Below are 472,527 nucleotides of genomic sequence, written 5' to 3'. Positions count from 1 at the left end.
TAAAAACCCCTCTGTTTTCCTGTCTATTTCCAGAGGCTGGTTTTCCTTGGGAAAGTAAACTGACCTTGCTGTTTAGAACTAGCCCCATCCCAATGTTCTGTCTGCCTGTCAAGGTTCAGAACAAAGTATTCAGCTTAAAGAATACTCCAACAATCATGATGAACATTGTTTCTAGATGATTAAATTAGTGTAAAACTAAAACTAAGTTTGGATTTTCTGCAGTCACCTTCTGAGATTAATGCTTACAGTTTTTCCCAATTGTTAACACACTAAATTGGAACTTGAAGCGCAATCACCGAAACCTGAAACTCATGTACCAAATCCCTAAACCAAATCTGCAAAATTGCAAGCACAATTCCTGCTTTACACTCAGTTCTCAATTTTCAATTGAGCTGACAAGGTAAAAATCTGTTGTTCTTCCCCTGAACAAGGCAGTCAACCCACTGTTTCCCGGTAGGCGGTCATTGTAAATAAGAATTTGTTCTTAACTGACTTGCCTAGTTAAATAAATTCTCTACATTAGGCACAAATTTAAAATCTATTTAATACCTTCGGAAAGCAACGCCAATCACAATGCTAAACTCTGTGTACCAATTGGCAACACCCACTCCTCACAGGTGTAAACACTAGTTGCTGAATTGTTCACTTAGAAATCAGAGCTTTAGCACTATAAAAGGTCACAGATGAGCTCCTCTGTTTTGGAGGAAATGGAAGTCAATGATGAAGCAAGAGCTAGAGGTGAAGAAGTGAGAGGACGAGGACGAGGAAGAGGAAGGACAGACAGACAGACAGACAGACAGACAGACAGACAGACAGACAGACAGACAGACAGACAGACAGACAGACAGACAGACAGACAGACAGACAGACAGACAGACAGACAGACAGACAGACAGACAGACAGACAGACAGACAGACAGACAGACAGACAGACAGACAGACAGACAGACAGACAGACAGACAGACAGACAGACAGACAGTCAGTCGTCTCAGATGAGATCAGGGCCACATTGGTTGACCATGTGCTCAACCATGGATTGAGTATGAGGGAGGCTGGGCGGAGTTCAGCCCAACCTGAGCCGCTACACGGTTGCATCTCTCATCCGTACATTCAGAAATGACAACTGGTAAGTTACCTTCCATCTACACTATGCTCTTTATGTATGTATACTGTAGTATACTGCAGTGTGACATACCAGTAGGCCTATGTTACTCAGTGATTGTTGGCCAATATTACAGTAATGTCATTTCATATTGAAAGAAAATAGATTATTTTAGCTTACTGCATCCGAATCATATCATATTTGTGGATGTTCTGCAGAACTGAGAGACGGCCAGGCCGTGGTGGAAGACCCCGGCTGTTCACACCAGAACAGGAGACCAGTATTGTGAACATGGTGGTGGCAAACAATACCATTAGACTTCGAGAAATCCAGAACCACATAATTGCAGACACCACAATATTCAATAACATTCACCAGGTGGGCTTGTCTACATTAGACTGTATTACAGAGCAACCGAATCTGGAGGGAACAAGTCTACAGGGTGCCATTTGAGAGAAACTCAGTGTTAAAGAACAGCGCTATGAATATTTGTAAGTACTATACTGTGAATTTACTATCATATCAGCACTGCATAGACACATTACAGTAATGTAATCCAGTGTATTGTGCCTCACCATATTGACTGCTCTAGGTATGTCACATATTGTCTTGTTGTCTGTTTCAGCGTCTTGGAGCTGGATGCCGTTGCAATTCAGCACGTTTATATTTACATTGATGCTGGCTTCAACCTAGTCAAAAGAAGTGGACGGAACATTATTGGCCATTGTGAATGTTCCTGGACAGTGTTGAGGGGATATCACCATGTGCGCAGCTGTTAGCCAGCAAGGCGTACTCCATCACCATGCCAACCTTGGTCCCTACAACACCCCCTTCTCATCACATTCCTGGACACACTACATGGCATCCTCATTCCAGCTGAGCAGAGGGGTGGACCAGAGCAGCTCAGGTATGTTGTCATCTGGGACAACGTGAGTTTCCACCAGGCTGCTCTGGTCCGCAACTGGTTCATTGACCACCCACAATTTATTGTTCTATACCTCCCACCATATTCCTCATTCCTAAACCCAATTGAAGTTTTTTTTGGCATGGCAACGGAAGGTGCATGACCACCATCCCCTCGCACGCATGCCTCTTCTCCAGGCAATGGAGGAGGCATGTGGTGAAGTTGATGTGGGGGCTTTCGGCGGCTGGATCCGTCACTCCAGAAGATTCTTTCCCTGCTGTTTATCCAGGGAGAACATGGCTTGTGATGTAGATGAGGTGCTGTGGCCAGACCAAAATAGGAGGCTGGATGCAGCCTAATGTCTTTTGTTCTTACATTTTGCATGTGTTTTTGTCTTTTTGTGTTTAGAGTTTTGAAAGAATGAGCCACTTTTTTTGTACAGAAAACCCTTTATCTTACTGAATGTTTTTCCTGGATTTCTGCTGTTGAGTATGGAAAGTGTTACATACAAAACAAGTATTCAAAAATACTGCATTTTAATGACGATGTTTTTGTTACTGTATTGCATTTATGTATATTTTAGTAGGTATACATTACTGTAACAATCTTTTACAAACCGGCTCCAGTGTAACACTGAAAAGGCAAAAACCTACTGATGGGATATTCACAGTAGTGTTTTGTGTTGCACACATAAGTGTGTTGTTGGTTGGTAGACAGATCTATTCATATGATGCATGTGTGTCATTTTGATGCAAAAAAAAAACCATTTTGGAAAGAGAACGGTTTTGAATGAAGTGTTTTCTTTTGTTAGAGTTTTGTGACACTGGGCCAAAGATTCAGCAAACGTGTAAACAATTGTGGAAAACTGTAATACTCCTTAGATTAGCTTCTTAGCAACTATGACTAAACAGCTATCTGACTGACCTGCAGCACACCTTGCACCGGATATGACCTAAGACTCCTTGTAGGTCAACAGACACCTCCACTCTCTCCATGGGTCAGACTCCACTCTATCCAGCCCATCTGATCCAGTCTCTGACAGAAGACTTCATTGATTATATCAGAGTGAATCAGCAACTAAGTTACTTGAGTGGTTTAGTGACACTTTTTTTTGCCGCTGGTTAGTGGTTAACCTGTTTGGAGAAGTCTAATTGTCTCTGGTAGGGTGTGATAAGGCTCTATTCCAATATTTACACTACTAGCATACCACTTAGTTAGGATGGAGCAATGCATTGGTATGCTAGTGCATTGGAATGTAGACTTTGATTGCGAAGTACAACAACTCTCTCGCCTTCCTTATTATTTCTCTCAGGAAAGTTGTGTAACAGTCTGACCATGAAGGCTTGGGTCCACTGAAGTGTCTGGGGACAATCCTTCATCTGGACCTTACTATGCTGTTAATACAAAGAGGCCTGAGTTCCTCTGACTGTGACAAAGTCATGTTCATGTTATTGTCGCTGTACATTCCCCAAGGTGATGGAGTGGAGTTGGTCAAAGCCTCTCGGGCTACTTCAGTCTGCGATTTGGGAAGATTTAATAAATTATTTCTTAGCACGTTACTTATGGTCATCTGTGGCATACCATTCTCACACTTGGCAATAAAATAATCAAGTCCTGTATGCAATGAAGTAACTGTCCTACTGTGGGATAAATAATGGTTTTCCATTACACAATCAACTGTTTACTGTGAGATGTTTAGTTTACACTAATATTTTCACAGTTATCTTGTATCTCTCGAAGAATTGGGGAATCCCCCCCCGCCCCCGCCCCCGCCTGTGTTCTGCATCAACTCACACTGTGATGGGAAACATGTGGAGGGTCTCTGATGAGATAAGGGCTACAATTATTGACCATGTTGTAAACCATGGTCTCTCTGAGAGATGTCGGTTTAAGGGTACAACCAAATCTGCAGCGTTCAACAGTTGCATCAATTGTACGAATTTTCAGGCAAAACAACAGGTGAGATGTGCATCCTTCAATTATAATTGAACTACATATTACAGTACAATACAGTATGTTTACATTTTTACATGTACTGACATTTTGAAATATATTGACTGTTTTGTGTTTTTCAGTAGGATCCAAAGGTTGCCTCCCACAGGAGGGAGAGGCAGAATATTATCAGATATGCAGGAAATTGGCATTGTTGACATGGTAATTGGCATCAATGCAATAAAACTGCGAGAAATTCGGGACAGAGTGCTGGCAGACAATATCCCCATGTTGGGAGTGTGAATACAGTTAGCACAACGACAATTGCCAGAGTCCTAGAGAAACATAATAAGGATGAAGAAGTTGTACACTGTACCCTTTGAGAGAAACTGTGAACATGTGAAAGAACTCCGATATCAATATGTCCAGGTAAGATGCCTGTTCAATAACCAAACAGGGCACATATACAGCTATGCATAATGTAAAGTACTGTAAAACTGTGGATTTACTGTATTTTAGAGAGTAATGGAGATGGAAGCCAGGCAAACTGCACATACATTCGTGGCCAAAAGTTTGAGAATGAGACAAATATTCATTTTCACAAAGTCTGCTGCCTCAGATTGTATGATGGCAATTTGCATATACTCCAGAATGTTATGAAGAGTGATCAGATGAATTGCAATTAATTGCAAAGTCCCTATTTGCCATGCAAATGAACTGAATCCCCCCAAAAACATTTCCACTGCATTTCAGCCCTGCCACAAAAGGACCAGCTGACATCATGTCAGTGATTCTCTCGTTAACACAGGTGTGAGTGTTGACGAGGACAAGGCTGGAGATCACTCTGTCATGCTGATTGAGTTCAAATAACAGACTGTAAGCTTCAAAAGGAGGGTGGTGCTTGGAATCATTGTTCTTCCTCTGTCAACCATGGTTACCTGCAAGGAAACACGTGCCGTCATCATTGCTTTGCACAAAAAGGGCTTCATAGGCAAGGATATTGCTACCAGTAAGATTGCACCTAAATCAACCATTTATCAGATCATCAAGAACTTCAAGGAAAGCAGTTCAATTGTTGTGAAGAAGGCTTCAGGGCACCCAAGAAAGTCCAGCAAGCGCCAGGACCGTCTCCTAAAGTTGATTCAGCTGCGAGATCGGGGCACCACCAGTGCAGAGCTTGCTCAGGAATGGCAGCAGGCAGGTGTGAGTGCATCTGCACGCACAGTGAGGTGAAGCCTTTTGGAGGATGACCTGGTGTCAAGAATGGCAGCAAAGAAGCCACTTCTCTCCAGGAAAAACATCAGGGACAGACTGATATTCTTCAAAGGTACAGGGATTGGACTGCTGAGGACTGGGGTAAAGTCATTTTCTCTGATGAATCCCCTTTCCGATTGTTTGGGTCATCCGGAAAAAAGCTTGTCCGGAGAAGACAAGGTGAGCGCTACCATCAGTCCTGTGTCATGCCAACAGTAAAGCATCCTGAGACCATTCATGTGTGGGGTTGCTTCTCAGCCAAGGGAGTGGGCTCACTCCCAATTTTGCCTAAGAACACAGCCATGAATAAAGAATGGTACCAACACATCCTCCGAGATCAACTTCTCCCAACCATCCAGGAACAGTTTGGTGACAAACAATGCCTTTTCCAGCATGATGGAGCACCTTGCTATAAGGCAAAGGTGATAACTAAGTGGCTCGGGGAACAAAACATCGATATTTTGGGTCCATGGCCAGGAAACTCCCCAGACCTTAATCCCATTGAGAACTTGTGGTCAATCCTCAAGAGGCGGGTGGACAAACAAAACCCCACAAATTCTGACAAACTCTAAGCATTGATTATGCAAGAATGGGCTGCCATCAGTCAGGATGTGGCCCAGAAGTTAACTGACAGCATGCCAGGGCGGATTGCAGAGGTCTTGAAAAGAAGGGGCAACACTGGAAATATTGACTCTTTGCATCAACTTCATGTAATTGTCAATAAAAGCCTTTGGACACTTATGAAATGCTTGTAATTATACTTCAGTATTCCATAGTAACATCTGACAAAAATATCTAAAGACAATGAAGCAGCAAACTTTGTGGAAATTCATATTTGTGTCATTCTCAAAACTTTTGGCCACGACTGTACATTCATCTTTGTGGATGAAGCTGGATTCAACTTGGCAAAAACACGCTGCAGGGGAAGAAATGTGATTGGACAGAGAGCAACCGTGGATGTCCCAGGCCAGAGAGGAGTGAACATCACAAAGTGTGCAGCACTGTCCAATAATGGTTTGCTGTTACACAAACCACTCATTGGCCCCTGCAACACAGAGAGGCTCATTTATTTTCTGGATAACCTGCATAATCAACTTGTGCCAGCAGAGGAGAGAGGGGCAAGAAACTCCCCTACCTTCGTTGTTGTGTGGGATAATGTGGCATTCCACCACTCTGCTGCAGTCGGACTGGTTTGCTGCACATCCCAGGATGTCAGTACTATTCCTGCCTCCATACTCCCCCTTCCTAAACCCCATAGAGGAGTTTCTCTGTGTGGAGGTGGAAGGTTTATGACCACCATCCACATGACCAGATGTCCTCACTGGATGCCATGAATGCGGCGTGTGGAGACACTTCTCCTGAAGACTGCCAGGGTTGGATTAGACATTCCAGAAGATACTTTCCAAGATGCATCGCCAGAGAAGACATAAGACATGATATTGATGAGAACTTGCGGCCAAATGCAGGAGAGAGGGAGAACTAGAACCCTCACAGTACTGTACAGTATGAGTGATTATACTATACATGTTGATGAGAACTAGAACCCTCACAGTACTGTACAGTATGAGTGATTATACTATACATGTTGATGAGAACTAGAACCCTCACAGTACTGTACAGTATGAGTGATTATACTACACATGTTGATGAGAACTAGAACCCTCACAGTACTGTACAGTATGAGTGATTATACTAGACATGTTGATGAGAACTAGAACCCTCACAGTACTGTACAGTATGAGTGATTATACTATACATGTTGATGAGAACTAGAACCCCTCACAGTACTGTACAGTATGAGTGATTATACTACACATGTTGATGAGAACTAGAACCCTCACAGTACTGTACAGTATGAGTGATTATACTACACATGTTGATGAGAACTAGAACCCTCACAGTACTGTACAGTATGAGTGATTATACTACACATGTTGATGAGAACTAGAACCCTCACAGTACTGTACAGTATGAGTGATTATACTATACATGTTGATGAGAACTAGAACCCTCACAGTACTGTACAGTATGAGTGATTATACTATACATGTTGATGAGAACTAGAACCCTCACAGTACTGTACAGTATGAGTGATTATACTATACATGTTGATGAGAACTAGAACCCTCACAGTACTGTACAGTATGAGTGATTATACTATACATGTTGATGAGAACTAGAACCCTCACAGTACTGTACAGTATGAGTGATTATACTATACATGTTGATGAGAACTAGAACCCTCACAGTACTGTACAGTATGAGTGATTATACTACACATGTTGATGATGTTTTTTGTAATTATTATTGCAGCCCTGGAATTTCAGGAATTTGGTTTTGGTTTCAACTTTTTATTTTTCACAAGTAAATTACTATATGCAAAGATATATAATAAAGGCTATTGAAGCAAATTGCTGCATTTTTATTAATTCTTGTTACATATACTTTAGTACAGTCAATGAAGTGAAAAGGTGTTATTCTTATTCTATACTGATTTTTGTGAAAAATCTATCGAACTTTAAAGAGAAGTTCATCATTTATGTAATGCTTCCTGTTGTTAGTGTTTTTTAGGTCAGTGTGTTATGAGTGACTGTATGCTTTCTGAGTGAGAATTGTTGCCAGTGTTATGGTCGAACAAGCTTATTTTGAAGCATGCATCAAGTGTTTTGGTGGTTTGAGTGAGTTTTGGAGGTGAGATTAACTGTTTGGCCAAGATGCATGTTGGTAATGCAGACTGTGTGAAGAGTTTTGAAAAAATGGCTTCAGTATTGACCGATGCTTGTTAGCAATTGAAAAAAAACTGTAATAGCTTCCTGTGTGGAGAGGAATTCACAGAAACACTGAACCATCTCTGTCAAACTCATTCTATAACACACTGGGCACAGATGTCAATTCAACATCTATCCCATGTTAGTTCAACGTAATTTAATTTCAACGTCATTCCAAAACACTGATTCAACCAGTGTGTGCCCAGTGGGAACATATTGTCTGTAGCTGTTTTTAATAAAGCAGGGAAGCCAGTGGAAGCCAATTCTTGACAAAGAATCAAGCTAGACCGGATTGCGTCTGCTGTTTATCAACCTCTATCTAATGACATGACATTGAATGAAACGGTATCAGAACATAACTGTGAACTTTGACACACCTATTCACCACCTGGAATCTGGTTCACAGTGTCAAGTAACTCATACAGATGGCTTGTAATTGGGTTAGGTGGGATCTGCCTTCCAGTTTAACGATTCCCAAATCAGACATTTTCATGGTAACAGCCACGAACTGCCGGGAAAGGTTCATAGGAGGCAGTTACAAAGACAACACGTAAGAAAGACGTGTTTCTTTATGGAAGAGACTGGATAATCACATTTTGACATAAAGCAGCACCAGAGTCCAGAGAGCTGCACATCCACCATGTGTTATCTGTTCATGTCTTTCCTGTCTAGACAGGCACATTAAATATGATGCTATTGAATCCAGCCGGCTGTCTGTGTGTGTGTGCTTGTGTGTCTGTGCGTGCATGTGTATGTTAGGGAGGTGTCTTTGTATCCTGTGATTGAGTTAACAGAGCTCTGTCCCTGTCTGGCTTTGGTCCCCTCTCTTTCCCGGAGATCACATGACATTATTCAGCCAGTGCCAGAGCCAGTGAATGAGGTGGAAAGGCCAGTTCAACCAATCCTACATTACTGCTGAAATTACAGTACTGGACATGCTACTGTCTGTCTACACTGCCTGGCTGCATCAGTAAACTCTCCTCTCATGATAGACAAAGTCAGACAGTCACAAATATTGCTATGTAGAATTTAGTTTGAGAGAGAAGCAATGTGTTCAGGAAAGCATTACTACATTGTACAATTTCACAATTTACAGTATAAAATATTGAAATATTAAAACTGTACAAACTCCTCAAAACACAAATAATACTGCACCTGTACTTTGATGTTACAAGTAAATGGTCAGAGCATCCATCACTGTCATCTATTAGATTATGCTGAGCTGGGCTTGGCTGTATGGGGGACTCATCAGGGGCCCTCTGAAGACAGAGGGAAATGTTATTGCCGTGTGGGGACAATTGAGTAGGAGTGTGTGTGTGTGTGTGTGTGTGTGTGTGTGTGTGTGTGTGTGTGTGTGTGTGTGTGTGTGTGTGTGTGTGTGTGTGTGTGTGTGTGTGTGTGTGTGTGTGTGTGTGTGTGTGTGTGTGTGTAATTAGTGGGAGTGTTGGAGTGTGTGGGTGTGTGCGTGCATGCATGCGTGTGGAATTAGTGGGAGTGTGTGTGGGTGGGAGGGGAAGCATGACTCAGTGAGAAGACACAGAACCAGACACCCTGGGTTCAAACAACAAACTCTCTGTCTCTCGCTCTCTTAACTCACTCATACTTCACTCATTAGGGAAACATTAGGATTTTCAATGTGATGAAACTGTCCCCAATATGCTTTGATCGTTGATAATTTATTATGTAATGTTATGTATTCAGTTCCCATATGCAAGTGTGTGTGTGTGTGTGTTTTTTTAATGTGTATGTTTGTGTTTTAGTGTGTGTGTGTGTGTGTGTGTGGGTCTTTTAGCGTGCATGTTGTGCTTGCATGTGTGTGTTATATATCACATCATATTCTGTCCTCTCCACTGTAGATGCAGCTGGACTTCAAAACAGCACCCTATGTTTGGGTCACGTTGCTCAGAAAACCACTAGCTGATCCAAAACTAACCTCAGCTCATTCCTGCTAAGGGAGGAGGCAGGATACTGACAATGATAACACAGAGCCCAGGGCTTAATTATGGCATCGGACCAGGGCTGCGTTCCCTACCTTTTGTTCTGTTCTTGCTCACTACCCTCTACAGATGTCAGACACTTGGACAGCTGTAAGTGATATAAATAATGCTGCCACATATCCAGCGTGCTTAGCTCCCTGGCATACTTTAGTTGGCTAGGGATGATTCTAGGAGAGAACTTTCCTGGATTAAGATGCAACCCAGTTCTAAACAAGTTTATATAACAGGCACAGGATGACCAGCCAGACTACCAGGAATGGGCAGTACTGGGAAAACATCCAAATTGGCAAATTAAGTGAGGAACATTACTTATTATTTGTTGGAACCCTGACTGTAGCCCCCCATGTCAATTACACTGTAGCCCCCCATGTCCGTTCACCAACCAAGGTGAGAGTCTGTTACTATAATTGAAATGAAGTTAGAACAGCTTAATCATTTACATCTTGAATTAAGTATATTTCGGCTTTTGTGCCAAAAGTTCAGCGGTGCAAAGTTCATCCTGTAGGCGACACCTCCACAACCACCAGCTGAAACAACCACAGCCTGAACCTCAACCCCAAAACCGCACTGATCTAATCTAAATGCCTACTCACACACAGAGCCAGTGCTACAGCCCATGGGACTGTATGAGAAAGGACAGTAGCCTGTCACATCAAATCATCACAATCTAATTTTATTTGTCACATGCACCGAATACAACAGGTGTAGACCTTACAGTGAAATGCTTACTTACAAGCCCTTAACTAACAGTGCTATAAGAATTTAAGAAAAAAAAAACTTAGGGCTAGGCGTCCCGCTAGCGGGACAACTTCCGGTGAAACTGGAGAGGACGCAATTCAAATAAATAATCCTAAAAATTATGGATATTAAAAATGTAGGTACATTATATCGGATGAAAGCTTAAATTCTTGTTAATATAACTGCACTGTCCGATTTACAGTAGCCATTACAGCGTAAGCATGCCATGCCATTTTTTGAGGACGGTGCCCCACATCAAAATATTTTTCAACAGGCATTCATAAATTCACAAATAGCGATTAAATATTCACTTACTTTTTGAAAATCTTCCTCTGATTTGTCATTCAAAGGGTCCCAGCTAAAACATGTAGTGTCGTTTTGTTAGACAAAATCCTTCTTTATATCCCAAAAAGTCAGTTTAGTTGGCGCCATCGATTTGAGTAATCCCCTCGTTCAACGTGCTGAGAAAGGTTCCCGAAAATCTACCGCTAAACTTTGTTAAAACAAGTCAAAATATGTTTCCATTGACTCCTCAGATCCCCAAAAATGTAATCAAACTATAATATTTCTTACGGAAAGAAGTATGTTCAATAGGAAACCGATATTAGCAGGTGTGTCTTGTCTTCATCATGCGCCTCTAACACGAATTTCCAAGATTGTGTCCTTTGTGGCGGATGAATCAGAATTAGTTGGGTAATATAGATAATTAAGATGTTTTAGAATGAAACATTGTCTTCATATGTGAATGTGTCTTTACCTATTCTTAAAACATGTGAAGGGATGGCTTTATTAATGGGGAACCAATTATTTGTCTCCACAATATAGGTGCGCAAGTCACTCCCCTCAGTGAGCTTGTCCAGGAGTGGGGTCAAGAGGGGGTTTACTTGAGATGGGAGTATCTAGAGTTGACAATTGATATATGCCATTGGATGAAATTGTGTTTTTGTTCTATGAAGTACCAGGGACGAGATTAGAACCTCGTCATTAGGCACCAAACTGAACGATAATTTATAGCGAATGCTATCTGGCTGTGGATACTCCTTTCTAAAGTATAAGGTCCCTTTGTGAACTGTTCCTAAGATCTGTGGTTCGTCATGTACGTTGAAGGGGTGGTTCTTGGGTATAAAATATCTCAGTAGCCATTGTGTTGGCACCCTTTTTCAATGGTTCATTAAAGATAGTGCATTATTGAAGGTCAAAGTGCTTTTGCAAAAGTATCTTAAGTATTAAAGATGTAGTTTAACTCAGACTGGTGTGTTTGTAACTCTTCTCATTTGGTAATGCAGAAATTAGCCACCACACCTTCTACTAAAACTCTTATTTCTTATTTGTTTTGGAAGTTACAAGCCTGAAACCTTAAACATAGACTGCTGACACCCTGTGGAAGCCATAGGAATTGCATCCTGGGAGCTAGAATTCATAATGCCCCTATTCTTTCCATTATAAGAGCATGGGCTCTCAAAAAAAAAATCTGGTTGGTTTTCTTTGGATTTTCTCCTACCATATCTATTGTGTTATAGTCTCCTACATTATTTTAACATTTCCAAGTGTTTTCTTTCTTCCACCTCACAGAACTGGAGAACCGAACAATATTTATGTTCTGGAGAATGTATAAAAGATCGGTGAAGTAACGAGCTACGAACTGGTCCGTTTGGTACAATTTTGTGAAACTCATGAGAGACAATACAGCCACATTACCATAACCCTGTTTACACAAGAGTCTCAGTTATGAGGCTTACATCTAATTGTTGTATAAAATGAATGAGTAAAGATGAAACTATTTGTGAAATTATGCAATGTGATTTTAGACTGTTTAATGAAGGAAACTCCAATTCCCTTTGGAGTTTCACTAAATCAGAGGCCCGCCCATGAGCACAGACATTGAGCTGGCGTCATGGGACCGGCCCTTTCTGCTCCTCCGAATAAAACCCCCACCATGGGAATTTATCTTCAGACCAGCTTACCTTGATAACCACGAGAGGGCTAAGGTTTGAGGAGAGACCAGCTTACTTCGATAACCATGAGAGGGCTAAGGTTGCAGACTATGCATTTCTCTTGCTGAACTTTTAATCATACCACGTGGTTAAACTCTTAGACTATCGATACCAACAGAATAAGAACAAATCTTTGATACTAATTACTAGTCTGCAGCTAGGAATTCGGTATCATTAAACGCGAAGACTGACAACCGCCGAAACATCTATTCTATAATGACATTGCTGAATGTCACTCTGAACTAACCATTCTAACCATGGCAGACAGAGAGGGCGGACAAACTCTCAAACAGAAATGACCTTCCCAACAGAGATCTCGACGACACACTGAGTGTAAATATATTGATTGCAACTATTCCCAAATGAGTGAGCATTCATGTGCAAAGGATTAGCCTTTCAAATGTTATAATTATCAACTTTGTGGTGTCTTATCTCAGTCGACCCCCACTTCCCTTTTGTCCACCAAGCCGCGATGCCGGTTTAGCCCACTAGGGCACATTCCCCTATAATTTCCTTGTAACGATATCTACTGTTTGTTTATGCATTTCTGTGATTTATTTAGTTAGTAAATAAATGATTTAAGACAATTGATGTATTGATGACTCATAGTGAAGACTCGGTTCATGGAGATAACCAACAATTTACGACGTTTGGAATGAGACAACGTGATGTAAAGAATAATTCATTAATTCGAAGACTAATTGATCAGATATTAAAATATCTGAAAGTTATATTAGGAAAATTATAACTTTGTAATCTGAATATTTTCCTTGGTGCCCCGACTTCCTAGTTAATTACAGTTACATGATTAATTAGTTTAATCGCGTAATAATAATTACAGAGTTATTTGATAAAAATGTCTTCAGTTTTAATGATGCCAAAGACACGACAGGTAATAAGCTACTAGTGTTAACGTGCTGTCGTGTCTTTGGCATCATTAAAACGGAAGACATGTTTATCAATTAACTCTCTGTAATTATTATTACGCAATTAAACTGATTAATCGTGTAACTGTAATTAACTAGGAGGTCGGGGCACCAAGGAAAATATTCAGATTACAAAGTTATAATTTTCCTAATATAACTTTAAGATATTAATCACGGAGGAGCTAACCTCACGACGGAAGTACTCTAAGTATTGGACCAGTCGTACGTGGTGTGATCATGGTTCATGATTTCTAATAATTTTCCTCCTGAATGGAGGGTCCTATTTATTAGTGATGTGTGTTAACCATTGGAAGAGTGCACTGGAGATTCCCCTCCACGTGTTGCACTCTGAGTGACTCCTATGTCGCTGTTGTCAAGGGTAATTTGATTGGTTAGGTCTCTAACCTTCTTACTGATTGTAGCTGGACTGACTGTTGCTGGTATTGGTACTGGTACTCAAGGGGACCAGTTATCCTACCGATTTATTCTGAAATATTATCTACCGGAACACATGATTGGAGCATTTTACTAGTTCTATTGTAGTTGAACCTACACATGGCAAGGAATGATTATTGTTGCCATTTGTTTTGGAGGTGGACAAGTCCACTGGACTTCCTTTACGACCAGTGTGGTACACCTCCAAATGTGTTCTAAGATAAGCCCTGTCTAGGGGCCTGTCTGCTCCTCACTGTTCTCATAGGAGAGTTTACAACTAGATTTGATTTATGCTCTGGCGGCCTTGTACAGTGTTGTCCGTAGTGTCGACCCCCCCACCGGCCTCGATGAGGCTCATCATGGGTCTGGGCCACTATTCCCCCCCTTTGTGTCTCGGGACCCCCCCACCAGCGGGTGGTGTTGGTGTCGAAAAAGGTCGAACCCTATGTACGAGTTGTCAGCGGCCGCGTTGTTATGAGAATGGCTGTAACCTTTCAACCAAATCTCCTGGTGTTTGTGCTTCAAAATGCTCAGTGGCTGTCGAGGGATGTCAGTCACCACCGCGTCCGCGTGTGGCAACCTCCTCAGTACCTGCGAACTGAGACGAGGATATCGGTCTGTGATATCACAAAGTGTTTCACCAGTGGGAGTCATTGGGTCAGTTGCTGGACTGACGCCATTAGTGAAATTGTAAGGGGTGACAGTCCCCAACAAAGCGGAAGGTGTATCATCGGAAGCAGAGTATACTCTGCGCATCGATGTTTTTCTTGCTGAGACGGCCGCAGTGGTTGAGGAAGTGTCCGAAGGGCAAGAGAACTTCATCTCAACTATCGTATTGAACGACTGCAAGGAGGAGGGAAGTTGCTTATTCACAGAGACAGCTGGCTCGAAATCATTACATTTACATTTACGTCATTTAGGAGACGTTCTTATCCAGAGCGACTTACCAATTGGTGCATCCACCTTTTGATATCCAGTCGAACAACAACTTTACAATAGTACATCTATATTTTTTAGGGGGGGGGGGGGTTAGAAGGATTATTTTATCCTATCCCAGGTATTCCTTAAAGAGGTGGGGTTTCAGGTGTCTCCGGAAGGTGGTGATTGACTCTGCTGTCCTGGCGTCGTGAGGGAGCTTGTTCCACCATTGGGGTGCCAGAGCAGCGAACAGTTTTGACTGGGCTGAGCGGGAACTGTGCTTCCGCAGAGGTAGGGGGGCCAGCATGCCAGAGGTGGATGAACGCAGTGCCCTTGTTTGGGTGTAGGGCCTGATCAGAGCCTGAAGGTACGGAGGTGCCGTTCCCCTCACAGCTCCGTAGGCAAGCACCATGGTCCTGTAGCAGATGCGAGCTTCAACTGGAAGCCAGTGGAGTGTGCGGAGGAGCGGGGTGACGTGAGAGAACTTGGGAGGTTGAACACCAGACGGGCTGCGGCGTTCTGGATGAGTTGTAGGGGTTTAATAGCACAGGAAGGGAGCCCAGCCAACAGCGAGTTGCAGTAATCCAGACAGGAGATGACAAGTGCCTGGATTAGGACCTGCGCCGCTTCCTGTGTAAGGCTCTGTGAATGTTGTAGAGCATGAACCTACAGGATCGGGTCACCGCCTTGATGTTAGCGGAGAACAACAGGGTGTTGTCCAGGGTCACGCCAAGGCTCTTAGCACTCTGGGAGGAGGACACAATGGAGTTGTCAACCGTGATGGCGAGAGATCATGGAATGGGCAGTCCTTCCCCGGGAGGAAGAGCATCTCCGTCTTGCCGAGGTTCAGCTTGAGGTGGTGATCCATCATCCATACTGATATGTCTGCCAGACATGCAGAGATGCGATTCGCCACCTGGTTATCAGAAGGGGGAAAGGAGAAGATGAATTGTGTGTCATCTGCGTAGCAATGATTGGAGAGACCATGTGAGGATATGACAGAGATTAATTGTGTGTCGTCTGCGTAGCAATGATAGGAGAGACCATGTGAGGATATGATAGAGCCAAGTGACTTGGTGTATAGCGAGAATAGGAGAGGGCCTAGAACTGAGCCCTGGGGGACACCAGTGGTGAGAGCACGTGGTGCGGAGACAGATTCTCGCCATGCCACCTGGTAGGAGCGACCTGTCAGGTAGGACGCAATCCAAGAGTGAGCCGCGCCGGAGATGCCCAACTCGGAGAGGGTGGAGAGGAGGATCTGATGGTTCACAGTATCAAAGGCAGCAGATAGGTCTAGAAGGATGAGAGCAGAGGAGAGAGAGTTAGCTTTAGCAGTGCGGAGAGCCTCCGTGACACAGAGAAGAGCAGTCTCAGTTGAATGACCAGTCTTGAAACCTGACTGATTTGGATCAAGAAGGTCATTCTGAGAGAGATAGCAAGAGAGCTGGCCAAGGACGGCACGCTCAAGAGTTTTGGAGAAAAAAGAAAGAAGGGATACTGGTCTTTAGTTGTTGACATCAGAGGGATCGAGTGTAGGTTTTTTGAGAAGGGATGCAACTCTCGCTCTCTTGAAGACGGAAGGGACATAGCCAGCGGTCAAGGATGAGTTGATGAGCGAGGTGAGGTAAGGGAGAAGGTCTCCGGAAATGGTCTGGAGAAGAGAGGAGGGGATAGGGTCAAGCGGGCAGGTTGTTGGGCGGCTGGCCGTCACAAGTCACAAGATTTCATCTGGAGAGAGAGGGGAGAAAGAGGTCAAACATAGGGTAGGGCAATGTGAGCAGGACCAGCGGTGTCGTTTGACTTAACAAACGAGGATCGGATGTCGTCAACCTTCTTTTGAAAATGGTTGACGAAGTCATCCGCAGAGAGGGAGGAGGAGGATTCAGGAGGGAGGAGAAGGTGGCAAAGAGCTTCCTAGGGTTAGAGGCAGATACTTGGAATTTAGAGTGGTAGAAAGTGGCTTTAGCAGCAGAAACAGAGGAAGAAAATGTAGAGAGGAGGGAGTGAAAAGATGCCAGGTCCGCAGGGAGGCTAGTTTTCCTCCATTTCCGCTTGGCTGCCCGGAGCCCTGTTCTGTGAGCTCGCAATGAATCGTCAAGCCACGGAGCAGGAGGGGAGGACCGAGCCGGCCGGGAGGATAGGGGTAATAGAGAGTCAAAGGATGCAGAAAGGAAGGAGAGGAGGGTTGAGGAGGCAGAATCAGGAGATTGGTTGGAGAAGGATTGAGCAGAGGGAAGAGATGATAGGATGGAAGAGGAGAGAGTAGCGGGAGAGAGAGAGCGAAGGTTGCGACGGCGCAATACCATCTGAGTAGGGGCAGAGTGAGTAGTGTTGGAGGAGAGCGAGAGGGAAAAGGATACAAGGTAGTGGTCGGAGACTTGGAGGGGAGTTGCAGTGAGATTAGTAGAAGAACAGCATCTAGTAAAGATGAGGTCAAGCGTAGTGCCTACCTTGTGCGTAGGGGGGGATGGTGAGTGGGTGAAAGAGGAGAGGAGTGGAAAGATGGCGGCAGAGAGAAATTAGTCAAAGGTAGACTGTAGGGAGGTTAAAGTCACCCAGAACTATAAGGCGTGAGCCATCCTCAGGAAAGGAATTTATCAAGGCGTCAAGCTCATTGATGAACTCTCCAAGGGAACCTGGAGGGCGATAAATGATAAGGATGTTAAGCGTGAATGGGCTAGTGACTGTGACAGCATGGAATTCAAAGGAGGAGATAGATGTGTCAGGGGAGAAAGAGAGATGGGTCAGGGGAGAAAGAGAGAATGTCCACTTGGGAGAGATGAGGATTCCAGTGCCACCACCCCGCTGACCAGATGCTCTCGGGGTATGCGAGAACACGTGGTCAGACGAGGAGAGAGCAGTAGGAGTAGCAGTGTTTTCTGTGGTAATCCATGTTTCCGTCAGCGCCAAGAAGTCGAGGGACTGGAGGGTAGCATAGGCTGAGATAAACTCTGGTTTTGACATTTTGATCTTGTGTGACAGTGGACAATGCTAATGAATTCAGAGATGCTACTGTACTAGGTTGCCTTATAAGGTAACCTCAGCTTATTGATACACACATACATTGACGCAGGTGATCATACCACAAAATCAGCTGCGCCCTTAGGTGGTGTGCAGAACTTACTCTGAAACATACATGTTTCCATTGTCAACTTCTGTCTGCAATTGCATTAATAAAGGTTTAATTGATTTACTTAAAGAAGATATTGTCTGATTGCTGATTTCACCAATAAGCCAATGATTGACAAGGAACAAGGAACCTACCCCGACACAGGCCAGGGCAGACGAGGAACAGATCGCCAGGTGGAATCCAAGCAGCAGTGCAGCAGGCAACAGGAGTAGGTGTCACACCTACTTGTAGAAATTGCCAGTGGATGGTCTTTGAACAGCAGGAGGGTGCTTCAAAGGCCTTTGGATTTAGGTGTGGAAGGCTGTGAGAGTCTCCTACCGTTTGTTGGGCTCAAAGGCTTTGACACACCTCACTTCACACCTCAGTGCTAATTGTAGTTGTATCTGGTCTGTCTCAGTTCCAGGTTGGATGGTGTTCTCAGGTCTCTGCTGTTTGTTAGCTTGGAAAAATGAATCATTGGTAGTAGTAATCCTTCCAGGTAATTTTGTCCCAAAATTAGGTTATAGGTTTGTAGTTTTGAATCTGGAGTGAAATGGAGGGTAGCATCCTGTATATGTTCCTGACGAAAAATCCAAGTTAATCAAACTCCAAATCTATCTTTTTGTAAAAAACATATTGAAAAATGTGAGAGCTCACATGCAGCTGTGTCTCTCTCTCTCTCTCTCTCTGAGGTGCCAAATCTCAATGTCTGTAAACATGTGAGAACCATACGTCCCTACTCAGAAATGCACAAACAACATCCCACATGATACACAAAATGAATCAGACTCATTAATAAAATACTTGTTTGGGGTCCAGTGTACCATTCTCCAGAGCATGGGAAAGTACAGGTTATACTTGGACTTATGTTTACATTACATCCTATTAACAGTCCTAAATCTGCAGTCCTACATTAAAAACAGACATCCGTAGATCGGGAGAGGATAGATAGTATCAACTTTATTTTCCCTAGAGGAACATTGTCTTGGACACTTTTTTATGTGCCACTGTATAGACAAACATATGTGACATGCTACTGTCCTTTCTCATACAGTCCCATGGGCTGTAGCACTGTCTCTGTGTGTGAGTAGGCGTTTAGATTAGATCAGTGCAGTTTTGGGGTTGAGGTTCAGGCTGTGGTTGTTTCCGCTGGTGGTTGTGGGGGTGTAGCCTACAGGATGAACTTTGCACCGCTGACCTTTTGGCACAAAAGCTAAATATACTTAATTCAAGATGAAAATGATTAAGCTGTTCTAACTTCATTTCAATTATAGTAACAGATTCTCACCTTGGTTGGTGAACGGACTGATTCCCTCAAACTGTTGTTGTTATGCAATGCTTGTACATTTTGATACAGCTGTTTATACTTATGTGTTGTAAAAGACTGTTATTTTCATGACAGTAGCTTCATGCCCATAGGGGCACAAAGGCACCTGCCCCCTCAGATTGTCCTGTTGTAAAAATGTCAATGTTAAATTAATTATTAAACCTATGTTTTTTGCCCACGTTTATCATAATTATTTATAAAAAACATATCTGTCAGCGGTAGTTTACAGATGGGGCACACTGACTGGACATGGCAAAGAAATAGAAAAGACATACTAGAGTCTGTGTAAAAGAGGAAGTAACTGCACCGCATTGTCATCCTCAGACTGTTTGTGTTCGCCGCTCAGTGCGTGTACCCTCAGAGCGTATGGTCTAACAGTGTACCTAATCTCTGGATGAGTCACCAGTAATGGTGTTAGCGACCACATGACATCACAGACGCGACTCGCTGCTCCTCTATGGACGGACGGCGTGTGTCAAGTCGCTCTGGTTGGGTGGCTCTCTGTGAGGGTTCTCTGGTTTATTTATTTGGATCTCCGTTAGCAGATCAAAACACAAAACATGACAATTAACAAAACACTGATACACTGATAGACAAGGACAGTCACACAAATTTAACATACAATGATATACAAACAATACAACTAACAAATAATACAAACAATACAACAAAAAATGATGTGTGTGTTGGAGTGTGTGTGTGTGTCCCCTCACAGCCCCGCCATTCCATGAAATCTATTTTAAATCAGTTTTCTTAAGGTCATTTTACTGTTTGCTTGAGTAATTTGTGATCATGGCTCTATATAATACTGTGTGTTGCCGTGAATTAGTTCTGGACATAGTAACTGTGAAGAGAAACCTGATTGCATGTCTTGTGTGTCTGAGCTGAGTGTTATTTGATTATGCAGAGAATCTAGAATGTTCATTACAGTAATACTTCTCAAAAAAAGAGAAGCAGTTCATCTCTCGTTAACCCTCAACCAGGAAAGACTGGCATGCATGTTATTGATTGTAGTACTCTATTTGCAGTTAAAGGTGGTACACCTATAATTTCTCCACATTTCTTCTCCTTCTCCCCTAACTTTGTGAATAGGACTTGACCATGATTATTGACCATCCAATGTTATACTTAGGAGATCCTCAACTAGCTTCCTCAACTTGCTCAATGGTCACACCCTTTATACACAACTCCAGTTGAGGTTTAGGTCTTAGAGAATGTTTTGAACCAAATACAATGTTTTTAGTGAGAGGGGTCCACATAGATGTTAAGATGAGACTCATCTCTCTGTTGTGTCCCAGCATCACGTGCGTCAGAGACACAGGAAGAACAAGATAGGCCACAGGGTCACACCTGGTAGCTGCTGGGGCCTGATGGGAACTCACAGTGAGATGATAAAAATACTGAAGACAAAAATAAATACAATGTTTTAGATAGAATTGATAAAACAAATGGGAGTTGAGGTTATCAGTTTTGTTTGGACATGAGGGGGAAGCTTGGGGGTAAAAAACGTCTTACATGCCATAGTTGTTGTTCTTTTGGACATGTAGCATTTATTATTTACCAGTAAATGAGGGACACAGCAGGCATAGTGTGTCTTTTTGAGCAGATGTTGTTTGTTTTCAGACATAAAGATGTACAGTGGGGGAAAAAAGTATTTGATCCCCTGCTGATTTTGTATGTTTGCCCACTAACAAAGAAATGATCAGTCTATAATTTTAATGGTAGGTTTATTTGAACAGTGAGAGACAGAATAACAACAAAAAAATCCAGAAAAACGCATGTAAGTGGGGAGATTTCTTGTAAACCTGTGTTTGAGCTACAGGAAAGATGATGTGACTAGTGTTTTTATTAGAGAGTGCATCTGCACCATCACCCACTCACACAATACATAGACGGAAAGACAGCGTTTTTATTTAGAAATACGATTAATCTGTTGAACAGCTGACTCATTATAGACTTTTATTTGTGTGATTGGTAAAAACAGAATTATTTGTGCCAGTTCCCTCAGAAGATACAGTACCAGTCAAAAGTTTGGACACACCGACTCATTCAAGGGGATTTCTTTATTTTTACTAATGTGCTAATTTTGACGGCAGCCATTATTTTAAGAACCAGGAAGATAAGGCTGTCAAGGTCACACTCCCACACGTGATATCATTGAAAAGCCCATACTGTCCTCTCAAAGGTACAACAGGACTTAATACAGTGTCTTGTATGGCCTCAGAGATAAAGACCCAGAACTGTTATCCACTAGAGAGGACAAAAATGAATTTCTGAGTCTCAGGAGGACTGATGATTCCGTGATAGGAAGTTTACTAGAGTTGTACCCTCTATTTGACTAAATAACCCAAGTGACTTGATCAGTAAACCAATACAGTAGTTCTCTTAACCCATAAAAAAAAAAAATCTGATCTCTATTCAAAAAGAGTGGGGGTTCAATTCAGTGCCATAGTCCTCGTCCTTTAGCAGCTGTAAAATAAAACTTATCTGAGAGGTTGATGGAACTCCAGGCATAGCAATATCTACAGTAATCGCACAGTATTCAGACCCCTTCACTTTTCCCACATTTTGTTACATTACAGCCTTATTCTAAAATGGATAAAAAAGATTTACACACAATACCTTTTACATAAGTATTCAGACCCTTTACTCAGTACTTTGTTGAAGCACATTTGGCAGATACTGTGATAATGTGGTTGTCCCACCTAGCTACAGTATCTAAGATGAATGCACTAACTGTAAGTCACTCTGTATAAGACAGCTAAATTACTCAAATGTAAACACACATTTTGAGAAAGTAGTTATTCAGCAGCACAAAATTATGCTGGCAACACCAACTTGAAAACATTCCTTCAAAATAAGAGTACCAATAGAAAAGCTTTAATAATGTATCTCTTTGAAGCGTTCTACTGCAACAAATGTGTGTTAGAGATGCAATGTCTTCAAAATACAATGGCTCTTTTGTTTTGAAGGTTTAAACCGGAAGTGTGTTTTCTATTACTGCCTATTGCTCTGCCTTCCTCTCTGGTTTAACTCACTGAGAAAAACTTGACGGAACAAGAACAGACAGACTTTTTGACAGAGATGTGACCTCGCTGGACGTCTATAGAGATCTGCCTATATTGTTAATAGCTAGAGTTTATTATTTCATAGGACTGTTCAGATAAACTGTGGCAATGGGGAAACTGGTGTTTTTTTTACTTGTTTCATCTCTTTTGCTGGATGTGACCTTTCAATCCAAAGGTAAAGACAACTCCTTATTATTGATGACTGTTTATCAATAAGTAATAATTATTGAAATACTTCTAAACTGAAATGATTAAAAATGACCATTTAGTGATGGTTTCTAATAATATTTTATTTTGCCAACTGTGAGATTTATCCAGTTTGATCTATTGCAAGCTTTTTTGGGGGACTATAATAACATTTAACACAAAAAAATATATATTAAAATGTCAATATGTTTTTTGCAATAACTTACCTATATTTATACAGTAGATATGTGAATCACTGAACCAAAGCCTTATGTATGATTTGACTAATCGACAGGGCACAGATTGACCGCTCTCTCTTCTGATTCAGTCACTCGTCCTATGTTCCAGCATGTTACAGTGAAAGCCACGTGTTTGACTAACACCTGAGTCCTTTCCTTGTCAGCAGCTCTACTCATTACCATAGATAGGAAACTAAGTCATGCCATGTCAAATGACCTTACTTTACTTAATGTACTGTATGCTTTATTTTATTGGAAAACCAAATGCATATTGTCATTTTTACTTTCACTTCTTAATTGTCACTGCGCATGTCATACAGTGAGCTCTAAAAGTATTGGGATATTTTCAGTTGTTTTGGTTCAGTTCTCCATTATTTTGTGGCCAACAAAAATGAATGGTAAATAATATATTGTGTCATTTTGGAGTCACTTTATTGTAAATTAGAATAGAATATGTTTCGAAACATTCATGTGGATGCTACCATGACTACAGATAGTCCTGAATGAACCGTGAATAATGATGAGTGAGAAAGTTACAGATGCACAAATATCATTCCCCCATGAAAATGCTAACCTCCCCTGTTATTGTAATGGTGAGAGGTTAGCAGATCTTGGAGGTATGATATAAAATGCTAACCTCCCCTGTTATTGTAATGGTGAGAGGTTAGCAGATATTGGAGGTATGATATTTGTACATCTGTAACTGTGTCTCACTCATCATTATTCACAATTCATGAATCATGGTAGCATACAGAAACATATTCTATCTTATTTAGAATAAAAGTGTCTCCAAAATTACACTATACATTATTTACCATTAATTTCTACTGGGCAAAAAATTATCAAAACAAACAGAAAATGCATCCAACAAGTTTATAGAGTCACAAGATTGATGTAATCACTGCGTGCTAGGAATATGGGACCAAACACAAAAATGTTGACTACTTTAATAAACATAGGTATTTCTACCAGCACGTCGCATGTGCAACCAGAGGGAAAAAAAACTTTACTCTACACAAAGAGACACATACAAACCTTTCCCTCGCCATCCATTTGGCAGATCTGACCATCATTCTATTCTCCTGATTCCTGCTTACAAGCAAAAACTAAAGCAGGAAGTACCAGTGACTCGCTCTATATGGAACTGGTCAGATGATGCGGATGCTACGCTACAGGACTGTTTTGCTAGCACAGACTGGAATATGTTCCGGGATTCATCCAATGGCATTGAGAAGTATACCACCTCAATCACAGGCTTCATCAATAAATGCATCGATGACGTCATCCCCACTGTGACAGTATGTACATATCCCAACCAGAAGCCATGAATTACAAGCAACAACCGCACCGGCTGAGGCTAGAAGCTGCCGCTTTCAAGGAGCGGGACACTAATCCGGATGCTTATAACCTGTTAGGGCTAGGGGGCAGTATTGACACGGCTGGATAAAAAACGTACCCGATTTAATCTGGTTACTACTCCTGCCCAGTAACTAGAATATGCATATAATTATTGGCTTTGGATAGAAAACACTCCAAAGTTTCTAAAACTGTTTGAATGGTGTCTGTGAGTATAACAGAACTCAAATGGCAGGTCAAAACCTGAGAAGATTCTGTACAGGAAGTACCCTGTCTGACCATTTCTTGGCCTTCTTTGCCATCTCTATCCATTACAAAGGATCTCTGCTGTTACGTGACACTTCCTACGGCTGCCATGGGCTCTCAGAAGGCGGCAAAAAGCTGAATCGTGGCTTTGCAGGCTCTGGCTGAAAAAAGTAGCGCGTTTGGGTAGTGGCTGGTTACAGTACTGTGAGACTCAGGCTCGTGCCCGCGTCGACCGAAAGCTTTGTTTTCTTTCCTCTGTTTACCTAAACGGAGATTCCCGGTCGGAATATTATCGCTTTTTTATGAGAAAAATGGCATAAAAATGGATTTTAAACAGCGGTTGACATGCTTCGAAGTACGGTAATGGAATATTTAGAATTTTTTTGTCACGAATTGCGCCATGCTCGTAACCCTGATTTACCATTTTGGATAGTGTCTGGAACGCACGAACAAAACGCCACTATTTGGATATAACGATGGATTATTTTGGACCAAACCAACATTTGTTATTGAAGTAGCAGTCCTGGGAGTGCATTCTGACGAAGACAACAAAGGTAATCAAACTTTTGTAATAGTAAATCTGACTTTGGTCAGGGCTAAACTTGGTCGGTGTCTAAATGGCTAGCCGTGATGGCTGGGCTATCTACTGAGAATATTGCAAAATGTGCTTTCACCGAAAAGCTATTTTAAAATCGGACACCTCGATTGCACAAAGGAGTTCTGTATCTATAATTCTTAAAATAATTGTTATGTTTTTTGTGAACGTTTATCGTAAGTAATTTAGTAAATTGTTAGTAAATTCCCCGGAAGTTTGCGGGGGGTATGCTAGTTCTGAACGTCACATGCTAATGTAAAAAGCTGGTTTTTGATATAAATATGAACTTGATTGAACAAAACATGCATGTATTGTATAACATAATGTCCTAGGATTGTCATCTGATGAAGATCATCAAAGGTTAGTGCTGCATTTAGCTGTCTTCTGGGTTTATGTGACATTATATGCTAGCTTGAAAAATGGGTGTCTGATTATTTCTGGCTGGGTACTCTGCTGACATAATCTAATGTTTTGCTTTCGTTGTAAAGCCTTTTTGAAATCGGACAGTGTGGTTGGATTAACGAGAGTCTTGTCTTTAAAATGCTGTAAAATAGTCATATGTTTGAGAAATTGAAGTAATAGCATTTCTAAGGTATTTGAAAATCGCGCCACGGGATTCAACTGGCTGTTGCGTAGGTGGGACGAATTCGTCCCGCCTAGCCCAGAGAGGATAAGAAATCCCGCTATGCCCTCAGACAAACTATCAAACAGGCAAAGCATCAATACAGGACTAAGATTGAATCCTACTACAACAACTCTGATGCTCGTCGGATGTGGCAGGGCTTGCAAACTAGTACGCACTACAAAGGGAAACCCAGCCGCGAGCTGCCAAGTGACGCAAGCTTAACAGATGGGCTAAAATACTTTTATGCTCGCTTCGAGGCAAGCAACATTGAAGCATGCATGAGATCACCAGCTGTTCTGGATGACTGTGTGATCATGCTCTCTGTAGCCAATATGAGCAAGACCTTTAAACAGGTCAACATTCACAAGAAGATTACCAGGACGCGTACTCAGAGCATGCGCAGACCAACTGGCAAGTGTCTTCACTGACATTTTCAACCTCTCCCTGACTGAGTCTGTAATACCTACATGTTTCAAGCAGACCACCATAGTCCCTGTGCCCAAGAACGCTAAGCTAACCTGCCTAAATGACTACCGCACCATAGCACTCACGTCAGTAGCAATGAAGTGCTTTGAAAGGCTGGACATGGCTCACAACCCCATCATCCCGGTAACCCTAGACCCACTCCAATTCGCATACCGCCCCAACAGATCCACAGATGACCCAATCTCAATCTCACTCCACATTGCCCTTTCCCACCTGGACAAAAGGAGCACATATGTGAGAATGCTGTTCATTGACTACAGTTTAGCATTCAATACCATAGTGCCCTCAAAGCTCATCACTAAGCTAAGGACCCTGGGACTAAACACCTTCCTCTGCAACTAGATCCCAGACTTCCTGACGGGCCGCTCCCAGGTGGTAAGGGTAGGCAACAACACATCTGCCAAGCTGATCCTCAACAGGGGGCCCCCTCAGGGGTGCATGCTTAGACCCCTCCTGTACTCCCTGTTCACCCACGGCTGCACGGCCAAGAACGACAAAGACACAACAGTGGTAGTAATCACCAACAATGATGAGACAGCCTATAGGGAGGAGGTCAGAGATGTGATGCCAGGACAACAACCTCTCCCTCAACGTGAGCAAGACAATGGAGCTGATCGTGGACTACAGGAAAAGGAGGGCCGAACACTGCCCCATTCACATCGACGGTGTCACGGCTGTCTAGGACCAGTGGAGATGTGGAATCAGGAGCAGGAGACAGAGGGCCGGAGCAACTGTGTTTTAATAATAATAGCAAACGCAATAGCCGTAGGGCACAGGGCGCGTGGCGAAGTCCGCCAGGGGAAAACACATTCCCAAAATTAGCGCACTGAAAAAAAAGCGCACGGGGCGCAGCCCGGCAATATGATGGACAATAACAGCTTACACTCGCAACTGTCCTGAGTGGACAATAAACAATCCCGCACGAGAACCCCAACTGAAAATACACAGTAAATAACCCCCCACTAATGACAAACACAAAACAGGTGCGGGATAAACAGACAAAACCAAAAGACACAGAAACAACGATTGGTGGCAGCTAATAGGCCGGCGATGACGACCGCCGAGCGCCGCCCGACCGAGGAGGGGCGCCACCTTCGTTAGATACTGTGACAGACGGGGCTGTAGTGGAGCAGGTTGAGAGCTTCAAGTTCCTTGGTGTCCACATCACCAACAAACTATCAGGGTCCAAACGCACCAAGAAAGTTGTGAAGAGGGCACGACAATGCCTTTACCCCCTCAGTAGACTGAAAAGATTTGGCATGGGTCCCAATATCCTCAAAAAGTTCCACAGCTGCACCATCAAGAGCATCCTGACAGATTGCATCACCGCCTGTTATGGCAACTGCTCGGCGTCCGACCATAAGGCGCTAAAGAAGGTAGTGTGTGCAGCCCAGTACATCACTGGGGCCAAGCTTCCTGCCATCTAGGACCTATATACTAGGCGGTGTCCGACGAAGGCCCCAAAAATGGTCAAAGACTCCAGTCACCCAAGTCATAGTCGGTTCTCTCTGCTACGTCACGGCAAGCGGTACCGGAGTGGCAAGTCTAGGTCCAAAAGGCTCCTTAACAGATTCTTCCCCCAAGCCATAAGACTGCTGAACAATTAATCAAATGGCCACTTGGACTATTTACATTGACCCCCCCCTCCCCCTTTTGTTTTTACGCTGCTGCTACTCACTCTTTCTTATCTATTCATAGTCACTTTATCCCTACCTACAAATTACCTCTACTAACCTGTACCCCCACACATTGTCGGTACCAGTACCCCCTGTATATAGCCTCGTTATTGTTCTTTTATTGTGTTACTTTTTTTATTAAATGTTTTACTATAGTTTATTTTGTAAATATTTTCTCAACTCTATTTCTTGAACTGCATTGTTGGTTAAGGGCTTGCAAGTAAGCATTTCACAGTAAAGTCTACACCTGTTGTATTCGGCGCATGTGACAAATAATAATTTATTTGATTTGATAAGTGAATTTGTCCAAATACTTTTGGTCCCCTAAAATGGGGGAACTATGTACAAAAAGTGCTGTCATTTCTAAACGGTTCACCTGATATGGATGAAAATACCCTCAAATTAAAGCTGACAGTCTGCACTATCATTTGAAATCTAAAGTGCTAGAGCACAGAGCTAAAACAACAACACATCTCACTGTCCCAATTCTTTTGGAGCTCACTGTATATTCCTATGTAAATAAAAATTGCTAACCAAATGAATGATGAATACACACATGAAAAACAAAAACAAAAGCTGTTTTGAATAGCCTTCAGTGTACTTTCAGTGTGAGTTATAGTGCCAAAACCTAATGTCTCCCTCCCTTCATGTCCTCTTCCAGGAAAAAAAGCCAGGAAATCCAAGAGGAACATCACTGAAGTGGTAAATCCCAGAACATTTAGAGGAGAAATCATCCAGTCAAAGTCTGTCTCTCTCCCTAATGCCACCCAACAGACACAGACACAACAAGCACCCCATTCTACTCCCCTCCTCAGCCCCTCTGCCCTTACCCCTCGGGCGCTGCGGTTGCGAAGCAATGACACAGCGGCGTATCTTGCCGGCCCGCTGAGCACACGGGTCATACCCTGTGTTTATGTACTGGCCGTTGTCGTGGGAATCCCGGCCAACGTTGCCATCTTGTCTGCCGTGGCCACTAAAGTCAGGACAGTGTCGTCAACCATCCTCTACTGCAGCCTGGCCGTCTCCGACCTCTTCCTCCTCCTCTCCCTCGTCTTCAAGGCCCACTACCATCTCCACGGCAACCACTGGATGTTCGGCGAGGCTGCTTGCCGCGTTGTCACGGCCTGTTTCTACGGCAACCTCTACTGCTCGGCCCACACGCTAGCCTGCCTTAGCATCAAGCGCTACCTGGCTGTGGTGCACCCCTTCCTCTACAAGAGCCTTCCCAAGAGGGCGTGCACCGTTTGGGCCAGTCTGGCTGTGTGGGGGGTGTTTGGGGCTGCCGTTGTACCTATACTCCTGGTCCGTCAGAGCTACCACCTACCCCAGCTCGGCCTCACCACCTGCCATGATGTACTCCCCCGGGACTACAGCTCCCATGCTCCTCTGCTCTACTACAATCTGGGCCTGACAATCCTGGGTCTATTAGTCCCCCTGGTGGTCACGGCTGTGTGTTACACATGGATCATCCGAGAACTCAACCGCTCGCACCACGACTGGACACTGTATGTCAAGGCCAGCTCACTGGTGTTTGTGATCTTTGTGGCATGTTTCGGCCCCGCCGCGACACTCCACTTCCTGCATTACGTACACCTGTTGGAGGGCGGAGAGGAGAGCTTCTATGGCTACTTCAAAGTAGCGGTGTGTCTGTGCTGCCTGCATGCCTGCCTGGACCCGTTCCTCTTCCTCCTCATGTCAAAATCAGCCGGATCCAAACTCTACTTCATGACCCTCAAGGGGAAGACACTGAACATCTCCACCTGAATCTTAATCTGGATCAGAATCTGGATTAAAAGTGTCCCCAGATGATCAGAATAATCAGAAAAAGTCCCTGAGCATCCCCAACTGAATTTTACATAATCTGGATTAGAACCTGGATCACAGGCCTAAATTTGTGTCAGAGATCTCAATCTGTAGCTAAACTGTGAATGTACATGTATGTGACTGACTATCAGAGCATCCTCTCTATGACTGAGTATTCTATCCACTTATTCTGAATGAAGATTTGGATCTTAAACAGGCCACAAACAGGATCAGGGTTGGGACAGTTATGGATCTCAGTGTAAATGGGACAACATCTGGTTTAGGATCTAGTTCCATATGTGATATCTTTTTGGATTTGTATGTGACTCTGCTGTTTTTTTTAATGTTTGAGCTGGAAACCAAACGGCAGAAACAGGACCTTTCTGGCAACAAACAGATAGTAATGTCAACTACTGTATCAATAATTGTACACTGTATTCCGAGTAGACTGGACTGGAATTATATTGTGTGTGTGTGTGTGCGTGGATGGGCTTGTAAAGGTGTATTATTATTTTCATACAAAACAAGCTTTGTTGATCAATGCTTGGCTCTTTCAGTACATGTTATTAAAGAGAATGTTTTAAATGTACCATGTAGTTACACTAAGTGTACAAGAACGTTAGGAACACCTGCTCTTTCCACAACAGACTGACCAGATGAATCCAGGTGAATGTCACGTCCTGACCAGCAGAGGGCGTAATTGTGTTAGTCTTGGTCAGGATGTGGCAGGTGGTTTGTGTTTGTTAAATGTTTGTGTTGTTGATTGGGACTTCCAATTGAAGGCAGGTGTGTTGATTTGCCTTTGATTGGAAGTCCTATATAGGTGTGTGTGTTTTTCTTTGGGGTTGTGGGTGGTTGTTTTTGCACTGCGTTTCTAGCCTGCAGAACTGTAGCTGTTGTCACCTTTATTGTTTTGTTAAGTGGATGCTTTACTCCTTATTTGTAATTAAATATGAGTATTCACATACCTGCTGCGCCTTGGTCCATTTATGAAGACAGCCGTTACAGAACCACCCACCAAACCAGGACCAAGCAGCAGAAGAGGAGGAAGCCACAGGAGAAGAAAATGGAGGAATGGACCTGGCAGGACGAAAGACAATTCTGGGAGGACAAGTTAAGGGAGCTAAGGAAACCCGAGAGGCACCCCCAATAATTTTTTTGGGGGGGGCACACGGGCAGCTTGGCCAGGCCAGGGAAGAGCCGTAAGCCAGCTACCCGTGACTACAGGGAGGTGCGTATGAGGTGGAGGGCGCCATGTTACGCTGAGGTACGCACCATCTCGCCTATACGGACGCACAGCCCAGTTCGCCCAGTACCAGCGCCCCGCAGGTGCCAGGGCAAGGTGAGCATCGAGCCGGAAGGGGTGATGCCAACCCTGCAATCAAGACCGCCAGCGCGCCCTTTCGGTCCGGTGTTTCCCGCTAGACGCACTAGCATGGAGGTGCGTGTCTCCAGGCTGGCACGTCCAATACCAGCCCCACGCATCAGGAGTCTAGTGTGTCAGCCTAGCCTCGCCAGTCAACAGTCACCAGAGCCGCCCGCCAGTCAACGGTCACCAGAGCCGCCCGCCAGTCGTAAGTCGCCAGAGCCGCCCGCCAGTCGTAAGTCGCCAGAGCCGCCCGCCAGTCGTAAGTCGCCAGAGCCGCCCGCCAGTCGTAAGTCGCCAGAGCCGCCCGCCAGTCGTAAGTCGCCAGAGCCGCCCGCCAGTCGTAAGTCGCCAGAGCCGCCCGCCAGTCGTAAGTCGCCAGAGCCGCCCGCCAGTCAGGAGCCGCCAGAGCCGCCCGCCAGTCAGGAGCCGCCAGAGCCGCCCGCTAGTCAGGAGCCGCCAGAGTGGCCAGACTGCCCGGAACCGCCAGAGTGGCCAGACTGCCCGGAACCGCCAGAGTGGCCAGACTGCCCGGAACTGCCAGAGTGGCCAGACTGCCCGGAACTGCCAGAGTGGCCAGACTGCCCGGAACTGCCAGAGTGGCCAGACTGCCCGGAACTGCCAGAGTGGCCAGACTGCCCGGAACTGCCAGAGTGGCCAGACTGCCCGGTTCTGCCAGAGGTGCCCGCCTGCCCGGATCTGCCAGGGTGCCCTGCCTGCCCTCCGGCCCAGCCCGAGTGGCCCGCATGCCTTCCGACCCAGCCCGAGTGGTCCGTCTGCCAAGGTCAGCCCGAGTGGCCCGTCTTCCCGGCGCAGCTATCGGCGCCACCAAAGTGGGCGACGCTGAAGGTGAAGCGAGGTCCACGTCCTGCACCTGAGCCACCTCCAGAATAGGTGGGTTGGGGAGGGAGGGTGTAGCACAGTGCCGTCGGTGACGGCAGCCACCCTCCCTTCCCTCCCTTATTGTTTAGGGGTTATTGTTTGTTGGTTTTGTTGGGGTATTGGGGATTTTCTCGTGTTTTCTTTTTTTAGGTGCATCCCGGGGTCTGCACCTTGAGGGGAGGGGGTACTGTCACGTCCTGACCAGCAGAGGGCGTAATTGTGTTAGTCTTGGTCAGGATGTGGCAGGTGGTTTGTGTTTGTTAAATGTTTGTGTTGTTGATTGGGACTTCCAATTGAAGGCAGGTGTGTTGCGTTGCCTTTGATTGGAAGTCCTATATAGGTGTGTGTGTTTTTCTTTGGGGTTGTGGGTGGTTGTTTTTGCACTGCGTGTCTAGCCTGCAGAACTGTAGCCGTTGTCACCTTTATTGTATTGTTAAGTGGATGCTTTACTCCTTATTTGTAATTAAATATGAGTATTCACATACCTGCTGCGCCTTGGTCCATTTATGAAGACAGCCGTTACAGTGAAAGCTATTATCCCTTATTGATGTCACTTGTTAAATCCACTTCAGTCAGTGTAGATAAAGGGGAGAAGACAGGTTAAAGAAGGATTTTTAAGCCTTGAGACATGGATTGTGTACAGTTGAAGTCGGAAGTTTAAATACACCTTAGCCAAATACATTTAAACTCAGTTTTTCACAATTTCGGACATTTAATCCTAGTAAAAATTCCCTGTTTTAGGTCAGTTAGGATCACCACTTTATTTTAAGAATGTGAAATGTCAGAATAATAGTAGAGAGTGAATTATTTCAGCTTTTATTTCTTTCATCACATTCCCAGTGGGTCAGAAGTTTACATACACTCAATTAGTATTTGGTAGCATTGCCTTTAAATTGTTTAACTTGGGTCAAACGTTTCAGCAAGCCTTCCACAAGCTTCCTACTATAAATTGGGTGAATTTTGGCCCATTCCTCCTGACAGAGCTGGTATAACTGAGTCAGGTTTGTAGGCCTCCTTGCTCGCATATGCTTTTTCAGTTCTGCCCACAAATTTTCTATAGGATTGAAGTCTGGGCTTTGTGATGGCCACTCCAATACCTTGACTTTGTTGTCCTTAAGCCATTTTGCCACAACTTTGGAAGTATGCTTGGGGTCATTATCCATTTGGAAGACCAATTTGCGACCAAGCTTTAACCTGTTGGGTCTAGGGGGCAGCATTTGCACGTCTGGATAAAAAAAATGTACCCGATTTAATCTGGTTACTAATCCTACCCAGTAACTAGAATATGCATATACTTATTATATATGGATAGAAAACACTCTAAAGTTTCCAAAACTGTTTGAATGGTGTCTGTGAGTATAACAGAACTCATTTGGCAGGCAAAACCCTGAGACATTTTCTGACAGGAAGTGGATACCTGATGTGTTGTATTGACTTTAAACCTATCCCATTGAAAAACACAGGGGTTTAGGAATATTTTGGCACTTCCTATTGCTTCCACTAGATGTCACCAGCCTTTACAAAGTGTTTTGAGTCTTCTGGAGGGAGATCTGACCGAACAAGAGCCATGGAACGATGATGTCCCATTAGACACCTGGCGCGCGAGTTCATGTTGGGTACCCTCGTTCCAATACGTTATAAAAGAGTATGCATTCGTCCACCTTGAATATTATTCATGTTCTGGTTAAAAAAGGCCCTAATGATTTATGCTATACAACGTTTGACATGTTTGAACGAACGGAAATATATTTTTTCCCCTCGTTCATGACGAGAAGTCCGGCTGGCTTACATCATGTGCTAACGAGACGGAGATTTTTGGACATAAATGATGAGCTTTTTTGAACAAAACTACATTCGTTATGGACCTGTGATACCTGGAAGTGACATCTGATGAAGAGAATCAAAGGTAATGGATTATTTACATAGTATTTTCGATTTTAGATCTCCCCAACATGACGTCTAGTCTGTATCGCAACGCGTATTTTTCTGGGCGCAGTGCTCAGATTATTGCAAAGTGTGATTTCCCAGTAAGGTTATTTTTAAATCTGGCAAGTTGATTGCGTTCAAGAGATGTAAATCTATAATTCTTTAAATGACAATATAATATTTTACCAATGTTTTCTAATTTTAATTATTTAATTTGTTACGCTGACTTGACTGCCGGTTATTGGAGGGAAACAATTTCCTCAACATCAATGCCATAGTAAAACGCTGTTTTTGGATATAAATATGAACTTGATAGAACTAAAAATGCATGCATTGTCTAACATAATGTCCTAGGAGTGTCATCTGATGGAGATTGTAAAAGGTTAGTGCATCATTTTAGCTGGTTTTATGGTTTTGGTGACCCTGTCTTTGACTTGACAAAACATTACACACAACTCTTGTAAATGTACTGTCCTAACATACTCTAAATTTATGCTTTCGCCGTAAAACCTTTTTGAAATCGTAAAACGTGGTTAGATTAAGGAGATGTTTATCTTTCAAATGGTGTAAAGTAGTTGTATTTTTGAAAAATTTGAATTTTGACATTTATTTGGATTCAAATTTGCCGCTCTTGAAATGCACCTGCTGTTGATGGAGTGCACCACGGGTGGCACGCTAGCGTCCCACCTAGCCCCAAGAGGTTTTAACTTCCTGACTGATGTCTTGAGATGTTGCTTCAATGTATCCACATAATTTTCCTCCTCGTGATGCCATCTATTTTGTGAAGTGCACCAGTCCCTCCTGCAGCAAAGAACCCCCACAACATGATGCTGCCACCCCCGTGCTTCACGGTTGGGATGGTGTTCTTCGGCTTGCAAGCCTCCCCCTTTTTTCTCCAAACATAACGATGGTGATTATGGCCAAACAGTTCTATTTTTGTTTCATCAGACCAGAGGACATTTCATCAAAAAGAAAGATCTTTCTCCCCATGTGCAGTTGCAAACCGTAGTCTGGCTTTTTTATGGCGGTTTTGGAGCAGTGGCTTCTTCCTTGCTGAGCAGCCTTTCGGGTTATGTCGATATAGGTACTTTTGTATCTGTTTCCTCCAGCATCTTCACAAGGTCCTTTGCTGTTGTTCTGGGATTGATTTGCACTTTTCTCACCAAAGTACGTTCATCTCTTGGAGACACAACGCATCTCCTTCATGAGTGGTATGATGGCTGCGTGGTCCCATGGTGTTTATACTTGCTTACTATTGTTTGTACAGATGAACGTGGTACCTTCAGGCATTTGGAAATTGCTCCCAAGGATGAACCAGACTTGTGGAGGTCTACAATTTTTTTTCTTAGGTCTTGGCTGATTTCTTTCGATTTTCCCATGATGTCATGCAAAAAGGCACTGAGTTTGAAGGTAGACCTTGAAATACATCCACATGTACACCTCCAATTGACTCAAATTATGTAAATGAACCTATCAGAAGATTCTAAAGCCCTTTCTAGCTTAATGTAACATCTTTGTCATGTTTCACACATACTCTCATCTCAGTACCATAATGATAAAAAGATGTACATAAAATGCCAGCAGCCAGGGACAACGTTAACCTCAAAATACACTGCTCAAAAAAATAAAGGGAACACTTAAACAACACAATGTAACTCCAAATCATTCACACTTCTGTGAAATCAAACTGTCCACTTAGGAAGCAACACTGATTGACAATAAATTTCACATGCTGTTGTGCAAATGGAATAGACAACAGGTGGAAATTATAGGCAATTAGCAAGACACCCCCAATAAAGGAGTGGTTCTGCAGGTGGTAACCACAGACCACTTCTCAGTTCCTATGCTTCCTGGCTGATGTTTTGGTCACTTTTGAATGCTGCCGGTGCTTTCACTCTAGTGGTAGCATGAGACGGAGTCTACAACCCACACAAGTGGCTCAGGTAGTGCAGCTCATCCAGGATGGGACATCAATGCAAGCTGTTGCAAGAAGGTTTGCTGTGTCTGTCAGCGTAGTGTCCAGAGCATGGAGGCGCTACCAGGAGACAGGCCAGTACATCAAGAGACGTGGAGGAGGCCGTAGAAGGGCAACAACCCAGCAGCAGGACCGCTACCTCCGCCTTTGTGCAAGGAGGAGCAGGAGAAGCACTGCCAGAGCCCTGCAAAATGACCTCCAGCAGGCCACAAATGTGCATGTGTCTGCTCAAACGGTCAGAAACAGACTCCATGAGGGTGGTATGAGGGCCCGACGTTGTGCTTACAGCCCAACACCGTGCAGGACGTTTGGCATTTGCCAGAGAACACCAAGATTGGCAAATTCGCCACTGGCGCCCTGTGCTCTTCACAGATGAAAGCAGGTTCACACTGAGCACGTGACAGACGTGACAGAGTCTGGAGACGCCGTGGAGAACGTTCTGCTGCCTGCAACATCCTCCAGCATGACCGGTTTGGCGGTGGGTCAGTCATGGTGTGGGGTGGCATTTCTTTGGGGGGCAGCACAGCCCTCCATGTGCTCGCCAGAGGTAGCCTGACTGCCATTAGGTACCGAGATGAGATCCTCAGACCCCTTGTGAGACCATATGCTGGTGCGGTTGGCCCTGGGTTCCTCCTAATGCAAGACAATGCTAGACCTCATGTGGCTGGAGTGTGTCAGCAGTTCCTGCAAGAGGAAGGCATTGATGCTATGGACTGGCCCGTTCCCCAGACCTGAATCCAATTGAGCACATCTGGGACATCATGTCTCGCTACATCCACCAACGCCACGTTGCACCACAGACTGTCCAGGAGTTGGCGGATGCTTTAGTCCAGGTCTGGGAGGAGATCCCTCAGGAGACCATCCGTCACCTCATCAGGAGCATGCCCAGGCATTGTAGGGAGGTCATACAGGCACGTGGAGGCCACACACACTACTGAGCCTCATTTTGACTTGTTTGAAGGACATTACATCAAAGTTGGATCAGCCTGTAGTGTGGTTTTTGACTTTAATTTTGAGTGTGACTCCAAATCCAGACCTTCATGGGTTGATAAATTGGATTTCCATTGATTATTTTTGTGTGAATTTGTTGTCAGCACATTCAACTATGTAAAGAAAAAAGTATTTAATAAAATTATTTCTTTCATTCAGATCTAGGATGTGTTGTTTAAGTGTTCCCTTTATTTTTTTTAGCAGTATATATAACAATTACACAATCCCAGGCAGACATTTATCTGATAGAAATGATAAAAATAGGATAGCAGGAAGTGAATACTACTATGGGAATTGAAAGGAGGATGTTTGAAGGGACTGTGGAGCAGTAGAGCTGTTTCTCACACTCACAAACTCAGCTACAACTCCTCATCTTCAAATCACATTTCATCCAATAAAACAGGTTTCCATCCAAATGTTTTATGCTAGTAAAGTACGCTGGATAAAAAAATGCCACAACAAGCCTGTTTGGTTGATAAACTTTCCAAATGTCGACAAAACAAAAAACACTAGACAAGGCACACGTCTTTTTTTCTGTAAATTTAATTATGCGAGAAATTGCAGTATGCACAAATATGAATATAATAACCATCATATTGAAGTAAACTTGGAGTCACGCGATGTTAGTGTTCTGTGGTCCTGCCACTACGACTCATCATAGCATTCAGTTTTTTAGGCTACAAATTGAATCAATTATGATGAACTTCACAGGGTGAGGAAAGTGCACAGCGATGAGTTTGATGCTCCTTTCTAATAAATATTGAGGGTCTTATTCTGGCGACATGATCATTTTGTGTCTGCCATTTGACAAATAAAAACTAATCTTACTATTTTCTCCATAATAATCTCATATAGGCTATACTCATACTGTATCTGCAAGCTGTTGGCTAGAGCTATCATGCCACAAGGCGAGACCCAGATGCAGATGGTTGGAGTCTTGCAATGTTTATTAATCCAAAGGGGTAGGCAAGAGAATGGTCGTGGACAGACAAAAGGTCAAAACCAGATCAGAGTCCAGGAGGTACAGAGTGGCAGACAGGCTCGTGGTCAAGGCAGGCAGGTACAAGATCCAGAAACAGGCAAGGGTCAAAACCGGGAAGACAAGAAAAAGGAGAATACCAACAAACAAAAAAACAGGAGAACGGGAAAACCACTGGTTGACTTGGAAACATACAAGACGAACTGGCACAGAGAGACAGGAAACACAGGGATAAATACACTGGGGAAAACAAGCGACACCTGGAGGAGGTGGGGACAATAACGAGGACAGGTGAAACAGATCAGGGTGTGACAAGAGCACACATGCCAATACCAGAGTGGTCACATTTGCTATATGACGCAACATTTTTTGTGACAAACAATCAGTACAGTTCAAAATAAGATGGAAACCCATTTAACTTCAATTTTTTATTCAGTACATGGGAATTTAACCACAAAATAAATGTTTATGTGCTCCACATCATCGTGCACATCCTTTTATTTGCAACAAGTAAATTTCATAGCAACATCTCTGGTGCAGATTTTGGAATATTCAGATAAAAATCTGTCGCCAATTGGGTGGAAACTGTGAGAGCAAAATTGCAAGATTATGTTATAATACTGTATTTGCATCAAATGGTTATTTTATGCAACAGAATAGAGGGTTGTTATAACTATATTGTGTCTGTGTGAACTGAAGGTGGGCCTCTGGGAGATTTAACACTTACGATGTCATTGGGTGATAAGCCTAACAAGACCGCATTCCATAGCATGAGTTAATGTTTCTGTACTGGGGTACCAGGGGGAGGCCAAACCCTGGTCTCTACACAACGAGAACAGTCTTCACAGAAGATACTGTCTGCTGTAAATTATTAGTATCTTTCATACAAATCTTAACCTTGTGACCCATTCCATATATCTCTTGTTTGTTACGAACATCCAGGAGGATGGACTTTGCTATAAAATGCTGTGCCTCAAATCTGCTCGTTGGGCTCTCAACGAATAACCTACAGGAGAGTCGTTGACAAGCTCCATTACTGCAGTAATTAAATAATAAAGTTTGATTGTTTTGAAGAAATGTTAAAGTCTCTCCTTTTGATTACACGACAAAACCTAGCTAGTGACACATTTTCTGAGAAATATGACTACAAACTAATTTCACTTTATATAATTGTTTTAGTATTGTTGTCAAAGATATGTGTAAGAAAACTGAATTATGATTTCTAGCATGGTGACTTACAATGAACTCTGGACAAAAAAAACATTTATATTTAGGGGGACCAAGACTCTTTTCAATATTAGGAGAAAGACCAAAGTCTTGAATTGAAATGGGGATCTTTTTTATCCTCATATATTATTCCAACATGGAATTATAAGCCATCAAACACACTCTGTCCACTTGTGACAACTAGTCCCATCACAGGGTTTGTTGTCTCACAGTATGGGGTTGGTTGTCACAATGTGTCACGTCCTGACCATAGAAAGCTTTTTTTTTCTATGGTAGAGTAGGTCAGGGCGTGACAGGGGGTTTTGTCTAGTTTAAATTTTCTATGTTGGGTGGTTCTAGTTTCTGTATTTCTATGTTTTTTTGGGGGGGATGATCTCCAATTAGAGGCCTCTAATTAGGGATCATATTTAAGTTGTTGTTTTTCCCACTAGGTTTTGTGGGAGATTATTTTTGAGTTAGTGTATGTTGCACCTCTTCGTCACGGTTTGTTGTTTTGTATGTCTTGCATAGTTTCACAGTTATAATAAAATGTGGAACGATACACACGCTGCGCTTTGGTCTCCTTCATACAACAATCGTGACACAATGTTTGCTAGTAGCTTCTTCCTTTTGTAACTGGAAATGAAGCAATCAGCAAAATGCTGATTTATTTTTATTTTGTTCAAAGAAAAGCTATTTCTAAGACTATGTATACTATATACATAGTCTTAGAAAGCTATTACTTTGAACAAAATAAAAAAAATCTGCATTTTTTTGCCTTGATGATAGTAATATATGACATTTTGAGTAAATGTGTGTGTGTTTGCATGTTTTCCTATGCGTGTGTGGGTGTGACAGAAAAAATACAGTGCCTTAAAAAAGTATTCATACCCCTTTGATTTCTTCACATTTTATTGTGTTACAAAGTGGGATTACAATGGATTTTTAATTTTTTGACAACAATCTACACGAAATGATCTATATGGCCTCCCGAGTGGTGCAGTGCTCTAAGGCACTGCATTTGCAATGTTGCGGTATCACTACAGCCTGGGGTTCGATCCCAAGCTGTGTCATTACTGGCTGTGACCGGGAGTCCCATTGGGCGGCGCACAATTGGCCCAGCGTTGTCTGGGTTAGGGGAGGCTTTGGCCGGGGGGCTTTACTTGGCTCGTCGCGCTCTATTGACTCCTTGTGGCGGGCCGGGCACCTGTAGGCTGACAACGGTCATCAGTTGAACAGTGTTTCCTCCAACACATTGGTGCAGCTGGCTTCCGGGTTAAGCAAGCGGGTGTTAAGTTTGGCGAGCCATGTTTCGGAGGACGCATGACTCGACTTCGCCTCTCCCGAGCACGTTGGGGAGTTGCAGCGATGAGACAAGATCGTAATCTCGAAATTGGGGAGAAAAAGTGGGTAAAAAAGAAAAGATGAGGAAGAGTTGCATAAATATTCAGCTCCATGAGTGTTATGTGTTAGAAACACCTTTAGCAGCGATTACAGCTGTGAGTCTTCTTGGGTAAGTCTAAGAGCCTTACACACCTGGAATGTGCAATATTAGCTCTTAATTTGTTTCATAATTTTTCAAGCTCTGTCAAGATGTCGGGGATCATGGCCGGACAGCAATTTTCAAGTCTTGCCAATGATTTTCAAACAGTTTTAAGTCAAAACTGTAACTTGGCCACGCAGGAACATTCACTGTCTTCTTGGTAAGCAGCTCCAGTGTAGATTTGGGCTTTTATCCACTTTGACAATACAGAGTACATTGAGTAGATCGTTGCCAAAAAAGGACAATTAAATACATTTTAATCCCACTTTGTAACACAATAATATGTGAAGAAATCCAAAGGGTCTGAATACTTTTGCAAGGCACTGTAAAGTATGTGTGTGAGAGGGAGGCAACGAAGGGAGCTCTTTATAGTAACAGCACAAAAGAGCTTGGGATTTATTGTATATTGGTAGTGACAATGTCCCCGAACAATATGGTTACAATGGGTTGGATTATGGCAAGGGCATTTTCACGTAAAAGGCCCCATAGGAGCATAGGAGCACATCACATTTGGTGTAAAATGAAAGCTAAGAGTCTAGGTTATATATATATTTTTAATTAAGTCATATAAACATTTTTCAAACATTTTCCATCCTTAAAATTAGGAATAAGCCAAGACTTTGATTTCTGGTCAAACAGATGGAAAAAGAGTCTTAGAAAACAGTAGATTATAGTTAGGTACAGTAGACTACAGTTCAGTAGAGCTCAGTACAGTACAGTATAGCACACTAGAGTGGAGTATAATTTACAGTACTGTACTGAACTCTACTCTACTGTGCTGTGTTGTACTCTGATGTCCAAATCTGTGAAACCTAGACGTCTATAATTGGTAAAGATTTGGTCCGGTCGGGACCATCCAAATTTGGTCCTGTTTGTGGGTGGAGCTCATTCGAATAATCACCAGTTTGTAGAATAATACCCAAATATGCAAAGGATTCTACATTTTTCTATATAGTGTACCTATTCAGGATACATCACTATCACGAGAATGACATTCAAATCCATAATCATGCATTTCTGTGTAGTACAGATCAGGGACCCATGATGTCATTCTGTTACCATAATTTTGTTACCATGGAATTTTCCAACTCCATTCAGCAATAAAAAACACTTATTCCCCTCACTTCAATGTTTTGTCATGCTGACAGTAATTAATCAGATTGATGAGTTCTTTCAAAGAATTCACTCATTTTAACCTTAAAAAAAGTATTACACAGCGATTGGGAGTAATAAGCACTCTGACAACCAACCCCTGAGACAACCAACCCCTGAGACAACCAACCCCTGAGACAACGAGACAACCAACCCCTGAGACAACCAACCCCTGAGACAACCAACCCCTGAGACAACCAACCCCTGAGACAACCAACCCCCAAGACAACCAACCAACCCCTGAGACAACCAACCCCTGAGACAACCAACCCCTGAGACAACGAGACAACCAACCCCTGAGACAACCAACCCCTGAGACAACGAGACAACCAACCCCTGAGACAACGAGACAACCAACCCCTGAGACAACCAACCCCTGAGACAACCAACCCCTGAGACAACCAACCCCCAAGACAACCAACCAACCCCTGAGACAACCAACCCCTGAGACAACCAACACCGGTCTCCCGTACATCATTCCACCCTATACTTGTCAGATACTTTCTTTTTCTCAAGCACACAGATTCAGTCTGTGTTTTTAAATAGGAGTGTTGTGTCTAGTTTGGAAAGTGAAATATACTGAGATCTCCTCTTACCTTTACTGATCTTCACGACAGTAAAAGTAGTTGAAAAAAGTAGTTGATTGAAATCCATAACAATGTCCCACTGTGTGTGAAAAACAACTGTACACAAGTACATACAGAAATAGCCGCGGGAAGATGTTTTGGGGGAGGGGTTAGAATTAGTTTTTACAGAGGGCTATATCGGTCCTGTAATAATACCGGACTGGTAAAGGCCCAGTGCACTCCTTTTGAGGATAATTTTTTTCTCCAAATTAGTTTTTACAAAAACAGTGAGTGCTGCAGCACCCTCAGCACCCCTACTTCCCGCGGCTGTGCATACAGACATATCTATTTCATCTTTACTCAGGTGCTTCTCACTCTGTAAGTCAAGTAGAGAAATGCACAAGCGTCACATGAAAGGTGTCATTAGAAATCCTTTACTTATGATATCATCATATGATCCCAGCAAGATTCAGTACAGTTTATTGCCATCAAATTGGTTATTTTTAATGTTTAGGACAGAAAGAGCAATGTTGATCCTCAATTGAGTTAGTGCTCTTGTTATTGCCACTGATCTTTGAAACTAGAATGCTGCAGTGGTAATTACTCAAATGAAATGTAATATGTATGGTAGTGACTGTAGTAGTAACAGGGTTCTGTGTTCCTACCAGGGCTCTGATAAAGGATCCAGGTGTTTTTGACATACAGTACCAGTCAAAAGTTTGGACACACCTACTAATTCGAGGCTTTTTCTTTATTTGTACTATTTTCTACATTGTAGAATAATAGTGAAGATATCAAAACTATGAAATAACACATTTGGAATCATGTAGATTCTTCAAAGTAGCCACCCTTTGCCTTGATGACAGCTTTGCACGCCGGCTATCACCTGGTACTCAACCCTGCACCTATGTACAGTGTCGTGTCTTTGGCATCAATAAAGGTGAAGAGTGTTATTTTACCAAATCAATTCTCTGTAATTATTATTACGTGATTAAACTAATCATGTAAATTTAATTAACTAGGAAGTCGGGGCACCAAGAAAAATCTTCAGATTACAAAGTTATAATTTTCCGAATGTAACTCTTCAGATATTTTAATATCTGATCAACTAGTCTTCTAATTAATTAATTATTATTTACCTCACGTTAGTCTCATTCCAAACATCGTAAATTGTTGGTTATCTGCACGAACCCAGCATTTACTATGAATCATCCATACACCAATTGTCTTAATCATTTATTTACTAACTCACTAAATAATCACATAAATGCATAAAACACAGTAGATATGGTTACTAACACATGATTGGGAAGATTCCCTAGTGGGCTAAACCGATATGACAGCTTGGTGGAAAAAGGGAAGCGAGTGTGGACTGAGAAAGAAGCGGGAAAGACAAAAGGGATCACTACACAGTTGATAATTATATTAATTGAAATGCTAACCCTTTGCACATGAACGCTCACTCTTTCGGGAATAATTGGAATCAATATATATTACGCTGTAGGTTTGCTCAATCTTGGTAATCAAACCTGTGCCACTTCAGCTTACACCGAGGTATGCGTGGTCTAAACTATTCTCAATCACAGCTCACGCTGTGGGTTTGCTTAGTCTGAAGAGGATTTTCCTAGGAGAGGCTTTTATTCATAACAATAGGATAGGGCAGTTCCATGACGCCAGATCATGTCTGAGCTCACGGGGGCGGGCCAATGACTTAGTTAAACTTTAAAGGGAATACAATTCTCTCACATTAAACGTTTAACATCACATTACATCATTTCACAAATAGTTTCATCTTTACTCATTCATTGTATACAACAATTTGATCCAAACCTCATAACGGAGGCACCTGTAAAAACAGAGTTAGGGTAATGTGGCTGTATTGTCTTTCAGGACTGGGTCGTAGCTGGCTTCTCCACCCACCGTTTACACATTCTCCAAAATATGGATATTGTTCAGTTCTCAAATTCTCTGATGTAGTAGAAGTTCCTTTGTTCTACTGTGAAACTCTCTCCATACTGCATGGCCAGGGAGTCTCTTTACGGAATTTATGACGTGGGGGTTAAGTTGTAAAACTGCCCCCCCTCCCAACAGGAGAAGGGGTTGTTCACATCTCTGCTAGCCGATTCACAGAAAGTGCTAACATCATGACAACAGTATATAGTCATTGAACACGGATCACTTTATTAATGTTTACATACTGTTTTACCCACTTCATACTGTATGTATATACTGTATTCTAGTCAAGGCTTTTTATTCAGATAATGTCCATAATGTCTAGACACACACCATCATATACCTACATATTTATATTCCAGACTCTGACATAACTCGTTATAATATTTCTATATTTCCTTTCTTACATTTTTTGGGGGATCTGTGTGTATTGTTTTGTATTGTTCGGTATTACTGCAATGTTGGAGCTAGGAACATAAGCACTTCACAACACCTGCAGTAACATCTGCTAAATACATGTACATGAGCAATACAATTTTAATTTGATTTATGATCCTATTAAAGCTCAGTAGAGTTATAGTCATTAGATTGTGAGCGAGGGGGTTCGAAGCAGGGCCTCCTGCGCAACAGAAGAGCGCATTAGCCCACTTAGCCAAAGCAACTCCTCAGGTCTCATGCAAGGTTGCTCATCACCTGAACACGCTCGCTGCATGCACGCCCACACACTGAATGAACAGTTCCCTCTTCTGGCCATCTTGACAAATGACACAAATTGTAAAGTCTGTAATCAAAGTACCATGGTTGTTAGAGAATGTAACTCTTTATTGAATACAGTACGTGTAGATCCCAGTGGAACCTACCTCTATATACTTTACATTGCACCTGGTAACCTTCCCTAGTCAAAGTAAATCAGATCAAGGACAGGTATTTGACAAATGGTTTAACACACCTCCATGTATTGTCTATATCAGGGCTATTCAAACCTGGGCCTCAAGATCTACTAACTACAGAACTGCTGGTTTTCATCCTTCCCCTCTAATCAGGGACTGATTCAGACCTGGTCAGTGGATTATCTGGCCAATTAATAACATGCTTGTTATTTCTGTGTCTAGATCAGGTTATGGTTAAGCACTTTGTGACAAATGTTTTTGTAAAAAGCACTATACTTTGATATATTGATCAGTGAGAAGAGGGACAGAAGGGGAAAAGAGGAATCCAGCAGTACTGTGGAGGGACCTGGAGGGGCTGGAGTTGAATAGTCCTGGTCTATAGCATGTCTGTAGCTCCGTACAGTACAGTCATTTCACCACTGCATGCCCCGTCAAAATTACCCAGAAGAACGGACGGACACCTGCCCACAGAACAAGGAACTCACCAGAATGATACAGTCATCTTTGACCAAGATGAACATGGCTGCTCGTCCACAGAACAGCAGCAGGGATGTAGTGGAGTGGAAACACACCTAAACACAGACTACACCACTGGTTTATTTTGTGAATAGTGTTGATAACACACCTGGCTGTTACCCCAAATTAGCATTGTTACCTGTAGTGTTTATGTTACTCTCTCTGTTATCTCAACCAGCTACAGTGTTTAGCCACCTTCATGTTTTTCTACAACTACATCCCTGTAGCAGAGACACAAAAACAGAACACACAACAGAAAGACTTTAGTAACACACATGCAAAGTTTCCTATTTTAACAGAAGTGTAGTTAAGAGTTTGTTTCATACAGAGAGTGACGTGATGAGGGATGGATGGCTGAAAGTGATGCAGTTGGACAAGCTGAAAGACAAACTCATTAACACACCATTAACTCTTCTTGAGCTGCACTGTTGGTTAAGGGCTTGTAAGTAAGCATTTCACGGTAAGGTCTACACCTGTTGTATTCGCCGCATGTGACAAATAAAGTTTGATTTGATTTGAAACCAGTCAGACACTTCAGTGAGTCAAGTCAACTCATTAACATCGCCCCCAACCCATGGTTGGGAAATGAACAACGTTTGAATATATACAATATATTACACACACACACACACACACACACACACACACACACACACACACACACACACACACACACACACACACACACACACACACACACACACACACACACACACACACACACACACACACACACACACAGTACATTTACACAAATGATCCATACCTGGTCAAATGCAAAAGCACGTACTGCAATGATGCCATTATGATATGAATATGTTAAAGGCATAGTTCACCCCAAACTATACATTTAGCTTTCAGTGAAATAGGTTAAATATCCCTTAACATGCCAACAGAGTTGTGTGCTCAGCCTGAAACCTAAATCGAGGCTTCTCTAGTTAGGAGTCTGCCCTTAGAGTATGGTTATGTTGTAACATATAGTAACTATGGTACCCAGGCTGACTAAAGAACGTATCTTATCACCTAACTTGTATTCATGTCAGACCCGTAGCACTCGAGGACAGCAGCAATAGGTACCTTTGATTAAACTTAGGCTAGGTTTAGAATGGCTTTTTCATATCTCATCAAGTTAAAACCCTCCTGCTTTCTGCTTAAACAGAGCTGAATTTTGATCAACTCCCCAAACGAAACGCCTGGATATTCAACAACAAATAACCTAAAACAAACAGCTGTTTGGGAATATCAAGGTTGAAAAATAGGTTAGGCAAGATAGTCCGGTCTTGGGGCAGAAACAGCAATAATCTCTCTACCTGGGCAGAGCCCTCCAGAAGGTGAATAAAATCATCTCTCTACCTGGGCAGAGCCCTCCAGAAGGTGAATAAAATAATCTCTCTACCTGGGCAGAGCCCTCCAGAAGGTGAATAAAATCATCTCTCTACCTGGGCAGAGCCCTCCAGAAGGTGAATAAAATCATCTCTCTACCTGGGCAGAGCCCTCCAGAAGGTGAATAAAAACTCTTCCCACGCACTCCACCCCGAATTCCAGCTCCACCTCTCTGGTCGCAGCTACAGAGTACCTAAGGTTAAAAGAAATATGGCCAAGGGCTCTTTTATTCCGAATGCAACTTAACAAAATGTTGGACTAATTGCACTTTAGCACTTGCACTTCATCATGTAGCCCTTTACTTGAACACGCTATCATAAGGCCTACATACCACTATCTTAAAACAATGTTACATATGTAGTCCTTATGACAGTGTTCAACTAAAGCCTAATGGGTACATGAGTGAAGACTGCTGGGTAGTGGAGTTCTACATCAAGACGTTGCCGCGAGTGTCAGGCAGTCGTAGTCCCACCAGGCCTCCTCCCACCAGTACAGCCGACGCCAGCAGGATGGGGATGGTCTTTGTGATGCCAACCAGAGAGCCGAAGATCAGGTTCCCCAACACCGCTGCCAGCTTACACATGGCATTACAGAACCCAAAACCTGTACCCCTGGAGAAGAAAAGGAGGGCAGAGGAGAGAGTCAAGGATGGAGGGTGTGTGTTTGTGTGTGTCGTGCCTGCATGCGTGTTGTACCCACCTCCTGTCAGTCGGGTAGAACTCAGCAGTAACAACGTCCAGGGAGTTCCAGGCTGATATACTGAGGCCGTTATAGAGACACAGCATGAAGATCATCATAGACTCACTTGTCCCAAACCACAGGAAGAAACAACTGATGCCTGACAGCACCATGGAGCCCCCTGGAGGAGAAAACATGCTATTACACATCAGATCACAACACAAGACATGATAACAGATTACAAATACATTCTCTTTTTGGTGATACATTTTTTATTTCATTTCATAGGTAGCAATACGTAAAAGCCCAGGGGGACAGTCACACAATTGAACATTTGTCTGAATATGAAATACATACTCTGTATGAAGTATAATGTCAAAAACTTACCCCAGCATGCTCAGGCGCCCTATCTTGTCCATGAGAAGGGCGGAGACTATGTTGCCGGGCAACACGGCGAGCGTCCCCAGGAAGTTGACAAAGTAGACCCAGTAGGCGCTGTAGTCATCATCAAAGGTCATCTGACAGCCGGTCTTGTTGTGGTGGAACGAACTGTTGATCACCCTCGACCCCACAAGCTTAGAATCGTCAATATCTGGAGAGAAAGACAAAGGGAGAAATAGAGAATCAGACAAGTGTACTATTTTGACTCCTTTATGTTCTGTTTGTCTGGCAGGTGAACTTTCTGAATGGACACTGTGCTGGGTTTATACTTATTATCGAATGCTGCTTCCACGGGCCTTTAACTCTCTTTATTAACTCATGTTTGTCCCCTATCGTTCAGACATGGTCTCAGCCTGCCTCTTGTGATTGTCTCTTCTCTTGATGAAGGGAAGGTAGAACAGGGCCGGGGGGTCAGAAATATGGTCCGTCTGCAGTTTTTCAAACCATTGTCTATTGAATTTGTAGTCTTTACGGGGTCATGTTGCACTTCCTAAGGCTTCCACTAGATGTCAACAGTCTTTAGAACCTTGTTTGAGGATTCTATTGTGAATTTGAAGGGAATAACAGCCCAAGGAAGAAGGTGTCCCATTATAAGGCGTGGGCTCAGTCACGCGCAAGGACTTGGGAGCGAGCTGAGTTCATATTCACTCCTAAAGAGAACGGATAGGTTCCGGGCTGAATTGTATTGAAGATATATGTTAAAAACAACCTAAAGATTGATTCTATACATCGTTTGACATGTTTCTACAAACTGTAGTATAACTTTTTTGACTTTTCATCTGGACTAAGTAAGCACGCGTGTTATGGATTTGGATAGTGAACCTAACGCGCTAACAAAATTGATGTATTTGGACAACATTTATTGTGGAGTTGGGGTTCCTGGGAGTGCCTTCTGATGAAGATAATCAAAGGTAAGTGAATATTTATAATGTAATTTCTTAGTTTTATTGACTCCAAGATGGCGGGGTTTTGTTTGCTAGTTGTTGGTGTCTTCTGGGCTGTACTCAGATTATAGCAAATTGTGCTTTCACAGGGTGAACCATTTTTTGAAATCTGACAAAGCGGTAGCATTTAGGAGAAGTCTATCTATAATTCTGTGCATAACACTTGTATATTGATCAAAGTTTATGATGAGTATTTCTGTAATATGTGTGCTCATTGCTCATTCACCAGAGGGTTTGGAGGGAAAACATTTCAGAACATTACGCGCCAATGTAAAATGGGGTTTTTGGATATAAATATGAACTTTATCGAGCAAAACATACATGTATTGTGTAACATGAAGTCCTATGAGTGCCATCTGATGAAGATCATCAAAGGTTAGTGAATATTTTAGCTGTACTTTTGGTTTTTGTGGTGCATCTAGTTGCTTAGAAAATGGCTGTGTGGTTTTTCTTGTGGAGTTTATGTCCTAACATAATCTAATTTTATGCTTTCTCCATAAAGCCTTTTTGAAATCAGACAATCTGGTTGGATTAACGAGAGTCTTATCTTTAAAATGGTGTAAAATAGTTAATTGTTTGAGAAAATGGAATTCTGAGATTTTAGCTGTTTTGAATTTGGCGCTCTGATTTTCCACTGGCTGTTGTCAAAATCAATCCCGTTAACGGGATCCTATCTCGAAGGGGTCCTCAACAGGTTAAAATAACTGTCCACATTTACTTTTCCTCGGCCAACAAGACGAGTAAGGAACAGCAAAATCACTAGCCTATGTCAATCCACTATATTAGAAAAGTTTAGGCTACCTAGTCTATTGGTCAGCTCTTTGAGAAAGACATGTCATATTCCAAACAGACAGTTGTGGGACAATAGATCCCAAATTCAAACAAGCAGTAGGCCTAGGATACATAAAAAAATATGTTAAAAAGCAACAGATCAGAAGCTTTAGTTTAAAATATGATTTATTCACATTAGAAGCGCAACAATGCGAACAAGGCAGTAGACTACACGTAAATGTTCTTTCCATAATCCAATTATCGAGAAAATACAGTCAAAAGCAGATGAGAGTGGTTTGATGTGAAAGAGATGAAAATATCTGTTTAGAAAGAGAGGAGATCTAATAGGCTAGTGAAACAAGTTAAGACATGCCTCATAATATCTATTAAAACGTTCAGGTTTAAAAAAATGAAGTATATGTTTTCAAAATGCATACTGCCGAAGTGGTGTGATGCGCTGATGAAGCCTGCCTCTCGTTGCTGTTTGATGCCAAGTTCAACACAACTGGGAACTCGGAAATCTCAGACTTCTGACAGTGGGTTCAAGACAACTGGAAAAAAAAAAATTCTAACTCAGGAACTTGGGCCTCTTCCTAAAGCTCTGACTTTCCAACCTGAAGATCACTGACGTCATGATTTCACATCATATTTTTCAGAGTTCCCAGATGTCTTGAAAGCACCACAAGATGCTGTAGCAGCAGCTCTAGTGGAGTCTGACAGATTTTCCACTTAAAGGCTCTGTATCTGTATGCTGTACGAGTGTGATAAAAAAGATACATAACAAATATACTGTACACGCGCCAATTTAATTCCACTAAATTATGCAAATTAACCAATAGACCGATAAGCATGACCAGTCAAATGTATTTCTATCGACTGGTATTTCCATCAAAGAACAGGCTAAAAATTATTATTTCACAATGGGATTTTTTCTTCTTCTCCCAGACAATTGGCCGGCTTCAATTTTATCAGCTATGACAAAAGCCATTACTGGCTAATGGAAACCCTGGAGCATACATGCATGTGTGTGTGAGTGTGTGTGGACTCACCTGTGTTATAAAAGAAGGCTTCTATGAAGGTGCAGTTCTTGAATAATGAGCCCACTGTTGACACGTCGTCAAAGTAACAGTTCTGAAACGTAGAGTCTATAAAGGTGACGGACTTCAACTTCATACTGATGAACCTAGAGAGGAGAGGAGAGGAGAGGAGAGGAGAGGAGAGGAGAGGAGAGGAGAGGAGAGGAGAGGAGAGGAGAGGAGAATAAGAATAAAGAAGATGAATACAGTAAAGAAAAATCAATTGTACCATCAACACTTATTTTTGGTCTACCCAAAGCAGAGGAGTTGAGGTAGTGATCGAGCAAATAAAAGGTTGATGATATCCCCTCCAGTACCCAGCGGTGTGAGACCACTAGCTGGGAGAACAGCCTAGCCTGTACACTGACTCAGCCCTTTCTATCCAATAGAGATAAGGATACATGTTATACTGTACTGGACTTGACTGATTAAACACTTCACAAAACAAAGACGAAACGCAAGTCCACAGGCCAGTATTGTTGTATACAAACACACACACATTTAACCAGGGGTTTCTAGTGGAAGGGGTGGAGTACGTCAACATGTTCCTGTGATATTGTGTGTCTGATATGTCCCAGTTTGTTTCTCTTATCCACCCCTACAGCTCCTGTATTAGCTCCTGCCTCTGATCTAATCTAATATACCTGGATGTACAGTTGAAGTCGGAAGTTTACATACACTTAGGTTGGAGTCATTAAAACTCGTTTTTCAACCACTCCACAAATTTCTTGTTAACAAACTATAGTTTTGATGAGTGTGTTTACACTCATCAGTTTCTGAAACACATTGAGACATTATTTTACTCTAAGAGAGGATACCCTTTTTTGTTTCAACTCCTCAAATTGAGCCAAGACAGACCCTGCTAAAACGTGAGTATCAATGAACATTGATTCTGGAAAATGAATGTTTCGTTTCTGTACTGCTAGCCACACTGTTAAACTAGCTGTCTAGTCTGTGTTGAATAAATGTGCAATGAGCATAAAAAACTATTATATAAGGAATTTGCAACTTGTGTTTTTTTGAGTAATAAGGTAGGCTACTTGATTTCAACATGTGAACAAAGTGGACAGGCTAGCATGCTATTCAAATAGTTGGAGACGGACAGAAGGTTGTGCTCATAACAATTCAACTTTTCTACCTTATTAGCTAGCAAATACATCCAAGTTGGATAAACTAAATATAAAGATTAGCTGGCAACTCACTAGCAGGTGGCCTTGTGCTTGAGAGATTGTTTATGAGACCTGTGTTAATGTTCTATAATGCCTGCTACCAGAAGTTAGTCATTATTAGTGGATGTGCATTGAGCATGGTTCTGGTTACATTTGTAAACAAATGGGCATTTTCATAGACAGACTTGAAAGCCAGATCAGTGATTATTGCAAAAAAAAGCAGGTTAAACTATTTAGATAAAATCATTACATTATTAGTGGGTCTTATGGTTGTGGAAGACTTATATTCAGCCTAGGTTTAATTACACAAGCCCTGAATTCATTAGATTATTGCTGACTGTTTGAAATGCTGTGCTTTTGACCTTTAATTGTAAAGAAAAGCTTATTTAGAGAGAACATTTAAAAACTTGAGATATATATTGTGAATCGGCAATTAAGTTTGAAAAAATCCAGATATGATTTTTATGCCATATCGCCTGGACCTAGTGTCTATAGGTGCGTGTGTGTTTATGAATGTGTATATGTATGTATGAGTGTTTGTGTGGTGTCATTATGCATGTGTGTGTGTTATGTGTCTGTGTAAGTACAGTACGTAGTGTATAATAATGTGAGTGGGTTTTGTGTGAGTGTGTCAGTGTGTCAGTGTAGTGTGTGTGAGTGACTGTGTACATAGTGTGTATATATAGTCCTCTGTCTGTGTGTGTGTGTGTGTGTGTGTGTGTGTGTGGTGTGTGTGTGTGTGTGTGGTTGTGTGTGTGTGTGTGTGTGTGTGTGTGTGTGTGTGTGTGTGTGTGTGTGTGTGTGTGTGTGTGTGTGTGTGTGTGTGTGTGTGTGTGTGTGATATAGATTCCGTGCAAGATAGGGTCAATGCAGATAGTCCAGGTAACCATTAGTTAACTATTTAGCAGTCTTATGGCTATGTCACATGTGCAGCCAGAGGAAAAAACTCTAGACCACCTTTACTCCACACATAGCGATGCATACAAAGCTCTCCCTCGCCCTTCATTTGACAAATCTGACCATAATTATATCCTCCTGATTCCTGCTTACAAGCAAAAACTAAAGCAGGAAGTACCAGTGACTCGCTTAATACGGAAGTGGTCAGATGACGCAAATGCTACGCTACAGGACTGTTTTGCTAGCACAGACTGGAATATGTTCTGGGATTCATCCAATGGCATTGAGGAGTATACCACCTCAGTCATCGGCTTCATAAATAAGTGCATCGACAACATCATCATCCCCAAAGTGACAGTATGTACATATCCCAACCAGAAGCCATGGATTACAGGCAAAATCGTCATCGAGCTAAAGGCTAGAGCTGCCGCTTTCAAGGAGCGGGACACTAATCCGGACACTTGTAAGAAATCCCGCTATGCCCTCAGACGAACCATCAAACAAGCAAAGCGTCAATACAAGATTAAGATTGAATCCTACACCAGGCTCTGACGCTCGTCGGATGTGGCAGGACTTGAAAACCATTACGGACTACAAAGGGAAACCCAGACGCGAGCTGCCCAGTGACACGAGCCTACCAGACGTGCTAAATGCCTTTTATGCTCGCTTCGCGGTGTTGGATTCAACGTTTTGAACTTTGAGATATTAAATAAATGATAGGAAAGAAGCGTAGAATCAAAGGAGAAAAAGACTGGGCCTCTGTAGAAAGACAGATAGCTGTGGAATGTGTTGGGGGACGGGAGCAGAGCACCGTGTTGATACAGGAAAGACAGATGGACATCTGTGGATAAGATAAAGAAGGGGTTGAGGTCAGGAGGTGAAGACAGGTCACCTGAAGGGAGTAATAAGGGTTTGGTATCTTGTTACTCTTTTCCTGTTAAAGGCAATGGTATTGCTGTTGTGATTAGTTGTGTAGTTTTGGGTACCGGTAGTTAGGAGTACGGCAAACACCTTATTTCTTTGGTTCCTCAATATACATTTACCATATTACAATGTAGGCTATGTGTTACAGCACTATTTTTGGTGTCCCCATCAGGAACTGCTCTTGAGAAAATGTAATGTAATTGTCCCCTCCAAAGTTGATATCAGATTTTCGCCCCTGGATGAGACCCACGAGACGCTCTCGGGATTTATAAGGCATAAACATAATTGTGTTGTGTTTTTTAACTCATTATCTTTCAGTCAAAAAGTTTTTTTATTTGAAAGGGATGTGCTCATTCGTTAATTGACCGACTACATTTTTGTAGAATCGTTAGTCTAATCAGCATAGCTATAAGTTTACTGAATAAATAAAATTTAGCATCCCATGTAGCCCAGAGTAATCTACATGAGTACAGCTAAATATCTAATTAATTCATACGCGGTGCTGTGATCTCAGCGGGATGAAACGTGTTGATCAGGTGTCCCACTCCAACAGCGACAGCAGTTACATCGAGGCCACAGCATGCGCAAATACCTACAACGTTTGAAGTTCAGAAACGTGACACCTTTTAAGTTCCCTCAAATATACAAACGTGAAGCCTGTTTATTAATGATGTCGTATTATATTCATGTCGTAGCATACATAGCAAATATTTATAGTTATTGGTGAGCTAATCTAATGTGAGTACGGTTCGATACACATTTCAAATCTACATGTATCCTACTGTAAACCGAGCAAAGATCACGGGGATAGCCCACTCACAATACACTGGGTTTGCGTCAAAGAGATTAAGTCAAAATAAAGTATAAAGACGGGGGAAAAAATACTCACCGACTACAGAAAATGGGCAGTTCATTACAGCATCGCAGGGAGCCAGCTGTGTGCTATTTCCAGTCGATATTCCCAAGTTTCCCTCGCGACACAGGAATGTAGGTAGTTAGGGTTCTTTCTCTTTTCTCCCGCTCTCCTCTCCTCCACGATGCAACCGTGCCTCTGCAGTACTCAAAGAAAGAGGAGAGGACCCTGAGAGAGAAAGAGCGAGGGAGAAAGAGAGAGGGGATGGGGGGTGTGCTGTATATGAGGGACTAGGAAGAATGAAATCAATAATCGTATACCAGTGAAGTGGGTAATCCCGTGTAATGGAACAATCTGTATGGCATCTGATGCTGGGGAGAGTTGGGTGTTGGAGGGAACACTGTCGGTTACGTTGCGAGTATATTAAAAAATAAAGAAATAAAATGAGGCCGATAAGAGGATAGGCTGCAACATCGAACAGCTGGCCTTGAGGTCAAAAGATAACAACTACATAAATTATCAGACTGGTTGTGCATTCTTTTTACAATTTGTTTAAGTAGACCTATTCAAATTGTCTGAAACTCAATCTGAATCATACAATTTGCGAATGAGTCTTATTTAAAGTGTATTCGTCATACACCGTGATGATGTATAACAATGATGTATACAAATATATTTTGAGAGAAGTCACTCCAGCAGGCTGGCCACTACTATGCTGATGGAGTCTCCATGCTGCCTACATAATATAGTAAGTAAGCTTCAGAATGACAGTAGGAGAGTATCCCTGCAGCTCAGTTCTAGGAGTGAGTCGGTTAGACCGTGTGTAGGAGCTATCCATGGGGCTGAAACGCCCTTCAGAAGGCTATGCTGTTCAGTCAACAACACATCTATTACACTGACAAAAATATAAATGCAAGGGGGGGGTGCGTGTGCGTGTTTCTTTTTTCTTTCTTTTTTAGGGCCCCAGAAGAGGTCCCCAGAGACTTGTGGGTAAAAAATCCCATCATCCCCAAAAAGCACCATACTATTGTGTGCTTGGCTGAACAACAGCCATTATCAACTCTGCTGAATGGATCCCCTTCTCCTCTTTTATCATATTTTTTTCACTGTTTTTCTCCTCTCAGAAATAACCATTGGAGAGAGAAATCTCAAGTAGAGGAAGGAAGCCCGGAAGGTCCTCCCTTTTTTTCAAACTCAAATGAAAATGCTAATACATTTGCATTTATATTCACCAGCTGCTGTTTCATCCACGGTTTGAAGTTAACCCACACACTATCCACAGATGCGCACACACACACACCATGTGTACACACACAAACTCTCTCACACACACACACCATGCACAAACACACATACAGACACACACTCATGTCTCTCCTGCCACTAATTGCTCCAGCATCATTAAAATAATATGAGCTGTGTAACGTGTCCATGTTAGAAGTCAGGCTCTGGGCAGCTGGTGTGTTTCACAGCGTCTTTATTAGACATCCTGCTCCTTTTGATTTGATCAACCCACCCACTGTCCTACCTCATCCACCACCACCCCCTTTCCTATGGCACATGGCCATAAACACGTACAATACATGCCACGCAGCAATATTGCCAGCTATAGCCCATAAATCTAGATTATACAGAGATACAGATAAAGAGAGTTGTAGTCCATAGAGATACAAATAGAGATTGAAAGAGAGAAAGACAGAGAGAAAGACACAGAGAGAGAAAGACACAGAGAGAGAAAGACACAGAGAGAAAGACAGAGAGAGAGAAAGACAGAGAGAGAGAAAGACAGAGAGAGAGAGAGAGAGAGGCATTTCTTGTGCGTCCAGAATGACATGGGGCCTGAGACCATCAAGTTCAGCTCCTCTATTACCGTCTGAATAGTCTCTCTCTCTCTCTCTCTCTCTCTCTCTCTCAGCCGTTCCTGACACGCAGAGGTATGACTGCTGCACTATCCCCAAACACACACACACAAACAGCCACGCCCACACACAGCAACGCCCACAGACAAACTACTTTCACACTTCATTCATATCCCTAATAAATGTTTATAGCACTTTCTAATGAAGTCGATGATATTAACAAAAACATTTTCTTTCCAACAACTCACTTTTATTTTCCAGTAGTTCAAATTCCATTACTTCAATAGAACATTGACATTTCCAAAATGGTTCCTGGAGGCCCTGAGGCCAGCATGTGTAGGTGATAGTCTTAAAGCTGCTTCATCACTGCTATGGAATTTAATTGATGACTAATTACATGGTTTAGTGGGCAAATCATTCCATTCAGATAAGTCTGAAAACAAAAGGTTGTTTAACAAGGTCAGCTTTAGCATGCATCTCTTTATTCTTCACTATAATTACACACTCCAATCATCTCGCTTCTCCCCTCCCGATAAGGCCGTGTGTGTGTGTGTGTGTGTGTGTGTGTGTGTGTGTGTGTGTGTGTGTGTGTGTGTGTGTGTGTGTGTGTGTGTGTGTGTGTGTGTGTGTGTGTGTGGAGAGAGAGAGAGTAGGCTTGAAATGCTGCATAGGAGGCCATTTTTTAAAAGGGATGCTGACACACACACACACACACACACACAACACAACACAACACCTGTGGGTGTAAAGAGAGTGGGCAATAATTACACATTGTTGGTCCTCGTTTGCCAAAAACTCTTCATGTCTCTCTTTACTTCCAACCCACCACACTCACATAGTCACTGTACATAATGAACAAATAACAATGGAAAACTTACACAACTCTCAATCCATCAAACTAAAGAGTTCCAGGTCATCACTACCATTAGCTTCATCATAACTGCAGCCTTCAGAAATCCTATATCCTTTATGAAAACCAGTTCATGTATATAAAGCTCTCCATTCTTTAATACGTCCATATATCACCTCTCCATATGTTGATATTGCCAGTGTGTTTGATCTCTGTTCATCTGTGAATGGGGTTTTCCTTCCACTTGATGTGAAGAGGAAGCTTCCAGCAGGTCACCTCTGACTCTGTGATACTGTAATGTGTGCACTAAACTGACAGACACAGGCCTCTTGGGATGAGACAACCATCTGATGTTGCAAGAGCGTTCCGAACACATTTTGTCTGTTATTTAACGTTGAGGGAACGTTAGGAGAAGATTCCTGTAATGTTTTCTCTCAGAACCATTTCTGTTGCTCCCACATTTTGTTGCGCCAGTATGTTCTAAAAACATTCCTGGGACATTGTGTTATAACATTAATTGGAAACCTAGGGAAATGTTCTACGGTGGTTGTTACAGATGTTTTAGTGAATGTTAGAACATTCTAAGGATATTTCATTTAAATCATAAACAAAACATTGTTTGAATGATCCATCATTCCCTATCCTCCTTCAACAGTTCCCAGAACAGGGCCTAAAAAAAAGAGCCTCTGAAGGTTGAGTTATGCATACGCCACATTAAGTAGCATGTATTTGATGTATTTGATACTGTCACGAACCGGTCATCACAATGCCATTCCACTAACTACACTCCATTCATTACCACAAGCCCGTTCTCCCCAATTAAGGTGTCACCAACCTCCTATGTTGAGGACATGCTATGAATGAAGACACAGAGAACTTACACGGACTTACAGACACAGAGAAACATTACAATGCTTCAAATACACAGTCTCCCCGCATATATTTGTCATTGAACGCCTGTGAGGCTGGATACAATTTTTATTTGAATGTGCATCTTGAAGAAAAACGCTTATTCAAGCTCCTTCAGGAAAGTTCCATGACAACAAATGATTCACTCCGATTCATATCCAACCCTGTGATCTTTAGCATCACCGCATTTTCTAAACGTGGACGAGAGAGGATACTTTTGCCCAAGAGCCTCCTGGCTCTTCAAATGCCAAAATGTCACGCCGCTCCCAGTTGTCCTCCAGACAGAGAGAGATTGACGTCAGCAGCTACTAGTCCAGAAATAAAAACAAATATACTTTAACAGATGCAAGGATAAACCTGCCTAATTGTATGTGTTGCTTAGATTAATTGGCTAATCTTATGGCCACTATACTGTACGTAAACATCAGTGGAGGCTGGGGACTTGAAAAATTGAGGAGGATGGGAGACCCACGGTATCGGCGCAGAATGCACAGAGACATCAAAGTGTGGTTCAAAATTCGTCAAAGAGCAATTATTTTAACCTAAAGCATTTAATAAAGTTATTTACAGTACAATATTATGAGGAATGGGAATGAGAGGGCTACTTACACCGTTTTGGGAAGGGATCACAGCAGTGATTGAATGAGGGTATGAGGCATGAGCTGAGGTGTTCGGAGGCTTGACTGAACACCTCAAAAGAGGCTTAACTCTGAACACCTCAAACCTGTCAAACTGCAGCATCCTTATATGTGTTTATATCAATTATATTTAGACTATATTAGGAGGGGGATTTCCTCTACCCAAACACATAGACAACAACTGATAGACAATAGAACTCACAGGGCTGAGCTTGCTTTATTCATGTTTGCATCATGCAGACCTATGCAACTGTAGGACGTATACAATATTTATTCACATCTGTCATCACTATTATGTTGATTGATTAATTCCAGTTAATCATTTTGGATTGAAAACATATAGGCAGCCTAGCCAGCCAATTTTGAAAATAAAACAAATTTGATCACATTCACAAATGTACTGCGTCAACCTCTCTCTTTAATATTTTAATGGATGATGCGATGGAAGCTATCAAATCATTCTGAATTGATTTCGACATCCCAGAAAAGACAGTAGAAAGTTCCATATGTTCAGCAAGTAAAGCATTGTAACGTGCAATTACCGCTGCAAGCTCCTTGTAGTTGCCCTTGTTAGAGGAACTTTCCCTCTCGTCGTGTCCTCTAAAAAAACGCAGTGGTGTTGATAAGCAGCTTGAGAACATCCCTGTTTCTTCTTACTTCCTTTGTCATGATCAATGCATCTTTTTCTCAGAAACTTGAATCTAATCAAAACGGAACGATTTGATTAGTGTAATGTTAGCTAGCTACATAGTTGTCTTTGTATCATAGTTGTCTTTGTCTTTGTATCAAAGATAGAGGTGTAGTACAGAGAAACTATCGAGGTTAGCTAGCCAGCTACATTTTCAAACAAAGTCATGAACGCAGCCACTGCTAGCTGGCCAACTTTACCAGCTAGCAGTACTGTATCATTTTAGTCAATAAGATTTTTGCAACGTAAGCTTAACTTTCTGAACATTCGAGATGTGTAGTCCACTTGTGTAGCTAGCAGGACTGACTTTGTGTTAGCTAGCCAACGTTTAATTACTTCTGCGTTATGAAAGGAACTAGACACGGACACGTATGATCCATTGGTAGTTTGTTGTAACCAAGTATTGGTGCTAACCGTGTGTTATTGGATGCTAGCATGCTAGTTAGCTACGGCGTCATAGGATACGGTGCACTGGGTGGGTTTCGCGGAAGAATACTGTACCAAGTTATCTAGCTGAATAAACTAAGTTTGAGCCTATTCCTGAAACATTGAACCACTGTAGTTTACATCAATTATAATTTCTAAAGTGGAAGTGGGAAGAGTTATATCTGAGTGTTTCAGTGAAAGGTTAGTGAGGGAGGCCCTGCTCCCTCGCTTCCCCAGTTGTTTAGTTAATTTTCATTCCAATCTCCTTTGCATTAGCGTAGCCTCTTCTGTAGCCTGTCAACGATCAGTCTGTCTATCCCTGTTCTCTCCTCTCTGCACAGGCCATACAAATGCTTCACACCGCGTGGCTGCTGCCACTCTAACCTGGTGGTCCCAGCGCGCACGACCCACGTGGAGTTCCAGGTCTCCGGCAGCCTCTGGAACTGCCGGTCTGCGGCCAACAAGGCAGAGTTCATCTCAGCCTATGCTACCCTCCAGTCCCTCGACTTCTTGGCGCTGACGGAAACATTACCACAGAAAACACTGCTACTCCTACTGCTCTCTCCTCGTCTGACCACGTGTTCTCGCACACCCCGAGAGCATCTGGTCAGCGGGGTGGTGGCACTGGAATCCTCATCTCTCCCAAGTGGACATTCTCTCTTTCTCCCCTGACCCATCTGTCTATCTCCTCCTTTGAATTCCATGCTGTCACAGTCACTAGCCCATTCACGCTTAACATCCTTATCATTTATCGCTCTCCAGGTTCCCTTGGAGAGTATTCATCAATGAGCTTGACGCCTTGATAAGTTCCTTTCCTGAGGATGGCTCACCCCTCACAGTTCTGGGTGACTTTAACCTCCCTATGTCTACCTTTGACTCATTTCTCTCTGCCTCCTTCTTTCCACTCCTCTCCTCTTTTGACCTCACCCTCTCACTGTCCCCCCCTACTCACAAGGCAGGCAATACGCTTGACCTCATCTTTACTAGATGCTGTTCTTCTACTAATTTCACTGCAACTCCCCTCCAAGTCTCCGACCACTACCTTGTATCCTTTTCCCTCTCGCTCTCCTCCAACACTACTCACTCTGCCCCTACTTGGATGGTATTGCGCCGTCGCAACCTTCGCTCTCTCTCTCCCACTACTCTCTCCTCTTCCATCCTATCATCTCTTCCCTCTGCTCAATCCTTCTCCAACCAATCTCCTGATTCTGCCTCTTCAACCCTCCTCTCCTTCCTTTCTGCATCCTTTGACTCTCTATGTCCCCTATCCTCCCGGCCGGCTCGGTCCTCCCCTCCTGCTCCGTGGCTTGACGACTCATTGCGAGCTCACAGAACAGGGCGCCGGGCAGCCGAGCGGAAATGGAGGAAAACTAGCCTCCCTGCGGACCTGGCATCTTTTCACTCCCTCCTCTCTACATTTTCTTCCTCGGTTTCTGCTGCTAAAGCCACTTTCTACCACTCTAAATTCCAAGCATCTGCCTCTAACCCTAGGAAGCTCTTTGCCACCTTCTCCTCCCTCCTGAATCCTCCTCCCTCTCTGCGGATGACTTCGTCAACCATTTTGAAAAGAAGGTTGACGACATCCGATCCTCGTTTGTTAAGTCAAACGACACCACTGGTCCTGCTCACATTGCCCTACCCTATGCTTTGACCTCTTTCTCCCCTCTCTCTCCAGATGAAATCTTGCGACTTGTGACGGCTGGCCGCCCAACAACCTGCCCGCTTGACCCAGTGAACAGTCAAAACTGTTCGCTGCTCTGGCACCCCAATGGTGGAACAAGCTTCCTCACGACGCCAGGACAGTGGAGTCAATCACCACCTTCCGGAGACACCTGAAACCCCACCTCTTTAAGGAATACCTGGGATAGGATAAAGTAATCCTTCTAACTGAACATGTCAGTTCATACTGAAAAGCTTTGATTCTTTGGAGGTCGTCCTCTGGAAGTGATCATAATTACCATGTAGGTCTATGGAAGGGGGTGAAGCCTACGAGCCTCCTAGGTTTTGTATTGAAGTAAATGTACCCAGAGGAGGACAGAAGCTAGCTGTCCTCTGGCTAGACCATGGTGCTACCCCAGAGAGTGCTGAAGTTACTATAGATCTTCTTTGCGAAACAGTGTGATTTAATCAATTATTTGGTGACATATGAATATATCTAGTATAGTTTTATCTGAAAAGGATAACTTAGTGTTTCACAATTTTTATTTTTATGAAATTTCACTGAGTACTATGGTCCTCCCCTTCCTCCTCTGAGGAGCCTCTACTGGTAGATATACTGTATGTCTGGTTTATAGCTGGATTTTTGATACAAAGCCTATTACAAGTATTTTTATCCATAGAGTGAAACATAACAACTTGTAGAAAATAAATGGCTATGGTGAGTCATGTTTTCTGATTGTCTCTGTCTCTCTGTCCCTCGCCCTATTCCCCTCACCCTCCCTCTCTCTCCCCCTCCCATCTCTCTCAGAATGGTTGTCATCTTGTGCTCTGTCTCTTTAATGAATTATTCACAAGATTTGTAACCATGATCTCACTCTGTGTCTGAGCTCTGAGTAACAGTGTGTGTGTGTGTGTGTATATATATATATATATATATTTATTTATATATATGTGTGCGTGTGTGAGCTGCAGTAAGTTAAGGTCAAGGTGGCAGGTTCGTTGTCTTCGTTTATTTTACTCACCAAAGAGAGAACTGAACATCTTCCTCTATTAATTGTCCATCATTGCCTAAAATAGCAGGATATACACAAAAACATCACACCCAAAAGTGTGTTGGTCGATAACCATACTCTGTTAAACACATTTACATACAGATGTCAGATCTTAAAATTACCCATTTCATTGCAGGAGGAAAATAGCAGGGCCAGGGCCGCAGGGCCAGACGGATTACCAGGACGTGTACTCAGAGCATGCCCAGACCAACTGGCAAGTGTCTTCACTGACATTTTCAACCTCTCCCTGTAATACCTACATGTTTCACGCAGACCACCATAGTCCCTGTGCCCAAGAAAGCGAAGGTAACCTGCCTAAATGACTACCGCCCCATAACACTCACGTCGGTAGCAATGAAGTGCTTTGAAAGGCTGATCATGGCTCACATCTACAACATCATCCTGAAAACCCTAGACCCACTCCAACTCGCATACCACACCAACAGATCCACAGATGAGACAATCTCAATCGCACTCCACACTGCCCTTTCCCACCTGGACAAAAGGAACACCTTTTTTATTTATTTAATTTTTTATTTCACCTTTATTTAACCAGGTAGGCTAGTTGAGAAGAAGTTCTCATTTGCAACTGCGACCTGGCCAAGATAAAGCAAAGCAGTTTGACACATACAACAACACAGAGTTACACATGGAATAAACAAACATACAGTCAATAATACAGTAGAAAAAGTCTATATACAGCATGTGCAAATGAGGTAGGATAAGGGAAGTAAGGCAATAAATAGGCCATGGTGGCGAAGTAATTACAATATAGTAATTAAACACTGGAATGGTAGATGTGCAGAAGATGAATGTGCAAGTAGAGATACTGGGGTGCAAAGGAGCAAGATAAATAAATAAATACAGTATGGGGATGAGGTAGTTGGATGGGCTATTTACAGATGGGCTATGTACAGGTGCAGTGATCTGTGAGCTGCTCTGACAGCTGGTGCTTAAAGCTAGTGAGGGAGATATGAGTCTCCAGCTTCAGTGATTTTTGCAGTTCGTTCCAGTCATTGGCAGCAGAGAACTGGAAGGAAAGGCGGCCAAAGGAAGAATTGGCTTTGGGGGTGACCAGTGAGATATACCTGCTGGAGCGCGTGCTACGGGTTGGTGCTGCTATGGTGACCAGTGAGCTGAGATAAGGTGGGGCTTTAACTAGCAAAGACTTGTAGATGACCTGGAGCCAGTGGGTTTGGAGATGAGTATGAAGCGAGGGCCAACCAACGAGAGCATACAGGTCGCAGTCGTGGGTAGTATATGGGCTTTAGTGACAAAACGGATGGCACTGTGATAGACTGCATCCAATTTGTTGAGTAGAGTGTTGGAGGCTATTTTGTAAATGACATCGTCGAAGTCGAGGATCGGTAGGATGGTCAGTTTTATGAGGGTATGTTTGGCAGCATGAGTGAAGGATGCTTTGTTTCCAAATAAGAAGCCGATTCTAGATTTAATTTTGGATTGGAGATGCTTAATGTGAGTCTGGAAGGAGAGTTCACAGTCTAGCCAGACACCTAGGTATTTGTAGTTGTCCACATATTCTAAGTCAGAACCGTCCAGAGTAGTGATGCTGGACGGGCAGGCAGGTGCGGACAGCGATTGGTTGAAGAGCATGCATTTAGTTTTACTTGCATTAAGAGCAGTTGGAGGCCACGGAAGGAGAGTTGTATGGCATTGAAGCTCATCTGGAGGTTAGTTAACACAGTGTCCAAAGAACCTACAATACAGTACCTACAGTACAAGTCAAAAGTTTGGACACACCTACTCATTTAAGGGTTTTCCTTTATTTTTACTATGTTCTACATTGTACAATAATAGTGAAGACATCAACATGATGAAGTACCACATGTAGTAACTAACAAAGTGTTAAACAAATCAAAATATATTTTAGATTCTTCAAAGTAGCCACCCTTTGCCTTGATGACAAAAGTATGTGGACACCTGCTCGTCAAACATCTCATTCCAAAATCTACTGCCAATGTTTATCTATTTACCTGTTACCTGTCAGCAACAGGTGTGGCTGAAATAGCCGAATCCACTCATTTGAAGGGGTGTCCACATACTTTTGTTTATATAAATAAAAGTATATATATATAGTGTATTTCTATAGTCATAGCCTACATATGATATAACTACTACTATCTACATTACAGCAGTAAGTTAAGAACATGTTGAGTGCTGGCTTGTCATTCTTGTTTTATAGCTACAGTATGATGTATCTCAACTAATGTTGCCTATAATGTGCTTGTCCTTCCTAATGCGATCCCAATGGAAGACTATTAGGGATTGTACTGTGATCTGTGAAAGGACCATCTCTCACTGTGACACAAACCTGATGATGCGAAAACATCTCCCCGGGGGATAACATCTCTCTCTCTCCCTCTTGTCTCCCCTCTCCTCTCTTTTCTTGCTCTATTCCACATCATCCCATCACCCTCTCTTCTTCTCTCATCCCCTATTTCACTGTCCTCCCCTCTCATCCTTTCTCTTCTTCCCTTCCCCCTCTTCCGCTTGCTTCCTTTCTCCATCTTTTCACCAGTGAGAGGAGGTTGGAGGAGAGGGTATAAAAAGAGAGGAGGCGAGATGAGAGGAAAGGAGTAGAGGCAACATGGAGAGAGAGGGGGGATGGAGGGGCGGGGGGGTGAAGGAGGGATGGAAAAGAGGATGGAAGAGGAAAGAAGAAGAGGAATCTACCTCAGGCTGTCCAGTCTGCCTTTACAAACTCCAAGAACCACGGGAAGCACTTATCTTAATGTATGACCTACAGGTAGAAAACTACTGCTGCAGTGTATGTGTGTGCACATGTATATGCTTTTGTTTGTGTGTGTGTGTGTGTGTGTGTGTGTGTGTGTGTGTGTGTGTGTGTGTGTGTGTGTGTGTGTGTGTATACACGTGTGTGTGCCCATCCATGCCAGTACGTGTGTGTGATTCCCCCAGGGTTTCCCAGTCAGCACCACAATATAATCTGTGTGGGTGTAGAATAGTTAGTGTTGTCATGTGAAATGTAATACACTGAGGCAGGAGTGGGCGGGACACATCAGTCATCACATTAGATCTCTTCACTTGACCTTAAGGTGTGATGCTTCCTGTGTCAGGGAGCTAGACAGAAAGGGGGGAGACCATGGTTGCATCCCATATGGCACCCTACTATCTATGTAGTGCACTACTTTTGGTCAAAAGTAATGCACTACATAGGGAATAGGGTGCTATTTGGGACAGTCAATGGGAGGACTGTAGAGTCACTAAAACACATACAATTCCTACACAATTCCTAATGTAGATTCTGGTCATGATTTGTGCAACTAACAAAAGGTGGTGGTTGATGTGACAGTTTTACTTGTTTCTAAAAGCACACCAAACATGCTTCCAAGAGTGTCTACTTGACTTATGACAACACAACTATGATGTGGTTAGATCCTGTCACTCAACCTTACACTGAAGCCAGCATAATCACATGCACGTATGCTCCTCCAACTGTGTGTTTTGACATTTGTCCATGTCAATTCCACCTCAAAAGATGACTTGTACAACCCAAAGATGAGTTGACATGTACTGTTCATGCTATGTCATGTGGCCAACCTATCACTCACACAGACGTAGTGTTTTGAATCACTATTCCCTCGGTCACTCTAGTCCTCTTTAGTTTATTTTGAAGTAGTTTTGGAGCACATGGCCAAGGCTTCAGGTTTACTGCATGTAACATCTATTGGCTGGATCAAACATGCAGAACTCCACAGTCCACACCCAGGGAAATGTCTTCAGAAGTACTGCTGAGTAGCTACAGTTTAAGTCGGAAGTTTACATTCACCTTAGCCAAATAAATGTAAAAACCTCTTAGTGCGGAGATCCCGCTAGCGGGATCAAATTCGACAACATCCTGTGAAATCGGAGCGCGCCAAATTCAAAATACAAAATCGTAATATTAAACATTCATGAAAATACAAGTGTCATACATGATTCTTTAGCTTAGAATCTTGGTAATCGAATTGCGTTGTCAGATTTCAAAAAGGCTTTACGGCGAAACCAGCACAGGCGTCACAAAATAACAAATAGCGATAAAATAAATCACTTATTTTTGAAGATCTTCCTCTGTTTGCAATCCCAAGAGTCCCAGCTACACAATGAATGGTCGTTTTGTTCGATAAAGTCCTTCTTTATATCCCAAAAATGCTGTTTAGTTGGCGCCATTGAATTCAATAATCCAGTCCTTCAACAAGGATTCCAAAAAGTTACCAGCAAAGTTCGTCCAAACGAGTCAAACAATGTTTTTAATTAATCCTCAGGTTGTCTAATATCTAAATAAACTGTAATATTTCAGACGGAGATTACTATGTTCAATAGCAAAGGAAAAGAACAAAGAGCGCACCTACGTTCACACGTGCAAAAAGACTACTTTTGCCCTGGCGCTCAACTTGGAAAGACTACAAATACTTCTTCATTTTTCTCCTGACAGAGCTGGTGTAACTGAGTCAGGTTCGTAGGCCTTCTTGCTCGCATGTGCTTTTTCAGTTCTGCCCACAAATTTTCAATGGGATTGAGGTCAGGGCTTTGTGATAGCCACTCCAATACCTTGACTTTGTTGTCCTTAAGCCATTTTTCCACAACTTTGTAAGTATGCCATTTGGAAGACCCATTTGCGACCAAGCTTTTAACTTCCTGACTGATGTCTGGAGATGTTGCTTCAATACATCCACATAATTTTCCCTCGTGATGATGCCATCTATTTTGTGAAATGCACCAGTCCCTCCTGCAGCAAAGCACCACCACAACATGATGCTGCCACCCCCATGCTTCACGGTTGGGATGGTGTTCTTCGGCTTGCAAGCATCCCCCTTTTTCCTCCAAACATAATGATGGTCATTATGGCCAAACAGTTCTATTTTTGTTTCATCAGACCAGAGGACATTTCTCCAAAAACTACGATCTTTGTCCCCATGTGCAGTTGCAAACTCTGTATAACAATAGCATTGGCTGTTCCATTGTGGTTCCAAAACTACTGTATATTAGGGAAGTCTATTGTTTCAACTCCTACAGTACTCCTTTGTAATTGTGTATTTTCAGTGTCTTAGTTGTTGTTATCCAGAAGGAGACACAGGTCACCTTGGTGGAGGGCTGTGGTGTCCCTTGCACTCCGTAATTTGTCATCTTCCATTATGGTGTTGGGTAATAGATGGATAGTGACTGATGATAATTGCCTTTTCTGTGAGCCCAAGGTGGGAGAGAAAGAGAGATAGAGAGTGTGGAGAGAGGGGGGTGAGAAAACAATGAGAGAAGAATGAGAGAGATAAAGAGAGAGAGAGAGAGAATAAGAGAGGGAGAGAATGAGAGAGAGAATAAGAGGGGCTAGATAACAGAAGCCAGTGTTCTCTCTCTGTGCAGCTGGAGAGTGAAACACTTTACAGATCCCAAATCTGCTTCTCTCCTGTCTCATCTTTCCTTCTCATCCCTCTCGATATGAGCCTCTTCAGTCTATCAGTTGCTTGTCACCCTCTTTCTCTTTCTGTCACTTTTCTAAGTTATGTTCTTTCCCTTTCCACCTCCCTTTACCCTCTTCCTCTCCCTCTGTGTGTCCATGTGTAACCAGTTGAATCATGTAATATGTGTTCCTGCATCTCTCTAATCAAATTTTTCTTATTAAAGGGATACTTCGGGATTTTCCCCAGAGTCAGATGATCAAGTATGAAGGGAAGAGGTAGTTTCGCGAGCCAATGGCAACTAGCGTTTGCGCAATGACTCAAAGTCCATAGACTTCCACTCATTATGCTAACTTGAGTTAGCAACTTCCTTCAAACTGCACGCAGAGACATAATAATGGTATCCACGAGTTCATCTGACTCTGGAGAAGTAGATAAAATCCTGAAGTATCCCTTTAAGTCTGTGAATGGCTGTATGCGTGTGTGTGAGTGCTCATGCACGTTAGGCACAGATCTAAAATCAGTTACATTACGTGTAGCCGCTGTCTGGATGTCGGGTTGCTATGCCAATGGTATGAGTCTCCATCGTTGTCTTGGGAGAGAGTTTAGCGTGGTTGGCTGTAGAAGGTGAGGTACAGCAGTGGTGGCTTCAGAGCACCTCCCCTCTCTGTCTGGGGCCTGTTGAGAAATATAATGAGGCCTGTTATTGGGTATGTCGGCTCTAAACAGCACCCAACATGACACTGCACCCGTTTGAGCCGAAATGGACCCAGACACGGTCACATGGATTTCTCAGTTGCTTCCCTATTCCTTACAGTTCTAAGGGCTGTCAATGTAACTGCTTGGCAACATGACAGAGCACAGGGAATCTCCCCACTGTTGTCATTTACAGGACATGGCTCCAAATCCAATGGTGCACTACAGCCTTTTTGAGCCATAATGGACCAAGTGGTGGCTGTGCCCATCTTTCAGTGGCTCTGCCTGCCTTTCTGACTGAGCTGTGGGTGATGAAACCAGACAGCCATGGGGAGACTGGAGTGAATTGGGAATTATCAGATACAGGATGTATGACAGAAACAGACCATTAATCAAAGGCTTTTTTCCTTTAAGATCCAATGCAAATGTTCTCAATATCAAAACATTTCTGGGTAACAATGAAGTACCTTACTGCAGTGTCTCCCAACCCTGATCCTCCAGTACCCTCAACAGTACACATTTTTATAGTAACGTGGAAAAAAACACCTGATTCAACTTGTTAACTAATCATCCAACCCTCAATGAGTTGAATGAGGTGTGTTTGTCCAGGACTACAAAGCAAATGTGTACTGTTGGGGGCACACAAGGACCAGGGTTGGGAAACACTGCCTTACTGTGATTGTTTTAAATTAAAATGGTCAAAAATACACAAAAATAACTTCTTAGCAAAGAGCAATTTCTCAAGTAAGAATTTTGCTAGGACTGTCTGGGAGGCTGGCCAAAACTCCACCTGAAATTTCAGGTGCTATTTTCAAACAACTCTTACTCGAAAAACGCATAATCATAATTTTCACAGTATTATTCCAAACATGACCAAAAATATGTGGATACCTGCTCGTCGAAAATCTCATTCCAAAATCATGGGCATTAATATGGAGTTGGTCCCCTCTTTGCTGCTATAACAGCCTCCACTCTTCTAGGAAGGTTATCCACTAGATGTTGGAACATTGCTTCAGGGACTTCCATTCAGCCACAAGAGCGTCACTGATGTTGGGCGATTAGGCCTGGCTCGCAGTCAGCGTTCCAATTCATCCAAAGGTGTTCGATGGGGTTGAGGTCAGGGCTCTGTACAGGCCAGTCGAGTTCTTCCACACCGATCTCGACAAACCATTTCTGTATGGACCACGCTTTATGCATGGGGGCATTGTAATGCTGAAACAGGAAAGGGCCTTCCCCAAACTATTGCCACAAAGTTGGAAGCACAGAATCGTCTAGAATGTCATTGTACGCTGTGGCATTAAGATTAGCTGGAACCATAAAAAACAGCCCGAGACCATTATTTATCCTTCACCAAACTTTACAGTTGGCACTATGCATTGGGGCAGTTAGCGTTCTCCGGGCATCCACCAAACCCAGATTAGTCCTTTGGACTGCCAGATGGTGAAGCGTGATTCATCTCTCCAGAGAACACGTTTCCACTGCTCCAGAGTCCATGGCGGCGAGTTTTACACCACTCCAGCCGACGCTTGGCATTGCGCATGGTGACCTTAGGCTTGTGTGCGGCGGTTCGGCCATGGTAACCCATTTCATGAAGCTCCCGGTGAGAAGTTATTGTGCTGACGTTGCTTCCAGAGGCAGTTTGAAACTCGGTAGTGAATGCGTTTCAATTGAGGACAGACCATTTTTACATGCTATGTGCTTCAGCACTCTGCTGTCCCGTTCTGTGTGCTTTTGTGGCCTACCACTTCACAGTTGAGCCGTTGTTGCTCTTAGTAGTTTCCCCTTCACAATAAAAGCACTTACAGTTGACTGGGGCAGCTCTAGCTGGGCAGAAATTTGACAAACTGACTTGATGTCACTGAGCTCTTCAGTAAGGCCATTCTGCTGCCAATGTTTGTCTATGGAGATTGCATCGATGTGTGCTCAATTTTACACACCTGTCAGCAACGGGTGTGGCTGAAATAGCCGAATCCAGTAGCACACACACACACCCACTTTATATGTGTATATATATATATATATATATATATATATATATATATATATATATATATATATATACGTTTAGGAGCTCCACTTGTTGATAGTGGTGTGTAAATTCTCGATCCATAGAATATTACATTTTAGGGTAGTAAACTTGAAAACAGCATCCTCACATCAAATAGGCCCAGGAACAACACAATATGATTTACTGAGGCTGTAATTTCCAACATTTTGTATACAGACAGCAACACATTAGCTGGGTGTTAGGTCTATTTAGAGAACATGCAGTAGTACATTGCCAAAAAGAGGCAGAGAGAGAGAGATTAAGAACACTGGAAGCCCAGGGTTGATACTGTATATGGCTAGCAGCAGGATGTCAGCAGCTGTATGAGGTATTGACCACTCCTCAGTCCTCACTGAGACTCACACCTGATTTCCACACTGAGACAGATGGGTGGCGGTGGAGGGGGGAGACATGGTGGGGGAGGAGCGTGGTGGTGGTGGGGGGACTGAGGAGAAGGTGGATGAGGAGACAGAGCAGCTGCAGGGGTGATGATAGATAGGGTGTAAACAGTGCCGTAGTGATGTACAATATTAATCTTCAGAGAGAAATGAAGGCGAGAGAGAGAGGGTGAAAGAAGGAGAGGGAAGAGGAGAGAGCTGTTGTCATCAATTAGCTCCATTTCCTGCTCAGGAAGTGAGTCAGAGTGTGTGTATCTTATCAGATTGAAGAGCAGAGAGCAGTCAGTGTGTGTTCGTGTGAGCATACATGCATGGGTGTGCAACCTGTAGAGAGCTCTCTGGAAAGGTGCAGTCATCCTGACGTGACTAATCTGATTACGTTGCTAATCCAGCTCTTCTAACACAGCGCACACGCACGCACGCACACAGCCCACACGCACGCACACAGCCCACACGCACGCACACAGCCCACACGCACGCACACAGCCCACACGCACGAACGCACACACACACGCACGCACACACAGCCCACACGCACGCACGCACACACGCACACACGCACGCACACACGCACACACGCACGCACGCACACACAGCCCACACGCACGCACGCACGCACACACACGCACGCACACACGCACACACGCACGCACGCACACACAGCCCACACGCACGCACGCACGCACACACGCACGCACGCACGCACACACAGCCCACACGCACGCACGCACACACGCACGCACGCACGCACACACACACGCACGCGGCACACACAGCCCACACGCACGCACGCACGCACACACGCACGCACACACGCACGCACACACGCACGCGGCACACACACACACACACGCGTGCACACACACACACACACCATGCCACTCCCGCTCTTTATAACAGCCTCCTTGACCTGACATTGTCAAATTGTCATAAGGCAGACAGACAGAAAGAAAAGGTATGAGACAAACAGACAGACAGAGAGGAGAGAGATAGGAAAAAGAGTCTACTGTCATATTTAGCTCCTGGCATTGATCAATCGCTACCGACGAGTGTCGAGGTGACTTTAACCTCAATGTTGTCATGGCGACTGTGTGTGTGTGCATGTGTGCTTCCGTGTGTCTTTGGTTGAGTCATCTCCCAAGGTGCTCTAATAAGAATAATGGCGGTCGTTATGATCATCAACATCTTCATCATCTTCTTCGTCATAGTCAGTGAAATAATGCCTTGTAAAGAGCATTAGGGACAGATGTCATGTCAGATAAATGTTATATGTGAGGATGGGAGGTGAGCCTTCAGGTCAGAGCAGGTGAACTAGAGGAGATCAGAAGAGGAAGCCACATTAAAATAGTGAGATTTTCCAATGGAATTCCCTCTGTAGGGTCAAGTTGTGTGTCTATCTCCTGTGGTGAGACGTGACCCAACATGGTCCCTGTGCGTCGTGAGTGGAGTGGGTGGGAGGATCCACCCTGCAGGAATCACAAGATGGAAATTGCAGAGCGTGTTTAATTTTCCGCCGTGTGTGCCATTATGCGTCACGCCTCCACTCCCTCTCATTTCCTCTCTTCACCCTTTCTCCGTATTGCTCGGAGGAAAAATCCTCAGTGATATGCAAATCAGCTCTGATCACCGCGTCGCTGTGTAATAACGGCCCAGAGGGAGTCCCCTCTCACAGAGAATTTCCCTCTCCCTATTTCCCTCTCTCTCCTGCTCTGACATCCTTTCACAGAGAATCCTCTCTAACACCTTATCAAACTCATTCTCTTTCCACAGGGAAATGGACTGTCCATTATCACAGTGCATTGAAAGAATATCCCTCTTTCTGTCAATTCCCTATCCCCTATCCCCCGCTCTCCTTCTCCGAGATCCTATTCATCTTTCTCACTGTGCTATTCATAAATCATTAGGATTTCCCGCATTTATCTACTACCATGTGTGATTGAATTATGAATACTCTGTATCCCAGTGTAACCGATGTGAAATGGCTAGTAGTTAGCGGTGGTGCGCGCTAATAGAGTTTCAATCAGTGACGTCACTCTCTCTGAGACCTGAAGTGGTTGTTCCCCTTGCGTTGCAAGGGCCGCGGCTTTTGTGGCGCGATGGGTAACAATGCTTTGTGGGTGTCAGTTGTTGATGTGTGCAAGGGTCCCTTGTTCGAGCCCAGGTTGGGGCGAAGAGAGGGACGGAACCTACACTGTTACACCAGTCTATACTACTGAAAGAATGAAAGACATTCATAGTATAACAGGTTCTAACTACTACTGCGTATAAGTAAAGCTTTCTAAACAGTCACCTCTTACAGCAGGTCTGGTTTCAAGGCCTCCCTAATCTAGTTTCAAGGCCTCCTTATAGCCTGCCACAGTCACCACTGGTCCATCATTGTCACACACAATTACTGCACATCAAGACAGGAAAACACACACTGTCAGACACTGCTGTCAGGAACAATAGGAGACGCAGAAAAACACTCAGAAAAAGTGTCAGACCAACTTGTTTGGCTGCTCAAATTGGACGTTAAGCACTTTGTTGAAGTGATGTGAGCTTGAATGAAAGTGTGCAATTGAAGATAATTAAAGGCACCCAAATTACAAAATGACACATTGGTTTTCTTACCCTGTAAGCAGTCTATGGACAAGATATAACAACAATCCATGCTATGGTTTAGTTTTTCTGGCACTGTTTCCACATGCGAAAGGTTTGCATTTTTCGCACAAATCCCATTCAAGTCATGGGACCGATATTAGAACTTTTTGTGCATCATGTCCTTCCTTGTCCATAGACTGCTTACATGGTAAGGTAACCAATATGTCAGTTCATAATTTGGGTGAACTATCGCTTTAAGGAGAAAAACAAAACATCTAAAGTAGTTACATCGGTCAGGATGTCAGCTAAGGATGAGTGAGGGAAAGAAAGCGATTGTATTGTGCGTGCGTCTGTGCACACTGTGTCACGTCCTGACCCTAGTAAGATGTCATTTTCTATAGTAGAGTAGGTCAGGGCGTGACAGGTGGTGTTTTGGGTTGTTCTATGTTTTCTATTTCTATGTTTAAGATGTAGTTTTTCTATTTCTATGTTGGGGTTGTTTGGGTTGATCTCTAATTGGAGGCAGCTGATCCTTGTTGCCTCTGATTGGAGATCATATTTAAGTAGGGGTTTTTCTTCCTGGGTTTTGTGGGTAGTTGTTTTCTGTTTAGTGTATGTCACCTGACGGAACTGTTGTCGGTCGTTTTGTTGTTCTGTTAGAAAGTATATTCATTAAAAGTAAATATGAGCACTCTACACACTGCACCTTGGTCTCCTTTAGACGACCCACGTTACAGAACTACCCACCACAACTGGAACAAGCAACATGCTCGGGAGGAAATGGATACCTGGTCTCTGAAGGAGAGGCTAGAGAGGGTAAACTGGACTTGGGGCCAAGTAATAGACAGATATAGAAGCCTGCCAGGGAGGCACGAGATGCTACAGAAACCCAAAGAACATTTTTTGGGGGGGGGCACATGGAGCAGTCGGCGGAGCCGAGGAGTAAACCAGAGCCAATCAGGGAGAAGAGAGAACATTTGGAGAAATGGGAGAGTTATTAAGTTGGTGGAGGACGCACGTGTTTTCCCCAAAAGAACGTGTCATCAGTTTGGTGCCACCTGAGTCAGCTCCCCGTACTCATCCTGAGAAGTGTGTGGAAGTTCCGGAACAAGTATTACCGGCGATACACACCAGGTCTCCAGTAAGTCTCAACAGCCCAGTATGTACTGTGCCTGCTCCTTGCACTCTCCCTCCAGTGCATTTCCACAGCCCAGTACGTCCTGTGCCTCCTCCCCGCACTCGACCTGAGGTGCGTGTCATCAGCCCGGTGCCACCTGTACCGGTCCCACGCATCAGACCTCCGGTGCGCCTCCACAGCCCAGTACGTCCTGTGCCTGCTCCTCGCACTCTCCCTCCAGTGCGCTTCCACAGCCCAGTACGTCCTGTGCCTGCTCCTCGCACTCTCCCTCCAGTGCGCTTCCACAGCCCAGTACGTCCTGTGCCTCCTCCCCGCACTCGACCTGAGGTGCGTGTTACCAGTCTGGCGCCACCTATGCCAGTCCCACACATCAGACCTCCAGTGCGCATCCCCAGTCCGGAGCCTCCGGCGACGCTCCCCAGTCCGGAGTCTTCAACGGCGGTCCGCAGCCCGGAGTCTTCAACGGCGGCCAGCAGCCCGGAGTCTTCAACGGCAGCCAGCAGCCCGGAGTCTTCAACGGCGGCCAGCAGCCCGGAGTCTTCAACGGCAGCCAGCAGCCCGGAGTCTTCAACGGCGGCCAGCAGCCCGGAGTCTTCAACGGCGGCCAGCAGCCCAGAACCTCCATTAATGATCTACAGTCTGGTTCCTTCGACGACAATCCATGGTCAGGTGGTAATAAAGCAGAAGGATCAGCGGGTAGAGTGGGGAGTACGCCCAGAACCGGAGCCGCCTCCTATGCTGGAGGTTAAGGTTATGTGGACTGCATTTGAGCCGCCATAGTCAAGTATCACCCTCCCTACCCTCCCTTTTGTTTTGTGGTTTCTTTTGTTTTTGTTGCATTCGGGGTCTGCACCTTTTGGGGGGGGGGGGGGGGGGGGGGGTACTGTCACGTCCTGACCCTAGTAAGATGTCATTTTCTATAGTAGAGTAGGTCAGGGCGTGACAGGGGGTGTTTTGGGCTGTTCTATGTTTTCGATTTGTATGTTGGGGTTGTTTGGGTTGATCTCTAATTGGAGGCAGCTGATCCTCGTTGCCTCTGATTGGAGATCATATTTAAGTAGGTGTTTTTCTTCCTGGGTTTTGTGGGTAGTTGTTTTCTGTTTAGTGTATGTCACCTGACGGAACTGTTGTTGGTTGTTTTGTTAGAAAATATATTCATTAAAAGTAAATATGAGCACTCTACACGCTGCGCCTTGGTCTCCTTTAGACGACCCACGTTACACACTGTGTGTGTGTGTATATATATATATATTGTGTGTCATACTGTGTGTATCAGGGCCTCTCTCTTCTCTCTGTCTGAGACACTGTTAGTTAACCAGTTATTTTAGTAATCCAACCACTATACATCCATGTTAGTCTAAGTCAGAAAGCAGGTAGGGGGGAGTGGGGTAAGTTCAAGCAAAAGGTTAGTTGAGCCACCCCTTGCTTCTAGGAAACCATACATAAAATGAATCATGTGACTAAATATTTAGGAAGAGGTCATTTCATGGAGTCTGAAGGAAGAAATCACATGGAAAAAGTGGTAAGCAAAAAACAGATTTTCACCAAGTAAAATTAAAAACACCAGGAACACACAATCCCTCCATCAGTGCTCAGACTGTCCTCAATAGGCTAAGAGAGGCTGGACTGAGGCCTTGTAGGTCTATTGTAAGGCAGGTCCTCACCAGACAGCACCGGCAACAACGTCGCCTATGGGCACAAACCCACCGTCGCTGGACCAGACAGGACTGGCAAAAAGTGCTCTTCACTGACGAGTCACGGTTTTGTCTCACCAGGGATGATGGTCGGATTCGCACTTATTGTCAAAGGAATGAGCGTTACACCGAGGCCTGTACTCTGAAGCAGGATCAGTTTGGAGGCGGAGGGTCCGTCATGGTCTGGGGCGGTGTGTCACAGCATCAACAGACTGCCTGCAAAGACAACAAACTCAATCTCAATGCTGTGCATTACAGGGAAGACATCCTCCTCCCTCATGTGGTACCCTTCTTGCAGGCTCATCCTGACATTACCCTCCAGCGTGACAATGCCACAACCCATACTGCTCGTTCTGTGCATGATTTCCCGCAAGACAGGAATGTCAGTGTTCTGCCATGGCCAGCGAAGAGCCTGGATCTCACTCCCATTGAGCACACCTAGGACCTGTTGGATCGGAGGGTGAGGGCTAGGGCAATTGTCCCCCCATAAATGTCCGGGAACTTGCAGGTGCCTTGGTGGAAGAGTGGGGTAACACCTCACAGCAAGAACTGGCAAATCTGGTGCAGTCCATGAGGAGGAGATGCATTTAATGCAGCTGGTGGCCACACCAGATACTGGCTGTTACTTTTGATTTTGACCCCCCCTTTGTTCAGGGACACATTATTCCATTTCTGTTAGTCACATGTCTGTGGAACTTGTTCAGTTTATGCCTCAGTTGTTGAGTCTTGTTATGTTCATACAAATATTTACACATGTTAAGTTTTCTGAAAATAAATGCAGTCGACAGTGAGAGGAAGTTTTTTTGTTGTTGCTGAGTGTAGGTCCTGGATGGCAGGAAGCTTGACCCCAGTGATGTATTGGGTCATATGCACTACCCTCTGTAGCTCCTTACGGTTGGATGGGAAGCAGTTGCCATACCAGGCGGTGATGCAACCGGTCAGGATGCTCTCGATGGTGCAGCTGTAAAACTTTTTGAGGATCTGGGGACCCATGCCAAATCTTTCAGTCTCCTGAGGGAGTTAAGATGTTGTCATGCCCTCTTCACGACTGTCTTGGTGTGTTTGGACCATGGTAGTTTGTTGGTGATGTGGACACCAAGGAACTTGAAACTCTCGACCCGCTCCACTACAGCCCCATCAATGTTAATGGGGGCCTGTTCAGCCCTCCTTTTCCTGTAGTCCACGATCATCTCCTTTGTCTTGCTCACATTGAGGGAGAGGTTGTTGTCCTGGCACCACACTGCCAGGTCTCTGACCTCCTCCCTATAGGTTGACTCATCGTTGTCGGTGATCAAGCCTACCACTGTTGTGTCATCACCAAACTTAATGGTGTTGGAGTCGTGCCTGGCCACGCAGTCGTGGGTGAACAGGGAGTACAGGAGGGAACTTAGCATGAACCCCTGAGGGGCCATGGTGTTAAGGATCAGCATGGCAGATGTGTTGTTGCCTACACTTACTACCTAAGGGGGGCAGCTCGTCAGGAAGTCCAGGATGCAGTTGCAGAGGGAGAGGTTTACTCCCAGGGTCCTTAGCTTAGTGATGAACTTTGTGGGCACTATGGTGTTGAACGCTGAGCTGTAATCAATGAACAGCATTCACACATAGGTGTTCCTTTTGTCTAGGGTTTCCGGGATGATGGTGTTGATGTGACCAATGACCAGCCTTTCAAAGCACTTCATGGCTACTGACGTTAGTGCTACGGGGCGCTAATCATTTAGGCAGGTTACCTTCACTTTTTTGGGCACTATTGTGGTCTGCTTGAAACATGGGTGAAAATGTCCTCGAAGACACTTGCCAGTTGGTCCGGGCGTGCTCGGATTACATTTTTTATTTTTTATTTTTATGGGTGGATCAGCTTAATATTGCGGAAAGAATATTGCTTCCATCAATGTAATTGTCTGCATCATTTCCAATCCCCCATTTATTTTTTGGGTAAATATATATATCCATACACGCATGCATACATATACACATATATACATACACATACCTATATAGACATACATACTTTTTTAAAGAATATACCTTTATTATTATTCCCCGCAAACCCTACCACCGATCGCCCAATTGGAGTAAACTAATAAGCACTTCGGCTTTTACCGTCAATTTATTCATCTTATACACATTTTACAGACACAGTCTATTTTACAATAGTTATTTTTTGTTTGTTTTTAGTCCTTCCTCTATTTCTGATGTCCATCCAGTTTGATTACTATTTGTAACTGTGCTATATCACAAAAGTTCTGAACCTATATACATTTTACAGACCCCATATGTTTTACATTGTTTATATTGTTATTAGCCCCACCCTTCAGCTCCATTCAACCCTTCCCATCTATCCATCAACATCATCCATTACGGATTTCTATTTGCCATATATTTTTCAACTGTGCTGTGATGCTTCACAAAACAATTGAACCTTTCTATTCTCATAGCTTCTACAGATTGTAAATTAAAAATAAACATTTTTGCTAAAATAATTATTATTTTCACGTCCGACCAGTAAAGGGGTTATTAGTTATTATAGTTTGGTCAGGACATGGCAGGGGGTATTTGTTTTATATGGTTTTGAGTGTGTGTTTATGTAGAGGGGTGTATGATATATGTATTCCGGAGTTTTGGTCATTGTTCTATGTTTGTATATTTCTATGTCTATTCTAGGGTGTTTAGATCTTTGTTTAGGTATTGGGATTGGGGCCTTCAATTGGAGGCAGCTGTTTATCGTTGCCTCTGTTTGAAGGTCCTATAATTAGGAGTATGTTTGTTTTGGGAATTGTGGGAGGTTGTTCTTTGCACTGCTGTATTTAGCCTGCAAGACTGTTAGTTAGTTCATTTCTTGTTTTGTTATTTAAGTGTTCACAAATAAAGTTAAGATGAGCACTCGACCCGCTGCGCCCTGGTCCATTCACTACGATGACCGTGACAGAACCTCCCACCTCCAACGGACCAAGCAGCGGAGAAAGGAGCAGCAGGTGGACTATCGGGAGTTTTGGAATTGGGAGGAGATATTAGCCGGAGTGGGACCATGGAGAAAGGCTGAAGAGGACCGGGAACGCTACAGGGGAACACGGCTGGCAAGGAAGCCGGAGAGGCAGCCCCCCCCCAAAAAAATTGCACACGGGTAGTTTGGCAAGGGCAGGCAGTAGACCTGAGCCAACTATCCGTGATTATTATGGGGAACAGAGGATCAGAGGAGCACCGTACTATGCGGAAGTGCGCACGATCTCGCCTATGTGCACGAACAGTCCGGTGAAAACGATTCCAGCCCCTCGCAAGTGCCATGCTCGAGTGAGCACTCAGGCCATAGGGGTTGTATGCTCCAGACCGCCAGTAATGCTTCACGGCTAGTGTATCCTGTTCCCGCTCCTCGCACTCGCCCTGAGTTGCGTGTCTCCAATCTGATACCTCCAGTACCAGCACCACGCACTAGGCTTCCAGTGCGTCAGCCCAGTCCAGTACATCCTGTTCCCGCTCCTCGCACTAGCCTTGGGGTGCGTGTCTCCAGTCTGATACCTCCAGTACCAGCCCCACGCATCAGGCTTCCAGTGCGTCAGCCCAGTCCAACTCGTCCTGTTCCTGCTCCTCGCACTAGCCTTGAGGTGCGTGTCGCCAGTCTGATACCTCCACTACCAGCCCCACGCATCAGGCTTCCAGTGCGTCAGCCCAGTCCCGAGCTTCCGACGACAGTACCTCGTCCAGAGTGTCCGGCAACAGTGCCTCGTCCAGAACTTCCGGCAACAGTGCCTTGTCCAGAACTTCCGGCAACAGTGCCTCGTCCAGAGCTTCCGGCAACAGTGCCCCGTAGAGAGACGGTCCACTGTCCGGAACCAAGAGAGACAGCCCACTGTCCGGAACCAAGAGAGATGGCCCACTGTCTGGAACCAAGAGAGACGGCCCACTGTCTGGAACCAAGAGAGACGGCCCACAGTCCGGAACCGAGTGAGTCAGCCTACAGTCCGGCGCTCCCAGAGTCGGCCTACAGTCCGGCGCTCCCAGAGTACAGTCCAGGGTCTACAGAAACATGCTTCAGGCCGAGGTATTCAGTAGGGGTGGACTGGTCAGGTGGGGGACTAAGGCCTGAGCCTGAGCCACCTCCACTGTAGGAGGTTTGGGGAGGGGGGGTGTAGCACGGGAGCCGTCAGTGACGGCAGCCACCTTCCCTCCCTTTAGTTTAGGGGTTTAATTTTGTAGATATTTTTTGTTGTTAGGTGCATCCGGGGTCTGCACCTTTGGGGGGGGTACTGTCACGTCCCGACCAGTAAAGGGGTTATTAGTTATTATAGTTTGGTCAGGACATGGCAGGGGGTATTTGTTTTATATGGTTTTGAGTGTGTGTTTATGTAGAGGGGTGTTTGATTTATGTATTCCGGAGTTTTGGTCATTGTTCTATGTTTGTATATTTCTATGTTTATTCTAGGGTGTTTAGATCTTTGTTTAGGTATTGGGATTGGGGCCTTCAATTGGAGGCAGCTGTTTATCGTTGCCTCTGATTGAAGGTCCTATAATTAGGAGTATGTTTGTTTTGGGAATTGTGGGAGGTTGTTCTTTGCACTGCTGTATTTAGCCTGCAAGACTGTTAGTTAGTTCGTTTCTTGTTTGTTATTTAAGTGTTCACAAATAAAGTTAAGATGAGCACTCGACCCGCTGCGCCTTGGTCCATTCACTACGACGACCGTGACAATTATATTATTGATTGATTGACTATGGCTTTCAAATCACCCAGTATTGCTATCTGCAGCGTTAGTTCTAGGCAAATGTTGCAATTCTTCAGCCATTCCTGGACCTGTGACCAAAAATGAGCTACATATGGACAGTACCAAAATAAATGATCTAATGACTCTGCCCCCTCACAGCAGAATCTGGAGAGCTGTGAAGATTGTATCCCCCATATATATATAGCATTCTATTAGTTGCAAGAATTTTTTGTAGTAATTTAAATTGTAAAATTCTAAATTTTGAATCCGGCGTTGTTTTGCGTATCAATTCATAAACCATATGCCATGGAATGGGCACATCGAAAATCTCTTCCCAACTATTTTGCAATTTATATGGCACAGCTATCTGTTTTTTGGTCCTTAAATGAAATTGGTATGTGTTTTTATTTATCACACTTTTCTTTAAGCATTTATGTTCTTTAATACATGGCCGACATACAAGTTCCTTACTTTTTCCCCTTCTACTTGCCTCTTCCATTTTTGTGGTAATGCTGCAATTTATTGGTTGTAATTTTGGGTAGAGCAGACATTTCCATATGTCTGTGTTAGCTGCATATGTGACATCACTCCACCAGTCCTATTTATAAAATAATTCTCAAAAATTATACCTTTTTTAAGCATTTCTTCGAAAAATACAGTTTTTTTATCAATTACTATATTTGAATTTAACCACAATATTTGTTGTATTATTTGTTCTGTCTTTTCAGGTGGATTAAACTGAAATTGCAACCAACTTTCTAAGGCTTGTTTAATTAAAAAATAAAGATATTTTGGAGATTATTTCCTTTTCAAACAACCGAAAGTGGGCAGGTGTAATCTGAATAAAGGGAAAAAGGCCCTTCTTGAACATAGGATGAGACATTTGTACAAATTGACTAGAAAACCAGTTTGGATTTAAATATAATTTTGGTATGACTGATGCCTTATCCTGTTGGGGCTAGGGGGCAGTATTTTCACGGCCGGATAAAAAACGTACCCGATTTAAACTGGTTACTACTCTTGCCCAGAAACGAGAATATGCATATAATTAGTAGATTTGGATAGAAAACACCCTAAAGTTTCTAAAACTGTTTGAATGGTGTCTGTGAGTATAACAGAACTCATATGGCAGGCCAAAACCTGAGAAGATTCCATACAGGAAGTGCCCTGTCTGACAATTTGTTGTCCTTCTGTTGCATCTCTATAAAAAATACAGCATCTGTGCTGTAACGTGACACTTTCTAAGGCTTCCATTGGCTCTCTAAAGCCGCCAGAAAGTGGAATGGGGTGTCTGCTGTCTCTGGGCAAAGTACAGCAGCAGAGTTTGTGAGTGGTCAGCCTGGGGACAGTGAGACTGAGATGCGTGTTCACGAGACTTCTCCATTTCTTTTCTTTCAGCCTTTGAATGAATACAACGTTGCCCGGTTGGAATATTATCGCTATTTTACGAGAAAAATAGCATAAAAATTTATTTTAAACAGCGTTTGACATGCTTCTAAGTACGGTAATGGAATATTTTTACATTTTTTGTCACAAAATGCGCTCGCACGTTACCCTTCGGATAGTGACTTGAACGCACGAACAAAACGGAGCTATTTGGATATAACTATGGATTATTTGGAACCAAAACAACATTTGTTGTTGAAGTAGATGTCACGTCCTGGCCAGTATAAGGGTTAATTGTTATTGTAGTTTGGTCAGGACGTGGCAGAGGGTATTTGGTTTATGTGGTTCGGGGTGGTGGTTTTTCTAAAAGGGTATTTGATTTATGTATTCCGGGGTTTTTGGGCACTGTTCCTTGTTTACGTATTTCTATGTTGATCTAGTTGGTTGTATGTCTATGTTTGGTTAATTGGGGTGGACTTCCAATTGAAGGCAGCTGTGTGGTGTTGCCTTTGATTGGAAGTCCTATATTAGTTGGGTGTGTTTGTCTGTGTAATTGTGGGAGATTGTTTCGTGTTTAGCGTGTGTGAGCATAACAGGACTGTCAGTATATCGTGAGTTCGTTTTGTTATTTTTGTATGTTCATCTTTGAGTTTATTAAACGTTCAAAATGAACTATCTCAACTCTGCTGCATATTGGTCCTCATTTTCCGACGGTGGTTTCGCCATATCGTCTGACGACGAAGAAATCCCTGACAGTAGAAGTCCTGGGAGTGCATTCTGATGAAGAACAGCAAAGGTAATCCAATTTTTCTTATAGTAAATCTGAGTTTGGTGAGGGCCAAACTTGGTGGGTGTCAAATTAACTAGTCGTGATGGCCGGGCTATGTACTCAGAATATTGCAAAATGTGCTTTTGCCGAAAAGCTATTTTAAAATCTGACACCGCGATTGCATAAAGGAGTCTGTATCTATAATTCTTAAAATAATTGTTATGTTTTTTGTGAACGTTAATCATGAGTAATTAAGTAAATTCACCGGAAGTTTGCGGTGGGTATGCTAGTTCTGAACATCACATGCTAATGTAAAAAGCAGTTTTTTGATATAAATATGAACTTGATTGAACAAAACATGCATGTATTGTATAACATAATGTCCTAGGAGTGTCATCTGATGAAGATCATCAAAGGTTAGTGCTGCATTTAGCTGTGGTTTTGTTTTTTGTGACATATATGCTTGCTTTGAAAATGGCTGTGTGATTATTTTTGGCAGGGTACTCTCCTGACATAATCTAATGTTTTGCTTTCGCTGTAAAGCCTTTTTGAAATCGGACAATGTGGTTAGATTAACGAGAGTCTTGTCTTTAAAATGGTGTAAAATAGTCATATGTTTGAGAAATTGAAGTTATAGCATTTGAGGTATTTGTATTTCGCGCCACGCAATTCCACTGGCTGTTGACTAGGGTGGGACGCAAACGTCCCACCTAGCCCATAGAAGTTAAAGGTAAAATAGGTAAACTGTGATATGATTAAAGAGTTAATCAGGGTGATTTTTCCACAAATAGACAGGTATTTTCCTTTCCATGGTAGCAAGATCTTATCTATTTTTGCTAACGTTCTATAAGAATTTATTGGAGGGGCCTTGTGAATGTTGACCTGTTTAAAGGTCTTGCTCACATCGGCTACGGAGATCATGATTACACAGTCATCCGGAACAGCTGGTGCTCTCATGCATGCTTCAGTGTTGCTTGCCTCGAAGCGATCATAAAAAGGCATTTAGCTCATCTGGTAGGCTCGCGTCACTGGGCAACTCACGGCTGGGTTTCCCTTTGTAGTCCGTAATCGTTTGCAAGCCCTGCCACATCCGACGAGTGTCACAGCCGGTGTAGTAGGATTCAACCAGTAGGATTCAAACAACCAAGAGATAAAAAAATTTGAGTGAATGACACAGGTCTTATCTGATGACAAGGAGTCTGAGCTTGCTAAACATATGAATCTCGCGGACCAGTTTTATTGGATCAGTGGCCTCAAATGCAGAGAACTTGCATATGAATTGGCATATCCAACAACATCCCTGTCCCAGATTGGTAAAGAAATGCAAGGGTAAGTGATATTGAACAGAGAGATCTATATCTGAATGTAGACATTCATTTAAGATAAAGCAATAAGCAGTAATGCCTGAGAACCGGGGAATTATTGTCAGACAACTCCCGACAAGGGTTGTTCTGAGGCCCGAGGCGAAGCCAAGGGCCCTATGCTCAACTTACCCCATACCAGGGACAAGCTGTTTTCAAAACTAAGAGTAGGAAAGGATAAAACAGCATCTGTGCCACCAATACGTACAGATAGTTGTATAAATCCCCTCACACAGTCCCCGCAGCCGGACAATTTTCACATGGCTTCTGGAAGGAAATGCTGTAGGAATGCTCAACCGGTGTCGCTCATTCAGCCAAACTTTCAACCAGTTCTCCCCATTAAGCAGCGGGTCGGAGTCAGAGGCCGAGCATTCTCTGGTCTCTCCTCCTCCCATTACGGGGTCTGAGACGCCGAAACCTCCCACCATTAACTCTGACAAATTGAAAACCCTAGTCATTGGCGACTCCATTACCCGCAGAATTAGACTTAAAACTAATCATCCAGTGATCATACACTGTTTACCAGGGGGCAGGGCTACCGAAGTTAAGGCTAATCTGAAGATGGTGCTAGCTAAAGCTAAAACTGGCGAGTGTAGAGAGTATAGGGACATTGTTATCCACATCAGCACCAACAATGTTAGGATCAAACAGTCAGAGGTCACCAAACGCAACATAGCTTCAGCATGTAAATCAGCGAGAAAGATGTGTTGGCATCGAGTAATTGTCTCTGGCAGCAGAGTCTCACAACTCAATCGCTGATTGAAAACTGTTTTCTGCCCCTCCCAAAAGATAGAATTTGTAGATAATTGGCCCTCTTTCTGGGACTCAACCACAAACAGGACCGAGCCTGGCCTGCTGAGGAGTGACGGACTCCATCCTAGCTGGAGGGGTGCTCTCATCTTATCTACGAACATAGACAGGGCTCTAACTCCCCTAGCTTCACAATGAGATAGGGTGCAGGCCAGGCAGTAAGCTGTTGTTAGCCAGCCTGCCAGCTTAGTGGAGTCTGCCAGTATAGTCAGCTCAGCTATCCCCATTGAGACCGTGTCTGTGCCTCGATCTAGGTTGGGCAAAACTAAACGTGGTGGTGTTCGCCTTAGCAATCTCACTGGATTAAAGACCTCCTCCATTCCTGCCATTATTGAAAGAGATTGTGATATCTCACATCTCAAAATAGGGCTACTTAATGTTAGATCCCTCACTTCCAAGGCAGTTATAGTCAATGAACTAATCACTGATCATAATCTTGATGTGATTGGCCTGACTGAAATGTGGCTTAAGCCTGATGAATTTACTGTGTTAAATTAGACCTCACCTCCTGGTTACACTAGTGACCATATCCCCCGCGCATCCCGTAAAGGTGGAGGTGTTGCTAACATTTACGATAGCAAATTTCAATTTACAAAAAAAAAAAAAAAAACGTTTTCATCTTTTGAGCTTCTAGTCAGGAAATCTACGCAGCCTATGTCGTGGAAATATTTGGTCAATCATATTTCAAAAATACCGGAGCATGGGAGTTCAAATAGACTTTTACTACGACATAATAAAAGTCGAGCTGGATCATGAATACAACTGCCTTCCAGTCTTGGCACCCACGTTTTATACATTTGTCCTCCTTACTTCATACTCATAGTTACTCCTCTTAATGGCTCATCACCTCTGGCATTTAGCCAACGTTATCATATTAGGACATGGAACCTGTAGAGTCACAGAAATAGTTTCATGCATGTAGGACCATAGCAACAGACCTTGGCACTCTACAGGAATAACCATTACATGTCATCCTGCTAAATCTTCTGAGAGGGACACCCCTGTTCTGGAAAAGATCCAAGAGGTGTAACCATAGTTGGCCATAACAGTTACAAGAACAACCGACAGGTGCATATCTAAAGGGTATTTAGTCTTCCCTGTGGCTCAGTTGGTAGAGCATGGTGTGTGCAACGCCAGGGTTGTGGGTTCAATTCCCACGGGGGGCCAGCACAAAAAATAAATAAATGAAATGTATGCATTCACTACTGTAAGTCGCTCTGGATAAGAGTGTCTGCTAAATGACTAAAATGTAAAGGTGTCCAATGACCTAGAGCACATATAGAGTACTAGTTTTGCTGACTCCTTCTGAAATAAATAATTGCCACATACGTACTGGAAAATTCACAATACCTACTGAATCACTTTTTATAGCTACTGTTTACAGGCCTCCTGGGCCATATACAGCGTTCCTCAATGAGTTCCCTGAATTCCTATCGACCTTGTAGTCATGGCAGAAAGTATTCACATTTTTGGTGACTTTAACATTCACATGGAAAAGTCCACAGACCCACTCTAAAAGGCTTTCGGAGCCATCATCGACTCAGTGGGTTTTGTCCAACATGGCTCTGGACCTACTCACTGCCACAGTGATACTCTGGACCTAGTTTTGTCCCGTGGAATAAATGTTGTGGATCTTAATATTTTACCTCATAATCCTGGACTATTGGACCACCATTTTATTACGCTTGCAATCACAACAAATAACCGGCTAAGACCCCAACCAAGGATCATCAAAGCCGTACTATACATTTTTCGGACAACCCAAAGATTCCTAGATGCCCTTCCAGACTCCCTCCACCTACCCAAGGATGTCAGAGTACAAAATCAGTTAACACCTAACTAAGGAACTCAATTTAACCTTGTGTAATGCCCTAGATGTAGACGCACCCCTAAAAACAAAAAACATTTGTCATAAGAAACTAGCTCCCTGGTATACAGAAAATACCCGAGCTCTGAAGCAAGCTTCCAGAAAATTGGAACGGAAATGGCACTACACCAAACTGGAAGTCTTCCGACTAGCTTGGAAGACAGTACTGTGCAGTATCGAAGAGTCCTCACTGCTGCTCGATCATCCTATTTTTCCAACTTAATTGAGGAAAATAAGAACAATCCAAAATGTATATTTGATACTGTCGCAAAGCTAACTAAAAAGCAGCATCCCCCAAGAGAGGATAGCTTTCACTTCAGCAGTGATAAATTCATGAACTTCTTTGACGAAAAGATCATGATCATTAGAAAGCAAATTACAGACTCCTATTTAAATCTGCGTATTCCTCCAAAGCTCGGTTGTCCTGAGTCTGCACAACTCTGCCAGGACCTAGGATCAAGGGAGACACTGAAGTTTTTTAATACTATATCTCTTGACACATTGATGAAAATAATCATGGCCTCTAAACCTTCAAGCTGCATACTGGACCCTATTCCAACTAATCTACTGAAAGAGCTTCTTCCTGTGCTTGGCCCTCCCATGTTGAACATAATAAACGGCTCTCTATCCACCGGATGTGTACCAAACTCACTAAAAGTGGCAGTAATAAGGCATCTCTTGAAAAAGCCAAACCTTGACCCAAAAATATAAAAAACTAAATCGGCCTATATCAAATCTCCCATTGCTATCAACATTTTTTGAAATAGCTGGTGCGCAGCAACTCACTGCCTTCCTGAAGACAATGTAATCGAAATGCTTCAGTTTGGTTTTAGACCCCATCATAGCACTGATAGCGCTCGTCTCAAATAAAACTGAAGGACCTTGGCGTTACTCTGGACCCTGATCTCTCTTTTGACGAACATATCAAGACTGTTTCAAGGACAGCTTTTGACCATCTACGTAACATTGCAAAAATTAGAAACTTTCTGTCCAAAAATTATGCAGAAACATTCATCCATGCTTTTGTCACTTCTAGGTTCATCCAATGCTCTACTTTCCGACTACCCAGATAAAGCACTAAATACACTTCAGTTAGTGCGAAACACAGCTGCTAGAATCTTTACTAGAACCCAAAAATGTGATTTTATATTACTCCAGTGCTAGCCTCTTTACACTGGCTTCCTGTTATGGCAAGGGCTGATTTCAAGTTTTACTGCTAACCTACAAAGCATTACATGGGCTTGCTCCTACCTATCTTTCCGATTTGGTCCTGCCGTACATACCTACACGTACGCTATGGTCACAAGACGCAGGCCTCCTTACTGTCCCTAGAATTTCTAAGCAAACAGATGGAGGCAGGGCATTCTCCTATAAAGCTAAATTTTTATAGAATGGTCTGCCTATCCATGTGAAAGACGCAGACTCGGTCTCGACCTTTAAGTCTTTATTGAAGACTCATGTCTTCAGTAGGTCCTATGATTGAGTGTAGTCTGGCCCAGGAGTGTGAAGGTGAACGGAAAGGCACAACGAACCGCCCTTGCTGTCTCTGCCTGGCCGATTCCCCTCTCTCCACTGGGATTCTCTGCCACAAACCCTATAACAGGGCTGAGTAACTGGCTTACTGGTGAACTTCCATGCCGTCCCTAGGAGGGGTGCGTCACTTGAGTGGGTTGAGTCACTGACGTGATCTTTCTGACCGGGTCTGCGCTCCCCCTTGTGTTTGTGCCATGGGGGAGATCTTTGTGGGCTATACTCGGCCTTGTCTCAGGATGGTAAGTTGGTGGTTGAAGTTATCCCTCTAGTGGTATGGGGGCTATGCTTTGGCAAAGTGGGTGGGGTTATATCCTGCCAGTTTGGCCCTGTCCGGGGGTATCGTTGGACAGGGCCACAGTGTCTCCCGACCCCTCCTGTCTCAGCCTCCAGTATTTATGCTGCAATAGTTTGTGTCGGGGGCTAGGGTCAGTCTGTTATATCTGGAGTATTTCTCCTGTCTTATCTGGTGTCCTGTGTGAATTTAAGTATGCTCTCTCTAATTCTCTCTCTTTCTTTCTCTCTTTTGGAGGACCTGAACCCTAGGACCATGCCTCAGGACTACCTGGCCTGATGACTCCTTGCTGTCCCCAGTCCACCTGGTCGTGCTGCTGCTCCAGTTTCAACTGTTCTGCCTGTGGCTATGGAGCCTTGACCTGTTCACCGGACGTGCTACCTGTCCCAGACCTGCTGTTTTCATCTCTCTAGAGACAGCAGGAGCGGTAGAGGTACTCTGAATGATCGGCTATGAAAATCCAACTAACATTTACTCCTGATGTGCTGACCTGTTGCACCCTCTACAACCACTGTGATTATTATTATTTATCTATGATCATTTGAACATCTTGGCCATGTTCTGTTATAATCTCCACCCGGCACAGCCAGAATAGGACTGGCCACCCCTCAGAGTCTGGTTCCTCTCTATGTTTCTTCATAGGTTCTGGCATTTCTAGGGGGGTTTTCCTAGCCACCGTGCTTCTACAACTGCATTGCTTGCTGTTTGGGGTTTTAGGCTGGGTTTCTGTACAGCACTTTGTGACATCAGCTGATGTAAGAAGGGCTTTATAAATACATTTGATTGAGGTAACTGCAGCAGCAGAAGACAAGGCCTGGATCTAGTAGTTGTAGTATGGCTAGGCCTCCTTATAGATTTTTCCGGTGGTATCCCTGCCTCAGAGAGATGAGTTCAGACAAGCAGCTGTGTGGGAGTATTTATGATGCCATAGTGAGGTTGATTCAGCCTCCATATAGACCTATAGTCACTTCTCCCACAAGAAGCCAGATGGGGGGCTTGATCATTATAAAGACTTGAGTTACCACTAACAAAGTAGGCCTAAACTAAAGTGCTTTGATCATCTGAGGGGAAAGCCCCATGATAAATCCAACACAGTGGCAGTTGCATTCAGAGTGATTTAGCTACATTACTGCAAAAAAATCCACACTCATTATAATCCAAACCAATTTGTTGGTTCACTGGTTAATGAATGCAAATGTTTTTGATAGGACAGCACGTGATCATCTGTAATCATCTGTTATATTGCCATGGATCTAGATTTTTTTTGGTAAACAGCATTGCCAACAACATTTTACCTAGGCCTGCTAAGCCACAGATAGAACAATGGGTTAGTAAAAATCTTTGACTAGGCTTTGTGTCGCATCTTCGACAGTAATTTATGTTTTGACAGAATGAGTGCGAGGAGGAGAGGCAACAATGCTTGACTGTGACAATCAAGCCCCAACCGTCTATTGCTGCTGACAACACTGGGCAGATTCTCCGCGGCAAAAGACAACATTGGCCCACAACACTCAGCTGGTAACCGTCAATTTCACCGAACAGGCCAGGGACAAGTGCTGTTCACCATTTGAATGAAAATAGCCTTTTAAACGCTTGAAACAGCTAGCTAGTTGCATTCAATTGGACTTGGATGCCACGCTATTCAATTCAAGTTCAAATTAATTTGTGTAGCCCTATTCCCATTGCCTGCCTAGTCTAATTGACAGTAAGTAGCCTAAAGCTCAAGATAATACCTGAGAGCTTACAGTGCCTTGCAAAAGTATTCACCCGCCTTGCCATTTTTCCTATTTTGTTGCATTACAACCTGTAATTTAAATTGATTTTTATTTGGATTTCATGTAATGGACATACACAAAATAGTCCAAATTGGTGAAGTGAAAAACATTTCTGAAAATTCCATAAAATGTATATGGAGAAGTGGTGCGTGCATATGTATTCACCCCCTTTGCTAAAAAGCCCCCAAATAAGATCTGGTGCAACCAATTACCTTCAGAAGTCACATAATGAATTAAATAAAGTCCTCCTGTGTGCAATCTAAGTGTCACATGATCTCAGTTCTGAAAGGCCCCAGAGTCTGCAACACCACTAAGCAAGGGGCACCATGAAGACCAAGGAGCTCTCCAAACAGGTCAGGGACAACGTTGTGGTGAAGTACAGATCAGGGTTGGGTTATAAAAAAATATCCGAAACTTTGAACATCCCACAGAGCACCATTAAATGCATTATTAAAAAATAGAAAGAATATGGCACCACAACAAACCTGCTAAGAGAGGGCCGCCCACCAAAACTCACAGACAAGGCAAGGAGGGCATTAATCAGAGAGGCAACAAAGAGACCAAAGATAACCCTGAAGGAGATGCAAAGCTCCACAGCGGAGATTGGAGTATCAGTCCATAGGACCACTTTAAGCCGTACACTCCACAGAGCTGGGCTTTAGGGAAGCATCCAGAAAAAAGCAATTTCTTAAAGAAAAAAATAAGCAAACATGTTTGGTGTTCACCAAAAGGCATGTGGGAGACTCCCCAAACATATGGAAGAAGGTACTCTGGTCAGATGAGACTAAAATTGAGCTTTTTGGCCATCAAGGATAACGCTATGTCTGGCACAAACCAAACACCTCCCATCACCCCAAGAACACCATCCCCACACCATCATGCTGTGGGGATGTTTTCCATCGGCAGGGACTGGGAAACTGGTCAGAATTGAAGGAATGATGGATGGCGCTAATGTAACCGTGTAGGTTCCGTCCCTCTCTTCGCCCCAACCTGGGCTCGAACCAGGGACCCTTGCACACATCAACAACTGACACCCCACGAAGCATCGTTACCCATCGCGCCACAAAAGCCATCCCCTTGCAACGCAAGGGGAAACCCTACTTCAAGTCTCAGAGCGAGTGACGTCACTGATTGAAACGCTATTAGCACGCACCACCGCTAACTAACTAGCCATTTCACATCGGTTACACTAAATACAGGGAAATTCTTGAGGGAAACCTGTTTTAGTCTTCCAGAGATTTGAGACTGGGACGGAGGTATACCTTCCAGCAGGACAATGACCCGAAGCATACTGCTAAAGCAACATTCGAGTGGTTTAAGGGGAAACCTTTAAATGTCTTGGAATGGCCTAGTCAAAGCCCAGACCTCAATCCAATTGAGAATCTGTGGTATGACTTAGATTGCTGTACATCAGCAGGAATCCATCCAACTTGAAGGAGCAGTTTTGCTTGAAGAATTGGCAGAAATCCCAGTGGCTAGATGTGTCAAGCTTATAGAGACATATCCCAAGAGACTTGCAGCTGTAATTGCTGCAAAAGGTGGCTCTACAAAGTATTGACTTTGGGGGGGTGAATAGTTATGCACGCTCAAGTTTTCCGTTTTTTTGTCTTATTTCTTGTTTGTTTCACAATAAAAAAATATTTTGCATCTTCAAAGTGGTAGGCATGTTGTGTAAATCAAATGATACAACCCCCCCCAAAAAAATACATTTTAATTCCAGGTTGTAAGGCAACAAAATAGGAAAAATGCCAAGGGGGTGAATACTTTCGCAAGGCACTGTAAGTATTAGGCCTACTATGGATCAACCGACCCGATTGATCTGAGCAAATGGGTTAAATCAGAGAGGAAGAGATAATCTTTGGTTAAATAGCCTGAAACAGGAAATGGTCCCATAGGACACATAGGCCTACCAACAACCGATGGATCCAACCACACATGAAGCAAAAATACACCTCAAAAGGGAATGCAATTAACATTTGTTTTACGTCAACAAATAGCCTAAAATAGTAATTGGAAATAGTATCATGAGTTTAATTAGCACAAAATGTATGCAAAAGCAACTCATTGGATTGCACAACACTTCCGATAGCTACTCACCCCAACACTTCAGATTTTCATGGAATCCAATGGGCTGCTTTAGCCTAGCTAGCATAGCATGAGGACGAAAAAGGCAGTTTAATTAAAAACTAGCAGTATTTCAATCTTCTCGATTTGTTAGTTCGGATAATGGGATAATTAGGAGTACAGCAACATATTCCATTCCTGGACTTGTCACGTATACTCCCTCTCCGGCCTCTAGGTCATCAGGCTGCTGATTATCCCGCACACCTGTCATCATAGTCTCGCGCACCTGCGCCTCATGACAGTCACCTGGACTCCATCACCTCGATTATCTTCTCTATATCTGTCATTCCCCTTGGTTCTTTCCTCAGGTGTTATTGACTCTGTGTTCATGTCGGTGAGTTGTTTGTGGTTCGTGGTTTATTATTTTTATTAAAAACACTCACTCCCTGAACTTACTTCCCGACTCTCAGCACACTTGTTACAGGATTAGGAATGGTATACAGTAGTTCTTTCCCCAGACCAGGTCACCACAGACAGTTAACCTCTGAGCCTGTCCTGCTCCTATACAGTGTCTGGATTTACTGCCTCATCTAACGGTCTGGTGGGACATCATCAAGCTGTCTTCTCCTGGCTTTTTGGTCGTCAGTCTTGTGTCCTCTGCTAGGTCATTTAATTAAGATTGGGTCAGAAACAGAGGAGCTCAGGCCACACCGCACAACAGACAGTTAAAAAGCACACACAAACCGCTGTGTATCCTCCCTGGCTTGGGGGTCAGCAGCATACAAACGGACAGGCATACACAAGCAGGCACACTCATATGCGCACAGCTGGACTGCAACTGTATCTTTGACATTGCGTAGCGATGCCTGGTGAGTTGGTGGTTGACCCAGAGAGCTATCCAGTTCCACCTCTGAGCTCCTCCTCCCCCACAACAGCCCAAAACCACCTGTCACCATGGAAACACATGTTTATCACTGAAGACAACATGGACCTGATGGAGATCAACATCCTAGACCACTGGAGCCTGAAGATGGGCAGCCAGTAATAGGTGCCAGTCTGAAGGTGATCCACCAATCACAGGCCTTTGTCTGGATGCAATCCACCAATCATTATCTCTAACCTAACACAATGATATTTAACAGAAGACAGCATTTCAACCTCTCCTATAGGCCAATGTATGGTCTGAGCTGAGGAAGTGGAAGGTGGGGGCTGTGGAGCTGCATGGCCTGGAGCTGAGGAGAGAGAGGAACACACACATTACACACACAGCCTCAAACAGCTGAAACACACAGAGGTGTGAGGGCCAGAAGAGGAGCCAGGTACTCTTGCATGCATGCACTCACTCACTCGCTTTACACACACATGTACATGCACATCTAACACATATATACATACACATTAGCAATAGTTTGACAGGCAGTGTGTGTGTTGTCAGGTGATCAAGGAGCTGATGTGTGCGATATAGATACAGTGGGCAGACAAGCAGTTGACCAGACCCTTAACACACTGGAGAACCTGCTTCTTTCAGGCCTGGGAAGAGGTCAGAACACACACACCGCCTCTCTCAGGCCAGAGTCGGCTCAATCCACCTCGCCTCTCTGACAGTCCATCACTACATCCTCAACGTTCTAGTACAGTACACTGTCTCTCTGTCTTAACATTCCTTGGGAAGATCTTAGAGGTTATCATATCATCAGACAGTCTGTCACGTTAAGACACCCCTTCAAATTAGAGGATTAGACTATTTCAGACATACCTGTTGCTGACAGGTGTATAAAATCGAGCACACAGCTATGTAATCTCCATAGACAAACATCGGCAGTAGAATGGCCTTACTGAGCAACAGCAACTTTCAACGCGGCACCGTCATAGGATGCCACCTTTCCAACAAGTCAGCATGACAATGCTTCTGTGCACAAAGCGAGTCCCATACAGAAATAGTTTGTTTCGAGATCGGTGTGGAAGAACTTGACTAGCCTGCAGAGAACCCGGACCTCAATCCTATCAAACACCTTTGGGATGAATTGGAACCCTGACTGCGAGCCAGGCCTAATCGCCCAACATCTGTGTCCGACCTCACTAATGCTCTTGTGGCTGAATGGAAGCAAGTCCCCGCAGCAATCTAGTGGAAAGCCTTCCCAGAAGAGATCAGGCCGATATAGCAGCAAAGGGGGACCCACTTCATATTAATGGCGATGATTTTGGAATGAGATGTTTGACAAGCAGGTGTCCGCATTCTTTTGGTATTGTAGTGTATCTCTTCCCCTGTATGTGTTGCCATATTATATCATCAACCACTGCAGTCTCTCTTACATCTACTCTGTAGTCACATCATACACACAGGTATCGCTTCCCTTACCGCAGGTCACATGTTCCCATCAGTGTTACATCAGACACCACAGTCTCTCCCTTACGTTAACGCAGTACCACCTAAAGCATTACTACAGCAGCTCTCTCTCTGCCTGTCAGCTCCTCCATTAAGCCTAATAGTCATCTACTGGGTTATGGTTTATGCTAGTCATACAACTCTGCAGATAGCTCTGAATATGGATAAGTATAGCTACTAGAGGAGGAATGGCCACGCTTCATGTACAAGCCATTTTACAGGCTAGAGATGTGATATCTGTGATCAGTTACCCGGCCCAGTATTTGTTGTTTCCATGAATTCATCAGAATAATACCATTTCTTCTTTCCCCCTGTAAAGTCAACTGACTTTCTTCTTTAAGTAGACAATTAAATATGTTATCTTATAAAATATATATTTTTAAACAATAAGGCCAGAAGGGGTGTAGTATATGGCCAATATATCATGGTTAAGGGCTGTTTCTTAGACATGACTCAACGCAGAGAGCCCGAATACAGCCCTTAGACGTGGTATATTGACAATATACAACAAACCCAGAGGTGCCTTATTGCTATTATAAACTGGTTACCAACGTAATTAGAGCAGTAAAAATGAATGTTTAGTCATAACCGTGGCATACGGTCTGATATACCAGGGCTGTCAGCCAATCAGCATTCAGGGCCCAAACTACCCAGTTTATAATGTAGAATAATTGACTATTCAACTTTGACTATACAACTGTTTTGGTCCTGAATCTTGGCTGTGTCTCTGTGTCCTGGTCTGTGTGTGTCCTCCTGCCCCAGGCCCAGGGTGGCAGGCTGGCTGAGCACCACTACAGGCTAGAGAGGAGTGTGTGGGCCGGATGGCAGGGCACGGTGGAGTCAGAGGGTGGAAAGGGAGAACCATAACAAGGCAGAACAGATATGTCTACAGCTGGCTGAGGTTTTTACATCATGTGTGTACAGTAAGTGTTTCTGCCTTGAGGTGTGTGTGTGTGTGTGTGTGTGTGTGTGTGTGTGTGTGTGTGTGTGTGTGTGTGTGTGTGTGTGTGTGTGTGTGTGTGTGTGTGTGTGTGTGTGTGTGTGTGTGTTAGACACGAACGCGTTAACCGTGTGAGTGAATCCCCAGAACATGGCAATCATCTGTGTGAGTCATCTTTGCTGGATAGCTTAAAGGTCCAGAGAAAAGAGACAAATAAGGATGCGTTGTAGACAGGTGCATCAGCAAGCCTCGTAAATATAAAACACATTTTTTTATTTTGTCAATTAGTGGTTCAAAACCAAGAGGGGAACGTACAAGTGCCTGCAGTGCTTTTGCAAAGAGAGAGGGAGAGATAAATAAAGTGAGAAAGTGATTGGGGGGATGGGGCAGAGAGAGGACAGCGCAGCAGTGTAGCCTAGTGGTTGTTCATTAATGTACACCACTACTGTTACTAGGAAAACCTGTCACTCTACAACAGCCTTACTCAATATATGTACCGCGGGCCGGATCCAGAACGGGCTCAATACGGGCCGCGGGTCCCGACTAAATTCGTCCGAGATTTGATTACTGGTATCATATGAACACACATAAGCAGGGACGGACTGGGACAAGAAATCCGACCTGGCATTTCTAACACACTGGCCCATTTCTTCCCTTGAGGACCCTATTATTGGCTAGATCATCATTACACCAAAACCCCAAGCTAGACAGACCCACTAGGCTAAAAATGGACTAACCCATCTAACATTTCCCAAAATTCCAGATGACAAGTCCGCCCCTGCAAATAGAAAATGTGTAGAATTCGAAGAAATTTGCTTTAAAATTTGCTAAAATGTTCCCTTCACACCAGGGCATACTGTGTAGAACTGCAGGAAATTGCAAATTTTTCTCTCTGCCAACAAGAGGGGTGTGAACAGTTTGGGGTCGCATGGTGGGGGTTTGTTACTACGCCGATAAATGACAACATCCATCTGGACCTTTGTCACTTAGGAAATGTGTGTGACCGGACCTTCTCAAATAGTGTTTGAGTACCGCTGCTCTATATGATACAAAAGAAGAAACGAGAACAGTCCCTGCAACCACTCTGTCCCTGTTCTCATGGTGTAATATTTTTTCTAGGCTCATATACTGACCTCTGTATTGTGTACATATACTAGTCTTATTGTGATGCTGTCACTAATAGACATATTCAGTGGAAGACTATTGGCTTTAATATCCACCATTCACAATGGACGTATGCTGCATGAGCGTAATATACACACTTCAGTCAGCACAGACATTAGATTATAACTAACACATAACATTTGCACAACAAATTCAAACACATACATTCTGAACAGCAGGTCACAGTACACACAGCCTAGCCCTAGACACTTGCAGTATATATGTACATGTAAGAATACACATGTTATACAAAATATCTATGTACTGACATTTTTTATACAGTATGGTTTCTGCAAATGTAACTGCCACTGAGTTATTTGAATTCTGTGATAACAGCATCCAAATCCAAACGTTTACAAACACAAATGTTTATAGCTCACTCAGAAGTGAGGCTTTAAAAATCAGAGCCTGACAATAGAAAACTTAGAGACTGACAAGCGAGATGATCAGAGGGGCAGAGTTTTTACCATCATTATTTTTGAAAGGGCGGAAGTATGGATAGAGTTTCTCAGTGAAGGTGCAACCAGTGAAAGAGTAGATACGAGACCTGGCCTCTACATCATAAAAGGAGACTTGACTCTCCTCATAATCCACAAATACCCCCACCTTCTGAGGCTTCTCTCTCAGGGAGAGGCAGACAGGAGAAGAGGTATTGGCCTGGTACTGATACCTATTCCTCAGCCACACACGCCAATATCCATTCTGAGGGCTCAGTGTAATGTAACCCTTCCTGTTGCTGGACTCTCTGGTCACTCCTAAATTCCAATCAGTCTTCCCCTTGACCTGCACCTCATAGTAGAATTTCCCTGAGGAGAAGCCCTTCTTTCCAAGGATACCGGTACATAAGGAAAATCTATTTGGGTTGTCAGGGAGATTCTGTCTTCTGTCTACATGTCTCACTTGTTTCCTATCCTCAGACAGGCTGAGACCGGGATGTGCTGTATCAGGGTCCAGAGTCACATCCACTGCATACTGCTGAATTCTCTTCATTGCAGTATCATACATCAACTTCTTCACTTCTGTCGTGTCTTTGGGCACCATTAACTGAAGACATGTTTATCAAAATAACTCCCTGTAATTATTATTACGCGATTAAACTGATTAATCATTTAACTGTAATTAACTAGGAGATCGGGGCACCAAGGAAAATATTCAGATTACAAAGGTATAATTTTCCTAATATAACTTTCCTATATTATAACATTATATATTATATTATATTATAGTATAGGCCGATTATCTTCTGGTTTAAATGGTGTATTTTACCTCGCGTCAGTCTCATTCCAAACGTCGTAAATTGTTGTATCTGCACGAACCCAGTCTTTACTCAAAGTCATCCATACATCAATTGTCTTAAAATAATTGATTTGCTAAACTAAGTAATTCACAGAAAGCATACAAACAGTAGTTATCGTTACAAAGAAATGGTAGAGGAATGTTCCCTAGTGGGGCTAAACCGGCATGGCGGCTTGTTAAACAAAGGGTGGTGGGGGTCAGCTGAGAAGACACTACAGAGTTGATAAATATTAACAGTTGATATGCTAATCCTTTGCACATGAACGCTCACTCATTCGGAAACAATTGCAATCAATCAATATATTTATGCTCAGTGTTTCGTAGTGATCTTCGTTGGAAAGGTCGTTCTGTTGGAGAGTTCCCTCTCTCTCTCTCTTGGTTAGAATGGATCTTTCAAAGCGACATCAGCGAAGTGGATGTTTCGTTGGTCTTCGCGTTCAATGATAGAATTTCTAGCTGCAGACTATTAACCTGTTATGGCTAGGGGGCAGTATTTTCACGGCCGGATAAAAAACGTACCGGATTTAATTTGATTATTACTCCTGCCCAGAAACTAGAATATGCATATAATTATTAGCTTTGGATAGAAAACACTCCAAAGTTTCTAAAACTGTTTGAATGGTGTCTGTGAGTATAACAGAACTCATTTGGCAGGCCAAAACCTGAGAAGATTCCTTACAGGAAGTGCCCTGTCTGACAATTTCTTGCCCTTCTTGATTATCTCTATCCAATACAGGGGATCTCTGCTGTTACGTGACACTTCCTACGGCTCCCATGGGCTCTCAGAAGGCGGCAAAAAGCTGAATCGTGGCTTTGCAGGCTCTGGCTGAAAAACATTAGCGCGTTTGGATAGTGGCTGGTCACAGTACTGTGAGACTCAGGCTCGTGCACGAGGGGATCCCATGCTTTTATTTTCTCTCTCTTTGTACGTATACACGCTTTCCCGGTCGGAATATTATCGCTTTTTTACGAGAAAAATGGCATAAAAATTGATTTTAAACAGCGGTTGACATGCTTCGAAGTACGGTAATGGAATATTTAGAATTTTTTTGTCACGAAATGCGTCGTGCTCGTGACCCTTATTTACACTTCGGATAGTGTCTTGAACGCACGAACAAAATGCCGCTATTTGGATATAACAATGGATTATTTTGAACCAAACCAACATTTGTTATTGAAGTAGCAGTCCTGGGAGTGCATTCTGACGATGAACACCAAAGGTAATCAAACTTTTCTAATAGTAAATCGGAGTTTGGTCAGGGCTAAACTTGGTGTGTGTCTAAATAGCTAGCCGTGATGGCTGGGCTATCTACTCAGAATATTGCAAAATGTGCTTTCACCGAAAAGCTATTTTAAAATCGGACACCTCGATTGCACAAAGGAGTTCTGTATCTATAATTCTTAAAATAATTGTTATGTTTTTTGTGAACGTTTATCGTGAGTAATTTAGTAAATTCACCGGAGGTTTGCGGGGGGGGGGGGTATGCTAGTTCTGAACGTCACATGCTAATGTAAAAAGCTGGTTTTTGATATGAATATGAACTTGATTGAACAAAACATGCATGTATCGTATAACATAATGTCCTAGGTGTGTCATCTGATGAAGATCATCAAAGGTTAGTGCTGCATTTAGCTGTGGTTTTGTTTTTTGTGACATTATATGCTAGCTTGAAAAATGGGTGTCTGATTATTTCTGGCTGGGTAATGTCGTGGACGAATCAGAATTAGTTGGGTAACATAGATAATTAAGATGTTTTATTAGTATAATATGCTTATTTGAGGTACTTGTCATTAGAAAGTGTCCTTTGGACTCTGGTGTCTTTTCAGTTGCACGTCTACCTTAGCTGGGGCTCAGACACTTGGGGCCCAGAGAGGGGAGAGGTCAGACTTGTCGTCATGAGAATGTATCTTTACCTATTTCTTAAACCATGTGAAGGGATGGCGTGATTAACCTCTATGGGCTAGGTGGGACGCAGGCGTCCCCCCCGTGGTGCACTCCATCAACAGCAGGTGCATTTCAAGAGCGGCAAATTTGAATCCAAATAAATGTCAAAATTCAAATTTTTCAAACATACAACTATTTTACACCCTTTCAAAGATAAACATCTCCTTAATCTAACCACGTTTTACGATTTCAAAAAGGTTTTACGGCGAAAGCATAAATTTAGAGTATGTTAGGACAGTACATTTACAAGAGTTGTGTGTAATGTTTTGTCAATTCAAAGACAGGGTCACCAAAACCATAAAACCAGCTAAAATGATGCACTAACCTTTTACAATCTCCATCAGATGACACTCCTAGGACATTATGTTAGACAATGCATGCATTTTTAGTTCTATCAAGTTCATATTTATATCCAAAAACAGCGTTTTACTATGGCATTGATGTTGAGGAAATCGTTTCCCTCCAATAACCGGCAGTCAAGTCAGCATCACAAATTAAATAATTAAAATTAGAAAACATTGGTAAAATATTATAATGTCATTTAAAGAATTATAGATTTACATCTCTTGAACGCAATCAACTTGCCAGATTTAAAAATAACCTTACTGGGAAATCACACTTTGCAATAATCTGAGCACTGCGCCCAGAAAAATACGCGTTGCGATACAGACTAGTCGTCATGTTGGGGAGATCTAAAATCGAAAATACTATGTAAATAATCCATTACCTTTGATTCTCTTCATCAGATGTCACTTCCAGGTATCACAGGTCCATAACGAATGTAGTTTTGTTCAAAAAAGCTCATCATTTATGTCCAAAAATCTCCGTCTTGTTAGCACATGATCTAAGCCCGCCGGACTTCACTTCATGAACGAGGGGAAAAAATATATTTACGTTCGTTCAAACATGTCAAATGTTGTATAGCATAAATCATTAGGGCCTTTTTTAACCAGAACATGAATAATATTCAAGGTGGACGAATGCATACTCTTTTATAACGTATTGGAACGAGGGTACCCAACATGAACTCGCGCGCCAGGTGTCTAATGGGCCATCATCGTTCCATGGCTCTTGTTCGGTCAGATCTCCCTCCAGAAGACTCAAAACACTTTGTAAAGGCTGGTGACATCTAGTGGAAGCAATAGGAAGTGCCAAAATATTCCTCAGCCCCTGTGTTTTTCAATGGCATAGGTTTAAAGGTAATACAACACATCAGGTATCCACTTCCTGTCAGAAAATGTCTCAGGGTTTTGCCTGCCAAATGAGTTCTGTTATACTCACAGACACCATTCAAACAGTTTTAGAAACTTTAGAGTGTTTTCTATCCATATATAATAAGTATATGCATATTCTAGTTACTGGGTAGGATTAGTAACCAGAATAAATCGGGTACATTTTTTTTATCCAGCCGTGCAAATACTGCCCCCTAGCCCTAACAGGTTAATGGGGAACCAATGACTTGTCTCCACAATGTCTGTGAGCAAGTCACTCCCTCCTTTTCTTTATTGTGGGGAGGATTATGGCAGTAAATGGACCCTTGTATGTCCTCTCTTAGATCTCACACTTATCCTGTGATAATATATGGCCTAGAGGCTCACTCCCCCCAGTGAGCCTGTCCAGGAGTGGGGTCAAGAGGGGGTTTGCTTGAGATGGGAGTATCTAGAGTTGACAATTGATATATGCCATTGGATGAAATAGTTCTGTTCAATACCGTACCAGGGAGGGACGGTTCTAAGGAGACCAGATACTGGGCTATACCATTAATCCTGTTGACATAGCAGTTACTGTCTGATGTGTTTTATGGATATCTTGTCATACAAAACGTAACCTTTGTGAACTGTTACTAAGTATCTGTGGTTTGTCAATGTACGTTGAAGGGGCTGTATCGTTGCTATAAAAGATCCCTGTAGCCATTCTGTAATCACCTCATTAAATGATTCATTCGAGAGAGTGCATTATTGGGGGTCAAGAACTTTTGCAAAAGTATCTTAAGTATTAAAGATGTAGTTTAACTCGGACTGGTGTGTTTGTAACTCCTCATTTGGTAATGCGGAAATTAGCCACCACATTTGGCGACGAGGATGGGATGTGAATCTTCACTTGGTGATCGCTCCTGACGACCTAGGTAAATCGTGCACGAGGGATCCCTCAAACTTGGGATCTCAGGGAAACCACACTTCGGGAACGAAGCAGATGGACCCACCTTTGATCTGAGAGGCAGCGAGCCGAGTGGATACCACATTTCAAACATAGTTTTTTTTAAAGAAAGAGGTGAGCAAAACACACTTGAAGTCAAGTTTTTAGAAATTAGCCTCTGTTACGTAAGCTCTGAGTGTGTATTCCTTTGTGAGGGGGGCACCTTGGAGGCGTAAACAGGGCCGAGTCAGAGGAGAGCAATCTGAGAGTTTGCGGACTCAATGATACTCTGCCACTGGTCGGTTGCGGGCGACCTAGAGCCGTCCTGACACTGAATTGATCACAGTGGGGATTGGTGCGGTTTGTGGGGGTGAGGGGCCAGGGTGACTGTGTGTGTTCTGTGTGAAACATGGTACTTGGTGAAGCCCTATTGGAATAAGGACCTAGTTCTGAGAATGTCTGTGTGACTGTCTAAGTGACCCTCAGAGGTGGTGAATTCTAATTATTTAAAATGTGCTAGCCAGGTATGCCCTGGGTTACTCTGTGTGAGTATTTTGTTAAAGTTACCACTAGGTAATCTTTGTAGGAGCGTTCTGTGTGAGCGTGAGTAGGTTTACTCTGTGTGAGTAACCTTTCAATTATGTTTTGCTGTTCTGTGTGAACATCGGACCAGTTCTGTGTGAGTATCGGGCCAATCCTGTGTGGGTGATCCTTAAAGTTCTGTGTGAGTACCTAAAAGTTTCTAACGTTTTATATGGATTTTGTGAAAATATGATAAATTGTATGTGTGTGTATAATCGATTACTAGAGATTTGATAAAGTAATGCTGAGAATATAATTAGATACAATTTAAACCATCCATTCGTAGACGTACGTAGGTTGGAGTTGGTATCTTTAATGGATAATTTAATAAAGATGAGGTTTTAAGCGTTATTAAACTGTCTACAATGTTTGGGAAATTGTGCTCTAGAAACTGATTGGAGTGTGTCCACTTTTGGTTATCTTACCCTAACGATGTAACTATAAATGCTTATTGTATTATCCCCGTCTGGGTACAACAGTTGAAACTGTTTTAAGGTCTGAAACTGTTTTATTTTTCCTCCCAGTATGAGAGGAGTTGTTGGATTTATTGAATAAACCGTTTTCCATAAAGTTAGAGCGAACTAAGATGGAATCTCGACGTAGTTTATAAAGTCGGACAAAGCCTAGGGTTACCATCAAACTAATTATCATTGGCTGATTTTAATATGATGAAGTAAAGTAATTGAAATACGTTGAGAAAACATAATCTACTTTTATTAAAAGGCGCAAGATCTGTTTCCTAGTCTATGAATGTTGATTTGACTCTTTGACTGCTAATCTATTCATTTGGCATGTGAGAATCATGGCCGGAGTAACGCTTGGACTTTGAAATTAGGGCTATTTTCTGGGAATTGTCTCGGTAATATGTGCCTAATTTTACGACGACAGACAATTGTGAATGGGTTTATTTGCTGGAAGTCTTGTTTAATTAAATAGCATTGGTGGTACAGAGGTAGAATTCTCGCCTGCCACGTAGGAGGCCAGGGTTGGTATCCTAGCCCATGCACCAGGGGACTAAATGTTAATTTAACTATTGAAATGTTTTGCCTGGAGAGATACGGTTGCTAGCGTTTGTTTAAGATATAAATGTAACGTTTTGATAGCTTGATTAGTTTAAATTGAAAGGCTATTTCATTAGAAAATAATAGCGAGGGAATTTTGATATAATACGTTGTCTGTTGCTGGAACTGACGTACAGAGAAAGAGTGGAATGAAGTATGTTATAAGTATGGCGATTTACATGTTACTTTTAAAGTCTTGGATATTTCATAAGTGTGAAGCTGAAAGAGAAGAGGAAGTTGTAAAGTTTGGTTTTAATCTTACTATAGAGGTAAGGCAGAACGTTAGTTGAGTAGTGGGTTATATTTTTGCTTACGGGTAAAACAAAAGATGAGAAGAGAATTGGTTATGTGCGCTGGGCTATGCTTGGGCTATGTTTGGCTGGAAGGAAGGATTTTGTGATGTGAAACCTGGTTATTGATTCTTGGTTTGAATGTTTGGGTAACACCAGTGAATTAGAGAAGGAAGTTTATGTATTTAAACATTATACTCTGTTTCCATTACGTGGAACAATGTCAGGACAGTACAGTGAATTGCAGGTTGAGTTAATTTTATTTTACAGGGACAGTGCAAATTCATCACAGTTGTGCGTGTGCTTGGCCGGCGTGCGGGTTCCTGTAAGACGTAGAGTCGCAAGATAGCGCGAGGACGCGCTCTTTGTGAGGGGGGTGAGTGTAAAGGAGGTGGTGCGCGCTAAAAGCGTTTCAATCGGTGACGTCACTCGCTCTGAGACCTTGAAGCATAGTTTTGTTACTTCTGTAGTAAAACAATTTCATATGTTTTGGAAATTAGCTAGGTTGCATTTGGTTATTTGAATTACCTTTTTCATTTGCTTTTAAAAGAGAGGTTGGAATCAAGTATGATGCAGTGGAACTTTTTCCCTGATACATAGACATCTGTCTCAAGGGCATCAGTTGTTTTCTTTGTGAGGAACATGCAGACTGTGTTTTGTGTTTTATTTTTTATTTTATTGAGATGCAAACATGAGTCTCTTAGCAACTTTGTCATCTCAACCATTACAGAAGTGAGTTCTTGTGTAGGTTGTTTGTTAATTGCATGCATTTATCACTGTATCATCTGCATACATTGGAACTTCAGACTCTGTACAGACAGAAGGAAGATCATTCATGTATGAGCTGAACATTATTGACCTTTGGGGAATGAAAACATTGTGTATTATGAGTGGAAAAAAGTTAGTTTTGATTCTTATGCTGATAAGACGGCACACTTTTTTAAGGTTTTAGATTTGTTAAACAACAAGGTTTGTTTTTACTAAATTTATGCAACAGGTTGAAATGATTTGATTGCTGGAAAGAGGTTATGGGTTTGTTTATTGTTTACTGTTTATTTTTGGTGTTGTTTTCACTTAATTAAACATTGTATTATCTGATGTGTTTGAGTAGGATTCTTTCCTCCAGGACGGATGAAAGTCAACTGAAGTATGTATGTTAAAGGCGACATGAGAGAACACGTCTCAAACTACATTTTATTAAATGCCTGGGATTAAATATTGCAGGAACAATCCAAAGGTGAAAAAAGCTATCACATATTTGTTGGACATTGGTCTAGTAATGATACCAGGATAATTGTATCTAAGGGTCAATTAAGCATGCATATACATTGATGCAGATTAAAACTAATGATTAATGATTTGAGGGAGCACAGTGGAATTATCATTAGGTTTTGTTTGTAGTTAACTTTTGGGTTTCTGAATCAGTTGTATAATGAATGCTAACGAAGTGTTTTGTGTTTGTCTTTGGGAAAATGGGGATTTCATTGTCTCTCTTTGGAATGTTTCCTGGGGCTATAATCTTGGGTGAGTGAGATTGAGGCTGTAAACTACCTAAATGGAAAAGGCCTGGACATGTTTTGTTTGTTTTTACTTTAGGGTTTGATAATACCCACACACAACACATTTGTTATTACTATTTGTTGGTGTTCTTAAAATAGTATGTTTGATTTGTTTTTCTCTTTCCTGTGGGATTGGTGAGTTTTCCATATGACTTAGTGCTAAAATATCTTAAAGGGGTATACACATGGAATTTTTTGATTTTTTTTTTCTCCCTGACTTTTAATTAAAGATGTGGATTCTTTTGATGATGAAATGTTCTGGATACCAGTTATACAAGAGGCTGAAAATGTTTGAGTTTTTACATTTAATTTGCCTAAAATAGTAATGAAACATTTCTGTGAAGGGGTGGTTTGTCTTATGACCTTTGTCTGGGCTTTCCTGTGTGGTCTGATCAGCCTCATGGGAAAGCCATTTGGATAATACATTTTAGGTCATTTGTTATACTGATTTCAAGGTAATTCGTGGAATGTGCAATTATGATGGAATTTAAAGTTCTTAGACTTTGGACCTATGTGATATAGGGCATTGCCTTTCACTAAGGGTAGGCTGCTTGAAGTCTGTTTTCCTATGACCATATAGGTAAATTATTTTTTCTTTGTGGAGGTTTTCAGAGTTGTGATTTTCATTTGATTATGTTATTTGACATTTTGTTTTATCTTTTGATTTGTAGTAGTGTTTTTTTAATACATGACTCTCATGGAGAGTCATGTGTTAAAAAAATGAGGGAGGATACAGTCCTTTGAGGTTTTGGATTCAGTTCTTTGAAATTTGGATTAAAGTTTACACACCTTGAGTGATATGTGAAGGAGTGTATTGTTGTGTTGTTTGTTCTGTTCTATTCCTGATGGGTTATAGGTCTAACTTCCTGATTCTGTGACTCTGCGATGTAGTTGAAATTGTGATGGGAAGTATTAACCAATGTGAAAGAATAATTTCAATAGAATGTGTTGTTATTCTCTTTGAATAATGTTTAGACATTTGTATTAAGAATAATTGGTAAAAGTAATCATTTATCATGTAGTTAATGAACTGAACTAAACTGTTGTTCTGATCTGTTCTTTCGAGGTTATCATGAAAAGTGACATCAGACGGTATCTTAATGCATGGAAGAGATAATTGGACCGAAAAGTGTGTGTACCTCAAACCCCCTCTAATTGGCTGAAGAAGGAGTGACGAAGGCGTTGAATATGGCCCTGTCCGAACCATTTCTACTGAGAGGAATGGCCGAGCCAGCAACCGGTGTACAGTATCCGATCTAAGCTATCAACTGCTTTTCTCTCATGTTTCTCTCAGGAGTGTGAGAGGAGTCCACGTGGAGTGAGCATGGGGAAAGGTGCTGTTCTAAACTTTTCTTATGTTGCTGGTATATCGGTTGACGAATGGACAAGACATAATGGGCATCTAAGGTGAAACATTGACATTGGGACATTATAATGGGTCATTCACTTTGAACTTTAAAGCTATCTGAAGAAGAACGAAGAGGACGCCAGAAGAATCAGTGCCTGGAGAGAGGGGTTTGGTCAACTGTGCCCAAAACTGTTTAGACTTTTGGGGTATCAGGTTGATTGTAGAGGTCTACACCACATATAATTATAGTAATTTAGATTAAGAATGCATTGAGATAGTGATCTGTAGAATAATCGTGATAAAATTGTTAATAGTAGAAATTATGGGATAATTATACTGGATGTTAAAATGAATGTACATTCTGCTAATATTGATGTTTGTTTAAATTGAGTTGTTACTTTGAGTGATAAGACCAATTTGAATCACTGAGCAATGTCATTTTGAAATTTTGGTTGGATAATTAACTGAGTTCTAATTATGATTTTAGTTGGAAATTGAATGATTCTTAAAACTGAAGGATTGATTTGAGTTGAGTATGTTAAAATCTATATGAGTGAAGCAATTAATGTGATAGGGATGATTGTTTTGATTGTTGTTAAGAACTAAAGATGTTGAGGTTATTATAAGCATGCCATGGTGAATGCCATGGGTGAACTCTGATCTGGAGAGTGAAAATGATCCTAATCTATTGGATCTATAGACATTGCCTTATGAATAGTGGAATCATGATGCTTATCTTGGGTGATGTTCATTAGGCACCAAGGGAATACATTTTATTTTAACTAGGAGTCACTACCTGGATTTGTACAACAAGATATGCTAATTTTAGTTTTTGGGATGGAAATAGTCATTTCCAACACACTATGCTGATCCATTGGAGTGTGATAGATAACTAAAGATGATTTTATTAAACTTCATTGGTGCATGCACTGCATTATGCATTAATTATGTGATTTTTACTGTCTATGGAAAATATAGCTTTGAATCTCATAAACTGTATGCATTTTTTGTTTTTCTTCATGGGTTCGTGCAGGTGACTGTGTATCATAGCCTTCCCAGACAAATTGCTAGAGTGTTTAGTAAATGTTGGGGGATGGTAATAAGAGACAGTGCTGAGTTTCTTGGGATGTTATGTGCAGGAACCCCATGCAATGAGTTATTGTTTTGTGATTTTTGGTATATGTCGAATATATGTATGTTCTATGTGAATGAACGTTCTTAAATCTGGTGATTTTCTTTTAAGTTGAGAGGGGACACAGAGGGATGACTGTCTTTTCTGTTGTGATGAAGCCTGTGTTTAGACACTGGTTCCGCTGTAACGTTACTGTTCTGATTCTCTAGAAGGGACGGAGTCCCTTGAGAGGGGAATGTCGTGGACGAATCAGAATTAGTTGGGTAACATAGATAATTAAGATGTTTTATTAGTATAATATGCTTATTTGAGGTACTTGTCATTAGAAAGTGTCCATTGGACTCTGGTGTCTTTTCAGTTGCACGTCTACCTTAGCTGGGGCTCAGACACTTGGGGCCCAGAGAGAGGAGAGGTCAGACTTGTCGTCATGAGAATGTATCTTTACCTATTTCTTAAACCATGTGAAGGGATGGCGTGATTAATGGGGAACCAATGACTTGTCTCCACAATGTCTGTGAGCAAGTCACTCCCTCCTTTTCTTTATTGTGGGGAGGATTATGGCAGTAAATGGACCCTTGTATGTCCTCTCTTAGATCTCACACTTATCCTGTGATAATATATGGCCTAGAGGCTCACTCCCCCCAGTGAGCCTGTCCAGGAGTGGGGTCAAGAGGGGGTTTGCTTGAGATGGGAGTATCTAGAGTTGACAATTGATATATGCCATTGGATGAAATAGTTCTGTTCAATACCGTACCAGGGAGGGACGGTTCTAAGGAGACCAGATACTGGGCTATACCATTAATCCTGTTGACATAGCAGTTACTGTCTGATGTGTTTTATGGATATCTGTCATACAAAACGTAACCTTTGTGAACTGTTACTAAGTATCTGTGGTTTGTCAATGTACGTTGAAGGGGCTGTATCGTTGCTATAAAAGATCCCTGTAGCCATTCTGTAATCACCTCATTAAATGATTCATTCGAGAGAGTGCATTATTGGGGGTCAAGAACTTTTGAAAAAGTATCTTAAGTATTAAAGATGTAGTTTAACTCGGACTGGTGTGTTTGTAACTCCTCATTTGGTAATGCGGAAATTAGCCACAACAGTACTCTGCTGACATAATCTAATGTTTTGCTTTCGCTATAAAGCCTTTTTGAAATCGGACAGTGTGGTTAGATAAAGGAGAGTCTTGTCTTTAAAATGCTGTAAAATAGTCATATGTTTGAAAAATTGACGTTTTTGTATTTTTGAGGAATTTGTAATTCGCGCCACGCCTATCATTGGATATTGGAGCAGGTGTTCCGCTAGCGGAACGTCTAGATGTAAGAGGTTAATTAATATCAAAGACTTGTTATTATTCTGTCGGTATCGATAGTTTAACCACGTGGTATGGTTACTTCAGTAGAGGGATGCATGGTCAAACCTATTGGCCAACTCGTAATGGAGTGGAGGCCTGGTCTGAAGAAAGTAACCCTGGGTGGGGGTTTTATTCGGAATGACAGAAAAAGGCTGTCTCATGACACCAGGTCTTGTCTGTGTCCCTGGGGGCGTGCCGATGACTGAGTTAAGCTTTGAACAGAAATACAATTCTATCATATTAACATCAGTACATAGCCTCTCAACATATTCCAAATAGCTTTAATCTTATTAAATCATTGTATACAACCATTTAGATGTAAGTCCCATAGCTGAAGCTATTATATAAACCTTAGTATGGTAATATGGTACTATTGTCTCCAATGAGTATCACAAAATTGTACCAAGCGGACCAGTTCGTAGCTGGATTCTTCACTGATCTTTAATACCTTCTCCAGAACATAAATGTCGTTCGGTTCCCCAATTCTGTGAGTTGGAAGAATTTCCTTTGTCTCTCTATCAAACCCCTCTCTGTCTCAACTGGGCCATGCGGCAGGACATTCTCCTTTAGAATTTTATGACCACCTTCACAGGGCCTGGGTAGGGAGAGGTAGGTAGGGGGATGGTGCAAGGGGGAGGGGGTCAACTGTGCTCCCTGTTTCCAGAGAGAGGGCAACGTCATGACACTTCACTCCAGAGTGTCTCCTCCAGCTTAGACACAGCTCGCCTCAGGTTCCCCACACCCAGACTGGTGTGAATACTGATCTCAGACCAGTCCTTGGTGGGAGGTAGGGTGCTGAGGGATGGGGAGCTCTGGAGGAGGTGGAGCTGCTCCAGCTCAGTGCTTGTCCTCTGTAGCTCAGCGATTTCCTGCTGCAGCTCTTTAATGAGCCCTTCAGCCTTCCTCTCTGCTGCTTTCTACTTCTCCTCAATGAACTCAGCCTGGCTTTTCTCAATGGAGTGCACCAGAGCAATGAAGACCTGTACGCTGTCTTCTATCTCTCCCTCTGCGTCTCTCTTGCTGATCTCTACTAAGTGTTTTATATCCTGAACCTTCTGAAGTCGTTCCTGAATCATCTGCTGCACTTCTGCCTTCATCTTCCCCAGCTGAACTTTTCTCTGTCTATACTCTTTAACTAGAGGGACATTGTAGTGAGTCTTGTGTTCTGTTTTCATGCACAAGAGACAAACACACGTCTGGTCAGTCCTACAGAACAGCTCCAGGAGTTTGTTGTGCTCCTTACACATCCTGTCTTCTAGGTTCTCCACAGGGGCAATCAGCTTGTGTCTCTTCAGGGCTGGGGCTATCTGATGCGGCTGCAGATGAGTTTCACAATAAGAGGTCATACACTCCAGGCAGGACTTCAGAGCCTTGAACTTCGTGCCAGTGCAGGAGTCACAGGCCACTTCTCCAGGCTCGGGAGGGCGTTGGTCTGGGCTGCTGGTAGTGTTCACTTGAACTGACTTCCTGAACTGAGCAGCCATCTCATAATTGAATATTGCGGTATGGTTCTTGAAACATAAACCCTCTACTTTCATATCACATCAAAATAATTTCATATTACATTAAAATAGTTACTGTACACTGTTTTAGCACAGTTGTAGCCAACAGTATTATTTTGTGACAAGTTTGTGGTGTCTGTCCGTTTACACACAGGTGTTCAGAGACGCAGATAACTAATTAGCACAGGTAGTCCACTCTGTTTTCCGTTAACAAGCACAGTAAAGTGGAAATATGCCCGTGTGAGAATCCTAACCCTATCAAGGTGTGTATCAATTTAACGTTTTGTTTTCTGAAAATTGTTTCTCGCCAAGATTAAAGTAAAGGTCCTTAAAAAGCGATGCGCGTTAATGTTCAGAACGAACGTTGCGGCTCTTATCAAAACGCTACCCCCTTACAGAAAATTCCTTCGTCCAATGACTCTTATGTGTCATTTAATGGAACTGAGAGTCATGATCAAGGGCTAGGTCAATACATCGACCTACTCACCTGTGTATAACTGTGGTTGCTTTCTCTACTGTTTCTGTTTGTAGTACTGTATCAAACAAGGCTTAGAGATTGCATGTAGTTGTTTCTTAAGTGTATGCGAGACTGTCATAACATGTACAATACACACTCCGTGTTTCCAGCAAAATTTTACTTCAGCATGACTTGAACATGCTCCTCCCCAATTTTTACTGTTATGCGGTTTTTCTGCACTTCCTGGTAGACTTAACCCTTTACATGGCCTAACTCTTTCTGACAAACTGATATAACTGATGTTTTTCCAAAAAAAATGTTTTACAATTTTATTACCCCCCCCCCCCCACACACACACACACACACACACAGAATGACAAAGATTCAAATACATGTTCGTGCTAATTGCTTACACTCAGACATGCATTTTCTACGCATATTTCCTATTATAACTGAGTTGTCCCTCCTGTTCCTCCTCTCCTCTGTCTCTCCGGTATTGCAGCAGGTCCAGGCTGAGGCCCAGGGGTTGCAGAGGGAGATACAGTGCTATCAGGAGGCTGTGAAGAAGGCCTTTATGAGAGGAGTGTGTAGCCTGAACGTGGAGACACTGGGCATGTTCCACTCAGGACCTGGAGGAGAGGTCAAATGTGAGAAATAAGTTGTTATTCCTCTCAAATGTAAAGACAGAATACTTGGGGCCTAATTTCTTTATTCCATTCACTCATTGCATGAACTAATCACTGATTGATGAAAGTATAATACAGTGGAGACATGACCTATCCACTGACAAAGGGTTTAGTTAGGATACTTAAAGAGAGGTAGGAAGGAGTCAACCAATCTTTTTTTGAGAGCTTTCTCATTTCACTCATGTTGAATCCATACAGAATCATTAACTGCACACCACACAAGCTCTGATCATTTAGTCATTACTCAATCTGTCATTATTCTCCGTTCCACCTTCCTCTGCTCTGACGGTAGCTGGGCTAGTAAACAGTCCTTCATGACCTGCAACCATATTTGCCTCTCTCCGTGGATTTGCGGGCTTGGTGCGTGCGTGAGTGTGGGTGTAGAGAGGTGGTCTGGTTAATTAGTGTGTAAGTTATGGGAGATGTTCCCCCTGATGCGGGTGACGAGTGTAATTCAGTGGGAGAGGGAAAGTGCTGAGTGGACTGGGCCTGGTTGGGTTGGACTGCCTGGGGAAGGTCACGGTGCTCTCTGTCAGTGACAAACCATCCATACTCTACACCAACACTCACTCACTGGCCTTATGCTCCACTGTTCCTGAACATTGGAGGATTGGTTGATTTCCAGTTAAGTATACATTTTTTCAAGATGATTGACAAGAAAAATAAAGTCCATTCCATCGGGTATCTCACTGCACCCTCAAATGCCATGTCTTGAAATATACAGACAGACAAATTAAAAGTACATTTACATTGTAATACTTCTGACAGCCATCTTTCCAAATCCGCCCATAACTTTTGGACTTCATAACATTCCCAGAAGGCATGAATTATTGAGTCATTAGTAGTTTTAAACTTCAGACATGACTCTGCCATTGTGTTGTAGAATTTGTACATTTTGTCTCTTATATAATAACTTCTATACATTAATGTATACTGGATTAAGCATACATTTGTGTTATGTTCAAGCATTCCCTCCATCTTGTTCTAATATCAGTCATTTTTAAATATTAGTTCCAATAGTTCATATTTTGTTCTAAGAGATTGTCAGTTTAATAGGCTCTCTGCAAGGTTTTGGATAGCTTAGCTATCATATGAGTATCCTTTTCTGACTCAAATAGGATTCCCTGAAGATTTTTCTGACGTCCAAAAGATTTCAAATCGAAATTATGTGAGGTGAAAATATCTACATTGGTCAATCCAAAATTGCTTTTTAAAGCTGTTATGGAAATTACCAAGTCATTTACGGTTCCTATGCTTTTTGTTTTTAATGTAGACCAATTTATCTGTGAATTCTGAATAGCTATCCAAATATTGTTCCATAGGGTTGTGTTTTTAGGGAGTGATATTGGTTCTTGTAGAGTATGTTTCATTTTCTTCCATATTGTTATAATGTACTTAACTAAGGTGAGAGGTGACTGTATAGTTCCCTTAAGGAAAAGCACCTTTACTAAATCTGCTTTCTCTGTGAGAGCTTCCCATGTCTGGAATACACTGCCATCAGACACACATAACTGCACCACATATCACACTTTCACAAAATGCATGAAGACATGGCTAAAGGTCAATCAGACTTGTGAACATAATCCCTAGCTGTGTATTGCCGCTTTCCATGTTGTCTGTTGTCTGTAGCTTGTGAGGTGTGGAAACACTGTTGTTTTTATGGATTTTGTCTTGTTGCTTTTTGTTCTATGTTGCTCTGTCTGTATGCTACATCTTGCTTGTCCTATGTTGCTCTGTCTGTATGCTATGTCTTGCTTGTCCTATGTTACTCTGCGTGTGCTCACTGTTCAATGATTGTCTATATTGTAATTGTTTTTAATAACCTGCCCAGGGACTGCGGTTGAAAATTAGCCGGCTGGCTAAAACCGGCACTTTTACTGAAACGTTGATTAATGTGCACTGTCCCTGTAAAAATAAAATAAACTCAAACTCAAACTATGAAGTTGTTAATGTTCTTAGCTTTATCCTTAGAAAATAGACACTAAAAAAGATTCTGGGGATGAGCATGCATGTCTTCAATATGTACCCATTGTTCCTCTTTAGTGCATTTAACTATATGAATTGATACAATTCCAAGTCTGGATGGTTAAAACCACCCTCTGACTTTGGAAGAAGTAAAACTTTTCTTTTTATTCTATGAGTTGTATTTGCCCATAGAACGTCTGTTATGACCGAGTATGCTTTTTTTAAAGAATGTCTTCAATAGGGTAATTGGTATTACCAAGAGTAAACCTAAAAACGTTGGGAGCCATACCATTCTGAATAGGTTTATTCTACCTGTAAGATGTATGGGAATATTGCTCCTTTTAATTAGATCTGCTTTCTTGAATAGCTTTTCTTACTTTGAGAGAAAAAGGAGTAGTCTTTTGTAGTTGGGAATAGTACATCTCCAGGTGTCGTGTAAATTATTTGTAGAGATGAGACCCTCTGTCACGTTCTGACCAGTATGAGGGTTATTTTGTTAGTGTAGGCTGGTCAGGACGTGGCAGAGGGTATTTGGTTTATGTGGTTTGGGGTGTGTGTATTATGTAGAGGATAGTTGATTTATGTATTCCGGGGTTTTTTGGTCACTGCTCTATGTTAGTCTATTTCTATGTTCTTTCTAGTTAGTCTGTTTCTATGTTTAGTTAATTGGGGTGTGGACTCTCAATTGAAGGCAGGTGTTGTCTAGTTGCCTTTGATTGAGAGTCCTATATATTAGGGTGTGTTTGTAAATTGTGGGAGGTTGTCTCTTGAATTGCTGTCTTTAGCCTTCAAGTCTGTATTCGTCGTCCATCGTTTAGTTTTGTTTGTGTAAGTGTTTTCATTAAAGTTAATTATGAGCACTCAACCCGCTGCGCCTTGGTCCATTCCAGACGACAACCGTTACAGAACCTCCCACCAAATCCGGACCAAGCAGCGGAGGAAGGAGCAACAGGTGGACTTTGAGGAGCAAAGGGAATTTGAGTTGGACCAACGGGAGAAATGGACATGGGAACAGATTATGGCCGGAGAGGGCCCATGGAGAAAATGGAGCGAAGACCGGGAACGCTACATGGGAACACGACTGGCGTTTAAGCCGGAGAGGCAGCCCCAATAATTTTTTTGGGGGGGGCACACGGGTAGTTTGGCAGGGCCAGGATTGAGCCGCAAGCCAAATCCCCGTGCTTATTGGGGGCAGCCTATTATTAGTCAGGTCCCGTGCGTTGGAGTGATGTGCACGGCGTCGAGGCCGAGTATTCACAGGCCGGTGTTCGCAGTACCTGCGCCCCGCATTTGTCAGGGGAAAGCGGGCATCCAGCCAGGAAGGGTGGAGCCAGTACTGCGCTCGAGACCGCAAGTGCGCCTTCACGGTCTAATATATCCTGTTCCCGCTCCTCGCACTAGCCCTGAGGTGCGTGTTCACAGGCTGATACCTCCAGTACCAGCAACACGCATCAGGCTTCCAGTGTGTCAACCCAGTCCGACTTGGCCTGTTCCCGCTCCCCGCACTAGCCCTGAGGTGCGTGTTCCCAGGCTGATACCTCCAGTACCAGCACCACGCATCAGGCTTCCAGTGCGTCAACCCAGTCCGACTCGGCCTGTTCCCGCTCCCCGCACTAGCCCTGAGGTGCGTGTCCCCAGGCTGGCACATCCAGTACCACGCATCAGGCTTCCAGTGCGTCAGCCCAGCCTCGAGAGTATCCGGCAACAGTGTGCAGTCCAGAGTATCCGGCAACAGTGTGCAGTCCAGAGTATCCGGCAACAGTGTGCAGTCCAGAGTATCCGGCAACAGTGTGCAGTCCAGAGTATCCGGCAACAGTGTGCAGTCCAGAGTATCCGGCAACAGTGTGCAGTTCAGAGTATCCGGCAACAGTGTGCAGTCCAGAGTATCCGGCAACAGTGTGCAGTCCAGAGTATCCGGCAACAGTGTCTAGTCCGGAACTGAGTGAGTCTGCCTGCAACCCGGAACTGAGTGAGTCTATTAGTAACTGTGTTTCAAATGAGTCTGCCTACAGAGTGGAACGGAAGAGGTCTGCCTACGATCCGGAACGAGGGGAGTCTGCCTACGGCCCGGAACTGAGTAAGTCTATTAGTAACTGTTTCAAATGAGTCTGCCTACAGAGTGGAACGGAAGAGGTCTGCCTACGATCCGGAACGAGGGGAGTCTGCCTACGGCCCGAAACTGAGCAAGTCTGTCTGCATTCTGGAGGACAGTAGGCTGGAGCCAGAACCACCTCCTGTATAGGTGGGTTGGGGAGGGGGGGGTGTAGCACAAGTGCCGTCGGTGACGGCAGCCACCCTCCCTTCCCTCCCTTTAGTTTAAGGGGGGTGTTGCAGGAGCACCGTCGGTGACGGTGGCCACCCTCCCTTCCCTCCCATGTACTTTTGGGGATTTGTTAGTGTTTTGGGGGTTATTTGTTGTTGGGTTTTTTTGTGTGTGAGGTGCATCCAGGGTCTGCACCTTTGGGGGGGGTAATGTCACGTTCTGACCAGTATGAGGGTTATTTTGTTAGTGTAGGCTGGTCAGGACGTGGCAGAGGGTATTTGGTTTATGTGGTTCGGGGTGTGTGTATTATGTAGAGGGTAGTAGATTTATGTATTCCGGGGTTTTTTGGTCACTGCTCTATGTTAGTCTATTTCTATGTTCTTTCTAGTTAGTCTGTTTCTATGTTTAGTTAATTGGGGTGTGGACTCTCAATTGAAGGCAGGTGTTGCCTTTGATTGAGAGTCCTATATATTAGGATGTGTTTGTAAATTGTGGGAGGTTGTCTCTTGAATTGCTGTCTTTAGCCTTCAAGTCTGTATTCGTCGGTTTGTTTGTGTAAGTGTTTTCATTAAAGTTAATTATGAGCACTCAACCCGCTGCGCCTTGGTCCATTCCAGACGACAACCGTTACACCCTCTTTGGAGGTTCCTTGAATTTTCCTTTTTTTATTGCTATGTCTATCAATATTATCAAATGTATGAATTAGATGTCCTGCTAAGATAATATACTGAACAAAAATAGAAATGCAACAATTTCAAAGATTTTACTGAGCTACAGTTCATATAAGGAAATCAATCAATTGAAACAAATTAATTAGGCCCTAATCTCAGTGGTGTACAGTATTTAATTAAAAATACTTTAAAGTACTACTTAAGTAGCTTTTTGTGGTATCTGTACTTTACTTTACTATTTATATTTTGAAAACTTTTACTTCACTATTTTCTTAAAGAAAATAATGTACCTTTTTATGTACATTTTCCCTGTCACCCAAAAGTACTCGTTACATTTTGAATGCTTAGCAGGAAAGGAAAATGTTCAAATTCATGCTAGTATCAAGTGAAGATCTCTTGTCATACCTACTGCCTCTGATCTGACGGACTCACTAAACACACATGCTTTGTTTTTAAATTATGTCTGAGTGTTGGAGTGTGCCCCTGGCTATCCCTAAATAAAATAAAGTGTTGGCGTCTGGTTTGCTTAATATAAAGAATTTTAAATGATTAATACTTTAACTTTTGATACTTTAAGTATATTTTAGCAATTACATTTACTTTTGATACTTACAGTTGAAGTCGGAAGTTTACTTAAACTAGTTTTTCAACAACGCCACAGATTTCTTGTTAACAAACTATAGTTTTGGCTAGTTGGTTAGGACATCTGCTTTGTGCATGACACAAGTAATTCTTCCAACAATTGTTTACAGACAGATTATTTCACTTATAATTCACTGTATCGCAATTCCAGTGGGTCTGAAGTTTACATACACTAAATTGACTGTGCCTTTAAACAGCTTGGAAAATTCGCCAAAATTATGGCATGCTTTAGATGCTTCTGATAGGCTAAGTGACATAATTTGATTCAATTGGAGGTGTACCTGTGGATGTATTTCAAGGCCTACCTTTAAACTCAGTGCCTCTTTGCTTGACATCATGGGAAAATCAAAAGAAATCAGCAAAGACCTCAAAGAAATTGTAGACGTCCACAAGTCTGGTTCATCCTTGGGAGCAATTTCCAAACACCTGAAGGTACCAGATTCATCTGTACAAACAATAGTACGCAAGTATAAACACCATGGGACCACGCAGCCATCATACCGCTCAGGAAGGAGACGCGTTCTGTCTCCTAGAAATAAACGTACTTTGGTGCGAAAAGTGCAAATCAATCCCAGAACAAGAGCAAAGGACCTTGTGAAGATTCTGGAGGAAACGGGTACAAAAGTATCTATATCCACAGTAAAACGAGCCCTATATCGACATAACCTGAAAGGCCACTCAGCAAGGAAGAAGCCACTGCTCCAAACCGCCATAAAAAAGCAGACTACGGTTTGCAACTGCACATGGGGACAAAGATAGTACTTTTTGGATAAATGTCCTCTGGTCTGATGAAACAAAAATAGAACTGTTTGGCCACAATGACCATCATTATGTTTGGAGGAAAAGAGGGGAGGCTTGCAAGCCGAAGAACACCATCCCAACCGTGAAGCACGGGGGTGGCAGCATCATGTTGTGGGGGTGCTTTGCTGCAGGAGGGACTGGTACACTTCACAAAATAGATGGCATCATGAGAAGGAAAAGTATGTGGATATATTGAAGCAACATCAAGACATCCGCCAGGAAGTTAAAGCTTGGTCGCAAATGGGTCTTCCAAATGGACAATGGCCCCAAGCATACTTCCAAACCCTAACCCAAATGGCTAAAGGACAACAAAGTCAATGTGTTGGAGTGGCCATCACAAAGCCCTGACCTCAATCCTATAGAAAATTTGTGGGCAGAACTGAAAAAGCGTGTGCAAGCAAGGAGGCCTACAAACCTGACTCAGTTACACCAGCTCTGTCAGGAGGAATGGGCCAAAATTCACCCAACTTATCGTGGAAAGCTTGTGGAAGGCTACCCGACACGTTTGACCCAAGTTAAACAATTTAAAGATAATGCTACCAAATACTAATTGAGTGTATGTAAACTTCTGACCCACTGGGAATGTGATGAAAGAAATAAAAGCTGAAATGAATCATTCTCTCTACTATTATTCTGACATTTCACATTCTTAAAATAAAGTGGTGATCCTAACTGACCTAAGACGGGGAATTTTTACTAGGATTAAATATCAGGAATTGTGAAAAACTGAGTTTAAATGTATTTGGCTAAGGTGTATGTAAACTTCCGACTTCAACTGTAAGTATATTTAAAACCAAATACTTTTAGACTTTTACTCAAGTAATATTTTACTAGGTGACTTTTACATGAGTCATTTTCTATTAAGGTATCTTTACTTTTACTCAGGTATGACAATTGGGTACTTTTTCCACCACTGCCTAATCTATGGACTTTACATGGATGGGAATACAGATATCCATCTGTTGGTCACAGATACCTTAAAAACAAGGTAGGGGCGTGGATCAGAACCAGTCAGTATCTGGTGTGACCACCATTTGCCTCATGCAGCGCGACACATCTCCTTTGCATAGAGTTTATCAGGCTGTTGAATGTGGCCCGTGGAATGTTGTCCCACTCCTCTTCAATGGCTTTGCGAAGTTGCTGGATGTTGGCGGGAACTGTCAAAATACAAAATGTGTGTGTGTGTGTGTGTGTGTGTGTGTGTGTGTGTGTGTGTGTGTGTGTGTGTGTGTGTTTCTTCACTGTCCCCGCTGTTCCATAAGGTGTATTTGTATCTGTTTTTTTTTAAATCTGATTCTACTCCTTCCATCAGTTACCTGATGTGGAATAGAGTTCCATGTAGTCATGGCTCTACCTAGTACTGTGCGCCTTCCATAGTCTGTTCTGGACTTGGGGATTGTGAAGAGGCTTCTGATGGCATGTCTTGTGGGGTTGCATGGGTGTCTGAGCTGTGTGCTAGTATTTTAAACAGACATCTCGGTGCATTCAGCATGTCAACACTTCTTACAAAAACAAGTACTGATGAAGTCAATCTCTCCTCCAATTTGAGCGATGAGAGATTTACATGCATATTATTAATGTTAGCACTTTGTGTACATTTAAGGGCCAGCCGTGCTGCCCTGTTCTGAGCCAATTGTAATTTTCAGAGGTCCCTCTTTGTGGAACCTGACCACACGACTGAACAGTGTCCAGTTGTGACAAATCTAGGGCCTGTAGAACCTGCCTTGTTGATAGTGCTGTTAAAAAGGAAGAACAGCACTTTATTATGGACAGACTTCTCCCCATCTTAGCTACTGTTGTATCAACATGTTTTGACCATGACAGTTTAAAATCCAGGGTTACTCCAAGCTGTTTAGTCACCTCAACTTGCTCAATTTTTACATTATTTATTACAAGATTTAGTTGAGGTTTAGGATTTAGTGAATGATTTGTCCCAAATACAATGCTTTTAGTTTTTAAAACATTTAGAACAAATGTATTTCTCTCCACCCATTCTGAAACTAACTGAAGCTCATTGTTAAATTTTCCAGTGATTTCACTCGCTGTCGTAGCTTATGTGTATAGTGTTGAGTCATCCACATACATAGACACACTGGCTTTACTCAAACCCAGTGGCATGTCATTAGTGAAAATACAACTGCCCTGGGGAATTCCTAATTCTTCCTGGATTATGTTGGAGAGGCTTCCATTAAAAAACACCCTCTGCTTTCTGTTAGACAGGTAACTCTTTATCCACAATATAGCAGGGGGTGTAAAGCCATAACACATACGTTTTTCCAGTAGCAGACTATGATCGATAATGTCAAAAGCTGCACTGAAATCTAACAAAACAGCTCCCATAATCTTTTTATCATCAATTTCTCTCAGCCAATCATCAGTCATTTGTGTAAGTGCCATGCTTGTTGATTGTCCTTCCCTATAAGCATGCTGAAATTCTGTTGTCAATTTGTTTACCTTAAAATAGCTTTGTATCTGGTCAAACACCATTTTTCCAAAAGTTTACTAAGGTTTTATAACAGGCTGATTGGTTGGCTATTTGAGCCAGTAGAGGGGGCTTTACTATTCTTGGGTTGTGGAATTACTTTTGGTTCCCTCCAGGCCTGAGGGCACACACTTTCTAGTAGACTTAGATTGAAGATATGCCAAATAGGAGTGGCAATATTGTCTGCTATTATCCTCTTTAATAAAATCTTCAAACCAAGTTGTCAAACCCCGGTGTCTTGTCACGGTTGATAGACAACAATCATTTTTTTCTCCTCTTCCACACTCACTTTACGGAATAAAAAATGACAATTCTTGTCTTTCATAATTTGATCAGTATGCTTGAATGGGTAGTGTCAGCATTTATTGCTGGCATGTAATGCTTAAGTTTGCTAATCTTGCCAATTAAAAAATCATTAAATAATTGGCAATATCAGTGGGTTTTGTGATGAATGAGTTTGCCTTTTTGGCCAAAATTTAATTTAAGGTGCTCCAAAGCTTTTTACTATCGTTCTTTATATAATTCATCTTTGTTTCATAGTATAGTAAGTTCTTATTTTTATTCAGTTTAGCCACAATTTCTCAATTTGCAGTACGTTTGCAAATCGGTTGTGCAGCCAGACTTATTTGCCATTCCTTTTGCCTCATCCCTCACAACCATACACATTTTCAATACCTCATCAATCCATGAGGATTTAACAGTTTTTACAGTCATTTTCTTAATGGGTGCATGTTTATTAGTAACTGGAATAAGCTATTTCATAAATGTGTCAAGTGCAGCGTCTGGTTGCTCCTCATTACACACAGACCAATAAATATTCTTTACAACAACATAGGAATCACTACAAAACGTATTCTATGACCTCTTACACACTATATTAGATCCAGCCTTTGGAACTCTGGTTTTCCTAGATATGGCTACTATATTGTGTTCACTACATCCGGCCTAATTCTGCTCTGCAGCATTAGTAAAGATGTGATCAATATATGTTGACGATTTAATTCCCGTGCTCTTTGTAACTACCCTGGTAGGTTGACTGATAACCTGAACCAGGTTGCAGACACTGGTAACAGTTTGAAACTTTCTTAAGTGGACAACTTGATGAAAGCCAGTCAATGTTTAAATCACTCAGAAAATATACCTCTCTGTAGATATCACATGCATTTCACACATTATCCAGATACTGACTGTTAGCACTTGGTCTATAGCAGCTTCCCACAATAATGGGCTTTAGGTGAGGCAGGTGAACCTGGAGCCATATTACTTCAACAGTTTTTAACATGAGATCCTCTGTAAGCTTTACAGGAATGTGGTTCTGAATATAAACAGCAACACCTCCACCATTGGCATTTCTGTAGACGTTACAACAATGTATTGCTAACACTGTATCATCACAGGTATTATCTAAGTGAGTTTCAGAGATAGTCAGAATATGAATGTCATCTCTAACTAGCAAGTTATTGATTTCATGAACATTGTTTCTTAAACTACATATGTTAATGTGGGCTATTTTTAGCACTTCTGGGACACTTGATTGCTTTCAATAATTTACTGGGAAGTGTAGCAGAAGTACATTTACATTTACATTTTAGTCATTTAGCAGACGCTCTTATCCAGAGCAACTTACAGTAGTGAATGCATACATTTCATACATTTTTTTTTCTTCATTTTCTTTCTTCGTACTGGTCCCCCGTGGGAATCGAACCCACAACCCTGGTGTTGCAAACACCATGCTCTACCAATTGAGCCACACGGGACCCCGTAAACATGCTTATGTTAATCATCTTAGTGCAGGGTGAGCTGCACACAGTGGACTTCCTACTAGGAACAAACAAGTGAAATGTATGTATAGAGACAAAGTGAAGTCGCAATTCAACGGCTCAGACATGAGACATATGTGGCAGGATCTACAGACAATCACGGACTACAAAAAGAAAACCAGCCACATGACTGACGTCTTGCTTCCAGACAAACTCAACACCTTCCCAGTCTGCTGTCCCCACATGCTTCAAGTTGGCCACCATTGTTCCTGTACCCAAGAAGGCAAAGGTAACTGAACTAAATGACGATCGCCTCATAGCACTCACTTCTGTCATCATGAAGTGCTTTGAGAGACAAGTCAAGGATCATATCACCTCCACCTTACCTGTCACCCTACACCCACTTCAATTTGCGTACCACCCCAATAGGTCCACAGAGGATGCAAACGACATCACACTGCACACTGCCTTATCCCATCTGGACAAGAGGAATACCTATGTAAGAATGCTGTTCATTGACTACAGCTCAGAATTCAACACCATAGTACCCTCCAAGCTCATCATTAAGCTTGAGGCCCTGGGTCTCAACCCTTCCCTGTGCAATTGGGTCCTGGACTTCCTGATGGGCCACCCCCAGGTGGTGAAGGTAGGAAACATCTCCACTTCGCTGATCCTCAACACTGGGGCCCCACAAGGGTGCGTGCTCAGCCCCCTCCTGTACTTCCTGTTCACCCCTGACTCCGTGACCATGCACGTCTCCAACTCAATCATCAAGTTTGCAGACGGCACAACAGTAGTAGGCTTGATTACCAGCAACGACGAGACAGCCTATAGGGAGGAGGTGAGGGCACTCGGAGTGTGGTGTCAGGAAAACAACCTCTCACTCAATGTCAACAAAGGAGATGATCATGGACTTCAGGAAACAGCAGAGGGAGCACCCCCCTATCCACATCGACGAGACAGCAGTGGAGAAGGTGGAAAGTTAAGTTCCTCGGCGTACACATCACGGACAAATTGAAATGGTCCACCCACACAACAGCGTTGTGAAGAAGGCGCAATAGCGCCTCTTCAACCTCAGGAGGCTGAAGAAATTTGGCTTGTCAGCTAAAACCCTCACAAACTTTTACAGATGCACAATTGAGAGCATCCTGTCGGGCTGTATCACCGCCTGGTACGGCAACTGCACTGCCCACGACCGCGGGGCTCTCCAGAGGGTGGTGCGGTCTGCACAACTCATCACTGGGGGCAAACTACCTGCCCTCCAGGACACCTACAGCACCCGATGTCACAGGAAGGCCAAAAAGATCATCAAGGACAACAACCAGCCGAGCCACTGCCTGTTCACCCCGCTACCATCCAGAAGGCGAGGTCAGTACAAGTGCATCAAAGCTAGGACCGAGAGACTGAAAAATAGCTTCTATCTCAAGGCCATCAGACTGTTAAACAGACATCACTAACACAGATAGGATGCTGCCTACATACAGTTGAAGTCGGAAGTTTACATACACCTTAGCCAAATACATTTAAACTCAGTTTTTCACAATTCCTGACATTTAATCCTAGTAAAAATTCCCTGTCTTAGGTCAGTTACATCACCATTTTATTTGAAAAATGTGAAAAGTCAGAATAATAGTAGAGAGTGAATTATTTCAGCTTTTATTTCTTTCATCACATTCCCATTGGGTCAGAAGTTTACATGAACTCAATTAGTATTTGGTAGCATTGCCTTGGGTCAAACGTTTCAGGTAGCCTTCCACAAGCTTTCCACAATAAGTTCCACAACAAGCTTTCCACAATTCCTCCTGACAGAGCTGGTGTAACTGAGTCAGGTTTGTAGGCCTCCTTGCTCGCACACACTTTCTCAGTTCTGCCCACAAATTTTCTATAGGATTGAGGTCAGGGCTTTGTGACGGCCACTCCAACACCTTGACTTTGTTGTCCTTAAGCCATTTGGGTTAGGTTTTGGAAGAATGCTTGGGGTCATTGTCCATTTGGAAGACCCATTTGCGACCAAGCTTTATCTTCCTGGCTGATATCTTGATGTTGCTTCAATATAGCCACATACTCTTCCTCCTCATGATGCCATCTATTTTATGAAGTGCACCAGTCCCTCCTGCAGCAAAGCACCCCCACAACATGATGCTGCCACCCCCGTGCTTCACGGTTGGGATGGTGTTCTTCGGCTTGCAAGCATCCCCCTTTTTCCTCCAAACATAACGATGGTCATTGTGGCCAAACAGTTCTATTTTTGTTTCATCAGACCAGAGGACATTTATCCAAAAAGTACTATCTTTGTCCCCATGTGCAGTTGCAAACCGTAGTCTGCCTTTTTTTATGGCAGTTTGGAGCAGTGGCTTCTTCCTTGCTGAGCGGTCTTTCAGGTTATGTTTATATAGGACTTGTTTTACTGTGGATATAGATACTTTTGTACCTGTTTCCTCCAGAATCTTCACAAGGTCCTTTGCTGTTGTTCTGGGATTTATTTGCACTTTTCGCACCAAAGTACGTTTATCTCTAGGAGACAGAACGCGTCTCCTTCCTGAGCGGTATGCCGGCTGCGTGGACCCATGGTGTTTATACTTGCGTACTATTGTTTGTACAGATGAATGTGGTGCCTTCGGGCATTTGGAAATTGCTCCCAAGGATGAACCAGGCTTGTGGAGGTCTACAATAATTTTTCTGAGGTCTTGGCTGATTTCTTTAAATTCTTCCCATGATGTCAAGCAAAGAGGCACTGAGTTTGAAGGTAGTCCTTGAAATACATCCACAGGTAAACCTCCGATTGAATCAAATGATGTCAATTAGCCTATCAGAAGCTTCTAAAGCCATGACATCATGTTTGGGAATTTTCCAAGCTGTTTAAAGGCACAGTCAACTTAGTGTGTCTTCTGACCCACTGGAAATGTGATACAGTGAATTATAAGTGAAATAATCTGTCTGTAAACAATTGTTGGAAAAATTACTTGTGTCATGCACAAAGTAGATGTCCTAACCGACTTGCCAAAACTATAGTTAGTTACCAAGAAATGTGTGGAGTGGTTGAAAAACATGTTTTAATGACTCCAACCTAAGTGTATGTTAACTTCCGACTTCAACTGGACATGAAATCATTGGCCACTAATACATGGATTACTAGTCACTTTAAGAAAGCCACTTTAAAAATGTTTACATTTCTTGCATTACTCATCTCATATGTATATACTGTATTTTATACCATCTATTGCATCTTGCCTATACTGCTCGGTCATTGCTCATCCATATATTTATATATATATATTTCTATTCCATTCCTTTACTTAGATTTGTGTGTATTAGGTAGTTGTTGTGGAATTGTTAGATTACTTGTTAGATATTGCTGCACTGTCAGAACTAGAGGCACAAGCATTTCACTACACTCGCAAAAACATCTGCTAACCATGTGTATGTGACCAATAACATTTTATTTGATTTAGGGCACACCGCCTCAGTGCTAACAGTATAAATCTGGTTCATAGGCACATGATTACTGCATACAATAGCTGTAGGATCAGCAGAGGTATTCAAGGCAGTTAGAGGGACATACATTAGGTTACTTACATTGTGCCTACCAGCGCCCCTGGTATAATGTACATTTGCAGAAGCATTATGACAACTCAGCGACACAATCGTAGGGATTAACTGAGCTGGGATTGGGTCATTGATAAATCATTGTCTCAACGCAGCCTTAAGGCTGTGAATGGATCCAGGAACCCAAATTATTCGGATGGATCCCATCCTCCTGTCACGGTTGTTGTCGGTAGAAATGGACCAAAACGCAGCAGGTACGTGAATGCTCATCTTGATTTTTAATTATCTTCAAAACGAACATACAAAACACGAACGATCAACAAAAACAGTCTGGTAAGGCACAAGGCGAAACACAGAACAATCACCCACAAATCACACATACAAACACACCCTAATATATGGAACTCTCAATCAAAGGCAGATAGACAACACCTGCCTTCAACTGAGAGTCCCAACCCCAATCAACCAAACATAGAAACACACAACCTAGACTAACCATAGAATTACTAAACATAAACCAAAACCCGGAATTACTAAATTAAACACCCTTTACACAAACACACCACCCCGAACCACAGAAAACAAATACCCCCTGCCACGCCCTGACCAAACTACAAAACAATTAACCTTATATACTGGCCAGGACGTGACAGTACCCCCCCCTTAAAGGTGCTACCCCAGAAGCACCTTAACAAAAAATAACCCCAAGCAACACCAACAAAAAGTCCCCTTTTCTAAAGGGAGGGAAGGGAGGGTGGCTGCCGTCAACGACGGCACTGTGCTACACCCCCCCTCCCCAACCCACCTATTTCTGGAGGTGGCTCTGGCTCCGGCCGTTCCAGGCTGTCGGGCCACTCTGGCTTCGCCGGGGGGCAGTCGGGGCAGTCTGGCAATTCGGGACAGTCTGGGCAGTCTGGCAATTCGGGACAGTCTGGGCAGTCTGGCCACTCCGGCAGTTCAGGGCAGTCTGGCCACTCCGGCAGTTCAGGGCAGTCTGGCCACTCCGGCAGTTCAGGGCAGTCTGGCCACTCCGGCAGTTCAGGGCAGTCTGGCCACTCCGGCAGTTCAGGGCAGTCTGGCCACTCCGGCAGTTCAGGGCAGTCTGGCCACTCCGGCAGTTCAGGGCAGTCTGGCCACTCCGGCAGTTCAGGGCAGTCTGGCCACTCCGGCAGTTCAGCGCAGTCTGGCCACTCCGGCAGTTCAGCGCAGTCTGGCCACTCCGGCAGTTCAGCGCAGTCTGGCCACTCCGGCAGTTCAGCGCAGTCTGGCCACTCCGGCAGTTCAGCGCAGTCTGGCCACTCCGGCAGTTCAGCGCAGTCTGGCCACTCCGGCAGTTCAGCGCAGTCTGGCCACTCCGGCAGTTCAGCGCAGTCTGGCCACTCCGGCAGTTCAGCGCAGTCTGGCCACTCCGGCAGTTCAGCGCAGTCTGACCTCTCTGGCGACTGTTGACTGGCGGGCAGCTCTGACGACTGTTGACTGGCGGGCAGCTCTGACGACTGTTGACTGGCGGGCAGCTCTGACGACTGTTGACTGGCGGGCAGCTCTGACGATGACTGTTGACTGGCGGGCAGCTCTGACGATGACTGTTGACTGGCGGGCAGCTCTGACGATGACTGTTGACTGGCGGGCAGCTCTGACGATGACTGTTGACTGGCGGGCAGCTCTGACGATGACTGTTGACTGGCGGGCAGCTCTGACGATGACTGTTGACTGGCGGGCAGCTCTGACGATGACTGTTGACTGGCGGGCAGCTCTGACGATGACTGTTGACTGGCGGGCAGCTCTGACGATGACTGTTGACTGGCGGGCAGCTCTGACGATGACTGTTGACTGGCGGGCAGCTCTGACGATGACTGTTGACTGGCGGGCAGCTCTGACGATGACTGTTGACTGACGGGCAGCTCTGATGATGACTGTTGACTGGCGGGCAGCTCTGATGATGACTGTTGACTGGCGGGCAGCTCTGATGATGACTGTTGACTGGCGGGCAGCTCTGATGAAGACTGTTGACTGGCGAGGCAGGGTTGACGCACTTGTAGTCTGGTGCGTGGTGCTGGTACTGGGATTACCAGATTATGTACACGCACCTCCAGGCTAGTGCGGGGAGCGGGAACAGGACGAGTCGGACTGGGTTGACGCACTTCCGGGTCCGCACGAGAGACAGGAGCTGGAAACCCAGGGCTATGGAGGCGCACAGCCGGTCTAGATCTTACCTCCTGCACAACCCGCCTTGGCTGGATGGAACTAGTAGCCCTGTACGAGCGGGGTGCTCGTACAGGGCAGACTGGGCTGTGCAGGGGCCTGATGGTAGCCGTGCGTAGAGCGGGAGTTGGGTAGCCTGGTCCTCGGAGGCGTACCGGCGACCAGATGCGCTGCGCAGGCATCCTCCTACCAGGCTGGATGCCCGCTCTAGCACGGCACCTGCGAGGGGCTGGAATAACGCGCACCGGACTGTGCGTGCGTATGGGTGAGATAGTGCGCTCCTCAGCGAAACATAGCGCTCTCCACCCCATACGCTCCTCCATATAACCACGAGTAGCTGGCTTCCGGCTCTTCTTACGCCTAGCCAAACTACCCGTGTGCCCCCCCCCAAAATTTTCTTGGGGGTGCCTCTCGTGCTTCTCCTTCAGCGCGTACTTGGCCTCGTACCACCGCCTCTCTGCCTTGGCTGCCTCCATTTCCCCCTGCGGGCGTCGATAATCCCCAGCCTGATGCCAGGGTCCGGCCCCGTCCAGAACTTCCTCCCAAGTCCACTTCTCCCGCCAGTCCAACTCGAACTCCGTCTGCTCCTTCCTCTGCTGCTTGGTCCTTTGGTGGTGGGTGATTCTGTCACGGTTGTTGTCGGTAGAAATGGACCAAAACGCAGCAGGTACGTGAATGCTCATCTTGATTTTTAATTATCTTCAAAACGAACATACAAAACACGAACGATCAACAAAAACAGTCTGGTAAGGCACAAGGCGAAACACAGAACAATCACCCACAAATCACACATACAAACACACCCTAATATATGGAACTCTCAATCAAAGGCAGATAGACAACACCTGCCTTCAACTGAGAGTCCCAACCCCAATCAACCAAACATAGAAACACACAACCTAGACTAACCATAGAATTACTAAACATAAACCAAAACCCGGAATTACTAAATTAAACACCCTTTACACAAACACACCACCCCGAACCACAGAAAACAAATACCCCCTGCCACGCCCTGACCAAACTACAAAACAATTAACCTTATATACTGGCCAGGACGTGACACCTCCTTATAAAATGTGTTTTGTTTCCAAAAGGTATCGAAATTGTCAACAAAATGTACACCCATTGAGCTGCTATAATGACGTAGCCAGTTGTGAAAGTATGCAGGCCATGGAAGAACTGGGACATTTTCATCTACCAGGAATTGTATACAGATCCATGCGACATGGGGCCGTGCATTATCATGCTGAAACATGAGTTGATGGCGGTGGATGAATGGCATGACAATGGGCCTCAGGATCTTGTCATGGTATCTCTGTGCATTCAAATTGCCATCAATAAAATGGTGTGTAAGAACAGCCCTTAGCTGTGGTATATTGGCTATTAACCTTATTGCTTAATTAGAAAACAACCTTTTTGGTCCAAGTGCTGGGATATCAGGGGAAGGGTGTATTCTTATTTATTAGGACGCCTTCACCTCTGCTGTTACTACATTAGGTAGCAGCATAGGCCTCTCCAACCCAGCTCCTCTTTAAATATTCAATTTATCCTTTTTTGAAATGTAACTCTTGCAGGAAAACCACATCTGCTGACAATCTCTAAGTTTTCAAGAACCATATGCTTTTTTCCCCATCATGGAGCGTGAGATGAGTGGAGGCCCCCCACACACACCTCAAAGAAGTGTTGCTCCCAGTCACCCTCTCCCAACCCCTTTAGATAGAGCCCCTCTCCACTCTCACCAATAACCACCATTGAATCTTAGCTATAATGACAAACAAGGAATAATAATGACATCCTCTCCTAATCTGTGCAGAACTAATTCATTTTACTGCAGGTTCGCAAGTCACAAAAATAAATACAATTACATTGTAATATATTTAAATCTTTCCTTCTCTCTCCCCCAAACCAAACCCATCCCTCTCCACATCCCCTCCCTGTTTTCTCCCCTCTTTACCCCACCCAAACCAAGCTTGTCCCAACCTCCCGTCCTTACCTACCCAAGCCAAGCTTGTCCCAACCTCCCATCCTTATCCACCCAAGCCAAGCTTGTCCCAACCTCCCGTCCTTACCCACCCAAGCCAAGCTTGTCCCAACCTCCCGTCCTTACCTACCCAAACCAAGCTTGTCCCAACCACCCGTCCTTACCCACCCAAGCCAAGCTTGTCCCAACCTCCCATCCTTATCCACCCAAGCCAAGCTTGTCCCAACCTCCTATCCTTACCCACCCAAGCCAAGCTTGTCCCAACCTCCTATCCTTACCCACCCAAGCCAAGCTTGTCCCAACCTCCCATCCTTACCCACCCAAGCCAAGCTTGTCCCAACCTCCCGTCCTTACCCACCCAAACCAAGCTTGTCCCAACCTCCCGTCCTTACCTACCCAAGCCAAGCTTGTCCCAACCACCCGTCCTTACCCAGCCAAGCCAAGCTTGTCCCAACCTCATATCCTTACCCTCCTTGGCCACCCAAGCTAAACTTGTCCCTACCTGCCATCCTTGCTCACCCTTACCCGCCCAAGCCACCCAAACCCTCCCAAGCCAAGCTTGTCCCCTACCTCTCAGACATACTTAATATAGACGCATCCAATCTCATTAATTCCCGCCCAACATATACCCTATGCATCCACATACTCATTCTCTCCCACATATTCTTCATCCCTCACTCTTCTCTCACCCTGCCATTAATATACACAAACACACACATACACACCTACACTCGCCCCCCACACCCACACACACAGAACAGTTATTGACATACATGCTATATTTAGCCCTTTGTCTTTTCACTGTCCATTGGCATCGGCTACTTCTATCGTTATTTCATAGAGAAGATCAGTTATTTGAGTAAAGTTGAGTATAGATTGTATTGGGGGGAGGGGGAAAAGGATATTGTCTCAATTTATGATAAGCTGGTCTCAGGCATCACTGAGGCTAGTGCGCTCATCGATATTTCCTACTTTGACCTCTTCTCTAAGCAGGGGGCTCTCCTTCTTCAACTGGGAAGGTTTCTGGGGAGGTTTCTTGTAGCTTGATTAGGGCTTCCTCGGTGCTTGTGAATTCCATCCTTTTCGTTCCCTTCCATACCCACAGCATTGCCAGGAAGCAGAGTTGGAATTTGATTCCTTTTCCCTCCAGTGACTGTCTGATTGGAATGTAATGCTTGCGTTTTTTTCTCAGCCTAGCAGACAGGTTCTGGATGAATCGAATGGACTGGCCGTGGATTTTGATCTCCTTTCCCCCCTGTGTCTTCAGAATGTTGGTCAGATGTCTGAGATATGGCTTTTTCTTTACAACTCTGCCTAGAAGGCCAGCATCCCGGAGTTGCCTCTTCACCGTTGACGTTGAGACGGGTGTTTTGCAGGTATTATTTAATGAAGCTGCCAGTTGAGGACTTGTGAAGCCATCTGTTTCTCAAACTAGGCACTCTAATGTACTTGTCCTCATGCTCAGTTACTTTTACATTTACGTCATTTAGCAGACGCTCTTATCCAGAGCGACTTACAAATTGTGCACCGGGGCCTCCCACTCCTCTTTCTATTCTGGTTAGAGCCAGTTTGCGCTGTTCTGTGAAGGGAGAAGTACACAGCGTTGTACGAGATCTTCAGTTTCTTGGCAATTTTTCGCACGGAAAAGCCTTCATTTCTCAGAACAAGAATAAACTGATGAGTTTGAGCCTGTAATCGAACCCACAAATGCTGATGCTCCAGATGCTCAACTAGTCTAAAGAAGGACAGTTTTATTGCTTCTTTAATCAGAACAACAGTTTTCAGCTGTGCTAACATAATTGCAAAAGGGTTTTCTAATGATCAATTAGCCTTTTAAAATGATTAACTTGGATTAGCTAACACAACGTGCCATTAGAACACAGGAGTGATGATTGCTGATAATGGGCCTATATATGCCTATGTAGATATTCCATAAAAAATAAGACATTTCCAGCTACAATAGTCATTTACAACATTAACAATGTCTACACTGTATTTTTGATAAATTTGATGTTATTTTAATGGACAAAAAATTTGCTTTTCTTTCAAAAACAAGAACATTTCTAAGTGACCCCAAACTTTTGAACGGTAGTGTAGTTCCACAGCTTGAAGATTACCATGCAAGGGTATTTAGCATTCTCCTGTTTCATGACAATCCCGTGACATCGTTCCAGGTCCTTTGGTGCTGTATCCATGTGAAGTTCCTCTGATATCAGCTTGACCACGTAGCTGGAAACATCCCCTTTTTCCTCGTCTTCGGGTAAGGACAGTTTCTCATGTTGTTTCGTCTCTGTTTTCTTGCTGGCCCAATTCATATTCTAAAGTTTGCAACTTTGTTTCCAGAGGACACATTTTGTTTTCTTGTTCGTTCATACGCAAATATTTGTTAGATCTAAAGTATTTGTAACATTCCCAAATTCCAAGAGAATTATGAATATCATGATATTTGAATATAACTCATACAACATACAACTCCTCTCTGCAGATAGTATCCCTCCACCATGTGATGAGGCTGGTGGCAGTAGTTTGGTCCCCCTGCTGGCCTCCTCTGAGCTCAACCTAGTGCTTCCCTCTGACTCCTTCACACACAGACACTCAACACAGACACCACTTTGTTCAGGCCTCTACTGATTATTCTAATGATTTAACATTTTATTTATACCAGAAGAATATCTTGAGGTTGAGAACTTGTTTTTTGAGAGAGACCTGGCAAGAAACTGATGATAGTTTCTGCTTGCTGGACATAAAATGAGAGTTAGAATGGGAGATGTACCCTGATGCGGCCACTCTATTATGAGACTGAGGACAAAACTTGCTGATTGCTACAACATTGAAAATATATAATTGGTTGTGATTATTGGTGTGTTATCAATCACTGTTAATTTAGCTTTCTTGCCCTGTATCTCTCAGATAGTGATTCCCGCTGGCTCTGAGGCGGAGTGTAATGAAAGGGAGAGGAGAGGAAAATAAACATGTGAGGAGAAGAAAAGGAGAAGCAGGAATATTCAGCAGGTGTACCTACCTTCTCCTAACACACTGGCTTTACCAGCTCTTACCCACTAGGTGGCACCACATCCACCAACAGACAGTAAGGGTCACTGGCTGCCTCACAAATGACACCCTATTATTCCCCTTATAGTGCACTTTAAAGTAGATTATGCTAATTTAGGATTATTATGAGATTATTGTAAGACATTACAAGGGTACCATAGGTGCTCATGACAAGTCTTACGTTACTGTATTATAATGCATTGTATATTTTGGCTGTACTGCTACAATACTTACAGACAGCAAATGAGGGATGCGTGAACTGGTGTGTATCTGTCATTAAAGTTGAATCGACTTAGTAAAAGAGTTGTAGTGAAAATGTTCTCTCCTGGCTTGTTGTTTGGTGTCCGTTGGTGACAGAGAGTTCCGAGGCCAGTCTCTGCTTGCACCACGGGTCCTTGTGACTCTGGGAGAGTCAAGGTCAGTCGTCTCCACAGCAACCTGAGGGTAACAGGGACGACCCGCCCTTCTGTAGCCCCGTCCTGGTGGAATGCCACCGCCCCTCTCTCTCAGGTACACTGTGACATCACCGCTATACACTTTTCCTTTGACTGCATTCTATCTAATCTCACTCACTCTTTCTCTATTCTTCTTTGTGTGTCTCTCTCTCGCTCTGAATCAGCTGGCTGTCAGTCAAGCGGGGTTCAGCAGGTTTGGCCAATCAGCACAGCCAATTCGGAACCCCTCCCACAACAACAGGACGCACACCTCTTCCCCACAAATACATACCATCAAAGCAGTGAAGTAAACACACACACATGCATGCACATAGCCTGTGTATACCTCTGTACACAGGTTATGTAGCCTACACTATGCACCTCACACACAAACAAAACTACTGCTATAACAACACAACGGCTTGGCATTTTGATAACTCTCAGTTATCAGGAGTGTATTTGTATTGTATAACTAGAAGTACATTTTTGTATTCAATAAATAATTTCCATCGCTATCGGGAAACCAGACCCTGACCCAGATTACCGGCTCAACATTTTCCTCTTCCTATAGCGGATTGCCGGGACCACATTTTACATTATTAAACCATGCTGTGGGCTGTTAAGCATTTGTTTACACTTTGTTCTGTCATGTTACCTCTTTGTGTAGCTAGCTAACAACCTGGTAAGTTTACCAATATATCAAAAAAATGCGGGGACACAGAAAGAAAGGAAAAAGGATAGCTGCTTCTTCTTTTTCTTCTGTCAATGGTGCATAACTGGCTGCAGGGAAGTCAAGCGCAGGAAAGCAGAAATGGGTAACAACTGGAGCACTTTAATAATGCACAAACAAGCTGCACCCAGAACAAACAAAATACGGGTAAAATAACCCGTCGCAAAACCAGTCATAAGGGCACATACACTTAACAACAAACAATTCCACACACAGACATGGGGGGAACAGAGGGTTATATACACATCAAATAATGAGGGAATTGAAACCAGGTGTGTAGGAAAACAAGACAAAACAAATGGAAAATGAAAGGTGGATCGGCGATGGCTAGAAGACCGCCGCCCGAACAAGGAGAGGAACCGACTTCGGCGGAAGTCATGACATCTTCAATGGTACTATGGCGGTCTGTAAACAATCATTATAGGTGCATGCCACCACCTACTGTACGGGTGGGAAACTATATATATATATATAAAAAAATATCAATTTCAGGAATGGGGGGGACGTCATCATCCAAAATACAAAAACAAATAGACACATTAAAAAACCCATCCCACTCCTTCAGTCACAGTCCAATTCAAGTCACATCCCTACACAGGCTTCAGGGGCCTTAGGGCAGAACAGGATTTCTTGCAATGCCTCGGCTGTAAACTCGGCTGAGTCCCAAAATGCGTTCTGCTGCACTCACTATGAATCCATTTTTCTATGATTTCTTCTCCGTTTGTGCTGTGCCGTTTATGGCCATTGCAATAAATGCTACAAAGTCCATATTTTTTACATATCAGGATCCCTCAGCTGCCGGGGAACAGTCACTGGTGTAGGCTGTACTACCATTACTTCTTCAGCTCTACTCGCTCCTTCCACTCTTCTCACGGCCTTCAGGTAGGAAACACGCTGACAGCCCTTAATCTTGTCACCTCTGTCTCCTTCATCCTAACAGGGCAATCCGGAAATTTGGCAGATGTTCATCACCACAATTGCATCATCTAACCTCCACTTGCATTCAATACTCTTCACGTCTGCATACACTTGACATATGTCCAAATCTTTTGCATTTATGGCACTGAAGGGGTTTGCACAAAGGTTCTTACAGGTTATCTCATTTAGCCCAACTTTACATGAGAAGGGAGAGACTTCATCAAAGAACAAAAGTACGTATGAAGTTAATTTCTTCACTCCATCTACCTGACGGGTCAGTCGACGTGGACTGCCCACTCCACTTTCTTCCTCAGGTATTACATCTGCACATATTTTATGCGCCACCCTTGATCATGATTCAGTTCCATTACATTACACACGAGCCATTGGACAAAGGCGTCTTCGCTTGCGGTATGGTTTCGGCAGCATAAGGACCTTATCTTTCATGTCAGCGAGAAATAGTTTTCAAAAAACAAAAGGTTAAATTGATACACACCTTGATTGGGTTAGGGTTCCCAAACGGCCATATTTCCATGTTACAGTGCTTGTTTACGGAAGACAGAGCGGACTACCTGTGCTAATTAGCTAGCTGCGTCTACGAATACCTGTGTATACCTGTGTATAAATGGAAGACAGACACCACAAACATGTTGTCACTGACAAATTCTGATAGGCACTCTGATTTGAAGATCCATACACAAAACGTTCCACTCATATATCTTCTTGAGGCCCATGCACGATTCTGCTCTGCAGCCCACTTCTTGTGACCCTCACGGATGGCACTTCACCCAACACATCCATGACATTAATCGAGACTTCAAAAGGTTCTCCTAGGTTACATTGGTCCAAAACCCTCACTCCGACTAAAAACGAGTTTGAGTTTGCTATTTTACACCACAACTTTACTTCTCTTGTTTCCTTTCTTTTTCGCCACTGTAACCCACTCATTATCACTCTTCGGGTTTTCATCTTCACCCGACTCGCCAGCTGCTTCAAACAATACATCCATTTCCACCATCTTCGAAAAACCTTCCTTGGACATCACCTGCAGCATGGTGGGATAGAGGAACATCCTCTTCAGGAGATCAATGACCATAGCATAAATGACAGAGTACAGGTTTTGAAATAAATACTTCAACTGTAAATTCATCAGAACTGTGCCGGGTGAAGATTATAACAGTACATGACCATCTTCCCTCACCCTGCCATTAATATACACAAACACAGACATCCACACACACGCACACATGCACAACCATAGAACAGTTATTGACATACATGCTATATTTAGCCCTTTGTCTTTTCACTGTCCATTGGCATCGGCTACTTCTATCGTTATTTCATAGAGAAGATCAGTTATTTGAGTAAAGTTGAGTATAGATTGTATTGGGGGGAGGGGGAAAAGGATATTGTCTCAATTTATGATAAGCTGGTCTCAGGCATCACTGAGCCTAGTGCGCTCATCGATATTTCCTACTTTGACCTCTTCTCTAAGCAGGGGGCTCTCCTTCTTCAACTGGGAAGGTTTCTGGGGAGGTTTCTTGTAGCTTGATTAGAGCTTCATCTGCGCTTGTGAATTCCATCATTTTCGTTCCCTTCCATACCCACAGCATTGCCAGGAAGCAGAGTTGAGATTTGATTCATTTTTCCACCAGTGACTGATTGGAATGTAATGCTTTCTTTTTTCTCAGCCTAGCAGATAGGTCCTGGACGAATTGAATGGACTGGCTGTGGATTTTAACCTCCTTTCCCCCCTGTGCCTTCAGAATGTTGACGTCAACATAGGCCAGCATCCCTATGGAACATTTCGACACCTTGTAGAGTCCATGCCCCAACGAATTTAGGCTGTTCTGAGGGCAAAAGGTGGTGCGACTCAATATTAGGAAGGTGTTCTTAATGTTTTGTACACTCATTGTATAGTATAACCTGAATAGTGTTGAACTGCCCATAGAACTGTTATGAAGGACCAGGCAGTAGTGATAAGAAATAGCATTCATTTGCCTCCTCTGAGAATAATGTGAGGAGAAAGTAATATCATTGTTGATAACAATTGGGTTAATCTCACTGAGAGTTTCCAACCTTACTGAAATAGTCCTGAGTCCTCACATTAAACAGAAGCAATACCATCATCCATGCATTCAGACTTTTACTTCTGGTGAATGATATAATTTAATCGTATCATAAAAACAAATGTGGTCATGCAGCTATTTCTACAGAACAACACTATAAACACATATTAGTGGGACAGAGCTGAATCAGTAGAAAAGAGCTGCGGTTTGGATGAGAATATTGGGAATCAATCTAGAGTTGCTTTGTCCAGTAACACTCAGAGCAGACTGGAGGACAAAAAGGGATTGATTCCACCAGTCAGCAGGGTATCAAAGAGGAGAGACCCTTTACCACTGAAAAAATACAACCATTTCTCTCTTTCTCTTGCTCTCTCTGGCCCCCAAGGAACTCAGTCCGGCTTTAAATTTACTCTTGAAAGTTGTAATAGTAGAATGCACAAGGTGCAATTTCAAAATTGAATAGTGCATCATCAGTTCCTATTGTCATGTTAGTCATTACATACCTTAGAGAGATGTTTATAACTGTCAAGATCAACTAGCGCATGTCAGCTAAAAAACCCCAGAATATTTAGTTTTTCTAGCCCACACACACACCTGTCCCTCTATGCTCACTTCACTCCCCAGGGAAATTCTGTACTTGTTTGCTGTCTGACCAACCGTCCACTCCGTTTGTCTTGTCACCTGTTCATTGCCAATGCTGGCAGAAGTTGAATAAAGTGTTTGTGTGTGTGTGCCTGTGATGAGGATGAATGAGGACGACAGACAGAGCCTGCCATCATCAGCAAACAGAGAGAGACAGAGGGGGAGAGCGGTAAACACAGGGCCTGAAAACTGCAGGAGCGAGAGGGGGAAGGGGTAGGTTGCTGAAGATGGGGTTATTGTAGGTTGCTGTATTTTACCTTTGGGTCAAATAAAATGTAAATGATCAATAGAGAATTTAAGGAAAGGGAATTTCCACTTATTTTAAATAGAAATTAGGCAGATCATGGCAAAAAATGTATTATGTAGCTAATCCAGTTGCATTATCAAATATGATATGGTAGATCATCTGTACCAGTACTGTAGCTAAATAAAGCTATAAATAAAAATGAGAAGAACATTTGAAGTGCTCTTATTCACTGTGGTCTGTTAGGGTTTCTCATTGTAAATAAGAATGTGTTCATATCTGACTTGCCAAGTGAAATAAAGGTTACATAAAACATAAATACATGTAAACATAGGTTATCCCAATGTAACAGTATAGCTTCCGTCCCTCTGCAAGGGGAACAACTACTTCAGGTCTCAGAGCGAGTGACGTCACCCGATTGAAACGCTATTAGTGCGCACCACCGCTAACTAGCTAGCCATTTCACAACGGTTACACTCACCTCCCTTTTGACCTCCTCCTTATCCGCAGCAACCAGTGATCCGGGTCAACAGCATCAATGTAACAGTTTAGCTTCCGTCCCTCTCCTCGCCCCAACCTGGGCTTGAACCAGGGACCCTCCCTCTGCACACATCAACAACTGACTCCCACGAAGCCTCGTTACCCATTGCGCCACAAAAGCCGCGGCCCTTGCAGAGCAAGGGGAACAACTACTACAGGTCTCAGAGCGAGTGACGTCACCCGATTGAAACGCTATTAGCGCGCACCACCGCTAACTAACTAGCCATTTCACATCGGTTACATCAACTATTTAGTGCAAACACACACAGTGCAGCAAGATTTTAATGTGTCCCTCTCAGTCTTGCCAGGTCAGTCAGCTCAGTGACATCATCCTGTCAGTGTGACTATACAGCTGCCACAGCTGTTGTTGTCACAGGCGTCAGAATGAGTAGACCAAGGTGCAGCGTGGAATATGTTCATCTTGAGTTTAATGAAGAAATGAACACTTTACAAATTAAACAAAAATTACAGCCGACAGTTCCGTCAGGTACTTACAACTAAACGGAAAACAACTACCCACAAAAACAAAGGAAAAACAGGCTGCCTAAGTATGGCTTCCAATCAGAGACAACGATAGACACCTGCCTCTGATTGGAAACCATACCCGGCCAAAACATAGAACACAAAACATAGAATGCCCACCCACCTATCACACCCTGGCCTAGCTAAATGGAGAAAACACAGCTCTCCCAGGTCAGAGCGTGACAGTACCCACCCCCAAAGGTGCGGACTCCCGGCCGCAAACCTGAACCTATTGGGGAGGGTTCGGGTGGGCATCTATAATTGGCTGATCCCCCCGCTCCTGTGTTGCCGGAGGAACCAGACCGTGGATCAGCGCCGGAGGCTCTGAACTGCCGACCGCCGCTGAAGACTCTGGGCTGCAGGCCGCCGCTGAAGACTCAGGGCTGCAGGCCGCCGCTGAAGACTCAGCGCTGCAGGCCGCCGCTGAAGACTAGGGGCTGCAGGCCGCCGCTGAAAACTCAGGGCTGCAGACCATTGCTGAACACTCTGGGCTGCAGACCTTCGCTGAAGACTCTGGGCTGCAGACCGTCGCTGAACACTCTGGGCTGCAGACCGTCGCTGGAGGCTCCGGGCTGAGGAGCGTCTCTGTAGGTTCTGGACTGGGGACCTTCGCTGCAGGCTCCGTGCCATGGACCATCACTACTGGTTCCGCGCCATGGATCATCACTGGAGGCTTTGTTGCATGGATCATCACTGGAGGCTCCGGGCCATGGATTATCACTGGAGGCTTCGTGCCATGGATCATCCCTACAGGCTCCGGGCCATGGATCATCACTGGAGGCTTCGTGCCATGGATCATCCCTACAGGCTCCGGGCCATGGATCATCACTGGAGGCTTCGTGCCATGGATTATCACTACAGGCTCCGGGCCATGGATCATCACTGGAGGCTTCGTGCCATGGATTATCACTGGAGGCTTCGGACCATTGATCATCACTGGAGGCTTCCTACAGGGAGCTGGAACCGGTCTCACCAGACTGGGGAGACGTACAGGAGACTGGGTGCGCAGAGCAGGCACAGGGCTCACTGGGCCGTGGAGGCGCACCAGAGGTCTGGAGCTCAGGGCTGGCACAACCCGTCCTGGCTCAATGTTGACTTTAGCCCGGCAAGGGCGGAGCACTGGTACAGGACGAACTGGGCTGTGCTGGTAAATGAGGGGTACCGTGCGTAGAGCAGGCGCAGGATAACCTGGGCCGAAGAGGCGCACTGGAGACCAGATACGTTGAGCCGGTGCACTTCTCCCTGGCTGCCGGCCAACTCTAGCACGGAAACGGTGAGGAGCTTGCACCGAGCGCACAGGGCTGTGAGTACGCACTGGCGACACAGTGCGTATCACCGCATAACACGGTGCTTGCTCGGTCACTCGCTCCCCACGGCAAGCACGGGGAGTTGGCTCAGGTCTTAAACCCGCCTTAGCCAATCTCCCCGTGTGCCCCCCCCAACAAAATGTTTTGCCGCTGAATTTCGGCCTCCTGTTGCTTGCCTAGCCATTCCTCCCAGTATCGTTGTTCCGCCTTCGCTGCCTCTATCTCCCATTGCGGACGGCGATACTCCCCAGGCCTTGTCCAGGGTCCTGCCCCATCTAGGATCTCCTCCCAGGTCCACTCCTCTGAGCCATACTGCTTGGTCCCGCTCCTCCTCCTGGAGAGTGCACGCTGTTTGGTCCTCTTGTGGTGGGTAGTTCTGTCACAGGCGTCAGAATGAGTCGACCAAGGTGCAGCGTGGAATATGTTCATCTTGAGTTTAATGAAGAAATGAACACTTTACAAATTAAACAAAAATTACAGCCGACAGTTCCGTCAGGTACTTACAACTAAACGGAAAACAACTACCCACAAAAAAACAAAGGAAAAACAGGCTGCCTAAGTATGGCATCCAATCAGAGACAGCGATAGACACCTGCCTCTGATTGGAAACCATACCCGGCCAAAACATAGAACACAAAACATAGAATGCCCACCCACCTATCACACCCTGGCCTAGCTAAATAGAGAAAACACAGCTCTCCTAGGTCAGAGCGTGACAGTTGTACCTTACTGAGCTCCAAAAATACACACACACATACACTGGGCCCAACAGCCAGCAAATGAGGAATATGCAATATGAGCAGGATGTGATTGAATCAACCTGCTGTCTCTTGACTCCCAGCCGTTGACTCACATCCCATAACTGAAAACAATTCCAGGGAGTGCAGGCTGTTTTGCATCTCATGGTGATTGAATCAGATCCTTAATCTCATCCACTCTAATATTAAACAACAGGCCATTTACAAGCACTCCCTTTGGCTACGCTATCAGTATTATGAAATGTGGAAAGATTTTTGGGAGGATTTGTATTGACACAACAACTAGAGGTGACCTCAGAATTTGAGGTGAGATGATGTGTTACTCTTCAACTCTTTAACTGTGGACTGAAAATTGTTTTTGGATTGCAAACATACATGCTGGCCTGCATTCTCTCTCTCTTTCTCTCTGTCTCCCCCTCCCTCTCGGCAGTGGTGTAAAGTACTTAAGTAAAAATACTTTAAAGTACTACTTAAGTAGCTTTTTGGGGTATCTGTACTTTAATATTTACATTTTTGGACAACTTTAACTTTTACTTCGCTACATTCTTAAAGAAAATAATGTACCTTTTATTTCGTACATTTTCACTGATACCCAAAAGTACAGGAAAATTGTCAAATTCATGCACGTATCAAGAAAACATCCCTTGTCATCCCTACTGCCTCTGATCTGATGGACTCACTAAACATACATGCTTTGTTTGTAAATTATGTCTGAGTGTTGGAGTGTGCCCCTGGCAATTCTTAAAGAAAAAAGAAAAAAAAAGAAAATGGTGCTGTCTGGTTTGCTTAATATAAAGAATTTTAAATGATTAATACTTTTCCTTAAGTATATTTTAGCATTTACATTTACTTTTGATACTTAAGTATATTTAAAACCAAATACTTTTAGACTTTTACTCAAATAGTATTTTACTGGGTGACTTTCACTTTTACTTGAGTCATTTTCTATTAAGTGATCTTTATTTTTACTCGAGTATGACAATTGGGTACTTTTTCCACCACTGTCTCTCCCTCTCTCTAAAGACTAGAGCAAATCCTGGCCCCCTGAGAGCCTCAGTAGTGACATATGCTCCCAGTAAGCAGACAGACAGACTGAGCCTCTAAAGGCTGACTAACAGGAAGGAATGGAGCTAATTATTCAGGCCTACAACTATACATGCTGAAATATAGGTATATTTGTGTATTATCTAGCCTGTTTTTGCCAGGGTGCAGGGGTTTGCCAACTGCACAAGAATTTTGAATCCCCACACAATGCCTCATATACTGTCTCTATATACAGCAATGTTTTCATACACCTCTGAGAGGAAACCTGTATTTGACTGGGTAATCTAAAGAGGAAGTTAGGAGTGACCCAGCTACACAATGTAAGCCTCCAGCTACAGTATACAGATGTACACGGGCAGTCCCAAATCCAGACACATTCATTTCATCCTTCCTCCACATACAGTTTGTTTTACTTGCTGGCATTGGCACTGCCTAACATTGCAAACATTGGTTCAGTAATCTCCCTGAGTAAGACCCAAATACTCGTGTTCCCACATAAAGGCAAAAGTTTTGGCTCAGTGAGGTAATAACTGGTTGGACATAGTCACCCTTAGCTCTGGACCTTGCACAAACTCTAACATTGCTAAATAATGCTAAGCTATGCCTGGAATCCACAGCGCTGAACGTAATCTGCTGCTTGGAGGGAAGAGGGCAGGTATTGTTGTTCGATTAACAGAGGTGTGTGTGTGTGTGTGTGTGTGTGTGTGTGTGTGTGTGTGTGTGTGTGTGTGTGTGTGTGTGTGTGTGTGTGTGTGTGTGTGTGTGTGTGTATTCAGCTAATGGATGGAGGTCTTGTGGTTTACTATCATGGGTCTCATGACCACACTGAGCTCCAAGTCAGAGCCATAGAACCCATGACACAGCCATGTGATGACCCGTTAGTAGAGGAGAGGTTTTCTCTTAGGCTCCGATCTAGGATCAGTTTACCCTTGCTAAATACCCATTTTAAATCCACAAAACTGACATAGATAAGTGTTTACAGGTAATTTAAACACAAACACGTACACACACACTGAAGCTTGGCTGCCTACCACTGTGACACAGATACAATGCATTCAGAAAGTATTCAGACCCCTTGACTTTTTCCACATTTTGTTATGTTACAGCTTTATTCTAAAATGTATTAAAATATTTTTTTCCTTCATCAGTCTACACACAATACCCCGTAATGACAAAGCGGAAACAGGTTTTTAGAAATGTTTTCAAATGTATAAAAAATAAAAAATAGAAATACCTTATTTACATAAGTATTCAGACCCTTTGCTATGAGACTCGAAATTGAGCTCAGGTACATCCTGTTTCCATTGATCATCCTTCAGATGTTTCTACAACTTGATTGGAGTCCACCTGTGGTAAATTCAATTGATTGGATATGATTTGGAAAGGCACACACCTGTCTACATAAGGTCCCACAGTTGACAGAGCAAAAACCAAGCCATGAGGTCGAAGGAATTGTCCATAGAGCTCCAATACAGGATTGTGTTGAGGCACAGATCTGGGGAAGGTTACTAACAAATTTCTGCAGCATTGAAGGGTCCACAAGAACACAGTGGCCTCCATCATTCTTAAATGGAGGAAGTTTGGAACCACCAAGACTCTTCCTAGAGCTGGCCGCCCGGCCAAACAATCGAGGGAGAAGGGCCTTGGTGATGGAGGTGACCAAGAACCCGATGGAATCTCTGGCAGAGCTCCAAAGTACCACTGTGGAGATGGGAGAACTTTACAGAAGGACAACCATCTCTGCAGCACTCCAGCAATCAGGCCTTTATACTAGAGTGGCCAGATGGAAGTCACTCTTCAGTAAAAGGCACATGACAGCCTGCTTTTATTTGTCAAAAGGCACCTAAAGGACTCTCAAACCATGAGAAATAAGATTATCTGGTCTGATGAAACCAAGACTGAACTCTTTGGCCTGAATGCCAAGCATCACGTCTGTAGGAAACCTGGCACCATCCCTACGATTATACATGGTGGTGGCAGCATCATGCTGTGGAGAGGTTTTTCAGCTGACGGGACTGGGAGACTAGTCAGGATTGAGGGAAAGATGAACGGAGCAAAGTACAGAGAGATCCTTGATGAAAACGTGCTCCAGAGCGCTCAGGACATCAGACTGGGGCAAAGGTTCACCTTCCCCATGTCGCAAGGATCTGTACACAATTCCTGGAAGCTTAAAATGTCCCAGTTCTTCCATGGCCTGCATACTCACCAGACGTCACCCATTGAGTATGTTTGGGATGCTCTGGATCGACATGTACGACAGCGTGCTCCAGTTCCTGCCAATATCCAGCAACTTTGCACAGTCATTGAAGAGGAGTGGGACAATATTCCACAGGCCACAATCAACACCCAGATCAGCTGTATGCGAAGGAGATGTGTCGCACTGCACACTAGATACTGACTGGTTTTCTGATCCACGCCCTTACCCTTTTTTTTTAAGGTATCTGTGACCAACAGATGCATATCTGTATTCCCAGTCAAGTGACAGCCATAAATTAGGGCCTAATGAATTTATTTCAATTTACAGATTTCTTTATATGAACTGTAACTCAGTAAAATCTTTGAAATTGTTATCTGTTGAGTTTACATTTTTGTTCAGGGTACATACTGTATCTACCTCAATTACCTTGTTCTCCTGCTCATCGACTCGGTACTGGTACCCTGTGTATATATTGTTTATCTATTATTACTTTTATTATGACGTGTTTTACTTTTCTATTATTTATCTATTTTCTTTCTCTGTATTGTTGGGAAGGGCCCATCAGTAAGCTTTTCACTGTTAGTCTACACATGTTGTTTACGAAGCATGTGACAAATAAAATTGGATTTGTGTAGGCCACCAAATGGATTAGGACTGGAGGAGAGGAGGGAATGAGAAATATCATACTGGCGTGTGTGACAGGAAGAGCCGCTCAGCTGAGCATGGAATATCACATGACTGTGACTTATACTTAAAGCTCTGGCTTTCCTGTGAGTCAGAGCATGTGACCTTACCAATATGACTGGTAGAGCGAGGGAGGGAGGGAAGGCAGGGACAGAGAAGAAGGGGGTGCGCTAAAATGATAAAAGAACTTGGGATTTTAGTGGGCTCTGGTTATGTCATTGACGGTTAGAGGAAGGGCTTTAAGAATTGAGTCAAGGATGTTGTTGGTGTGTGTGTGTGTGTGTGTGTGTGTGTGTGTGTGTGTGTGTGTGTGTGTGTGTGTGTGTATGGCACTCCTGGGCCCACATAAATCACTGATTTCCCACTCATGGCACAGTGTCTGTTTTATATGAAAACACAGGTATTATATATTTAGGTGTAGTTTTCCTCAGTGGTACTGTTCTAATGGGTTGTTACTGAAACACAAACACACTAATACACTGGAATCAGTAAATATCGGTGTACTGTTCCTTACAGACTATGCCATCAGTGATCTCATGTCAATGAGAAATAATGTAATCATTGATATGACATGCTACTTAATGCATATGTAGTACTACTTACTGTATATGTAGGAGGGGTTTACTTGTTTTTGGGGGGAATGTATTTAGTGACGTCACCCGAGCAGCCAGCGCCCCTTCCACGCGCGAATCCGACAGGCGTGAATATGGCGTAGCTGTCAGACGCGCTAGAAAGACAAATATTTACTGATATAAAGATGTTTTCGTCGTAGTAAATACGGGATTTTATTGCATTTACCAAGTCAGATATTCTTTATTTCAACTAGCTGCTAGTGTTTTGAGTATTTCAAGCTGGATGGAAGGTTTGCGGCTAGAAGAAAACATAAAGGGGCGGGTGCGAGTCATTCCTGGCTAGTTCCTACCTGACTAGCCACTCCGCTATCGTTATAGCTTATCTAACGTCACAGGCTAGTGACACAAACAGCCCTCCAGGTGAACAGTCAATTTGGACAAACACTAGCTAATAATAATACTTTTATGACATAGCTAAGACATTTATATAGTTAACGTCGTTAGATCTGGCTAGTAACGTTAGATGTGTAACAGTTATTTCTTATCGCGGATGCTATTATTGCGCTCTGTAATTTTTTTAACTTTCTGTAGCTAACGTTAGTTGTTTGTATTCATTTAGCTCGACTGTCAGCCAACGTTCGCTTCCTAGCTAGCTAGCTAGCTAGTTAGCTAGACAACACTAACAATGTCGGATAACCAGAGCTGGAATTCTTCGGGTTCCGATGAAGATTTGGAGACCGCGGAATCGGGAGTCGGACAGCCTGTTGTTGGAATCGCCGAGTACAGTGGAATCCTCAGCAAGGTAACTGATCTGACGTCAAACCTGACTTGAGTTAATTAGCTAGCTAGCTAACGTTAACTACCGTAGCGAGGTGGCTGAGATGGGTAGCTAGAGACAGCTAGCTAGCCATATGCAGGGCTCTACAGTGCGACCATTTTACTCGCATATGCGCCTACATATTTTACTGTGCGACCCGTAATTATTGTTTAGGTGCGCCTAGAAAAAAAATGTAAGATTGTAACTTTATTAGCTTTGCGCTTCTAAATGTGTTGTGTGCGCCTACATTTTCCCAATGTATGTGCTCCAAGTAAAAAAAGTTTAGCGTAGACCCCCTATCTGGCTATACACCGCAATTGCGCTATGTATATTATTAGCCAATAATATACATAGCCTATAAGCCTACTGTAGTGATATGGACTAATTAAACGATAGTGTTGGTTGACAAAGTGTCAGTCCTACTGTTGTTGTGCACAAGAACCAAAGCGCGCGAGCTCTTGTTTTGTGTTGTTTGTACATTTTTTTTACATTTCAAACTAGCTAGCCAAACAAAGGTAACCAAACCAGGCACACACACTGTCTAGCTGACAGCTGGCCCATCTTAACTCGATCGTGGTTTCTGAAAGCCTTTAACAAAACGGTAGCTCGCTAACGTTAGGCATTAGCAAGCAGAATATTATCTAGGTAAGCATCTAATTGAAAGCTGTGTGGGTTGCCATTCTAAAGTCTGTCCATAGAAATAGAATGATCATTCTATTTATGTGGCCTTAATGGCCAACCCAAACAGGTTGAGAGTATAGCACATCATAATCATGCTAAACTCACCTGCGTTATCATAGTAAGCCCTGTACATGTGATAAATTAATTTTAGATGGATGAATGGGTTTTCTCTTTACATAGTTAACTCTTTCACACAGCCTTGTGAGTGCATGCTTGCCACAGATTATTACATCAGACTAATGCCACAGTAGAATACTGCATCAAAACAGTAGTCAACAAACAGATATGAATTTAGAAGGTAATCATATGATTCTACCTTCCTAGTGTTTCGTCAACTACCCATTGTGTGATTGAAGTGGTTGTTGTCGTCCAATCTAAGTGTCTCATTTAGCTTTTTCAGACTGAAGTGGCCAACTTGTGCCAACAATATGTCATTACATAGGGCAAAAAGGTGTATTGTGTTTGATTATTGTGTGCATCCTCGTTATAGCATGACCACATTGTGAATTCCTCCCTCCCTCAGAGCTAAGTAACTTTAATTTGCATTCCATTACCTCTCCTTCAGTGGACCAACTACATCCACGGCTGGCAGGATCGCTGGGTGGTTCTGAAGAACAACACTCTGAGCTACTATAAGTCTCAGGACGAGAGAGAGTTTGGCTGCAGAGGGTCCCTGTGTCTCAGCAAGGCTGTCATCACTGTGAGTACACTGCACAGTACTATAGAGTAGACTACTATACTATGTTACTGTACTACTTTATAGATGCTTATAGGGCCAATCAGCAGTTTAAATAATAACAAAGCATCCTCCCCGCCACTGTTTCGGTAAAAAGCTGAGTGATGGGGCTGGAGAAATGTAATCACTCTAAAGTTCATAGACAGAGCTATGGATGCAGGGACTGACCATCCATGATATCAACATTATAGTTTAAACCATGTTTTGAGGCTTTACAGTATAAATTTACATTTACTTTGTTTACAAACATTGGAGTAAAATAAGCTTATATTCTGGGTTCTGATGATTCTTCAAGAATCAATGGGTACATATCATTAATTTCATTAAGTCCAGAAATTGATGTAGCAATTGCTGATTGATCCTTTTAAGTCTGTGTCCAAATCTTAATGATGAGAGAGAGTTCCCTGTGTGTTAGAAAGGCTGTCCTGTAAGTAGACATCCAACTTCAAACCTACAACACAGTGTCTTGTCTTACGTCTTGTCTTGGTGCCCTGCCAATATCAAGATCCATCACATACATACTTCTGAGCTCTTATTGATTTCTGACTCCAGTTGAGAACCAGTTGAATGAATGGATATGTGAAAGATTTGGAAGTGGTATTTTATGGACAGTGTAACAAGCTAGAGAGGGATCAACTATTGACATGGATATCCATTTAATATTAACTCTGAGAGGTGCATTGCATCTAAAATGTGCCCTCCTTATAAACAACTAAGAAATGAGAGTTGAGTGCATAATACTGTTGTTTAAATTTTAAAACAACAACACAGAACTCCTGATTTAGACTTATTGCTGGAGGGTAAGTAGCTCCTCAGGTGACTGCTGGTTTTAACACAACACTCTTATCTAGGGATCAACTTAGGCTCTACTCAGCCCTACTCAGATCCTTTCACAATGCGTCTATCCATCAGTCTCTCCAGGATTCTGCGATGGCAATTTTGTTTGCAAAATCAACAATTCCCTGCATGTTATGTGAGGGCTTGCAAATTTGACCACTGTTTTTGCATAAAACTGTCAAATCGTTATCGCATAAAACTGGCCCATTGCTGCAGTACAAAAAGAGGGACTGCAATTTCAACCCATCACCACACAAATAATATGGTTCAATAAAGTGACACGTCAACAAACATTTTCCATTGTCAGTGCATTTTTTGTGACAAATTGGACAAAATCATCACATACTGCCATGCACAATGTCAGAATTGCTGCAGCAAAGTCTACCGTTTTGCCCACAAATATCACCAAAAATCCCTTCATGATCCTGGAGGGGCTGATTCTTCTTTCCTTGAAGTAACCACTGATCTAACAGTATAAGATCAAGGCTAGGTGACAGCTATCATAGATTTGACCAGTCCAGTTATGTCATTCACTGACTATAAGGAGGATAATGACATGAATGACAAAGGTTGGGTTCAAAGGTCAGGTTCTCATGGTAACTCATTAATTAACTGCTATATACAGTGCCTTCGGAAAACATTCAGACCACTTTACTTTTTCCACATTTTTGCTAATTTATAATATTAAAAAAATCACATTTACATAAGTATTCAGACCATTTACTCAGTACTTTGTTGAAGCACCTTTGGCAGCGACTACAGCCTCGAGTCTTCATGGGTATGACGCTACAAGCTTGGCACACCTGTATTTGGGGAGTTTCTCCCATTATTCTCTGCAGATCCTCTCAAACTCTGTCAGGTTGGATGGGGAGCGTCACTGCACAGCTATTTTCAGGTCTCTCCAGAGATATTCTATCAGGTTCAAGTCCGGGCTCTGACTGGGCCGCTCAAGGACATTCAGATACTTGCCCTGAAGCCACTCCTGCATTGTCTTGGCTTTGTGCACTCCTGCGTTGTCTTGGCTTTGAGACTTGTGCATGAAGCTGCTCCCCAATTCACCACAAGGGCTAGCCGGCCGCAGCGAGCTGTAAGCGAGAGTATGCAAGCATGCAACTTACCTCTACCTTGGCACTACAACACTAGACTCGTCACATGCACCCTGCGGTTGCCTGCCGAGACACACACACACACACACACACACACACACACACACACACACACACACACACACACACACACACACACACACACACAGCGGGATGAATGAGTGACCTGTTCCCAGGCTGGTCAGAATTGTCAACCTATTCAGTCTTTATTTATTCAGCTTCATCCATTCTCTACCACTGTAAATATTAACTTCAACTGTAATGTTGGCCATGTTCCAGACCTGGGGAGTGTACTTTCCAAAACTGAAGCTTCCATGGCATTGATCATAAACAATCAACAAAAACTACCATAGGATTATTAAATGCCCCATGGCTCAGACACAATCTGATTAGAATGTCAAATGAGACACACACACACACCAGCCAGGCGGGGGAGAATGGCTTGCAGGCACCAGCCAGGCGGGGGAGAATGGCTTGCAGGCACCAGCCAGGCGGGGGAGAATGGCTTGCAGGCACCAGCCAGGCGGGGGAGAATGGCTTGCAGGCACCAGCCAGGCGGGGGAGAATGGCTTGCAGGCACCAGCCAGGCGGGGGAGAATGGCTTGCAGGCACCAGCCAGGCGGGGGAGAATGGCTTGCAGGCACCAGCCAGGCGGGGGAGAATGGCTTGCAGGCACCAGCCAGGCGGGGGAGAATGGCTTGCAGGCACCAGCCAGGCGGGGGAGAATGGCTTGCAGGCACCAGCCAGGCGGGGGAGAATGGCTTGCAGGCAGCAGCCAGGCGGGGGAGAATGGCTTGCAGGCAGCAGCCAGGCGGGGGAGAATGGCTTGCAGGCAGCAGCCAGGCGGGGGAGAATGGCTTGCAGGCAGCAGCCAGGCGGGGGAGAATGGCTTGCAGGCAGCAGCCAGGCGGGGGAGAATGGCTTGCAGGCACCAGCCAGGCGGGGGAGAATGGCTTGCAGGCACCAGCCAGGCGGGGGAGAATGGCTTGCAGGCACCAGCCAGGCGGGGGAGAATGGCTTGCAGGCACCAGCCAGGCGGGGGAGAATGGCTTGCAGGCACCAGCCAGGCGGGGGAGAATGGCTTGCAGGCAGGAGTCATGAGGAAGGACAATTGGGTTCCAAGTTCTTGTGACTGGATTGAATACTATCTACTGCTCTTCAATTGAACAGATTGCCTTTATTCTGGAATGAAGACACCCCCCCACACTTTCTCTTACTCATTCTATTTTTTCACTCAGTCTCCCTCCCTCTCTCTGTATGTCTGTCCCTTTCTGTATGTCTCTGTATATGTGTATATTAATATCAGCCTTTGCATGTGAGTGTGCATGTGGCTCTGACACACTCTACAATTCCTCTTGTATTGAAGACTCCCAAATAAGGTTTACACTCCTCCGTTACACAAAGTGTGTCTCTCTCACTGAAGTGGAAGAGGTGTCTGCTGCTTGCCTGAGGCTGTTTTGGCAGCAAAATATACACACACATTGTCATTCTCCAGTGCTCAGTGATCACCAGTCAGGTTAGAACATGCAGGTGGCTTTACTTCCTTGTCAGTGTTAACAGACATGGTATCATGTCAGCAAGACAGAGGAAGGTGTATGCGAGGTCACAGGGTTACACTTAAGCTCATAGCACCTCGAGCAGTGTGTGTGCGTGTGTGTGTGTGCGTGCGTGCGCTGAGGGAAGCAGAGAAAACAGTGGAAGACCGAGAAAGAAACGACCCAGGAAAAGAGAGCTAGAAACTCAGAGGGACACTGCCTCTTCTGAGCCAGATGGGGCTGACGATGCTTTAAACCCCTGCTCTGTCTTTGTCAGTCTGTCTGCAGTCTCTGCTGCTGCTCTGCAGCCATTCAGCTGATTTGGTGGGAAATGAACCGTAGAGGTCTCGCTTTTATTCCCTCCCTCTGGTGGTGTGTGTATGTGTGGTCTGTGGTAAATTCGAAGCTCGAGCCAGTGTATCGGTTGAGTGGTCAAATAGCACAGATCCTTGTCGATCTGCAGCATGGGCATTTTCTCTCTAATTCATTCTCTGTGTCTCTCTGTGTGTGGATTTAGATTGTCAGCTGAATGCTATTAAAGTGTGACTTCTCAAAGCATAAACACAACTGAACAGAAGGGGGATGTGTGTGTAGGTCAACCAGTTTGTGAAAGAGTAAAGCCTGCTGTCCTGGCTACACACAAGCAGGTGGTCCACCAGACTGTGGGACTGAGGTTTAAAGAAGGTGCATGTTCTATTGTCACTCTGGCTTTTCATAGCAGTACTAGAAAATAGGCTTGGGAGATATATTGTATTTCAAAATAAGATTTTCTTTGCGGGGGTTGGTGGGTGTGATGCCATTGCTTAAATCTAAATGGAAGTATAACTAAGAAATCGAAGATGTGTCAAATAAATGATATCCAGCTCAGGGCTCCAGGTTTGCGTTTGGTTGGTAACTTGCTAGTGAAGTGGCTAGATGTCAAGATCAAGCTTCTTGGTTACTGCAGAGACATTCAATCCCCTCCTGGATCCAGATCCTTGTTGCCTAAATTGATTTGTTTGCCCATTCGATAATACCGTATACCCTGGCATGGTACAGAAACGGTATGAAAATCTGGGTTCTGCCCAACCCTACAAGAAAAGCAAACATGAAAATGGTATGCAGCATTGTTCATAGGCCTTCTGTATGCCTGGATCTTTTTGAAATTGGGCCTATTTTTCATTGGGTGGTCTGAGAATGAATATGGTCCGTTTTGTTTATTCCCAGCACATTAATAAAAGTGTGAGTGACCCTGCTTATGATTACAGCAAAGCACACTCTTTAGTGATCAATTCCTCAGTTCAAAAGGCTGGAGATCAGCAAGAACCCTGCCTGATTTGTGTAACAGAATAATATAGGCCTTTGGCCTCGCCACTCAGAATGACACTAGTATCCATCATTAGCTCCAGATTTAGCTCCAGCTCTCCTCCCTTTAGGGGCTAGGAGACAGACGAAACAGGAGGGAGCCTCTGTTGATTGATGCTCTCTCTCAGCCAAGGCCATCGGCAGTGATACTATCTGAGCAAAGCTGGCAAATCAGAGTTCAAGAAGCATTTACAGATGTCAATGTCAGTAAATTCAGCATTCTTCTCTTTGCCCACCTCAAACCCTCCAGCCCATTTAGGGTGTTATTGCAGAGGGAAGCTCTTTGATTGGTTTAACATGTCCAAGGAATGGCTGAATCTGGGTTGTTCAGTAATATTGTAGGGAGAGGAAGAGCAGGGGCAATCAGAGTTGATTTGAAGGGGTTATTGAAATGGCATATTCACTGCAGTTTACAGCCAAGACTAGAATTCTTTACTCAATAGAAGGAAAATAATGCATTATTGCATTGTGTTATAGCCTAGGTGTGATCATTTTCTTGTCCCTAAGAAGTATTAGTAGTATTAGACCTAATATTAAGGTAATGAATGATGGATTGCATATGCTTCTAGGGCTAGACTACACCTCTCTGGTCTGTCTTCACGGTGCTCTTTGCGCAATTACGCACCTGACCTCCGCTGCCTTTCAGCTACAGCTTTTCCTCTTAGCCCTTGGAGTCCCAGGAAACGCTAGACTACAATAGCTTGTTGTACACTTAATTCAAGCATTTTATTTACTTCTACTAGCCTATCAAGGAGAATTTCCAGCTTGATCTTGCTTGCTGATTGTAAAATAGGCGGAGAGAGCGCTAGCTGTTCCCATGTGCTATAGGCTATGCAAGCCTCCGCTATTCCTCTTCACTTGAAATCCCAGGAAAAGCTATAGGCTACAAAAGCTATAGGACATGTTTTGTTTTTTATACTAAGCCTAATGGTCTTTTTGTCAAGAGAAGCAGGCTTGCTCTTGCTAAATATAAAATAGGCCTAGGCCAAATGAACTGTCGCCCGGGACAGACTGAGAGACAGCGAAAAAGTGGAAGGCACTTGCAAACCACTTGAGCAACGAGGCAAGCATTGACATGATGTAAAAGATGTGCAGGCTAAACAGCGTCTGTTGTTGAATTGCTACATTTCTATATTTTTTATTACTTGTATACTGAACTAAAATATAAACGCAACATGCAACAATTTCAAAGATTTGACTGATTTTACAGTTCATATCAGGAAATCAGTCCATTTGAAATAAATAAATGATCCATAATCTATTGATATAACATGAATGGGAATACAGATATGTATCTGTTGCTCACAGATCCCTTAAGAAAAATAGGCGCGTGGAAGTTGCTGTCGTACACGTCGATCCAGAGCATCCCAAACATGTTCAATGGGTGACATGTAAGATGAGTATGCAGGCTATGGAAGAACTGGGACACTTTCAGCTTCCAGGAATTGTGTACACATCCTTGCAACATGGGGCCGTGCATCATTATGTTGGAACATGAGGTAGTGGCGGCGGATGAATGGCACGACAATGGGCCTCAGGATCTAGTCACGATATCGCTGTGCCATCGATAAAATGCAATTGTATTCGTTGTCCGTAACTTATGCCCGCCCGTACCATAACCTCACCGCCACCATGGGGAACTCTGTTTCCAAAATTGACATCAGCAAACCGCTCGCCCTCACAACGCCGTACGCATTGGTTTGTGTTTTTGAGGCCCGTTGGACGTACGGTAGAGAAATGAACATTAAATTATCTGGCAACAGGGGCCTCCCTAGTGGCGCAGTGCTAGCTGCGATCCCAGGCTGTGTCGCAGACTGCCGCAACCGGGAGACCCATCATGCAGTGCACAATTGGCCCAACGTCGTCCGGGTTAGGGGAGGGTTTGGCTGGCCGGGTTGTCCTTGTCTTATCATGCTCTAGCGACTCCTGTGGCAGGCTGGGCGCAATGCACGCTGACACGGTCGCCAGGTGTACGGTGTTTCCTCTGACACATTGGTGCGGCTGGCTTCTGGGTTAAGCGAGCAGTGCGGCTTGGCAGGGTCGTGTTTCAGAGGACGCACGGCTCTCGACCTTCGCCTCTCCTGAGTCCGTACGGGAGTTGCAGCGATGAGACAAGACTGTAACTACCAATTGGATATCACGAAAAAGGGGTAAAAAAAAAAAAAAAGAAGAAAGTTATCTGGCAACAGCTTTGGTGGACATTCCTGCAGTCAGCATGCCAATTGCTCACTCCTTCAACTTGATACATCTGTGGCATTGTGTTGTTTGCCCAAACTGCACATTTTATAGTGGGCTTTTATTGTCCCCAGCACAAGGTACACCTGTGTAATGATCATGCTGTTTAATCAGCTTCTTGATATGCCAACTGTCAGGTGGATGGATTATCTTGGGAAAGGAGAAATGCTCAGTAATAGTGATGTAAACACATTTGTACTAACAATTTGAGAAAAATAACCTTTGTGTGTATGGAATTTTTACTTTTTATTTTTATTTCAGCACATGAAACATGGGACCAACACTTTACATATTGCGTTTTATATTTTTGTGTACATTTAAGTATTATTTGCAGTTGTCACTGACAATGAACACACCCTGGAGCACTGAATGGTCTTGTTACCACCTTATTAATAGGCCTACATCGTGCAGTAGGATGCGTTGCTCAGTTGATTGACAGTTGTACTGCAGAATGTTAAACGGTCCGCTGGTGTGGATGCTCGACAACATTTATAGTGATGTATAATTTATCGTTATAGTTATCGTCCTTGGTCTGGATGGCCCTTAACTTTGGCTAAAGATTTGACATGTTGAATCTTGGAAACTCCAGCCAAGGACATGAGACGTTCTAAAACTAGACGGTTAACATCAAACAAATCGTTGTGTTGTTTCATCTTCTGTATGTGAACTGGGGTTTATGATCATGGCTATTCCATGCTAGTAGACCAGTGACTTGTGTGAAGTAGCTAGCTAGTTAGCCAATATCAGTGTGGCTTTCAGACCAGAAATCAGAAATACAACAGAAGGTCAAGTAATGTTATACATATAAGTTAGCTACTTACGACTAATATACAGTGCATTCGGAAAGTATTCAGACCCTTTAACTTTTTGTTACGTTAGTCTTGTTCTAAAATTGATTAAAACATGTTTTTTAAATCATCCATCTACACACAATACCCCATAATGATGAAGAAAAACAGGTTTTTAGAAATGTTTGCTAATTTGTTAAAAATAAAAACAGAAATACCTTATTTACATAAATATTCAGACCCTTTGCTGTGAGACTCTAAATTTAGCGCAGGTACATCCTGTTTCCATTGATCATCCTTGATGTTTCCACAACTTGATTGGATCCACCTGTGGTAAATTCAATTGATTGGACATGATTTGGAAAGGCACACACCTGTCTCTATAATGTCCCATACTTGACAGTGCATGTCAGAGTAAAAACCAAGCTATGAGGTCGAAGGAATTGTCTGTAGAGTTCCGAGACAGGGTTGTGTCGAGGCACAGATCTGGGGAAGGGTACCAAAACATTTCTGCAGCATTGAAGGTCCCCAAGAAGACAGAAGCCTCCATTCTTAAATGGAACTAGTTTGTAACCACCAAGAATCTTCCTAGAGCTGACCGCTTGGCCAAACTGCGCAATCAGGGGAGAAGGGCCTTGGTCAGGGAGGTGACCAATAACCTGATGGTCACTGACAAAGCTCCAGAGTTCCTCTGTGGAGATGGGAGAAGCTTCCAGAAGGACAACCATCTCTGCAACACTCCACCAATCAGGCCTTTATGGTAGAGTGGTCAGACGGAAGCCACTGCTCAGTAAAACGCACATGACAGCCCGCTTGGAGTTTGCCAAAAGACACCTAAAGACTCTCAGATGATGAGAAACAAGATTCTCTGGTCTGATGAAACCAAGATTAAACTCTTTGGCCTGAATGCCAAACATCACGCCTGGAGGAAACCGGGCACCATCCCTGCGGTGAAGCATGGTGGTGGCAGCATCATGTTGTGGGGATGTTTTTCAGGGACTGGGAGACTAGTCAGGATCGAGGGAAAGATGAACGGAGCAAAGTACAGAGAAATACCTGATAAAAACCTGAGCTAGAGTGCTCAGGACCTCAGACCAGGGTGAAGGTTCACCTTCCAACAGGACAGTGACCCTAAGCACACAGCCAAGACGACGCAGGAGTGGCTTCGGGACAAGTATCTGAATGTCCTTGAGTAGGCCAGTCAGAGCCTGGACTTGAACACAATCGAACATCTCTGGAGAGACCTGAAAATATCTGTGCAGCGACGCTCCCCATCCAACCTGACAGAGCTTGAGAGGATCTGCAGAGAAGAATGGAAGAAACTCCCCAAATACAGGTGTGCCAAGCTTGTAGCGTCATACCCAAGAGGGCTCGAGGCTGTAGTCGCTGCCAAAGGTGCTTCAACAAAGTACTGAGTAAATGGTCTGAATACTTTATATAAATGCCATATTTCAGTTTTTATTTTTAATAGAAGTGACTCGTTTCAGGAAACTAGGCATATGTCACTACTTTACAGGAGCGTCATTTGAACATACATTCATGTGCCTTAGTAACAAACTTGTATTCAAGCCATAAATATGGATACAATTGTTAAATTACAAACATAGTTGGTTTAGCCATGTAAAAAAACAGGAACCTTCCCGCTAGCCATGATTGGCTGAGATAATAGATGGGCTGGACATGCCGGGAGATGAGTTTGGATTGGTCTGCATGCTTCTGTCTATAACGTGTGCTGTTCAGTATGTGTTGACAGTCCTTTATACCATGCCATTTTTTAAAGATATAACGTTAGCCATTGAGAACAACAAAACTTTTGTTACTTTTCTCAACATTGACTCCCTAAATTAAGGAGGTGCTATCAATAGATCAGTTGGAAAAAGTGATGGGCTACTTTCTGCGTACTTCACGGTCAGTGTTAACCGGAGTGACTTGACACAATGCTGGCCAAACAAGATGTAGCTACAAACAAAACGGAGTTAAATGGTCCTGGTCTGCCATGAAACTTTATCAGGTGTTAAATGAGGTGAAAGGGTGATTGGAGTGCCAACTTATTTGCTTACTAGACTTTCTGCCTCTACATTAACTACAGAAACGTCTACTATTGCTCCAATTCTAGCTGTGAATACGAGGGATTGATTCGTACCCGTTCTAGTAGTCCTCTGGTTCTGATAGCTGTTGATCTGCGACATCAGAAGAAGATTTCTGACCTGAACTAACTGGCCAGGTTATTACACACACACACCCGTTTGTTTTACTATCCTTGTGGGAACCAAACAATTGATTCCCATTCAAAATCCTATTTTCCTTAACCCTGATTATTAACCTAAGCCTAAAATAGCCATTTTCCTTGTGGGGACTGGCGGAATGTCCCACATTGTCCTTGTTTTACCATCTTTGTGAGCACTTCTGGTCCCCACAAGGATAGTAAAACCAAACACACACACACTCCATTCAAAACAAACAGTAAAGCAGTCAAACACCCTGGTCTCAGACTTGGATGCTGCTGTTGTTTACTGAAAGAGATTTGACATCTCCCTGCTGCGTTTATGGGTCAGAACGTCCTCACTCACTCTACAGTTTAATCTATCCCCCTCTCCTTCTCTCGCTCTCAATTCAATTTCAATATATGGGGCTTTATTGACATGGGAAACATATGTTTACATTGCCAAAGCAAGTGAAATAGATAATGAACAAAAGTGAAATAAACAATACAAAATTAACAGTAAAAATTACACTTACAAATGTTCCAAAATAATAAAGACAGAGACATAATGATGTTCCAAAATAGTTCAAGTACAAAAGGGAAAATAAATAAACAGGTTGCATTTACAATGGTGTTTGTTCTTCACTGGTTACCCTTGTGGCAACAGGTCACAAATCTTGCTGCTGTGATGGCACACTGAGGTATTTCACCCAAACGATATGGCAGTTTATCCAAATTGGATTTGTTTTCTAATTCTTTCTGGGTCTGTGTAATCTGAGGGAAATATGTCTCTCTAATATGGCCATATATTTGGCAGGATGTTTAGAAGTGCCGCTCAGTTTCCACCTCATTTTGTGGGCAGTGTGCACAGCCTGTCTTCTCTTGAGGACCAGGTCTGCCTTCGGCGGCCTTTCTTAATAGCAAGGCTATGCTCACGGGGTCTGTACCTAGTTGGGGTCTGTACCTAGTTAGAGATTTCCTTCATTTTGGGTCAGTCACAGTGGTCAGGTATTCTGCCATTGTGTACTCTGTTTAGTGCCAAATAGCATTCTAGTTCAGTTTTTTTTTTTGTAAATTCTTTCCAATGTGTCAAGTAATTATCTTTTTGTTTTCTCATGATTTGGTTGGGTTTAATTGTGTTGCTGTCCTGGTGTCTGACTGAGAACAGAGCCCCAGGACCAGCTTGCTTAGGGGACTCTTCTCCAGGTTCATCTCTGTAGGTAATGGCTTTGTTATGGAAGGTTTGGGAATCGCTTCCTTTTAGGTGGTTGTAGAATTTAACGGCTCTTTTCTTGACTTTGATAATTAGTGGGTTTCGGCCTAATTCTGCTCTGCATGCTTTTTTTGGTGTTTTACGTTGTGCACAGAGGATATTTTAGCAGGATTCTGCATTCTGAGTTTTTGTCCCTTTTTTTTTTTAATTTTAATTTTTTATTATTGGTTGGTGAGCAGACTTCCAACCATAAAGGGCAATGGGTTCTATAATGGATTCAAGTATTTTTAGCCAGATCCTAATTGGTATGTTGAATTTTATGTTCCTTTTGATGACATAGAAGGCCTTCTTGCCTTGTTTCTCAGATTGTTAACAGCTTTGTGGAAGTTACCTGTGGCGCTGATGTTTAGGCCGAGGTATGTAGAGTTTTTTTTGTGTGCTCTAGGGCAACGGTATCTAGATGGAATTTGTATTCGTGGTCCTGGGAACTGGACCTTTTTTGGAACGCCGTTATTTTTGTCTTACTGAGATTTACTGTCAGGGCCCAGGTCTGACAGAATCTGTGCAGAAGATCTAGGTGCTGCTGTAGGCCTTACTTTGTTGTGGACAGAAGCACCAGATCATCAGCAAACAGTAGACATTTGACTTCAGATTCTAGTATGGTGAGGCCGGGTGCTGCAGACTGTTTTAGTGCCATTGCCAATTCGTTGATATATAAATGTTAAGGAGGGTGGGACTTAAGCTGCATCCCTTTCTCACCCCCTGGCCCTGTGGAAAGAAATGTGTTTTTTACCAATTTTAACCGCACACTTGTTGGTCCCTCCTTTGCTGCTATAACAGCATCCACTCTTCTGGGAAGACTTTCCACTAGATGTTGGAAAATTGCTGCGGGGACTTGCTTCCATTCAGCTAGTGAGGTCAGGCACGGATGTTGGGCGATTAGACATAGCTCGCAGTCGGCGTTCCAATTCGTCCCGAAGGTGTTCGATGGGGTTGAGGTCAGGGCTATGTGCAGGCCAGTCAAGTTCTTCCACACCGATCTCGACAAACCATTTCTGTATGGACCCCTCACTTTATGCACGGGGGCATTGTCATGCTAAAACAGGAAAGGGCCTTCCCCAAGCTGTTGGCACAAAGTTGGAAGCACAGAATCGTCTAGAATGTCGTATGCTGTAGCGTTAAGATTTCCCTTCACTGGAACTAAGGAACCTAGCCCGAACCATGAAAAACATCCCCATTATTTCACCTCCACCAAACTATACAGTTGGCACTATGCATTAGGGGAGGTAGCGTTTTCCTGGCATCCGCCAAACTCTGATTCATCCGTTAGACTGCCAGATGGTGAAGCGTAATTCCTCACTCCAGAGAACGCGTTTCCACTGCTCCAGAGTCCAATGGCGGCGAGCTTAACACCACTCCAGCTGACTCTTGGCGTTGCGCATGGTGATCTTAGGCTTGTGTGCGGCTGCTCGGCCATGGAAACCCATTTCACGAAGCTCCCGACGAACAGTTCTTGTGCTGACTCTGCTTCCAGAGGCAGGTTGGAACTCGGTAGTGAGTGTTGCAACCGAGGACGGACTATTTTTAGGTGCTTCAGCACTCGGCGGTCCCGTTCAGTGAGCTTGTCATTTTGCGGCTGAGCTGTTGTTGCTCCGAGACGTTTCCACTTCACAATAACAGCACTTAGTTTACCCTTCAAATCCCCCCCCCCCCCCTCTTTCTTTTTGACAGGCCCACTATGTTAAATGTTTTGTTGATGTGATTTATATATACTAATCATATTTCTCTCTCTACCCTTTCTCTCTATCTCTACCCTCAGCCCCTTGAGTTTGATGAGTGCAGGCTTGACATCAGTGTTAATGACAGTGTATGGTACCTGAGAGCCATAGACTCAGAACACAGACACCAGTGGATCAACTCCATCGAACTACACAGGGTAAGAGAGACACATCACCAGAGACTGCAATATGTCTTTCTGATTGTATTTGAATTCTGTCATTTTGAAATGGAATGGATCTAACTTGGTTCTTTCCTCTGCTGTATTCTTCTTTAAATGACATGTTTTATTGCCACAACTTGTAAACGCAACATGCAACATGCTATTTTACAGAATTACAGTTCATATAAGGAAATAAATTAATTGAACTCTAATCTATGGATTTTGCATGACTGGGCAGGGGTTCAGCCATGGGTGGGCCTGGGAGGGCATAGGTCCACCCACTGGGGAGCCAGGCCCAGCCAATCAGAAGTGTTTCCCCAGAAAAGGGCTTTATTACAGACAAATACTCCTCAGTTTCATCAGCTGTCCAGGTGGCTGGTCTCAGACGTTCCCGCAGGTGAAGAAACCGGATATGGAGGTCCTGGGCTGGCATGGTTACACGTGGTCTATGGTTGTAAGGCCGGTTGGACGTACTGCCAAATTCTCTAAAATGGCGTTGGTGATGGCTGATGGTAGTGAAATTAACATTCAGTTCTCTGCCAACGGCTTTGGTAGACATTCCTGCAGTCAGCATGCCAATTGCACGCTCCCTCAAGACTTGAGACATCTGTGGCATTGTGTTTTGTGACAAAACTGAACATTTTAGTGGCCTTTTATTGTCCTCGGGACAAGGTGCACCTGCGTAATGACCATGCTGTTTATTCAGCTTATTTATATGCCACACCTATCAGGTGGATGGATTATCTTGGAAAAGGAGAAATGCTCACTAACAGGGATGTAAACAAATATATGCACAACATTTGAGAGAAATATGCTTTTTGTGCATATGGACATTTTTAGGGTCTTTTATTTCAGCTCATGAAACATGGGACCGCACTTTACATGTTGCCTTTACATTTGTGTTCAGTATATTTACCACTATCTAGGTTTCCATCCAATCGGCAACAGATTTTTATGCAAATATAGACTGCTGCGCGACTCGGGAGGCACACTTTCACCACCCTGTAAAGTTCGTCATAACTTATTTCGTCAGCCTAATATTCTGCATGGTTTCCGGAGTCGTAGTGGGAGGACCACACACCTTGTCATCGTGTGACTCCAAGTTTACTTTGATATGATGGTAATTATATCAATATTTGCACATAAAGGTGTTTCCATCGCCATTTTCTCACATAATACATTTTACCGACACACAAAGATCCCATCATCTTGAACAAACAAAGGATCTTTCCGCATTTATAAAATTGTATTGAAACTTCCTGTTTCCATCACAGTTGTCATTATATTTTTTATACGGTATGACTTTACTCAAACAGCTGACTGAAGACAGGATGGCTGGGCATTCATGCGATCGAGTCAGTTTCTGCTGTAAAATGGACTTGCTTCTTGCTGAAACAAGCAGGGTGTTGTAGCAAATGAGTCTTCAGTTGCCTAGGCAACACCCCCCTTGCCTGCAGCACATACAGTCAGGAGCGGAGGAGAGTATAAAATGTATTTTATTTATATATATACACTGCACAAAAAAATAAAGGGAACACTTAAACAACACAATGTAACTCCAAGTCAATCACACTTCTGTGAAATCAAACTGTCCACTTAGGAAGCAACACTGATTGACAATAAATTTCACATGCTGTTGTGCAAATGGAATAGACAACAGGTGGAAATTATAGGCAATTAGCAAGACACCCCCAATAAAGGAGTGGTTCTGCAGGTGGGGACCACAGACCACTTCTCAGTTCCTATGCTTCCTGGCTGATGTTTTGGTCACTTTTGAATGCTGGCGGTGCTTTCACTCTAGTGGTAGCATGAGACGGAGTCTACAACCCACACAAGTGGCTCAGGTAGTGCAGCTCATCCTGGATGGCACATCAATGCGAGCTGTGGCAAGAAGGTTTGCTGTGTCTGTCAGCGTAGTGTCCAGAGCATGGAGGCGCTACCAGGAGACAGGCCAGTACATCAGGAGACATGGAGGAGGCCGTAGGAGGGCAACAACCCAGCAGCAGGACCGCTACCTCCGCCTTTGTGCAAGGAGGAGCAGGAGAAGCACTGCCAGAGCCCTGCAAAATGACCTCCAGCAGGCCACAAATGTGCATGTGTCTGCTCAAACGGTCAGAAACAGACTCCATGAGGGTGGTATGAGGGCCCGACGTCCACAGGTGGGGGTTGTGCTTACAGCCCAACACCGTGCAGGACGTTTGGCATTTGCCAGAGAACACCAAGATTGGCAAATTCGCCACTGGCGCCCTGTGCTCTTCACAGATGAAAGCAGGTTCACACTGAGCACGTGACAGACGTGACAGAGTCTGGAGACGCCGTGGAGAACGTTCTGCTGCCTGCAACATCCTCCAGCATGACCGGTTTGGCGGTGGGTCAGTCATGGTGTGGGGTGGCATTTCTTTGGGGGGCCGCACAGCCCTCCATGTGCTCTGGTAGCCTGACTGCCATTAGGTACCGAGATGAGATCCTCAGATCCCTTGTGAGACCATATGCTGGTGCGGTTGGCCCTGGGTTCCTCCTAATGCAAGACAATGCTAGACCTCATGTGGCTGGAGTGTGTCAGCAGTTTCTGCAAGAGGAAGGCATTGATGCTATGGACTGGCCCGCCCGTTCCCCAGACCTGAATCCAATTGAGCACATCTGGGACATCATGTCTCGCTCCATCCACCAACGCCACGTTGTACCACAGACTGTCCAGGAGTTGACGGATGCTTTAGTCCAGGTCTGGGAGGAGATCCCTCAGGAGACCATCTGCCACCTCATCAGGAGCATGCCCAGGCGTTGTAGGGAGGTCATACAGGCACGTGGAGGCCACACACACTACTGAGCCTCATTTTGACTTGTTTTAAGGACATTACATCAAAGTTGGATCAGCCTGTAGTGTGGTTTTCCACTTTAATTTTGAGTGTGACTCCAAATCCAGACCTCCATGGGTTGATAAATTGGATTTCCATTGATTATTTTTGTGTGATTTTGTTGTCAGCACATTCAACTATGTAAAGAAAAAAGTATTTAATAAGATTATTTATTTCATTCAGATCTAGGATGTGTTGTTTAAGTGTTCCCTTTATTTTTTTGAGCAGTATATATATCTTATCTATCACACACACACAGTTGAAGTCGGAAGTTTGCATACACCTTCGCCAAATTCATTTAAACTCCGTTTTTCACAATTGCTGACATTTTAATCCTTGTAAAAATTCCCTGTCTTAGGTCAGTTAGGATCTCCACTTTATTTTAAGAATGTGAAATGTCAGAATAATAGTAGAGAAAATTATTTATTTCAGCTTTTATTTCTTTCATCACATTCCCAGTGGGTCAGAAGTTTACATACTCAATTAGTATTTGTTAGTATTGCCTTTAAATTGTTTGACTTGGGTCAAACGTTTCAGGTAGCCTTCCACAAGCTTCCCACAATAAGTTGGGTGAATTTTGGCCCCTTCCTCCTGACAGAGCTGGTGTAACTGAGTCAGGTTTGTAGGCCTCCTTGCTCGCACACGCTTCTTCGGTTCTGCCCACAAATTTTCTATAGGATTGAGGCCAGGGCTTTGTGATGGCCACTCCAATACCTTGACTTTGTTGTCCTTAAGCCATTTTGCCACAACTTTGGAATTATGCTTGGGGTCATTGTCCATTTGGAAGACCCATTTGCGACCAAGCTTTAACTTCCTGACTGATGTCTTGAGATGTTGCTTCAATATATCCAAATATTCTTTCCTCATGATGCCATCTATTTTGTGAAGTGCACCAGTCCCTCCTGCAGCAAAGCACCCCCACAACATAATGCTGCCACCCCCGTGCTTCACGGTTGGGATGACTTATGGAACTCTGACCTGTTCGCCAGACGTGCTACCTCTCCCAGACCTGTTGTCCCAGACCTGCTGGAACCCTGACCTATTCACCGGACGTGCTACCTGTCCCAGACCTGCTGTTTTCAACTCTCTAGAGACAGCAGGAGCGGTAGAGATGCTCTCAAAGATCGGCTATGAAAAAGCCAACTGACACTTACTCTTGTGTTACTGACTTCTTGCACCCTCGACAACTACTATGATTATTATTATTTGACAATGCTGGTCATTTATGAACATTTGAACATGTAGGCCATGTGCTGTTATAATCTCCACCCGGCACAGCCAGAGGAGGACTGGCCACCCCTCATAGCCTGGTTCCTCTCTAGGTTTTGGCCTTTCTAGGGAGTTTTTCCTAGCCACCGTGCTTCTACACCTGCATTGCTTGCTGTTTGGGGTTTTAGGCAGGGTTTCTGTACAGCACTTTGTGATATCAGCTGATGTAAGAAGGGCTATATAAATACATTTGATTTGATTTGATTCTTTGGCTTGCAAGCCTCCTTTTTCCTCCAAACATAACGATGGTCATTATGGCCAAACAATTATATTTTTGTTTCATCAGACCAGAGAACATTTCTCCAAAAAGTAGGATCTTTGTCCCCATGTGCAGTTGCAAACCGTAGTCTGCCTTTTATGGCGGTTTTGGAGCAGTGGCTTCTTCCTTACTGAGTGGCCTTTTAAGGTTTGTCGATATAGGACTCGTTTTACTGTGGATATAGATACTTTTGTACCTGTTTCCTCCAGCATCTTCACGGTCCTTTGCTGTTCTGGGATTGATTTGCACTTTTAGCACCAAAGTACGTTCATCTCTAGGAGACAGAACGCGTCTCCTTCCTGAGCGGTATGACGGCTGAGTGGTCCCATGGTGTTTATACTTGCGTACTATTGTTTCTACAGATGAATCTGGTACCTTCAGGTGTTTGGAAATTGCTCCCAAGGATGAACCAGACTTGTGGAGGTCTACAATTTCTTTCTGAGGTCTTGGCTGATTTCTTTAGATTTTCCCATGATGTCAAGCAAAGAGGCACTGAGTTTGATGGTAGGACTTGAAATACATCCACAGGTACACCTCCAATTGACTCAAATTATGTCAATTAGCCTATCAGAAGCTTCTAAAGCCATGACATCATTTTCTGGAATTTTCCAAGCTTTTTAAAGGCACAGTCAACTTGGTGTATATAAACTTCTGACCCACTGGAATTGTGATTAAGTGAAATAATCTGTCTGTAAACAATTGTTGGAAAAAAGACTTGTGTCATGCACAAAGTAGATGTCCAAACTGACTTGCCAAAACTATAGTTTGTTAATTAACAAGAAATGTGTGGAGTGGTTGAAAAACAAGTTTTAATGACTCCAACCTAAGTGTATGTAAACTTCTGACTTTGTGTGTGTGATGTCCCAACTTCTTATCTTGCCAAATTTAAGGAGTTTTGTTTACACACCTCCTTGACAGTATATATTTTTTCTTGGGGGATTTTTTTCTTACGTACGTACAAAAAAAAAATGCTATTCGAACGGTTATAACGGTGACCACGGTCATTTGGCTGACAAATAACCGTCGTCCAAAATTCCATGATCGTCACTTGTGGTACATAGTTGGTTGAGAGTTGTTTGTCATTTCGCATAGCATTCAGTCATAGGTAACTGTATTAACCATGTGTGATGTGTCTGTTTCTACTAGAGCCTTAGAGACGGGAGGATAGACAGTGGAGTCATCCAGAGGACCTCACTAGTCCCTCCATCAGCAGTGTGTTTAATGGCAAGTCTATCTATACTAAACCCAAAGCTACTGTTTGATCTATTTCCATATAGCACAGTACTCTTAATATAGTGTGTGTGTGTGTGTGTGCGTCCGTCCTTTTATCCAGAGTTGTCATTTGATGTTCTCAACATTTATAAACAGGACAGATAAGGGGGGAGTGAGTGGCACCTATTGTTTACACTCAGAATGAAGGACAAAGCTTCCACTGTTAAGTTCATGTTTTAAGTATCCCTATATTTCTGTTACGGGGATATCACTCTGTTATTAGTGCGCCTGCACAGGGGTCTCGTTGTTGATGGACCTGGCCTGAGTGCAATGGCAACCATGGAGTGTGCTAATACGGTTTAGTAAACGTTGTTAAACTGGAACCTAGTCGTTGTGTCACTGAGTTAACATTGGTAGCAGAGGATAGCTAATAACTACAATGTGCCACCTCGGTTCGACGAGAAGAGGTTGTATGAAAGATGGGAAAATGAACTTGGAATCTGGACACGGGTTACTAATCTGGACAAGAAAAGGCAAGCACTTGCATTGGTATTATCGCTCAAGGGAAGAGCGAGAGATACAGCACTGGAAATAACCCTGGAGGATTTGAACAAGGATGATGGTATAGGAACTTTGATTAGAGCACTGGATTCTGTGTTTCTTAGAGAAGAGAAAGACTGTGCCTACGAGGCATATTCAAACTTTGACAGTGTTACTAGAGACATTTCGGTTGCAATGACGGACTACATAATGGATTTCGAACAGAGGTACACTAGGATGCACAAGTACGACATGGTTCTCCCGGATGCAGTGTTAGCTTTCAAGTTGCTAGATACTGCCTGTCTGGATGGCAGGGAGAAACAGTTGGCTTTGACTGCTTGTACTGTGCTGACTTTTGCATCAATGAAGTCGGGGGTGAAAACACGTCTGTTCGCGCCAGTAACAGATGGAATGCAAGTGAGTGACTCAAGACAACCAGAAGAGGGCACCATTGCCCGGGACAAATCCACGACAAATATGGAAGGAGATCAAAATGTGCTATTCGTCAAAGCACTTACTGTTGGGTTAAAGACTGTCCTCATAAAAATGAACAAGTTAAAATAAGAGAGGAAAATGTAAACACAGAGAGAGAGCAGTGTAACATTACACTGTTTTCAAACGAATCTGCTTCTGATACTGGGATCTTGGTAGTTGATGGAATCCTTAAATCAAATTTTATTGGTCACATACACATGGTTAGCAGATGTTAATGTGAGTGTAGCGAAATGCTTGTGCTTCTAGTTCCGACCATGCGGTAATATCTAACAAGTAATCTAACCATTTCACAACAACAAAGGAAAGAATAAGAATATGTACATATAAATATATGGATGAGCGATGGCCGAACGGCATAGGCAAGATGCAGTAGATGGTATAGAGTACATATCAGATGAGTAATGTCAGGTATGTAAACATATATAAAATGACTAGTGATACATTTATTACATCCAATTTTGAATTATTAAAGTGGCTAGAGATTTGAGTCAGTATTTTGGCAACACCCACTCAATGTTAGTGATGGCTGTTTAACTCTTGACGGTCTCCGTCCCATATGCGGGATCAACATCCAGCGAAAAATCCTATCGCCATATTCATAACAAAATTTTAAATATTTTTTTTCAAATATAGGACTATTTTATATCGTTTTATAGATACACCTCTCCTGAATCGAACCACGTTGTCTGATTTTCAAAAAGGCTTTACAGCAAAAGCAAAACATTAGATTATGTTAGAGGAGTATATCGTAAAAGTAGCCACATAGCCATTTTCCGACCAACCACATGCATCACAAATAACCAAAAAACAGCTAAATGCAGCACTAACCTTTGACAATCTTCATCAGATGACACTCCTAGGACATCATGTTACACAATACATGCATTCTTTTGTTCGATGAAGTTCATATTTATATATAAAAACAGCATTTTACATCGGCGCGTGACGTTGACTAACTATTTTCCCTCAAATGGATCCGGTGAAACAGCGCTACAATTTACTAAATTACTATTCGGAAACATTTTTAAAATGTAATATTGTCATTCTAAGATTTATAGATTAGCATCTCTTGAAAGCACCTGCAATGCCAGATTTAAAAATAACTTTACTGGGTAATCACACTTTGCGATAAAAGGGATGCGATACTCAGAAAAATAGGCTACCGTTACAGGTCAGCGCCATCTTGGAACAATCGCATATCAAATCTACTCTTGTATACTATTGTCAATAATCCCTTACCTTTGATTATCTTCATCAGAAGGCACTTCCAGGGATCCCAGGTCCACAACAAATGTATTTTCGTTCGAAAAAGTTAATCCTTTATGTCCCAATAGCTTCTTCTTGTTAGCGCGTTCTGAAGGCTGCACCAAATGTACCGTCGTCCGCGGGACTCCTCTCTTACCAAAATGGGAAAAAAAAGATTTGTTCGTTCAAACATGTCAAACGTTGTATAACATAAATCTTTAGGGCCTTTTTCAACCAGAGCTCCAATAATATTCAAGGGGGACGATTGCATTGTCTTTCAAAACGTTTCGAAAGGGGAGGGTAGCCAGGGGCGCCGGCATCATAATGGTGATGGCCCTCCCCATGTGACCACGTTCCACAGACTCTCATTCTGTCAGTTTTCACAGTAAAAGACTCAAACCACTTTGTAAAGACTGGGGACATCTAGTGGAAGCCATAGGAAGTGCTCAATGAACCATAGCTCACGGTGTGATTTATAGGCAAAGTGATGAAGTTGAGTCCACAATTCAGAATTCCACATCCTGTTATGATCTGTCTCGGGGTTTTGACTGCCATATGAGTTCTGTTATACTCACAGACACCATTCAAACAGTTTTAGAAACGTTAGGGTGTTTTCTATCCACAACTATTAATTATATGCATATCCTAGCTTCTGAGTTTGAGTAGGAGGCCGTTTTAAAATGGGCACGAATTCTTTTCAAAAATCGCTGTAGCGCCCCCTATCCTAGGCGAACTTCAAGAGGTTTTAACAGTCTGATGGCCTTGAGATAGAAGCTGTTTTTCAGTCTCTCGGTCCCTGCTTTGATGCACCTGTACTGACCTCGCCTTCTGGATGATAGCGGGGTGAACAGGCAGTGGCTCGGCTGGTTGTTGTCCTTGATGATATTTTTGGCCTTCCTGTGACATCGGGTGGTGTAGGTAGTTTTCCCTCGGTGATGCGTTGTGCAGACCTCACTACCCTCTGGAGAGCCTTACGGTTGTGGGCAGAGCAGTTGTCGTACCAGGCGGTGATACAGCCCGACAGGATGCTCTCGATTGTGCATCTGTAAAAGTTTGTGAGCGTTTTTGGTGACAAGACAAATTTCTTCAGCCTCCTGAGGTTGAAGAGGCGCTGTTGCGCCTTCTTCACCACGCTGTCTGTGTGGGTGGACCATTTCAGTTTGTCCGTGATGTGTACGCCGAGGAACTTTAAAACTTTCCAACTTCTCCTACTGTCCCGTCGATGTGGATAGGGGGCTGCTCCCTCTGCTGTTTCCTGAAGTCCACGATCATCTCCTTTGTTTTGTTGACGTTGAGTGTGAGGTTATTTTCCTGACACCACACTCCAAGGGCCCTCACCCCCTGTAGGCCGTCTCGTCATTGTTGGTAATCAAGCCTACCACTGTAGTGTCGTCTGCAAACTTGATGATTGAGTTGGAGGTGTGCATGGCCACGCAGTCATGGGTGAACAGGGAGTACAGGAAAGGGCTGAGAACGCACCCTTTTGGGGCCCCAGTGTTGAGGATCAGCGGGGTGGAGATGTTTCCTACCCTCACCACCTGGGGGCGTCCCGTTAAATGCTGAGCTGTAATCGATGAACAGCATTCTTACATACAGTGGGGAGAAGAGGTATTTGATACACTGCCGATTTTGCAGGTTTTCCTACTTACAAAGCATGTAGAGGTCTGTAATTTTTATCATAGGTACACTTCAACTGTGATAGACGGAATCTAAAACACAAATCCTGAAAATCACATTGTATGATTTTTAAGTAATTAATTTGCATTTTATTTCATGACATAAGTATTTGATCACCTACCAATCAGTAAGAATTCCAGCTCTCACAGACCTGTTAGTTTTTCTTTAAGAAGCCCTCCTGTTCTCCACTCATTACCTGGATTAACTGCACCTGTTTGAACTCGTTACCTGTATAAAAGACACCTGTCCACACACTCAATCAAACAGACTCCAACCTCTCCACAATGCCCAAGACCAGAGAGCTGTGTAAGGACATCAGGGATAAAATTGTTGACCTGCACAAGGCTGGGATGGGCTACAGAACAATAGGCAAGCAGCTTGGTGAGAAGGCAACAACTGTTGGCGTGATTATTAGAAAATGGAAGAAGTTCAAGATGACGGTCAATCACCCTCGGTCTGGGGCTTCATGCAAGATCTCACCTCGTGGGGCATCAATGATCATGAGGAAGCCCAGAACTACACGGCAGGACCTGGCCAATGACCTGAAGAGAGCTGGGACCACAGTCTCAAAGAAAACCATTAGTAACACACTATGCCGTCATGGATTAAAATCCTGCAGCGCACGCAAGGTCTCCCTGCTCAAGCCAGTGCATGTCCAGGCCTGTCTGAAGTTTGCCAGTGACCATCTGGATGATCCAGAGGAGGAATGGGAGAAGGTCATGTGGTCTGATGAGACAAAAATAGAGCTTTTTGGTCTAAACTCCACTCGCCGTGTTTGGAGGAAGAAGAAGGATGAGTACAACCCCAAGAACACCATCCCAACCGTGAAGCATGGAGGTGGAAACATCATTCTTTGGGGATGCTTTTCTGCAAAGGGGACAGGACGACTGCACCGTATTGAGGGGAGGATGGATGGGGCCATGTATCGTGAGATCTTGGCCAACAACCTCCTTCCCTCAGTAAGAGCATTTGAAATGGGTTGTGGCTGGGTCTTCCAGCATGACAACGACCCGAAACACACAGCCCGGGCAACTAAGGAGTGGCTCCGTAAGAAGCTTCTCAAGGTCCTGGAGTGGCCTAGCCAGTCTCCAGACCTGAACCCAATAGAAAATCTTTGGAGGGAGCTGATAGTCCGTATTGCCCAGCGACAGCCCCGAAACCTGAAGGATCTGAATAAGGTCTGTATGGAGGAGTGGGCCAGAATCCCTGCTGCAGTGTGTGCAAACCTGATCAAAAACTACACGAAACGTATGATCTCTGTAATCGCAAACAAAGGTTTCTGTACCAAATATTAAGTTCTGCTTTTCTGATGTATCAAATACTTATGTCATGCAATAAAATGCAAATTAAATACTTAAAAATTATACAATGTGATTTTCTGGATTTGTTGTAGATTCCGTCTCTCACAGTTGAAGTGTACCTATGATAAAAATGACAGACCTCTATATGCTTTGTAAGTAGGAAAACCTGCAAAATCGGCAGTGTATCAAATACTTGTTCTCCCCACTGTAGGTATTCCTCTTGTCCAGATGGGTTAGGGCAGTGTGATTGGGATTGCGTCGTCTGTGGACCTATTAGGGCGGTAAGCAAATTGGAGTGGGTCTAGGTTGTCTGGTAGGGTGAAGGTGATCCTTGACTAGTCTCTCAGAGCACTTCATGATGACGGAAGTGAGTGCTACGGGGTGATAGTCGTGGTGGTGGCCATCCTGAAGCATGTGGGAACAGCAGACTGGGATAGGGATTGATTGAATATGTCCGTAAACCCACCAGCCAGCTGGTCTGCGCATGCTCTGAGGACACGGCTAGGGATGCCGTCTGGGCCGGCAGCCTTGCGAGAGTTAACACGTTTAAATGTTTTACTCACGTTGGCTGCGGTGAAGGAGAGCCCGCAGGTTTTGGTAGCGGACCGTGTCAGTGGCACTGTATTGTCCTCAAAGCGTGAAAATAAGTTATTTAGTTTGTCTGGGAGCAAGACATTGGGGTCTGCGATGGGGCTGATTTTTTTCTTTTTGTAGTCTGTGATTGACTGTAGACCCTGCCACATACCTCTCGTGTCTGAGCCGTTGAATTGCGACTCTACTTTGTCTCTATACTGACGCTTAGCTTGTTTGATTGCCTTGCGGAGGGAATAGCTACACTGTTTGTATTCGGTCATGTTTCCGGTCGCCTTGCCCTGATTTAAAAGCAGTGGTTTGTGCTTTCAGTTTTGCGCGAATGCTGCCATCAATCCACGGTTTCTGGTTGGGGAAGGTTTTAATATTCGAAGTGGGTACAACATCACTGATGCACTTGCTAATAAATTCGCTCACCGAATCAGCGTATACATTAATGTTGTTCGACCCTATCCGGAACATATCCCAGTCCACATGATCGAAGCAATCTTGAAACGTGGAATCCGATTGGTTGGACCAGCGTTGAACAGACCTGAGCACGGGCGTTTCCTGTTTTAGTTTCTGTCTATAGGCTGGGAGCAGCAAAATGGAGTCGTGGTCAGATTTGCCGAAAGGAGGGCGAGGGAGGGCTTTGTATGTGTCGCGGAAGTTAGAGTAACAATGATCCAGGATTTTGCCGGCCCGGGTCGCGCATTCGATATACTGATAAAATTTGTGGAGGATCTGCTTTAGGCTCTGCTGTGATTGATACTGCATGTACACGCACAGTGTGTGGTGCAAAATGGCTTGATACCAATGTCAGTGAAGTAAATATGAAAGAAGTACAAAATATGATTGACACACCAAGCAACTGAGCTTTCAAGTTTGGAGATGGGAGAATCGTCCATCTACCAAGGGAGTCAAGATACCAGCAAAAATGTGTCAGACTAAGTGTTACATTGAAACAGAGGTGGTCACTACAGATATCCCCTTACTATTAAGCAAAGCTTCCCTGAAGAAGGCAGGGGCTGTACTAGACATAAAAAATGACATGGCAGTGATGTTTAAACAACCAGTGACCTTTGAACTTACTTCCTCAGGCCACTATTGTATAAACATTTTAGACAAAGACATCACACAGAGTCCATGTAAAAATGTGATTCTGATGCACAGAGCACATGGAGATTCTGACAGTCACAGAGAACATGAACACAAAGGAAAAACACGAAGTATTGTTAACTTCACTAACAGTTTGGCCATGCTACAGTTGAGACTTCAGAAATGACTCAGCAGTTCTGAGAATAATGACAATGAGAGTATTTCCATTCTACAGCAGATAGTTAACAGTTGAGACATGTCAGAAATACAGCAAACCTAAGCCCAGGCCAGCTGTTGGTTTGCCACTGGCTTCTAAGTACAATGAAACATTGGCTGTAGATCGACATGAGCTAGGACCAAGTGTGTGATACCTTCACATAATCAACCACTTCACACGCTTCAGTGCTGGAAGAATTGTGAATACAAAGAAACCCAGTGAAATCATCAAGCACTTCATACATTCCTGGATAAGTGTGCATGGCCCGCCCCAGAAATTGTTGTGACAATGGAGGAGAATTGAATAATAATGAAATAAGAGACATGGCTGAGAAATTCAACATGGAAATAAAGACAACTGCTGCATACAGTTCTTGGAGCAATGGACTTCTGGCGAGACATAATCAAACACTCACAGGAGATGCTGAAAGTGAAGCAAGACAATGGATGTGACTGGAAAACAGCCCTAAATTGGGCTTTGTTTGCAAAAAAACTAAATGCACAATGTTCATGGCTACAGCCCATACCAACTAGTGTTCGGGCAGGACCCTAATCTTCCCTCTACTGGTTGACAAGCCACCAGCACTAGAATGGACCAGTGCGAGTGCATCGGTGGGACAGCACCTTTCAGCACTACATGCAGCGAGAAAAGCCTTCGCTGAAGCAGTATGTTCAGAGAATTCGCAGGGCTCTGCGTAAACGGCTTTGACCCACCCACCGATGAGAAGTACGAGACTGGTAACAAAGTGTACTACAAACGAGTTGACTGTCGAGTGGAAAGGAGCGGGAGAATTAATTGGCCAAGATGGTGTGGTGATATTTGTGAGGCACGATGGTGTGGTGATATTTGTGAGGCACGGAGGCACCATTGTCAGGGTGCATCACTCAAGATTGTGGAAAGTAAATGATCAACAAGATGGAGGGGCTGTTGCTGAGAATCAACCTCCTAATTAAAATGACAAAGACAAATTAACAGACACGAACCTACCAGATGTCGCATCCAATGATATGGACACTGAAACTGACACAGGAAATGGAGCAGAGACCTTCAACCATGCCACAGGTAATACTGTTGAGCATCCAAATTAGGAAAACATTCAACAAGAGCCACGTGTTAATCAATCAATCAAATGTATTTATAAAGCCCTAATTACATTAGCTGATGTCACAAAGTGCTGTACAGAAACCCAGCCTAAAACCCCAAACAGCAACCAATGCCGGTATAGAAGCACGGTGGCTAGGAAAAACTCCCTAAAGGCCAGAACCTAGGAAGAAACCTAGAGCGGAACCAGGCTATGAGGGGTGGCCAGTCCTCTTCTGGCTGTGCTGGGTGATTATAACAGAACATGGCCAAGATGCAACAGGTCAGCACCTCTGGAGTAAATGTCAGTTGGCTTTTCATAGACAACATTGTTGTTCCAATCTGAAAACTGGACAAACTGTTAAATACATGGACAGAGAAAGTGGTATTCCACATACAGAAACAGTCGAGCAGGAAAAGCCAAAGGAAAACACCAGAACTGGTACAACTTGCAGTACTCTGAACCAGGTACATTTTCTGGTACAACAGGGTCAGCTGACCTGTCACTTGTAGATAATCTCAGAATTGAACCAATGGAAAATCAAGAAAAACAGAATGACATTCAAAATTATGTACTTGAAACAAAGGACGTGTCATTTGACTCAGCTAAGCTAGATGAGCTCAGTAATTGAAGGAAAAATAGTGTTTAAGGAAGTCAAAGACATTAGACAAAAATGTGTCTCAACAAGGTGGGTTAAGCATCCTTAACTGGAATAGTGCCAAAAGCACGTCTAGTGGCTAGAGGTTGAGAAGCTGGCTGCTAAAGAACTCCCAAAAGACTTTACGACATGCGCCTCAGAGTCACTCAGATTGCTGCTGACAGTGATCTGCCAGAAAATTGAAACTTCATTCCATAAATATCAAATTTGCATTTTTGCAGGGAACAGAGCTGTCAAGGGACATTCACATCTGACCTACGCCTGAAGCTAAGAACGAAGCAACACTGTGGAAACTAAAGTGTGTGTATGGCCTGGCAAATGCATCACTCTACTGGTACAAAAAAGTCAAGGCAGCAATGCTGAGTACAGGTGGAAAAATGTCAAGTGTTAAATATGAGGTATTGTCATCACAGTAGTTTCTTCTACTGCATACAGTATAGTACACACCACCATTCGTCCATCGACTTGGCTTGGCTTGATCAAGACTGCAATGTGACTGGAGTACTTGCCTGTCATGTTGATGACTTCATCTGGGGTGGCTCACAGACCTTTGCTATAACTGTGATTCCACACCTCAAAGCTATTTTCCAGGTCAGCCATGAGGAGCATGATAAACTCTATGCCAACATAACAAAAATTATTACAGTTGATGGAAAAATACTGATTTAACAGGAGAACTATATCAATAATCTTCAACCTATCCACATGGATAATTCAACAGCCATACAAAGGAATTCCCCTCTCTGTGGAGTTGAAGCTGATCAATTGAGGTCAAAGATAGGTCAAATTCTATGGGTTGCTAGACAGCGTAGACCTGATGTAATGTTTGATGGCTTCAACTTGGCATCCAACACAACATGCCAATGTACAAACCATTCATGAGGCAAACAAAGTTGTTAAACTGAAATCACAAGTGACTAAAGTTTCAGCATGTTGGAAAAGATGACTCTCTGAAACTAGTTGTCTTCAGTGATGCTTCGCTAGGGAACCTTACAGATGGAGGCACACAAGGTGGACATCTAGTCGTGTTAATGGGGGAAGGAGGAAGATTCTCACCTATCTGTTGGCAGTCAAAAAGGATCAGAAGGGTTGTCCGAAGCACACTTGCTGGGTAAACCCTTGCGGATGGAATTGACAATGCTATCTTTCTTGCAACTCTGTTCTCAGAGCTTACCACTGGTGAGACAAAACGGCACATTCTACCTGTAGTTTGTGTCACTGACAACTACTCCTTAGTTGATGCTGTGAAGTCAACCAAGTCAGAGAAAAGACTTCGTCTTGAGATTAGCAGCATCAAGGAACTTATTCAAGCACAGAGAATCCAGCGGATTCTGTGGTCGGCCACAAAGGAACAGCTTGCCTACTGTCAGACTAACAGAGGAGCATCCGGTCTTGTGCTGCTAAAGACACTCAGTAATGGAAAGTGAATTATGTTATTGATGTTTTATTTGTCTTTAAAGAAAAGTGGGAGATTGTTAAGTTCTTGTTTTAAGTTTACCAATATTTCTGTTGTTACGGGGCTATCACTCTGTTATTAGTGCGCCTGCACAGGGGTCTCGTTGTTGATGGACCTGGCCTGAGTGCAATGGCAAGCATGGAGTGTGCTAATACGGTTTAGTAAACGTTGTTAAACTGGAACCTAGTCGTTGTCATTTCGAGTTAACACTCACTGACACACACACACACACACACACACACACACACACAGAGAGTAATGTGTTGTACAGGGCTCTGCATCGCTGATCCAGCTTATAATCTTTTCCACAAATGCCCTCATCCTTTTGGAATTATGCCCTATTACTCATCATAGAGGAGAGAGAATGACTAGATCAAATGAAAGTAAGAAGTCTTATCAAGTAGGTCACATATTTGAGAGAGAAGGGCAAGAGAGAGGAGGAGGGAGAGAGTGGGAGGGAGAGAGTTGTGGATAGATGAGAATAGAGAGCCAGATAGAGAGGAGCAGTGGGAGGAGGAGAGGCAAGACGATAAGGTATGAGGCAGGAGGAGTGTAGGAGTGGGAGGACCTTATTCCAGACAAGAGCAGGGATTCCTCAGTGACTTTCTGAGCCCATCTCCTAGGGAGGGATTTGCTTATGCAGTGGTCATGGTGTGAGAGGTTGCAGGTGGTGTGAAGGCGAAAAAAGGCACTCTGAACACAGCCGAACAAATAGTGGACCTATTAGCATGTAATTAACATATTTAAATAGTGAATATTGTGTTTGTATGTGGTGTGTCTGAGGCTAAAGAGCCAGACACCAACACTGCAGCACATGGTATTGAATGTGTCCTTGACGGCAGAGTAGCCACTAGAGAATGATATGATTTTTTGGGGGGGAGGGGCGATACCGATCTTGGGGGGTCAAGGAGGCCATTGGCCGATATTTTAGCCGATATTCAATATCATTGTTTGAACATTTTGATTACAACATTTCCAAAGACAGCCGTGTATGCATCAATTTTAAAATCAAACAATACATTTGACTAAATAACAACATAATGGTAATGATTTTATTTGAATGGTAAATCTCTTGATAAACTGGATACATTTAGATGTCATAGGCCTACTCACATGCCAGGTGAATGCATATTCAATAGGAGTGTGCATGCATTGAGTTATTTTGGCTGATCAGTGGAGTTTATGGTGCTACAGATGACAATCTGTTGGCCTTCCATTTGGGACTAATATAAGTCTACTGATCAACAACATTTGCATAGAAGCATCACTCCAGCATGTCACACCCGTATGGAAGGACATCATATAGGCACAGCTCTTTAGTTTTTTAGTTGTCAGGACTCCTCTGTAAACAACTCAGCTTCTAGGATAATTTGAAACGACTCAATTGACCTGTCGAGATGGGCAGGTTGTAACTTGATCCTACTGCTACGATTGGATAGAGCAAGGCTGTAAATCTGCTCCCTTTCACGTCTCTTCACATCTCTCTCCATCGCTCATATGATAACTAGCTCAATGGCAATGACATTCGCTAACAAGCCATACATTTCCAGATTAGAGCGTGGTTCAGTTTTGTTTGCCTCGAAGTGAGCATAGAAGGTATTTAGCTTGGTCTGGTAGGCTCGTGTCACTGGGCAGCTCGCGGCTGGCTTTCCCTTTGTAATCCATGATAGTTTGCAAGCCCTGCCACATTGGACGAGTGTCAAAGCCGGTGTAGTAGGATTTGAGCTTTAGTCCTGTGTTGATGATTTGCCTGTTTGATGGTTCGTCGGAGGGCATAACAGTATTTCTTATAAGTGTCCGGATTAGTGTTCCGCTCCTTGAAAGCGGCAGCTTTAGCTCAGTGCGGATGTTGCCTGTAATTCATGGCTTCTGTTTGGGATATGTACGTACGGTCACTGTGGGGACAACGTTGTCGATGCAGTTATTAATAAAGCCGCTGACTGATGTGGTAACTAGAGTCCTGCAGCTTAGTATCCGCTTCATCGGACCAATTCCATATTGAGCATGTCATTAGAACTTCCTGTTTTGAGTTTTTGCTTGTAAACAGGAATCAGGAGGATAGAGTTATGGTCAGATTTGCCAAATAGAGGGCGAGGGAGAGCTTTATATGTATTTATGTGTGTGGAGTAGAGGTGATCTAGAGTTTTTTTCACCTCTAGTTGCACAGGTGACATGCTGTAGATATGAGGTAAGACGGATGTCAGTTTCCCTGCATTAAAATCACCGGCCACATTTTCTTGTTGGTTTATGGCCCTATACAGCTCATTGAATGCAGTCTTAGTGTCAGCATCGGTTTGTAGTGGTAAATGCACAACTACTGTATGAAAAATATAGAAACTCTTTTGGTAAATAATATGGTCTACAGCTGATGAGTTATTCTAACTCAGGCCAGCAGAAGCTCTAGACTTCCTTAATATTAGAGATGGGACACCAGCTGTTGTAAACAGAGACACACACCTCCAACTTTGAGCTTACCCGACGCTGCCGTTCTGTCCTGCCGCCGGTGCATAGAAAAACCAGCTGTATATTATCCATGTCCTTGTTCAGCCACGACTCAGAGAAACATAAGATATTAGTTCTTCAGGTCCCATTGCTAGGATAGACTCGAACGGAGCTCTTCCAGTTTGTTCTCCAGTGATTGTACGTTCGCCAATAGAACGGAGGGTAGAGGCGGTTTATGTACTTGCCGACGTAGTTTCGTCAGGGTGCCTGCACGTCAACCTCTCTTACGCCGTCTCTTTCTCTTCTGAGTGGTGGGGATTAGGGCCTGGTCTGGGGTGAGCAGTATGTCCTGCGCCGCCGACTCATTGAAGTAGAAATCTTCATCCAAATCGAGGTTGGGGATCGCTGTTCTGATGATGTCCAGAAGCTTTTTTTGGTCATAGGAGACGATGGTGGAAACATTATGTACAAAAAAGTTAAAGCTGCAATATGAAATGTTTTGGGTGACCTGACCAAATTCACATAGAAATGTGCATTATAGATTTGTCATTCTCATTGAAAGCAAGTCTAAGAAGCGGTAGATCTGCTCTATGACCGATATTTCGCTGCTTCCTGTTCTTAAATTTAGTTTTTGCGTCTTCTACTTTCGGTTTTTGAACACTAGCCTCAAACAGCTGAAAATACAATATTCTTGGTTATGGAAAATATATTTCACAGCGGTTTAGAATATGGTACAATAATTCTCTACAGAATACTGCTTGTTTTGTCACATAAACTGAAATTAGACAAACTATTAGAATTTTAGCAACCAAGAAATGGCGGAGCGATTCCTGCATAGTGCACCTTTTAAGATCAGCACAATAAAACACAAAATTGCAGAATTGATCATGAACCCGTATGATGGCCGCTATCTCATCCAGCTCCATTCTATCCTCCATTTCTCTCTGTTTGTCTGTGTAGACTGATATCAAACACACCACTGCTTTGATCCTGTGGGTTGATTTTTGTCTTTTATCAACCAACCAGATAAGAAACTGCTTTATATTCAATAGCAGCTCTGTGATTGGTGGATAGTGGCTGTATTGAACTATCATTGTCAGAATGAGAGCAGCCGATTGGCTGAGGGCGACAGTAGTGATGAAAGCCTCGGTGGAGGCAGGGAAAGGGTTACTCCCGGCCATTGAAAGAGAGTAACCTCTGGCTGGTGGATGCAGGGCCAGGCAGCAGCCATGTGAATAGGCTGCCCTCTGGTTGTGAGGAATGGAAGCACATGTTTTCATCTTAGTTGAAAATACCTAACTAGGCTACATGCTACATGCTCTCTTCCACATTAACCCTTAACTCCTGTAATACTAGGCCCCACAGAGTATCTGTCATATTTTCTGAGTGCTATTTCACACAGGGTGAATCACCATGTCAAATCATGTAATCTCCAGAGAGCTTCCCTCTTTTCCCACCAGTCTCTCTCCCAATCTCTCTCCCTTTTCCTCCCTCCTTTTCTCTCTTCCTCCTTCCCCTCTATTTTAAGTTTATGGGTAATGTAAGTCAGAGAGCTGTAAAGGGAGAGGCCAGAGGGCTTCCATCCATCCTCACTCCTTTACAGGAAGTCATCCTGTGACAGCATTCTGTGGTTGTCATGATCCCTGTTGCCATGGTCACACTACATTGCTGCCATAGAAATGGAAAGAATAGAAGGTGCTTGGAAGTGCTAACCCTGGAAATTTGACTGGTAAACTCATGGGTACACTTGCAATAGCTGCCTGGTATAGTCCCCGGCTTAAAACAAATGACTTTCTGTTATGAGATGCAGAGTAAGACAAGTTGTTTTGCACATATCTTATTGCTTTTTTGTTTTCATGGCAGGCTGAAGGAGAGTGCGGCAGCTCTGTCCATGGTCAGAAACTCTTCCTTTCTAGAACCTGACCATTAAAGTATTTTCATACACGTTGAATGGGGACTCCACTTCCCAGTCACTCCATATTTGCTCATGTGCATTTAAGTTGTGGCATTCAAGAAACTGGCGTAGGGAGTTGGGTGAGAAAAAATATATTTCATATTCTTGCTGATTTGGGAGGGCTATGTAGGAATAGACATCTGCAGCAGTGATCCACTGAGATTGGAGCAGTAGGTTTTCAGCCACATACTCTCCTTCCCCAACAAAGCTCAGCCTGACCCAAAGTTGCTGAGGTTGGGCTGCATAGCCCCCAGGATTGGGAACCATGATGGAAAACTTGCTCAGTTGTGATAAGAGAGGGGGACCACAGCACCTAGACCGCATTCTGACATTGTGTGTTACTAGGTTACCACATTTGGCTCACAGCAAAAACGTGACCATTTTCAAAAACTATTTTCTTGTCTGCTTGTTTTAGTCAATTACAAAGCTACATTTAAGAAAATGACTGTCTAAAGATTACTTTTCAACATTGCCTGCTCCCTAGCGTTCTCACTACTTAGAAAAACATGATATTGTAGTGCTTCCCTTATGCCACTTTTCATGACTGCTAGCAGCCATGTGAGTGCTAGCTAGCAACCGACCAGAACATTAAGCTAGCCAAGACCAACAACACAGACTATACAGCTACAAGTAGTGAGTAGAGTTACAAACAGACTATACAGCTACAAGTAGTGAGTAGAGTTACAAACAGACTATACAGCTACAAGTAGTGAGTAGAGTTACAAACAGACTATACAGCTACAAGTAGTGAGTAGAGTTACAAACAGACTATACAGCTACAAGTAGTGAGTAGAGTTACAAACAGACTATACAGCTACAAGTAGTGAGTAGAGTTACAAACAGACTATACAGCTACAAGTAGTGAGTAGAGTTACAAACAGACTATACAGCTACAAGTAGTGAGTAGAGTTACAAACAGACTATACAGCTACAAGTAGTGAGTAGAGTTACAAACAGACTATACAGCTACAAGTAGTGAGTAGAGTTACAAACAGACTATACAGCTACAAGTAGTGAGTAGAGTTACAAACAGACTATACAGCTACAAGTAGTGAGTAGAGTTACAAACAGACTATACAGCTACAAGTAGTGAGTAGAGTTACAAACAGACTATACAGCTACAAGTAGTGAGTAGAGTTACAAACAGACTATACAGCTACAAGTAGTGAGTAGAGTTACAAACAGACTATACAGCTACAAGTAGTGAGTAGAGTTACAAACAGACTATACAGCTACAAGTAGTGAGTAGAGTTACAAACAGACTATACAGCTACAAGTAGTGAGTAGAGTTACAAACAGACTATACAGCTACAAGTAGTGAGTAGAGTTACAAACAGACTATACAGCTACAAGTAGTGAGTAGAGTTACAAACAGACTATACAGCTACAAGTAGTGAGTAGAGTTACAAACAGACTATACAGCTACAAGTAGTGAGTAGAGTTACAAACAGACTATACAGCTACAAGTAGTGAGTGGAGTTACAAACAGACTATACTAAACAAGTTAAATGTCTTGCCAGAGAAGTTGTAAAAAATAACGGCTGCGGCTCTATTTTGCCAGATGTTGTGCTATGCAACTCATCACTGACCGGATGTGACAATTATGGTCGTGATAAAGGCCTATGCAATGTATTTCTGTAATGTCAGTTGAGTTGAGTCAACACATCACAGGTTGAAGGGTACACTTCCTGCTTTTACTTCCTGGCCTGGGTACACTCAAAATGACTGCAAGTCCATGCATTATGCCATCATTGACTCTTCCTATTCATTCTATTTCTATGGTTACTGCACTTTCAGGGTCATAGAAATAACTGTGACAGAGAGAAAATAAGTAGGGATGGAGACTATTTGCATTAACCTCATACTCTGTCCTAGTGTGACTAGTAGAGGTGAAGGGGCTTGTTGATCAGTGGGTTTACTAGTTGAGGTTTAGTAACTGAATATACTGACTGTGTGATAGCAAGTTGAGATCTGGTACATTTGGTGGTAGATGTATTGATGTGGTGATAGTATGTCACCCCCTTAATAGACTTGATATTTTACTGATGTGTTGTTGTGTAAAGTTAATGATATCTGTTAATGTCTTTCTCTCGCGCCATGTGTCTAGGCTGAGTCTGGGTATGGTTCAGAGTCCAGTCTGAGAAGACATGGCTCTATGGTGTCTCTCACGTCTGCTACCAGCGGCTACTCCACCACATCCACCTCCTCCTTCAAGGTGAGTCTTGACTTAACACACACACAGAAGGCTGTACTTTCAGCTGACATTAACCCAGTGCAATTATCAAACGCCCGCTCGTTTTTTTGACCTGTTAAAGCTGGTGCTTTTCTGTTGTGCCAGGATTGGTAATTTACCGGTCTTACTGTATATGAGCTCGCTTGCGTTGAGGTGGGAGTGGTGGCAATATCTGAGGTGTGTCCTTAGAAATGTGCGCCAACGTGCCAAATTCAGGCAGCGCTGGTGGGGATATTTAAGACGATCCAAAAGCTGGTCTTTGCGGTAACGAGGCATGGATTTTGACAGTGGAAATGCAGTCTATCCAGCCGTGACGCACAGTGCCCATGGAAAAAGAGATGTGCCTTTTGTGCCTGTAAACCTTGTGAATATAGAAACATAAACAAAAGTTTTTTCCCGTTTCATTTGATTAAAAACAAAGCATAGCCTCCTTTCAATGAAGGCTGGTTATTTATGTTTGTGTCCTGCCCAATGCATTCGCCAAGTAGTCAAGACTGTTATGAAGACTTGGGCTCGTAAAACCGCCTTGAAATAAATCTTAATCACCAAAGCTTTATTAAAAGACCAAGCTTGGGAGTATCCCCTTTTTATTTATGTAGGCTATTATACTTTATTTTAGCCAGCTCCAGTTATTATTTTGGATGTGTGTAAAACATCAGGGGACGAGAAATTATGTAATTTGGTGACACTCATATTTAGAAAATGTTTTAGTTATTGCTTGTTTTGTTTGATTAAAAAACAAGCTTACAGGCTACCCTTACCCTACTAAAACGAACTCTGGTTCAACAGCAATGAGCCTGGTGTCTTACCCTGGCCATGCATTAGCCAAGGAGCCTGTCCATGAAACGTTTCTAAATGGTCTACTCCTGAGGCTTTTGCATTATTCACACAGGCCTACCTGCAGTGCAGAGGCTACTGCATTCGGCCTGTATCCATCCCCGTTTCTGTAGAGCGCCTCTCTTGTTCAGTTACCAAAGACGCGCTCCTCCAAACATATTCAAATAGTTCAGTCCTATAATGCCATATCAACGGTAGGCCTAGGCTATATCTTGCTTGTTTAGGACGTGCCTCACATACAATGCTCTTGTACAAGTGCATTGTATTTTTTATTTGAGAAGTGCGATGCGTAAAGCCCTATACTCATTGAAGCCAATTACAACGCTGTCCAGTGTCAACACAACACTATATTGAGCAAACACTGGATTCTTTTTGACTGTTTGTTGCTATTACTCGTTACTAGCCTATGCTATTTAATAAACCATATCAATCCACAATGGACTAGGAAGAGAATATTCTGTGCCCCCATCTGAATTGGAGTTGATGACAACGCAAAGACCGTCAATAACCTACAGAACATAAAATGAAACGTGGATTAAGCTATGAAACGTGGATTAAGCTATGAAACGTGGATTAAGCTATGAAACGTGGATTAAGCTATGAAACGTGGATTAAGCTATGAAACGTGTCGATTGGTCAGTGAGTGGCCAGGCCCTCGTCACAACTATTCATCAAAACCTGTCCCTTTCACGCTACAGCCTACTATTGAGCTCATTATTGAAACATATTTCTGACACAGCCCCAGACCTACCATTGCCTTAAGTTCCTTAAAATAGAGCCCAGGGTGTTTGCTGACCATGTGTTCCCGTTTGGTTCTGAAGGGCCACAGCCTGAGGGAGAAGCTGGCAGAGATGGAGACGTTCCGAGACATCCTGTGCAGACAGGTGGACACGCTGCAGAAATACTTTGACGGCTGCGCCGATGCCGTCTCCAAGGACGAGTTGCAGAGAGACACAAGTAAGACCATCAATGAATCAATCAATCAGATGCATTTGTCAATCAAGTCTTCAGCGCTAACTAGACAGCCACCCAGGCCTAGTATTATGAGGTCTAGTCTAACTAGTCTAAGTAGACAGCCACCCAGGCCTAGTATTATGAGGTCTAGTCTAACTAGACAGCCACCCAGGCCTTGTATTATGAGGTCTAGTCTAACTAGACAGCCACCCAGGCCTAGTATTATGAGGTCTAGTCTAACTAGACAGCCACCCAGGCCTTGTATTATGAGGTCTAGTCTAACTAGACAGCCACCCAGGCCTAGTATTATTAGGTCTAGTGGGAAGAGAAATCACATGCAGTTGATCTGTGAGACCAAACCCAATGGGTTCCTACTTATTGCTGCAAACTGTTGAACATAAAATATTACCTAACTCAAAGAACATTGGAATACCATAAAAATAAGAAATGCCAAACGTGTGGATCATGAAAATATTTTGCTTTGGGGAAACATTTGCAGAATCTTTAGAGGAATGTGTTCCGTCAGCCCCCTTATTGAGATGCAGGTTTTCCAGTCTCTTTCCTCTCTCGCTCTGTTTCTCTCCCTCGCTCTCTCTCTCCCTCCCGCTCTCTCCTTCTCTCGCTCTCCTTCCCACTTTCTCAGCTTTCCTCTAACCCCCTCTCTCTCTCCCCTCTTTCTCTTGCTCTCTCTCCCTCTTTCCATCATCCCTCTTTCTTTGGGCTGCCTGAACATTTGCTCATGGTAGAGTTTGTGCGTTGTCATCGTGCCAAACAACAGCTGTCAATGACCACAGACAATCAAACAGTTCCCATCAAGTCCCTCCCTCTATCCCCCCTCTCATCTCTCTCGCTTCCTCCGTCCATCCCTCGCTCCTGCAGAAGAAGCCAGGGCATTGTTGTGGCATTGAGTACAGTAGAGTTCTGTTAGCCTGCCATGCTCTGTGGCTGGGTGCATGCATAAGCAACTCTTGGCACTACCCTACTCTGGCTCTGTTGGTGGCTCTGCAGTGAACTGTATGACCATGGCTGACTTCTCACTCTCTTTCTCTCTCAAGTTGTGGATGATGATGAGGATGATTTCCCCAACACTCGCTCAGATGGAGAGTTCATCCACAACAACAACGGCAGCAAGGAGAAGCGTAAGTGAAGCAGAATACCTTCTAAAGAAAAGTTACGTTTCCACTTCCTTCAAACTTTGATCAGTTTATTTTTTAGCATTCTGTCTGAAAAAGCAAGTGTAGTTCTTGTTCTCTTATCTAATGGACAGAGAAGGCTTTGGGACTGGAGAAACATTTTAAAAAGGCTCATTCTGTCTTAAATCAATGTTTCAAACATCTATTTTAACAAATATTCCTCTCCTGCTCAGTATTCCAGTCTCTGAGCCCTAAGGACATCAATGGGATAGATTTTAAAGGCGAAGCCATCACGTTCAAGGCCACCACAGCTGGGATCCTGGCCACCCTGTCCCACTGCATCCACCTGATGGTGAAGAGAGAGGACAGCTGGCAGAAGAGACTGGACAAGGAGCTGGAGAAGAGGAGGAGGACAGAGGAGGGCTACAAGTCTGCTCTCTCTGAGCTCAAGAAGAAGTCTCACTTCAGAGGCCCTGATTACGAGGTGAGAAGACTGCAAGACAGACTGAGTCAGTCTTTATCTTTCTCAGCTGTTCTTCTGTTCAGTTGTATGGTTTGTCAGTTCTATGATTGTTTTTAAAGTAGGTGAAAATACATCTCAGTCTCATCCTCAGGTAATCAATGCCATGTTACTCTTCTCTTTATCCTTATTTTCCTCCTCTCCCCCCCCCCCTCCAGGAGGGGCCTAACAGCCTGATCAATGAGGACGAGTTTTTTGATGCAGTTGAAGCAGCTCTGGACAGACAAGACAAGATAGAGGAACAGGTACCAGAACAAGGGCAAAACCCCTCGGCCTCAATTGGTATAGAATACCTCTCATTCTATAATAATAATGATACGTCTTCGTATTCCATTGAGTACATATGTTTGATCCTGGCCCTGTGTGTGTGTCTAGTCTCACACTGAGAAGTTGAGGATACAGAGGTCCAGTCCAGTTCCTCCAGGAGATGTCTACTCCATCATGGGATCACACAGATTTGCCGACAAGGTTATTCACCTCTATTAGTCCTGAGCACCTTACTTTAACTATCACCATCATTCTCTCCCTTTCATTCGTCCTCTCCCCCCACCTCTCTCTCTCTTTCTCTCTCTACTCTGATTGTCGTCTGTCTGCGTCTGTCTGTGGGTCTGTCTGTGTCTCTCTGTCGGTGTGTGTCTGTCTTTCTGTCTGTCGGGGTGTGTCTCTGTCTGTCGGGGGGGTGTGTCTCTGTCTGTCGGGGGGGTGTGTCTCTGTCTGTCGGGGGGGTGTGTCTCTGTCTGTCGGGGGGGGTGTGTCTCTGTCTGTCGGGGGGGGTGTGTCTCTGTCTGTCGGGGGGGTGTGTCTCTGTCTGTCGGGGGGGTGTGTCTCTGTCTGTCGGGGGGGTGTGTCTCTGTCTGTCGGGGGGGGGTGTCTCTGTCTGTCGGGGGGGGTGTCTCTGTCTGTCGGGGGGGTGTGTCTCTGTCTGTCGGGGGGGGGGTGTCTCTGTCTGTCGGGGGGGGGGGTGTCTCTGTCTGTCGGGGGGGTGTGTCTCTGTCTGTCGGGGGTGTGTGTCTCTGTCTGTCGGGGGGTGTGTGTCTCTGTCTGTCGGGGGGGGTGTGTCTCTGTCTGTCGGGGGGGGGTGTGTCTCTGTCTGTCGGGGGGGTGTGTCTCTGTCTGTCGGGGGGGTGTGTCTCTGTCTGTCGGGGGGGTGTGTCTCTGTCTGTCGGGGGGGTGTGTCTCTGTCTGTCGGGGGGTGTGTGTCTCTGTCTGTCGGGGGGTGTGTGTCTCTGTCTGTCGGGGGGTGTGTGTCTCTGTCTGTCGGGGGGGGTGTGTCTCTGTCTGTCGGGGGGGTGTGTCTCTGTCTGTCGGGGGGGTGTGTCTCTGTCTGTCGGGGGGTGTGTGTCTCTGTCTGTCGGGGGGGGTGTGTCTCTGTCTGTCGGGGGGGGTGTATCTCTGTCTGTCGGGGGGGGTGTGTCTCTGTCTGTCGGGGGGGGTGTGTCTCTGTCTGTCGGGGGGGGTGTGTCTCTGTCTGTCGGGGGGGGTGTGTCTCTGTCTGTCGGGGGGGGTGTGTCTCTGTCTGTCGGGGGGGGTGTGTCTCTGTCTGTCGGGGGGGTGTGTCTCTGTCTGTCGGGGGGGGTGTGTCTCTGTCTGTCGGGGGGGGTGTGTCTCTGTCTGTCGGGGGGGGTGTGTCTCTGTCTGTCGGGGGGGTGTGTCTCTGTCTGTCGGGGGGGTGTGTCTCTGTCTGTCGGGGGGGTGTGTCTCTGTCTGTCGGGGGGGTGTGTCTCTGTCTGTCGGGGGGGGGGTGTCTCTGTCTGTCGGGGGGGGGGGGGTGTCTCTGTCTGTCGGGGGGTGCGTGTCTCTGTCTGTCGGTGTGCGTGTCTCTGTCTGTCGGTGTGCGTGTCTGTCGGTGTGTGTGTGTGTGTGTGTGTGTGTGTGTGTGTCGGTCTGTCTGTCTGTCGGTGTGTGCGTGTGTGTCTTTCTGTCTGTCGGTGTGTGCGTGTGTGTCTTTCTGTCTGTCGGTGTGTGCGTGTGTGTCTTTCTGTCTGTCGGTGTGTGCGTGTGTGTGTGTCGGTGTGTGCGTGTGTGTCTTTCTGTCTGTCGGTGTGTGCGTGTGTGTGTGTCGGTGTGTGCGTGTGTGTGTGTCGGTGTGTGCGTGTGTGTCTTTCTGTCTGTCGGTGTGTGTGCCTTTCTGCCTGTCTATCTCTCTGCCTGCCTGTCTGTATCTCTCTGCCTGCCTGTCTGTATCTCTCTGCCTGTCTGTCTGTATCTCTCTATCTCTCTGCCTGTCTGTCTGTATCTCTCTGTCTGTATCTCTCTGTCTGTATCTCTCTGTCTGTATCTCTCTGTCTGTCTGTCTGTATCTCTCTGCCTGTCTGTCATGTCCTTTCCTTTAGCCACATAGTCACTCTCCTCTGATAGTCACTCCCCCTCAGGAAGTCCACAGATTCAGCTCTGAGGTAACTGCTCCGTGGCAGTGTAGTGCCCCCCACAGGACTGGCTGAATTACTACACTTTCATCCCACAGGCATCTGTCTCTTTCAGCATGATGCTAGCTTCCAGCATGATGTTGGCTGCCCCTCTGACGATGCTATGTTGCTGTTGAGATAATACTGTATTGTCTGTTAGCACACAGATTTACTGGCCTCTGCATGTCATCGCGGCTACCTCACAATACAAGCGTTGGCTTGTCTTTCCTGTATCACTTTTGTATTTATCGGTGAGCATTTCTCTCTCTGACCTTTAACCCTGTCTGTCCCTTCCTCTTCCTGGTTGACTGTGATAGGTGGAGGAGATGGTGCAGAATCACATGACCTACTCGCTGCAGGATATGGGCGGAGACGCCAACTGGCAGCTGGTGGTGGAGGAAGGAGAGATGAAGGTAGGAGAGAGGGGGAGAGCGAGAGGAGAGAGGTGATGGTTATATTGCCACTGTCAGTCTTGTTATACAAATTAATACAAATGTACATGAATAATACATATGCCCCCATCATCTAAGCCAACTGGAGCAGTTTGAGTCCCACACACACATACCTGCACATCTGTTTAAACATCTTCCATCTGTATGTATGTTGTGAAGGTGTACAGGAGAGAGGTAGAGGAGAACGGTATCGTCCTGGACCCCCTGAAGGCCACTCACTCTGTAAAGGGAGTGACAGGACACGAGGTGTGCCACTATTTCTGGGACACAGATGTACGCAACGACTGGGAAAGTAAGTTTCATCTGAACAGTAAAGTTGGTATATCTGGCACTACAGTTTTCTTTTTTTCTTAGATTTTTTTAAATGTAAAACAGCATCGCAACAGCAATGCAGAAACAAACAAAAAACAGTTGCCATAAGGTAAGTACAGTACAATATATGAAAGCAATTATGATAGACTTTTTACCATTTACCAAGCTATCCATTTCTCCCAGTTTCTTTTAAAAACAGTTTTTTGAATTATTAAAGCATATGTAAATCTTTCCATAGCAAAAATCTATTGACTTATACTTGGCAATTCTTCAGACTTTGGGTCTTCTACTTTTTACCAACTCCTGGTAATGACTTTTGTACTAGCGGCAAGTCAAACTTAAATCAAGTATCTATCACTGTTAGTCACAACTTCTGGAACATTGCCAAGGTACATTACAGGGCAAGTTCTAGAGACTTCATGTCCCAGCATATCTTCTATTACAGAACATACTTTCTCCCAGAACACTGTTCATTTCTTACATTCCCAAAAGATGTGTGGTTGTCATCTACATGGTCACACAGACACCAGCATGGTTGTTGTTTACCTAGCGGTGCTTTATGATTCTAGGTGTGATATATTTTTCCAACAAAATCCATGTTCTTACGTTTGTAGAAGTATGTTGTGTTTTGCATATATTGTCCCAATCTTCCTCTGAAATATCAGTCTTTAATTCCTTTACCTATTTTGCTTTAATATAAAAGGTTGAATCTTTTCTAGAAGCAATCAGGTCATGACAGAGTGAAGAAATTGTCTTGGATGTTCCTGGTTTATATAACATTTCGAATGACATGATAGTCCCATTTGGTATTGTATCTTTCATTTTGATCGATTTTCCCCATACCAAAATTCACCTTTAAATTCTGAAAATGTAAGAGCTCCCGAGTGGCACATCGGTTTAAGGGACTGCATCTCAGTGCTAGAGGCGTCACTACAGACCCTGGTTAGATTCCAGGTTGAATCACAACCGGCCGTGATTAGGAGTCCCCATAGGCCGGCGCACAATTGGCTCGGCGTCATCCGGGTTTGGCCGGGGTAGGCCATCATTGTAAATAAGTGTTTGTTCTTAACTGACTCACCTAGTTAAATAAAATAAAAAGAGCTTTCTGTCCTCTGCAATGGTACAAAATTCTGTCATGCCTAGGGCTGTGACGGTCACGAAATTCTGTCATGCCTAGGGCTGTGACGGTCACGAAATTCTGTCATGCCTAGGGCTGTGACGGTCACGAAATTCTGTCATGCCTAGGGCTGTGACGGTCACGAAATTCTGTCATGCCTAGGGCTGTGACGGTCACGAAATTCTGTCATGCCTAGGGCTGTGACGGTCACGAAATTCTGTGATGCCTAGGGCTGTGATGCCTAGGGCTGTGACGGTCACGAAATTCTGTCATGCCTAGGGCTGTGACGGTCACGAAATTCTGTCATGCCTAGGGCTGTGACGGTCACGAAATTCTGTGATGCCTAGGGCTGTGATGCCTAGGGCTGTGACGGTCACGAAATTCTGTCATGCCTAGGGCTGTGACGGTCACGAAATTCTGTCATGCCTAGGGCTGTGACGGTCACGAAATTCTGTCATGCCTAGGGCTGTGACGGTCACGAAATTCTGTCATGCCTAGGGCTGTGATGCCTAGGGCTGTGACGGTCACGAAATTCTGTCATGCCTAGGGCTGTGACGGTCACGAAATTCTGTCATGCCTAGGGCTGTGACGGTCACGAAATTCTGTCATGCCTAGGGCTGTGATGCCTAGGGCTGTGACGGTCACGAAATTTCATCAGCCGGTGATTGTCAAGCAAATAACTGTTGATCTCACGGTAATTGACCGTAATTAACATAAACACATTTAGCATGTCCTGGCTTCCACAAGCCACTGATGCAGAACTTTGGAACATCTACATTTCAGAAAGTCTAATAAATCCAGGTAATATAGCCTACACCTTCACAACAAATCCATTATTTATTTTAGACATGTCTAAAGAAGCATGATATGAAGAAAATGTAGTCTATTTCAGAACCACAGAATAGCATACTCTGAGTTGTCCTTATGTTAGGTCCTGATCTGGCCATGCCAAATGGCTGTGGGCTACACTACTTCATTTAGCAGACAAGATTTGCTTCGACTTCCGTGGCATTATTTTATAGTATGAAGAATACAATTGAACAAAGCAGAATAAAATAGAAAGGATATTTTCTCCAAACAATTTGAGGGAGTGCGCACATGCGGCTATTCTGTGTTGAGCGGTTAACAAAGAAATAGGTATTCCTATTTAGAGTTATTAATGTAACTTTAGTTGTTCTATAAACGTTGGGCTATATGTTTAGATTAGTAATACATTGTAAGGCTGCATGATGCGACTCTAATGATGATTTGTAAAAAGTATCTTGAAAGGCATGAGTTCTGCTTTGTTTTTGCGCAGGCTGTACACACATCAGTCACTCATTCACCATTTGACAAGCACTTGATAATGCCTAAAATTTCCTGCCGGCATCCCCTTTGTGTAGCCGTAAATAAATTCTTTAGGCCCTAATCTACGGATTTCATACGACTAGGAATACAGATATGCGTCTGTTGGTCACAGATGCCTTAAAAAAAGGTAGGGTCGTGGGTCAGAGAACCAGTCAGTATCTGGTGTGACCATTTGCCTCATGCAGCACAACGCATCTATTTCTCAGAGAGTTGATCAGCCTGTTGATTGTGGCTGTGGAATGTTGTCCCACTCCTCTTCAATGGCTGTGTGAACTTGCTGGATATTTGCAGGAACTGGAACACGCTGTCGTATACGTGCTCAATGGGTGACGTCTGAGTATGCAGGCCATGAAAGAACTGGGACATTTTCAGCTTCCAGGAATTGTGTACAGATCCTTGCGACATGGGGCCGTGCATTATCATGCTGAAACATGAGGTGGTGGCAGCGGATTGTGACAATGGGCCTCAGGATCTCGGCACGGTGTCTCTGTGCATTCATTCAAATTGCAATCGATAAAATGCAATTGTTTTCGTTGTCCGTCGCTTATGCTTGCCCACACCATAACCCCACCGCCCCCATGGGGCACTCCGTTCACAACATTGACATCAGCAAACCCCTTGCCCACACGACGCCATACACAATGTCATTCATCTGTTAAGAGAAGACTTCTCCAGCGTGCCAGTGGCCATCGAAGGTCAACATTTGCCCACTGAAGTTGGTTACGATGCCGAACTGCAGTCAGGTCAAGACCGTGGTGAGGACGACGAGCACGCAGATGAGCTTCGCTGAGACGCTGAATAAAAGCTTCACTGACAAAACTACACATTTGGGCTTTTATTGTCCCTCAGCAGGAGGTGCACCTGTGAAATGATCCTTGATAGTAATTTGTCCCAGAGGTTGAACTGTTTTGGGGGGACCTCTACTGGTAGAGAGGCAATAAATACAGCAGTCTATGGACTATTCATTTTCACTGCCTTTATTCTAGAGCTGAAATCTAAGGGAAGAAGTGACCATCTCTCTATATCTTCATGAATATTTTGGATAGTTGGCTTATTTGTTATAGCTTTGTAATGTATTGTGTTAGGTTTACCCCTATACTTTGTTATAGCTTTGTTAGGTTTACCCCTATACTTTGTTATAGCTTTGTTAGGTTTACCCCTATACTTTGTTATACTTTGTTAGGTTTACCCCTATACTTTGTTAGGTTTACCCCTATACTTTGTTATACTTTGTTAGGTTTACCCCCTGATACTTTGTTAGGTTTACCCCCTGTAGCTTTGTTAGGTACCCTTCTTGTTACGGGTTTACCCCTATACTTTGTTATACTTTGTTAGGTTTACCCCTGAGGTACCCCTTCTGTTATACTTTGTTAGGTTTACCCCTATACTTTGTTAGTAGCTTTGTTACGGGTTTACCCCTATACTTTGTTATACTTTGTGGTTACCCCCGGTTGGTACCCCTATACTTTGTTAGGTTTACCCCTATACTTTGTTATACTTTGTTAGGTTTACCCCTATACTTTGTTATACTTGTTAGGTTTACCCCTATACTTTGTTATACTTTGTTAGGTTTACCCCTATACTTTGTTATACTTTGTTAGGTTTACCCCTATACTTTGTTATACTTTGTTAGGTTTACCCCTATACTTTGTTATAGCTTTGTTAGGTTTACCCCTATACTTTGTTATAGCTTTGTTAGGTTTACCCCTATACTTTGTTATAGCTTTGTTAGGTTTACCCCTATACTTTGTTAGGTTTACCCCTATACTTTGTTAGGTTTACCCCTATACTTTGTTATACTTTGTTAGGTTTACCCCTATACTTTGTTAGGTTTACCCCTATACTTTGTTAGGTTTACCCCTATACTTTGTTAGGTTTACCCCTATACTTTGTTATAGCTTTGTTAGGTTTACCCCTATACTTTGTTATAGCTTTGTTAGGTTTACCCCTATACTTTGTTATAGCTTTGTTAGGTTTACCCCTATACTTTGTTATAGCTTTGTTAGGTTTACCCCTATACTTTGTTATACTTTGTTAGGTTTACCCCTATACTTTGTTATACTTTGTTAGGTTTACCCCTATACTTTGTTATACTTTGTTAGGTTTACCCCTATACTTTGTTATACTTTGTTAGGTTTACCCCTATACTTTGTTATACTTTGTTAGGTTTACCCCTATACTTTGTTATAGCTTTGTTAGGTTTACCCCTATACTTTGTTATAGCTTTGGTAGGTTTACCCCTATACTTTGTTAGGTTTACCCCTATACTTTGTTATACTTTGTTAGGTTTACCCCTATACTTTGCTGTGAAAAAATATTTACTCCATTTCTAATTTTCTCTATTTTTGCATATGTTTGATACTTAATTATCAGATCTTCAACCAAAACCTAATATTAGATTAATGGAACCTGAGTTTACAAATAACACAAAATTATACTTATTTTATTTATTTAACAAAGTTATTCAACACCCAGTTCTCCTGTGTGAGAAAGTAATTGCCCCCTTACATTCTAACTGGTTGTGCCACCTTTTAGCTGTTGATCAGTCTCTCACATCGCTGTGGAGGAATGTTGGCTCACTCTTGCATGCAGAACTGCTTTAACTCAGCGACATTTGTGGGTTTTCAAGCATAAACTGCCACACCATTTCAATTTTGATTAGGTCTGGACTTTGACTAGGCCATTCCAAAACTTCAAATTAGTTGTTTTTTAGCTAATTTCATGTAGACTTGATAGTGTGTTTTGGATCACTGTCTTGCTGCATGACCCCGCTGCGCTTCAGCTTCAGCTCACAGACGGATGGCCTGACATTCTCCTGTAGAATTCTCTGATACAGAGCAGAATTCATGGTTCTTTCTATTAACACCATATGTATATTTTATTTCCTGTAATGGGGTATAGTTAGAGTAGATTTTGTGTTTTGTATAATTTAGTTTGTATCCTGAATTGTAACCATATCCTTCTAACATATTTGTTAGTTTTGGGAGGCAAGTATTACAAACTAGCACGTCCTCAGCATACAAGGTGATTTTTATGCTATTTTCCTCGGAGGGTAATACCTTGTAGTTCCTAATGTTACCTTATCGTTTGGTGCTAGGGGCTCAATATGTAAGGCAAACAAAGCTGGGGAGGTGCACCATCCCTGGACTGCATTGTAAAGTCATTTTATTTGTCAGATGGGATCTTGATAAATGGTTTTAAAACACAGAATTGCATCTGGCACTTCAGTTTTCAATACTGTCATTTCCTGCAATGTTGCCAATCTCTGTAGTAAGGTCTCAATGTTCAATAATTCAGTGATTTATTTGATATATTCTTATTCTGGTCTCTCTTTACTGTAATTCAGCTACAATTGAGAACTTCAATGTTGTGGAGACGTTATCGGAAAATGCTGTTATCGTCTATCAGACACACAAGGTAAGAGAGAATGAGTTAAACACAGATGCCAAGGTTTCAAACCCAGACACCTTTAGCGTTTTTAAAACATTTGTTCCACTGAACATCCCACCACAATAGACATTTTAATTGCATAAAGAGTGCCTTTTAAGTGTGTTTACTAAATGACTGAAAGTAAAACCTACGTGTGTGTGTGTTGCAGAGGGTGTGGCCTGCTTCTCAGAGAGATGTGCTCTACTTGTCTGCCATGAGGAAGATCCTGGCTAACAACGAGAACGACCCTGACACCTGGCTGGTCTGCAACTTCTCTGTGGACCACGACAACGCCATGGTCAGTATAACCCCCCTACCCCTGGTGACCCAGACACCTGGCTGGTCTGCAACTTCTCTGTGGACCACGACAACGCCATGGTCAATCTCAGTCTAGTCTTTTTGGAGATGGGCTTTTCCAGGAATTCCTGATTCCCCAGACTAACCTTAATCTATTTGTGGGGGGGGCTGTTACAATAACGACCTGGTTCATCAAGGTAGAGACTAAACATGCATACAAATATTTATCTTATATTTTCTTTGGTCAATGCTTGTGAATTGATGATCTTTCATATCGTTGTCCCCCCCTCAGCCCACCAACAGGTGTGTCCGTGCCAAAATCAACATCGCCATGATCTGCCAGACCCTGGTAAGCCCACCAGAGGGCGACAGAGAGATCAGCAGAGACAACATCACCTGTAAAATCACCTACGTCGCCAACGGTGAGCTCACCTCCTAAATCACTCTGATAGCCACGACAGATGACCATGCTAGAACGGACAAATAAGCAGTATTACAATAGCCATGTAAACTCAGCAAAAAAAGAAACGTCCCTTTTTTAGGACCCTGTCTTTCAAAGATAATTTGCAAAAATCCAAATAACTTCACAAATCTTCATTGTAAAGGGTTTAAACACTGTTTCCCATGCTTGTTCAATGATCCATAAACAATTAATGAACATGCACCTGTGGAACGGTCGTTAAGACACTAACAGCTTACAGACGGTAGGCAATTAAGGTCACAGTTATGAAAACTTAGGACACTAAAGAGGCTTTTCTACTGACTCTGAAAAACACCAAAAGAAAGATACCCAGGGTCCCTGCTCATCTGCGTGAACGTGCCTTAGGCATGCTGCAAGGAGGCATGAGGACTGCAGATGTGGCCAGGGCAATAAATTGCAATGTTCGTACTGTGAGACACTTAAGACAGCGCTACAGGACCACGTGTAACCACACCTGCAAAGGATCGGTACATCTGAACATCACACCTGCGGGACAGGTACAGGATGGCAACAACAACTGCCCGAGTTACACCAGGAACGCACAATCCCTCCATCAGTGCTCAGACTGTCCGCAATAGGCTGAGAGAGGCTGGACTGCGGGCTTATAGGCCTGTTGTAAGGCAGGTCCTCACCAGACATCACCGGCAACAACGTCGCCTATGGGCACAAACCCACCGTCGCTGGACCAGACAGGACTGGCAAAAAGTGCTCTTCACTGACGAGTCGCGGTTTTGTCTCACCAGGGGTGATGGTGGGATTTGCGTTTATTGTCAAATGAATGAGCGTTACACCGAGGCCTGTACTCTGGAGCGGGATCGATTTGGAGGGTCCGTCATGGTCTGGGGCGGTGTGTCACAGCATCATCGGACTGAGCTTTTGCAGGCAACTCAACGCTGTGCGTTACAGGGAAGACATCCTCCTCCCTCATGTGGTACCCTTCCTGCAGGCTCATCCTGACATGACGCTGCAGCATGACAATGCCACCAGCCATACTGCTCGTTCTGTGCGTGATTTCCTGCAAGACAGGAATGTCAGTGTTCTGTCGTGGCCAGTGAAGAGCCCAGATCTCACGTCTGGGGACCTGTTGGATCGGAGGGTGAGGGCTAGGGACATTCCCCCCAGAAATGTCCGGGAACTTGCAGGTGCCTTGGTGGAAGAGTGGGGTAACATCTCACAGCAAGAACTGGCAAATCTGGTGCAGTCCATGAGGAGGAGATGCAATGCAGTACTTAATGCAGCTGGTGGCCACACCAGATACTGACTGTTACTTTTGATTTTGAACCCCCCCCTTTGTTCAGGGACACGTTAGTCACATGTCTGTGGAACTTGTTCAGTTTGTCTCAGTTGTTGAATCTTATGTTCATACAAATATTTACACATGTTAAGTTTGCTGAAAATAAACGCAGTTGACAGTGAGAGGACGTTTGTTTCTTTGCTGAGTTTATATACAGTACCAATAACTATGTATTCTTCAAATAGGTTTTGTGATATTTGAAGCAGGGCCAGTATCATTAGACTATATATTGTATATGAATCTACAGGTGTTGTGAATTAACCTGTTCTTTGTGATATCCTGTGTAACGTGTATTTCCTTTTCATCTAAGTGAACCCGGGAGGCTGGGCTCCTGCCTCAGTCCTGAGGGCCGTGGCCAAGAGGGAGTACCCCAAGTTCCTCAAACGTTTCACTGGCTACGTCCAGGAGAAAACATCAGTGAAACCTATTCTCTTCTGAGGTTCACAGGACTCACTACACCACTGTCCACACAAGACTGTTCCGAACATAGCATACCATGACAACCCGAACATAGCTAGCCCTCATGCTTGGTCTCTAACTTGGTCTCCAGCTAGCTTCAATGTAAGCCCTCATGCTAGCTTCAATGCTAGGTTCCCATTCTACACCTCATGCTAGTTCTTTATACTAGCTCGCTCCTCATGTTAGTTTCCTATGCTAGCTCGCATGCTAGTTTCCTATGCTAGCTCTCAAGCTAGTTCTTATGCTAGCTTCCACATTAGCTCGCATGCTAATGCAGAAAGACCTATGAGAATAGCCTAAATGTAAAAAAAATGATCCCTTTTCTGGCAGAGATATATTGATATAATATATAAATGTATGTGTTAAGAAATTTATAAGAAAGCAATTTAAGACATAAAGAAAGAACATGGCTCTATTTTAGTCCTGCTTTTTGTAGTTGTCCTTTTTTAAGAAATGGAGTGTTAATATTTTGTGTTGATTTTGCTTTTTATAATAATCAGTGGTGTCACAGCTTACTCTCATGCTGCTAATTTTTCGAGTACGACAAAACAATTTGGCCTCCTTTTTTTTCCCCCCAGAATGAATGTTGTGTTTGTAAAAAAAACAGTGTAGAGGGGTGTCATTGAACTATGACCCCTATGATATAAGACTTGACCTTTTGGTCTTTGTCTCCCTGGTGAAAACACCACTTTGCTGGTGCTGATGGAGGGACGAGACTAAAAGTTTATTTTGTTTTCAAATGTTGAAAATGTTTGTTTCTTTATTTTGGTGGTTGTACTTGAGTCAATAGCTAGGTTTCCATCCAATTGGTGATAAAGAATGAGAATTTTCCCACCAAACTGACTTGTTGATAAAAATCAGTGCGTGATGACGTAGTGCACACTATGTACTTTTTTCATGTACTGAATAAAAATCTAAAATTCCATGTCCTTCCATCGCGTTTTGACACAGCTGTTGCCATAAATAGCAAATGTGCCTACTCTTGTCTTGGCACGTGCGCTCTAGCAAACAACTCGCAGATACAGTGCTGGTAGGCTAGTCTACATGAGATTATTATGGATTAGAGCGAGAATATTTATATTTGTCAAGTTGATCATCATGTCACCGGAATAAGACCCTCTATTTATTGGAAAGGAACATCAAGCTCATCACCGTGTACTTTCATTACCCTGTAAAATTCATAATTTAGCCTATTTCATCTGTAGTCTAATAAACGGCATGGTTTCCCGAGTCGTAGTGGGAGGTCCACACACCATATCATTGTGACTCACAATATTATGGTTATATCAATATTTGTGCATAAAAGCATTTCCACCATTTCACTCATGATTAATTTTAGACACAAAGATCAACATGTTGAACGAACAAATTCTGTTGGCATTTAAAACAATTTACCGAAACTTAGTTTCTAGCACAGCTGTCGCGATTTCTTTTTTCAAATAAAAACTGGTTGGAAACGTGGTTAGTGATGACATGCTGTAGCAGCACAAGTTAGAGTTGGGGTTTTAGATATCTTCATTATAACTGTATATCATGTCAGCAACCATCTCTGCTTCAGAACTGTCTTTTTTTTATGCCTGCAGATGCTTTTTGTGACTGAATCGACTCCATATGCCTTAGACTGGGGGAGATAACCCAGTACGTTTTGGGATGGGGTAGGTGAGAGGGTGCTGATAGACAGTACACCCATATGAAATCACTAGAGAAGTGCCTAGGCCTGAGTTCCAATACCAGATTATCCTCCTCTCTTCGTTGAAATAATCAACCCTGATATGACTGAATGGAAACCTGAAACTTGACTTTCACTTCTCCAATTGGCCTGATGTTCAGTCAGTCATTACTTCTAGAAAGGGAGGAAGGAAGCAGGCCCTTTCAAGGTATTTAGACAGCTCCTATGTTTTACAGAGGACAGAAGCTTTGTCTCCTGCTGGGCACTTCAGTGAAACAATGACTGTCTCCACAGAGTGAAAACCCAAGTCTTTCATTTCAGATACCTATTTATATGAAACTAAAGGGTTTGGGGGTTAATGTCAAATTCATGTCATACCTCTTAATTGTGATATTGCAATCAGCAGAAATTGATTTTCACATAAAATATCCTTGGAGGATGTGAACTGTATGCTGGCTTTCATTCCCCAACTGATCAAGTGATTTTAACTTTGAACATTCACCAGTGTGCAAAGTCATCCAATAATTGATAGCACAATTTATGTATAAAGCCAAGTGAAGAAAAACCTGGTGGGAAAGACAATTCAAAGTCTGGTTTCCCAGACTCTGATTGAGCCCACTTCTGGACTAAAAATGCATGTTCTACATTCATTTGTCCTGGAATAGGCACAATGTGGGTCTGAGAAACTGCCCCAATATCTCTATGAATTAAGTTGCACTGAATGTAAATACAAGTGGTCATGCAAAATCTTTTGGGATTGACTTAAAACCATACTGTGAAAATGTGGCACTTCTTTAGCTCTGTTTGGAAAGAAAAATTAAATTCACATTTTTCTCCAGTTCGGTGTGCTTTGAATCCTTGTTTTCCCCCCCTTCTCTCACCATCTACAAACTCAATGTCAGTAATTCTACTGAAAGCCAATAAGTCATGGTATTTGGGTTGTGACAAAATACATGTGACTAGAAAACCAGTTGACAGTGACATATGGCTTGTTGGAATGAACCTAAGGCAGGGTTTCCCAAACTCGGTTCTTGGGACCCCAAGGGGTGAACATTGTTTTTGCCCTAGTACTACACAGCCGATTTAAATAAACTAATCAAGCTTTGAGAATTTGAATCAGCTGTGTATTGTTAGGGCAAAAACCAAAATATGCACCCCTTGGGACCGAGTTTGGGAAATGCTACCCTAGGGACCGAGTTTGGGAAATGCTACCCAACAAATAGCAAACATAACCTTGTCCTTTTCCAATAAATAGTTAGTCTCTTAAAAGCAGTTTATTGAAGGCGACTTGTATGGCTTTGTTTCATCCGGTATTCCCACATACATCTAAACACTCGCTGAAGCAATGCAACTTTAGTCCCAAACCTCAACTGTAGTGGTTTAGACACCATTTAAAGGCAGACTAATAGCGCAATTGAAATTTAAAAGGCAATGTTTCAACACTGCATATGTCAGCTCAAATTTCAAGTTGTGCTATACGGCGGATTTTCAGTGCTACGGATTGAATCAAACCATTTCTTACACATTCCCAATAAAAAGGTACCGCAAAACACTGCAGTGTAAGGCATATACTCAGACCAAGAACACTCAATCATTAAATCATACTGTACACTCACATTATAGCTAGCACCTTGGTTTGACATTTATCCAACATTATTGATAAAACAAATTCATACATTAAAATCACGAGGTATGGCAGGTTTAATTTGAAACTAAACTATCTACGGCAATACTAGGCTTGCCTCAAACAACTATTTGTCAACTTAGTGCAAAACATCTTGCCCTTAGCAACGTTTTAACCAAAGATTTAGTCAGAAGATTTGGGTTGCATTCTGCCCAATCCTGCACAGATTACAGTATATTGCCCTGGCACTTCTCCAGATACTGTAAGAAGCTGATCACCTGCACATACACTGAATGTGTGCCTCTAGAATGTACCCATAAATAAATAAAAATATTGCTTCAGGGCATTTGATCACAACAAACCTGTTGTCCATGACATAGGGGGTTGTGTGGCTGTGGGCACACAGCCATTAAAGACCAAATGCTTCTGCAAATTAAATTCTAATTTCAACTTCGTCAGTCTGTCCACATGATTCCGGTGGCCATTTTAAAGACAATGGCACATTTGTGAATTTGCAAAAATCAAAAATAATAAAATACAAAATCTTTTTTTCCCCCATTCAGACAATCCCACTGCACACACAGTGAATAAACAGAGTCCTTTGAGTTCCATTCTGCACAGTGTATTAACCAGTCAGATATCTGAGGTTAGCAGCAGACAGAAGTACTTCTCCCCCAGAGTGTCCAGCCCAAACCACTCCTTTCCAAAACTGTTCCATTAGCAGTTTTATTTCTGTTGAAATAAAATGAACAGCAGCCATCTTCTGGGTAGGAGGATGTATTGTTGCAGGCTGGATGCTCTGAGATGAAAGGAGAATGCTCACACTGGGCTAATCCTCAGCTCCCAGAATTCACTGCAGGTCCTCTATCACTAGAAGGCTCATTGTGATTGGTTGTAATGTATCTGTCACGCAGCCTCCTCTAAGTGGGACTGAGCTATTTGTGGCACATTGGCTTGAGATCTGAGAGGGAAAAAGAAACATTGAAAGTAAAGCAGTCATTAATCTTTTTCAGGAAGTGTGAACAGAGTAGCATTCTCCCTTTTAGAAGAGTCTCTGGAGTGTAGTTGTGAGCCATGAGGGTTAAGTGTAGTATACCTACTGTGAGTCAGGGGGTTATGGGTAGTGTAGGTTACCTGTTGTGGGTCATGTGACTCTGTACGAGGTGTCCGGCGGCGAGAGCGGACATCAGAGACAGTTCTCCTGCCAGGACTGTGGCACAGACCACGCTGGCCAACTGACGGGCATTATCCCCTGGACCAGTTAGACTGGCACCCTGCACACCCAGCATCTACAATGGACACGCATACGGGTTAATACATATCCTTATTGGAGGGGTTAACACACAGATACACACACACACACACACACACACACACACACACACACAGAGAGTACCTGTAGACAGGATTGTTGTGGTGCCAGGTTGGTTCCCCCTCCTACAGTGCCCAGTTCTATAGAGGGCATGGTACAGCTGATATACAGGTCCTCTCCTTCAGGACCTGCTTGCTCCATCAGAGTTATACAGTTACTGCTGCCCACTGTCTGGGCTGGGTCCTGGAGAGAGAGAGGGAAGGGGGGGAGATTATATAGGACAAATATATTTTTATTGGTTTAGGTAAGACAGAATCTCAGAAGATCAGACGTTTCTTTTTAAGTACCTGTCCACAGGCAATGTAGATGGCAGCTACGATGTTAGCAGCGTGAGCATTGAAGCCTCCTATACTACCAGCCATGGCTGAGCCCACTAGATTCTTATTGATGTTCAACTCTACTAGGGCAGTAGTACTGGTCTTTAGGACCTGGAGAGACAGAGAGCATCATCTCAAAACAAAGGAAGGGGGAAATCACTGTAGTGTCTAAAATATTTGCTTCCACCAGTTCAGTTCTTCCAAGTCAGTATGTCTCAGTGTGTATGTACCCTGTGTCTCAACGTACAGACATGCTCACATTTGTTGGTACCCTTACAGCTCATTGAAATAATGCTTCATTCCTCCTGAAAAGTGATGAAATTAAAAGCTATTTTATCATGTATACTTGCATGCCTTTGGTATGTCATAGAATAAAGCAAAGAAGCTGTGAAAAGAGATGAATTATTGCTTATTCTACAGAGATATTCTAAAATGCCCCGGACACATTTGTTGGTACCCCTTAGAAAAGATAACAAATAATTAGATTAGTGATATTTGAAACTAATTAGTTTCTTTAATTAGTCTCCAATCTCGTAATCAGTGATTCAGCCTATTTAAATGGAGTAAAGTAGTCACTGTGCTGTTTGGTGTTATTGTGTGCACCACACTGAACATGGACCAGAGAAAGCAAAGCAGAGATTTGTCTGAGGAGATCAGAAAGAAAATAATAGGCAAGCATGGTAAAGGTAAAGGCTACAAGACCATCTCTAAGCAGCATGATGTTCCTGTGACAACAGTTGCAAATATTATTAAGAAGTTTAAGGTCCATGGAACTGTAGCCAACCTCCCTGGGCGCGGCCGCAAAGAAGGATAGTGTGAATGGTTGACAAAGAACCAAGGATAACTGCCAAAGAGATCCAAGGTGAAGGTACGTCTGTTTCTGATCGCACCATCCGTCGCTTTTTGAGTGAAAGTGGGCTCCATGGAAGAAGACCCAGGAGGACCACTTCTGGGAGAATGTCCTTTGGACAGATGAGTCAAAACTGGAGCTTTTTGGAAAGTCACATCAGCTCTGTTCACAGATGAAAAAATGAAGCTTTCAAAGAAAAGAACACCATACCTACAGTGAAACATGGAGGAAGCTCGGTTATGTTCTGGGGCTGCTTTGCTGCGCCTGGCACAGGGTGCCTTGAATCTGTGCAGGACTATCAAGGCATTCTGGAGCGAAACGTACTACCCAGTGTCAGAAAGCTGTCCCAGGTCATGGGTCCTCCAACAGGATAATGACCCAAAACACACAGCTAAAAGCACCCAAGAATGGATAATAACCAAACATTGGACTATTCTGAAGTGATCTTCTATGAGTCCAGATCTCAATCCTATCGAACATCTATGGAAAGAGCTGAAACTTGCAGTCTGGAGAAGGCACCCATCAAACCTGAGACAGCTGGAGCAGTTTGCTCAGGAAGAGTGGGCCAAACTACCTGTAAACAGGTGCAGAAGGCACCCATCAAACCTGAGACAGCTGGAGCAGTTTGCTCAGGAAGAGTGGGCCAAACTACCTGTTAACGGGTGCAGAAGGCACCCATCAAACCTGAGACAGCTGGAGCAGTTTGCTCAGGAAGAGTGGGCCAAACTACCTGTTAACGGGTGCAGAAGGTACCCATCAAACCTGAGACAGCTGGAGCAGTTTGCTCAGGAAGAGTGGGCCAAACTACCTGTAAACAGGTGCAGAAGGCACCCATCAAACCTGAGACAGCTGGAGCAGTTTGCTCAGGAAGAGTGGGCCAAACTACCTGTAAACAGGTGCAGAAGGCACCCATCAAACCTGAGACAGCTGGAGCAGTTTGCTCAGGAAGAGTGGGCCAAACTACCTGTTAACAGGTGCAGAAGGCACCCATCAAACCTGAGACAGCTGGAGCAGTTTGCTCAGGAAGAGTGGGCCAAACTACCTGTAAACAGGTGCAGAAGGCACCCATCAAACCTGAGACAGCTGGAGCAGTTTGCTCAGGAAGAGTGGGCCAAACTACCTGTTAACAGGTGCAGAAGGCACCCATCAAACCTGAGACAGCTGGAGCAGTTTGCTCAGGAAGAGTGGGCCAAACTACCTGTTAACAGGTGCAGAAGGCACCCATCAAACCTGAGACAGCTGGAGCAGTTTGCTCAGGAAGAGTGGGCCAAACTACCTGTTAACAGGTGCAGAAGGCACCCATCAAACCTGAGACAGCTGGAGCAGTTTGCTCAGGAAGAGTGGGCCAAACTACCTGTAAACAGGTGCAGAAGGTACCCATCAAACCTGAGACAGCTGGAGCAGTTTGCTCAGGAAGAGTGGGCCAAACTACCTGTTAACAGGTGCAGAAGGCACCCATCAAACCTGAGACAGCTGGAGCAGTTTGCTCAGGAAGAGTGGGCCAAACTACCTGTTAACAGGTGCAGAAGGCACCCATCAAACCTGAGACAGCTGGAGCAGTTTGCTCAGGAAGAGTGGGCCAAACTACCTGTTAATGGGTGCAGAAGGCACCCATCAAACCTGAGACAGCTGGAGCAGTTTGCTCAGGAAGAGTGGGCCAAACTACCTGTTAACAGGTGCAGAAGGCACCCATCAAACCTGAGACAGCTGGAGCAGTTTGCTCAGGAAGAGTGGGCCAAACTACCTGTTAATGGGTGCAGAAGGCACCCATCAAACCTGAGACAGCTGGAGCAGTTTGCTCAGGAAGAGTGGGCCAAACTACCTGTTAACAGGTGCAGAAGTCTCATTGAGAGCTACAGAAAACGTTTGATTGCAGTGATTGCCTCTAAAGGTTGTGCAACAAAATATTAGGTTACGGGTCCAGCTCATTTTTGTCCATGCCATTTTATTATTTACAATATTATGTTGAATAAAAAAAATCTCAAGCAAAATATGGAATAAACAATGGTGGATGCCAATTACTTTTCAAGTTATGTGAAAGAATTGTGCATTCATTTTTTGTGGAGGGGTACCAACAAATTTGAGCGTGTGTGAGTGTGCGTCTCCGTGTGTGTGGTTGTGAGTGTGGTTGTGATTGTGATTGTTGTAGCTGTAACATACCTCTCGGACCACCCTGGCGGGGACGGTGACCTCACACACAGCAGACTTTCCCCGGCCCAGGATCCAGTTCATGGCTGAAGGTTTCTTATCAGTGCAGTAGTTTCCGCTCACCGCTAGAACCTGAAGCTCAGGGAACTGCTGCTGGAGTCTGCCCACTGCCTGCTCTGTACCCTACAGACACACACAGAGACAGTTCATATGTGGTATTAGACACCAGAAACAGCATTCTTGTTAGTCCATTCCATCACCAGTAAGTAATTCCTCTGAAGAATGTAGCCTCTCTAAAATGGACACCTTTACTGCATTACCTTTTAGAATGGTAACTCACACACACACACACACACAGCATAGTCTGACCTTAGAGAGCATGTTCATGCCCATGGCGTCTCCAGTGTGGGACTGGAAGCGGATGTAGAGGTTCCTCCCTGCTAGACCTACCAATAGCTTGTCCAGACGGGCAAACCTAACAGACAGAGGCAAATATGCAACTACTGTACAACAGAACAATACTATGTGACGGCCAATTTAAACTACATCATTGAGATCAGAGTAGCTAGAAGTTGCCCCCAGTCACTGACCTAGGGCCAGTTATTTTCTATAAACCACATTACGTGAGGTTACAGGTATGATTGGATAATCTGATCATTATAACATGACCCAACCTATATATTGATCTGTGTGACCCTGAGGTGACTGTGACCTTTAACCTTTGACCCTGACCTGCTGGTGTGGTCGAAGGCATCCTTGATGGTCCTGAAGCCCTCTGTGGTCTCCAGCCAGGCCTTGACCTCTACAGCCCGGCACGCTGAGGGCAGCCGTACAACAGGACCCCGCGTCATACCGTCAGCTAGCACCCTGCTGCTGCAACCGCCACTCAACTGGAGAGAGAAAGGAAGGTTAGAGGAGACACAGAGTTAGCCCACGCTAGACATATACTCTACACTCAGAGAGTTAAACTACAATAGACGTATACTTTACACTCACAGCGACGGCCCGGCATCCTCTGTTTGTGCTGGCCACAAGGCAGCCTTCTGTTGTTGCCATGGGAACATGGAACTGCTTCCCATCCAATAGGAGAGGGCCAGCAACGCCCACTGGCACGGGCATGTAGCCAATAACGTTCTCACAGCAGGTGCCCATCACCTGATAAGAGAGGAAGACATGGGATGGGTGAGGGCAGTACCACAATAGACCTTACTGGGTTGATTTCAGACCAAGGTTACTTCAACTGTCTATTTCAGTAAACGGGAGTAGCAGCAGTTGTAGTCCCTATGAGTAGGCTACCTTAGTGTAGTCATAGTCCTTGTAAGGAAGACAAGCCAAGGCAGAGGGTGATGGTAGTTTGGATGATAGCATCTCTCTCCGGATGACCACGCCCCTCTCTGGTGTTTCCATGACAGCCTCCAGCTTATAGGTCAGGATGTTCCGTGATGTCACCAGCTCCATCACCTCGGCATTGCTAAGAAAACGAGCGCCCAACTGGAAAGAGGCATATGCAGAGAGCCATAAATACATATCAATATTAACACATGCAGGGCCTTCAGAAAGTATTCAATTGAGAAAAGCTGAAATGTCTTGAGTCAGTAAGTTTTCAACCCCTTTGTTATGGCAAGCCTAAGTTAGTTCAGGAGTAAAAATGTGCAAAAAAATCTAAATTAAATTGTATTGGTCACATACACATGGTTAGCAGATGTTAATGCGAGTGTAGCGAAATGCTTGTGCTTCTAGTTCCGACAGTGCAGTAATATCTAACAATTTCCCAAAAACTACCTAATACACACAACTCTAAAGGAGTGAATGAGAATATGTCCATATAAATATATGGATGGATGAGCGATGGCCGAGCAGCATAGGCAAGGTGCAATTGATTGTATAAAATAGAGTTCATACACATATGATGAGTAATGTAAGATATGTAAACATTATTAAAGTGACATTGTTTAAAGTGACTAGTGATCCATTTATTAGTGTCCAGTGATCGGGTCTCAATGTAGGCAGCAGCCTCTCAGAGTTAGTGATTGCTGTTAAGCAGTCTGATGGCCTTGAGATGGAAGCTGTGTTTTCAGTCCCTCAGTCCCAGCTTTGATGCACCTGTACTGGCCTCGCCTTCTGGATGGTAGCAGTGTGAAGACAGTTCACACTGCCACAGGGTGGTTGTTGTCCTTGATTATCTTTTTGGCCTTCCTGTGACATCGGGTGGTGTAGGTTTCCTGGAGGGCAGGTAGTTTGCCCCCGGTGATGCGTTGTGCAGACCTCACCACCCTCTGGAGAGCCTTGTGGTTGAGCGCGGTGCAGTTGCCGTACCAGGCTGTGATACAGCCCGACAGGATGCTCTCGATTGTGCATCTGTAAAAGTTTTTCAGGGTTTTGGGTGACAAGCCAAATTTCTTCAGCCTCCTGAGGTTGAATAGGCACCATTGCGCCTTCTTCACCACACTGTCTGTGTGGGTGGACCATTTCAGTTTGTCCGTGATGTGTACACCGAGGAATTTAAGAAACCTTTCCACCTTCTCCACTGCTGTCCCTGCGATGTGGATAGGGGGGTGCTCCCTCTGCTGTTTCCTGAAGTCCACGATCATCTCCTTTGTTTTGTTGACGTTGAGTGAGAGGTTGTTTTTCCTGACATCACACTCCGAGTGCCCTCTCCTCGTTGTTGGTAATCAAGCCCACTACTGTGGTGTCGTCTGCAAACTTTGATTGAGTTGGAGGCGTACATGGCCACGCAGTCATGGGTGAACAGAGAGTACAGGAGGGGGCTGAGCACGCACTCTTGTGGGGCCCCAGTGTTGCGGGTCAGCGAAGTGGAGATGTTGTTTCCTACCTTCACCACCTGGGGGCGGCCCATCAGAAAGTCCAGTACCCAATTGCACAGAGCTGGGTTGAGACCTAGGGCCTCAAGCTTAATGACGAGTTTGGAGGGTACTATGGTGTTGAATGCTGAGCTGTAGTCAATGAACAGCATTCTTACATAGGTATACCTCTTGTCCAGATGGGATAGGGCAGTGTGCAGTGTGATGGCGATTGCATCGTGGACCTGCTGGGGCGGTATGCAAACTTTAGTGGGTCTAGGGTGGCCGGTAAGGTGGAGGTGACATGATCCTTCCCTAGTCTCTCAAAGACCTTCATGATGACAGAAGTGCGTGCTACGGGGCGGTAGTCATTTAGTTCAGTTATCTTTGCCTTCTTGTGTACAGGATGGTGGCCATCTTGAAGCATGTGGGGACAGCAGACTGGGATAGGGAGCGATTGAATATGTCCGTAAACACATCAGCCAGCTGGTCTGCGCATACTCCGAGGACGCGGCTAGGGATGGGCTTAGTTTGTCTGGAAGCGTGACGTCGGTGTTCGTGACGTAGCTGGTTTTCTTTTTGTAGTCCGTAATTTCCTGTAGACCCTGCCACATACGTCTCGTGTCTGAGCCGTTGAATTGCGACTCCACTTTGTCCCTGTACCGGCATTTCGCTTGTTTGATTGCCTTGTGGAGGGAATAACTAACTGTTTATATTCAGCCATATTCCCAGACCTCTTTCCATGGTTAAATGCGGTGGTTCGCACTTTCAGTTTTGCGCAAATGCCGCCATCAATCCACGGTTTCTGGTTAGGGTAGGTTTTAATAGTCACAGTGGGTACAACATCTCCAATGTACTTCTTTATAAACTCACTCACTGAGTCAGCGCATAGATCGATGTTGTTATGGTCCGATCAGCCTCAGATATCTCAGTCCGCTTAATCAAAACAATCTTGAAGAGTGGATTCCGATTGGTCAGACCAGCGTTGAATGGTTCTAGTCACTGGTACATCCTGTTTGAGTTTCTGCCTATAAGACGGTGGGAGCAAGATGGCATCGTGGTCGGATTTGCCGAAGGGAGGGCGGTGGAGGGCTTTGTATGCATGGCCCGAAGTTAGAGTAGCAGTAATCGAGTGTATTACACCCACGCAATCAATATGCTGATAGAATTTAAGGATGTCCCTCTCAGAGCACTAAAAAAGGAAGAAGTCCTTTATCTTGGCACCAGAGCTCAAATAATTGCCACCAATACGCATACAGCCTCTCATGGAGGGCACCCTTGCAGACTGAATGGCAGCAATAATATCAGGGGCCAGGCCCATAGGAACCAAATCTCCGGCCTTGCTTGCTAAACCTGCCCAAGGACCCGGGGCAACAGGAGTTGCCACGGGTCCCCGCCTGAAAGGCAAATGATCTCCGTGAACCAAGGCTGCCTGGGCCAACGGGGAGCCACAAGAATCAATGATAATCCCTCCCTGCGCACCCTCTCCAACGTGGGCGGAATCAGAACCACTGGCGAAAACGCGTACAGGAGGGTTCCGAGGCCATTGGTGCGCCAACAGGGGGCACTCGGGTCCCACATCAAGAAAAATAGACCACTGTGCATTTTCTTGCGATGCGTAATGATCTACATCAGCCCTGCCAAAAATGGGCCATACCTGGGAAACCACCCAGGGGTGTAGCCTCCCTTCCTGAGAGACAGGGTCCCACCTGGATAAAATATCTGTACCAGAATTGAGGCAACCGGGGACATGCATCACCCAAAATGAGAGCATGTTCGCACTGCTCACCAGCAAAAGGGAATGAGCAAAGGTCAGGAGGGAGAGAGACAGTCTCTCCCCCTCTGTTGATGCACGCCAACACTGACATATTGTTGGTTCTAACCACCACAAGCCAGCCCAACAAAAGCAGGGAGAAGCACCAGGTACATCGTTAGGCACTCCGGGTAAATGATATGCAGTGGGCTCTGCACCAGTGTCGATACCCCCCCAAATCAAGTTGCCTTCATTCAGCGCACACCGATGAGTCTTTCCCGATCACCTTGCGGGATACAACTCAGCCCATGGGAGCCCACTGACAATAGACAAGGGTCCCACCACTGGGTCACGGCCCATAGGCCTGACACGGACACTCAAAGCCACCGGCTTAGGCTGCGAGATACGTCCAGGTGAGTGGCTAGCACTCAGCACTGATAGGGTCTCGTCAACAATAGCCCCACGGTAATGACTTCCATCACAGAAGCCATCATCCCAATAGGCGTAGGAACTCACGTGTGACCTAGCCAAAATTTGGCTAAGCAGAACCAGAACCCAGACACCCTCCATGGGGATAGAAAAGCTTGAGTGAGTCTAGCTTGAGACCCAGAAACAGAATGTGCTGAGATGGAGTCAGATCCACATTTTTCTGGTTTCTTATTAAGCTAGAAACTGAATACGGGAGAGCAGCAAGGATTTTTAAAATACCGCTTGCCCCCTCAACTCCGCTGCCACCAGCCAATCAGCTGTAATAGCTGGCGGATCGTGAGCATTCTGAGTTTGTAGACTGAGGTGCTTGCTGAGGTCATGTAGGTCTAGAATGGAACGCAAAGTCACATCCCTTTTCAGAACCAGGAAATACCAGTGGTACCAGCCTTCCTGGAGCTTCAACAGAGGAACCATTCGGATTGCCTGCTTCTGGAGACCGGAGGATATTTTCTCCCTCAAAACAGGAACTGAGGCCTCGGGAACAGTCGACGTGTTGACGTTACAGAAGCGTGGGGGACGCACAACAAATTGTAGCCTGTACCCTGACGTCACTGTTCAATGATCCAGGGTGACACTGCGCATGCACGCCATTGGTTGGCGCAGACAGTGAGCCTCCAGTGACCTTCCATCTGAAGGGGCGGGACGCCACCTTGTGGACTGGGAGAGATCGGTTCTTCATCCATTTCCACCACTCTTGACAACAGTGTGTGCGAATGTGGAGAAGGGACACTTTTCATCAAACTCACATGCGGGAGACAACACTTTTGACATCTGTGAACACTGTGGAACTTTGGAGTTGAAAAAAAGGTTTACCTAAAGCCCGACCCACAATGGGTCCCATGGCTCCAGCGATAAGCGATGTAGCCCGATTGACAGTACTGTCGTCACAACGAGCCTGGCTGGCACCCAGCACTGGACCGCACGTATTAAAAATAGACCCAGGGGAAAAAACATTATCATGGAGGTTACTGGGGACAGGTACTGGCTCTCCAGCTTTTGAGCACCTTGTAGACTAGCTGGGAATAGGAAAGACGGCTCTGAAAAACGGACCCCTTCTGTGGTAACAGACACATTTGTGTCAGGTAATATTCGTAATCTAATCTTATTCCCAGGAATGAAAAGCGCTGAGCTGGAGAAAGGCAGCTCATTTCTGTGTGTAGGATAATAGCATGGTCGTGTCCAACCCTGCTTGTTCCCTCAACTCCGCTACCAACCATCAATCGCCTACAGGTCCCATAGCCTTTATCACTAGAGACCTCATTAGGGACTAGTGAGATACAGGCAGGAATTAGCAATGAATCCCTGTAATGAGCCACCTATGGGGGAGGGGTGACCCGTTGTGGACAGAGTGAATCGCCCAACTTATTACTCCCACTCTGAGGAGATTGATAACCGTTGAACCCTGTGAATACCATGGAACACGTGGTACCAGAAGGGCATTAAACATGGACGAGCTTCCAACACACATTGTGCTTCTGTATAACCTGCATGAAGCCAGGCCCCCCTTATGGGCACAGAGGGCTCCGGCAATGGCTGACGTAATACCCCATATGCCGTAACAAAACGTAGGGGCACTGTCGTCACAGACATTTTTGTGGAGTGGTGCAGCTGCTCGGAGGCTACTTCCTCATAGGAGTAGCATGCAAGCCCCCGCTCTCACTACTCCCTCCAACTCCAGGAATTGAGAATAGGAATGGGGTTGCCAAAGCGCTGGGGGGACACTAGTAAGCGTTATTCACCGGAAGTTATGCATGCTAGACGACGTTAGCCAAGAGGCTCTTTAGTCTAAGCTAGCATCTTTGACTGCAGCACGGTCCGTTCAGAATAGCCAAGCGACCGGGACCTAAATCCTTCTGGGAAGAGAGGCAAGCGGTGCTTAACCAAGGCAGACACAGGCAGCAGGGGTATACCCACATCATTTATACCCACATAATTTGTTCACCCACTCGTTGAATAGCCTCACGTAAACCAGCGACACAGTGCACAGGAGCCAGGAGACATTCGACCCGACCAACGACCTGAAACGTCGCCGCAACTCAGACGAGGTACAGGCACCCGGGAGAAGAAGTCACTATCAACAACACCAAGACCCCTAAAGAATCCTACACAATTGACAAGAGAACCTCCACCGCGGACTAGTAGTGGAACAGTGCCAGCCGTCCCCTAGTCTCGTACACAAAAAAAGCAAGGGCATGCACCGAGCCGAGACATAAAAGACAACCATTACAGACATTGGGGCATGGTCGCAAACCGGCTTATTAGCCTTCGTCGTTTCGGTCACGTTAGCGATCTTACTTATTGCTATAGCCAGGCAAATTGAAGAATAACTAATTGTTTGTGATTAGGAAACTTATGAGAACCATACAAACTTCAGCACACAACGTCCAGGGGGTGAGCAAGCTCTACCAATTATGGACCGTTTGCGCAATGCAAAACAGTCTTGTGTTCCAATTGTTTTAATAGCGTGAAAAGCGGAATATTTGAAGGAATGATTCCGAGCCTCACGCTTATCACCTGTGGAAGAAGAGGCTTCCAGCGAGGTGCAGATTATATTGGCCTTGTCAGGCGTGATTGTAGAACCTTCAACCAAAGTCACGATAGTGCAACTCCCCATAGTATGTTGTACCGAAGTTGACTGACTGAAAAGGAACCGTGTTTAAGTATTGTGAGCAAAGAATGGTAATATTTCTAAGTGTTGAGTGGTTGTGCTGTGTTTTAATACAGTTGTGTTTAACATAGTATGGTGCTGGATCCTGAGCGTAGTTGTGTAAAGGGGAAGCTCACCTCAGGGTTTCTGAGGATGGACAGACACTGGTCCAGGGAGCGGGGCTGGGAGGGGGGGTTGGGGAGAGACGTAGTTGTGTCTGGAGTTGGGGTAAAGAAAGAAGGTGGGGGGGGGGCACTGTCCCCTAAACTCTGAGGAAGAGGTCCATTCAGAGAGAAGGGACCGTTCTGCACCATTGAGGCCACCAGGGGTTGAATCACCTCAACTACAGAAAGAAAGAGAGTGAGTGAGAGAGAAAGAGAGTGAGTGAGGAAGAAAGTGGAGGGGAGAGAGACATAACAATGAGACCAACAGACTTATACATTTACATTTTAGTCATTTAGCAGACGCTCTTATCCAGAGCGACTTACAGTAGTGAATGCATACATTTCATATATTTTATTTTTTTCTGTGCTGGCCCCCCGTGGGAATCGAACCCACAACCCTGGTGTTGCAAACACCATGCTCTACCAACTGAGCTACAGGGAAGGCTGTAAATTATAAACAGAGGAGTCTCAAAACAAATCAAGCACAATAACCTTGGCTCAGCTTACCTCTTTCCTCTTTGGCTGCTATGTTAGAATCAGTTTTAGCCAAAGGGTTTGGGGTGCTGTTGGTTGTCGGGGATATTTTAACAGGTGCAGGATCCCTCCTGCAGCAGTCCTCAGCCCCCTTATGGCTCAGTGCAGGGGCGGAGATAGAGTTGGAGATGGGGCTTTTTAGGGACAACTCTGTCTCAGCCGGCTCAAAGAAGACGTACTTCACAGCCAGCAGCAGAGCCAGACCCAGGGTTATCACCTGCTCCAGCTCCATACTAACAAGAGAAGAGAGAGCTGAAAAACTTTACAAGATTTTGCTTTCACAGATTCAGTTTCTTTTTTATTTATTTAACTAGGCAAGTCAGTTAAGAACAAATTCTTATTTTCAATGACGGCCTAGAAACAGTGGGTTAATTGCCTTGTTCAGGGGCAGAACGACAGATTTTTTAACTTGTCAGCTCAGGGATTGGATCAAGCAACCTTTCGGTTACTGGCCCAACGCTCTAACCACTAGGCTACCTGCCGCCCCAGTTGAGGCTGAGTCACCAAGAACAGAAGGGCAGAGGGAGAATGTTCTAGAAATAGTCCAGTCCACCACCCAGAGGCGGGAGTGGTGATATAATGACTTACCTGGTGAGCGGTATTGGCCAGAGAGTGAAGTCTTGGTCCATCCTCTGGACTGTAGGCCCATCGAGAGCTAGACTACTGCTGGCGCCCTCCACTGTCCGGTTCTGACCTGGCTGCTCTGACACCAGACGACTGTGGGCATGGACCAGAACCAGACCTAGAGACTACAGGAAGAGAAGAGTCCACATTCTTTATGCACATATTCATTATGCTGTTCTTTCTCCAATGTGACCATGCGATCTTGACTGTCTGGGTTACGGTTGTTAACTAAGGGTTTGGGGTAGTGCTAAGGTTGGTCAATTTTTACCATGATTATTTTAACCCTCTGTGTAACAGGGTTTGGTTTGTTGTCCTCCTCTTCAGCCATAACACGGGCAAAGTGACTCAGCTGCCAGACGGGACGGCCCTCGCGGCTCTCCCTGGACAGCTACACGCACACACACAGGGAGAAAGAGGTGAGGAGATGTTACACACACACACGTCTGAAAAGCCTCCCTTCACATGCCGACTCTTATCTTAAAGACCAGAGAGAACAGACACACACAAGCTCAAACGCAGACACACACAATTTCAGACACACCTCAGAATCTTTATTCCTGTGCCCATCCTTACCTCGAGGACCAGGGAGACGCAGGCAGGGAAGAAGGTCATGAAGACAAAGTAGTTGGCCAGGACAGACATGCAGCCGAAACAACACATCATCTCCAGCTGACGCACACCTGACATGGTGCCCACTCCAATGACCAGACACTCCACCAAGGCATCCAGGGTGAAGGTAGGTCCCAGGATAGCCATGCCCTGAGAGATGTTTTCTCTCACCTCTTCCTATATAGAAAAACACACATCTAGGTTAAGATTTCCCTTTACATAAACCACTAAATCCCATTGATTTAAAGAATCTCTGTTCCGCTGGTCAAGAGTGCAGCTCCGGTATAAAAGTTAGTTCAGAAGTCTCACATCAGCAAAGCTATGATAATAGTGAGTTACTCCAAAAATGCCAGTAGCCAGCCACTGTTTCTTGAGACAACAGTTGAGTCCCAATATTCTTTCTTGGCTTCCCAGAGATGTGTGGGCAGTCTGGGCACCATAGATATACATATATTAGTGTTTTATGTATTCTGTGGAAGGCACTGAGAGAGGTTGCTTACCTGTGAGTTGGAGCTAAGGGCAAACTTGGCCAGGGTACAGGCCTTGGACAGGTCAATGAGGAGCAGGAAGAATGGCAGAGCTTCACTGAGGAGAGAAAACACAGTTACGTTTCATAAAGGGGTTCTGGATAACATGTAAGACAAGTGTAAGGACTGGGATAGGGATTTGACATTTGACTGTTTGAGTACTCACTTTTTTTTTTTTTCCAGAGTTCTCAAAAAATAAGAATAAATCGGGTATTTTTAGAACAATGCCCACACTGTGAAAAAAATGTGCACATGTATCTATACTGAACAAAAATAAAAACAACAATTTAATTGATTTTACTGAGTTAGTTCATATGAGGAAATCAGTCAATTTAATTCAATTAATTAGGCCCTAATCTATGGATTACACATGACTGGGAATAAAGATATGCATCAGTTGGTCACATATCTTTAAAAAATAAAAAGGGCCTCAAAATGGGCATCAGGATCTCGTCATGTAATTTTTGGCGTTCAAACTGAGATCGATAAAATGCAATTGTGTTAGTTATCCGTAGCTTATGCCTACCCATACCATAACCCCACCGCCACCAAATTCACTAAAATGATGTTAGAGGCAGTTTATGGTAGAGACATTAATATTAAATTCGCTGGAAACAGCTCTGCTGGACATTCCTGCAGTCAGCATGTCAATTGCATGCTTTATCAAAACTTGAGACGTCTGTGGCATTGTGTTTTGTGTTACAAAACGGCACCTTTTAGAGTGGACTTTTATTGCCCCCGTGTGTAATGATCATGCCATTTTAATCAGCTTCTTGATATGCCACACCTGTCAGGTGGATGTCTTATCTTGGCAAAGAAGAAATGCTCACTAACAGGGATGTAAACAAATCTGTGAACAACATTTGAGAGAAATACACCTTCCTGGGATCTTTTATTTCAGCTCATGAAGCACGGAGCCAACACTTTACATGTTGCATTGATATTTTTGTTTGATGTATATGCCAACAGTGGCTAATTTATAATAACTACTACAAATAAATCCTAATTTCCCCAAAATATCAATAAAAACAAGTTCAAGATCAAATTACCGAAACTTTAAAATAAACTGGTTATATTATATATTGTAAAACAATCTCCAAAAAGGTAGTAACCTCAGCAGTGGAGCTTGCTTGTAGAAGCTTATGGAATAGCCTTGTTTTGTTAATTTAGCAGACAAGACACACTCATTTCCTGAGCGCTTACCAGTCATGACACACCTATTTTATAGTAGGGATGCACGATAAATCGGTGAACATATCGGAATCGGCCGATATTAGCTAAAAATGCCAACATCGGTATCGGCTCATGTCTAGTTTAACGCCGATGTACAAAACCGATGTCAAAGCTGACGTGTATAACTGTATAACGTAGGTACATGCCGTAATGACGCCACGTAAAGTGTTGTGCAACACAGCATTCATAACCTAGCCCACAAAGTCTGCTGTGTGGATCAAGCAGTCATTTGAAAGAGTAGGACATTTTCAACGAGATAACTCAAAAGGCGAAATCCATTAAAGCCAATATAATGAAATGAATTGCCCTTGACAATCAACCGTTCTCTGTTGTGGGTGATGTTGTCTTTCGCCGACTGGTCGAGCACCAGTACACACTATCATGTGAGCTATTTTTCAGATGTTGCCCTACGGGAGTTACACAGTAATAGCGTCACTGCTATTAGCTTCAAGATATACATACTATGGAACGCCGTTTGGGTCTTTACGTGTCAAAAAAGATACAGTAGCACTGTCAAAGCTGTACAAAGAAGTCTGCAAACAACCAAACACCGGCCACGAATGATGTGTTTACAATACCACGTTGGTAATAAAGTATAATTTGTTCAAACGCAACTTCTGGGATACCTAGCTAGCACCAATACAACCAGCCTGAAAACAACGACCAGTAGAAACTGTATTCATTTTCATTATTCTTAGCAATGATTTAGGAATCCGTGTAAGTATTAGCTAGGTTGCCACTTGTTCGCTTATTGAAATTGAACTTCAGTTCATGAAAATAAATGGCTAGCCAGCTAATTATCCCTGTTGCCCAAAGCTAACGTTATAAGCATCCAGCTAACTTCATCTGGCTAGTGAGGCTCGACCGGACTTGGTTGTGTTGTGAAGCTAGCCACAATAACGATTAGGCACAATAGAGGAATTTGCGGTTTGCATTCAAAAAAGAAAAGCGTAATTGACAGTGATGCAAATGAATACAAATAGTGGAATTATGCCATACATTTATTTTGAAGGCTAACCTCAAAGTCACTGTACTAGAATGCATAAAAGGCCACTAACATTTTTAGTATCGGGTATTGTTTTTTTTGCCGAGGAAAATATCGGATATCGGTCAAAAATGTATCATATCGGTGCATCACTATTTTATAGTAAAAAATATTATGTAATATAACAAAATAAAATAGGACAGAATATTGTGAAGTGTTGCGCATCTCACATCTGGAAAAGTTATTCTCAAAGCCGGTTAGGCGAGTCAAGTAAGAGGATGCTTACTTTAGGCCTGTCAACTCTTTCCCCAGGAAGTGAATGACCACGGTGCTGAAGACAAAGCTGGAGAATACTGTGAAGAGACCCGCTATACCTAGAGGCAACACAGAACAGACCATAACATATTAACAAATCATAACATACATCATCAGGTGGGTGTTAGTTACATGTGCATGTACACAAGACAATAGATGTTTGTATTGTTACAGTTCTTGTGAAATGAGACTTACCAAGGATGTACTTGGAGCCCAGCTGTCGAAGGTTCTGGAACTGAAAGTAGATGTACACGATGGCCATGCAGCGTGTCACCGTTAGAATGATTACATCACTGTTTAGGATTCTCTGTAGAAGGAGAAAGCATTCTATTTAATATTCTTTCCAAACATGACTGATGTCTTTGCTGTGGTGGTGTCACAGCAGCTTTTAGACGCAACACTAATCTTGGTAGACTAGAATAAAACATAATAATTGTCCTAGATGGTCCACATTCTATTGTGTGCCAGGCCAGCTCACCTCCTGTAGTTTGGGACAGCCATTGCTCCAGCTGCAGATTTGGTCGCTAGTGGCCAGGTTGTTCATGGACATGAGACAGACGGTCAGGGCAATGGTGCCCACAATCACCTCCCAGGGGTGAGACGCCACCATCAGGCCATGCAGCCTGAACACCCCATTCAACATGGTGGATACACACCGGGTTAACACCTGGCTGGGGTCACTGGGGAAGCACGGCGAAAAAGTAACATGGTCACTCACACACACAACGTTCTTGGTCACTGAGTGACTTACCTTAAAAAAACGAACCCCCTAACCCTGTTAATTAACATGTTTCAAAACAAGACTGAAAAAAAGCACACACCCACCCCTTGGCTAACCTTAGCTTTATGAGTTATGACTAGGCAAGAGTAACAACATAACTAGCTAGCAAAGGAGCTAACGTTAGCTACAGTAACTAGTAAACAATACAAACAGCAAACGTATAACTAACCAGCTGTGACCACCATAACGTAACTGTCAGTTGTAGTTGACATATCTCACTACATCGTTCATTAACTTGCGTATCTGACAGCATGGTAAGTTAACTAGTAGTAGTTAGCAGCAGTATCGTTAGCTTGCTAATTTACTAGCTGTCACTCCCAGCCCAAGTCCAGTGTGACTGTGAATGTCTCGAATCACTCGAGATCAAGGTCATTTTATGCCACGCTATTATAAAATCAACCACTCACAACATTAATTTTAACTTAATCGCTTACATGTAAGAGCAACAAAAAAAAGTACCTTCATTTAAGAGTCGTGTATGTCCAACTGACCCATCCACAGGCACACGGCTAGTTGTCTGATGTAATCCGCTCACAAAAAATGGCGAAAGAGGAAATCGTCTGGTTACTGCGTCAAATGGTGGGCGTGGTTAAAACGTAGGGCCTTAGCTCAGAGTAGTGCCGCCTTCACATGTTGTCGGAACAAGGAAATGTCCGACTTGCTGAATCCATGAACGCGGCACGTATATAACCACAAACTGTTAGCAAGTCGGAAATGTCCTAGTAGCGACTAGCACATGAATGCAGCATAGGTCTGAAGACTCATGTAAATAAGGTATTTATGTTTTTTATTAAAACGTTTTATAAACCTGTTTTCGGTTTGTCATTATGGGGTATTGTGTGTAGATCGATGAGGGAAAATTAATTTAATACATTTTACAATAAGGCTGTAACGTAACAAAATGTGGAAAAGGGAAGGGTAATACTTTCCAAATACACCGTATATATTAAATGTTTTGTACCTTTGAATCAACATTTCTCATGTTGAGCAGAGCATCCACCTAATGTTTTACAAACTCATATCATTGTGTGGTATTGATCATTTGCACGTTTTCTGACAAGCTGATTGTCAAAGCCTGTGACACAGACAAAGGCCCTGAAGTGAGAAGTTTTGCAAACATTACTCCAGTCTGTCTTTATGTTACACCACTTGATCCGTGTTGGAGCTCTATTTGCTCTTATTATCAGATATAGGTCACCTGAAAATATTTTTTTGGTGTGCTTGATTTAAATTGAAGTTAGCCGTTTTGGGACCATTGTTTCTATTATACAGCTCAAATTATTGTTATTAGTCAAAGAAATTGAAGTTATGTCCATCATGAAGTTATGTTCGTCTCTTGCAATGGGAATGGATCCCTTTGTTTCCTGGCTTGAGCACCACTGGCACTGGTCTGAGCCATGTAGGACTCCCGAGTGGCGCAGCGGTCTAAGGCACTGCATCTCAGTGCTGGAGGCGTCACTACAGACCCCGGTTAAATTCCAGGCTGTATCACAACCGGCCAGTGGTGTAAAGTACTTGAGTAAAAATACTGCAAAGTACTACTTAAGTACTTTTTTGGTGTATCTGTACTTTACTATTCATATTTTGACTACTTTTACTTCACTATATTCCCAAAGAAAATGATGTACATTTTACCCCATACATTTTCCCTGATACCCAAAAGTACTAGTTACAATTTGAATGCTTAGCAGTACAGGAAAAAGGTCCAATTCACACACTTATCAAGAGAGCGTCCCTTGTCATCCCTACTGCCTCTGATCTGGTGGACTTATTAAACATAAATGCTTCCTTTGTGAATTATGTCTGAGTGTTGGAGTTGCCCCTAGCTGTCAAAAAAAGAAAATTGCCTTCTGGTTTGCTAAATATAAGGAATTTGATGTATATAATTTACTTTTACTTTGTACTAACTTTTGCTTTGTGGTCCCGTGTGGCTCAGTTGGTAGAGCATGGTGTTTGCAACACCAGGGTTGTGGGTTCAATTCCCACGGGGGACCAGTACAGAGAAAAATGTATGAAATGTATGTATTCACTACTGTAAGTCACTCTGGATAAGAGCGTCTACTAAAATGTACTTTTACTCAAGTATGACAATTTAGTACTTTTTTCACCACTGTACTTGAGTACATCTAAAATCTGATACTCTTAGACTTTTACTCAAGTAGTATTTTACTGGGTTACTTTCACTTGAGTCATTTTATATTAAGGTATCTTTACTTTTACTCAAGTATGACAATTGAGTACTTTTTCCACCTCTGCAACCGGCCTGATTGGGAGTCCCATAGGGCGGCACACAATTGGCCCAGCGTCGTTAGGGTTTGGCCGGGGTAGGCCTTCATTGTAAATAAGAATTCAGAACTAACGTTGGCTAATGCGATTAGCATGAGGTTGTAAGTAACTAGAACATTTCCCAGGACAAAGACACATCTGATATTGGCAGAAAGCTTAAATTCTTGTTAGAAATATTATGCTAAAGAAAGTCAAGTGAAACATTGAACAATGTTGTGTGTTATTACATGCTGACCAGACCGGACACGTCGCGTGCACGAGCGTCGCAAAATAAATTTAGAAATACATGTTATTCAATTATTGCACCCACACTGCTCTCGCACCAAACGAGCGTCTGCGATGCCAAGTGCTAAAATAGAACTCCTTTCTATTTCTGACGCAGATCGTGCTGCAAGTCCTGCCTCTCCCATCTCCTCATTGGTTTATAGAAGCAGGTACCCACGTGCCATCCTCATTGGTTATACCCACGTGGGCGATTGAAAGACGAAATGTTTTGGCAGTTGTCGTGGCAAAGATGAAAAAGCTTGGAAGGAGGAGAGATGACTAGAAACTATTCGGTTGGCCGTTTTATGTGTGGATTAACTGTTGGAGTAGAATACATTGTGCATTTCAGGTAAAATAACAACTCAATGTTTATATCCCAGGACAAATTAGCTAGCAACAGCTGTAATACGGCACCGACGCAAACCGACCGCACTCCAATAATTACCCAATCATGTGGTTTGAGCCTGACAACGATATCAAAGATACTTCTAACCTAAAATAGTATATTTCAGTTAGGGGACGCCTCCTCTGAAGTGCGCGTGTGCACAAACTCAATTCAACCTTCCACGCCGTCTAAACATCGTAACTTTGGCAAAGCGTCAAGTCTAAAACGTATACGCTGTTCGTGACATAGTTTTGGGAAAATAATAATGTATTGATCAGTTTCATCGATGAGAAAATTTGCAGAATGTTGGCCCAGTTTCACCCTCTCACACTACACGCGACTGGACGTGTCAGGGTTACCCCTTCTGTCTGTGACGCGCTGTCAGCTGACTGCAGTAAATTCACCAACCTTCGCTGCAAACACAGAACAGCAGCTGGAGGAACCACATTCTTGTCCGTCTGTTTCTCTCCGAACTAAACAATGGCTAGCCAGTCCCAGGGTATCCAGCAGCTTTTGCAAGCTGAAAAACGAGCTGCAGAAAAAGTAGCAGAAGCCCGCAAACGTAAGTTAAAATCTGCTGTCATTGAACGGCGTAGATACCTTGATTAGTTAACGTTAGCTAGCTTAGTTTAACTTTTTTTCTGGAAGGTAGCTAGTTAATGGCATAAGTAAAATTTTAATTATAAACAACTACTGTAATAAACCCCAGATTTGACAGCCAACATATATATTTATTCCTAACTGCAAAGTGTGAAGATGGCAAGCCTTCAATCAAAGATGACTAGCTACCTAGCCAGCAGATCCGACCCGCTTGCTTACAGCTGCGCAATTAGGTTCGGACAGACTTCCTGTATAGATTTAATGGCGTTTAAGACAACCGTGAACTCGTCAGTAATCTTCAGGTCGCAAAGTCGAAGCTTTAGAAAGAGGCCCGAGTTCCTTACTTGGAATTCCGAGTTGGTTGACCATTCAAAACGATTTTGTTTCCCTGTCGGAGCTTGTTTAAAAAAAAGTTGCCTCTGTTTTAAAGGGAAAATTGACAAATCTAAATGTATCCGTTACCCTTCAGTCTACTCCAACGGTTGGTTTCCCAGACCCCGATTAGGCCTACCTCTGGACTAAACACTTTAAATGGATATTCTCCACTGAACATGGTTTTTAGCCCCAGACTAGGCCCAGACTTAAAATCTATGCCTTGATTGTAGGCTACTTGCTTCTTTCCTCACAATTCTTTCACTAAGTCTCATTTCCCTATCAAACAATAGGATTTCACTTCCTATTTTGTCAAGAAGCACACAACAAACTGCGTAGTTGGGAACTTGATTGAACGATGAATTTAATCATTGTTTATTTCACTTACTAGGCCTAAGTGCAGATTTTTTTTCCCTTCGGTTTGATCAGGTAAGAACCGTCGGCTGAAGCAGGCCAAGGAGGAAGCCCAGGCCGAGATTGAGCAGTACCGTATGCAGAGGGAGAAGGATTTTAAGACCAAGGAGGCTGCGGTGAGACACTGGGGGAAAGTTTTAATTTGCAAATGGGAAACATGAGTCATGTTTTCCTAATCATAAGGCACTGTAGTTGGTAGCTAAATTGATAAGACCTTAACATATAATAACTTATTTAATACTTACTGTATGTTTCAAGTGGTTTGTCTTGTAAGGTGGCCTAAATCGGTCTTCCATTTCTCCATTAGGCTCTTGGATCCCATGGTAACTCTGCTGTAGAGGTGGACAAAGAGACCGTGGGCAAGATGGGTAGCATCCAGACCAGCTACCAGCAGAACCGGGAAGGGGTGCTGGGCAACCTGCTTAAGATGGTGTGTGACATCAAGCCAGAGATCCATGTCAATTACCGTTTTGCTGGTTAAACCCCCTCATCACAACCCCTTATTAAACTAAGGAAACACTGAGACACTCTGATTGCACTGCCATCAGTTGACACATGCTTCATTGACACATCTACTACACCCATGCATGGTACAAACCTCTTTGCTTGCCTGCTCACAACTTTAATGTTATACCCACAAGTTTATTTTCTCTATAAATATAATCAACAGATGTGTATATGATTCAAATAGGTATACATTTGTCCAGTCAAAAATAAAGCATATTCACTCTGTTGATTAGTCAAAGCAGGCAGAGGTTCTTTTGGTCCTATCCGGTGTCTCTGTTTCCCATCTTCATTGCTTGTAGTATCAAGGTTTTTATGTAAAGGTTAATATGTGTGTGTGTGTGTGTGTGTGTGTGTCTTGCTATGCAATTTTTATTAATATGGACATATTGTTCTTGTTTTATTTGTGGAGACCAAAATACAGTGCTTATTTCACTTAATGGACTGTTAGGCCTGGAAAAAAAAGATTGCTGTTTTGTTTGAATGTTTTACTGCTGTCCCAATTTGAATCTTCATCTCTATGAATATATTATCCTGTATAGTGGATGTTCCTCTGTTCACAAATATTGTGACTTTATTAAACTAATAGTGTTCTCGTAGTTTATTCTTGAGTGACTGAAGTCACCATATCCTGTTTTCCTAATTTATTTCCTAAATTCTACACAAGTGCCTTGTGTTATTCAGCTAGACTGTTGGAACATTTTACATTTACATTTTAGTCATTTAGCAGACGCTCTTATCCAGAGCGACTTACAAATTGGTGCATTCACCTATAATATCCAGTGGAACAACCACTTTACAATAGTGCATCTAAATCTTTTAAGGGGGGGTTAGAAGGATTACTTTATCCTATCCCAGCCTGATTGCTCTGTTCACTGAAATAGAATGGTAAATGCAGCAATAAGGCTGGTTCCACCAGACCAGACTTGTCCAGCAGCCTGATACAGGAACACTGGAACAGACCAAAGAAAGCAGAACAACTGCAGCCATGTCTGGGACTTCTGGATAAGACATCATACATTGACAATCTTGATATTGCTGCCCCTGCTGAGTTTACATGCTTTATGTGCTCAATAAAGTACTTCATAAAGTACTAATTTTATCCTCAAGAGGTCACTACAACATCCCAATATGTACATGTAATCTCAGAACTGATTTAGGTAAAGAATGCTTGTTTCCTCAAACAATAGCTTGAGTACTTCAAATTATTCTCAATTTGATCATTTTTTTATTTACCCTTTATTTAACTAGGCAAATCTGTTAAGAACAATTTCTTATTTACAATGACGGCCTACCCAGCCAAACCCTAACCCGGAAGACGCTGGGCCAATTGTGCTCTGTCCTATGGGACTCCCAATCATGGCCGGTTGTGATACAGCCTGGAATCGAACCAGGGTCTGTAGTGACGCCTCTAGTACTTAGACGCAGTGCCTTAGACTGGGAGCCCCAACATTGATTTTTAATTTACAGTATGCTTTAGATCATTAACATGTTATGTAGCTACAGGTAAGAGTTCACCACGAAAATAAACACATTGAGAATATCTGTGAATGAAAACGTACATTTAGTTGTTTTTTGATGGTAACATGAAATGTCAAATACACAGATGTTATACGATGTTATGTAGGTTTATAACATGTCGACATCGTACGACATCGCGTCATCGTTCGGGCTGCCATGTGGCGGGGTTTGCACTAGTTACCACAGCCAGAAAATCGTGAAAACAAAATATCACTTTTTGGTCTTAATTTAAGGTTAGCAATGTTAATAAGGTTAGGTTTAAAATCATATTTTAAGAAGATAAATTGTAGAAATAGGCGGAGTTTAGGACTTTGTGGCTGTGGTAACTAGTGACGACATTGTGACGGCGGAAATGCCTGCCCTGAACGGTCGTCTGATTGGCTACCATACGAAAACATGCGTGCTACGTCTACATTTTCCTGCCTTGTCAAAAGTCATCTTGCTGTGGTTATTGTATTTAAGTGTGACGTGTGCTGTCGGCGTTTTGCCAGTAGAGTAAACGGGAATCTGGACGTTCATTTGAAAGCTAATAGTTAATCATTCGGTTGTGAGTTATTAGGCCAAAGAAAATCACGCTGGAACCGAGTTCACTATATGTTGTGAGGTAAGCGCGTGCATGCCCGGGCTATCCTCTCTATCATTTTCTCGCTTGTGTTTGACCTCTGTATCAAGCTAGCTACGGGGCAAGCTAGTAGTCTATCAAGTACTGGAGTTAACTTGATAGCTAGCAAAATATTTTTGGGGGTATCATGCAACTTCAGCCATCTCACAATTTAAACCAAATGTTCCAAATGTTCCAAATATCTATCCTGGCGATTGACATCCCATTTTATCGAATTTATGATTTTCATGAAGTCAGTTATGGTTGAGGAACACTTGGATTTTGTATTCGCTAGTTGCAGTACACAAAACGCTACAGTACTTTGTTGCAAACGACTCCTTGATCTCTCCACTTCTAGGTTTCACGTGGACATTTTTCATTATGCTCTACCTATTCCGAAACAAGTAGCTAGGCTATCAAGACAGATCAAATTGTCATGCTTGTTAAATTGTCATCTTCCGCACAAGCTTAAAATATACTCAATATTTCAATGTGTATTCCCTATTCCACAGCTAGAACTTCAGGCTACAAATATGCAACAGTACGTTCTACTTTCTTAAATTTTTTTAGGCTAATTCAATTGCAGCCTTTTCAGAGCTATGATGAAACATGTAACCAACTGTGTCACCTATAGGCTCAGTGCACTACAGTAGGATTCCTCTTTCGTTGCTTTTCAAGACCAATTCCATCTCTGAACACGACCCATTAGTTATCCCCTCTGTAACAGAGAAAAAAAGTGGACATTTTTAATGTGCCTACAGCCCAAAGGTGCCATGACCTATTGGTAATTATTTATGGCAGACCAAAAGAACAGTAAAAAAGGTCAAGGCTGGACAACCAGAATAATATAGATTACATACATTTATCTCTCATAGTCGGTACTCACTGATTTTTATTGTGGGAAGTCTGCTTTTAAATTGCACTTGACAGCCACGGGAAACTCTGCCCCAATGCACACATCTATGGTCTTCAGAGACTAAGAGGCTCTTCATCAAGATCTGCCCATCATCTTTTTGAGTTCACTTTCTATTCGATTGCTCTGGAATAACAGAGTAACTCATAACTGGCTTTGTCATATTTTCATTTACTCTCAAATATGTGGATGGGAGGAATGTTTGAGTGGGGAAACAGTGCCCTATTGTCTCTGTGTATCAGGAGGACAGAGTGACAGTATCCAATGGGCCAGGCTGTTCTCTAGCTCTGTAGTTGGCCCGCTTTCTCATTGGCATCACTCCAATGTGACTGAAACTTGTTTGCCTGGCAAGGCTTCTCATTCTCAACAACAGGTTTACTTTACGGACAGACTTATACTTAGGCTAGTTAATAAAGGCAGCAGGGGACAAGTATATTTGACTATGACTTAAATTTTCTCCGCCAGGCTTAACTGACTCCTTAGAAGGTGAAGTGGATTCTTAGTGATTGTTTTGATCTTGGTTATTGGTTGAAATCTGAACGTTTTATGTCCTGCAAACAAAAAGCCATTGATCTGTTTCTGAAACTCGGCCTTTGCAGATTTCCCGAAACCAGTTGGGTCACACAACCATTCTATTCCATGAATGGTCCTATATGAGATTCCTGCTATTTAGTGTACACAAAGCAGTGGAATGATAACACAAATGACAGGTACATTTAAATAAGGCTTAAACACTTCTAAATCAAAGATGGAATGATGAGAGCGTGATCAGAATTTAATGGATAAAATCACATTTGAATTGGCAACCTTTTGGTTATTGTACCTCAACCTGTATTGTTCCACACTATCAGGCTTTAAAAGGTGGAATGTAGGCCTACATTGTCAATTTATTATTTTATCTAGCCTGTGTAGCAACTAGCTAGCTACCCTTTACTGTACTATCTTTGCCTCAAGTAGTGGCTCTTGTGCATTCATTAGGAATGTCTTCTGAAGTCTGGCAATTATGCAACATGTTGGGCAAAATGAGGTAAGTGGTGTACTGTTAGGCTTAGGTCTACTTGATTATGTGGGGTCATTGATGGTGATATCATACAGTGCAGTATTTTTGACCATCTTATTGTTTTGATATCACAATATTATTTTTGCATTAGTTTGCTGTACCTGAACCAAAACTAGTTTGTTACCATCTTCTTTTTAAGTAGGTAGCACTTTTATTTCAGTGACTGATCAAAACATGGCTCTCTCTTGTCGCTCTGCAGCAAACATATGGTGTTTGGAACATCGAATCACAATGCATATAAAATTGTGAGATTCGCAATATGTATCGTGAGCTCCCTGGCAATTCCCAGCCATAGTACACACATGAGTAACTAGTAGTCTTCACTAAATAATTGAATTATCACATCTAACGACAATGTTTCAGTTTGTGCAGTCATAGAATGTTTTGTTGGTAATTGTGTCTCAATGTTAATTTTGGTTCCTTACTTTTGTACTCTGCGCTATTTACTGCACATTTCATAATTGCTTCAATCACTGTCCTCTTTGTTGGGGATTGTTATGAGCCAGTTTTATAAGCTGACCTTTCATAAAAGGTGTATGTCGGCCTTGACACCTTTTACCTACTTTTAATTAATGTTTTTAAAAGCTGGAGGTGAGAATAATAAAAAGAATCCTCAGCAATCTACACAGAATTACCCCATAATGACAAAGCGAAAATAGATTTTTAGACATGTTTGCATATGTATTAAAAATAAAAGACAAATCTTATTTACATAACCTGTCTTTTTACGCTGCTGCTGTTCTCTGTGTATGCATAGTCACTTTAACTATACATTCATGTACATGCTACCTCAGTTGGGCCGACCAACCAGTGCTCCCGCACATTGGCTAACCGGGCTATCTGCATTGTCCCACCCACCACCTGCCAACCCCTCTTTTACGCTACTGCTACTCTCTGTTCATCATATATGCATAGTCACTTTAACCATATCTACATGTACATACTACCTCAATCAGCCTGACTAACCGGTGTCTGTATGTAGCCTCGCTACTCTATATAGCCTGTCTTTTTACTGTTTTATTTCTTTACCTACCTATTATTCACCTAATACCTTTTTTGCACTATTGGTTAGAGCCTGTAAGTAAGCATTTCACTGTAAGGTCTACACCTGTTGTATTCGGCGCATGTGACACTTTGATTTATTCAGACCCTTTGCTATGAGACTCAATTGATCTCAGGTGTGTCCTGTTTCCATTGAGCGATTTCAACAACTTGATTGGAGTCTACCTGTGGTAAATTCAATTGATTGGACATGATTTAGAAAGGCAAACACCTGTCTGTATAAGGTCCCACAGTTGACAGTGCATGTCAGAGCAAAAACCAGGCAATGAGGTCGAAGGAATTGTCCGTAGAGCTCCGAGACAGGATTGTGTCGAGGCACAGATCTGGGGAAGGGTACCAAAAAATGTCTGCAGCATTGAAGGTCCCCAAGAACAGTGGCCTCCATCATTCTTAAATGGAAGAAGTTTTGAACCACCAAGACTCTTCCTAGAGCAGGACACCTGGCCAAACTGAGCAATTGGGGGAGAAGGGCCTTTGGTCAGGGAGGTGATCAAGAACCCGATGGTCAGTCTGACAGAGCTCCAGAGTTCCTCTTTGGAGATGGGAGAACCTTCCAGAAGGACAACCATCTCTCCAGCACTCCTCCAAACAGGCCTTTATGGTAGAGCGCCCAGGCGAAAGCCACTCCTCAGTAAAAGGCACATGACAGCCCGCTTGGATTGCCAAAAAGCATGTAATGACTCTCAGATCATGAGAAACCAGATTCTCTGGTCTGATGAAACCAAGACTGAACGCTTTGGCCTGAATGCCAAGCGTCACATCTGGAGGAAACCTGGCACCATCCCTACGGTGAAGCGTGGTGGCAGCATCATGCTGTGGGGGTGTCTTTTTCAGTGGTAGGGACTGAGAGACCAGTCAGGATTAAGGGAAAGATGAACAGAGAAGTACAGAGATCCTTGATGAAAACCTGCTCCAGAGCGCTCAGAACTTCAGACTGGGGCAAAGGTTCACCTTCCAACAGGACAACGACCCTAAGCACACAGCCAAGACAACACAGGACTGGCTTCAGGACAAGTCTCAATGTCCTTGAGTGGCCCGGCTAGAGCCCGGACTTGAACCCGATCGAACATCTCTGGAGAGACCTGTCTTACATCATTTAAAAGCTTAACTTCTTGTTAATCCAACCGCATTATCAGATTTCAAAAAGGCTTTATGGCGAAAGCATACCATGCGATTATCTGAGGACAGCGCCCCACATCAAAATACTTTTTCAAACCAGTACAGGCGTCACAAAATCAAAATGGCGCTAAAATAAATCACTTACCTTTAAAGATCGTCCTCTGTTTGCAATCCCAAGGGTCCCAGCTACACAATGAATGGTTGTTTTGTTCGATAAAGTGCTTTATATCCCAAAAATGTATGTTTATTTGGTGCGCTTGATTCAGTAATCCACTCGTTCAACATGTGTACAAACAAATCCAAAAAGTTACCAGTAAAGTTTGTCCAAACAAGTCAAATGATGTTTCTAATTAATCCTCAGGTACTCTAATATCTAAATAAACAATACAATTTAAGACGGAAAATAGTATGTTCAATAGGGAAGATAAATAACGAAGAGCGCGCACCTCAATCACGTGCGCAACAAGACTACTTTTCTAATTAGAGACACCTTGGAAAAAACTACAACTACTCGTTCATTTTTCGAAAAACAAGCCTGAAACCCTTTATAAAGACTGACATCTAGTGGAAGCCATAGGAACTGCAATCGGAGCTATTTATTTGTATATCCCACAGACTAGCATTGTAATGACCTGTGACCTCCAAAAAAACAAACATTTTTTTTTTAAATCCGGATGGATTTTCCTCGGTTTTCGCCTGCCATATCAGTTCTGTTATACTCAGACATTATTTTAACAGTTTTAGAAACTTTAGTGTTTTCCATCAAAGTTGAGTGAAGTTCAATCTTGTGCTTCTCTGCGCAGGCTGATATTTTTTCTGCGAGGCAGTCCCGGGGGAGCTTAGAGGGAACATTGATTACATGTATTCTTCGCTGCAAGTTTTAGTCTCCACATCTTACCACAAGGCAAGTGTTCATGTTTTCTTTGACTTAACTGTCTCAGAGTTTGGGCACCATAAAGTCTAGACTTCAGGAAACATCAGAGGGCACCTCCACATCGACAGGACCACAGTGGAGAAGGTGGAAAGTAATTAATTTTTTAAATATTTTTTTTTAAGTTCCTCGGCGTACACATCACTGAAATGGTCCACCCACACAGACAGTGTGGTGAAGGTGCAACAACCTCAGGAGGCTGAAGAAATTTGGCTTGGCACCTAAAACCCTCACACACTTTTACCGATGCACAATTGAGAGCATCCTGTCGGGCTGTATCACCGCCTGGTACAGCAACTGCTCCGCCCACAACGGTAAGGCTCTCCAGAGGGTGGTGCATCACCGGAGGCAAACTACCTGCCATCCAGGACACCTACAGCACCCGATGTCACAGGAAGGCCAAAAAGATCATCAAGGCCAACAACCACCTGAATCACTGCCTGTTCACCCCGCTATCATCGAGAAGGTGAGGTCAGGACAGGTGCATCAAAGCTGGGACTGAGAAACGGAAGCTATTTTTCAGTCTCAAGGCCATCAGCCTGTTAAACAGCCATCACGATCATATTAGAGGCTGCTGCCTATATACATAGACTTGAAATCACTGACCACTTTAATAAATGGAGCACTAGTGATGCACCGATATGATATTTTCGGCCGATACAGATATCCATTATTTTCCCTTCCAAAATACCCGGTATTTAACATTTATGGGGCCTTTTTAAGCATTCTAGTACAGTTAAATAGGTAACACATGGACGCAGCGGTCTAAGGCACTGCATCTCGGTGTAAGAGGCATCACTATAATCTCTGGTTCGAATCCAGGCTCTATCACATCCGGCGATGATTGGGAGTCCCATAGGGTGGCGCACAATTGGCCCAGCATCGTCCGGGGTAGGCCATCATTGTAAATAAGAATTTGTTCTTAACTGACTTGCCTAGTTAAATAAAGGATACACAAACCACACTGACCAAAAAATTATTTAGTTGGCATTTACATATGTCCCCATTTAACAGTAAAACATAATCAAAACCTATTTCTTTCACTTGCTTTTTCATTTCTTCAGTTTCATTCTCAACCAGGATTTCTATGGAAGGCCGTTTGGGTCTTTCCGTGTCAAAAAGAAACGTGTCAAATAACGTTATTTGACACGTCCATAAAAAATTGTGTAGTTATTACGCATTGATTACACTCACTCGTATTTCATGTCACAACGATTAATCGATACGTATGCTATGACGCTGGTAAAGTTGTCTCGCACACCTACAGTGCAGGTCATAAAAAAGCTAGCTAGCTCATGGATGCAATCAATGTTCTCCCCAAAAACATAGCAAACCGACTATCTGTTTCAGTAGCTATTGTTAGCTAGCTAACTATATAGCTAGGTGTCATCTAAAACAACCCTAATTTATAAGACAGTTTTTATTTGATTAATGGTGGTCGGACCCATCTATGTGAAGCTAGCCACAATAAGGATTATCCACAATAGTGGACTTTGCGGTTAGCCTTCAAAATAAATGTATGGCATAATTCTGCTATTTGTATTCATTTGCATTAGTCAATGACGTACTTTTATTTTGAAGGCAAACCGTAAATTCCACTGTTGTGCCTAGTCCTTATTGTGGCTAGCTTCACAACCCGGTGCGATCGACCCTCACTAGCCAGATGAAGCTAGCTGGCAGCTTATAACATTAGCTTTGGGCAACAGGGTTAATTAGCTGGCTAGCTATTTATTTTCATGAACTGAAGTTCAATTTCAATAGGTGAACAACAAGTGGCAACCTAGTTAATACTTACTCACAAGGATTCCTATATCATTGCTAAGAATAATGAAAATGAATGCAGTTTTACTTGTCATTGTTTTCAGGCTGGTTGTATTGGTGCTAGCTCGGTACCAAGCTAAATCTAACTACCCCAGAAGTTGCGGTCGAACAAATTATGCTTTATTACCAATGCGGTATTGTAAACGCATCATTCGTGGCCGGTGTTTGCTTGTTTGTAGACTTTTGTACAGCTTTCAAAAAAATGCATACATTTCACCTTTATTTAACCAGGTAGGCTAGTTGAGAACAAGTTCTCATTTACAACTGCGACCTGGCCAAGATGAAGCAAAGCAGAGTGACAAAAACAACAGTTACACATGGGATAAACAAACGTACAGTCAATAACACAATCGAGAATCTGTATACAGTGTGTGCAAATGAAGTAAGGAGGTAAGGCAATAAATAGGCCATAGTGGCGAAGTAATTACATGTTAGCAATTAACACTGGAGTGATAGATGTGCAGATGAGCATGTGCAAGTAGAAATTCTGGTGTGCAAAAGAGCAGGAAAAAAACAAATATGGCGATGACGTAGTTGGTTGGATGGGCCATTTACAGATGAGCTGTGTACAGCTGTAGCGATCGGTAAGCTGCTCTGACAGCCGATGCTTAAAGTTAGTGAGGGAGCTGTAAGTCTCCAACTTCAGTCATTTTTGCAATTCGTTCCAGTCATTGGCAGCAGAGAACTGGAAGGAAAGGTGGCCAAACGAGATGTTGGCTTTGGATGACCACTGAAATATACCTGCTGGAGCATGTGCTACGGGTGGGTGTTGCTATGGTGACCAGTGAGCTGAGATAAGGCGGAGCTTTACCTAGCAAAGACTTACAGGTGACCTGGAGCCAGTGGGTTTGGCGACGAATATGTAGCGAGGACCAGCCAACGAGAGCATACAGGTCACAATGGTGGGTAGTATATGGGGCTTTGGTGACAAAACGGATGGCACTGTGATGGACTGCATCCAATTTGCTGAGTAGAGGTTATTTTGTTGGAGGCTATTTTGTAAATGACATCACCAAAGTCAAGGATTTGACAGTGCTACTGTATCTTTTTTGATACGTAAAGACCCAAACGGCATTCCATAGTATGTATGTCGTGAAGCTATTACTGTCTAACTCCGGTAGGGCAACATCTGAAAAATAGCGCACTTGGTAGTGTGTACCGGTGCTCAACCAGTTGGCGAAAAGCCAACATCACCCCTGACAGAGAGCGGTTGATTATCTTGGCTTTAATGGATTTCGCCTTTGCGTTTCGCTGAAATGTTCTTACTCTTTCAAATGACTGCTCGACTTGTTGACTGCTCGATCCAAACAGCAGACATTGTGGACTAGGTTAGGAATGCTGTGTTGCATGTGTAGCGCAACATTTTACGTGGTGTCATTGCGTCATGTACCTACGTTATATAGGTAAGCATGGCAGCTTTGACAGCAGTTTTTAACATCAGCATTTAACTAGACATCGGGCCAATACCGATGTTGGCATTTTTAGCGAATGTCGGACGATTTTATATCGTGCATCCCTACTAGTCACTTTAATAATGTTTACATATCTTGCATTACTCATCTCATGTGTATATACTATTCTACTGTATCTTAGTCTATGCCGCTCTGACATTGCTCGTCCATATATTTATATATTCTTAATTCTATTCCTTTACCTAGATTTGTGTGTATTAGGTACATGTTGTGAAATTGTTCTACATTACTTGTTAGATAGTATTGTACTGTCGGAGCTAGAGAAACAAGCATTTCGCTACACCCGCAATAACATCTGCTAAACATGCGTATGTGACCAATAACATTTGATTAACAATTCCCTTGTACAGGGACCCAAGCACAAGAAATGGCAATATTAGTTGTTTTATGCATCAGCATTCAGTTTATGATCAATTATTTTGATCAGGGAAGTTTTTTTTGTTTAACAGTCTAACAGTCTAAGTGATGTGGATTGACCACACTGACTGTTTGTCTGGTTAAAGGATGGTTTTAGACAAAGGTGTAATGGTTCCTCACTCAAAGATGTCCCACAAAGTTTACTTCATTTTTCTTCACTGCATTAGGGATAGCGTAAACAGCCGTTTCGGTTTTAGAAAAGATAAAAGATTGTTGGAGCAGTAAACAAATAAGTGACTGGACATCCCATTATTTCTTCAGTTGGTTGTTTTGTCCAGCACACATGTTTTGGATGTGTTCTTAAAGGGGCAATCCGCAGTTGCTACATTCATTTTTGGGGAGGGGGAAACCGTGTTATTGGCTGGATCAAAGGAAATGAGAGGCAGAATGGTCACATGAGGCGGACAGTCATGAGAAGGCAGATTAGTGCACTTCGGCATGACGCATTCACTTTCCCACTCTCACACATTCACTCTCTCCAGCAGGCGAGCACACTCGGGATCAGACTACACACCTGTACACATTGATGGGTTGCATGAACACTCGCACACATTGACAAGTATCTTGTCATTGATTTGGCTGTAACAGAAGTTCTGCATGTGGTGAGACATTTGGGTAAGTTTTTTAAAAGTTAGATTTTAACTGGAATAAAACAATATTACATATCAATTATCGAATCAAGAATGTTTAGGCCACCATTTTAATAATGTACATTTCCTTGTTGTATGAAATGTACTTAAGCTGTCTTTACTTTGCATGCGCCAATGCATCTTTTTGGTTGTTCTGGAAAAAAGCATCGACTCTATTTGTTTCCTGCTTTATGTTTAGCTCAACTGAGTGGGCTAATATGAAGGGATTAGGCTAATTAACTATTACCCATTCTACTTTGACTGACTGAGAGCAGTCTTTTGTAATTTGAGTCATCTACATGAATGATGAAAATCATTCTTTGTTGTAAATATCTTCCAGCATTGTGTAGCCTACTTCAGTTTCCACTCGGGTACAAAACTATTTACTTTGGTTAAAGATCAGAGTTCTTAGGTTTATGATTCCAAGGACTTGCAGGAACATTTCACAATGGCTTTTATAACCTCATGTGGAGTGTGATTATATTCACAGTTCTTTGAACTCTGAGACGAGTGCTGTGTAACACGACTTTAGACTGTTCTTGTCTTGCTTTAAAGGGCACAATGGTCTTCGCTTTGGACTTCTCAGCAACTGATAAGAATTTAAGGTTCACGTTGACTTTGATGGAATGTTTATTTCTAAACCTAAGAGGACTTACATGTTGGACTTAACGCGAAGAGAGACACCACCCATTATGAATAGCCTGTCTTTATAACACTGTTTTTGAGTATTAAGGTCAATTTCGTTGTGTACTTGGTCATAATGTCTACCTGAGTCTGGACTGTTTGTTTTGGTGAGGATTAGGCCCATATGTTCAAAGGGCTAACTTCTCACTGTGGCAACAACTGAGTCTAGCAGAGCTGAGTAGAAAAATATGAGGTAACAGATGTCTTGACTGGCAGGTTAATTGATGTGATTTTGGGTCTTTTCATTTTGATTCTCGATGTCTGTTTTCCTTGTCCCCGGATGTCATTGGTTTCTGCCTCGGGGTGTCCCAGACATTTGGTATAACATGTTTTTCTCTAATTTAATAACATTAATGTCCGTTAAGTGGGCATTTATTAGGTTATAAAGGCAGTTTTCTACGGATGTGGCCTCTGGTTGTTTGGCCATTAAATTAGTAATGGTCCTGGTAGAGCTCTCGAGTCAAGTAGAACATTTTTCCACCTCGATTGATTGCCCACTCATGTAGGGAGTGAAGGTGCTTTCAAGGTGCCATGGCTAGTAGACATGGATGACTCTAGAACTGTGTATGAAATAGCCTTGGCACACAGTGGTCCAAACTGGCTTCACAGTTCTTGGGACCATGTGGTTATGTTTGTAGCCTAAAATGTGCTTTCCTCAATATAGGTACATTTCGCATCCAAACACAACTAAAATTAGCCTAACTACCAGGAATTGCATTATCAATATCTAGATTACAAAATGGCAAAGCTGAAATTGTTATCTTGGCCTAGAAATGTTCATAGTCTGAATTCCTTGATGTCCAAGGAAATGGTTTCAACCAGCATTTACAATAGACCCCAGCCAGCGTTCTCCACCAGTGGGTTCAGTACAGTAGGTTGAGGGGTTCATAGTGATTGTGAGATGTTTTAACCATCTCTCCAAAGTAATAACACTAGGCACTTTGGAGAATTTGACTGACTTGTTTAATTATGGTGTTAACTTTTTAATCAGTGCTAACCCAGGAGCATTAGAGGATCTGGGGTTTGTCCTCAGGCTGGTGCTGGTGGCACGGTGCCAAGCCCAGGACCAGGCTACTCCAAGTCTGAGTGGTTACCCACTTTATCCCTCTTCAAGCTCAGAGTAAAACACAGACCTGGAACTCAGCTTCAAACATGAATCTTTGCAACATTTTTGGCACAGCCGAATACCTAGGCCTATTTGGGCGATTTCCGTGGGAAGGTTAACCTGAGCATGCCCAAATAAAGTTAACAATTTCCAAATGAGGTCTATGTTAGTTCTGGCTTTATTTGAAAAGTAGGAAAGTGCATGAATTTTGGCCAATTCCGAGTAGGAGGGCAAGACTCAAAGGCTTCAGTCAATCATGTGACCAACCACCTTGTTTCAGTCCTATGTGGAAACATTTGAAATGGTGTTTCTTACATTGGATTAAAGTAGAGACTCAGAACAAGAATATGATATCATACACTACAGTTGAGGAACAAGGGGGAAAGTAATGCTGCTTTGAAAGTTGAACTTGTAACACTTTTGAGAAAATGGTCTGTAAATGTTTTGGTACACCTACTGGAGAGCTCTGCTTTGTCTACACCGGCTATTCCCAAACTGGGGTACGTGCAATGCCGTCGGGGGTACCCAAATAAAAATGTGACTCACATTTTCAAACTGTTTTTTTTGATTTTCCAACGGGGCTATACATTTGGGTGAGGTTTTCTCGCCTGAGTAGCCTCGTTTCACTGCCAAAAATAAAATTGAACCATCTAGTGTTCAGCGAAAAAACACAATGTCAAATAATTAACATCAAATCACATTAACCGTTACTCTCTCGCGGGAATTCCACTAACGGTCCGGAGAGCTCCAACTTTTTAATCATGGCCTCAATTTTGTCCCGCACATTGAATATAGTTGCAGAGTCCCTGTAATCCTAGATTCAGATCATTCAGGCGAGGAAAAAAGAATCACCCAGGTAGGCCAGTCGTGTGAGAAACTCGTCATCATGCAAGCGGTCAGACGAGTTAAAATTATGTAGCCAATCGTAGCTGCTGCTCATTCCTTTTTCTCCGAACATGGATAAATGGTTAAAAAAAGTAAGGCCCGTATCCATAGAGAGACATACCAGCTCTACTGGTAGTAGTGCACCTGTCAACGACACAAGTTGTTCTGCTTCCACGAGCACATCCAATGCTAGCATCAGTAATTCTACATTTGTTGCTAGCCCAGCTAGCATGGACACTGACAGTTGTAAATCTGATGCAGCCAAAGAGCTACTGCCCCATTACCCAGGAAAGCACCGAATAACAGACAGGGACGTTGGACCATCGAAGAGGTGCAAATATGATGAGAAATACATTGATTTGGGGTTCACCTATATTGGGAGTAGTGCCTTTTACTCAGCCACAGTGTGTTATATGTGCAAAAGTACTATCTCACAACTCGATGAAACCTTAACTCTTGCGCAGACATTTAGAAACTAAACATGCCAATTTGAGTGAGAATTAGGACGACTTTTGAGTAGTAAGACATGTCTAAAAGCAAGTGGCTAGGACAGGCAAGCCCCAAACTATTGTGGACTTAATTCTTCCTGCTGCCGTGGATATGGCTGGGACAATGCTGGGGGGAAAAGGCCCGAAAAACTATACAGGCAATTTCTTCATCAAACAACACTGTTTCACAACGCATTAGTGACATGGCAGGAGATGTTTTGAAACAATTACTGCTTTGCATACAAGCCAGTGAATTCTATGCGTTACAGCTGACGTGGCGTGCCTGGCACAGCTCCTGGTATATGTCCGTTACGTTTATGGGGGGTCAAGTAAGAAAGAAATCCTCTTCTGGAAACCAGGACAACAGGACAGGATATTTTTTAAGTACTGGACAGCTTTGTGATATCAAATGAACTTTGGTGGTCAAGATGTGTTATCTGTACTGATGGAGCAAAAGCTATGACAGGGAGACATAGTAGAGTGGTAATGTGCATGCAAACAGTTGCTCCTGACGCCACTTGGGTACACTGCAGCATCCACCGAGAAGCTCTTGCTGCCAAGGGAATGCCTGACAGCTTGAAAGATGTTTTGGACACTACAGTGAAAATGGTTCACTTTGTTAACCTCTGGGGTATGTGGGACGCTAACACACTATTCAACAGCCAGTGAAATAGCAGGGCGGAAAATTCAAAACAACAATCTCATAATTCAAATTTCTCAAACATACAACTATATCCCATTTTAAAGATGCACTTCTCGTTAATCCAACCACATTGTCAAATTTCAAAAAGGCTTTACGGCGAAAGCATAACATTAGATTATGTTAGGACAGCGCCGAGACAAGAAAAACCACACAGCCATTTTCCAAGCAAGGAGAGGCGTCACAAAAACCAGAAATGCAGCTAAAATTAATCACTAACCTTTGATCTTCATCAGATGGAACTCATAGGACTTCGTTACACAATACATGTATATTTTGCTCTAAAGTTCATATTTATATCCAGAAACCCCATTTTTACATTGGCGTGTTATGTTCAGAAATGTTTTGCCTCCCAAAACTTCCGGTGAATGAGCACATCAATTTACAGAAATAATCATCATAAACGTTGATAAAATATTCAAGTTATTCAAAGAATTATAGATGCACTTCTCCTTAATGCAACCGCTGTGTCAGATTTCAAAAAAGCTTTACGGTGAAGGCAAATTCTGCAATCAGATATCAAAACAAGCCATACAGATACCCGCCATTTGAGTCAACAGAAATGACAAAACTTACATTATAAATATTCACTTACCTTTGATCTTCATCAGAATGCACTCCCAGGAATCCCAGTTCCACAAATGTTTTTTTTTTTTCATTTTTTTTTTCAATAAAGTCCATAATTTGTCCAAATACCTCATTTTTGTTCGCGTTTAGTCCACTACTACAAATGCAGGAAGCGTGCGCAAAGTGTCACGAAGAAAAGTCAAAGTTCTATTTACGTTCGTAGAAACATGTCAAATGATGTATAACATCAATCTTTAGGATGTTTTTTATCATAAATCTTCAGTAATATTCCAACCGGACAATTCCAATGTCTTCAAAAAAGAAAAGGAACACAGCTAACTCTCAAATGAGTGTGCGCCACTGAACTCATGTCATTCTCTGTCATCTGACTCCAGGAGCTCTTATTCTCTCCACAGTCACAGAAGCATGAAACAACGTTCTAAAGACTGTTGACGTCTAGTGGAAGCCTTAGGAAGTGCAAAATGAACCCATAAGTCACTGTATAGGCAATCACTTGAAAAACTACGAACCTCAGATTTCCACACTTCCTGGTTGGGTTTTTCTCAGGTTTTTGCCTGCCATATGAGTTCTGTTAAACTCAGACACATATTTGGTATCATCTGTATACCACCCCAACCTTGTTACAACACAACTGATTGGCTCAAACGCAAATCAATTCTACAAATTCACTTTTAAGGCACACCTGTTAATTGAAATGCATTCCAGGTGACTACCTCATGAAGCTGGTTGAGAGATTGCGAAGTGTGCAACGCTTTAAGGGTGACTACTTTGAAGAATCTTGAATATGAAATACATTTTGATTTGTTTTTAACACTATTTTGGTTACTACATGATTCCATGTGTTATTTCATAGTTTGGATGTCTTCACTGTTATTCTACAATGTAGAGAATAGTAAAAATAAAAACCCTTGAATGAGTAGGTGTGTCAACTTTTGACTGGTTGTGTGTATACAGTTGAAGTCGGAAGTTTACATACACCTTAACCAAATGCACTTAAACTAAGTTTTTCACAATTCCTGACATTTTATCCAAGTAAAAATTCCCTGTTTTAGGTCAGTGTTGAGATTTCTAGCTCACTCAGGAAAAGAAAAAAAAAATAGATAAAAGAGAAGCAAATGGGTCTGTGTTCAATTAAATGGGGAACGAGTGATTTCTTTAAGTTTCTTAGATGCTCAGATATGTTACGTTATGTGCGCATGCGCAGCTTCACTAGAGACTTAAATTACAGCACCTGGTAATCACTTCACCGTAGACAATCATCAGGAGCACACAGCCCGTTGGTATGTAACTGCGAACTACTCAGTCTAGCTTTGACGTTTAAGTCACTTATGTTTGTGCACTGAACGTTTACCTCACTGTGTCGGTGTTAGTAACTTATAGCTCGCTGGGTGCGGTAGCTCAGCGAACCAGATGCTATATAGCATTAGGCTATTATTATCAGCCATTTGCATTGTGCTGATTGTTCGGAGCACTCTGCTGGTTTCTGGTGGCGGTGGTGATAGCGGTGGTTTGGTTCGGTGATCCATGGTGGAGTGCCGCATTATGTTGCGTTTGTGTAAATCCTTTGGACGAGGCATGTGGTGGCATGGGTTCTGTGTCCTGTGACAGCGTCCATAGCAACCTGTGACGGCAGAGTCACTGTGCGCATGCTCCTCTGACGCTGGGCATTCTGGGTGATGTAGTCGGTGCTGTTTTAAGCCAGATTCGCCACATCTTTGGTGTTGCAGGCTTATTTGATTTATTATTTACATTATTATTATATTACTTGAATAATATACTAAATAATATCTGAATAATATATTGTCATTACTTGTTTGTTGTATTTCAGGTTTATGACCTGTGGTCATTTTGATTTAAAATAAAATTAAGGACAAAACACGAGTCATGACATTGTGTGCTTCCTGGTGAGCCTTTTCGGAGGGCTAAATAACGAAAATCCGAACAGTTAGGATCACCACCTTATTTTAAGAATGTGAAATGTCAGAATAATCTTAATTTTATTTCAGCTTTTGTTTCTTTCATCACATTCCCAGTGGGTCAGAAGTTTACATACTCAATTAGTATTTGGTAGCATTGCCTTTAAATTGTTAAACTGGGGTCAAATGTTTCGGGTAGCCTTCCACAAGCTTCCTACAATAAGTTGGGTGAATTTTGGCCCATTCCTCCTGACAGAGCTGGTGTAACTGAGTCAGGTTTGTAGGCCTCCATGCTCGCACATGCTTTTTCAGATCTGCCCACAAATGTTATATAGGATTGAGGCCAGGGCTTTGTGATGGCCACTCCAATACCTTGACTTTGTTGTCCTTAAGCCATTTTGCCACAACTTTGGAAGTATGCTTGGGGTCATTGTCCATTTGGAAGACCCATTTGCGACCAAGCTTTAACTTCCTGACTGATGTCTTGATGTTGCTTCAATATATCCACATAATATTCCTCCCTCATGATGCCATCTATTTTGTGAAGTGCATCAGTCCCTCCTGCAGCAAAGCACCCCCACACCATGATGCTGCCACCCCCGTGCTTCACGGTTGGGATGGTGTTTTTTGGCTTGCAAGCCTCCCCCTTTTTCTTCCAAACTTAACGATGGTCATTATGGCCGAACAGTTCTAAACTTCAAAATGGCAGCAGGTTTACGGGCGCCAAACCAATTGTGCTATTGTGTGTGTTTTCACGTTATTTGTAACTTATTTTGTACATAATGTTTCTGCAAGCATATGTTACGGCAAAAAAGAGCTTCTGGATATCAGGACGGCCATCACTCACCTCAGATTGGACAGATTTTTTTTTTTATACAACAAGGAGGACGCACAAGGCATTCTCCAAACACTCCACAGGGCCGACAGCCCTGTTATTTGCAAGAGGAAGCGACACAGGTACAGAGGACAAAGAGCCGGATGCCTGGTCAAGACCCAGATAAGGCGAGTGGGGAAGCTGCCGTTACCGTCAATACTACTCGCCAACGTGCAATCGTTGGACAATAAATAAGACGAGATACGATCACGAATATCCTACCAACAGGACATCAAACTGTAATATCCTGTTTCACGGAATCGTGGCTGAATGATGACATGGATATTCAGCTAGCGGGATATACACTGCACCGGCAAGATAGAACAGCACACTCTGGTAAGACAAGGGGGGGGGCAGTCTGTGCATATTTGTAAACAGCTGGTGCACGACATCTAAGGAGGTCTCTAGATTTTGCTCGCCTGAAGTAGAGTATATCGTGATAAATAGCAGGTCACACTACTTGCCTAGAGTTTTCAGCTATACTTTTCGTGGCTGTTTATTTAGCACCACAGACAGATGCTGGCACTAAGACCGCACTGAGTCAGCTGTATAACGAAATAAGCAAACAGGAAACCACTCACCCAGAGGCGGTGCTCCTAGTGGCCAGAGACTTTAATGCGGGTTAACTTAAATCGGTTCTACCAAATTTCTATCAGCATGTTAAATGTGCAACAAGAGGGAAACTCTAGATCACCTGTACTCCACACACAAAGATGCATACAAAGCTCTCCCTGGCCCTCCATTTGGTAAATCCGACCAACTCAATCCTGATTCCTGCTTACAAGCGAAAATTAAAGCAGGAAGCACCAGTGACTGTATTAAAAAAAAAAAAAAGAAAAAAAAAAAGAAAAGTGGTCAGATGAAGCAGATGCTAAACTACAGGACTGTTTTGCTATCACAGACTGGAACATGTTCCGGGATTCTTCCGATGGCATTGAGTACACCACATCAGTCACTGGCTTTATCAATAAGTACATCGAGGACGTCGTCCCCACAGTGACGCTACGTACATACCCCAACCAGAAGCCATGGATTACAGGCAACATTCGCACTGAGCTAAAGGGTAGAGCTGCCGCTTTCAAGGTGTGGGACTCTAACCCGGAAGCTTAAAAGAAATCCTGCTATGCTCTGCGACGAACTATCAAACAGGCAAAGCGTCAATACAGGGCTAAGATTGAATCATACTACACCAGCTCTGACGCTCGTCTTGTGGCAGGGCTTGCAAACTATTAGACTACAAAGGGAAGCACAGCCGCGAGCTGCCCAGTGACACGAGCTAAACCACTTCTGTGCTCGCTTCGAGGCAAGCAACACTGAGGCATGCATGAGAGCATCAGCTGTTCCGGACGACTGTGTGATCACGCTGACGTGAGTAAGACCTTTAAACAGGTCAACATACACAAGGCTGCGGGGCCAGACTGATTACCAGGACGTGTGCTCCGGGCATGTGCTGACCAACTGGCAGGTGTCTTCACTGACATTTTCAACATGTCCCTAATTGAGTCTGTATTACCAACATGTTTCAAGCAGACCACCATAGTCCCTGTGCCCAAGAACACAAAGGCAACCTGCCTAAATGACTACAGACTCGTAGCACTCACGTCCGTAGCCATGAAGTGCTTTGAAAGGTTGGTAATGGCTCACATCAACACCATTATCCCAGAAACCCTAGACCCACTCCAATTTGCATACCGCCCAAACAGATCCACAGATGATGCAATCTCTATTGCACTCCACACTGCCCTTTCCCACCTGGACAAAAGGAACACTTATGTGAGAATGCTATTCATTGACTACAGCTCAGCGTTCAACACCATAGTACCCTCAAAGCTCATCACTAAGCTAAGGATCCTGGGACTAAACACCTCCCTCTGCAACTGGATCCTGGCCTTCCAGACGGGCCTCCCCCAGGTGGTAAGGGTAGGTAGCAACACAACACATCTGCCACGCTGATCCTCAACACTGGAGCTCCCCAGGGGTGCGTGCTCAGTCCCTTCCTGTACTCCCTGTTCACCCACGACTGCATGGCCAGGCACGACTCCAACACCATCATTAAGTTTGCAGACGACACAACGGTAGGCCTGATCAACGACAAGACAGCTTATAGGGAGGAGGTCAGAGACCTGGCCGGGTGGTGCCAGAATAACAACGTAACCAAGACCTAAGGAGATGATTGTGGACTACAGGTAAAGGAGGACCGAGCACACCCCCATTCTCATCGACGGGGCTGTAGTGTAGCAGGTTGAGTTCCTTGGTGTCCACATCAACAACAAACTAGAATGGTCCAAACACACCAAGACAGTTGTGAAGAGGACACGACAAAGCCTATTCCCTCTCAGGAAACTGGAAAGATTTGGCATGGGTCCTGAGATCCTCAAGGTTCTACAGCTGTAACATCGAGAGCATCCTGACTGGTTGCATCACTGCCTGGTACGGCAATTGCTCGGCCTCTGACCGCAAGGCACTACAGAGGGTAGTGCGTACGGCCCAGTACATCACTGGGGCTAAGCTGCCTGCCATCCAGGACCTCGACACCAGGCGGTGTCAGAGGAAGGCCCTAAAAATAGTCAGACCCCAGTCAAAGACTGTTCTCTCTACTACCGCACGGCAAGCGGTACCGGAGTGCCAAGTCTAGGACAAAAAGGCTTCTCAACAGTTTTTACCCCCAAGCCATAAGACTCCTGAACAGGTAATCAAATGGCTACCCGGACTATACAGCGCAAACGGGCTCTAACCAGAATAGAAAGAGTAGGAGGCCCCGGTGCACACCTGAGCAAGAGAACAAGTACATTAGACGCCTCGCAAGTCCTCAACTGGCAGCTTCATTAAATAGTACCCGCAAAACACCGGTCTCAACGTCAACAGTGAAGAGGCGACTCCGGGATGCTGGCCTTCTAGGCAAATCTGACTGGCCAATAAAAAGATGGGCAAAAGAACACACTGGATAGAGGAACTCTGCTTAGAAGGCCAGCATCCCAGAGTTTTGAGTATAAGCAAAGGGTCTGAATACTTACCTAAGGTATTTCTGTTTTTGCTTTGCCATTATGGGGTATTGTGTGTACATAGGTGGGGGTTAATCAATTATAGAATATGGCTGTAAACTAACAATGTGGAAAAAGTCAAGGGGTCTGAGTTCTTTACGAAGGCACTGTGTGTGATAAATATTTTTATGTTAGGGTGCAATAACTGCTATTAAAGCTACATGTTGTTATTCAAGCCTAAAGTACCATGACCTTTTAACATTACAAAAAATGTGTTATCTTTAAAATATAAAGTCTTTTTCAGACTCTAACATCCATAATGGTTGTTTTTCCTCTAAAGTACTAACGAAAATTACAATCTTTTTAAAATAGTTTTTGTTCAGGCATGCCTTTCCTCAATGAATATCCATGTTTTGACCTATGTCTTACAAACTCAGACTTTTGCTAATATGTTAAGAAAAAGCTTGACCTACATTTAACATCTGTAACGCTTCATATTTGTGTTCTACAAAATGCCAATATTTAGAAGTCTGCTTTCTTGAGTATAGACCCCCCCCCCCCCCCCCCCCCCCCCCCCCCCAAGGTGTACTGTAGACGCACACATCAAACATTTCATTTATATTTGCTTTGTCCATTCTTTGAAACATTAAAGATGTTATTTTTGTGTGTAAATGTAATGTTCATACTGCTGGAATCGCCCACCTACAACAAAAGCAACCTGTCATGGACAAATGTGTGTGTAAGGTGAGAAGTATGCGTGACTGTTCTCTTTTGTGTCTGTATTTCCTGGTTCTTGCAGTACTACATTCGAGACGAACATGGACCACATGGACCACACGCACCATGATCACAGCAAAATGGCTGGCAGCATGGCTCCTCCCATGGTCACAGGCTCCCACGAAGATCATCTAGGTGGAGGAGGGGGCCATATGATGGTGAGTGGGCTTGGCACTCTGAAAAAGAAATCAGTCACATACTAATTTCTCTCTGTTACAATGTGGGATGTACTTATGCTTGATCCAGTAATGTAGTACGGAGGGTGTGACGCAATTGCGGAGGCCAATTCAAGCTCCGCGTCGCCGTGCTCCTCCCAAAAATGTTTACAATTCTGAGGGCTCCGTATAGCTCCTCATTGATATGATTGGTTGACGGTATGTGGGGGTGGTACATCCTGTAAACACAAACTCACTCCCTTAACAACTTCCTCCACAACAGCTCTGCTCTGCTCCACGAAACGCAAGAATTACGAATGCCCTGACTTTTGCAGAGGCCGCATCGCAGTTAATGCTGTATGTTCAATGCAAACACTGTAATGACCATAAATTGGCTTTTAGGCTTAGCACCCCATCTCTGCACTTCCTACAACCTCCTCACAAAGTTGTAAATCTGATTCAGATGAATGGTTTTAATTCAACTCTAGTTCAAACGGCCTGCTTGACATCTCTCTGCTGTGTGAGCTGAATCAAATGAAATGTTATTGGTCACATAGACATGGTTAGCAGATGTTATTGCAAGTGTAGCGAAATGACTGCTTCTCGTTCCTACGGTCCAGCAATATCTAACTAGTAATATCTAACAATTCCACAACAAAAACCTAATACACACATCTAAGTAAAGGAATGGATTAATGTATAAATATATGGATGGGCAATGTCAGAGCGGCATAGGCTAAGATGCAATAGATAGTATAGAATACATATGAGATGATTAATGCAAGATATACAGTTGAAGTCGGAAGTTTACATACACTTAGGTTGAAGTCATTAACTCGTTTTTCAACCACTCCACAAATTTCTTGTTAACAAACTATAGTTTTGGCAAGTCGGTTAGGACATCTACTTTGTGCGTGACACAAGTAATTTTTCCAACAATTGTTTAGACAGATTATTTCACTTATAATTCACTATCACATTTCCAGTGGGGCAGAAGTTTACATACACTAAGTTGACTGCCTTTAAACAGCTTGTAAAATTCCAGAAAATGATGTCATGGGTTTAGAAGCTTCTGATAGGCTAATTGACATCATTTGAGTGAATTGGAGGTGTACCTGTGGACGAATTAAGGCCTACCTTCAAACTCGGTGTCTTTTGCTTGACATCGTGGGAAAATCAAAATAAATCAGCCAAGACTGTAGACCTCCCACAAGTATGGTTCATCCTTGGGAGCAATTTCCAAACGCCTGAAGGTACCACGTTCATCTGTACAAGCAATAACACGCAAGTATAAACACCATGGGACCATGCAGCCATCATACCGCTCAGGAAGGAGACGCGTTCTGTCTCCTAGAGATGAACATACTTTGGTGCGAAAAGTGCAAATCAATCCCAGAACAACAGCAAATGACCTTGTGAAGATGCTGGAGGAAACGGGTACAAAAGTATCTATATCCACAGTAAAATTAGTACTACATCATCAACAACATGAGGCTGTTCAGCAAGGAAGAAGCCACTGCACCAAAACTGCCATTAAAAAAAGCCAGACTACGGTTTGCAACTGCACATGGGGACAAAGATTGTACTTTTTGGAGAAATGTCCTCTGGTCTGACGAAACAAAAATAGAACTGTTTGGCAATAATGACCATCGTTATGTTTGGAGGATAAGGGGAGGCTTGCAAGCCGAAGAACACCATCACAACCGTGAAGCACGGGGGTGGCAGCATCATGTTGTGGAGGTGCTATGCTGCAGGAGGGACTGGTGCACTTCACAAAACAGATGGCATCATGAGGACGTGAAATTGTGTGGATATATTGAAGCAACATTTGAAGACATCAGTCAGGAAGTTAAAGCTTGGTCGCAAATTGGTCTTCCAAATGGACAATGACCCCAAGCATACTTCCAAAGTTGTGGCAAAATGGCTTAAGGACAACAAAGTCAAGGTATTGGAGTGGCCATCACAAAGCCCTGGCCTCAATCCTATATAACATTTGTGGGAAGAACTGAAAAAGCGTGTGCGAGCAAGGAGGCCTACAAACCTGACTCAGTTACACTAGCTCTCAGGAGGAATGGGCCAAAATTCACCCAACTTATTGTGTAAGGCTACCTGAAACGTTTGTCCCAAGTTAACAATTTAAAGGCAATGGTACACTCAATTAGTATTTGGTATGTAAACTTCTGACCCACTGGGAATGTGATGAAAGAAATAAAAGCTGAAATAAAATAATTCTCTCTACTATTATTCTGACATTTCACATTCTTAAAATAAAGTGGTGATCCTAACTGACATAAGACAGTGAATTTTTACTAGGATTTAAATGTCAGGAATTGTGAAACTGAGTTGAAATATACTTGGCTAAGGTGTATGTAAACTTAGTGACTAGTGTTCCATTTATTAATGTGGCCAATGAGTTCAAGTCTGTATATAGGCAGCAGCCTCTCTCTGCTAGTGATGGCTGTTTAACAGTCTGGCCTTGAGATAGAAGTTGTTTTTCAGTCTCTCTGCTTTGATGCACCTGTACTGAACAGGCAGTTGCTCGGGTGGTTGTTGTCCTTGATCTTTTTGGCCTTCCTGTGACATCGGGTGCTGTAGGTGTCCTGAAGGGCAGGTAGTTTCCTCTGGCGAGCCCTGCGGTTGTGGGTGGTGCAGTTGCTGTACCATACAGTGATACAGCCCGACAGGATGCTTACAATCGTGCATCTGTAAAAGTTTGGGTTTTAGGTGACAAGTGAAATTTCTTCAGCCTCCTGAGGTTGAAGAGGCGCTATTGCGCCTTCACCACACTGTCTGTGTGGGAGGACCATTTCTGTTTGTCCGTAATGTGTATGCTGAGGAACTTAACTTTCCACCATCTGCACTGCTGTCCTGTGCATAGGGAGGTGCTCCCTCTGCTGTTTCCACTATCATCTCCGTTTTGTTGACGTTGAGTGAGATGTTATTTTCCTGACACCACACTGAGTGCCCTGCCCTCCCTGTAGGCTGTCTCGTCGTTGTTGGTAATCAAGCCTGCTACTGTTGTCGTCTGCAAACTTGATTGAGTTAAAGGTGTGCATGGCCACGCGGTCATGGTGAACAGGGAGTACAGGAGGGGGTTAAGCACTCACCCTTGTGGGGCCCCAGTGTTGCGGATCAGTGAAGTGGAAATGTTTTTTCCCACCTTCACCACCTGGGGGAGGCCCGTCAGGAAGTCCAGAACCCAATTGCACAGGGCGGGGTTGAGACCCAGGGCCTCAAGCTTAATGATGAGCTTGTGGAGGGTACTATGGTGTTGAATGCTGAGCAATAGTCAATGAAAAGCTTTCTTACATAGGTATTCCTCTTGTCCAGATAGGGTATTGTGCAGTGTGATTGCATCGTCTGTGGATCTATTGGGGCGGTAAGCAAATTGAAGTGGGTGTAGAGTGACAGGTAAGGTAGAGTTTATATTGACTTGTCTCTCAAAGCACTTCATGGTGACTGAAGTGAGTGCTACGAGGCAATAGTTGTTTAGTTACCTTTGCATTCTTGGGTACAGGAAAAATGGTGGCCATCTTGAAGCATGTGGGGACAGCAGACTGGGATAGGGGAGATTGATTATGTCTGTAAACACACCAGCACATCTGCGCATGCTTTGAGGACGCGGCTGTGGATGCCGTCTGGGCCGGCAGCCTTGCCAGGGTTAACACGTTTAAATGTCTTACGTCGGCCACGGAGAAGGAGAGCCCACAGTCCTTGGTAGCTGGCCGCGTCAATGGCACTGTGTTATCCTCAAAGCGGGCAAAGAACATGTTTAGCTTGTCTGGCAGCAAGACGTCAGTGTCTGCGACGTGGCTGATTTTATTTTTTTTTATTTATTTTTTTATTCCTTTTGTAGTCTGTTTTTTTTAGTCCAATTTTTTTTTGGTTCTGTCCCTTTTCTCCAGAAAATGACCTTCTACTTTGGCTACACAAACGTGGAGCTGCTGTTTGCCAGCCTTGTCATCAACACACCTGGAGGTAAGTTAGTGCGTGTTCCCAGAATGTATTTTTAGACTTGAAATGTAATGCAAAAAGTATTTCATGTAATGACCATGGCCATTGATTATTCATAAAACAAAAGATAACATTGGTTAGTCAATTATTTAACACCTTTCTACCATGTCTCCTCAGAGATGGTGGCGGCCTGCTTTGGTTGTTTCCTGCTGGCTGTGCTCTACGAGGGGCTGAAGATCGGCAGGGAGTTCCTGCTGAGGAGGAACCAGGTTAACGTGCGTTACAACTCCATGCCTGTCCCGGGGGCAGACGGCACCATGGTCATGGAGACCCACAAGACTGTAGGGTGAGTTAGACAACCATGCAACAGGACTCCTTACTAACCGGACACATAGTAAGTAGTACTGCAGTGAAGTGGTCCATTTCACACCCCAATAGTGAGACTTCTAGACATTGCAGTTCAAAAGGGCTACGCGCTCCATATCAACTTGCAGTAGGAAAATGTGAAGCCTCACTGTATGTGGCGAATGTTGTGGACATAACAGTTTTTAAATGGCTTAGTTTGCCACTAACACCTGACTTGCATAGTGCTGTCAATTAGTTTATTTGAAAACATGACTTATTTAACAATCCTGTTTCCCCTTCTCCCCTGCAGCCAGCGGATGCTGAGTATGGCACACTTGCTGCAGACGGTGTTACACGTCATCCAGGTGGTGGTCAGCTATTTCCTCATGTTGGTCTTCATGACCTACAATGCTTATTTGTGTATGGCCGTTGCAGCCGGGGCAGGCCTCGGATACTTCTTATTCAGCTGGAAAAAGGCTGTGGTTGTTGATATCACCGAACACTGTCACTAATTGCCCCCCTGGTCTCTTCATCTTCCCACACACACACACATTCACACACACACACACATACATTCACACACAGGTATTCTCCATTTAATCGTCATCATGCATCCAGTTTTATACACTTATCTTATTTGAACGGTTCACTTTGTCACAAAAGTTGCTTGATGGAAAATGTGAATTATGACTGAGCTTTTACATTTGTGACATTCAAGTCTGTCCTTTTAGTAGGTCCAGAAGACTACCCTAGCTAACTAGCATGTTGGTATTCCAAATGCTGGCTTCTGTTAAACCAATACCACTCCTGTCTGGCTCCACAGCTCTGTCAAGGGCCAAACATCCACTTCCCCCAGTTGTGCCATTCTTCCTCCCATTCTGTTTTTGTTATTGCGCAACAACCAGTGCAGGTTCATCCTTGTAGCACTGGGGCTCTTCTGCTCACAGGGCTATTTACGACCCTTACAACATCTCTCATTGAAGATCATTGTGAATAGGGCCCAGCGTTTTTTACCTGACCCCACCTGGGCCCTAGTTAAAACCAATGTGTTCTTCTGAAGCCTAGTCATATCTGCATTCCATCTGACAATCTGGCTGGGGGGGGGAGCCCAACATAATCAGTGTCTCACAACTACAGGAGTCAAAGGTCATACTTGGGATTGTGTGGAGATGGTGGGGCAGCTCTGGCTGTATGACTGAGCCTTACTAAACCCTTTGCCTTAAAGGAGGGAAACATGACAGCCTAGGCCAACTGTAGTCTACTGACAAGTGCCAGTGTTTTTTTTTCTTTTTTTAAAGGTTGTCCAGTGGACAAGCAGTGAAGTACAGTACACTTTACATGTCGTGTGATTATATACATTAGTGTAATGCAGCAGAGCGTGACAACCTTTGAAACCCTCTTCATGATACACACTGCTATGCAGTGTTCGATTTTGGTAGTTTATGAATGACAACCTCATTATTTACCAATGACACTCGGCACTCGAAGGCTTGATCTGACACACAAATGTAAATTGACTCTTGTACATCAAGAAGCCAATGTAAAATGTTCATAATATAACTTGGGAGTAACTTTTGGTGCATTCATTCAATAGGGTTAAATTAGTTAGCATGTCAACACAACATGGATACTAGTGTCCTTATTGGAGCAAGTGCTCAGATCCCAAGGACAAGCAGGGAACTATGGGAAAGTATGAGGATGGATCTAGTGCTTTCTCAGACTGGCCTAGTAACACAAGATTACTGCACCTCTTGTGACCTATCGGTGCTTACGCCTCACAGTTAACACTTTGACAGGAGGGGATATCTATGAAGTAGAACCTAAAGAGAAAGTAGTATTTTTAGTTTATCTTGATTATAATTATTTTCATCTGAGAAGTGACTAGTAAATGTTTATCAGTTGCCTAAGGCTGTGTTTTACACAGGCAGTCTGATTCTGATCTTTTACTGATTTGTTTGGCAATAGAGCTGATTTGATTGGTTAAAGGACCAATTAGTGGAAATGTCAGAATTGTCTGTCTCTGTAGACAGGCAGCCCAATTCTGATACATTTTTTGTTGCACTAAGTTAATTGGTCTTTTGACCAATCAGATCTGGGAAAATGTCAGTTGTAGAAAGATCTGATGTGATTGGTCTAAAGACCAATTAGTGGAAAAAAATATCGGAATTGAGCTGCTTGTCTAAATAGCCTTCGTGACGTGCTGTGCCTGGTTTGGGGGTCAAATTCCTAGTTGCTATAACTGGATTTAACAGCCGCACATTCTCATTACATTACAATCAAGCCAGGGACATTAATAGTTAGTGTATACTTGAACATATTATAACTGTTTCTGCTTTACCACATGGGATCATGTATAAAGATTTCTTATTAGAGTCTACTGTACAAATCGAGCGTTGAAGTTAATGGGCCAAAACAGCAGTGGGAATCTGACTGCCACTCCAGCGCAGCAACAGTGTGAACATTACCTGGACTGTTAAGTCCACAGACATGTCTGTATAGTATGATGTATTTACAGTGCTGTAATCATCTAGAGAAAACAAGTAATAAATGGTATCATTCAAGAACTGTATGTTTGATTCTGTTGCATTCTCATAATGCAGCCTTGAAGGCCAATAAAACTACAATCATACCATTGTAAGAACTAAATCAGTTATTAAAGTCCATTCCATCTTGCCCCAAAGATGCTACCTTCACCTTCCTGGGACTACCAAGTCTGGATTTTTGTAATAAAGGAGGGAAACCACTACAACAGCTCCCATGAAACATATTGTACAAAAGGCCACACGCTTTGCATCGCAAGTCATAACATTTCAGGTAAATGCAAGAACATTACTTTAAAAGATGTGTTATAAGCAAAACGTGATCCTCAAACTACACTTCTTTGTAGAGAGAATTCTGATCTCAGGCAAGCACACAAGTATCCCGGACCATGTCAATAGCATTGTTACTGTGCCCTCCACACACCTACACTGGTGGAGCCAACAGTTTGAGCAGTCTCGTTAATGTGCCCATTAGGAACCTAAAACTGCAGGTTTCCAAAGAGTGAGGGCAAGGTGTTGGGTTTAGGATGGGGCTTGTAGCCTATTCTCTCGTTGATCATCTGTCCCCGTGTCTTCCCATCCCCTGTTCCACCGCTGGCCCCCACCATGTTACTAAACGTAGCCACACCAACAACATCCACTTCATCCCTCTGTTTTTTCCGAATCTGAGAGAGAGAGGGGGGGGGCGGGGGTGCGTAGGTGGTTAGACAGAAGTTCTGGTATGTATAAATCATGTCCTTTTTTTGTGCTTTTGTCCCACCCAAGGCGTGGATTTTGTGCCAATCATCAAGCGTTTCTTAAAGTTAATGAGGACTTGAAGAAACTGGTAGCAGGCAATCCATCAACAAGGGAAAGCCTCTTTATTATGCCTTTTTAAGCCGGCAGGTAAATGTTATCCATGATGCTGTGGCTACTCACCTCAAGCTCTTTCTTGACACTCTCAAACTCCTCAGTGTCATCCAACTTCAATTCCAGACGGGTGGGCTTTCTGCGCAGCATATTATATCCACTAATGTTAGCTGTGAAGCAGATGTGCCCAAGACTGTCAGTATTACCTTCTACTAGATGGCTAAAGACAGAAGGTGACAGATCAATTATCGAGTGTAATAATATGGCTTGCATTTGCTAAATCACTTAGCTAGCAATATACAATTACTAAACAATAGTTCATGTTAGGCTACCAAACAAATGAATCACACTAAAATCTCTGCAACAACTTGCTAACGTTACTAGCAAGCTGTCAAGCTAACTAAATAAAAGATTAGTGACAGATCAAGCACGGCTAAAGAGGGCAAAATTGAGCGCTCCATACGTCAATTGGTCTCGGATCCAGTGGTACTCACAAAGAAAAAGGCTAATCGTTCATATTTGCTTACATTTTGTTAATGTTGTTTATTTGGAATGCAGTAGCTAGCTAGCCTAGCCCTGTAGAATCCGCTATAAATTGACGCAGGGCTTCTGGGTAACGTAGTTTTCAGCCATGGCCCGTGTGGGTATGTTTGACCTCCTTTCCACTAGATGTCGCTGTGAAATGTGAACAGGCAGCCACTTTTGTGTTTTGATTTTGCTAGCTGGTTGCGGTTCTTGTGTAATTGCGTTATTTCAAACCCAATACTAAAATGCAGGTAAATTAATCACCTTAAATGTTGAGCGTTTTGTCCATTTGGTGATGCTTTGGGCAAACTGCTGTGTCGTTCGCTAGCTAGGTTATCTGACGTTAGCTAGTTAGTCAACGTGTTCTTGTGTAAAGACTACTTTACAAACCCCTATGATTTTGTCAGTGTGTCCTAGCCATTTGATTTACTGATTTAGGGAGTTGTCAATTTTTGGTCAGCAAATTGATAGTTAGTAAACTACACACTTGTGTCATTAAATTGAGGTGGTTCGCTATCAAGTTCTCATTCCATTCATTCATATCTGTGTGGCTATTGTTTACTCCAGGACAGTATCATTCATTGTGGTGAACAGTGGGACCAGACATAAAGACCAGAGATGTCTGACGAGGATGAAAAGACCAGGATTTTCTATGACAGTCTGGAGGAGAGGGAGAGGCTGGGACGAGAGTCCTCTAGGTCAGGCAAAGATTCTGTCAAAGCAGGCATTGAGGCTGTCAACATCAACTGTTTATGGTTGGCGTCGTGTGTGTGTGTGTGTCTCAACTCAACTTACTTTCTCTCTTCCCTCAGGTCCCTTGAGCTTGAGGAACACATGAGTGAGCGCCAGTCTGAGGTATTGGCTGACTTTGAGCGCAGAAAGCGAGCGAGACAGTCACAGTATCCACTGACGATGCAGAGGTTAAAGCTTGCTTACGGGCCCTCGGAGCCAATCGCACTGTTTGGTGAGGGGCCTGCTGAGAGACGAGAAGGTGAGTCACAAGCATGCTTCTGTCCTCCCCTTCTAATATTTTAATGTGTGGATTAACAATTAAAGACCCTCTGAAGATCCTCTGATGCTTTTACAACATGTCACCCCTATCAACTTAGCAATTAAAATGGCAGTTTTGAGGTATTGTCTTTCTGCTTGAAAACACCATATCGATAGTTTTATGTTTTGCATGCATTATATCCACCTCTAACCTTTGCTCAACCTCTTTCTTCCTCTTTCGATTTTATTTATTTTCCAGGCTGAGGAATATCCTTTCTGTAGTGGGCCCAGATGCACTAAAGAAATCTAAGAAGAATGGTGAGAAATCCAAACGTTCCCAAGAGGAGGGTATGACATGTGGCTTGACTCTCCAATATATTTCTCTCAGTACTACAACGTTTTCACTCCATATGGAGATACAGTACCAGTCAAAAGTATTTTTACTATTTTCTACATTGTAGGATAATAGTGAAGACATCAAAACTATGAAATAACACATATGGAATCAAGTTACAACCAAAAAGTGTTAAACATATCAAAATACAAAGTACAAGAACTTCACAAGACCCTCAGCGTATGTCCTCCATCAAAGTCTCCAAAATAATTCAAGGACCTGTCTTGTTCGTAAAACTGTTGTAGAATATCGTAATTTTCTCTGCCCACTCAGAACCTGAATAACTTCTGCAGTCAAATCGGTGACGACAGGCCTATATCCTTCTGCCAATTTAGCCCGAGTCCCTCAGTCTCCTCTCATTGCACTGCACAGACAGGAATGGTCTTGTGGGGTTTTATGTCCATTTAGCCATCAAATAAGCATTTGTTAGAAGAATTGCCCTTGTCGTCCTGACTTGTTTTTTGTTCTTTCTAGGAGTGGCCTGTGTAAACTGTGGAATGTTCGACTGCACCCTTATCCATACTCTTCGGGGTTAGAAGAATATCTTATTTTTCTCAATCGTTTGAGAAATTGCATTGCAATTACTCTTTTCCTTGACTTCTGTTGTCCTAAATTAGGGCTGGGCGGTATACTGTATTTTACGATATATGGACCGGTTTGGGTTTTTACTTTACAGTAGACTAGAATACAGTATATACATATTAAATGAGTAAAGCAGTATGTAAAGTTTGGTCATACGCACATCCTTAAAAACATGGGTGCTGGGCTAATAAAGAACAGACCCGACGAAGATCCGTTTCAGATCGAAACGTTGTCAATAAAGTGGTGAATTGGGAGCTTTAAAGCAATGTGTAAACATTTTAAAGTGACCAGTGATTCCATGTCTATGTATATAGGGCAGCAGCTTCTAAGGTGCAGGGTTGAGTAACCTGGTGGAAGCCGGCTAGTGATGGCTATTTAACAGTCTGATGGCCTTGAGATAGAAGCTGTTTTTCAGTCTCTCTGTCCCAGCTTTGATGAACCTGTACTGACCTCGCCTTCTGAATGATAGTGGGGTGAACAGGCAGAAGAAAAAATGAAATGTATACATTCACTACTGTAAGTCGCTCTGGATAAGAGCGTCTGCTAAAAAAATTATTATAATTATAATTATTATTATTGTGTAGACTGAAATCAGCATGTTTGTGCAACAGTGTCTTCTAAATCAAAGAGGAATACGCAAAGCAAGAATGTCAGCAACATGAAGTAGCTAAGAGAATTCAATTGTTCTTTTTAACCTTTATTTAACTAGGCAAGTCAGTTAAGAACAAATTCTTATTTTCAATGACTGCCTAGGAACAGTGGGTTAACTGCCTTGTTCAGGGGCAGAACGACAGATTTCTTTTTTTTTTACCTTGTCAGCTCAGGGATTCGATCTTCCAACCTTTCGGTTACTTGTCCAACGCTCTAACCACTAGGCTACCTGCTGCCCCAGGTAGCCAAAGATTATAGGGTCCCCTAAGAAACACTTATCAACACTTTAGTTCCTTGTTCCTACCCTGTCATTAACTCCTCCCTGGCATTTTCATTCGTTGTCATGTCAAACAACACTAGTTAAAGTGCCCACTATTATATTCTAACTATAGAATTTGAATAATCATTCTATTTCCATGATTCCAACAGTTTACCCATGTGTTTTGCTCTAAATCGTTAGTAAAATCGCAACGTTTGGCTAAAAATAAGGTCTACATTGTTTGCCCATATTGTGCAGCCCTACATGGCAGTGTGGAAGTGATCTCAAATGAGTGCAACAAATGCAGAAATTTCTGAAAATGCAGATTTCTTTGATTTTAACAGTATTTAAATAATCAAAATGGAGAAAGACCAATTGAAATCACTTAGAATGATGTGTTGCCCCCATAGGGTCACGCACTACTCATGAAGAAAATGTTGAACTTTCATTATTCAAAAACATAAAATACCTTCATACTGTCCTTTTTATTTTTATGCAGTGATATGCTATTTTGGCCATATCGCCCAGCCCGATCCTGAATGATAAATAAGTTAATAATTTGATAATGATAATAGTTATTCTCTTTTCCTGTCCTCAGGCCACAACACCTACGTGGGGGCCATCTGTTTCCATCCTCAGGCCACTCTGACTCTGGAGGACTCTGATGTTAACATGGCCTCCTGTGCTGCCAACGGCTCCATCAAACTCTGGAGTCTGTACAGGTCTGCTCTGGTTGATATCATACTGTGTGTCTGTCTTTATCTCTGTCTGTCAAATGAGGGAAGCTACCTAAAGTTTGATCAAATATGATTCAGGAAAATATGGTGAGGGGTTGAGAAAAGCAGTGTTTTTTCTAAATGTTCACAGTTATCATAAACAGTAGCTAACTGTGAGCTGGTGAAATGAATGGTGGCGATTAAAAGGCATGTTGTGTTGTAACCATGGTAACCCCTTTCTCTCTCTGCAGTGATGAGCCTGTAGCTGACATCGAGTGCCACTCCCAGAGGGTAGCATGAGTAGCCTGGCACCCCTGTGGATGCCTCCTGGGCACCACCTGGTGGGTGAATTTATTTGTAAAAATTCTTTAACTTGTTCTATCATTTTCAGAATGTCCAATCCAGGCAATACAATAAAAACAAAACATGATCACTTGCACCAAATGTCTCAACTTTAGCCATAGATAGATGTTACTCTCGTCAGACTTGTCATTCAAATTGAATCTGAAGTGGGGCTCTCTCTCTCTCTCTCTCACTCTCTCTCTCACACTCTCACTCTCTCACTCTCTCACTCTCTCACTCTCTCACACTCTCACACTCTCACACTCTCACACTCTCACTCTCTCACTCTCTCACTCTCTCACTCTCTCACTCTCTCACTCTCTCACACTCTCACTCTCTCACTCTCTCACTCTCTCACTCTCTCACTCTCTCACTCTCTCACTCTCTCACTCTCTCACTCTCTCACACTCTCACGCTCTCACGCTCTCACACTCTCTCACTCTCTCACACTCTCACACTCTCACACTCTCACACTCTCTCACTCTCTCACTCTCTCACACTCTCACTCTCTCACTCTCTCTCACGCTCTCACACTCTCTCACTCTCACACTCTCTCACTCTCTCACTCTCACTCACTCTCTCTCTCACTCACTCTCTCTCTCACTCACTCTCTCTCTCACTCACTCTCTCTCACTCACACTCTATCTCTCACTCTCTCACTCTCTCACTCTCTCACTCTCTCACTCTCACTCTCTCACTCTCTCACTCTCTCACACTCTCTCACTCTCTCACTCACACTCTCTCTCTCACTCACACTCTCTCTCTCACTCACACTCTCTCTCTCACAGCTATGACAACTCCTGGAGGCCCAGGAGGGACACAGTAAAGGAGTCCTCGACCTGCACTTCCACCCTGACGGCTCTGTGGTAGGCACTGGGTAACATCTCACTGGATATACTATGAAAGTTTGGAGATACCGAAGATATCTCTGAAACCCCAAAAAAAACATACATTTTTGTTTTGTCTTTTGCTTGTCTCTGCACATCCTGTTACAATGCATGTTGCCAGCGAATGGCTGGTCACTTTTGTAGAGTATTATCCCATCCATTATTTCTACAACAAACCTTCAGATATCTGGAATCTCAGTGTCCTCTCCAAAAGGAAAACATTAGCTAGAAAAGGCTTTTATCAACCCCGTAATTGAAGAGCTGTCAGGTCCAAGAGCATATCTATATTTGGCCTATAGAAGGGAATGGGGTCTATAGTAAAACAATGGTCTTATTCTGTGATTCAATAATCTGTTTAATGAAGGCCAGTAGATGTTCACCCAGTTCTCATTTAGAGGCTTGGCAGAACAAAGAGCCTCTCAGTGGCTTGCTGGATTTGAATCATACAAGGATATTCCCTTCAAGTCCCCTCTTAATAACATGCTGTCTTACATACACTTCCCAACTCTCTCAGTGCACAGTGATCTCATACATATAATCAACTCAATCTACTGCCTGAGCAATTTGGAGGACTGAGAAGGTTTAGCAGCTTGTTATGTGATGTTATAACCTCCTAAATGAAATGAAGGCAGATGCAACAACTGGCTCCATGTGACACACGAGCTGATGTGTTTGTGTACAGATCTACGCTATTGTTGGAAAGTTTCTTGACTGGTGCAAGTCAGTCAGCACATATTGATTTACAGTAGAAGGAATTACAGATCACTATTCGCCCCTCATCTACAGGACTGTTAGTTTAATATTTGTTTGCCTCGGTATACAATATTAATCTCTCTCGCTCAGGGGTCTGGATTCGTTTGGGCGTATTTGGGACCTTCGGACCGGGCGCTGTGTGATGTTCCTGGAGGGCCATCTCAAAGAGATCTACAGCATCGACTTCTCTCCCAACGGGTAAATGACATGGTGGATTCTGTTTTTAATGATATATTATGGATAGGGCCAGATAGTCCTGACCGTGTGATCTAAACTCAGCAAAAAAGGAAAGGTCCTCTTACTGTCAACTCTGTTTATTTTCAGCAAACTTAACGTGTAAATATTTGTATGAACATAACAAGATTCAACAACTGAGACATAAACTGAACAAGTTCCACAGACATGTGACTAACAGAAATTGAATAATGTCAGTATCTGGTGTGGCCCCCAGCTGCATTAAGTACTGCAGTGCATCTCCTCCTCATGGACTGCACCAGATTTGCCAGTTCTTGCTGTGAGATGTTACCACACTCTTCCACCAAGGCACCTGCAAGTTTCCAGACATTTCTGGGGGGAATGGCCCTAGCCCTCACCCTCCGATCCAACAGGTCCCAGACGGGCTCAATGGGATTGAGATCCGGGCTCTTCGCTGGCCATGCAGAACACTGACATTCCTGTCTTACAGGAAATCACGCACAGAACGAGCAGTATGGCTGGTGGCATTGTCATGCTGCAGCTTCATGTCAGGATGAGCCTGCAGGAAGGGTACCACATGAGGGAGGAGGATGTCTTCCCTGTAACGCACAGCATTCAGATTGCCTGCAATGACAACAAGCTCAGTCCGATGATGCTGTGACACACCGCCCCAGACCATGACGGACCCTCCAAATCGATCCCGCTCCAGAGTACAGGCCTCGGTCTAACGCTCATTCATTTGACGATAAACGCAAATCCGACCATCACCCCTGGTGAGATAAAACCGCGACTCGTCAGTGAAGAGCAGTTTTTGCCAGTCCTGTCTGCACTTTTTGCCAGTCCTGTGGGTTTGTGCCCATAGGCGACGTTGTTGCCAATGAGGTCTGGTGAAGACCTGCCTTACAACAGGCCTACAAGCCCTCAGTCCAGCCTCTCTCAGCCTATTGCGGACAGTCTGAGCACTGATGGAGGGATTGTGCATTCCTGGTGTAACTCAGGCAGTTGTTGTTACCATCCTGTACCTGTCCCGCAAGTGTGATGTTCGGATGTACCGATCATGTGCAGGTGTTGTTACACGTGGTCTGCCACTGCGAGGGCGATCAGCTGTCCGTCCTGTCTCCCTGTAGCACTGTCTTAGGCGTCTCACAGTATGGACATTGCAATTTATTGCCCTGGCCACATCTGCAGTCATCATGCCTCCTTGCAGCATGCCTAAGGCACGTTCACGCAGATGAGCAGGGACCCTGGGCATCTTTCTTTTGGTGTTTTTCAGAGTCAGTAGAAAGGCCTCTTTAGTGTCCTAAGTTTTCATAACTGTGACCTTAATTGCCTACCGTCTGTAAGCTGTTAGTGTCTTAATGACCGTTCCACAGGTGCATGTTCATTCAATGTTTATGGTTCATTGAACAAGCATGGGAAACAGTGTTTAAACCCTTTACAATGAAGATCTGTGAAGTTATTTGGATTTTCACGAATTATCTTTGAAAGACAGGTTCCTGAAAAAGGAATGTTTCTTTTTTTGCTGAGTGTATAACTACGGCCCTGGTGGGAAATACTCCTGGCCTTACTTATTGATGATGATGATAAGCCTGAGTGTGTTTTTTGTAGGTCCAGCATTGAAACTCTTCTCCTCTGTTTATCTACCACGCAGCAACAAGAAGTGGGGATAACTGTATACTTCTGGCCCTTCTTTGGACACTGTGTTAACTAACCTCCAAACGAGCTTCAATGCCATACAACTCTCCTTCCGTGGCCTCCAACTACTCTTAAATGCAAGTAAACTAAATGCATGCTCTTCAACCGATCGCTACCAGCACCAGCCCGCCCATCCAGCATCACTACTCTGGATGGTTCTGACTTAGAGTATGTGGACATCTACAAATACCTAGGTGTCTGGTTAGACTGTAAACTCTCCTTCCAGACTCGCATTAAGCATCTCCAATCCAAAATGAAATCTAGAATCGGCTTCCTATTTCGCAACAAAGCATCCTTCACTCATGCTGCCAAACTTACCCTCGTAAAACTGACTATCCTACCGATCTTTGACTTCGGCGATGTCATTTACAAAATAGCCTCCAACACTCTACTCAGCAAACTGGATGCAGTCTATCACAGTGCCATCCGTTTTGTCACCAAAGCCCCATATACTACCCACCACTGCGACCTGTATGCTCTCGTTGGCTGGCCCTCGCTTCATATTCGTCGCCAAATCCACTGGCTCCAGGTCATCTATAAGTCTTTGCTAGGTAAAGCCCCACCTTATCTCAGCTCACTGGTCACCATAGCAGCACCCACCCGTAGCATGCGCTCCAGCAGGTATATTTCACTGGTCACCCCCAAAGCCAATTCCTCGTTTGGCTGCCTTTCCTTCCAGTTCTCTGCTGCCAATGACTGGAATGAATTGCAAAAATCACTGAAGCCGGAGACTCATATCTCCCTCAATACTTTAAGCACCAGCTCACAGATCACTGCACCTGTACATAGCCCATCTATAAATAGCCCATCCAACTACCTCATCCCCATACGGTTATTTTTATATTTGTTTTTGTATTTGTTTTGCTCCTTTGCACCCCAGTATCTCTACTTGCACATTCAGCTTCTGCACACCTACCACTCCAGTCTCTATCACTCCAGTGTTTAATTGCTAAATTGTAATTATTTTGTCACTATGGCCTATTTATTGCCTTACCTCCCTAATCTTACCTCATTTGTACACACTGTATATATACTTTTTTTTCTATTGTTATTGACTGTATGTTTTGTTTATTCCATGTGTAACTCTGTTTGTGTTGCACTGCTTTGCTTTATCTTGGCCAGGTCGCAGTTGTAAATGAGAACTTGTTCTCAACTAGCCTACCTGGTTAAATAAAGGTGAAATAAAAATAAATAACACCTGTAAGGTGTGGGACCTGCGTTACAGGAAGTGCATCTACACCATCCCCTCCCATCAGAACCTAGTGTCCTCCATCAAATTCCAACTTGAGTTTTTCCAGATCCCAGAGACTACCTACTTCAGTTATTAATTTCACATTAAATGGATATTTTGGGATTTTGGCAATTAGGCCCTTTATCTACTTCCACATAATTGGATTCACGAGTTAATCTGACTTTCTTTGTCCATGCTAGGAGATTCCCGTAAACTTCCAGTCATTGCGCTAATGCTAGTTAGCATTGGCTCATGAAACTACCTCTAACTTCCTTCATACTGGACAGAGACATAAAAATGATATCCATGAGTTCATCTGTCTCTTGGGAAGTAATTAAAGGGCCTGATTGCCAAAATCCCCAAGTATCCCTTTAACTTAATTTAAATTGATCCAACATATGAACTGAAAATACTTGATTGACCCTATAATGGCATATACAGGTAACCCTTTGTACATTTTCATGCCAACTAATATCTCAAAATGATTTTCAAAAGTCAAACGGAAAAGGTTTAGCAGCAAGCTATGTACTGTTATAACTGGTTGCAATTTTTCCCTCTTCCTCTCTTAGCCAATGACGGTCACTTCCTCCTGACCGGGGCCTATGACAACACAGCCAAGGTGTGGACCCACCCAGGCTGGTCCCCCATGAAGACCATGGCGGGCCACGAGGGTAAGGTGATGGGCGTGGACATGTTCTCTGACGGACAGCTCATCGCCACCTGCTCCTACGACCGCACCTTCAAACTCTGGATGTCAGAGTGGGCAGGGGAGGGAGTATCACCCATAGAAAGAGAATGGCATTCTATGGTACCTTCTATTTCTATGGTAATACCGAACTGCCATCCCATACAAATAGAAGATCGTAAACCAAGATCTGCAAAATATTAGCTTTTTCACGATTGACGGATGAGTCTTTGAACATCCTAAATATTCTGAATTGTACACGTCTGATTTTAATTTAGTAGATGGTTAAATTATTATTGAACAACAACGTTAGTCTCTTGTTGTCTACAACTTTGAATTTGTGGGCATAGCTCCTGTCCTTTCTCCCAGATAATTTGTTAAATAGTATGTTTTAGGTCATTTGTAAACATATGAGTCAGTTGGTGTTAGAAGTCGATCCCATTGCCCTTTGTCTAGTTTTTAATAAAAACATTAACTCTATATTTTCTTCTTCCATTCTTTTACACTTGCACATGACAAAATGGTTACATACAAAATAATGGAAACACTTAAATGAGGGATACGAAGTATATTGAAGGATGGTGCTTCCACACAGGTGTGGTTTCTAAATGAATTAAGGGTCATGCATGAAAATGCTGGACAGGCATATATTTGAGCTACTATGGCTTACTATAGGATGACAATGCCCCATCCACAGGGCACGAGTGGTCACTGAATGGTTTGGTGAGAATCAGTCACCACATCTCAACCCAACTGAACACTTATAGGAGATTCTAGAGCGGCACCTGAGACGGTGTTTTCCATCAACATAAACAAAACACCAAATGATGGAGTTTCTCGTGGAAGAATGGTGTCTCCTCCAATGGAGTTCCATACACTGGTAAAATCTATGCCCAAGTGCATTGAAGCTGTTCTGGCTCATGGTGGTCAAACGCCCTATTAAGACATTTAATGTTTGTTTCCTTTATTTTGGCAGTTACCTGTACATGCTCACAGTGATAAATTATACTATAACTCAACGAAGTGTGTATAAAATAGACTTTCAACAATCAAGGTACCAATAGCCTATATGTCCAACTGCATAGTTGAAAGGAGGCAGTAGAGGAGTCTCAGTTGTAGGTGAGGTCACTGAGGTCTTTATCCAATGTCCCATTTTGAGTGCTGAAATGTTCTTTCTCCCACGATGTGGGGAAAAAAAATTGTCCCCCACACAACTTTGTCAGTCTCGTGAACACTGTTCTCCCCAGTAGTTTTTTTTTTTTTTTCAGTAGTACATTTTTCCTTGGTCAGATCACGCAGTCAGGCCCTAGTTCTAACCTATATTATCCATTGTGTAGCCTTGGAAGCCTAGGCATCCCTATAATCAGTTACAGCAGGCACTGTACTGGGGAAAACTGCTGCCCAGATGCTTTAAAAACTCTTGTCATTCATACATGACTGGGCATCCTAGCAGCACCACCAGCAGCAGAAGAAGCGCCTGCAGCAAGGGCTCCGGTGGAAGCGAGGCTCAGCCAGTCCTCCATGGTTCCAGGTGGCCTGAGGCTGCTCTATGATGGGCTGCTTCCCAAAGGAGGGCTTTTGCTCCAACTGGTTGCCTAGTTCTCTTCCTCCCTGCTGGGTGCTGGACCTCTGGCTGTCCATGTCAGCCTTGACCCCCAGGAAGGCTGCTAGGTCCAGGTCCAGGGCTGTAGCTCCCCCGCGAGGTAGCGGGGTGTTCTGCCGGCATTGTGGACAGGGGATCCACATCTGCTGGGGAGTAGGAGAGGGAGCAGGGTTGATTGGGACACGTTGGTTTGTCAATCCATTATAGATATTTAGGTAGACTAATGGTTATGACTGCTGTAGCTAATAATGAGCTCTCAATACAGCATTCCTCTTCGAAAAGTATCTGGAAAGGAATCTGTTGCTCTTTAGGATTGGTCAAGTTAATTTGAGATTATGCATATTGGCTGACCCTAACAAATCAGTTCTCCCCTTTATCAAATCTCTTTCACTAAATCAAAGGAACAAGTGAGCTAGCTATAGCTTGACAAGGCCCAGTCTGTTTGAGCTATTCTGAAAGTGGTCCCTAATTGACCAGAGATGCTGCCTCTGTAGGACTGCTGTCGTGACAGTCAGACCCACCTGCTCATTGAGGATGGTGTCAAGGCGTCTCAGGCAGGCCTGGCAGAAGGTATGGCCGCAGTAGAGCTTGCGTGGCAGCCTCTCAGCCAGGTTGAAGGCACAGAAGCAGATGATGCAGTCCAGTTTACGGCTGTCTCTGGATGGTGGAACTCCTCCGGCCGACACACCACCCTCTACAGGGGCCTCTTCTGGGGCATGAAAGTCTTGGGCATCGGGTACTGGGGCTTCCTCCTCCATCCTGTACAGGAAACTAGAGTATGAATGGTGCATATTGCTGGTGACCATGTGACATTACGACTACAACTACTTCTACAACTGATAAAATATTTATAGCACCTGTTACGTGCAATACATTGCAGCCCAATGCTTAATAGTTCAAATAATCAAACACACCTGAAACCAAATGATTGGAGAAAACGAACAGTTGATTAATACAAATGGTGAGGAATGGAATTAATAAGGGATTTAGACTCAAGAAAAAGGATTGAGACCCATGTTTGATGTCAGCTGTGGACTTCTGTTACAGCATTCTCTGTCCGGTTAGTCAGTTATGTGACGGTATAAGACAACAGGTTGATTGTAAGCAGAGACCAATATCTATTTACTGGATAAGAGTGTCTGCTAAATGACTAAAACCGAATGTCAGTCTCAGAGCTTCTATACCAGGGGTTCTCAAACCTTGCCGTTAAATGTATTTGAACTATTCCACAGCTACCAAACCAGGTGAATTAGTTCAGGGCTGCAACAAAATTGTGAAACGTCTGGGGGTCCCCGAGGAGAGGTTTGAGAACATCTGTTCGTTAGTACCTGTTGACTGTCCTTAACTAAAACATTGCCTAACAGAACTGGGGAAAAAACATGGTGTACCTTCTGGTTTGTCCTCCTAAAGGTCCTTGGTAGTTCCTTAGAGACCTGCCATGACTTCTGTTTCAAAGCAACCTCCGTCCCAGGACCAGTCCAGTGTTGTACTCCTTTACTGACAAACTAAATCTACAGTATAGGGTCAGATAGTAGAGAGATGACCTTATTACATAGCCTAGTTCCTGTTGTCCCTAGTACAATCCCCTGGAGGGTAGGTCTTCCTCCCTTTATCTCCCCTGTTGTTCTGCTCTACTCTTCCACAGAAGCTGCTCTAATGAAGGGCAAACAATTTGAGCCTGCAGCGGCTCCTCAGGCCGTTTAATATTTCAGGCTGCCCGTCCCTGTGAACTCACACTCATAGGCCTGTCAATGGAGCGTGTTACATATTAAAGAGGCCACAGAGAGCAGTGGGGTTCTCAGGGGTAGAGAGAGCTTATTATCCTCATCTATTGGGCCGATGAGATGGGCCCTCTGCCTCTCTGCCCTACCATGTACACAATCAAACACACATGTGCACAAACACACGTGCACGCAAACATGCGCATGATAACACACACACAGGCGACCCAGGCTCACATTCCTGTATGGAGGGAGCAGGTAGCAGATCAGCTTACACTGGCAACAATAGACAAGCAGAAACCCTACACTCTCCATTCACTAGCATCCAGCACTCATCGGAGTAAGACCTGAAGTCCAGAAGACCCAGTCACACAGGGCCCATACACAACATACTGTAGGTATCCTTGTAACCTTCACAATGTGACATTGCCTTGTCCAGTATGAAAATGACCCCGAGCCCATATTAGCCTCTTCTCCCAGGACACCGCTTTCAGATCTGAAGAGACTTGATAGGTGTAAGCAATATGGTGATTGGTAATGGACATAATGGAACTCATATCTATCCAGTTCCAAGAGATCTGAAAACACCAAGGTGTTAGGGACTAGAACAAGGATCCAGTGTTTGTTTTCCTTATACATTGGTGTTGAGATACACTAGATGGTAGCAGAGATCAGACAGACAGATATATACAGTGGGGGAAAAAAGTATTTGATTTTGTATGTTTGCCCACTTACAAAGAAACGATCAGTCTATAATTTTAATGGTAGGTTTATTTGAACAGTGAGAGACAGAATAACAACAAAAAAATCCAGAAAAACGCATGTAAAAAATGTTATAAAATGATTTGCATTTTAATGAGGGAAATAAGTATATGACCCCTCTGCAAAACATGACTTAGTACTTGGTGGCAAAACCCTTGTTGGCAATCACAGAGGTCAGATGTTTCTTGTAGTTGGCCACCAGGTTTGCACACATCTCAGGAGGGATTTTGTCCCACTCCTCTTTGCAGATCTTCTCCAAGTCATTAAGGTTTCGAGGCTGACGTTTGGCAACTCGAACCTTCATCTCCCTCTACAGATTTTCTATGGGATTAAGGTCTGGAGACTGGCTAGGCCACTCCAGGACCTTAATGTGCTTCTTCTTGAGCCACTCCTTTGTTGCCTTGGCCGTGTGTTGGGTCATTGTCATGCTGGAATACCCATCCACGACCCATTTTCAATGCCCTGGCTGAGAGAAGGATGTTCTCACCCAAGATTTGACGGTACATGGCCCCGTCCATCGTCCCTTTGATGCGGTGAAGTTGTCCTGTCCCCTTAGCAGAAAAACACCCCCAAAGCATAATGTTTCCACCTCCATGTTTGACGGTGGAGATGGTGTTCTTGGGGTCATAGGCAGCATTCCTCCTCCTCCAAACACGGCGAGTTGAGTTGATGCCAAATAGCTCCATTTTTGTCTCATCTGACCACAACACTTTCACCCAGTTGTCCTCTGAATCATTCAGATGTTCATTGGCAAACTTCAGACGGGCATGTATATGTATTCTTGAGCAGGGGGACCTTGAGGGCGCTGCAGGATTTCAGTCCTTCACGGCGTAGTGTGTTACCAATAGTTTTCTTGGTGACTATGGTCCCAGCTGCCTTGAGATCATTGACAAGATCCTCCCATGTAGTTCTGGGCTGATTCCTCACCATTCTCATGATCATTGCAACCCCACGAGGTGAGATCTTGCATGGAGCCCCAGGCCGAGGGATATTGACAGTTCTTTTGTGTTTCTTCCATTTGCGAATAATCACACCAAATGTTGTCACCTTCTCACCAAGCTGCTTGGCGATGGTCTTGTAGCCCATTCCAGCCTTGTGTAGGTCTACAATCTTGTCCCTGACATCCTTGGAGAGCTCTTTGGTCTTGGCCATGGTGGAGAGTTTGGAATCTGATTGATTGCTTCTGTGGACAGGTGTCTTTTTTACAGGTAACAAGCTGCGGTTAGGAGCACTCCCTTTAAGAGTGTGCTCCTAATCTCAGCTCGTTACCTGTATAAAAGACACCTGGGAGCCAGAAATCTTTCTGATTGAGAGGGGGTCAAATACTTATTTCCCTCATTAAAATGCAAAACAATTTATAACATTTTTGACATGCATTTTTCTGGATATTTTTGTTGTTATTCTGTCTCTCACTGTTCAAATAAACCTACCATTAAAATTATAGACTGATCCTTTCTTTATCAGTGGGCAAACATACAAAATTAGCAGGGGATCAAATACTTTTTCCCCCCACTGTATATAAATGCAGCCAGCCACAGCATGTTCAGGATGAGTGTAGGCGGCCGACTCCTAGGGGGAGGAGGACGGCCACAGAATGAAATATTTAATCAAAGACTGACCATTGCAACATATGTTTTTCATAAGTTATTGTTTGTTATCGAGTTGCTTCCTCCCTTGCGCCGTAAAACAGGTCTATGAAAGATGAGTAAAGGAAGAAAACAGCTGATGCTTATCTTAATCTTCTGCAAATAGAGATTTCCCTGTGTCTCTGAACTTCTGTACATGCTTAGTAGCATATTTAGCTTTAGTTCTCACCATGTTATTCTAGAGAGTATATTGTGGTTAGGTTATTGTAGTAAGTTAAGATTAAATCCATACTGCAGAAGATCCATACTATACAGCGTTTTAAATTTAAAGGGTTATGTTCCAATGTTCGCGGAGACTGCATTCACAGTAAACGCTGCATTTGTTGGCTCAATCGGAAATGATCTTTACATTTCAATAGTGCTATAGTGTGGCTCTTCTGCAAACCGGATTTAGCCCTTTAAAAAGTAGTTTTTATTTTTTGGTAGTGGAACATTCCTTGAAATAACATTATATAATTAATGTCTACTCTATACTGTCTCCTATGTGATGGAAATACATTCAACTTGATTTCCATAGATATTTTGACTAAGTCCTCTCAGTTTAATCATACAAAAAAATACATCAAATCAAATTTTATTGGTCACATACATGGTTAGCAGATGTTAATGCGAGTGTAGCGAAATGCTTGTGCTTCTAGTTCCGACCATGCAGTAATATCTAACAAGTAATCGAACAATTTCACAACAACTACCTTATACACACACAAGTGTAAAGGAATGAATAAGAATATGTGCATATAAATATATGGATGAGCGATGGCCGAATGGCATAGACAAGATGCAGTAGATGGTATAGAGTACAGTATAAACATATGAGATGAGTAATGTAGGGTATGTAAACATTATATAAAGTGGCATTGTTTAAAGTGGCCAGTGATACATTTATCACATCCAATTTTTTATTATTAAAGTGGCTAGAGATTTGAGTCAGTATGTTGGCAGCAGCCACTCAATGTTAGTGACGGCTGTTTAACAGTCTGATGGCCTTGAGATAGAAGCTGTTTTTCAGTCTCTCGGTCCCAGCTCTGATGCACCTGTGCTGACCTCGCCTTCTGGATGGAAGCAGGGTGAACAGGCAGTGGCTCGGGTGGTTGTTGTCATTGATTATCTTTTTGGTCTTCCTGTGACATCGGGTGGTGTAGGTGTCCTGGAGGGCAGGTAGTTTGCCCCTGGTGATGCGTTGTGCAGACATCACTACCCTCTGGAGAGCCTTGCGGTTGTGGGCGGAGCAGTTGCCGTACCAGGTGGTGATACAGCCCGACAGGATACTCTCGATTGTGCATCTGTAAAAGTTTGAGTGTTTTTGGTGACAAGCCACATTTCTTCAGCCTCCTGAGGTTGAAGAGGCACTGTTGCGCCTTCTTCACCACGCTGTCTGTATGGGAGGACCATGATGTGATGTCCGTGATGTGTACGCTGAGGAACTTAACTTTCCACCTTCTCCACTACTGTCCCGTCAATGTGGCTAGGTGGGTGCTCCCTTTGCTGTTTCCTGAAGTCCACGATCATCTCCTTTGTTTTGTTGACATTGGGTGTGAGGTTATTTTCCTGACACCACACTCCGAGGGCCCTTACCTCCTCCCTGTAGGCCGTCTCGTCGTTGTTGGTAATCAAGCCTACCACTATAGTGTCATACAAAGTAATAGCACTGTTAACGTTGGTCTGTATGGGTCAATGATTAACAAATGAGACAGTGGAACATTTTACCCTTTGCTTATTTACTGACCCAATGTTAGTATGTCTCTCAGTATAGGGACTATTTGACACACAACAGAAGAACAGGTCTGTTTCATATATGATCATGTTTTACATTAACAAAAATAGGCTGCTGTCCCAAGTAGGGGATCATCACTCACCTTATGTCCTTTGTGTGCTCATGTTTATTTATTTATTTAACCTTTATTTTCAAGGTTTCATTGAGACCAAGGTCTCTTTTGCAAGGGAGCCCTGTATCTTACCATTACACAACAAATTACACATAGAAAATACACCAGAAAATGAAAATACAAAGACAATACAAAAACATAAAATAAAACACAATCACATTCCTCAACAGAGGTCCTCAATCAACACTGAACTGCCCGAAAGGCACCAATACATCCATTTGTAGGGAACTCTGAAGATACATGTTCCATACATGGGGTGCAAAGAAACTAAAAGCTGTTTTTCCTAAGTCTGTAACAGTAAAAGACTGTTTCCAGAGTTAGCCATCCCTGTGATCGGCTTTGATAAATCGTACTTCTATGCGTAAGTAAAGTTTTTGCAAAAGGGCTTCATAAATTAATAAAATGCAGTGTTTTGACCTACGTCAGGTCTAAGAGGGCCATCCTACTTTCTGATAGAGCAAGCAGTGATGAGTGCCAAACCTGTCCCGAGATAAAATAAAGTGCAATATGGTAAACTGCATCTAACGGCTTAATGAAGTGGCTGCTGCATTCATGTAGATCTGTGGTTCCCAAACTTTTTGTAGTCCCGTACCCCTTCAAACATTCAACCTCCAGCTGCATACCCCCTCTAGCACCAGGGTCAGCGCACTCTCATGTTTTGCCATCATTGTAAGCCTGCCACACACACACTATACATTTATTAAATATAGGAATGAGTGTTAGTTTTTGTCACAACCTGGCTCGTGGGAAGAGACAAAGAGCTCTTATAGGACCAGGGCACAAATAATAATATAATAATAATCAATAATTTTGCTCTTTATTTAACCATCTTACATATAAAACCACATAACTCTGCAATGTTGGGTTGTACTGGAGAGATTCTCAGTCTTAAATAATTTTCCACACACACAGTCTGTGCCTTTATTTAGTTTTCATGCTAGTGAGGGCCGAGAATCCACTCTCACATAGGTATGTGCTTGAAAGGGCATCAGAGTCTTAGCAGCTCGATTTGCCAAGACAGGATACTCTGAGCGCAGCCCACTCCACTATGTCTCCCTGTAAAGGCTTTTGCGCCATTAGTAGATACCAACATGAGCAGCAGCTAAGTTTGGCTACATACGGACCGTTAGTGGAATTCCCGCGAGTGAGTAACGGTTAATGTGATTGGATGTTAATTATTTGACTAGGCTACCTGTATTTCAAATCAAATCAAAATCAAATCAAATTTATTTATATAGCCCTTCGTACATCAGCTGATATCTCAAAGTGCTGTACAGAAACCCAGCCTAAAACCCCAAACAGCAAGCAATGCATGTGAAAGAAGCACGGTGGCTAGGAAAAACTCCCTAGGAAAAACTCCCTAGAAAGGCCAAAAACCTAGGAAGAAACCTAGAGAGGAACCAGGCTATGAGGGGTGGCCAGTCCTCTTCTGGCTGTGCCGGGTGGATATTATAACAGAACATGGTCAAGATGTTCAAATGTTCATAAATGACCAGCATGGTCAAATAATAATAATCATAGTAGTTGTCGAGGGTGCAACAAGCACGTCCGGTGAACAGGTCAGGGTTCCATAGCCGCAGGCAGAACAGTTGAAACTGGAGCAGCAGCATGGCCAGGTGGACAGGGAACAGCAAGGAGTCATCATGCCAGGTAGTCCTGAGGCATGGTCCTAGGGCTCAGGTCCTCCGAGAGAAAGAAAGAGAGAATTAGAGAGAGCATATTTAAATTCACACAGGACACCGGATAAGACAAGAGAAATACTCCAGATGTAACAGACTGACCCTAGCCCCCCGACACATAAACTACTGCAGCATAAATACTGGAGGCTGAGACAGGAGGGATCAGAAGACACTGTGGCCCCATCCGATGATACCCCCGGACAGGGCCAAACAGGCAGGATATAACCCCACCCACTTTGCCAAAGCACAGCCCCCACACCACTAGAGGGATGTCTCCAACCACCAACTTACCGTCCTAAGACAAGGCCGAGTATAGCCCACAACGATCTCCGCCATGGCACAACCCAAGGGTGGGGCGCCAACCCAGACAGGAAGACCACGTCAGTGACTCAACCCACTCAAGTGACGCACCCCTCCCATGGACGGCATGGAAGAACACCAGTAAGCCAGTGACTCAGCCCCTGTAATAGGGTTAGAGGCAGAGAATCCCAGTGGAGAGAGGGGAACCGGCAAGGCAGAGACAGCCAAGGGCGGTTCGTTGCTCCAGCCTTTCCGTTCACCTTCACACTCCTGGGCCAGACTATACTTAATCATAGGACCTACTGAAGAGATAAGTCTTCAGTAAAGACTTAAAGGTTGAGACTGAGTCTGCGTCTCTCACATGGGTAGGCAGACCATTCCATAAAAATGGAGCTCTATAGGAGAAAGCCCTACCTCCAGCCGTTTGCTTAGAAATTCTAGGGACAATTAGGAGGCCTGCGTCTTGTGACCGTAGCGTACGTGTAGGTATGTACGGCATGACCAAATCAGAAAGATAGGTAGGAGCAAGCCCATGTAATGCTTTGTAGGTTAGCAGTAAAACCTTGAAATCAGCCCTTGCCTTAACAGGAAGCCAGTGTAGGGAGGCTAGCACTGGAGTAATACGATCCAATTTTTTGGTTCTAGTCAGGATTCTAGCAGCCGTATTTAGCACTAACTGAAGTTTGTTTAGTGCTTTATCCGGGTAGCCGGAAAGTAGAGCATTGCAGTAGTCCAGCCTAGAAGTAACAAAAGCATGGATTAATTTTTCTGCATCATTTTTGGACAGAAAGTTTCTGATTTTTGCAATGTTACGTAGATGTAAAAAAGCTGTCCTTGAAACAGTCTTGATATGTTCTTCAAAAGAGAGATCAGGGTCCAGAGTAACGCCGAGGTCCTTCACAGTTTTATTTGAGACGACTGTACAACCATCCAGATTAATTGTCAGATTCAACAGAAGATCTCTTTGTTTGTTGGGACCTAGAACAAGCATCTCTGTTTTGTCCGAGTTTAAAAGTAGAAAGTTTGCAGCCATCCACTTCTTTATGTCTGAAACACAGGCTTCTAGCGAGGGCAATTTTAGGGCTTCACCATGTTTCATTGAAATGTACAGCTGTGTGTTGTCCGCATAGCAGTGAAATTTAACATTATGTTTTCGAATGACATCCCCAAGAGGTAAAATATATAGTGAAAACAATAGTGGTCCTAAAACGGAACCTTGAGGAACACCGAAATTTACAGTTGATTTGTCAGAGGACAAACCATTCACAGAGACAAACTGATATCTTTCTGACAGATAAGATCTAAACCAGGCCAGAACTTGTCCATGTAGACCAATTTGGGTTTCCAATCTCTCCAAAAGAATGTGGTGATCGATGGTATCAAAACTCGCTGTTGGCTGGGCTCCCTGCCTGTGCCATTAAACCCCTACAACTCATCCAGAACGCCGCAGCCCGTCTGGTGTTCAACCTTCCCAAGTTCTCTCACGTCACCCCGCTCCTCCGCTCCCTCCACTGGCTTCCAGTTGAAGCTCGCATCCGCTACAAGACCATGGTGATTGCCAACGGAGCTGTGAAGGGAACGGCACCTCCATACCTTCAGGCTCTGATCAGGCCCTACACCCAAACAAGGGCACTGCGTTCATCCACCACTGGCCTGCTGGCCCCCCTACCTCTGAGGAAGCACAGTTCCCGCTCAGCCCAGTCAAAACTGTTCGCTGCTCTGGCACCCCAATGGTGGAACAAGCTCCCTCACGACGCCAGGACAGCGGAGTCAATCACCACCTTCCGGAGACACCTGAAACCCCACCTCTTTAAGGAATACCTAGGATAGGATAAAGTAATCCTTCTAACCCCCCCCCCCCCCCCTTAAAAGATTTAGATGCACTATTGTAAAGTGGTTGTTCCACTGGATATCATAAGGTGAATGCACCATTTTGTAAGTCGCTCTGGATAAGAGCGTCTGCTAAATGACTTAAATGTAAATGTCAAATGTAAAAGCAGCTCTAAGATCTAGGAGCACGAGGACAGATGCAGAGCCTCGGTCTGACGTCATTAAAAGGTCATTTACCACCTTCACAAGTGCAGTCTCAGTGCTATGATGGGGTCTAAAACCAGACTGAAGCGTTTCGTATACATTGTTTGTCTTCAGGAAGGCAGTGAGTTGCTGCGCAACAGCTTTTTCTAAAATGTTTGAGAGGAATGGAAGATTTGATATAGGCTGATAGTTTTTTATAATTTCTGGGTCAAGATTCGGCTTTTTCAAGAGAGGCTTTATTACTGCCACTTTTAGTGAGCTTGGTACACATCCGGTGGATAGAGAGCCGTTTATTATGTTCAACATAGGAGGGCCAAGCACAGGAAGCAGCTCTTTCAGTAGTTTAGTTGGAATAGGGTCCAGTATGCAGCTTGAGGGTTTAGAGGCCATGATTATTTTCATCATTGTGTCAAGAGATATAGTGCTAAAACACCTTAGTATCTCCCTTGATCCTAGGTCCTGGCAGAGTTGTGCACACTCAGGACAATGGAGCTTTGGAGGAATACGCAGATTTAAAGAGGAGTCTGTAATTTGCTTTCTAATGATCATGATCTTTTCCTCAAAGAAGTTCATAAATGTATTACTGCTGAAGTGAAAGCCATCCTCCATTTGCGAATGCTGCTTTTTAGTTAGCTTTGCGACAGTATCAAAAAGAAATTTCGGATTGTTCTTATTTTCCTCAATTAAGTTGGAAAAATAGGATGATCGAGCAGCAGTGAGGGCTCTTCGATACTGCACGGTACTGTCTTTCCAAGCTAGTCGGAAGACTTCCAGTTTGGTGTGGCGCCATTTCCGTTCCAATTTTCTGGAAGCTTGCTTCAGAGCTCGTGTATTTTCTGTATACCAGGGAGCTAGTTTCTTATGACAGATGTTTTTAGTTTTTAGGGGTGCAACTGCATCTAGGGTATTGCGCAAGGTTAAATTGAGTTCCTCGGTTAGGTGGTTACCTGATTTTTGTCCTCTGACGTCCTTGGGTAGGCAGAGGGAGTCTGGAAGGGCATCAAGGAATCTTTGGGTTGTCTGAGAATTTATAGCACGACTTTTAATGCTCCTTGGTTGGGGTCTGAGCAGATTATTTGTTGCAATTGCAAACGCAATAAAATGGTGGTCCGATAATGCAGGATTATGAGGGAAAACATTAAGATCCACAACATTTATTCCATGGGACAAAACTAGGTCCAGAGTATGACTGTGGCAGTGAGTAGGTCCAGAGACATGTTGGACAAAACCCACTGAGTCGATGATGGCGCCGAAAGCCTTTTGGAGTGGGTCTGTGGACTTTTCCATGTGAATGTTAAAGTCACCAAAAATTAGAATATTATCTGCTATGACTACAAGATCCAATAGGAATTCAGGGAACTCAGTGAGGAACACTGCATATGGCCCAGGAGGCCTGTAAACAGTAGCTATAAAAAGTGATTGAGTAGGCTGCATAGATTTCATGACTAGAAGCTCAAAAGACGAAAACGTCTTTTTTTTTTTTTTTTTTTGGAAATTGAAATTTGCTATCATAAATGTTAGCAACACCTCCGCCTTTGCCGGATGCACGGGGGGTATGGTCACAAGTGTAACCAGGGGGTGAGGCCTCATTTAACACAGTAAATTCATCAGGCTTAAGCCATGTTTCAGTCAGGCCAATCACATCAAGATTATGATCAGTGATTAGTTCATTGACTATAACTGCCTTGGAAGTGAGGGATCTAACATTAAGTAACCCAATTTTGAGATGTGAGGTATCACAATCTCTTTCAATAATGGCAGGAATGGAGGAGGTCTTTATACTAGTGAGATTGCTAAAGCGAACACCGCCATCTTTAATTTTGCCCAACCTAGATCGAGGCACAGACACGGTCTCAATGGGGAAAGCTGAGCTGACTACACTGACTGTGCTAGTGGCAGACTCCACTAAACTAGCAGGCTGGCTAACAGCCTGCTGCCTGGCCTGCACCCTATTTCATTGTGGAGCTAGAGGAGTTAGAGCCCTGTCTATGTTCGTAGATAAGATGAGAGCACCCCTCCAGCTAGGATGGAGTCCGTCACTCCTCAACAGGCCAGGCTTGGTCCTGTTTGTGGGTGAGTCCCAGAAAGAGGGCCAATTATCTACAAATTCTATCTTTTGGGAGGGGCAGAAAACAGTTTTCATCCAGCGATTGAGTTGTGAGACTCTGCTGTAGAGCTCATCACTCCCCCTAACTGGGAGGGGGCCAGAGACAATTAATCGATGCCGACACATCTTTCTAGCTGATTTACACGCTGAAGCTATGTTGCGCTTTGTGACCTCTGACTGTTTCATCCTAACATCGTTGGTGCCGACGTGGATAACAATATCTCTATACTCTCTACACTCGACAGTTTTAGCTTTAGCTAGCACCGTCTTTAGATTAGCCTTAACGTCGGTAGCCCTGCCCCTGGTAAACAGTGTATGATCGCTGGATGATTCGTTTTAAGTCTAATTCTGCGGGTAATGGAGTCGCCAATGACTAGGGTTTTAAATTTGTCAGAGCTAATGGTGGGAGCCGTCGGCGTCTCAGACCCCACAATGGGAGGAGTAGAGACCAGAGAAGTTTCGGCCTCCGACTCGCTTAATGGGGAGAACCGGTTGAAAGTTTCTGTCGGCTGAATAAGCGACACCGGTTGAGCATTCCTACAGCGTTTCCCTCCAGAAGCCATGAGAAAGTTGTCCGGCTGCGGGGACCGTGCGAGGGGGTTTATACTAACGTTACTATCTGTACTTACTGGTGGCACAGACGCTGTTTCATCCTTTCCTACACTGAAATTACCCTTGCCTAACGATTGCGTCTGAAGCTGGGCTTGCAGCACAGCTATCCTCGCCGTAAGGCGATCGTTCTCCTGTATATTATATAAGTACAACGACTGCAATTAGAAGGCATCATGTTAATGTTACTTAGCTTCGGCTGTTTGAAGTCCTGACGAACCATATCCAGATAAAACCTCCGGGGTGAAAAAGTTGAATGAAAAAAGTTGAGTGAGGGAAAAACTAAAAATATACGGTAGTCAGGTAGCAAAGTAAGATCGGCAACAAAACGCACAGCAGCACGTTATGTTGTTATTTCGCTGAATAGTAGATGGTTTAATTTTATTTTTGGCAGTGAAACGAGGCTACTCTGGCGAGAAAAAACCTCACCCAAATGTATAGCCCCGTTGGAAAATATAAATGGACTGTTTGAAAATGTGGGAAAAAAATAAATATTTAAATATCTATTTTAATAAAAATGTGAATCACATTTTTACTTGGTGTACCCCCAACAGCATTACGCGTACCCCTGGGGGTACCCCAGTCAGGAACCCCAGTTTGGTACCCCTGGGGGTACCCCAGTCAGGAACCCCAGTTTGGTACCCCTGGGGGTACCCCAGTCAGGAACCCCAGTTTAGTACCCCTGGGGGTACCCCAGTCAGGAACCCCAGTTTAGTACCCCTGGGGGTACCCCAGTCAGGAACCCCAGTTTAGTACCCCTGGGGGTACCCCAGTCAGGATCCCCAGTTTGGGATTACCTGATGTAGATGATCTCGCCATAGTCTAGGACAGAAGGTAACATTGACTGAATGATCTGCATTCTGCTATTTAGTTATTCTCAACTTCTTAGTTAACTCATCAATATGCTTTTTAAAAGAGCTTATCGTCTATCCAAATGCCCAGATATTTGTAAGCAGGGACACAATCAATTTGGGCACCATCCAAGGTCCCTATTTTTAAATCATTAGAATAATTTTTGTGTGCCCACATTCAATGCTAATTTAAAGTAAAAGGTTTCTGTAAAACAATGAAAGCAAACTGTAGTTCAGACAGAGCCTGATCAACAGTGGGGGCAATGGAATAAACAACAGTATCGTCCACATACAGGTGCAGGTAAAAAATGTTTTACAGACAAACCAATATTGTTAATGTATACAGTAAACCAGGGGAGCATCTTTCACTGGGGATGGGGGGGTACATGTCTTCCCCGCATTCTGAAATTGCATTTTTGACCCCCCCAGTTTTATCATTGCAATGTGATAAAAAAAAACAAGCAACAGTGTGCTTTAGGACCATGCGGACGCCTCCGAGTGATCGGGTCGCTGTTTGGAGTGTTTATCCTACTGGATAAAAAAATAAAAGTAATTATGCCCCCCCGACTTATAAAACCAAAGTTGCGTCCCTGCAGTAAACATGTAAAGCCTGTTTAAGCAATACTTGGTATTTTGGTATTTACACGAGTTTCAATCTGCCATTCATCAGCTACTGAAATACACTGAAACTGAAATGCTGCTCACTCATGAAACTTGCAAATATTCTGCACTGGAAGTACCTGTGATCAGTTCTTTCGTAATAACGTTTGTGAGGCTCATTCAGGAATGCTGTTCATCCACTCAGTTGTGCATTACAGGAGACAGTGACGGGTAAGGTTTGATGTGGCCCGAGAGAAGTTGTCCGCAACCAACCACTGATCTAGGATGAGATTAACCTACCCCCCCGATCATCATTCCATCAGGAAGGTGTCAATATCTGACTCAAGACCAGTGGATAACTTTTACATATCCCCCTTGATGACAGTGGCCAAATTTCAAATGAGACCCCATTTTCCATATGGTGCGCTGCTTGACCAGCAGAGTCCCCTGAGTAGCCCTTCATTGAGTAGTGCACTTTATGGGGATTACGGTGTGATTTCAGATGCAGAGAGAGATTGAGCTAGGCAACTCTCATCAATGATGATCATGGTGACCTATGTTGTTTTGTATTCAAATGTCAAACCTGACGTCATCTTGATTCCTACTCCTGCCACATAATTTGACAGTACAATCAAGGCCCTGCCTACTGGCTTTGGCATCACAGAAATTCATAACATATTCTAGAGGCTGTAGTTACACTGATGGACTTATCTTCCATACTTCTCCAATAATGTTGGTAAATGTTATCTTTCTGGGTTGTATGTGCACAAGCAAAACCAATTTCCCTAACAATAATGTTGTATTGTGTTGTATTGTACTTAAATTTCTGTGAAATGTTGAGATCTTTAATGTATGAGGTTTTGCATGTCACGAGAAGTACATTGCATGATATTTTTGTAATTATTTTTAGCTATGACCTAACTTTATTTACACTGTCAACTATCCACAGGAAGTAAAACAAATACACTTGCCTTCTCCTGTTTCTTCTCAGTATCTCTCTCTCTCTCTCTCTCTTTCTCTCTCTCTCTCTCTCTCTCTCTCTCAATAAATAACCTTTCTACTGTTGACCGAGGGGTGGGGTCCTACAGATGTAGGATCTTAATTTGAGCCAGTTAAATACAGCAGGAAAATAATTGTTTGGATTATAATTAATGTACATTTTTCACAAGGGAAAATTCAAAGTGTAAATTACAAACTTCAGAAGCCTTTTTAAACTTCAAATACACTACAACTTAAAAAAAAAAAAATCTCCTGCAACAGGGTGATCAAATTAAGATCCTATGGGCAGAGAGCACCTGAGGCTAGGAGTGCCAGTTATTCCAGTCAGTACCTTGTAAGGCCTGCCTGCCTGTCACACCAGTTCCCTTCCAGCAGTCTCATAGAACACTTACGTATGCCTCAAGAATCACAACCTCTAATGGAATGTGTGAGCTGGAACAGGTGCATGAATTGTTCTATGACACCAGTGACACTGAGCAATACACTCAAAACTGTACTCTGACAGCTCATTCTTATTGAGGACCAATAAGGACAGAAATCTGTAAAGTGACTTGAATACATTCCTTTAAACCCACAGACACAGTAGTATAATGGTATATTGTAAACAAGTGATATAGTTACTCAGCCTGGTCTCATAGACTAGACGTAACATAGTAAATGTAAATTCGGCACACTAGTATGATATGTTACATTTGGTGTAGGGTGGTTGGTAGGGGTTGATGGGTGGGCATATAATGCAAATGTTGGGTGGTTGCTCGGGGTGGATGGGTGGGTGTATAACTTGAACGGGGTGGATGGGTGTGCGTATAACTTGAACGGGGTGGATGGGTGGGCGTATAACTCGAACGGGGTGGATGGGTGGGCGTATAACTCGAACGGGGTGGATGGGTGGGCGTATAATGCGAACGTCTAGCAACCCAAAGGTTGCGAGTTTGAATCTCATCACGGATAACCTTAGCATTTTAGTTAATTAGCAACTTTTCAACTACTTACTACTTTTTAGCTATTTTGCAACTACTTAGCATGTTAGCTAACCCTAACCTTAACCTTAACCCTTTCAGCTAACCCTTCCCCTAACCTTAACCCTTTAAAAAAAACTTAGCCAGCTAGCTAACGTTGGTCACCTAGCTAGAATTCGTAAAATATACTGCTCAAAAAAATAAAGGGAACACTTAAACAACACATCCTAGATCTGAATGAAATAAATAATCTTATTAAATACTTTTTTCTTTACATAGTTGAATGTGCTGACAACAAAATCACACAAAAATAATCAATGGAAATCCAATTTATCAACCCATGAAGGTCTGGATTTGGAGTCACACTCAAAATTAAAGTGGAAAACCACACTACAGGCTGATCCAACTTTGATGTAATGTCCTTAACAAGTCAAAATGAGGCTCAGTAGTGTGTGTGGCCTCCACGTGCCTGTATGACCTCCCTACAATGCCTGGGCATGCTCCTGATGAGGTGGCGGATGGTCTCCTGAGGGATCTCCTCCCAGACCTGGACTAAAGCATCCGCCAACTCCTGGACAGTCTGTGGTGCAACGTGGCGTTGGTGGATGGAGCGAGACATGATGTCCCAGATGTGCTCAATTGGATTCAGGTCTGGGGAACGGGCGGGCCAGTCCATAGCATCAATGCCTTCCTCTTGCAGGAACTGCTGACACACTCCAGCCACATGAGGTCTAGCATTGTCTTGCATTAGGAGGAACCCAGGGCCAACCGCACCAGCATATGGTCTCACAAGGGGTCTGAGGATCTCATCTCGGTACCTAATGGCAGTCAGGCTACCTCTGGCAAGCACATGGAGGGCTGTGCGGCCCCCCAAAGAAATGCCACCCCACACCATGACTGACCCACCGCCAAACCAGTCATGCTGGAGGATGTTGCAGGCAGCAGAACGTTCTCCATGGCGTCTCCAGACTCTGTCACGTCTGTCACGTGCTCAGTGTGAACCTGCTTTCATCTGTGAAGAGCACAGGGCGCCAGTGGCGAATTTGCCAATCTTGGTGTTCTCTGGCAAATGCCAAACGTCCTGCACGGTGTTGGGCTGTAAGCACAACCCCCACCTGTGGACGTCGGGCCCTCATACCACCCTCATGGAGTCTGTTTCTGACCGTTTGAGCAGACACATGCACATTTGTGGCCTGCTGGAGGTCATTTTGCAGGGCTCTGGCAGTGCTCCTCCTGCTCCTCCTTGCACAAAGGCGGAGGTAGCGGTCCTGCTGCTGGGTTGTTGCCCTCCTACGACCTCCTCCACGTCTCCTGATGTACTGGCCTGTCTCCTGGTAGCGCCTCCATGCTCTGGACACTACGCTGACAGACACAGCAAACCTTCTTGCCACAGCTCGCATTGATGTGCCATCCTGGATGAGCTGCACTACCTGAGCCACTTGTGTGGGTTGTAGACTCCGTCTCATGCTACCACTAGAGTGAAAACACCGCCAGCATTCAAAAGTGACCAAAACATCAGCCAGGAAGCATTGGAACTGAGAAGTGGTCTGTGGTCCCCACCTGCAGAACCACTCCTTTATTGGGGGTGTCTTGCTAATTGCCTATAATTTCCACCTGTTGTCTATTCCATTTGCACAACAGCATGTGAAATTTATTGTCAATCAGTGTTGCTTCCTAAGTGGACAGTTTGATTTCACAGAAGTGTGATTGACTTGGAGTTACATTGTGTTGTTTAAGTGTTCCCTTTATTTTTTTGAGCAGTGTATAATAGGTTTTGCAAATTCCTAACATATTGTATGTTTTGCAAATTTGTAACATATAATATGAATTGTAATCCGTAACACATCATACGAAATGGGTGATAGACATCCAAAAATGAATACATACCATACAAAATGTGACATACTAAATGGAGTGTCTCAGAATTACATACACAATAATAAGACATGATCTGAGACCAGGTTGAGTTACTGTAAGTGTGGTTGAAAGTAGGGTAATATCTTTATAAGTTGAACAAGTCATGTGTATATCAGTATCCTCATAAGTATGAAATAATGATCATAATGTCATATATCACCAATAATGTGAATAATTGACTGTAGAAGTGCTAGATTCAATTTGACCCTGTGATGAAGTTCTTCTTCAGGACTTGCATCTGAAACTCCATCTGAAACTCCATCTGAAACTTCATCTGAAATCAATAGTTTTCACCCAATTTTGACTAGGTCACACATTTTTATCAGTTGGGAAAACAAGACACCATGTTTGGTTCCTGACTCAAATATTCCCCAGAGCTTAGTCTCATGTCCTTGTCTTTCTTCCTTCCAAACCGGTCTGATAAGGTGGCTGGTGAGAGCAAGAGGAGCTTAAGGCTGGAATTTTGTGTTTACCCACTGTCTTTATTTATGTCTACCTGCACAATTATTATTTGGAAAACATTAAGCATTTATCTGTGAAGGGAGTCTTGTATCTTGTAGTAGATCCACATTTTTACAGTAACCAACATTTTATATGACTGGGAAAATGAGCTACTGAATAAATTCCACAATACATGTTTGATTGAATTGAACACTAGCTGATTTCTAGGAAGTGTAGCACTACTCCCACTCTGAGAAATACAGCAGGTTCAACCTTAACCAGTTCTGTTGTCACTGTTATGTGACTGTTACACCACAAACTGCTCATGGGTGGAAAGAAGATTGCAGGAGTAACCCTGTAAGACATTGCAGTACACACCATCATGAAAAAGGCCCATACTGTATTTGGACTGAACAATAATTACCTAAGAGTTTTTCCTCACCTAAGAGGTAACCTGGCCAGGAAAATCTCTGGGTCCTGCAGTTTTTCTTGGTTAAGTCACATTATCTTGTAAAACTCTAACAATAATAATTATTCAATGCAGTTAAAACACAGTTAATAACACAGCCACACGACTCAAAATCAATTCAATATAATTCATCCATTCTTCTTCTTTCTTATTACAACAGTCTATCATACGCAGTGTAGGTCTTTGTTATTATTCCTTGCTGTTTGACAGTGGCCTTTAAAGTGTTGCTCCAGAGGTTTTGAATAATTTCAGCCAGTAGTTTTCAAAGTAGTGCTCACGAGCCAAAACGGGTCCCCAATTTTGTTTTTACACAATTATGTACTACGTCATTCATTTTGTGTGATATGTTACGAATTGCAAAAAAATAAGAATTAAAAAAATGTTATGTTTTGAATTCTGATTCGTAGAATATATTATGAATTTGTAACTGGATCTTTAACTTTGGGCCCTAGTCACCTGAGGAGTTGTAGTCCACTGCTGACTGGAGAGAAAGTAGCAATTCATACTCATGCATGTCTTGCCATGTAATTCTGTTGGGGGCTTAGGGTCTAGTAGTTAGAGTGTTGGACTAGTAACCAAAAGGTTGCAAGATCGAAACCCCGAGCTGACAAGGTAAAAATCTGTCGTTCTGCCCCTGAACAAGGCAGTCAACCCACTGTTCCTAGGCCGTCATTGAAAATAAGAATTTGTTCTTAACTGACCTGCTTAGTTAAATAAAGGTAAAAAAAGCTAAGAGAGGCTTTCACACATGGAACCAGTTCATGATGAGGTGACCCTGATATGCTGTAGTAGCTTGCTAAAAATGAAAGATAATTTCTATAAGCTAACGATGCACAGTATAATTTTAGTAATGGTTTCACAAGGCTAAACTATGGATGGTTTTGTGTAACTCAAACAAATAAGACAGCATGAGTGTGATCACATTTCAATTCTCATCCAGTCAGATGAATCAGGCCTCTTGTTTTAACTCTTTTTGTCCAGGAGGGACAGTAAGGTGCTGTCTACCACATACACAGAGAAGAATGACTGGGGTTGGGGCTGGGCTGCAGGACCTGTGGCCTGCTTTCCTGGGACCTAGTTGCACAAAGGCAGCATTGTAAACCCTCAGCAGCAGAGGGACCAGCCCAGCAGATGGATAAGCAGGATGTAGTGGTGTGTTATGGTGTGGAATGGGTGGCGGTGGGGAAACTGGACTGATCAGTAAGGCCCATGAAAACTGAACCAGCCTCTAAGCTAGCTGCCCCTCCTCTAGTTTCACCTCACTGGTTCGGCCAGGTCTGTCAGTGCCAAGCCAAAGGCCAAGAATGTCATCTTTTGTGATGGGTCAGTTTAAGAGAGGAAGTAAAGGGCTATTCACATTCAAATTCCTTGACATCTGTCTACTGTAGCACTTGTCTTACTCTCCAACACTCCCTGAAAACTGGTGAACCATTCACTCAAGGGTGGCCTTTTCACATCATTCAAACACTGACAGACAAAAACAAAATCAGGCACAAAGGCATTAGGGTATAAATATAGCAAAAAATATTTCCATAGCTAAATATAGTCTGTCAAGTGTTCGACAAGAAGAAAAAAAGCAAGCATACAAAGTCATAAGTGAAACGATTATGTGAAAGACCTCTGTTTCAAAGGCAGATTCTGCCATGCTGGCTGTGAGGGCATTTTGCATTCAAGAAGAATCCATTTCGGAATTGCATACAATTTAAATGATACCACTGATGAATCCTTCAAAAACTGTACATGTTTAGCCAGTAATGGCTTTTGGCTTTTAAACCAGCTGGTAACACTAGATTGGACAGTGTCTTCAGACAGTGTCCCTTGATTGTCTTAGTTCATATACCCAGAATCCTATGTGGCTGGGGAGTTGTAGGACTATTTCATGATCTGGGCCTATGTTGCCGGTTTACTTCCGTCGGCAGCGAAAGCAGCAGGTCCGACAGCGTCCAAACTCCTCTTCCGCGTCCTCCTTCACTGTGTAGGAGGTCTGGCTGTCATAACAAGGGGTGTTTGAGGCGCCACCATCTCCATTGTTGGTACCTTCTGAGGGGAATGGCGACTGCCCCCCGGGTTTGAAGGCACCATAGGGGTTAAGGGAGTAATTGCGGTTGCTGTAGGTACTGTCCAGAGCGATGGGGTTGATGATGATCGTGCTGTCCTCTCCAGAATGTAGCTTGGCCCGAGGGATGGTCACGTCTCCATAAGGGTTTTCCAGAGACAAATTCATTATGACTGACTGATTGTGGAAGGCTGAGAGTACGAAACACAGGTAGATAGGGTCTGTGGCTGTCAATCTCTTGACAGGCTTTTGGTTTGATGTGTTGGATCTCAGACTGGGTATTGAGGCTCTGATCTGAAGCTTTGCTCTCAAAGTTTGTTCTAGTTTCCTCTGGTGACTTGAACTGGTTCCAAGAATACTCCTGTAAAAGACAGATTTCATCATTTTAATACAACTGTATAGTTATAAAGACAATCCTGAAACTACAAAAGCTCTGGTTCTGTTCTGTTTGACCTTCACGAAATTCAGAGAAAAAAGTATTATCACAATGCAGTGAAATGACACTTGGATGTATCTCTTTTTCATTTTCATCCCGACTGCTTCATAGTTTTCCTGCATATTCCTAATCGTTCTCAATTTAGGGTTTATCGATAAACTCCTCATATTGCTAAAATTCGATCCCATTCTCTTTCCAAATAATATTCATGATCATATTTCATGTTGACACCTTTATATGGATGACTACATCTTTAAAAACACGACCTAACACCAACAGTAAAGGCAAAACTTCACCAATAACAAGCACTGATTGTTTATGCTTACCTTTTCAACTTGTGGAATTCCTCAGCAGTCAAGTGTTATGATGTCCCATGTAAAGTCCCCTGGTCTTCTGACAGTTCATATAATCCAGAAGGCACTTAAAGGTTGAATGGTTGTCTCTTGCAGATCTTTCCTAGTGTACTCCCACTGTGGCTTCATTGGAAAAGGGAGCCACACCTGTAGCGATGTGTGTCAGAGTGAGGACTGAGGTGGGGGTGGCCACACACACACACACAGGTGCAACCTTGACTCAAGGATAGACGCAACATAGTAAACGTAAATCGGTCTCCCTCCATTTAGTAGTTTACTTTTCGTATGGTATGTATCAGTTTGTGGATGTCTATCATCCATTTCGTATGACATGTTACGAATTCCACTTTGTTGTTAGCTATGCTAGGGGTTAAGGTTACGGGTTAAGGTTAGGGTTAGCTAACATGCTAAATAGTTGCAAAGTAGTAAGTAGTTGCAAAGTTGCTAATTAGCTAACATGCTAAAGTTGTCCTTGATGTGATTCAAACACACAACAATTGGGTTGCTAGACGTTTGCGTTATACGCCCACCCATCCTCCTTTGACCAACCTCCCTTTTTTTCATTTTTTTACTTTAGTAACCTTCTGTCTTATGCAACCATACCAAGAGTAACATATCATACTCATTTGAGTGTCAAAGATTTATGTTTGCTAAGTTACATCTAGACTTTGAGGCCAGGCTGTCAAGTGTGAAGGAGTGTTGTTGGTGTATCTGGGAGTCACCTGATCCAATCTCTACGAGAGCAGAGCAGCTACCTGAAACCCAAAGAGGGCGTGGTGATGACTGGCTGCCTCAGCCCTGGTTTATCATTCCTCTAGCTGCTCAAAACACAGGCGGATTTGTCATGGCAACCAGGGCCCATATCCACAAAGCGTCACGGAGTATGAGTGCTGACCTAGGATGTCCATACAAGCTTATTCATAGTGATCTAAAAGTCAAAACTGATGCTAAATCAGCACTCCTACTCTGAGAGACTTTGTGGAAACAGCCCTAGTCTCTCTTTCTCCCCCTGCCCCTCCTCTCTCTTTCTCTCTCACAGTATCTCAATCGGTATCTGTCGCCTGCTGCTAACACCACCCATTGCAAATATTCACTTAAAAGCCCTAATATAATGTAACTGGTAAATGACAGTGTAAACACTCAAAGCTCTAATCACACAGGTTGGTCATGATAAGGACAGCAACAAAAACCCTATGACAAAGATTTGTGTTTGTTATTTTTAGTCTGCGTTTGTTGTATTTAAGAGTTTTTTTAGTTGCAGGGAGTGGTTTATAGAAAATAAAAATAGAGAGCATTCTAAGTTTAAACCATGATATTTCAGTCAATCTGAACAGGACTGCCGACATAGCTGCCTAAATGGGTGTTTAGGCTTAGTTCCTGTGTTAAACATTAACCTGGTTCCATATGAAACACATTCCTGCAGCTATTTCCTCTGCTTTGACCCAGAACCTTTACATTTGCAAGTGTGGAGACAGCAAAAATTCCTCATACCAATGTTTGTTAAACGGATCAAGGTGAACGAGAGCTTGCTCACAGACAAACGCACACACACGCAAACAGCAATGATTTATATATACACACTAGATGACTAATAGGAGGCACAGTGCCTCCATCTTGGCACTCCCCCACCATTGTACAAAATATTTTGGAAGCTGTAGAAATGCATGTATTCATTTCTACATTTGTTTAAGTATATGTTTTACAGATTAATGTTACTGTCCCCACTGCAACAACAAAAATACGCTCAGACGTCATGCTTTTGTAAGATAATTCTATGGCCTTTTGTTTTCCTCAAGTGGTTTTCCGCGTCAACCCTTTTCACTTTAGTTATTAAGGCGTGGTACCTTTTTTGTGCATTTATGCTCTTAGCCTGCATATATTTGGGTCGTTTTTAACTTTCAGAATTGCCCTCACATAAATTCTTAGAGCTCATAACCATGTAGACATACATTGCACTTTTTCCCCATAGGTCGGTGCAGTACCCTCATTTCACCAGTGAGAGAAAGTAGCATAAGGAGCGAGAGCTTAGTTTAAATTGCTTCACCAGTATCAGATATTACTTCATCCTTACTATCAACATTAGGAATGGGGGTAGGGGAATCTGATCCTAGATCTGTGATTTAGGGTCACTTCTATCTTAAGCTAATTTACATAGCAGGGGATTGCTCCCATTACCCAATATGACCTTTGTGACATTTTTCCTTCTTGTGCTCCAATCAAATCCCTCCAACATTATCAGCATGGAGTAGCTTAGCTCTGTAGGTCAACTCTAATCCTATAAATATGTGAAGTACATACTTTCTCATCACACGCACATACAAAAACAAATTTTTAAGAATACGCAAAAATTTATTAGACATGTTTTCTTGCTTTTCAAACAATTTAGGTTAAAATCTATGCAGTGTTGAATGAGTCACATGATTCAAGTATATTACAATGTACATATAAAAACAAGTGTGCAACAGGCAGTAGCCAGGCCAGACCCCAGTGTTTGGTTTCTGTATGCAACACTTTGTGGAACGACGATGTAGCCAAGGGGAGTTTGTGTCACCGGCATCTCCCCGGTCTGTCACATCTGTGACCCCCACTCCTCCGAGGCTAAAGTTAAAGGTTCAGAGTTCCTTTACCGAGGGGTCAGAGTCAGGTGAGGTCTCTACCCCCTTATGCAGAGAATTAATCCAGCAGCAGCAACACAAAAAGCACCAATGTCCACATTTGTTCAAAGCAAAACAAATAAAAAATACATTGAAAAACTAAAATTCCCCAAATAGATTTTTGGCACTACTATAAAACAAACAGAACTACAGAAAAAAAATAGCTTTAAAACAGCTCAGCCCTGGGTATCTGAACGTTCCGCCAAGGGTCTCACAATCATTATACGGTAAGTGCATGATACATAGTTAGTATTGATATCAGCATAACTTAAGCTTTACAGTCTTAACAAAAGTTTTAGCTATTTAACACTGTCATAGGCAGATAACTTCCAGTAACAACTTATTCCAATTCAACCGAACAGTAGAAGACAAAAGTATGAGTTGCCAGTACCAGTTTCCACATTCTCTCCAATGATCCTACCACCAGTGCTGCACATTGTCGTCGGTTTGTTTTTGGAATGACGGTCAGAGGGCTGTACTGTATATTAGCATAAAAAGGTATGGCTCCATTCAGAGGAATACGTCAGGATTTAGTCCATTAATGGATTGGGTTAGATTAACACACGTCATCAATCATCTCAACTCATTATCATATGTTAAACAATGTGTATTCAATGTGACATACACCTTTTAGCAGTCATTTAGGAATGAAAGTGCCATGTGAGTGAGTTATGCTGGCATGCTAAATTGTAACACTACAATAGAACTCCAATAGAAGAGATCCACCTGGTTTGAACCCCCTCCGTGTAGACACCTGTTAGCAGTGCTTGACTTGGAATGAAAGTAGTGCAGGAGCTGTCTTTTTCCAAGTCCATCCGTTAGATCATGTTCACCGAAATACACAACTGGTATGCTACAGAGACTATTTTAGGAGTTCATACACATTTTCCATTCCATTCCATAATGCTACAATGTGGTTAGACCAGGGCTGGAACAAAAGCCTGCACACCCAGTAGCTGTCCTGGTGGATGGTGCCACATTTCATATAAAATATAGCAACATTACAACCAAATACTTTAGTTTTTATCAAATGATTCCCTCATTAAATGAATCAGGGATCAAATGGATAAGGTAGGCTACTTCAAAGCAAGGTGTCACTAGACATGTTTATATATAAGGCTCAAATATTCATTCTTCAGGGGAGATCTATGCACAGCAATTTATTTGTCAATTGTTCCATTTTTTTTTTATGTTACCTGCAGCAGAAATGAGCACAGAGACACACACTGAAGGGTCATTCCGATGATGGCTGATATGTCCATTTTTAAGTGTGCCTTCATGAATTACATTAGCAAAAATCATGAAATACATTTCCATGCCTTTTCATGACCTGATGAAGGGCTTTTGCCAAAAGAGGGTTTATGCGCATTCAGGCTGGCTCATTTTCAATAGGCACAATCTTGAACTGACATCCTACTGTCAGTCACAGATTCACAGACTAGTGGAAAATAAACTTGAACGAAGCGGAATCAGAAAATGAATGCCCATTGGCCATTGCTAGTCAACGCAGATCCGGCCTTCATTCCACTTTGATCAAACCTTTTTGCCTCTGTGTATGAATCTAGACCGGTGACAGGCTACTTTGTTTTATAGAGGAGCCGGTACGCAATTCATCAAACATTTGAAGTGTCGGTAAGGCCTCCGGGTAGCTCAGTCCCAAGTCAAGCACTGCCTGTTAGGCATCACTTACAGTAAAACAACAGCGATAATTGGCATCAGGCAGGCAGCACTACTAGCTACCACTCTAATGATGATTAACAACACATTGTTGGGATGGCAGAGATCGTACATCATGGGCTTACTACAACAGGGTTGTATTTATTAGGGCAGACTGAGGCAAAACATTTTACAACGGAAAGTCCAGGTATTCAGCCTGTTTTCTTCTGGCAGGTGCCTAATGAATACGACCCAGACTCGTCTGACTGGGAGGAGTGGTGCCAGTCTGTACCTCCATCACAGGGAGGGAAGAGTCCACATAATCACCCCCAACACAAGCACCTTCTCTGGGGATGGCAGAAGAGGGAGAGACCAAAGGAGAACAGGAAGGCATTCAGTATCAGAATGAAGGAGGGAGGGAAATTAGAGAAGGAAGAGGGTAGACGTGTGGCCTCTGGTACATTCCTTCTTCGTGGTATGTGTACTGTAGGTGTGTGTATACTGTACATTGTATAGGGAAGCCTGTCCACATGATAGAGGCTGTGTGTGACAGGGGTTATCTGTATGTGTGGAGATGTGTCTTGCTAGCCTGGTCCCAGATCTGTTTGTGATGTATTGCCAATGGCCATATGAGTTGGGCTACACAGCACTAGCCAGATCTGTAATCAGGCTGGTGTCTTGCTGCTTGTGTCTGAAATCTCAGGAGGAACTCCTAGTTGAAGAGGATACCCCTGACAAAAGGCAATATGGGTATAATTTAGCAACAATTTTTTTTAAAGCTATGTCATTATTCTTATGGAATGTAAATGTAACTAATTGCTATAAACTATCTTGCTTTTGCTGGTCAGGTATGTACACTAGTTGTAATCAACTGTCCAACTGGCAATAAGTAAATTGTTAATAGAAACTCTAGTCAAAGAAACGGGGAGACCCCTTAGTAGTAATGCAACAGTGGTGACTGAGTTTTTTCTGTAAGTCCATCAGTGTGTCGTATGCCAGCCGTACGTGAATGAGTGTGTCGTATGCCAGCCGTACGTGAATGAGTGTGTCTAAGTCAGCCTGTGCACCTCCGCTCAAATCTGTACACACATGTTAGTGTATCCATCAGTTTATTTTAGTCCGTTTCCCCCCAGAAAGTGTCTCTCTGGTTGGCCATCTCGGCTCACAGTCCCCAGAGGTTCTCCATAGCGGATCTTCTGGCCGGCCTTCAGGTTGAAGCTGAAGTCGTGCGGAGCCTCGAAGAGAAGGACTATAGTGGAGCCCAGGTTGAACTCTCCCAGGTGCTCCCCTTTCCTCATGCTCACGCCCTCCTGGTTGTTGTTGGACAAGTAGCTGAAGTCGTTGTACGAGCCTTTGCTGTAGCGTGGGCTGTTAGTGCGCAGCTCCTGGGTACATACACACACAGAGAGAGAGAGACAGACAGACAGACAGAGAGAGAAAGGATACAGTTTAGTAAATATATTATAATAATGATCCAATACATACAATGTCAAGTGTTTTGAGCATCTGGTGAAAAGGATTTGATCTATATCAATCGATTTGATATAGAGACTTATAGTCACGCATATATTAAATCCACGTGACACATGGGGGAATCAAAGCCATAGCCCTGATGTTGCATGCACCCTGCTCCAAACAACCCTTAACACTGAAAGGATATCTCATAACTGTCCCATTTATCCAGTGCCCATCATGTGATGTGGTGGTCCCGTGTGGCTCAGTTGGTAGAGCATGGTGTTTGCAACGCCAGGGTTGTGGGTTCGATTCCCACGGGGGACCAGTACGGAGAAAAAAAATTTATGAAATGTATGCATTCACTACTGTAAGTCGCTCTGGATAAGAGCATCTGCTAAATGACCAAAATGTAAAATGTAAAAAATGTGCAAAACATTTGAGGAGAATAGTTGAATTGGAGTAAGCCCCATTAGACGATGAGCAGCATGATAGCTGCTGAATGAAGTCATATCCTCCTGTTATGTTGTTGACGGTCTGGTTGGGAACAGCTTATGCCACATTTCATCTTTCCCGTCTCCCCTCTCCTCACCCTTCCTTCGCTTCCCCCTTCCTGATCAGGCTCTTCTTAATGACAGCCAAACCAGCAGGTGATGGTGTTGGCTTACAGTTAACCCCCTCACCTACATATTAAAACGACCACGTCATCCTAAGCCTCTGGTCTAATCAATGGAAGTATATGGCTCCTATGGGAAATCAGTCAGTTTAAACACAGAGTGGAGAGATTAAATAGGCCTATCCGGTGTGTGTGTCGGCAGGGAAATGGCCTGACGTACAGGTAAGTGGGACAGGAAGCAGAGGGAGTGAAAGCTCACATTGCGAGAAGAAGTGCAATAGGGGTCAGAGTGACAAGGGGTCAGAACCTCTCTTAACCTGTTAGGGCTAGGGGGCAGTATTGACACGGCTGGATAAAAAACGTACCCGATTTAATCTGGTTACTACTCCTGCCCAGTAACTAGAATATGCATATAATTATTGGCTTTGGATAGAAAACACCCTAAAGTTTCTAAAACTGTTTGAATGGTGTCTGTGAGTATAACAGAACTCATATGGCAGGCCAAAACCTGAGAAGATTCCATGCAGGAAGTGGACTGTCTGACAAGTTGTGTTTCATCTGGGCTCTTTTTATTGAAGATTTAGGATCTTTGCAATAACGTGACACTTCCTATGGCTCCCATAGGCTCTCAGAGCCCGGGAAAAAGCTGAAGGATATCGAGGCAGGCTCTGGCTGAAACACATTATCGCTTTTGGCAAGTGGCCGTTCAGAGTACTGTGGGCTTAGGCGCGTGCCCGGGTCGACCGAATGCTTTATTTTCTTTCCTCTGTTTACCTAAATGCAGATTCCCGGTCGGAATATTATCGCTTTTTTACGAGAAAAATGGCATAAAAATGGATTTTAAACAGCGGTTGACATGCTTCGAAGTACGGTAATGGAATATTTCGATTTTTTTTGTCACGAATTGCGCCATGCTCGTCACCCTTATTTACCCTTTCGGATAGTGTCTTGAACGCACGAACAAAACGCCGCTGTTTGGATATAACTATGGATTATTTTGAACCAAACCAACATTTGTTATTGAAGTAGAAGTCCTGGGAGTGCATTCTGACGAAGACAGCAAAGGTAATAACATTTTTCTTATAGTAAATGTGACTTTTCTGAGTGCTAAACTTGCTGGGTGTCTAAATAGCTAGCCCTGTGATGCCGGGCTATCTACTGAGAATATTGCAAAATGTGCTTTCACCGAAAAGCTATTTTAAAATCGGACATATCGAGTGCATAGAGGAGTTCTGTATCTATAATTCTTAAAATAATTGTTATGCTTTTTGTGAACGTTTATCGTGAGTAATTTAGTAAATTCACCGGCAGTGTTCGGTGGGAATGCTAGTCACATGCTAGTCACATGCTAATGTAAAAAGCTGGTTTTTGTTATAAATATGAACTTGATTGAACAAAACATGCATGTATTGTATAACATAATGTCCTAGGGTTGTCATCTGATGAAGATCATCAAAGGTTAGTGCTGCATTTAGCTGTGGTTTGGGTTTATGTAACATTATATGCTAGCTTGAAAAATGGGTGTCTGATTATTTCTGGCTGGGTTCTCTGCTGACATAATCTAATGTTTTGCTTTCGTTGTAAAGCCTTTTTGAAATCGGACAGTGTGGTTAGATTAACGAGAGTCTTGTCTTTAAAATTGTGTAAAATAGTCATATGTTTGAAAAAATTGAAGTTTTTGCATTTCTAAGGTTTTTGAATAACGCGCCACGGGATTACACTGGCTGTTACGTAGGTGTGACGATTTGGTGCCACCTATCCTAGAGAGGTTAAGTCAGCATTATTTCTACTGTATGTAGTGTTATGTCCTAATAATTAATCTTTAAGTAAATACTATGGCACAGTACCAGAACAGGCTCAGACCAGGCCCCCAGTGTCTGGTCTGGAGTGTGAAGTCACGAGCTCTGCTGGTTGGCTACTGCGTAGCTACCTAGTGGTGTCAAAAGTCCTGGTCTGCCCTAGAAAGCCTATGTAAATTACAATCATCAGAACAGCCAAACTATTCTTTTTTTTTAAGTCTGTTTTGGGCTCTAAAATGTGTTTATTATGATCAAGTTCAATCCCCACAGTGAATTATTTAAAAGTTCGCAACAAATTGAGATATTTAGTTAAATAGTGATCCATTCTGACTACTACATTTGTCATCACACAGGATCACATCCTGACACAGACCAATCACTGGCTGGCAGGCTACGAGGAGGCTCTCGCCCTCATGCACTCTTTGCGCGTCTCTTAGGCAGGATGACAACGACTACGTCGACCATGATCCTTTGCTAGTTATGGCCACTTTCACCATGATCCTTAGCGATTTTTTTGTGACAGTCAGCAATATGGCGGGCTTCAAATTCAAATACTTCTATGGAAATCTCCCAATGGTGCTATCACTATCTACTGGTTTTAATGTCTATGGGTCAGACTAGTAAACATTCACCCTAAGTGGGCTGCAGCGCTAACTAACCTTGTCAAAGTAGATACGTATGGAGCCCACGTTGGTGGCCCCTACAGCGGTGAGGGAGAAGAAGCCGTGTGTCCACTCTCCGCTCAACACCACCCTCTCATTATGGCAGAACAGTTCTTTGATCCAGCGGGCCACGCCAGGGTTCACTGACATCAGAGAGCCTGGGAGGGACACGGACAGGGAGCAGGAGGTAAATACACAGCTATACAGACACGACACAAAACATGAGGTATAATACAAACACTGCAAGCAGCACCATATTTATACACCAAATATGATTTTAGGACTGTGCCATTTTAGATCAGATAGGAGTGAGGGTGCAAGGTGCAGCATGGCGAGTCTGAGTATGTGGAATGAGTATGGTGTGTGTCCAGGACATCCTGGGATTGTCCTAGCATCATCCTACCGTAGCAGAGTAATTCTGGTGTTTATATATGAAGCGTATAGTAGGAGTAGGACAGTCCTAACAGGGTACTGACCGGGGAAGTGTCTTCTGTGGGCCACCCTCCAGTCTGTGGGGGAGTGGAAGCAGTGGTAGTCTCCTGGAGCCAGGTACACCACACAGTGGAACAGCTCATTCTCCTCTTTAGTCACCAGCAGGTCCTGAAACGAGCTGGGGTCCTCTTCATCTGGGAAAACACGCATACATCCACCATTATGGTCAGCAGGCAGGGTGTACAAGGTGTGTCATACAAACCAATCCTAAATGACCTCTAATCTCTGTGCTAGACAAAACAAATGGGCAAGGTGAGCCTATTAGGTCTATAACATAAGTGAAATATTTCCACCCAATCCTTTGAGATTATCAAGTCTAAAGGAGGTAGGGGGATTAAGGGTCAAATTGGGATTGGGCATTAGACCAGGAGGGGGAAAGGGTAGAGGTATTCACTTGATGGCTTGATGGTACTGTTGATGGCCTCAGCCCAGGTGTGTGGTCCCAGGAAGGTCTCCAGAGAGTAGGTGACTCCTTTGACTTGCTCCACCTCACAGTTCCGCACTCGCCCAAAGTGCAGGATCTTCCCATCTGCTGGGCTGATCTGAAAAGCACACAGACATTATGGCTTTAGCCAGGGATCTACTCCTCTGTGTGTATAAAAGCCAGTAGAGAGAACTCTGATCAGACAGAGCAGGAAGAGTAGTTCAAATTCACACACATACAGACAGTTCACATATACGTGTGAACATGCACGCACGTACAAAAACACACTTACCACGCAGTGTGAGTCGCACACGGGCCGGATAGCCGGTTTGAGTTTCCGTCTAAAGAACTCTCCCAGGTTCCTGTACTGAATTAGGTCTTCCACAGCAGCCTCCTGCATGTTGACACCAAACGTCCAGATATACAGACTGTAGACTGGCTTCCTCAGCCAGGTCGGCAGCTCCACCTGGTTCAGCCGACCCCAGGCCCGAGACAGCAGCCGTGTCGGGATGGTCTTGTACAGAGCAACCTGAACCAAGGAGGAGGAGAATGTTGGGTTACACTACACATAGCTAGACTCCATGTTCTCACATTGGCTGCATCCTGGCTCCTTGTTTTTGTGGTCTGGCCAACTCCTATGGTCATTGTTACACCAAACGACCATAGGAGTTGGCAACAGTGCACAAACAGATCTGGCACCGAGCAACTGCTTCTCTACTGGGAGAACTCTAGGAGGAGAAGCTAGAACCCTGGCAGACGAGGCTATTGAAGGCAAGGTGACATCTTGAATAAAAGTATTAGCCTCCCATATCACTAGGTCAATTGCATCAAGGCCATGTGCGGGACAGGTAGTAAGGTTGAGGTGTTGACAGCGTTTTAAGACGCCTGAATAGATCAAACTTTTGCACACCTGAAGTTCTGTCTTAGTTTACAGGTGCATTGTAAAAGCCTAAAGTGAACAGGTAGAACTCACACAAACTGTGTATATTTGCAAAATCATCTTTTCCAGATCACTGCAAAGTTTCAGTCGCATAGAAAGCCATCAATTCACGGCTTTAAGGATACCTAAACATAAACCTAGCCCTAAGCTGTACTCACCAAAACACGACCACATCTGAGCAGCAGCGTCGGTTTGAGCAGCAGCATCAAAAAACCAAAGTAATCGAAATTTATTGATTCCTACATCCCCTTCTACTCTATTTATCTCTGCATCCATGAGATGTGACCAGTCAAGTTGAAGGAGCCGCCTGTCACTTGACCTCTCTGCACAGGTGTAGAACATCCATCTGCGAAATTCAGTGTGCAATGAAGTGAAGAGTGACAAAGCGATCTGATGATCTGACCCTCCTTGCACCTGCAAGCAGTCAGGACTGTTTAGATTCCTCTATCGCCTGAGCGATCCAGATGGTTTGCTGCTTGACTTGCTGCTGCTGCTGCTTCTAGCTGTTCCCTGGGCCAGGCTGGAATCATCAATAGCGTCTGCCTAGCTAAGTGGATTAGTCATGTTCTGGACCAGCTGACATGAGGAAGGAGGAGAAAAGGACTCTAATAAAGCTTACCTATCCTCCCCTTTGAAAATGTTGCGAATCGGATGTTGCAAGATATCTGATGATATAGATGGGGTTAAATACACAAAACATGATTAATTTAATACCGGGCTAATCCTGATGTGTGGAAGCAAGCCTCGTTAATTATAATTAGTTGACTGTGCACTTTAGGGATCTGCAGCCTACAGGATCAAATCCGTCTCAAGTCCAACTCGGCTACGAACAGACCGCGGCACAATATATATATATTTTTTTTGACATGGCCTCCAATGCGAGGACAGAATAATTAATAAACACAATGACAGATTTAAAATAGACCTAAAATAGAATAGGACTTAAACAGGTAGGTAGGAGGGGAAAGGGCCTAGAAAATCCATTTCATCCACAATGTGGCTCAATCCACATGGAGTTCAGGGCTAAATTAAAAACCATGAAAGTGATCAGAGTTCAGACTGAACAGAAATACAAACGTAGGAGAAATACTGGGGCGTATTTAATGTGGGTTACAATCCAAATTATTTTCCAATCGTTTCATTCTGAACAGAACCATTATTTTTTTCCCTTCCAGCCAGCAAAATTAAGTTCTGAACCGACTCAAACCCCCAAAAAGTGAATGTTTATATCGTTCCTTTCTGATCCATTTTTTACATTTAGCTCGACATCAAATTACTTCACCAATCAGTGCGCATAGAGCAGCTTGCTATGGAGCAAGCAAGTTATAGTTGTTCACATGCATTGGAGAGACAAATTTGGATGCGAGATATGACAAATTTTGCGGGTGGGGAGGGAGCAAGAAAGGGTGGAGAAGGAGGCTTGGTTTGAAGCGCTGGGCATCTTATGACATGCACTATCTGAATTAGGCCCAAAGAATTATACCTACGGGAGGAGCGGCTTTTATGAAGGAACTTTGAATGTCTTCGACCTTCAGAGAGTTGACTTAACGTTGGGCCACAGCTAGCTAGCTAACAAGCTTGTGGATGCAGAGGCACCAGAATTTAAATAAAAACACGTCTTACCTTTTAGTAGTTAATAAATCCAATGTGAAACGTGATTACTATAGTATCTTTAACTAACATTGAAAAAGTTAATCCATTCTAAATCTAATAAAAAAAATCTGTCCCTAATTGCTGAACCACGCTTGTAACGTCAGTAGGCTACAGTAGCCTATGCTTTGGAGGGGGAAGCGCAGGTAGCCTATACACGCACTGGCAAAGATTTTAAGCTGGCAGGCAGACATTGGAACAAGTTTCTGAGTGACAGAGTGAAGGCTTTGCATAGGCACTTTGTTGATGGGGAAAAAATTCCCGGAAAGTAAAATAACATTATTCCCAAGCTTTTAAAATAATGGTTCTGTTCCGGAACAGTATAGTTCACTTTCATTCCCGGTTCCGATTCGGTTCCTCAAAAAATGTATTTTCCAGTTTTCCTGGTCGCAACATACGGAACATTGCAGATAGAACTATAACGTACAGATCAAACTGATGAAACGAGCTGACAAAATGATTCAATGTGATTGATAGAGAAGCACCCTACATGAACAAAAGTATGTGGACACCTGCTTGTCAAAAATCTCATTACAAAATCATGGGCATTAATATGGATTTGGTCCCCCCTTTGCTGCTATAACAGCCTCCACTCTTCTGGGAAGGCTTTCCACTAGATGTTGAAACACAGCTGCGGGGACATGTTTCCATTCAGCCACAAGAGCATTAATGAGGCCAGGCACTGATGTTGGGCGATGAGGCCTGGCTCGCAGTCGGCGTGCCAATTCATCCCATAGGTGTTTGATGGGGTGGAGGTCAGGGCTCTGTGCAGGCTAGTCAAGTTTTTCCACACCGATCGACAAACCATTTCTGTATGGCCCTCGCTTTGTGCACGGGGGCATTGTCATGCTGAAACGCCTTCCCCAAACTGTTGCCAAAGTTGGAAGTATGGAATTGTCTAGAATGTCATTGTATGCTGTAGTGTTAAGATTTCCCTTCACTGGAACTAAGGGGCCTAGCCCAAACCATGAAAAATAGCCCCAGACCATTATTCCTCCTCCACCATATTTTACAGGTGGCACTATGCATTGGGGCAGGTAGCGTGCTCCTGGCATCTGCCAAACCCAGATTTGTCCATCAGACTGCCAGATTATGAAGCGTGATTCATCACTGAAGAGAATGCGTTTCCACTGCTCCAGAGTTCAATGGAGGCGAGCTTTACACCACTCCAGCCAACGCTTGGCGATGCAAATGGTGCCCTTAGGCTTGTGTGCGGCGGCTCGGCCATGGAAACCCATTCCATTAAGCTCCTGAAGAAGAGTTATTGTGCTGACGTTGCTTCCAGAGGCAGTTTGGAAGTCGATGGTAAGTGTTGCAACCGAGGACAGACGATTTTTACACGCTACGCGCTTCAGCACACAGCGGTCCTGTTCTGTGAGCTTGTGGGGCCTACCACTTCACGGCTGAGCTGTTGTTGCTCCTAGACGTTTCCACTTCACAATAACAACACTTACAGTCGACCGGGGCAGCTCTAGCAGGGCAGAAATTTGACAAACTGACTTGTTGGAAAGGTGGCATCCTATGACGGTGACACGTTGAAAGTCAGAGCTCTTCAGTAAGGCCATTCTAATGTCAATGTTTGTCTATGGAGATTGCATGGCTTTGTGCTCAGTTTTATATACACACAAAAAGCAGAATCCACTAATTTGAAGGAGTAACCACATACTTTTGTATATATAGAGTACGTCTGTTCTACAACATTACTATCTGAATGTTCTGGAACGTAAAACACACCGTCCTGAATTTAAGCCACCGGTGCTGCCTGCTGAGTCTAGATCCGCCCACATAACTCACAGGCAGTTAGCTCCTGTAGCTAAAGATAAATCACAGATAATGTCCAAACTGCAGAAAATGAGATCAGCAGACGCTATGGATGGCAGACAAGTTCAATCTCCACGACTGAGTTTCCCCTTTGAAAAATGGTCCAGGGTAGGTGGAATAGATCAACATTTCATTAACATTAAATGCTTATTGGCTGATGGTAAGGGATAAACAGTGTCCATTGAAACTAAGTGCACTCAGTCGCCCTGTGACTATGACAGCGCGAGCGAGCAAAGCAGGAGAACAAAAAGCATTTCTCTGTTATTGTGTGGCCCACACAAAGGGCCTTTGATAGGCTGTACGGTAGGGCCTGTACAGTGAAGCTCTGCAGGTCCATATGGGTCCAGCCATCTGTGTCAGGGGAGGGGAGGTGCACCTCACACAGGGATGGGCATTTTAAATGATTTCACTATTGGTCTCAGGAGAGGCAGTACACTATGTACAGACGGGTGGGGGTGGGAACGGTGCCCTCAGCACAGACGGGTGGGGGAGGGGAGCGAGAGGACCAGGGGCGGGTGTGTCTGACATGGAGGGAGATAGAGTAGCCAAACCAAGTTAGACAAACTTGTTGCTGCGATAGGTTCTCTATCCTCTCATCTGGTAGTGTGTGTCTTGATGTAAAGGAGCTAGCTAGCTACACTAGCCAGCTAAGTTAGTTAGCCAGCTAGCTAGCTGGGCTAATTGAGGCGATTTTGTTGTGCGTCCTTGACGACAACAACTCACTCATATTAAACAGCCTACCTGTTGGTTGATCATCCAAGCCTACTCCTAATTTAGCCAACTTAATTCCGTAATTGTAAATCCATTTAGCATTGATTAAAAATCTCTCACTTCACTTGCTACACATGGAGCCTCTGACTGTAATACTTTGATTGACCGACAATAACAAGAGTGAAAAGTGTGTAGGCTACCGGTACATTTTATTATTATTGAAATGGGGCGCACTCATAAAACTGTTGTTTTATTCAAATGTATAATGCCATAGTCTAATAATTTTATTACGTTTTAGACAAAGTCTTTACATTAAAAAAAGGCAGACAGATACACTACAGGTCAAAAGTTATGACACCTACTCATTCAAGGGTTTGTGTTTATTTCTTTTTTACTATTTTCTACATTGTAGACTAAGAGTGAAGACATCAAAATGATGAAATCATGTAGTAACCAAAAAAGTGTTAAACAAATCAAAATAGATTTTATATTTGAGATTCTTCAAAGTAGCCACACTTTGATAACAGCTTTGCACACTCTTGGCATTCTCTCAAAGAGCTTGATGAGGAATGCTTTTCCTACAGTCTTGAAGGAGTTCCCACATATGCTAGCACTTGTTGGCTGCTTTTCCTTCACACTGCGGTCCAACTCATCCCATCTCAAATTGGGTTGAGTTTAGGTAATTGTGGAGGCCAGGTTATCTGATGCAGCACTCCATCACTCTCTCTCTCTTGGTCAAATAGCCCTTACACAGCCTGGAGGTGTGTTTTGGGTCATTGTCCTGTTGAAAAACATATGATAGTTCCACTAAGCGAAAACCAGATGGGATGGCGTATCACTGCAGAATGCTGGGCTAGCCATGCTGATTAAGTGTGCCCTGAATTCTAAATAAAATCACAGACTGTGTCACCAACAAAGCACCCCCACACTTCACGGTGGGAACCACACATGCAGAGATCATCCATTCACCTACTCTGCGTCTCACAAAGATACAGTGGTTGGAAACAAAAATCTTTCATCTCAGACCAAAAGGACACATTTCCACTGGTTGAATGTCCATTGCTCGTGTTTCTTTTCCCAAGCAAGTCTCTTCTTATTATTGGTGTCCTTTAGTAGCAATTTCTTTGCAGCAGTTTGGCCTTGTAGGCCTGATTTCATGCAGTCTCCTCTGAACAGTTGATGTTGAGATGTGTTTGTTACTTGAACTCTGGGAAGCATTTATTAGGGCTGCACTTTTTGAGTCTGGTAACTAATGAACTTATCCTCTGCAGCAGAGGTAACTATGGGTCTTCCTTTCCTCTGGCGGTCCTCGTGATGGCCAGTTTCATCATAGTGCTTGATGGTTTTTGCGACTGCACTTGAAGAAACTTTCAAAAGGTCTTGAAATTTTCTGGACTGACTGACCTTCATGTCTTAAAATAATGGACTGTCGTTTCTCTTATGCTCTTTGTTTGTCTATGCTAATTTCAGCTGTTCTTGCCATAACATTTTACCAAATAGGGCTATCTTCTGTATACCACCCTTACCTTGTCATAACACAACTGATTGGCTCAAATGCATTAAGGAAAGAAATTCCACAAATGAACTTTTAACAAGGCACACCTGTTAATTGAAATGCATTCCAGGTGACTACCTCATAAAGATGGTTGAGAGAATGCCAAGAGTGTGCAAAGCTGTCATCAAGGCAAAGGGTGGCTACTTTGAAGAATCACAAATATAAAATATATTTTGATTTGTTTAACACTTTTTTGGTTACTACATGATTCCATATGTGTTTTTTTCATAGTTTTGATGTCTTCACTATTATTCTACAATGTAGACAATAGTCAAAATAAAGAAAAACCCTTGAATGAGTAGGTGTCTCCAAACTTTTGACTGGTATTGTGTGTGTGTGTATATATATATATATATATAATGAATACTCTTGCAAATAAGATGTTATTCTTAACTGACTTGCCTAGTTAAATAAAGGTTCAATAAATAAATAAAAGTAATGGAATACTAACGTCCGTTCGGATATTTAAATAACTGTGCCCATCCCTACACACACATCAGTGCCTCTAACAGACCACCTCTAGCCGAGAAAACCTAGGGTCACGACGCAGGGGAAACTAACGACCATAGGGGTTATTAGAGTGATGATAATGCTTTTTCAAGTGTTCACGTTGTACTTTACCTTGTAAGAGAGGAACTCTTATCCTACTCCACAAGTATTCTAAGAGTTGGTACCCCTGGATGCTGAGATTGACATTCATTCACACACAAACCCACAGATATACACAAATAAATGATGCAGCAGCTGTTAGCAGGTAAATACTCACCCTGCTTGTTGGTCTCCAGCCAACCTTGGCCAGGGGCTTGAGTGCACCGAAGGTCAGGAAGTAGTAGAGGAAGCTGAGCGGCCATGAGCGCAGCCGCAAGGCGGGCCGGGACATGCAGCTCAACTGGCCAAGACGACGCCGCAAGGCCAACTGAGGGAACTGCAACCTAGGCAACCATACAAAACGCTGGGTTGGCACAGGTATGGCCATGTATACATAGTACACACAAAACAGTCTCAGTACAGAAACACTGAAAGATGACAGGCAGGCAGGCAGACCGACAGGCAGGGACACCGACAGGCAGGCAGGGACACCGACAGGCAGGCAGGGACACCGCCGGCATTCCGCCCGGCTGACAGCCAGGCAGGACAGAGGCTCACACATTCACCCACAGACACTCTCCCCCACAAACACCCAAACAGGAAAAGCACGTGAATAATGCACATACCTATGTCCACGCAATGGACATGACACAATGGTCCTACACAAAGACGTGTTAAATACCGGCATAATGGGAAAAACAAAATGACACAATGATGCCCTCTTACTTTATACTGTTCAAACACAATCACACAACACAGTAGCCTATTTCCTGATAGGAATGTACGTTCACATGTTCTGACTGCACACATCCTCCCCACTGTATCCCCAAACTCTCTTCAACAATGTAGATGGTACTCTTCTACAGTATCTCATCCAAACCACCACATGGTTCGTTTCCTAAGAAACTCCTCATATATTCATATTTCATACAGAATCCACCCTACTCTTCAGGCTGCTTTTAGTCAGGCCAACTGTGTGTTTCCTTAAAATAACCTAATGTCTAACTGCCATCCATCCAGATCTCTCAATATGCCAAGTTAAAATTGCTAAAAAAATTAATTAGCCTTAGCCGATAAATGCGGAGCGGGATTTTGATGACAAACTTTGTGCTTGTCATCAAAGTGTGGATGGTAAACACACTGCATAAAATGCATAGAAACAGCATATCCACCCAACAGCCAAATCAAATCATCTGCGCATGAATATGCCTGGCTGCACTGTTAAACAGTCTATTAAAATAGGCTTAAGTGGCTGTGATGTATTGCCCTGGTTCTGAACAATAGGACCAACTAGGGCAGCAGTGATGCAGCAGTGGACTCTAAAGGGGGAGGCCAATGTTACCGCAACAAGGGACATCCAACGCACGCAATGTGCAAAACCAACGTCTTTGTCCAAAACCACAGGCCGTGTACGAATACCCGCACTTGCGTTCTAAAAAGTAGGTATTTTGGTATGCAATTAAAAAAAATAATACTAATATATAAATAAATATATACACACATACATACATACATACATACATACATACATACATACATACATACATACATACATACATACACACATACATACATACATATATTTATTTGTATTCTTTTTTTAATTTTTGCATACCCAAATTATTTATTTGCTAGTATATACATTTTCAAATCATAATGAAGGAATGGCTCTGCTATGTCCACATTAGCTTTAGTAAGTCAGGGGATGTGGATTGCACTTGGCCCTGAGAGTGATGAGCCAGAGCTAACAGGCCTGAGAAGAGAGGGGGGAGAGAGGGGGTATAATACATTCTGCTCTACAGCTATCTATAGGCCTAAAGAAGACCAGTCCACTCTAATCAGGAAAAGACACAAGCGTGCCATGGATAGCTTCAACACTGACTCCCTACTAGACAGTCAGCAGCACCTTAACACCTACCACTGGCATAGAGGTGACCTGTAGGCCAAACCGAGGAGGCAAGTCTAATGACAACAATGAGTAGGACTGGATACGTTCAATTACAACAGTTGACCCTGACAATCTCACGCACGACCACACACAGAAGCTCAATCAATTCACACAGACACACTGACATCACTAAGCTAAGGACCCTGGGACTAAACACCTCCCTCTGCAACTGGATCCTGGACTTCCTGACGGGCCGCCCCCAGGTAATGAGGGTAGACAACAACACATCTGCCATGCTGATCCTCAACACCGGTTCCCCTCAGGGGTGCGTGCTTAGTACCCTCCTGTACTCCCTGTACACCCACGACTGTGTGGCTAAGCACGACTCCAACACCAACATTACGTTTGCTGATGACAACAGTGGTAGGCCTGATCACCGACAATGATGAGACAGCCATTAGGGAGGAGGTCAAAGACCTGTCAGTGTGGTGCCATGCCAACAACCTCTCCCTCAATGTGAGCAAGACAAAGGAGATGATCGTGGACTACAGGAAAAGGAGGACCGAACAGGCCCCCATTTACATCAACGGGGCTGTAGTGGAGCGGGTCGAGAGTTTCAAGTTCCTTGGTGTCCACATCACCAACAAACTATCATGGTCCAAACACACCAAGACAGTCGTGACGAGGGCACGACAACACCTTTTCCCCCTGAGGAGACAAACTATTTGGCATGGGTCCCCCAGATCCTCAAAAAGTTCTACAGCTGCACCATCGAGAGCATCCTGACCGGGTGCATCACCGCCTGGTATAGCAACTGTTCGGCATCTGACCGTAAGGCGCTACAGAGGGTAATGTGTATGGCCCAATACATTACTGGGGCCAAGCTTCCTGCCATCCAGGACCTATATACTAGGCTTTGTCAGAGGAAGGCCCAAAAAAATTGTCAAAGACTCCAGTCACCCAAGTCATAGACGTGTCTCTCTGCTACTGCACGGCAAGCGGTACTGGAACGCCAAGTCTAGGTCCAAAAGGCTCCTTAACAGCTTCTATCCCCAAGCTATAAGAATGCTGAACAATTAATCAAATGGACACCTGGACTACTTACATTGATTCTCTCCTCTTTGTTTTTACACTACTGCTACTCGCTGGTTATCATCTATGCATAGTCACTTTACCCCAACCTACATGTACAAATCACCTTGACTAACCTATACCCCGCACATTAACTCAGTACCGGGCCCCCTGTATATAGCTGCGTTATTGTTATGTAATTCTACTGTTACCTTTTATTTTATTTAGTAAATATTTTCTTAACTCTATTTCTTGAACTGCACTGTTGGTTAAGAGCTTGTAAGTAAGCATTTCACGGTAAGGTGTAAACCTGTTTTATTCGGCGCCTGTGACAAATAAACATTTGATTTGATTGATTTGATGACACACACTCACAGGTCGGTCAGTGGCCCCGCTGTGTCTTTAATCCCTGTGTCATTATAGACCTGTTTTGCCTCAGAGCTGAATCAGATCAATTAAATGGTGCTTTACAGGCTGATGTTGATGCGCCCTTTGTGAAACTACAGCCAGTGCTTAACGATTGTCCCCAGCACAGCCATTCAGACAGAACAGTGCCCATATTGTTCCACACACACACAGATCTGAGGATGGTTTTTCAATCCGGAGCAGTGTGTGGAGCTGTGAGGTTCAGTGGGTCTACACAGACAGTCCTATCACCACCTAAGACTGTCTAATTTCTCAAGGGTTTGATCACCACAACATAACAGTCGGGGGGGGGGGGGGGGAAGGTCATCAACAAATCTAATGATCCATAGCAAGAGATCTAAGATACTCCTGATTCTAGAAATCTGGAATTATTGAGTCATCAGGGAAAATCACATCTCTGATTACTTTGGCTACACGGATGGCAGGGTAGGGGACTACTTCCACGGAGGCATGCTGCTGATGTGGCTGTATGGTGCCGTTCAGTAGGTCGTGTACTGGAGCTAGCGACTGCTCTCCTCACAGTCACCGCTGGTTGGCTGGCCTGGTTTGGACTGCAGAGTGTGACACTGGGCCACTCATCTTTTCTAAACTCTAAACAGGAGAGCAATATTTACTACTCACAGCCTGGACAGGTACACAACAGCCTATAAGATTAGAGCTAATATAGCTAATATAGCCTAAACAAAGTTATTTGCATAATGTTTAACCCCTTTATAAAAGGATATAAAAAAAGGCAAAGAAATAATTTACATGTAAATCAATCTCAATTCTCATAGAAGTCTACCAGTGCAGAACATTTTAAATATTTAAAATCTTTACCAATTACCATTTCCTGGCTATCCCGTCTCTAGCTTGCTCTCTATCACACAAAACGCACGCTCCAGCAGCACCCCCCTCTCTTCCTCAATGCAGGCACATATTAGCCAATCACTGACTGCATAGCATTCTCTCTCTCCTGCCTCGCTCTATCCACACTAGCCGAGTCTTAGCCTTCACGCAGCTCTTGAAAACTCCATCTATCCGTTACTTCTTTCAGGACCACTTCTGAAGCTGGCAGGGTAAGGCTGGACCAGATGCTTTGTTCCCCCTTTGACTGGCCTGCCTGTTCGGGGCTTAAGGACATTACGTTGCAATTAGGCCAAACAGAGGCTTTGTGCTGCCTGGGACACAGCGAGAGAGAGAGAGAGAGACAGCGAGAGAGAGAGACAGCGAGAGAGAGAGACAAAGAGACAGAGAGACAGAGAGAGAGACAGAAGATTGAGAGAGAAAAAAGATTGAGGGGGCTTTGGGAGTGCAGACCAACTGTACCCACTCAATAGTCACCCCCTTGGCTCACACTTGTCCCCATGCTCATGAAGCAGCCAGGGTACAGCTCAACACAAAGTACACAACACAACACAACCACCCACTCACAAACCACACCACTGCTACAGCTTCAATCTCGCGGCAGAACATTACATTAATAGTTCCCTCTATGCTCGCTCAAGTCATCCCTCTCAGGCTCTTTCAATCCATCTCTACCACTCATGTACTGTAAACAATCCCTCTATAGGCTAAGTACCATTCATTCTCTCTCCATGTCAGTCCTCTCTCTGTCATTAACAGCAGGCATGTTATACACACGTCAAGTCATCCTGTAGTCATTCATCTCGTTCCCTCTCTCTCTCTCTCTCAGCATACCTGAATCGGTTCCTGTGGCTGAGTGCTTGGGCCCCCTGGCCTGAGCTGTTGCCGCCGCTGACTCCCCCCTGCTCCCCAGAGGAGCTGATCGGCCGGAGCCGGCGCACATCAACCCTAACTCTGTGGAGATTGTAGCAAGACGGAGGGCTGTGCAAAGACTTGCAGCATCTCACCATTTCCCTGAGCTCCGCGCTGCTGCCCGCTGCAGGTTCCTGCTCTGACACATTATCACTGAAGGTGTGGGGAGATTAGACACTTCTTTCACTGGGGCTGCCTCTCTCTCGCTCAGTGTGCACACGTCTGTTCTCTCGCTGGATCTTGTTCTCTCGCTCCGCTATTCTCAAGCCAATCCCCCTTCTCTGGTAGGACGGATGTGACGTGGTGAAGGGGGGTAATCCGTTCGCGCCCTCTCTTCGCTCTCTGTCATCTCTCTCTCTCTCTCCGGGTTCCAGGGGCCTCAAAGTTATTTTGTACCAGTGTGCAGAGGCAGGGTGCCAGAAGGTGGGGTGACTGTTTCACAGCTGATCTGAGAGGAGCTGCAGCTGACTGGTGACAGTGAGAGACTGGAGGAGGACTGGTCTGCCTGGGGGGAGGGGCAGCTTGATGAGAGAGAGAAAAAAATCCCATCAGCTACAGTGTTCATGGACCCTGTTAAAGATTCCTGGCCACTCCCCTATACTGCTAATAAGTGTTGCGTTGTATAACAGTATAATTCGGCATTCATAAGGATGCTTGCCGTACCTTGTTTTTTTAACTTAGGTTTTGGCCTGTTTTGAAAGCCTGGCTAGCCTCCACTGCTTCCTACCTTATCCTATCCTACAATCAGCCGATGGGGGGGTTGGAGGGGCATCTGGACCCTCTGTCTCCCAACTACACGAATAACAGAAATTAGACTAATTGTCATAATCTGCTATCTATTCATTCCCTGTTGTTTTGTTAAGAGTGAATCATTTCAGAACGTTAAGCATTGGTTATAATGAAGATAACTTGGTTAAATGAATGTCTATTATTAAAGCCCATCAGCTTTCTTACTTGTCTGACTTTTCCAAAATAGCCTCGGGTCGAAATCGCATGTCTTGTTTAACACATGAAAAATAGCTTTTACGCACTAGCAAATAATCCCTTTGGTTTGGTGTCAGTTACATTAATTACGGTTCAAAGGACTGAAAAACCATCCCTAAAAATACCACAGTCAGACAACAGATGTCTAACGATGACACTTAACGTTCTGAAATGATTCACTCTTTACAAAACAGCAGGGAATGAAGAGATAACAGATCATGATCTTATTAGCTAGCTTTCCATCCAATTGTCCACAGATTTTCATTTGAATATTCTAAAATCTGCATTAAAAAAAAGCATTTTCTCACTAGTGGTGTTTACACCAAACAGAGTTGTTGCGGATAAAAATCTGTTCATGATGACGTAGTGTGCGCAAAATGTACTTTTTCCCTTAAAAAATGTCATGCACTGAATAAAAACCTAAAAGTTCAATGTGTTTGGTCACATTTTCAACTCTACCGATAGTTTTGTCACAAAAACTGTTGGGTTAAATATCAAATGTGCCTACTCTGGTCCAGGCACGTGCGCTCTAGCCAACAGCTCATAGACACAGTGTGGGTAGGCTGTGTTGGTTGGCTAGTCTACATGAGATTATTATGGATAAAATATTGTTATTTGTCAAATGGCAGTCAAGCATCGATCACGTCATCAGAGTAAGACCAATATTTATTGGAAAGGGGCATCAAGATCACTGTGCACTTTCACCACCCAGTGAAGTAAATAATTTTTTTAATCTGTAGCCGAATAAAATGCATTGTTTCCTGTAGCCTGGGTAGCCGCTACTTGGCTTTATGGATCTCCACTATGGGAGATCCATAAACGGCTTGATGTGGACAGCCGGTAATCCACTCGAGTGTCCCGGCTACCGGTTCGTACTTTCTCCATTCAGGCTGCAAAGGCTTCAACTTTCTCAACTTTATTACAGTTGAAGTCGGAAGTTTACATACACCTTAGCCAAATACATTTAAACTCAGTTTTTCACAATTCCTGACATTTAATCTTAGTAAAAATTCCCTGTTTTAGGTCAGTTAGGATCACCACTTTATTATAAGAATGTGAAATGTCAGAATAATGGTAGAGAGAATGAATTATTTAAGCTTTTATTTCTTTCATCACATTCCCAGGAGGTCAGAGGTTTACATACGCTAATTAGTATTTGGTAACATTGCCTTAAAATTGTTTAACTTGGGTCAAATGTTTCAGGTAGTCTTCCACAAGCATCCCACAATAAGTTGGGTGTATTTAGGCCCATTCCTCCTGACAGAGCATGAGGAATGTATGACTCAGATGTAACTGAGTCAGGTTTGTAGGCCTCCTTGCTCACACACGCTTTTTCAGTTCTGCCCACAAATCTTCTATAGGGTTGAGGTCAGGGCTTTGTGATGGCCACTCCAATACCTTGACTTTGTTGTCCTTAAGCCATTTTGCCACAACTTTGGAAGTATGTTTGGGGTCATTGTCTATTTGGAAAACCCATTTACATCCAAGCTTTAACTTCCTGACTAATGTCTTGAGATGTTGCTTCAATACATCCACATAATTTTCCTACCTCATGATGCCATCTATTTTGTGAAGTGCACCAGTCCATCTTGCAGCAAAGCACCCCCACAACATGATGCTACCACCCCTGTGCTTCACGGTTGGGATGGTGTTCTTCGGCTTGCAAGCCTCCCCCTTTCCTCCTAACATAACAATGGTCATTCTGGCCAAACAGTTCTATTTTTGTTTTATCAGACCAGAGGACATTTCTAAAAAAATACGATCTTTGTCCCCATGTGCAGTTGCAAACCGTAGTCTGGCTTTTTATGGCGGTTTTAGAGCAGTGGCTTCTTCCTTGCTGAGCGGCCTTTCAGGTTATGACGTTATAGGACTCGTTTTACTGTGGATCTAGATAATTTTGTACCCGTTTCCTCCAGCATCTTCACAAGGTTCTTTGCTGTTGTTCTGGGATTGAGTTGCACTTTTCGCACCAAAGTATGTTCATCTCCAGGAGACAGAACGTGTCTCTTTCCTGAGCGGTATGACGGCTGCGTGGTCCCATGGTGTTTATACTTGCCGATTATTGTTTGTACAGATGAACGTGGTACCTTCAGGCGTTTGGAAATTGCTCCCAAGGATGAACGAGACTTGTGGAGGTCTACAATTTGTTTTCTGAGGTCTTGGCTCATTTCTTTTGAGTTTCCCATGATGTCAAGCAAAGAGGCACTGAGTTTAAAGGTAGGCCTTGAAATACATCCACAGGTACACCTCCAATTGACTCAAATAATGTCAATTAGCCTATCAGAAGCTTCTAAGATCGTGTCATGCACAAAGCAGATGTCCTAACAGACTTGCCAAAACTATAGTTTGTTAACAAGAAATTTGTGGAGTGGTTGAAAAACAAGTTTTAATGACTCCAACCTAACTGTATAAGTGTATAAACTTCCGACTTCAACTGTAATGGTGAGAAGGTGAAAAAAAAGTGGACTTTATGAAACACCATTTTCTCCCACCGTGCTAGAGAGGCTAAATGCTAATCGCGGATGTTGCGTATCATGTTCAGCCATTCAGGTTGCTGCAGTTTTTTTCACGCCTAACCTAGCGTAGCAGGCTTAAAAGAAACAGAACCCCTGGTCTGATTGTTTCGAAATAAAAAAGTTGTGCTTATTGAACATAGTTTTTGTATTGGATTTGTTGGCATGAACTCGTTTACGGAACATTATAGTTTTAATAAATATTAAATATTTGTGAAGTGAAATAATGCATCATACCGGCTGTATTTCTATATTATACATCTTGAAAACTTGATTGCTGATATGCAACAAAAATAAAATGGCACTATATCAACAATGGACTAATGAAACAAATACCAAAAGATAGTTTTGGGGTGGAATTTTCCTTTAACCCTGAGCAACATGGGCCTGGTATCCACAGTACTCCACTAAATATACATTTTTCAACACGATAACATCTTGTATCCACCCCCCCATTTCATTGTTTTACCTAAATGTACTGTAATTTAAGATTTAAAACTGCAAATTTCTCTGCCGCATGGCAAAATGTGTAGAATTTCAGGATATTAGCTTTAAAGCGGCAACAACAAAAAGTTTCTGAACTATGATAAACGTGTAGAATAGCAGGAAATTTGCTTGAAAACGGCAAAGTTCTCTCTCCGATGCCAAGAGGCGGGCCTTTAATATTGGTTAATCTGACCATGCACTGCCGAAGTTATAGTAAAACTCATATGCTATTTTTATCTAATGCGAGTTGTGTGCTGATGGGGGGGTCCATAATGAATTTGCTATCACAAAGAGGTCCCCGCCGGTCCCAAAAAGTTTGAAAACCCGACCTAGAAGGCCTCTCTAGAAAAATAGCACACTATACTCCCAGATTATCCAACTATTTTCTCAATATTGTTTATCCATCAGTGTGATGTTGCACCTTTTTGGGGGGTGAGAGTCTTCAGTTAACACTATTAGTCTCTCAAGCAACGTATGTCTTCACCAAACAGGGAGCCGGTCCCTAAAAGCAGGACAACACCCACTTCCTTCCTTAACTGACACACTGACGCTACGGACTACTGTTATGAGTAATCTACTCATAATAACAGTTACTGTAAAGACATAGGAACTGTCAAAAGTAACACTTCAGTACAGATTCTGTTTATCCCAAAATTCACTTTGGATTTTGTTACCACTTCCTGTAACATTTCCCTATTAAACACTATTCTGATTAATTAGATTACATTAAACACTTCCATAAACATAGTTACATATTTCAGATAATGCATTATACAACGTTAATCTAAAATTGTGTTTTTCCATATTAAAAACAAACTCTGAACATTACCTTCTGTTGTCTGAAGCGTGAATCAAATTGACAAAGGGGAAGTTAAGTCTCTCACTGCGTGCTAGTTAAAGGTGAAGGCTAGTCAGTTCCCTCTACTCTCTCACAACAAAGTCCTGCGTACTGGCTGGACAAGCCCTTTAAGAGACTAGAGGGTGGGCGGGCAGATATCACGTTCAAGGGACTATAATTGCTGGGTGATGTCATCTGACTCACCACATGCCAAAGTAGCCTAATGGTCCAAATGCACAAATCTACTGTAGAATCTACAGCAGTAATACGATAATCATCTCATCAAATTGACAGTGGGGCCATCTTAACGATAAGTTTGGGGTGATGAACTAGACTTCACAAATATTCAAATGTGTACAGTAAAGATAGCACTGTGTAATCAACTAAGCCTACAAACAGCCGTGTACATGTAACTGCCAAAATAAAGGAAACACCAACATAAAAGTGTCTTAATAGGGCATTGGGCCACCATGAGCCAGAACAGCATCAATGCACCTTGGCTTAGATTCTACCAGTGTCTAGAACTCTATCGGAGGGGTGCGACACCCTTCTTCCATGAGAAATTCTATAATTTGGTGTTTTGTTGGGGGTGGAAAACACTGTCAGGTGCCGCTCCAGAATCTCCCATAAGTGTTAAATTGGGTTGAGATCTGGTGACAGACAGCCATGGCATATGGTTTACATAGTCTTCATACTCAAAACATTCAGTGACCACTCGCTCATGCCCCGTTGATGGGGACATTGTCATCCTATGAGGGCATAGCCATGGTAGAATTAAATTACCCTAAGCATGATGGGATGTTAACTGCTTAATTAACTCAGGAACCACACCTGTGTGGAAGCACCTGCTTTCAATATACTTTATAGCTCTCATTTACTCAAGTGTTACCATTATTTTCCCAGTTACCAGTAGAGAGTGACCGATATGGATTTTTTAGGGGCGAAGCCGATTTCTGGGGGTCAAGGAGGCCGATATTAAATGTTTTAATTACAATTTCCCAAAGATAGCCATGTATGCAATAATGCATACATTTTAATGGTAATACTTTAATTTGAATGGTAAATCTCTTTATAAAATGGGTGTATTATATTTCCATTCAAATAAAGGTATCTATTCATGTTAATGTTTTTAAATGTATGTAAACTGTAAAGTTTTTTGCCTGTAATGCATTTGTGCCAATGTTGTGACAAGGTAGGGTTGGTATATAGAAGATAAATAAATTTTACCAAATAGGGATAACACTTTTGGTTATTATGTGATTCCCTATGTTATGTAATAGTTTTGATGTCTTCACTATTATTCTACAATGCAGAAAATAGTCAAAATAAAAACCCTGGAATGAGTAGGTGTGTCCAAACTTTGGCTGCTATACTAAGCTTACTAATGACAATGACATTATTATAATAACAACAACGGAATCAAGGAAAAGAGGGTTATTATTATTATAATTTCACAATTTGGAAGTGTAAACACTAAATAAATTAGAAATAATACCAGGGAGGCTGGTCTAATGAAAATAAAAGTGCAAAGCGTTTATCACAGCATAGCAAAGATTAAAAACTGCCGAATTTGTGAAATTGTTGTGTGAGCCTTGGTGCTCACGGAATCAGTAGGCTTTCAACCAAACACTCAAATAGTCAACATAAATCAGGATAGGTCTTATTTCTGTAGATATATATGGCACATTTAACATTTAACAGTTAGCACAGGAAAAAAAATGTATGAAATGTATGCATTCACTACTGTAAGTCGCTCTGGATAAGAGCGTCTGCTAAATGACTAAAATGTAAATGTAAATGTTATAGACCTATTAAGTTGAGGTTTCCTCTATCCTCTCTTTTCTTAGACAATTAAGGCAAGGGCTGTTTTCTCGTCTCCTAACTCTGCTGCTGCCTCCGCCGCATTGCTCTCAACACCAATATGGTAGTTAAGAAGAACTACAAATTGTCAGACAGGCCACTTCCTGCTTGGAATTCTGTCAGGTTTCTGCCTGCCATATGAGTTATGTTATACTCACAGACACCATTCAAACAGTTTTAGAAACTTCAGAGTGTTTTCTATCCAAATCTACTAATAATATGCATATTCTCGTTTCTGGGCAAGAGTAGTAACCAGTTTAAATCGGGTACGTTTTTTCATCCGGCCGTGAAAATACTGCCCCCTATCCTAAACAGGTTAAGAGAAGGCCAGTTTTATTGCTTTTTTAAATCAGGACAGTTTTCAGCTGTGCTAACATAATTGCAAAAGGTTTTTCTAATGATCAATTAGCCTTTTAAAATGATAAACTTGGATTAGCTAACAACGTGCCATTGGAACACAGGAGTGAAGGTTGCTGATAATGGGCCTATGTATATATTCAATAAAAAAAATGTAAATCAGCCGTTTCCAGCTACAATAGTCATTTACAACATTAACAATGTCTATACTGTATTTTTGATCAATTTGATGTCATTTCAAAAACAAGGACATTTCTAAGTGACCCCAAACTTGAACAGTAGTGAGTATGTGCATTTATCCATACTACATGCAAATGTAAAATATGTTACATAAATACACAATACCTCTGTCTTTACCCAAAGAGGAACTGCTAAATCAGTCTGTAGAGAGTGAGAGACAGGGAATGCTCCAATCCCCAATTTCCTTGTAGCTGGCCCAGAATGCTGTGTCTTTGGCTTGTCGGAGGGGAAATTGAGAGCCCCTGTCTAGTCTGCTCATTACCATTCCATTCGTGTCTCAGCCCAGATTCACCATGAGAAGAACTCAGGCCATTGTTAGGAGGCCATGTGCATGTGGGTCTTTGAGAAGCCAAATGAGACTTGTGAAGTGTGAGCCTAACTCTCTGACAAGTGTGTGTGTGTGTGTGTGTGGTGTGTGTGTGTGTGTGTGTGTGTGTGTGTGTGTGTCTCCACAGTAGTGCTGAGCAATAAGTGCCTTTTGAGGTCGGTTCATTTAATCACAGTTTTCAATGCTGTAACACAAAACAAATGATGGTAGTGATTGGCCATTACAGCATATGACTTATTAATAAACTACCCTTTATTCACATTACTTTAATAAAATATTTCAGTTCTGTATATTACATTGTTTATTTGATGACTTAATATTTTATTCAAGTCATCATATAATCTCTGCTCAGGCTGTAGCAGCCAGCTATCCCTGTGTTCCCCTGAGTCATCCTTCAGGCTAACCATAGCGTACTTCCTGCCATTTGTCTGACAAAAATCACCATTTCAGTAGTTCTTCAAAAGTAGATCAGGCATACTTTTAACACTGCTAAATCACAACTATCAATCAATTACATGTACTGTCGTGTAGAGACCTAAGCAACCTCTCTTTATTCCCCTCGTGTCGCTCTATCGCTCTTCCTCTCCATGTCTGTCTGCCTGCCCCACAGGCTTGCCCGGAAAGAACCAATGAGAACAGGCACAATGGATTCTGGTCATTGTAGTTAATTACCATCTTTCGGCGCTTAACTATGATGAGTTGGGACAACATATCCCAGAGACAAATCTCTCTAAAGAAACAGCACAAATGGTGCGTTGAGTGGACAAAAAAACATGGAATTCAAATACTTGAACAGACTTCAGTCAGTTATTTAAAAACTAAAATAAACCAACATTTTGGTTAATCGCCCAGCACTAATATAAGGTGAGTGTGTATGGGTGTTCACACTTCAGAGTGTGTGTGTGTGTGTGTGTGTGTGTGTGTGTGTGTGTGTGTGTGTGTGAGAGAGTGTGTTCATAGTCACGGTGGGAAGTTGAGATGCCATGATGACAATGCTGACCTTGACAGTGACCAGGGGACCTTGCCAAGTCACTTTCTGATAGTCGCATGTTGTATTGGACAGTTCAAAAGTGGGTGCGACCAAAAGTCCACCACGTTGACTGTTCCATGCTTATTTACAATATAGCGAGATAAAAACATCAACTTAAGTCTGGGAAATTCCCTAACCCATCCCCAAACTAGCCAATGAGCTTCCATTTGCACTGTGACAAAACCTCACCCCACACTCAATTGATTGCAAAGCCCTATTGAGAAAGTCTGCATACCAGGCCCCCAAAGGGTACACTTCAAAATAGGCAAGAATTTATTACAGAACTGCCGTATAAATATTCACCCTTTTGTAGCTAAAGCAAATAAGCCCACCAATCTGTTAGTTTACATAAGGTTAGTTCCTTTACATACAGAAGTGAAACAGTTTAAAGGGATGTTTTGTCAAGTACAATTTTGTCAAAAGACATACTACTGTGACCCAGAGAGACTAACAGTATAAAAGAGACTATGGTGCATAAACAACAGCACTGATTCTACAGAGAGGGAAAGAGGATAGAAATGGCATAGGATACATTTTTACAGGGTTGGGGGAGATTCCATTTATTTTCTGTAGGCTATTTGGTTAATGAATGTACATAAAATGAAGAGAAGACAATTTGAAGAGATGCCTTCTGTGCTTTTTTGCATTCTCATACGGTCCCATGGTATCTGTAAAATTACATAATTATGTGCCAGTGGCACAAGTCCTAGACCAGGGGTCCAAATCACATTCAGCTGTGGGACGATTTTTCCTTGAGCAGATGGTCCAGAACATAGTTATAAATAATTTGTACACTGCAAATCGACTGCAAGAAACCCAAACAGATATAGTATGAGAAAAACAGAATACTTTCAAACCATGAATACATTGGTATATGATCATATATGCCCAGAGCTTGACTTAAAAAAAAATATATATATATATTTTTAATTTAACTAGGCAAGTCAGTTAAGAACAAATTCTTAAATACAATGATGGCCTACACCGGCCAAACCTGGACGACGCTGGGCCAATTGTGCGCCGCCTTATGGGACTCTCAATCACGGCCAGTTGTGATACCGGCTGGATTCGAAACAGGGTGTCTGTGGTGACGCCGTCTAGCACTGAGATGCAGTGCCTTAGACCGCTGTGCCACTCGGGAGCCCCAGAGCCCCCGACTTGGACTGAAATAGGTTCTGGTACTCATTTTGGGTGCCGGTACTGTTTGTATTTAGGTGCAGGAGCTCCACAATACTTTTGAGATAATATTCTATAAGAGGAACAGGAGCTCAAGCAGTAGAAAATGTGAGGTGTCGGTACTCAGCTCCGGTGAACTCCTGCCCAAGTCAAGCACTGCATATGCCTATTTATGCGTGGGAATACTTGGGAACAGATTTCCTAAATAAAGAAAAAGCACTGAGCTCATTTCCTGGTGATATTACAATCATGTCCAAGAACAAAAATGCTAATTTTGTAAGTATTATTTTATTTAACTTATTTTTTGCTCAGAAAACTTGGGGGGGCCCCCAAATTAAAATCACCGGCAGGCCAAATTTGGCCCGTGGGCCGCCAAATTGGGGAACCCCATCTTAGACTCTACAAAGTCATGATTTAAGTTATATCACTTAAACCTTTTCCCTTAGGCATTCAACATGGACCTTTCAGGCTACCACTTGACCTCAATACTTACACAGTGCCTACACCTGCAAAACAATATTGCAACCCTGGGCTTTCCCCATGATAATTTGCGCTAGCATAGAGCTCTATATTGCTTCATATATAGGCTACACAGGGCTCTACAGTGTGACCATTTTACTCGCATGTGCGCCTAAAAGACTCTCAGTGATTTGAGAGTCTTTGACTTGGTCTTACAGTATCTAACACATGCATGGTAAGATGATTACACTATAGAAAGGGAGGGGAAAAGTCACAGAAATGGCATGAAAAACAGGCTTACGCTTGGTCCTTCTGATCGGTCTGATCTTATGGTTGTTGGTTATCTGCAATGACATCACCTATTTTGACACTTGGCCGTCTCCCATGTTAAATAGCCTAAACAAACAATAGGCTACGTGGAGCTTGTTGTGCTTACTACCATGACACACCGACATGGGGCCTGTCGTGATTACTCCTATGACACTAACACTACGTACACTTAAAAGATCACTATTCCAACAATAAAATCCCACAGAATGAGCCTCAGTATCACTTCTGGATTAGGTTTGCTAATCCAGCTGTTCCAAACCAGTTTGATTAGGTCAACAACTTGTAAGGCATTAGAAACAAAGGGATAGACCAAATAAGCCTAGTTCTGCACTCAGAAAAATAGACAGAATGAAAATGTAGCACTAAAACTGACGAAGACAACATATCGGGCATAATTTGAAGCTATGATGTACGGAAGTCCAGAGAGGACAGATTAATAAAAAAAAAAAATCCGTTATGTCGAGATCACGACAGATGTGCTCTAAACAAAGTCTTAGATCTTTGTAGTTTTACTGCCTCTGATGCACTACGACATTGCTGTCGATCTATCATTACTAAATCCACTCCTATTAAATCAAGTTTATCTTGTGATCTCCACAAAACAACTTTTGGCTGCTTTTTCTTCACTCTGTGGTCCAACTCATCCCAAACCATCTCAATTGGGTTGAGGTCGGGTGATTGTGGAGGCAGGGTCATCTGATGCAGCCCTCCATCACACACCTTTTTTTGGGCCATTGTCCTATTGAAAAACAAATGATAGTGGGACTAAGCGCAAACCAGATGGCATGCGTAATGCTGCAGAATGCTGTGGTAGCCATGCTGGTTAAGTGTGCCTTGAATTCTAAATAAATCACTGACAGCATCACCAGCAAAACACCCCCACACCATCACACCTCCTCCATGCATCACGGTGGGAACCACACATGCAGAGATCATCCGTTCACCTACTCTGCGTCTCACAAAGACACGGCGGTTGGAACCAAAAATCTCAGACCAAAAGGACAGATTTCCACTGGTCTAATGTCCATTGCTCGTGCTTCTTGGCCCAAGCAAGTCTTCTTATTGGTGTTCTTTAGTAGTATTTTTTTTGCAGCAATTCTACCACGAAGGCCTGATTCACAGTCCCCTCTGAACAGTTGACGTTGAGATGTGTCTGTTACTTGAGCTCTGAAGCATTTATTTGGGCTGCAATTTCTGAGGCTGGTAACTATAATGAACTTATTCTCTTTAGCAGAGGTAACTCTGGGTCTTCCATTCCTGTGGTGGTCCTCATGAGAGCCAGTTTCATCATAGCACTCTATGGTTTTTGCGACTGCCCTTGAAAAAAACGTTTTAAAAAGTGATGTCTTAAAGTAATTGGACTGTCATTTCTCTTTGTTTATTTGAGCTGTTCTCGCCATAATATGGACTTGGTCTTTTACCAAATAGGGCTGTCTTCTGTATACCCACCCCTACCTTGTCACAACACAACTGATTGGCTCAAAACGCATTAAGGAAAGAAATTCGACAAATTAACTTTTAACAAGGCACACCTGTTAATTGAAATGCATTCCAGATGACTAGCTCATGAAGCTGGTTGAGAAAATGCCAAGAGTGTGCAAAGCTGTCAAGGCAAAAGGTGGCTACTTTGAAGAATCTCAAATATATTTTGATTTGTTTAACACTTTTTTGGATACTACATGATTCCATGTGTTAGTTTTGAAGTCTTAACTGTTATTCTACAATGTAGAAAATAGTAAAAATAAAGAAACCCTTGAATGATTAGGTGTGTCCAAATTTTTGACTGACTATGTAGAATGAACAAATTCTACGTACGGTAATTTTTAAAAATACACTGCTCAAAAAAATAAAGGGAACACTCAAACAACACAATGCAACTCCAAGTCAATCACACTTCTGTGAAATCAAACTGTCCACTTAGGAAGCAACACTGATTGACAATAAATTTCACATGCTGTTGTGCAAATGGAATAGACAACAGGTGGAAATTATAGGCAATTAGCAAGATACCCCCAATAAAGGAGTGGTTCTGCAGGTGGAGACCACAGACCACTTCTCAGTTCCTATGCTTCCTGGCTGATGTTTTGGTCACTTTTGAATGCTGCCGGTGCTTTCACTCTAGTGGTAGCATGAGACGAAGTCTACAACCCACACAAGTAGCTCAGGTAGTGCAGCTCATCCAGGATGGCACATCAATGCGAGCTGTGGCAAGAAGGTTGGCTATGTGTCTGTCAGCGTAGTGTCCAGAGCATGGAGGCGCTACCAGGAGACAGGCCAGTACATCAGGAGACGTGTAGGAGGCCGTAGGAGGGCAACAACCCAGCAGCAGGACCGCTACCTCCGCCTTTGTGCAAGTAGGAGCAGGAGGAGCACTGCCAGAGCCCTGCAAAATGACCTCCAGCAGGCCACAAATGTGCATGTGTCTGCTCAAACGGTCAGAAACAGACTCCATGAGGGTGGTATGAGGACCCGACGTCCACAGGTGGGGGTTGTGCTTACAGCCCAACACCGTGCAGGACGTTTGGCATTTGCCAGAGAACACCAAGATTGGCAAATTCGCCACTGGCGCCCTGTGCTCTTCACAGATGAAAGCAGGTTCACACTGAGCACGTGACAGACGTGACAGAGTCTGGAGACGCCGTGGAGAACGTTCTGCTGCCTGCAACATCCTCCAGCATGACCGGTTTGGCGGTGGGTCAGTCATGGTGTGGGGTGGCATTTCTTTGGGGGGCCGCACAGCCCTCCATGTGCTCGCCAGAGGTAGCCTGACTGCCATTAGGTACCGAGATGAGATCCTCAGACCCCTTGTGAGACCATATGCTGGTGCGGTTGGCCCTGGGTTCCTCCTAATGCAAGACAATGCTAGACCTCATGTGGCTGGAGTGTGTCAGCAGTTCCTGCAAGAGGAAGGCATTGATGCTATGGACTGGCCCGCCCGTTCCCCAGACCTGAATCCAATTGAGCACATCTGGGACATCATGTCTCGCTCCATCCACCAACGCCACGTTGCACCACAGACTGTCCAGGAGTTGGTGGATGCTTTAGTCCAGGTCTGGGAGAAGATCCCTCAGGAGACCATCCGCCACCTCATCAGGAGCATGCCCAGGCGTTGTAGGGAGGTCAAACAGGCACGTGGAGGCCACACACACTACTGAGCCTCATTTTGACTTGTTTTAAGGACATTACATCAAAGTTGGATCAGCCTGTAGTGTGGTTTTCCAATTTAATTTTGAGTGTGACTCCAAATCCGGACCTAATTGCCTATAATTTCCACCTGTTGTCTATTCCATTTGCACAACAGCATGTGAAATGTATTGTCAATCAGTGTTGCTTCCTAAGTGGACAGTTTGATTTCACAGAAGTGTGATTGACTTGGAGTTACATTGTGTTGTTTAAGTGTTCCCTTTATTTTTTTGAGCAGTGTATATTTTCCATAACAAAAAAACATTGTATTTTCAGCTGTTATACAAAACCGAAAGTAAAATACAAAAACTAAACTTAACGGGAAGCATAGAAATAGCATATAGAACAGATCTACCGCTTCTTCGACTTGCTTTCAACGAGAATGACAGATCTAAGTAACATTTCTATGTGAATTTGGTCAGGTCGTCCAAGAAGTTACATATTGCAACTTCTTTAAGAAATCATAATTTAGAGTATTTCTTAATCATTTGGAGCACAATGTGTAAAAATGTCTTTCAAAAAACGATATACCGGTTAAAGGTGTCTTTCGCAACCCTAAATTTCATATCGTTCAAGCTTACATTTTTGCCTACATACAGTGCATTTGGAAAGTATTCAGACCACTTGATTTTGTCCCACATTTTGTTACATTACAGCCTTAATCTAAAATGGATTAAAATTGTTTCCCCCCCCTCACCAATCTACACACAATATCCTGTTTTTACTTTGTCATTATGGGGTGACATTTTTGCAAATCTATGTATATATATATATATATATATATATATATATATACTGCTCAAAAAAATAAAGGGAACACTTAAACAACACATCCTAGATCTGAATGAAATAAATAATCTTACTAAATACTTTTTTCTTTACATAGTTGAATGTGCTGACAACAAAATCACACAAAAATAATCAATGGAAATCCAATTTATCAACCCATGGAGGTCTGGATTTGGAGTCACACTCAAAATTAAAGTGGAAAACCACACTACAGGCTGATCCAACTTTGATGTAATGTCCTTAAAACAAGTCAAAATGAGGCTCAGTAGTGTGTGTGGCCTCCACGTGCCTGTATGACCTCCCTACAACGCCTGGGCATGCTCCTGATGAGGTGACGGATGGTCTCCTGAGGGATCTCCTCCCAGACCTGGAATAAAGCATCCGCCAACTCCTGGACAGTCTGTGGTGCAACGTGGCGTTGGTGGATGGAGCGAGACATGATGTCCCAGATGTGCTCAATTGGATTCAGGTCTGGGGAACGGGCGGGCCAGTCCATAGCATCAATGCCTTCCTCTTGCAGGAACTGCTGACACACTCCAGCCACATGAGGTCTAGCATTGTCTTGCATTAGGAGGAACCCAGGGCCAACCGCACCAGCATATGGTCTCACAAGGGGTCTGAGGATCTCATCTCGGTACCTAATGGCAGTCAGGCTACCTCTGGCGAGCACATGGAGGGCTGTGCGGCCCCCCAAAGAAATGCCACCCCACACCATGACTGACCCACCGCCAAACCGGTCATGCTGGAGGATGTTGCAGGCAGCAGAACGTTCTCCACGGCGTCTCCAGACTCTGTCACATCTGTCACGTGCTCAGTGTGAACCTGCTTTCATCCGTGAAGAGCACAGGGTGCCAGTGGCGAATTTGCCAATCTTGGTGTTCTCTGGCAAATGCCAAACGTCCTGCACGGTGTTGGGCTGTAAGCACAACCCCCACCTGTGGACGTCGGGCCCTCATGGAGTCTGTTTCTGACCGTTTGAGCAGACACATGCACATTTGTGGCCTGCTGGAGGTCATTTTGCAGGGCTCTGGCAGTGCTTCTCCTGCTCCTCCTTGCACAAAGGCGGAGGTAGCGGTCCTGCTGCTGGGTTGTTGCCCTCCTACGGCCTCCTCCACATCTCCTGATGTACTGGCCTGTCTCCTGGTAGCGCCTCCATGCTCTGGACACTACGCTGACAGACACAGCAAACCTTCTTGCCACAACTCGCATTGATGTGCCATCCTGGATGAGCTGCACTACCTGAGCCACTTGTGTGGGTTGTAGACTCCGTCTCATGCTACCACTAGAGTGAAAGCACCACCAGCATTCAAAAGTGACCAAAACATCAGCCAGGAAGCATAGGAACTGAGAAGTGGTCTGTGGTCCCCACCTGCAGAATGACTCCTTTATTGGGGGTGTCTTGCTAATTGCCTATAATTTCCACCAGTTGTCTATTCCATTTTCACAACAGCATGTGAAATGTATTGTCAATCAGTGTTGCTTCCTAAGTGGACAGTTTGATTTCACAGAAGTGTGATTGACTTGGAGTTACATTGTTTTGTTTAAGTGTTCCCTTTATTTTTTTGAGCAGTGTATATATAAAAAAATGAAATGTCATATTTACATAAGTATTCAGACCCTTTTACGCAGTATTTTGTTGAAGCACCTTTGGCAGCGATTACAGTCTTGAGACTTCATGGGTATGACGCTACAAGCTTGGCACACCTGTATATGGGGAGTTTCTCCCATTATTCTCTGCAGATCCTCTCAAGCTCTGTCAGGTTGGATGGGGAGTGTTGCTGCACAGCTATTTTCAGGTCTCTCCAGAGATGTTCGATCGGGTTCAAGTCCGGGCTCTGGCTGGGCCATTCAAGGACATTGAGACTTGTCCCGAAGCTACTCCTGCGTTGTCTCTTGGCTGTGTGCTTAGGGTCGTTGTCTGAGGTCCTGAGCGCTCTGGTGTGGGTTTTTGTCAAGGATCTTTCTGTACTTTGCTCCGTTCATCTTGATCCTGACTAGTTTCCCAGACCATGCCGCTGAATAACATCCCCACAGCATGATGCTGCCACCACCATGTTTCACCGTAGGGATGGTGCCAGGTTTCCTCACGACGTGACGTTTGGCATTCAGGACAAAGAGTTTCTCATGGTCTGAAAGCCCTTTAAGTTCCTTTTGGCAAACTCCAAGCGGGCTGAGATGTACCTTTTACTGAGGAGTGGCTTCTGTCTGGCCACTCTACCATAAAGGCCTGATTGGTGGAGTGCTGCAGAGATGGTTGCCCTTCTGGAAGGTTCTCCCATCTCCACAGAAGAACTCTGGAGCTCTGTCAGTGACCATTGGGTTCTTGGTCACCCCCCTGACCAGGGCCCTTCTCCCCAGATTGCTCAGTTTGCCGGGCGGCCAGCTCTAGGAAGAGTCTTGGAGGTTCCAAACTTCCTCCATTTAAGAATGATGGGGGCCACTTTGTTGTTGGGGACCTTCAATGCTGTAGACATTTTTGGGTACCCTTCCCCAGATCTGTGCTTAAACAAAATCCTGTCTCGGAGCTCCACAGACAATTCCTTCGACCTCATGGCTTGGTTTTTGCTCTGACATCTACTGTGGCACGTTATATGTGACTGACGGCTCACACCGGTCTTATGTTGCAAAATTTGAGTGTTTTTTACATTGGCTAAAAGTAGAGACTCAGAACTAGAAAATGGTATATCATACATTACAGTTGACGAACAATGCGAAAGTAATTTTGTCTTGAAAGTTTATAAACTAATTTTTGAGAAAATGGCCTTTTAATGTTTTGGTACCACTATTGAAGAGCCCCTCTGTCTACACCCATTCAGCATCGTTCACACCCTCTTAAGCTATAGCCCCACCCATCTCTTTAAGGGTTGATCCGAATGTACTAACAGCAGTCAAGCCCCCAAGCTAACTTGATAGCTACTTCCAGACATCTACTTGAGAGAGCGAACAGCTCACTGAACATTAATCGCCATAGCGGCGCTGGTTCGGCTGTTATGTTATCCAGAGCATTGGTGACTGCAACTGTGATGTCAGATTGTCGTTTCATAAATTCAGAGCATTTCACGTTCAGTGTGCACACCGGATGCTCTGGCCGATGAGTAAAGTTGATCCAAACGTTCTGACCTCACAACGGCAGTCAAACACCCAAGATAACTGGCTAACATTGGCTAGCTACTTCCAGACAGAATGAGAGCACACCCCACTCTGACCATTTTACTCACCCTAGCAGAGCTAGTTAGGCTGTTTTCATGTTATCCAGAGTGTTGGTGACTAACTGTGCTGCTCGCTTTTTTGCAGACTTTTACTGACACCCGCCATATCCAACGGGTGTGGAGCGTTCGTAAATTCATCAGTTATTCTGCGCTCTCTGGCACACTCAGATGAGTGCTCTGAAATCGGTGTAGATGGCCAGACTGTATTTACGAACGCACCCGAAATGGTTACTTGCATAGTGGAGTCTTTTGTTTATACAAGTAAACAACTAACCATAATACGAATAATAAGGTCATACACGTAACGTTAGCAAGCTAGGTAAACAATGAACCATAATAACTCATGACGTTACTACCTTGCATGAATCTGCAGGTTGCTAACCAACCAGGTTCAATGTGAGCTAGCTAATATTAGAAACATGTCATATCTGAAAATGTAGCTAGCTAGACTATCTTACCCGTATAGATCTTTCATGGTTGGATGTGTCTCCTGTCGGATGCCATGGTTGCCCTTAGTTTGAAGGAGACAAGTGTTTTCTCCATCTCCTTAGCTATCATACTCAAATTCCACTGATTTTAAAACTCAGTCATCTAGAAAGTGGAGAGCAACACATATGCAGTTTTAATACACAATACATTTTTTTCCCAAAATGCTCAAATAGACAGAGGTGAGCTATATGGCAGACCAATCCAAACTCATCTCTCGGCATAACCAGCCCTCTCATTATCTCAGCCAATCATGGCTAGCGGGAAGATTGCTGTCTTTTTCTGTGGCTAAACCAACTAAGCTTGTAATTTAACCATTTTATTCGTATGTACAGATGGCATACAAGTTTGTTAAGGCACATGAAAGTTCACATTTGAGAAGGCATTTCGTCCAAAAAAAACATATATATTTTTTTAAAGTTTACGTTCGAACGGCTCTACTGTAGTAGAAGTAGTAACCCGCGACATACTGCGTTTCAAACTGAAAGTAGACAGCCCTAAACCCTCAGCCCTTGGGGGAATCCCCGCGGCCATATTTGTCGTCGATCCAAATGATTAGCTAAGCAAGGGAAGCTTGCAACGTAAGCCCCTTAGCACTCGTTTTTAAATGAAGTTTGCGAATGTACAATTATGTTCAGTTCGGGGCCTGAAACGGCCCATAATTCAATTTGCGATGACTGTACATCCCCTAAGAAAAGTCACCCAAAACTTAAAACCTCATCATTGAGCTCGAGGCCCTGGGTCTGAACCCCGCCATATGCACTGGGTCCTGGACTTCCTGACGGGCCACCCCCAGGTGGTGAAGGCAGGAAACACCTCCACTTCACTGATCCTCAACACAGGGGCCCTACAAGTGTGCGTACTCAGCCCCCTCCTGTACTCCCTGTTCATCCATGACGCCGTGGCCACACACGACTCCAACTCAATCATCAAGTTTGCAGACGACACGACCATAGTTGGCCTGATTACCAACAATGACGAGACAGGCTACCGGGAGGAGGTGAGGGCCCTGGCGGAGTGGTGCCAGGAAAATAACCTCTTCCTCAACAAAATGAAGGAGCTGATCGTGAACTTCAGGAAAAAGGAGAGGGAGCACATCCCTATCCACATTGACGGGCCCACAGTGGAGAAGGTGAAATGCTTCAAGTTCCTCGACATACACATCACTGACGATCTGAAATGGTCCACCCACAGACAGTGTGGTGAAGGCGCAACAGCGCCTCTTCAACCTCAGGAGGCTGAAGAAATTTGGCTTAGCCCCAAAGACTCTCAAACTTTTACAGATGCACAATTGAGAGCATCCGGTCGGGCTGTATCACTGCCTGGTACGGCAACTGCAACGCCCGCAACCGCAGGGCTCTCCAGAGTGTGGTACGGTCTGCCCAACGCGCCACCAGGCGCACACTGCCTGCCCTCCAGGACACCAATAGCAGCCGATGTCACAGGAAGGACAAAAAGATCATCAACCACTTGAGCCACAGCCTGTTCACCCCGCTATCTTCCAGAAGGCAATGTCAGTACAGGTGCATCAAAGCTGGAACCAAGATACCGAAAAACAGCTTCTATCTCAAGGCCATCAGACTGTTAAATAGCCATCACTAGCCGGCTACCACCCGGCTCCTCAACCCTGCACCCTAGAGGCTGCTGCCCTATATGCACATAGAATCACTGGTCACTTTAATAATGTTTACATACTGCTGTACTCATTTCATATGTACAGTTGAAGTCGTAATTTACATACACTTAGGATGGAGTCATTAAAACTAATTTTTCAACCACTCCACACATTTCTTGTAAACAAACTATAGTTTTGGCAAGTCGGTTAGGACATCTGCTTTGTGCATGACAAGTAATTTTGTCCAACAATTGTTTACAGACAGATTATTTCACTTATAATTCACTGTATCACAATTCCAGTGGGTCAGAAGTTAACATACACTAAGTTGACTGTGCCTTTAAACAGCTTGGAAAATTCCAGAAAATGATGTCATGGCTTTAGAAGCTTCTGATAGGCTAATTGACATCATTTGAGTCAATTGGAGGTTTTCCTGTGGATGTATTTCAAGGCCTACCTTCAAACTCAGTGTCTCGTTGCTTGACATCATGGGAAAATCAAAAGAAATCAGCCAAGACCTCAGAAAAAAATTGTAGACCTCCACAAGTCTGGAAATTGGTCCCAAGGATGAAACAAACGCCTGAAGGTACCACGTTCATCTGTACAAACAATAGTACGCAAGTATAAACACCATGGGACCACGCAGCCATCATACTGCTCAGGAAGAAGACGAGTTCTGTCTCTTAGAGATGAACGTACTTTGGTGCGAAAAGTGCAAATCAATCCCAGAACAACTGCAAAGAACCTTGTGAAGATGCTTGAGGAAACAGGTACAAAAGTATCTATGTCCACAGTAAAAAGAGTCCTATATCGACATAACCTGGAAAGCTAGGAAGAGGGTTCAGCAAGGAAGAAGCCACTGCTCCAAAACCGCCATAAAAATGCCAGACTACAGTTTGCAACTGCACATGGGGACAACGATCATACTTTTTGGAGAAATGTCCTCTGGTCTGATGAAACAAAAATAGAACTTGTTGGCCATAATGACCATCATTATGTTTGGAGGAAAAAGGGGGAGGCTTGCAAGCCGAAGAACACCATCCCAACCGTGAAGCACGGGGATGGCAGCATTTTGTAGGGGTGCTTTGCTGCAGGAGGGACTGGTGTACTTCACAAAATAGATGGCATCATGAGGAAGGAAAATTATGTGGATATATTGAAGCAACATCTCAAGACATCAATCAGGAAGTTAAAGCTTGGTTGCAAATGGGTCTTCCAAATGGACAATGACCCCAAGCATACTTCCAAAGTTGTGGCAAAATGGCTTAAGGACAACAAAGCCATCACAAAGCCGAGACCTCAATCCTATAGAGAATTTGTAGGCAGAACTGAAAAAGCGTGTGTGAGCAAGGAGGCCTACAAACCTGACTCAGTTACACCAGCTCTGTCTGGAGGAATGGGCCAAAATTCACCCAACTTATTGTGGGAAGCTTGTGGAAGGCTACCCGAAATATTTGACCCAAGTTAAACAATTTAAAGGCAATGCTACCAAATACTAATTGAGTGTATGTAAACTTCTAACCCACTGGGAATGTGATGAAAGAAATTAAAGCTGAAATAAATAATCCTCTACTATTATTCTGACATTTCACATTCTTAAAATAAATTGGTGATCCTAACTGACCTAAGACAGGGAATTTTACTAAGATTAAATGTCAGGAATTGTGAAAAACTAAGTTTAAATGTATTTGGCAAAAGGTGTATGTAAACTTCCGACTTCAACTGTATATACTCTATTCTACTGTATTTTAGTCAATGTCACTCCGACATTGCTCGTCATAATATTTATATATTTCTTCATTCCATTATTTTACTTTTAGATGTGTGTGTATTGTTATGAATTGTTAGATATTACTGCACTGTTGGAGCTTGGAACACCAGCATTTCGCTACACCCGTATACTAACATCTGCTAAATATGTGTGTGTGACCAATCAAATGTAATTATATGTAGGGACTGAAAAAGCACAGTGCACAAATCATACCGGGTGTGGATTTTCCTTCGATTAGGCTATTTAAGTGTAATCAGTAAACAGTGGGCTGAACTAGTGTTGACAGCAAGCATAAGAACACCTGTGATATTGTTCTCCACAATACCCATCCTGGTACCTGGGACCATGACTAGGTCCAAAGATACAGTAGATTGACACCAGATGTTCTCCCTACCTGGGTTTCATTGGCGATGCGTGGAGGCACCTCGATACCAATCTTTGTTAGCTCCCGGTACTTGTAGTGGACGTACTGGTCGTATCCCATGTAGACTCCGCCAGTGGCGATGAGGAGAGGAAAGGGCCTGATGCGAACCTGAAGGCCGAGAGAGGCTGCATTGAACCGCTGTCGCCCTGCACCATGCATATAACACAAGGGTAATATTAGGAACAGTTAGTTCTTTCCATAACAAGTCTTGCATATTCAGTACCAGTCAAAGGTTTGGACACACCTACTCATTCAAGGGTTTTTCTTTATTTTTACTTTTTTCTACATTGTAGAATAATAGTGAAGACATCAAAACTATGAAATAACACATATGGAATCATGTAGTACCCCCCCCCCCCCCAAAAGAAAGTGTTAAACAAATCAAAATATACTTCATATGTTTTATTCTTCAAAGTAGCCACCCTTTGCCTTGAGAGCTTTACACACTCTTGGCATTCTCTCAACCAGCATCATGAGGTCGTCACCTGGAATGCATTTCAACTAACAGGTGTGCCTTGTTAAAAGTATATTTGTGGAATTTCTTTCCTTAATGCTTTTTGAGCCAATTAGTTGTGTTGTGACAAGGTAGAGGTGGGTATACAGAAGATAGCCCTATTTGGTAAAAGACGAAGTCCATATTATGGCAAGTACATACTTTGTTGCTGTGTGCGCCGAGTCTGACATCCCCTTAGAAAAGCTAAGAAAGCTACGGACGTTTCTAGTGAAGCATTGCAAACAGGGAGGAGCGTTGCCCGAAAATGAGAGCAGCCTCCATCAAACTCACCTGCCCCGTGTGTTTGACCAACATATGACTGCCGTTCTACAGAAGAAGTTTGAGGTGGTTGTTGACGAGACAACAGAGGCAAGGGATTCTAAAAATCGTCATTGGTGAGTTAACAGCCTATTTATATGTCGTTGCAATAGCCTACATTTACATTCTGCAATGTGAATTGTCCGCATGCAAATTGTGATATTCCAAACAATGAGATATCGTGGTGAAATATAGCGATGCATAATGTCAGCAGCAGTCTGCCTCTCCATCTAGCCAACTATCACTGTATCTATATTGTGTTTACACTTGGAATGTAAATAACTTATTGTCACAATATTATTTTAGGTTAAAACATAATTAAAGTTCTTCCTTATCTTTCATTGCAGGTGTTGAAAACCAGTACTTTCCGGTGGATGTCATTTTCATGGACAGATGCAACTACTCAACTTTTTCCCAAGCTATACTAGCCTCCCTCCACAGCAACGATCTCAACCTGAATGATGCCTGGGCTTTGGTCACAGATAATGCCTCCTACTGCCTGAAGACATACAAGGAGGTTCTGAAAGGAGGGATGACCAACAGTGTCCATGTAACCCGTCTCCATCATGTCATCAATCTGGTGGGTGAGACCTGGCAGCACTACAAATACTTCTCTGAAGTTGTGACATGGAAAGAGAAGATGGGTGAGCTTCCTCATTATGAAGGAGTTTGTGCAGGCCAAGGCTCCTCCTGAAGCAGTGAGCTCCAGTTGGAATAGCTGGTTTGAGGCAGTGAAGTACCATGCAGATCATGTTCATCTGTACAGAGAGTTTTTGTTGGCAGAAAAGTTATCCCAGGCAGTTACAAACATCCTCAGCCAGCTGGAAACAGAGGAGAAGGTTGCTGCATTGTTGCCTAGATTCTTGCATGACTTTTTTTCCATTTATAATGAAACACTTAGTAGAACTCTGTATTGAAGCACTTGCCTTGATTAAAAAATAGTGAACTGTTGTGTTGCATCATTACACATGTACTGTTATATCTTATTAAATTGTTGATGTTTAATTCATTCATATTATTAGACATTCTTTCTGATGATAACATTTGCGTAAATCGTAAAACACAGAATAAAAAAAATATATATATATTTTTTTTTTAAGAAATTGGAAAAGAATAAAACAGATTTCAAAGGGCCCTAGGAAAAGCAGCCAACACGTGCTCAGCATATGTGGGAATGCCTTCAAGACTGTTGGAAAAGCATAGAGAATGCCAAGAGTGCGCAAAGCTGTCATCAAGGCAAAGGGTGGCCTCTATGAAAAATCTAAAATATTTTGATTTGTTTAACACTTTTTTTGGTTATCACATGATTCCATGTGTTATTTCATAGTTTTGATGTCTTCACTATTATTCTACGATGTAGAAAACAGTACAAATAAAGAAAAACCCTTGAATGAGTAGGTGTCCAAACTTTTGACTGGTACTGTATATATTTTTCTCATAATTCCTATTGTAGCTAAATGTGCACGTCATGTTATTGTAAATAAACCATAGAACCAGGAAGACTGATTACAGAGTTGAGACAATGGCCTAGGCTACTCGCTGGATAGTGTGATAGAGTTGACTCACAAATTATGTAATTATTTGTGTCTGTGAAAGTTTTTACTGATAATGTACTGGCTAGAATGAGAGAAGCTCTAATATGAACAATTAATAGACCAGTGTTTGGCAATCTCACAGCCCAGGGTGGTTACGCCAAACGTAGAATAATATCTAGGCCTAACAATTTATGTCTCGATTTTTGCATCAATGCACACTGAAACCATTGTGGTGTAATCAGAGGTGTAGTAGAGGGTAAATGTTTACCTACCTTTTTTTATTTTGCACAAGCATTGACACACATTTTTTACCCACTACATTACTGCGTGTAATCCATTAGCACACAACTTAAGACTCAAATGTCTTGTAAAATATAAAAATATATTGCTTTGTCAAAAGAATACTATAGCAACTGATTGATACACCTACTAAGGCCAGTGGAATGTTCAGTAAGTTGGTACTACAATTTGCACCTCAGTTTCTGAATTTGCTACATTGGTGTCAGAGGAGAGATGGTGACCCTGTGACGCCATTGAAGTAATGCACTAGTAAGGCTCTGAAGCTGTTTTAAAGATTGTTTAAGTGATACAGGATAGCAGTAATGCCACTTTACTTTTGGTTAACACACTACTTACTACCACTGAGCATGTTCATCTTATTAGCACAGAGACTAATGGGAATGTAGTCTAAGAGTGTTTGACAGCCCCAGTCACCATGTTGGTTGTAAAAGCCTGGGTCTTGTCTGGGACTGTTGTATGAGGATGTCAGTGTGAAACTCACCACTGGATAATGAACGCCATGGCCCTGGATGAAACTGTCCGGCTCCTTGTGCTCTGCAGCGGAGCCAGCCACTGCAGGCAGACAGAAGAAGCACATACTCTAGTTTTATATTTCAATAACTATCCCAATACCACATTAAGAGATCGGAGCTACAATATACAGTACCAGTCAAAAGGTTGGACACCTACTCAAAGGTTTTTCTTAATTTTTTTACTATTTTCTACATTGTAGAATAACACATATGGAATCATGTAGTAAAAAACAAATTCATGTAGTGTTCAACAAATCAAAATATTTTAGATTTTTCTAAGTAACCACCCTTTGCCTTGACAGCTTTGCACTCTTGGCATTCCCTCAACCAGCTTCATGAGGAATGATTTTTCAACTGTCTTGAAGGAGTTCCCACATATGCTGAGCACTTGTTGGCTGCTTTTCATTCATTCTGCGGTCCAACACAACCCAAACCATCTCAACTGGGTTGAAGTCAGATGATTGTGGAAGCCAGGTCATCTGATGCAGCACTCCATCACTCTGCTTGGTCAAATAATCCTTACACAGCCTGGAGGGGTGTTGAGTCATTGTTGAAAAACAAACGATAGTCCCACTAAGCGCAAACCAGATGGGATATCACTGCAGAATGCTGTGGTAGCCATGCTGGTTTTAAGTGTGCAATGAATTCTAAATAAATCACAGTGTCACCAGCAAAGCACCCCCACACCATCACACCTCCTCCTCCATGCTTCACGGTGGGAATCACACATGCGGAGATCATCCGCTCACATGCTCTGCGTCTCACAAAGACACAGCGGTTGGAAACAGAAATCTCAAATTTGGACTCATCAGACCAAAGGACAGATTTCCACTGGTTGAATGTCCATTGCTCATGTTTCTTGGTCCAAGCAAGTCTCTTCTTATTGGTGTCCTTTAGTAGTGGTTTCTTTGCAGCAATTTGACCATAAAGGTCTGATTCACGCAGTCTCCTTTGAACAGTTGATGTTGAGATTGGAGATGCACAATATATTGGTGAATATATCGGAATCGGACGATATTAGCTAAAAATGACAACATCGGCCCGATGTCTAGTTTAACGCCAATGTGCAAAACCGATGTCAAAACTGACGTGCATACCTATATAAATGTAGGTACATGACGTAATGATGCCACGTAACATGTAGCGCTACACAGCATTCCTAACCTAGCCCACAATGTCTGCTGTGTGGATCGAGCAGTCAACAAGTCGAGCAGTCATTTGAAAGAGTAAGAACATTTCAGCGAAACAACTCAAAGGCGAAATCCATTAAAGCCAAGATAATGGAATTAATTTCCCTTGACAATAAACCGTTCTCTGTCATGGGTGATGTTGGTTTTCGCCAACTGGTTAAGCACTGGTACACACTACCAAGTGTGCTATTTTTCAGATGTTGCCCTACCGGAGTTACACAGTAATAGCGTCACTGCTATTAACTTCACGACTGACAGCGATATCAGCCCCAATGAGCATGCTGAGTCTGACAGCACAGTGGGTCGTTGAGGATTTCGTACTGAGGAAAGTCGTATTGCATGCTCATGAATGTACTGGTTGTCATACCGCTGCTGCCATTTTTTAAATTTGGAAACATGAAAACACTAGCTAGCTCCATGCGAACAACTGACTCGAGAAATAAGCTCATCAACTGCGCCTGCAGCAGACGTGATACCCTCTGTCATGGCATTGAAACGCCTGCTCCTCAAAACTGCCAACACAGGCTATGAACAAGCGATTCGGTGGCATTCTCTCTTTACTGTGTCGCCACCATGCTCATGCTATGTACAAGGACCGCTACTTCGATGCTTCGACAAAAAACAGAGTTTACGTGAAATGTTACATACACAGCTGGACAAGATGGAAACGGACACAGTGACAGTGAGCACCGAGGAAGAGAGGCCACGGAGAGACAGAGCTGAAACTTCACTGCTTGACATGTATGACGAAATCCTGGTTGAGAATAAAAAGACTAAACAAATGAACAACGAAACAGCCCCCCCCCCTTAAAAGATTTAGATGCACTATTGTAAAGTGGTTGTTCCACTGGATATCATAAGGTGAATCCACCAATTTGTAAGTCGCTCTGGATAAGAGCGTCTGCTAAATGACTTAAATGTAATGTAAATGTAAGTGAAAGAAATAGGTTCTGATTATGTTTTACTGGTAATGGGGACATACGTAAATGCCAACAAAATCACTTTTTGGTCGGTGTGGTGTGTGTGTAACCTTTATTTAACTAGGCAAGTCAGGATCGGTGTCCCCGCCGCGAGACAGTTGAGCTAACATAGACTAATGTGATTAGCATGAGGTTGTAAGAAACCAAATAAAATCCCAGAACATAGACATATCTGATATGGGCAGAAAGCTTACATTCTTGTTAATCTAACTGCACTGTCCAATTTACAGTAGCTAATACAGTGAAAGAATACCATGCTATTGTTTGAGGGCAGTGCACAATTATGTACTTGAAAATGTATCAAAAAACAATTAGGTACATTTGGGCAGTCTTGATACCACATTTTGAACAGAAATGCAATGGTTCATTGGATCAGTCTAAAACGTTGCGCATTGCTGCCATCTAGTGGCCAAAGTCTAAATTGCACCTGGGCTGGAATAATGCATTATGGCTTCTTACATTTCAAAGATGGTACAACAACAACAAAACACGTTTTTTTCCCTTTGCATTATCTTTTACCAGATCTAATGTGTTATATTCTCCTACATTATTTTCACATTTCCGAAAACTTCAAAGTGTTTCCTTTCAAATGGTATCAAGAATATGCATATCCTTGCATCAGGTCCTGAGCTACAGGCAGTTAGATTTGGGTATGTCATTTTTCTGTGAACATAAAAAAAAAAGGGGCGGATCCCATTAAGAACAATGACGGCCTACATCGAAGCAGGATGTCTACGTATGGGTGGTCCCGGGAATCAAATCGACTACCCCTGGTGTTACAAACACCATGCTCTTCCAACAGTTCACATTTTTGCGCCAAGAGTACTTTCATCTTTTTCCTGCCAGCATGGTCGCCAAACCACTAAACTGTTAGTGGCACTGTCACAATGCAGAATCATAACATTGTTGGGGGGGTTTACAACACATATATTACTGACTAGTAGTATCGTTAGATATAAAATGTTCTTGACACGAGTGACAAGACATTTGCATCATAAGAGCTAGGTGGCTAATGTTAGCCGCAAGAACTTATGAAATGAGCAAACCGGTGTTCATTTTCTCCCATCAACACAATTATATTATGACTCTTCCAATGGTGTGTAGCCACCATGCATTGGAATAGCAACATAATTATGTCAAATAAACTTTCACAAGCAAATTACAACATAACCTGCCAATTTTCCTCGCTGTCAGTGGCAGCTGATTACAGCGCAACTTTCCTAAGGACGCTGCCATCTTGTGAGTGTGTAGAACGCTCGTGTAAATAACCAATCAGAACTCGGTATTGAGGAAAGCTTCTTCGTCTTCACAAGACGAATATTAATCCTAGCTGGAGGTCTTTGTCGCCACCTAATGGATTGTGATACTATAACACTTTGTCTGATTGTGCCAAAGAGTATGGCAAATATTTGTATAACTAACCCAAGATAGACCACAGCCTGTTGTTTCCTATGGGAGCAAATTAATCATAGTGGGCAGAACAAGCAAGGAGGTGGGCAGAGCCAAGCACTAGCTAGTGAGAGCCTATTGGTTTTTTTTTGCATGTATTTGCATATTTCCGTTAGGGGAACGCATACTCTGTGAAGTGCGCGTGTGCAATTTCTCAATTCACCCTTGCATTCCTTCTAAACAACGACATTTTTTGAAACTTTGACAAAGGGTAAAGTCTACAAAACTCAGTCCACTCTACTCGTAACGTATTTTAGTTTTCGAAACAGAAAACTGTATTCAGATCAAATGTTTAATCGATGGGAAAATTTGCAGAATGTCGGGAAAAATCCATCTCCCTCTATCCTCTCCCACTTTTGGTCCCATCCGGATAAATATCTTGTCTCATTGTTCTATATTTGAGTATGGGTTGTGGCGAGATTTACCATTGAAATACCGCGAGAGTTTGGACTTCCTGGCGTATTCCGTTGCTATGGCGATAGCTTCCTAGAGTTAGGTCCTTTGGCGATGGTAGAAAATATACTTTAAACTATAGACTGTATATTGGTTTGCTCATTCATCTGTGATGACAGTTAGTATTCATAAGTATACGTCATAAGGATGCAAGCTAAGGTTAAATTGATGCTTATTTATAAAACCCTCTTAGGCCTCACTCCCCCTTATCTGAGATACCTACTGCAGCCCTCATCCTCCACTGTGTTGTCTGTACCCGTTCTGCCAGTCACATTCTGTTAAAGGTCCCCAAAGCACACACATCCCTGGGTCGCTCATCTTTTCAGTTCGCTGCAGCTAGCGACTGGGATGAGCTGCAAAAAACACTCAAACTGTTTTGTCTCCATCTCTTCATTCAAAGACTCAATCATGGACACTCTTACTGACAGTTGTGGCTGCTTTGTGTGATGTATTGGTGTCTCTTCCTTCTTGCACCTTTGAGCTGTTGTCTGTGCCCAATAATGTTTGTACTATGTTGTGTTGCTACCATGCTGTGTTTTCATGTGTTGCTGTCATGCTATGTTGTCTTCTTAGGTCTCTCTTCATGTCGTGATGTGTGTTTTGTTTTTATTTTTAATCCCAGCCCCCGTCCCCGCAGGAGGCATTTTGCCTTCTGGTAGGCCGTCATGTAAATAAGAATTAGTTCTTAATTAATGGACTTGCCTGGTTAAATAAAATAAATAAAAGGATGTCACCGTGACATGCCAATTAGCTAACATCACTGTCCTCGGGAAGCATGACATGAAGGTGCACCATTGCGTTGGTGTTTTACTTGTACGGCGGTGCTTACCAACTTTAAGTGCTTCAACATGGGAGCTGTATTCCCAGTTTGGCCAATGTTTTCTCTGCCATGATTTTATTTCAAGTAGTATAGTAACAATAAGTTATTTATTGTGTAGGCTGTTAATATACTACTTGAAATAAACTAACACTCTAGATCTGTGATTCCCAAACCTTTATGCTCGGCCCCACTTCCAGCATTGGTGAATATCCCGACTTGGACATGAAGCGCGAACACGCAAATATATACTGAACATAAATAGAAACGTAAAGTGTTGGTCCATTGTTTCATGAGCTGAAATAAAATAACAACATTTTCTATATGCACAAAAAACTTTTTTCTCTCTCAAATGTTGTGCACAAATTTTTTATATCCCTGTTAGTGAGAATTTCTCCTTTGCCAAAATAATCCATCCATCTGACAGGTGTGGCATATCAAGAATCAGTTTAAACAGCATTATCATTACACAGGAGCACCTTGGGCTGGGGACAATAAAAGACCACTCTAAAATATGCAGTTTTGTCACAGATGTCTCTAGTTTTGAGGGAGTGCGCGCAATTGGCATGCTGACTGATGGAATGTCCACCAGAGCTGTTGGCCAGATAATTGAATGTTAATTTCTCTACCATAAACCGCCTCCGTCATTTTAGAGAATTTGGCAGTACGTCCAACCGGCCTCACAACCGCAGACCACATGTAACCATGCCAGCCCAGGACCTCCATATCCAGCTTCTTCCCATTGCAGAATCGTCTGAGACCAGCCACCCAGACAGCTGATGAAACTAAGGAATATTTCTGTCTGTAATAACACCCTTCTGTGGGGGAAAACTCATTCTGACTGGCTCCCCAGTGGATGGGCCTATGCCCTCCCAGGCTCATCCATGGCTACGCCCCTGCCTATTCATGTGAAATTCATATATTAGGGCCTAATATGAACTTTAACGGAGTAAAATTGTTGCGTTTATATTTTTGTTCAGTATAGGTACCATTGACTTACATTGGATTTGTGCCACACATGCTAAAAGTTATAATTTCAAGTTGTAACAGAGGCCAGGTAAACAAAACCAAAGCATGGATTGCTGTCATACCTTGTCCATAGACTGTTTACCCTATGTAACCGGTGTGAAATTGCTAGTTAGTTAGCAGGGTGCGCGGCTTTTGTGGAGCGATGGGTAACGATGCTTCGAGGGTGGCTGTTGTCAATGTGTACAGAAGGTCCCTGGTTCGAGCCCTGGTAGGGGAGAGGAGAGGGACGGAAGCTGTACTGTTACACCTACATGGTGTCAGTTTCACTTCCAGATTTCTCAAAAGGAAAGATGGTTATTTCAGCCAAACAAGTATATCAGTTTGCACAGCCAACTAATTAAAGAAATGACACAAATACACTTTAAACACCATTTTATTCGTAAAATATATATTACAATTAAAATGATTGACAATTCTAACCTTTAGTGTTGGTCTGTGAGATGCATGTCTACGGTAAGTGCCCATCACTTTTAACATAGGATGAAATAAGGAATACCATTTTTTAAAAAGCAATGTAAAGTTTTATTTTCAGACATGGGGGATCCCAAAATGTGTCACGTTTTTCACTACACGCCAGTGTAAACTAAAGAATCCTGTTATAGTCAAATTAAAAGAAAAAATATATTTCACATCACTCACCAATAACTTTGTCACATTTTTCTACCATTCAGTCTCTGGCCTCAAGAGCAGAGGTCAGAGTGAGGAAGAGAAGGGGCACTCGAACACTTCACAGGGTCTGGCTCTTTGGGAGTAAATATGTGCAGACTTCTGCCACACCAGCAATGCTACTGGCAAATAGGTCCAGGGCAGTGGAGGAGTATATAAACAAAAATTGCAATCCACATGAAGGCTCTCTTAGAAAGTAACCATACACAAAAATACAAGAGAAAATTAATGACAAAAAACCCCCAAAAACTCCAGATTTGTTTTTATAATGGCAGAACACTGTATAAGTTATGGAGAAGTTTGAACAGTGGAATACTTGGGTGTTAAATGCAAACCCCATTAAATCACTGTCACGTAATGACACTAGAAAAATTGTGCTGAACAATTCATGAAAGGATTATGTCAATGTGTGCTGATGCTGAGCTGAATGTTTCCACTTGATTCCAAACAAAGACCTATCTGATATGTAATGATGATTGACCACAGATAGACAAAGTATTCACTTCAAATGAGTGTTCCACAAAAAACTGTCATGATTTAAAAATAATGCATGATGAGAATTATGGTAATGAACTGAATACTACAACTATTTCATTGCTGGTTCCCAGATAAGGATTTTGTTAAAGCAGAAACTTATCCCCACAGTCATTGTTCAATGTAAAAATGAAATTGCAATAAGGACAGGCTGTTTGGTATGACAATGCTAGAAGTGTAAGCTGAAGTAGAAACAGATCGGGCAACCAAGCTAGGTCTTCCAATCTAAGGCATCAGAGTTGTTAATGAACCTATTTACAGGCCTGATTTAACTTTTACATGAAAGATTACTGCACACACAAAGAGAAGATGGGTAAATGCTGTTTTAAGACAGACCAGTTACTGATCCATATTTTGCTCAACATCATGTGGCATGGACTGATGTGGATTTTATGGATCACATGTAAAAAAATTATAATAATCCATTCTGAACTTTAACACAACATCTATAATATACATTTTGCAATATAATATACTAGGTAGGCGGTTTAGCAGCAATAGGAATTAGGAAAATATCTACAGACACGCAGCCCACACTCACTTATCCAAGCACGGGACCACTCAGTGCACATTACTTGTAATCCTCAAACACATTCTTATCCTTGGAAAATGGTAGGAGCCAGGAGTTTTTCCTGACCATGTGACCACCTGAAAGATTCTGTGGGAAGATCTCAATTGAAAACTCCTCACGTCGTCTCCTTCTTAAAACCCATTGGAGGTCAGAGGGAAGGGACCTCTGGCTTTCTCATCCAATGGGTTTTGAGAAGGAGACAAGCAGAGAGGACACAAGGAGTATGCAATTGAGATAACTAGGGCCCAGAGTTTTTCCAGGAAACATGTTCAGGAAAAATCCTGTCCCTAGAAATGTTCAGCAGCTATTAGAAGATGAGGCCATATCACAGCCAGACAATTGAATAACCCTAACCTGTGACCATCCAGCATTAGAATACTGGGAGACAGACACGGTCAAGGGTGTCAAGAGTCCATATGCAGAGGAGTTTGAAGTCTACGACAGTTTAAACAAAAAAGGGGCTGCCTACAAAATAAATCCAAAAACAAAGATGTTGCATATTTCATATGTCCAAAGAAAAATGATGCAGCAAAAAGGAAAACCAATCCACAGGAAGGAACCGCACAAAAACAAAAAAAACAATCCAGTTTGTGATCAAAGATAAGGTACATTTCTACCGAATGACCATTTCCATGGATACTTAGTCCTTTACAGTGAGCCAAGGGACTTAAACCTTGAGGCCTTTCGACCCAAAAGGTCCTCGTAGTACGACTGTGTAGCTAGGTCAGGGAAAGGCAAACTTTTTGGCGGGATTTCGAAATTCAATGGAGGGCCGCACAGATTTTTGGGGGACAGAAAAACTGCAGTTATTTGGAAATATATAGGCCCATTATAATTTCTACATTCCATCTAGATTTAAACAATCAAGAGTGGCCGTGAGTATTTTATCTAACCCAAAATCATTTTTATTTTAAACTTGTATTACTCAAACCTCCTGTGGGCCAGATTGAATGGGCTCATAGTTTGCCCAGTCCTGATCTAGGTCCTCAACACTGAAGTAGAGATAATATACCATCTATAGGAAATTCACATTTTCACATAAGTATCGAATCGTGTTCGCACATCAGATGATGGACCAGATGATGCACATCAGGTGAAAAAGACTGTTAACCATGGACTTTTCCTTTTCTTTACAAATACTGCAAAATATACATATTGTTTCACTATGATTCAGGATGGGAAAATCCTCATCTAGATCCCAGTCGGGTTATCAGGGGGATGTACTGAACTGATGCCCCCACATGTAGCATCTTTCCCAACAATGCATGAGGAGGTAGAGAGAAACATGGGGCACCAATCCAAGGTGCTACTGGTGGTCAGTTACCTCCATTCCTAAGGCCAGGCTAGCAGTGAGGCTGTCATCAGGGGAGTAAAGCTGCACATATACCGTTGGCTCTGTCAGAAACAATTGTGTCCCCACAAGGTCCCGTTCAAAACAACATTTTAATGAATGAGTTGAGAAATCTGAATGAGGTAAGAAGGAAAGTGCTCAGGTATGGGTTGTCAAACTTGCCGTCCATGTGTTCACATGTGAAAGTTCCATGAGTGTGTGCATGTGTGAACGAACGCACACATCCAAGTATGAGCGCCCAAAATTCTGTTATCACAGTTTCAATTATAGTTCCTAAGAACAAAAAAAGTCAGTCATTGTTCAACCACTATTCATTATCTATCATAAAATCCTCTTTGCTGGATTGAGTTTAAATTTCCATAAAAGGCACACAATAAGTTGATTATTTCTACCACTTCAAAGTCTGCCAGTTCTAAAACAAATCATCTGAATGGGCATTTCAGGGGCCCCGAAGTAGCAAAACCTAACACGATCATAGAAATCTCTTTACATGCTCTAATTATTAAAATCCGGTTTCATAAGCCCAATCAATTTACAAAACAAGCTGTCCAAAAACTGAGAATGATGAACTGTGTGCAATGTATGTGTGTAGCATGTCACAAATGATAACTTGTTCGCTCTATAATGTGCTACTTTGACCTGAAGGGCTTGGGTCAAAAGTAGAGCACTACGATGAATAGGGTACCATTTGTGAGAGTGTATTTAGATGTGAAATAGAGGGTATTGTGGGGCTGCTCAGTCCTCCAGGCCTTGGCGGGTGAAGAAGTCTTCCAGCTCGCTTAGCCTCTCGATGAGCATGACATCCAGGTCGGCATCGTCAGGCCTCCCCCGCCGACCACGCCCCCTGGGGCCCTTTACGCGCAGGGGCGCCATGTTGGCCCGGACTTTGCGTTTGCGCGGCAGTGTGAAGTCGGGGAAGTCCAGTACACGCTTCCTCTTCTGGTGGCCAATGCAGACCAGCGAACCGTTCTTCTCCTTGGGCTCCTCGAAGATAGTCTCCAGGCTCCTGGTATGGGAAAACAATATGCTAAACCATATGCTAAACAATATACTAAACCACATGCTAAACCACATGCTAAACCATATGCTAAACAATATACTAAACCACATGCTAAACCACATGCTAAACCATATGCTAAACAATATACTAAACCACATGCTAAACCACATGCTAAACAATATGCTAAACCATATACTAAACAATATGCTAAACCATATGCTAAACCATATGCTAAACCATATGCTAAACCATATGCTAAACCATATGCTAAACAATATACACTAGTGCTGAGCGATTAGTGCTTTTTTGAGGTCGGTTCAGTTTCGATTATTAAAAAATAAATTACTGTTTTCGATTCCGGTTATTTAAAAAAAATATATATTAAATGCACTATGCATGTTGAATGCATTAACACAGAATAAAACAATGAATAAAAGTTCCATGATGGTAGTGACTGCCCATTACTGCTCATCACTTAAATCATAATTTAAAAAAACTATTTCAGTTGTGTATATTACTTTTGTTTTAGTTATTATTTCATTATAAGTCATCTCATCTCTATAGAGCTGCTGTCTATGCTGTCTGACAAAATCACTATTTTGTCAGAGTTGGGTATCTCCGGCGCGGCTCACTCTTGGATTGCGTCCTACCTGACAGGTCGCTCCTACCAGGTGGCGTGGCGAGAATCCGTCTCCGCACCACGTGCTCTCACCACTGGTGTCCCCAGGGCTCAGTTCTAGGCCCTCTCCTATTCTCGCTATACACCAAGTCACTTGGCTCTGTCATATCCTCACATGGTCTCTCCTATCATTGCTACGCAGACGACACACAATTCATCTTCTCCTTTCCCCCTTCTGATAACCAGGTGGCGAATCGCATCTCTGCATGTCTGGCAGACATATCAGTGTGGATGACGGATCACCACCTCAAGCTGAACCTCGGCAAGACGGAGCTGCTCTTCCTCCCGGGGAAGGACTGCCCTTTCCATGATCTCGCCATCACGGTGGACAACTCCATTGTGTCCTCCTCCCAGAGTGCTAAGAGCCTCAGCGTGACCCTGGACAACACCCTGTCGTTCTCCGCTAACATCAAGGCGGTGACCCGATCCTGTAGGTTCATGCTCTACAACATTCGCAGAGTACGACCCTGCCTTACACAGGAAGCGGCGCAGGTCCTAATCCAGGCACTTGTCATCTCCCGTCTGGATTACTGCAACTCCCTGTTGGCGGGGCTCCCTGCCTGTGCCATTAAACCCCTACAACTCATCCAGAACGCCGCAGCCCGTCTGGTGTTCAACCTTCCCAAGTTCTCTCAAGGTCACCCCGCGCCTCCGCACACTCCACTGGCTTCCAGTTGAAGCTCGCATCTGCTACAAGACCATGGTGCTTGCCTACGGAGCTGTGAGGGGAACGGCACCTCCGTACCTTCAGGCTCTGATCAGGCCCTACACCCAAACAAGGGCACTGCGTTCATCCACCTCTGGCCTCCCTACCTCTGCGGAAGCACAGTTCCCGCTCAGCCCAGTCAAAACTGTTCGCTGCCCTGGCACCCCAATGGTGGAACAAGCTCCCTCACGACGCCAGGACAGCGGAGTCAATCACCACCTTCCGGAGACACCTGAAACCCCACCTCTTTAAGGAATACCTAGGATAGGATATAGTAATCCTTCTAACCACCCCCCCTACCCCCCCCAAAAAAAAGATTTAGATGCACTCTTGTAAAGTGGTTGTTCCACTGGATATCATAAGGTGAATGCAGCAATTTGTAAGTCGCTCTGGATAAGAGCGTCTGCTAAATGACGTAAATGTAAATGTAGAAGTTCTTCAAAGTAAATAAGGCATACTGTTATGACTGCTGAATACCAACTAGCAATCACTAAGATCATGTATTTTCAGGTAGAGATACCTCGCTAAGCAACTGCTCTCCTCTTGATGACATTTTTCTGTCTCTTTTACATAACATGTGTAAAAGCTACACAGACCGGGCAAGTAGACGCATAATGGTTTATGGTCATTGTAGTTAATGACCGTGTTTTCTGCGCTAAACTACAAGCTCACAACAACAAAAAACTGACCGAAATGGAATTCAAATAACTGAACCGACATTGGTCAATGAGTTGTTTCAAAAAAAAATTATAACAGAAGTGTCAGTTAAACCGCTCAGCAATACCATATAATAAACAAAATGATAAACCATATTAAAAGGGGAAATTACACTGAGATTAAGATTTTTCACATTAAAATGTATACCAAACAAAAACCATTGAAATCAAAGTTGAATAAACCATACAACTACGTATAAGGACTACTTTTAACAATTTCCCCAGAAAATGTTACAAAAACACATTTCCAGGAATAACTGTAGAGATACAAAGTTTGGTAACGGAATAAAACTTAGAAATTTTACAGTAACTGTTACCAAACTTTGTATCTGCACAGTTTTTTACAGTTAATGTTTTTATTTAGTGTGTAAATTGGTCAAAGTAGTCATTGTGCATAGAGGTGTATGGTTTGTTAAACTTTGAAATCAATGGTTTTTGTTTGGCATACATTTTAAAGTGAAAAATCTGAGCCTCAGCGTAATTCCGTTACCTTGGAATTGCCCTATGCCTATTTTAACAGCCTATTGACTAACAACAAGCGGTTTCAATATATTGTCAATTGTCATGTTCTCCAACTTGAGGTACAGTTTGAATAATAAAAATTATGGCTGACCTGTTGGGAGTGGGTGATTTATAATTCTTGTTGGTGTAAATCTCTTCCAAGCTGAACTCCTTCTTCTTCAGTCTGATGGGATGTACGCCAAAACAAACATGTAAAGCACAGTTGGCACTCTGTGTGATCACATGAGCCGTGGTATTTCAATAATCCCATTGTTTTGTTAGTTTGTGAGTTTTTAACTTACCTCTTTGGTTTGGGCAGGCCCATGGGAGTGAGGTTGTTGTCTGGTTTGGGAACAGTCTTCCGAATGCGGATCTGGGAAACCCTCTTGGAGCGCTGGCATGGCTGGGTTCCCACACTCGCATCATACAGACCACCCTACAGAACAAAAGAAAGAAAAAGTGAGCAAGATCACAGAACCAGAAAAGAATTGCATTTTAATAATATGGCAAAGGGAGAGGTACAACCAGCTGGATTGCAAGAGTTTGTGTTCAGACAATGGAAAAATCAATGATGTTCACAGGGAATAAAATACAAAAGTCACTCCGTGGATCAAATGAGCATCCTCAGTCATCACCAAAATGGTGTTCCCACTGTCACACAACATTCATCAGCCCCCTTAGGTCCAGGACTAGACTGCAGCGACTGCAACTAAGAATTAGCTAAATTGTTCAAATCCGGTGGAACATTTGTTGTGCGTGATCCCTATAAATTGTAAGGATTATTCAGAATCAGATCCACACCTACAGGTAACTGACAAAATAAAGGAAACACTTGAGTAAATGAGGGATACAAAGTATATTGAAAGCAGGTGCTTCCACACAGGTGTGGTTCCTGAGTTAATTAATCAACAACAAATTCTGGGCGGGCCATTATTTTGGCCCCCATAGGTTGACAATGCCCCCATCCACGGGGCACGAATGGTCATTGAATGGTTTGATGAGAATGAAAACGATGATAACCATATGCCATGGCTGTCTCAGTCAGCAGATTTCAACCCAAATGAACACTTATGGGAGATTCTGGAACGGCGCCTGAGACAGTGTTTTCCACCACCATCAACAAAACACAAAATTCTGGAAATTCTTGTAGAAGGATGGTGTCTAGGGATGTGCTTCTCTTTCATATGCATCTAGATATATGGGCTCCGATACAAAACATTTTCATTTGGATCAATTCGGTGCGATTTGGTTTGATTAGGGGAATGAATTTATGTGATTTGGATCAATTCGATACAATTACATGCATTTTTTTGCATGAACACATTTATTTTCCATTTATATCTGCTGCTGATGGGAGCTCAGGAGCTGGGCCTCAGCTGGATCTGTCTGAGATGACTTCTCTAAGCTGAGTGGCACTCAGTGTGTGTGTGTTCCTCAATGTCAATGGTGTGTGTAGGTACCTGAGCTGAACCATAGGGCAGCTCAGGTACCTATGCTTTTTGTCCCCCTACTTTTTATCTGAAAATCACCAATTTGTCATTTTTGCAGATAAAATGTTGAGTTGACACTATGACAATACTAATCTTTAGAAATTAGAATGGCATTTAGCCAATTAGTATACTGCAGCTTTGGATTTTACCCAGTCTCAAAAGCAAATGGTTTAGAACGTTTGGAATTTTAAGGAGAGTTTCTCCCACTCCAACCAATGAATGTGACCATGCACAGCTCCAAAAAAGTATTGCTGTCACTTATGAAATGACCCTGTTCATGTAACAATGACCAAATACACTGACTGTTTAAAGCAAAAACTACCAAAACCATTTCTTATAGTGAACCTAAACAAAATCTGAATGATTGAAAACCCCAATCAGCTGTTGGATGGGAGTTGCAACCACTCCGGTAAAACGCAATTGGTAACATTTAGTTGAGTTACAATTAGTTGAGGCAATCAAATTACATTCATTGTTTTATTTAACTAGGCAAGTCAGTTAAGAACAAATTCTTATTTACAATGATGGCCTACACCGGCCAAACCTGGATGACGCTGGGCCAATTGTGTGCCGCCCTATTGGACACCCAATCACAGCCGGTTGTGATACAGCCTGGATTTGAACCAGGGTGTCTGTAGTGACGCCTCTAGCACTGAGACGCAGTGCCTTATATCGCTGCGCAACTCGGAAGCCCAAAACTGAACTGAAGGAAAGGACGCACCAATTCAGTCACAACAGATGAGGTATTTTCAGAATAAAGTAAAAAAAACAAAAACAGAGATTGGTAACTTTTGAATGGGTTTTCTGGCTGATGCATGCTTAATTTGGATCGGTTAGGGTTTATATCTTAAACATTTGAACCGAAGACCGTTGGGTATTGATGAATGGTGAATCGTTACATCCCTAACATGTGGGCTCCCAAGTGACACAGCGGTCTAAGGCACTGCATCTCAGTGCAAGAGGCATCACTACAGTCCCTGGTTCGAATCCAGACTGAATCACATCCGGCCGTGTTTGGGAGATCCATAGGGCGGCGCACAATTGGCCCAGTGTCGTCCGGGTTTGGCCAGGGTAGGCCGTCATTGTAAATAAGAATTTGTTCTTAACTGACTTGCCTTAACTGACTTTACTAAGGGTTGGTAATAGGCCGATTGGTCGGCTATTTGAGCCAGTAAAGGGGGCTTAGGTAGCGGAATGACTTTTGCTTCCCTCCAAGCCTGAGGGCATACACTTTCTAGTAGGCTTAAATTGCAGATATGGCAAATAAGAGTGGCAATATCGTCCGCAATTATAATTTTTAGTTAGTCTCACTCAGATAACATTAAAAACTGCAAACATTTCTCCCCCACCTTATGACAAAGTGTGTAGAATTGCAGGAAATTGGCTGTAAAACAGCTATTTTTCCTCTCCGCCCTATGGTAAAATGAGTAGAATTGCATGAAATTAGTTATACATTTTTTTATTTTATTTTTTAAAATCGCTAAATCTTCTCTCTGCCCCATGGCAAAATGTGTAGAATTGCAGCAAACTTGCTTTAAAATGTAATTTTTTTTATTCTCTAGGGCTGCACAATTTGGACAAAATATATCATTGCGATTTCTTGGGCCAGATATTGCAATTGCTATTATGAATTGCAACACGTGGGTGAAAACCATGTGTGATGGAATTACCAAGTTAAAACAACTGTCAGGGTAGAGAACGTCACTTCTAACATGAGATCATGTGAATTAACACACTGTGCTAACTGAACACAAAACCAAATGAAACTCATCTTTCCCACCATTGTTATAGGCTACATATGATAACAGATAGGATTATAACGCCTACATATTAACAAGTCAAAATATATTATTGATTCATTCATGAATAACATTATGAGTTCCTATTTACATTTACATTTTTTTTTTTTTACATTTTAGTCATTTAGCAGACGCTCTTATCCAGAGCGACTTACGAGTTCTTAAATAACCTAAGTTAATTATTTATTCAAGCAGCCGTGGGCTGCAGATGGAATATGAAGCTTATGATTGCGTAATTATGTATAAATAGGCTGAATCATTATTATAAGTAAAAGTGACTTAAAACGCATAGCCTACTGATTGCAAGGTGCAGTCTGTGTCCAAAACATTGGCGTCTGGTCCAGTCATTCAATGTGACATGTTTCAACTCATCCCTTAATTTTGTTATACAGTGTTGGGATGGTGATTTGGGAGAAATATGTATATCTCCTATCCAGCTTGTTTATCATCTTCTTGAAGCCATCTTTGCTGACTGTGTAAATAAGAACCATGTCTTTGGCTATCTGATAGCCTCTGACTTCTATGCGGCTGCGGTGTGTTTTTTTGTAGGGTGTTACACTTGAAAACACATCAGCAACCAATGTGTGGTTGTGGCTGAGGGGCTTTGCTGCTGTTGGGTGCTTTTTTTTACTATTCAATCATCGTAAAGTAGTGGATGGTTATTCTTCAAATTATTAAATCAATTGTCAAGACAACTCAGACAGTTTTTGAGGTTTGCCTGTACCGAAATACTGCCATAGCACTGAAGATGCGCCCTTCTTTGGCACCAAATTTACATTCTTGTTAGCACTAGCAGCACCGGACACACTGAGGTAAAGCCACAGAGTTGCTAAACGTTATACTGTACTGTCTTTGGTGAAGCCCTTTCTCTCCTCACCAGCATCTAAATGTGCGCTCTAACCAGGGACGCTTGTGATTGGCCAGCATGTGCATGCCATGCAGAGTGAGAGACACCCGCGAGCAAATGCAGCCCCTCATGAGGAGTGTGGCCCCCACACCTATCAAAGTTGCCCATCCCTGTCTAGTCAATCAAAGTCCATTCTAAGACAGTTACTGTACATGCCAGGCTCACCTCTCTGGATGGGCTGCGGCCACGCAGACCAGGGTATTTGACGTTGGCACTGACGATGGCAAAGCTGGGCACAGGCTCGGGCTGGTTATCCAGACGCAGGGTCTTGGGGCTGTGGCTATGACTGGTCTTGGGGCTGGAAAGGGCCCGCTCTGGGGAGAGTCTGACCCATCGTCGCCGTGTTGGTGAGAAGGTGAGAGACGTACTGCTGGGCAAAAAACAGGATGGAGACGCATAGTTCATGATGATATTCAATAATAGGCATAGGTTGTGCATCACTTATACATGCTGTTTATCCTTTGAGATGCCACTGACAACAGCAGTAACATAGTAATGTAGCCAGCCCATATTCGTTTGCCAATCAATTAGTACATTGCATTTGCATTTCATGGACATTTAATAGTGCCACGTCTAGCCGTCTGCTCACCTTGCTGTGCTAGACATTCTGACAGAGGTAGCTTCTTGACTGCATGATTGAGCATAACTGCAATTACAAACCAACAAGCAAGCAAACAAGAAATCAGCAGAATATCTTCAAATGTTCACTATAATAAGTAAATCTTTATTCTCTTTATTAACAGAGCCATTTTCATAAGCCATTAGCACATGAAAATGCCTATCAATACTGACCTGTGGTCATTGTCCAGGCCAGGAGGGCCTGTGTAGTCCTTGAGGGGAGGCAGGGGAGGATACATGTACTTCTGTGACTCTATAAACTGACACATCACCGTCTCCACCGCTGTGGCCGACAACCTCATGAGGGGCATGGGGCGCTTATGTCTGAACCAGAGGCGGAAGGAGACGGGGGAGGATGCAGCCAGCACGGTGCTCAGACCCGCCTTAGAGAACTTGGAGAAGCCCATCTGGCTGAAGAGGGACATGGGGAACTGGCCTGTGGCATGGAAGAGGCCGTGCTGCAGGGTAGAAGCGTCTCTGTCCAGGGCCTTGCTGCTACAGCAGAAGGAGGAGAAGGTCTGGGCTAGGGGCCCTAGTTGCAGGGGGGACAGAGGCAAGACTGGGTTGCCCAGAATCACCAGGGGCTGCCAGTGGTGCTGCGACGTCTCCTCCTCCAGCTCCGGGAGAGACATGGCTAGAGCGCCACTAGTGCTGCGAACGCCTTTCAGGGCCCGCTTTTTACAGGAGGACCGGTCCTTATTCCAGTGGTTCTTCAGCTTGGAGTTGAAGAAGCACGGGAGGTTCCCCCATCTGCTTTGACCACCATCCGGGGGTGAGGGGAGCTCCGGGGAAGGGCTGGAAGGTACGAGCTGGCTGGCTGTGTTCGACAGCTGGAGTAGGAGGGCCTGGCCTTGGGGGTGGATGGATCTAACACCAACCATGAGAGATTTAGAAGAGCCATTTCGGGGAGAAGAGAGCTTGGAGACTACGGAGGAGTCTAGAGAGGGGCTGGAAGAGTGGAAGGATCGATCCGTGGCTTGTTTGCCCTTCTGAGGGTCCACGTAGCCAGACATGGGTGGGGAGGGCAGAGGGGACCAGGAAGAGGGTGCAAAGACTGAACCTGATAGTGATGATGCTCCATCTGGAGACTTCAGCTGGGAGTGGGACAACGGATTGTGTTGCTGATGAGGAGGTATGGTAAAGTTTAGAGTCTGATTTTCTCGCCCACCATATGATACCCTCATACTCTCTACAAACTGCTTGTGTTGTTGAGTCTGCTGCCTCTCCTCGGCTGTCTCCCTGCCCACACCAACCTGTGGTCGGTCCTGTATCTGAGCAGAGAAGCTACTCTTGACGGACATAGTGGCGGTAGAGGTAAACTCACCGACCGAGTGTGCCTTCGCTTCCCTCTTGTTCCGCCTCTTCCTCTCAGGCTTCCGGTCTTTCTCTGCCTCTTTGGAGGACTGAGTGTAGGCCGTGTGGTCTGTGCGAGGTGGGCTGGTGATCCTAAGTTGGACATTAGTTGAAGCAGGAGCTATTCTTCCCGTGTGCTCGGACCTAGATGACTCTACGACTTTAACGGAATGTGGCGACAGAGAGCAAGCTCCTATAGGGCTCAACTGGACCCCCTCAGGAAATGCAGCCATAGTCCTACCCTTACCCGTAACTGGACACTTATGGACCTCAGTGCTTTTGGACTGGCCTTGGGATTCAGTGGGGAAGTGTACATGAGGAGAGTGTGGATGTGTCTCCATACTCTCTCTCCTGTTCCCAGATTGTGCCTTCTGAGAAGGGGATGGAAGGGGCACTTCCTGGCTGTCACTAGACTCTGTGTCTGCCAGGGCAGAATTGACCAACCAGTTAAGAGCGTCCTGCCCCTTCTCGGCCGCCAGCTCCATGTCCATATCTTCAAAGTCCGACACAGGGGAGTAGTTCCCTTGTATGCACCCCTCAGTGACCCCCTTAGAGGCAGCTTGTCCCATGGAGGATACGGACCGGCCTGACTCTGTTCTTTTCATTTTCCCACCTAACCCCTCTTTGTGGTCACTGCTCGGGGCCGGACTGTGGCCGGGTGAAAATGTTGTCGTCATCATCCATTGACATCCAGTGACGCTCCCCTTGTCTAAGTCTGTTCCTGAGGAGCACGAAGGGTTAGGACTGTGTGGTAACAACTTGGTGAAGTCCTCTTCTTTCAGCACTCTTGGTTCCTTTCCTGTACAACACAAGAAACATTACTTACCAACAAAATAATCTTCAATCAAGTAGTTAAACACTGGCAGCCCGTGGCCCCCATGTTTGGGGTCACTTAGAAATGTCCTTGTTTTTGAAAGAAAAGCACATTTCTTGTCCATTAAAAATACAGCGCAGACAGTCATTTACAACATTAACAATTGTAGCTGGAAACAGATATTTTTTATGGAATACCTACAGAGGCCCATTATCAGCAACCTTCACTCCTGTTTTTCAATGGCATGTTGTGTTAGCGAATCCAAGTTTATCATTTTAAAAAGGTCAATTGATCATTAGAAACCCCATTTGCAATTATGTTAGCACAGCTGAAAACTGTTCTGATTAAAGAAGCAATAAAACTGGCATTCTTTAGACAAGTTGAGTATCTAGAGCATCAGCATTTGTGGGTTTGATTACAGGCTCAAAATGGCCAGAAACAAAGAACCTTCTTCTGAAACTGGCAGCTTCCTTAAATACACTGCTCAAAAAAATAAAGGGAACACTAAAATAACACATTCTAGATCTGAATGAATGAAATAATCTTATTAAATACTTTTATCTTTACATAGTTGAATGTGCTGACAACAAAATCACACAAAAATAATAAATGGAAATCCAATTTATCAACCCATGGAGGTCTGGATTTGGAGTCACACTCAAAATTAAAGTGGAAAACCACACTACAGGCTAATCCAACTTTGATGTAATGTCCTTAAAACAAGTCAAAATGAGGCTCAGTAGTGTGTGTGGCCTCCACGTGGCCTGTATGACCTCCCTACAACGCCTGGGCATGCTCCTGATGAGGTGGTGGATGGTCTCCTGAGGGATCTCCTCCCAGACCTGGACTAAAGCAGCCGCCAACTCCTGGACAGTCTGTGGTGCAACGTGGCGTTGGTGGATGGAGCGAGACATGATGTCCCAGATGTGCTCAATTGGATTCAGGTCTGGGGAATGGGCGGGCCAGTCCATAGCATCAATGCCTTCCTCTTGCAGGAACTGCTGACACACTCCAGCCACATGAGGTCTAGCATTGTCTTGCATTAGGAGGAACCCAGGGCCAACCGCACCAGCATATGGTCTCACAAGGGGTCTGAGGATCTCATCTCGGTACCTAATGGCAGTCAGGCTACCTCTGGCGAGCACATGGAGGGCTGTGCGGCCCCCCAAAGAAATGCCACCCCACACCATGACTGACCCACCGCCAAACCGGTCATGCTGGAGGATGTTGCAGGCAGCAGAACGTTCTCCACGGCGTCTCCAGACACTGTCACATGTGCTCAGTGTGAACCTGCTTTCATCTGAAGAGCACAGGGTGCCAGTGGCAAATTTGCCAATCTTGGTGTTCTCTGGCAAATGCCAAACGTCCTGCACGGTGTTAGGCTGTAAGCACAACCCCCACCTGTGGACGTCGGGCCCTCATACCACCCTCATGGAGTCTGTTTCTGACCGTTTGAGCAGACACATGCACATTTGTGGCCTGCTGGAGGTCATTTTGCAGGGCTCTGGCAGTGCTCCTCCTGCTCCTCCTTGCACAAAGGCGGAGGTAGCGGTCCTGCTGCTGGGTTGTTGCCCTCCTACGGCCTCCTCCACGTCTCCTGATGTACTGGCCTGTCTCCTGGTAGCGCCTCCATGCTCTGGACACTACGCTGACAGACACAGCAAACCTTCTTGCCACAGCTCGCATTGATGTGCCATCCTGGATGAGCTGCACTACCTGAGCCACTTGTGTGGGTTGTAGACTCCGTCTCATGCCACCACTAGAGTGAAAGCACCGCCAGCATTCAGAAGTGACCAAAACATCAGCCAGGACGCATTGGAACTGAGAAGTGGTCTGTGGTCACCACCTGCAGAACCACTCCTTTATTGGGGGTGTCTTGCTAATTGCCTATAATTTCCACCTGTTGTCTATTTCATTTGCATAACAGCATGTGAAATGTATTGTCAATCAGTGTTGCTTCCTAAGTGGACAGTTTGATTTCACAGAAGTGTGATTGACTTGGAGTTACATTGTGTTGTTTAAGTGTTCCCTTTATTTTTTTGAGCAGTGTAGTACCTGCAAAACACCAGTCTCAACATCAAAAAAGAACACAGACACTGGACAGAGGAACTCTGCCTAGAAGACCAGCATCCCGGAGTTGCCTCTTCACTGTTGATGTTGAGACTGGTGTTTTGCGGGTACTATTTAATGAAGGTGCCAGTTGAGGACTTGTGAGGCGTCCGTTTCTCAAACTAGACACTAATGTACTGGTCATAATGTACTGGTCATCTTGCTCAGTTGTCCACCAGTACCTCCCATTCCTCTTTCTATTCCGGTTAGAGACAGTTTGCGCTGTTCTGTGAAGGGAGTAGTACATAGCGTTGTACGAGATCTTCCGTTTCTTGGCAATTTCTCGCATGGAATAGCCTTCAATTCTCAGAACAAAAGTAGACTGACGAGTTTCAGAAGAAAGTTATTTGTTTCTGGCCATTTTGAGCCTGTAATCGAACCCACAAATGCTGATGCTCCAGATATGCAACTAGTCTATAGGAGGCCAGATGTATTGCTTTTTTAAATCTGCGCTAACATAATTTCAAAAGGGCTTTCTGATGATCAATTAGCCTTTTAAAATGATAAACTTGGATTACCTAACACAACGTGCCATTGGAACACAGGAGTGATGGTGGCTGATAATGGGCCTCTGTACGCCTATGTAGATATTCCATGAAAAATCAGCCGTTTCCAGCTAAAATCGTCATTAACAATGTCTACACTGCATTTCTGATCAATATGTTATTTTAAAATGGACAAAAGGACATTTCTAAGTGACCCCAAAATGTTGAACGGTAAGAGTGTATGTATATATATATATACAGTTGAAGTCGGAAGTTTACATACACCTTAGCCAATTATATTTAAACTCAGTTTTTCACAATTCCTGACTTTATTTTAAGAATGTGAAATGTCAGAATAATAGTAGAGAGAATGATTTATTTAAGCTTATATATTTCTTTCATCACATTCCCAGGAGGTCAGAGGTTTACATATGCTAATTAGTATTTGGTAACATTGCCTTTAAATTGTTTAGCTTGGGTCAAACATTTCAGGTAGCCTTCCACAAGCTTCACACAATAAGTTGGGTGAATTTTGGCCCATTCCTCCTGAAAGAGATGGTGTAACTGAGTCAGGTTTGTAGGCCTCCTTTCTCGCACACGCTTTTTCAGTTTTGCCCACAAATCTTCTATAGGATTGAGGTCAGGGCTTTGTGATGGCCACTCCAATAAATTGACTGTGTTGTCCTTAAGCCATTTTGCCACAACTTTGGAAGTATGCTTGGGGTCATTGTCCATTTGGAAGACCAATTTGCAACCAAGCTTTAACTTCCTGCCTGATGTCTGGAGATGTTGCTTCAATATATCCACATAATTTTCCTTCCTCATGATGCCATCTATTTTGTGAAGTACACCAGTCCCTCCTGCAGAAAAGCACCTCCACAACATGATGCTGCCACCCCCGTGGGATGGTGTTCTTCGGCTTGCAAGCCTCCTCCTTTTTCCTCCAAACATAATGATGGTCATTATGGCCAACAAGTTATATTTTTGTTTCATCAGACCAGAGGACATTTCTCCAAAAAGTACAATCTTTGTCCCCATGTGCAGTTGCAAACCATAGTCTGGCTTTTTTATGGCGGTTTTGGAGCAGTTGCTTCTTCCTTACTGAGTGGCCTTTTAAGTTTTGTCGATATAGGACTCGTTTTACTGTGGGTATAGATACTTTTGTACCTGTTTCCTCCAGCATCTTCACGGTCCTTTGCTGTTCTGGGATTGATTTGCACTTTTCGCACCAAAGTACGTTCATCTCTAGGAGACAGAAAGCGTCTCCTTCCTGAGCAGTATGACGGCTGCATGGTCCCATGGTGTTTATACTTGCGTGTTATTGCTTGTACAGATGAACGTGGTACCTTCAGGCGTTTGGAAATTGCTCCCAAGGATGAACCAGACTTGTGGAGGTCTACAATTGTTTTTCTGGGGTCTTGGCTGATTTCTTTTGATTTTCCCATGATGTCAAGCAAAGAGGCACCGAGTTTGAAGGTAGGCCTTGAAATACATCCACAGGTACACCTCCAATTGACTCAAATGATGTCAATTAGCCTATCAGAAGCTTCTAAAGTCATGCCATCATTTTATGGAATTTTCCAAGCTGTTTAAAAGGCACAGTCAACTTAGTGTATATAAACTTCTGACCCACTGGAATTGTGATTCAGTGAACTATAAGTGAAATAATCTGTCTAAACAGTTGTTGGAAAAATAACTTGTGTCATGCACAAAGTAGGTGTCCTAACCGACTTGCCAAAACTATAGTTCGTTAATTAACAAGAAATTTGTGGAGTGGTTGAAAAACGAGTTTCAATGTCTCCAACCTAAGTGTATGTAAACTTCTGACTTCAACTGTATATAATCCACACTCAGTCTTAAAAACATTAAACTTTACTCCTTTTTTAAATGACTTAATAAAATGTAACAGGGAGGCATGCACACACATTTCAGCATGGTGCCTTCTAATCTTTAGTGCGTCAACTTCAACTCACCCAGACCATGGAGAGGTGACAGGCCCTGTTTGGTGACAGCAGCAGTCATCCCTCTTGCCAGCTGGCCCACCTGGGTCATGAGCAGAGCCAGGCTGTTGCCATGTGTGGTGCCCTGCTCACAGAGCTGCTCCATCCTCCTCTCCACCACCTCCAGACGCTGGCACAGGGAGCCGAGGGAGCCTGTCAGCAGCCGCTTCATCTCTGCCTGGTGGGCTTCCAGGCAGCGCTTCAGGGTCCCCAGCTGCTCTCCCGTAGGGCCAGCCGGGGGAGTAGGATCAGAGGGACACACCTGAGGCGGAGGAGGGGAGGTAGGCTCTGTGCACAGAACAGTCACAGAGAGGGTGAGTTGGAACTGGGGAGTTTGATTGTCAGGTTTGGGTAGCTGAAGAACACTTTCATAATTTCCCCCGATCACTTCTCCTCACGTTTCAGTCTGATCATTTAGATTGCTGCTGCCTCCTGTTAGCCTACTACTATGATATATCAAATGGTGAGGACGTTTGCTAGCAAGATATAGCCCATCTAACAAGCAGGGAAGGGGTAGGTAAATATAAAATGCCGAAGCGCATTCTTTTAATTTTTTTTTACCCCTTTTTCTCACAAATTTCGTGGTATGCAATTGGTAGTTACAGTCTTGTCTCATCGCTGCAACTCCCGTATGGACTCGGGAGAGGCAAAGGTCGAGAGCCTGCGTCCTCCGAAACAGAACCCAACCAAGCCGCACTTCCTCTTGACACAATGCACATTTAACCCGGGAGCCAGCCGCACCAACGTGTTGGAGGAAACAGCATGCACTGCGCCCGGTCCACCACAGGAGGAGTCGCTAGTGAGCGATGGGACAAGGACATCCCTGCCGGCCAAACCCTCCCCTAAACCGGACGACGCTGGGCCAATTGTGTGCCGCCTCATGGGTCTCCCGGTCGCGGTCTGCTGCAACAGAGCCTGGACTCGAACAAAGAATCTCGACTGGCATAGCTAGAACTGCGATGCTGTGCCTCAGACCACTGCGCCACTCGAGAGGCCCCGAGGCGCATTCTTACTGAGTGACTGCAAATGTCTGCCCGCTGCAAGTTAAGGACAGACACACACCTTCGAGCGCTATGCCTAATATGAAGCTTATTCGGTCTATAAACTTGTAGACAGATAAGTAAATGTTGACAAAATACCTAGGCATATTACAACACTTCCGTGTTCTCTGAACATGAGTATCTTCCGATCCAATTCGGCTATCAACTGTCAATTTACAGATACGATCACGAGTATGGCCAGGTTGGCACCCCCTTAGTTTCTATGCACAACAAACTGATAACAACAACTGTACATTACCTAGTTGTTTTGGATGAACCCAGACATTGCCTTTGTTGCCGGGTCTTTGAGTGCCTTGGACCTGAAAATGACCACGCACAAGTTTACACACGATCCAATACACAGACATTGGATACACATGCAGAAACATAAGCATACTCTACGACAGGGTTCCCCAACTGGCGGCCCAAGTTATATTTGGCCCTTCACATTTTTTTGCGGGGCATTTTTATTGTTGGACATAAGACTGTAAAAACACCAGGAAATCAGCTCCAAGTGACTTCAATTTAATAAATATGTTGCCAAGTATTCCCACGCATAATAGAGACACGTGATCATACACAAATGTAAACAAGGTTCGAAATTATTATGTTTTAGTCAAACAGATTGCGGTTAATATGCAGTCTAAAAATTATTTGTAATTATGTTACGGCCGCCCCCACTCAAGACAAAAAAATAATAAAATAGTCCTACGACTGAATCTAGTTGGTGATCGCTGCACTAACACCACCACACATTCCCCACCTGGTCTGACACTTGTGTCTCTGTTCTTCTGAAATCGGAAGAGCCTACAGTCCCATAGACAGGACCTCTCAAACTGGAGACTGAGCCCAAATCCCTCTGCCTGTGCTCTGCCGGGGTCTGTCTCTCTCTCACACCAGAGTCCATCCCAAAACTACCATCTCTAGCTCTGCTTTCTGCCGGTCTGTGAGACATTGTCACGGTCACCAGAGGTCCTCCACCCTCCGCAGCATTCCTCTGGTCCTTGCTAGTCTCTCTGCACCCTGTGGCCAGTTGTTCATGGTACAGCTGGGAGAGAGAAGGGCATGGACCCACCGACGTGGAGCCGGGCAGCTGCTGACCACCTCTTGGATCAGCCGGAACAGATGACAACATCATCACACATGGGCTGAAGGGCCTGCAGAGCAGAGAGGGGAAAAGAGGGGTTCCTGGGTCAGATTCCAGTTCAGATAATTGTATTGCCAATACAACATGGTTGATTAACGAAGAGATGCCCATTGATTGAATATAAGACCTTATGATAGCTGGATAATCAACTACATTTAATACACAAATCTACATTTAAAAAATGTCTAAAATAAACATATTTCAATCTAATGCTTGCATGCAACCTTGAGGCGAATACCAAATCAATTCTCTATTATTACTCAGCAGTGTGATACATTTAGTTAATCTAGCCATCGTTACCTAACCCCACGCATAATCCCCGACTGCTACAAGTAAACTGGCTCACTACACGTACGAGCTATCTTCTGTGGTTTGACAGATCGAATCTACTACTAGCATGACCAAAACAGACAAACATAACAGCGAGTCTATTGAAGACTCAATTTTGAAAACACTGATCAAGCGTAAATCACTCGCTCACTGCCTGCCTGGATTCCCAATACTCTCTACAATAGCACGACTGTCTACATCTTTTATAATGTAGCTAGCCACTGCGATCAAAACGTCGAAGGGCCCGTACTACACGACTCGCGCTTTGTTGAAGAATTTTAGCTGGTAGGTTTAGACAATTGTGATAACATACATACCTCGACCAGAGCTCTGCGCCCACTGTGGATATGTGGCTTTACCAAACTTGCCCCAAGACGTGCCCTACAAACTCCTAGATATAATTCCAGTTTGATGTTCCATCCAGACGTCCCGTACTAATGATTTCTATTTCAACTGCGCTTCCGGTGGAAAGCGGCTCTTGATGGGAAGGCGAAAAGGCAGTTTAGCATTACATTTCAGAACCTACCCACTTTGTAAGCAAGTATACAGAGATGGCAATATGTCTCTTTAATATCTAGCTAACCGTATATTTGCAAAATAGTTCCATCCTAACATGGCAATGTTTTTTTGCAAGAAATACAGATTTGTTTACGAACAAATAACTAAATGAATCTCGCTCTTGGATCAGGGCGAGACAATTGGCCAGATTGGATCGTAGTCTACTTCCTTTTGAAGGACTCAGCCATTGGCACAGACCAACCGGCTCGAGCACTCTTCTCCTCCCATTGGTGCATCGATGAGAAACTGCATTATGGGTTACCAAAATAATGTACAGTATAGGCCTTGTTTGCATGACGTAATATTTACAACATATACGTTTTAGACAAATCACACACACCAAATCAGTCTTTTAAATTTTTTTATTCCTCAGTAGTGCTGTCATATTGGGGTCCATATCAATAAGGTTATAAACTATTTGTATTTGGTCCCCAACAAAAAACTAAAAAAAATGTAGGCCTGGCAAAGGGACAGGGTTCCGGTCTTGATGCACGGTTTCGAATACTCCTACAGTTTTGCTTCGGTAGTGCACTTTAACTGACGCCCGGCCCTGAAATACAATTTCCAATGGTAGTGGAAATGAAATAAAAATGGTAAAATATTGAAAAACTTATCCTTTTTAGATTAAACTATACTAAATATATTAATGTCACCAAATAACTGATTAAAACACACTGTTTTGTAATGAAGGTCTACAGTAGCCTCAACAGCACTCTGTAGGTAGCACCATGGCGTAACCGGAGGACAGACAGTCTCCATCCTCCTCTGGGTACATTGACTTCAATCCAAAATCTAGGAGGCTCATGGTTCTCAACCCCTTCCATAGACTTACGCAGTAATTATGGCAACTTCCGGAGGATGTCCTCCAACCTATCAGAGTTCTTGCAGCATGAACTGACCTGCTGTCCACTCAATCAAAGGATCAGATAATTAATCTAGTACAGAAAGCATTAACTACAGCTAGCTAACTCTGCAGTGCATAACATGTGGTGAGTAGTTGACTCAAAGAGAGAGAAAGAAAATAGTTGAAAAGTTTTGAACAAATGAATTTCTCAAATATTATGGCAAAGCAAGAGAGAGAGAGAAAGCTAGCTATATTTCCTTGTATTTTTTTTCACTTTCAGTTACATAGCTAGGGAATGCAGCTACCTAACATTAGTTTAGCCTACTCAAACAGAGAGGGATAGTATGTTAGCTAGCTGACTGAGGCTATCCAACACTGGAACTCTTCCAAGTTAAGGTATTTATTTATTTCCACTGGGGCCCGCCGGTGTAACTGCTAAAACTGCTTGCTGACTGTACACTGTACTGCATTATTGTAGCGGGTTTATCAAATCAATCAAATTTATTTTTATATAGCCCTTCGTACATCAGCTGATATCTCAAAGTGCTGTACAGAAACCCAGCCTAAAACCCCAAACAGCAAGCAAAGCATGTGAAAGAAGCACGGTGGCTAGGAAAAACTCCCTAGGAAAAACTCCCTAGAAAGGCCAAAAACCTAGGAAGAAACCTAGAGAGGAACCAGGCTATGAGGGGTGGCCAGTCCTCTTCTGGCTGTGCAGGGTGGATATTATAACAGAACATGGTCAAGATGTTAAAATGTTCATAAATGACCAGCATGGTCAAATAATAATAATCATAGTAGTTGTCGAGGGTGCAACAAGCACGTCCGGTGAACAGGTCAGGGTTCCATAGCCGCAGGCAGAACAGTTGAAACTGGAGCAGCAGCACGGCCAGGTGGACTGGGGACAGCAAGGAGTCATCATACCAGGTAGTCCTGAGGCATGGTCCTAGGGCTCAGGTCCTCCGAGAGAAAGACAGAAAGAGAGAAAGAGAGAATTAGAGAGAGCATATTTAAATTCACACAGGACACCGGATAAGACAAGAGAAATACTCCAGATGTAACAGACTGACCCTAGCCCCCTGACACATAAACTACTGCAGCATAATGCGTTAGTTCTATTAGCTATGTTTACTATGATGTTAGCCTACATCGGTGTCACCGATGTAGGCTATGTGTAGAGGTTAGTGGTTATGATATGATGGTTTGGCTTGGAAAGTTTTTTTCGCCTGGTCAGAGACAGTTGATGTGTTATGCACTGAAGACCACAAACAAAGGGAAAATGTGAGAGCTGGATGCAGGCTAGAGTGTGGAAGGCGTTATTGAATGTGTCACTGTCTGTCACCTGATTACTTAAATTTCTCTCGACCTGTACACAAACGCTGTAAACTTGGCTAAGGTTGTAGCAACCTCATGATGGGTATAGGGAAAATGTGAGTATCATATAGTAGCCTAAACCTATCGATGTTATATTGTTGTACATCAATGTTACAATATGCTGTAATAGAAATAAGGCCATGCTCATTTAAAAAAATGATCTTCCTTCCTAATCTTAAATGGTACCAACTGCCACTGATTTCCAAACATGGCCACATATAGAGAAGTCAGATTTGAAAATTCCTAATAAGAAACTTTAGGTACATATTGTATAAACACAAACTCACTTCCTTGACAACAAACATGGACAACTTTGACGAAAGGCTATCAGAATAAGTTCACAAATAAAAACATCTTTATGATACCTTGTGTAGTGATTTTAAAGACACAAAAATGAGTTTGAACTCCTAGAACGAATTCCGGGAGGTATTGGGCACAGGCGGCCGGTGGCATCTTGATTGGGAGGACGGGCTCATAGTAATGGCTGGAATGGAATGGTATTGAGCACATAAAACACATGGTTTCCATGTGTTTGATGCTGGATTGGCACACATTCAACAAATCTGATACAATAAAGTGGATATTTGTCAAATCTGTCATGATTGATGTATTGTAACAGGCCCACGATGTGGTTACTAAAATCTGATTTTGATATTTGGCTGTTTTTGCTGCATAACATTTAGAAGTTGTCCCTTTTCAGGTTTAGAAGTAAGTAACAAGACCATTTCCCAGGACATAGACATATCTGATATCTAACTGCACTGTCCAATTTACAGTAGCTATTACAGTGAAATAAACTAAACTGCTTGGAGTAACCCTGGATTGTAAACTGTAATGGTCAAAACATAATGATACAACAGTAGCTAAAATGAGGAGAGGTCTGTCCATAATAAAGTGCGGTTCTGCCTTAACGCTATCAACAAGGCAGGTCCTACAAGCCCTAGTTTTGTCGCACCTGGACTACTGTTCAGTCGTGTGGTCAGGTGGTCAAAGAGGGACTTTGGAAAATTACAAATTGGCCCTTAAATGTACACGGAGAGCTAACAATAATATACATGTCAATCTACCCTGGCTCTAAGTAGAGAGATTGACTTCATTACTACTGGCACACAGCTCAGACACCCATGCATACCCCACAAGACATGCCACCAGAGGTCTCTTCACAGTCCCCAAGTCCAGAACAGACTATGAAAGTCACACAGTACTACATAGAGCCATGACTACATGGAACTCTATTCCACATCAAGTAACTGACGCAAGCAGTAAAGTTAGACTTAAAAGTCAAATAAAAACACACCTTATGGAACAGCAGGGACTGTGAACGGACACACACAATAACATACGCACTATACACACACACACGGATTTTATGTTGTAGATATGCGGTAGTAGAGTAGTGGCCTGAGGGCACACAGTGTGTTGTGAAATCTGTTAATTGTTTATAACTGCCTTCATTTTGCTGGACCCCAGAAAGAGTAGCTGCTGCCTTTGCAGCAGCTAATGGGGAGTCATAATAACTACAAAAGGCCAGTTGAAAGTAGGCTCAGCAAAGTATTCCACTTACAAACCAGATCATAGACCTAGCATTACTTTCATTTATACAAATGTATGGGGTGTAAGAGCCAAAGCAAAGTAGCTGTTACTGAAATAACACTCGAGGATAAAGTTCTTAAAAGAAAAAGCATGGAAAATATACAAGACATGAAATTGTATTTTAGTCACACCAACTGACAACTGTTGCAATCGCCATATCAACAGAGTTGATTGAAATTTGTTTTAGTGTAGCCAATACAAACAAAAAGACAGTAAAAACAGTGTCACAAAATAAAAGACAAAAACCTCCATAAAAGCGTTCATATTTGATGATCGAGGGCCTCTGTACATACTAGTGTAACCAGAACAGTATTGTCCTCACTAAAGTGACTGAGGAAGCTACTAACTAGACTATTGAGATTCAGCCACAGTGTGTGTCATCAATGTGAGGTGTTGAAGTTGCCCCTCGGGGGTCGGCGGGAGGCGAAGGGAGATATGTCTTCGTGGGTGAACATGAAAGTGTCGCTCGGTTTTTGAAGTAACAGGAACTGCAAAGTCAGCCATCATACCGTAGATCACTGGGTGCTTCGCAGGTTCGAGGCATGCTCCGCCTTCAACTCCTCCTGTAACACACAGGTCATGTTGGAAACTTAGGGGTTAGTGGTTTAAGTGTAAGGGGCTGGGTGAGAGTAGGACGTAATGGTTGTCCTCTCACACCAGACGCCTCTTCTCAAACATTGGCTTATCATCCCTCACCTCTGACACACAACCATGTAAAAAGGGGGAACATTCCTAATAGTGTGTGTGTATTTGGGACACGAGAGCTCACCTGCACTTGGCCAGGTGCCTAAACAGGATATGTCATCACACAGGAAGAAAGATGGCAGGAGCAGTGTGTCTCAGGTTCCCCTTGTGTAGGCCAGGTTACTGTAAAAGCACTTTGTGACAACTGCTGATGTAAAAAGAAAAAGGCCAAATGTAGACTTTTGATTGACTGATTGTATAAGTAGATGTCCACTTACCCGTCATGTGGGACGTGTCAACACTGCCAAGTGGCTGGGATGTCCTCCACTGAGTCCACTGTCCTTGCCACCCCAAACACCTCCACCATCGGCACCCCAGCTCCCTATGACCACAGTTTGACGCATTGGCCCACCAGACTCATCACACAGTTGGGTGGAAGTGTCTGGAAATGAAATCAAAACTGAGAACAGTGAACACACCTCGCACAGAAAAAAAAAAACGAGTAGGGCAGAGTGACTAAAACAACTGACACGTGGAGGTTGAGATGTGTGTGTCCTGGTGAAAGAAAGGTCATGTTTTTCAGGGCGTTCTTCCTCAGAGGGAGCAGCATCAGAAGTAGCAGGCTAGAGCCTTCACACACTAACCCCTTCAGAGAGGACCCTTTCAGAGAAGACAGAGGGTACGACAGTCTGCCTCCTCAGTTCCTACACACACATACAGGTTAGAGCCTTCAGATACATACCCTCTAACAGAGCACATCAGGAAACACTGCCACCTTAACTCACCACGCAGACACATGCACACACAAAGAAACCTCCTAAGATTCTCAGTGCAGACTTTAAAACCTTTCTATGCGGAAATGATTACCATGTGTTTGCGTGTTACCTGTAGGAAGTGGTCTATCTGCTGCAGCAGCTCCATGTCTATGGATGTTCTTCTCTGCTGAACATGTGCAGGATGTGAGGGATAGGAGTATAATTCTGCATCCAACGTCTCTGGAGAATGAAGATTCTACACAGTTAAATACAAAGTGAATTCAGTTAAATCGCACATTATACACAGTCCCTGTCCCTCTAGAAAAATATGTAATTATACTCTAGTATAGGGTCCTCGGGACACCAAGGGATGGACGTTTTGTTTTTTGCCCTAACACTACACAGCTGAGGATTCTTCTTCGGTATCACGGCGTTCACACATTTTGTCTGTGCATGCCACCACCTACTGTGCAGTAGTGTATGTTCAATCGCAGTACATTTGTACACCTATATACCACTATTTCATCCAGAATCTCAAAAACATCTTATAAGTCTCCTGCAGTAAAATATTGTACACCCAGGTACTTCTCTGCAGCTGCCACCTACACTCTAAAAACCCACTACCCCAGTCCACTACTTTGACCCTATTGACCCTGCTCCTGCACCATGCCAACAGCACACAACTGATTCAAATTATCAAAGCTTGATGATTAGTTGATTATCAGCTGAGTAGTGTTAGGGCAAAAACAAAATGTGCACCGAGTTTGGGTAACTCTGCCCTATGAGGTCCAGAGCCTGTTGGATATCTGTTCTACCAGAATAAATTGCACCCACCTAGTGTCCCAGGTCTAAATCAGCCCCTGATTAGAGGGGAAGAATGAAAAAGGGTAGTGGAACTTGCTTTGAGGTCCAGAGTTGAGTTTGGGTGCTCTACTACAGTGGTTCCCAAACATTTTGTAGTCCCGTACCCCTTCAAAACATTCAACCTCCAGCTGCATACCCCCTCTAGCACCAGGGTCAGCACACTCTCAAATGATGTTTTTTGCCATCATTGTAAGCCTGCCACACACACTATACATTTATTAAACATAAGAATGAGTGTGAGTTTGTGTCACAACCTGGCTCGTGGGAAGTGACAAAGAGCTCTTATAGGACCAGGGCACAAATAATAATCAATAATTTTGCTCATCAAAAATTGTGAATAACTCACCACAGGTAATGAGAAGGGTGTGCTTGAAAGGATGCAGATAACTCTGCAATGTTGGGTTGTATTGGAGAGAGTCTCAGTCTTAAATCATTTCCCACACAGTCTGCGCCTGTATTTAGTTTTCATGCTAGTGAGGGCCGAAAATCCCCTCTTACATAGGTACGTGGTTGCAAAGGGCATCAGTGTCTTAACAGCACGATTTGCCAAGGCAGGATACTCTGAGCGCAGCCCAATCCAGAAATCTGGCAGTTTCTTCTGATTAAATTCAATTTTCACAGAACAGCTTGTTGCAATTTCGATGCTCTCTTGTTCAGATATCAGTAAGTGGACTGGAGGCAGAGCATGAAAGGGTTATATAATGAATCCAGTTGTTTGTGTCATCCGTTTCGGGAAAGTTCCTGCATAATTGCGCATCCAACTCAGGTGCTTTGCTATATCACATTTGACATTGTCCGTAAGCTTGAGTTCATTTGCACACAAAAGATCATACAATGATGGAAAGACCTGTGTGTTGTCCTTGTTAATGCAGACAGAGAAGAGCGCCAACTTCTTAATCATAGCCTCAATTTTGCCCCTACATTGAATATAGTTGCGGAGAGTCCTTGTAATCCTAAATTCAGATCATTCAGGCGAGAAAAAATAATCACCCTGATAGGCCAGTCGTGCGTGATGACGAGTTTCTCACAAGCAGTCAGACAAGTGAAAATTATGGTCAGTAAAGAAAACTTTAAGCTCATCTCTCAAAACAAATGTGTCAATAATTTGCCCCTTGATAACCAGCACACTTCTGTACATTGTAAAAGCATTACATGGTCGCTGCCCATATCATTGCATAGTGCAGAAAATACACAAGAGTTCAGGGGCCTTGCTTTAACAAAGTGAACCGTTTTCACTGTAGTGTCCAAAATGTCTTTCAAGCTGTCAGACATTCCCTTGGCAGTAACAGCCTCTCGGTGGATGATGCAATGTACCCAAGTGGCGTCGGGAGCAACTGCTTGCACATGCATTACCACTCCACTATGTCTCCCTGTAAAGGCTTTTGCGCAATTAGTACAGATACCAACATGAGCAGCAGCTACGTTTGGCTACATTTGGACCGTTAGTGGAATTCCTGCGAGAGATTAACGGTTAATGTGATTGGATGTTAATTATTTGACTAGGCTACCTGTATTTGACATTGTGTTGTTATTTCACTGAACACCAGCAGGTATATCTCACTGGTCATCCCCAAAGCCAACACCTCCTTTGGCTGCCTTTCCTTCCAGTTTTCTGCTGCCAATGACTGGAACGAATTGCAAAAAATTAAAATTAAAAATCACTGAAGCTGGAGACTTACATTTCCCTCACTAACTTTAAACATCAGCTATCTGAGCAGCTAACTGATTGCTGCAGCTGTACATAGGCCATCTGTAAATAGCCCATCCAATCTACCTACCTCATCACCATATTGTTTTTAATTTACTTTTCTGCTCTTTTGCACACCAGTATCTCTACTTGCACATCTATCACTCCAGTGTTAATTTGCTAAATTGTAATTACTTCGCTACTATGGCCTATTTATTGCCTTACCTCCTCACGCCATTTGCACACACTGTATATAGACTTTTGTATTGTGTTATTGACTGTATGTTTGTTTATGTGTAACTCTGTGTTGTTGTTTGTGTCACACTGCTTTGCTGTATCTTGGCCAGGTCACAGTTGTAAATGAGAACTTGTTCTCAACTGGCCTACCTGGTTAAATAAAGGTGAAATAAATAAAAAAAAAAAAAATAGATGGTTTAATTGTATTATGGGCAGTGAAACGAGGCTACTCAGGCGAGAAAAAAACCTCACCCAAATGTATAGCCACGTTGGAAAATATAAACGGACTGTTTGAAAATGTGAAGCAAAAAAGTAAACAAAAAAAGTGTCTTTTTATTTTTTATTTGGGTACCCCTGTTTGGGAATAACTGCTCTAGTATATACGAAACCATACCATGCAAGGCAGGGAATGGCAGTGCCTGCCTGTACATGTGTAGTGTCACGTCAACCAAACCAGCTTCAATCTCATGCAGTGGTGCAGGTGTAGTAGTGGCCATATGCAGTATGCCCACCTGTTTCTCTACAGATATACTCACGAACTACCATTGAGAATGATTGAACAATTGAACGATCCATTTTACTTCCTTAAATCTCTGCCATTATTAGGTGGAGGGAATTACCACCAACCTACACCATACAGAGTAGACAATTGTTGATCATTAATTCATACTCACCTGATGGCAGAGAAAGGGTCATGGTCAAAACTCGGTATGTCAAGCCGCGTTAGCTGGGGCTGGACAGTCTTGAACGATCCTTGTAACCTACCATATACATACATACATACATACGCACGCACACTCACCTGTTTGGTATCATAGCTAGCTAGTTTTAGCTCAATGCTTGGTGGCTTTTAATATAATCTCCCTGTCTTGTCTGTCTGTAAAGCCACCAATAATTGAAGGCAGCTAACTAACTAACGTTACTTATTGGTGACTTTAATTTATAACTAACCTGCGGAAGCTAGCTAGCTGGATATGTTCAGGTAATATCACTAACACAGCTTTTATTTGAAAACAGCTAGCGACGTAGTCATGTTGCAGCCCCTCTTCTCTACGCCCACACCGTCTCTGTTCAATCTTGTGGACGACAAAAGAAAAATGAAATGATTATACGTCTTGGTTGTATAAATTCGGAAATTGATTGAACGAACAGTACACGGATGACATTTGAACAAACAAATATAAAACGATCATGTGAATATATCTTCGGTTGCCATGGGAAAAGTCCCTTTTCAATAAACCTTGCCATTTACACTATAAAGTGTAAACTATATTCTTTAACGTGAGTAGAATAACTGTATAATAGATTAGAATATAATAACTGTACAATATAATAACTGTTCCCTGAGATTATTTCAAGCTGCAATAGAACATTTATGCAAAGTCAACCAGGGAGGAAGGTTACCCTCCTCTTCCTTCTACGATATGGCAGGCTGCAGAAATAATGTTGTAAAAAATTATGTGCAGAGCAGTTCACTATCACGAACGAGGCGGAGTGAGTAATTCCACATGCACATGCTACCTTACTAGGTAACTCGGAAATGTCCAAATGACTAGATGGTTGAAGTACACGTGCCGTCAACCAGTTAGCAAGTCGTACATTTCCGAGTTCCATCTAGCACTTGAACGCGGCATAAATTCGGAAAGTCTTCACGCTCTCTCCCAACTAGAATAGTTTCTACTGGATTTTGCACCGACTCGGATACATTATTTATTCTCGGGATAACAATACGATCGTGCAGAAACATGGTAAGCTATTAATCCAAAGTAAATCAAGAAAGGGGAATTGTTTTGTGTGACATTCAAAAACGATTTATTATAATTTGGAATTTAACTTCAGATGCATGGGCTACTTCCACTTTCTTTTTGCCTTTGTTGACGGAATAATGTTCTATGACATTACTTTTGAGACTAGGGAGGATTCATATAGAGCCTACTCTATATTTTATGATAATACAGAATATTTTGTAAACACCATTTACAAGTGGTTAATTAAATGCGTGTTTTGAAACGCTGATTTGTTTGAGCATTCACCTTGGGTGCATCTCAATAGCAAAAGTGGGTTCCTCTGCTCGTCCCACTCCATTCGCCTGTAGTCTAGTGAGTTCAAAGAACATGACAAACAGGTAAGATTACATTCCACATGCTATGTCGGGATTTATTTTACAGTTTAGTTTTCAGACATTGCGCAGATGAGGAGACGGAGAGAGGAAGACAGTATACTTTGAGACATACCCCAGCATATCCTTGCCTAGCTGGAGGTCGTTGACACATTTTATTGCACCTACAGGATAACAATTTAACATATAGGCCTATTCATATTTCAGAGGTGTATCATAAGATTTACTTACTGTAAATCAAAACAGACAACATTGTAAATAGATAATATTAATTTGAGTTTTCAGAACAACAGGTTCAATCAAATGTGGAATTGATTTGACAAATACATTATATTTGAAAGGGTATCATTTATCTTCATATTTTGTTGAATAAAATCGTCCATGAATACCACCCCATGCATTATTTTGCTGTAGCCAACAATGAAAAAAAATGCATTCCTTGACAGCTGCTTGGTTTACAGTTCTTCCTTTTTTAGAGTGATACATTTCAGCCTTGACCTCAGGGTGAAGTTGCCCCTATAAATGCTGATCTGGGGCCAGTTTAATGGTTAAGGTTAGGATTGGGGAAGGGGGGAACTGATCCTAGATCTGTACCTAGGGGAAACTTCACCCTGTAGCGAAACACATTCTACCTCTTTCTATGGCTAAAAAAAGAGAATCTCTTAAATCTCAAGGGAGTTTTGTTTCATTGTTTATATTATATTTAATGTTAGATATTCTGTTCCAGGTGGTTACAGGTTGAGTGACATCTTCAACATTTCTGAGGATGATATCAATATCTTGATTCAATTATGAGATCTTCCTGAAAAGGGGTGACAGTTACAAGCACGAGGCTCATTATCTTTTCAATAAACATGGTGTGGTGTTGTATAATATGCAGTATCCAGTTCATATGTTTTTCAACCCAGTTCGTATGAGTTTATCAACATTCCAGCGCTTTGACAGAACTGTAGGAAAATATTTTTCTTTAATTCACGTGCCATCTCTCTCAGCCTGACAAGAACAGTCGGCTGCGTCAGGCTCAGGAAGAGGCGGAGGAGGTGAAGGTCATCATGATGGACAACATGGAGAAGACCGAGGAACGCAAGGAGAAACTGCAGGACCTTGACAAAAGGGCTAAGGAACTGAAGTTAAAAGTGAGACTGGGATTGCTTTTTAATTATTATTATTTACACACACACTTGAAATGATACCATTTTTATTCTGATCTGATCCAATTCAGATATTTTCTTCAGATGCATCACTTTTTAATATAAAAGCTGTTCAGACCTCATTCTGGCCAAGCCTTCCACAACCAGAGGTCCTTTTTGGTATTCAAGATAGACAGTGGTGTTTTGTCAGAACGGTGAATTGACTTTAGTGCTTGATTGGTTTGTTTGTTTGTTTAGAGCAAGTCCTTCTACAAGACCTCAAGGAAGTTGAATGAGCAGAAGAAATGTGACAACATCAAGGCCAAATGGAAGCTCATTGCTGTTGTTGCAGCCTCGGCCATAATTGTCATTCTAGTAGCCATCTTCATGTTGGTCAACAGATCTAGCCCAGAAAACACACATGATATAGGCAGTATCCCAATGAACAAAGGAGGCATTACACCAACAACCATTGGGCCTGGGAAGTAGGCTATAGCCTAGAATCAATAGGGCTGAAGAGGAAACAAATTGTGGACACTACTTGAACGATACTACTATCGGTCAAAGGTTTTTTCTAGCTTCTGTTGTTGATACTTTACTTGTCCTTGTACACCCATTGGAGACTTCTACAGATCCATCAGGGAAGATAAATAACTTGTTAAAGAATTCCATTATTCAGAATCTTGTTGGGATTACCAATTATCTGTAAACTATTACATCTGATAATATTGAAATCAGAAAAGGTAAGACATTAGGGGTGATGACGAGATAGATTTGGTCTATTTCCTTTCAACAGCATTTATAATGTATTACTGTACATCTTGGGATACACAACTAAGGTTAACCTGAACATAAAATAGTTGTATTTTGTAGTTCATTTGAAAATACAATTTTTTCAGATACTCGTGGCAATAATTTCCTTTGATATTCAAATACAGGTCTCAGAAAAAAATATATATATTGAATACGTCTTTCAGAAAATACTGCAGAGAAATACCTGTTTTTTGAAAACAAAATATTTTATGGTTGCCAAATATTTTATGAAAAACCAAAAACTACAACAGTTGAGTTGAAATATAATGACCATAAGCACATGGTTTGGAGGGCTCCTAGATATGAATCTTAATATAGCCTAGAATTAAATACCTGAAGGACATGGAATCCCCTCAACATTAGAGTAGACCACTTTTGCAGCTTAAAAATGACCAACAAATATACAGTATGTTCATAATGATTGAGACACGGTAATACAGTAACACTTGACATCAAGTTCTTATACATGTGTAGTAATTTTGTGACAATAGTGACATTGTTGTTACATAGGACTTTGGAAATTGCTTTATAATTGCACAATGGAGTTATTACACAAGTGGAATAAGGACAGTCATTGTTCCTTGTGTACAGTAGTTACAAAAATTCAGCTCATTGCTATGCAATTAAAATGCAATTACCAATTATGTAACATGCTAATAAAATGTTTCTTCAAAAGTAATTACAGTTTTATTACACAGGCACAAGAACAGTTATGTTAAGTGGAATGCTAATGGTTACAAAATATGGCTATTAAGTGTCAAAAGGAAACTAAATATCTCAAAACTGAAATAACTATAGCCAAGGTAGGTGGGAAATCATGTTAGTTTGTATTCTGAGTAAACTGTCTCTTTAAATATGTTATAGTGTGTGTTTGAAACAACACTTACCCACAGATGGACAAAGAGGTTCCAAGTTGTTTTTGCTAAGCATCCAACTTGCTGTTTGTAGATGGCTTTGAATTTCTCTGTAGTAATTTCAGGTATCATAAAATTAATTACAACTTTCTACCTTTTCAGTGGCATGTTGAAAGAGTCATACTGTACTTGAACGTCAACTGATTTATACTTATGTGTACAAAATATCATTGGTTTGACTTGATTATGTACACCTATGACAATGGACATTTACAGAATGTTCAGATATGAATGTATTGTGTATATCAAATATGACTGTCAAATAGATTGGAATAGTATAGGAGATTGTGTGTGCTCTATTAATTATATTTCTATCTTCAACATGCAGTTCCATATAAAGTTTGCTAGTTGAAGGCAGACAATCCAATAGTTTCTTAAAAGTAGTCATGAGATCGGTATTGAAATATAAAAAAAGGTACTTGCTTTATCAGATGCGTATTCAAATGGTTTTAGAAAGAAGTCATTTTTTGGGATCTGTATTCAAATACTTTTAGTCACCTCCAAAGTAACTATTTGTTCCCCCTTAAAAATGGTTACCTTCCACAAAGCATAGTTAAAACTATAGTTATCCCTGGTCTGAACCTGAATAACCTCACATTTTCAATGACACCATTCATTTCCCAAAGAGATATATCCAGACAAATGTGTTTTTATATTTTACTGAAGGTACACACCACCATTTACTCTGCCATTCTTGAAGGCCTAGTTGATAGACATCACGTGTTGACAAAACAAGGCATTCCATTGTCAAGATCAGGATTTAACTGACAAAATAATTCCCTTTAAAATTGGTCCGAGAGATGTTGTATTTCAACATGCAACACCATTTTTAGAAAAGAGTGTAACGTCCCTCAATGCTGAACAACTGATTGATAGTCACATTAAATAATAGGCAATAGCAAAAATAGGCCTATGCCCTTGATTGCTAAATAACTGACATTTGTAGTGTAAACACTAGAGGGGATTATGTTGTTGACAATGACACCTGTTCAACCCTTTTATAAACAGTCAACAGGAACTCCCCAATAGACAACTGTGTCTAGTTCATTGACCAGTTGAATGGACATTGAGTCAAAAATATGTTTTGTTGTTATCATCTTGCAGTTGCATTATTGATTTATTTTATCCAGTAAATTAAAGTTAATAAAAAAAAAAAGTACATTAACCCTGATTGCTCATTATTTCAACATGATTGGCTGGCAATTACCAATAGGCTATTTTGTCTTTAAGTGATTTGAATGTATCAACCTTACTGCATTCCAAAGGGGAAATAATCTCCTTTCCCTCATCACAACTCTGCCAGATGGTTTAGAATGTTTAAATTCCCTTAATACATGCTTTGACTCTGCCCTTTCAACCTATCCAATCATTTGGAAAAAGTCATCAAGGACAAGCTAAATAAAGTTTTTAAATGTAATTCAGCCTAGGGCACATAGCATTCGTTTTGCATGCCAGCTTACCCCGGTGAAGGGATTTTGCACTTGATCCAAAAACCTGCATCTCCAGGAGGGACATCGAAGGAGAACTGTATGTTCCACCCAATGATATGTATTAACCATAAATGACTGAACGAGGTGCTCGTTTGAAGAAACTGCGCATCCAGGGGCGTCATTTCAGCAAAACAATTAAGCTAATTTATTTACTGCATTTCTACACCATTTAAAAACTAAAACACAAAAGACATTATCACCTTGTTTCTGTAGTTTCATTCACATCAATAGGGGACCTGCCTAAGCATCAGACTGTTACCATGGTTACCGTATGATTATGCTATTCAGTCTAAAATAAGTATACCTAAAATAGAAGCAAGAGTCTCTACAAGCCAGAATGTTGAGTAAAATGATATTTACAAGTACTTTACCGGTTGTCTGTGCCGACGGTATTAGGGGGAAATAGGGTATCCACAGGAAAGTGTTGTTTCCTCGACCTTTTGCTGCGCCAGTAAATTCTGTCTCTTGTATTTTCAATCTCCTAAGGCATTGCAGGTGATGCACAATATGTTAACAGTAGCATAATGTAAAGGAATGTAATCAGCTGGAAGTGTTTGTGAAATCTACCTGCTGATTGCATGGGCCAACTTTCAGTCTGTGGTTCGGTAGGCTCAGCCAGATTGTGCAAGTGTTTGTCACAGTGCGAGTTGCAAACTAATAAACAGACAAGCGTACTGAAAGTCGGGTTGATAACACTTCCCTGTGGATATTTTGTCTCTGATTACCTCCGACATAGCGACAAAAATCAGCTGACAACATGTAAAGTAAATTGAAATTAAGTTTGTTCAACATTCTGACTGTTCGGCAATGCTGAGCTACATGTTGGAGAGGGGAGTAAGTATTTCACTCTCTGGGTTCTAAAATAGGCTAATAGGGGACTTAATATTCTACAAACTCATGTCATTCAATAATCCAGTGACGATCCGTGGCCCGACGCCTCCAGCGATGATCCATGGCGCTGAGCCTCCAGCGCCGATCCATAGCGTGGAGCCTCCAGCGATGATCCATGGCGCGGAGCCTCCAGCGACGATCCATGGCGCGGAGCCTCCAGCGATGATCCATAGCGTGGAGCCTCCAGCGCCGATCCATAGCGTGGAGCCTCCAGCGATGATCCATAGCGCGGAGCCTCCAGCGATGATCCATGGCGCGGAGCCTCCAGCGCCGATCCATAGCGTGGAGCCTCCAGCGACGATCCATGGCGCGGAGCCTCCAGCGACGATCCATGGCGCGGAGCCTCCAGCGACGATCCATGGCGCGGAGCCTCCAGCGACGATCCATAGCGCGGAGCCTCCAGCGGCGGTACGCGTTTTGGAACCTCCAGCGATGATCCACGGTCCGGGTCCTTCGGCGACGATCCACGGTCCAGTGACACAAAAGCGGAGGGATCAGCAGGCGGAGCGGGGGCTATGCCCCGAACCGGAGCCGCCTCCTATGCTGGCGGATAAGCAGGATGAGAGGGTTCTTCGTCCCGCACCAGAACCGCCTCCGATGCTTTTATTTTCTATGGTAGAGTAGGTCAGGGAGTGACAGGGGGTTTTGTCTAGTTTAAATTTTCTATGTTGTGTGGTTCTAGTTTCTGTTTTTCTATGTTGTTTTTTGGGGGATGATCTCCAATTAGAGGCAGCTGGTCTCTAATTGGGGATCATATTTAAGTAGTTGTTTTTCCCACCTGTATTAACTGCACCTATTTGAACTCGTTACCTGTATAAAAGACACCTGTCCACACACTCAATCAAACAGACTCCAACCTCTCCACAATGGCCAAGACCAGAGAGCTGTGTAAGGACATCAGGGATAAAATTGTAGACCTGCACAAGGCTGGGATGGGCTACAGGACAATAGGCAAGCAGCTTGGTGAGAAGGCAACAACTGTTGGCGCAATTATTAGAAAATGGAAGAAGTTCAAGATGACGGTCAATCACCCTCGGTCTGGGGCTCCATGCAAGATCTCAAATACTTGTTCTCCCCACTGTATGTAAAACATCACAGCACAATTGAAAAATATATGGCACATGGAAATCAAACGAGGGTGGTCTATGGTGATAGGTGGGAGGGGCTGAGAGTGGCTGAGGGGTGGGATTAAAGAGTTTATGTAATGTATGATTGCTTTATATAAAAGTACCATGAATGTAAAATGTGTATGCAAAATGTGCATGTAAAATGTATATGTAAAATGTGTATGTATATATAAAATATATGTATATGTAGCAGAAAAGCTGTAAAAAACAAACAAGATATGTGTCCTCCGAAGAGGGGTGGTGGTGCATGGGTTAATAATACAAAAATAAAATAAAAAATACAATTTATAGAATCCTTGCGACTAAGCCCTAAACCTTAACCCTTACCCTTACCCTAACCATGACCATAAACCTTACCTAACCCTGACCTTAATCCTAACCTTAACCCTTACCGTAACCATTTTCAATTTCAACTTCATTGGGTAGGGATGTCCCATAGATAGCATGGACCATTGGCCAATACATAGAATCAGCAATCCAGGGTTTATACACGTCACTGGTTCCGCCTGTGCCGTTTAACACATTAGCTTTCAAAAGGTGCGCACCTATTCATGCAGGTTCATATAAACTCTCCACCCTCTCCTACTGCTCCCACTCGATGGTCCGATATACAGTAAAGCATTTGACCAATAGGAACACTGAACATACCAAACACAGGAAACGACTACACTTCTGATTGGGTGATAGAGAAGCCCTCACATACAGGAACAGAATATTCGTTCACCGTTTGCAGATGTGTCTACTATAAATACATGAAAACTGAACCACTATCGTAAATTGCAATACCATTCAAAGGTAAGGACTATTCGGTGAAATACCTTATGTGAGCTGAGCGATAATTGTCTGATTTAACTGTGCGGTTTTGGGGTGTCAGATTTCAACAAAAAGAACCGGCTTCTAAAGGTTCGGGGAAACTGTGCCGTTGTTTTCTCTTTTGAAATTAGCATATCAGCTTTAAAAAGTGTACAATATTCTGGTAATTGAGCTGTGCTAAATAAGCCATGAATATAGATTTGCTCATAATTGCTATATGCCTATGTTTCATAATATACAATGCGGATTGATGTTTCAAGTTGTTTTGAATAGGATCAAAATGGAAAGCTTGCAAGAACCCAGTGCTTTGACAGCCAGACTGCAGAACACTCTCATCTCTTACCATAACCTGGATGAGAATGAGTGGAGGGTAGCCAAGAAATCGGTGGGTGATACAGTATTTTCACAGTCTATTTAATCACCTCCTATACTGTAGGCGTATTCTATCTTCAACCACTTACACTTTCAATTCCTCCTTAGCTCATTTTGTTTGTGCAAAACTGCACTGGCACCAGACGGTTTCTTCTGCTTCTATGGGGTTTCCACTATCTTGATGTTTTTTGTAATCTTACATTGTAGAAAGATGTCACGGTATGGAGAAAGTCATCAGAGGAGTTTCATGGCTATCTGTAAGTATGGGCCTTCTTTCAGTAATGACCCTGGGCATGAAGTCACAAAGATCATGCTTATATTCTGTGTTTTAGCCTTATTGCAGTTTTTGATGGAAAAGAAAAAGGAACCCACTGGCCACATACATAAATTAAACGTCTATTCCACGTTGGTTCAACATAATTTAATTGAAATGACGTGGAAACAACGTTGATTCAACCAGTGTGTACCCAGTGGAAAGGTTTATTTGTCTGATCTGATGTGTGATGGTTTTATCTTGCAGGTATAAAGCCCAGGGTATGGTCGACGATAACCCCAATAGAATAGTGGATTACATACGCCCTGGGCCTTATCGATTAGACTGGGATAGTTTGATGACAGCAATGGACATAATAGAAACCCTTGATCAGGTAAACCCATCATCCCTTAAGTTGTCTTTGATAACTTGATCAAATGGCAAAGTATCTTATTTCTCTCATAAAGATACATGTAGACTGCACACAGTTTTTTGTTTGTGTAATTCTTATTTTACCACACTTAAAACCTCACTTGGGTAGGGGGCACTATTTTCACCTCCGGATGAAAAGTGTGCCCAAAGTAAACTGCCTGTTACTCAGGCCCAGAAGCTAGGATATGCATATAATGGTAGATTCGGGTAGAACACACTCTAAAGTTTCCAAAACTGTTCGAATAATGTCTGTGAGTATAACAGAACTGATATGGCAGGCGAAAACCTGAGAAAAATCCATCAAGGAAGTGGGATTTTTTTTAATGTTTGTAGTTTTCTATTGAATGCCAATACAGTATCCATTGACTTAGGACTCACCTTGCACTTCCTATGGCTTCCACTAGATGTCAACAGTCTTTAGAAATTGTTTCCGGCTTGTATTCTGAAAAATGAGGGAGTAAGACCACTCTGAGTGAGTGGATAGTGAAAAGTCCCCAGACCTGTTTGGTGCTCGCGACCTAGAGCGCGCCTTTCTTGTTTTTCTTTTATATTGACGAAGCTATTGTCCGGTTGAAATATTATTGGTTATTATGACTAAAAACAACCTGAGGATTGATTATAAACATCGTTTGACATGTTTCTACGAACTTTACTGATACTATTTGGATTTTTCGTCTGCCTGTTGTGACTGCCTTTGAGCCAATGGATTACTGAACAAAACACGCCAACAAAACTGAGGTTTTTGGATATAAAGATGGACTTTATCGAATAAAACAAACATTTATTGTGTAACTGGGAGTCTTGTGAGTGCAACCATATGAAGATCATCAAAGGTAAGCGATTACTTTTATTGCTATTTCTGACTTTTGTGACTCTTCTACTTGGCTGGTAATATTTTGTGTGCTGGGCGCTGTCCTCAGATAATCGCATGGTTTGCTTTCGCCGTAAAGCCTTTTTGAAATCTGACACCGCGGTTGGATTAACAAGAAGTTAATCTTTAAGCCGATATATAACACTTGTATATTTTATGAATGTTTATTATGAGTATTTCTGTATTTTGAATTTGGCGCTTTGCAATTTCACCGGATATTGGTTAGGTGGGACGGTACCCTAGAGAGGTTTAAGTAGACCCACTGCCCTAAATATTACTCAATTTGTCAGAAAAATGATATTCCATCTTCTTATTCGGTTATATAAGAGGGCTTTGTCACAGTTAGCATGTTATCCCAAATGAATCAATGGCTAAGTTTATCTCTGTCTGTCTGCAGGGCTGTTGTGTGATGAGGTACACTACTGCAGGCCAGCTGTGGAACATCATAGCTCCCAGAGAGTTTATTGATTTCTCCTACACCACAGACTACCAGGATGGACTATTGTCCTGCGGTGAGTAGCAATGTGCAGTGATGGAACCACAAGGGAAGGTAGCATAATTCATAAAAAAGTGTTGTGTGTAAGGAGTCTGGTGTTCACTGCTTTCTTCTAACTACAGTATAAGTATCTAACTAAAATGCTGAATCCCAAACAACCTCACAGGTTTGATATTTAAAGACTGTGATCCAGGAAATGTTTTCTGTGTAATAGCTCTGTGTCGGTGTAATAGCTTGTGTCGGTGTAATAGCTCTGTGTCTGTGTAATAGCTCTGTGTCTGTGTAATAGCTCTGTGTCTGTGTAATAGCTCTGTGTCTGTGTAATAGTTCTGCATCTGTGTAATAGCTCTGCGTCTGTGTAATAGCTCTGCGTCTGTGTAATAGCTCTGTGTCTGTGTAATAGCTCTGTGTCTGTGTAATAGCTCTGTGTCTGTGTAATAGTTCTGCATCTGTGTAATAGCTCTGTGTCTGTGTAATAGCTCTGTGTCTGTGTAATAGCTCTGTGTCTGTGTAATAGCTCTGTGTCTGTGTAATAGCTCTGTGTCTGTGTAATAGCTCTGTGTATATGTAATAGCTCTGTGTAGGTGTGTAATAGCTCTGTGTAGGTGTGTAATAGTTCTGTGTAGGTGTGTAATAGCTCTGTGTCTGCGACTGTCTACGTGTGTAATAGTTCTGTGTAGGTGTGTAATAGCTCTGTGTCTGTGTGTAATAGTTCTGTGTAGGTGTGTAATAGCTCTGTGTCTGCGACTGTCTACGTGTGTAATAGTTCTGTGTAGGTGTGTAATAGTTCTGTGTAGGTGTGTAATAGCTCTGTGTAGGTGTGTAATAGCTCTGTGTCTGTGTGTAATAGCTCTGTGTAGGTGTGTAATAGCTCTGTGTCTGCGACTGTCTACGTGTGTAATAGTTCTGTGTAGGTGTGTAATAGCTCTGTGTAGGTGTGTAATAGTTCTGTGTAGGTGTGTAATAGCTCTGTGTCTGTGACTGTCTACGTGTGTAATAGTTCTGTGTAGGTGTGTAATAGCTCTGTGTCTGCGACTGTCTACGTGTGTAATAGTTCTGTGTAGGTGTGTAATAGCTCTGTGTAGGTGTGTAATAGTTCTGTGTAGGTGTGTAATAGCTCTGTGTCTGCGACTGTCTACGTGTGTAATAGTTCTGTGTCTGTGTGTAATAGCTCTGTGTCTGTGTAGGTGTTTCCCTTTCTGTTCAATTTCCAAAAGTTGTGTTTAACTGAAACATTGAAATTGTTCTAAACTTTAGGGAGTACATTTTTTATCTTTCATTTCCACAAGGTCTATATGCAGGGTCAACTTATTTTAGCGAGACCTGGAAGGCCACTCCAGGAAGTTGTCTGACCACAGATTTCTTCTGTCTCCACTCTCCACCAGGTATCAGTGTGGAGCATGAGGAGCAGCACCAGAGTTATGTCCGGGGCTTCAACCACCCATGTGGCTGGTTCTGTGTGCCCACCCCAGACAGCACCACCACCCCAGCCCAGAGCCTCCTGACAGGGTACATTCAGACAGACCTCCGGGGTATGATCCCCCAGTCTGTCGTGGACACAGCCATGGCCAGCACCCTCATCAACTTCTACACTGACCTGCGCAGGGCTCTGAAGAAGGCTTAACCAGTACTAGCCCGGTTGCCAGATTGGTTTATGCTTTAGCCAACTCTGTCGTATATGTTGTTATACTGAATGTATGGGATGGCAAGGGAAGTAAGAGGGGTTGGCTAAAACATGTTCATATCTGGCGACTAGACTAAACCAGTACATCCTAACAGCACTCCTTTTCAATACACCAGTCGATTGATCAGTCAGTCTACACTCCACCCTCATTGAGGGCTATAGAGATCCAACTCCAATTCAGTCTAACTCAGGGCAGGATCCAGTTTAGGTTGAAACAGGGTAGGAGTTAAAGGACGTGGTCTGACCTGGTCTGCTGCTCACTGGACTTTGGAGTTGTGACTTGTTATTTGTCTGCTCTTTAAATCATTATATAATACTGAAAATTGCAATGAGATTAAGGTAGTACACAAACACTGAAGCACTTGATCAAAGTCGATGTTTGCCTTTTTTGTTGATCTTTTATGCTGATTTCAGACAAACATTGAACGCACCCAACAAATTAAATCGTTGGGGGTAGATAGATAAAAAAAATAGGTAAACGGACAGCCAATACAATCAATGCAATGTTGCTTTTAGTTGGAAGTTACATGTGAAAGTGTTTGCAGGACTATACATTGGAATTTGACTGGTGTGTCACGCCCTGATCTGTTTCACCTGTCCTTGTGCTGGTCTCCACCCCCCTCCAGGTGTCGCCCATCTTCCCTATTATCCACTGTGTTTTTATACCTCTGTTTTCTGTCTGTTTGTTGCCAGTTGGTCTTGTTAGTTCAAGCTTACCAGCATTTTTCCTGGCAGCACCTATCGTTTCCCAGCCGCTTTCCTCGTCCTCCTGGTTTTTGACCTTTGCTTGTCCTGACCCTGTACCCACCCGCCTGACCTCTCTGCCTGGCCCTGAGCCTGCCTGCTGTCCTGTACATTTGCTCCACCTCTGGATTACTGAACTCTGCCTGACCCTGAGTCCACCTGCCGTCCTGTACCTTTGTCTTACCCTGGATTTTCGACCCCTGCCTGCCTTTACCTGTCTTTGCCTGCCCCTGTTGCTGTAATAAACATTGTTACTTCAACAGTCTGCATCTGGGTCTTACCTTGATCCCTGATATGGTGCTAATATAAATTGGTGATGTCCATCAAATGTCTTTAACGATAGCTACCGGTAACAGTATCCAGCCAGACATGCATCTATCTGTTTACGTTTTTATACTAATGATTAACTGTAACTCTTTGGACTATAATAGTAGATATCAGACACCGATTTCACATTCGTCCCAAATATTCCTCAGTGAGGCAATAACAAATGTCACTGCCAGACAAAATCCATGATAAAAAGAACTACAACAATAGGAGTAGGAAAGCATGGTACTGTACACTAAAAGCCTCATGTAAAAGAGTTTGCAAAACCTCTTTGAATTATTTTCACATCTGATGGATAACCAGCTCAATATCAAGTACAGCATATTATGTACACTGTAGATTGATGCATTCTTTTGAATTTCATGTGTGTTTTTATTTGTATCCCTTCTTGCATTCCTTAAATTATTGTTCTGTAATGTAACAGAAGGAAGAAATTGGATGCCACATGTACCTTTTTTGATCCTTTAGACTTCTCCGTGAGAAGACTACTTAACATCTATACTGAACAAAAATATAAAAGCAACATACAACAATTTGAAAGATTTTACTGAGTTACAGTTCATATAAGGAAATTAGTCAATTGAAATAAATTCATTAGGCCCTAATCTATGGATGTTTTACTGTTGTTTTATTTCATTACTTAACTATTGTACACCTAATACCTTTTTTGCACTATTGGTTAGAGCCTGTAAGTAAGTATTTCACTGTAATGTCTACACCTGTTGTATTCGGCGCACGTGACAAATAAACTTTGATTTGATGGACCATGGGTGGGCCTGGGAGGGCATAGGCCCACCCACTTGGGAGCCAGGCTCACCCACTGGGGAATCAGAATGAGTTTTTCCCCACAAAAGGGCTTTATTACAGACACAGTTTCATCAGCTGTCTGGGTGGCTGGTCTCAGACGATCCTGCAGGTGAAGAAGCCAGATGTGGAAGTCCTGAGCTGGCGAGGTTACACTTGGTCTGCGGTTGTGAGGCCAGTTGGACGTACTGCCAAATTCTCTAAAATGATGTTGGAGGCGGTTTATGGTAGAGAAATTAACATTTCATTCTCTGGCAACAGCTCTGGTGGACATTCCTGCATTCAGCATGTAAGACACATCTGTGGCATTGTGTTGTGTGACAAAACTGCACATTTTTGAGTGGCCTTTTATTTTCCCCAGCATAAGGTGCACCTGTGTAATGATCATGCTGTTTAATCAGCTTCTTCATATGTCACACTTGTCATGTGGATGTATTATATTGGCCAAGGAGAAATGCTCACTAAGGGATTGAAACAAATTTTGACACAAGATTTGAGAGAAATAAGCTTTTTGTGTGTCTGTAAAATTTCGGGGATCTTTTATTTCAGCTCATGAAACATGCACCAACACTTTACATGTTGCGTTTATATTTTTGTTCAGTGTATTTTCTAAGTTTGATTAACCAAAAAAAAACTAAAATGAAAGATATTCTTTATAGGACAAGCAGGCCCTAGGCACATATTAGTAGTGTTATTTATTTGAAGTTATTGTTAGAGTTTGTTAAGTTATTGTATGCTACTATAAAGGCTGTAATATTTAATCAGGGTAGGGATGTAATGGATCCCTTGAAGTATTTATTTTATATTACAATACAAAAAAACATGCTCTGTTTTGCCCCTCTTATCATTTTAGAATTCTTCATACGTTTTCTCATGTGAATCAAGATGTCCATTGTTATGTATATTAAAGTTAATTAAAGTACGGTCTTCATGTCTCACCCCATCACCCTTTCTTGGTCTAATGTTGGGTATGAATCTATGTCATTAAATGTACACTCCTTTTACTTTTGTTTCCACCACTGTAATCATTTGTTTGTAAACTGGTAAACACAAACGGTATCAGTCAAATCAAATGTATTTTATTTAGCAGTTGTGCTTTACAGATACCTAGCCTTAAACCCCAAAGAGCAAGCAATGCAGATGCAGAAGCACAGTGGCTAAGAAAAACTCCCTAGAAGGCAGAAACCAAAGAAGCAGTGGAGGCTGCTGAGGGGAGGATGGCTCATAATAATGGCTGAAACGGAGCTAATGGAATGGCATCAAACAATGTGTTTGATATAATCAGGGGGCAACTTTGGTTTTAGAAGTGGGGGGGACATAACTTTTTTATTTAAGCACATCATTGCCTCTGGGGCAAAAATGCAATTTCGAAATGTGGGGGGGACATATTGCGCCCCTGGATATAATTGATACCATCCCTCTAATTCTGCTCCAGTCATTACCATAACCCCATTCTCCCCATTAAGGTGCCACCAACCTCCTGTGCTAAGAAGAAACCTAGAGAGGAACCAGGCGCCTAGGGGTGGTCAGTCCTCTTCTGGCTGAACCAGTTGGAGATTTAAGAGTACGAGGTCATTAATGCCAGATCGTTTTTCAAGACGTGTAAATGTTTATAGATGACCAGCAGGGTAAAATAATAACCATGATGGCTGTAGATGGTGCAACAGTTCAACACTTCAGGAATGGGCTCACTGTGGGTGAAAAGATACATTAATATGACATGACTGTTCTATTCATGTGTGTCAGATTAGCCTGAGAAAATACTATTTACTCTCAATATTCACATATTTAAAATGTTCTATAATGTATAATATACAACCTCTTATTGTTTTGTGCAGCATGTCTGCCCCCTGGTGGTCAGTTAATGGATGTTCTGCACTTTTCAATTGTGCAAGTTCTGTGCTTGTCAAATCTCTGCTACTCCATCTGCAATGAATACCTACAGGTGCGCTTGATTTAATCTATTTGATGTGTGGATGATAGCAATGAAATCGGAAGTGATACAGTATTTTAATCATAACGATGCATCTGTGTCGTGATCCCTGTGACCACTGTCAGGGGTCCTTTAACATCAGTGAGGTGAAGTTTTTTTTCAGTGTTTGATAGTCACGTGCACAGGGTTGAAGGTGTGATTGCAGGGTACAGTGAACATCTTGTGTGTGTGTGTGTGTGTGTGTGTGTGTGTGTGTGTGTGTGTGTGTGTGTGTGTGTGTGTGTGTGTGTGTGTGTGTGTGTGTGTGTGTGTGTGTGTGTGTGTGTGTGTGTGTGTGAGGCAGACAGGCTCCTTCAGACAACCTGTTGATGTTTAACGGCCTGACATGTCTATCCCTGCTGCAACCTGGTTCTTATGAGTTGCACATAACACCATTGGTCTAGGTGTCGGTCTTTTCTGTTTTAGCCAATTTGCTGTTGTCTTTCCAAACTTGCTAAACATAAGGCAAGACAACAATTTGATGTTTTACTGTTGAGTTTAGAAGCAATCGGATACCCAGACTATCGCATCAGGGATTATGTTTAATCAGTAACAGATCTTATACTGTGTTGTGTTGTACTCTGCTGTATTCATTATAATGTGTCCTTTGTCAGTTTATTTGACCGTAAGGAATCACAACATCCCTGCAGAGAGAGAGAGAAAGAGAGAGAAAGAGACTGTGAGAATTAAGGGAAAGAAAAAAAGAGACAGATAAACAGTGATTGGCTACCTCTAGGCTGTGTGCCTTCACTATCGATAACCAGTCATAAATTAGTCATCAGTATCACTTCCCTAGTGTGATCTTATTTCCACACAGCCCTCTAGTCTAATTGCAGGTGCGCTCGATTTGGCTGATCTGACCTGGCCAGGGGAGGACAGTGCACTTTAGGACTAATAAATGAGTCACGCGGTGTGCCGGGACAGCTCAATCGAGCTCACTTTCTTGGCGCGATGCAACAGGTAGATCGTACTTTTTCGACTGACGTCACTCCCAGGGATGGGCTTGTCACGTGGTTAAAGTCTGCGCTATCTAGTGGAAAACAACCTCTGAGCTGCAAGGGAAAAAACTGGGAGATATACTACTGGAGAAAACAAGCTAATTTAGCAGGGGCAAAGGTAAGCCCAAACTATTTCAACAACGCACTCTAATAATCACCATTTTTCTAAATGACCACGTAGACAGAAGTCTATAGCTTTACCAAAACATATTCAGAAAGAACTTTTCACCTCAGTGTTGCCGGAGAAGGGAGCCAAGTTTCTAATTCGTCGCAACGACTGCATTCGGATAGCCTATTGCCGATAGCCTTACCAAATGCACAATCCACTATTACGTCCAAGGAGGTTATAAACCTGTCTTCATTATTAAATGCGACAAACTAGATCCAACATTCACAGACACTGAAAAGGTAGACTGAACTGCCATTACAGCGAATGTGCCCTTTGAAACAACTGAGTCAGGGGTGCTGGATACAATATAACGTTACTGTGTTAAGTTATATTTTGTTTCAAGTTAAGTGATAGTGTAATAAGCAATAATATAAAGATTCGTATGGTAGGCCTAATTATTCCTGTCTTTCAATGGTTGTTTTACTTCACCTGTGAAATACTCTTATGTTTTTGTTAATAGTGTTATAGATATTTTGAATGGTTTGCTTTCACAAATTGCAGGGCAATTCAAAATGCATTTTGAACAATTCAAATGCATTGTTTTATTATTTGTTTTATCAGTAGGCTATAATGATATAGTGCTTTAGCCCCGGGCTACTCTTTTCTTTTACCACCTCAATGATTTTGGAGACTTGCATTTTTAGTCAATTACATTGTAGTATGTGTATCCATGTAATGTGCGTATAAACCCAAAGACTCATCTTTGTGTGTGTAGGTGATTCCTGGATGTATGTATGAGCTGTATGTCCAGACAAGGTTTGCACTCTGACCTGCAAGCCAATGTAAGTCGTGCTGAGTGACTGCGTGTGAAAGAGGTATTCCAACACAGTATGTTCATTTATCATCATCTAATAACATAATTTATCCTCTCCAATTGAAGATGGCATGCTGGCTGATGATCATCAATAATATATTTTTCTGTCACTACTGCTAGTAATTAAAGCAACACTTCGCTGACTATCCAACCCTTACAAAAAAAGATTGCAGTTTTGAAACTGCAGTACTTCCTTATTTAGTTGTGGCACAAAAATGTGTTCCTGACTCAACTTGCACTCATTCATTGGTACTTTTAGGGTGTTTTCACATATTGTCCTCTTTAAAAGAACTGATCACAGTCCTCTTTAAAGTGCTAAATAACTCAGTTCACTTCAACTATTTTGTCCTCTTTGCATTGGCATTGCTATGTTTAGAAAGGAACCAAGATATTTCTCCAACATGCACTCTGGATTTTTTACAAAAAGCAGGACAAGCCATCTTTTTGGGGGGGGGAACCTGAACATCATCATATTCTCTCTTTTGTGGCACCAATGTGAGGGTTTAGGGCAGGGGAAACGGTGTTGCAGTAGTCTAGTGTGTGGTGCGGGAATAATGACACACGAACCTGGGGAGTGTTGTATTCACATTGTCCTAAAAATGGGAACCGGACTATGGAATTCAAGCGAACTGAACTCAGACCACCTCTTGAGATGGTCTCAGTTCGGTTCGCTTCAGGGGATCTTTTGAGGGGTCTTAGTTTCTTTGGAGAAAATTAAGCAAACTGCAAAAAAGAATTGGCTGAAAGGGACCAAGTGTGAAAACACCCTAAGTGCAGGTACTCCAGTTCTCTACCATTCTTGATGACCTATGGTTTAGGGTTAGTTTTCTATGGTGCTTGGGTTAGCATATAGTTTTGGGCTGGTATCTATGGTTTGGTATAGCATTACATTGTGCACGTTTGGTTGACGTTATCAGTGGTGTGCCTGTTTAAGTTTGGGATCTGGGATTTCTGATTGTTTTGACACATTTCCTGTTTCTGCTTTCCTTATTTATTGTGCTCTTGTAATCTCTTCTTGCTGTACTTATTTCATCATCATGCCAATCATTCTAAAAGCATTTTAATACTTTTGTGAAATATAAAACGTTTTGATATTTAGCTGTTTTGAAAAGGGCACTATAACTTTTGTGTGTGTGTGTGTACTCGTGTGCGGGTATGTGTGTGCAGGGCTCATCTCTTTCCCCATGACCTCTGGAGGAGGTCCCTGCGGCCGCACTGAGCGTGTCCGTCATGAACCCCATTATGACCAGGTCCCGCCAGGCTCCCTACGCCGAAACGACCCCTTTGACCTTCAACCCCTGAGGTACCAGCGGAGCACCGAACTAGCCCTGAGCTCTGATCCCCTTCCGCCCCCTCCCCTGCCCGACCAGCCCCCTGTGGGGCCCGAGTATGACCCCAGCGTCAGTGAGAATAACCCAGACCCAGATCCACACCTCGAACTAGACCCGGCTCTCGACATCAAACCGGTCCACCGTTTCATCCCTGACTCGTGGAAGAGCTTCTTCCGAGGGACCAGCCTCCGCAGCAGCAAGCCCTGTCCCATGCCTGCCTCCTCCTCCTCCTCTAACAACAACAACAGCACCAGTGGCGGGGTGCGCTGCTCTCCCCCACACTCGCCCTCCCTGCCCAGATCCTACCGGGACCCCTATGGGGGGTCGGGGGGAAGCAGTTACAACTCCCGCAAGGAGCTCCTGGGAGTGGGCGACCACCAAGAGTCAATTTCGGGACGCACACTCCACACGGCGCTCACCTACAGCGAGCGGGTGGAAGAGTACCACGAGCGCTACGGCTACATGAAGTCCTGGGCGGGCCTGCTGAGGATTCTGGGATGCGTGGAGCTGCTGCTGGGTGCAGCGGTGTTTGCCTGCGTATGCGCGTACGTGCACAAGGACAACGAGTGGTTCAACATGTTTGGCTACTCCTCACCTGGAAGTGCATACGGAGGCTACGGAGGGGGAATGTATGGAGCAGGCACCGGAGGGTCCTACTACTCGGGTCCTCAGACTCCATTTGTGTTAGTTGTGGCGGGGCTGGCCTGGATAGTGACTGTGATATTGTTGGTGATAGGGATGACTATGTACTACCGCACCATCTTACTGGATTCCTCCTGGTGGCCCCTGACTGAGTTTACTATAAACCTGGCCATGGCTGTGCTCTACATGGCTGCAGGTGGGTGGGAAGTGAACTACACACTTTAGAGAGAGAATGCAATACTATGTCAAAGCAAACTATGATGATGGTTACTATTATTTGTGGTTCTTCCAACTGCTTAGCTGGTTATAGCATGATACTTGTAACACCAGTGTTGTGATTGACTCCAGCATGGGCCATACATTTTATAATAATATACAGTAACTGTGTTGACTCGTTGGATAAAAGTATTTACTAAATGACCATACTACTATCATTATTAGCTGTAGTCTACGTCAGGGACACCACGCGGGGCGGTCTCTGCTCCCTTCCCGTCTTCAACAATGGTATCAACGGGGCTTTCTGCCGCACCGAGGCCGGACAGACAGCCGCCATCATCTTTCTGTTCGTCACCATGGTGATCTACCTGATCGGGGCCATTGTGTGTCTGAAGTTGTGGCGGCACGAGCAGGCACGCATGTACCGGGAAAAGTACGGCCTGGAGGTGAGATTGTGTGGATGTGTGCCTGAGGCACGGGGTTAGGTTAAAAGTTAGGACTGAGAAGAAAGTTAGACATCCTCACAGAAATGTAAGTTGCAGGTAAGTAACACAAATAATGTACTCTGTGAATACATATTATTTGCATTCATTGGTGTCTGAATCAGAAAATCCAACAGTTGATGCAAGCTTGGCAATGAAAATAAAGCTGTGTGAACCACTACACTAATGAGAAAGGGTGAGAGGGGTGTGAATGAGTGCATGTGCGCGTTCACACTGAGTGATGGTCCATTGAGAGAACATTGTTCATGAGTGGATGGGGGTTGCCATGGTAGCTTGCTATGTTCTATGTTAATTGCTAGGCAGCTCAGGTACCACTTGTTCTATCTCTCATTCAGTTATCACGTGAGGAAGAAAATCTGTTCTAGTTATGAAAATATTGGAGCAATAGTTTTTGGTAACATTTTATTTGGATAGTCCATCTGTAGATGCTCTACAGACTCAGTAACATTTAAACTATCTACTAACCTTAACCCTAACCCTTATTCTAGAACTAACCTTAACCCTTATTCTAGAACTAACCTTAACCCTTATTTAAACTATCTACTAACCTTAACCCTAACCCTTATTCGAGAACTAACCTTAATCCTTTATTTTTAGTTTGACCATCTGTACAGCATCTACAGATGGACTTTCCAAATCAAGTGTGACCTTGTCTTTCTGTATGCTGTATACATTGAGTGTACAAAATATTAAGAACGCCTGATCTTTCCACGACAAACTGACTAGATGAATCCAGGTGAAAGCTATGATCCCTTATTGACGTGACTTGTTAAATCCACTTCAGTCAGTGTAGATGAAAGGGAGGAGACATGTTAAAGAAGGATTTTTAAGCTTTGAGACAATTGAGACATGGATTGTGTATGTGTGCCATTCAGAGTGTGAATGGGTAAGACAAAAGATTTAAGTGCCTTTGAACAGGGTATGGTAGTAGGTGCCAGGCGTACTGGTTGTATCAAGAACTGCAACGCTGCTGGGTTTTTCATGCTCAACAGTTTCCCATGTACATCAAGAATGGTCCACCACCCAAAGGACATCCAGCCAAAGGACACAACTGTGGGAAGCATTGGAGTCAACATGGACCAGCATCTCTGTGGAACGCAAAAGGGGGGGTGCAACTCAATATTAGGAATGTGTTCATAATGATTTGTACACTCAGTGTATATGCATTCTTATATTACATAAATATAAGCTCTACGTTTTTTTGCAGAAGTGTCATTTTAGACTTTTACACAACTTCTGTTTTGTTATTACGCAGATGCATACGACAGATTTCCCTGCGGCACGGTCTTTGGTAAGCATTTACCACTGTGCTTAATGTTTTTATTTATGGCTTAATGCCAAGAAAGAAAGCTCTGGTGTTGATCAGCTCCTTACAGTGTTACACATACTCCAGTTACAACCATGGTCTATATTTCATATTTCTATGGTTCTGCCTTTGTTCTTCTTTCTCCCAGATGCCGGTTCCAGAGCCAATTCAGGGTTCTACTGTGGTTCCCATCCAGGTTGCGGTACCCAAGGCAGGGCCACCGAAGGTTCTACAGGGAGCTATCCCTTCTGGTCACATCCCCAAACCAGTTATTATGCCTGACTATATAGCGTGAGTGGCACCTTCACACACAGGGCAGTGGGAGAGTAGTTGATACAGGGGTTTTATTGATAGAATTCAAGCACCATGTTCAAATCTGAATTTAGTGTTTATTTGAAAGCTTTCAGGGAATGCACAGAGATTGCATTGGTGTATGGAATTATGCTTAGGATGTTAAATTATTAGGACAAATATCTGCCCTGTAATGTTAAGCGGGTGTAAAAAAGGATAGTCAATCTAGCACAAAGGTAGAATGTGTTATGTGCAACGCTTACTGAATCCTCTGGCGGTTTTGTAAGTAGAGTGTCATGTGGGCTGATTGTACTTCCCACTAAACAAAAACCATGAGCCATATGCAAATTCAAGCGCTGCCTAACCAGTCTAGACAGGAATTGTAATTTTATTTCTCTGGACATTTTGGGGGCAAATCCTAACTTCTTTAGAGGCAAATCCTAAGCGTTCAGGAGAAAAATAGCTTCTTTGCTGTATTTGATCCCACACATTTTCGCCACTCGTAGTGAGCACAATGTTGAATTTTCGGCCTTCCTGATGTAAATATCCTTTGTTGTTTTTATCACTCCCATAACAATGACCCTGTTTGTTCTTACCCCTCCTATAATCATTTAGCCTGTTTAAGTTTAACACTTTACATTGAGTTGCCCTAATGCCATGCAACTATTTTAGTACTCAGAATGTAATTACCCAGTTCTTCATGGTATGTACATATTAGGTTACATTGAATAGTAATAAGACAACAGGAAAATTGTGTTTCTAATTAGTAAAGGGTGTAGTAACTGTGTATTTACATTGACAACAATAACTGTATACCTTAATAAAAACACGTTTTGTAAAGTAAATACATTAATACCTTGCATTAATACATTTCATTTATGTAAAGTGTGACTGATGTCTGTTTCACTGTAGTAAGTAGGCTACCCTGTGTTCTTTCTAGACCTGTTGTTGGAAGTAAAGTTACACTGTCTACCATGGAGGAAGCCCCCTTTGCTTTCTGCCTCTCGTGTTGTAATAATGAATCCTCTGTTCCTCCGCTGCCCACTCTCTTCCCCCCTGCAGTAAGTACCCAACCATCCGTACGGTCGATGAGCGTGACCAGTATCGGGCTGTGTTCAATGACCAGTACTCTGAGTACAAGGAGCTCCACGCTGACGTGCAGGCCACCACCAGGAAGTTTGATGAGCTGGACGCCATGATGCGTGCCCTACCCCAGCACCCCAACAGCCAGATGGTGATTGGCCATGTCCTGCTGTTATGCAACCACACATTCACTTCCTGTTTATTGTTTTTGTTCTTTTCTCGTTGATCGCATCTATTTGCTCTAAGAGTCTTCCTCTCTCCTTGTCTGCTGGAATTAACACCGATATTAAAAGAACTGGATAGGTGAAAGGAAATGGCATTATAAACTTCAGCCATATTGCTTTCACCTAGCATGTTTTCCGATCAGTGCCGATGGAGACAAAGAGAGGAAGCCATATTGAGAATATCAACACTAAATAGTTGTTTGTTCTGCTCTCATTGTGGTGCTCTGCCTCATCCCGTCCTCAGACTTCCTTGAATCCTCCCCCTCTATTTCCTCTCTCCTGTACTTCTCCTCCACCCTCCACTTCCTCTCAAAGCCATCAAACTGTACTTTCGATTCCTGAAGTTTCCTGATTTTTCAACTCATTACAATCTTGCATTATCTTTTTTTCACCAGGAGTATGACCGCGTAAACAAAATCCTTCAGGAGTACCAGAGGAAGAAAAATGTGAGTTTGTCCCCTGCCTTTCTCTCAATCATTCAGCTGCCCATTCACTAATTCAGCTGCCCATATTGTAACAGTTGCTTACTCCAATTGGCCCTATATTCAGATGAAAAGACCTAGCCTATCCTTGTAAATGAAGCACCATTAGCAGACAGGGTGTAGTAAATCACCTGTGGTTGTTAATCTATACTGCCACTGTGGGAAAGATGAATCAAGCATGAGTGGGCAGAGAGGGGAAGTGTGTGTCTGTGTGTGTGTTGGTTCTTTTATCCTTGTGGGTCCTTAAAATCACAAAGTCCCCACAAGGATAGTAAAACAAGGAAAATTCTCCTTCGTGGGGACATTGTCCCCATGAGGACATTGGTTATTTTAAATTCAGGGGTTCGGGTTACAATTAGGGTAGGTTAGGGTTAGGGAAAATCTTTTTTTTTTTAAGGAAATGTATTTTAGGTCCCGACGAGGATCGAAAAACAATGTGTGTGCTTCTGTTCCGGCATGAGGGAGTATTGAATTTCCTTGCAAACCTTCTCACATGAATGGGCTCATTGTGTTTTATCGAAACCTAGAGTTAGAGGAAACGGCATCACTTCATATTCAGCACAGTGCTGATAGTCTCTATTCTTCTCTATTTAAAAGGAGTGGGGTCAGGGGAAATGCACAAGCTGAACTTGTATAAAAAAAGTAGTACTAAGCTTCTTCTCCCTGACACACTCTACTAACTCACAAAGTTGTTTAATACCAGAATTATCCATGCTTGAATGCCAGAGTTCTACATGTGGCATGTTATTGGCCTTACATTGTCTTTTTGACATTTGACACAGAGCTAATTCATATGCATTATGCTTAGCCCATAATGGGTGTTCTGCCATGCAATGATGCATATGCCAGTAACTCTTTAAACTGGATTTTGATTTGCCAGATCATTGCAGGATAACTGATTGGTTTGGTTAGTTTGAAAATACAAGAAATCTGAAACTACTCTTCTCTCTCGCTGTTAGGATCCTACGTTCCAGGAGAAGAGGGAGCGCTGTGAATACCTGAAGAACAAACTGGCCCACATTAAACAGAAGATCCACGAGTACGACAAGGTCATGGAGTGGAACGATGGCTACGGCTAAACCAGCATGGCCTATCTGTCTGGGGAGACCACTTGGAACCAGTAGGAGACCAGTTAAAACTAGTAGGGACCAGTTTAAAATAATGGAAAACATATGGGGACCAGTGCAAACAGATGGGAGCCATTTTTAGTTTAAATTTGATTAGGAATGAAACCGGTTCAGACTGGTTGGAACGGTGGTTTAAAATGGTGTCCCTTTCCTTTCAGAGACTGCACTTCTTTTTGAACTGGAACAAGCTGGTTACACACCTGTACATTTTCTTAATTAAACCCCAAAAGAAACTGGAGTGTGTGTGTGTGTGTGTGTGTGTGTGTGTGTGTGTGTGTGTGTGTGTGTGTGTGTGTGTGTGTGTGTGTGTGTGTGTGTGTGTGTGTGTGTGTGTGTGTGTGTGTGTGTGCGTGCGCATGATGGAGAATTGACCAAAGGGGCATCTGGAGCAATGCTTTACTTTTTTTTACTGAAAATGACTTTGATATGCAAACAAAGACAAGTATGGTACTGTAACTGGACATAGCACTGTATCTAAGGCCTTCTAATCCATTTCACTATACTCACGCAACACCAGCTGCTCAAGTGTTTCACAAAGGGAGAACAGGATTAGGCTATAATCCTTCAAATGAATGATGGATCATGGAAATTGTTGCATGCGTTTACATATTACATTTTACATGCTTTTATCAATCACTTTTTTTATACTCCCTCCATCCCTTGACTCCTAGCTCACTGAATCATCGTAACACTAGAGTGATGACGATTGTCATGTTGCAATCCATTTTGTTTTTACTCAATCCCTGTACAAACTTTATGGCCACTGTGCAAACTTTACAACCACTATCCAAAGTTAACTTATGAGGTAACCTTGATACTATGGCTCACTTTGGGTGTGGTTTACTACCTGAACTCTTCAACTCCTGTATCTCAAGACCGTCTGTGTTATACACTGACCATCTGGAAGATTTGTGAATTTCCAAATCATCATATTGTAAGAATCAGGTAACATACAGGTGTCCCTCCTGAGTGATGATTGTGCTTTTTGGAAAGTTTTTATGATCACACACAATTCCAAATATATTTAATGACCACACTAATGTCTGTGTAGTTTTAGTACCATGTTCTACCATTTCATTAAACAACACTACTTATTTCCTCCACTTGTTTTAGACTAGCAGTTTGTAGTAGTGAATAACCTTTGCATGTGCCTTGGTGTGTTAATGTAAATAAATGTATATTATATTTATGTCTGTCTTCTATCATTTTGTGACTATGAACAAACATCTCACTTGCTTTATTGCATTTAAATGTTTTCTTCCTGTATTAGACCAAATGTGATATTTAGAAAGGTTTTTGGGGGTTCTTTTGAAAGTCATCCATGATGAATTGATGCTTGCTGTCTTTGAGACTACACCTCTGCTATTGCATGTATGTTTTTGTATTATTTAGTAGTAGGCCCTACAAGCAGAGCTGTCAATTTGCCACTCTCCTTAAAAACATACAGTAAAATATGTCTGAAATTGAAAAACAAGCAGTTGTTGTTGATAGCTCACAGGCTGAAATAACAGGGTCTGCATACAGTTGGCAGTTTACTTTTGTCATTGATGTTACAGTAAAGAATTTTTGCTGATGGAAAATCCATCGATTACAGTCTGCTTTATGTAAACGTGTGTGTGATATAGCCCTACTGCATTTGCAGGTATTCAATAACACTTGTAACAAACTAGATGTTTTCCATTATATGTATACCGCAGGGATGTATATAAATATGTTTCTGGCTTCTGACACTTGCTTACCACCGAACTGAATGGAAGACATACCGGGGAAAGAAAAAGGCTAGCCTAGACTACTCCCAGAGGAAGCCTCTTGTAGGCCTATCAAGCAGCCAAAATAAAACGTATTAGTGCACGTGCATTTGACTTGGATTATTTTCGTTTTGTTTCACTTCTCTTGACTTTGTTTCACTTCTTTTAATTTTTCGTTGTTACAACTCTTCAGTGTGGTACTAGCCTGCCTGATGGAGATGAGAGGAGGAAACCCAACACCGTTCACATTCGGGGGCGGGGAAGTGTGTGTGTGTGTGTGTGTGTGTGGTGGAGGGGTGAAGGGGCGGGTCATATTTTGATGATGACACACCTGAACAAGGTGTGGCTTGTTATTGAGAATCGGACGGAATGTCACCAGAAACTACTGGTGTCAGACGCGCTGACTATTTTCCAACAGGTGAGTGGTTTGGCTTTATTTTGTGAAACGTTTGTTTCATTGGGAAATCGTGTTTGTGGTAAGATCACATGATCTTTTTTCGCAATGTTATCTTTGTTTTTTTAAATATGAATTAAAATGTCGTTGTTGGAAACGCAACAAAAGTATTTTTTTGTATCAACATTTGTTCAGCCTAGTTCAAACGCTTTACTGATATTATTTGATTGGTTATGAGTAGCCTATGATTTAACACCAGGATCATCAACTAGATTCATGCAAGGGCCGACTTCTTTTTCCCCCACTTGGAGCGGATGGTCGGGGAGGAGCTGAAAATAATTACAAATAGTTTGTCGATTGCAAATTGACTTCAAGAATCTATAATTTATTTGCCTAAAACATAATCATTTCAAACCTTGTTATATTTGTTTTTACAGTCTTTTATGTCCAACAATGACATTTTTTGGGGTTCAGAAAACTTGGGGGGGTCAAATAAATCCACCCAGCTGTTCAAATTCGTCCTGTGGCAGCCAGTTGGGGAACCCTCATTTAAGAAATCAGGAAAACATGTCTGTTACTGTGTCATTATTCAGGTTCAAAATGTTGCAGATATAAATTTAACCTGGTTGACAAGCCCTATTGTTTATGTGGATTAGAGAATACTGCAGATAATTGTCCTCTTTTTTTTAAGTTGAGTACCCCACTGAAAACACCTCTTTGTGGACTGTTGGGGCTTTTTTTTGTCACACCTGTTCTCACTGTGTCCCTTGGGGAGGAAGCCTTGTGTCATTATTCCCTGTGTTTTGTAACCCTCCTGTGGACACTGATGCAGTGATGTATGTTTCTTTGCTTTATTCTAATGTTTTTCTCTCCAACAGAACTCAAACAGTTTTAAAGAGAGAGACCCTTCGGGCCCCTGTGGATTCAGGAATGTCTTCCAAGCCCAACGGGAGTCCGCCTCCCTATGAGTCAGATGGATAGTGAGTCTTAACTTTTACTTTACCCCTACTATATCTTTGTCAAAAGGTTTATGACCTTCCTGACCTATACATATTTGATATACTTGTTTCGGTGGAAAAGGCATGAACTTTTACCTAAAGGTTTGATCTTGTATTATGTTTATCGAAAACCATAGTAGTGCGAATACTCATACTATACGAGGTGTTTGCTCAATAGAGATTGTAGATTGTGTTGTTAACCCAAGGCAGTTTCTCTCCTCTATATGTGTCTCACATACAATTGTCTTTGCTAACTCGCTCATCCTACAATTTATGTTCTTACACTTGACACCCCCACTCTGTTACAGTCCACGTTTAATCGGTTGTCTGTCTCCCTCTGCAGTCATGAGCCACCTCAGCCGGCATACTCCTACTACCCCGACGATGAGTTCCAGCACTTCTACAAATGGACCTCTCCCCCGGGCATCATCAAGCTGATGTCCATCATCGTCATCGTCCTCTGTGTGGCCATATTCGCCTGTGTGGCCTCTACGCTGGCCTGGGACAGCCAGGGCGCCATGTCTGGCTTCGGTGGTTACGGGGGAAGCTCGTACGGGGGCAGCTCGTACGGAGGCGGTGGTTACTCCGGTAGCTTCGGTGGTGGTGCCTATGGCGCCGGTAACAACTATGGCTACGGCGGACTCGGAGGGAACTACAATGACCCTCGCACCGGCAAAGGATTCATCATTGCCATGGCAGCATTCAGCTTCATCACGGCCCTTGTCATTTTCATCATCGTGGTGTCGAGGCAGGGCCTGTCGGAGTCTAGAAGGTTCTACCTAGCTGTGGTGATCATCTGTGCTATCCTGGCCCTGCTGATGCTCATAGCGACTATAGTGTACCTGGTGGCGGTGAACCCCATGGCTCAATCTACAGGGTCGATCTATGGGAGCCAGCTGGCAGGCCTGTGTGCCCAGTACCAGGGGCCCCAGGTTTCAGGAATGTTGGTCAACCAGTATCTCTACCATTACTGTGTGGTGGAGCCTCAGGAGGTGAGTGTACTTTGTGTGTGTTTGTGAGAGAGGGGATGTATGTGTGCCTCCTTTCGCCGCATACTTCCTCTCATCTCTGTGGTGGTGTCTGGGTCTGTGTGTCTCACCCAACTTCCCCATCCTGACCCAGGCCATAGCGATAGTGTTTGGCTTCCTGGTGATGGCGGCTCTGATCATCATGATGGTGTTTGCCTTAAAGACGCGCCAGAAGATCAGGAACTATGGCAAGTCCAACGTCCTGTGGAGGAAGGTGAAGGTCATCAACGAGGAGGCCCCGCCCCAGGACGTGGAGGCATGGGTGAGTTAGGGAGTGGATGGGCACACATGGGGGATGAATGTCAAATATATTTTTTAAATTCCTTGTGTCCTCTCCTTCTGTCTTCCACTTGCATCCCACACAAAACCTCAGAGGGAAGCAAGGAGAGGAAATGTGGAAACAATGATCAAAGGAAACGCACTTGTAAGAAATGAGACAATACGGTTTCATATTGATATCACCTGTTAGGCGCTAACAGATCAGTGATCATGGAGGATAGGACAGAAACGATTGAAGACATTTTACACTATTGAAATGCTCTCAGATTCTATTCAAAGGTAATACTTCCTCTAAACATGTACAGCTACAGTGCTAGAGGTAGGAAATCGTATCTGCCGAGTTTGTCTGACCTTATAGTTTCTTTCCCTTCCTGAAGGCTGTATGAAAGAAGGAAGAAAGGAGGGGACATTTTTGTAGACCGTTCCAGTTGTTATGAATGACAGCCTACACAGAATTGTAGCACTTCGTTCACCTTAACCCTTCAGGGTTTTCCGTCTCTGAACAAACTGCTGCGGTCAGAGTTGTTGTTGACCTCTGGTGGTTTCAGTGAAACCAGGTATTGTGTTCTCATGCATGGAGAAGGGTGAGTCAGGCCAATATGTCTGCCTGTTGACTGTTTTGTTCTACAGCAGTAGTCTGATAGGTAAAGTAGTAAGACCTGTTCTCCCAGAGTCAGCAGCATTGGAGGTATGAGGAGAGAGCTCTCTCACACTCAGTTTCTGGGTGTGGTTTGTGTATGGTGGTTTCACTCCCAGTCAGTAAAATGGCGGGTGGAATAAGGCCTTCAAAAACAAAAATGGCAGTTGGGAGGTATACTATTTCAAGAGGTTGTCTCTGTTGAATGAGGACAGTAAGCAGTTAAGGAAAAACATGGTCAATGCTCAAAAGTAAAAAGATGAGTCAAGGATGAATCATGGTTTCTGAAACTGTTCTTAGAACACCCGCTTTCCACATGCCTAAATCATGATAATGAAGTGTGAGTTCAGTCAAGATAGTAAGTGGCTGATAGTCAAGGTAAGTTTCAGTATGGCCCAACAAAATTATTTAACATTTACACACTGCAGCTTTTTTTCACCAAACTCACAGCTGGTATTTGAGTTTTGCACTAGAGTACAATGTGGAGGAAGAGCTGGTCTAACTAATATTTAACCCCATGCTGACCAATACAAGCAAAGTAAACGCATGCACAACATTACAGAACAGCAACATGACCCTGAGAAACTGAAGAGGCGGAGAAGTGCTGTGTGGCTCGTGAAAACCTTTCTGAAATTGCTGAGGCAGTGTTAATGTATGGATGAGTGTGTCTTCCCTGGTCTACAGATTACTCTGATGGGAAAATCCTGTCTGTCTACAAATGACACCTACTTAGTACCTACCCCTTATGCACTTGTGGAGATCTGAGAGGAGTGGGTAGGTGTAAACCATACTGTGAACATTCCACTTAGCCTGTCAGAGGTACTACCAATAAGCTATTTCAGATCTGATCAAAGTCCCAACACCGACGCTCCAAGCATTACTGTAGTGGCTGGCTTTGCTCTGGGAAGTATTTCTGCTTCTTTTTTTGGACTGAAGAAAATCGCAAGTCTCAACCTGTCAGTGTAAATGTGTCTTACTATCAAGTTGGTACAACGTCATCAAATACAGTATGTCATTGTTTTGATGAGGATTCACTCACTCTAAGCATGATGTGGCATTTCACTCCCCAGAGGAAGTATACTTCTATTACTGTACATCTGCATTTCAATGCCCGACTCTACACATATAGGTCTACCTGTTCAGAAGACACTTTTTTCAATTTGTATCTCAAGGCCGTTCAAATAGTACAAATGGTATGATGCTCTCTCAGCTGTTGTGGCTCTCTCAGCTGTTGTGGCTCTCTCAGCTGTTGTGGGTTAGGTCACTGAAGTATATGTTGTGTCCCCTCTGCAGGTGAACAATGTGTCAGGTTTTCCTGATGAAGGTATGGTGCTGACCGACTACCCAGAGAAGTTTGGAGGATCCAGGAGTCACCTGGACGACACCAGCACCAACTACGACAAACCTCCCTACAATGACAGCCCAGCGTGAGTACAGACAATACAGTACAGTTACAAACACGCTTACACTACAACTACAGCCCACTTTAGTACAGACTAGATTAGATCTGTGGAATTTATCAAAGAACAATTCCCTTATAATGTCTTATCTCATAATGTTATACTGGGAATTAAGCAAAGACATTTGAACTACCAAAGGGAAGGAAAGCTATCTACATGGGTGCATGGAACATTAGGTCATGAAACAAGATGGTTGTGGGCTATTTAAGTCATTAAGTTTGCAGACGACACAACAGTGGTAGGCCTGATCAACGACGAGACAGCCTATAGGGAGGAGGTCAGAGACCTGGCCGGGTGGTGCCAGAATAACAGCCTATCCCTCAATGTAACCAAGACTAAGGAGATGATTGTGGACTACAGGAAAAGGAGGACCGAGCACGCCCCATTCTCATCGACGGGGCTGTAGTGTAGCAGGTTGAGTTCCTTGGTGTCCACATCAACAACAAACTAGAATGGTCCAAACACACCAAGACAGTTGTGAAGAGGGCATGACAAAGCCTATTCCCCCTTAGGAAACTAAAAAGATTTGGCATGGGTCCTGAGATCCTCAAAAGGTTCTACAGCTGCAACATTGAGAGCATCCTGACCGGTTGCATCACTGCCTGGTATGGCAATTGCTCGGCCTCTGACCGCAAGGTACTACAGGGGGTAGTGAGTACGGCCCAGTACATCACTGGGGCTAAGCTGCCTGCCATCCAGGACCTCTACACCAGGCGGTGTCAGAGGAAGGCCCTAAAAATTGTCAAAGACCCCAGCCACCCCAGTCATAGACTGTTCTCTCTACTACCGCATGGCAAGCGGTACCGGAGTGCCAAGTCTAGGACAAAAAGGCTTCTCAACAGTTTTTACCCCCAAGCTATAAGACTCCTGAACAGGTAATCAAATGGCTACCTGGACTATTTGCATTGTGTGCCCCCCAACCCAACCCCTCTTTTTACGCTGCTGCTACTCTCTGTTTATCATATATGCATAGTCACTTTAACTATACATTCATGTACATACTACCTCAATTGGGCCGATCAACCAGTGCTCCCACACATTGGCTAACCGGGCTATATGCATTGTGTCCCACCCACCACCTGCCAACCCCTCTTTTACGCTACTGCTACTCTCTGTTTATCATATATGCATAGTCACTTTAACCATATGTACATACTACCTCAATCAGCCTGACTAACCGGTGTCTGTATGTAGCCTCGCTACTGTATATAGCCTCGCTACTGTATATAGCCTGTCTTTTTACTCTTTTATTTATTTACCTACCTATTATTCACCTAATACTTTTTTTGCACTATTGGTTAGAGCCTGTAAGTAAGCATTTCACTGTAAGGTCTACACCTGTTGTATTCTGCGCACGTGACAAACTTTGATTTGAGAAGATTGTTTTGTTTTCTACATATGTCAGTGCAGACCAATGTAGTGCTTCCACAGTAATGGCAGGTTTGAGGTTGATCCGAATCTTATGGTGTTATTCTACACAGCTGGGAGGGGACGATAGCATGTTAGGGCTTGCTGCAGTACTGCGATGATTGGGCGTGTTTGTGCGGGGTTGTGTGGGCATATGTGATTTTCTGTGCAGAAGACAGAGAATGTGAAAATTGATAATCTTCTGTCCATTTAAAGTCCATTTTACTGTAAGACACTGCTATGAAAGGACAGTGGGAATGGTAGGTGAGGGCTATAGTGAAGGAAGTGTGGCATTCCTTCTTTCTACTCCATTCCCTTCCATCTGACTATGACATCATCACATTGAACAAGTCTGTATTTCTGTTGTTGGAGAGGAGCAACTGTCTTGTGCAACATATTGAAAGTTAGGCATAAGCTTGCTTGGCATTTCACCAAGTTTGGATTTGTTTTTGAATAAAATTCTTCAAAAAAGATGTCACCAGACCCCTTGCAAAAATGGGCTATCATCCAATGATCAGTTATGTACATTCCCTAGTCCCAAATAAAAGTCCAGAGTGGTTGTACTATATTTGTAAAAAGTGTTTATCGCACAACCTGGATGTCAGACAGTTGTTTTTAAGGAACAATGGTGACCGTGTGTCTATCTCTGTGATGATTATCTTAGATGTAGGAACTTAGAAAGAAATACCACCCCTGGTCTCTGGAATGCAAGACATGTGGTGCGCATGTGTGTGATCACACAAATAGCTGGAGAGAATGGTCTCGTCAGAATAAACCTTTTATTATCATTATTTGGCATGAGGAAATCTTTCTGGCTGAACCAAATGTTCATGTTTCCTGTAGTGCAATCATCAGTCATGGATGGTACTGCAGGTCAACTCACAGCTTAACTCACCCCAGAAAGTCAAGCAAAAAGACATACCTTAAGTTTGTAACCTTTTACGCAACTCAACCACCAGTATGACTGGTGACTGAAATACATTAATGCACCTTGTCATGCTTGTTTGAAGCAGAAATGTTTTGCTTTTATTTTTAATTCGCTATTCACCATTACACAACATTAGTGTCAATTTTTTCCGCCCTGTCAGCAAAGTAAAAATGGGCAGTGCAAATTTGGCACTTTTTTTTATTTTAATTTTTTTAACTTTTGCATGTGGCAGTAGCTGTAATGGCCTACAACAGCATTCATCACTGCTTAGGGGAGGTGAAGCTCCCCACATTAACTGATCCGGGTCATTTTGGTTCGTCAATGGTTAATAATACTAAATTGATTAATTTGATCAGTTTGTATAGGGGCAACTCCATTTCGTAATGTACTAAATCAAGACTCCCATCTTTCCTTGTCTGTCTCCAGTCCTCCAGTAGTTTGTGACTTCCCTGTGCACAGTAGCGCCCCCTACAGCAGTGGCTCAGAGATGGCCAGCTCAGCAGCAGGGAAGCCCAAGAAGAGACGGGCCGGCCGTCCTCGCCGTACTGACGGGCAGGATACAGACTACGCTTCCTCTGGGGACGAGCTGGACAACGACAATGACTTCGACAGGTACAGAGAGAGTAACAGAATTACGGTTGTAGTGATAATGGTTGTATGTATTTTAGTTGACAGCTACTATTGATACTACAAGATTGAAGTTGCTGTTCTGTGCCACAAAGTCTGAAAACATATTGCCGTCTAGGTTTCCACAATAATATTTTCAAGTGTATTCTGACACACCATCTCTTCCCCCCCTTCTCCCTCTCCTCAGTGAGTTCCCCACCATTGCCAATGAGCAGGAACGTGTGGACTACAAGCGTGAGTTTGACCGGGATCACCAGGAGTACAAGGACCTGCAGGGAGAGATGGACATCATCAACAAGAGCCTGTCAGAGGTAGACAGAGAGCTGGATGAGCTGCAGGAGGGAAGCCCCCAGTTCCTGGTGAGTTTGAGGGAATCAGTTTGGTGAGGATTGGGGCTAATCTTGATCACATAATGACTAGTTATTTGGGAAGCAAAGTGATTTGTTGATCAGTGATTCTGTGCAGTCTGAATGTAGTCAGTCTCAAACGTGCACTTTAACTAACTAGCTAGGGTCCTCGAAAGGTTTTCCTGGTCAGGTCATGTGGCCAGTAAAAACTCTGGGCCCTATCTATAACATTGAGAAAATGTCCATGATATGTTGCATCGTTTCCCAATCGCATGCTAACTTTAGGGTGTGGAAGAAAGGAGTCATGAGAGGGATAGTTGTTTGAGAAGTATATTTGTTTGCATTTTCAATAATCTTTCTCTCCCCTACAGGATGCTATGGAAAAGTACAACAGCCTAAAGGACATAAAGAAGGTAAGTATCCACAACATTTAAGCAACGCCTCTTTGTTTGATCTACTTCCTTATGTACTCCCTCTTGTCTCTTCTGAGTACTACACCCCAGTCCCACATTGTCATGAAGTTTGAGAAAGTACATGTGGTTATCATGTCCCTTGTGAACTGATTTAGAACCAGCTTTCTATACACTTGTACTTACCACACTTATTATAGTCATAAAACAAACCTGATCTCAGACCAGCTACAGAAGACAATGTACCTTCATTGGCCCATTCTTCCTGGTCTACAGTCAGCAGATTACCAATTGAAGAAGCGCAGGTGTAAATTCCTGAAGGCCAAACTGTCCCACATCAAGAGGATGGTCGCTGACTACGATCGAAGGGCCTGAACTTCCTATCACCTGACGTCAGCCAGGATACTTCTTCCGGTTCAGAGTTGATGCCAGATGTAACAATGGTGGTTTGAGTCAGATTCTACTTATTTCTTTGGCTCTGCTCTAGTAACACTAGCATATCACTTCGAATTAAGCAATGTATTGAGCATTTATTCTAAGTGGTATGCTTGTGTAGATATAAGAACGTAACCTTTGTAATTAGGTTTGTGGTTGCAGTATACTGAGCATCTTCACTCAGAAGTGTCTGCCCAAGGATCTCCACTGTGATTGGATGGATGTGCTAGGGATCACAGTATACTACAAAGCTGTTAAACATGAAATATCTCGCACATACTTCCCGAGACAATGGCTGTAGAAATATGTGTGTTTTGTGCCTTTTAAAAAGAAAAATGGGTAATTTGAATGTGCAGAAATAATATATTTATGACTGCATTAAGTTATTAGTGTTCAAAGGCTTGTGTTAACTCTTGTTTCGTATAATGAATGGTACTTAGAGTGCAGTTTATCCTCACTCTGTCTGTTGGTAGCCATTTTAAGGGATGGGACAAAATTACCTCAAACTGTGATGTTGTGAGATGGATTTCACTCTGATACATTACATTTTTTACAGCTTCCTCTTTTTAGATAGATGTTCACTTTTTATTCTTTCACTTTCTATTTTCTCAACCTCATTGTCAGGTTTTGATACTTGTACTTATGAAAGGTTTGCCATTTGTAAATATGTGAATATAATTCTGGTCTCTATGTACTAATGCTTTGTCCCCTCTCCTGTAATGTTTTTGTCAGTTGCTAAAGACTTTGAAACGGTTATACTTTGTAAATCATTATGCATTTGATTCATGTTCTGTTTACTTTTTGACCTAAATGGAATATATTCAAGGTCACTTTTTTTTTAAACTGAAAATTCAATAAAGATTTGCGTAACAGTTTAACTCAACCTGATCAATTTTTTTCTATATGGTCTCTTAAAGTCATTCTCAGGTTTTTCAATGTGTGAATATACTGTTATATACTTATTATATTGATGTAATATGGTCTGCTGTCTTTTGTCAGTTGCTAAAGACTTTGAAACAATTTTTTTAATCAAGATGCCTTAAGGTCTTTTTAAATAAAATAATTAAACAGAACTTTTTTTGCAATGACTTATTTTTAATACCAGTACTTTTCATTGTCAGTCTACTGCGAACACTACTAATCATAGCTAAACAGCAATTAACACTTATAACGGGGTCAAGTCATTACTTCTCTTCAGGTCGGAAAGCCAGCGCTCTAGAAAGATGCCAGAGTTTCCAACTTCGAGGTTTTGAAGTGTCTGTCCTATATCTAGGAGGTACTGTATAAGAATGCTCAGAAAATATATTTAGCTTTTTTGGACACATTTAACCCCTTATTTTTGTTGGCACAAAGATACCTTGAGTCTTTTTTTCACCTAACTTTTAATCTAATTCCAATGACAGGCATTTGTTTGGGTTGAATTCACGTTAGTTGACAACAAACAAATTTAGCCTAAATCAAAACTAGATGTTGAACTGAAAGCTGTGCCCAGTTGGAAAATAAAGATGGCACTTCTAAAAGCATATTTCACACCATAGCCTGCTGAATTTGGAAGAGCTTTTTTAATTTTGATTTTGGCACAAATGAAAATATGGCACTGACTCGCTCATAGACTGTTTCAGCACTGTCTCAATGAAGAGTTCGGCATTCGACTAGTGCTAGCCATGTGCGACATCATGCGCGCGCAGTAACAAGCCTGAGTTAACAGCAGGCAGACAAGTAATATCCACCTTCATAGTATGGATGAAGCCTAAACTGGAATGTGAAACTAACTGAAGCTGGTTATCTTTAGAAAACCCTGAGTAGATCTAGTTTGCAGACACCAATCCGGTGTGTCTTTTGCATTAACATTTGTGTAATTGTCCTGCTGAAAAATAAAACTATTCCAGGGTTAGGGTTTCAGAAGACTGAGGTGGGTTTTCCTCTAACTTTTTACCTGGACTTTGCTCCTTTCATATTTTTTTGGATCCTGACATACAGTGCCTTCAGAAAGTATTCATAACCTTGACTTATTCCACTTTTGTTGTGTTAGTCTGAACTCAAAATTGATTCAATTGATTTTTTTCCTCCATCCAGCTACACACAATACCCCATAATGACAAAGTGAAAACATGTTTTCAGAACATTTTGCAAATTTCTAATTTACATAAGTATTCACACCCCTTAGTCAATATCTTGTCGAAGCACCTTTGGCAGCTTCTTTGCAGATTTTCTCAAGGTCTGTTAAATTAGATGAGGATCTGCGGTGAACAGCAATCTTCAAGTCTTTCTACAGATTTTCAATGGGATTGAAGTCTGGGCCACTCAAGGACTTTCATATTCTTGTTCTGAAGCCATTCCAGCATTGCTTTTGCTGTATGTTTGGGGTCATTGTCCTGTTGGAACGTAAATCTTCGCCCCAGTCTGGAATCTACAATCTGAAGAAGGTTTTCATCAACGATTTGCCTGTATTTAGCTCCATTCATTGTTCTCTCTATCCTCAACAGATTTAAAGTCCCTGCTGCTGAAAAGCATCCCCATAGCGTGATGCTGCCACCCCCATGCTTATCGTAGGGATGGTGCTAGACGGATGATGAGCTGTGCCTGGTTTTCTCCAGACAAAACCCTGCGTTCTTGCCAAAGAGTTTGATTTTTGTCTAATCAGACCACATAATCTTTTGCCTTATGCTCAGTCTTTCACATGCCTATTTGCAAACTCCAGGCATGCTGTCATGTGCCTTTTCCTTTAGGAGTGGCGTCCATCTGGCCACTCTCTGATAAAACCCAGATTGGTGAAGTGCTGTAGAGACTGTTGTCCTTCTGGCAGGTTCTCCCATCTCAGGCAAAGAACTCTGTAGTTCTGTCAGAGTGCTCATTGGGTTCTTGGTCATCTCCCTGACTAAGGTCCTTCTTGCCCGATTGCTCAGTTTGATAAGACAGGTAGTTCTAGGCAGAGTCTGGATAGTTCCATATTTTAAACATTTCCCAATGATGGAGAACACTGCGTTCTTGGAAACTTTCAACACTAGACATGATCCTTCCCCAGATATATGCCTCATCACAATTCTATCTCGGCGATCTTCGAACAGTTCCTTGGACTTAGTATAGTTTCTGCTCTGACATGCACTTCTTCGGTGGGGTTTAACAGCGGTTGGCATCCAATATGTTGCATTACTGACCCCAACTGAACTATAGTACAGATCCATTACACTTTATGATACAAAATGGGAAATGGGAACCAAAAAATTATAATTTTCAATTTTAAAAAAGTATACATTTTAATGACCCTTCCAACTATCCCTACACTCATGGGGCTCCCGAGTGGCGCAGCTGTCCAAGGCACTGCATCTCAGTGCTTGAGGTGTCACTACAGACACCCTGGTTCGAATCCAGGCTGTATCACAACTGGCCGTGATTGGGAGTGCCAAAGGGCGGCGTACAATTGGCCCAGCATCGTCCGGGTTTGGCCGTTGTAGGCCATCATTGTAAATAAAAACGTGTTCTTAACTGACTTGCCTAGTTAAATAAAACAAATTAAAACCCATCACCTTATTTCACTATTAACCCTTTCTGATCCTACCCCAGGCCAACGGCCTGAGAGGACCGGACCCCACCACCCGACACACTCTGTAACTCTTCTGAAGTCAAATCTCATACCCCCAAGTGCTTCTCTGCAGCTGCCACCACAACATCTATTTTCTGTGACTCACGTTCCATTTCTGCAGTACAGGTGATAACAATTGCTATGAATGATTAGAAGCCAACCTTACTGAAGCATATACTGTATCACTCATTGGCCTATCCCTCTGTGCTGGCACAGATCTAATTTCCATAGGGATCCCCTCAGAATCCCTCGCCCTTGACCCATCCTCGTCTACTTTCTTCACTGCCTCAGCATACGGTACCTTCTGCACTACTCTGACTCTAGCCACCTCAACCTGCCTCTCGCACCGGACACTTCCGATCCCCAGCAACATGTATACCCCTACAGTTGACGCACACACAACTTAACCACCGAAACTACACCATCCTCTATCCCATGCCCTTCTGCTCTGTTTCACCATCCTCACAACTGTGTCAGCACTGCACCAAACGGCGGCCATCACAAACACCAGGAATCTTCAACTTCAATTGCTCCACCTTCACGCTTAACGCTACCCCAGAAATCACTCCTTTCAATCTAATCTTAAAACCATTGAAAAAAGTTGTAGCGACATCTCAAGGATGCACCTGAGCTCAGTCTGGAGTGTCACTTTGAGCAAAGGGGTGTGAATACTTAATGTAAATTAGATATTTCTGTATTTAATTTTCAATACATTTGCAACAATTTCTAAAAACATGTTTTCACTTTTCCATTATGGGGTATTGTGTGTAGATGGGTGAAATCAAAATCAATTTAATCAATTTTGAATTCAGGCTGTAACACAACAAAATGTGGAATAAGTCACGGGGTATGAATAATTTCTGAAGGCACTTTCAAGGCAGCTGGGAACTCTGAAAAAAACGATATTCAGTGATCTGCAGGTAGGAAAGTCAAAGCTCTAGAAAGATGCCCGTGTTTCCGACTTGAAATTCCGAGTTGGTTGACCGGTTAAAACGATTTTTCCCTGTCGTAGCTCGTTTTTTTCAGAGTTCCCAGTTGTCTTGAAGGCACTGAAATCGAATATTTCCAAGTTCCCAGTTCCCTGTTTTCTTGAACGCACTGAAGTCTCTGACTTCCGACTTCAGTGCGTTCAAGACAACTCGGATCTTGGGAAAAAACAAGCTCCGACTGGATGTTTTTTGGGGAACTGTCATCTAACTCGGGAACTCAGGCATCTTTCTAGTGCTCTGACTTTCCGACCTGAAGATCACTGAAGTCATGATTTCACCTTATTTTTTCCCCTGAGGTCCCAGTTGTCTTGAATTCACTTAAGTCGGGAGTCTGAGATTTCCGAGTTCCCAGTTCCCTGTTGTTTTTAACGCGGCATCAGAGACACAAATAACACATAGCAGGTTACAAAGTAGAGCTTTGTAGCTACTTTTTGATGTATGGGTTGTTGGGTATTCATCCAAATTCACATTTCGCCACCCCCATTTCCATGACGAGTGCTAGCTTGGTAGCTGTGTGGGAGTGCCGATGCCATTCGCTGAGGCAACAAGCAGGGCGAGACTCAGCGCTACGCGGCATTGGCTGTATTGTGGCAAGACAATTTTTGTGATTGATGGTTTTATTCTATACGAATTCAGTGGCTACAGCCCTACAATCGATAAAAACATAGCTAAATAGCAGTGAATAGAAAATGTGTCCCATCTATCTTTCTGTGCTAATTAGGCTAATTGACGGAAACTGTATAGTTTATCCTCCCATCACCAGAGTAACTCATCAACACCAAAAATAACATTATAATGTAACCCAACTCAGGTGTAGGCCTACCTTTTAAGCAAACTATGCTATCAGACTAGTACCCTTCTATGTTACAGTTCAGACTTAGTGAGAGGTGTGTGTCTGTGTTAGCCTAACACAGACACACATAGCCTATGTGTGGTGTGTGGGTGCTGTGTGAGCACTTTAAATTATTAGACTTAAATTAATGTAATTATGTATTCTGTACTGACTAATTCGCATATTAAAGTATTCTGTGTTCCTGAGAAGCCTCTCTATAACATGGAATACAAAGTATAACACCAGAAACAAAGTTTAATTTTGTCCCCTAACCCCCTACTCAAGGTGTGCTAATGGGCGCTATTCTTCCTCATCTAGCAGACATTGGGGCTAGGTACGCATGTGAATCTCTATAGCTGTGGGTTAGAAGAAGGAATGTACTAATTAACTGCAACAGTGCATTCATAATTGTCTATTTCCTGTAGCTAAATTAGCACCACACCCTGTTTCTCTTCCGCTCTAGGCTCTAGTGTAGCTATGATTAGAGTTTTGTTATAGTTAGACTTCAGACTAGTGTAACCAAAAAAATTGGTTTCACAGCATTACACTTCTACATTAATGTGGATGCTACCATGATTACTGTAACACAGGGTGAGACCCAGATGCAGATTGTTCGAGCCTCTGATATTTATTAAAATACAAGGGGCAGGCTAAAGGCAGGTCGAGGACAGGCAGAAGTTCATTAACCAGGTCAGAATCCGAAAGGTACAGGGCGACAGGCAGACTCGAAGTCAGGGCAGGCTAAATGGTCAGGCAGGCTAAATGGTCAGGCAGGCTAAATGGTCAGGCAGGCGGGCTCAGTGTCAGGGCAGGCAGAAAATGTCAGAACCGGGAGGGCTAGAAAACAGAGACTAGAAAAAAACAGGATCACTGAAAGAAACACGCTGGTAAGCTTGACAAGGTGAACTGGCAACAGACAAACAGAGAACAAAGGTATAAATGCACTGGGGATAATGAGGAAGATGGGCGACACCTGGAGGGGGTGGAGATAAGCACAAAGACAGGTGAAACAGAACAGGGTGTGCCAGATTACGTGATTACATGATTACGCATTACACGTCTACATTAATGTGGGTGCTACCATGATTACAGATAACACTGAGTGAATCGTGACTAATGACAACTGAGAAGGTTACAGAGGCACAGTCATACCCCCTCCCAAAAAATGCTAACCTCTCCTGTTAAAGTAATGGTGAGAAGTTAGCATGTCTTGGGGGTATGATTTTGTGTGTCTGTAACTTTCTCACTCTTCATTATTGACGATTGATTCAGCATTATCCGTAATCATGGTACCATTCACATTAAAGCCAAAGTGTTTAGAAACATATTCTATTCTTATTTACAATAAAAGTGACTCCAAAATGACACAATACATTATTTATCATTCATTTCTATTGGGCACAAAATAAACTGAAACACAACCAAAACAAACAGCAAATGCATCCAAGTTTGTAGTCACAAGCTTGATGTAGTGATTGCATGCTAGGAATATTGGAGCAAATACTACTTATAACTAATTTAATAGACATATAAGTGAATTTGTCCCAATACTTTCGGTCCCCTAAAATGGGGGGACTATGTACAAAAAGTGCGGTAGTTTCTAAATGAATGAAAATACCCTCAAATTAAAGCTGACAGTCTGCACTTAACATCATAGTCATTGTATATTTTCAAATCCAAAGTGGTGGAGTACAGAGCCAAAACAACAAAAAATGTGTCACTGTCCCAATACTTTTGGAGCTCACTCTATATACTGTACCTCTTAACATTAAATACATACAACTATTGAGTAGGCCATGTCTAGAGGAAATATTTAAACTTTTCACCCAACTGGAGTTCATCCTCTTATACGTCTGACCTTGACACTATCATTTCTTTCAATCAAAAATATGAAAATATAATAGGCTAAGATGACTGTGGGCAATCTCCTTGAATATATTCAAGGACCTTCACAGTAAAGGTGAAGTTAGGATCTCTGTCTGTGTTCAGCATACATGTAATAATGTTTTTTTTAACAGTTTTTTTTAGCATATTTTTTCTTTGCTTATCATTCTTCCCAGTGAAATTTTAACTGAGAGGTCGTACTGGTCCTGTTAATGCCTTGGCGGGGAATGATGTAATTTTGCCGTGTAACCTCAAACCCAGCATCAGTGCTGTGGGCACAAAGGTGGAGTGGCTCAGACTGGACAAGTCCCTCACTACTGTCCGTATTTATGAAAACCAGAGCGACAGAGAAGAGGAGCAGAATGACTTCTACAGAGGAAGAACAGCACTGTTCAAAGAACTTCAGAAAGGCAACACTTAATTAAAACTGACCGAAGGGAAACTCTCTGACGCAGGGCACTATAAATGCGTTGTAATTTAAATGCACAGCATGAATGTATTTTCCTTTGTCATATTGACATTCCTGCTTAATGGTTTCTTTGTGCTGGAAATCCATTACACCTGCATAAATATTACATTGTTTGTCTGGCTCATTACTACATTTTAACTAATGCTGGCTGTCCCCAAAACTGTGCTGTCCCCAAAACATAAAGTTAATCTTTATCACTAAGATCATCTTAAATCCATTCTTGGGAAATGGATGAACCATGATCTTAATGCCAAAGATGACCTGTATGTTTTTTGGGGGAAACTATTAAGTAGTTTAGGTGAAACAAATTCCTGTTGATGTTAAAGGCCTAGTGCAGTCAAAATTATGTTTTTCCTGTGCTTTATTACATTTACATTTTACATTTAAGTCATTTAGCAGATGCTCTTATCCAGAGCGACTTACAAATTGGTGCATTCACCTTATGATATCCAGTGGAACAACCACTTTACAATAGTGCATCTAAATCTTTTAAGGGGGGGGGGGGGGGTTAGAAGGATTACTTTATCCTATCCTAGGTATTCCTTAAAGAGGTGGGGTTTCAGGTGTCTCCGGAAGGTGGTGATTGACTCCGCTGTCCTGGTGTCGTGAGGGAGCTTGTTCCACCATTGGGGTGCCAGAGCAGCGAACAGTTTTGACTGGGCTGAGCGGGAACTGTATATCTTTATATAGAACTTTATATCATCAGTGGTGTAAAGTACTGAAGTAAAAAATATTTTTAAGTACTACTTAAGTAGTTTTTATGGGTATCTGTACTTTACTATTTATACTGCTCAAAAAAATAAAGGGACCACTTAAACAACACATCCTAGATCTGAATGAAAGAAATAATCTTATTAAATACTTTTTTCTTTACATAGTTGAATGTGCTGACAACAAAATCACACAAAAATAATCAATGGAAATCCAATTTATCAACCCATGGAGGTCTGGATTTGGAGTCACACTCAAAATTAAAGTGGAAAACCACACTACAGGCTGATCCAACTTTGATGTAATGTCCTTAAAACAAGTCAAAATGAGGCTCAGTAGTGTGTGTGGCCTCCATGTGCCTGTATGACCTCCCTACAACGCCTGGGCATGCTCCTGATGAGGTGGCGGATGGTCTCCTGAGGGATCTCCTCCCAGACCTGGACTAAAGCATCCGTCAACTCCTGGACAGTCTGTGGTACAACGTGGCGTTGGTGGATGGAGCGAGACATGATGTCCCAGATGTGCTCAATTGGATTCAGGTCTGGGGAACGGGCGGGCCAGTCCATAGCATCAATGCCTTCCTCTTGCAGGAACTGCTGACACACTCCAGCCACATGAGGTCTAGCATTGTCTTGCATTAGGAGGAACCCAGGGCCAACCGCACCAGCATATGGTCTCACAAGGGGTCTGAGGATCTCATCTCGGTACCTAATGGCAGTCAGGCTACCTCTGGCGAGCACATGGAGGGCTGTGCGGCCCCCCAAAGGAATGCCACCCCACACCATGACTGACCCACCGCCAAACCGGTCATGCTGGAGGATGTTGCAGGCAGCAGAACGTTCTCCACGGCGTCTCCAGACTCTGTCACGTCTGTCACGTGTTCAGTGTGAACCTGCTTTCATCTGTGAAGAGCACAGGGCGCCAGTGGCGAATTTGCCAATCTTGGTGTTCTCTGGCAAATGCCAAACGTCCTGCACGTGTGTTGGCCTGTAAGCACAACCCCCACCTGTGGACTTCGGGCCCTCATACCACCCTCATGGAGTCTGTTTCTGACCGTTTGAGCAGACACATGCACATTTGTGGCCTGCTGGAGGTCATTTTGCAGGGCTCTGGCAGTGCTTCTCCTGCTCCTCCTTGCACAAAGGCGGAGGTAGCGGTCCTGCTGCTGGGTTATTTCCCTCCTACGGCCTCCTCCACGTCTGCTGATGTACTGGCCTGTCTCCTGGTAGCGCCTCCATGCTCTGGACACTACGCTGACAGACACAGCAAACCTTCTTGCCACAGCTCGCATTGATGTGCCATCCTGGATGAGCTGCACTACCTGAGCCACTTGTGTGGGTTGTAGACTCCGTCTCATGCTACCACTAGAGTGAAAGCACCGGCAGCATTCAAAAGTGACCAAAACATCAGCCAGGAAGCATAGGAACTGAGAAGTGGTCTGTGGTCCCCACCTGCAGAACCACTCCTTTATTGGGGGTGTCTTGCTAATTGCCTATAATTTCCACCTGTTGTCTATTCCATTTGCACAACAGCATGTGACATTTATTGTCAATCAGTGTTGCTTCCTAAGTGGACAGTTTGATTTCACAGAAGTGTGATTGACTTGGAGTTATATTGTGTTGTTTAAGTGTTCCCTTTATTTTTTGGAGCAGTGTATATTTTTTACTACTTTTACTTCACTACATTCCTTAAAAAAATATGATACTTTTTACTCCATACATTTTCCTTGACACCCAAAAGAACTCATTACATTTTGAATACTTAGCAGGACATGAAAATAGTCAAATTCACGCACTTATCAACTGAACATCCCTGTTCATCCCGACTGCCTCTGATCTGGCGGACTCACTAAACACACATTCTTCGTTTGTAAATTATGTCTGAATGTTGGAGTGTGCCCGTGGCTTTCCGTAAATTTCAAAAAACAAGAAAATGGTGCCATCTGGCTTGCTTAATATAAGGAATATGAAATGATTTATACTTTTACTTTTAATACTTAAGTATATTTTAAACCAAATGCATTTAGACTTTTACTCAAGTAGAATTTTACTGGGTGACTTTTACTTTTACTTAAATAATTTTCTATTATGGTATCTTTACTTTTACTCAAGTATGACAGTTGGGTACTTTTTCCACCACTGTATATCATATTGTAGAACAGTTGAGGAAATTGTGAAAAAGTTTGATCAGGGCTTTTTGCTGATAGTTGCTGGTTCAAAATACAGTCTAAAAAAGGACCTTCTAACAAGCAGGTTTGCGTGGGTGGGAGTTTTGGCTTTCCATGGTAACATCACTATGTAGTAAAAGCTAGTTTTCAGTTTCCCCTCCCATCTCAGACTACTCCCAGACAGTCTTAGCAAAATTCTTCCTTGAGAAGAGTAAGGTACTTAATTGTTACCCAGAAATGATTTGATATTGATTAAAAAATTGTTGCATTGGGCCTTTAATTAATAATTTGCAGTTTAAGATGTACAGTTGAAGTCGGAAGTTTACATACACTTAGGTTGGAGTCATTAAAACTAATTTTTCAACCACTCCACACATTTCTTTTTAACAAATTATAGTTTTGGCAAGTCGGTTAGGACATCTACTTTGTGCATGACCCAAGTAATTTTTCCAACAACTGTTTACAGAGAGATTATTTCACATATAATTCACTGTATCACAATTCCAGTGGGTCAGAAGTTTACATACACTAAGTTGACTGTGCCTTTAAACAGCTTGGAAAATTCAAGAAAATTATGTAATGGCTTTAGAAGCTTCTGATAGGCTAATTGACATAATTTGTGTCAATTGGAGGTGTACCTGTGGATGTATTTCAAGGCCTACCTTCAAACTCAGTGCCTCTTTGCTTGACATCATGGGAAAATCAAAAGAAATCAGCCAAGACCTCATAAAATATATTGTAGACCTCCACAAGTCTGGTTCATTTTTGGGAGCAATTTCCAAATGCCTGAAGGTACCATGTTCATCTGTACAAACAATAGTACGCAAGTATAAACACCATGGGACCAAGCAGCCGTCATACCGCTCAGGAAGGAGACGCGTTCTGTGTCCTAGAGATGAACGTACTTTGCTGCAAAAAGTGCAAATCAATCCCAGAACAACAGCAAAAGACCTCGTGAAGATGCTGGAGGAAACAGGTACAAAAGTATCTATATCCACAGTAAAACGAGTCCTATATCGTCATAACCTGAAAGGCCGCGCAGCAAGGAAGAAGCCACTGCTCCAAAACCGCCTTAAACAAGCCAGACTACGGTTTGCAACTGCACATGGGGACAAAGATCGTACTTTTTGGAGAAATGTCCTCTGGTCTGATGAAAAAAAATAGAACTGTTTGGCCATAATGACCATCGTTATGTTTGGAGGGAAAAGGGTGAGGCTTGCAAACCGAAGAACACCATCCCAACCGTGAAGCACGGGGGTGGCAGCATCATGCTGTGGGTGTGCTTTGCTGCAGGAGGGACTGGTGCACTTCACAAAATAGATGGCATCATGAGGGAGGAAAATTATGTGGATATATTGAAGCAACATCTCAAAACATCAGTCAGGAAGTTAAAGCTTAGTCGCAAATGGGTCTTCCAAATGGACAATGACCCCAAGCATACTTCCAAAGTTGTGGCAAAATTGCTTAAGGACAACAAAGTCAAGGTATTGGAGTGGCAATCACAAAACCCTGACCTCAAACCTATAGAAAATTTGTGGGCAGAACTGAAAAAGCACATGTGAGCAAGGAGGCCTACAAACCTGACTCAGTTACACCATCTCTGTCAGGAGGAATGGGCCAAAATCCACCCAACTTATTGTGGGAAGCTTGTGGAAGGCTACCGGAAATGTTTGACCCAAGTTAAACAATTTAAAGGCAATGCTACCAAATACTGTCATGATTATATTTAGGAGAAGTAGAGGAGTCAGGCGCAGGACACAGGGATCAATGTAAACAAACGTGTTTACTTAAATAATCAATAAGTCCTCTCCGAGGACAATACATATCGCGGAGAAAACACCTCCGTTCACACACAACAGGAAACAATTACCGACAAGACAAACAGGAAATGCAAAGGTTTAAATAATAAACATAATTAGGGAAAATCAAAACAGGTGTACACAATAAAGACAAAACCAAACGAACAGTGAAACATCGATCGGTGGCAACTAGTAAGCCGGTGACGTCGACCGCCGAACGCCGCCCGAACAAGGAGAGGGGTCGACTTCGGCGGAAGTCGTGACAAATACTAATTGAGTGTATGTAAACTTCTGACCCACTGGGAATGTGATGAAAGAAATAAAAGCTTAAATAAATAATTCTCTCTACTATTATTCTGACATTTCACATTCTTAAAATAAAGTGGTGATCCTAACTGACCTAAGACAGGGAACTTTTACTAGAATGAAATGTCAGGAATTGAGAAAAAACGGAGTTTAAATGTATTTGGCTAAGGTGTATGTAAACTTCCAACTTCAACTGTATCTAAATGTCGTCATTTTCGCGATGTTAAAAATGAATTGAATACATTGCAAATGGACAAGGCTGTTTCTCGACCTGAGAACCTTCTAGAGCCACATAACTCACCGTGCACTACCGACTTAAGCTCTAGAACAGGTTTATAAACTTTCAGAGCCTGGGTCTGATGGTTCTTTGATTGTGCGAATGCCGGTAACTATTGCAGGCCCTGCTGTCTGTAAGCCCCACACTGTGTCACTCCATCTTGGCTGTGTGTGTGTGTGAGTACAGAAAATCACAGAAATCACAAAGAGCTCCAAAACCCGCCTCAACGGATTCGCATTAACACGCCTAAACTGGATCTATAACTTTAAAAAAAACATTTCCTTTAGCATCATGAAATGGATGTTGTACGATTTCTTGTAAACTACGATAGATAAATGGCTGGTTCTATTTTTCCTTACACCGTAGATTTATGTACTTTGACGTGAATAGGTCAAATTAGTACTGTATTACAGTTTTCTACCTTTAATCCCACAAAATGTGCATTAATTCAAAGAGCGTTGTGGCCTCGACGCCATCTTGTTTCTGGGCTAAAAGTACATTTGGCCATCCCTGAGCTCACAGAGTTTCGTCTTTGAAGTGTGTTCCATTTATGAGAAACGGCCATGTCCATTTGGTTATGAAATGTCCATTTGCCATATACAGTCAGTCATCATCTGGTGTAATTTTCCGGTACAGCAGAAAAATGTAAAAAATATAAATTATATTATATCTTGGAAACCGAGTGTTCCATGTCTGTTGGTCTTGTGAGTACCTGTGCTCTGTTGAATCGGCTTGCGTTTTAGTGTGCTCTTGTTGTTACGGGTCTCGTCCCATGTATTGTTATTATGGGTCTCGTCCCTTGTATTTATTAGAGGTTACACCTCGCTCTTTGTTTGGGTTACAGCCCTGTGTTATATATATTACGTGTTTGTTTGGGCTTCGTCCCCGTCATGTTCATGACATACACTATTTTGTGTAGAGAAATAAAAGCCCCTATTTCATATTCCTGCGCCTGTCTCCTTTCATTATACAACGTGACAGAGTAATCAACCCATCTAATGGAGACAGCAGGAAAGACCAAGCTGGCGACCATCGTAGGGACAGTCCAGCATCAAGAGGACTGTCTCTCCAGACTCGGCAGCGCCACGGACAGCGTACTGGCAACCATCCTGCGTTTGGAGGGGAATGTGCAGTCCCTCTAGTCTCCAGCACCGGTTCCGGCACTAGCTCCCACCCCACCACTACCTGCCTCCTTCCCATCTGAGCCAGTCTGCAGAAAATACCCCTGTCCCTCCCGGACCGCTTTGATGATGCGCCAGCGAGATGCAAGGGATTCCTTCTGCAATGCGACCTGTACCTCGCTCGCTATGCCAAGGCTGTCTCCGGGAGAGACAGGGTTTCCACCGTCATCTCGGCACTGACCGGACGGGCCCTGGCCTGGGGTGCCGCGGTCTGGTAAACAGGTGACCCGAAGTCGAGTCCTACGAGCGCTTCAACCTCCTCTTCCGCTCGGTGTTTGATCATCCTGTGGAGTGCTGAGAGGGGGGTGAGGGCCTACTCCAACTGTGCCAGGGATCTAGGACCGCCTCGGAGTTCGTCCTGGAGTTCCGGACCATCGCGGCCTCCACCCTATGGAATGAGCCGGCTTTGGTTTTCCGCAGCGGACTGCGGGAGGAGGTACAGATGGAGTTAGCCTGCCGTCATGTCAACATGTCACGTGACCAGCTCATCAGCATGTCGATCCGTTTGGACAATCTCCTGCGGTCCCGACCAAGACCTGTGCGGAATCCGGAGCCCATGGCTACACCTGCGCCGTGGCCAGAACCGATGGAGGTGGGCTCTGCATGTTTGCCCGAGAAGGAGGAATCTGGGCCTCTGCTCCTATTGTGGAGAAAAGGGTAATTTCTCACCGACCTGCCCTCTATCCACTAATAGGCGAGGAGGTGACAATCCAGGGAATTCTCCTGCTCCAACCCAGGGAGGATGCAAGATCTCCTCTCCTTTTCTGTCAACTCAACCAGTGTGTTTTCCCATTAAATTCCTTGAATATCATCGCCCCTCACTCCCGTTAGCTCTGATTGATACCGGCTACCCATTCCGGGTTCGAGCCTTGGATAATCGTCCAATAGGGACAGGGCTCGTACATCACATCACTGTTCCCGTTTCTCTGCTGACCCATGACACTCATTTAGAACAGATCACCTTTTTGATTATAGACACCCCCATGCAGTTGATTGAGATCTCCCCTGGTTGAGTTGGCACAACCCTGTTATTTCCTGGTCCGAGAGGAGACTGCTGGGTTGGTTGCAGGAGTGTCAGGGGAGGTGTCTCGTGGTGTCTGTAAACACCACTACGGTGGAAAGTCCGGACCACACCCCTCAAGTGCATTTACCGGAGGAATACCAGGATCTTAGAGTTTTCTCTAAGATCCAGGCTACACGCATGCCTCTTCATCACCCCTGGGACTGTGCCATTGACCTGCTGTCTGACGCATCCCTCCCGAGAGGACATGTCTACCCCCTCTCCTATGCGGAGACCGAGGCCATGGAGATCTATGTACAGGAGAGCCTCCAGCAGGGTTTTATCTGCCCCTCTACATCACCAGCCTCCCCAAGCTTATTTTTTGTTAAGAAGAAAGATGGGGGACTGCTCCACTGCATTGATCATCGAACACTGAATAATGCCCACCGTTAAGTTCAGCTATCCTTTTCCCTGAATCCCAACACTCGTCAAACAAATGCACAGGGCACAGTACTTCACGAAACTGGACTTGAGGAGCGCCTACAATCTGGTGCGCATTCGTGCAGGCGATGAATGGAAAACGGCCTTTTCCACGACCTTTGGCCTGTCTAATACTCCTTCAGTCTTCCAGGCCTTTATTAACGAAGAGTTTCGGGACATGCTGGAATGGGGCATTGTGGTTTATATAGACAACATTTTTGTCTATTCTACTGACCACGCACAGCATGTCTTGTTTGTCAGGTCTGTGCTGGGAAGACTGTTAGAGCATCATCTATATATTAAACAAGAACATTTTTTGTTTTTCCAGCGGTCCTTGTCCTTTTCGGGCTACCTCATATCCACGGAGGGAGTGGAGATGGAGGAGCAACGCGTCAGCGGAGTCAGGTTGGTCCCGTGTGGCTCAGTTGGTAGAGCATGGTGTTTGCAACGCCAGGGTTGTGGGCTCGATTCCCACAGGGGACCAGTACGAATTAGTTTTTTTGAAAAAATGTATGAAATGTATGCATTCACTACTGTAAGTCGCTCTGGATAAGAGTGTCTACTAAATGACTAAATGACTAAAATGTCAGGTCATGGCCCATCCCCAACTCCGTGAAAGCAGTCCAGCGATTCCTGGGGTTCGCCAACTATTTCTGAAGGTTCATCCGGGGCTTCAGGACAGTGGTCGCGCCTCTTACCTCCCTGCTGAGAGGGCGTTTCTGCCCCCAACGGCTTCGTTGGACAGTGGAGGCCGAGAGGGCGTTCGAGACACTCAAGGCATGCTTCACAACTGCTCCGGTGCTGGTACATCCTGACCCCTCACTCCCCTTCATCGTCAAGGTGGATGCCTACAAAGTAGGAGTCGGGGCAGTGCTGTCCCAGCGCACCGGAACCCCTGCAAAGCTGCGGCCCTGTGCCTTCTACTCCCTGCCCAGAGGAACTACGATGCAGTGGAACGGGAACCTTTGGTGGTCAAGAAGGCCACCACCTGGAGTACATCAGGGCAGCGAAGAGGCTAAACCCGAGACAGGCCAGGTGGGCTCTATTCTTCGCCAGGTTCCAATTCACGCTTTCCTATAGGCCAGGCTCGAAGAACGTGAAGGCGGACACCCTGTCTCGCCTCTATGACGCAGAAGAGAGGCAGGGAGAGGAGACCATCATGCCTCCGTCCAGTATCATCGCGCCAGTGGTGTGGGACATGGACGCCGATATATGGCAGGTCCTGCGTACGGAACCCGCACCTGCACATTGCCCAGAGATCCGCACCTACGTGCCCACGGGTGTGCGGGGCCGCCTCCTTACCTGTGTCGTGTCTTCCTGGGACAGGTCGTACCATCGCCTGCCTGACTGAGAAGTACTGGTAGCCCCCCTTGGCTAGGGACGTTCAGGTTTACCTCTCTTCCTGCTCCATCTGTGCCCAGTCTAAGACACCCAGACACCTCCCTTATGGAAAGCTCCTTGTCCTGCCGGTTCCACAATGACCCTGGTCTCACCTCTCGGTGGACTTTGTCACTGACCTGCCCCCCTCCCAGGGGAATACCACCGTTCTCATCGTTGTGGACCGGTTTTTCAAAGCTTGTCACCTCCAATCTCTGCCTGGGCTCCTGTCGGCCATGCAAACTGCGAAGGCTCTTTTTACACACGTCTTCCGGCACTACGGGATCCCGGAGGACATTGTGTCAGACTGTGGCCCTAAGTTCCCCCTCAGTATGGAAGGCGTTCACAGAACGCCTGGGGGTCACTGTCAGTCTCATCTCCGGGTACCGTCCTCAAGCAAATGGGCAGGTGGAGAGGGTCCATCAGGAACTGGGCAGGTTCCTGAGGTGTTACTGTCAGGACCGGCCGGGGAGTGGGAGGATTTTCTACTTTAGGCTGAGTACACGCAGAATACCCTTCGCCACTCCTCCACTAACCTCACTCCTTTCCAGTGTGTGTTGGGGTATCAGCTGACCCTGGCACCTTGGCATCCAAGCCAGACTGAGGTGGGCGAGTGGTTTTGGCGCGCTGAGGATATCTGGAATGCTGCGCACACTCGTCTCCAGCGGGCCGTGCGTCGGCACAAGGAACAAGCCGACCGCCACCGCAGTGAGGTGCAGGTTTTCTCTCCAGGCGACTGGGTCTGGCTCTCCACCCTGAACCTGCCTCACCGCCTTCCCTGCCGGAAGCTGAGCCCGCGGTTTGTGGGGCCGTTTAAAGTCCTGAGGAGAGTTAATGAGGTAACATACCGTTTGCAACTCCCTGCTGATTACCGCATTAACCCAACTTTTCATGTGTCTCTCCTCAGGCCAGTGGTGCCTGGTCCCCTCGCTGAGGCTGGACCTAGTGAAGCTCCGCCTCCTCCTCTGGATATTGAGGGAGGTCCGGCGTACTCGGTACGTGAAGTCCTGGATTCGAGGCGTCAGGCGGGCGTCTCCAGTACCTCATCGACTGGGAGTGGTACAGCCCAGAAGTGTGGTGCTGGGTTCCTGCGGTGGACATCCTGGACGCTTCGCTGACCAGGGATTTTCACCGTCGGCGCCCTGACCAACCCGCACCGCATCCCTGTGGTCATCCCCAAGGCCAGTGAAAATGCAGCGAGTTGGGGTGTGGGGGTACTGTCACAGCCTTCTAGGCGTCACTGAACTGGATCATTACCACCAACCCCGGACTGTCTTGTCTTATTACGCACACCTGGTTCCCATTCCCCCTGATTAGTATGTGTATATACAGTGGCTTGCGAAAGTATTCACCCCCTTGGCATTTTTCCCATTTTGTTGCCTTACAACCTGGAATTTAATTCGATTTTTAGGGGGTTTGATTTGATTTACACAACATGCCTACCACTTTGAAGATGCAAAATATTTTTTTATTGTGAATCAAACAAGAAATAAGACAAAAAGACAGAAAACTTGAGCATGCATAACTATTCACCCCCCCAAAGTCAATACTTTGTAGAGCCACCTTTTGCAGCAATCACAGCTGCAAGTCTCTTGGGGTATGTCTCTATAAGCTTGGCACATCTAGCCACTGGGATTTTTGCCCATTCTTCAAGTCTAAACTGCTCCAGCTCCTTCAAGTTGGATGGGTTCCGCTGGTGTACAGCAATCTTTAAGTCATACCACAGATTCTCAAATGGATTGAGGTCTGGGCTTTGACTAGGCCATTCCAAGACATTTAAATGTTTCCCCTTAAATCACTCGAGTGTTGATTTAGCAGTATGCTTAGGGTCATTGTTCTGCTGGAAGGTGAACCTCCATCCCAGTTTCAAATCTCTGGAAGACTGAAACAGGTTTCCCTCAAGAATTTCCCTGTATTTAGCGCCATCCATCATTCCTTCAATTCTGACCAGTTTCCCAGTCCCTGCCGATGAAAAACATCCCCACAGCATGATGCTGCCACCACCATGCTTCACTGTGGGGATGGTATTCTCGGGGTGATGAAAGGTGTTGGGTTTGCGCCAGACTTGGTGTTTTACTTGATGCCCAAAAAGATACATTTTAGTCTCATCTGACCAGAGTACATTCTTCCATATGTTTGGGGAGTCTCCCACATGCCTTTTGGCGAACATCAAACGTGTTTGCTTATTTTTTTCTTTAAGCAATGTTTTTTTTCTGACCACTCTTCTGTACAGTCCAGCTCTGTGGAGTGTACGGCTTAAAGTGATCCTATGGACAGATACTCCAATCTCCGCGGTGGAGCTTTGCAGCTCCTTCAGGGTTATCTTTGGTCTCTTTGTTGCCTCTCTGATTAATGCCCCATTACATTACATTACATTTAAGTCATTTAGCAGACGCTCTTATCCAGAGCGACTTACAAATTGGTGCATTCACCTTATGATATCCAGTGGAACAACCACTTTACAATAGTGCATCTAAATCTTTTAAGGGGGGGGGGGGGTTAGAAGGATTACTTTATCCTATCCTAGGTATTCCTTAAAGAGGCCCCCCTTGCCTGGCCGTGAGTTTTGGTGGGCGGCCCTCTCTTGGCAGGTTTGTTGTGGTGCCATATTCTTTCCATGTTTTAATAATGGATTTAATGGTGCTCCGTGGGATGTTCAAAGTTTCAGATATTTTTTTATAACCTAACCCTGATCTGTACTTCTCCACAACTTTGTCCCTGACCTGTTTGGAGAGCTCCTTTGTCTTCATGGTGCCGCTTGCTTGGTGGTGCCCCTTGCTTAGTGGTGTTGTAGACTCTGGGGCCTTTCAGGACAGGTGTATATATACTGAGATCATGTGACAGACCATGTGACACTTAGATTGCACACAGTTGGACTTTATTTAACTAATTATGTGACTTTTGAAGGTAATTGGCTGCACCAGATCTTATTTAGGGGCTTCATAGCAAAGGGGGTGAATACGCACCACTTTTCCATTTGTAATTTTTTAAACAAGTTATTTTTTTCATTTCACTTCACCAATGTTGACTATTTTGTGTACGTCCATTACATGAAATCCAAATAAATATAAATTTAAATTACAGGTTGTAATGCAACAAAACAGGAAAATGCCAAGGGGGATGAATACTTTTGCAAGGCACTGTATGTGCCCTCTGTTCCCCATTGTCCTTGTTGATTATTGTTCCATGTCTGTTGGTCTTGTGAGTACCTGTGCTCTGTTACCGTGTTAGTGTGCACTTGTTATTACAGGCCTCGTCCCTTGTATTGTTATTATGGATCTCGTCCCGTGTATTTATTAGAGGTTATACCTTGCTCTTTGTTTGGGTTACAGCCCTGTGTTATATATATTAAGTGTTTGTTTTGGGCTTCGTCCCCGTCATGTTCATGATGTACGCTATTTTGGGTAGAGAAATAAAAAACCCTATTTCGTATTCCTGCGCCTGTCTCCTATCATTATACAACGTGACAATTGTGTTTCTCACTGAAATGAATTAAGCCACCTTTATTTGCAGTGTCTCAAACAACAACTTGGTAATTTGTTGGTGTGTGTGTGCGCGGGCCTGTATAAGTGTGCTTGTATGTGCAGTGTTTCTCCAATCATATTCAGTTAACAGGTGTGTGTGTGTGTGTTGGTGCTTGTATTTCTTTCAAATCTCACTATTACAAAGCAGTAACTAAGTGATTACAGTCCTGTATACTTGTTTGTATACAGTGCATTCAGAAAGTATTCAGACCCCTTGACTTTTTCCACATTTTGTTATGTTACAGCCTTATTCTAAAATGGACAAAATTGTTTTTTCCCCCTCATCAATCTACACACAATACCCCATAATGACTAAGCAAAAATAGGTTTAGAGAATTTTTTGTAAATTTATGAAAACTGAAATATCACATTTACATAAGTATTCAGAACCTTTACTCAGTACTTTGTTGAAGTACCTTTGGCAGCGATGTTGCTACAAACTTGGCACACCTGCATTTGGGGAGTTTCTCCCATTCTTCTCTGCAGATCCTCTCAAGCTCTGTCTGGTTCGATGGGGAGCGTCGCTGCACAGCTATTTTGGTATTTTATTAGGATCCCCATTAGCTATTGCAAAAACAGCAGCTACTCTTCCTGGGGTCCACACAAAACATGAAACATAATACAGAATGACATAATACAGAACATCAATAGACAAGAACAGCTCAAGGACAGAGCTACATACATTTTTTTTAAAGGCACACGTAGCCTACATATCAATGCATACACATAAACTATCTAGGTCAAATAGGGGAGAGGTGTTATGCCGTGAGGTGTTGCTTTATCTGTTTTTTGAAACCAGGTTTGCTGTTTATTTGAGCAATATGAGATGGAAGGAAGTTGTCACGTGTACTCCCTCTCCGGCCTCTAGGTCACCAGGCTGCTCGTTATGGCGCACACCTGTCACCATTGTTATGCTCACCTAGACTCTATCACTTCCCTGATTAGCTTCCCTATATATGTCACTCCCTTTGGTTCCTTCCCCAGACGTCATTGTTTCTGTTTCTGTTTCATGTCTGTGTGCTGTTAGTGTTTCTTGTTTTGTATTATGTTCTGTTTATTTTATTAAAACACTCAATCCCTGAACTTGCTTCCCAACTCTCAGCGTTACAGAATGACTCCTCACCTAAGGGAAGCATCAGGGAGTGTTTTTTTTGTTGTTGGTGGGAATGATGTCGGGCCCGGGAGCCGCTATAGGCTCTCATGCCTGAGACAGATCGCCAGGCTCCCCTGCCTCCGCCGGTTCGTCAAGCTCTCATGGAGGAAAAAATGACTGCGTTATTGTCTTTTGAGCTTCTAGTCATGAAATCTATGCAGCCTACTCAATACATTTGTAGAGCTACTGTTTACAGGCCTCCTGGGCCGTATACAGCGTTCCTCATTGAGTCCCCTGAATTCCTATTGGACCTCATAGTCATGGCAGAAAATATTCCGAAATTTTGGTGCATTCAATATTCAAACAGAAAAGTTCACAGACACACACCTGTAAGCAGTGCGTAACTGGCTGCAGTGAAGTCAGGCGCAGGAGAGCAGAAATGGGTAACAGCCGGAGCACTTTAATAATGAAAAAAACAAACTGCACCCAAAATAGCAAAATACGGGTTGAAATAACCCGTCGCAAAACCAGTCTGAAATGCACAATACACTTACAACAAACAATTCCACACACAGACATGGGGGGAACAGAGGGTTATATACACGTCAAGTAATGAGGGAATGTAAACCAGGTGTGTGGGAAAACAAGACAAAACAAATGGAAAATGAAAGGTGGATCGGCGATGGCTAGAAGACCGGTGACGTCGACCGCTGAACGCCGCCCGAACAAGGAGAGGAACCGACTTCGGCGGAAGTCGTGACAACACCAAAAGGCTTTAGGAGCCATCATTGATCCAGTGGGTATTGTCCAACATGTCTCGGGACCTACGCATTGCCACAATCATACCCTGGATCTAATTTTGTCCCGTAGAATAAATATTGTGGATCGAAATGTTTTTTGGAGGGACTATCGGACCATCATCTTATTACATTTGCAATCGAAAAACAAATAATGTGCTCAGACCCCAACCAAGGATATTCAAAAGCCGCGCTATAAATTCTCAGACAACCCAAAGATTCCTAGATGCCCTTCCAGACTCCCTCCACCTACCCAAGGACGTTGGAGTACAAAAATCAGTTAACCACCTAACCAAGGATCTAAACTTAACCTTGTGTAATAACCTAGATGCAGTCTCACCTCTAAAAACAAAAAAACAACTGTCACAAGAAATTAGATATTTTAAACTCTTAACAAAACATAGATGCTATCTCTAGGTCCCAAGAAAGAAAGATCTGCTGTTTGATCTGACAATTAATCTTCAATACAACTGTGAAGGAACTCTGTGTTACTCTGGACCCTGATCTCTCTTTTTACAAGCACATAAAAAATATTTAATGGGTAGCTATTTTCCATTTTCGTAATCACAAAGTCTTTGTCCAGAAATTATGCAGAAAAGCTCCTCTATGCTTTACCCACTTCTAGATTAGACTACAGCAATGCTCTACTCTCTGGCTACCAGGATAAAGCACTAAATAAACTTCAGTTAATGCTAAATACGGCTGCTAGAATTTTGACTAGAACCCAAACTTTTGATCATATTACTCATATTCCAGTGCTAGCCTCTCTACACTGGCTTCCTGTTAAGGCTAGGACTGATTTGAAGATTTTACTGCTAACCTAAAAAGCATCACATGGACTTGCTCCTACCTATCTCTCCGATTTGGTCCTGCCGTACATACCTACACGTACGCTATGGTTGCAAGACGCAAGCCTCCTTATTGTTCCTAGAATTTCAAAGCAAACAGCTGGAGGCAGGGCTTTCTCCTATAGAGCTACATCTTTATGGAATGGTCTGCCTATCCATCCATCCTATCCAGATGCAGACTAGGTCTCGACCTTTAAGTCTTTACTGAAGACTCATCTCTTCAGTAGGTCCTATGTTTGAGTGTAGTCTGGCCCAGGGGTGTGAAGGTTAAAGGCAAGGCACTGGAGTGATAACCCGCCCTTGATGTCTCTGTCTGGCTGGCTCCCCTCTCTCCACTGAGATTCTTTGCATCTAGTGCTCTCCCATGCCCTCCCTAGGAGCGGTGTTTCCCGTCGTGACAGGTTTTTTTCGCTACACTCAATTTGAGTGGGTTTAGTCACTGACGTGATCCTCCTGTCCGATTTTGCACCGCCTTGGGCTCGTGTGGTGGGGGAGATCTTCCTGCGCTATACTCAACCTTGTCTTGGGGTAGTAGGTTAGTTGATATCCCTTCGTTGGTGTGGGAGCTTAGCTTTGGCCAAGTGAGTGAGGTTATATCCTGCCTAGTTGGCCCTGTCCGGGAGTATCGTCGTCAGACAGGGCCATAGTTGTCTGTGACATGTGGTTGTCCCACCTAGCTATCTTAAGATGAATACACTAACTGTACATTGCTCTGGATAAGAGCATCTGCTAAATGACTAAAATGTAAATGTAAAATGGGTGTGTGAATACTTATGTAAATTAGATATTTATTTAATTAATTTGCAATAAATTTGCAAAGATGTCTATAAACATGCTTTCACTTTGTTATTATGGGGTATTTTGTGTAGATGGTGAATTTTAAAAATGTTTTATTCCTTTTGAATTCACGCTGTAGGACAACAAAATGTGGAATAAGTCAAGGGGTATGAATATTTTTTGAAGGTACTGTAGGCCTAACCATACATAATAAACATCATTGCGTTACAGTTCAGTCAAAAAGCTTGTCTGAGGCAGCAGCATCACGTGGTGGCTCCCCCATTTCAATCTCGTTCTCGTCTTCACTAAGTAGCACGTAAAACAGGGAACCATGACTTGAAGGGAATTGTGTAGCAATCGGCTTTTCAATCTACATTTTGAGAAAACATGTACAATTATTTCATATTTAATAAATAACTATCTCTACTTTGCTCAAATGTATTTGTGTCTGCCTATTCGACACACGATGGCGGCATTTAGCAACTGCCCTGTGCCATTATGAAATTAGGGGAGAGAAGTAGCGAGGAAGGGATAAGAAGGAAAGGGGGAGTAAATTAGAAACTAAACGAGGCGGGGGTGTAAATTAAGGCTTTATTTATATTGTCCTGAAATAAAGTGATTAATGTCAGCGCAGTGCCATGTTTGGTTGCCCCCACTCGGGCCACCAGATCAACCCACCCCCTCTTCCATGCCCTACCTCCACATAGTGTCCCGAGTATCGAACGATCTTCCCAAATTTAACCCCTCCTTGGCGTAGGACGGAGTCACTGCCAAAGTTTTTTTTTACGGAGAAAGGGAACTGTTGAGGAAAGCGAATCTCGGCTGTCCCTCAAGAGATGGTACTTATGACCGAACAACCGGACAGAGACCTAACTCCGTTATCTACACCAGAACAAGTTGTACAGTCTGTCAAACCGGTCAGAAAAGATCCGAGGGGGATCCAATCGACGTAAGTTTGTATGTTTTCAGTTCAGCACAGCACAAGGCCGGGGGCCTAGTAAACTGGCAAGTTAGCCAACTTTGCTAGCGATCTAACCACTTTTGTTGTTGATGCATAGCTAGCTAACGTTAGCTAATTAAGTCTTTGCTTTCCCAACCTCTGTCGATAAACTTTGCGTTTCATTTGGAAGCAATCTCACACGAAGTTATGATAGGTTGTGTATTCTTATGCAGTTATTTCTATAACGCTAACGTTAGCAAGCGAACAGTGTTTTCAACTTTAAAGACATGGAATTGGAGAACTAAAGTTGACCTCGTACCAATGGATTTTCCTCCATTGTTTGTCTACCTAGTTACGTTTTGAAAATGCACAATCAAGGTTATTTGTCGTCATTCTGATGGGATATCGTTAACATTTGACGCGTGGCACTGTTTGGTCTTAAAAAACGTATAACACTCAGCCAGTTAAGTATGTCCAATAAGTTAATTTCGCCAATGCAACAAAAATTGTTTACTCCAAATAGAAAACGTTTTGCAATGAAAACTAGAGTTTCTATTGGACAAATTCAGGTAGTTTCCACGCTGTTTTGTACTGTTTTCTCTGGGGTGTATTCATAGGGGTGTATTCATAACTGTTAAGAACTAAACTGAAGCGAACAGCGCAAACGAAACGGGGAGGGACCTACCTGAATTTGTCCAACAGAAACCCTTGTTTGTGTTTTCCATTTGGAATAAACGGTTTTCTGTTGCAAAACACAATTGCATTTTATCGATGGCAATTTGAATGCACAGAGATACCGTCACGAGATCCTGAGGCCCATTGTCACAATCCGCTGCCATCACCTCATGTTTCAGCATGATAATGCACGGCCCCATGTCGCAAGGATCTGTACACAATTCCTGGAAGCTGAAAATGTCCCAGTTCTTCTATGGCCTGCATACTCATCAGACATGTCACCCATTGTGCATGTTTGGGATGCTCTGGATCGTCGTATACGACAGCGTGTTCCAGTTCCCGCCAATATCCAGCAACTTCGCACAGCCATTGAAGAGGAGTGGGGCTACAGGCCACAATCAACAGCCTGATCAACTCTATGCAAAGGAGATGTGTTGTGCTGCATGAGGCAAATGGTGCTCACACCAGATACTGACTGGTTTTCTGATCTATGTCCCTACCATTTTTTTATGTATCTGTGACCAACAGATGCATATCTGTATTCCCAGTCATGTGAAATCCATAGATTAGGGCCTGATGAATTTATTTTGATTGACTGATTTCCTTATGAACTGTAAATCAGTACAATCTTTGTAATTGTTGCATTTTATATTTTTGTTCAGTGTAGCTTGCTAGCTAAGGTTGACAGCAGTGATAATGGTTGATTGCATTTTAATGTATGGTTTTCAAAGGTTAATAAAGATTGTATGACTTTAGTAACTAAAGTTGACTGCGATTTCCAAAAAATAAAGGCTACTTTGGTAAATGTGCAATATCAATGCTTAGCTAGATTTGATTCTCTTTTTGAAAGAGTTTGAATGGGGATTTTGTTAAATGATTTCCCAATGATAGGTAGCTAGTTGAATCAATGTCCATGTTCATAAAGAAGGAAAACCTCTTCTACTGACTGTTGTCCCACATCAAAAGGTGCCAGATCTTTGTATTACTTCTGCCCTGCTGTTTTCAACCCCATCATTTGAGGCTAAAGGTTTTAATAATATATCTCTACAGGTCTGAATGGAGAAACAACCTGAGTTTAGCTAGCTACAACATATCATGATTGACTGTCACACTACTGTGTCCAGGTCGGAGGCAGTGAATGGAGGAGAGGACAGGCCCAGGAGGAGTGCCAGTGGGAGGTCTGCTGGGGACACTCAGGTGTCAATGGACACTGAGTCAGACCTCTCAGAGAGCAGGAAGAAACCGCCCCTCATGAAGTGAGACTTACAGATACCATAAATCATGTATTATGTGTAATGATGTGAATATGTGGTAAAATGGTCAACTGTCTGCTATAGCACACAGAGTGCACATGTTTTGTTTTAGCCCAGCACGGACATATTTGATTAAACTAATCTCCAAGCCCCTAGTTTAGTGTCCGTAGATCAAGTGACTTTGTGCTGGTCTAGAACAAAATGTGCACCCCCTGTGTATCCCCTAGGGATGGAGAAACAATGCTTTAGCCATTGTTGTCATACCAATTTGTTGTGATACCATACATGTGAGGTTTTGGAACTTGGATATATACACTTATGTTTAAAAGTTTGGGGTCACTTAGAAATGTCCTTGTTTTTGAAAGAAAAGCTATTTTTTTTTGTCCATTAAAATAACATCAAATTGATCAGAAATGTAGACATTGTTAACGTTATAAATGACTATTGTTGCTGGAAACGGCAGATTTTAAATGGGAAATCTACGTAGGTGTACAGAAGCCCATTATCAGCAACCATCACTCCTGTGTTCCAATGGCACGTTGTGTTAGCTAATCCAAGTTTATCATTTTAAAAGATCATTTTAATTGATCATTAGACAATGGGCCTCTGTAGATATTCCATTAAAAATCAGCCGTTTCCAGCTACAATAGTAATTTACAACATTGACCATGTCTATGCTTTATTTCTGATCAATTTGATGTTATTTTAATTGACAAATGTGCTTTTCTTTCAAAAACAAGGACATTTCTAAGTGACCCCAAACTTTTGAACGGTAGTGTAGCTTACCAACTCTCTAATGCTTGACCACATTCGATGGCGCTAGAACACAGTTTTATGTTATTGATTAATACATCAGACTGCACTGTCTGGGGCTTTTATGTGATCCACACCTGGGTCGAGTTCATTAGGCGCAAATCAGGAGTGACTGTTTTGAAACGGGAGGTTCTTCTTTTGCTTGACCAATAAGAAGAGCCAATTTTGTTTTCCATTTCAAAACATTTTGGCCTGTTTTGTGACCTACGAAGCTTGGCCGAGTATTGTGTTGACGAACCTTGATGTTGCTGTATAAACAACACACTTTACATAACCATGCTGCAAGGGATGTGGCTGGCTGTCCTAATGGGAGTTACTCGTCTTTTTGACTGCTGTAGATCTAGGGGAAACAATATTTAGTTCAATGGGAGTCAAAGTGGATGTGTCATTGACAGTAAGAACTTAGCCAAGTCGACTTGTTTTGGACTATTCTATTGATGTTGTCTGTCTACATTATTGTTATTTTGTACCAATCACTTGCAATATGGGTTGCTACTGTGCTTGTTAATCTTGTCCCCCTTTTCAGATTTAAGGCTGTGGAGCTGCCTTCCCCGATGCAAACTCCAAGTGACGGTGAAACTAAGTTTGAAGGAAGAAAGAAATCCCAGTCCAGCCAGGTGTGTTTATAGTGTATATCGGGCCACCCACACAATCACATTTTCCATTGGTCTCCATAATGTTTTTTTAGAATTAGCATAACGGCTGAGCAGCTGACTTGCAAAACTAGAGTTTTGTGAGTAAGGTCTCTTGACCAAGTTAAAGGTGCAATATGCAGAACTCACTCTGCCATTTCCTGGTTGAAAACATTCTAATAGTGCACCTAATTTCAGTTTGTGACAAAACGAGCAGTCATTGGGTAGAGAATCATTGTACCATCTAAACCGCTGTGAAATATATTTTCCATAACCAAAAATATTGTATTTTCAGCTGTGAAGCTGGCGTACAAAACTGAAAATAAAAGATCCAAAAAACGAAACTTAAAATAATGAGAAGTATAGAAATAGTGCACATAGAACATGTATACCACTTCTTAGCCTTGCTTTCAATAAGAATGACAGATCTCTAACTTAAATTTCTATGTGAATTTGGTCGAGTTGCCCAAAAAGTTACATTGTAGCTTTAAGTCTACACAACCCTAATGATCTTTAAATGGATGCTCGTATTTGACCTTACCTAGTTGCACATGCACCTCAATATCAATACGTTTGGTCATTTGGAAAGGGAGGTAAAGAAGTAATACATTTCAAAAGGTCACATTTATCAACATTTGGATGTATTGTCTTCTCTTGCAGATATCCAAGACAAATGCCCAGTACCATAAAATATTCAAAGAAATCAGCAAGGATGAGTTACTGAAACAAAGTAAGTGGCGTAGTCTTCAATTTAATTGAAATTTAAAAAGCCATAGGGTGACTTTCTCCAATTTCCTCTTGTTTATAAAAATACAAAAGATTTGCATTCTTCTTTCACTTGAAAATAAGCCACACAGTCTTGTCATTTGTGTAGAATAGATTTTGCCTGACATCCTCTGCTATGTCTCTTCTCAGGTTACACCTGTGCACTGCAGAAAGACATGCTGTATCAGGGCAAAATGTTCGTGTCTGATAACTGGATATGTTTCCACTCCAAAGTCTTCGGCAGAGATACTAAGGTACAGTATAACAATGGAATACTATACAGTCGTTACTCCTCCAGTCTCGATTGAATTACATTGTTGTTCCTGATAACTGCAAGCCCCAGTTTAGTGCACACACTATCATTACAATTCTGAGTCGTTACATTTATCAGGAGTTGACTTTACTACTAATGAACTGAAGGTTGTAGGCCAGGAGGTGTGTTTCACTGACTCAATGTCAACAGATTTGCTATAAATGTTTTTAATAATACTTTTTGACTTTTTCTCCTTGCTGGTATTTTGCCTGGTCTCTAGGAAAAGAGGTTCAAACAAGACATTCACTGAAATATAGTTGAAGTGAAATAATGTTTGCTTTCCCTTTCCCAGATTGCTATTCCTGTACTCTCTGTGACTCTTATCAAGAAGACAAAAACTGCCATTTTGGTTCCAAATGCACTCGTTATCACGTCCACAAACAAGCGGGTATGACCAGTTTTATTTGTAGATATTCAATTGTCAAGTTTGGTCTTAATTAATAACACTTATTTTTTATTACTGTCACTATAATTCATTATTTAAAATATGTTTTCCAGCACGTATTTGCATCATTCCTATCCCGAGATACAACCTATAAACTTCTGAAATCCGTCTGCGTTCATCTGGATGTAAGTTCTTGTTCCTTGTCCTCTTTTCTTTAATGCATTGTTGTGACATTTTAAATAGTCTTATTTTGTGTTGTATTACAGATAACATTAGCACTGAGGTTAAACATGTTCTTTCTGTTGTCATAATACTGTATTAGACTGCAACAGGGACTTTTCCATAGGGCTTTGACGATACCAGTATCAAAGTTCATTTTTGCCATAGAAAACAATAAACACGAAGCAGAGCAAACTCTTTGGTCCTTTAAAAACGTCCTTTATGTAAAATAGTGGGCTACAGCTTGGGAAATAAATACATGTGACTGGATGATGTTTGTTTACAACATTAGGGCGGTTTTCCTAAAGAAGTTGAATACGCTTTTTGTTTCCTTGCCACGGTACTAATGAGTATTGCGATACTGGTATCGTCCCGGCCTTACTTTTCAAGTCTAACTCATTGAACACCATTGTAGGGGGACAATACAGGGAGCAGCCTCATTACTTCCTCTGCTGAGAACAGCTTCATAGCCGATTGTCCATCCTCACTTCCTCTGGTCAGTACTAAGACAGTTGCCTTTCTCCTTTCTCCCAACTCTTCTTCTTATATGACCATACAGCAAAGTGTGTGTGTGTGTGTGTGCGTGTGTGTGTGTGTGTGTGTGTGTGTGTGTGTAATGGTTCTACTGTACCCTCTGTGTCTGGACAAAGTTTCATTTATGTTCAATAATGTTTTTATTTCAATGGAGTCATCTGTATGGACAAAATGAACGTAAATATTCTGTGTGTAGGATTTCTCTGGAGACTTCTCAGACCTGGATGGGGTTGTGTGCCAGAGGAGGCAAGACATGCTGGAGACCAGCAGCTCAGGCTCCCAGACCCCAGACTATGAGAAAATGACAGGTGGGTTCTCCCTTTATGATGGCAGGGGAGTCCAACCCTCCCCCTTGTGAAAAACAAGACAATCATCATACACAATAGACAGACAGATGCAACATCATAGAGACAAATAAACCTTGAGAGATGGTGATTAAAAGCTTTATACCCTTCCATGAGTGGAGAGAAAGGAATTGCCCCTGAGTATGGAGTCTTATCTATACAGCTTAGAAAAGAGCAGTACTCTCACAGCTTCTAATAACCTAATAGATGAGTTATTACTGAGTCATGAGTTGGACTGGGAGGTGCAATCAGAGGCTTTCAGTTAGTTCAGCTCCTCTGCCCAGACACAGCAGTCGCCAAACTTGTACTGAACAGGCTCACTTTTTCTTGTAGTCTGTAGGCTTGAGTTCAACTGTATTTGAACAGACATTATTTACTTTTTACATGTTGATACAGTCATGATTTTATGGTTTGTTTAAGAAAATCAGTAACGTCTATTTAAAAAAGTAATTGGGATTAATTGGCTATAGACTGATTTGTCTTAGTACATACATCAATGAGAGCTGTATATCCTTTCACCTGTTCACTGCATATGCTTATTGGAAGGCTGAGTGTAACACGGATGGTTTGGTGAGCCACGCGCACATGAAGAGTAATCTTGCCTGAGACCTGAAGACTCATCTTAGCTCCCCGAGGGAATGCTTTTGCTCAGTGGGCTAACATGGTTTAGTTCGTCCTCGATACCAATTAACAAGACCACATCTGATAATGTTGGTAGTTAAGCATGTTGAATTGAAAAGAAAATTAGTTCAAATATTTAACGACCTGTGGTGTTCAGAGAGCAATCTGTGTTTGTTTCTGCAGAGTTCCCCAGCATCCCAGACACGTTCCTGAGCGCGGTGAAGAACGGAGAGGTGGCGGTGCACGCAGACATCCACCTCGAGACCCCCAACCAAAAACACGGAGCCGCTCACCAGAACGGTGAGGCCCCCTTATGCATCAGCGTGGTGCAATGGAAACGGCTAGACTCTGTTAAATACTTCTGCATTCTCTCTCCCTGGTATCCTAAGGGTTGGCTTCTATCATTTTCCAGAGGGAATGGAATCTGAAAAGTAGAACAGATTGTAATATAAACATTAATAGAAGGATAAGATCTTAAAGATGTAGTTCTGCAAGTGTTAATTCATATTTGTTTAGCTTCGTCTTTTTGGATTTAAGTCCGGCCCTCTGTTGCTGACCTGTGCACTAATCCTGTTTTATCTCTAGGGCCGACCAAGCCTGCCCAGGGTGTTGTACACAAAGTGAAATCTCTACAGCCAGTGTCGTTGAACACCCTTCTACTCGTCTATTTGTTCCTGTGAGTATCCTCTCATTATGAGTCATAAGGGGGTGTCGAGGCCATCTGACAAGTTTTGTAGCTAATCTAATAATTGCACTTGTCGCCAGGCATGTTAAAACAAGTTAAGTGAACTGGGTGTTTTGTCCTGCCTTGGGTGTTAACTTGGTTGTGGAATTGGGACTGTTTGTGTCGTGTAGGAGATGATTCAACAATGGGAGTTGAATTGGAAATACTTGTTTCTTATTGAAAGCCAATGGGTTCCTGTAGATTCCAGCCCTCATCGGGGTGCGTGACGTGTTTGTGTTGTCTTTGCAGAGTTAGTGTCCTTGTCTTGTCTTCGTGTTACATGGCCTTCAAGATTGTGGCTCTTGAGAAGCGGCTGAACTCGTTGAGTTCCGTGGGGGAGTATGCACACAACGAGTAAGAGCTGCCACTAAACACTCACAACGGCTTTGTCTGAGATAACAGGGCATCAATGGGAATTAGTTAACAGATTAACAATTGCAATGCAATGAGAATCCAGTCCTAGTATCCGTGGTATACAGTAGAAAGTGTTATAATGCATGATAAACCTGGAATTTGACATCACAAACTGTTGGAAAACCCGAAGAATGACTGGGTCAATCAAGAAACTGTAATTCTTTATCATGTTATGAATGTGTATTGTGTAATATGCATGTTTTGATGTAATTTTTCCAAACATTTCCTGACTTTCCCATAGAAAATTGTAAACCCACTTGTGTTAAAAATCCATCCAATTTAAATGTTAATTGCTTTAGGTGTTCAATTTAAAGGCTATTTTACAATACGTACATGTATTCTAATGACGGGATACAGTAAAATTGACCTTTTGCATTTGTGGTCTTTCATGTGCATCTTGCTATAGGAATGAGCTGGAACTGAATTCACACGACGGCTAATTCAGAGCATATTTTGTTTCAGAAACGTTGTGCATCACAGATCGCAGGTCGACTTCAATGCCGAAATCTATGGGGAGCTGTCTACAAACCTGTTCAAGCTAGAAAAGGTTTGTCACTTTGCCAACGAAGACAGTGTCAACATCTGCTCACTGTTTACTACTCCCAAAAGTTGTTTCATCCCCTTCATTAAAGTTCACTTTTTGGGAGTAGTTTATAGTTACTAGTCTAGCTTGTCCGAGTTTGCCCAGCTCTTGTGTCATGCTTGAGTGTGTGTGTTTGATACTCTTTCATTGTCACCTCGCCACTCTCCATGGAAATGCTCAAACATGCCACGCAAGTCCGCTCCATGGAACTGCTCAAACATGCCACGCAGTCAGCTCTGTCACTGAGCTAACAACTACTCATTAAGTGGGACAATAGCTCTGCTTTCCCAATAACATATTTTGTATGAACCATTCCCCACTTGGTTACATAATGTGAGCTTGTTGGCCAATGTGGGAGTGCTCATCAGCCTCTCATGCATGCTATTGTTTTGAGGTGTGTTTTTATTAATTCAGTGCATGTTTTAACCTGTCAATAATCCTACCAAACCAGATTCAAAGAAATCTCCGGAAGCTGCTTGAAGAGACCTGACTTAAGGACCCGTTGGTCGCCTCGCTGGACGGAAGTGGCGCCTTCATAAAACGCTGGTGAAAACACTGCAGATCTGATCGGCAATCTGTTAACAAATAACAGACTGCCACTTTGGAAAAGAGACCATTTCTTAATTGTGCAATAGCAGTATCTTCCTTCTCTTTCTACTCAGGACAAAACCCATTATTTTGTGTCTGATAGCATGCCAGAGTAATCAAGACATTTCAGCAACTGTAGCTAGTTTGGGCTGAATCCTAACTTGAAACTCACACGCTTAATAACGCAGAATTTCGCTTTCAGGGGCAATCTGCAGTTGCTACATTCATTTTTGGACTGAATTAATGATATTCTTCAAGAATCAATGGGTACATAACTTATAAGTGCTTCATGAGCTTAGTTCAACTGTCGTACCCCACCAGAACCCAAAATATAAGTTTGTTTTACTCCAATATTTGAAAACAAAGTTAATGTAACTTTGTTTTCAAACACTATATATAGCCTAAACATGGTTAAAACTATGACTGACATCATTGGTGGTCAGTCTTTGCATCCATAGCTTTGTCTGTTAATTTGAGTGGTTACATTTCCCCAGCCCCATGTGTTTTTTACCGAAGCCGGGGCCGGAAAATGCTTTGTTTCAACTGCTGATTGCCGCATTAAATCATGCCTCGATGTCAATGGGAGAGTTCTGTGGAAATTTGAGTTAAGTGTTCAGGTTTTAAGGTATAGGATGCAACCCTTAGCAAAGATAAGCCATAAGCTTTAGCCTATGTAGTACTGTACCTGAGAAGCTTTTCAATATTATTAATGGGATGTTTTCAGGTATGAGTAGGTCCCAAGGACCCACCTATTTCAATGTTTTTCTATTAACATTTCAAAAATGGTCAGTCTTGTAATGCCTACTGTTCATGTGCCCCTTTTGTTACAGGTATGAATTGCCAATAAAATATTTATAGTTCTTGCTTCATTGTTTTGTCTCAAACTGTCGTCCAACATTTTAGGCTGCTTTCAACCACTCAGTAAATAGGCTCCATTTTCTAAATTTTCATTAAGCACTGAATGATTCACACAATGTATAACTGAAGTGAATGCCATCTAAAAGATGTCACAAGTCCATGGCTTCTACTGCATCATGGATGTATATAGTAAAAGGGACATGAATGACTCCCTCACCTTGTCAGACAGTGCGGTCCAACACTGGTCCCCTACTTTGAGTAAGATTTGCATTCAGGTAAAGCAGAGCATGAATTTGAGTGCCCCATTCAACCTCATACCACAGAACAGACTGCTCTTTCAGTGCGTTTTGCCAGTGTCACGTGAATTAATGATTTGCATTCGCTTTGAGTGTTCACAATACATAAAGATTACACTGTTCATACATTTGTCGTGCTTTTCACGTGTGAACAAAATGCATTTTATTCTAATGAATGAGGGGGGTAGTTGTGGCAGCTACTAGTCTACTATTATAGAGCCTCAATTGATGTCTTGTCAATCATTATAAACTCACCTATAGGGAGGTATGTTGTAAACATTATGATAACATTAAATTATGCACAACTAACCTATATAATTTGTCCAAATGCCTATATTTTCATTATTTTAAATGTAGTCATATGAAACCATTAGCAATGGAATATCGTTAGGAAGGCACCCTCTTTACATTTGTCCTGTCTGTCAACCCATGTTAAGGCTGAACATGACGTAACACCCACACTGCAAAGTGCAATGGCGAAATTGAACAATAACAGTCATCGCTTCTCGGTACCATATGTATTATGTCGTTAACATTAAAGAAAACAGAATCATTCTTCTGCAGAGTCACATCATGCAACATCTGTAAATGTAACGCGCGCGGGGCTGCGACTAGGAGTATTCTACTGTCTCTGCAAGCGATGACAGTTTAAAACGCAGGTAAGTTTCATGTAATTGCAATACCGTCCATTTTCAATGCCAAACCATTTTCGCAGCAAACTGGTTTGTGCACCTGCTTTTAAAGGGGCGTGGCGGCTGGCATGCAGGGTACACCACCTCCAGCTAAAGATGCTGATAGCTTAGCAACTACAATAGGGGAAAGCAGATGAGAGCAACAACAATGGATTTACCATTTGTAAGCATCATTCGCAATGTCTGACGATGCACGGAGCATTTCTGTGTGATGACCCGACCATTAACTGTTCTGACACGACTGTAGCGCGATACACGGTGCTGTGACTGCTCACTTGAAATGTAAACAAAGGGATACGGGCCTTTTGCTATTTCTCTCAATGCCTGGCTAGCTGCATTGAAGTTGTCGTTGATAGTGTCAATAACAGTTTTTATTTATGCACGGTGCATGTATTAGTACAAGCAGACTGTAGGACCATGTGGTGGATCGTGTCAGCTAAACCACAATGTTTCAAACTATAGAAAAAGATGTACTGAACAAAAATATAAACGCAACATGTAAAGTGTTGGTCCCATGTTTCATGAGCTGAAATAAAAAATTCCCGAAATTTTCGTTAAGCACAAAAATATTATTTCTCTCAAATGTTGTGCATACATTTGTTTACATCCCTGTTCAGTGAGCGTTTATCCTTTGCCAAAATAATCCATCCACCTGACAGTGGCATATCAAGAAGCTGATTAAACAGCACAATCATTACACAGGTGCACCTTGTGCTGGGGACAATACAAGGCCACTCTAAAATGTGCAGTTTTGTCACACAACACAATGCCCCAGATGTCTCAAGTTTTGAGGAAATGTGCAATTGGCATGCTGACTAGGAATGTCCACCAGAGTTGTTGCCAGATAATTTATGTTCATTTCTCTACCGTAAGGGGCCTCCAACGTTGTTTTAGAGAATTTGACAGTACGTCCATCCGTCCTCACAACCGCAGACCATGTGTAACCACGCCAGCCCAGGACCTCCACATCTGGCTTCTTCATCTGCAGGATTATCTGAGACCAGCCATGAAATTGAGGAGTATTTCTGTCTGTAATAAAGCCCTGTTGTGGGGAAAATCTTATTATGTTTGGCTGGGCCTGGCTCCTCAGTTTCAAATCCATTACCTTTACAAAAATATAAAAATAAAACAAATAGAAATAACCATGGTCTTCAAGCGCCCCTGCCCAGTCGTGTGAAATCCATAGATTAGGGCCAAATACATTTATTTGAATTGACTGATTTCCTTATATGAACTGTAACTCAGTAAAATCTTTGAAATTGTTGAATGTAGCATTCATATTTTTGTTCAGTATAATTATTTTCTCTTCTAATACAATTACAAGCTTTTTTGAATGCAAAATTATCAGGCTAGATGCCATACCATGCCAATTGTTTATTATGGGCATTGGGCTATAATGCCACCACCTAAACAAGAAATACATACTGGCAAATACATCAGATCTCCAAATTGTCTATTTCTCTGACCTGACTGACGTAGTATTGTATTAGTGTCATATCCAGAAAAAGCAGTGGCCTACAGTCTGCAGTACCTTTCTCTCAGTCTTTATTAAATAGTATTATAGTTTGGTTTCCAAAAGATATTCAGATGGAGACCTGCGCTCACTGATAATCTAGCTTTACCATGTCATCAACACATCAGAAAAATATGCCTTGTCATGCCAATACCTTCATAGTAAACTTTTCAAGTTCATTTGGACTCTGACGTTGTTGTTGCCAGGTCTTAGGCGTACTGAGGGAATCATGGCCACGCAAGAACCATCCCCTCCATCGTCCATGGAGAGCAACAAACCCGGCTTCCCCAAGCAGATCCTGGCCAACAAGCTGGAAGATAAACACCTGTGTAACTGCTGTCAGAAGCTGCTGCGGAGGCCCTTCCAAGCCCAGTGTGGACACCGCTTCTGTTCCTACTGCTTCAATAGGACTGTCAGGTGGGAGTTCAAAGAGTGTATCTCAACTGTATACAATTATCTGTATTTTCACCTTTACCTGTAATGTGTAAGTGCTGGTCTGGTAAAACCTAAGGAAGAAACTTTAGACTATTGAAATGCACCCCAGGTTATGATGCCTGATGAATATATTACACGTGACAATATGACACACTGTAATGTTATTTTGTACTGTTTGTTGACATAATATTCCCATTACAGAGATGGACCTCAGAAATGCAATGCTTGTATCAAAGAGGACATTTTTGAAGAGCCCACGTCGATTCTAAAACAAGGCTGTGTAAGTTTCTACAATATGCGTCTTTCATTACAGTGCCACTTTATCCTCTCAAAGAAAAAGTAAGATCAAAATGTACCCTTCAAATAATATGGGTCCTTGTTATTTGGAGCGTGTGCGCTTATCACACACACACACACACACACACACACACACACACACACACACACACACACACACACACACACACACACACACACACACACACACACACACACACACACACACACACCTCTCAATCATAAATGAAGCATTCGGAAACAGTACAGATTGACTGTAAAGGAAAAAGGCTCGGCAAAATGTTTGTTTGCTCTCACTTCTGCAGGCTTTTCCTGACAACGCAGCTCGACGAGAGGTCGAAAACCTCTCTGTTGTCTGCATCAACGAAGGCTGTACCTGGAAAGGCAATATTAAAGAATATGAGGTTAGTTGAGTGTGGTTTTAGACTGATTATAAACCTTTTCATCATTCAAACGATCCATTTAGACGGACGTTTTTGTTGAAAAAAGAAGTTGTGCCACAGATGGTTATAAGCAATGTACCACAATACTATATTTGCTTTGCTGTGTTCTTGCTTCACGATCAGTTTGACCGAAGATCCTTGTTTAGGCTGTTCTGAACGTATACTAAAGCCAAATGAATCCTAACTCTATTTTCTGTCTCTTACAGTTGAGCCACGAGGGGAAGTGTGAGTACATGATCATCCCCTGCCCCTCCTGTAAAGAGCAGATCCGCTTCAACGAACAGGAACGCCACAACGAGCGAGAGTGCCCTGAGAGAACTCTCAACTGCAAGTACTGCAAGGAACCATTCCATTTCAAAAACATCAAGGTGAGAAATAATGCATGCTCTGAGAGAGAACGTCCATCCATCTATTTATTTGTGAAATCTCTCAAATGGCTGGCAATTGTGCAAGGAACATTAGGGTCAATATTTGTAAGAAGCTATACAAAAACACGTCCTTTTATTTAGGCCCACGACGAGATCTGCCCCAAGTACCCCATGATCTGTGAAGGCTGTGCCAAGAAGAAAATACCCAGGGAGAAGGTGAGTTCTTAAAGTTTCAACACACACAATATAGCCAATTATAGCCAAACGTGACTGAATGCGTTTGGAAAATGCATAACTAAAAAGGAAGCTCAATATTGAGAAAAAATAATCCACTCTCTTTTAAGAAGGTTGATGTTTGAAATAGCTGTAGAACTTGTCAAGTCATTGTGTATTGTTTCGTCTTTGGCTCTTTCCCTAGTATGTCGACCACATTAAGTTCTGCAGCAAATTCAGAACTCCATGCAGATTCCATGTTGTAGGGTGTGATATGTCAGTAAGTAGCTTTTTTATCTCTTCAGAGCTATGGTTTTAATGAATCCTAATTAAACAAACGAGGTTGTTACTGTGTAATTACTATTTTACCATGTTATTTCTTAAATAATACCTGGTAATAATGCAGTGCTAGTGTTAGAACTGCTCTCCTCTCCCCCTCTCTCTGTACAGGTGGAGAAGGAGAGGATCCATGACCACGAGAGGGCCTGCGCCTACGAGCACCTCAACTTGCTGCTGCACTACATTATGGGCATGAAGGTGAGGATGAGCATGGATGTAGTGGAGCGTAAATGCCCATTACACACACTAAAGCAGTGGTATTCAAAGTCGGGGTCGCAGGAGAACTGCAGTGGGGTCGGCCCAAAAATTATTATAAGAGTACAAGGTATTATATGGGACTATATAAAAAAGTTGTTGAGGAAGATAATGAAGTACAATTGTATTTAGTAGATGTATTTATTGGTTTCCTTTTGTTCTGTTAAGAGATGAAAACGTAATGAATTGAAGGTTATGTGTTGATGTAAAAATCACGATTTTATGGTTGTGTAATTAGATTTGGGGTGGGGTTGCGAGAAATTCATGCGAAAAATAAAATGGGGTCCCCAGAAATTCTGGTGGAAAAAATGGGGTCCCTGCTGAAAAAGTTTGAATACCAATGCACTAAAAGATGGTTGTTTGCATTAGCATTTACTTAGCGTTTACATTAGCATTAGCAGACTTGCCTCTGTGTTTGCTTTACCCACCTTATTTTCTTCCTCTCCATCCATGAAGGTGAGCATGGAGGGCCTGCAGCCGCAAGGCCTGGAGCTGGCTGGACACAAGCTCCTGGAGCTCCACCATTCCCTCAGGGAGCTGGAGGCACGTCTCTCCCAGCTCAGCACTACCTCCACCGGGCCTCCCGTGCAGGGGGCCACCAACTCTTCTTCTTCCCCGGGCCTCCCCGGGCCTCCCGCCCTAGCTCTTCCTCTGCCTCCACCTCCCGCCCTGGCCCCCACCCTGACTGTGTCCACCTCCTTCACCCCCCTGCCCAGCTCGGTGGGGGCGGCCCTGGAGCTGCAGCTCCACAGTGAGAAGACCAAGGTGGCGGAGCTGGGACGCAGGTGCACCGACCTGGAGGTGAAGGCGGGGATGTTTGAGAATGTGGTTTGCGTGTTGAACCGAGAGGTGGAGCGCTTTGCCACAACCATGGAGGCCAGTAACAGACAGCACCGCCTAGACCAGGATAAGATCGAGGCCCTGAGCAACAAGGTAGGAAGGCCCTGATGCAGAAATTAAATTCAGTCATTTAATTTATACAGCCCTTTTCCAACATTTTAATTCAATGGCATGACTTACTGGGGTATAAAGCTGGAAGTTCTGAGGTTATTGAATTCATAGAAGCTAACACATATTGGTGTGTGTGTCTCAGGTGCGGCAGCTGGAGAGGACGGTGGGGCTGAAGGACCTGACGGTAGCAGAGATGGAAGGCAGGCTGAGGGAGATATCGGCCACCACATTCGACGGTGTCTTCATCTGGAGGATCTCTGACTTTACCAAGAAGAGACAGGATGCCATCGCTGGCCGAGCCCCTGCCATGTTCTCACCAGGTAAACCAGAACTATTGCAGTCCAAGTAAAGACAGACCAAAGGGGCTTCGAGACCGAGTCAAGACCGAAACCAGAACAACCATATCGAGACTATATTATACCGTAGTAGTGCCATAATGACAGTGCCATAATGACAGTGCAAAATGTAGGCTATTGTGTTTCCATAATAATATTTAAATCACAGTTTTTCAGCCTTCTACACCAGTAAATATGGCTAAAGAATATGTCTGTTTTTCCCCAACAGCCTTCTACACCAGTAAATACGGCTATAAGATGTGTCTGCGGATCTACCTGAATGGGGACGGGACAGGGCGTGGCAGCCACCTGTCTCTGTTCTTTGTGGTGATGAGGGGACTGAGTGATGCTCTGCTCAAATGGCCCTTCAACCAGAAGGTAAGGACCAGGGGACTCATTTAAAAAATGCATAGAAAATGCGTTAGAACGTCATACATTTTACATGCTGTATATTGAAATCCACACAAATCCTGTAATTTATACAGTAACAGTCAAACGTTTGGACACACATACTCATTCAAGGGTTTTTCTTTATTTTTATTATTTTCTACATTGTAGAATAATAGTGATGACATCAAAACTATGAAATAACACATATGGAATTATGTAGTAACCAAAAAAGTGTTAAACAAATCAAAATATATTTTATATTTGAGATTCTTCAAAGTAGCAACCCTTTGCCTCGATGACAGCTTTGTACACGCTTGGCATTCTCTCAACAAGCTTCACCTGGAATGCTTTTCCAACAGTCTGGAACAAGTTCCCACATATACTGAGCACTTGTTGGTTGCTTTTCCTTTACTCTGCGGTCCAACTCATCCCAAACCATCTCAATTGGGTTGAGGTTGGGTGTTTGTGGAGGCCAGGTCATCTGATGCAGCGCTCCATCACTTTCCTTCTTGGTCAAATACCCCTTACACAGCCTGGAGGTGTGTTTTGTGTCATTGTCCTGTTGAAAAACAAATGATAGTCCCACTAAGCGCAAACCAGACGGGATGTGTCACGGGTGTCGTATGGATTGGACCAAAACGCAGCGGGAATATGTATACTCATCTTCTTTTTATTTTGAAGAAGGAGAAACAACTAAATACGTATACAAAAAAGAACAAAACAAAACAGTCCTGTCAGGTGCAACAAACACTAAACAAGGAACAACTACCCACAAATCCCATAGAAAAACACCCCTCTTAAATAGAACCTTCAATTAGAAGCAACGAGGAGCAGCTGCTTCCAATTGAAGGTCCACCCAATAAACATCACATAGAAATAGACATACTAGAACTAACATAGAAATAGACTAACAAAGAACATAGCCCAACAAACCCCGAAACACTCTAAACAAACACCCCTCTTAAATATGAACATACCCCGAAACACTCTAAACAAACACCCCCTGCCACGTCCTGACCAAACTACAATAACAAATAACCCCTTATACTGGTCAGGACGTGACAGTACTCCCCCCAAATGTGCAGACCCCGGATGCACCTCACACAAAAAATAAACACAAAAAAAATAAACCCCAAAACAAAAACAAAAATAATCCTAACTGAAGGGAGGGTGGCCACCGTCACCGACGGTTCTTGTGCTACACCCCCCCCTCCCCAACCTCCTACTACGGAGGTGGCTCAGGCTCTGGCCTTACTCCCCAACCTAACCTGTCCACCCCCGCTAAATGCTTATCAAATTTGACCCATCCCGAAGTCTCTGGGCTATGGCGCATCGCTGAAGACCTCGGGCTGATGCGCGTCGCTGGAGACCTCGGGCTGATGCGCGTCGCTGGAGACCTTGGACTGGAGGGCGACTCTGGGAGCTCCGGACTGGAGGGCGACTCTGGGAGCTCCGGACTATGGGCCGTCTCTGTCGGTTCCGGACTGTGGGCCGTCTCTGTCGGTTCCGGACTGTGGGCCGTCTCTGCTGGCTCCGGACTGTGGGCCGTCTCTGCTGGCTCCGGACTGTGGGCCGTCTCTGCTGGCTCCGGACTGTGGGCCGTCTCTGCAGGTTCCGAACTGTGGGCCATCTCTAGACGGGGTACTGTCGCCGGAAGCTCTGGACGGGGCACTGTCGCCGGACACTCTGGACGGGGCACTGTTGCCGGACACTCTGGACGGGGCACTGTCGCCGGACACTCTGGACGGGGCACTGTTGCCGGACACTCTGAACGGGGAACTGTTGCCGGAAGCTCTGGACGGGGACTGCGCACTGAAGGCCTGATGCGTGGGGCTGGCTTAGGAAGCGCCAGACTAGGGACACGCACCACAGGGCTAGTGCGAGGAGCAGGAGCAGGACGAGCTGGACTGGGCTGACGCACTGGAGGCCTGGTGCGTGGGGCTGGTACTAGAGGTACCAGACTGGAGACACGCACCCCAAGGCTAGTGCGAGGAGCGGGAACAGGACGTACTAGACTGGGCTGACGCACTGGAGGCCTGGTGCGTGGTCCTGGCTTTGGAGGCGCCAGACTAGAGACACGCACCTCAGGGCTAGTGCGAAGAGCAGGAACTGGATACACCGGGCCATGAGTAGGCACTGGAGGTCTGGAGCGCACCTCCTGCACAACCCGTCCTGGCTGGATGGTAATAGTAGCCCTGCACGAGCGGAGTGCTGGCACAGGGCGAACTGGGCTGTGCAGAGGCCTGATCGCTGCCGTGTGTAGAGCAGGCGTAGGGTAGCCTGGGCCTAGGAGGCGCACTGGTGGCCAGATGTGCTGCGCAGGCATCCTCCTCCCAGGCTGGAAGCCCACTCTAGCACGGCACTTGCGAGGGGCTGGGATCGCTTGCACCGGACTGAGCGTGCGCATGGGCGAGATCGTGCGCACTTCCGCATACACCGGCGCTCTCCACTCCACACGCTCCCCATAATAAGCACGGGGAGTTGGCTTAGGGCTCACCCTTGGCCCAGCCAAACTACCCGTGTGCCCCCCCCCAAAACATTTCTTGGGGGTGCCTCTCAGGCTTCCTTGTTAGCCGTGTACCCACATAACGTTCCCGGTCCTCTCCAGCCTTCCTGGCTGCCTCCGCTCTCCTGGCTGCCTCCACCTGTTCCCATGGAAGGCGATCTCTTCCAGCCTGGATCTCCTCCCATGTGTAGGATCCCTTTCCGTCCAATATCTCCTCCCATGTCTACGATTCTAAGCTCCTCTGCTGCTCCTGCCTCCGCTGCTTGGTCCGTTTGTGGTGGGTAGTTCTGTCACGGTTGTCGTAAGGATTGGACCAAAATGCAGCGGGAATATGTATACTCATCTTCTTTTTATTTGAAGAAGGAGAAACAACTAAATACGTATACAAAAAAAACGAAACAGTCCTGTCAGGTGCAACAAACACTAAACAAGGAACAACTACCCATATATCCCATAGAAAAACACCCCTCTTAAATAGGACCTTCAATTAGAAGCAACGAGGAGCAGCTGCTTCCAATTGAAGGTTCACCCAATAAACATCACATAGAGAGTTCTAGTATGTCTATAACATAGAAATAGACTAACAAAGAACATAGCCCAACAAACCCTGAAACACTCTAAACAAACACCCCTCTTAAATATGAACATAGCTCAACAAACCCCGAAACACTCTAAACAAACAGGAGGTGGGACACGCACCACAGTGCTTTGCTGGTGACACTGTCTGTGATTTATTTAGAATTCAAGGCACACTTAAACAGCATGGCTACCACAGCATTCTGCAGCGATACGCCATCCTGCCACGTCCTGACCAAACTACAATAACAAATAACCCCTTATACTGGTCAGGACATGACAGGATGGCGTATCGCTGCAGAATGCTGTGGTAGCCATGCTGTTTAAGTGTGCCTTGAATTCTAAATAAATCACAGACAGTGTCACCAGCAAAGCACCCCCACACCATCACACCTCCTCCTCCATGCTTCACGGTGGGAACCACACATACGGAGATCATCCATTCACCTACTCTGTGTCTCCCAAAGACACAGTGGTTGGAACCAAAAATCTCAAATTTGGACTCATCAGACCAAGGACAGATTTCCACCGGTCTAATGTCCATTGCTTGAGTTTCTTGGCCCAAGCAAGTCTCTTCTTCTTATTGGTGTCCTTTAGTAGTGGTTTCTTTGCAGCAATTCGACCATGAAGGCCTGATTCACTCAGTGGCCTCTGAACAGTTGATGTTGAGATGTGTCTGTTACTTGAACTCTGTGAAGCATTTATTTGGGCTTAAATTTTTGAGGCTGGTAACTCTAATGAACTTATCCTCTTTAGCAGAGGTAACTCTGAGTCTTCCTTTCCTGTGGCGATCCTCATGAGATCCAGTTTCATCATAGCGCTTGATGGTTTTTGCAACTGCACTTGAAGAAACTTTCACATTTCTTGACATTTTTTCATGTCTTAAACATCCTGTGGCGTTCTGCATTAGCATCGAACAGTCCCCGTGATATGCAACTTTTCAGGGAAGTTAGAAACCAATATACACAGGCAGTTAGAAAAGCCAAGGCTAGCTTTTTCAAGCAGAAATTTGCTTCCTGCAACACAAACTCAAAAAAGTTCTGGATCACTGTAAAGTCCATGGAGAATAAAAACACCTCCTCCCAGCTGCCCACTGCACTGAGGATAGGAAACTCTGTCACCTCCGATAAATCCACTATAATTGAGAATTTCAATAAGCATTTTTCTACAGCTGGCCATGCTTTCCACCTGGCGGTCAACAGCACTGCACCCCCCACAGCTACTCGCCCAAGCCTTCCCCATTTCTCCTTCTCCCAAATCCAGTCAGCTGATGTTCTGAAAGAGTTGCAAAATCTGGACCCCTACAAATCAGCCGGGCTAGACAATCTGGACCCTTTCTTTGTAAAATTATCTGCCGAAATTGTTGCAACCCCTATTACTAGCCTGTTCAACCTCTCTTTCGTGTCGTCTGAGATTCCAAAAGATTGGAAAGCAGCTGCTGTCATCCCCCTCTTCAAAGGAGGGGACACTCTTGACCCAAACTGCTACAGACTTATATTTATCCTACGCTGCCTTTCTAGGGTCTTCGAAAGCCAAGTCAACAAACAGATTACCGACCATTTCGAATCCCATCGCACCTTCTCCGCTATGCAATCTGGTTTCAGAGCTGGTCATGGGTGCACCTCAGCCACGCTCAAGGTCCTAAACGATATCGTAACCGCCATCCATAAGAAACAATACTGCGCTGCCGTATTCATTGACCTGGCCAAGGCTTTCGACTCTGTCAATCACCACATCATCATCGGCAGACTCAATAGCCTTGGTTTCTCAAATGATTGCCTCGCCTGGTTCACCAACTACTTCTCTGATAGAGTTCAATGTGTCAAATCGGATGGTCTGTTGTCCGGGCCTCTGGTAGTCTCTATGGGGGTGCCACAGCGTTCAATTCTTGGGCCAACTCTTTTCTCTGTATACATCAATGATGTCGCTCTTGCTGCTGGTGAGTCTCTGATCCACCTCTACGCAGACAACACCATTCTGTATACTTCTGGCCCTTCTTTGGACACTGTGTTAACAACCCTCCAGACGAGCTTCAATGCCATACAACTCTCCTTCCGTGGCCTCCAACTGCTCTTAAATACAAGTAAAACTAAATGCATGCTCTTCAACCGATCGCTGCCCACGCCTGCCCGCCCGTCCAGCATCACTACTCTGGACGATTCTGACTTAGAATATGTGGACAACCATAAATACCTAGGTGTCTGGTTAGACTGTAAGCTCTCCTTCCAGACTCACATCAAACATCTCCAATCCAAAGTTAAATCTAGAATTGGCTTCCTATTTCGCAACAAAGCATCCTTCACTCATGCTGCCAAACATACCCTCGTAAAACTGACCATCCTACCGATCCTCGACTTCGGCGATGTCATTTTACAAAATAGCCTCCAATACCCTACTCAATAAACTGGATGCGGTCTATCACAGTGCCATCCGTTTTGTCACCAAAGCCCCATATACTACCCACCACTGCGACCTGTACGCTCTCGTTGGTTGGCCCTCGCTTCATACTCGTCGCCAAACCCACTGGCTCCATGTCATCCACAAGACCCTGCTAGGTAAAGTCCCCCCTTATCTCCGCTCACTGGTCACCATAGCAGCACCCACCTGTAGCATGCGCTCCAGCAGGTATATCTCTCTGGTCACCCCCAAAGCCAATTCCTCCTTTGGCCGTCTCTCCTTCCAGTTCTCTGCTGCCAATGACTGGAACGAACTACAAAAATCTCTTAAACTGGGAACACTTATCTCCCTCACTAGCTTTAAGCACAAGCTGTCAGAGTAGCTCACAGATCACTGCACCTGTACATAGCCCATCTATAATTTAGCCCAAACAACTACCGCTTCCCCTATTGTATTTATTTATTTATTTATTCTTCTACTTTGCACTTTCTTCCACTACAAATCTACCACTCCAGTGTTTTACTTGCTATATTGTATTTACTTTGCCACCATGGCCTTTTTTTCCTTTACCTCCGTTATCTCACCTCATTTGCTCACATTGTATATAGACTTATTTTTCTACTGTATTATTGACTGTATGTTTTGTTTTACTCCATGTGTATCTCTCTGTTGTTGTATATGTCGAACTGCTTTGCTTTATCTTGGCCAGGTCGCAATTGTAAATGAGAACTTGTTCTCAACTTGCCTACCTGGTTAAATAAAGGTGAAATAAATAAAAAATGATGGACTGTCGTTTCTCTTTGCTTATATGAGCTGTTCTTGCCTTAATATGGACTTGGTATTTTACCAAATAGGGCTATCTTCTGTATACCACCCTTACCTTGTCACAACCCAACTGATTGTCTCAAACGCATTAAGAAGGAAGGAAATTCCACAAATTAACTTTTAACAAGGCACACCTGTTAATTGAAATGCGCTGGTTACGCTGGTTCAGAGAATACCAAGAGTGTGCAAGCTGTCATCATGGCAAAGGGTGGCTACTTTGAAGAATCACAAATATATAATATATTTTTATTTGTTTAACACTTTTTTGCTTACTACATGATTCCATATGTGTTATTTCATAGTTTTTATGTCTTCAATATTATTCTACAATGAAGAAAATAGCAAAAATAAAGAGAAACCCTTGAATGAATAGGTGTGTCCAAACTTTGACTGGTACTGTATATCTTCAAATTGATGTGAAAATGTGCAATACAATTTTGATTTTGCATGACACGTGTGATGTATAAATCAGACATGCTTTTGTGGGATTCTCTCTCTCGTTGTCCTGGCAGGAAACTCCAAAACATGTCTGTAATGGAGATTATAAATATCTAATTCTATGATTTATTACGTTTTCTATATCAGACATTGGGGTGTCTTGTTCTTACTCTTTTTATCTGTAAATAATCATTAATCAACAAGAGGTGAAAAGAGGGCAACCCAGTCAAGTGTTTTCTCATCTTATGTCAGACAGGGTTGTTGAGGTAAAGTCAGAATGGCAGCTGGCAGGTTTGTGAAGTCATCTGGTTTGCGCTCATGAGGTCTATCCCTCACACTCTCTGTATCTCTCTCTCAATTCAATTAAATTTGCTTTATTGGCATGACGTAACAATGTACATATTGCCAAAACCTACTTTGGAGATCTACAATATTAACATAATAAAATAATAATAATCAATATTGACAACAGTAACACCAATTATCAAGGGTCAAAATAACTATACATTCAACAATAACAATACAATCGGCATAGAGGACAGGTTGGTTGGTCTGTCAGACAGTGTCCCTCATCTTATGGCAGGCACCAATGTACGTAGTGCGCTGCCAACCCACAGCTCTCTGTGTCCACCCCCAACAGGACGGGTAGCCTATTCTCATCAGAGAGGTCTTTGAAACCTTGAATAAGGGTTTCAATTCTGTGGAAATGACACTCTAAGTGTTTTATATTTTAGACATTTTGTCAGAAAATGCATCTCTGTCTCCGGTTCTGCAGTGGTGCAGTGGTTGCACAGCCTTTCCTCTACAGGGAGCCAGGTTTTCCTGTGTCTACCCTTCTCAATAGCAAGGCTGTGCTCACTGAGCCTGTACTTTGTCAAGGCTTTGATCAGTAACAATTAGTCAAATAGTTAGCCACAGTGTACTGTCCATTTGGGACCAGATAGCACTGCGTTTTGCTTTGTGCTTGTGTTTCCCAATAGGTAATATAGTTTTGTTTTGATTGTGTTGTAATTTGGTTTATTCTGATTGATTGGATGTTCTGGTCCTGAGGCTTCAGTGTGTTAGTAGAACAGGTTTGTGAACTCAGCCCCAGGACTAGCTGGATGAGGGGACTATTTTCTTTGCTCAGCTCTTGGCATTGCAGGGCTTGGTAATGATATGAGAGGGGGTCACTGTATTTTAGATGTTTCCAAAACTTAATTGCTCTTTTAAAAAAAATATTAGTGGATATTGGCCTAATTCTGCCCTGCATGCATTGTTTGTAGTTTTCCTCTGGACACATAGGAGGATCTTACAGAACTCTGCATGCGGGGTTTCAATTGGGTGTTTGTCCTATTGGGTGAAATCTTGTTTTACAAGTGGACTCCACACCTCGCTGCCATAAAGTGCAATTGGTTCAATGACACATTCAATTAGTTTTAGCCAAATCTTTATAGGTATTTCAATTTGAATTCGTTTTTTAATGGCGTAGAATGCCCTGCGTGCTTTCTCTATCAGTTCATTCACTGCCTCATTAAGGTGTCCAGTTGATCCTATTTTTCAACCTACGTAATTGTAGCGTGTGCAGTACTCTATATATTTTGTACCAATTGAGAGCTCACCCTCTGCATGCTGGGAATTGTATGAGTGAGTGCGAGTGTTGTGTAGAGTTAGATATCCTGGTTTTTCTTTTACGTGTCCTTTTCTTGGTGGTATCTTTTTTTCTTCCTATGCATGATTAAGGTTATCATTATTTTTATTTAGTTGTTGTGGTAGAATTAAGTATATTATTTTTCGTGTCGAAATTACCCTGGCTTTGGCGGGGATGGCGACCCACATGGGGACGCCGTCCCTGTCACTTCGGCACGGCTTCAGGTGTGTTACTGAAACTACTGTCACTGTGAAGGAGTTTCTGGTCGCCGTAGGAGAGAAGGTAGGATATGAGAATGCTGCTTATGCGTCACGGATGAATAAAGCGGTGGTGGTTTTTCTTAACCTCTTATGGCTAGGGGGCAGTATTTTCACGGCTGGATAAAAAACGTACCCGATTTAATCTGGTTACTAATCCTACCCAGTAACTAGAATATGCATATACTTATTATATATGGATAGAAAACACCCTAAAGTTTCTAAAACTGTTTGAATGGTGTCTGTGAGTATAACAGAACTCAAATGGCAGGTCAAAACCTGAGAGATTCCTTTACAGGAAGTGGCCTGTCTGACCATTTCTGGAACTTCTTTGCCATCTCTATCTTTTACTAAGGATCTCTGCTCTAACGTGACACTTCCTACGTCGTCCATAGGCGCTCAGAGCCCGGGAAAAACCTGAATGTCATCATCCCAGCCCCAGGCTGAAACACATTATCGCCTTTCTCAAGTGGCCGATCAAGGGACTCTGGGCTTAGGCGCGTGACCTGACCGCCCCCGTCTTTGTGATTTTTTCCTCTGTTTGCCGAAAAGGAGATTCCCGGTCGGAATATTATCGCTTTTCTACGAGAAAAATGGCATAAAAATTGATTTTAAACAGCGGTTGACATGCTTCGAAGTACGGTAATGGAATATTTAGAATTTATTTGTCACGAATTGCGCCATGCGCACGACCCTTCTTTACCATTTCGGATAGTGTCTGGAACGCACGAACAAAACGCCGCTATTCGGATATAACGATGGATTATTTTGGACCAAACCAACATTTGTTATTGAAGTAGCAGTCCTGGGAGTGCATTCTGACGAAGACAACAAAGGTAATGAAACTTTTGTAATAGTAAATCGGAGTTTGATCAGGGCTAAACTTGGTCGGTGTCTAAATGGCTAGCCGTGATGGCTGGGCTATCTACTGAGAATATTGCAAAATGTGCTTTCACCGAAAAGCTATTTTAAAATCGGACATATCGAGTGCATAGAGGAGTTCTGTATCTATAATTCTTAAAATAATTGTTATGTTTTTTGTGAACGTTTATCTTGAGTAATTTAGTAAATTCACCGGATGATTGCGGGGGGGTATGCTAGTTCTGAACGTCACATGCTAATGTAAAAAGCTGGTTTTTGATATAAATATGAACTTGATTGAACAAAACATGCATGCATTGTATAACATAATGTCCTAGGGTTGTCATCTGATGAAGATCATCAAAGGTTAGTGCTGCATTTAGCTGTGGTTTTGTTTTTTGTGACATTATATGCTAGCTTGAAAAATGGGTGTCTGATTATTTCTGGCTTGGTACTCTGCTGACATAATCTAATGTTTTGCTTTCGCTGTAAAGCCTTTTTGAAATCGGACAGTGTGGTTAGATAAAGGAGAGTCTTATCTTTAAAATGCTGTGAAATAGTCATATGTTTGAAAAATTGAAGTTTTTGTATTTTTGAGGAATTTGTAATTCGCGCCACGCCTATCATTGGATATTGGAGCAGGTGTTCCGCTAGCGGAACGTCTAGATGTAAGACGTTAAAGAAGAGCGTCTTGTTGATCGTATGGTTGAGCATGGCGTACTTCTTAAAGGAATGTTTATTCAAGTTACGCCGCTTTTTTTCTCCGTCAACAAGGGTAACGATTTCGAATGTACCGCCGTTTAATCCCAATGAGCTATTGGAGCATGAGCTATTGCAGTTTGGGAAGTTTGCAAGTTCAATTAAGATTGTATTACTCCTGTGGGTTTCTCTGATCACCATAATGTGACTGTTGATATTCACTTGTCCTGTCCACGAAGGTCATCACCTCACTGGTATTTTATTGTTACATGATGTCATGTTTTGTGAAAGGTTTTTGTTGTTTTGGGAAAAATGGAGGGTTATAAAAGGGAATCTTGAGTCCTTGAAACAATGGTGGGAGGTTGGGAAGGCCCAAATACGATTGTTTTGTCAACAGTATACTGCTCTCTCGAATTGAAGTTAAAGAGACTATTAGGGCCCTTGAACAGGACATCAAATCTATTGAATTGAAGCTGCTCACTCAGAATGACCATGGACTAGTCATGAACTAACAGGACAAGAGACATGAACTGAGGTCGTTTCTACATGAAAGAGTGAAGGGTGCCTTGATTAGGTCTCGTTTTGCTACCCTCAAGGATAAGGATGCCCCTGGCGGTTTTTATTTTTTTAAAACCTAGGACAGTCGACATTGCAACGTAAACAGATGGTCTGCCTTCGTCTCCCTGATGGGAAGGTGACAAAAGATGAGAGTGAAATGCGCCAACATGCCGTAGATTTCTACTCTGCCCTCTATAAGGCGGAGGATTGTGATTCTCTGAGTACTGATCAGTTGTTACAAGGTCTTCCTCAATTGGGCACTGAGCAGAGAGTTGCTTTGGACTCTGACATTACTCTGAAGGAGCTGTCCACAGCCGTTATGCAGCTCTCATCAGGCCGAGCCCCTGGCATCGATGGTTTACCATCTGAGTTCTATAAGCACTTTTGGAGGTCTATTGGGGAGGATTTTTATGAAGTGGTGTGTGAATCTTTTCATGAGGGTTCTCTTCCTGTATCTTGTCAATGTGCTGTGCTTTCATTGTTGGCAAAAAAGGGGGATTTGGCTCTCATAAATAAATTGCCGACCTGTTGCGTTGCTGTGTGTGGAATATAAAATGGTATCTAAATGTCTCTCAAACAGGTTGAAAGAGTATCTGGGGCTGTTGGTCCACAAGGACCAGTCTTACTGTGTACCTGACGTCTCTATAGTTGATAACTCGTTTCTAATAAGAGATGTTTTAGACGTTAGTAAACTGTCTGATGTGAATGTGGGTTTACTTTCTTTGGATCAGGAGAAGGCTTTTGACCATGTGGACCACCAGTACTTGTTCAAAACAATGAAAGCCTTTGGGTTTGGTGATGTGTTTTTGTCTTGGATGAGTTTGCTGTATGCTGGGGCTTCATGTATGGTGAAGGTGGGGGGTGGTTTGAGTTGCCCCATCCCTGTCCAAAGGGGTATCAGGCAGGGATGCCCAATTTCAGGACAGTTATATTGTCTCGCAATTGAACCAATTCTTTGTTTTTTAAGAGCGAGGCTTACTGGTTTCTCTGTGTCAGGAGTAATGAAGGGTCCCATGATAGCACTGTCTGCGTATGCAGATGATGTGACAGTTTTATTACAGGGGATGAGGATGTTAAGGTTCTCTCAAACGATTTAAAGGTGTATGAGGGGGCCTCCTCAGCTAGAGTCAATTGGGAAAAGAGTGAATCGCTGTGGGCAGGTAATCTTCAGACTGGGTCAGCTCCATGGTTACCAGGGGGGCTTCAGTGGGGCAGAGATGGGATGAAGACTGGGGTTTTTTCTAGGCTCTGATGTCTTTCAGAAAAAGAACTGGGAGGGTGTAGTGGAGAAAGTGTGTGCCAGACTGTCAGGGTGGAAATGGGTGCTGCCCCAGCTGTCTTATAGGGGAAGGGTACTGGTAGCTAATAATCTTGCTGCCTCTACCCTGTGGCACAGACTAATGATTTTACAGCCACTGATAAAAGAGCTTCAGAGGACCCTTATCAATTTATTTTGGTCTGGACAACATTGGATTAAAGCTGCAGCCCTGTACCTGCCACTGCATGAGGGTGGGCAAGGGCTGGTGGACATTTCTTCCAGGATCATGGCTTTCCGGCTTCAAGCAGCCCAGAGACTGTTGTACAGAGACGGTTCTAACTGGGTCGACACAGCCTATACATTGATGAGGAGAGCGGGCTGTTTGGGCTTAGACAAGCACCTTTTCCTCTTAAAGCTGGAGCGGGGTGATTTGTCTGGCCTGACTCCATTTTATGAGTCTGTTATGCAGGCTTGGAGAGATTTTGTCAAGTCCCGTAAGGCCGGCATGCCACCAGGGATGTGGCTTTTTGAAGAGCCTCTTTTTTACAACACTGCCACCCAGTCCCGTACTATGGGTTCAGCCAGCCTACGTTCATGCCTGTTAGGTGTGGGGTGTACTAAGCTGGGTCTGGTGCGGAGCAGGAGCAGATCGTTGGAGGAGCTGGGAGAAAGAGCGGGGATCCGATCATCTCACCTACTGAGGAAGGTCGTTGCTGAGGTCTATAATTCTTTGCCAGTACTTCATCGACAATATGTGACTGACACTTCCAATGCTGATCGGTGGAAGGAGGGTCTGGATTATGTGTTCCCTGCACTGATTGTTAGTGCTGCGGCGGGGGATTTCGAGGAGGACGTGGGGATGCTGCTTTCTTTCGATACCCCGGAGCTGGGGGAGTTCAAGGTGGTGGGAAAGAAGACCATGTATAAAATCTGTGTAAAAGTGTCTTTTGCCTCTTCCCTGGAAGGGGTAAAATCGACGAGGTGGGCGGGTGTGTTTGGTCCAGGTGCCTCCCCAAAAGGCTGTTGGTGGTCTTTATACAAACTGCCTATTGATAAGAGGACAGCTGACCTCCAATGGAGGATAATACATGGAGCCATAGCCACCGATATGCATCTGGTACACCTGGATCCTACTGTTGAGGAAGGGTGTCCATTTTGTGCTGAGTCTGAAACTCTGGCACGTTTTGTTTTTACAATGTCCCAGGTTGGTCGGGATGATTGACCTGATCACTAATTGGTTCTCAGCTCTGGGATAAGTTTTCTCTTCCAACTGTTTATATTTGGGCTAAAGTACAGGTTTACTCAAAGGGGTGTAGTTACTTTGCTTAATTTTGTGTCAGGGGCAGCCAAATTAGCAATATGGAAGACCCGAAAGAACAGTATTCGGGGACAGGGGTCTGTGGATGTGGTGGGAATGCTGGAGGGGATGTTGGCAGCGAGACAGTTGAGTTTGCCTATTACAAACTGGTTAACAATATTGAATGTTTGAGTATATGGGGTATTCAGAGGCTGTTATGTGTAGTTACTGTGGAGGAGAATTTAGTGTTGTTTTTAATTGATGTGTAACTATGGTTTTATATGAGTGTATATAGTGTTGTGGGCTCCCAGACCCAATAAAGATGATTTAAAACTCAAACTCTTTCTCTCTCACCAGGTGACTCTGATGCTGCTGGACCAGAGTAACAGGGAGCACATCATCGATGCCTTCCGGCCCGACATCACTTCCTCCTCCTTCCAGAGGCCTGTAAGTGAGATGAACATCGCCAGCGGCTGCCCGCTCTTCTGCCCGCTCTCCAAGCTCGACGCCAAGAACTCCTACATTCGCGACGACACCATTTTCATTAAGGCCATCGTGGATCTCACAGGCCTCTAGGATGCACCCTTTGAAGTGGAAGTGCAAGACAACTGAGCAGCAATGTGGCCATTCAGGCTTAATTTTGGCTGCTTTTGAGCGCCATTTCGGCTCCATTTTGGTTCCGTTCGGGCCTATTTCAGTCCCCTTCATTAGTAGGGAGACTGACATGCTTGCTACCGTGTGCTGCATATGGCTCCAGTTTGCCCAGCTCAGGAGGCCCTTGCACTGTTGTAGCTCTACCATCTCTTAATGCCACAATACTGGTTCCTCATGGTGCTTGAACCCCAGTTGGTGTGGTGTGTAGCTTTATTATTTGTATCCATGGAAACAACTCCAGAATATAGTCTCAATATTTAGTAGGACAGAACCTGTGGTATTTAAATGGGGATATGTGGCAATTGAATTGATTTGGAGGGCATATTTTTCTCTTGTTTTTCATAAGATTTCATTAGGTCTCAGAGAGAGTGAATTGTAGCCATTAGAGAATAGTAAAAAGAGGGATATGAACCTTTTCCTTGTCAGTGTAGAAAACTGCCCCACTGCTTATCGCAGAAGTAGAGCTTATCGTGGCTTGGTGCAGCAGGGTATTGACTTTTTCTCTTGTTTCCGATCTCAACCCGTAATTTTGATTGTGGATATCGTGAGCTTCTCAATGCCATTGTTGAGTATATTTGCATAGACAAACGTGGAGTTATGTTATGAATAAGAATATAGGCATTTGTTTGCCTTTTTGCGCAAATTGCATGCCGGCTATCTTTTATTGGCCTTGGTGTTGAAGTGCTCTCTCTTTTCATTGAGCTGCTGGAGGGATCCTTCCTTGTTCGTTATTACACTTGTTAGTGAGTTAAACCATCTGTGATGGTGGACATTGCCTGCATGTCTTGGATCCAGGCATATACTTTTACATATACTTGTTGGTGTTGCGTTTCTTGTTCCTCTTTAGGGGTTGAGGCTGTTGGGATTGGTGGTTCGGTACATCTGTGGAAGATACAGTGGAGTTATCAGGGTGTTATAAGGCAGCTTGCCAATCAAAGCCTGAGGCATACGACAAGTGTATTTCTATCACTGGTAAATACATCAAGCTGGAAGAGCTTTCCCCTCCAGGATATGCTCATTACAGTAGCTCATATATCAACACATAGTACTGTGCCCCACCACAGATGTTAATACAGGTTCCATGAACTGAAGGAATGGTGTGTTCCTTGTTTTCTGTTCATATTACAGTGTGGTACATTTGTATGTAGTTTTGCTGCTATGTCAGATATGTTGGTGATGTAAAACAAATGTGTTGCGATCGATGCGAAATTTAGCACAGACAGTTGAAGGTGTTAAAGTGGAAGTATAAAGAGAGATGTAGCCAAGAAGTGAAAACAAGTGAATGTGATGGTATACTTTGCCATTGGACCATAGTGGTTGATCATTGTTAATTGATGTTTGATGTAACTCTAGATAAATCCCATGAACCTGTGGGTGACAGTGAAACCTCTTAGCCTAGGTGGTGTTATTATGATTCATGAAGCCCCTCAAATGATGCTGACCAAAATGCTAAATCTGAGGAAATCCTTTAGATCTGAAATATATCTGTAGGTTGTATGCTTGTCCATCAGGGGGTGCTGTTTTACTAGGTACGCCTGTGTGCGTCCCCAATAGTCTTCCCCCTCTGGACTTGTATCAGGGTTTTCACCTGCCTGTTTTGAAACCAGTCTTGACCTGTTTTGAAACCTCTCTGTGCATGGGAGGGTTCAATTCATGTTCAGTATCGCAGTTCGTGGTTGGCTTACCTCGTAGACCAATGGCGAATGCATTTATTTGCATTTGTTTGGAGGAGTATAAATAAAGATGCTAGAGTTATTATTATGTCATATCTCGCACAGTTTCTGTTCAACACAAGCAGATGCCTATATATATATATATATGTATATATATATATATATATATATATATATATATATATGTATATATATATATATATATATATATATATATTCATAAGAATTTATAAATATAATATCATAATGTTGAGCAATTCAATATATTGATGTTACTATACGCATATTGTTATTAATAAATATAGTATAGTTGAATATATTATTAATGATATAAATAATACCTACTTTTTGTTTGTCGAGATGGTTTAAGACAGGTCTGGAAAACCCCTTAAAGTAACCCAAATACATCAAAAGCTGTGCCACATAATACCAACCATGGCACCCCATTCTCCTGGGTTAACTGAGGGTTAAAAACCAGAATATGAAGTGGTTGTGTTTACATTCCCCAAAATGACCCTTTAAAGGTTCCCACAGTAATTCTGTGTCATATAACTGTGCTTCTCAACTTTTTCTGTACCACTGGGACCGGAAAACGATGGTCCCTCTTGTACCAAGAACCGTCAAGTTGCTATGGTCCTTCCTCCTCAAAGGACTCCTTAGGCCTATATCAAAACAGCACTTGAGATCTGGCTACATTATTGTCAGCTAACCATCTGATGGACTGGTCAGCAGCATCCCTGGGACTGGTGCCGGTCCACGGACCAGAGGTTGAGGACCACAGATTTTTTTTATTCTGAGAAAGGGTGCTTTGGTTGTTATTATAGGTAGTATTTGCGCTCTGAACATCATATTTGTGCAGTCAGTGAATATGGTGTTTGGTCCGTTGATGGTTATAGACAGGTGTTGGTTCTGCAGGAGTTGATTCTGACTATGTTCATTATAGGGAGAATCCCTCCTGCAGAGGTAGCTTTTTAGCATCAAACTGGAGAAGTTGTTCAGCCAGTTTACTGCCCTCAACGAAAAGGAATTCATATATAATCTTTCCTTTCCATAAATACTTATTCTTGTGTTGTGCCAGAATGTTATATTACCTCCAAATTATTGCAAAAGCTGTGTTATACGTTGTACTTGTATTCTATGCTAAAAAATGGTGCCAAATATGCTTAGAGAAAAAATGATATTATGTACATATGAAGGTTTATGGTTTTTATTTTTGTTTCCATCCAATGTAATGCATGGGTCACTTTTGGAACCACCTAGACTGATGGACAACTTTCAGCAAAATATCTCCTTATAATCCAATAATATACCTTTCTTTAGGTCTCTGAATGTAAAGCTTTAATGCAGTTGTCCTTTACTTTTTCTGAGAGAGAAACTGTTCTGTTTTAACAGTTGTTGATGCAGTTGAATTTAATGAACTTTAATTGTGCACTTTGTATTATTTAAATGTCAAACAGGGTACTACTTTGTTCTGTGATTTGTATACTGTGAAGTCAGAGCTATATACATTCTGATGTGTTCATCATTTATGTTCTCTATACGCTATAAAGGCTGTTACAGGACATGTAGTATGCAATAAATTTGTCATTGGATTCCTGGGTTTTTTGTCTCATACCAAGTCTCTGTTTGTGTCCCAAATGGCACCCTATTCCCTATATTGTGCATTACTTTTGACCAGGGCCCATGGAATATGGTGGACATTTGGGACACTGCCTCTGACTTCCATCTGTTTCCTGCTGGCTAGAGGGAGGGAGTCATTGGTTATGCTGTTCCTGTATTCACCCAGAAGAGAGTACTGCTCACCATTGTTTTACACTGGTTACCATCAGTACAGTTACCATGTATAATCTTCAAACAGGGATTATTCCATTCCTTTTAATGAGATTTGGCCATCTGCCAGAGATAAAGATCTAATACAGATTCTGATTTCTGAGAATCTCGGATTTACTCTCTGAGTCAAATACCCCCTTGACCGTATTCTGCGCCTTTTAAGGAGGGACGTGTCATAGGCCTAGCAACTGAACCATGGACAGATTTATGTAACAGGCTCTTCACCGAGAAGAATAAAATGGACACGAATCATTGGAATATAGCAAATGGAAATAATAAATTATTCTATGTGGAGTAGATTTTATAGTGTGATTTGGCTCCTTGAATAGTTTCTGTGTCTTTCAAAGGCATGATTGAGCCCTAGACTGATACCCACAATCCTTCTGTCAAGGATTCCATACTTTTATGTTTTGTGTGTACAAGAAGTAGTCAAGGACCCATGTTTCATCAATCTACTGGCAAGTCTGCTTGGCAAACTTGTACTTTTGTCATGCTACAATACAAAAAATTCAGCTTGTACTTTTGTCACGCTACAATACAAAAAATTCAACTGCACAATTGCAGTCAAACAAATTATTTCCCTGACAGTGTTGGGACAATGAACAAAAACCCAATGACCCAAATTTCACCAATGCACCTTGTGCTTAACGTCACAATACAATATCCACCTCCTCCACACAAATTCCAGTGAAACAAATTCCTTCCCAGACACTCTTAGAGCGTCGGGACTAACTGGAAGTTTCACTCTAACATATCCCAGAGAGGGGTACTCTAGTATAGTAGTGGTTGGGTGAGTCATGATTCATGATGGGACAGTGGAAGTGAATTGGCAGTGCCAAGGCTTTCCTACAGAAAGTGGTGGGAAGGGAAGAGGACTGGCCCACACAGCCGTTGAGGCTCCTGTAGCTAGGGTTGCCAACCCTGCCCATTGGGCTTGGACTGGAAGCTCCTGGAGGATGGAGAAATCAGCCTTTGAATCCCAGGGAGCAGTAAAGTTATTACAGTTATTACATGTCTAATTGAAATGAATGACTTAGTGTTAAAACTGCCAAAGGATTTTTACAATCTCCCAGAATTTGTTCCGACTTGGCAACCGACTTGGCTGCAGTTGTCACTAGCGGGATATGCTAGAAAGTATGGCTGTCTATTAAGCACAAATGTGGTGTTCATGGTCTTGTTGATTAATTCTAACAATGTTCAATAGTGCCACTTCTGTACATTATAGCATGATCTGTCTGTATGGCCAGAACTGAAACCCCTGGATAGGAGGAGAGTCCTCTGACATGGTGTTGATTGGTAGGATAACACAGACCTAATACAGTGTTGCCAGTCTGCCCTCCAAAAAGAGATTAGAGGTTGCTGATGATAATTGATTAACTCTGGAAGAGATGTGGATGGACAGGACAATTAACTCTGACCTGGCATCTGTCTGTAGTGGGCTTACAGCACCAACTAGTTAGTGAAATGTCAGTTAGAAATACAGAATGTGGCTCTATGCTAATAAGCAGATCTAGTTTCCCTACTCTGCTCAGAGGGAATTCTACTAGCATATACACCCTTGGTGGGCAGAGGCCATATGCCATTATGCCATGATATCATTCAGGTTTATGTCTGTGTGTGAGTGTCAAGAAACGGAGTCAAACATGTGGTTTCCAAATTTTTGATTTGTTTGACTCCGTTCCATTTATTCCATTCCAGTCATTACAATGAGCCCATCCTCCTATTGCTCATCCCACCAGCCTCCTCTGATATGTGTGTATGTGTGTGTGCTTGCACACGTTTTTTTATGTGCTTGTGTGTGAGCGTGTGGGTGTGATTGTGTGTGTGTGAGAGCCATTATGACGTGATTTCATTTGGGTCCTTGCTTACACTCACAATGTGGTGTTTTCAGTAACAGGCTACCAGTGAGTCACTTCCTCTGTGCAGCCTGGAACCTCTTCATCACATGCTAGTGGAACATTATACAGGTCCAGTATGGCTGGGGAATGGAGCTTTCATTTCCATAGACATGTAACTGGAGATGATTATCCTTGTGCATTGTGGTGGCTATTGTTTGTGAAATTGTTCCATTCCATTACTTATTGTCCATATTCAGATTTACACATATTCATCTTTTAACATCCTGCCAAAACAATATACTGAAACTTACCGTAAGTCACCAACCCTGTCTTCCTGCCATAGGAAATTAACCTGGGTTAAATCAAGGCCCGTTCAGATATCTTGAGACCTAATGTTGCAATGCTGCAGTTGCCAGCCAATAGCTTTTACTGTTTGTTTCTGGGCAAACATGAAAGGAGTTAGTCTGACCATCTGTCATGTACACTTTTATATGACAGCGTTTTATTAGAGACCATGAGAAGAAGCTGGGGTGCTTCATCATACTTGGAGAGGCTGGAATCAGAAGGATACATCTTCGTGCTGTTTGGATAGAGGATTGGAATGGTGGAAACTTTTCAGCTAGTTGTGCCTGTTATAAAGATCATGGGAAAAGTGTGTGTGTGTGTGTGTGTGTGTGTGTGTGTGTGTGTGTGTGTGTGTGTGTGTGTGTGTGTGTGTGTGTGTGTGTGTGTGTGTGTGTGTGTGTGTTTGGAAAGGCAGATGAATAAGTGTGGAATTGATGTGTCTGGTTTAAATCTTTGATCTGAACCATGCATTGTAAAGTTCAAATAAGTTCATAATGCCTGCAGTAACTCTTCAAGACTATCTTCCTCTTCAAAAGTGACATTTCAAAACAGACACGAAGACAGGAAGGTGAGGGAGAGGGAGAAAGAGAGGGAGAGAGAGCGAGAAAACAGCGAAAGAGAGTTCACCCACATAGAGTACACATAATAAGAGACTGTATTGAAGAGGCAACAACTACACCGCTAATGAGGTAATGACACTAACATGTAATCACACTGAAGACAGTTGCTTAAAATTGTCTAAGAAAATAAGGCTCCACACAAACTGTTCAGTCTCAAATCCCCTTATTAAGCAACACCCTCAGTTGCCATGTCCCCCGCTAGCTTTATTAGGGCAATAACCAGCCCCAGGCATGCCCATTAACAGGGGGCGGCTCCCTCTGACAAGCACTCTTATTGGCGCTCAGAAAAGATGTGATGTCACAGACGGCCCTCTATATTCTGGGTCACAGGTCCGCCATGAAAATGGGGTCCAGTACGTACAACTGAGTTTTCAGTTTAAAATAGGTATTTGTTTCAGGAGTTCCCCAGGAGTTGAGAGACTTTGGTTTTGGGGTTAGGAAAGCTACCTAGTTGTTTTTAGAGGACCAGTTTTTTAAGAGAGGGAGACAAATGGGAAATTGTGGAAAATACATTGGCTATCAAAATACTGCACATCTAGAGGCTACTACCTTTGATCCGGCAAGTTTGAATGGTTGTGTTCACTGTGGACCAAATGGAAGAAAAAATACTGAAACAGGAAGGGACTACCGGATTTTTCCAATTAGAAACACACATTTTTTATTTCTGTTGCAAAACGTTTTAAAATGTTCCATTGCATGCCCTAAGGACCACAACCATGGTGACGGCTTGTTGGGTTTCCCTCTCTGTTCACTCAAGAGAAAACAACTTGATCCACAGCTTTCAGGAGCCAAGTCTTTGAATGACACGTTGCATAGGGAAAACTCTTTCAAAGCCACATTTTTCATGAAATCTATATGGAAACGG

The 472,527-nt window shown here is 43.2% G+C and overlaps 14 protein-coding genes, 2 long non-coding RNA genes and 2 pseudogenes across 37 annotated transcripts; 9 read left to right on the top strand and 9 right to left on the bottom strand.

Annotated features, from left to right (window-relative positions):
- Positions 1-22,431: 22,431 nt before the first annotated feature.
- LOC106567444 (proteinase-activated receptor 3) lies at positions 22,432-32,417 on the top strand. Its single transcript, XM_014136712.3, has 2 exons — positions 22,432-22,648; positions 28,544-32,417. The coding sequence occupies exons 1-2, from the start codon at positions 22,582-22,584 to the stop codon at positions 29,644-29,646; spliced, it is 1,170 nt and encodes a 389-aa protein (XP_013992187.2). The 5' UTR covers positions 22,432-22,581; the 3' UTR covers positions 29,647-32,417.
- A 12,607-nt stretch (positions 32,418-45,024) lies between these two features.
- On the bottom strand, positions 45,025-55,367 carry LOC106567836 (synaptic vesicle glycoprotein 2C). 2 transcript variants are annotated; one of them, XM_014137614.3, is made up of 5 exons: positions 54,802-55,367; positions 50,896-51,029; positions 48,078-48,282; positions 47,712-47,871; positions 45,025-47,623 (listed from the first exon to the last, which is right to left on the bottom strand). In XM_014137614.3, the coding sequence occupies exons 4-5, from the start codon at positions 47,861-47,863 to the stop codon at positions 47,440-47,442; spliced, it is 336 nt and encodes a 111-aa protein (XP_013993089.2). In that variant the 5' UTR covers positions 47,864-47,871; positions 48,078-48,282; positions 50,896-51,029; positions 54,802-55,367; the 3' UTR covers positions 45,025-47,439. The 2 variants fall into 2 exon arrangements, with proteins under 2 accessions (XP_013993089.2, XP_082811664.1); XM_082955538.1 differs by lacking the exon at positions 45,025-47,623 and having other exon boundaries at positions 47,774-47,871; positions 54,802-55,365.
- Positions 55,368-98,277: 42,910 nt separating this feature from the next.
- Positions 98,278-112,044, bottom strand: LOC123728974 (zinc-binding protein A33-like; annotated as a pseudogene).
- Positions 112,045-147,327: 35,283 nt separating this feature from the next.
- LOC106567816 (ceramide transfer protein) lies at positions 147,328-202,773 on the top strand. 2 transcript variants are annotated; one of them, XM_014137581.3, is made up of 17 exons: positions 147,328-147,653; positions 147,853-148,035; positions 149,297-149,431; positions 162,548-162,664; positions 168,197-168,274; positions 185,104-185,211; positions 186,888-187,023; positions 188,076-188,159; positions 188,387-188,637; positions 188,832-188,918; positions 189,049-189,141; positions 191,396-191,491; positions 191,690-191,822; positions 197,653-197,723; positions 197,905-198,033; positions 198,325-198,454; positions 200,118-202,773. In XM_014137581.3, the coding sequence occupies exons 2-17, from the start codon at positions 147,919-147,921 to the stop codon at positions 200,243-200,245; spliced, it is 1,893 nt and encodes a 630-aa protein (XP_013993056.2). In that variant the 5' UTR covers positions 147,328-147,653; positions 147,853-147,918; the 3' UTR covers positions 200,246-202,773. The 2 variants fall into 2 exon arrangements, with proteins under 2 accessions (XP_013993056.2, XP_013993064.2); XM_014137589.3 differs by lacking the exon at positions 168,197-168,274.
- A 417-nt stretch (positions 202,774-203,190) lies between these two features.
- hmdh (3-hydroxy-3-methylglutaryl-coenzyme A reductase) lies at positions 203,191-222,297 on the bottom strand. 2 transcript variants are annotated; one of them, XM_082955766.1, is made up of 19 exons: positions 222,168-222,297; positions 221,406-221,607; positions 221,123-221,234; positions 220,899-220,986; positions 218,368-218,452; positions 217,832-218,044; positions 217,527-217,646; positions 217,223-217,383; positions 216,608-216,867; positions 216,074-216,279; positions 209,543-209,737; positions 209,243-209,401; positions 208,979-209,136; positions 208,616-208,721; positions 208,259-208,429; positions 205,219-205,359; positions 204,956-205,114; positions 204,694-204,848; positions 203,191-204,520 (listed from the first exon to the last, which is right to left on the bottom strand). In XM_082955766.1, the coding sequence occupies exons 2-19, from the start codon at positions 221,568-221,570 to the stop codon at positions 204,466-204,468; spliced, it is 2,709 nt and encodes a 902-aa protein (XP_082811892.1). In that variant the 5' UTR covers positions 221,571-221,607; positions 222,168-222,297; the 3' UTR covers positions 203,191-204,465.
- A 2,681-nt stretch (positions 222,298-224,978) lies between these two features.
- Positions 224,979-227,132, top strand: LOC106567829 (V-type proton ATPase subunit G 1). The gene is made up of 3 exons (XM_014137601.3): positions 224,979-225,205; positions 226,045-226,145; positions 226,337-227,132. The coding sequence occupies exons 1-3, from the start codon at positions 225,124-225,126 to the stop codon at positions 226,508-226,510; spliced, it is 357 nt and encodes a 118-aa protein (XP_013993076.1). The 5' UTR covers positions 224,979-225,123; the 3' UTR covers positions 226,511-227,132.
- Positions 227,133-228,472: 1,340 nt separating this feature from the next.
- On the top strand, positions 228,473-256,095 carry copt1 (High affinity copper uptake protein 1). Of its 2 annotated transcripts, XM_014136650.3 has the most exons (6): positions 228,473-228,658; positions 237,936-238,065; positions 249,100-249,235; positions 253,138-253,210; positions 253,364-253,532; positions 253,842-256,095. In XM_014136650.3, the coding sequence occupies exons 3-6, from the start codon at positions 249,119-249,121 to the stop codon at positions 254,041-254,043; spliced, it is 561 nt and encodes a 186-aa protein (XP_013992125.1). In that variant the 5' UTR covers positions 228,473-228,658; positions 237,936-238,065; positions 249,100-249,118; the 3' UTR covers positions 254,044-256,095.
- LOC106567795 (anaphase-promoting complex subunit CDC26) lies at positions 256,076-257,084 on the bottom strand. Its single transcript, XM_014137536.3, has 2 exons — positions 256,990-257,084; positions 256,076-256,736 (listed from the first exon to the last, which is right to left on the bottom strand). Exons 1-2 carry the CDS (start codon positions 257,068-257,070, stop codon positions 256,551-256,553), a joined length of 267 nt encoding a protein of 88 aa, XP_013993011.2. The 5' UTR covers positions 257,071-257,084; the 3' UTR covers positions 256,076-256,550.
- Positions 257,085-258,063: 979 nt separating this feature from the next.
- On the top strand, positions 258,064-267,305 carry LOC106567441 (U4/U6 small nuclear ribonucleoprotein Prp4-like; annotated as a pseudogene). The gene is made up of 9 exons (XR_014392149.1): positions 258,064-258,143; positions 258,258-258,436; positions 259,123-259,130; positions 259,263-259,360; positions 260,920-261,043; positions 261,289-261,378; positions 262,168-262,256; positions 263,110-263,217; positions 264,866-267,305. The product of XR_014392149.1 is annotated as a U4/U6 small nuclear ribonucleoprotein Prp4-like (transcript).
- An 828-nt stretch (positions 267,306-268,133) lies between these two features.
- LOC106567435 (RING finger protein 224-like) lies at positions 268,134-269,186 on the bottom strand. Its single transcript, XM_014136684.3, has 2 exons — positions 268,950-269,186; positions 268,134-268,571 (listed from the first exon to the last, which is right to left on the bottom strand). Exons 1-2 carry the CDS (start codon positions 269,184-269,186, stop codon positions 268,272-268,274), a joined length of 537 nt encoding a protein of 178 aa, XP_013992159.1. The 3' UTR covers positions 268,134-268,271.
- Positions 269,187-286,299: 17,113 nt separating this feature from the next.
- LOC106567788 (uncharacterized) lies at positions 286,300-290,508 on the bottom strand. The gene is made up of 2 exons (XR_001320170.3): positions 290,227-290,508; positions 286,300-289,825 (listed from the first exon to the last, which is right to left on the bottom strand). It is a non-coding gene; the product is annotated as an uncharacterized LOC106567788 (long non-coding RNA).
- Positions 290,509-292,581: 2,073 nt separating this feature from the next.
- Positions 292,582-334,604, bottom strand: LOC100380321 (phosphatidylserine decarboxylase). Of its 5 annotated transcripts, none has more exons than XM_045724544.2 (8): positions 334,465-334,604; positions 312,339-312,937; positions 307,452-307,617; positions 300,301-300,537; positions 299,979-300,126; positions 299,569-299,718; positions 299,090-299,250; positions 292,582-295,948 (listed from the first exon to the last, which is right to left on the bottom strand). In XM_045724544.2, exons 2-8 carry the CDS (start codon positions 312,512-312,514, stop codon positions 295,673-295,675), a joined length of 1,314 nt encoding a protein of 437 aa, XP_045580500.1. In that variant the 5' UTR covers positions 312,515-312,937; positions 334,465-334,604; the 3' UTR covers positions 292,582-295,672.
- A 9,464-nt stretch (positions 334,605-344,068) lies between these two features.
- LOC106567778 (uncharacterized) lies at positions 344,069-365,125 on the bottom strand. Of its 2 annotated transcripts, none has more exons than XM_014137509.3 (10): positions 364,704-365,125; positions 363,673-364,066; positions 363,169-363,229; positions 361,843-362,157; positions 355,283-357,260; positions 355,080-355,136; positions 354,656-354,860; positions 350,597-350,730; positions 350,407-350,478; positions 344,069-347,698 (listed from the first exon to the last, which is right to left on the bottom strand). In XM_014137509.3, the coding sequence occupies exons 2-10, from the start codon at positions 364,045-364,047 to the stop codon at positions 347,428-347,430; spliced, it is 3,468 nt and encodes a 1,155-aa protein (XP_013992984.3). In that variant the 5' UTR covers positions 364,048-364,066; positions 364,704-365,125; the 3' UTR covers positions 344,069-347,427. The 2 variants fall into 2 exon arrangements, with proteins under 2 accessions (XP_013992984.3, XP_013992993.3); XM_014137518.3 differs by having other exon boundaries at positions 354,656-354,857.
- Positions 365,126-365,291: 166 nt separating this feature from the next.
- LOC106567759 (uncharacterized) lies at positions 365,292-374,519 on the bottom strand. Of its 11 annotated transcripts, none has more exons than XR_014378660.1 (4): positions 372,567-374,426; positions 370,325-370,450; positions 369,525-369,881; positions 365,292-369,318 (listed from the first exon to the last, which is right to left on the bottom strand). It is a non-coding gene; the product is annotated as an uncharacterized LOC106567759 (long non-coding RNA). The 11 variants fall into 11 exon arrangements; XR_014378662.1 differs by having other exon boundaries at positions 370,325-370,434; XR_014378658.1 differs by having other exon boundaries at positions 369,525-370,450; positions 372,567-374,519.
- A 90-nt stretch (positions 374,520-374,609) lies between these two features.
- On the top strand, positions 374,610-377,132 carry LOC100196280 (vesicle-associated membrane protein 5). The gene is given in 3 exon segments (NM_001141309.2): positions 374,610-374,730; positions 376,094-376,237; positions 376,490-377,132. Coding segments are annotated over 3 exon segments (378 nt in total). The 5' UTR covers positions 374,610-374,727; the 3' UTR covers positions 376,721-377,132.
- A 4,916-nt stretch (positions 377,133-382,048) lies between these two features.
- Positions 382,049-388,067, top strand: stard4 (StAR related lipid transfer domain containing 4). Of its 2 annotated transcripts, none has more exons than XM_014137446.3 (6): positions 382,049-382,261; positions 382,553-382,664; positions 382,859-382,908; positions 383,172-383,298; positions 384,605-384,719; positions 386,089-388,067. In XM_014137446.3, exons 2-6 carry the CDS (start codon positions 382,560-382,562, stop codon positions 386,325-386,327), a joined length of 636 nt encoding a protein of 211 aa, XP_013992921.1. In that variant the 5' UTR covers positions 382,049-382,261; positions 382,553-382,559; the 3' UTR covers positions 386,328-388,067. The 2 variants fall into 2 exon arrangements, with proteins under 2 accessions (XP_013992921.1, XP_013992930.1); XM_014137455.3 differs by having other exon boundaries at positions 382,066-382,261; positions 382,540-382,664.
- Positions 388,068-391,308: 3,241 nt separating this feature from the next.
- On the top strand, positions 391,309-399,620 carry marveld2a (MARVEL domain containing 2a; the record flags this gene model as incomplete). Its single annotated transcript, NM_001173656.1, is given in 9 exon segments — positions 391,309-391,350; positions 392,117-392,183; positions 393,383-394,384; positions 394,630-394,850; positions 396,163-396,198; positions 396,362-396,504; positions 397,567-397,738; positions 398,207-398,257; positions 399,253-399,620. Coding segments are annotated over 7 exon segments (1,728 nt in total). The 5' UTR covers positions 391,309-391,350; positions 392,117-392,183; positions 393,383-393,399.
- A 35,117-nt stretch (positions 399,621-434,737) lies between these two features.
- On the top strand, positions 434,738-467,141 carry LOC106567744 (TNF receptor-associated factor 3). Its single transcript, XM_082974447.1, has 24 exons — positions 434,738-435,161; positions 436,952-437,083; positions 438,420-438,510; positions 439,186-439,255; positions 439,441-439,544; positions 439,896-439,991; positions 440,102-440,173; positions 440,623-440,703; positions 440,938-441,049; positions 441,890-442,006; positions 442,292-442,382; positions 442,680-442,784; positions 443,307-443,452; positions 447,581-447,791; positions 448,011-448,089; positions 448,412-448,510; positions 448,756-448,917; positions 449,059-449,133; positions 449,336-449,410; positions 449,581-449,667; positions 450,181-450,657; positions 450,818-450,995; positions 451,240-451,388; positions 465,060-467,141. The coding sequence occupies exons 1-24, from the start codon at positions 435,049-435,051 to the stop codon at positions 465,276-465,278; spliced, it is 3,141 nt and encodes a 1,046-aa protein (XP_082830573.1). The 5' UTR covers positions 434,738-435,048; the 3' UTR covers positions 465,279-467,141.
- Positions 467,142-472,527: the final 5,386 nt, after the last annotated feature.

The sequence above is a fragment of the Salmo salar genome, chromosome 01 (genome assembly GCF_965601325.2).
Source record: "Salmo salar chromosome 01, fSalSal1, whole genome shotgun sequence".
Classification (NCBI taxonomy): Eukaryota; Metazoa; Chordata; class Actinopteri; order Salmoniformes; family Salmonidae; genus Salmo; species Salmo salar.
The sequence above is the reverse complement of the archived record's forward strand: the minus strand, read 5'-3'. Positions and strand labels throughout refer to the sequence as shown.

What these genes read in the sequence shown, in the direction of transcription:
- LOC106567444 (XM_014136712.3), top strand. Translation starts at nt 22,582, where the DNA reads ATGGGGAAACTGGTGTTTTTTTTACTTGTTTCATCTCTTTTGCTGGAT. An exon ending in TGTGACCTTTCAATCCAAAG is followed by an intron (nt 22,649 to 28,543) that starts GTAAAGACAACT and finishes GTCCTCTTCCAG; the next exon opens with GAAAAAAAGCCAGGAAATCC.
- LOC106567836 (XM_082955538.1), bottom strand. Translation starts at nt 51,019, where the DNA reads ATGAAGTTGAAGTCCGTCACCTTTATAGACTCTACGTTTCAGAACTGT. An exon ending in AGCCTTCTTTTATAACACAG is followed by an intron (nt 48,283 to 50,895) that starts GTGAGTCCACAC and finishes CTTTCTCTCCAG; the next exon opens with ATATTGACGATTCTAAGCTT. An exon ending in GGGCGCCTGAGCATGCTGGG is followed by an intron (nt 47,872 to 48,077) that starts GTAAGTTTTTGA and finishes TTTCTCCTCCAG; the next exon opens with GGGGCTCCATGGTGCTGTCA.
- LOC106567816 (XM_014137581.3), top strand. Translation starts at nt 147,919, where the DNA reads ATGTCGGATAACCAGAGCTGGAATTCTTCGGGTTCCGATGAAGATTTG. An exon ending in CAACGGCAGCAAGGAGAAGC is followed by an intron (nt 188,160 to 188,386) that starts GTAAGTGAAGCA and finishes TCTCCTGCTCAG; the next exon opens with TATTCCAGTCTCTGAGCCCT. An exon ending in TGGACCACGACAACGCCATG is followed by an intron (nt 198,034 to 198,324) that starts GTCAGTATAACC and finishes TCCCCCCCTCAG; the next exon opens with CCCACCAACAGGTGTGTCCG.
- hmdh (XM_082955766.1), bottom strand. Translation starts at nt 221,570, where the DNA reads ATGTTGAATGGGGTGTTCAGGCTGCATGGCCTGATGGTGGCGTCTCAC. An exon ending in GCTGTCCCAAACTACAGGAG is followed by an intron (nt 221,235 to 221,405) that starts GTGAGCTGGCCT and finishes CTCCTTCTACAG; the next exon opens with AGAATCCTAAACAGTGATGT. An exon ending in GCATGAACATGCTCTCTAAG is followed by an intron (nt 208,430 to 208,615) that starts GTCAGACTATGC and finishes GTGTGTCTGTAG; the next exon opens with GGTACAGAGCAGGCAGTGGG.
- LOC106567829 (XM_014137601.3), top strand. Translation starts at nt 225,124, where the DNA reads ATGGCTAGCCAGTCCCAGGGTATCCAGCAGCTTTTGCAAGCTGAAAAA. An exon ending in AGTAGCAGAAGCCCGCAAAC is followed by an intron (nt 225,206 to 226,044) that starts GTAAGTTAAAAT and finishes CGGTTTGATCAG; the next exon opens with GTAAGAACCGTCGGCTGAAG. An exon ending in TTAAGACCAAGGAGGCTGCG is followed by an intron (nt 226,146 to 226,336) that starts GTGAGACACTGG and finishes TTTCTCCATTAG; the next exon opens with GCTCTTGGATCCCATGGTAA.
- copt1 (XM_014136650.3), top strand. Translation starts at nt 249,119, where the DNA reads ATGGACCACATGGACCACACGCACCATGATCACAGCAAAATGGCTGGC. An exon ending in GAGGAGGGGGCCATATGATG is followed by an intron (nt 249,236 to 253,137) that starts GTGAGTGGGCTT and finishes CCTTTTCTCCAG; the next exon opens with AAAATGACCTTCTACTTTGG. An exon ending in GAGACCCACAAGACTGTAGG is followed by an intron (nt 253,533 to 253,841) that starts GTGAGTTAGACA and finishes TCTCCCCTGCAG; the next exon opens with CCAGCGGATGCTGAGTATGG.
- LOC106567795 (XM_014137536.3), bottom strand. Translation starts at nt 257,070, where the DNA reads ATGCTGCGCAGAAAGCCCACCCGTCTGGAATTGAAGTTGGATGACACT. An exon ending in GTGTCAAGAAAGAGCTTGAG is followed by an intron (nt 256,737 to 256,989) that starts GTGAGTAGCCAC and finishes TCTCTCTCTCAG; the next exon opens with ATTCGGAAAAAACAGAGGGA.
- LOC106567435 (XM_014136684.3), bottom strand. Translation starts at nt 269,186, where the DNA reads ATGGAGGAGGAAGCCCCAGTACCCGATGCCCAAGACTTTCATGCCCCA. An exon ending in ACACCATCCTCAATGAGCAG is followed by an intron (nt 268,572 to 268,949) that starts GTGGGTCTGACT and finishes ACTCCCCAGCAG; the next exon opens with ATGTGGATCCCCTGTCCACA.
- LOC100380321 (XM_045724544.2), bottom strand. Translation starts at nt 312,514, where the DNA reads ATGGTGAGATGCTGCAAGTCTTTGCACAGCCCTCCGTCTTGCTACAAT. An exon ending in AGCCACAGGAACCGATTCAG is followed by an intron (nt 307,618 to 312,338) that starts GTATGCTGAGAG and finishes ATGGTTGCCTAG; the next exon opens with GTTGCAGTTCCCTCAGTTGG. An exon ending in TGTGCGACTCACACTGCGTG is followed by an intron (nt 300,127 to 300,300) that starts GTAAGTGTGTTT and finishes TGTGCTTTTCAG; the next exon opens with ATCAGCCCAGCAGATGGGAA.
- LOC106567778 (XM_014137509.3), bottom strand. Translation starts at nt 364,047, where the DNA reads ATGATGTTGTCATCTGTTCCGGCTGATCCAAGAGGTGGTCAGCAGCTG. An exon ending in GGTTCATCCAAAACAACTAG is followed by an intron (nt 362,158 to 363,168) that starts GTAATGTACAGT and finishes TTCTGTGCACAG; the next exon opens with AGCCTACCTCCCCTCCTCCG. An exon ending in AAATCACCCACTCCCAACAG is followed by an intron (nt 347,699 to 350,406) that starts GTCAGCCATAAT and finishes TTCCCATACCAG; the next exon opens with GAGCCTGGAGACTATCTTCG.
- stard4 (XM_014137446.3), top strand. Translation starts at nt 382,560, where the DNA reads ATGGAAAGCTTGCAAGAACCCAGTGCTTTGACAGCCAGACTGCAGAAC. An exon ending in GGAGGGTAGCCAAGAAATCG is followed by an intron (nt 382,665 to 382,858) that starts GTGGGTGATACA and finishes CTTACATTGTAG; the next exon opens with AAAGATGTCACGGTATGGAG. An exon ending in GAGGAGTTTCATGGCTATCT is followed by an intron (nt 382,909 to 383,171) that starts GTAAGTATGGGC and finishes TTTATCTTGCAG; the next exon opens with GTATAAAGCCCAGGGTATGG.
- LOC106567744 (XM_082974447.1), top strand. Translation starts at nt 435,049, where the DNA reads ATGGTACTTATGACCGAACAACCGGACAGAGACCTAACTCCGTTATCT. An exon ending in AAGAAACCGCCCCTCATGAA is followed by an intron (nt 437,084 to 438,419) that starts GTGAGACTTACA and finishes CCCCCTTTTCAG; the next exon opens with ATTTAAGGCTGTGGAGCTGC. An exon ending in GGGGAGTATGCACACAACGA is followed by an intron (nt 442,785 to 443,306) that starts GTAAGAGCTGCC and finishes ATTTTGTTTCAG; the next exon opens with AAACGTTGTGCATCACAGAT.